The following is a 569277-nucleotide window of genomic DNA, read 5'->3' as shown; positions in this document are numbered from 1 at the left end:
TTCTATTCCCCTTACCTAATTAAGAAAGTTTTATTTATTTATTTATTTATTTTTGAGACGGAGTCTTGCTCTGTCGCCCAGGCTGGAGTTTGGTGGCCCAATCTTGGCTCACTGCAAGCTCCGCCTCCTGGGTTCACACCATTCTCCTGCCTCAGCATCCCCAGCAGCTGGGAATACAGGTGCACGCTGCCACGCCCAACTAATTTTTTGTATTTTTAGTAGAGATGGGGTTTCACCGTGTTAGCCAGGATGGTCTTGATCTCCTGACCTCAGGTGATCCGCCTGCCTCAGCCTCCCAAAGTGCTGGGATTACAGGCATAAGCCACCACGCCCGTGCAAATTAAGAACGTTTTAAACTAATAGCCAATCGGGTAAAGTGTAAAATGTGAGGTCCTATTCCAGCCAATGGAAACCGGACACAGCAGTACGGTAGACACGTCAGGTTATAAGTAACTCTGTCTCCTTTGTTTGGTGTGCTCTCATGGCTGGACAGCTATTGAGTAGCACCCTTTCTGCAGAAACTAAAGCTCGCCTTGCTGAGAGATCATTTGTTCCCACATTAATTCTTTTTTTTGCAACACCAAAAATTTCATTCCCAACATTACAAAGTTATAATAATCAAGACAGTGAAGTCCTGGCATAAGGAAAAACATATAGATCAATGGAATATAACTGAAAGTCCAGGGTGGAAAAAAACCCATCTGTCTATGATCAATTGATTTTCAATACAGGTGCCAAGGCTACTCCATAGAAAATAATAGTTTTGAACTTGGATTTGGCACTGGATTCTTAGACACAACACTAAATGCACGAGGAACAAAAGAAAAAAAATAAATTGCACTCAATCCAATTTAAAAACTTTTGTGATTCAAAGGACACTATTGGCCAGGCATGGCTACTCACGCTTGTAATCTCAGTGCTTGGGGAGGCCAAGGGGGGAGGATTGTTTGAGGCCAGGAGTTTGGATCAGCCTGGGCAACATAGCAAGATTTAGTCTCTAAGAAAATTAAAACAAAAAATTAGGTTGGGTGCAGTGGCTCACACCTACAATCCTAGCATTCTGGGAGGCCAGGGTGGGCAGATCCCTTGAGCCTAGGAGTTTGAGACCAGCCTAGGCAACATGGTGAAACCCTGTCACAACAAAAAATACACAAATTAGCTGGACGTCGGCTGGGCATGGTGGCTCACACCTGTAATCCCAGCACTTTGGGAGGCTGAGGAGGGTGGATCACTTGAGGTCAGGAGTTCGAGACCAGCCTGGCCAACATGGTGAAACCCCATCTCTAATACAAAAATTAGCCAGGCTTGGTGGCATACACCTGTAGTCACAGCTACCTGGGAGGCTGAAGGACGAGAATCACTTGAACCCAGGAGGCAGAGGTTGCAGTCAGCCGAGAACATGCCATTGCACTCCAGCCTGGGTGACTAAGTGAAACAGTCTCAAAACAAAAAAACAAAACAAAACAAAACAAAACAAAAAATCAAATTAGCTGAGGGTGTTGGTGCATGCCTGTAGTCCCAGTTACTCTGGAAGTTGAGGTGGGAGGATCGCTTGAGCCCCGAAGGCTGCAGTGAGCTAAGATCGCACTCCAGCCTAGGTGATAGAGTGAGACCTTGTCTCAAAATAAAAATAAAAATAAATAAATAATAAAAAGTTCAATAACTGAATTAAAGAATGGGGAAAGGACTTGAACGGACATTTCTCTAAAGATACACAAATGGTCAGTAAACACATGAAAAAATGCTCAAATTCATTAGTCGTCAGAGAGATGGAAATCAAAACAATGAAACACCACTTCATACTTACTAGAATAAAAAAGTCAAATAATGACCAGGGGTGGTGGGATATAAAATCAGAACCCTTATATGCTGCTGAAGGGAACGTAATTTATAATAAACAGAAATTTATTTCTCATAGTTCTAGAGGCTAGGAAGTCCAAGTTGAAGGTACTGGCATCTGGTAAGGGACTTCTTGCTGCATCATAACATTGGCAGAAGGCATCACATGGTGGAAGTGCAAAGAGAGGGCAAGAGTGAGACAAAAGGGGGCCAAATTCATCCTTTTTTTTTTTTTTTTGAGATGGAAATTCGCTTTTGTTGCCCAGGCTAGAGTGCAATAGCATGATCTTGGCTCACTGCAACCTCTGCCTCCTGGGTTCAAGTGATTCTCCTGCCTCAGCCTCCCAAATAGCTGGGATTACAGGCATGTTGGCCAGGCTGGTCTTGAACTCCTGAACTCAGGTGATCCACCTGCCTCGGCCTCCCAAAGTGCTAGGATTACAGGTGTGAGCCACTGCGCCCAGTCTGTTGTTTTTAAATCACCTAATCTGTGGTAATTTGTTACATCAGCCTTAAGAAATGAGTACAGGGCTCTGTAACTATTATTTCTACTTTTGTGCATGTTTGAAAATTTTCATAATAAAAAGTTTTTTTTTTGTTGTTGTTGTTGTTTTTTGAGACAGAGTCTCCCACTGTCACCCAGGCTGGAGTGCAGTGGCGGGGTCTTGGCTCACTGCAACCTCCATCTCCCGGATTCATGTGATTCTCCTGCGTCAGCCTCCCGAATAGCTGGTACTACAGGCGTGCACCACCACGCCCAGCTAATTTTTGTATTTTTAGTAGAGACGGGATTTCACCATATTGGTGTCGAACTCCTGACCTCATGATCTGCCTGCCTCGGCCTCCCAAAGTGCTGGGATTACAGGCGTGAGGCACCGTGGCCAGCCAATAAAGTTTTAAAAACACCTTGCAAGCCAGTTCATTGGCCTCCATGATGGGGAACAGTGGGGAGTGGTGGGGACTGTGGCACATGCTCACAGAGGGCACATGCTCTGTCTAACTGGAGTCTCTCAGCTCCAGTGATTGTGGCACCGTGGAATATGCACCCAGTGATTCCAGAGCTTTCAACTTGCCAAAAGGAACTGGGAATCCATATTTTTACACGAGACCTCCTGAATTTGAAATATTTTTAACTAATTCAAAATCTTAAGAAATTTGTGTGGCTTTTCACAGCAAGAGCATGGCAATATCGTGGCATGTATTAATTTTTTAAATCCTTCATAAAAGCTAGGATGAAGCCTAGGTTTTATGCTAGGTTGGTGTCTCAACTCTGTAGTCCCAGCACATTGGGAAGCCAAGGTGGGAGGATTGCTTGAGCCCAGGAGTTCAAGACCAGCCTGGGCAACATAATGAGATCCTGTTTCCACAAAACTGAAAAAAAAAAACAATTACCCAGGTGTGGTGGTATGTGGCTATAGTTCCAGCTACTTGGGAGGCTAAGATGGGAGGATCACTTTAACCCAGAGGATGAGGTTTTGGTGAGCTGTGATCACTCTCCTGCACTCCAACCTCGGCAACAGAGTGAGATGCTGTCTCAAAAAAGAACAAAAACACCTAAAGACCTAGGATGACAAAAAAAAGTCCCCCACTCCCCCGACAGCCTCTGTTTGGGCCAAATGAGATTTTTGTTGGCTGGATATCACTCAATCAACACTGGGAATATGCGTTTCTTAAGTGCCTATTATATGTCAAGCACTTTGAAGGTATTTTATATGCTGTATTTTACTTAATCATCACAAGGCAGATACTATTCATGGGAAATGTTTTACACATGAGGAAACTGAGGCAAGGAGTTTGCATGTGCTGCTCTGTTTTACCATGTCCAATGAGCTGTTTCAAGAGGTCTTCATGGGTCAATGAACCCTGGGATCAAATAGACCCGAATTCTGAAGTTAAATACTATATGGCTGTGGGCAACATACTCAAACTCTCTGCATCTTGATTTTCTAGAGTGTAAAACGAGGATGATATCGGTGCTTAATTCGTAGGGCAATTAAATGAGACAGTGTATTTCATATACTTAGTCTATTTCCTGTAAATGCAGCTAGGAAGTAGTATGTGCAAGCTATCATTATTGTTATCGTAAAATACTACTGCTGGGTTCAAGAGTTTGTTTCTTTAACCTCTCCCTAACACATTCAAAATTACTGATTACAAAAAGCCAACCAACACTAAATTTTCTTGGAAATCCCAATGTGAAGGGATCTTTTGGTTTTCTTTCAAAGCAAAATGGTTATAACTGTTGTTTTCTCCGTGTAAAAACAGTACACATGCTCGGTAAAATGCCAAGTTGCTGAGCCTTGCTGCAGATCACTTGGTTGCCAGGAACAAGATTACTTCCTCTCCACCATGTGGTGGGACAGGAACTCTTTGTCCCTCCAGTGATTCCTGGTCTCTTGACAATTTCTTCCTGCCTGCCCAATACATGGCAGCAGATGGCTACTGAGGTTTTTGGTGTTTTTTTGTTTTTGTTTTTTGGGTTTTGTCGAGACAGAGTCTCGCTCTGTCGCCTAGGCTGGAGTGCAGTGGTGTGATCTCAGCTCAATGCAACCTCTGCCTCCCACGACCAAGCGATTTTCGTGCCTCAGCCTCCCAAGTAGCTGGGATTACAGGTGTGCACCACCATGCCTGGCTAATTTTTGTATTTTTTTTTTAAATTAATTAATTTTTTTCAGATGTAGTCTAACTCTGTTGCCCAGTCTGGAGTGCAGCAGCATGATCTTCATTCACTGCAACCTCTGCCTCCGGGTTCAAGTGATTCTCCTGCCTCAGCCTCCCAAGTAGCTGGGATTACAGGCATCTACCATGACACCCAGCTAATTTTTGTATTTTTAGTAGAGATGGAGTTTCACCATGTTGGCCAGGCTGGTCTCGAACTCCTGATCTCAAGTGATCTGCCTGCCTGGGCCTCCCAAAGTGCTGGGATTACAGGCGTGAGCCACTGAGCCCGGCTGCTACTGAGGTTTTCGTTTTCGCCCCAGCTTACTGTCTGGAGCTGACTTTCAAGGGAATAAAGAAGTCCCAGGACAGAATCTGACTGGTTCAGCTGAAATTTGATGTTCACTCCTGGACAAATCAGCTGTAATCAGAGAGGGTCATCTCAACAGGTGGCTCTTGGGCGCTGACTCTCTGAGAATCAGAGGTTTGGCTACCAGTGACTGACGGTCATCTGTTCATGCAGCCAGGTGAGAGTTGCTTGGATGTAGCTGGCATTTCAGACTGATGCCAGAGACAACCACCATGGCCTACTGGGGCACAGTACTGGGAGATGTTGATAATTTTTCTTCATTTGGATATGCACCAGATTGATTAATGGTTATCTCTCAGGATTAGGAATTCGACATAGAAGAGACATAACTTCCTACACTTCAGTGTTATTTAGATTTTTAAAAATATATATACTTTATTTTTATTTATTTATTTATTTTGCCATCCTCCCACCTCAGCTGGGACTACAGTGGTGTGCCACCAAACCCGGCTAATTTTTTGTATTTTTTAATACAGATAGGGTCTTACCATGTTGCCCAGGCTGGTCTTGAACTCTTAGGCTCAAGCAATCTGCCCACCTTTGCCTTCCAAAGTGGTGGGTACACAGGCATAGGCCATCATGCCCGGCTAAAATATACTTTATTTTTTTAAGAATTGCTTTAGCCGGCTGCGGTAGTTTATGCCTGTAATCCCAGCACTTTGGGAGGCCAAGATGGGTGGATCATGAGGTCAGGAGATCAAGACCATCCTGGCCAACACGGTGAAACCCCGTCTCTACTAAAAATACAAAAATTAGCTGGGCATAGTGGCACGCACCTGCAGTCCCAGCTACTTGGGAGGCTGAGGCAGGAGAATCGCTTGAACCCGGGAGGTGGAGGTTGCAGATCGCACCACTGCACTCCAGCCTGGGTGACAGAGCGAGACTCTGTCTCAAATTAAAAAAAAAAAAGAATTGCTTTAGGTTTACAGAAAAATTGAGAAGACAGTATGAAGAGTTCCTATATATCCTGCATCCAATTTCCCTATTAACATCTTACATTAGTATAATCCATGTGTTTACAATTAATGAACCAATATTGATAGATTATTATTTTTTGTTTTTAATTATACTATAAGTTTTAGGGTACATGTGCACATTGTGCAGGTTAGTTACATATGTATACATGTGCCATGCTGGTGCGCTGCACCCACTAACTCGTCATCTAGCATTAGGTATATCTCCCTATGCTATCCCTCCCCCCTCCCCCCACCCCACAACAGTCCCCAGAGTGTGATGTTCCCCTTCCTGTGTCCATGTGATCTCATTGTTCAATTCCCACCTATGAGTGAGAATATGTGGTGTTTGGTTTTTTGTTCTTGCGATAGTTTACTGAGAATGATGATTTCCAATTTCATCCATGTCCCTACAAAGGACATGAACTCATCATTTTTTATGGCTGCATAGTATTCCATGGTGTATATGTGCCACATTTTCTTAATCCAGTCTATCATTGTTGGACATTTGGGTTGGTTCCAAGTCTTTGCTATTGTGAATAATGCCACAATAAACATACGTGTGCATGTGTCTTTATAGCAGCATGATTTATAGTCCTTTGGGTATATACCCAGTAATGGGATGGCTGGGTCAAATGGTATTTCCAGTTCTAGATCCCTGAGGAATCGCCACACTGACTTCCACAATGGTTGAACTAGTTTACAGTCCCACCAACAGTGTAAAAGTGTTCCTATTTCTCCACATCCTCTCCAGCACCTGTTGTTTCCTGACTTTTTAATGATTGCCATTCTAACTGGTGTGAGATGGTATCTCATTGTGGTTTTGATTTGCATTTCTCTGATGGCCAGTGATGATGAGCATTTTTTCATGTGTTTTTTGGCTGTATAAATGTCTTCTTTTGAGAAGTGTCTGTTCATGTCCTTCGCCCACTTTTTGATGGGGCTGTTTGTTTTTTTCTTGTAAATTTGTTTGAGTTCATTGTAGATTCTGGATATTAGCCCTTTGTCAGATGAGTAGGTTGTGAAAATTTTCCCCCATTTTGTAGGTTGCCTGTTCACTCTGATGGTAGTTTCTTTTGCTGTGCAGAAGCTCTTTAGTTTAATTAGATCCCATTTGTCAATTTTGTCTTTTGTTGCCATTGCTTTTGGTGTTTTAGACATGAAGTCCTTGCCCATGCCTATGTCCTGAATGGTAATGCCTAGGTTTTCTTCTAGGGTTTTTATGGTTTTAGGTCTAACGTTTAAGTCTTTAATCCATCTTGAATTGATTTTTGTATAAGGTGTAAGGAAGGGATCCAGTTTCAGCTTTCTACATATGGCTAGCCAGTTTTCCCAGCACCATTTATTAAATAGGGAATCCTTTCCCCATTGCTTGTTTTTCTCAGGTTTGTCAAAGATCAGATAGTTGTAGATATGCGGCATTATTTCTGAGGGCTCTGTTCTGTTCCATTGATCTATATCTCTGTTTTGGTACCAGTACCATGCTGTTTTGGTTACTGTAGCCTTGTAGTATAGTTTGAAGTCAGGTAGTGTGATGCCTCCAGCTTTGTTCTTTTGGCTTAGGTTTGACTTGGTGATGCGGGCTCTTTTTTGGTTCCATATGAACTTTAAAGTAGTTTTTTCCAATTCTGTGAAGAAAGTCATTGGTAGCTTGATGGGGATGGCATTGAATCTGTAAATTACTGATAGATTGTTATTAACCGAAGTCCATAGTTTATTGAGATTTTCCCAGTTTACCCAATATCCCTTTTCTGAGTATTCCATCCAGGATACCACATTACATTTAGTAATCTTTCCTTAGGCTCCCCTTGGCTGTGACAGTTTCTTGTACTTTCCTTGGTTTTGAAAACTTTGACAGTTTCGAGAAGTACTGGTCAAGTTAGTTTGTAGGATGCTTGTATTATTAGTCTGTTTTCACACTGCTATAAAGAACTGCTCGAGACCGAGTGACTTAGAAAGGAAAGAGGTTTAATTGACTCACAGCTCGGCATGGCTGGGGAAGTCTCAGGAAACTTACAATCATGGCAGAAGGTGGAGGGGAAGCAAGGTACCTTCTTCACAAGGCAGCAGGAGGGAGAATGAAAGCAGGAGGAACTACCAAACACTTACAAAACCATCGGATCTGGCTGGGTGCAGTGGCTCACGCCTGTAATCCCAGCACTTTGGGAGGCCAAGGCCCATGGATCACCTGAGGTCAGGAGTTCGAGACCAGGCTGACCAGCATGGAGAAACCCCGTCTCTACTAAAAATACATACATAATTAGCCAGGCATGGTGGCGGGTGCCTGTAGTCCCAGCTACTTGGGAGGCTGAGGCAGGAGAATCGCTTGAACCTGGAAGGCAGAGGTTGCAGTGAGCCGAGATTGCACCATTGCACTCCAGCTTGGGCAACAAGAGCGAAACTCTGTCTCTAAATAAATAAATAAAATAAAAATAAAACCATCAGCCCTTGTGAGAACTCACCACCATGAGAACAGCATGGAGGAAAGTACCCCCATGATTCAGTTACCTCCACGTGGTCTCTCCCTTGACACATGGGGATTATGGGGATTTCAATTCGAGATGAGATTTTGGGTGGGGACACAGCCAAATCCTATCAGTGCTTTACTGTTTTTTTTTTTTTTTTTTTGAGACGGAGTCTCACTCAGTCATCTAGGCTAGAGTGCAATGGCGTGATCTCAGCTCACTGCAATCTCTGTCTCCTTGGTTCAAGCAATTCTCCTGCTTCGGCCTCCCGAGTAGCTGGGACTATAGGCGTGTACCACCACACCCAGCTAATTTTTGTATTTTTAGTAGAGATGGTGTTTCACCATGTTGGCCAGGCTGGTCTTGAACTCCTGACCTCAAATGATCTGCCCATCTCAGTCTCCCAAATTGCTAGGATTACAGACATGAGCCATTGCACCTGCCAAAGACTGGGTTACTAGGAGGGAGACCATAAGTTTTTCATTTTCATCACATCGTATCAAGCAAACATACTATCATCATGATTTTTGACAGTTGATGTTGGCCTTGATCACCTGGCTGATGTAGTGTTTGTAAGGTTTCTCCATAATGAAGTTACTCCTTCTTCCCTATTTCCATACTGTACACTCTGGAAGAAAGTCACTATGTATAATCTATGCTTAGTGAGTGGAGAGTTATGCTCCCCTTCCTTGAGAGCAGAGTATCTACATACATTATTTGAAATTCTTTTGTGTGTTACTTTCCTAGGGCTGCTGTAACAACTTGGAAGGTGCATTAAAACAACAGAAATTTGGTCGGGCATGGTGGTTGATGCCTGTAATCCCAGCACTTTGGGAGGCCAAGGCTGGGCGGGTCAGCTGACCTGAGGTCAGGAGTTTGAGACCAGCCCGGCCAACATGGTGAAAACCTGTCTCTACTAAAAAATACAAAAAAATAGCCTGGCATGGTGGTGCGTGCCTATAGTCCCAGCTACTCGGGGGGCCGAGACAGGAGAATCACCTGAACCCAGAAGGCGAAGTTGCAATGAGCCGAGACTGCGCCACTGCACTCCAGCCTGGATGACAGAGTGAGACTCCGTCTCAAAAAGAAAACGTAGAAAAACAAACCAACCCCAGAAATTTGTTCTCTCACAGTTCTGGAGGCTAAAAGTCTAAAGTCAAGGTGTCTGCAGGGTTGTGCTCCCTCTGAAGAGTCTAGGAAGGAATGCTTACTTTCCTCTTCCACCTTCTGGTGCCCCCAGGTGTTTCTTGGCTTGTGGCAGCATAACTCAAATCCCTGCCTCCACCTTCTCTTAAGTCCTCTTTTTTTTTTTTTGAGACAGAGTCTCACTCTGTCACCCAGGCTAAAGTGCAGTGACATCATCTCAGCTCACTGCAACATGCAACTCCCAGGTTCAACCAATTCTCAGCCTCCTAAGTAGCTGGGAATACCGGTGTATGCCACCACACCTGGCTAATTTTTTTTTTTTTTTGAGATGGAGTCTTGCTCAGTTGTCCAGGCTGGAGTACAATGGCGCGATCTCTGCTCACTGCAACCTCCGCCTCCCGGGATCAAATGATTCTCCCACCTCCCCCTTCCAAGTAGCTGGGATTACAGGCACCTGCCATCATGCCCGGCTACTTTGTGTATTGTTGTAGAGATGGGGTTTCATCACGTTGGCCCAGCTGGTCTTGAACTCCTGACCTCAGGTGATCCGCCTGCCTTGGCCTCCCAAAGTGCTGGGATTACAGGCGTGAGCCACCGCACCCAGCCAATTTTTGTATTTTTAGTAGAGTAGGGGTTTTGCCATATTGGCTGGGGTGGTCTGAAACTCCTGACCTCAGGTGATTCGCCGGCTTCGGCCTCCCAAAGTGTTGGGATTACAGGTGTGCGCCACTGCATCCGGGCCTTCTAATTCCTGTTCTTTTTTTTGAGTCAGAGTTTCGCCCTTGTTGCCCAGGCTGGAGTGCAATGGTGCGATCTCAGATCACCATAACCTCCGCCTCTTGGGTTTAAGCGATTCTCCTGACTCAGCCTCCCGAGTAGCTGGGATTTTAGGCATGCGCCACCATGCCCGACTAATTTTGTACTTTTAGTAGAGATGGGGTTTCACCATGTTGGTCAGGCTGGTCTTGAACTCCTGACCTCAGTTGATCTGCCTGCCTCAGCCTCCCAAATTGCTGGGATTACAGGTATGAGCCACCACACCCGGCCTCCTCTTCTTATAATGACATGAATCATTGGATTAAGGGCCTACTCCAAGTAGGTATCCAAGTATGATATCTCAAGATCCTTAACTAATTACATCTTCAAAGACCCTATTTGCCAAATAAGTCACATTCTGAGATTCTGGCAGACATGAATTTTTGTGGGATACTATTTAGCCCACTCTATTCTGCATGGGAGATTTGTCTTTTTCCCCTCATTTAGTAATTTATCCAATCATTTATATCATTATGGATGATATGATTTGGCTGTATCCCTACCCAAATCTCATCTTGAATTGTAGCTCCCATAATCCCCATGTGTCATGGGATTGACCTGGTGGGAGGTAACTAAATCATGGGGGCAGGTTTTTCCTGTGCTGTGCTTGTGATAATGAATAAGTCTCACAAGAGCTGATGGTTTTATATTTATTTATTTATTTTGAGATGGAGTCTTGCTCTGTCACCCAGGCTGGAGTGCAGTGGCGCAATCTCGGCTCACTGCAAGCTCTGCCTCCCGGGTTCACGCCATTCTCCTGCCTCAGCCTCCCAAGTAGCTAGGACTACAGGTGTGTGCCATCACACCCAGCTAATTTTTTTTTTTTTTGTATTTTTAGTAGAGACGAGGTTTCACCGTGTTAGCCAGGATGGTCTCGATCTCCTGACCTTGTGATCCACCCGTCTCGGCCTCCCAAAGTGCTGGGATTACAGGTGTGAGCCACTGTGCCCGGCTGAGCTGATGGTTTTATAAAGAGCAGTTCCCCTGCACATGCTCTCTTGCCTGCAGCGATGTAAGATGTACTTTTCTTCCTCCTTTGTCTTCCATGATTGTGAGGCCTCCCCAGCCATATGGAACTGTGAGTCCATTAAACCTCTTTTTCTTTATAAATTACCTAGTGTCACTGGGCGTGGTGGCTCATGCCTGTAGTCCCAGAACTTTGGGAGGCTGAGGCAGGTGTATCGCAAGGTCAGGAGTTCGAGACCTGCCTGGCCAACATAGTGAAACCCCGTCTCTACTAAAAATACAAAAATTGGCCGGGTGTGGCGGCTCATGCCTTCAATCCCAGCACTTTAGGAGGCCGAGACAGGCAGATCACCTGAGGTCGGGAGTTTGAGACCAGCCTGACCAACATGGAGAAACCCCGTCTCTATGAAAAATACAAAATTAGCTGGGTGTCGTGATGCATGCCTGTAATCCTACCTACTCAAGAGACTGAGGCAGGAGAATCTCTTGAACTCAGGAGGTGCAGGCTGCAGTGAGCTGAGACCATGCTTTCTGTCTCAAAAAAAAAAAAAGACTGTCTCAAAAAAAAAAAAAATTACCCAGCCTTGGGTATTTCTTCATAGCAGTATGCGAACAGACTAATACAATGGACTAGTGGGTATTTATTTTTATATTTTGGGTCATAATCCAATATTTATATTATATTTTTACTCAAATTGTTTTTCATCTTTGACCATTGGGAGCTCTTTCAGTTGGCTCCTATGACACACCTTCATTAACTTTTTTTGAGCACTTCCTTATTTTCTTGTACTACAAGATGCTCTAGGCTCATCTTGTATATTTCCTGCCTGAGTCCTAGAATCACTGATTTCTCCAAAGAGCTCTGATTCTTTTTACTGGTGAATGGCATTAGAAACCAAGATCTGGGCACTAGAACTTCTCATGGTTACTGAGATGTCATTTATTTTAGGTCCTCTCAGCTGGCAGTGCAAAAAAATATATGTGTATTACTTATCTGAGTATATACACATATCTAGAAATATTTCTATGTGTAGCCATCTGTATCTAAATTAAGCTAAACATGAGTTCATACTGAGGAATTCAACTTGAATCCATTACCACATGGTTAATTCTAGCCTTCTCACCTGGATTATCTGTAAACTTCTACTCCAACAGTGAGAAACCCGACTCCCACAATCTGACATCCACTTACTTACTTGTTTCATTTCATTATATATGTAAAGTAGTATCAAAATTAATCTGTAGCCAATAGGTAACAACTTTATCAACTAGAGTACAGTGCTTATGTGCAGTTCCTTTTGCCTTTAGTCTACAGACTTAACTGATTCCAAAAATTTCCTTAGGTCAACACCTAATCCTTTCCTTGGAGTCCTCTTCAGTGAAGTTGTTGCATACATTCATAAAAATTCCTTAAAGAGACAAGGACATGTTCTGTTGCCCAGGATGGAGTGCAGTGGTGCAATCATAGCTCCCTTCAGCCTTGAACTCTTGGGCTCAAGCAACTCTCCCATCTCAACCTCCTGAGTAGCTAGGACTACAACTGCATGCTGCCACTCCTGGCTCTTATCACACTCTGCATTTTTTCCTAGGATCTCCCAACCTCCTAAATAATTTTTTAAAATTTGCATATGCTAAAGTTCACTGTTTGTGCTGTACAATTCTGTGGGTTTTGACAAATGTAATAATGAATTTTATCCATCGTTACAGTATTATACAGTTTTACTGCTCTAAAAATCCCCCTTGTTTTACTATTTATTACTGCCATGGAACCCCTGGCATCCTTTATTTTTTATTTTTATTTTTTTTTGAGATGGAGTCTCACTCTGTCACCTAGGCTTGAGTGCAGTGGCACACTCTTGGCTCGCTGCAACCTCCACCTCCCAGGTTCAAGCAATTTTCCTACCTCAGCCACCTTGGTAGCTGGAATTACAGGTGCCTGCCACCACACCTGGCTAATTTTTGTATTTTTAGTAGAGATGGGGTTTTGCCATGTTGGCCAGGCTGTTTTTGAACTCCTGACCTCAGGTGATCCACCCGCCTTGGCCTCCCAAAGTGCTGGAATTACAGGCGTGAGCCAACATGCCTGGCTTCCACTGATTATTATCTCTATAGTTTTGTATTTTCCAGAATATCACATAGTTGGAATCGTAAAATATACAGCCTTTTCGCACTGGTCTCTTTCACTTAGTAATAAGTATTTAAGGTTCTTTCGTGTCTTTTCATGGCTTGATAGCTAATTTCTTTTCTTTTTCTTTTTTTGAGATAGGGTTTCATTCCTGTCACCCAAGCTGGAGTGCAATGGTGTGATCTCGGCTCACTGCAACCTCTGCCTCCTTGGCTCAAGTGATCCTCCTGCTTCAGCCCCCAAGGAGCTGGGACTAAAGGTGCACGCCACCATGCCTGGCTAATTTTTGTATTTTTTGTAAAGGTGGGGTTTCACCATGTTGCCCAGGGTGGTCTCAAACTTCAGAGCTCAAGTGATCCACCTTCCTTGGCCTCCCAAAGTTCTCCTGGCCTCAAGTGATCTGCCCACCTCGGCCTCCCAAAGTGCTGGGATTACAGGCATGAGCCACCATGTCCAACTCATAGTACAGGTGTGAGCCACCACACCTGGCCACTACCTTCTTTTCTTTTCTTTCTCTCTCTTTTTTTTTTTTTGAGACAGAGTCTCACTCTCTTACCCAGGCTGTAGTATAGTGGAGCGATCTTGGCTCACTGCAACCTCTGCGTCCTGGGTTCAAGTGATTCTCCTGCTTCACCCTCCCAGGCATACACTACCACGCCCAGCTAATTTTTTGTAGAGACAGAGTTTCGGCATGTTGGCCAGACTGGTTTCAAATTCCTGACTTCATGAGATCCCCTGCCTCAGCCTCCCAAAGTGCTGGGATGGCAGGTGTTATCCACTGCACCCAGCCTACTAATTTTTTTATATTGCTGAATATTATTTCATTGTATAGATATACCAGTTTGTTTATCCATTTATCTATTCAAGGACATGTTTGTTGCTTCCAGTTTTAGCAATTACAAACAAAGCTACTATGAATATTTATATGCAGGGTTTTTTTTGTTGTTGTTGTTGTTGTTTTTTGAGACAGAGTCTCGCTCTGTTGCCCAGGCTGGATGGAGTGCCATGGCGTGATCTCAGCTCACTACAAGCTCTACCTCCCGGGTTCACGTCATTCTCCTGCCTCAGCCTCCCGAATAGCTGGGACTACAGGCGCCCACCACTATGCCCGGCTAATTGTTTTGTATTTTTAGTAGAGACGGGGTTTCACTGTGTTAGCCAGGATGGTCTCGATCTCCTGACCTCGTGATCCACCCGCCTTGGCCTCTCAAAGTGCTGGGATTACAGGTGTGAGCCACCGCGCCCGGCCTGTTTTGTTTTTTTTGAGTATCACTCTGTTGTTGCACTCAGGCTGGAGTGCAGTGGCTCGATCTCGGCTCAGTGCAACCTTCACCTCCTGTGTCCAAGAGAGTCTCCTGCCTCAGCCTCCTGAGTAGCTGGGATTACAGGCATATGCCACCATGCCCAGCTAATTTTTTGTATTTTTAGTAGAGACAGGGTCTCACTGTGTTGGTCAGGCTGGTCTCAAATTCCTGGCCTCAAGTGATCTGCCCGCCTCAGCCTCCCAAAGTGCTGGGATTACAGGTGTGAGCCACCAGGTCTGACTCATATGCAGGTTTTTGTGTGAGATGTTGATAATTCTGGGGGACCCTGGATCCTGGTTTTCACTCTTGCTGATTCATATTCTCAGGGGTCATATGAGAAACATGATTCACAGGCTTGCAGTTGTATAGTGGTGGTTCTGAGGTTCACAGGCTTGAAGGATCCTTCTTTTCCTCTCCCAGCCCATGGCTTGGACTGCTCAGCACACTGACACCTTGACTGTCTCTTCTGCAGCCTTTCCCTTGAAGTGCCCAACTCACATCTCACCTAAAGTCCCCCTGCCTGTTCATTCTTCCCCCACGTCCAACTTGGTGAATCCCAACCTGAACTCATTACCTCTCCCCTCAGACCTGCACTTGCTACTGCTGCTGCTTTTTATTTTTGAGACAGGGTCTCACTCCGTCACCGAGGCTGGAGTGCCATGGCACAATCATGGCTCACTGCAACTTCAACCTCCTGGGCTTGGTGATCCTCCCACCTCAGACTCCCGAGCAGCTGGGAGTGCAGGCACACACCACCACTCCCACCTAACTTTTGCATTTTTGGTAGAGACAGGGTTTTGCCAAGTTGTCCAGGCTCAAGCAATTCTATCGTCTTGGCCTCCCAAAGTTCTGGATTATAGGCATGAGCCACTGCACCGCTGTGGACTTGGTTCTTTATTCATTGGTTTGGTGAGGGCATGCCTCCTCCATCACCCACGTCCTCCTCCACTTCCCCCTACCTCCAGTTAGTTATCCAGCCTGTGGATTCACCCTGATGTCTCCACATCCTGTGATCCATCACCATCAGTGCTCCTCGGGGGAAATCTTTCTCATCTTCTCCCCGCCCTTTGAGCTTGGGGCTTCAGACAAACCAGGCCATTTCATGCCTCTGCATCTCTGCGTTATGCTATTCCCTCTTCTAGAGTATACCCTTCCCTTCATTAACTGTCTGGGAAATTCTTATTCATCTCTTGAAACTCTGCTTGGGTATCTGTAAAACTTTGCTTACTTCTATCTATACTGTTGCTACTCAAAGTGTGGTCTGCAAATAAGTGGCTTTGGCATCACCTGGGAACTGGTAGAAATGCAGAATCTCAGGTTCCACACCAGACCTTCTGAATCTGCATTTTATTTTATTTTATGTTTTGAGATAGAGTTTTGCTCTTATTGCTCAGTCCGGAGTGCAATGGCACCATCATAGCTAACTGCAACTTCTGCCTCCTGGGTTCAAGCAATTCTCCCGCTTCAGCCTCCCAAGTAGCTGGGATTACAGGCACCCGTCACCACACCCGGCTAATTTTTGTTTTTTTTTTTTTTTTTTTTTTTGAGACGAAGTCTTGCTCTGTCGCCCAAGCTGGAGTGCAGTGGCGTGATCTCAGCTCACTGCAAGCTCCGCCTCCTGGGTTCATGCCATTCTCCTGCCTCAGCCTCCTGAGTAGCTGGGACTACAGGTGCCCGTCACCATGCCCGGCTAATTTTTTGTATTTTTAGTAGAGACGGGGTTTTACTATGTTGGTCAGGCTGGTCTTGAACTCCTGACCTCAGGTGATCTGACTGCCTTGGCCTCCCAAAGTACTGGGATTACAGGTGTGAGCCACTGCACCCGGCCTGAATCTGCATTTTAAAAGATCCCCAGGTATTGGATGTGTACATTAACATTCGAGAGGTCTTCTATTGTGTGTTTCCATTGTAACATGAGTTATACTGTTTTGCAGTAATTCATGTTTGTTTTCTCCTCTGGACTGTGAGTTTCTTTAGGTCAGGGTCAGGGTTCATGCCCCATTCAGGAGCTAGCTGATGCTGGGGCAACTGGAATGGAGCCCAGATACTTGTTTGACCTTCAGTGTTCTTCAGACCTGGGATCTAGGCCAGTGACAAAGAGAAATGCTACAGAAGTGAGGTTCTTTTCAAACACTATTTTGCTTTATCTTCACAAAGTTTTTTTTTTGTTTTAGTTTTTTGAGACAGGATCTCACTCTGTTGCCCAGGTTGAAGTGCAGTGGTACAATCACAACTCACAGCAGCCTTGGCCTCCGGGGCTCAGGTGATCCTCCCACTTCAGCCTCCCAAGTACCTGGAAATACAGGCATGCACCACCATGCCCAGCTAATTTTTGGATTATAGGCTGCTGCACCCAGCTACAAGTATATTGTTAATGCATATCCTTTCTTTTCCAATTTAGGATGAATTTGAATGAGAATAAATGGCAACATGAACAAGAGTTTATGTGTAAGAATGTTCCTAATTATAAAAAATTATAAAAACTTGGCCACGCGTGGTGGCTCACACCTGCAATCCCAGCACTTTGGGAGGCCAAGGTCTGCAGATCACGAGGTCAGAGATCGAGACCATCCTGGCAATGGTGAAACCCCGTCTCTACTAAAAATACAAAAAATTAGCTGGGCGTGGTGGCGGGTGCCTGTAGTCCCAGCTACTCGGGAGGCTGAGGCAGGAGAATGGCGTGAACCCGGGAGGCGGAGCTTTCAGTGAGCCAAATCACACCACTACACTGCAGCCTGGACAACAGAGCGAGACTCCGTCTCAAAAAAAAAAAAAAAAATTTATACAAACTTAAGTGTCTAACTATATGGAACCATTAAAAATAGTGTTTTACGAATATATATGTACTTAGATATATAAATACAGACATTTTTATAATTAAAAAAATTATAAAGTATGTAATAAATTGTACAAATTCAAATATAAAACTGTATGTGAGTAAGTAGTCAAAGTAACAGCCAGGCGTGGTGGCTCACACCTGTAATCCCAGCACTTTGGGAGGCCGAGGCGAACAGATCACTTGAGGTCAGGAGTTCGAACCTGACCAACATGGGGAAACCCCGTCTCTACTAAAAATACAAAATTAGCTGGGTGTGGTGGCACATGCCTGTAATCCCAGCTACTTGGAAGGCTGAAGCAGGAGAATTGCTTGAACCCAGGAGGCAGAGGCTGTGGTGAGCTGAGATCACGCCATTGCACTCCAGCCTGGGCAACAAGAGTGAAACTACATCTCAAAAAAAAACAAATAAACAACAACAAAAAAACCCACAAAGTAACAGTCTGGGCCAGGCATGCTGGCTCATGCCTGTAATCCCAGCACTCTGGGAAGCCAAGGCAGGTGGATCACCTGAGGTCAGGAGTTCGAGACCAGCCTGGCCAACATGCGGAAACCCCATCTCTACTAAAGATACAAACATTAGCTGGGTGTGGTGATGGGCGCCTGTAATCCCAGCTACTTGGGAGGCTGAGGAAGGAGAATCGCTTGAACCTGGGAGGTAGAGGCTACAGTGAGCCAAGATAGCCAGCCACTGCACTTCAGCCTGGGGAACAGAGTGAGACTCTGTCCCAAAAAACAAACAAACAAACAAAAAACAAAGTAGCAGTCTGTCCCGCATCTGTTGAGTGATAGGTTTCCATCTTTCTATAATTTCTGGTCCCCATATAAGGAGTAAAGTAATAATGTCTTATGTGGTCATGAGGTGGTAGCTTCTAAAGTTGTCAGGTCATAATGTAAAATTTATTATTGTTAAAAATTGCCTCAAATCGTTCATGTTTCATAAAATTCAGTACGTGCAGTCTTAACACATATTGTACCTTCCTTAGTAAGTCCAACTAATTTTCCTACATCAGGAAATACATTTTTTTTGTTTAGTATCAGTTTGCATTTAGGGGTCAGGTTGAAATATATATACTCATACGTACATATACCTATACATAAACACATATGTATATCTCTATCTCTTTGTCTATGTCTGTCTGTCTCTCTCTCTCTCTCTCTCTCTTTTAATTCCCAGCCCTTTGAATTGAAGTTGGGTAATTTAAACTGAACTATTTTCCCCCATAAAAATGAGAATGTATTTTTCTGCAACTTGCTTTTTAAAGTATTTTTCCATGTTCCTTCACATAAATCTAATTACTCTTTTCAACAGCAACACAGTATTTTATGGGGGTGCCATAATAGAACTATTCCATTCTCTTATTGATAGACATTTCAGTTGTTTGACTTTTTTTGTTATTATAAATGATGTCAGCAATATCCTTTTACATATATTTGGCTTTCTTTTATGAAAATAACTTTATGGTTTAAAAATACAAGCCAGGCCGGTGGCTCAGGCCTGTAGTCCCAACTACTCAGGAGGCTGAGGCAGAAGGATCGCTTGAGCCCTTGAGCCCAGGAGTTGGAGGCTGCAAAGAACTATGATGGTGTCACTGTACTCTAGTGTGAGCGAAAGACTGAGATGCCGTCTGAAAAAAAGTCATTGATAGGTTCAAGAAACCAAGGGGCTAATCTGATTAGGTCTGCCAAACTTAACCTGCCCTGCTTGCTGCTTTTGGTCACTCGCTTGTTTTTTGCTTTTTTGTGGTGGTGGTCGTTTTAGACAGGGTCTCGCTCTGTCGCCCAGGCTGGAGTGTGGTGGCCCAATCAGGGCTCACTGCAGCCTCAACCTACTGGGCTCAAGTGATCCTCCTGCCTCAGCCCCCCAGTAGTTGGGATTATAGGCACGCACCAACATGCCTGGCTAATTTTTTGTATTTTTAGTAGAGATGGGTTTCGCCATGTTGCCCAGGGTGGTCTCGAACTCCTGGATTCAAGGGATCCACTCAGCACCGCAGCCTCTGGAAGTGCTGGGATTATAGGCGTGAGCCACCGTGCCCGGCTGTCTATTATTATTATTATTTTACCCAGGTAGCTAAAAGTCACACTGCTTAACACAGTAACGACCTTCACTGGCTTCCTTACAGATAACATTTCTGAAGTATATGTTGCCATGGTAATTAATGATTGCTTAGGTTGCTTTTCAGGAGCTTGGGGACAGCTCCTGTCCAGTTCAAACTGGTTGAGACCACTAACCCTTCAACTGGGCATGTGCAAATGCCCCTGAGGTAGCCTTCTGGAATTACAGGGACAAAAACTCTATCCTCTGATGATGCTAATGCAGCCATTTTCTGAACATGCATCCTATAAAAAGCCATGACCCCAACTACACTTGCACAGATCACCAATTCATTTTTCCTCAATGTCAATCATCTCTTCCTATGCCTTAGACCTCTCCGCTTCTCTAATCCATAAACATTCCTAAACCTTATTTTCAGGAAGGCCGACTTGAGAGCTGTTCTCCCACCTTCTTGCTGGGCTGCCCTGTGAATAAACCTTTTCTGTTTTGCAAAATCTGGTCACAGTGACTGGTTTACTGCACATGGGCAGAACGAACCTGGTAGGTATCAACTGCTAATTTAAGGGAAACAACGTATCATGAAATATTTATTTTTTTGTTTTTCCTCATCGAGGTTAGAAGGAAAGGACGTTGAAGTAAATGTTGTTGGAGAACCCACTGTACATTAGTTATTTCACTTAAAGTTGTGGTTTCCAAGAACCTAACTACGATGTTAAGTGACATTCTGTAAGGCATTATTTGTTGTTAAAATTTTAAATTACAGAAAGACATAATGCATATAGATGAAAATTTAAAAATCATCCTTAATTCCATCACATGAGATATTGAGTTTCAGTTTTTCTTTCTTTCTTTTTTTTTTTTTTGAGATGGAGTCTGGCTGTGTTGCCCAGGCTGGAGTGCAGTGATGCCATCTCAGCTCACTGCAACCTCCGCCTCCTGGGTTTAAGCGATTCTCCTGCCTTAGCCTCCCGAGTAGCTGGGACTACAGGTGCATGCCACCACGCCTAGCTAATTTTTGTATTTTTAGTAGAGATACGGTTTCGCCATGTTGGCCAGGTTGGTGTTGAACTCCTGACCTCAGGCGATCTGCCTGCCTTGGCCTCCCAAAGTGCTGGGATTACAGGCGTGAGCCACTGGGCCCAGCCATCAGTTTTTAAAAATATTTATTTTACTAGAATTTAATAGAAGAAAAAGAACTGAAGTGAAACCAAAGCACCCCTTCTCTATATATTCTTCTAAATTTAAAAAGAGATTGTGAAATAGTAAGAGCATGAGAACATTATATTTTTGGTTAAACTTTGTTTTTCTCAATAAGCATGACTTTATTAAGGGCAGGAGTGTTTCAGAGAGACCTGGAGGAAAAGGAAATCGGTTACACTGCTCATTATGAGACAAGAGGAGGAATTTGTACTGGTTCTGAGAGAGCAGAGGATTGAAGAGAGAAAGAAAAGGGGGGTCCACTACTCAATGTGAAGTGGACTGTGTTGTTGTGGTGGTACTTTTGAAAAATCTATGTCCACAAGTTCTTTGATACTCTTCAACAGTTGGAGCTTAATTCTCCTTCCCTCAAGTATGGGTAGACTTAGTGGCCTACTTCTAGTGAACAGAATCAAGCAGAAGTAATGGTGTGTGACTTCGAAGAGCGGGTCATAAAAAGGTACTGTGGCTTCCCTCTGGGTTGCCTTTAAGAGGGGTGACAGATTCCACTTCCTCTTTCGTGGAATGTTTGCTTTGGGAGAAGCCAGCTGCCATGTAGAAGTCTAACTACCTGAGATTGCCATGCTAAGATGAAGTCCAAGCTAGCCATGTGAAAAGGCAGCATCACCTTGCCCACAGCTACCCAACTGTTCCCAGCCCAGATACCACACATGGAAGTGAAGGAGCCATCTTGAACATTTCCTGCCTGTGATGGGTTAATACTGAGTGTCAACTTGATTGGATTGAAGGATGCAACGTATTGTTCCTGGATGTGTCTGAGAGTGTGGCCAAAGGATGTTAACATTTGAATTAGTGGACTGGGAGAGGCAGACCCACCCTCAATCTGGGTGGGCACCCAGCAGCTGCCAGTGCAGCTAGAATAAAGCAGGCAGAAGAAGTGGAAGGACTTGACTTGCTGAGTCTTCCAGCCTTCATCTCTCTGGTGCTGGAGGCTTCCTGCCCTTGAACTCCAAGTTCTTCAGCTTTTGGACTCTTGGACTTACACCAGTGGTTTGCCAGGGACTCTCAGGCCTTCAGATGCAGACTGGTGGCTGCACTGTCGGCTTCTCTACTTTTGAGGTTTTGGGACTCCGACTGGCTTCCTTGCTTCTCAGCTTGCAGATGGCCTATTATGGGACTTCACCTTGTGATTGTGTGAGTCAATACTCCTTAATAAACTCCCCTTTTATATACATCTATCCTATCCTACCCCCTTTTATATACATCTGTCCCTCTAGAGAATCCTAACTTATACACCACCACAGAAGACGCATCACGGAGAAGAACTGAGGCCCCAGGCTCATGGCCCCAGTTGAGCTGTCCCAGCCATCTTCAGCCATCATCACTGCACTGCACTGCACTGCAGCTGATGTCTTAAATATCTAAGAACAGAGATGAACCATCCATACTGTGTCCTGCCCAATTCCTGACCCACAGAATCATGAGTATATAAAATGCTTGTTGTTTTATGATACTAAGCTTTTTGGGGTGGTTTGTGATACAGCAACAAACAACTGGAACAATCATAGTTTACAAATGTTAAACTAAGTATTGAAAGTGACCTCGGCCACAATCCCAGCACTTTGGGAGCCTGAGGTGGGCGGATCACTTGAGGCCAGGAGTTTGAGATCAGCCTGGCCAACAAAGTGAAACTCCGTCTCCACTAAAATTACAAAAATTAGCTGGGCATGGTGGTAGATGCCTGTAATCCCAGCTACTCGGGAGGCTGAGGCAGGAGAATCGCTTGAACCCAGAAGGCAGAGGTTGCAGTAAGCAAAGATCGTGCCATTGCACTCCAGCCTGGGTAACAGAGTGAGACCCTGTCTCAAAAAATAAATAAATAAGCAAATAAAGTGACTTCATGCTACCTCGTCTCAATAGCTCCAGTACTTAGCACAGAGGACTGGTCTTCCAGAGGCTTGATGAAAGTTTATTGAATAAAATGACTCCTGCCTTCCTTCTTCCTTCCTTCTCTTTCCTATCTTCCCACTCACATTTAAAAGGAAAAGGCTGGGCGCAGTGGGTCATGTCTGTAATTCCAGCACTTTGGGAGGCCAAAGCTGGTGGATCCCTTGAGTCCATGAGTTCGAGACCAGCCTGAGCAACATGGCAAAACCCTGTCTCTACAAAGGATAAAAAAAATCAGCCGGGTGTGGTGGCAGTTACTAGGGTTGCTAAAGTTGGAGGATCACTTAAACCTGGGAGGTGGAGGTTGTAATGAGCTGCGATCACGCCACTGCACTCCAGCCTGAGTGACAGAGTGAGATCCTGTCTCAAAAAATAAATAAAATAAATAAAACAAAATAAAATAAAATAAAAGAAGCCCAAATGCTCAAAGTTCTGAAATGATACTCTAGGAGCTGATTTTCAGTTGCTCAGGGGACCAGTCTGGGCCTCATGGGTGGTGGATGGCCAGATCTCAGAGGGTTCTAGCTTCTTCCTATTCCAAGTCCCTCCAAGGAACTCCCTTGATTGGAGATGAGGCTGTGGCTTTAAGGAACTTATCTCTGATAATAATTCCAAGGGTAAAGCTCTGGGACACTGTGTGGGTTTTGGGAATACAGCAGCTAAGCTACGATGTTATAAGGAATTTGGAAGGAGGGAACTCTCTGGGTGCCAACAGGCTATCTGGCCTTCGGCATGTCCTCCCCTCTCTGGCCTCAGTTTCCTTTTAATGAGTCTCCTTTGCCAAAGCCCACTCTGGGAAAAACCTGAGGTCATTAAAAATGGAATCTGGCAATGGCCCAAAATGCTGGAAGCAAATTCATCCCTCTGATGCTTCAAATTCTTCAGAAAATGTGGGCTGACACTGGAAAGAGCAAGTTACAAAACGGTCCATACAGAACATTCTCCGTTTGTAACTTTATCCAGCCTCCCTGTATAGAACCAAGGTGGTGAAGGCTGCTTGCCAATGTGTTATCTGTGGTTATCTGAGTTGGCAGGAGGAAATTATTCTGGGTAATTTTTATTTTCTTTTTGTGTGCTTCCAGATTTTCTACAATGAACATCTATTACTTTTGATAATCAAGAAATTAAAAAAGTTTAAAAGCAGGCCTTTTGGCACATGCCCTTTGTCATGCTCAGTAAGTACACAAGTTGCTTCTGGGTAGAAGTAAAAAAGAGAGGAATCATCTATGCAGCCTTGTGGGTGAAGACTGTGGGGTTTTCCAATTTATTGGTTTTCCCTTGCTATACAACAAATTACCACAAACTTAGTGGCTTAAAACAACACACATTATCTCACAGTTTCTGTGGGCTGGGAGTCCAGGCATGGCTTAGCCGAGTCCTCTGCTCAGGGACCCACAAGGCTACAGTCAAGATGTTGGGTGGGCTGTGTTCTCATCTGGATGTTTGAATGGGGAAGAATCCACTTCCAAGCACACTCAAGTTGTTGGCAGAATTCAGTTCCTTGGAGCTGTGGGACAGAGGGCCCCAGCTTTTTGCTGTCCTTTGCTTGGAAGCCACCCTCAGATCTATACCCACAGTTTCTTGACATTTGGGATTTCCCAACATGTCCACTTTCTTTAACAAACCAGCAAGGAGAGCTTCTAGAGCAAGACACTATTTTTTTTTTTTTTTTTTTAAGCAGGGTCTTGTTCTGCCACCCAGGCCAGGCTGGAGTGCAGTGGCATGATCTTGGGATCACTGTAACCTCCACCTCCTGGGTTCAAGTAATTCTCCTGGCTCAGCCTCCCGAGTAACTGGGACTACTGGCACACGCCACCATGCCCAGCTAATTTTTTTTTTTTTGTATTTTAGTAGACACAGTGTTTCACCATGTTGGCCAGGCTGGTCTCGAACTCCTGACCTCAAGTGATCCATCTGCCTTGGCCTCCCAAAGCGCTGGGATTACAGGCGTGAGCCACCATGCCCAGCCAAGACATTTTCTAAAAGGAAATCATAAAACCCACCTTAAGGGGAAGTCAATTGAAAGGGAAGGGATGACACAAAGGTGTTGTTATGGACTGAATATTTCAGTAAAATTCACGTTGAAGCCCTAACCCTCACCCCCACAGTGTGGCTATATTTGAAGATGAGCCTCTAAGGATGTAATATTAAATGAGGTCACAAGAGTGAGGCCCTGATCTGATAGGATTAGTGACCTTGTAAGAAGAACTCTTTCTCTATGTGCATGCACCAAGTAAAGCCATATGAGGACATATTGAGAAGGCAACCATATATAAGCCAGAAAGAGAGCCCTCATCAGAAACCAAGGCAGCCGATCACCCTAATCTCAGATTTCCAGCCTCCAGAAGTGTAAGAAATTAATTTCTGTTGTTTAAACCACTCAGTCTGTGGTATTTTGTTATGGCAGCCTGAGATGACTAAGATAGATGTGAACACCAGGAAGCATGGATCATTGGAGAGGGGTGGGGGTAAGAACACCTTTAAGCCTGTCTGCCACTTAATATTATGAGGTTGGCTGGAATTCCAGATAGAAATTCCAGAAGCTAAGGTTCTCCTCAGAGGTTTTCATTCTGTAGGCCAGTGTGAGGCTTGCGAAGTTCTGAATGAACTCTCTGAAGGTGATCTCAATGATGGTGGCAGGTGGCCTACATCTGGGGAATAGATCAGGCAGCTTCAAATCCTGGCCCTGCCACTTCCTAGCTATAGAACCTTAGATTAATGGCTTCTTTCAGCCAAAGTTTCTTCATCTGATGTTGCCTGGCAAGTTATTAAAGGAAAATATAAAACACTCTCTGGTGTAAGCAGCTCTTATCTCCAGCCCAGCCCCAGCAAAAGGAGGCTGATGATATTGCTGTCTCATACCCCATCTGGAGATGTCCTTAGTATTCGGTGTTTCAGGGCCATGCAAAGATTTGAAATAAGAAGGGGACAGGATTTGAGGATGTTCAAAACATGGAGGAGACCTAATTCTTGCTTGTCCTTACAGCTGGAGAAGGTGAGTGTCCAGGTGTATATCTGAAGTCAGTTGGGGGACTGGACTGAAGGAAGAACCAGTGTCTCTGGACACCAGAAGGAAGCGTCCTGGGCATGATGTCTAATAGCAGGTGAAGGAGGTGCTTTTTTTCCATGTGGTGACCACCATGGGAGGTGCCTTAGATTTTTGTCATCACAGAGTCATGGCTGGGGGTAGGGCAGTGTGAGCAAGTAGACTCACGGCAGCATGAAATAACCTATAAAGGTATGGGAAACTTCTTGCGCTAGGGCCATGGAAAAAAATTCATACCTGAAACATGTCAAATGAGATGACGTGTGTAAATTGCAGAGTTGTGTCTGGCACATGCTAAGGGTTTGATAAAAGAAAGCTACTATTCTGTTATCAACATCTCCTAGCTGAGTGGCTAAAAAGCCTCTGTTCTTATTCATCCACTGTCATGGGTCCATTGTTTTCCAGGTTGAAAAAGATATATGGCTCAGAGAATGAGGTTTTGGTAGAAGCCTGCATAGAAGATCATTTATATGGAGGGGATCCTCATACAGTGGATAAAAGCAGAGATCTTAGTTCCATTCCCAGCCCTAATCAGTTATTAACATGTATTGTAATAATGTTACAGAATGCTGTCCAGAATTGGGAGACGGGGTGGTATGGGTGTGTTTTAGACACTTAACCAAAGGATATTTGAGCAAAATATACCATCAGGGCTAGAGTCCTGGGCATGCAACCTGTGGAGTCACACAAGCCTCCATACTTAAAAGGGCCCTGCTCCCAGAAGGGCCTCACATTTGTTTTGTGCTCTATTGTCACCTTCTTGAAATTCTTAATGATTTTTGAACAAGGGACTCTGCATTTTCATTTTGCACTAAACCCAACAATTTATGTATATGTCCTGTATACCACATCTTGATCTGAGTTCTTAGCAGCAATCTGAATGTGAAGTTTCCAAATTTCTTACAGCCCTTTATCTTCTATGAGTCTTGATAGATGTTGAGCAACTTCCTCCTTATGAAATTTCACAAGGCAGGGGTAGAAGATGGACACTATAGGTTTAGGGGAAGGGGAAGGAGTCAGAGCCAGGGAGAGTGTGTGAGGATCCCCTCCACATAGGGCACCCAAAGATGTATAAAAGGAAGTGGTTTCCTGTAAGGCCTATGTGGAAGACACATGGAAATCTGACTCAAATTTTCCAAGTGGAAGAAAGACCAGGAAATGAGAGAGGCAAGGAAAGAAGGGAATAAGCAGGTTCTGCCTCTCCTTCTTAGGCTGTTAGGTCCTAAGGACAAGCACAGAGGTGAAGCAAGAGTATGTCGTTATCATCAAAGGGGTCCACAGGGCTGTCAGGACACAATGCTATTGGAGCAGGGTTCTTTGCCTTAAAAGAGGGTACTGGGAGAGGTATCTCGGCAAAGAGCTATAAACAGCAGCCTCAGCCCTCATTCCCTTTTTGGGTGCTCCAGGCAAAAGGAAACAGCAATCCATTTGGCGAAGTGCTAAGAACAACTTGGTATCAATTTGTTTTTCAGCCAAAGCCAAGGATACTTGCTATTATAGACTCGAGGTTTCTTGAAACTTTTCCACATTCATTTTTGATCACTGTGAGTTTTCCCATAGTTAAACATAATGTAGCATCTCAAAGTGGTTGGGGGTGGGGCTTGCTTTGGGCCAGAAAGGGATGGGAGAAGCTGCGTAACTCAACCCCGTTCTTCTGTAGGACCTGCAACGAAGCCTGTTCTACTGCAGGCTGCCTTTCATCAAGACCTCTTCTAGGTCCTGTCTCTGGGGCTGGTTTCCAGGGCCGTCTCATGTGTGCATGTGCATGTTTACGTGTTGCTCTGAACTCTGATTTCATTCTTGATTTGTCATACACTTTCCAAAATTTGTGGTATAACTTAAGTGATTACATTGGAAAATGAATATTGTAAAATACACACAGAATATACTGCAGTATAATTGTGCTGGTCACAAGGCAAACAGAGATTTAAAACATTAGTTCATAGTGCACTCCAGGTGTTTGTTCTTAGGATAGGACGCAAGTTGAATGTCATTTTGAGGACCGTCATTGTTGTGTTATGAGCATACCAGTAAATATTTATGACTGGAGCCTGAGTTCGTTGGTTCTCCTGTCTCGCCACCTCCATGGAAGCCATGTTCTATGTATGTCTCCTGAATCCTAGAAGACCTAAAACAGCCTCTGATCTTCTCTGGCCAAACCATCTTCTCTCCAACTCCAAAGAGTTCCAGGCATCATCTGAACTTGAGAAATCAGACTCTTGTCCAAAGAGGCCAAGTGTTGAATCAGGCAAACGTGATTCTGCTCTTTTTTTTGAGATGGAGTGTCGCTCTATCACCCAGGCTGCAGTGCAATGGCACGATCTTGGCTCAGTACAATCTCCACCTCCCGGGTTTAAGTGATTCTCCTGCCTCAGCCTCCCGATTAGTTGGGATTACCGGCACCCACCAACATGCCCAGCTAATTTTTGTATTTTTGTAGAGATGGGGTTTCACCATGTTGCCTGAGCAAATGGCAATTGTTAGCAATAATGCTGTTAAGGCAACAATATCCTGGAAGACTTAGCTCAGCCAGCCATTCCCTTGCCATTTTTAACCACAGCCACAACTGCTGGTGTCAATGACATGCACATGCTATCACATTCAATTTGTTTTATAAGGAAAAGCAATTTCTTATTTACCCACCACCCTCAGAAATGCTGTTGACAGAAAAACATGTCACATTCCCTTTCTCTCATGGGCTGAGGTCCTTGGATGCCACTCATGCCAGTTGGCCAGTTAGCAAATGTGGTAGGAGGCCTGGATTAAGAAGGTCCAATTCTCATTCATAGAAATATGGCCTTTCTTGGGCAGATCACTTGAGGCCATGAATTTGAGACCATTCTGGCCAATATAGTGAAATCCTGTCTCCACTAAAAATACAAAAATTAGCCGGGTGTGGTGGTGCACGCCTGTAATCCTAGCTACTCGGGAGGCTGAGGTAGGAGAATTGCCTGAACCCAGGGGACGGAGGTTGCAGTGAGCCGAGATTGCACCACTACACTCCAGCCTGGATGACAGAGTGAGACTCCATCTCAAAAAATTAAAAAAGAAAAAATGAAACATGACCTCTCTCATCTCTATCAGAGCAGGTGAACAGTCCTGGGAGCCTGGGCACACTCCAGAGGGATAAATGGCTTACCACTGCACTGACTGCATCAGATCAAGGTCCCATACCCTCAATTGCTACTTGTTATTAAAAAAAAAACCGTAGGTTTGTTTAAGTCAGAGTCCTGGTCCTTTACACCAACAATAATAAAAGGTATTTTTCTGCTTAGGTGTAATTCCGAACAATTAGAATATCCCAGAAGCCCTCACAGTTTTATCCCAGGTTGCCATCCCAAACCAGTAGGTCTCCATGTCTTAAAGTAGCTGAAATAAGACCCAGTCATTAGGTCAGGGAAATGGGCTGAAGCTAGATCAACAATTACATCAAGAGTGGAACACTGAGAATCTTAAGGACTCCTGGGCTCATCTTTGCCATTCTCCTGAGTCAACAGAAGTGGAACAGAAACAGCAGAATTAGGCCGGATGCAGTGGCTCACTCCTGTAATCCCAGCACTTTGGGAAGCCGAGGCAGGCAAATCACCTGAGGTCACGAGTTCAAGACCAGCCTCATTCTCAGATGAGCAATCTCCTTGTGGTGGCAAGAGGGCTGCCAATAATGCCAGTCTTGCAACCTTACAGTTCTAAATTCAATAGATTAAAAAGGAAATTCCCCCACCTCCATTAGCTCTATTTGTGTAAAACTGGCTTGGCTTAGATAATAAACTCACTCCATATCCAACTACCCTGACCAAGGCGCTGCTTTGCTCTGGTCGGTCCGAGTTACATGCTCAGTCCTGGAGCCAGGGGTAGTGAACAGACAGAAAGTGAAGGAGGGTTGGAAACTCAGAGGGCAACTAATATTCTCTTATCAAAAGAAGTGAAGACAGATACTGAGTAGACAAAAGCAATGGATGTCCATAACAGTGAGACTCTGAGAGCATAAAGGAGGGCCACTGAACTAATAAAGAGACCAATTTATTAATTTATGATTTTTTTCTTGAGACGGATCTCACTGTTGTTCCCCAGGTTGGAGTGCAATGGTGCACTCTCAGCTCTCAGCTCACTGCAACCTCCGCCTCCTGAGTGGCTGGGATTACAGGCACCCACCACACCTGGCTTAATTTTTGTATTTTTAGTAGAGATGGATTTCACCATGTTGGCCAGGCTGGTCTAGATGTCCTGACCTAAAGTGATCTGCCTGCCTCGGCCTTCCAAAGTGCTGGGATTACAGGCGTGAGCCACTGTGCACAGCCCTATTAATTTATGATTAAAGATATGTGGCTGGTTCATGACCCAACCAGTCATCTACTCTTAGTGAGTCCAGCTAGGGGCAGGTTGATTCAGTAGTATAAAATCAGAACGGATGGAATCAGATGTTCCTAAGAAATATTTCCAGCAAAATATTTATGGGCAGACTAGGCTCAGTTGTGAGGCAGAGAAAAACCTCATATACTAATGATGTCAAGAAGACAGAAATTAGTTTTGTAAACGAGGTCCAGAGATAAGCAGTTCAGGCCTGGTAAGGTGGCTTCACATTCATCATGAATCTAGGCTCCTTCTAACTTGTTGCTCCATCGTCACTGGCACAGAGTGCCTTCTCCTTTATGGTCCAACAGTGACAAATTCCACTCATGGAATTCTAGTCAGTGGGGTGAAGCCTACATTCTAGTCAGGAGGGTGAAGGAAGGAGATGGGCTCACTCCTTTTTAAGGATAAGTCCTATAAGTTACTCAGGTCCCACTGGCTAAAATTTAGTTAGTGGGTTACACCTGCCAGGGAAACTGAAAAATGTGTTTACTCTGGGAAGAACAAATACAGGGAGACAACACATCTTTGTTAGAAGTGGCACCCTAGTGGACAACCCTTTCTCTGTTGTAGGGAGTGGCCTATTCAAAGGCTGAGGGCCAGTCACCTGGAACCCATGCATCTACAAAAGGCAACCCTGGATATAAAAGAGTTAACCAACTGTTACTCTTTGTTGCCCTCTTTTTTGATCCCTTAGCATATGATAACTTGAAAAAGTCTAGGTACAATTTAATTGCTTTAAAAATTATATTTATGGCTCACACCTGTAATCCTAGCACTTTGGGAGGCCGAGGAGGGTGGATCATTTGAAGTATGCAGTTCGAGACCAGCCTGGCCAACATGGTGAAATCCTGTCTCTACTAAAAAAAAAAAAAAAAAAAAAAAAAAAAATTAGCTGGGCGTGGTGGCGTGTGCCTATAATCCCAGCTACCTAGGACACTGAGGCAGGAGAATTGCTTTAACTCGGGAGGTGGAGGTTGCAGTGAGCCAAGATTGCGCCACTGCACTCCAGCCTGGGCAACAGAGCGAGACTCCATCTCAAAAAAAATAAAAATAAAAATAAATAAAAATTTAATTATTTCCCTTAGAAATAAATTGTCTCTTAAAAAAAAAAAAAAGGATGTGCTCCCACAACCAGTGAAACAATGCCAGTATGTATAAAGTACCAAGTTTCTCCAAACCCCTCAATTTGGTGTATCCTTCCACTTTTCTTTCATGTTCATTTAGATACATTTGTAGGGCTTCCAGCCCTGCACCCCATACAATGGGCTATTATGATATACATTACTCTGTAATTTTTGTTTGTTTTGCTTAATGCATCATGGACATGCCACAGGCTAAGAAATAGAGGTCTTCTTTCTAACAGTTGCATAACACTCCACAGTATAGCTGTCCTATAACTGATTCAACCACTCCACTTTGATCGATTACTTCTTAAATTTTTTTGCTAGCACAGGTTACGTTGCAGTAAATTTCTCATACTGATGTTCTTTTATCTTGGTGCTTTTAGTTCTTTGAGAGTCTTTAAAGTAGGAATGCTGGGTCCAAAAGTGTATATTTAAAAATTTGCATCAGTATTGCCAGATCATCATCTAAAAAAATTGGAACAATCTACATGCCCACCAACAATGTATAAAAGTTTTGTTACCCTAATTCTTGCCAGCACTATATGTTACTGCTCTTTTAAATTCTGCCATCTGATAGGTGGCAAATGGTACTTCATTGCTTTGTTGTACATCACATCTCACTGACCTCATTATCTTTCATATGCTTACGGAAATGTTGAAGAGCATCATGGTTCAAAGTACAGACTAACAGACAATCTGTGTTTGAGTCATAGCTCTATCACCTATTGTGTGACATGGGCAAGTTATTTTATCCTTCTGAGCCTGTTTCCGTAGCTGTAAAACAGGAATAATATTGCCTATCTCATAAACTGTGACGATTAAATAACACTTGTAAAGTGCCTGAAACAATGCCTAGTATGAAACAAACACCAAATAAATGGCTAGTGATTATTACTTTAGTTATAAATTTGTAGGAACTCTCTGTATTAGTAACATTAGTCCTGAATCTGTTATTTATGTTGGAAATCTCTCTCCAATCTATCACATCTTTTACAGAACCAAGATTTGTTTCATGTAGTCTTATATGTCTGTAATTTCCTTTATGGCTTGTAGGTTTTCTGCTTTGTTTATGAAAATCTCCCATGTCATAAGATCACAAAAATAGTCTCCTAAATATTCTTCTAGTGTTTCATTTTAAGATTTAAATCTGTAGTCCTTTTAGTATTTATCTTTGTAAATGTTGTGAGGTAGGGATTTGGTTGCTCTCTAGGCACCTTACTGTAGCTCTCTGTATCAGTTACAAATACTAGATTTTTAAAAATTTCATGGAAAGAAATATGGAAGAAAATAAATTACAGTATTCATAGCAATAGGCTTTTGGGTTGTTCTGAATAATCATTTCAATTTTGTCTTTCTTTTAATGAATTCTTGCATCTCCACTGCTTTAAAAAATGTGGAACCCAGCCAGGCACCATGGCTCACACCTGTAATCCCAGCACTTTGGGAGGCCGAGGGGGATGTATCACGAGGTCAGGAGATCGAGACCATTCTGGTCAACATGGTGAAACCCCGTCTCTACTAAAATACAAAAAATTAGCTGGGCATGGTGGTGCGCACTTGTAGTCCCAGCTACTCGGGAGGCTGAGGCAGGAGAATTGCTTGAACCTGGGAGGCAAAGATTGCAGTGAGCCGAGGTAGTGCCATTGCACCCCTGTCTGGCAACAGAGCAAGACTTCAGTTCAAAAAAAAAAAATGGAAACTTTTTTTTCAAATGAAATAATAATAATACAGGAAATTCCAATATACAAAATTGAGTTGTTCCTGTTTGAAGTGGCAAAAGATGAAGCTTGAGGAATAAGATAATGAGAAGCTGAAGAGCCTTGTAAACCAGGAGAGTTTAGATTTTATTCTGAAATGACGGGGGAACTATTAAAAGGTTAAGTAGGCTGGGCATAGTGGCTCACACCTGTAATCCTAGTGCTTTGGGAGGCCAAAGTGGGAGGACTGCTTGAAGCCAGGAGTTCAAGACCAGCCTGGGCAACATAGCGAGATAGTGTATCTACAAAATAAATAAATAAATAAATGGCCAGCCAGGCATGGTGGTACGTGCCTTCAGTCCCAGCTACTCATGAGGCTGAGGCAGGAGGGATGCTTGAGGCCAAGAGTTTGAGGCTGCAGTAACCTATGATTGACACTGCATTCCAGCCTGGGCAACACGGATACCCTATCTCTTGGGGGGCTACTCTAGCTGTCCTGTAGAGAAGACTGCAGTGGGACAATAATAGAGGGAGTGAGACCACTAGAAAGGCATTATAATACTTACAGCAACAGATATATGTTCCCTTGGACAAAGTGACAGAAGTGGAGATAGTTTTAAGGTATATATTTACATGCTAACACCAAGATAATTTAATGACTAACAGGGACTCTGGGAGAGAGGGAAGCTTCGAGAATAACTCTCATGTTCTGGTTTGAGAAACAGAGTAGAGGGTGATGCCATTTACCAACAAAGGGAACACTGGAGGAAGAGCAGATTTTAAGGAAAAAATGAAGAGGTCAGTGTTTATTATGTTGGGTGAGAGTATCTTTGTATTAATCAAGCAGTGGATATCAAGGTACAGGTGGACATTCAGATCTGGAGCTCAAGACACATATCAAGGCCAAAGGTAGGAATCTGGAAATTATCAGTATATGGTTAGAAACCAAGGCCATGGGAATGGATGAGATTTTTCAGAGTCTATAGGGCAAGAAGACTTAAAGATTAAGTCAGGAATCTGGGCAGGTGAAGACCTCTCATATTCCTCTCAGAAACTCATATACCTCTTACACATTATCCTCTGGGCTCACATGGCATGGGAAATGGGTAGTTTCCCAAAGGAAAAGTGAAGTGCTATTCTCAGAGGGGAAAAAGATAACACCGGGTAGGCAAACGTACACTATGTGGACATGCATTCTTCAACATGAACAATCTTAATACCTTCACTCAACATAATCCCCCCTAAAGGGAGATCTTCCTCTTAAAGGGAGATAACCTAAAATAATTTCTAGTTATAAGCCTAAGATTTCTGGGTGATGCTCATTCTTCTCTAGTTCTTAACCCCATCTTGATAATCTGCAACTTAAGGATTTCCTGATATATTTAACCATCACCAACACACTCATACGCATCAGTGAGGGGACACTACCATTAGAATGGCTCAGCTCCAATGGAGGAGAAATCTGATTGGATTAACTTGCATCATGCTCAAACTTCAGCCAGGAAATGTTAGGGCAGAATACTGTAATGAATAAAGAGGAGAGGGGGAAATAAAATAAGGCAACCTAAAAGATATGGGGCACAGGCTACAGATCTTACTTCTCCAACAGGTTATGGGGCTATAACTGCTATTTATCTCTTTCTCTTTGACTATACTTTTTTGTTTAATTCAGTCAGGGATTTTTGACTAATAGGGTAACCCAAACCTTCATTCCTGAGATATTTCGAGGATTGGGATTCTCTAAATCTTCTGAATCTTCCCAGATATCAGCACTCTATACAGTCTCTTTTCTGATTAATACCTTAACTCTCACAAAAGAGACCTTAGTAATGCTACAAATTCAACCAGCATTGTAATTTTGCAATTTGAATAATTAATCTCCAAGTACTAGTTTGGATTTAAGTACCGAGATTCACTTATCCTGGCCACAAAAAGGCCCTGTATTTTATTCTATGCCCACAGGTCAGTTTCTGGGTTTGAGCTGATGCCCTTCACTTTAAGACAGCTACCGGGGCCAGGCGCGGTAGCTCACGCCTGTAATCCCAGCACTTTGGGAGGCTGAGGCGGGCGGATCACTTGAGGTCAGGAGTTCGAGACCACCCTGGCCAACATCTCTACTAAAAATACAAAAATGAGTTAAGCATGATCGCGTATGCCTGTAATCCCAGCTACTTGGGAGGCTGAGGCAGGAGAACCACTTGAACCCAGGAGGCAGAGGTTGCAGTGAGCTGAGATTGCACCATTGCACTCCAGCCTGGGCGTTGCAGCGAGACTCTGTCTCAGAAAGTATATATATAAATAAAATTTAAAAAAATAAAATAGCTAATGCAATCAAAGTAACCATTCTAACTCAGTGGTCCTGGCCTGCTTTATCCACTTTTATTTTCTTGAGACAGAATCTCGCTCTGTCACCTAGGCTGGAGTGCAGTGGCACAATCTCAGCTCACTGCAAACACCGCTTCCCAGGTTCAAGAGATTCTCCTGCCTCAGCCTCCCAAGTAGCTGGGATTACAGGTACCCAACACCATGCTCAGCTAATTTTTTTTTCTTTTTTTTTGAGATGGAGTCTTGCTCTGTTGCCCAGGCTAGAGTGCAACAGTGCGATCTTGGCTCACCACAACCTCTGCCTCCTGGGTTCAAGTCATTCTCCAGCCTCAGCCTCCCAAGTAGCTGGGATTACATGATTAACCATCATGCCTGGCTAAGTTTTGTATTTTTGTAGAGATGGGGTTTCACCAGGTGGCCAGGCTGGTCTTGAATTCCTTGACCTGAGGTGCTCCGCCCACCTTGGTCTCCCAAAGTGCTGGGATTACAGGTGTGAGCCACTGTGCCCAGTCTATCCACTTTAAATTGTCCTATTGTCAACAATTACCTGGCCCTCCAAATTCTACTCTCAATAGGCACGATTCCAAATGCCAAGAAATGATATCATTACTGTTTTGTCACCCTTAACTCGTAGATTTATCCTCCCAGGGACACAGAACAAGAGCTGGTGCCATTATCTGTCTCAGTATAATAATCAATTCCAGTTCCTCCATATGTTCCTGTGGGTTAAAGGCCTACCATTTAACTCTCCGGCCTCCATTTCTGTAATTAGTCAGTCATTTGGTCACAAGCAATAGAAACCCATTTTGGCTGACAAAAAGGAAACTTATTTTAAGGAGGCTATGTGGTAGTTTATACAATCAAAGGAAAACTTGGACAACCAGGCTTGGAGAATAGGAGCCAGCATACTTTGGAGATCTCCTTTCATAAACTTTTACATGGTTTCTTTAGAACGCTACGATCAGAATGACTCAACTCTGATCACTTTGTGGTCACCTTTCTTAAGAATCAAAGTCCTGGTGGGACAGAACGAGCTTGCATTGCTCAAACCTCAGCCAGGGGGCATGAGGCAGGAGTACTGTCATCTACACTTCCACTACCACCACACGGAATGGGAAGGAGCAGCTTTCTAAAGGATAAGTGGGGATCTATGATTAAAGTAAAGGGGAAGTGATTTTTGGCAAGCCAAAGCAATGGATGTCGACTATACCTATATTTACATGATGGGGAGAAGAACCTACAATAAAGGAGTACTCAGCAAGTTGAAAAGAAAATTAAAAGTATTATAGCACTTAAGGGAAGTGTTTCAAGAAGCTGGTGGGAGTTACCTGTGCTGCTGAAAGTTCAGATTAGATGCATGTGTAACGGATTTAGCAATGAAAAGGTCACTATTGACCTTAATTGCAGTGACATCAGAATATTTCAAGGATGTTTTTTAAAAAGTGACTTTCCCCCTGCTTTCTGCCTAATGTGGATACTGCAATAGTGTTAGTAGATTAACATCAGTCAAGAACTAGAATAATCTTTGATAAACCTTAAAACCGTAAAATTCTGGTAATCCAAATAAACTCACTTGAAGGAGACATGCTTAAAAAACTAAGGAACAATTACTAAGCTCTGAGTTTCTCAAACAAGCAATGGTATAGCAATCTGTCAACTTGAGTAATGAATGATTTATATTTAATATTCACTAACATAAAAGTAGGTATTTTAAATCATTTGATAAAACAGGCTCAGTGTTGAATAACTTGCCAAGGTCAAACAGTAAGCACTAAATTTAATTTAAAAAATTCTTTATTTAAAATAAAGTTTAAAAATAATGTGGGTAGTGTAAAATATTAATACAGAAATGTATAAAGTTGAAAGTTTCATGTGATCTACACTGTTCAGAGAAAGCTGTGAATAGACCTTTCTATGCATTTATAAACATAAGCACACACATTTTAAAATGAGTTCACACTGTACACTTTTCTATTAATAACTTGTTTCACCTAACGTATCATGGCCATTTTTCCATACACAATGAATGTACTTTATTCATTTTAATAGATACAAGATTTTCCTATATGGCTGAACCACACCTTAACCTATCCTTTAATGACAGACATTTAGGTTTTCTATTACTTTCTACCATGTCATTTTTATGCTTCTGCGGGATCTTAAATATTCTCTCAGTTCCTGTTTCATTTTGTCTTCCACTTTGCAAAGTAATTTCAGTGACCATGACCTCTAGCTTAATAAATACTTGGATCTGTCAAGTCTCAATGTTGGTAGATATATTAGTGTGGATTCAATTTCAAGTAATAGAAACCCAACTCAAAGTAACTTAAGCAAAAAAGGGTATTTATTGGTTCACATAACTGAAAAGTCCAGGGGATATTCTAGCTTCAGGCACGGTTGGATCCAGGGGCACAAACGCTGTCATCAGGATTCAAGTCTCTCCATATTTTGGCTCTGCTTTCCCCTGCACTGGCTTCATTCTCTACATGGTAGGCCCTGTTGGTTTGAGGTTTTTATCCTACAAAGCTAAAGCACCCTCAGTAAAGAGAGCTTCTCCTCCACAGTTCAGATGGATTTGCTGATTGATGAGGTCTGAATTACATGTTCACCCACAAAGCTCAAGGTTGGGTCAGACTGTCCAAACCACAGACTGAAAATAGGAAGAGGTGGTTTTAAGAAACATCAGGGAGTTGTTAACAACAAGATGGAATGGATGCTGGGCAATTAAAAACTACTGATGTCCAGGATAAGAACAGATATGAAAAAGCTTAATCTCTGCTTAAGAAGTTGAATGGTAACAGCTGGCATGGTTTCTTCCTTGGTTATAAAAGTATTCTTAAAAAACACCATGAGAGATGTTTGTCCTGTCCTCAAGAAGTCTGTAATCCATTTGAACGGAATAATAATCATGTCCAATAGCATATGTTGGATGAAACCACAGTTTCAATACAAGCAAACTCAGTAGTCATGAGTCTGAGAGCCCAACTGTCCTGCTGATCTGAAGTAAGACAACTAGCCTTCTACATCAAATAATTCTGTGAGGCAATTTGAGTCAGCTGTAAATTTTAAGTACAGTGGAAACTTTTCTTCTTTTGCTAGGTTGAACTGGTACAGTTCTGTGTGTACTGGTGAATCGGACTCATTTCTGCACTACTGAAGGAGAGAAATGGACGTGGCTTTCGAACTGCTGTATTCCTTCCAGACCCGATAGATGAGGTTCCAGGTGCTGAAAATGAACAATTACATACAGGAATAGAGGCCTACTCTGCACTTAAAAATATCTTTAAAAAAGTTGCTGGTCAAGGAGTATGCAGCAATGGTCCTTCCTGTTGTGAACATTGAGTCCTAGTGGGTGAGGTGTGGGTTGTTTCTATTAAAAATCCTTGTTGTATTGGGCACAAGATAGACTGAAATTGACTGTAGTCTTCTCATGGTGAGTCTAATTGCAGCAACATGTGAAAAAGGCAGGCAAGAGCTGAGTCAGGAAAATAGACAAGCAGGGTACCTTCAGAAAGGCCAGCCATACCAATAGCCAGAATATGATCTGGAAGAACCAGCAGATCAATAAGGAAGTTCTGTAAATTAGTTTTTACTCTGGGTACTCAGGGGTTAATCCATAGGGCTTATTCTGGATACAGTTTTCTGATCTTACAGAGCCAGTCAGGTACATCAGCTTTCAGTTTCTTGCTCATCTGCCAAAGAACTTTCAGCTCAGGAGAAGGCCTTACCCTCAATCAGACTTGAGGTTCTGTTTAGGAGTCTATGCTACATCTGGGAGTGACAGGGTCAGCAGAGCCAGATTTGTCAAAGTTGGCCCTACTTTCTTTGGTAATCAAGTCGTCATCTTTTTTAACTCAGCCGATCTCTGAGAATCATCTTACAAGCAAGTCAAGGCCTCAGACTGGTTGAATGGTGCTGTTCAAATATTTAGATGAGATCTGAGGCATGGAGACATGGAGACAGTATACAGACTCCTAGATTTAAGTTTTAGGTTTTTTGCTTTTCTAATCACCAATTCTTATATACAATGTATATTTTAGACTCGAGCAGATGATCATCTTCATCTTAAGTCATTCCTTTTGACTGAGTATGGCAGGATTAGAGGGAATGGCAGTATAGATCAATGTTTTTTCTGTAAAGTATAGGAAAAACCAGAGAGGAAAAAAAGAGCTGACAATTTGAAGGTAGTAGAAAATTGATGATAATTTCTTCTTAACAAATAATAGTTGTATATACAAGGAGGCTAGTCAACCAGATTTTATTTGTTGAGGGCGAGCAGTCTACAGCAACCAGACCTAGGCCTTGTTTGACGAGATGTAGAGTCGAGTCATGTAATCACAATTGGCCTAGAGAGAGACAAGGATATAAACAAACTATTTCCAACGTTTAACCAGTGCATTCATTCGAGTAGCTCAGGATAGCTGGCCTTTAAATTGACTGGGAAGTAAAGAATGAGTTTCCTCATGACAACACATCAAAGTCTCCTTGTTCAACATGATCTGGTCTGAGAGTTCATAAACTGAATCCTTCCTGCTGAAACAGGTAAGTTGTCTTTATGTCTGTTACAATGCCTGCCTTAAATATATATCATGGCAAGGAATGAAGTCAGCTGCTCTGAGTCAGTGTAAAATGACAGTATTGAGACTGATGTGGTTCCACTAAAATATCCACAAGGACAAAAGCTCTTAAGTCTACCCATAAAATCCTTAGCTGCAGTCTTCATAGATTTTGTTTTTCAAATCAGTTTGTTTCCAGCAAAAAGGTAGGCAATAAGCTATCGGAAATGCCCAGCAAGTAAGCTAATGGCCTGCTCAAAGGGCCAGCCTCCAACTCTCCCTACCACCTATATTTGGTGGTATCAGACATCAAAAGATTCATCTTAAAAGAACATCTCTCGGCACAAGGCAGAGCAATTAAAAAAAAAATCTATTACTGGCTAGAAGAAACTTTTCCAAATGGTTTCATTTTAAATCACATGAGAAGGTGTGTTCAAAGATTGTCTCTTGAAGTTCAACTGTTAAAGTGAGCTGAATAGTCATAATAATTCTGGAGAATAGGCAGATATGCCAGTGATGAAGAAAAAAGAATTCAGCATTTTTTTTTTTTTAAAGGTTATTAGCTCATTTATATTGGAAACAGTAGTTAAACTGAATAAAAACCAAGGGGCAATATAACTGCTACTGGTTGAGTCATACAGTGATGTGTAGTTTGGAAAAGAAGATGAATGATAGATATTGAGCCCCTTTAGGAAATGTTGCCAGTATTTGAATTCGGCTTTCATAGTTATCTCTTGCACACGAAGTAGAGTACCATGGCTGATAACAAGAGGTCAAATGTACAAGTTGCTCTAATATGGCCTCAATGAGGCACCAGCTTCAAAACCTGCTTGCTGGTAATTCAGGTATTCATGGAGGGTCAAGACTTCAAAGTCATGTACTTCAAGTACCAGTAGAGCATCTGGTGTTGCTTAAGGGAGTCTGTCAGTGTAGGGTGCATAGAATTGTTCTCTGGCTATATCCCATTCTAGGAATCACTGGATATCCATCTGGAGTGGAGGGCTGTTAATCTAGGTTCACTTGACACCATCTTCAGCCCATGATCATTCCTGGGGTCAAAGACATGCCTGTCTTCTTGCACTTTTCTAAGTTCACACACGGTATTTCTAAGAATGTTCAGCATCTACTGAACATGAACTGTGCTGAGTGGAGGTACAGAAAAGATTGGAATGCCATTCAGGTCAAACATATTGCTGTCTGAGGCAGTGGTTTTCAAACTGTGTTCGGAAGAGTTCAAGGTGTTGTAAGGAAGTCCCCTTAGGTGTCACCACGGTGGTAAAGGAAGATAGTTGTAGCAGGATTCAGGCCCCTACTCTTGCTTCACTACTTCATCCAGAGCAGCTTCACTTTTACTCTGGGCTTCTGCACAGTTTTCACTCAAAGGGCTTCATGGCCACAAAGCCTTTGGAAAACCAATGATCTAATAATAAGTCGGTCACAAAATGCTGAAATACAAAAAATAGGTCACAGAAAGCAGAAACTGTAAGCAAAGCCTGTGGTAAACCAAGGTGTTTTCCTATTCTTTCCCTAATATGGACCACATTACAGGTTGATGGAGTTAGAACTCATCTGCTATAAATTTTGATTGCCTGCAGTTGGGCTTGTATCTATCAGAGAACAAGACTAATGATTTTCAGTTGTAACAGCACTGGGGTTTTTGCCTAAGGATGCAAAATGCATCCAATTCTTTGTAAGTATTACTCCAAGAAGTCCATGGCTGGATGACTTCTCAAGCATTATCTCAAGGAGATAAATCTCAAGAAAATATCTCCTCATCCCTTTTGTCCCCTTCCCAACCTCCTTAACCCACCTGAGATGCAATGTCCTTGAACTAAAGTTATGGTACAATTCTAGGGATACAGAAGTATATTGCTAAATGTCACGGAATTTATCCAATTTGGGGTGAATTAACTTTTTTCCATTCCTTTCCTATGTCTCCCCATACATCTTCTAGGGATTCCCTTGACAGAAAATAAAGGTAATGGTCAAGATGCAAGACGCTCAGATGACAGAGACATACTAATTCAACCATTAATAAGAAGGTATGAGAAAGGGGGATTTTGAAGATGCTGTTTATTCTGGGGTGTCCAGGGCAATCTGCTGGCAATCAGGAAGCACTGGTTATACTGCTCTAAAGCAGTTTCTGCATTCCATTAGGTGGAATGATGCAAAAAAATGTCCTTCTGTGTTTGATTAAACTTAGGACACAATGGGTTAAACAGCAAAATGGAACTCTTTACTACAAGTCTTTTTTTTTTTTTTTTAAGACTTCTGAATTTAAGCACAGAAGCAGTAGTAATTTGCTGCAAGTCTCCTGAGATCCTTTAATACACTATACCTCAATGTAGACTGGGGGAAGGGCCATGTCTTACATACTTTACTATCTTACTAGGTAACAGAAGCTTTCTCCATGTCATATTTACACACACACACACACAAATACTGCCTTTAAAAAAACCAGGTGGCTCATTTTGTGTAAATACTAGTTTGCAAAGATAGGACCATAGACAAGCTCTTAGGGCCCAGGAATATCAGTAAGTCTTAAAAAATCTAAAAGTAGCTTTGTGTTTCATATTGGGTAGCTTTGCTGTTAGAACATGTCCCGTTTTTCACTTGACAATCTACCACCACGGAGATATTATGCCCTTAAACCGTGGGATATTGCCATGGGATTCTGGTCCAGATGTAGCTATCACGTGATCACACTTAAGACATCCTATGTGACTAGGGGCACCAAATCAGGAAGCTGGAAAATTTCCTGAGGTTCCCAATACCCAGCCATTTTAACACTGTGGGTAAAATGGAGGCTAATTCCAAGGAGAGTACTGGACTGGGCGTCAGAAAGCCTGGCCTCTACCACTTTCACAGCTGTGTCACCTTGGATAATTGCTTAACTTTTAAAATTTACATTCCCTCATTTCCAAAAAGGATTATAATTCACTGTTATTTTGATAATTGAGATAAATGTATGTACAAGTGCTTTGAAACTGTAAAGTGCATTATAAACAGAGGGATTTACCATAGAGGTTCTACCTTGATGTATCAAGAGAAGCCTTTTCTGGAATCTGGTGCAGCCTTGTGAGATGCTGTTAGGTAAGGGGACTCCTTGGTAGAATTTCTTACATTTGTGTAAAAAGTTCTGGTTCCTGAGTAATTCCAAAGAAGATGCTATGAGGAGTTCACTGTGCCTTTGATTTGATCCCAATGGGTCAGAATATGTTTTCTCATTCAGTAGGCTACTACAGGATTTGAAGTAGAAAAAACAGGGTCCAGTGACCTTCACGGGATCCTAGATGTTCATGAATTTCAATCATTTGAGATTGTGGGGTGTGGTCCAATGCTGCTCTCAAAAAGATGTTGCCTTTCTTCAGAGAGCATTAATAACTAAAAAATCCCCTGGTCCAAATTTATTGTGTGTCTCTGAAGGCTTTAACTGAAGAAATGAAATGCACACTCATGGAACAAACTAGGCCTTTGTTGTGATAAAACAGCTTTAGCTATTTGGCTTGAGGACTCTGACTTCACTATAAAGGGCTGTGCTGAATCTGGGTAGAACAAGACAGGAGTGGAGGTAAAGGCCACATCATGATGGCTGAATGCCTCCTGGGTCACAGTGGTCCACTGGAATGGGTGTCTTCTTCAGTAGTAAGGTGGTAGGAATCATCTCGGGCAAAAATCCAGGTACCAGGTCTGTAGGCTGATGGAATAGCACAGGGAAGGTAGTCAGAAGGTCCAGGTGAACACTCAGCAATCAGGAGGCACAGGACTAGAAGGGGCAGGGACAAAACAGGTAAGATAACAAATGCATGGAATTACAAACACAGGACTCTAAGTGGGTCTGCTGTCAGCACATCAGCAGCCTGATGGCTGTTAATTCTTGATGAGCCTGGCTTAGGCAAAGACAAATGATAAATGAAAACAAACAACAGCAATCCAAAAAAGAAAACACAAAAGTCTGATTAACACTCTTGATTTGTGGGAACTGTCTCAGCAAAGCAGCAAACAGAAACTAAGCCTTATACTTTAGGAGAGTAATTTGATCGGATTCAGGGTACTGGGCATTTTTTGGTGGGGAGAGGAAGTGGCTCCACAAGTGCCATAAAAAGAACTGAGATTTTAAGTTTATATACCAACAATAAAACAAAGGAGACATTGCCCCTCTTCCTCTTCCAATGCCTTCCTCAAATTGTCTTATGACCTTCTCCTTTTAAAAAGCTGTCCTTTCATCTTAACAAGATTCCATCTTAAGTAGGAGAAAATAAGGTCTTGGTCCTTCTGTATGTAATACCCCATTCAACATATTGGTTTCTCCTTATGTTTGAGGGCTCCCTAGATCAAAATTTAGAATTAAAAAACATTAAAACATAAAGAAACATGACCCATATCTAGCGACTTTTCTCCTCATTAAGAGTAATTTTAGTTATCACATAGCAATTAAGAAAACACTTAATGAGTGGTTATTCTGATAGCCTGCTCTCTAAACTCCTCCTTCCTAATAAATGCATCTTGATATGTTGTGGTGTATGTGGGCAAAGATGCACTAAACAAGCACCCTGCTTTCAAGGAGTCTGCTATCTGCAAAGACAGTAAATGCAGGCAAGTAACTATCTTACAGGATTTTGTATACAGATAGAGAATACACAACGAAATGTCATAAAACTTTAAAGCTGTATTCTGGCTAGTTAGGAGACTCATGGAAAAGAGGGCATAAGAGTTGGATACTGAGAAAATGGCAGTTTTGACAGATGAAAAGCCAGAGAGGAGCAGTTCCAAAGTAGAATGAGAGTATGAACAAAAGTGCAGAGATGGTAAAGGATAAGGCATTTTGGAAAATGGCAAGTACCATAATTCACTTTGGATGGAGCATCCTCAGTTTGCACTGAGGGTCTGGACAGAAACTCAGGTCTTCTAATTCCCAGTAACAGTGCTGGTGGTAGTGCTTGCTCAGTCGTTGTCTCTTTTCTCACAGCAAGGTCAACAGTCCCAAAATTCAAAAATAAAAAAAAATCTACCTCCAGTGTTCCTGCCGCATCCTGACAAGCTCTTTCGGGTTCCAGGTCCAGTTCTTGAAAATCTGGAAATCTGGAGTCCATGGCTGTGGCTACACTGAAAGTTATCCGCTCCAACTATTGCAGAACACTGTAGTGAAATCTTTTCAACCTCCAATCCTGGACATCTCATGTTTTGCCACAGAATTTCAAGCTTTGAGTTCCAGTTGTTTTTTTTCCCTCCTTTCTGCTGAGGAAAGCATCTTATCACCACAGTCTTAAGTCTTTTGAGGTACATCCGGATTTAATTACAAAAGAGCAAAAAGACCAACACTTTTTTTTCTCCAAGTCATTTCTCTGGAAGTGAGATTATCTGTCTCTGCCCTTTAGGAAAAGGGAATAGTCAATTGATTTTTTCAGACATTTGAATGAAATAGCATAACTGGCTAACATCTAATCAGACAAAATACACTTAAATGTGTTTGTGTTCACTTGCTTAGGGCTGTACCACTTGGTGAGCACCACTCCACAAAACGAAAATGTTTGAAATCCAATTGTTCAAACATTTTTATAGTGTTTGTTGGATAATGGCCTGAAATTTGATAAAAGCAGCTGACAACTAACAAAGAAGCAAAAACTGGCATCTTGGACATCCTAGTATTACACTTGCAAGCAATTAGAACACAAGGAGGGCCAAGGAAAAAGTTAAGCTTTGAATCACTTCCAAATCTACTGATTTTGAGGTTCCGCAGTAGTTCTAACAAAACTTTTCAGACAATGTTAACTTTCGATTAAGAAAGAAAAAAACCCCAAACATCTTCAGGAATTCCATGCCAGGTTCAGTCTCTTCCAGTGAGCCCGCTTGCTAAAAGTCCACGTGCACCATTAATTAGCTGGGCTGGCAGCACCATGTAAAAAGAAGCCTATTCACCACCAACCACACAGACTAGACATGTAAAGTAGGATCAAGTAATGGATGACAACCATGGTCGTGGAATATGGTCAATGAGAGTCAGAAAAGTACAGGCACCGGTACAAGCAGCAGAAAACAGAGTTGCCGGGCCAAAGGATAAAATAGGCTTATTTAAATAGGATGCTACAGAACACATCCACTCCTAATTGTAGCTGCTTTACACTGGGTGCCATTGTACCATATGCATCAGCCACCCTTCAGGCACCCCATGGTGAAAGAAAAGGATTCAGAATAGAAGCCAAGCAGGGGACTGTTGTTAACCCCGAATATCCATTATGCATAGAAACAGCTCACATATCCCAGGGACTCAAACAGGGCTTCAAAATGGTTGTGAAGGGTCCCAAATGACATCTAGGCCTCAGTTTCCTCTCTGTAGCATGAAGAAATTGTGATTCTTAACTCTTCTGGGTCACAGCCCCCTTGGAAAACTTGCTAGCGATGGATCATCATTCCCCTAAAACGCACATTCCCACAAATTCCCATCATTCCCCCAAACCGCACATTCCCACAATTTCAGGAAGTTTGGGGATCCCCAACTCCAATCCAAGGTTCCCAGGTTCAAAACCCAAGAACTGGGGAACTGCTAAGTTTTCTTACAACTCAAAAAAAATTACAAACAATAACCATCCTTTACGTACACCCACGCTTTATAGTTTACAAAGCGATTTCAACCCCACACACATTGATAGGCAGAGGAGGAAACTGAGGCGCAGACAAATTACAGAGTGACTCGCCTAAGGTCACTCCGCCAACTGGTGGCTAGGCCCGGAAGAAAACCCAGCTCTTCCGACTCCGGAGCTCGTCTCCCCACCCCGGGGCTGCCGCCAGAGCTCCCGCCCCTCACTAAGGCGGCATAAGGAGGAAAAGGCAAAGTAGAAATCCCACAACCAACCATCCTCCGGCCCCCTCCTGCCCCCCCAACTGGGTCCTTGCAGGCCCCGAAGGGTGGCGCCAGGCCTCCAAGCCGGCCCCGGCCACCCCCGCCTCCCCGGCCGCTCCAAATCCCGCGGCCGCTGCCGCCGCCGCCTCCCCCGGAGCGGGGCGGAGCAGCTGCCCGCCGCCGCCGACCACCCGGACGACTCCTCGTCGAATCGCAAACGCATAGGCCGCCGCCCGAGTTCTGCGTACGAGAAGAAAGACGCGGCGCGAGCGCCAACGGCCACCGGGCGCGCGCCGCGGCGGCCGGGCCTGCGCCCCAAGAGCTGGATGCCAGAGCAGGAGAAAGAGCCGCCAACCGATCGCTCGATCGACCGCACGCCCGTTCCTTCGCCCTACCAGACCCGGGAGGGGGGGAGGGCGCGCCAGGGCTTCTTCGAGTTAGGGGCCTGACTCCCCGGCGACGAGACAAGATGGCTCCTCCGGTCCGCACCGCAGCTACCGTCCCGGCTGCGTCGCTCGGCCCGCCCCCGGTACTGTTTCTTTAAATGGCGGAGAGGGTCAGGAAAGCAGGAAGAGAGGCGCACGCTGTCACGTGACAGGGGCGGGACCGGCCAACCAAGATCCGGTCACATGGGGGACACGCAGGCCGCCAATCAGGAGGCTGTACATCAGGGCGGGGGCGGGAGGAGCTGCAGCTTTGTGATTGGCTGAATGCTCCGCGGAGGCCTCGGGGGCTTGGGGCGTCGGGGAGTGTGCGAGGTGGCCGGGGCTGTGTGCACTATCGGAGACAAAGCGGTGGCTGTGGTGTCTGTGACGGCGGCGGCAGAACAGCTCTAAACGCCGAATTTCGTGTTGCTGAATCCTGTCACCATCTCAACTAGCGCGGCGCGCGGGCGGCGGCGGAGGCAGCGGCGGCGGCGGCGGCGGAGGCGGCAGCAGCACATGGTTCCAAGAGCGCCCTGCGGCTGTTGGGTTCCAATTCCGCGGGGAGGGACAAAGGCAGTTGTGAGATCCGGGTAGTGCCCGGTCAGGTGGTGCGCTCGCCACTGCCCTCGATCCGGTCCTTGGAAGCCGGGAGTAGCTCCTCTTCGTGGGGAGGCCGCCACGGGACCGAGGCCCGGGAAGGGCCTGGGAGGCTGAGGCTGTTGTCTGAGGGACGTGGGGGCGGGGCGCGGCCTGCCCGAGGTGCTGTGGGCGGGTCATTTGTGAGGTGTTTATGTGGGCCAAGTGTGAGGTAATCTGACCACCACCCTGAACTGGGTTTGGTCCGGCTTTGAAAAAAGAAATCGTGAGTGCCTAGGAGCTTTTTCACTTGGGAGGTGGTGAAGCTGCAACTTGCGCCATATAACACTCCGTCGACATCTTGGTCTCCGGTCTTGGGCCTGTTTAAGAATCCTGGCATCACGTGTGGCGAAGACATGGCTGATCAGTTTTCTGACAGAAGTGGGTAAATTTCCGCATTGGTAAATTTCCTGACAGGAAATTTCGGGGAACCAAAAAAGGCTGAAGAACATGAAGATGGAGCAGTCATAAACCACCCACTCAAGGACCATCTCCTTCAAGACCATCCACACAAGACTCAGATTGTCTGAATTGAGCTATCGCAACTTAATGCTAAAAGCTCCTTAAAGCTACAGACTTATGACATAGTTCCTTCCAAAATATTACATCGTAATCATTGAGAAGATTAAAAAAAAACACTTGAAGAAATTGTAGTTTTAAACATCTCTGCATATATTTTGGATAGTTACTAGGTTACTTTAACTGTCATTAAGGAGCACAGACTTACTGAAGGTTTACTGGACAGAATCCTGGGAAATCGATATCATTATAAGTTTATATTTCCCAGTTAGCGGGTGAAGGGCTGGAGACCTTATTGCAGTCATGGCTTTCACAAATTACAGCAGTCTGAATCGAGCTCAGCTAACCTTTGAATATCTGCACACAAATTCGTAAGTATCCTCTAGGTGCCACTGAGGTAACCAGTAACTCGTTCCTTGATATATGGAAATCGTTTCCCCAGAAAATTTTGCTTTTTCACTTTTTGAGATGTATCCCACTGGAGTGAAATGTGTCACTGGATATCTTGAGCTCTGTATTGAAGAACTGAGATCAGTGAAATACTTGTTGCTAATCCAGAAGAATCTGATTTTTGTTTATTGGATCAAAATTTTCTAAATGCAAACTTTAGTTATTTGAAGTCAATATGTTGAGTTGTTTCATTCAAGTGTTTATAGGAATCCAACAAATACTGCTCTATTGGATCGCCAAATGTTGGACTATTTTAGTATCAACCATTTCCCCTCTGTAGTGACAACGTCCTAAACAGTTAGGTTTATAACACGTGTTTACTTTCTAACAAGAAAACAGAAGACATTTAAATGACAACTTTCAAGAAGAAAATTTTTATTTTTTCAGAAGTTGGCATTATCTTCCTGGCAAATTGCTCACATCCAATATTATTTGTATATGCTAAGCAGGAAACGGCAACTTGTTTATATCTCGATTTAGATAGTCTTTCCCCAAAATTTCCACAGAAACATACAGTGTTCATGGTTCTTGAGTTCATGAAGGAGTAATCTAATCACTCCAACATGGTCTGGAATGTTTCAGGTTTAATCCATATGCCCACTCTCTTGGAGGTTGTCCAGTAGAGTCAAAACTTTAGTGTTTTAATACATTCACCTGTTACTTTTGAGATGAAGGTAAGTGTTGTAACTTTCTAGTACCTGGAGAGATGAGCAGCTACATGAATGGTCCAGTCTCTGAAGAACCCACTTCAGAGTCGAGAGTATAGACTTCCATTATGTAGTAATAGTACAATGGTTTTTAGCTTTTGATGGAGAAGACAACATGTTTGTGATATCATAATGTCTGTAATATTTCTGCTATTTTTCCTTTAAAGGGAATAAAATTTTGCCAAGTAGTGAAGCAAATTGTCAAATGGTGAAAGCCTGGTTTTATTTTTTTTAGGAAGTTTGTTATTTTTTTGAGAGACGGAGTCTTGCTCTGTTGCTCAGGCTAGAGTGCGGTGGTGCAATCTTGGCTCACTGCAACCTTCACCTCCCAGGTTCAAACAACTCTCCTGCCTCAGCTTCCCAAGTAGCTGGGACTACAGGCATGCACCATCACGCCCAGCTAATTTTTGTATTTTTTTAGAGAGACGGGGTTTCACTATATGTTGGCCAGGCTGGTCCCGAACTCCTGACTTCAGGTGATCCACCCACTTTGGCCTCCCAAAGTGCCGGGATTACAGGCATGAGCCACCATGGCCGGCCTGTAGCAGTCACCTAGGCTGAATTCTAACACTTAAGTATGATGACCCTGAAACACACTTGGGTGAGGTTGCTGATTAGTGATTATTCAGCTAGTTGATAGCATAGCCTTGGGAAAAAACTTTAGTATCCTTTTTAATATTTGAACTGCCATATTAAGAACAAGCAGTTGAAGGCCACTTAAATGTTCATGGATGACTGTGTTTGATAAATGGTTATCTCAGCTCTGAATTTTGGAATGATGGCAAGTCTGGAATTACAGATTTTATGATAATCTTGGAAGACCATGAACTGGACTTCAGAATGTCAGTTCTTGTTCCAGCTTCACCAAAGACTTTATGGGATAATAATAGTAACAGTTCATTGCTTCATGTCAGTCACTATTTTAAACATTGTCCAAAGCAATCTTTACAGGAAGTCTTTGGGATAAGGATTATTCCTATTTTGCATTTGAGGAAACTGAGGTTCAAAGAGATTAAATTACATGGTAATGGCTATATAGCTGCCAAGTGGCAGACTTAAACGGTGCCAAGATTTAAGACAGTGGGATTTATCTAGCCACAGTAGTTGGTGCTTTTAACCATTAGGCAGTGCCTACTGTAGTCAGTTTTACCTTCAAGAGCCTATTTGCTTGTCTATAAAGCAAAGGGTATACTTCACAGTTTAAAAGTCTTCAATTTTAGTTTATCTCAATGAATCTCTAAGGACTCTGGGATATTTCTCCCTTCTTTTTCCCCCTTTGCTATTTTATAGCTTATTGATAGATACTTGGCACTGCCAAGGAAAGGAAAGAAACCAGTTAAGTCATTTGTTGGGGAATTTTCTGGGACTTTGACTTACCCATGTTGAACTGGAACCACCTGCTTGCATGAACATTTGAGGGTTGGAGTATCATTTTGGAAGCTCTGGAATTTCTTCCCTGGATCACAAATTTGACCTTAGAAGTTGTTCTCCTTTTTGATGTATTAGTCCTACCAGAAGAAAGTATAAACCCTAAACCAACAAGATAAGTTTTTTATTTCTAATTTCAGAAGATTTTTAAAACATTGTGGTGACCTGATTGGAAGTTCATTTATAGAGAAAATAAATTTTAAAATTCTCACATGATGTGACTTGTAGCTCATAAAGATGGAAGATGAACCACCTGTGTGTAAAGTGGTTCAATAAGTCATCTTCAGAGAAGGGAAGATTTGTCTCTGTCTTCTCCTTTGTTCTGTTAAAATCTTAGGAACACGAGACCATTTCATGGTGTCTGACATCTACAGTATTGCGAATTAGGAAATAAATGGTCCTTTGCTTACTTCTCATTAAATGTAGACTTAGAAGCAGTGACCAGATGAGAAGTGTGGAAATCAGTGTGGTGCAGTGAAAAGACCGTGTGCTTGCAAACCAGCCAAACCTGGACTTGAATGTTTCCTGGCTGTGTCCTTGGACAGGTCAACTTCTTGAATCTCAGTTTCTTCAACTATAAAATGGGGCTAATCTGACAGTTTTTAAGAGGATTATGTAAAATGATGTTTGTAAAGTTCTTAGCTCATACGGTGGTACACAGTAAACATTGTGTGAATGGTGAGTGTTACTCTATAATAGTTTATATAAACCAGAAGTTGGTCACTGTGGTGGCAACTTGTTTGGTGCTAGTCATTAGGCACATCAGTTCTTAGGAAATTCTGGAGCATCTTTTGGAGACAGTGAACATCTGTCTTTTTTTGTATCAGGTCTTTGATAACATTTGGTGGTTATTCTCTTGGTTACTTCAGCTTTTTAAGGTTTACAGCAGGCCTGGGAAATAAATTCTCATGATAACCTGAAAGTCTTCAGCTAATTTAACATCAGATGTTGCTAGTATGAGATGATAAATGTTAGGGTTTTTAAGTAAAAGGAGTTTTATGCTGTTACTTCTCTTTGGTAGTGGGTTTTGTGACTGCTACTTCAGATGTAGTGGTGGTAGTGATGTTCCTTTGGCATAAAATGTGTATATTAAGTCACTTTGTTTGCAGTACTGCTAAGTGGTCTGATAGAGCAGGATGCTTAGATATGAGATGTCTGCTATTTATTTTTGTTGGCACATTTAGTCACTTAACATCTTGGGCATATATTTCTGGGTTTTTTGTTTTGTTTTGTTTTTGTTTTTGTTTTGGATGGAGTCTTGCTCTGTCACACAGGCTGGAGTGCAGTGGCACCATCTCGGCTCACTGCAACCTCCACCTCCCAGGTTCAAGTGATTGTCCTGCCTCAGCCTTCCAAGTAGCTGGGACTACAGGCGCGTGCCACCACGCCTGGGTAATTTTTTGTATTTTTAGTAGAGATGGGGTTTCACCGTTTTAGCCAGGATAGACTCGATCTCTTGACCTCATCATCCGCCTGCCTCGGCCTCCCAAAGTGCTGGGATTACAGATGTGAGCCACCGCACCCAGCCCTATTTCTGAATTTTATGGGTATGTGAAGTGAATGTGGAGGAGCCTGTCAACTCAGAGACTTAGATTACTTATTACTTTAAGCCTGTTGAGCAGGCTCATATCTTAAATATATTAAAGCCATTTAAATGTAAAATAGTTGCTCTAGAATTTCTCAGCTTTATTTTCTAGCAATTAAGGCAATTACCTATTGTCAGCACGTCTAGGAACTCAGCAGAAGGTATACTGTGTGATGGGCCTATGGATGATCTATTGGTTTACATTCAGGATGAATGTAAATAGGGAGACCATTTTCCTTACATAACAAGCTAATTTACACGTGAATTTGTCCCTGGAAATGCTAAGCTGCAAACTATTTATACTGTGACACAAGTGATATAAAAGCCGTGATCAGCCAGGCGCGGTTGGCTCATGCCTGTAACCCCAGCACTTTGGAAGGCCGAGGTGGGCGGATCACTTGAGGCCAGGAGTTCCAGACCAGCCTGGCCAACACGGTGAAACCCCATCGCTATTAAAAATACAAAAAATTAGCCGGGCATGGTAGCTTGTGCCTGTAATCCCAGCTACTCGGGAGTCTGAGGCAGGAGAATCTCTTGAACTGGGAGGCAGAGGTTGCGATGAGTTGAGATCATGCTGCTGCACTCCAGCTGGGGCAACAGAGCAAGACTCCATCTCTCAAAAAAAAAAAAAAAAAAAAAAGCCATAATCAGTTGAAAGTGAACGAATTTTCAAAAAATCTTTGTCTTTTTCCAGTTGACCTTTCTTGGATCACATGCAAAGGATGTTTAGGTCTGTGAAGAAAAGAATTTCTAGGCCGGGTGCTGTGGCTCACGCCTGTAATCCCAGCACTTTGGGAGGCCGAGGCGGGTGGATCACGAGGTCAGGAGATTGAGACCATCCTGGTTAACATGGTGAAACCCCGTCTGTACTAAAAATACAAAAAAATTATCTGGGCTTGGCGGCGGGCGCCTGTAGTCCCAGCTACTCGGGAGGCTGAGACAGGAGAATGGCCTGAACCCGGGAGGTGGAGCTTGCAGTGAGCCGATCGCGCCACTGCACTCCAGCCTGGGTGACAGAGCGAGACTCTGTCTCAAAAAAAAAAAAGAATTTCTTTTGATGTTTACTCTATCCCAAATGCTAGCTAGCAATGAGTGTACTCTTGGAATATTATTTGGGAAAAAAGAATTTGTGCAGTTGGTATAATTTTGATTCTTATGATTTTAAGAAATATTTAGAACTCTTGATTTTAGCATCTGGAAGATCTATCTTTAATCAGTTGGAGGTCTGGAAGAGATTCTGAGTATTATCTCTGACTTTACCAACAGTGGTCACAAAAGGCTTCTTTTATGATATGTACTGCCATCACAAAAGTACCCTTTGGCTACATTGTAAAGGCTACTGTTAGCTTATCTGGAATATGTATGTATGCATGGAACAGCATTGAGACTGTGTGGAACAACAAAGACCATTTAGTTTTTTTTTTTTTTTTGAGACAGGGTCTGGCTCTTTCAGCCAGGTTGGTGTGCCGTGGCGCAGTCTTGGCTCACTGCAACCCTCGCTTCTTAGGCTCAGGCCATCCTCCCACCTCAGCCTTTCAAGTAGCTGGAACTACAGGTGTACACCACCACACCTGGCTTATTTATTTATTATAAATAATAATTGATTTTATTTCTCTACTTTTTGTAGAGACGGGGGTTTTGCCATGTTGCCCAGGCTGATTTCAAATTCCTGGGCTCAAGGCATCTGCTGGCCTGGGCTTCCCAAAGTGCCAGGATTACAGGTGTGAGCCACTGCACCCTGCCCATTTAGAATTTTTTGAAAGTTCTAAATATGCAAGGCACATTTCTTTCTTTCTTTCTTTTTTTTTTTTTTTTTTGAGGTGGAGTTTTGCTCTTGTCCAGGCTGGAGTACAGTGGCGCGATCTCACAATGTCGGCTCACTGCATGCAACCTCCACCTCCCGGGTTCAAGCGATTCTCCTGCCTCAGCCTCCCAAGTAGTTAGGATTACAGGTGTCCGCCACCATGCCTGACTAATTTTTTTGTATTTTTAGTAGAGACAGGGTTTCAACATGTTGGCCAGGCTGGTCTCAAACTCCTGAGTTCAAGCGATCCACCCACCTCGGCTTCCCAAAGTGCTGGGATTATAGGCGTGAGCCACCACACAAGGCACATTTCTAAGCACTGTGTGGCAGGTGCTTTGTGCTTGCCCTTTGGAGATCTGCTTATTGCATTCTAAATTTCTCATTCTTGTGGGATGCTATCGGAAAATATGTATTGCTAAGAAGCAGTTGAAATTTCTGTTTTGGTTTTCTTGTCCTAATGGCAGAGGGTGTCAAAATTAGTTTTCCAGAATATTCAGATTGACCATTCTCACTACCAAAGACTGGAAACTTCATTATTTATTCTGAAGTTAGTACATTCTGATGCAAGATGTGGTCTCATACTTACTATGGTCGTGCTCTTGTTGTTTTCTGGTAGGTCTATTTTTGAGATTCCTTGATTTACCTTAAAAGTACAAACTCATGTTGAAATGAGAAGAATTGGGATAAAATTGGTCATTTTATATTTCTATATAACAAACCTCAAAATTAAAACTATTTAGGGTATATAAAATGAATTCACTTTGTAAGTTTCTAAGTCACTTATGTTTGATAGGAAATGACCGGTTGAAAGTTTGAGAACAAATGTTAGATTCACTTTTAACCAACATTATTACCTTTGGCAAGTCACCTTAATTTTTAAGCTTATTTCTCCCTAGTTAGTGGGGTAGTTTACAGAATACTTTTTGTTTATTTAGTTGTTAATTTAAAGAATTTAAAGTGATAATTCTAGAGACAAATATTTTTTGTTCTTTAAATTTTTTTTTAAATTTTTACTGAGGGGGTACAAGACAGATATTTTTAATAATTAAACATATGGGCCGGGCGTGGTGGCTCACGCCTGTAATTCCAGCACTTTGGGAGGCTGAGGCGGCTGGATCACCTGAGGTCAGGAGTTCAAGAGCAGCCTGACCAACTTGGTGAAACCCTGTCTCTACTAAAAATATTTTTAAAAATTAGCTGGGCATAGTGGCAGGCGCTTGTAATCCCAGCTACTCGGGAGGCTGAGGCAGAAGAATTGCTTGAACCCTGGAGGCAGAGGTTGCAGTGAGCCGAGATTGCGCCGCTTGCACTCCAGCCTGGGCGACGCAGTGAGACTCTGTCTCAAAACAAAAAAACACAACAACAACAACAACAAAATATGGCTGTTTTATGGACTTTTTTTTTTTTTTTTTTTTTTTTTTTGAGAAATCTGTCTTTTCCAGCCGGGTGTGACAGCTCATGGCTGTAATCCCAGCACTTTGGGAGGCCGAGGCGGGCAGATCACCTGAGGTTGGGAGTTCAAGACCAGCCTGACCAACATGGAGAAACCCCCGTCTCTACTAAAAATACAAAAAAATTAGCCGGGCATGGTGGCCTATGCTTGTAATACCAGCTACTCAGGAGGCCGAAGCAGGAGAATTGCTTGAACCCGGGAGGCGGAGGTTGCAGTGAGCGGAGATTGCGCCATTGCACTCCAGCCTGGGCAACAAGAGGAAAAACTCCATCTCAAAATAAATAAATAAATAAATAAATCTGTCTTTTCCCTGTAGTATAATTAATTAGATCTTATCCAGAAGAATTTGAACTCTATTTCCTAGGTAAATTGATGATAAAATTTCTTTTGGTTATAACATATTTGTCGTGCTGCCTTTGGATTAGCAGCATATATATTCACTGATCTTGTTGGGGGAAAGGTCTTCCTATAATTCCACCAAGTGATAGTTTAATTCAAAATTTGCATTTGTAGGCCGTGTGTGGTGGCTCAGGTCTGTAATCTCAGCACTTTGGGAGTCCAAGGCAGGCAGATCACCTGAGGTCAGGAGTTCGAGACCAGCCTGGCCAACATGGTGAAACCTCCTCTCTACTAAAAATACAAAATTAGCTGGGTGTGGTGGCGCATGCCTGTAATCCCAGCTATTCTGGAGGCCAAGGCAGGAGAATCACTTGAACCCAAGAGGTGGAGGTTGCAGTGAGCCAAGATCGTGCCATCGCACTCCAGCCTGGGCGACAAGAGCGAAACTCTGTCTCAAAAACAAAACAAAACAAAAAAATTGCATTTGTAAAAATTTGGAGTTACTTGAGGAAGAAAAAACAATACTCCTGGAGAGTTTAGTTATGGATATTTATTTAATAAATGTTTTACATTTTGTTTGCAATATGGTAAGCGATCAGAGATCCTAGATGCTGGTTATTTACTATTGATATATTTCATTTAAAAATTCTTACTTTAACTGAAAATTGGCTGAAACTTTTTACTTTGGCTGAAACTCTATGCAAAAAAGTCAGAGTAACATGGATATTTTTGAAAAATTGATGGTCATGTATTATGTGGGTTAATTTTGTATTTAATCAAAAGTCAAGTGTTTTTTCTTTTAGGTGGTTCTATGTGGACACATCCTAATTTGATATCTCATGAGGACTATTGTGGAAAAGAGCACAAATTAAACAGTGTAAATTGCACATGCTCAATGTATAACTTGTTAGCATTTTGTTTTACCAATACTTGTGCGTCATCTACCAGTGAAGAAAGGAAACTCATACACTTTTGTGTAATTTATAAGCAAAAATATCCCATTTGAAAGAGAAGGTAAAGAGAATAACTCATTTTATGACTTTCTCAGATTTTGGCTAAAACCAGAACTTTCTCTCCATTAAAGAAAGTAATCGAAAACCTTTTCCAACAATTCCTTCTAGGATGACAAGAGCTTGCTTGGTGTGGTTGCCTAGGGCCCCTGTTAAAATTAACCCCTTCAAGGAGGGGAACCAGTGGTCATCTCCTCTGGGAGGCTGCTCAAAGTTTGGGTTGAGTAAATACACAGTTACCATGTTATTCAAAACTTACTATACTCCAGTCCAAGTGACAAGAATGAGAACCTGTCTCAAAGAAAAAACAAAAAACAAAGTTCAATATTTATGCATAAGATATATCCTTAAAATTCTTGCTCTGAGATATGCAGAAACTGACCACTGGTTAAGGCAATGAAAAATAAAATATACAGGCATTTTTCTAGGCAGGATATGAATAGTGAAAAACACTTTTAGCAGTTACTACACATAGGACTCTTTCAATGCTTCAGGGTGGGTTTCCCAACTCAAAATAGGAAGAATAATCATTTCTGAATAGATGGCAGGACTTGTTAAAGATTAACAATTGAGGGGAATTGGGGAGCTCTGGAAAGCCTTGAGTAGTATAAATCAACAATGCAAATGGTGGTTTTAAGATTTTTTTCAAAAAACTTAAATATTTTATAACCATGGCTTTTTATTAGGAATTATAACTTCAATACTTCTTTTGCTGACTTTTAGTATTTATCATTTCAGAACCACTCACGAATTCTTGTTTGGTGCTCTTGCTGAACTGGTTGATAATGCAAGGTATGTAGTCTTCAGGCATACAATCTGTGCTTGAAGTGGAAACACTTTAGGTAGCTGTGACCTTTGCTCTCTGAAGACTTGAGAGGAAGACATTTCTGTAGAATGTAGACATTCTGTAACTCCTAGGAGGCCTCTTACTAAAAATAATATTTTTAATAGCACATTAGTTGATAACTTCCACTTTCTTACTTAAATTCACTAATCGTTCTTTGTGTTCTAGCCTAAAAATAGTGAGTTATCACCTCCAAAACCACTTCCCTTGTGTATTAGAGCAAGATAATTGTAGTAAAATGCAGGGAATTAAGATAGACACTTAGGAATCATATTAATGGGACAGGCAGGCTCTGATTTAATTTGTGCTAGCAGGATAGTACACCATCTAATGTCTTTAAAACTATGCCAAAGTTCTATGTCTTCTCAAATTGTATATTTGTCAGATAACTAAATGATCACAGTGTCTTTCATTGTTAGCAGCTGTGCTTGGAAGGAATCATTGGTCAGCACTGTCTTATACTGAGTTCTTAGTGATAGAAACATGTAAATGTTACTGTGTAAGACTGAATAGAAGTTTGGGTTAGTTCTGATGTAAATCCAAGTCCATATCAAGATTCTGTTTATAATTAGGAAAATAGTGTCTCAGTCTTATTCCTGAATGCAAACATAAAATTCAGACACATTTACTGACTAGGTTTTGATGACTAATGAAGGAAGAGGAGGATGAAAATTGACAGCGGAAGTACTTTCAAACAGATCTCCAGTTAATGTGCTCGCTGATAATTTCCTCTTTACCTCTGTGTATACAATAAACTTATTCTAATTACTTTTGTTATTGTTATTAGCTGGACTGCTCATGGAAGTGTGCTAGTTGTTTAACCAGAAAACTCCTGTTTTGTTTCAATCCTGGTTGACTCATCATTTTTCCATTCAATTAAAAAGTGTTGTAGGTTAATGGAACTATGTTTGAATTTGCCACTTGTTAATTTAGTGAGACCATGATGTGTGGTGGCAGGCTGCTTTTTTTGTGTATCATATGGTAAAATTGAGATTCTTAGGAGTATGTATTCCTACTTGTGTATACATTTTGCCAGTATCTCTCATATTTGAAAATGTTTTAGATATTTGAGATAGGTATATGTAGAGCTGTGTGGATTTTTTGCATGTAAAACCAGTGAAACGGTTTCATTTTCTTTGCAGTTGGCAGAATTGGACTAAATTACTTCTGAGCCTTTATGGAAGTCTTCATTGATAACTGAATCTGTATGATTTCAGCCAATGGTTGGAGTCTAATAGGGCAGGGGTATCCCAACTTCCCTTCAGGGTTAGGGAGGTTAAGATTATGGGCTCAGGAATCAGTCTGCTGACTGCAGTGTGTATACCACGAGAAGTGATTTTTCACAGGTTTTGTGGGAGATTATTGTTTTCCTTTTTTCTTAAAATATTGACGAGAAGAAAAAATGGACAAGTTATTGGAACATCTTTTTATGATTGCAATCAAATGAGTGAGAAAAACATATTTGAATCATTTCTTAGGGTATAAAGGGAAATATTCTTGCTTATCCTATAGATGTTTTTACCACAAAATCAGGATTAAAAAAAGATATCCAGGCCGCATGTCATGTGATTATCTTCAATAATTTGGGGCTTCAGAAATGTTTTACAGATACATAAAGAAAATTGTGTTGTCAAGTATAAAAGTAAAAAAAATTCTAAATGTCTATAGAATTTCTGTATGGCTTCCTGAAAACAGACTCAAAATACTCTGCATTCTACTCAAATCACTATGCATTTTGATGGTTGATATTTCATATTAATTCACATGATTCTTTTCTTTTAACTTTGCAGAGATGCTGATGCCACCAGAATAGATATTTATGCAGGTAAGTCAGGCTTTAGTCCTTCTAATGTCTAGTTCATCTTAATGCATTTATTACTGTGCCTAAGAAGAATTGAGTGGGAAATAACTGGATTCGGGAGCCTGGGAAGATGGCATGATTATTCCAGGTCATAGGTAGAAAAGGGGCAGCCGTAGTCAGGTATGGTCAGCTCTGGTCAGGCATAGAAACCAAGAATACTGGTTTCAAGAAACTAACACAAGGTATCCAAATGTATGTAAATAGCTACCAGTAGAGTTATGGAAGTGATGGAGTGGAACAGTAGAGAGTGAAATGACCAAGTTATTTTACTGGTAGGAGTTAATAGGTGAACGAGGTTTGTGGTACCTGCAGCCAAGGAGAGATCTTGTTGGAGGCCACTTTGTTTTGAACTCTTGGTGAGCACTAGTCTCAACTTGGAGAATTGCTGGTATCAGTTGCGGAAAATAGCAGTAACTGGATTGGCTCTGAGGTTTGCTGAGTTGTTCTCAGAGGTGTCAGGAAGGAAGGCTGCTTGGCTTGGAATTTACACCTGTCAACATCCTATTTCGTTTTGCTTATTTGGCTCTGCTGTTTTGTAGTAAGATCTTCTCCTTTTCCTAGAGTGAGTGCAACAGTCATTGGCCTTTTAATTAATTAATTAACTCATTAATTTTAATAGTTTGCTTTCTGCCTGGTATTTGTACTGGCACCTTTTTTAGTCATTTGAATACTAAAAATTTGAAAGCAGAATGGAGGAAGACAGCTTTTTTTTTTTTTTTTTTTTTTGAGATGGAGTCTTACCTTGTCGCCCAGGCTGGAGTGCAGTGGCACGATCTTGCCTCACTGCAACCTCCATCTCCCAGGTTCAAGCAATTCTGCCTCAGACTCCCAAGTAGCTGGGATTACAGGCGCCCACCACCACACCCGGCTAATTTTTTGTATTTTTAGTAGTGACGGGGTTTCACCATGTCGGCCAGGCTGGTCTCAAACTCCTGACCTCAGGTGATCTGCCTGCCTCGGCCTCCCAAAGTGCTGGGATTACAGGCGTGAGCCACCACACCTGGCCGGAAGACAGCTTTTAAATACAATTCGACTAGTGTGATGTGTTTTTTTCTGACAGACTTTTCTGAAATCCTCTGAAATGTGTGAGGTGATATTTTGAGTAGCATGAACTAGGTTCTGAGAAGTCTGTATGTTTATATGGGAATGAAATAACCCCTCTTCATGGACCCTTTTGATGAATGGGAACAAGCACACAACTAAGTAGTAATTCTCAGAACCACTAATGTCATATAATTATGAAGAATCTGCCCCAGATTTGATGAATTTCTCATGTCTGCTATACTTTGGAGCAAAGAAAATCCTCAGAGCAGCTAAAAGTCAGCTGTACTGCTTCAATTCTGAAAGCCTTTTGTTCAAACGGCTCTGCCAAAGTGGTAAAAATAAGGCTTCTTTTCTCTCTAGAAGAAAGTAACAGGAAATAGGGCCACACAGGAAAAGAATGTTAGAAGATGATTACTAAATGCTCAGGCCAGGGCTGGGCGTGGTGGCTCACGCCTGTAATCCCAACACTTTGGGAAGCCGAGGCAGGCGGACCACCTGAGGTCAGGAGTTTGAGACCAGCCTGACCAACATGGAGAAACCCTGTCTCTACTAAAAATACAAAATTAGCCGGGTGTGGTGGTGCATGCCTCTAATCCCAGCTACTCGGGAGGCTGAAGCAGGAGAATCGCTTAAACCCAGGAGGTGGAAGTTGCCATGAGCCAAGATCGCACCATTGCACTCCAGCCTGGGCAACAAGAGCGAAGCTCCGTCCCCAAAAAAAAAAAAAAAAAAAAAAAAAAAAAAAATGCTCAGGCCAGATGGAGGTGCCTTCCCAAGCCAAAGCATGTATCTTACATCTGAGTGTGCTTTCTCAGGAGTGGTAACAGCTACCGCTGGAAAAACAGGGCTTATTTAATCAATGCACAGATGCTAAAGCAGAGAATGGGCCTCTTCTCCAACTGATGTTGAAGGTACAAATTGTAACGGTCAAGTCTACTTGGAAGACGTTTTTTAAAAAAGATCATCTCTGCTCTCTCCTACTACATTTGGTGGGTAAATTTCAGCAAGGAAATTTAGTTCCTGACACTCAGAATGAAGTTGGATTTCAGTTTAAATGAAAAAGGACCCAGTGTGTCTTTATTTTGTGCTCAGTACAACTCCTGTTATGCTTTGGGAAATGTCCAGAGAGGATGAGATGGGGGTCTTTGCTTTAAGAACTTAGTCTTTAATTGGAGAGACAATTAATGCACTACGGATAATTAGAGAACAATAACTAGATCTTGAGGGAACAGTCAAGACATTTAAGGATTAAATGGTGTGATAGAAGCACTAAGCACCATAGCATTTTGGAAAACGACTTGATTTACTTCAAGTACCAGGAGATTGGGATTCTTGGCTAAGGGATCTTTAACCCTACACTTTTCTACCACAGGGCCTTGTTAACACATTCAATAGGAGAAATCAGTCAGTGGAATCTTTTTTTTTTCACCCAGGCTGGAACGCAGTGTGCTATCTAGGCTCACTGCAACCTCCACCTCTCGGGCTCAAGTGATCCTCCTACCTCAGCCTCCCGAGCAGCTGGGACTACAGGCACACACCACCATACCTGGTTAATTTTTGTATATATATTTTTTCACCATGTTGCCCAGGCTGGTCTCAAACTCCTGAGCTCAAGTAATCTGACTGCCTTGGCCCCCCAAAGTGCTGGGCTTACAGGCTGAGCCGATGCGCGTGGCCAGTAATAATCTTAATACTATAAAGTTCTTGTTGTTAGTTCATGGGGGAAAGTATTTTCTTATCTCCACTTCTGAAACTAGGTTGATAACTGGACTTGGAAATCTTCCCAAACATCAGATGTAGTTTGAAGTCACCACAAAGTCACATTTAAAGACCATTTTTAAACCTAAAAAGGGCAAAAAAGGAGCCAGCCTCTCAAAGTGTAGAGGTGTTCATTTACCCAAAGCATATTATTATTAGTTGGATTATTATTATAGACCATAATATGCCTGTCATAAGCAGACTGTTTTTGTTGACTTTCTTGACCTTCTGGGGTAGGTAGTGCCACCTCCTTGGAAGAAAGATCCTTTTCGTGATGCCAGGGCAATGATTAACACATGGAAAATTGGAGCAAATGAAACTGCAATTAATACTGCTCAAACAGATTGCAGAGTATGATGAAGAACTTGGATGTCATTTTATTGCAGCCTCTCCTAGGGACACCATTATTTTATCACCTTTGACTTTTGGATGTATAGCTCCATTTGACATCTCTTGTCTTTTCCTGCTTTCTTTCTTTATTCTTCCCAGTGGGAGTTAGATGAGGAATGTCTGGCTTGGAGAAGCCAGACTTGGCCATTTTGGGAGATGTGCAGACTTTCAGATTGGCTCTGACAGTCTTACAGAGCTGTTCCCAGGATATGAAGCACAGCTGCAAAGCAGGCAGTTCGGCTTTGCCTTCTCTTACTTTCAAGATGTGTGATGGGAGGCGGGAAACATACAACCCCCAGCTGCTTAGACTCTTCTTTATCCAGAATTCCCCCTCCTTTATCTTTGGAGGCTTCAGATATCACTCAGTTGACTGATTAAATATCAGGTGATAGGAATCTATCTCTATGGTGGAATATATGAGGAGATAGTTTTGAGCAAGGACACCTTTGAGTTCTTACTTGCTCTAGTTTAGTGCTTCTCAAAAGGTGGTCCATCCACGGATGTTGTCAATATCATCTTGGAACTTGTTAGAAATGCGAATGCCCCACCTCAGACGTACCCAGACTATCCAGGGGGAGCCCAGAATCTATTTTCACAAGCTCTTTGGATAATTCTTACCCATACTACATTTTGCTCTAGCCAATACTTTTCTAAGCTTCCTTCAGCTTAAACCCTCCTGTCCTTTACTTCCTAGCTTATCTGCTGCAGGCAGTAGAATCCATTAGATGTAAGCTCCATGAAGACAGTGATCCCATATGTACTGTTCACTGCTCTTGTCCTCATCATAACCAGGCACAGAAGAGCTGATCACTAAGTAGTCATTAAATAAACAAGTGATTGGCATAAGCATTTGAACAAGGTGAAGAGACCACACTGTCTGTTTACAAAGTTGAAGAAGTCAATGCTGTCTTAGTCTTTCTTGGCCCTGAGGCAGTATTGCATGTGACCATGGACCTAGACACTACTAGCCATTTATAGGCTGTCAGTTACTATGTAGCCAGGAGGATCCCCCCAGTGTCATCTCTTACCCTTTAAACTACACGAAAAAGCTTTGAAATGAAGTCCTTGAGCCAGAAAAGGATACCAGCCCCACTGTTAAGTGATGATTGTGTGCTAAAGCAGCCTAAGAGTTCTGTCCTAACACAAGAGCCTAGAAAGTAACTTCTTAGGCAGTGTCCAAAGAATGCCAGTAGTCCTTGGGGACTTTTCAGAGGTGCTTGGCTTGAATCAATTTCTAGATCCCAAAGCAGATTTTGCGGCTGTAGTGTACAGCAAATGGCTCTTGGTTGGGTTTAGAATGCTGCTTTTACCATTCTCTGTACCTGACCCAGTTTGAGTCTCCATATGACACTTGGCTTCCTCCAGATGGAAATTTTGAAGCCTTTTTGGACTTTTATTGTACTTATTCTTGATTGCCACGTCTCATTTGGATTCCCCAGACTCTGATTAGAGGCACTGCCACCAGGAGAGATTTTATCTAACCAATAGTACTTCCAGGAAGATCCTCACCCTTGTACTTTCAAGAAGCACTTGTAATTAATGTTCAGCTTCCTGAACACTGAGTGGTACTTGAAAATCTCTGTGGTTTATAGCCTTACGGAAGCTACTCTGGAGGCTGAGGCAGGAGAATCGCTTGAACCTGGGAGGCAGAGGTTGCAGTGAGCCGAGATCGCACCGTTGCACTCCAGCCTGGGCGACAGAGTGAGACTCCATTTCAAAAAAAAAAAAAAAAAATAGCATTTGAATTTACATTAATATGTCTATTTAACAGAGGGCAGTCCCTACTCACTTGAATTTTTAGCCTGAAGAAAGGACAAAGAGCATTTAAAACAGATTTCTCAGCTTAGATAGTTGTACAAAATTGGTTAACTGAAGCTTGGGGGAGATTCCGAAATCATCAGGGACCAGGCTCCAGAGCAGCCTTGGGCTTGCCCTTGTAATACCTTACACAGACCTCTTTCCTCTTAGAAATGCTACCTTTATCCCTGTGCCAGTCAGTAGACTGAATAGCATCTATATGGGAAGTTGGCTTGCTTGGCTTGTGTGGGTCTCCTCCCTATGCCTCTGCCTTACATCCTTCTCTTCTTTGTGTCTACCAACTTCCTTGATTCCAAGGCTGGTTTCTCTTTTGCTCACCTAGTCCTCATCATTGGGTCAAAAGGCACCTTGGAAGCTAGTATAGCCTGTTTCCATATTTGGGAATCGCTTCTCCATTGACCATGACATGCTTGGACCCAGACCACTTTCAGTTAACCACTTTCTGCTGCAGAAGACAACTGCTGAGAGAAGAGGTTCTTTTCACTAGAATGGCAGCCGTAGTTTGTTGTGTTCCTTTTCTGTTGGCCAGGAAACCCCACCACAGCTGCTGTGCATCTTATTGTCAAAGGACCATTCCTTCTTCCCGTCAGGCAGGTCCAGCTAGGAACAAGGCACCTCCACGTTGTACCATGTGCCTTCTCACTATTGGGTTGGGGAGCCCTTTCAAGGACCATAGCTAGCAGGGGATATGACAGTAAATGCAGATAACCCAGAATGCCAGTCAGCCTGGGGATGGTCATGTATAGACACAGTACTTCATTTTTTAGATAGCAGCTTCCACTGCTGTGCCCATACCATGTCTGGTTTCATCAGTTTGAAGGATACCCCAGACTTAATTCACAAAGGAGGCATCCTGTTGAGTTTGAGCAGTATTGAAAAAGTACGGTGTGTGGTAGTTGGAGTACTTTAATGCTTGGGGTCTATGGCATAGGGCAGAAGTGATAGTAATCCAGGTGGAGCGAGCAGAAGGATAGGATGATTGAGATATGTGTGAGGTATGTGCATATTCAGTGGTAGTGGGTATGATTAGATGCTGGACCAGATATTCCTGCCTTCAAAGGTTCTCCCAAGCTTTGTCATGATCTAGAAAACATTGGAGAACCTTGGATGGGAATTTGCAACCTCAAGGACCCTGAAGTTTAATTCACACCAGCGTAGAAAGTTTAGGCTTGACCTGACCTTTTTGGACCAAGCTTCACATTGATCTGCCTTCTGATCATAGGCATGTTGCTACCCTCTGGTGGGTAACGGCCCAGTAATGGCAGCTGCTTCTTTTACAGAAAGACGAGAGGACCTTCGAGGAGGATTTATGCTTTGCTTTTTGGATGATGGAGCAGGAATGGATCCAAGTAAGTGATGAGATTATTGTTTTGTGGGGTGGGGGGTGGGGGTGTGCGATGTAACCATTTTTACAAAATACTTATTGTGTGAACTTGTTTTTCTGTTGCCTCCAATGTTATGTCTAGAAGATCCACCTGGGGAGTAAGAAGTCTGTTGCAACATCTCAGGCTTAATTCTACTAATGTATTTGCCAGGTCTTGTCCTAACATGGGAGATAGGATCTGAAAGGCAATCTTAAGTCAATCAGATTACCTGTCTCTTGGCGTTCTATTTATCAGCTTGCACAACGTTCTTGAGCTGGACCTACAGATGCCTCTGCTAGCTGTCTTACAACATTCTGGGAATAGAACATAGGTCACAGTGATAGAGGTACCAACAGGCCAGGCAAAGCTGTGCCTCCATGTGCTTCATGGTGGTGAATTTCCTTGGAGAGAGGTTTTCAGCAGATACACACCCCTGCTTGGATTTAACAAGGCTCAGACCTTTGACTTTGAGGACCCTGGGAAAGAAATGCAAACTTTTCACTTTCTCTTGTGTCTGCCCTTTCAGGTGATGCTGCCAGTGTGATCCAGTTTGGGAAGTCGGCCAAGCGAACACCTGAGTCTACTCAGATTGGGCAGTACGGGAATGGGTTAAAATCGTAGGTATATTAGAAGCTTGTCACAGGGCTCAAACAAAATCCAGCAATGCTGTCCTGCTTCTCTTGGATGAAAACTTTCCTTCTCCTTGTACCTCTATTGACTATAATTCTGGAACTGGAAGAAGTCAGAAAGTGGTGGTTTTTGGAGTAGCTTACCAGCTGTTCCCAGCTGAGTTTACTCCACAGATTGAAAAGTATGAACATCCAAAAACAGGGCAGGAGAGGCTGTACGTTTCTCTTGGCACAGTGCTCTAGAACTGCACCTCTCCTGTTGAAAATTCTTATTTTTACTGTGTAGTCAAGGATGTGAGTGATTCTCTTTTGGTGTTGGGATGTATCTGAGATGATGAAGGGGTCGCCTTACTGTGCAGCAGTGTTCCCTGAGCACCTGCTGCATGTCATGCTTTGTGCCAGGCACTGGGGATCCAGGGTAAGGAAGAGAGATGTGAGCCCTCCGTCCCAGAGGATGCTGAATGTACTGCAAGGCCCTTATAGCAGGGACCTACCTAATGTCTTCAAATCCCATGGGACTTTTTCTTAGCCTTAGTTCCCAGTTGGTTAGTGTTTGGAATGTGTTGTTCTGGTTTTGAGTGAAGCCCCAAGAGAAAGGTTTCTATTTCTGAAATGCTCACTTCCAGCTGTACATACCTTTGGATGGAATAAGATTTAGTGGAATTGGAGTTTGTGCAAATGGAATTGTGAGTCACGTTTCCAGTCTTGTCGTGGAAACGTGTTGTTTTGTTTGAGGGAGGGTGGTGGTTTGATCAGTCAGCAGCATCAGTTGGGCCTTGTGCGCAGTGTGCTTTAAGTGTATGGAGAAGAAAGAGAGTACTTCTGAAGAAATCAGGACCTGGTATCCGGATTTTGTGATTTGTCTTTCAGGGCAGGAACCAAATGGTAATAACAGACACTTACCATGTGCCAGGCACACGAATGATCTCATTTAATCCTCAGGATAGCCCTGTGAGGTTGTAGGTACTATTATTTTTAGATGAAGAAATTGAGGTTTATAAGGGTGAAGTTACTTTCCCAAAGGCATTAAAAATGCCTATGTGTAGAGCGCTAGGGTAGGAACCAGGTCTTTCTGACTGCAAAATGGAGCTGCTGTGCATTTCACTTAAATGACAAGCTAAGGTTCAAATCTCACTTAAGCTACTACGTCTCTAAGCCTCAGCTTCCTCCTTTGTAAATTGAGATGATAATGCATACCAAGTAGGTTAAGAATTACATGCTATCATTGCCGTGAGAGCCTGGTTTCTGCCTTCATTTCTCCTCCTTTGATGTTTCCATGGCAGATTGCTGGCCTGATTCAGTGGATCTGGGTAGGGGCTAGGAATCTGTTTTTCACAGATGAAATGAATCACCTGTAATCATATGATTCTGATGCAGGTTATCTAAATCCCCCAAAACTGAGGTCTCCTAGAATCAGGGGAAGCCCTGACTTTTTATCTAGATTGTAGATCAGCCTCCTCCTACCTGGTTCTGTCAGTTCTGTGGCCTCAGGCAAGCCATTTCACCTCTCTGAATGTCTGTTTCTTAATGGCCTCAGGCAAGCCATTTCACCTCCCTGAATGTCTGTTTCTTACTCTAGAAAATGGGGTTCTAATCTCTGACATTGTTCTTTATAGAGTGAGGTTCAGAAGCAAATGAAATGTGACTCTGAAAGTGGTTAGCAGACTGGGAAGGAAAGCGTATAGAAGTTGAGAGTGTTATTAGCATATTTCAGTGGAAGACTTTTGTGAAGGTCCCGTTGAGATGGAGCCATCTAGTGTTCAGAGTAGACAGTAAAATCGTCTTGAAACCAATTCAGAAGTTGAATAAGTTTCAGGAGAAGGTGATTTGTGGGGAGAATAGGGCTGAGAAGCAAGGAAGCCAGTAGAGAAGTGATATTTGGGGCTTTTGCTATTCAAAGGCTAAAGTCAGAATCAAAGACAGAAGGAAGATAGAGGCACAAAGTGAGAGTTTTTGCCAAATTAGGGCAAGGGCATGCTTTGACAGAAGGCAAGATAACGTGCCTTACTTGCTCCCCATACGCTTTAGGGAAGGAGGAGGAGGTGGTGTGTGAAATTGTCAGGGCAAGGAGCATTGCCAGCACTTTGGGTGCTGGAGGAGGAGAACGAGGACTTGGCAGCCCCTAGGGTATCTTTGAATAGTGTCCTGGGAGTTTTCCTGAGTGTTTGGGGAAATGGGGCATGACATTCATTTGTGTGCTTGGCATGCCAGTCTGGTTTGTATTGGTACACAGAAGAGAGTAATGAGGCTTTCCACCTCCATCATCTCCCTGGGGTGTTATAAAGACTAATGAGATAATAGCCATAAATCTCCAGAAGCTGCTGGAAGAAAGGAGCTGAACAGCCCCATTGTTCAGAGGGCCGTCCCCCTGCTGGTGCTTCAGGTCCCCCTGCTGGTGCTTCACGCTTCTGCCCTGCCCTGCGTTGCCTGGAAAGGCCTGTCCCTGCCTGCTTCTTAGCCGGCTTAACGTGGCCAAACAGAGGAAGGAAACAGTTGAATCCATTCAGACTTTTGCCTTTTGTAAATCAGCCTCAAGGCACAGTTCCCAGAAACCAGTTGCATCCAAAAGCAGGGAGCTGCCTGTGTCATAATGAGCTTGAGGTGGCAAAACACTTCTGGGACAGGAGATGGCTCCAGTTATTGGACATGAGCTAATTACAGGCATCCTTGAATCCTGTGGTCAAGAATTATATTTTATTAGCCCCTCTGTATTACTGCGCCTTGGGTTCATACTGATGTTTTTTCGGGCTTGTGAGTATAGACACTGGGCTTTTCACTTAACAGTGCTGCTGTCGTTTCGTCAATGGAGGGGAGTTTGTGTCAGCTGAGGAAGGACACGGTGGGAACTGGGGGTGGTCAGCATGGAAGATGACGTGTTGAGGGTACCAGCTACTAAAGTCTGATGGTGGTACAGTCAGAGGGCACAGCACCTCTCATGCGGCTGGGATGAACCAAGAGCTCAAAGACAGCAGGGTTACTCTTCAGCGTTGTGGGGGGAGTGAGACTAACCTGGGGCTGGTGGTCTGCCATGAGCCCGCCCTAGAAGGGTGGTGAGAGAACCCTGTACGGTGTGGTTGAGAACGTTGTAAGTAAAGACTAAGGAGTTACAGGCCTGTGGAAAAGCAGAGGAAGGAGTGTTGGGGGATGGAGAGGGAACAAGGGCTGTGGAACTCAGCACACAGTCCTGGGACCTGGGGGGGCCTTTAAAGGAGAGCCCTCCAACGGCACTTTCAATCATGTCCAGAGTGGATTGATTTCTTTTGCAGATGAGCTTTTGACTCCTGGGAGAATAACACCCATTTCTGTTTCCTTTTCAGGGGCTCAATGCGCATTGGGAAGGATTTTATCCTGTTCACCAAGAAGGAAGACACCATGACCTGCCTCTTCCTGTCTCGCACGTTTCATGAGGAAGAAGGCATTGATGAAGTAGGTCCCATCCTCGTGGTCTGAATCACCAGTCCTCATTTCCTGAGTCTGCCCAGGTGGTTTTCGTAGGTTATTTGCAATGCTAGACTCTTTGGGGTTGCAGGATTGGAGCACATTCCCCCTAATTGTTATGCAGTTAGCTGGCTGGATGAATTGGTTGAGGGGTTAAGGTAGATAACTTTAATGTGAGAGGAAGCAAAATCTCAGAGCACTTCAGAGAACAACTGTTTCCAAGAATGAGACTGTCAAGTGGCAGGAATTAAGAGTTGGATTTGCAGCTCCTCTAGATCTGCCACTTGAATTCCATTTTGGGGGGAGTGTTACCATGGAACATTGTTTTCTCAGGGGAAGTATTTTGGGCTTCCCTGATCATGGTGTCTTTCCTATTTGGTGGTGATTTTGTGGAATGTGCTACGAGCTCATTTTCCTTTTGAAGAAATGTGTTACTCTATGTCAGAAACTATGACTCAGATACCTAGAGAGAGCCTGGGCAGGTAGTAAAGCAGGTGAGTGTATGGAAAACAGGAAAATAGAGCTGATGCTGTGGGTCTCATCTTGGGAGTGGCTGCTACACAGCCCCAGTGATTACTGCTATGCTGGAAGGAAGGACTAATGAATCCAGAATATTCTGAGTTTAAATCATTTTAGTAATTGACTGTGTAAGCTAAACACACATTTGGCCGATTCTCCTTGTGGCTCAGATGTCTGCAGAGCTGTTTCTGGTGAGGTCTATGCCCCCTCATTGTGGGGGATCAGGGCAGCTCTGTGGACTACCCAGCCTCAGACTGGACTCTTATCTCCTTTCCTATGTAAGACATGGAGGCCAGGGCTTGAAAGAAGGGGGCTAAGAGGTTCTGTAGAAAGAAATCCGCAACTTCCACAGAAGCAGGTAATTGAATTCAGACTTACAATTTAATTCATCTGTGTTGATTAGCTGTGATTAAATTTGTTCTGGTTCTGTTTAGATCTGAGCCTTAATCATAGCAAACTTGTTCAGGTAGGGAATGGTAGGCCTTCCATCATTACATAGCAAGCCAGTGGGTTTGTTTGCCTTTTTGGTGTGGTATGTGAGTTCATTCTGCATACTTGAGTGAGAGAAGCGTGGCAGCTGGAAAGAGCAGGCTTCTAGGAGAAGTAGGATAGGAAAATATAGCCTGGGTTGGGGTTTTCAGGAATGTTTCCTGATACAGGACTGAGGATGGTGACAGGAGGGTATAGAAGTCAGTAGAAGCAGCCTGCTTAAGGCCCTGAGGGCTGTGGGAGGGGACTTGGCTGCAGGGTCACCTGGAGAAAGGTGGTGGCCTTTGGAGATCAGAGAGGGCCAGGTTAGGCTTGACCTCGGGGCCTTGATGAATGTGTGGGGCTTTATTAAGCAAGGATGTGCCAATATCAGATTCTTTTAAGAAGGTCCATGTAGCGATTGTGTGGTGATTGGGTTGGAAAGGTTAGGGTGAGTGTTGGAGTGTTCCAGTTGAGAGGCCCAGGCTCTGTAGCTTGGCGGTACTCGCCCAAGGGAGGTGAGAGAAATACATGGAGTTTCCATCTCTTTAGGATGTGGGACCCACAGATTTGGTGATTGATTGATTAGTAGAAGGCGAAAGCGAAGCGGGGGAGTCATGGATGACTCATAGGTTCTGCTGTGGCAGTTGGGGAGTGGGGTCTCTGGAATTGGGAAGAATAAAGAGGGGAAGTATGGAGGGGAAGAGTGTAAGTTTCTTCTGGACATGCAAAGTGAAGTCTGGGTCTGGCGTTTGGGGGAAGTCTGGGGGCTTCAGCATTCTTGGTAGCAAACGAGGTCACCTAATGGAGAGAATAGAGTGAGAAGAGGATCTGGGACCTAGAGCATGCCAATATCCAAAGGTCGGGGAGAGGAGAAGGGGGCCAGAGGGACAAAGGGGTAGCCAGAAAGGTAGGAAGTGTACCATTGAACTAAAGTGTACCATTGAACTAAAGGAGAAGTATTCCTGAGGGGAGGGATGGGGTGCCCATGGGAGTGAACGCCAATGTTTAAAGTGATGCCATTGTCACCTGGGACGGCTGTGAAGAATGGGAGGCGTAGTGAGGTACAGGTTTATAGAACACAAATGGAACTCAGTTCCCGTGGTGGAGAGGCTAGGTTGAGATATTTTCCTTACTTGGTGCTAGAAGGTCGCTATTTTGGATTGTACTCTAGTGCAAACTCAGCCAAGATTTCAAAATAAGATCATTTTCAGTTGAGGAGGAATGTGTCCAGACCAGCCCTTGGGTTGAATAGTTGCAGCACAACGCTTCTTAGAAACCAGCAAAATGGGCCGGGCCTGGTGGCTCACGCCTATAATCCCAGCACTTTGGGAGGCTGAGGCAGGCAGATCATGTGGTCAAGACCAGCCTGACCAATATGGTGAAACCCCGTCTCTACTAAAAATACAAAAATTAGCTGGGCATGGCAGTATACGCCTAGTCCCAGCTACTTGAGAGGCTGAGGCAGGAGAATCACTTGAACCCAGGAGGCGGAGGTTGCAGTGAGCCGAGATCGTGCCATTGGTGGAGGTTGCATTGAGCTGAGATCATGCCATTGCACTCCAGCCTGGGCGACAAGAGCAAGACTCCGTCTCAAAAAAAATAAAATAAAAAAACCCAGCAAAATGTCTCAGAACTCTTAACAGTTTGTCACCCCAGCACTTGTTAAGATTACAGAGTCCCTTTTTCCTAAGGGTTTGAACCCCTGAGGTGCTTAGCCTGGCCTGCTCTGCAGAGGAAATCCTTCAGGCAGCCATCTGCAGGGCTCTGCAAGGGCTGCGGCCTCATAACCACCGAGGGAGGAGCCTCTGGGGAAGTGGCATATGAGGTTGGGTTTTTGAAGAAAGAGTAGGATTTTTTAAAGCATCACTTAGACATTATTTAAATTAAATTTCACATAAATGGAAGAGTGTATTGAAATATTTATGCAGTTCAGAGGACAATTTTAAAGGCAACACCTGTGTTGCCACCATCACAGACTGATGTTAGAAGTGTCCTGTGTGCCCTCATCAGTCATATTTCTTCTTGTGCCCCCGAAGGAACTGCCTTCAGGTAACTTTTGTGATAATGATTTCCTTCTTTTTTAGTATAGTTTGTCAACCTTGTATGCATTTTTAAATAATAGTTTAGTTTTGCCTATTTGTGAATTTTTTAGAAATGGACTCTTACTGTAGGTATTTTTTGTATCCTATTTCATATAACACTGTGTTTATGTTGTTCATCCATGTTGATGCTAGTAATGGTTAGTTCATTTGTATCACTATATAGTGTTCCATTGTACAGTTTAATTTGGCCACTCTAGAATGGATATTTGGGTTATTTTTATTTATTTATTTATTTTTGAGATGGAGTCTTGCTCTGTTGCCCAGGCTGGAGTGCAGTGGCACGATCTCAGCTCACTGCAACCTCCGCCTCCCGGATTCAAGCAATTCTCCTGTCTCAGCCTCCTGAGTAGCTGGGGCTACAGACGCACGCTGCCACGCCCGGCTAATTTTTTGTATTTTAGTAGAGACCGGGATTCACCATGTTGCCCAGACTGGTCTCGAACTCCTGAGCTCAGGCAGTCCATCCACCTCAGCCTCCCAAAGTACTGGGATTACAGACATGAGCCACTGCACCAGACCTGGTTATTTTTGTACATGTTTACTGGTACATATGTACAAAAGTTTCTCCTAGGGTATGTACCTAGGAGTGGAATTGCTGAGTTTTAGGATATGTTATGTGTATTTACTGATTCACTAGATAATTGCAAATATATTTTCCCTAGTGGTAAGAGTAGAATTTTTACCAAATTAAGAAAATGACCAGGGACATCCCAAGCAGGGAACTTCTCATGTAGAGACCCTAAGCACATAAACCAACATCTCCTGAAGGAAGTAGTCTTGTGTGGCTGAGTCTTGGGAAGAGGCAGAAGCCCTGAAGCTCACAGAGCCTCTGGTGCCAGGCTGTGGAGCTTGGGCCTCACCTACAGGGCAGTGTGGAGCTGCTGTGGGGAGGGACAAGAGAGATGCACATTTGGGAGGAAGGCTGTTCTGGGGCTTCCCTTAAAGTGCCTGCTCATGTTTACTCCACAGGTGATAGTCCCACTGCCCACCTGGAATGCTCAGACCCGGGAACCTGTCACAGACAATGTAGAGAAATTTGCCATTGAGACAGAACTCATCTATAAGTACTCTCCATTCCGCACTGAGGAGGAAGTGATGACCCAATTTATGAAGATTCCTGGGGACAGCGGTAAGTAGGCTTTGAGCCTGTAGCCCCTAGAATCTGGGAGCTCCAGAATCACAAGTAGTGTGGGGGTGGGCCGGGGGATCTGGCAGGACAAAAGATTTCTGTTTCTCAGGAACATTGGTGATCATCTTCAATCTCAAACTCATGGATAATGGAGAGCCAGAACTAGACATAATCTCAAATCCAAGAGATATCCAGATGGCAGAGACATCCCCAGAGGGCACGTGAGTGTGGCTAGGAAGGGAGGGAGGCCCTGGAACTGGCATTTGTGCTCTCAGGAGATGGCTTCAGGGAAAGAGGGGAGAGCACATTCATTGCCCAGTGTTCTGTGGTAGGGTAGTATGTAGGGCCGGCTCAGTTGCCTGTGGGGTACCTGTGCTGAGGACGTGAGAGGGGCGGGATGTGGTGCTCACACTAAGGGAGCACCAGTTCAGGGCAGCAGCAGAAGTCAGTACCTAACATGGAAAGGTGGAGAGCCTGCAGAGAGGATGTTGTGCCCTTGGTCAGGCCTGTTGTGGAGCAGGTGACAGCACTTCTCTGTTTTTGCCCTCTCCAGGAAGCCAGAGCGGCGCTCGTTCCGTGCCTATGCCGCTGTGCTCTATATTGATCCCAGGATGAGGATCTTCATCCATGGGCACAAGGTGCAGACCAAGAGGCTCTCCTGCTGCCTGTACAAGCCCAGGTAGGGGCCAGTGCCCCTTGGCCTGCTGTCTCCCATGGGTGGAGGATGTGGCCACGTTTCTCTGGGGCATTGTTAGAGGGATGCTGTATAAGAGGCTCTGGCAGTGCTGACTACGTTTGGGACTTTCAGTTGCCTGTGATTGGTCACAGGGTCAGTTCTGGGTCCTAGGGGAGGGACAGATCAGCTGTGGAGGTGGCTGGCTAAGCTCATTGAGTGTGTGTGCCTCTGTGACAGGGAGGGTGCCCTGCCTGGCTCAGTGAGCTGTCTGAGTCTCTTGGCTTTAGGGCCAAGGGGCCTTTAGACACTATATAGGAAAGCAGTGGGCTTGGCTTACTCCTGAGGTTTGTTTCTGCTGTGGGATGAATGACAACCCTGGTGAATGGTGAGGTTGCTTATCAAAGACAGCAGGAGGCTAAGGGCAAGTGGAATAAGGAATTGCATCTTTTTGCTGAATTGAGCTTGGATTTGTCTCATCATGAGGGGCCAGGACAGCACAGCTTGGGAGGAGGCAGGAAGGCAGGGTGCTTCCTGTGCTTGGGTGTGCCACCTGCCCCAGTGCTGCGTGGGCCATCAGCTTGCTTTTTCTACTGATCAGGATGTACAAGTACACGTCAAGCCGTTTCAAGACCCGTGCAGAGCAGGAGGTGAAGAAAGCAGAGCACGTAGCAAGGATTGGTAATGCCACTCTGGGTGCAGGAGTTGGGGGTGTGTGCATCTGGGGTATGCTGCTTGTGGGCAAAGTGGGATTCCAGGAAAAGGCTGAGTCCACAACTCAGGGACAAGGCTGGTCTCCTGAAGCATAGTTCAGTTCCTTTGCAGCCCCTTTCACTACATGCCAACTCCCTCAGCATTTCTTCTTTTCTACACTCCACTTTCTCTTCTGCCATTTATAGGGCCTAAAAGTGTCAACTCTTTGGCTTATCCCAATTGAAGAATCCCACTGAGTTCTCTGGTGCAAATGCTTGTGAAATTGCTTTTCCTGACTTCAGGGCATACATCTCAGGGGCTCTCTCGCTGTTCAGGGTTTCTCAGGGTTTCTCGGCTGCTTGTTGGAGAGTGATTGGCTGAAGACTTCTTGAGCTTCCAGCTCAAGCTGAGTGTTCAACTGGTTGCCTTAGGTGTTTTTTTTTTTTTTTTAAACCTGTTCTGGTTCATTTGTAAAGTTTCCTTGGGGCCTCCATGATAGGTTTGAATGCCAGATTTTCCTTCTGTGACTGACTGCCGTCCAGGCACAGAGGCTGCCCTCACATTGCTCACCAGCCATAGCTCCCCCTACTCTTCTTTTCCTTGGTGGTGTACACACTTCGTGTCCAGTACTGTGGATCCAGGAGGGATGACCAAGAGTTTTGAACCTTTGCATTTCTTACCATGTTCTCTTCTGGGTTTCAGCTGAAGAGAAGGCGCGGGAGGCAGAGAGCAAAGCTCGGACATTAGAAGTACGCCTAGGTGGAGACCTCACGCGGGACTCCAGGGTAAGGTCCCGGCCCAGGTGGCTGTTCTCCAGCGTTTGTGGCACTAGGAGCCCATGTCCCATGAGCCTGGTCAAGTAAAACACAGCTTTTGAGTTTGTCCCCAGTAAGGGCTGTTTTCTGTAGAAAGAAGTAAATTTCCAGGTGTGGTTTTACATCTTTGAGATAAATTGAGATGTCTTAGATGTAATGTTTCAGTATTCCCTGCTGTGGCCTAGAGTGCCTCCTTCCCTCACCTGATGTCAATTTGTGCAGGTGATGTTGCGACAGGTCCAGAACAGAGCCATCACTCTGCGCAGAGAAGCTGATGTCAAGAAGAGGATCAAGGAGGCCAAGCAGCGGTGAGTGCCAGGCCTGTCCTTGGATCTTTTAAACTGACGTAGCTTTTGGACTGATTATTGACAGGTTGCTATTCTGTCACCAAGACTGCTTTGTTTTAATGCCAAATGCTTGTCAAATGCCTCCTGCAGGAGGGAAGTCTTAATCCTAGCTCTCAGCCCTTTTTTGAGTCATAAAGACAGGGCAGGGCTGACAACCTCGGCTCGAGCACCAAAACCATCCTTTGGCACTGTCTTACCTTTTCTTCCCTTTTTCTTTCTTTCTTTTCATTTAAAGGATGTATAAAATGCTCATTGTATAAAACTTGAAAAATATAAAATGTTTAAGGAGTAACATTTTTAAACTCCCTTATACTTTCTACCACCTGGTGATACTACCCTATTTTTTATGTTACATATATATTTTTTCATATTCATTTTCTCCTCAGTGGTTATGTATGTAGAATAATGCTGGAGATTGAGTGTTGTATACTTTTGCATTTAGAGCCAGCATTTGTCCTGGATCATTAAGTTTCCTGCTTGTCCCACCTCCATGTCTGGATCCACTTTGGACTCTGTGGCTTGATTTACTGTTTTGCCTCTTGTTGGCCTCCTTGGCACAGGCATGGGTTTCAGGTTTTTTTCTCTCCAAGTCAGTCCACTCCTCATCCATCTGCTTTTCAGCTCTAAGATTTTGTTGATAGTAATCACATGATGGTCTCTTATTGCACATGCTTATTATTCTTGTGAATTTTTGCCTTTTAAAATAATAATAATTGGCCGGGCACAGTGGCTCACACCTGTAATCCCAGCACTTTGGGAGGCCGAGGTGGGTGGATCACGAGGTCAGGAGATCGAGACCATCCTGGCTAACACAGTGAAACCCTGTCTCTACTAAAAATACAAAAAATTAGCCGGGCATGGTGGCGGGCACCTGTAGTCCCAGCTACTCGGGAGGCTGAGGCAGGAGAATGGTGTGAATGCAGGGTGCGGAGATTGCAGTGAGCGGAGATCGCACCACTGCACTCCAGCCTGGGCGACAGAGCAAGACTATGTCTCAAAAAAAAAAAAAATTATAATAATTTACTATTATACTAGTGGAATTTTGGGGAAGGTATGACGATAACCTGGTGTTTATTCCAACATATAATTGTTTTTGCACAGATTTGCAGCAGCTTCATAATAAACAATTCATATTTAATGAATATGAATGGTTTGGCAACCATCCCTGTTGCCAAAAAGCCACACTCATGTTTTTAATTAGGGATGCTTTGAGTTGGTGCCCAGTGCATGTCCATATCAAGTCTAACAGGTTACACATCAAATAGAGATACAAAACTTTTGGCTTAACATGTCTCAAGTTTAAGCTTAAGCTTAACACATCTTAAACACTATGGTGCTTGTGTGCCAATGTGTAGATCTGCTTGAATTTTTTTGTCTTCTTAGAGCACTTAAAGAACCTAAGGAACTGAATTTTGTTTTTGGGGTCAACATTGAACACCGGGATCTGGATGGCATGTTCATCTACAACTGTAGCCGACTGATCAAAATGTATGAGAAAGTGGGCCCACAGCTGGAAGGGGGCATGTGAGTACTACCCACAGAGAGCTGTCTAGCCCAGGATAGTTGGCAGGAGGGCGTTGCCAGTGGGGTGACAGAGCTTGTTCTCTTTCTCCCTGTAGGGCATGTGGCGGGGTTGTTGGGGTTGTTGATGTGCCCTACCTGGTCCTGGAGCCTACACACAACAAACAGGACTTTGCTGATGCCAAGGAGTACCGGCACCTGCTCCGAGCAATGGGGGAGCACCTGGCGCAGTATTGGAAGGATATTGCCATCGGTAATGGGGCTGGGCTGCTGGGCCTCTGCCTTTTCTCTTCACCTGAATGTAGGGAGAGAGAGAGGCTGGCTCCTAACATGATGTATCGGTGTTTGCTTTCCAGCCCAGCGGGGAATCATCAAGTTCTGGGATGAGTTTGGCTACCTCTCTGCCAACTGGAACCAGCCCCCATCCAGTGAGCTGCGTTACAAACGCCGGAGAGCTATGGAAATCCCCACCACCATCCAGTGCGGTGAGTTGGGTGGTTGGACCCCCCCGACTCATTTCCATCAGCCCACAAGCCTCTTTTCTCTGTCTTCCTGCCAGCCTCCTAACTTGACTGACATTCATGGACAGACTTACAGTCCCCTAGGGATCCAAGTCTGTTTGACGATGGCCCTGTGAGCTCAGTCTTGAGGCTTTGCTGAGTTTCACCTGTCCCTCTTGAGTGAGAAAGAAGGTCATCTGTCCTCCCAGGCCTCTCCAGCTGCAGCCAGGCCAGGCTCACTTGGTTTGGTACCACATGGCTTCTGGTGTGCGTGGATGACTGAGCCAGGATCTTGATAAAAAAGGGAGAGGGGCTGGGGGTGTTAAGAGTCCAGCATATTAAGTTTCCATCCTTCCTGGAATCAGTGTCCCTGAGAAGAATTAGTATTCTCTAAGGATAGGCAGAGTTGGAGCCCTAGTGAAGATCTTTGCCTACAAAGTCTGGGGCATCATTGTGGTGGGCCTGTGAGGAGCCCGGATTACAGATAGAGTTGGTGGGGGTGGCTGATATGTGGGGTTTTTTTGCTCTCTGCAGATTTGTGTCTGAAATGGAGAACCCTCCCCTTCCAGCTGAGTTCTGTGGAAAAAGATTACCCTGACACCTGGGTTTGCTCCATGAACCCTGATCCTGAACAGGACCGGTGAGCACATTGTCTAACAAGGGGATTGTGGGTACTTTTCTCCCCTGCCCCTCACTGTTCTCTCTACTCTCGGGATAAATAACTCACTGTGTTTCTTGAGGTCAGTGCACATACCTTACATCTCTGTCTTGCCACACCTAATAACTGCCCAAGAAATAAAAATAGATGTATATCCTGCAGTGTATAAGATTAATTCTGTGCATTGGGAACTCTGAGGTGGTTGCTCTTGTGACAGACAGTGTGGCTCTTGTGACAGACAGACTGGCTGAAGAGAAAGGTCCTTGCCGAGCTTGGCGCTCTGTTTGCCACGACCTCTGTAGTACCTTGTCTCTACAGGTGTGAGGCTTCTGAACAAAAGCAGAAGGTTCCCCTGGGAACATTCAGAAAGGACATGAAGACGCAGGAAGAGAAGCAGAAACAACTGACAGAGAAAATTCGCCAGCAGCAGGAGAAGCTGGAGGCCCTTCAGGTACGTGGGTCATGGTCAGTGGGCAAAGCCAGCCTGTGTCAGGGCTCTGCCTGTGACAGGAACCTTCAGTAGCTTTCCTGTTCCCTCAGGCTCAGTTTTACCCTCCACTAACCCGCGTTGTTTGCCAAAGCTTTCCAACCCCAACCTCCAGGTCCACGTGTACTATTTGCCAACAGTGTTATTTTAAGAATAACACCTTGCTTATTCTTAAGAAAAAATGCTTATATACTTCAAAGTGGTCCAATTCATTTAGAATGTATGAAACTCTAGAAAATAAAAATTCTGCCTTAGAGGTAACCATCATTAACCATACATCCTTCCAACTTGTCATGAACTCATGAATACCTACACATAACACACATATATTTTTTAATAGAAATAGGGAGATAATGCCATGTATATGTTTTATATTAATACATACACATAATTGTTTTGATGACTTTCTAGAAGTGAAATTAAAGGACTTAAAAGGTCCATTGTAAAATTCTATGGCTTTTTGCAACTATTTCTAAAGTACCCTCCAGAGATGTGTTAATTTCTATTATTTACCAGCAGTATATGAGAGCATTATTTTTAAATGTTGTTGCAAATTTCATAGGCAAAGATGCATGTTTTATAATTTAATTTCCTTAATATTTCTAAGATTGCATAATTTTTCATGTGTCCACTTTTATTCCTTTTAAATTGCTTATTCACTTACATTTTTATTTTTTCTATGTTTTTTTCTAGATATGTCTGTGATATCAGCTGTTTATCATATTTAGTACACAACCATTTCCCTTTTTGGCTTCTGTGTCTGTGCAGATGTGCTCTCACTAACCCATGATGTTTTATGCATGCCTTCCTAGCTGCTAAATCCCACCTGTCCTTTCTGGCTTCATCCAAGTTTTCCCTATCCATCGGGCCCTTTCTACCTTTTTGGGTTCCTTTTATAGGAATTTAGTCTATTGACACTTTTTGCCAGTCTCTCAGTTGCTGGATTAATCACACAGTTTCCTGTAATTTGCTGATAGTTGAGTATTTATGTATTTTGTGTCTCCCCAATGAGAACGGGAGGTTTGTAAGAGTAGGACTGTGGCTTAGGTTTTCTATTTTATTTGTCCCTGGTTCCAGACACTATCCAAAAAGTTTGTTCAAGTATACTAAAATATGCAAACAACTTCATCATGATGTTTGCCTTGCAGAAAACCACACCCATCCGCTCCCAAGCAGACCTGAAGAAATTGCCCTTGGAAGTGACCACCAGACCTTCCACTGAGGTGAAGTCCAGGGGCCTGGGAAGGGCTTTTCCTCAGGTGTCTCATGCTAGGATCAGTGTTCTCACTCTCTGTGGGCCTTTTTTTAGGAACCTGTGCGTAGACCTCAGCGTCCTCGGTCGCCCCCTTTACCTGCTGTGATCAGGAACGCCCCCAGCAGACCCCCTTCTTTGCCAACTCCTAGACCAGCCAGCCAGCCCCGAAAGGCTCCTGTCATCAGCAGTACCCCAAAGCTCCCTGCTTTGGCAGCCCGGGAGGAGGCCAGCACATCCAGGCTGCTCCAGCCACCTGAGGCACCCCGAAAGCCTGCCAACACTCTTGTCAAGACTGCATCCCGACCTGCCCCTCTGGTGCAGCAACTGTCACCATCTTTACTGACCAACTCCAAGAGCCCTCGGGAGGTTCCTTCTCCCAAAGTCATCAAGACTCCAGTGGTGAAGAAGACAGAGCCACCCATCAAACTCTCCCCGGTGAGACGCTTGTCCTCTTTAATACCCCAGCCCAGTGTCAGTAGTGTAGGAATGGAATTGTGCAGTGTCACAGCTGTACTGGGGGAGCCTTGGGAAGATACTGAATCTAAAGCTTTGCTGCTGCCCCTGAGGACGGGAAGCCTTGATAGCTGAACGGACTTGTTCGGGGCCAGACAGCACATCGGTTGCCTGTACAGCGAGCTCTTCACTGTTCCCTCCGAGTTTTGGTCTGCCACAAACTTGAGTCACCTCCACTGGCTCTCGAAGTGTGGGCTTAGGTCAGTCATCTGGTGACAGATAGCCTGAGTGGGCTGCGGCAGTAGTCGATGGTTCTTGGGGAGGTGACAGCTAGTTGGCCAGGTAGACTAAGGTGGGAAGGGAATTGAGAAGCTTCTCCTATGACAGCTTTGAGCAAAAATCCTTATGGCGCAGGGGCCAGTGGGTTGCCTGTGTACATTGCAAGTAATGTCAGGCAGGGATTGCAGGGAGTACAGCTCCTCTTGGAACGGCTCCTTTAGGCTAGATGAAATCTTCCTGCTCCTTAGAGGCTGAACAGGGCCCCTCACATCCTCACACTCCTCTTGCTCTAGGCTACCCCTAGTCGGAAGCGGAGTGTCGCAGTTTCTGATGAGGAAGAAGTTGAGGAGGAAGCTGAGAGGAGGAAGGAGAGGTGCAAGCGGGGCAGATTTGTTGTGAAGGAGGAAAAGAAGGACTCCAATGAGGTGAGTGGTTGAGGTGAGGTTCTCAAAGCCTCCCTCTCTAGGGCCTGCAGCCCCCACCAGCAGTCTACACCACCCACCAGCAGTCTACCCCCCCCACCAGCAGTCTGCACCAACTCTGTTTATATTCGTGTCATGAGCCTTCCAGAAGCCTAGTGATCTCTCAAGGACTCTCAGTTACACAAGTGACTAAACATGGTGCCAGGTAGGGTCTTGAGTGAGACTGGCTTCTGGCTTAACCACAGGCCTGAAGTCACACAGACGTACATCAGTGAGGCTTGAAACACATGTCCCTTGCCTGCTGTCTTGTTCATAAAGGTAGCAGAAGGGTAGGTACCTTGGACAGTGATTTTGGAGTGTGGCTCTCAGCGGGGCTTGGTGATTTAAACTGTAGCACAGGAAGTCGTGAAGATGATGGCTGATGACCCCGGGTGGCCAGTAAGGCACAAGTCTGCTCTTGGGGGGCACTGGGGATGCCTCTAATAGACTGCTCTCCACGCAGCTCTCAGACAGTGCTGGGGAAGAGGACTCGGCTGACCTCAAGAGAGCTCAGAAAGGTGAGCTGGGGGAGTGACTTGGCAGCCTGTGGCGGGGGTGGGAGTGGGAGTGGAAGTGGAGCCCCTTACCAGCAGCAATTTACCAAAGGCTCATTGAATCTGTCCTGGGTCTGGGCTCTTGTGCAGCAGTGGATCCAAGTCTAATCCCAAGCAGAATTCTGAAGGGATCACCCCTTTGTGGTTATTTTTAACACTAATTCCTTGGTGTTCACTCCTGGCGGTCACTTGTTCTCCTGCTTTTTGGCACCCTCATAACAGATGGGGAAGGAGACCATGGTGGCTGGTCCCTGGTCTCTGTGTCCCTGGTGTAGTGGGGGCAAGCACCTAAGTGTTCCTGTCCTCCAAACCCTGGGGACTGCCTTTCTCGATGTGGCCCAGGCCAAGTGAGGGACTCTAGGCTAGTTTTCTGACTCGCACCTCTGTCTACATTGTCAGATAAAGGGCTGCACGTGGAGGTGCGTGTGAACAGGGAGTGGTACACGGGCCGTGTCACAGCCGTGGAGGTGGGCAAGCATGTGGTGCGGTGGAAGGTGAAGTTTGACTACGTGCCCACAGACACGACACCAAGAGACCGCTGGTAATGCCCCAATCAGGGAGGAGCAGTGGTTCCTCGAAGGAGGTATCCCCGGCCTCCCTGCCAGCAGCCCATCCTGGGAGCCCGGGTCAGACATGACATAAGCTGCGTGTCTTCCACAGGGTGGAGAAAGGCAGTGAGGATGTGCGGCTGATGAAACCCCCTTCTCCGGAACATCAGAGCCTTGATACGCAACAGGAGGGCGGGGAGGAGGAGATGGGCCGTGTGGCCCAGCAGGCCATAGCTGTGGCAGAGCCCTCCACTTCCGAATGCCTCCGCATTGAGCCTGACACCACTGCCCTGAGCACCAATCACGAGACCATCGACCTGCTTGTCCAGATCCTCCGGTACATGTGTCTTTTGTCTTCCCACCCCAGGGCCAGCAGCAGCTCTCTGCCTGCTCCATGCCATTCTGAATTTCTGTCCCTGCCTTCTTTAGGAATTGTTTACGGTACTTCCTGCCTCCAAGTTTCCCCATCTCCAAGAAGCAGCTGAGTGCTATGAATTCAGATGAGCTAATATCTTTTCCTCTGGTGAGTCTGGCCTGACCTTCGATTCCACACTCTTCACTCCCCCACCCCTGCCCCTGCATTTGTTGTAACTGTTGTGATTATGATTGTTATGCTTGTTGCAGTTGCTAGCTCTCAGCTGTGTGCTCCATCTCAGCCAGCCTCTCTCCTGCTGAAAGGAGACTTTATGATGTGGGAAAAAATTGGCTTAGCTGGATATGACTCTGGTGTGCAGAAAGCCAACCCCTTCCCACCACAGGTGCTAGGAGTTGAGTCATCCCTTAGGGATAGCAGGTGTAGTTTGACATTTTATGACAAGCATACCCACTTTCTTCTGCTCCAGCAGAGAGAGTGAACCTGTCCCAGGCAACAGTGAAGAGCTGAGGCTCAAAGTGCATAGAACTTGACTCTCAGAAGGAGGTATAGAGAAGCTTGTGATGTGTGGACATAAGCGTTGGATCTTACTTAACCCAGCAAATGCTGAAGGGGTGCCTTGCCCAAGCAGGTGTCTGCTGGACCTCATAGTGAGCAGCAAAAGAGAGTCTTGCCTTCAAGAGGCTCAAGATTCAGTAGAGACTGAGTTGTTACCAGGTAGCTGGACATGGGGGCAGGAGCAGTGAGTGCTGAGAAAGTGGATAGAAAGGCTATGGAGGGCTGTGGTGGCCTGGGGGGGGCAGAGAGAGCAACTGAGTTGGAAGAAAATGTGCGTTTTGCCAAGTGCCTGCCTGTGTAAGTGAAAAGGAGTGTTTGAGGTGGGGGCTTCTGTGAGCAAAGGCTCTGGGAGTGGGGTCCGGGCAGCAGGCTGTGTGGTGAGCATTTAGGGTCAAGGGGCCTGAAAGTCAGGATCTGATGTGTCTTGAATCCCCAGTGTAAGTCATACTGGCTTAAACTCTGTATGAAGAGGACAGCCTGCAAAAGTTTTGAGCTGAAGGAACTGTCATCCAAACCATGTCTAGGGCAGAGGTCCACACATTTTTTTCTGTAGAGGGCCAGTTGGCAAGTAATTTCAGGTTCACAGGCTATACAGTCTCTGTGGCAACTCTGCCATTATAGCATGAAAGCAACCACAGACAGTATGTAAAGGAATGGATGTGCTGTGTTCCCACAAAGCTTTATTTACAAAAACACTTGGCAGGCTGATTCGGCCCAGGGGCTGTAATCTGCTGCCCCTTCCCCTAAGAGGGTGATTTGGGTAGCAGCGTGTTTGGGTAGAATGGGTGGATGGGAGATGCAGGGGCGAGGAGGCAGGTCCTATGTAAAAGGTCAGAGGTGAGGGAATGGGAACAGGAGTCAGCGTGGTGGCAGTGGGCTTGGGGGTGAAAGGGCTGTGTCAGAGGTCGTCAGGAGACTGATCATGGATTGTAGGCAAGTGACTCAGGTCTGTGGGAATTGGAGGTTGATGACAAAGCTATTAACTAGGAGAGAAAAATGGGTGAGTGCAATGAAGGTGACGAGTGGAGGTTTATGTGGCACCAGAAGTGCCCTCACTACGTTTCTGGTGATGTGCATTGTGCAGGTGGAGATCAAGGACTGGCACTTGGAGGGAGGGGGAGGCCAGGGCTGGAGATGGGGCTCTGGGAATTGTCCACATGAAGTGGGATGATTTTTCTATTATAGGAATAGCTAAGTTTTCTAGGAAAGAGGTTCTAGAGAAAAGACAATGGGAATGAAAACTGCAGGATTAGTATATTCAAGATGTCGGGTCCTCGTGGGGCAGTTGTGTGCTTGATAAAGTTTGCCAGAGATGAAAACATGGAGTTTGTCTTTATTCTACTTTTTAAAATGTGAAATGAAGCAGGAGTTGAAGAAACTAAGGCTCAGAAAGGTAAAGAGTCTGTTGGCCAGTGACAGAGACCAGATTTGAACCCATGTACTTCTTAGGACTTGCTCTGCTCACGATGCTGCCTTGCTCTGCCAGCAAGATATGAGGGAGTGGTGCTCGGCGAGGGAGCTAGAAGGTGCAGAAATCACAGCTGCTTCACGGAAAGATCCACGCTTCAACTTTTGTCCTTGTTTAGGCTGCAGGTGCTCTCTGCAAATCCCAGGAGGAACAAGCAGCTAATAGGGGGGCTAGGTTGGCCTGGCATCTTGTCAGATTTGTTGATTTTGGCTTAAGGTTATTGCCAAACTCAGAGTAGAGCCTGGGTGCAGCAGGATCTCTGCAGTGGGCTTGAATGCCTGGGCCCAAACAAAGTGCATGAGTGTCTAAAAATAGTATATTAGGCTGGGTGTGGAGGCTCAGGCCTGTAATCCCAGCACTTTGGGAGGCTGAGGAAGGTGGATCACTTGAGGCCAGGAGTTTGAGACCAGCCTGGCCAATATGGTGAAACCCCATCTCTACTACAACGTACAAAAAATATTAGCCAGATGTTGTGGTGCATGCCTGTAATCCCAGCTACTTGGGAGGCTGAGGCATGAAAATCGCTTGAACCCGGGGAAATTTCGGCAGAGGTTGCAGTAAGCCGAAATTGTGCCACTGGACTCCAGCCTGGGTGACAGAGCGAGACTGTGTCAAAAAAAAAGTATATTAGCTTCTTTTTGTACAAGGAGGTATAATACCAGTGTATCACCTTTGTCCTGCTAATTGTAATGTCTAAAACCACTCAAACTATTTTTTGTTTTTGAGACGGAGTCTCGCTCTGTTGCCCAGACTAGAGTGCAGTGGCACAATCTCGGCTCACTGCCAGCTCTGCCTCCTGGGTTCACGCCATTCTCCTGCCTCAGCCTCCTGCCTCAGCCTCCTGAGTAGCTGGGACTACAGGCACCCGCCACCACGCCTGGCTAATTTTTTGTATTTTTAGTAGAGATGGGGTTTCACCGTGTTAGCCAGGATGGTCTCGATCTCCTGACCTCGTGATCCGCCTGCCTCGGCCTCCGAAAGTGCTGGGATTACAGGTGTGAGCCACCACGCCTGGCCATCACTCAAACTATTTTTTTAGCATCAGGGATAAAGCAAAGTCTACTATTCATTATGTCCTTGTCAGTTATGTCCTTTATACCATATGGATCAGGAGTTCCATAGAGCCTCAGGAGCCCTGCAATATTAAAGTATCATTTTTTCAAAAAAACTAATGTAACAATTATATGTGAATCTACAGTTACCTCAAAATAATTAAGAAAAAATTATTACAAACTATGTCTACTTTCAAGATGTTGTATGCTGAATTTTAATACTTTAGAGATTGCTCCAGCATTTATTTTGTGCTGCCAAGGCAATTACTGTTTTGTGTAGAACTAGAAGTTTCTCTTGCTATCTTGGTTTAGTAGGATAAGGTGAATGACACAGTTAAATACTTGCCAGTAACAGTTTTTAAAAATGGCATCTAGAAGCCTCTCCAGGCTAGGCAGCTCATGCATCTTTACAGAAGTAAACACCAGAGTTGATAAGACTGCAGCAGCCAGCTAGCACCTGCTGGTTGTGGCGTGTGTGTTCATCACAGTGGCCTCATGATTCTCAGTGATTTACGAGTAAGTCATGTTATAAATTTGAACTTGGAAAATAAATTGAACCTAAAGAGATACTACTTACATTGTTTTTCACACTGAGATTCCATGTGACATTTCATTTGAAACAAGTATTCTGCTCCCTTTTATAAGTCTGAAAAGCCACTAGAAAAACTGCTTGTTTCCCTTCCTACCTCACCCCCTGGAGGTTTCAGGTACTCAGGGAAAATAGTAAAAAGCTCTGATGCTGTAGAAGTATATACTACTCCACAGATCTGGAGATATCTGCTATTGGTTGGTAGGTGGAAAGAGAACTGACGTGAGCGCTGACATTGTTGGGTATGTCTTGGAAGTGGATGGTTGAAAGGGCTGTACTGAAGTCAGACAGGTTATGATTGAGCATGGAAGAGTGATTCTGTCATCCTTTTTTGTCACTTGGAATGGTAAGAATCACCCTTCACGTGTCCTCACGGCCTGCTGTCTGCCAGAGCACTGTGCTGAGTGCTTCACCTGTGTGCTAATTGTCTTCTTCCTTGTGGCAGCCCCACAAGATAGGCATTGATGTCTCTCTACTCTGGACGTAAAGAGGCTGTTTGCCCTTTGTATCTAAGATGTTCCTTCAGACCAGGCATCCTTGGGCAAAGCGGGCTGGAGACACCCGTGTCAGCCTAGAAGGGCCCTGGGGACCCCTGTGAACTTACGCACTCTCCCTCTTGCTCTGCTCCCAACAGAAAGAGTACTTCAAGCAATATGAAGTAGGGCTCCAAAACCTGTGCAATTCCTACCAGAGCCGTGCTGACTCCCGGGCCAAGGCCTCCGAGGAAAGCCTGCGCACCTCCGAGAGGAAGCTCCGCGAGACGGAGGAGAAGCTGCAGAAGCTGAGGACCAACATCGTGGCACTCCTGCAAAAGGTGCAGGAGGTGAGCCCGGCAGCCTTCCTGTTGCAGCTGGACCACCTGGTCTCTCAGGGAGGGGGGCCTGGGCCCTGTTCCTGTTCTCACAAGAATCTATCCACTCACAGGAATCTATGGTTCTCACCCTGGCTGCACAGCACCCTGGCAGGAGGGCTTGAGATGGTGTGGTTGCCTGGGCCTCAGCCCAGCCAGACCCATAGAACCAGGCTTTTTCCCTTTAGACATTCCGACGTACAACCTGGTTTGAGAACCCTCCAAGCCATAAAAACGAAGTTCTTTTCCACATGACGCCCAGATGGGATTGGGTAGCCCAGAAGTGGGGAGCACCCCTTAGCCTGTTGGCCCTTCATCCAGGCAATAAGCATGAGGGCCTGCTCTGTGCCTGTCCTGTGGATACAGAATGAACAAGACAAGCCAGAGAAGGTTCCTGCTCTCACAGCCTGCCAGTCTGGTGGAAGAGAGAGAATTACTGATGGTGGTTCATAAGGAGATACAGTAAAGTGTGGGAGGCCACTTGACTAGGGTGTTCAGGGGCTTAGGCATTTGGAGACACTGGAAGCCAGTCATGCAAAGAGTGTGACACGAGCATTCCAGGCAGAAGGAAGAAGAGCAGGACTTGAGGCCTGAGCAGGGACTTGGGGGCGGTAGGGGCAGAGGCAGGGCTTGAAAGTTGTGGGATTTGATCCCGAGAACAGTGGAGATCACTGGAGGGGTGTGGCATGATGCAGTTTTCAGTCTCAGACATTTACCTGCTTGGTTGGAGGAGGCCTGGAGGGGTCAAAGTTAGAACCAGAGCCTCCTGTGAGGAGGCTCCCACAGTTGTCTGAGACAGTGGTGGCCTGGACCTTGGGCAGTGACAGAAGAGAGAGAAGTGGGCATATTTGTAGTATCTGAGGGAAACATACATCTAAGACAGTTGGGAACATGGGGTAGAGGCAGGGTGGGCGTAGGAAATCTGGGCATCATCTGTGCACAATAGATGAGGGAGGGGAGAGTGATTAAGACAGGACAGAAGCCTGACATCCAGGGCAGGGTGGGAGGTCAGGGAGAGGACTCTGGGCTCCGTCCCAGGAGCTGAGAGAAGGGTGGAAAGGTGAGCCCCCCAATCACTTTCTGGCCCCCAGTTGACCCCTGCCCTGCTCTATTCCAGGACATAGACATCAACACAGATGATGAGCTGGACGCCTACATTGAGGACCTCATCACCAAGGGGGACTGAAGGCAGGAGAGAGAGCAGCTCCCCTGCCCACCTGCCCCTCAACCCTGTAGCTGCAGGGGGAGGGGACTTCAATCATGGGTTGGTGGTCGCACCTTGGTTTGACTTACATGGGACATTTGTGTTTTTGGAGGGAAAGATACCCTGATTCTTTGAATCTTCCTTAAGTTTATAAATATTTATTTTTTAAAAGAAGATGCTGTGCCTGTGAGACCATAATTTTTTTTTTTGGTGACTGCAAAGGACAGAGAACCTTTCCACTTTGGCCACACTGGGTTGCTAAGCCGGAGCCATTTCAGCTCCTGGCTCCTCAAGATAACGGCGAGTCCAGTGCCATCTTGGAGAAGCTCCAGGGGCAGGGCTGACTTTCCTCCTAGAGGAGGAACAATGTGGGGATCTGAGGGATGGGAGGGAGACTTCCCCCCAGAGTGGTGGTCCTGCTGGGGGCTCATATCCAGGGACCCAAAAGGGGGGCTGTGTAGGAGGTTCCACATTGGAGGGGCTCTCTTTCTCGCAGCTGTCAGAGTTGGTCCCGGCTGTGGCGTCCAAACAGCTTGGGGGAAAAGATCCTATCTAACCACCTCATCTACTACTCAAGTTCTTTCTGAAGGAGAGATTTCTTCAGTTAACCATGGACAGTGAGGTTTCTCACCACAGTAACTTGAGTCCAGGTTGAGGGGGAGACAGATCTGTGGTGAATCTCTGACTTGGGCAGCACACTGAGTGTGGAACCCCACAGGACTCCTTAGGAAAGGAGCTTGTGTGTGAAAGAACCCCTGGGGCTGAGCTGGTGACCTCCATGTGTGGGTGCAGCAGGGCCTTGGATGGTGCCAGTTGATCTGGACAGCCTGTTGATGCTTTTCTACTTCCACCCTTCGGCCTGGCCCCACTGAGCCCCATCAAGGTGCCTGAAGAGGGGGCCAGTGAGATCCCCTGGCCACAGGGACTCCAGAGGCATCTCTGCAGGAAGCACACCATGCCTTCCCTCCATGTTCCATCACAGCGCCACAATCTGTGTCCCTTAACTTCTCAGGGTCAAAGACAAAGGCAAGCGTTGCTGAATTTTCTCTTTAATGGCCATTGGAAGAGTCTGGTTCAGTTTTTCCCAACTCTCTTCCCACTCGTATTTGGGGCCTGTGGGTTTTCTCAAGGCACAAGGACTGTGACTTTGTACCACTAACCTGTGGTTCAAACCTGGGTGTGTTTCTGGCATCTCCCTAACCCAGATCAGCAATGGCCACCCTACTCCTCTGAGGTCAGCAGAAGACTGGGAAGCAGAGGTGAGGGATGCAGGCCACACTGGAATGGGAAGTCTTTTCTCCACTGGATGTGCCTGTCTGGTGGGTTTTAGACCTTCCCAGACTACATCTCTAGGAGAGGCCTGTTTGGAGTAGTACACTGAGAGACCCTGGCCTCTTCTGCTGGAAGACTGTCCAAGTCTTGGGGTTTCTTGAGCTGGTGATTCCTCTGCCATCCTGCTCTCTCTCTTCATCTCAGGCAGCATGGGGTCCACTTTTGTCCCCAAACCTAATGTTTTAATCCAAATGCAAATTGGTTCCACATTTTTACTGGAGGGTAATCAGTTTTTAAAATTCACACACATGTAATCGAAATGTAATACTATAAACTTCTACTGGTGAGACTCCTGAACTCAGTCTGTTTTCTTAGTAAAATCCAGCACCTTCCTTCTCTTCATTCTTTGTACCACTGTGGCTTTAAACTGTCTTCAAGTTATTCCTCCTCATCACCTCCATTGTTTTATCTTCACCCCCTTAACATCCACAGAAACAGAATGGAGTTCTTGAATGTTTTAGCTTCAACTTCTAGATGTGCCCACTTTGCTTTGTTAATGCTACCACAGCTGTGCTGAATGAAGCCTGTTTCCCAGGCAGAGATCCTGCCACTCTGGATGGGAAGATAAAATGCAGGGGTCCTCTTTCCTGGTTTCCTGGGAACATCAAGGGACAGGTGACCAGCTTGGAACTCTTTGATGACTTGGAAGGAGGAAGATGGTCTGGCTGATCTGTGGTGAGAAGGTCCTTTGCACAAGGCTGCAAGAAAGTGAAGGGCAGCAATGCTGGTGTTTAAAGAACGAGAGGGGTGGGGACTCTAGGGTGTTTTGTTTGAGATGGGGGTCTCGCCCTGGTCACCTAGGCTGGAGTGCAGTGGCACGATCTTGGCTCACTGATACATTTGCCTTCCAGGCTCAAGTGATCTCCCACCTTAGCCTCCCAAGTAGCTGGAACCACAGGCACACACCGTCATGCCTGGCGAATTTTTTTTGTATTTTTGGTAGAGTTTCGTCATGTTGCTTAGGATGGTCTCAAACTCCTGAGCTCAAGTGATCCACCTGCCTCGGCCTCCCAAAGTGCTGGGATTACAGTGTGAGCCAGCATGCCTCACCTAGGGTGTTTGGTTTTTAAGTGAAACATGCACATGGTAAACATTAAAACCGTCTAAAAGGCTGGACCATGAAAAGCAAGGCTCCCTTCTCCCACCCAATCCCTGAATTCTCCCTGGAGAGTATCCCTCCTAAGTGCACGCACTTCCACTCTGTTCCATTTCTGCCTGTTAAAACTACTTAGTGTAGCTTAGTGTAGTGGAACCTGCTTCAGAATAACCCATATGGGTCTTCTTTATTCTCATGAACCACAGAGCATTTCATGTGTTGGATATATTGTCTCCTACTTACGGACATTTGGGGTTGTTTCTGTTTTTGTTTGTTTTGTGACGGACTCTTGCTCTGTCACCCAGGCTGGAATGCAGTGGCACAGTCTCGGCTCATTGCAACCTTCACCTCCTGGGTTCAAGCGATTCTCCCCTCTCAGCCTCCCGAGTAGCTGGGACTACAGGTGCGTGCCACCATGCCCAGCTAATTTTTGTATTTTTTGGTAAAGACAGGGTTTCACCATGTTGGCCAGACTGGTCTCAAACTCCTGATCTCAAGTGATTCGCCCGCCTTGGCTGGGATTACAGGCATGAGTCACTGCACCCGGCCAGTCACCATTTTCATCCGGTAACTTGCAATGCACCAGGCCTTACCAGGGCCACTGTTGGGTTCAGCAGACATTTCCTTCTTCAACCTGGCAAGGCCTCAGACAAGTCACTGCCCATTTTGGCTCCTGTTCCTCCTCTAAAATAACGGAGTTGAGTGATGGCAGAGGCTTTCCAGCTTATTCAGCCTCAGGAATACCTAAAATTTATCCAGAAGCCCATATGGAAAGCCAGGAGTCCTGGAGCTGCTCTGGTTGAAGCTAGGATGGGGGCCCAGAGCTCCCTGCTGTTCTTGACCCCCAAATCTTTGCTTCCAAGATTCACTGGCCCCTACCTGCTACCTGTAGGCCTTCACCTGCTTACTTGTGTCCGACGTAGGGGTTATGGGCTTACTCAGCAGCCATCCTCATGGCCTAAACATTTGGCCAATTTCAGTGTCCCCGAAGGGTGAAGGAGGTCTGGGCTTCCATGGGGCCTGAACTGCAGGTACCTTCAGCACTTCCTGGGGTTCTGGACATGTCAACAGCTGCCCACCAAGGCCTGGAAGATAAGGAGGGCTCACACCACTAGTGCAAACTTGGATCAATGAGAAGGGAAGGATGCGACAGACGTATCCCTCCTCTTTTCTTGTCCCCTCTGGATTCTGTTGAGATGCTTCCAGGGATTCTCCGAGGCCCCTTCCTGCTCCAGTAACTGCAGGTTACTGGGGAAGCTGTGGCCAGCTCTAAACCCCTACTTTTTTTTTTTTTTTTTTTGAGACAGCCTCGCTCTGTAGCCCAGGCTGGAGTGCAGTGGCGCCATGTTGCCTCATTGCAACCTCTGCCTCCAGGGTTCAAGCGATTCTCCTGCCTCAGCCTCTCTAGTAGCTGGAATTACAGGCGCGCGCCACCACGCCCGGCTAATTTTCGTATTTTTAGTAGAGATGGGGTTTCGCCATGTTGGCCAGGCTGGTCTAGAACTCCCAGTCTCGAGAGATCCATCTGCCTCAGCCTCCCAAAGGGCTGGGATTACAGACGTGAGCCACAGCACCCGGCCTAATCCCCTACTTTGATTTACTGTCCCTCCCCACATAATTTCTTCCCTTATTGAAAGCTCTGGGTCCTCCCCAATGCCCCACCATGTAAACCAATCTGTCCTGCTGGGTTTGGGGCACCGCGGTGGGCAGGGGAGAACCCGTTTGTCAGAAGGTTCAGAGTTTCTGAGTTCCTCATGCTTAATCATCAGCGGCCACAGCACAACACGTGGCCGAGGGTGGGTTGTAAATTCTCACCTGGCCTAGAGGACGCAGCCAGGACCCCAGCGCTTGGCCATCTCTGTAGAGGATTCGCGGGTGGACCATGCTTAGTCTAACAGGGTATGGTTATTAACGCCCGTTATGAACGGTTCATAACCAGCCAACGGTTATGAACTGTGGAGGGCTTCCCCAATCCCGCCACACGCTCGAGGCGGAAACGACTCGACGCCTGCGCGGTTTTGCTGGCGCGCTGCACGTGCCCGTACCGTGACCTGCGCATGCGCTTTGGAAGCCTCACGAGCTTCCTGCGGCACTCAGGGTTTGGGGCAGGTTCCTGTGGCCTTTGGGGGTTTCCTCGCGTCTTTTAGGTAGATGCTTCCAGGGATTCTCCGAGGCCCCTTCCTACTCCAGTAACTGCAGGTTTCTGGGGAAGCCGTGGCCAGCTCTAATCCCCTACTTTTTTTTTGTTTGTTTTTTTTGAGACAGTTTCGCTCTGTCGCCCAGGCTGGAGTGCAGTGGCGCCATCTCGCCTCACTGCAACCTCCGCCTCCAAGGTTCAAGCGATTCTCCTGCTTCAGCGTCTCTAGTAGCTGGAATTACAGGGAGAGCAATGGCCCACTCACACCCGAAACAGAGAAGCGAGGATTTTTTTTTTTTTTTCCTGCAAGCTGCTGCGCATTAATTAAGTCAAAGTGCAGAAGAAATCTTTTCCACCCCGGTTTTCCAACTTTCCGGGGGTCATTAGGGAAAAACATTCGTTGAACAGATGTCCTTAGGGTCGGCGCTTTTATCTCTGAAAGGAAGAACACTTGGAAAGGAAGCTGTGTGTTTTTCCTTTTACCCGGAAGGGCCAGCCTGTGTGTTTCCCTTTTGACCCGAGGCCGAGCGCCTGAAGCCTCTTGGACTTAGTTAACGTTAGTCCGTTTTTCTACGCCTTTGTCCTTGGCTTGGTTTATGGTGTTTGTTGAAAGGTAAATGTTTTAAAGTTTTGGGGATTCCTATCATGCTTAGGGAAATCAATCCCCTTCTCTCTTCTCCCCTTCCCCCGATATTCTCTTACATTTTGTTGCAATGTTTATTATTTATTTATTTTTTACTAGACAACCTGTAGTCCTTATGGAATATATTTTAGTATAAGCTGTAAGGCAAGAGTCAAGCGTCTCCCGCCCCCAGGTGCAAATTAACTTATTCCAGCCCCACTTATTAAATGAACCTCTTACTAAATGAGCCAACAGGTGTGGACCTGTTGAGTTTGAGATCCCGCTTAGACGCCAGTGGAGACATCTGTGGTCAGTTGCACAAGTGAGTCTGATGTGAGGGGTGAAGTTCTGGCTGAAACTATAATTTTGGGCGTCATCAGCATCTAAATAGATCAGTCTCCCTCACTTGTTAAAAAATGCTTTTCCAGTCTTAGAATGTATTCTCTCACATGAAATATTTAATCGCATTATCCAGTTCGTTCCCATCCCTGCCTAAAAGAAAGTTTTCCATTGGGATTTAAATTATAATTGTATTAAATTTAAATGGAAGTTTTGGGAGCATTGACATTTTTGTGATATTAATCCTCCCCCAGAGGATAAAAAATGGCTTTCCGTTTACTCAAGACTTCTTTTAGGTCCTCCAATAAGATTTTATAAATTCTTTATACGGGTTCTATAACTTTCTGGTTAAAATTATTCCTAAGTGTTTTATGGTTTTTGTCTATTGTGATGGAATACTTTTTTTCCATCTGTATTACTCATTGATTGTTAATATGAAGAAAAGCTAATGATTTAATATAATTCACTTTCTGTCTTAGGAATTCTGGTAGTTTTAATAAGCCTGTTTTTTATAGATACAAATTTGCCAGTATACCAATTTATTTTGTCAGTTTGCTTTAGTTAGAACCTCTGAAACAGTGTTGAATAATGATCCCGGGCTGTTTCTGATATGCGTGGAAATCCGCAAGTGAGAGTTGAGCAGTGAGAGTTTCGGCAAGTGGCTTTTAAAATGTTGGGGTTTCCTTTAGTTTGTTTTGCGGCTGCTGGGACTCACCGGTAGTTGCCAGTCCTGCCTGAGTTGGGCGCCAGGGGGCAGCAGTCACACAGAATGAAACGTGGGCTGTGCCCCCTGGAAACTGGCTGAATTTTGTCAAATGCCTTTACACCTTCTATAAAAAAAAACCATAGAGTTTTCTCCTTTATGCTGCTGTTTTTATTTTCAATTAGACATTGAGTAGCTATGAAAGAATGCTGTATAAAATATTTGTAAAGGAGGCCTGGAGCGGTGGCTCACGCCTGTAATTCCAGCAATTTGGGAGGCCAAGGTGGGCAGATTGCTTGAGCCCAGGAGTTGGAGACCAGCCTGGGCAACATAGCAAGACGCCATCTCCACATTAAATACAAAAATTAGCTGGTTTTGTGCTGAGGCCGAGGTGGGAGAATCGCTTGAGCCCGGGAGGTGGAGGCTGCAATGAGCTATGATCGTGCCACTGTACTCTAGCCTGGGTGACAGAGTGAGAAACTGTCTTTAAAAAAAAAAAAATTATAAAGCAGAAAAAATATACGTCAAACACCCATCACCTGGCTTGTTATTTTATGAATCCCTGTGTGTCCTTCCTGGACCCCTTGTCTCCCTGCTCAGAGGTCACCATCATCCTGAATTGTGTTTATTACTCTTAGTATTTCGTTTTATAATTGTGTTTCTTTACTCTTCATTATATTTTTATGAGCTCTGTGTATTCCTGTTTTATTTTGCCCTAAGTGTTTTATTTTGCTTTGTTTTTGAACTTAGATGGACATAACGTTTTATTGTTTTGCGGTTTTCTTTTTTTTATTTTCAACATTGTGTTCCAGAAAATCATCCATGTTGTTGGATGTAACTGTAATTTATTCATTTTCACTACTGTATAGTATTCTGGATGTAACCTAAATAACAATAAAGAGAGGTTCTCAGAAGAAAAGATACTTATTTAGGAACAAAGCATTGCAAATTTATGTATATATGTCTTTTCTTTTAGAGAGCCTCTTTGTTATTTGGGTTGCTACATCACTGCCGAATACTAGACAGTAATGAAAATGAATGAATTACACCTGCAATTGAACATAATACAATTTTAAATGCATTCCTCTGAGACTGGCAACTGTGCATTGTTTATGTCTCCTGTTGAATGTGTGCAGGACTTTCTCCCTGGGACAGCTGTCCCCAACATTTTTGGTACCAGGGACTGGTTTCATGGAAGACAGTTTCTCCATGGACTGGGGTGCGGGATGGTTTTTGGGATGATTCAAACGCATTACATTTATTGTGCACTTTATTTCTGTTATTATTACATTGTAATATATAATGAAATAATTATACAACTCACCATAATGTAGAATCAGTGGGAGCCCGAGCTTGTTTTCCTGGAGCTAGATGGTCTCATCTGTGGGTGATGGGAGACAGTGACAGATCATCAGGCATTCGATTCTCATCAGGAACATGCAACCTAGATCCCTTGCATGCGCAGTTTACATAGGGTTCTTGCTCCTATGAGAATCTAATGCCGCCGCTGATCTGACTGGAGGCAGAGCTCAGGCAGTAATAGGTAATGGGTAGCGGCTGTAAATACAGATGAAGCTTTGCCTGCTTGCCTGCAGCTCACCTGCTGTGGGTCTGGTTCCTAACAGGCCATGGACTGGTACCGGTCTGTGGCCTGAGGGTTGGGGACCCCTGCCCTAGGATATAATCCTTGGAGTAGAATTGCAGAGTCATAGTTCATGCCCATTTCCACTTTACTAGGTAATGCCAGAATCGGTTGTGTTAATTTTCACACTCATTGGCACTGGATAAGTGCTTTGTTTCTCTACTTTGTTGCCTGTGCTTGATATTGCTAGACTTGAAATGTTTTGCCAGTCTGATGAGGGCATAGTGGTATCTCAGTGTGGTTTAATTTACATTTTTCTGATTTCCAAAATGTGGTTGAGCACCTTTTCTTATATTTATTGACCATTTATTTTATTTTTATTTATTTTTGAGACAGGGTCTTGCTCTGTCGCCCAGGCTGGAGTGCAGTGGCACAATCGCAGCACGCTGCAACCTCCACCTCCTGGGCTCAAGGAGTCCTCCTGCCTCAGCCTCCCAAGTAGTTAGGACTACAGGCACATGCCACAATGCCTGGCTAATTTTTGTATTTTTCGTAGAGACAGGGTTTCGCTATGTCACCCTGGCTGGTCTTGAATTCCTGGACACAAGCGATCCGCTTGCCTCAGCCTCCCAAAGTGCTGGGATTACAGGCATGAGCCATTGTGCCTGGCCTTATTGACCATTTAGCTTTCTGTGATGAAGTGTTTGCTCAAGATTTGGGCCCATTTTTCTATTTTATCTTTTTCTTATTTGAATTTTGTATATTCTGGAGACATGTTCTTTATAAGTTATCTGTGTTGCAGATTTTTTCTCCTATTCTTTGGTATGCCTTCTTTTTTATTCTCTTTTTACAGAGTCTTTTTGAGGACTAGGAATCCTTAATTAAAAATGTAGAATAATAATTTATCAGTCCTTTATTTATAGTTTTATTGTAACTTGTTTAAGAAATACTTCTTGGCCGGGCGCAGTGGCTCACGCCTGTAATCCCAGCAATTTGGGAGGCCGAGGCAGGCAGATCACCTGAGGTCAGGAGTTTGAGACCAGCCTGGCCAACATGGTGAAACCCCATCCCTACTAAAAATACAAAAATTAGCTGGGGCGTGATGGTGGGTGCCTGTAATCCAGCTACTCAGGAGGGTGAGGCAGAAGAATTGATTGAACCCGGGAGGCAGAAGTTGCAGTGAGCCAAGATTGCACCATTGCACTCCAGCCTGGGAGACAGGAGCAAAACTCCATCTCAAAAAAACAAAACAAAAATAAGAAATACTTCTCTACCCTGAGGTCATGAAGATATTTTGTATTCTAAAGCCTTTATAGTTTTGTCTTTCACATACAGATGGTCCCTACCTTAATGATGGTTTGACTTAGGATTGTTTTGACTTTATGATGTTGTGAAAGCAATACCCATTCAGTAGAAGCTGCACTTTGAATTTTGAATTTTCATCTTTCTCCAGGCTAGCAATATTGTATAAGATATTGTGATGCCGGGCAGTGGCAGTGAGCTGCAGCTGTCAGCCACAAGGGTAAACGTTTGATACTCTATAGTGTACGGTGTTCAATAAATGACGTGAGATATTCAACACTCTATTATAAAAACAGGCTATGCGTTAGATGATTTTGCTCAACTGTAGGCTAAGGTAAGTGTTCTGAGCTCATTTAAGGTAGGCTAGGCTAAGCTATGATGTCCTGTAGGAGTATTAAATGCATTTTTAACTTATGATATTTTTGACTTATGATGGGTTTATTGGAACATAACCTTATTGTAAGTTGAGGACCATCTATGTAGATTTTTTTTAAAAAAATTATTATTGTTATTATTTTTTGAGACAGAGTCTCATTCTGTTGCCCAGGCTGGAGTACAGTGGCATGATCTTGGCTCACTGCAACCTCTGCCTCCTGGGTTCAAGTGATTCTCCTGCCTCAGCCTCCCGAGTAGCTGGGATTACAGGCATGTGCCACCACACCCAGCTAATTTTTTGTATTTTTAATAGAGATAGGGTTTTGCCATATTGGCCAGGCTGGTCTCGAACTCCTGGCCTAAAGTGATCTGCCCATCTTAGTCTTCCAAAGTGCTGGGATTATAGGTATGAGCCACCTTGCTTGGCCTAGATCTTTAATCTGCCCGGAATTGAGTTTCATGTATGGTATGAGGTAGAGCTCCAGTTTTCCTCCTTCCCTCCTCCCTTCCTTCTTCATTCCCTCCCTTCCTCTTCTCTCCTTCTTTCCATACATATACCTGGTTGCCTCACCACCCTTCATTGAGTAGTCTTTTCTTTCACTATTGATCTGCAGTGCTACCTCTGTTATATATCGTGTTCATTTATGTATTAATCTGTTTCTGAACTTTTAATTTAGTTATATTTGTCTATTGTCTCTTTCTCTATGCCAATACTAATTTATTTATAGTTTTACATTATTTTGATATCTAGTTGAGGCAGTCCTCCTACTTTTCTTTTTTTTTTTTTGAGACTGAGTCTTGCTCTGTCGCCCAGGCTGGAGTGCAGTGGCATGATCTCAGCTCACTACAACCTCCACTTCCCTGGTTCAAGGGATTCCCCTGCCTCAGCCTCCTGAGTAGCTGGGATTACAGGTGCGCACCGCCACACCTGGCTAATTTTTTTGTATTTTTAATAGAGATGGGGTTTCACCATGTTGGCCAGACTGGTCTGGAACTCCTGACCTCAGGCTATCCACCTGCCTTGGCCTCCCAAAGTGCTGGAATTACAGGCACGAGCCACCGCGCCCAGCTACATTTCTACTTCAGTAGTGTCTTGACTACTGTTAGGTGTTAGCATTTTCGTGCACATTTTAGAATCATCAAGCTCCATGAGAAAACCTGTAGGGGTTCCATTGGAATTGATGGTATCCATCCTCAACTGAGAAGAATTGATACCTTTATAAGTCCTCCCAACCATGAATATGGTATAATTCTCAATCTAGATCTTTCTTTAGTGTCTCTCAAAAAAAGTATTACAGTTTTCCCTTTAGAGGTCTCATATGTCTTTTGTTAGATATATCTTTGGAACCTGATGATTTGTAATGCTGTTATAGATGAACGACAACTTTAAGATACATTCTCTGACAGCTTGTTGCTAGTATATAAAAATGTAATTGATTTTTATGTATCAACTGACTGTTATCTACACAATTCTTTTGGATTTTTTAGGTCATATCATCAGTGAACAGTGATAATTTTACCAATTCTCATACTTTATATAAATATTTTTCTTGCCTTATTGCATTGGCTCTGAGTACAATGTTGAATATAAAGGGGGAAAGTGGGCATCTCTTTTTGTTTCCTGTCTAGCAGGAAAAGTGCGTGTGTGTAGATATCAGATTATGGAAATTTTCTTCTATTCCTATTGCTAAACTTTATTTATTTATTTATATATTTTTTGAGACAGAGTCTCGCTCTGTTGCCCCGGCTGGAGTGCAGTGGTGCCATCTTGGCTCACTGCAGCCTCCACCTCCCAGGTTCAAGTGATTCTCCTGCTGCAGCCTCTTGAGGAGCAGGTGCCCACCACCATGCCCAGCTAATTTTTGTATTTTTACTAGAGATGGGGTTTCACCATGTTGGCCAGGCTGGTCTTGACTCCTGACCTCAGGTGATCCACCCACCTGGGCCTCCCAAAGTGCTAGGATTACAGGCGTGAGCCACTGTGACCAGCCTTTTTTTCCTTTTAAATATCATGGATGCATGCTGAATTTTATCTAAAGTGTTTCTTCATATTAGCATAACTATGTAGCATTCTCCTTTAATTTGTTAATGTGGTGAATTACATGGTTTAGTTTTTCTCAGCATAAACTAACCTTGCATTTTTGGAACAATAATGATTTTCTATATTGTTAGATTTATTAATATTTTATTTTGAATTGTACCATTACAAGTGACATTAGTTTGTAATTGTCCATTCTCATACTGTTTGTCAGGTTTTTGTGAGCAGGTTATGTTAGCTTGAAGAAATCAGTTTGGGAGTATTCTCTCTTTCCCTCTACTCTTGGAAAGTTTCTGTAAGATTGGAATTATTCGTTGGTCATCTGTGTAGAGTTTTGTGTGTATATATTAGGACTGTTTTTGAGATGGAGTCTCGCTCTGTCACCAGGCTGGAGTACAGTGATCTCGGCTCACTGCACCCTCCGCCTCCCGGGTTCAAGTGATTCTCCTGCCTCAGTCTCCTGAGTAGCTGAGACTACAGGCGTGCACCACCACACCCAGCTAATTTTTGCATTTTTAGTAGAGGCAGGGTTTCACCATGTTGGCTAGGATAGTCTCGATCTCTTGACCTCATGATCCACCCGCCTCAGCCTCCCAAAGTGCTGGTATTACGGGCATGAGCCACTGCGCCCGACCTGTTAGGACTACTTTTAACTGATTTTTAAAAAGAAATGATTATAAGTCTTTTTTTTTTTTTTTTTTTTTTTTGAGACAGGGTCTCACTCTGTTGCTCAGGCTGGAGTACAGTGGCATGATCTAGGCTCACTGCAGCCTCCATCTCCCGAGCTCAAGCCATCCTCCCACCTCAGCCTCCTGAGTGGCTGGGACTACAGGCTTGCACCACTATGCCTAGCTAATTTTTTGTGTGTGCGTATTTTTTGTAGAGATGGGGTTTTATTATGTTGCCCAGCCTGGTCTCAAACACCTGGCTTCAAAGCAATCAGCCCGACTCGGCCTCCCAGAGTGTTGGGATCCCAGGCATGAGCCACTGAGTCCAGCGAAGTTATATTTTTTTAGGAACTAATCCATTTTATCTGTTTTCAAATTTATTGTCCAAGTTGTTCATAATATTCCTTATTTATTTTTTAGGTGTCTCCACAGGGCAAGTTCTAATAATATATTCTTACTTTAAAATGTCTCTGGTGTCTGTATTTATGTCCCCTTTCTTTTTTTTTTTGAGGTAGAGTTTCACTCTTGTTGCCCAGGCTGGAGTGCAGTGGCACAATCTTGGTTCACTGCAACCTCTGCCTCCCAGGTTCAAGCGATTTTCTTTTTTTTGTTGTTTTTTCGAGATGGAGTCTCGCTCTGTTGCCCAGGCTAGAGTGCAGTGGTGCAATCTCGGCTCACTGCAAACTCCACCTCCCGGGTGCATGCCATTCTCCCACCTCAGCCTCCTGAGTAGCTGGGACTACAGGTGCCCGCCACGACGCCCGGCTAATTTTGTTTTTGTATTTTTAGTAGAGAGGGGTTTCACTGTGTTAGCCAGGATGGTCTCAATCTCCTGACCTCGTGATCCACCCGCCTCGGCCTCCCAAAGTGCTGGGATTACAGGCGTGAGCCATTGCAACCAGCCCAACCTCAGCTTTCTTCGTTCTTTTTATTATTTCCCTATTTAATGAATATCTGATATCTGATCTTTATTTTCATTCTTGTCCTTTTCTTTTTTCTTTTTTTCTTTTTTTTGAGACAGAGTCTTGCTCGTCGCCCAGGCTGGAGTGCAGAGTCGTGATCTCGGCTCACTGCAAGCTCCGCTTCCCAGGTTCACGCCATTCTCCTGCCTCAGCCACCCGAGTAGCTGGGACTACAGGTGCCCACCAACAAGCCTGGCTAATTTTTTGTATATTTTTTAGTAGAGATGGGGTTTCACCGTGTTTGCCAGGATGGTCTCGATCTCCTGACCTCGTGATCCGCCCACCTCGGCCTCCCAAAGTGCTGGGATTACAGGTGTGAGTCACCTCGCCCGGCCCATTCTTGTCCTTTTCTTGAGTTTTTTCTAATGTTCATTTTCTTACTCAAATTGGATGTTTAAAAATTTTTTAGTCTTTTACATGAATCTTAAATGTTGTAAATTTTCCTCAAGGTACTGCTTTACCTGTATTCTGTATGTTTTAATATATAGTTTTTTAAACTGTATTTTCTGATTTCTGTTGTTTTCTTCATTGACCTATGAGTTATTTCAAAATATATTTCTTAATGTTCTAGCCTGTTTTTTCCTCCAAGTTTTATTTTTGTCATTGATTTTGAACTGTCTTCATTGCAGTCTGAGAATGTGGTCCTTTGAAATTTGCTGAGGCCTTATGACTGGATTAAATATATGGTTAATGTTCATAAAAGTTCCATGTGCATTTCAAAAATATGTATTCTGCAGTCACATTTAATTCCCTATGTGTGTCTATGACATCAAGTTTGTTAATTATGTAGTAATTAACATAATTTGTTGTCTGAGCTCTAATTACTGGGAGAAATAAATTACAATCTTCCATTATGATAGTGGATTTATCTTTCTCTTTATCCATTTTACTTTATACATTTTGAGATGTTATTAGGTGCATAAGAGTTTTAGAAATTTATGAGTTTTACCTTCTATCACTACAAAATGACCTTAAAATTCTAGTAGTTGACATCTAGTAATATTTTTTGCCCTAGGGTCTGTTTAGTTTATATATTTATGTTTTAGGTGTATTCTTGTAAATAGCATATAGCTGGATTTTATTTTTAGTCCATATTTTTTTCCTTGAAGCATTTAGATTACTTAAATTTTATGTAATTACTGATGTATTATTGATGTATTTGTATTCTCTTATTTGTGATTTTTATTCTACATTCTTTTTTCCTCTCCTCTCTTGGCTTCTTTAGATTTACTGAGCTTTTTCCCCCCTGCATTCAATGTGTTTCTTCTACTGCTTTGGAAATAATTTAGTATTGCTATTCCTTCAATGATTACCTGATAAGTTTTACATAATCTTAACTCATCATAGTCTCACTTCACATGACACTATATATTTAAAAAAAAATTTAATATACTGTTTAATATGCTAAATAAAATTTAGTTATACACACATACACACACATACACACACACACACACACACACACACACACACACACATATATATATAGAGAGAGAGAGAGATAGAGACAGAGACAGACAGAGACAGGATGATTGTGTAGCTCACTGCAGTCTCAAACTTCTAGGCTCAAGTTATCCTCCCTCCTCAGCCTCCCAAGTAGCTGGGACTACAGGCATATGCCACCATGCCTGGTTAATTATTTTATTTTTGTAGAGATGGAGTCTTGCTGTATTGCCCAGGCTGTTCTCAAATTCCTGACCTCAAGTGATCATTCCGCCTTGGCCTCCCCAGGTGTTGGGATTATAGGCATAAACCACCACACGTGACCTGTGGAAAAGATATTTTGACTGAGGAGAATACTAACATTTTCTTCTCTATTTTGGAGGTAATACTTCATTGTCTTCTGACTTCCTTTGGAGGCTCTCAGTCTAATCTGTTCTCGGTCTAATTGGCCTTCCTTTGGAGATGAATTTTCAGGATCTCACTCTGTTGCTTGGGCTGGAGTGCAGTGATGTGATCATAGCTCACTGCAGCCTCAAATTCTTGGGCTCAAGCAATCCTCCAGCCTCAGTCTCCTGGGAAGCTAGGACTACAGACACATACCACTTTGCCTAATTTAGTTTTTATTTTTATTTTTGTAGAGATGGGGTCTCTTCTGTTTTCCCATGATGGTCTCCAACTGCTGGTCTCAAGCGATCCTTCTGCCTCAGCCTCCCAAAGTGCTGGTATGACAGGTGTGAGCCACTGCACCCAGCCTAATTTATGCTGTTTGAAGGTAATTTAAAAAAATCTGCTTGTAAGATTTTGTTGTCTTAGTAATCTTGCAGTTTTACTATGTTGTATTTAGCTGTAGATATCTTTTTATTTACCATAATTAGGATTTGTTGAGCTTAACTTTGTATATTGGTGTTTTTCATGATTTCTTGAAAAACTTTTAGCCATAACTCTTCCAAGATTGCTTCTGTTCCATAAAAAATTCTTTTCTCCTTCTGAAATAGATCAGACATATGTGGGATCTTATCTTTCATGTCTTAACTTCCCTTTGATATTTTTCACCTCTTTGTGTCTCTGTGTTGTATTCCAAATTTCTTCAGATCTCACTTCTGCTTCACTAATACTCTCTTCAGCTGTGTAATCTGTTGTAAAACTATTCACCGAATTATTTTTAGTGATTTTAAAATATTTTCTTGAAATTTGTTTAGTATTTTTGAATATTTACTCTTCACTTATTTTCAAGCTGCCTTTCTGTTTCTAGAAATATATTAAACATGCTTATTTTCTCTTCTGTATCTGATAATTTCACTGTGTGGAAGAGTTTTCTGTCTGATTCTGCTATCTGTTACTTCTGGTTGCCCTTGCTCATGGGTGCTTGTTTCCTTGTGTGTTTGGAGATTTTATACTGTGAGCTGCTCATTTTCCCTGCAGTTTCATATCTGAGATTCTCTAAGGCCTAGAATGAAGGGGATATCTTCCAGAGAGGACCTGTTTGCTTCCCCCAGGTGACTGGGAACATTGCCAACTTCGGACCATGTTACGTTCTCTGTCAGAGGTTTCATTGAGCCATTCAGGTAGTGTGTATTTGGGCTGCAAAACTAACTGAGGGTCCACTCCTGATTACAAATTCTTAGGGGGATTTTGTTTTTCTCTGCTCAGGACCAACCTTTAAGACAAGTGATTTTTCTTGTATTTTATTTTGGATTCACCATTACATTGAAGGTATAGCCCTTGGGGGCCCCAAATTTCCTATTATATGCCCTACCTTTGGAGGCTCTTTTGAGGCAGTGAAAACTTACAGTTAAGCTCATTGGGCTTTGTAAATAATTGCAACATAAAATATTTCAGACCTTTTCTTACCTCTCCAGGTTTTCATACCCACTTAGTTTTTGGCTTGAGTATTCCTCATATTGTTTCCAGTTGATAGATGCATTTAACATTTAAAAAATTTTATCCAACCTGTCTAGTTTTCCACAAAGGAGTATTTTCTGGGAACCTAGTTTACCATATTGCCAGAAGAAGAAATCCTTCGACTGGCTGATGTAAGGAATGATTTACCATGGAAAGCTTCACAACGTTGAGCCATTCTTGCATTTCTGCAGTAAACCTAATTTGGGCATGGGCTTACCAACTTGGGGTTCAGTCTTTTCTATGTGGCTAGATTCTATTTGCTGTTCTCTTGTTTGGATTTATGAAAATTCTTTTCTTCCATGAGACCGAACTATATATTCCCTTTATTTTCACACTGTCTTTATCAGGCTTTGTTGCTGAAGTTATGCATGCTGGCTAGCTTCATAAAAACAATAACTTAAATAGCATTGAGTTTGTCTCTTGTCCTGTTCTCTGTTCCACTTTGAAATGTCTCTCCGTTGTCCTCTCCTCCCAACTCCCTTCATGCTGAGCCATGTCCCTGGAGATGAGGGAACCTCAGGCCTTCTCTTCCCCACGTACAGAATCTGACTCCTACCCCACAGTCTGTCAGGAGCAGCAATTTGAACTCTAGAGTTTGGGGGAGGCAGGAGTTTCCTGGGTCCCTGGGCTCAGCTCTTCACCAGTTCCATTTCTGAGTCTCCTCCCAACTTGGTACTGCAGTCACGCCCCCCACTGCTCAGGTGTTGTCCCACTGAGCGTTTGCTTTAGCTGATCTTCCTGGCCTGGTGTTGATTCTTTCGACAGCTATTCATTGAGCACTGACTATGTGCCAGGCAGTGGGATGCTACAACGTATAAGATCATGAAGCTCACAGTCTCATGAAGCTCAGTCCATTGGGGTAGCGAGGGCAGACCATCAACAAATACACTGCATGGCAGCCAGATGGTGATCAGAGCGCAGTGGAGAAAAAGGAAGCTGTGTGTCCCCAGGAGGCTTCCAGCTTGTTTGGTCATCTGCAGGTCAAGTCCACATAGTCCCGTCATCGTCCCCTGAGTTCTTGCTGGAGTGCAGTGGCGCGATCTCCACTCACAGCAGCCTCCGCCTCCCAGGTTCAAGCGATTCTCTGCCTCAGCCTCCCAGCTAGCTGGGATTACAGGTGTGCGCCACCATACCCAGCTAATTTTTGTATTTTTAGTAGAGACGGGGTTTTGCCATGTTGGCCAGGCTGGTCTCGAACTCCTGGCCTCAAGTGATCTGTCCGCCTTGGCCTCCTAAAGTGCTGGGATAACAGGCGTGAGCCACTGCACCTGGCCCTATTTTTTTTTTTTTTAAATTATTCTCTCATATAAATGTCACAACTTGTCAAGCTTTTGAACTATATTGGTAGGATTTTAATAGGGATCATGTTGAATTTGTAGGTTTGGGACTAACATAACTGAATGTGAACCTAGCTATGAAGATGTATTTTCCCTCTTAACTCAGGTCCTCTCTGTTATGTCCATAAAGGTCTTTTACAGGTTTTGTGTCTTTTTGTCAGATGGCCTATGTTGTAGACCTTTTTTTCTATTACATTTTCTACTCAGTGATGGCTGGTGTATGTGAGACCACTGAGTGTAGATTTGTAGATTGATCTTGTGTCCTGCTGGTCAGAGTGGTCTTTCTAAAACATTGCCCTGATGTCAATTTCTGTTCAAGCTCTTCAGAGCCCTCTCTTTGCCTCAGTAGACTGGCCTTTGTCCCCTCCCTTACCCTCTGGGTCAGGTGCATCCTGAGGTTCCGCCTCACCTCTATTCCAGTGAGACCTGCCCCACCAGCTCCTCAGCCGGGACCCCCAGCCAGCGGCCACCTCCCTACAGATGGGGAAGCCTAGCCAGGGAAGGAGCTGTGCAGGGCCAGCCCCAGATCCCACAGGGCTGGGGTGTGGAGGCAGATGGTGAGAGCGCTGGCCCTGATGCCCCTGGGGTGCCCTGCTCTACCCATCCCTCACCTGGAAGTGCAGCCCAGGCTGCTGCTGTCAAGTGATATGGAACTCACCAGGACCGGCCTTCCCCCTGGAGGCCTCCCACTAGACAGCTCCAGGAACTGAAACACGGGAGGGGGCTGCTGGTGGTCTCCACCTGGCTAAAGCACTGCCCTTCCAAAGAGCAGAGCTAGGTCCAGGCCAGCCCTGTGGCCACAGCATCAGGGCAGCCTTTGGCAGAGCTGCGACCCTCTCCCCAGCCCTTTGGGCAGTTTCCTGGGTCTCCTACCTCCTCTGTTCCCCTGACCCCCCTGCTGTTTCACCCCATGCTCTACCCCCATGCCACCTTGTAGGCTGTCACCTGTCCTTCTACATTAGTCCCCTCTACCCAGACACAGAGAGACTGAGGGACAGGGCAGTGGAAAACTCCAAAGCCAAGGTTTTTTTATTACTGGTCAAAAGGTGCTCGCTAACAAAACAGTGTTGGGGAGAGGTACATTCCACAGCTCTGTGGGAGCCTCAGTGGGGCCGTCCTGCCCCACCCCGCCCCACCTCTCCAGTGGGCATCGTAAGGCATTTCACACATTGGTGTTTTCACTTTTTATATATATATATATAAAAACAAAACCAGTCCTGGAGTAGAAAGAAAGACCCTGTGATGAACTTTTAGGACTAAACTGAAATGGAAAGGATTGGAGTGTGGGATTCTGAGGGGCTGGGTCAGTGGCCATGGTGGCCCAGCCCCCCATGGTTGGCAGAAGCCGCTGGAAGGGGGCATGAGGAGAGGGAAGGGCACAGCTGACATGAGGGCCAAACTCAGACAGGTGCGCCCGTCTTCATCATTTTTTCACTTTTACATACTGTAGAAATTTAAGCAAAATAGCTATTTTATATATATTTATATATCATATATATATATATAAATTAGGCAAATAAAGAGTTCAGGGGACATTGAGATGGGGCACCCCTAGGGGCCTCCTAGGATGAGGAGGGATGCAAGGTCTCTGGTGCCCGGGTCACCAGCCCAGGCTGGGCCAAGGGTTTGTTCATTATTGCTGATTTGGGGCCTGGGTCTCAGGGTGGGGAGCACCTGCAGGCCCTGCCTTCCAGCCCTTCCTGGCCTCTTGGGGCTAGGGAGCCACCCAGGCTGGCTAGGGTGAGGCCAGGGACTGCTGCCCTCAAATCCACATGGGGGTTACCATCGGTACCCCCTCCTGCATCTGTGGATGGGAGCTCCAGAAACTGTGCTCTGCTGGGCTGGGCAGCCCCCTTCTGTTTTGGGCTCTGTGGGGCCCTGGCAGGTGGGGGTGTGGGCAGCTCAGATACCATTGAGGACTTGATATGTTGAGCTACAAAATTCTCCCAACTCAAAGGGGTCTGGCTTCCTGATGTCTTAAAAATAAGGGGCTCTTGCCAGGACACTTTTGTGGCAAGAAAGCACACTTGGAAAGCTGTCTGCTAAGTGTGGTACTAAAAATATTTACTAAACATCATGGCTGGAAAGAAATGGAGATCATTTTTCTAAAAAAGTCGAAGAGGCTCCCTAGGAGGGGCCAGTTCTTCCCTGGGTTGGGGGCTGGTGATTTGTGCAGCCCATGGCCCGGGCCAGCCGGCCTGAGTTGTGGTAACTGGGGCAGGGGTTCCAGTAGGGCCCAGGTCCATAATGAAGGGGCACGGGTGACCCGGCGCACCTGGGGGCTGGAGAGAACCCAGGTCAGCCCTTCCTCCTTCCAAGGTGGGAGTCCCAAGAAAGTGTGGGGAGAAAAAAAAATAGGTAAGGAAATAGGAAGGGCTGGGAATGGGCTGGGAGAAAGACCATTCAGTACTAAATTGAGTGCATTAATGAACAGGTGGGCCAGGCTGTGCAGGCGCCTGTATTTGCTGCAAGGGTGGCGCTCAGAAGATGTTGGGGCACATATGCCAGTCTTGCTTCTCCTTGGCCTCCCAGTAGCCGCCCTTGTACACACAGGCCATCTCCCCGGTCAGCGGGTCCAGCCTCTTCTCAAACCACAGTGGCGTGTAGGCATCCGCCTCCTTCTCTGCTGGGCAGGCACAGTGGGCTGGTGGCCTGCTCCCCCGGAATCGTCCCTGCGGCACCCCCACCCGGGCACCCCTTTCCTCCCCCCGGGGCGCCCTTCCCGCCCGGCCTCACCTTCCTCCGAGCTGCAGCTGCTGCCCGGCCCGCAGGCCTCCAGCCGCCGGCGCCGCGACAGGCGCTGCTTCTCCTCCAGCCGCTGCTTCTCGGTATTGGCCTCGTCCCAACGGCCCTTCTCCATCAGCCGCTGGTCGGGCCGCAGGCGGCTGTCGGTTGGCGCTACGCCCTCCTCGTGCTCGTTGAGGGTCAGGGCCAGCTCTGAGAAGTAGTACATGTTCTCCGCGTTCTCCCTGTGGCGGTGGCGGTGGCTGCGGTGTGAGCCGGACCACACCTACCCGGCCGCCCTCCCCTGCCTGGCGGTGTCTCCCCTCCCGGGTCGCCTCACCCTCCAGCTCGCCGCGTCCAGGACTCCCTCTGGCCTTGGGCCCACCCCAGTGAGCCCACCCGGCGGAACCCAGTGGCTGCAAACAGCTGCCTTCTGCTCCCCACACCTCCCATGCTCACATGGCCAACCTGCCACTGTTTCGCCACATTAGACTTATCTGGGAATTGCCTAGCTTAGTATTTCTCGGTTTTTCTTCTTTTCTATTATTTTTTTTTTCTTCTTCTTTTTTGAGACAGTTTCACTCTTGTTGCCCAGGCTGGAGTGCCTGGCTTTTTTAAGACAGGGTCTCCGCTGGGCACGGTGGCTCACGCCTGTAATCCCAGTGCTTTGGGAGGCTGAGGCCGGTGGATCACGAGGTCAGGAGTTCAAGACCAGCCTGGCCAACATAGTGAAAGCCCGTTTCTACTAAAAATTAGCTGGGCATGGTGGCAGGCACCTGTAATCCCAGGTAATCTACTCAGGAGGCTGAGGCGGGAGAATTGCTTGAACCCCAGGAGGCCGAGGTTGTGGTGAGCTGAGATCACGCCATTGCACTCCAGCCTGGGCGACAGTTCGAGGCTCCGTCTAAAAAAAAAAAAAAAAAAAAAGACGGGTCTCGCTCTGTGGCCCAGGCTAGAGTGAAGTGGCCTGATGCTCCGCTCACTGCAACCTCCGCCTCCTGGGTTCAAGCAACTCTCCCGCCTTAGCCTCCTGAGTAGCTGGGATTTCAGGGCATGCCCCCACACCCAGCTAATTTTATTGTATTTTTAGTAGAGATGGGGTTTTGTCATGTTGGCCAGGCTGGTATTGAACCCCTGACCTCAATTGGTCTGCCTATCTTGGCCTTCCAGAGTGTTGGGATTACAGGCATCAGCTACCATGCCCAGCCCATATGGGGATTTTTCTAGTCACTTTTTCTAGTATAATTGCCTTGGAGTCAGACAATATATACTTGGCATAATTTCAGTCCTTTGAAATTTGCTTTATGGCCCAGTATATGGGCAGTTTTTGCACACGTTCCATGTGATTGAAGAGAACAGTTGTTGAGTGCAAGCTTGTATAACTGTCCAGCAGGCCTTGTTCATACTTTCTCTACTTGGGTTGTAGTTAGTCCATCTTTCCTAATGTATATATATATATTTTTTAATTATGTAAGCGTTTCTTTTGTTGAAAAGATCCTTCACAAAATACCATATCCATAGATTTACTTTCTGTCATACAGCTGAATGTGTTGTGTTTGGAATTCCATTCTTACATTTAAAAATCAACTGGATTGCCCAGAAGTTTAGATGCATTTGTTTTGTTTCTTTATCTTATCCATGTTGAAGATGTAAGTAGATGATCTGAAAGCATCAGGTTTGATTACACCACATAATGCACGTCTTTCTTAAGTATTGGTGTTACAGAAATGGTTCTTATCTCAGAAGCAGAGAAGCTGACAGGTGGAAGGAAGGAGAGAGAGTTCTGTGGATTGCTGAGGGCTTGTAACAAAGATACAGTAGGAGAAGCCAAGGATGACAGCTGGTGACCAATTACTAAGCACACTACACTGGGCTCCCCAGGCCGCCCTGCCATCACCCTGCAAGGGTCTCTTTCCTAGGCCCTTGCTGCCAGCCACCCCCCAACTGCTCCCCAAAGGGAAGACTGGGATTTGGGTACTGAAGGATTTTTCATCTGTTCACACGCGGGCGTTCAAGCTCAAAAGCCTAACCACTACCACTCCCAGGTAAGTGCTGAACCCTGCACATGGGAACAATCAAGTGTGTCCCCAAGATGCAGCCTCAGACCTAGACAGCTACAGTCCTATGCGATCATCTGAAGGTTCCTGACAGCTCTGCACAGTACAATTTCATTTATCAAGGGAAATGAGTAAAGTGCCAGATTCTAGACCCATTTTGGCTATGAATTGAAGGGGAGGTGGGAAGCACAGTATCTCATTATGTTGCCTGTACTAGGAACAGATAAACACAAACACACAGGCAACAGGGATTTGGGGAAACACTGTGTCAGCGCTGCAGTCAGCCAAGCGCAGTGCCGGCACTATCTCCCAACCCTCGAAGTGCCTTGGCCCAGGAGAAAAGAAACCCGCTGGCCATTCACTGCAGCTGGCCAGAGAGGGGAACCTCGACCATATCTGGTGAAAGGAGTGAACTCATTGGGACACAGCCTCGAAAAAGCAGTAACAAAAACACGTGAATGCCTACGAACATTCACTGTATCTTCTCCGTGGACTCCCTACTGCTATTCTACGGTCTCCACTTTGAGCTCTCGCTGTTTCTCGTGTGAGCCTATCCCTTTGGACAGTCCACTTTGGGAGGGGGTCATGGAGCCAGGGCTCCCTCTCAATAGGAATGGAAAGGAACCTGCAAGGATCAACAGCTATTTTTATCCTAGTTGTGAAAACAAGGTGCCTCCAATTCTCTACGTCCATCACAGCTGAATACCAACAAGGTGCAGTTTAGTCTGTCAGTGACTTCTGGTTTTTGTTGGAAGCCAACGCAATACAGAACTCAACATGCAGGTCAGAAGAGAAACACTGAGGAAGTGAAAGGAAACACCTGGAGTCGGGCCAATGTCTAAAGTAAAAAGAGAAAGCAAAGGAGAAAAATGATGCAGCACCGCAGCCCAAACGACTCCCCCACATGGCCACCTCTGATCCTCTGGGGAACCCCATGTGCTGCTAGGAAAACAAGGAGCTAGGAGGAAAAGGACAGAAGGAAAATGGGGAAGCAGCGGTAGAAAGAAAAAAACGCACAAACAGGCACTAGATAGATACAGCAAAGCCCAGAATGTACTAAAAACCACTTGTTGACAGCTGGCATGCACTCACAACAAGCTGTGTTTCCACTGTGGGGAGGCCAGTGGCAGGTGTGGGAGTGGAAGCTGCAGGAACATGGCCCAGGGGCTCACCAGGCTGTGGGCCTGCTCCAACCCCCCACGTTCCATTCCCTCCCAACCGCAGGCTCATTCTTGCTCCTTGTGAACGAATTCCACTCTGGGTCTGGCACCCCTGAAGATAGCAGAGTTGGGATCGGCTACTTGATTGAGGGGCGTCACAACATTTGAGGTTTAAGCTGGAGTCGTGGTCTTTGTGTTCTTCCCTCCTCTGTCGGTTCTTTGAAATCCATGTTGGATCGTGGAAGGGAGGACCATCTCTGAAGTGGCTGCCCAGTCGGGGGCCTGTTTCCCAGTCACCTGGGTGACTACCTGCCCTGCCTCCTAAGAAGTCATCCCTGAAGCTTCGTCATCTGGTACACCTTTTCTGAATCCAAAGCCACCTTTATCTTGTTTTCTGCCTTCTGCAATGTCCACATGAAGTGACTGATTGCCCAACAGTGCACCATCGTATGGCAAGCTTCCTTAAGGGAATCCACTTCATCGAATTCTATATAGCAGAATCCTTTAAATTTATCTGTGTCTTTGTCTCTGACTACCCGTACACTCCTTATGCTGAGATCCTTAAAGATAGCATCTATGTCGCCCTGAACCATATTAAAAGGTAGATTCCCTACATATGCTCTGGGGGGTGCTCTGTGAGCGACTCCTTCTGGCTACGGGAACCATGGCCACCAGTACTGCCGTGGGACCCTCTGTTTTTTTTGTTTTTGTTTTTTCTTATTATATTGCTAAGATTTACCTATGTTGCTTCATGTTACTGGGGTTTAGTTTTAGCTACTGTACATATTCCTTCATGCGAATGTACCACAGTTATTCATTCAATAAATTTGTGTTGTTTCCAGGTTTTTGTTACTGGAATAGTCTCATGCATAAGTCCTGTTGTACATTTGCAAGAATTTCTCTTGAGTATATTTTTACAAGTAGAATTACTGGGTTATGACTATGTGATTGTTCATCTTTTTTTGTCGGGGGACAGAATTTCACTCGTCGTCCAGGCTGGAGTGCAGTGGCACCATCTCGGACACTGCAACCTTCACTTCCCAGGTTCAAGCACTTTTCCTGCCTCAGCTTTCCGAGTAGCTGGGATTACAGGTGTGTGCCACCACACCTGGCTAATTTTTATATTTTTAGTAGAGACAGGGTTTCACCAGGTTGGCCAGGCTGGTCTTGAACTCCTGACCTCAGGTGTTCCACCGGCCTTGGCCTCCCAAAGTGCTGGGATTACAGGCGTGAGCCATCACACCTGGTGGAAAGCCAAACTGTTTTCCCGAGTGTTGTACCAATTTACAACTTTTGCCAGCAGCAATGTATCAGAGATATTGTAGCTCTACAGCTTCTTCAACATACATGTTTTTTATATGATGACTGGCCATATATGTTTTTTCTGCAAAATTCTTGTTCATGACTCTTGCACATTTTCCCATTATTTTTACATTAATTGTTGATTAGAAGTTCTTTATGTGGGCTGGGCATGGTGGCTTTTGCCTGTAATCCCAGCACTTTGGGAGGCAGAGGCAGGCAGATCACCTGAGGTCAGGAATTTGAGACCAGCCTGGCCAACATGGCAAAACCCCATCTCTACTAAAACTACAAAAATTAGTCGGGCGTGGTGGCACACACCTGTAATCCCAGCTCCTCAGGAGGCTGAGGCAGGAGAATCGCTTGAACCCGGGAGGCGGAGGTTGCAATGAGTCGAGATCACATCACTGCCCTCCAGGCTGGGAGACAGAGTGAGACTCCATCTCAAAAAAAAAGTTCTTTATGTGATCTTTTAAAAATTTTTATTTTTAACTATGATAAAATACTCTGTATTCTTGATAATAATCCTCTGTCAAGTGTAGGTAGATATTATGATTACCTTCTCCAAGTTTGTTTATGCATCGTCTTTTCACTTTCTTTAAATTGTCTTTTAGTGAGTAAAAGTTCTCAATGAACAAAAGTATTTTAATATGGTTAAATATATGAATGCTTGTGTCTTAATATTTCCTTAGGGTCTAAAAGATATTTATCCTTTTCAACTTATTAAGTCATTGTTTACAATAAGTCAAACTTAATATTATTGTAAGGCCATTATTTGGAGTTGATTTTCTTTATAATGTGAGGGAGGGATTAAGTGCATCTTTTTCCATAGGGATTCATTTGGTGAGCCATTCCATCTTCCCACAAGATCTGATATGCCACCTTTGTCATATATCAGAGGTACATATATCCATGGGTCTGTTTCTGGGCTCACTGATCTGTTCCATTAGAGTTTCAAAATAAAAATCCTGGTATCTAGTAGGGTAAGTCCTCTCTGGTCTTCTTCAGAAATGTCTTGGCCCTTTATTCCTCAGTATAAATTAAAAAATTCTAATATCAAGTTCCATGAAGGTCCCTATTGGGGTTTTGTTTGATTTACTGACTTTTTAAATCATGACATCTTTACAATACTTTCTGTCCGTGAACATTATATCTTTCTCCATTTATTTAGCTCTTCTTTGGTATCTCTTATTGAAGCTGTATAATGTTCTCTATAGAGGTCTGGATTATATTATAAGATTTATTACAAGGTCCTTGATGTTATATGCTGTTAATTTTTTTTTTTTTTTTTGAGATGGAATTTCGCTGTTGTTGCCCAGGCTGGAGTGCAATGGCGTGATCTTGGCTCACCACAACCTTTGCCTCCTGGGTTCAAGTGATTCTCCCGCCTCAGCCTCCAAAGTAGCTGGGATTACAGGCATGCGCTGCCACGCCTGACTAATTTTGTATTTTTAGTAGAGATGGGGTTTCTCCATGTTGGTCAGGCTGGTCTCAAACTCCCGACCTCAGGTGATCTGCCTGCCTTGGCTTCCCAAAGTGCTGGGATTACAGGCATGAGCCACTGCGCCCGGCCTTGGTGTCTTATCTTAAATTGCATTTTTCTAGTTGTTTGCTGAAATGCAACTGGCTTTTGTATATTAATCTTGTATCTAGGCACCTAAAATAATTTTTCTGAATCTATTGAAATCTGTTAATATGATTACTCTATGGATTTTCTAATATAAAATCTTTCTAATATAAAATCATTCTATATACCCAGGATAAATTCAACCTGATTATAGGATGCTATCTTTTTTATACACTGTTGGATTGGATTTTCTGATATCTTGTTTTAGATTTTTGCTTATATATTAATATAAGTGAAATAGGGTAGAACTTTTTTTTCCTACTGCTAGTTTAGCCTAATTTGGTATGAGGGTTATCCTGGCCTCACAGTATAGGAGAGGTGAATATTTCCTTTTTCTATGATCTGGAACACTTTATATGAAATTGGAATAATATGTTTCTGAAAAAATTGGGAGAATTCATCTGTAAAATTATCTGGGCCTCGTGTTTTCCTTAGAGTAATTTTTAAACTATTGCTTCAGTTACTTTATTATAGGACTATTCATGTTTTCAATTTCTTCTAGAGTCAGTTCTTTTTTTCTTTTTCTTTTTTTTTTTTTGAGATAGGGTCTGCTTTGTCACCCAGGCTGGTATGCAGTAGTAGTCATGGCTCACTGCAGCCTTGACTTCCTGGGCTCAAGTAACCTTCCTGCCTCAGCCTCCTGAGTAGCTGGGACTACAGGTGTGTACTACACACGTGTACTACAGGTGGGACTACACATGGCTAATTAAAAAAATTTTTTTTTTGTAGAGACAGGGTCTTGCTGTTGCCCAGGTTGGTCTTGAACTCATGGGCTTAAGCAATCCAACTGCCTTGGCTTTCCAAAGTGCTAGGATTATAAGCATGAGCCACTGTGCCCAGCTAGAGTTAGTTCTTGTTATATTTTTCTAAGAATTTGTCCCTCCAATCTAAGTTTTAATTATGTCTTTATACTTTATATGTCACATTAAACCTTTTTCATTAATATTTATTTCTATCTTGATCAGTCTTGTCAGTAGTTTTCTATTTTGACAGTTTTTTTATGCCTCAAAGAATCAACTTTTGGCTTTTTTTAATTGATTTCTGCTTTTATTATTATTATTATTATTATTAATATAAAGATGGTATCTTGCCATATTGCCCAGGCTGGTCTCAAATTCTTCAACTCAAGCAATCCTCCCACCTCAGCCTTCCAAAGTGCTGGGATAATAGGGTTTGGCTGTGTCCCTACCCAAATCTCATCTCAAATTGTAATCCCCGCATGTCAGGGGAGGGACCTAGTGGGAGGTGATTGGACCATGGGGGTGGTTTCCCCCATGCTATTCTTGTGATAGTGAGTTCTCACTAGATCTGATGGTTTTGTAAGCGGCTGTTTCCCTTACTCTCTGCTCTTTTCCTGCTGCCTTGTGAAGAAGGTACTTGCTTCTCCTTTGCCTTACACCATGATTGAGTTTCCTGAGGCTTCCCCAATCAGGCAGAACTGTGAGTTAATTAAACCTTTTCTCCTTTATAAATTACCCAATCTCTGATGGTATCTTTATAGCAGTGTGAAAATGGAATAATACAGGAGATTATAGGCATGAACCACCATGTCTAGCCAAAATTATTATTTTTTGAGACAGGATCTTGCTCTGTCACACAGGCTGGAGTGCAGTGGTGTGTTCACAACTCACTGCAGCCTCGACCTCCTGGGCTCAAGTGATCCTCCCACCTCAGTCCTCCTGAGTATCTGGGACTACAGGCATGTACCACATGCCTGGCTAATTAAGAAAAAAAAAATTTTTTTTTGGTAGAGATGAGGTCTCACTATGTTGTGCAGGCTTTTGCTCTTGCTCTTGCTCTTATTTTTAAAGTATATTTTCTTCTTTCTTTGGATTTCTATGTTGAACTTTCTCTAATATTAGAATTGAAACTCAAAGGAGAAAGCCTCAACATTAAATGATTTAAGGCAATATATTTCCTTCGAAGCATTGCTTTTGTTGCATCCAGCCAGTTTAAATATCTTTTTTTTTTTTTTTCCTGAGACGGAGTCTCACTCTGTCACCCAGCCTAGAGTACAGTGGCATGATCTCAGCTCACTGCCACCTCTGCCTTCCAGGTTCAAGCGATTCTCTTACCTCAGCCTCCCAAGTAGCTGGGATTACAAGTGCGTGCCACCACGCTCGGCTAATTTTTGTATTTTTAGTAGAAACAGGGTTTCACCATGTTGGCCAGGCTGGTCTCGAACTCCTGACCTCAGGTGATCCCCGCCCTCCCTCCCGACCTTCGGCCTCCCAAAGTGCAGGGATTACAGGTGTTGAGTCACCATCCTGGCCAAATCTCTTTTATATCATTCAGTTCTACATATTTTGCATTTTTTCATTCTAATTTATTTTGCCTATGAGTTATTTAGCAACTTAAATTTTTTTCCCAAATATTTGGGATTTTTTGGTCATTTTGTTTGTAACTTCTATCTTAATTGTCTTACAGATTGTGGTCTGTATGCTACGCTCTGTAAATCTGTGAGGCTTCCATTACGGTTTACTACACAATCAGTTTTTGCATACATTCCATGTATACTTGAGAAAAAATATGTTCTCAGAGTTGCATCCATGAGTTGGTAATAGCATATATTGTTTGGATCTCCATATACTTGCTGGATTGTTTTTTATTGTTTCCATTTGACCTATCAACAAGTGAAAGAGGTGTACAGAAGCTTCCTAATTTCTCACTGTGGTGATGGATTTATCAATTTCTTCCTTAAGTATCAATATGTGCTTTGTATATTTTTGAGGAATTTAATTATATGCATAATGTTTAAAACTATTATATCTTTTTTATTAACTCAACCTTTTATTATTATAGCCACTTTCCCTTCCTTAATAATGCTTTTGTCCTAAAGTCTATTTTACCTGATATTAATATAGCTATTATAGCTTTTTGTTAGTATTTTCATGATATGTCTTTTAATTTCAACTTTTATATACCTTTATATTTTGGGAACCTCTTAGAAGGTCTGGGTATCTGGATTTTAACACATCCAGTTAGGCCGGGCATGGTGGCTTGTGCCTGTAATCCCAGCACTTTGAGAGGCTGAGGCTGGAGGATCACTTGAGGCCAGGAGTTTGAGATCAGACAGAGCAACATAGTGACACCCTGTCTCCATAAAAAAATTTTAAAAATTAGCCAGGCATGGTGGTGCATGCCTGTAGTCCTAGCTATTCAGGAGTGTGAGGTTGGAGGATCACTTGAACCTGGGTGTTTGAGGCTGCAGTGAGCTGTGATCGTGCCACTGGATACCAGCCTGGGTAACAGAGCGAGACTCTGTCTCTTAAAAAAAAAAAAAAATCCAGTTTGCCAGTAGTTTGCTTTTTAACTGGTGAGCTTCATCTATTTATATTTATTGTAATCATTGATAATGCTTGGGCCTATTGCTATCATGTTAATTTATAGTTTTTGTTTGTGCTACTTTTTAATTTTCTCTATTTTAACAGTCTTATAAATGTTTCTTCCTTCCAATAAGAACTTAGCATTTCTTCACATCCCTCAGATCCTTCCCCTTCTCCTCAAATTCCATCATGCTAAGATTATCTAAACTTTTAAATCTGCATTATTATGAGCATGTTTTCTCTTTTTTTCTTTGATCCTAGTAGTTGTTTAAAAAATAACTTTTAGGCTGGGTGTGGTGGCTCACACCTGTAATCCTAGCACTTTGGGAGGCCGAGGTGTGCCGATCACTTGAGGTCGGGAGTTCAAGACCAGCTTGGCCAACATGGTGAAACCCCGTCTTTACTAAAAATACAAAAATTAGGCGGGCATGGTAGCATGCCCCTGTAATCTCAGCTACTCGGAAGACTGAGACAGGAGAATTGCTTGAACCTGGGAGGCAGAGGTTGCAGTGAGCCAAGATCATGCCACTGCACTCTAGCCTGGGCGACAGAGTGAGACTCCATCTCAAAACAAACAACAACAAAAAAACAAACAAAACCCCTTTATTCATCTATTGTGACATCCTTGCTCCCCCCATCCTCCCCTTTAAAGTACTGTGTCCAATACTGTTTTCATTTTTTTTTTTTCTCCCAGGCTAGAGTGCGGTGGCACGATCTCGGCTCACTGCAACCTCTGCCTCCCAGGTTCAAGTGATTCTCATGCCTCAGCCTCCTGAGTAGCTGGGATTACAGGTGTGTGCCACCATGCCTGGCTAATTTTTGTATTTTAGTAGAGACGGGGTTTCACCATGTTGGCCAGGGTAGTCTTGAACTCCTAACCTCAAGTGATCTGCTTGCCTCGGCCTCCCAAAGTGTTGGGATTACAGGCGTGAGCCACCACACCAGGCCCAATACTGTTTTCATTGTGGGTTTTTGTGTGGCAAAACTTCCGAGGCTGCATGCCTAAGGATATGGCCCCATATGTGAATGTCAGTTTGACTAGATAGAAAGTTCTACTTTCTAATTTTGTAACTTAGAAAGTATTAATCCAATGTTGGTTATTGAAAAATCTGATGTCTAATTCTTTATCCTTGACTAAAATCTTTTGCTCCTCCCTGGAAGTTATTAGAATTTTTTCTTTGGTCTTCATTTTGACTATAGCATGATCTAGATGAACATTTTTCTTTATTTCTTGTCTTTAGCACGCTATAGGCCCTTTCAGTACAGGGTCTTTCATCTCTTTGCTTTTACTTTGAGAAATTTATCTTCATTATATCTCCCTCTTTGTTGTTTTTCTTCTTCTTCTTCTTTCCTTCTGGGATTCCAGCTAAATGGGTTATTTTAGCGGTTACCCTAGGAATCGCAATAAACATACTTCATACACTCAGAAGCGAATGTGCATCTTGATCCTCTTCCAGGGCAGCATGGCGGGGGGGCCTTTGAGCAGTTTCCCTCCCTTCATTCCTCTTCTTACTGTGCAGCCACATTCTAAAATGTTGTACCCCACGTTATTCTTGTTTATTCAGCTTTAATTTAGGTGCACAGTATCCATTATTCTCAGATCTTCCCTCTGGGGTCAGTTTCCTCCTGCCTAAGGTATATCCTTTTGTGCAGGTCTGCTGGTGCCAAACTAAGCTTTTTGTTTGCCTGAAAATGCCTTGATTTCACCTTCATTCTTTAAAGATGGTCTCCCTGGGTGTATAATTCTAGGCTGGCAGTGCATCTTTCAACTCACGGAAGATATCATTTGACTGTCTTCAAGCTCCCATTTCTGTTGATAAGGGGACAGCTCCTTGGAAAGTGATGTCTTTTTAAAATCTGGCTGCTTAATAGTTTCTCTCTGATTTAGGTGCAGGAATTTCTTTGTTATTTTTATCTTCAGGTACAGTCCCTCTTTCCTTTTGGGACTCTCGCTAGAAGTATGCCAAACCCTGCTCTCAATCTTGCTGAGCAAGCTTACAGAAATGCAGATTCCATTGCAGGAGGTCTGATGGGAGACTGCACTCAAACTCGCTCCCAGGAGAGGCCAGGGAGCCTGCTCCAGGGACCTCACTCTGTCTTCTCCCTGTAGCTTCCTGTCTTTTCTGGGTTTTGTCTCTTTAAATGCAGTTCTGTCACTTCTTCTGACCTGTGTTCAGGTGATAGATTCTAGCTACTAAACCATTCCACAGGGTTCTCAATGTCAGTCATTTTTTTTTTCCTTTGTCGAATTTCTATTTGTTCTCTTTGGACTTTCCTATGCCACATTTTATAGTTTTCTATTTCCTGTGGTTATTTTCAAGTATGTTTTTTATTTCTTGTAGGGAGGAACAGGGAGGGGCTCTGTCCTATCACCTCGCTTAAAGTCTGTGCATGGTGTTTGATAGTTTCACATTTATTTACTGTTCGGTGTCTGCCTTCACACTGGGATGTCGGCTGGCTGCATAATACTGTTCTCTGCCCATGTGTGGACTGAACCCTCCCGACCTCCTGTGCCTGTCAGTTGCTTTCTGTCCACTGCCCTCCTTCCCTCTCCTTTGCCTGTGGCGGGGCCCCTGCCAGCCCTACTCACGGCAGCGGGTACTTCTTCCACAGCAGCTTGGCTGACAGGGTCTGGTACACTGTCTTCTGCTTCCCGTCAGAGCTGGGGCTGCTGGGACTGCTATGCACGACCTTGGAGCACTCCATTTGTTCATCCCACGAGCCGGACAGCACGTAATGGGCCTTGCCCTGGCTGTCACTCACCACTCCTGTCACCTGTGGACATTGGCAGGACCAGCGTAGGTGCAGACTCTGCCCTGGGCCCCCTGGGGTGCTTAGAGGTGGCTGGTCCTGCTTACCTTCCGGGCTGCCTCTTTGGAGAAGTAGCTGTAGGGCAGGAACTTCAGCTGGCACCGGTCATTGGTCTTATGGTTCACAATCTCGATGTCCCCTGACTGGTGAAGGAGGGCAGTGGTCAGCGGCCAGCCCCCGGGCCATGCACCCCCTCCCCAAGGGCGCCCCTGACCTGGTCAATCCAGAGCTTGCCCACGATGATGTTGTGAACAGTTGAGGTGCTCTTCCTCCACACGTAGTGATTCCCACTGGCCTGGAATTCTAAGTGGATGGCACCTGGAGGCAGGGGACAGGTCAGAGGTCATGCCCCCCCATGCAGGGCTCTGGCCAGTCTGCCCTTAGGCCTGGTGTCTTGAGAACTAGGCTGGGGGGTTGGAGAGGCAGGCCTACAGGGAGGTCTCCCTTGGAAGCCCCCAGCTGGCTTTTGCATCGCCAGAATCCTCCCTCTTATGCAGAATGTCTCTGTGTCCCAGGAAGGCACCGGGCCCCAGCTCACCTAGCGGCATGATGGAGATGTATTTTCCCCGGAACTTGCTGGAGATGGTGATCTCCTGCCAGAGGCTCCAGCCATGCTTGGAGAACACGTAGTGCGCAGCTGAGGGGGGGTGGTGGCTCACCTGAGACCAGACCCATAGGATGTGAGCATCTGCCAGACATGAGCCCAGGTTCCACCTCCCCCAGCCAGGGAGGGACAGCTTGCCCTGCCTCAGCAGGCACAGCTCTGTGGCCATAGGAGTAGTCCTGGCTGTTCCTCAGGTGGCCATGGACCCAAGGCAGGCCCCCAGGAAGGCACTGCCTTGAGCAGAAAAGCATCCGGGTGCTGTCCTGAGCCTCTCAGTGCCTGGCTCCTGGGCTGTGAAATAGGAGTGATGGTGGACCTCATACTCAAAGACATGTCTGTGACAGGTGCACTGAGGGCTGATAAAACAAAGGGTGTCACACTATGCCGAAGGTTCCATGTCCACTTCTCATCTAATCCTCCCCACACACCAGGTGCGGCTGCTGTGCCATGTTATACCAAGTGGGCCCAGACTGGCAGAGTGATTTTAGCCAAGGGGCAGTCGGGCCCTGCCTCTGGCCAGCCTGGCTCCAGAGCAGGCATCCACATCGATGCACTGCCCCGGGCCCGGCCCTCCCCTGCCTTGCTGGCAGTTCCACCAAGCCTCCCTTGTCTGTTCTTCCTTATTTCATGCTGCTCTGGCTGTGGGGCCCAGGCTTCCCTCTCCTAAGTCTACCCACTCCCCAGGACAGCAGCCCTAGCCTAGCCCTGCCCCTGGCCTCCAGCTGCCCTTGGACATCTCCCCTCAGACAGGCAGAGCTGGGATCCCGCTGCCCCCAGTGTGCCTCACCTCACTTCCTGTCTCTGTAAGAGGTGCCCACTTGCTTCCTATGCCCCAGGAGTGCAGGCCCAGCTGCGAACCATCCCAGGAGATGGGTTAGCTGGCCCTGAGCTCAGCTGATCCCTCCCCAAGGAGCCCATAGGAAGCTCTGCCTCCTCCTCGCCTATACCTCAGCATCCTGCCCTTCCAGCCGCTCACACCAAACACTCTGCAGCCTCTCTGGCCCTCCTCATGCTCCTCCTCTAACCCTGAGCAAACCCTTCCTGCCCTTCCTTCAAATTGCATCCAGCATCTGCCCCCTCCACTCCCACCTCCATCGCAGCAGAGGGTTCCTCTGGCAGGTCAGGAGGCAGGCCCCACCCCGGGTGCACCACCCTCCAGCTGCTACTTCTTCACCCTCCTTTCCTTTCCTCCCCTCACTCTCTCTGCATCAGCAAAGCTGCTCCCTGACCACCCCCTTTCTAAAAGAGCTGGAAGCAGCCACAGTATCTGCCTTGCTTTCCCAGCCCCGTGAGGACAAGAGCCGTGTCTGTTCACTTCCCAGCTGAAACCTCCATGTCTGAGCAGCACCTGGCATGTCAAGGGCACCTAATGTCTGCTAAGTGGAGAAATACATTCACTCCAGGGTTCAGGCCAAGGACCCGAGATCACCCTGACTGCCCCCCCATCCCCATATCCAAAGTGTCGGCAAACCAGCTGGCTCATCCTTCAAAAGCTGCCTGTGTTCTGGCCTCCCCCTTCCCCCAGGTCTGGCCACCACACCGCTGTGTGGGTCACTGCAGCCACCTCCTAACGGGGCCTTGCAGCAGCTGCAGCCTCTTCAACTAGCAGCAGGGTCTGTGAATGGCCAGCATCCCACGCTCATGCCAGGAGCCAGGGCAACGCCAGCACCAACAGAATCACCTCGTTTCCAACCAGAACGCCCAGGTTCAGCATGGGGCTGCCACTGCTGAGGCTCCTGGGCCTGGGTCTTGGTGTATCTCTGTGGGGAAGGAGTGGTGGGGACAGGCTGCTGTCACTGGCTGGGGCAGAGTCCATCCCACCGCACCCAGGCTCCTCCTGCCAGCCGCCTTCAGCTCGGTAGTGACCCCATGCTCCTCCCCAGCAGTGCCCACAGATGCCCCTCCACCTCTGCTCCACAACACCCTGGACTGGAGCTTATCCTCCCCCTCCCTGCAACCAGGCCTGACCCTGTCCTTACCAGGCTGAGTTCTCATGCCCCTCGCCATCTCCAGGAGGCCATGTGCCTGCCCCTGCCATGGGAGGCCCTGCTCCCCGGCTGGACCTCAGCTTGATGGCCCCTTGGGTATGGGCAGTCAGGGTCAGACAGAGGCTGCATCCCATTTGTCACCTTGGGCCTGGCAGGAACAGCTTGGCCAGAGTGTGGGTGGGCGCCACCCGGTGCCAGCCTAGCCCACTCACCTGCTCACAGAGGGAGCGCAGGCCCATGTCGTCGAGGCGGTCCAGCTCGAAGGTCTCCCCCAGCATGGGGTTGAAGGGCTTGGCGATGCGGTGCACTGTGGTGGAGTAGGAGGACACAGAGAAGGCGGCCACCAGGCACATCTGCTCCACTGAGCTGGTGCAGTGCACGGCCTTGTCCAGCAGGTGGTGGTATTCCAGGTCCTCTGTCAGCCGCTGGAGCATGGACAGGGGCTCGTTGAAGTTCACCTGTGGGTGGACAGGTGGGTGGTCAGGCTGGGCACCAGCCCCGGCTTGGCACGGTGCCCTTGCTTTTCTCAGATGTTCAGGGACATCCCTGCTCAGACGGCACCTTCACAGTGAGGCTCCTCAGATGGCCCTGTCCAACAGTGTGGCCCCCAAGCCATCACCTCCCTGGCCCCTCCTGGCTGTTTTCTCCACAGCCCTCCCCACTTTCTGGTCTGCTGCATCCTATACACTTTTATCATGTTCACTGTTGCTCTCCTCTGCTCAGATGGACACCCGCCAAGGCCAGGGGTTCTGCCTGGCCCACTGCTGTATCTTCAGTGCAGAATCTTAGGAAGCAGTGAGTGAATGAGTGAATGAGCACATGAGTCTGTGGGTGGAGGAAGTGGGTCTTCCCCATGTTCCGAGCTGTGATGGGGCCCGGCACAGGATGGGTTAGGCCCAAGGCCCCTATCTCGGTGTCACATAGGGCAGGGTCACTCTCCCCACCATGATGCCATTGGGTACGAGTCTCAGCTTCCTCGTGTTATCTTGCTCCATCCTCCCAGACACTGTGAAGAGGACACTGTGTTTCTCCCCACACTACACATGTGGACACAGAGGCTAGAGATGTGAAGGAACTTGTTCTGGGTCACACAGCAGAACCGTCTGGCCTAGTGGAGATGCCACTGTAGCCAGGTGGCATGAGGATCCAAGCTCTGAGCCTGCATTTCCTGGGGATGGCACCAGGGATGGCTGCCAGCTGAAGGAGGGCCCACCCCTCCACACACAGCCCCATCCTGCCACTCCCCATCTACAGATCGGGACAACTGGGACATGGTAAGGTCCTATGAGATCCAGAGGTGCTCTGGGGCTCCCCAGGTTGCTGATCCATGCAGAGCTTCTCCCTGGCTCCTTCTGTCAGAGCCCAAAGATCCCTGTACTTTGGAAGGTTGGGCAATGCCTGTGTGCACGATTAGATAATTAGTTACATGCTCCTCAGGTGCCGTTAAGAAAATGACACTCCAAGGCTGTGTGTACTTCACACAGGCCATTACTGCTCATCCATGCACAGGAAAGCAGCCCCAGAGGACCTGCCGGGGCTGCCCTGCCTGAGCCACCCACCGGCATGGGGATCCTGGAGAGCTCCCGGCCGATGCAGTTCTTCATGATGCTCCAGAGGTTAAGGCTGTAGTTGGGCTTGTTGGGAATGCGGACTCGCCTCTTGACTTTGGATGAACCCTTGGGCACGAGTGAGGCACCATCTAGTACCTGCCACATAAGTGGGGACCCCCTCACCGTCAGCAGAGGCCAGAGCGCCCCCTTGGCTTCCAGGTCTCTGCCCTCCACCCTGAGGACTGTCACCAAACCGGCCACTGGCACACTGCTGGTGGAAGGCCAGGATGGTGCTCCTGGACTGGGGCATGGGCCTGCCTGCTGGCCCCCAGTTCTTGGTGCTGGCCTGTCCCTCCCACCCCCTAGGCAAGAAGCTGCCTTCCGGCCCTTATAGTGCTCCCCCTCACTTACATTGTCTGCTGAGCTCCAGTCCACGGAACTTGTCCCGGTGCTACCTTCAGCTTTTCTGCAGGAAATACAAAGCGGGAGGCAAGTTATTGATGAATCCCGAGGCCTCCTTGGGACCTGGCCCGTCCTCTCTCCAGACAACATCATTTTCATTGCTAGTAAATGTCCTGGTCACTGCCGTGTGTTCTGTGTGTAGACAGGCACCGCATAACAACATTTCAAGGGTGGATAGTGTATATGACAGTGGTCCCATAAGACTATCATATTGTATTTTTAATATACCTTTTCTATGTTTAGATACACAAATCCTTAACCATTGTGTCACAATTGCCTACAATATTCAGTACAGTCACATGTTGTACAGGTTTGTAGCCCAGGAGCTATAGGCTGTGCCATATAGCCCAGGTGTGTGGCAGGCTCTATCAGCTAGGTTTGTGTAAGTATACTCTATGAGGCTCACACAACAATGAAATCCCATCTGGAGCAAGACAGATAGATTATTGATTTTTCGAGACAGGGTCTCTCTGTTGCCCAGGCTAGAGTGCAGTGGCATGACCATGGCTCACTGCAGCCTCCACCTCCCTGGGCTCAAGCGACCCTCCCACCTCAGCCTCCCACGTAGCTGGGACTACAGGCCTGCACCACCATGCCTGGCTAGTTTTTGTATTTTTTGTAGAGACAGGGTTTCGCCATGTTGCCCAGGCTGGTCTCGAACTCTTGTATTCAAGCAATCCTCTTACCCTTGGCCTCCCAAAGTGCTGGGAGCCACTGGGCCTGGCCAAAGCAAGATTTAAAGGAAAGAAAACCCCAAGTAGACAACTAGACAGCTGGCGAAAAGACCAGATGCAGCCTAAGACCAGGGTGGGGGAGGCTCTGCCCAGCTGCAGCCACCTTACCTGTCTTCCTTGGCCTCGGTGATCACGGTGATGAAGGATGTAGAGTCTTCCATGGCATCAAAGTACTCGGTATCTTCATCTTCCTCACTGTCCTCTCCTTTGGGAGTCAAGAGGCTTCCTAGAGACACAGACAGAGCTTTAGTTTGTAACCTCACAAAAGGCTCATCTCGCCTCCCTAAGTCCAGAGCCAAGGGCTCCCCCAACCCCCATCGGGCCTCAACTCCCCTCCTGCTTCAGTCACCTGGGCAGCCCTGATTCCCTGGGCTGCGGCCACCCTTGCTCCCTCTGCTAGAATCATGTGCTTTCAACGCATTCACCGCACAGGGGCCTCTTTCTGGAAGCCTCCCCGATCTCTCAACATGTGGGTCAGTCTTTCTGTGGCCCAGCTTCCCTCTCTGATGGACCCCTGTCCAGGGTCCCCATGACCCCCAACCCAAGGCTAGGTGGGTGGCCACCTGGCACCAGGACACCCCTGTCACACAGGGGACAGCTGGGCTCATTAAATTTAACTCTTGAGAATGTGAACCTAGGTGCAGAGAAACTGTTGCCAGGGGGTGATGGACATGGGAGATACAAAACCACGAAGAGGCAGTCAAGAGTTGGCAAAGCCCAGCCCACATGTGGGCACAGCCAGGGATATGCATGTGGGGGAGCAGAAGTTGTGTATGCAGAGCCAGCTGGCAGAAGGTCATGGGACAGCCCTGCCCTGACTGCCCACTCACCCTCAATGAAGCTCTTGGAGGGGTTGGCCGGCCGGCCAGGGGCACTGCGGAAGGCCCGCTCGAGGCTGTTGTGCTGCTTGGCCAGCTGCTCAATGGTTTCCTCCAAGTGTACGCGCTGCTCCTGCTCATACTGCAGTGCCCGCTGCCATTTCCGACTGTGTATCTCTGCTAGTTCCAAGAAGTCCCTGCAGGCCTGGGGAGGGAGGAGTGGCGGTATGAGACCCTGGCCTCTGGCAGGGGCCCATCTGTCAGAGGCATGTGAACCAGAACAACTCCACCTTAAACAGGAGCTGGGTAAGATGAGGCTGAAACCTACTGGGCTGCATTCCCAGACAGCTAAGGCATTCTAAGTCACAGGATGAGACACAAAATACAGGTCATAAAGACCTTGCTGATAAAACAGGTTGCAGTAAAGGAGCCAGCCAAAACCCATCAAAACCAAAATGGCGACGAGAGTGACCTCTGGTCGTCCTCACTGCTACACTCCCACCAGCGCCATGACAGTTTACAGATGCCATGGCAACATCAGGAAGTCACCCTCTATGGTCTAAAAAGGGGAGGCATGAATAATCCACCCCTTGTTTAGCATATCAGCAAGAAATAACCATAAAAATGGGCAACAAGCAGCCCTGGGGGCTGCTCTGTCTATGGAGTAGCCATTCTTTTATTCCTTTACTTTCTTGATCAACTTGCTCTCACTTTGCACTGCAGACTCGCCTTGAATTCTTTCTTGTGCGAGATCCGAGAACCCTCTCGTGGGGTCTGGATCAGGACCCCTTTCCTATAACACATCTGCTCCCCCACCTCCATTCCCTGTGAGGACTAAGCTCTGATATTTTTTATCTTGCCCAAATTCCTATCTAAGGCGTCTGGGGAGTCATGCCCTAAAAACCATACATTCTCATCAGATGGGTTTTATTTAACCCTATATATCGTGACTTACTTTCCAACCTGACTCTGGCATAACATTACGAGTCAAGGAAGAAAAAGTATTTCATCCCAAAACATGCTTCTTTGCCATATTTTGAAGTGGCCCTGCAACGCTGTCCTCTGTGGGGGAAACGTGCGTCTGTAAAGAATCTCTATTCACAGAGCTAGATCGTTTTCTTCCAGGCCCTCCCAACCCTGAAGAGTTAAGTAAGAGTCTTAGCACCTTTTTAAAGGTCTGATCAGGAAACATTTGTCATCTGTTGTCTCCAAGGGGAGCCACTATAAGACTTAAAAAGAACCTTGGTCTCCACAATCTTTCATCTTAACCTGAACATTTCCTTTCTATTGATCCCAGGTCTTTAGACAACTCAACCAAGTGCCAACCAGAAAATGTTTAAATTTACCTATAGCCTGGAAGGCCCCCTCCCCACCTTGCTTTTGAGCTGTCCCGCCTTTCTGAACCAAACCAATGTATTTCTTAAATGTATTTGATTGCTGCCTCATGCCTCCCTAAAATATATAAAACCAAGCTGCGCCCCAACCACCTTGGGCACATGTTCTCAGGACCTCCCAAGAGCTATGTCATGGCTGTGGTCACTCATATTTGGCTCAGAATAAATCTCTTCAAATATTTTGCAGAGTCTGTTTTTGTTGACACCTGCAGTGAAGAAGGCCCTGGGGGCCATCTAGCTGCCCCCTCTGCTGGGATGGTCACAAACATGCTTACTGCCCCCTTTGGCCTCCTTGGGGATGTGGGAACCCTGGCCTTCTCAGAGCCCGCCCAGCAACCAGCACCCACCCTGGTTGGCCTCCCACGGTCAGGATGCCAGTTGGGGAACAGCAAACCTGGGTGCCACGGGTCTGCACGCTGCCTCCCCAGCAGCAGCTGGTTTGGTTCAGCCTGGAGCTGAGGTGGCTGCTGTTGCTCATTATGGTAGGGCCCGAGCATTCTGCGGCCACGTCCTCCCTGCAGTGTTAGGCCTCAGGCTTGTCACTGGCCCTTGTCTACCCTGGGCCCGTCCCTGGCCGTGGCACAGAAGGAAGGAAAGCCACGTTCTGCTATCCTCCCCAGCTCAGAGAGGTAATTGGTCTTGTCTGGCAGAAGTGGGACTGGCACTTTCTACCAAGCTACCTCAGAGTCTGAATCACATAACTGCTTTTAAGGTTTTCCCTTCAAGCTTGTGGCCTACTAAGACATCCAGAATCTTTTCAGCTTCCCAGGTCCATAGATGGTTCCACCACCAGTTTTGAAGCAGGGGTTGGTCATTCTGCCCTGTCATTACAGTGGAGAGGATGGCTCAGGCTTCAGCTGTCCCTGGAGGGCAGTGAGATCAAATCTAGGAACCTCTGGATTTGCCCTTTCTGGACACATTCTTGAAGCCAGTAGGAAGGGACGTTTCCTTGGCCCGCATCTGCATCAGTGGCCCCAGCTGCCACTCCCCAGCACTTCCTCCCCACCCAATTGCCCCAGCTGACCTGGAGCACCCACTGAGCTCCATGCACATCACAGGCTGTCCCACCCCAAAGGAGGAAGATGGGCACACCATTCCTCACCTGTGACACAGGGACAAGGCAGCTGTTGAGGAAATGTCAGGAGGTGATGTGGCAGGCAGGTCGAGGGAGCACTCAACAGACGTGCCTCATGGATCCCCTCCCGCATCTGCCCTGGCAGCTGGTGCCCAGGCCACAACCGCTAACTCCCACCACTCCTCAGACCTCTGCAGCATCGCTCTCCCAGAAAACGGCCTGCCCCTCAGTCAGAACCGCTCAGATGCCTGCCCATTGGGTCGGTCTCTCCAGCGACTGTGCCAGGAATGCCCCCTGAATCAGCAGCTGCTCCCAGACATTTGCTGCCAAGTGACACCTACCGGGGGGTGGGACTGACAGCAGTGGGAGCGAGACGGGGGTGTCCTGAGGCAGCCTCAGGAGAGCACCTCCAAGGGTGGGAGGCTCCCCAAGGCTGTGCACTGGGGCACCCTGCCTGGGGACTCACCCACCCCACAGGGAGAGCCCGAGCTCTCGTGGCTGGCCTGGCTTGGTGGAAAGGGGCCCCCAGCCTGCCCCTGTTCCAGGGTGCTGGCTGCACAGCCTGCCCCAGGGATGCCACTCCTTGAACAAGCCCTCCTCTGGGCACCTTCCCTCCCCCATCTCCCTCAAGCACCACGCAGGGTGGGCAGGGCAAGGTGTGCCTCCTCATCCCAGAGATGTGAAATGGGGCCTGGAGATGCAACATGGCCTGCCCGAGGAAGCCAGCAGAGTGTGGTGGCCAGGGGTGCACTATCAGGAGTTGGAAAACCTGGGTTCCAGCAGAAGCCCCTTGGACCCTCTGAGCCCACATCCTCTCTGTGAGACAGACGGTGATGCCCGACAGATGCTGTGCCCACAAGCTGCCCTGTCTCCGCTCACCCGGCAAAATTCTCCAGGTGGGAGGAGTGCAGTCACCCCCATTGGACAGATGAAGGTCTCCTCCCTGCAGGCCGAGGCAGGGGGAAAGGCCTCCTCGAGGAAAGAAAAAAACCTCCTTATCTCATGCGCCTCATCCTGATGATGTGTGAGACTGAGTCCAGGGTGTTCAAGGTCTGGGCTATTTTGAGTTTATGGGTCTTATAAGGCTGTCCCTTGGGTGTGGGGCTGCAGTCACTGTCCATCATACAATTTGAAGACCCCATAGTGGGCCTGGGTGAGTCCTGGGAGACCCAGCTCCAGGCCTGACTCCACTGCTCCCTGGCTTGTGACTGGGAGCCGAGCCTTTCACCACCTGGAGTCCTACAGCGGCCGTCCTGCTTCACCCACAGCCCTGTCCCTCTCTCACTGCTGTAGGCCTTAGAGTGAGGACCCTGAAAACAGACTCAGAGACAGTGTGCCCCGGCAGCCAGACCAGATGGCACCTCTTTGCTGGTTTTGTGCCAGTGGGTGTAAGGGCGGTGGCGGAGGCAGGGGGACGGTATCCCTCTGGGTGCCTCAGGAATGTTCCAGACCCTTACAGAAGCCCCATGAGTTGGGTAGACAGAGACTCCCACCCCATCCCAAGACAGCAAAGCTAGCCCTGAAGGCACCCAGCAAGGAGGTGGCAGAGCCAGATCCAGAACCCAGGTCCTCAACTGAGAGCTTGCTCTAACTCCTACCTGGCTGCAGCTCCCACGAGGCCCTCCTCCCCACATTGCCCTAAGCTCGGCCCAGTGCTCTGTCAAGTTAGTCTTGGTTCCAGCCACCTGTTCATGGGCTCTCTGACACTGCTGCTCTGCTGACCCTGGCCCATGCAGGTCTCCAGGCTCTGCTGAGCTGGTCTCAAGGCTCAGAGTGCAAGTGAGGAAGGACACCCTCATCTCCCTGGGTGCTGCTTCAGGGAAGTCCCCTGCATCCCGGGACTGGGAGAAGGGGCTAATCGGGTCAGTACAGGGTGAACAGGATGGGATCCCAGGTCTGTCTAGCCCCAGGGCCACCTCCACACAAGGCACGATCCCCTTGCCTGCCTGATGCAAGTAGGGGTGCAGAGGCCAGGGCTGTGCTGTGCATGGTGAGAGTGAATTGGTGCTTCATGGTTTTCTGGGTTCTTGCCTATCTGGCTGCACAAGGCCTCTGCCCCGCCCTCCCTCATCCCTGCACCATCACTTCCTGCCAATCTCCTACAGCCCCCAGAATCATCCTCTCAGTCCACAAGTTCTCACATAGATGGGTGCTTTGTTTTCATATACCTCATGTCATTTACAAGACTTATGAAAGAGCCATACAACAGCAGTTTAAAATAGTAGCCAAAGGTCATGGTAAGAATTCCCACAAACTCACATCTGAGGGTGCCTGGGCTTCCCAGCAGCAAAAGCAAAGAGGGAAAGATGACCAGAGAACAAAGATGAATTAGGCCCCCTACCTCCTACCTTTGCTGTTCACAGGGACTCTAATACTTTAGAAATGACTATTTTCTCCTTCAAGGGAAAATGGAGTATTTGTTTTCTCCACCAGATCCGGGCAGCTGACAGCCTCTCATAGAAAATGGTTTCCAATCCTCTCCAGCCTCATCTCCTGGGGCTCCATTCCTTCCCAGGGCCCTGAGTGTGGCCCACCAGGTATCCTGTCTTCTTGCCTTTCCCTGGCTCAAATTCAAACCCTCCTGCTGATTCTGATGCCAGCCCCGCCTCCCTCACACCGTGGGCCCACTGTGGGGCAGGGCATTGCAGGCATTCTTACAAGCACTGAGGTAGATTTTTTTTTTTTTTTATAGTGTGCATGACCGAGGAGGAAATGAAGGCTCAGGGTGACTGAGGGACTTGCCCAGGGCCACAAGGAGGTGTGTGTAGGGCCAGGATCCAAGTCCCCGAGCATCTCACCTGCATGTCCCCCAGGGCATGGAACCAGTGCTGTTAGGGTTTACTTTGTAAAGCCAAATCTTGATTGCCGTCTGGGAGCCCCTTGAGGGCAGGGATGCTGTGGGATCCCAGAGCCTTCCTGGTGTGGAGCTAGGTTCCTGGGAGATATTCACTAACCAGGCTGCCTGGGAATAACCCTGTCCAAGCAACAGAGCCCAGCCCTAGCCTCAGGGAGAAGGGGTGGCCTCCCAGCACCCTTAGCCCCAGCTGAGGACTTTGTACACACAGCCAGGGTTGCTGGCTGATAAACTGGCCGTGAGTGACCTCAGTCCCCCTCAAGGCTACCAAAGGGCCAGCTGGCATCGTGCAGCAGGGAGACAGGAAGTCCCTAGGACAGCTGGGCCTCATTTGGGTACATGTGCCTAGGCTGGGCACATGCAGGTCGTAGAGTGTCACAGTCACCTAAAAGCGGGGCAGGGTGAAAACTGCTGTGCCCTAATATCAAAGGCCTCATGTGGCTGCACCCAAGGCCTTTACCACCACAGCACATGAGCTGCCTGGTCACCCCATGGATGCAGAGAGCCCGTCCACCTCCCCCAGCCCGGATACACCCACCTGGTGTCCATCCCTGACTCCCAGGGTCTCCTCTGCTGCCGCCAGCCTTCTCCAGGCCCCATCCTGGCTGTGCTGTGGGGAGAGGCAGGCGCCTGGTGTGGCCCTGCTGTTCTCAGAATGCTGAGCTGGGCTGTGTGCTGTGTACTTGATAAGCTGGATTAGGCTTGGGGCCCGGCAGAGGGACTGGCAGGGGGAGGTTCCCAGGGGCCCAGGGAGCCCTGGCTGACCCAGCCCAGGCCTGAACGTGGTCTCATTTCTCTGAGGCTGTGTGACAACTCTACCTGGGGCCAGGAGGCTTGTGCTCAGCTGTGAGCAGGAGGAGAGACAGGCTGACCTGAAGCCCCCTACCCACACATTTGTGTCCTGAATTGTTTAAGGGGAAGAGAGTGAGGGGTCCTAGTGGGAGCTGGAGGTGGTACCTGGGCCCTGCATGGGTGCTACCCCACTGCCCACCCTGGGACAGGCCTGTAATCTCCTGGCGCCCTCCTGGACTCCTACAGAGTCCCTGATTCTGTGACCTGTCAGGTTGATTGTCCTCAGCGTGGGGACAAAGTTCCAGTCTCCTGGCCCTGCCCCTTCTGCCTACCCCCTAGTGCTGCACAGAGGGTTCTGATGAAAGGGGTGTTGGGGGTGTGGGTGCTCTGAGATGCAGAGGGGCCGGCCTGGGGTGCAGGGCCCCTGGGCAGTGTGGTCCTGTCTCCATGGGGAGGGCAGGGAGCCTGTTGAGTTGCCCCCAAGCAGAGTGAGAACCACAAAGCTCGACAGACAAGGGGGGTCTCCGCCCTGGGGCAGCCCCACCTGGGGAGTCCAGGCCCTGCCTGACCACCAGGGACTCTCCCTACTGAGAAGTCTGGCCTGGGGAAGAAGGCTGTAAGGGCTGCCCACCCAGGGGAAACCAAGTCAGGGGCCATGCCATGTGAGGTCTGAGCGGGGGTTGCTGCTGGTCACCGGTGCCCCATGGGACAGACATTGAGCATCTCTGACCTGGAAACCTTTGCCCAGATGTACCCCAGGAAGAGGAGGACAAACTCTAATCGCTTTTGCTGTTCCTAATCCTAATCCTAATCCTGACAGTGATCTCACTGCTCCCCAGGCCAGGCGGGAGAGCAAGGTGTGAGGTCAGCTAGCCTGGGTCCCCTGTGTGTGACCTAGGGCAGCCTCTCAGGCTCTTGGGAGCATGCAGAGCCAGGACCCTGTCTGGCCTTCAGTGGCTGCCTGGAAACTTCCCTTCTAGACAGGGATGTGAGGGAGGCACCAGAGGCCTGCTGGGCATTGACGTGGGCAGCCACTGGGCTCATGGAGGAGGTGGGGAGATGGGCCAAATGCCCATATGGTCCAGGCTAGGCAACTGGCTCCAGCCATTAGCACACCCAGGAGGTCCCAGCACCCCTGGTGCAGGGATAATGGGAGAAAGGGCCGTGTTCTTATCTGCGGCTGGTCCAGGATCTGCCAGGCATCTGACGTGTCTGCCCTCTGGCTCTGGGCTCCCAGGTGGGCGGCCGGAGGACCCTCTGCTCTCCGGGTTTCTAGGGCCAAGGCTACCCACCCTCCACGCTGATCCTCACATCCCTTGTTGCCACAGACCCTGCCTCTCACCAGCCTGGGGTTCTGAAGGTGATGAGCGGTGAGATCGCAGAGAGTCACGGTCTCCCTGAACCCCTCTGCATGGCCAGGGGACTCACTGGAGTAACAGGATCTTGCCTCCCCTGCCATTGAGGAGTGGCAGGCTGGCCTCACCTATTTTTTTTTTTGAGACAGAGTCTTGTTCTTGCCCAGGCTGGAGGGCAGTGGTGCCATCTCAGCTCACTGCAACCTATGCCTCCCAGGCTCAAGCGATTCTCGTGCCTCAGCCTTCTGAGTAGCTGGGACTACAGGCACCTGCCACCACACCTGGCTAATTTTTGTATTTTTAGTAGAGACAGGGTTTCACTATATTGGCCAGGCTGGTCTCAAACTCCTGACCTCAAGTAATCTGCCCGCGTCGGCCTCCCAAAGTGCTGGGATTACAGGCGTGAGCCACCGCGCCTGGCCTGGCTTCACTTTACACAAGATGAAACCCAAGCTCAGCAGGTGCCTCACAAAGGCAGGAAGGAGCTGCACTGCGATTCTGGTCTTAAGTGTCCAAGACCCAGACTGGGGACCCATGGAGCCACAAGGGGAAGTGCTGGGCTCCCCCGGGGATCCCTTTGGCCCAGCCAAGCTGTCATGCTGTCTCTCCATCACCTGCCTGACCCCCAGGGCTGAGCTTCCAGGGCCTGCTCCTCACAGGAGCGCTTGGCACAGGCTGGTAGCACACAGGGGTTTCAGCCCTTCCCAGTCCCCACCGGGGGTCGATCAGAATGTCTCCTTGACGTGACTCACTCTCGGCACTGGTGAAGCAGCTTTCCAGTCCAATTAAAACTTTAAAATAGCCTCTCCACATTCAAAATAGTTTGCCAGTCGCACACAGGAACCAACACCATCTGGCTTCCAGTTTGCCAACTGATTTTAGACAAATCTGGAGTCTATTTTTACTCATCTCCCCAGGCCCTGGATGAGCAAGCTGTCAGAGCAGGACGGTGGTCAGCTGGGCAGAAACCTGCCCCACAGGCCCCGGAGGGACAAGGGAGGGCAGCTCCGGGCCTCTCACCCCTGCCTGGGTTGGCCTAAGGAGCCCCACGTGATCTCCTGGGCCGTGAGCCAAGAGGGGCCTCAGAGAAGCCTCAGCATGTCCAGCAGTGGGGCCCCTTCTGATAGGGGTCTTTGTTTCTATGATGCCCCACATCAGAAGCCCTGACTGAGGGCCCCAGGTTGCTGTCTCTGTTCCTGTGACCCTCTTCCCAGCAGCCCCTGGCTACCCCCAGTGCCCACTCTGGCTATCTGGTGCCCCCAATGTCTCCTACTTCCCCCTCGTACTTTGCCCTTGCAGCTGGAGTGTCCCCAAGTGGAGTGTCCCCCGAGCCCACTCCATCGAGTGCTGGCTGTGCCGGGTGCCCTTCCTCCCCAGGTTTTCCCATGTCCTTGCCATCAGGATGTTGCAGGCACCCCATACTGCCCAGCCAGCCCTGCAGCAGGCACCAAAGTGTGTCTCCTGAGGGATGCTACCTTCCTTGGTAAACCCAGGGACCAAGAGTGCGGCATCTCTCCCATCAGGCCTGGTAAGCATCTACCCTCTGTTGGCCAGCCCAGCCCTGCTTTCTGCCTGCACTGGGCACCTTGAGCTAGCTCTGCAAGCTAGCTCTGCCCACTCACTGGCCACACAAAACCCACTCCTGGGAAAGACCCTCCTGCATCCTGCGGAACCATGTGTGGGCCAAGCAGGGCGTCAGACAGCAAGGCTCCCATTCTCTAGCGGCTTAGGCCCCCAGCATGGGGTCCTTCCCCATGGCCTCTTTTCTCAACCACACAGCAACTCTGCTGTCCCTGCCTTCAGCTCAGAGCAGCACTGCCCACTCTCACGGGTGCCAGCTCTACTCTCTCTGCCCAAGGGGCCCCCGAAGGGTCTCCGAGCACCTGCCCCTGCCTCGCGGATAGCGCATTCTCCAAACAGCAGAGGGGTCTTGCTAAAATGCACGTGGGATCATTTTATTTGGCCCTGAGTCATTGACATTGGCATTGAGTCACTTGGCATTGAGTCCTTTGTCTCATTTCAAGTGGAAGCAGAACGCTGTCAGCACAAGGTCCCTTGTGACTGGCCTCCTCTTCACTCCAACCTCCCCTTCTGTGGCTCCCAGTGTGCACTCCAGGGTGCCTAGCACCTGTGCCCCTGCTTAGCCCCCAGCCTGTCTGCACCTGTGGCCTCTCACCCCATCCCACCTCACTGGCTCTTTCCCCTAAAGGTCCTTTTGCCGCTGACATCCCGTATCACCTATGTGGTTACAGCTCCCACAGGAGGGTGTGGGGCCCACAAGGCTGGGGCTGTGTTCATCCTCACAGCTCAAGGTTCCCAAGTGCCACAGGGGGTCATGTGGTCAGAAGGACCATGTCCTAGGCCCAGCATGAGTGACCAACTATGAGGAGCCTTCCAAGTTCAGGAATGGGGGTCGAGTCAGGTGCAGTCTGTCTTGCCTGGGCCCCGCCTGCAGGGACTGGAGGGACAGCAGCAGGAACAAGCCCACAGGCTACTAAAAAGCAGGATGGAGCCCAGCTGCCAGTCCACCCAGGGGGCTCAGGACTGCAGGGGAGAGCACGCCCCAGCCTTGCTCTGCTGCCCTGACCTGCAGACAGAACCTGCTCTCGCAGCTTTTTCACTTTATGGATGCTAACACTCCAAGCATGAGCTTGTAATATGTACGAACTCAATCATTCTCCACCTTAAGCCAAGTGACAGAGGCAGTGCCACTGTACAAGGTACACCCTGGTGCTCAGGGAGGATGCTGCTATGAGGGAGAATGTCCCCACCCCATGCCTGGCCGAGCACCTGTGTGCAGGTTCAAGACTCATTCTAAAAACCAAAGTCATTTAATAGTCCTACGAGGTTTCTCTTAAATGGCAGGAGAATTCACAGTTACCCAAAACAGTAATTCAAGCACGGATCTGCTAGGCTGGCTTTTATCAGAGTCAAAAAAAATTACCCACTAGGGAATTTTGCCAGACACTAAGCGATTCATTCATTTGCTCCTGTGATTTTTTACAATATTCTCCCCACCCCTCCTCTCTCTCTCTCATTTGCCGAGGCTCCCATGTGCTGGGCTCTGAGCCAGGCATAGAGGCTACAGGGCTACGGGGATTGTGAGAGATACTGCGACCTGCCCTTGCAGGAAGGACAGGGTGAAGATGCTGCAGTGGAAAGATCTGTGAGACTCTGCAGGCCTGCAGAAGGTGGGTGGTCAGTGGTGCCAGGACAGGGATGCAGGGTGAGGGTAGACAGGGGAGGTGTTCCTGACCTCCTGACTCTGATCAAGGGGAGGGTCAGGTTTATTTCTCTACCATAATGCAGCAGTGTAGCGGGCTCTGGAATCAAGAATGGCATGGGCTTGTATCCTTTTCAGTTGGGATCCTGAGCCCCTCAGCCTTGGTCTCCCCATGCGTAAGCCTGCAGAGTGGGGGCAGGGGAGGTGCATGCAGAATGTCTGGCATGCCACGCAATGCATGGAACACTCATCCCCTTTCCCATCCTGGCTCCCCACTGGCAGGGCCCCTCATAGCCCCTCATAGCCCAGTCCTTAGGAGCTGGGGCATGGGTGTTGGGGGAACTGCCACCAGGGCAGGAAGACGCAACCAGGGACAGGTGGCCTGTGGGGAACGGGTCGGGAGAGGCTGCTGGGCCCACCAGAGATGCTCAGGAATCGTGTGAACCCCATACCCTGTTTCTCTCTCATGGCTGAAAGCCAAGAGCCAAGCTGATCTCTCCAGGTTCCCTGAGGGGGACGGCAAGGAGTCTGCTCTCCTTTCCAGGGCAGTGGGGCGGTGAGGCCACCACCCACACAGTTGACAAGCCTTGCCCAATGACCAAGTCCTGCCCACGGGCCCACCATGACTGGAGAACTGTCCAGAGGCCCAGGAAGGATAACTGGGTGGGCAGGTGGGAATAACAGAGGAGGGGGGCTTCAGAGCCAAACCGGTGCAGGTCCCCATCCCGGCCAGAGCAGAAAGACCTGCGCACGATGACAGCCCAGAAGGGAAAATAGTAATATTTTCCTTCTCTGCCTGGGAGAAAGCCTACTTCCCATTCTGTGTCTGCTGCCTCGGCCCTCTGTAGGCCCAGCCAAGGCTTGCCCTGGCTTTCCCGCTGGGCTGTGGTCAGCTGGACAGGAATCTGCCTCTCCGCCAACTGGGAACCTTCCCGGGCTCTCCCTAAACTTGGCCTTCAAAAGTGGGCATGTGAGCTGGCGGCCCTGGGTCATCTTAGAACAGGTCACACTGATGAGCACGTGCCTGGCAGCCTGTCATTTTAAGAGTTTGCTGGACTGCCTGTTCCCTGCGAGTCCCTGCCTGGCACAGGCCTGGGCAGGGATCAGGAGGCAGCTGCTAAGGTCTGATGTCAAGTGCCCATCAGGCAGGGCTTTCCTAGCTGTGTGATGAGAGAGGGGTTGCCCTGAGTTCACGACGGGGCTGCTGACTTACTCAGATGCTGACCCCAGAGGGTCCTTCCAAGGCCCACAAAGTACACCCTCTGAGTCCGGCTAGAAAGAACCCTGCCAGGGCCAGGCGCGGTGGCTCACTCCTGTAATCTCAGCACTTTGGGAGGCCGAGGCAGGCGGATTACCTGCAGTCGGGAGTTCGAGACCAGCCTGACCAACATGGAGAAACCCTGTCTCTATTGAAAATACAAAATTAGCCGGGTGTGGTGGTGCATACCTATAATCCCAGCTACTCAGGAGGCTGAGGCAAGAGAATAGCTTGAACCTGGGAGGCCGAGGTTGTGGTGAGCCAAGATCATGCCATTGCACTCCAGCCTGGGCAACAAGAGCGAAACTCCATCTCAAAGAAAAAAAAAAAAAAGAACCCTGCCAATCAAAATGCCACAAGGCAGAGGGAGGCTGGAGCCCAGTGTGGCGTGCACATGGAAAGTGTGGTTGCCCATACAATTTAATGCCACGAAATGCTGTTCTGGGCCAGGTGATCCCTCTGGAAGGGGAATGCAGGGGGGTGCGGGGTGCAGGGGTGACCTCAGCAGGCTGAGGCCTCGGGGCTGGGCCTCCACTTTCTCACTGACCTTGTTCAGGTGAGAAAATGGGACTAGAAGAGCTTTGTAAAAGGTAACATCACAGGTAAATGTGAGCCGTGGGCCACTTGGAGTGCTTTATCTAGAGACACAAGACCCACTATGAAACATCACTCACTGGCACTCCCACGGGGCTACTGTCGGGGACACCCGTGAGTAAGACACTCAGCCTGACCTCAGGGAGCACAAAGCCCAGTGGGGAGTGGTTGAAACAATGGATTAAGTGCCATGTGGTCGTATGCCTGGGAGCTGGGGTCCCAGCCAAGAGGATGGCTGCCCAAGAGAGGCCTTGGAAAGCCATGGTGATGTCCCTGTGGGGTTCTGAAGGATGACAAGGGAGCTGCCAGTACCTGAAGGGTGAGGAAGGGGTGTTCTAGAAGGTACAGCACTGGTAAAGGCGTGAGGGGTTGAAACACAGTGTTGCTGTTCCAGATTCCCAATCCAGAAACCACCTCTGAGCACCTTGTTCCCTCAAACCCCTGGGGCTGAAGCCATTCCTGACATGAGGTGAGGATGGCTGCAGCGCCCTGCGAGGACCAGATGGTGCGTGGAATGGGCCTGCACCACTAGCCGTGGGTCCTGGGCTCTCGGGAATCATCCAGAGGACCCCCCCTCCCTCCCTGCACTTCTAGGAGCTGAGGACCTAAAGGCTTATGATATCAATGTCCTTTCCCAAACTTGAAAGAAATTTAGAAATCACCTGACTTTTCTTTTTTTTTTTCTTTTTTCTTTTTTTGAGACAGAGTCTCACTCTGTTGCCAGGCTGGAGTGCAGTGGCGTGATCTTGGCTCACTGCAACCTCCATCTCCTGGGTTCAAACGATTCTCCTGCCTCAGCCTCCTGAGTAGCTGGGACTACAAGAATGCACCACCATGTCTGGCTAAGTTTTGTTTGTTTGTTTTGTTTTTTTGAGACAGAGTCTCACTCTGTCGTTCAGGTTGGAATGCAGTGGTGCGATCTCGGCTCACTGCAACCTCTGCCTCCTGGGTTCAAGTGATTCTCCTGTCTTAGCCTCCTAAGTAGCTGGGATTACAGGTACGTGCCACCATGCCCAGCTAATTTTTGTATTTTTAGTAGAGACAGGGTTTCACCATGTTGGCCATGCTGGTCTTGAACTCCTGGCCTCAAGTGATCCACCCACCTCAGCCTCCCAGAGTGTTGGGATTACAGGTGTGAGCCACCACACCCAACCACCCTGACTTTTCTCCTGAAGCCGGAACAACCCCAGATTCTTTGTGGTCTTGGGGAAAAGTGAAGATGGAGCAGCCAGCCTGTCCCTGTAGGAAGAGAGCTGCCTGCCCCAGCACGCTGTGAAGGACACCCTCCATGTGGGCTTTGTCTGGCTAGCCATCCCTCATTTTAGGCTCCACTTCTACGATCCGGCTCAATCAGAGCCCACAAAGTGGAAAACACACAGCATTTCACCAGGAAGAGGGTCTGCCCTGTCCGAGGAGCCAGTGGCAGTAGAGATTTCCCTAATGCAGGCACGGGCGCTAGGGGATGCTAGGAGCATCCCCGCACACATCACAGTCAGGGCGGGGCTGGGGAGTGGGATGGAGTTGCAGTGGGGCCCCCACAGTGGGAGAAGCAGCTCCTTCTCACTGTGAGATCGGAAGAGATTGGGGGTGATGATTTCTACCTTCTGGGGACTGCGGTGCGTGGCTTCCATATCCAAGTCCCTGGCTTCCCAGGAGGGGCCCTGGTGGGGCTGCAGCCATGGTGACCAGAGGATACCTTGAAGCTGAAAGGTAAGACACTCCAGGGACTCACGGAGATCTTTGAGGTTGGGATCCCGCCCAGGGTGCAGGTGAGGCTGCCCCGCATCCTGGCCTTTGTGTGTAGCCACAGCAGGAGGGGGCCTCTGCAACCCTCCAAGGAGGTCACCCTTACCTCTTTGAGGTAATGAGAGAATGAGGGCCATCACTTCTCTTGCAGGCCACACAGACCTGGGTTTGCATGTATCTTGGCGTGGCCACCTACCAGCTGGGTTATGCTGGTGACTTCCCTGAGCCTCAGTTTCCACGTTGACACTAACAATCCCTCAATGTGCTAACCAGGCTGTTGGAAGGGATAAGTGGTCTGGTGCCTGAATAGGCTCCCTGGAGGTTTGGAGGTGGGAGCAGCATGGATGTTCTAGTTACAGAGCCCTGGTCCAACACCTTCTCCTAACAGGTACCAAAGCCAAGGCCTGGCCAAGGGTGGGAATGCCTGTATCCCACGACCTTCAGGCAAGTGGCCGGCTTTGCCTACATGGCTCCTCTGCACACAGTGGGGGCTGAACCCTTGGTGTCTGAGAGCCACGCAAACAGCCTTTCCAGAACTACCCCGGTTCCTGCCAGGCGAGGAGTGGCTGTCAGGAAGGGTCCCCAGGGGAAACACAAGCCTCTGGGCTAGCCTGGGCTACAAGCACAGTCTGTCGTGGCAGCACTGCACTCCTGCCCTCCCTGCCCCTGATTCAACAGCAGGAGCTTGGGGAGGGGCCCTCATGGCAGGCTAACACCAGCAGGTTTGGCAGAACCCAGCCCAGGGCACAGCTTCCGTCACTCAGGGCTGACTCTGCCGCCATGTTCCCCGGATGCTGGAGCTGCAGAAAGGAATCGTGACCAACCCCAGGGGGTTGTGCTTCTCATAAAACAATTCATTAGGCACTTAAACTTGGAGCTGTTCTGATGGCTTCATAAACACAGATGAGCCTCTGATGTCTGGTAAAAGACTGTGCAAGACGGCAGCCAGCTGAGATGCTCATTATCTCGGAAAAGCCAAAACTGCTTATTCAAGACAAAGCAGTTTTGGTCTCGGGTAGGGAGGCAGTGCCTGGGAAGCCTCCGGCAGTGGCTTCTGGGAGGGACAGGGAAATACAAACGCATTATTATGTCATTCAGTGCTTCACATTTGTGTGTGTCCCTGGTAGAAGTACAGCAATCTGGTCTGTGGGCTGTAAGGAGGACAGTGGGCCTGAGAGGGTGGATGTAGGAAAACAGTGCAGGTGACAATGGGGCCAACATGCAGGGTGGCCCAGCAGCCTCTCAGCATCCTTGGCATATGGGGCCAACTGCCCCCCACCCCCCAGCATTGTGGGATCTGGGATGGACAAGGTGCACACACCTGCTGAGCTGAGGCGGGTGGGCACCTGCAGGCTGAGTTTCCCAGCAGTCGGGAAGGGGGGCACACCTCGCCCAGCCTCACGCCCCAGGGTGGGATTCCCAAGGCTGCATTTGGGTGCTCCAGGCCTGAGCCTGAGCATATCTGGGCAAGTGTGGGTGGTGGGGTGGCCCTCCTGCCCCACAATCATGCTGCCAACAGGCCAGTGAAGCCGGCTTGGGGCAGGTCTTGGATGCCCAGGTTTTAGCCTGGGCTCTTGGCCTGCAGTGAGCTCCAGCCTCTATCTTCCCACCCTGCCCTTGCATTTCTTGTGGGGCCTGGAGCTTGGTCCCAGCTCCCAGTCCGGCCCTGGTCTAACCTCCTAGTTTGGGGGCTGGGTCCCCCAGCTGGAGGTCACCCGGGCACCAGCACTGCCCACTGTCCCCAGCCAGCACGATGGCTCTCCTGAACCCCCTTCTCTGGACCTCACTTCTTCCTCTGTAGCGGCCTCCATTTCTGCACAGCTCCTCGGCTCTGGTCTCCTTACTCCAAGCAGGCCACCCCAAGCTCCTACAACTGCACCCCTGGCCTAGATGTGCCGCCCTGGGGGACTGTCCTGGGAGGAGGCTGTTGCAGTCACACCTGTGTCTGGAGGGTGGAGGCCTGGAGGAGCACGCACACTTCTGGGGAACACTCCCCAGACAGAAAGAGGGAAGCAGGGCCAAGCACTATCCTCCTACCACCATCGAGACACCCTCCTGGCTCCCAGTCCTAGCCGTGTGGCTTCCAGAGCCGGGGTGAGTGGCTGACTCCTGTTGCGGGGCTGCTTAGTTTACAACTGCGGTTACCCGCTTTGTCTACCATCAGGTTGGCACGACCTCGGCAGGCTCAGCTCTGAGGCTCTTCTAGCTCAGGGAGCCCTCGACTGCAGCCCCTCACCACACCCTCCCCTTGTTGTGCACAGCGTCTGCTCCCACTGCATCTGGGGAGTGAACCCAGGGAGGAGGAGTAGCAGCCACTGAGGGCCAGTGTGGCAGCTGTGTCCCTACTGTGTGGGCAGAACTGACCTGCTGGGCTAGCTACTTAACTTGGGGCCCCGACCTTCCTTATCGAGGCATGAAGTAAGTAACTGCAGACTGCACCAGAGTCCACAACCAACTCCAGTTTCCTCCAGACAATTAAGAAAAATGTCCTTGCCCAACGACGGCCGAGTGAAGGAGATGATTTGAGAACTCGGAAGCTAGCTGGGGGGCGCTGGCTTTGGGAAACACCGTGGAACTGCAGGAAATGGAACGCTGACCCTTCAAGCTGACCCTGGTCACCCACTGAGGGACCCCGGGGCTGGAGCCAGGGAGCCCCGTGCCAGGGCGGTGGGGGTGGGTACTCACGTTGATCATAGCATTGGATGTGATGCGGAAGAGGGTGGCCCGCTCGTTCACCACCTTCAGCTTCTCCCCACTCTCGGATGGGATCTTGAGGCCGTCCAGCTCTGTCAGGGAGCGCTGGAGTGCGGCGCCGTGCTTGGCGATGAGGTCATTGCACGTGCTGAGGTCATCTAACTTCAGGGAAAGATTCTTCAGGGTGTGGTGCAGCTCGCTCTTGTCGGCTGGGGTGGTAGCCTCGTCGTCGTCCCCAGAGTCATCTGTGGAAGAAAATAGAGTTGTTATGGTCATTACGAACAGACATGGTACCAAGAGGCCTGCACAGCCAGGCCGAGCAGGGCAGGGTGGATAGCGCCATTCAAAAAACATCAGTCCCCGAGATGGTGCCCGTTCCTATTCCTGGCCGGGGTGAGGTGCCTGCCCCATCCTGGCCCAGACTTCCCAGGGTGGGGTGGGCAAGGGCCCACCTGAGTCAGTGGGAAGGACTGTAAAGAGAGCCCAGCTTGAATGGCAGGGCCGGGACTGGGCTTTGGAGGTGGCAGGCCTACAGGCACCCACCTGCGTGCAGGGCGCCAGCTCCCTACATTGTGGTGTGCAGGGAAGGATGGGCTATGCTGGGTGGAGAGGTGGAGACTGCTCTCTGGGCACAGAGGCCCCCAGAATGGAGCCTGGGCTCCTTTCTCAGCATCGCAGGCCTACCCCAAGCCAATCACCGCCGTCCAGTCAACCTCACTTTGCTCTCTGCTCATGCCCATCCCCCAGCCACACCAATCTGTCCCCTGTTCCCTGCAAAGGCCTGAGCGCTCCTGTTCGGGGCCTTTCCCGCCATGTCCCCACTGCATGGAACCTTCTCATACCTGCCCCCACCAGAGGTCCTACCCCACCCACCCCTTTGAGGGCCAGCCCAATGCCACCTTCTGTCCAAACTCTGCCAAAAGAGCCTGGGCAACATGACAAAAGTCTGTCTTCTACAAAAAATAGAAAAATTAGCCGGGCATAGTGGCATATGCTGATGGTCCCAGCTACCCAGGAGGCTGAGGTGGGAGGATCACCTGAGCCCAGGGAAGTGAAGGCTGTAGTGAGCCGTGATCGTGCCATTGCACTCCAGCCTGTGTAACAGAATGAGACCTTGTTTCAAAAAACAAAACAAAAACACCCAAAATGCAACAACAAACAAACAAAAACAAAGTCTGCCAAAAGACCCAATGTCACAGTTGAGGCTTCCCTGTCCCTGCCTTCACCGATCTCCCTGCAGGAACACAGCCATTCTCACTGATGGAATGCCTTCTGTGTGCAGAAACGCTGTGGCCCCTCAATGGCCTTGCAGGGTAGGGACTGGACCATCCCCAGGCGACAGATGAGGAAATCGAGGCTCTGAGAGGTGAAGTCATACCCACACTGCCTGGCTGGCCACCCTCTTCCTTCCGGGCTGCTGAGGCCTCCATGAGAGAGGCAGGCTGTGCCCTCTGCCAGCTCCCACGCCCCCTCTTACCTCTCTCTCACGCAGCTGCCCAGGGCCCCTTTCCTGCCAGCCCAGCCTGCATCTGGGGTTATGGGGCTGTGGGCGTCTCTGGGGGGTGGCGCACCACAGCAGGTGGGGCAGGAGGCAGCTGGCCTAGGGCCAGGCTGCTGTTTAACAATGGCACAGGACACCAAGAGGCTGACACCACCCAGTGAGTCCCAGAGCCTGTAACTGCCAAGGGGTTTCTGAAATGCCTTGTTTAGAAATAATCAGCTAAAAACTATTTTTAGATGAAGAAAATCTGTAACCCAAGATATAAGATTTTTTTTGAAAAATAACGCATACTGTGAGAGAACGTTTCTTCCCACGGCAGGCAAGGTACACGGGGGTGGACATGGCTGAGTCACTGTTCCGAGTGCACGTGGTGTCCATGGCAGGGTCAGGCCAGCCAGCTGCATGGGGCCCGAGCCAAGGGGAGCTGAGGAGGGTGCCCACGGCATACCCTGTCCCCCTCTGGCCACAGGGGCTTGGGTCAGCATCCAGCCAGGAGGCAGGGAGCCTCCCATCACAACTGCAGCCCCCAAATGACAATAACTTGTTATTCAAATGACCGCCTGCCCCTCTAATGGAGGCCCCAGCAGCCCAGAAGGAAGACAGTGGCCAGCCAGGCGGCCTGAGCATGGCTTCACCCCTCAGAGCCTCAATTTCCTCATCTATCGCCTGGGGATGGGACAGTCCCTACCCTGGCAAGACCATTGAGAGGCCACAGCGTGTCTGCACTCAGAAGCCCAACTGCGGCCCCCAGACGTCTGGAGGCCACACGGGCTGGGCCAGGGTCTGGGCCACTGGCTCCGTAAGCTGTTGCTCTGGGCCTCACGGTGGAGGTCAGTAGACAGTGGCTATTCTTCCCTCCCTGCAGGCAAGAAAATGCAGGTTCCGAGAGGCCAAGCCACCAGCTTAGTGCCCAGCTATTGAGGGGCAGGGTTGGGATCTGAGTCCAGCTCTGTCTGCTCACAAGCCTCCCTTTCTCTGGATCGGCCTTAGAAAGGCTCTGACGGCTGATGTGTACCACACCTTTCCGGGTGCCAGGCTGTGGGTGAGGCACTGCCTCAGTTAATGCCTGCGAAGACCCCGTGAGGTAGATCTGGGGACGGAAAGGTACATTGAAATTGCCCAGGGCCACGAGGTGAGGAAATTCCTGAGTAGCCAGGTCTCTGGCTTTAGAGCCTGTGCTCTTACCACCTGTCCCTGAGGCACATGTCATCTTCCCAGGTTCAGTACATCTAATAACCAGAACGGCCAGCCCCCTATCCATCAGAATGGCCCCCGGCTCAACACGGGGAGGGCGTTGAGGGGGTATGCCCAATGCAGATGCAGGTCAGCCCAAATGTGACCCCTGCTCTGTAAGCAAGAGCTGGTGAGAGGCAGTGAGTCTAACTGTAAGCATGTTAGCATCCTTCCGTGTGGCAGGTGGAAGCAGGTAGCCACATTTCTGTATAACTTGTTATTCAAGAGTACACCTTAGTAAGCAGCCCTTAAGGTCCAAATTCAGGTCCCCAGGGACATGCTTGTTCTGGCCTCAAGTCACTGGCCGTGTTGTTGGGGCAGGATGAGAAGGCACTTGGGCCAATGATTACCCATGAGCACAGTCTGTTCTACAGAGACAGGCAGGGAGAGGTCCCCTCAAAGGGACAGAGAGATCAGGAGAATGAGGGATGGTAGGACGAGAGAGAGAGGGAATGAGTGAATGAGTGAGTGAATGAATGAATGCTTCGGGGCCCACCTAGGCCCATGGGTTCCTCCCGGGGTTGGCGAGTCACACATGAGAAGGCAGGGTTTGAAGAAAGTGGGGGGTAGGTAGGGGTGAGACACAGAGGAGTAGGTTGGAAAGGGGAGAAGGTAAGGGGCCTCTGGCACAGACCAAGGAGACTGGCTGTTTGTCCTCTGGCAAAAGGGAGCATGTGGCAGTTGACAGCAGTCCATGGGAAAGACAAGACTGGTGGCAGGTGGAATCACAGGCGGATAGAGGGACAGAGAGGCCAGGAAGGGGTGGGCTTGGGCGGGAAGGACCCCTGCACCCAGCCCAGGCGCACTGATGGTGGCTCCCACCCAGCTCCAAGGCCGTGAACTACCCGTCGTAGGCAGGCTCCCATGCATACCCACACACACACCACCCCTCAAGGGAAGGTGGCATCACCCACCTCCCATGTTCTCACAGCAAGACAAGGATGCTGGGACACACACTGAGCACAAGGGGGTGGGCCTCACCCCAAGCCCAGGCAGAGGCACAGCTGAACAATGAAGGGGGCTTGGCCTCCACATGAGTAAACTCTGGCCACACTGAGTCCAGAAGTCTCAGTTCAGAACCGAGAGAGAATGATTTCCTGTCGTTTTAAGTCACCTGTTTGTGGTAATTTATTATGGCAGCCCCAGGAAATTAAGACAATGGCTTGAAACAACACACATTTTTTTTTCCTGTTTTTTGAGACGGAGTCTCGCGCTGTCGCCCAGGCTGGAGTGCAGTGGCGCAATCTCGGTTCACTGCAACCTCCACCTCCCAGGTTCACGTGATTCTCCCACTTCAGCCTCCTGAGTAGCTGGCATTACAGGCGTGCGCCACCATGCCTAGCTAATTTTTGTATTTTTAGTAGAGAGGAAGTTTCACTATGTTGGCCAGGCTGGTCTTGAGCTCCTGACCTGTGATCCGCCTGCCTCGGCCTACCGAAGTGCTGGGATCACAGGCCTGAGCCACCGCGCCTGGCCCAGAACACACATTTATTATCTTACAGCTCTGGAAGTCAGGAGTCCTGAAATCCAGGTGTTAGCAGGGCTGCGTTCACTCCGGAGGCTCCAGGGGAGAAGGCGTTGCTTTGCCTTTTCTAGCTTCTGCAGGCTGCCCTTACTCCTTCACTCATAGCCCCTTCCTCCATCTTCAAAGCCAGCAAAGAGGCATCTTCTACTCTCTCTGATCCAGTGATTGTGCTGGGCCCACCTGGGTAATCCAGGAGAATCCTCATCTCAAAATTCTTCATTGTATCTGCAACATCCCTTTCGCCATCTAAGGCAAGCCATCTAAGGCTCTGGGGATTAGGACATGGACATCTTTGGGAGCCATTGCTTGTCTGTCACACTGACTTGCTGTGGCTGGGCTGCACACTGTGCCACATTCTCACTCGCACTGATCATTACGGTCTGATTTACTGCCCGGGACTCGTCCCTGGATGCTCTCGAGTGGGTCACTGAGACTCCCGAGGCCTCACAAGTGCCTCTGTCCTTCCTGCAAAGACTGGCACATTTGCCTTCCTGACCAGGCTGTCTGCATGGAGGTGGCAGCCTGGGGTGGGGAGGTGGCAGTTCTGGGCCAGGCAGTCCTGCTCCTGACTCCATATGGCCTTGGGTAAGTGTGCTGGTCCTTACACCGGGGATATTAGTGGCTGCTCTGGGAAGGATGGTAACCACCCGGTGTGTGGCCAGTGCAGAGCTGGGACTTAACATGCACCAGGGCCCTAGGCCCCTGGCCCTGTCACCTTCCACTGACACAACTCACTTTTGCACATAACTGTCTTTTTTTTTTTTTTTTGAGATGGAGTCTTGCTTTGTCACCCAGGTTGGAGTGCAATGGCATGATCTCAGCTCACTGCAACCTCCACCTCCTGGGTTCATGCAATTCTCCTGCCTCAGCCTCCCGAGTAGCTGGGATTACAGGCATGCGTCACAACACCTGGCTAATTTTTGTATCTTCAGCGTAGAGATGGGGTTTCACTATGTTGGCCAGGCTGGTCTCAAACTCCTGACCTCAAGTGATCCACCCACCTTGGCCTCCCAAAGTGCTGGGATTATAGGCGTGAGCCACCATGCCCAGCCATAACCGTCTTGAGTTTACTTCAAACCATAGAGGCTCGGAACCAGGGGAGGCCCTGTTTGTTTCCTGTGCCCCCACACCCCATTCCCCACTCAGGGATCTCCTTGACCCCTGTAATAGGTGGCTCTGGCTGAGGAGGCCACAGGGCACCCCCTGAGGGCTGGGACCCCTCTATCATCGGGAGGCTCCTAGGAAGGAGTGGATTGCCATGGAAACATCTAGCACAGGGGAGCCAGGTGGGCTATTTTTAGAAGTGGAGCTTTTTTCTCACCTTTGGAGGAAAACAGATCAAGTTTCTCATTGGGGAAGCCCTGTTGGGGGCAGCTTTTTGAAACCAAGAAACTGAAAGGCTGCATAGGCTGGTTATGGACTGGGGGAAGGTGACCCGGTGGTGCTTAGGGGGCAGAGGCCCTGCGGCCACCCCACTTGCTTGCTTGTTTCGGGGAAACTAACTTTGCCCTCACTGCCCGTGAGCTCCTCCAGGGTTAAGGCATAGATGTCCAGCAGGGACCCGTCCCCTGATGTGCGTCACTGGAGAGGAGAGCAGCCCTGAAGCAGGGTGGAAGGATGGCACTCACCCCGCTCACTGCACCCACACCCAGTGCTGGGCTGGATGAGTTTTGGGGGACGTGCTGCTAAGATGGGCCTGGCAGGGGACAGGCCGGTGGGGCCTGGGGGTGGGGAGTGGCAAGAGCAGGGGCCCGGGGGAGGATGCTGGGAGCTGCTCCCTCGCGGGGTCCTGGGCGGGGAAGGACATTCAGACAGCCCATACCCAGCAAGGCTGGAGCAGCACCCACCAACGCCCCGTATCCTTTCTCCTTCCTGGTTCTTCAGCCCATCCCAGTGCTGCATGCAGAGACCCTGCACCCTTCGTGCTGACTTGGGCACTTTCCCACTCCTGACCCACGCTGCACGCACGCATTGCGGGATTTCTTTCTTTCCTCCTCTGCCAGAGCCCCACTGTGGGTCACTTCAATGGTGCAGTGCCTGGGGCCCTCAGGCTCCCTCCTTTGGGCTCCCCAGCACTGGGCCCCTTCACCAGCCTCTGGCTAACTGGAGTCACATTTGAGGTATCCAAATATTTAAAAGAATGTGATGTAATCCCAGCACTTTGGGAGGCTGCGGTGGGCAGATCACCTGAGGTCAGGAGTTTGAGACCAGCCTGGCCAACATGGTGAAACCCCATTTCTACTAAAAATACAAAAAATTAGCCGGGCATGGTGGTGGGCACCTGTAATCCCAGCTACTCGAGAGGCTGAGGCAGGAGAATTGCTTGAACCTGGGAGGTGGAGGTTGTAGCAAGCCGAGATTGTGCCACTGCACTCCAGCCTGGGTGACAGAGTCAGACTCTGTTTCAAAAAAAAAAAAAAAAAAACATGATGGCTTCTTTGAGGACATGGCTCAGAACTTGCTTATTTCCTGCATGTCCACAGACCAGGCAGGGCCCTGAGGGGAGCAAAGAAAGAGAAGCCTTGCGCTGCTCCCCACTCCCCACAGCAGGCATGCCTGCATCAGTGCAGTGTAGGGGCTGCTGTGTCGGAGGCTGATATCCAACTGTCAGTCACCAGCAGGATTCGCTCTGACCAGTGGACCTCCCTCGGGCCCACAGTGTGATTAATGGAGACAGGCACTGCTGTCCCTCCTCTCTCTGCAGAGCGAAGTTCAAGTATGCAGGACTGGGAATGGGCAAGGCCTAGTACCCGAGCCCTGGCAACTTTCCAGCCCATGACCTTGTCCTCAAGCGGTCACTGCTCTCTGGGACTCCCATCACAAGGCTCCAGACCCCCAGAGCAGGGCATTCATTGCATCTTGAGCACTACCGACTTTAAGCAGGGCATGCATCCTATTTTGTCACAGTCTGGCTATGCAAAGAGACACTCCACCCCCACGTGGGGGCTCTGAGGAGAAACAGCGCAGTGGTGTCATTGGTTTCCAGTGAGGACTGCGGGGGCGCTGCACCCTCGCCAGAAAACTGCACCCTTGCCAGAAAACAGCCATTCCCAGCCCGTGTGGTTGGCGCCTCCAACATTCAATTACAGCAGCTTTGGTGACTTTGATTTAGATTTGGGAGGGCTGTTAAGCTGCCTGAGCCTGATCACAGAATCCAATCGGCCAGATGCTGATAAGAGAGAGAAAGGCTTGGGGTGGGAGTCTGGGGGATACCAAGCAACGTCACCGTGTTTGAGAACGAACAGCCCAGTTGCTGGGTAACTGCCTCCTCTGCACTTCCAGCTGTTGGGTGGTTTCCACATGTTACATGGTATTCTGCAAGTGTCACCCCCAGAAGAGGAAAGGGTGTGGCATGAAGAGTTAGGGGCCTGCCCAAGACCCCAAGTCTGTTGATTATTTTTTCTTTTTTTCTTTTTTTTTTTGAGACAGAGTCTCGCACTGTCACCCGGGCTGGAGTGCAGTGGCACAATCTCGGCTCATTGCAACCTCCGCCTACCAGGTTCAAGCAATTCTCCTGCCTCAGCCTCCCGAGTAGCTGGGATTACAGGTGCCCGCCACCACACCTGGCTAACTTTTTGTATTTTTAGTAGAGACGGGGTTTCACTATGTTGGCCAGGCTGGTCACGAACGCCTGACCTTGTGATCCACCCACCTTAGCCTCCCAAAGTGCTGGGATTACAGGCATAAGCCACCGCGCCTAGCCTTTTTTTTCTTTGAGATGGAATCTCACTCTCTCACCCAGGTTGGAGTACAGTGGCACGATCTCGGCTCACTGCAACCTCCACCTCCCAGGTTCAAGTGAGTCTCCTGCCTCAGCCTCCCCAGTAGCTGAGATTACAGGCATGTGCCACCAGGCCCAGCTAATTTTTGAATTTTTAGTAGAGACAGGGTTTAACCATATTGGCCAGGCTGGTCTTGAACTCCTGACCTCAGGCGATCTGCCTGCCTCACCCTCCCAAAGTGCTAGGATTACAGGCTTGAGCCACTGTGCCTGGCCTGCTGATCTTTACCGACAGCCTAGTGGCACCTGCCACCCCCATGGCCCTGGAGGCCAAGAGACCACAGCAGCCTGCTAGGCCAGGGGCGGACCAGGTGGGCCCCCTGCCCAGCCTGCCCTGCTGGTGCCCTCCAACCTGGCCTAGAGGGGGCAGGTGGGGAGCGGAAGCCCTGCCTTGGAGTGGCACTAGAGGAGGACCCACCTCCCTCCAGGATAGGGCTGCCAACGCTCTGCCCACTCAGGCAATGGAGGAGAGTCTGAGAGGTCTTCTGTGAGCTTCCAGAAGAACAGGGAGCCTCTGACCAGACACAGGAGTGGTCACACAGGAGCCACTGGGTGAGAGTTGGGGAGATGACTTCAGGCTGCAGGTAGGGCTCTGAGAAGGCTTTTGGGATGAGGTGGCAGCTTTACAGCTGGTGCAGGATGGTGAGTTAGTGGCAGGTGGCACGGGAGGAGGATGCTGCTCCAGGGAGAGGAAGGGGCAGGAGCCCCAGGACAGAGGTGGAACGGGCCAGCGCTCAGACCCAGAGCCCCCCTGAAGCTGCAAGTGGGAGATAGAAGCGGCGAGGGCCCCTGGGAGCAGGAGCAGCGCCCCTGAGGCACCGCCAGTCCTTCCTGATTGGGGAACCCAGAAAGATAACAGATCTGCCTTACCCAAAGTGGGCCCTGTGGGGGTTCTGCCACAAAAGCGATCATTCATTAAAAATAAAGACCCCTGGGTAACCAGACAAGTGACGCCGCTCCTCTACAGGAGGCAGGCGGCTGAAGACTCCGAGATGTTCAACCTGAGGACGCTGGAAGGCACGTCAGGATCTAATCTGATGGAAAATCAGATAATAATAAATAATAAATCACGAAACTCTGGCAGGCAGATGGAAAACCCAAGCCAGAGCGCCAGTGTCATCTCAGTTCTCGGGGCCTCTCCGTAGGCCCCTCTCCCCTCATCTCCTGCTGCAGCGAGTGCTAAGTGTGCCTGGGGCATTGCAGGAAGCTGAGGAGACCGCATCTGGGCTCTCTGACAACTTCTCCAGGCGAGGGGTGCAGGGCTTCCGCCCTACCAGGGACACCTATTACCAAGGCCAGGGTGGGGCCTGTGGGATGGGGCACCCAGGCCCGCCATATAAATATCAGGCTTTGCTTCCATTTCACTGGAGCTGCTGTGGCAGAAACTCCATCAATAAACATGAATCTGTAGGCTGGTCTCTGTGGGGCTGAGTCTTATGACTTCTCAGGGGAAATCACTTCCCAATAGCCCCGGGCCGGCTAGAGAGATCGACAAGCACAAATCCCGGAGGACAAAGAAACTCCCCTCCTTCCCTTTCACTGGGGGAACCAGGGCACATGGTCAAAGTCGTGAACCAAAACGAGGGGTGAACAATACAGGCACATGAGACAAGCTAGGGCGCCTCCTCACTCAGAAGAGGGCTGTGACCTAGAACTGCATACTTCGCTCGGCTGTCCTGGGGATGATGGACAGCGCTGGGCAGCCAGGCCCACTTCAGGAAAGTCACACAGGCACAGAAATGGAGCACAAAATAGTGGTGCCTGCTCCAATTCTGGCAACCGCCGTGATGCTAAAGATGGCCTGCTGCCCACAGCTTCCTCCAGCCGGCAAAGCACCCAGCCTACCCACAGCCTCCACCCTACCAGGGTTCCCACAGGCTTGCCTCGAAGGAATGAGGGTGCCTGCCCTAGATCCAGCTCTGTGGTGTGCTCACTCACTCACCCTGTGTAGGTTTGAGTCTCACCCCAAGGTAGAGGGGTGGCTGCCCAGGCCAGGACTTCCACAGGGCTGTTCTCGAGCCCAGCCTGGCAGATGCATGAAGGACAGACCCCATGCCAGCTGGGCCCAGGAATCTGCCCATGGGGCTGCAGCCCCCTCCTCCGGCAAGAAGTGAGCCTGGCGAGATGCTCAGCTTCTCCCCTGAGCCCTGTTTGACAGCATGGAAGGGGCTCAGAGCTGAAGCACTCAGGCTCCCTCTTCCTCCTCTGATCCCCTGCGGTTAAGACCAGGGACCCACCTGCTTCTTGTCAAGGCCCTAGCCTCCCAAGTTGGCTGGTTTCTAGACAAGAGCCTCCTCTTGTCTAGGGCTCGCTCTAAACCCCAACCCACCCATCTGCCTGCCCACCACCTGCTCCGAGATACAACCAGAAACTCCCACCTGCAGGCTCAAGCATCCTGGGCGATGGGACTGACTGGTAACTTGGGGGTAGGAAGGATATTGGTATTTTTTTTTTAATTTTTTTAACTAATCAGCTGAATTTAAGATTCAAGCATCAATATCGTAAAACAGATTCTCTAGGAGCCTTTAGTGCTGTAGCCAAGGTAAGAACCACTGGGTTAGATGCTACCTCAGGTCCTGCCAGCTTTAAGGTCCCATAATAGCAAGTTCCAGCTCCATCCCTTGCTCCACATTTGTCCCTCATGGCCCGGGTGCTGCCTCCCAGCTCTGCAGAGAGGGGCTGGGGGCGACGGCCAGGCCTCCTGGCTCCAGGGCTCCCTCTCCAGTGCTCCGTGCTGCCTCCTGGATAACCAAAGGAGAGGAAAAAAGCTCTCCCAGGGTCCTGACATCTCGGGAAATTAAACTTTCCTTTGTTCCACATTGAAGTCTAGCCTTTGTCCACATAACACAAATTCAGTTTGGTGTTTTGCTTTTTCATCTGGCCCATCATGCTTTTTCCCAGTCTCTACGATTTGGTTCCTTGTTAGCGGCTGCCCCATATTCCACCTGGTTATAGGCCATGTCCTCCCATGGCACCAGCTCTTTGGGCTGTGGAGGAAGGCCCTTTTTTCAGCCCTCGTTGGCATGTGGAAGGGTGCTGCCCTTGGCCCAACTCCTAGAACAGCTCCCCTGAAACCACTGGCCCTACCAAGGGGCTCGCCACACGGCCTGGTGCCTAGCTTCTCCCAGCCAGTCACCAGGCACCAGCAGACCTGGTCACTCTGCTGATGGTTGTGGGGTCAGCAATCCCTGACCAGTGAGGGGGATCCTTTAGTGGACAAGGAAGAGACCCACCTATGTGAGCATTTCCTTTGACACAATGCAAACACCTGTCTCGAGGCCAGAGCAAGAGGGACTTTGTTCTAAAGTGAGTATCTGGTCATCCACACTGGAGAAGCCACTGATCTCAGACGGTGCCAGGACTGTTGAGCAGGTCACTGGAAACTACTGGGATGGGATGACAATTTCCTGGCCTGGAGACAGCCAGCGCGGCTTCTCCTTGGAAATCATCTGATGCCCCAGTAATCATACTAAACCATTTTCCACACGCGGCTGCCTCTAGGTATCAATGCTGGAGCGCAAGCTGAGACAGAGGGCCCTGGCGGGGAAAGGGTTCTGCCACTAGGAGCCATGGGGCCCTGAAGGGGTAGGGGCTGCATCTGCCTGGTTGACGCTCACAGCCTGGAGCTGGGTGCGTGGGAGGTACTAAATAGGAACGTATTGAATGAATGGATGGCACGAGAAATATCAGAATGGGAAAGCTTTTATTATTATTATTATTATTATTATTATTATTATTATTATTGAGACAGAATCTCACTCTTGTCACCCAGCCTGGAGTGCAGTGGTGCCACATTGGCTCACTGCAACCTCCATCTCCCGGGTTCAAGCAGTTTTCCTGCCTCAGCCTCCTGAGTGGCTGGGATTACAAGCACCCACCACCACACCTGGCTAATTTTTGTATTTTTAGTACAGATGGGGTTTTACCATGCTGGCCAGGCTGGTCTTGAACTCCTGACCTCAGGTGATTTGCCCGCCTCAGCCTCCCAAAGTACTGGGATTACAGGTGTGAGCCACCGTCCCTGGCCAGGAAAGGGTTTTGTAAACTGTAAGGTAGTGTGCAGGTATTCGCCATGAAGAGGATTAGGGTGCTGTGGGGTTAGGAAGAGTCCAGGTTTTGAGTTTTTCTTTCTGCTGCCCCTGCCTTTTGAGCTAATAAAGGAATAAAAAAAAAGTGAATCACAACCTGATTATCTTGTGATTCTCCCCACGATTGGTCCCCCTTGGCGAGGCCTAGCTGCGCAGTGCCTGCAAAGATCCTCTCTTTCCCCCGGCATACTTTCTCTGGGCACCCTCCCGCCTCTTCTGTCTGCAGCGTAGTGGGCAGGTGTTCCAGGAGGCCCTTCAGCAACATTTACTGACAGGCTGGGTTGGCCGAGTTCTGCAGAGAGCACGGAAGAGACCCACAGTGCCTGCTGAGGGGAAACCTCTTACTCCACACAGGCAGATTCATGTGTCTTAAATGAATAGGGGATGAGGGGGCCTCCTTAGTTTACTCCGAGTAAGAGATGCCTTTCCCTTTCATGACTCAAGCAGACCTGGGAGTCCCACCTTATTTCCCACCCCATGCACAGTCGTTACTTAACATCTTAACCTTCAGTCTTCATCTATAAAATGGGTTAATGCCTGTAAAGTGCTTAACACAGTGGCTGGCCTGCAATGAGGAGGCTACAAGCATTGGCCATTATTACTTGGCTATAAAATGGACCCATGTTCGAGGTAGAAAAATAAAAATGCTCTGTAGAGAAAAGCAAAGCACAAAGTAGCAAAGAAACAATCTCCAGTGATTCTCCCCAAGATAACCTCGGCCAACCCGTCCCATATCAGTCGCGACTATTTCCGGCCCGCCCAAATGCGCTGCAGAGAATGGGGTTCTCAGCTTAAAGCATCCATCTGTCCACCAGTCGGCTGTGTAACTTCGCACAGGTGCCCTCCCCTGGGCCTCGGTGTTTGCTCCTGTAAAAGGAGGAGCTCCCAGGGAACAAGCCCACATTTCTCTGTAAACAAGGCCCCAGCTGCTAACACAAGCACTAGCCCTCCAGGCCCATCATCGCCTCCCTCATCCCACCTCCTGCACCCACATGCCTGCTGGACTGAGTGGGGGCGGTCACCCCCATTGCTTAGAGGGTCCCTGCCAGGAGGGCTGCTGCAATCACTACCGTGGGCTGGTAGCTTCCAAGGCATGGCTTGGTGAAAAGCTATCCAAGCAGTTTTTGCAAAGGAGAAAAATCAATCTCAAAATAATGAGGCTCCAGAAAAGTCCACATTCAGGAAGGAAGTTGCTTAAGAGGAGAGTGGCCAAAGACAAATGAGGTGGGACTTAAGCCAGTCCCTTTCCTCAAGAGGGAGAAAATGCAGAATGTCACCCCCAGTCTGACAGCCCCTTGCTCGGGCCACCTCCGCTCAGCCACCTGGGGAGGACAGCCGCTTCCTAAGGGGCCAGTAGGCTTCATTCTCTGGGTTCTTGGCAGTTACGTTTCTTACTATAAATTCATAATTTTTTTATTTTCTAAAAGAAATGAAAATGAGAAATTCCAAGACGTGATGGTATTTTTCAAAAACCTAAAGGTGAATAATTGTTCCTCAAAAATGAAGGGCTCTTGGCTGGGCACGGTGGCTCATGCCTGTAATCTCAGCACTTTGGGAGGCCACGGCAGGCGGATCACTTGAGATCAGGAGTTCGAGACCAGCCTGACCAACGTGGCAAAATCCCGTCTCTACTAAAAATACAAAAATTAGTCAGGCATGGTGGCGCATGCCTGTAGTCCCAGCTACTCGGGAGGCTGAGGCAGGAGAATTGCTTGAATCTGGGAGGTAGAGGTTTCAGTGAGCTGACATCATGCCACTGCACTCCAACCTGGGCTACAGAGCAAGACCCTGTCTCCAAAAAAAAAAAAAAAAAAAAAAAAAAAAAAGAAGGTCTCTGTTTCCAACTGCCAAGTCTCAGTGACTAAGAGCTGGTGCTCGGGCAGAACATTCTGACTCAGGAACCTTCTGGTGTGGAGGCATGGTAGAGGTGAAGACCACAGTGAAGCCAAGGGAGGGAAAAGGGGCAGAAATGGAGAGATGGAGGGGTGAAGGAGTGTAGGGGTAGGAGGCAAAGAAGGAAAAGTAGATCCTTATTTCAGAGCAGGGCTAGAGTGGAGGCCACCTGCCCACCTCAGGCCATGCCAGCAGGTTTTCTACCCCAGTCCTCAGGACCCCACTACTCAACAGCTGATCCCTGAGCCCACAGGAGGCTCCTCAAAGCCCAACCAATGCCAGGTCCCCAGAGCCTGGCTGGGACCTTCCTCTCAACTCCCCAGGGGCCCTTCACACAGCCTGCAGGGATGAGGAAGAAACCTGGACATACCCAACAACGCACATGCCACGCAGTCTGTGATGATGGCTAAAAATGATCTGGCAAAATCTGAACTCTCCCAGTCAGGCAGGCTTGAATTACAACCAGTCTGCAGAGGTCCAACAACTTTGGGCCAAGTTTCCACCTAAGACCTATTTCAGATTAACTCGATAATGGCCTGGATGGGGCTCCTCTTAAATAGGTCACCCTGTGGCTGCGAACTTTCTGGTGTCCTTGCCCCAGGCCTACTAGCGCTAGAAGAGACAGGCTCTGATTAGCATGTAGTGGGGGCCATGAGGCTTTGAAGGGCTGTGCTGAGGAATATCAAAGGCTGCTTAGGACCAGAGGGCCTTGGGGCCTTGGAATAAAAGGCCCCTTTTCTTAGAGCAGGTCTTGAAGACAGAGACCTGTGCAGCACCAGCAACAGCTACCATTCTTGCTGACAGCACAGAATCACTTTACCGTTCATTAAGCATTTGGCAAGACAGTCCCCCCAGGGCAACCACACGCCTGTGCTGTGGGCTCTCCTTCTGGCCCCCTTTAACATCAAGGGTGCTGAGGTTCTGTGAGGCAAAGGTGCCGGCCCACAGTCATCTGGTGGGCAGCTTTGGCTCTGGGATTCTGAGAAGGAATGGGCCAGGGCAGTAGGGCGTGTAAGCCAAAAGACAAAGGAACAGCATCTTCACTCTGCTGAAAGAAAAAAGCCTAGAACTATATATCCTATTAGAAGCCCCTTCCAAAATGAAGGGGAAAAAGATATTTTCAGACAAGTAAAACCTGTGAGAATTTGTTGTCACTTGACCTACTCATATGGTTTGGCTGTGTCCCCACCCAAATCTCATTCTGAATTGTAGTTCCCATAATCCCCACATGTCGTGGGAGGGGCCAGGTGGAGATAATTGAATCATGCAAGCAGTTTCCCCCATACTGTTCTTGTGATAGTTCCCACGCGATCTGATGGTTTTATAACGGGCTTTCACCCAACTTCGCTCTGTTCTCCTTGCTGCTGCCATGTGAAGAAGGACATGTTTGCTTCCCCTTCCACCATGACTGTAAGTTTCTTGAGGCCTCCCCAGCCATGCTGAACTGTGAGTCAACTAAACCTCTTTCCTTTATAAATTATCCAGTCTTGGGTATGTCTTTATTAGCAGCGTGAGAACAGACTAGTACACTTACTCCATAAGAGATGTTAAAGGAAGTTCTTCAAGCTGAAAGAAAAGGATACCAAATAAAAGCTCAAATCCAGACAAAGGCAAGAAGAAAGATAAATACGTGAGTAAATATAAAAGGTGCTTTTTTTTTTTTTTTTTCACTTTAAATGTTACTTAAAGATAACCATATAGGGCGGGTGTGTTGGCTCACACCTGTAATCCCAGCACTTTGGGAGGCTGAGGCGGGTGGATTACCTGAGGTCAGGAGTTTGAGGCCACCCTGGCCAACATGGTGAAGTCCTATCTCTACTAAAAATTCAAAAATTAGCCGGGCATGGTCGTGCGTGCCTGTAATTCCAGCTATTTGGGAGGCTGAGGCAGGAGAATCACTTGAACCCGGGAGGTGGAGGTTGCAGTGAGCCAAGATCATGCCACTGCACTCCAGCCTGGGCAACAGAGTGAGACCCTGTCTCAAAAAAAAAAAAAAAGATAACTGTATAAAGCAAGAAAACAAAGTGTATTGTAGGGTTACATCCATCACGTGTAAAACAGGACACAGCACACACAATGACACAGCAAAACAGGACACAGCACAGACAACGGAAGTACACTGTTGTAAGTTTCTTAGGTTTCAGCTGAAGTGGTGAATTATTTGGAAGGAGACTGCCGTAAGTTAAAAATGCGTACTGTAAACCCTAGAACAACCACTAAGAAAAGGAGGTGAGGCCTGGCGCAGTGGCTCACACCTGTAATCCCTGCACTTTGGGAGGCCGAGGTGGGCGGATGATGAAGTCAGGAGGTCGAGACCATCCTGGCTAACACGGTGAAACCCCGTCTCTACTAAAGATACAAAAAATTAGCCAGGCATGGTGGCATGCACCTGTAATCCCAGCTACTCAGGAAGCTGAGGCAGGAGAATCGCTTGAACCCCCAGGAGGCAGAGCTGAGATCGCACCATTGCACTCCAGCCTGGGGGACAGAGCGAGACTCTGTCTCAAAAAAAAAAAAAAGAAAGAAAAAAGAGGTGAATAGCTTATAAGCTAGTAGAAGAAAAAAAATTTAACACTAAAAACAACAGGAATGGAGGAAAAAAGTGAAAAGTAGATGAGAAAAAACAGCAAAATAGATTTAATAATTACGTTATATTAAAATCGTCTCAGCACTTCAATTAAAAGTCAGAGACTTTATCAGGCTGGATAAAAAAAGGAAGATTCATTATATGTTAACAAGAATAAAACTCCTTTAAATATTAAAAAATAGATAAAATAACCAATCATATGTTTTCTGTAAGAAATACACTTTAAATATAATGATACAAATAGGGTAAAAGTAAAAGATTGGGAAAAGAAACACCATGCAAACAGCACTCACAAGAGATTTAACTTTAGAAAGCAAACTTTTGGACAGAGATAAAGATGGAAATTTCATTATGATAAAAGAGTCAGTTCATCAAGATAACGCAAACTCCTGGATGTGCACGTGCCTCGTGACAGAGCTTAAAGGTACATGAAGCAAAAACAGAAATAAAAGGAGAAAGACAAATCTAACATAGTTAGTGGTTTCAATACGATAATACAATATAGCTGATAGAAGTAGATAAAACTAGTATGGATTTAGAACACATCAATCTTCAAGTCTCCTTTATCAACTGAATTGACCTAATTGACATTTACAGAACTCTACATCCTACGATGGCAGAACACACATTCTTTTCAACAATACATGAAACATTCACCAAGACAGAATGTATGCTGGGCCATAAACCAACTCTCAAATTTTAAACGATAAAGAGTATCTCCTCTGGATATGAAATAAGTACATTAGACAACAATAACAAAAATATATCTGGAAAAAAACCCCGAATATATGGAAATTAAGCCAGACACTTTTCAATAGCCAATGGGTTGAATAACTGGAAATTAGAAAACATTCTGAAATGAAAGATAAAAAAATACAACATATCGAAATGTGTGGAATGAAGCTAAGGTAGTGCCTGGAGGAAAATTCATAGCTTTATATATTATTTTTGGAAAAGAAGAAAGATTTAAAGTTAATAATCCAAGCCTCTACATTAAGAAGCTAGAAAAAGAGGAGTAAATTATATTCAAAGTGAGTAGAATAAAATAGAGATAAAAGCAGAAATAAAATAAAAACAGAATTTAGAAAGTTAAACTAAATGCTTTGAGAAGCTTTTCTTTGAAAAGATCAATAAAATTGATAAATCTCTAGCTAGGGCAGTCAAGAAATTAAAAAATACAAATTATCAATGATAGAAATGAAAGAAGGAACATTATTATTGATCCTGTTGACATTAAAGGATATTATAAGGATATTACAAAAAAAGTTACACCAATAAATTCAACACCTTTGATTAAAAGGAAACTTCCTTGAAAGAACCAATTACCAAAAATGACACAAGAAATAAAAATCAGATAAGCCCTTTATAAAGAAACTCAATTTAAAAATCTTTTCCTCAGAGAAAACTCAGGTCCAAATGGTGGCCCTGGCAAATTCTACCAAATGTTTAAGGAAGAAATAATACACTTCTTACCCAAAGTTTTTCAGAAAATAGGGGGTAGAAACAATTCACAATCATCTTTTGAGGCCAATATCACACTGAAAGCAAAAGCAGAAAGACATCACAAGAAAACTACAAGCCCCTAAACCCTTATGACTATGGATGCAAATTTCCTTGACAAAATATTAGCAAATGGAATTCAGCAAAAAAGGATAACACATTATGGACAAGTGGGGTTTATCTCAGGCGTGCAAGGTTTAAGGTTTGAAATACAACTCATATTAATGGTATCAAGAAAAATATAAATTCAATAAATACTGAAAAAGTTTCTGGCTGTAGAATTATTTGAGAAACAGAAATACTAAAAAAGCATTTAAGAAAATTCAATAACCCTTCAGGATAAAAACAGAAAACTAGGAAGGAGGAGGAACTTCCTCACCATTATAAAAGGCATCTATAAAAATCTTACAGTTATCATCATACTTAATGATGAAAAGTTGAACTCTTTTCTCTAAAACAATTTTTCCTTATTCCTAAAACTTATTATTAGAAATAATAAGTCATGTCTGCTATTACCACTTGTACTCAACATTACACTAGAAGTTCCAGTCAGTGCAATAAGGCAAGAAAAAGAAACCAAAAGCATATGGGTTAGAAAGGAAGAAATGAAAAAGGTTTTACTTACAGATAACATGATCACATTGTGTTAGAAAGCCCTAAAGAATCTAAAGAAAAGCCACTTGAACTAAAATGTGAATTTAGAAAGACTGTGGAATACAAGGTCAATATATAACAATCATTTTTCTAAAATACTAGCAATGAACAACTGGAAAATGACATTTAAAAATAATACCATTTAGGCCATGCATGGTGGCTTATGCCTGTAATCTCAGCACTTTGGGTGGATTATCTGAGGTCAGGAGCTTGAGACAAGCCTGGCCAACATGGTGAAACCCCATTTTTTTTTTGTAAAAAAAAAAAAATACAAAACTTAGCCATGTATGGGTGGCGCATGCCTGTAATTCTAGCTACTCAGGAGGCTGAGGCAGGAGAATTATATGAACCTGGGAGGAGGAAGTTGCAGTGAGCCAAGATCATGCCACTGCACTCCAGCCTGGCCAACAGAGTGAGACTCTGTCTCAAAAAAACAATAAAATAAAAATAGTATCATTTAAAATGACATCAAAAACAGTAAATACAAATAAGCTTAACAAAATATGTGAAAGACGACACATGGCTAAGATAAATTAAAGACCTAAATAAATGGAGAGACACACACCAAGTTCATGGATTGGAAACTTAAATATTGTTAAAATATCAATTTTCCACAATTAATGTATAGATTCAATGCAATCCCATTCAGTAACCCAGGAGAATTTTTGTTGAAATTGACAAGCCAATTCTTAAATCTATATAGAAAATCAGGCCAGGTGCAGTGCCTCACGCCTGTAATCCCAGCACTTTGGGAGGCCCAGGCGGGTGGATCACTTGAGGTCAGGAGTTCAAGACCAGCATGGCCAACATGGTGAAACCCTGCCTCTTTTAAAAATACAAAATTAGCCAGGCATGATGGCACGCACCTGTAATCCTAGTTACTTGGGAGGCTAATGCAGGAGTATTGCTTGAACCCAGGAGGCGGAGGTTGCAGTGAGCCGACATCACACTACTGTACTCTAGCCTGGGTGACAGAGTGAGATGCTGTCTCAAAAATCAAAGGATGAAGAATAGCCAAAACAGTTTTGGAAAACAAGAACAAAGCTGGAGGACTTAAATTACCTACTAACATGATTTACTATACAACTAAAATAATCAAGGCAGTGTAGTATTGGTGTTATGTATGGACTTATAATGGAACATAGCAGAGTTCAGAAATAGACATGCACATATGTGATCAACTGAATTTTTTTTTTTTTTTTTTTGAGACAGAGTCTAGCTCTGTTACCCAGGTTGGAGTGCAGTGGTACAATCTCAGCTCACTGCAACCTCTGCCTCCTGGGTTTCAAGCAATTCTCCTGCCTCAGCCTCCCAAGTAGCTGGGACTACAGGCGCACAGCACCACGCCCGGCTAATTTTTTTGTATTTTTAGTAGAGAACGGGGTTTCACCATGTTGGCCAGGCTGGACTTGAACACCTGAACTCAAATGATCCACCCGCCTCGGCCTCCCAAAGTGCTGGGTTTACAGGTGTGAGCCACCACGCCAAGCCTAATCAACTGAATTTCAATAAAGCTGTCAAGGTAAGTCAATGAAGGAGAAGCTTCATTTAAAAAAAATAGTACTTGAACAACTAAATATACATATGGCAAAAAGTAACCTTGACAACTATGTCACCCCATACACAAAAACTAATTCAAAATGGAACATAAACCTAGATGTAAAGGTTAAAACTATAAAACATCTAGAAGAAAACATAGCACTATCTTTAGGTAGGCAAAAATTTCTTAGAACACATCTTTTTTAGGGTGGTGGCTACACAGGTGTATACATGTCAAAACTCAAAGAACAGTTAAAATCAGTTCATTTTGTTGCATTTAAATTCAATAATAATAAGGTTGATTTAAAAAGAAAAAAAAGGACAACCATTTACTGATCCAGTTCTAGTCATTTATCCTACAGACATACAGATATACATATGACCAAATATTGATATATATAAATGTACATTTCAGCACTGTTTGCAATAGCTTTTAGGACAGTTTTTGGGATGGAAACATTCAGCACTGTTTGCAATAGCTTTTAGGATGCTTTTTAGAATGAAACATCCTGAAAGCACTATTTGCAATAGCAAAACATCTGGAAACATCCTAAATGCCCTTCAAAAAGAGACTGGTTATTTAAACTATGAAACACGAATATAACAGAATATTATGTAGCTGTTAGGGAATCTAATGGAACTCTGTGTACTAATATGAAAAAAACCTTTAAGACATAGTCAGTGAAAAAGATCAAGGAGCAAAACAGTATGTATACTATAATTCTATTTACTTTTCATAGGGTATCTATAGTATATGTGTTTTAAAAGAATGTATAAGAAAAACAGTAGACAAAAATAATAAAACAAAAATCCAATTCCTTGAAAATATCAATAAAATCTATAAACCTCTAGCCAGATTGAGGAAGAAAAAAGAATGACACAAATGACTAATATCAGCATTGAAAGAGGGGAAATCACTACAGATCTCACAGACAAAGAACAACAAGGAAATATCATGAGCAACTTTTTGCTCACAAACTTGACAACTTAGACAAAATAAACAAATCCTTGAAATACAAACATACCAAAACTCACTCATAAAAAAAACCCGAGGAGTCTATTAATGAAATTGATTCTATAGTTTAAAATCTTACAACAGAAAACTCAGGGCTCAGAAGGCTTTGGTGAAGAAGTCTACCAAATATTTAAGAATTAGGCTGGGCACGGTGGCTCACACCTGTAATCTCAGCACTTTGGGAAGCTGAGGCGGGTGGATCACGAGGTCAGGAGTTGGAGACCAGCCTGGCTGACATGGTGAAATCCCATCTCTACAAAAAATACAAAAATTAGCCAGATGTGGTGGTGGGCACCTGTAGTCCCAGCTGCTCGGGAGGCTGAGTCAAAAGAATTGCTTGAACCTGGGAGGTGGATGTTCCAGTGAGCCGAGGTCATGCCACTGCACTCCAGCCTGGGTGAACAGCAAGACTCCATCTCAGGGAAAAAGAAAAAAGAATGAGGCTGGGTGCAGGTGCCTCAGGCCTGTAATTCCAGCACTTTGGGAGGCCGAGGTAAGCAGATCACCTAAGGTCAGGAGTTTGAGACCAGCCTGGCCAACAAAGTGAAACCTCATCTCTACTAAAAATACAAAAATTATCTGGGTATGGTGGCAGGTGCCTGTAATCTCAGCTACTTAGGAGGCTGAGGCAGGAGGATCATTTGAACCTGGGAGGTGGAAGTTGCAGTGAGCCAAGACTGTGCTACTGTACTCCAGCCAGGGTGATTGAGAAAGACTCCATCTCAAAAAAATAAATAAATAAATAAATAAAATTTAAGAGTGAAATAATATCAATTCTACACAGACCAAGGACCAAAACCAAAGATCACAAAAAAAGAAAACAACAGACCAATATACCACATGAACAAAGACACAAGAATACTCAGAAAAGTACTAGCAAATTGAATCCAGCAATACATAAAAAGTATAACACATATTAAGTGAGGTTTCTTCCAGAAATGAATGTTGGTTCAATAATGAAATATCAATAAAAGATAACCAAACTTAAAAATGGTATTTGAATAGACATTTCTCCAAAGTAGATACACAGATATCTTCTTTGGTCAATAAACACATGAAAAAATGCTCAGCGTCATTAGTTATTACAGAAATGTAAATCAAAACCAGAGTGAGAGGGAGGGAAGGGGATTTAAAAAAACACCCACAGTGAGATACTAGCATTTCTCACCTACTAGGATGGCTATTATCAAAAGAGCAGAAAATAACAAATATTGGTAAGGATGTGGGAAAATTGGAACTCTCATACTGTGGGAATGTAAAATAGTACAATCAGGCTGGGTGCAGTGGCTCACGCCTGTAATCCCAGCACTTTGGGAGGCCAAGGCGGGTGGATCACTTGAGGTCAGGAGTTCAAGACCAGCCTGCCTGGCCAATATGCTGAGACCCCGTCTCTACTAAAAATACAAAAATTGGCCAGGCATGGTGGTGCATGCCTGTAATCTCAGCTACATGAAAGGCTGAGGCAGGAGAATTGCTTGAACCTGGGAGGCAGAGGTGGCAGTGAGCCGAGATCACACCACTGCACTCCAGCTGGGTGACAGAGTTGAGACCCTGTCTCAAAAAAATAATGTAAGATAAAATAAAATAAAATAAAAAATAAAATGATACAATCACTTTAGAAAACAGTTGGGCAGTCACTATATAACCCAGCAATCCCACTCCTAGGTATACACCCAAGAAAAATGAAAACATATATCCACACAAAAACTCACACATGAATGTTCATAGCAGCATTGTTCATTATGGGCCCAAAGTTAATGTCCATCAACTGATGAATGGATAAAGGCAGTATACAGGCATACCTCTTTTATTCTGCTTTGCAAATACTGCCTTTTTTTGAGACAGTCTCACTCTGTCACCCAGGCTGGAGTGCAGTGGCACGATCTCAGCTCACTGCAACCTCCTCCTCCTGAGTCTAGCAATTCTTCTGCCTCAGCCTCCCAGGTAGCTGGGATTACAGGCACGTGCCACCACACCTGGCTAATTTTTGTATTTTTTGTAGAGATGGGATTTCACCATGTTGACCAGGCTGGTCTCGAACTCCTGACCTCATGATCTGCCCACCTCGGCCTCCCAAAGTGTTGGGATTACAGGCGTGAGCCACCGTGCCTGGCCGCCCCCCACCCCCACTTTTTTTTTAAACAAATTGAAGGTCAGTAGCAACCCTGCATTGAGCAGGTCTATTGGTGCCATTTCTTCAACATCATGTGCTCATTTCATGTCTCTGTCACATTTTGGTAATTCTTACAATATAACAATTTATTTATTTATTTATTTATTTATTTATTTATTTAATTTCTGAGATGCAGTCTCACTCTTGTAGCCCAGGCTGGAGTGCAATGGCATGATCTCAGCTCACTGCAACCTCTGCCTCCCAGGATCAAGCAATCCTCCTGCCTCAGCCTCCTGGGATTACAGGCACCTACCACCACGCCTGGCTAAGTTTTTGTATATTTAGTAGAGACGGGTTTCACCATGTTGGCCATACTGGCTGTAAACTCCTGACCTCAGGTGATCTGCCCGCCTTGGCCTCCCAGAGTACTGGGATTGCAGGTGTGAGTCACTGCACCCGGCTAAACTTTTTCATTATTATATCTGTTATGATGATCTGTTATCAGAGATCTTTGATGTTACAGCTGTAATTGCTGGAGTGCAACAAACCACATCCATATAAGATGTCAGACTTAATCAATAAATGTTGTATGTGTTCTGACTGTTCCACTGACCAGCCATTCCCCCATCTCTCTCCTTTTTGAGCCTCCCTCTTTCCTGAGACACAACATTATTGAAATTAGGCCAATTAATAACCATACAAAGGCCTCAAAGTGTTCAGGTGAAAGAAAGAGTTGCATGGCTCTCACTTTAAATCAAAAGCTAAAAATCAGTAAGCTTAGTGAGGAACTCATGTTGAAAGCCAAGACAGGCCCAAACCTAGACCTCTTGCACTAATTAGCCAAGTTATGAATGCAAAGGACATGTTCTTGAAGGAAATTAAAATTGCTACTCCAGTTAACACATAAATGATAAGGGAAACAGTCTTATTGCTGATAGAAAGTTTTAGTGGTCTGGATAGAGGATCAAACCAGCTACGACATTCCCTTAAGCCAATACCTAATCCAGAGCAAGCCCTTAACTCTCTTCAGTTGTATGGAGGCTGACAGAGGTGAGGAAACTGCAGAAGAAAAATCTGAAGCTAGTAGAGGTTGGTTCATGAGGTTTAAGGAAATAAGCCATCTCCATGACACAAAAGGGCAAGGTGAAGCAGTAAGTGCTGATGTAGAAACTGCAGCAAGTTATCCAAAAGATCTAGCTAAGACAATAGATGAAGATGGCTACATTACACAACAGGGTTTCAATGTAGATGAAACAGTCTTCTGTTGGAAGAAGATGTCATCTAGGGCTTTCATAGCTACAGAGGAGAAGTCAATGCCTGACTTCAAAGGACAGGTTGGCTCTTCTTAGGGGACAATGCGGCTGGTGACTTTAAGTTGAAGCTAATATTCATTTACCATTCCAAAGACCCTAGGGCCCTTAAGAATTATGCTAAATTTGGCCAGGCGCGGTGGCTCATGCTTGTAATCCTACCACTTTGGGAGGCCAAAGCGAGCAGATTGCTTGAGCACAGGAGTTCGAGACCAGCCTGGGTGACACGGTAAAACTCTGTGTCTACAAAAAATACAAAAGTAAGCTGGGCATGTTGGTGTACACCTGTGGTCCCAGCTACTCGGGAAGTTGAGGTAGGAAGATCACCTGAGCCCAGGAAGGTGAAGTCTCCAGTGAGCTGTGATCCCTCCACTGCACTCCAGCCTGCGTGACAGAGTAAGACCCTGTCTCAAAAAAAAAAAAATTGTTTGAGACAGAGTCTCACTCTATTACCCAGGCTGGAGTGCAGTGGCACGATCCTGGCTCACTGCAACCTCCAACTCCTGGGCTCAACTGATCCTCCCATCTCAGCCTTCCAAGTAGCTGGGACTACAGGCACGTACCACCATGCTGGGCTAATTTTTATTTTTTATTTTGGTAGAGATGGGGTTTCACTATGTTGCCCAGGCTGGTCTTGAACTCCTGAGCTCAAGTGATCTGCCCTCCTTGGCCTCCCACAGTGCTGGGATTACAGGCATGAGCTACAGTTCCTGGCTGAATTATTCTAAATTTATTCTGCCTATGCTCTATAAATGGAACAATGAAGCCTGAATGACAGCACACCTGTTTATAGTGTGGCTTATGGAATATTTTAAGCCCACTGTCAGGACCTATTGCTCAAGGGGGGGAAAAAAGATTCCTAAAAACGTACTGTGGCTTCCAGCAGGGTCCCTGGGAGCACTGCCAGTTTGGCAAATGAAGCTTGCAAAATACTGGACAATGTGGGAGCCTGGCTTCAGGGCGTCTACGAATTTGCCACCAATGGGGTCTCTGGAAATGATTCACCCTCTTAGACGCCATTAAGAACACTGGTGATTCATGGGAGGAGGTCAAAATATCAACATTAACAGAAGTTTGGAAGAAGTTGATTCCAACCCTCCAGGATGATTTTGAGGGGTTCAAGACTTCAGCGGAGGAAGTAACTGCAAATGTAGTAGAAATAGCAAGAGAATCAGAATTAGAAGTGGAGCCTCAAGATATAACTGAATTGCAGGCCGGGTGCAGTGGCTCACACCTGTAATCCCAGCACTTTGGCAGGCTGAGGTGGGTGGATCACTTGAGGTAAGGAGTTTGAGACCAGCCTGGCCAACATGGTGAAACCTCATCTCTACTAAAAATAAAAAATAAAAATTAGCCAGGTGTGGTGGCACACTCCTGTAATCCCAGCTGCTCAGGAGGCTGAGGCAGGAGAATCGCTTGAACCCAGGAGATGGAGGTTGCAGTGAGCCGAGATTGCGTCACTGCACTCCAGCCTGGCTGGGTGACAGAGCCAGACTCCTTCAAAAAAAGAAAGAAAGAAAGAAAGAAATAACTGAATTGCTGAAATCTCATGACAAAACTTGAACGAATAAAGAGTTGCTTCTTATGGAAGAGCAAAGTGGTTTCTTGAGATGGAATCTAATCCTGGTGAAGATGCTGTGAACACTGTTGAAATGATAACAAAGGATTCAGAATATTACATCAACTTAGTTGAAAAAGCAGTGGCAGGGTTTGAGAGGATTGATTCCAATTTTGAAAGAAGTTCTACTGAGGATAAAATGCTATCAAACATGGCACAGAGAAATCGTTTGTGAAAGGGAGAGTTGACTGATGTGGCAAACTTCAGTGTTGTCTTATTTTCAGAAATTGCTGCAACCACCCCAACCTTCAGCAATCACCATGCTGATCAGTCACCAGCCATCAACATCAAGGTAAGGCCCTCCACCAAGAAAAAAAACTGGCTGAAGGCTCAATGATTGTTAAGTTGTTAGTAATAAAGGGTTTGTTTTGTTTTGTTTTGTTTTTCAGACAGGGTCTTGCTCTGTCGCCCAGACTGAAGTGCGATGGTTCATTGCATTGTTCATAGTTGGCTGCATTCATAGTTCATTGCAGCCTCAAACTCCTGAGCTCAAGGGATACTCCCACTTCAGGAGTTCGAGACCAGCCTGGGTGACACGATAAAACTCTGTGTCTACAAAAAATACAAAAGTAAGCTGGGCATGTTGGTGCACCCCTGTGGTCCCAGCTACTTGGGAGGTTGAGGTAGGAAGATCCCCTGAGCCCAGGGAGGTGAAGGCTCCAGTGAGCTGTGACCTCTCCACTGCACTCCAGCCTGGGTGACAGAGTAAGACCCTGTCTCAAAAAAAAAAATTGTTTGAGACAGGGTCTCACCCTATTACCTAGGCTAGAATGCAGTGGTTCGATCCCAAGTAGTCAGGATTACAGGTGCATGCCACAACTCTCAGCTATTTTTTTTTTGGTACAGACAAGTTCTCACTATGTTGCCTGGACTAGTCTCAAACTCTTGGCCCCTGATCCTTCTGCCTCAGCCTCCCAAACCACTGCAATGAGAGGTGTGAGCCACCATGCCAGGTCTACAATAAAGTATTTTTAAGTGAAGATATATACATTGTTTTTTAGACATAATGCTATTGCTCACTTACTAGACTACAATATAAACATAACTTTAATATGCATCAGGAAACCAAAAAATTCATGTGACACACTTATTGCTTTATCTGGAACTGAATCTGCAATATCTCCGAGGTATGCCTGTATCTACGTCACGGAATCTTACTCAACAGTACAAAGGAGAGAAGTACTGATACATGTAGCAACACGCATAAGCTCTGAAAACATTATGCTAATTGAAAGAAGCCAGTCACAAAGGTTGTACATTATGTGGTTTCATTTGTATAACATGTCCAAAGTAGGCAAACCTATAGAGACAGAAAGTAGACAGCAGTTGCTTAGGGTTGAGGGGTCAGGAGAAATGGGGATTGACTGCTAACAGGTATAAGATTTATTTCAGGAGGGATAAAAATGTTCTAAAATTGTGTAACGATGGTTTGCCTAGCCTTGTAAATATAGTAAAAGACATTGTACACTTTATTTTTTATTATTTATTTTTTGTTTTTTTGTTTTTGTGAGACAGAGTCTCACTCTGTCACCCAGGCTGGAGTACAGTGACGCAATCTCAGCTCACTGCAGCCTCCGCCTCCCGGGTTCAAGTGATTCTCATTCCTCAGACCCCCAAGTAGCTGGGGTTACAGGTGCCTGCCATCACACCTGGTTAATTTTTGTATTTTTAGTAGAGATGGGGTTTCATCATGTTGGCCAGACTGGTCTTAAACTCCTGACCTCAAGTGATCCACCTGCCTGGGCCTCCCAAAGTCCTGAGATTACAGGCATGAGTCACCTCGCCTAGCCCACGTTGTACACTTTAAATGGATTACGTGGTGTGTGAATTATATCTCAAGAAAGCTGTTAAAAAAAAAACACTAAAACTAGCATGTATGCAGCACTTTGTATGTGCCAGGGCTTTACATTAATTATCTCATTAAGTCCTCCCACCCACCATACAGAAAGGAACAAATAGGTAAGATTTATTAAGCATTTACTTTGTGCCAGACACTATTCTGAGTTATTTCCCCATATCAACTCTTTCACTTCTTGCCTTATTATCAATCCTATCTTACAGATAAGACATAGGTTTGGAGAGGCTATGTTACATGTACACATCTGGTAAGGGGCAGAGCTAAGTCTGAACTCAAGTGGCTAACTGAGCTTTTACCACTCCCCACCCCATCTCCCTCCCATCTCTTTAATGAAGTAGTTCTCAAATTGTAATCACTGGACCAGCATCATCTGGGATCTTGTTAGAAATGTCAATCTTCCAGCTCTATTCTAGAGCTAGTGAACAAGAAAAAACTTTGAGGGTGGGACCAAAATATAAAAATGAAAATAATTCACTATATTAACAGACTAAAGAAAAAAAATCCAAGTGATAATAATTTTAATAGGCACAGAAAAATAAAGCACTGGGCAAAATTAAACATCTCTTCATCATAAAATCTCTCAGAAAACTAGGAATAAAAGGGAACTTGCTCAACTTGATAAGGGATCTGTAAAAACATACAGTGCAGATTGTAGTTAATGGTGAAAGACTGAATGTTCTCCCCCAGGACTAGGACCATGGCAAGGATTTCTGCTGTCATCACTTCTATTTAACATTGTACTGGAGGTTCCAACCAATGGAATAACGTAAGAAAAAGAAATACACAAAAGTATATTAAAGTATTTGTTTTGTGGGTTTATATACTTTTATTTCCTCATATTTTCCTATATTTTTCCAATTATTTCATAGATATGAATCAGACCTGGTTCTTATCCTCAGGGAATTAACAGTATTATGCAATCACATCCCCAGGGACTCCAAACACTGGAACACAAGTTGGAAGAGAAGCACATTTAACCTTCCAGTCCCCTTCATGCCACAGCTGCATGCTCGGGATGTGCATGAGGCTGCTGCTGGGACCTAAATTGGACAGCTTGCTGCCACACGAGGAATCCTGACAAGGTCTAGATCCTAAAAGGGTGGGCTCTTGGCTTGCTGAACCTCACAGTTCTGCTATCTTTACCAAATGACTTAATCTCACTGTGTCTAGTTTCTTCCTCTCTAAAATCAGAATAGAAAAAATATGTACCTCAGGGGCTGAAAAGAAATTAAATTTGACAATGTACATAAAAAGCACAGCATAGTTTTTGGCACATACAAAGCATTCACTAAAAATAACGATGATGCTCTTTCACAAAAAGCACATGTGAGCTTGGAAAAATGAAGACCTACATTATTCTAAAGAGGGTTCACATGCCCAACCAATGTGTAAGAAGCAGAGTCTTCAGGGCTGCAAAGGAAGCAACCAAGACAATGCTGGCATCAAGATTTAGCCCGGCCTTAGGTCCTGACTCCTCCTGTGGCTTGCATCACCCTGTCACACCCTGGGCTTTGCTCACCCCGAACCTGCCTAGAACCACATCACAATCGCAGCCTTAGCAGCTGGCAAACGAGGGCAGGGCTCAGAGCCACACATGCTCAGGGAGTTGCAGGGTGACCCAGATTCTAGGAAATGCCATTTGGAATGACAATGGACTCCATTCCTTCTGAGCTAGGCACCAAGAGAAAAGTAGAGGCATTTTTCTTCTGCAATAGTTTCTTCTTCACACAGTGCAGACTCTTGGAAGCCACAAGCTACCTATAAACCAGCACACAGCACTGCTAGGTAGAATGGCCCACCTCCTTCTCATGGGGACGAGCGGGACCCCAGCAAAAGGGGTCTCAGTGGTTTTCCATGCTTCTGCATCACTGCCTGGGCACAAATAACCACTTCTCTACCCCCAGTGGAACAGAAAAGGAAGCCAAGGTCCATTAGGGTTAAGGGCAAACTTTTTTTTTTTTTTTTTTTTTTTTTTTTTTGAGACAGAGTCTCACTCTGTTGCCCAGGCTGGAGTGCAGTGGCATGATCTTGGCTCACTGCAACCTCTGCCTCTCAGTTTCAAGTGATTCTCCTGCCTCAGCCTCCCTAGTAGCTGGGATTACAGGTAGATGCCACTACACCTGGCTAATTTTTGTATTTTAGTTGTTGTTGTTGTAGAGATGGGGTTTCGCCATGTTGGCCAGGCTAGTATTGAACTCCTGGGCTCAAGTGATGTGCCTGCCTTGGCCTCCCAAAGTGCTGGGATTACAGGAGTGAGCCACTGTGCCTGGCCCAATTTATCATCTTTGATCTGTTAAATTGGTTCTTTAATCACATTCACCCACTTAACAAGAGTTGACGGAGAACCTGTCGTGTGCCAGCTACTACATAAGGCACTGGGGACACAGGCAGCAGTCCCTAAAAGCCACTAAGTCCCCAAGCCTCCTTCTTTCTGGCCAATATCAACCAGAACTCCAGTGATTATCACCTCTTGGGGCTTCTGGAGTCTCTCCTCTCCCAATTGCCTGCTGTGTCTGCTGATCCTGGGGCTACCTGCCCTGCTGCATCCCACTTGCTCCACCAGCTCTTCACTGAACCACGCCTGCATCAGCACCTTTGCCTGAAAGGTTGCCCAAAGACATAAACTTAGTGGTAAATACCTTTGAATTACCTTTCCCGAAATATCTCCGGTTTGGCAGCAGCAGAAGGTTAAGCATTATATTCAGGGGGTTACAATGAAAATGTGTCTTCCTTTTGCCAGGCAAAGAAAAGGAAGGAGGAAAGGTCTTCAACTGTTGGCCAGTGGAGCAAATGTGAACCAACAACAAATAGCTTTGTATGTGCTTGCCATTAAGGGAAGCAGAATTCAGAGGCTAAGGTTATAGCCTGCAAGTCGGCCTGCCCAAGTTCAGACAAGCCTGGCTCTGCCAGTCATTAGCATTATGGCCTGGGACATAACCTCTCTAGCCTGTTTTCCCCTTTCTAAAACAGGAATAACAGCAGCCTGATAAGCGAGCAGGGGGACTTGAACTACAAGATATCAAACTATATTATAAAGCACTTAAGTTACTGTGGTACTAGAGCAGGGGAAAAATTGTTCTGTGAAATGAGAGAGAGCACCCCAAACAGACCCAAGCATATGTAGAACTCCGACAGCCATCAGAAGTGGTAGAGTGCATCAGAGGGGAAAAGAGAAACTGCTCAATAAATAGCACTGAGCTACTTGGTTGACCACATCAGAAAAATAAAATTAATGGCTGGGCATGGTGGCTCATGCCTGTAATCCCAGCATTTGGAAGGCCAAGGCAGGAGGAGCACTTGAGGCCAAGAGTTCAAAACCAGCCTGGGCAACATAGCGAAACCCCATCTTTACAGGAAAAAAAAAAATTTAGCCAGGTGTGGTGGCACATGCCTGCAGTCCCAGCTACTTGGGAGGCTGAGGTGGGAGGATCGCTTGAGATGGGGAGGTCGAGGCTGCAATGAGCCATGATCGTGCCACTGCACTCCAGGCAACAAAATGAGACTTTGTATCTTAAAAAAAAAGAAAAGAAAAGAAAAGAAAAAACAGAAAAAGAAAAAGAAAAGTAACTACATATTTCATATCATTTACACATGTATACAGAAATCAATTCTGGATACATTAAGGACTTTAGTGTGAATCTTGAAAACTTTTCAGGAGAAAATTTTTAGAAAATACCAGTATGGTCTCCAGGCAGAAATATAAAAGGTCCTATCTATAAAAACTGATAAATTCAACTACATTCAAATTAAGAGTGTCTATTGAAAGTGTGGTGTTGGCATAAGGATAGACATACAGATCACTGGAATAGAACTAGAAATCCAGAAATTAACCCTTACATTTATGGTTGACTGATTTTCAACAAGGGTGCTAAGATAATTAAATGGGGAGACAAAAATATTCTCAACAAATGGTGCTGGGATAGCATGCAAAAGAATGAGGTTGGATCCCAACCTTACCCTATATAAAAAAATTAAAATGAATCATAGATCTAAATGCAAGAACTAAAACTATAAAATTCCTAGAAGAAAACACAGAAGTAAATCTTCTTGAATTTGGATTAGACAATGGTTTCTTAGATATTACAAAAGCACAGATGACAAAACAAAAAAATAGATAAATTAAACATCAAAATTAAAAATTTTGTGCTGCAAGTGATACTATCAAGAATGAAAGACAGGCCAGGCATGGTGTAATCCCAGCACTTTGGGAGGCCGAGGCGGGCAGATCACCTGAGGTCAGGAGTTCGAGACCACCTGACCAACATGGTGAAACCCTGTTTCTACTAAAAATACAAAAATTAGCCAGGTGTGGTGGTGCATGCCTGTATTCTCAGCTGCTCAGGAGACTGAGGAATGAGAATCACTTGAACCCAGGAGGCAGAGGTTGCAGTGAGCCAAGATCGCGCCACTGCACTCCAGCCTGGGCGACCAAGCGAGACTCCATCTCAAAAAAGAAAAGAAAAGAAAAGAAAAGACAATCCATAGAATAGGAGAAAATATTTCTGAAAATGTATCTGATAAGGGACTTGTATCCAGAATATATAAATAACTCATACAAGAATAAAAAGACAACCCAAATAGATAATAGGCAAAGGATTTAAATAGGCATTTCTTCAAAGAAAATATGCAAATGGCCAGTAAGCACATGAAAAGATGTTCAACATTATTAGTTATTAGAGAAATGCAAAACAAAACCACCATGAAGTAACTACTTCACTTCCAACAGGATGACAGTGATTAAAAAACAAACAAAACCCAGAAAGTAGCATGTGTTAGAGCAAGGATTTAGAGAAACTGGAATCCTAATACATTCCTTGTGATAATGTAAAATGGTGCAGTCTCTATGAAAAACAGTTGAGCAGTATCTCAAAAGTTAAACTGTATTACCTAGCAATCCCACTCCTTGGTATATAACCAAGAGTGAAGAAAACATACATCCACACAAAAGTTTATGCACTTTTGTGTTCATAGAAGATTTATAATAGCCCCAAAGTAGAAATAACCCAAATGTCCATCAACTGATGAGTGGATGTTCTATATTCCTACACTGGAATATTATATGGCAGTAAAAATGAATAAAGCTGGGAGGCTGAAGTGGGAGGATCACCTGAGCCTAGAAGTTAGAGGCTGCAGTGAGCTATGATCACACCACTGCACCCCAGTGTGGGCAGCAGCAAGACCCTATGTCAAAAAAAAAAAAAATGGACTGATGGTTAAAGAGAGGGATGTATGGAAGGATAAATGGTGATCAAGTAAATATAGTAAAATGTTATTGGTAGAATCTATGTGGTGGGTATACAAGTGTTGATTATACAGTTCTTGCAACTTTTCTGTTTGAAATTTTGCAAAACAAAGTGTTGGTAAAAAAAAAAACACTGATAAGAGAAGATCTGCCCTACTATAGAAAACATACTTTCCAACTACAATAATCATATCACCATGGTTTAGGTGCAACTCTAGACAAAACTGGCATATGATGAAGAAGTCCCAGACCTGCAAGAGGCTAATACACTAGAAGAAAAAAATTCAAACCCAATAGAAATTCTAGCAAAGATACACTCATTCAATAATGAGATACTGTTTTCAATTCTCAACACAATTTAAAATGCTATTAAATCCTGGTTCTGGTATATGGTGAGACTAGTGGCTGGCTTTGAGTCCATTTACTATGGCTGTGTGACAAGGCAAATTCTACGTCAATGTCTCAGCTGCCACACCTACAAAATCAAGGGAGGGACCTCAAACCAGCTGAGGTTCAGGGTGACAGGTCAAGGGACAAGCAGAGCTCAATTACACATGTAGGTGTATGGCCCAGGAGCTCCATGCACAGTAAGTAGCTAGTATTATTTGTGGTTATCTCTGCAACAGAATTACACTTATTTTTAAATTTCTTTTAGATGCTTTTTTTTCCTATTGGATTTTCTACAGTGAGCATGAACTATCTTGGTAACCAGGAAAAAAAAGTCATGAATTACTTTAACAGCCAAACGGTGATGATTTGGGATTATGTCCTCTAATCTCTAACAGCGGACGGCTGGCTCCATGCCTTCCTAGCTGTACAGTTGTGTGTTTCTAGGCCTCAGTTTCCTTGTCTGTACCATAGGGGTTTGGTAAGTCATCTCTAAGACCCCATCTGACAGTGACAGTCTAGGATTCTATGGCTATAACATTTTCTTTCATATGGGTGACTGAATCCTTCTCAACTCAATGTGAGAACTCGTGCACTGACACCTTTCTGAATCAAACTTTGAAAAATGTGGAAAAAGAACACGAGTATATATGGCCACATTTCCCACGAGAGTAAGAACTAAATCAAGCCAAGGGCCATTTTAAAAACTTTAAACTCTATGCAATTCACAGGGAGACACTCCTGGAATGCAGCTCCTGCTGCTGTGGCTAGCTGGGCACTCCACCCCAGCTCCCCTGCGGTGCGCCACTGCCCAGCCTGAGACCGGGGTCACCTCCCCTTCCTTCTGTGGAAATCCATCTAGTCCATTGAGAATGCCAGCATGTTTCGGAGGTCCCTGAGAAGTTAATACCCCGCAAGGAAACTCTGCTGTCTTCAAGGAGATCGTGACCGTGATCACAGAAAGAGCCTGGCATTTCCAATTAAGAATGAGTCCAAACAATGATTCCAACTGCGAGCGGCTATCTGCAGCTACTTGAATTACCTGCTTTGCACAATACAAGCAGCAGCTCCTGCCAGCATTTGGAAGGCCAAGGCAGGAGGAGCACTTGAGGCCAAGAGTTCAAAACCAGCCTGGGCAACATAGCAAAACCCCATCTTTACAGGAAAAAAAAAAAAATTAGCCAGGTGTGGTGGCACATGCCTGTAGTCCCAGCTACTTGGGAGGCTGAGGTGGGAGGATCGCTTGAGATGGGGAGGTCGAGGCTGCAGTGAGCCATGATCATGCCACTGCACTCCAGGCAACAAAATGAGACTTTGTATCTTAAAAAAAAAGAAAAAAGAAAAAGAAAATTAACTGCATAGCTCATATCATTTACATATATATACAGAAATCAATTCTGGATACATTAAGGACTTCAGTGTGAATCTTGAAAACTGAGCTGGTAAGAAGGGGGCAAGGGCAGAAGGGCAGAGAGGGATGGTGGGAGTGAAGTAGGCACAACAAAGATGAAGGCTTATACTGGAAAAAGTGCCCAGAATGTCCCAGGACAGTGAGATGCTTCCTGGTCACTTGTTCTGCTTGGCCAAAGCAGGCAAAGAGGAGCAGGAGGAGAAAGGTCAGATCATCACCAGAAAGAGCTACCAGGGGTCAGGGTGAGGTCAAAGTAGGCACAGAAACGGCCATGGGAGAAGGCAATTAACTTTGGGCCGAGGAGATCAGAGAGGGTGGTTAACAGGTTCTCCTGTGGTGCTGACTTTGAGTGCTGATCACAGTAGCAGGATGGGGGCTGTTGGTGGCCATAAGTGGCCTCCCATCAGACTCTCACCCATGCCTGGATTGGGACCTCTGCATCTGGAGTGTCCCTTGGGAAAGCTAAAGAGTGGATTCAGTACAGTCAAGTGAGCCACCTCCCACTAGATAACTCCAGAGAACAGGGGCAGTGCCAGCATCACCCCCAATTCAGAAGGGCCCTACCCTTGATTTAATTCTCAGCTGTCTTGAAATTCTTAATAATTTTTGCAAGGGGCCCTGTATTTTCATTTTGCATTTGCCCCACAAGTCAAGAAGCAGGTTTTGCTAGGGGATGACAGTTCCAGGGACCACTTCTCTGAACCCCAACCACCAAGGACAGTGGATCGGTGCCAGGGTCCCAAGAAGTCCTGTCTGGCTTGGGTTCCAGCCACATACAACATAAACCAACTTCGTTTAGAATGCCTTCCTTTGGTTTTCCACACAATGGCAGGAGACAGTGCAGCTGACAAGCCATCAAAGAGCAACAACAAATAATAACTGAACTAGTAAGGACACTTCATGCTTTTTGGTTAGTCAATTGCAAGTGAAAACAAGGAACATTATAATGGCCAAAGAATAATCTCTCAGAATGATGGAAGTCTAATGTAGGGAAGCTTAGAGCAAGGTGTTGTCCACACCCGCCCCAAGCATCATGAACCAGAACGTTCTTGCCAAGGGTGATGGGGCTGCTACAGGGAAGCATTCACATCCTTTGACTCAGCAATTGCATTCTTGGGAATGTGTCCCGGAAAGAAACACAAAGGAAAAACTTTACACACCAAAGATGCTCAGGCAGCAGTTGGCTACAGTGATCTGGGAAGAACCTAAATGTCTAACAGAAGGAAAAGGCATTCCACAGCCTTCCAACGAATAAACACAAAGCCTGCGATAACGTGGGAAAGTGCTTATGATGTACAGCCATGTGAAAATGACATTTTTTTTAATCTCAATGATATTAAAAGGATGTTTGTATAAAGGAAAAACATTGACCAAAAATAGAGACCTAAAAACAGTGGCAAAGGGATAATGGCGCTATGGAAACGCCATGCTCTTGAACATCTGGAATTGTTGTCTAAACAGTAAATAACCCTTAAAAATAATGAATGCCTAGGGCACAGAAGATTGGTCCTGCTGAATCTCAAAGTCTGGCCACAAACAAAGCATGTGTGCTGGGGGACAGGTGAGGAGTGGGATTTGGGAAAGGATTTTGCCAGGCAGATGAGCAGTTACCAAATGGTTAATGAACTAAGAGTCACATTCCAGGGGCCCTGTCCCGTACAAACTATGCTGCTTCTAACGTAAAAATATCCACGGTGGAGGGATGCACCAGTGGGCCTGACCAGCAAAGACACTTGTCCTCTAACCAGCCCCACCTATGGCCGAAAGGCTGATGGCCATGCCAGGTCAGGATGCGGCAGGCAGCCCCAGGGCACTGTCCAGGTGGGGTTCCATTCCCCAAGTCTGTGGCCTCCTTCCGCCTTGACACACCACCCAGTGTGAGCAACTACTATTTCTGAAGATATGCGTCGGGAATCATTACTCAACACACACGTCACAGGGAAACAGGACATAAAAGGAAATTTATCTTTGGCAGCCCAAAGCCCATAACTTCATTTTTATTCATATTGCTCATCTATTTGATCAGATGCTGCTGCTGGTTTGAGCTGACTGGCACTTTATAGGAAAACCAGATGCCAGGAGAATGAATCTGCAGTGGGCAGGGCTGGGCCCTACAGAACACTCCCTGATGAGGTCAGAAGAAGATGTACATCCAGCAAACCCCTCAGTCCCAGCTCCAGCTCAACCCCATGCATCCAGACTCAGGCCCCTCTCTCCATTTCACTAGCCACCTTGAGACCTTTTCACTTAAGTCTCCCAAGCCCTGCTCCCACTTTGGCCCCCGTCGGGTCACCTGTCTTAGCCTGGCACCTAAGCAGCCCTCTCTTTGCCCAGAGGCAACAGAGGTCATTGTGCTACCTTCAGGACCAGTCAAATATTATTACTAATAATTGTTTTTATTAACAGGGCTGTTGCATATGGTTGAGCAGGTTGTACATTGCACAGCCCTAGGAAGTGCCATTCACAACAGACACTATAGATTTATTTTTATTACAATGCAAATCCAGCAAATGGAAGAGTCTTGTTATGACAAATCAGAACAATTTTAAAGTATTACAACAGTTTACAAATAAGTAGAGGTAAGGGCCCGGCGTGGTGGCTCATGCCTGCAATCCCAGCACTTTGGGAGGATTTGGTTCACGCCTGTAATCCCAGCACTTTGGCAGGCAGATCATTTGAGTTCAGGAGTTCAAGACCAGTCTGGCCAACATGGGGAAACCCCATCTCTACTAAAAATACAAAAATTAGCCAGGCGTGGTGGCAGGCATCTGTAATCCCAGCTACTCGGGAGGCTGATGCAGGAGAACAGCTTGAACCCGGGAGGCGGAGGTTGCAGTGAGCCGAGATTGCACCACGGCACTGCAGCCTGGAAGACTCCAGAGCAAGACTTCGTCTCAAAAAAATAACTAAACAAAAACTAAGTAGGGGTAAAAGGTCTTGAGGAAGAGGCATCCTTTTCTAATCCACGCGAGGTGCCAAGTGAGCCCACAGCAGCCCTGCACGCCAACCTGCGTATGCCAAATGAACCAGCTCCCTGGAGAGCACGCTATGTTCTCCAGGCTCCTTGGGGCTACCAGTGGCAAAGAACCTTGACTGCCTGGCTGGGGGAGCCTGGGCCTGTCCCAGCCCCATCGCCTCCACACTGTCAATGCCTTCCTCACTGTCACTGGGCATGCTGTGGCACAGTGAACAGCCACAAGCGCACAGGGCTGGTGCTTGGCCCACGAGGGTCTCCTCTTCTCTGCTGCACTGCCCCATCATGACCCTCTTTCCCCTCCAGGCCCTTCCAGTCCAGCACAACTGCCCCCTCGCTACCCAGGGACTCAGGGTTGGCATGAAGCCTGTTTGCTGAGGGGGACTTCTGCATAGCCAATAAAAGCACTGGGGGAAGCCTGCTCTACCCACCTCTCCCCCGTCTCCTCTCCTCCTTCCTTGAGCTCTCGCCCTCTCTACCTGTAGGCCTGCCCTTCACACAGTGACACTCACATGCACACAGGTGTGCTGCCCTCCTGGCACCTCCAACATGCTGCTCCCCCTACCTGGGACACTCTTACGTACAGTGCCCCCACTCCACCCCTTAGCTGCTTGCCCACGTCGGGCCCTCTGCTGGGATCCCTGCCCACTTGCAGTGCCTTTCCTCAGAGCTCATGGACTCCTGCATGCCTCAAGCTCTGTGCATATTCTCAATCTTCTCTACTTGGCATGGCCAGCGCCTCCTGGACTCTGAGTGTGGGCAGCCAGGGCCATGCCAGTCCTCTCCTCCTTCATGGGAAGGGATCAGCGTGCAGGGTCAGAGGGATGCTGGCCTGGGGATGAGGTGAGCTGGGCTCTGCTACTCCCAGCCCCTCTGGGCTGGGTGCCTGTCACCTGGCTGTGGACACTATGTGCCCTACGCAGCTGCTGGGACAGAGTGAGTGACTGACAGACACTGTTGGCCAGATTTTCTGCCTAACAGAAAAGACAAATTCTGTCTTCTTTTACCATTTACTGTTCTTCACTCTGCCTCAAAAGCATTGAAAGATTCGAGACCTCCCTCTGGCATTTAGCCTCTTTCTAATGACAAGGAATCCCCCCAGATCACCTCTCTGTATTCCCCAGGCTCGGAGGTTCTGTCCCAGAAAGTGAGTCCCCAGCCCCACCCACTGCAGCCTTCACTCAGGCCAGGCCCCTCAAGAGTTCAGCGGGTCCCCAGGCCATAGCCTTCCCCTTGACCATCCATTCAGCCAACACGTGGTTAAATGCTGGGGGTGCAGGCTCTGGCCCCACTCCTGCCTGTGTGATCTTGAAAAAGTCATCTCTCTTCCTTGAGCCTCAGGTTCCCCATCTGTACAATGATATGGCCAATGATTATCTTCCTTGCTACCATTGATTAAGCACCCTTCCGTGGGCCACGGGCTTCCCACTTTCCCCTTATTTCAAGCTGCAGAGGAGCATCACTCCTCCAATGAGGGAGCTGAGGTGACTTCTTCCATGTCTCCCCTAGGTCTCATTTGGCTCCAAGGACTGGACTTGTCCCATGCCCACGGGCCCATGGTTGCCTTGACAGGTTGACTCCTTGAAACCGTTCTTCTTGGCCTCTGTGCAAATTATGGCAGTAAAACGTCACTTCCCCAACAGGTCTGTTTGTAAAATAATGTGCATTCCTGTAAGGAGCCAGACTTATACTGGAGGAGATCGAAAGGATCCTACTACTAATGAGCAGCTACCATGTGCCAGGATGGGCAGGGGCTTCCATACGTATTGCTGCCATCATTTTAAGACACCAAGTAGAATTCTCACCACCTTAGGCCAAAAGCAAGTGGCCAGAGGCTCTGTCATGTTAGGTCTGCATGGCAGAAGGTACCGCTTCACAGTGAGTCACACCAAGTAACAGTGACAACTCGGTGTGGGAAGACATAAATGGGGTCAGCACTACCATGAGGCCTCCTTTCCACAAGCCACACACCACCTCCAGAGACAGCAGAGCTGTGCCCTCACCACTCCCCACTTCACATCCTTTCTTGCCCATCTGTCCTTTCTGATGCAACCCACTGGCAGGGCCCCTTCCTATATCTCACCCATCATGAGGTCCTGACACCTCGCTGAAACCTAACTGAGCATCCCCATCCTCACCTGCCACTTACTCATCCTCCAATACACAGCTGGGTGTCACCTCCTCCACTTACTCATCCTCCAATACACAGCTGGGTGTCACCTCCTCCAGGAAGCTCTCCAGGATCCCCCCACTCCAGGTTCACCTAAGAGACCCACTGTCCTGCTGGAGCTTCCGTGGTTGTTCCAGAGTTCCACAGTGGGACCAGAATGGAAAGGGTGGGGGCAGGAAAGACTCCAGCCTGAGTCAGGGGAGTCCCAGTGCACCAGGGGAGTGCACCAGGGGAATGCCCCAGAGGAAGAACAGGAAGCTGAGGCCCCCAACCAGAGAGAAAACACCATCCAAGGATGCTCCTTGCCCCTCAGCCTCAGATGGCCCTTCCCTTCGTTCACTTCCAGGCGGTGGGCTGGTTCCAAACACCAGTTAGACAAAAGTGCTGAGTGCTGGAGGGGAGAGGGTGGCATTAAGACACAGGTAAAACCCAGCCTCCATCTCTGGTAGCTTACAGCCTCTAGGAGGGTGAGACTTGCATCAAACAACCCAGTCCTGCTACAGAAGGTGCCCAGGAGAGGTCCGAAGGAGGGGGCACCTCCAGCCTTGGGAGGTCAGGGGAAACTTCAGGAGGAACTAGAATGGGCATTGCACCTGCAAGGATGAATTTATTATGAGGGAGGGGCAGGGAGATTGGGCCAAGTAGGCAGAGGTAGGCTGGAGTGGGCATGCTATGAGACCAGGCCCGAGGAGTGGCAAATGTGAATCCCTGGGAAACACGAGGCCACTCTGCAGGTGCAGGGAAGGAGATTAGAGCACAGAGCCAGTCCCTTGCTTCAGGCCTTAGTCCTTCCTCCCAGGAACCTCAGCAGATGCCAAATATAGACAGTGCACTTTGGCAAGCTGTCCCCTAAAAGTCCCCATTTGTGAATTTTTGAAGGACCCCGTGTCCTCCATCAATTCCCAGCTGAAGTTCCATGAGGCTCCTTCTCTGTCCTGGCCTTTAAAGACGCAAACACATCATCAAAAACAATAACCCCTTAGAACATTCCAGGACCTGGTGCTCACATCACAGCCACTCACAGAGGCCAATGCACCATTGCCACCAAGTTTTCTGGGGGTCTGTGCAAAGAACCTAACCGCCTGACCTGGTATGCCCACCCCTGATGGCCCGTGTTGGCTGCCATCACCCTGATCCCCTCCTGTTTCTGAGACACATCACCCAGTCAGCTGCAAGTTCAGCTCAGCTCTCTCCACTGGGAAAATCAGAGCTGGGCTCAGTATGAAGGCTGGCTTGTGGGCAAGCAGGGGTGCTTTGAGGCCGCAGACGAGAAAGTGATGACCTTGGCAGTACTATGGTCAGGGCCTGCTCAAGGCCACGAGACTCTGACCTCTGGTGAGCCCACCATGCCAGGGCGTGGGGTTCACATGTTCTGCTCTCATGACTTACGTTCCAACCAGAAAAGATCCATGAGTCCAACACAGATCTGTACATGTGCATATACACACAAGTGCACACATACAAAGGCAAAGGGGAGAATGGCCAAGGGCTGAAGTCAGCACTTACAAGAGAACTCAAGTGGGTGCTTCCCCCATTGTTGCCCACCAGTCTCTGTTTGAAGCACACAGAGACACAGATACATAGGTGATTGACAGACTGGTAGGCACAGATGCATAGTATCTCATTTCAACCTCCCAGCAACCTTGCCAGGTGAGTAGGGCTTTTTGTTTGTTTGTTTTTGCCTCCTGAGTAGCTGGGATTACAGGCGTACGCCACCATGCTGGGCTAATTTTTGTATTTTTAGTAGGGATGGGGTTTCACCATGTTGGCCAGGCTGGTCTCGAACTCCTGACCTCAGGTGATCTGCCCACCTCGGCTTCCCAAAATGCTGGGATTACAGGCATGAACCACCGTGCCCAGCCAAGGTAAGTAGGTTTAATGCCATCTTTTAGATGGGGAAACTGAGGATCAAAAAGGTAAGAAGTCGGCTGAAGGCCAGGAAAGCAGTGGGGCTGTGCTTTGAACATGCCATTGCCCAGGGCTCCTCACATGCTTAGGTCTGGGAGCAGGGTGGGGATCTGTTCTTCTGGAACCTCTTTCAATCCACGCTTCCCCTTGTTTGCAAGGGTGGGGGCAACTGAGAATCACAGACGGGCACAGACACACAGCCGAGCAGCAGAGTCAGGACAAGAAGCCAGGGCTCCTGACAGCCCAGCTATACCACGGGACCTCCAGAATAGAGGCCCATGTGATGCACCTCCATAAGCCCAGACCTTGTCCTGCTGCTGAAATGGGCACCACCTGGACCTCATCCCTTGGCATCCTGGAGCAGGCAGCAAGCCCAGCTCCCTCTTCAACTTGCACAAAGATGGGCTTAGGTGCATGATGCAATTTCATTGGAACCCTTTCCTAAGGGGAAATTTGTGTGCGGTGACACCTCACCAGAATACCCTTTGACGTGTATAAAACAGGAGGCCAGTCTCACCCTGTTTGCATGCTGGGGACGAGGACCCAATCAATTCCCATAACGATGTCAGGGGCTAGGCAGCTCCTACCTCCCAAAGCTGACCCCTAACTAGGCTTCCCACAACCCCTAGCTATGTATGTGTTTGTATGTGGAAATCTTATAAAAACTGAGATTTCCAGCTTCTCTTGAAAACACCCTTCTGGCCTTCCCAGGCCCACTTTCACACAGAACACCTGAGGGACAAACTCCCGTATTCACCCCTAGGGTCTCCGACATGGTAGCTGAGTTCTGGCTGCTCTTGACTGCTGCACTCGCTGCTGGGCCTCCTCCCTCTGGTGCAGCAAGCTCTGCTCCAGGCCCTGTTCTAAGCACAGTGCCCACCAACACACAACTTCCTGAGCCGCCTCCTCCCCAGGCTTGCTGTGCAGGGCAGGACACCAACAGAAGGATAAGACGGAAGGCTGGCCTGGAGGGGTCTGTCCGTCAAAAAGGTCACCCCGTCACTGCTCTCAAGATACAGCTGCTCTGGTCACACCTGAGGTTCCCTACAAAGGTGACATTCCTCCACAACCAAGCCAAGTGCTAGCAGACATCAGGTCCAATGCTCCTTGTTAACACTTCCAGACAAGGGCAACCAAGAAAATCATTAGATGAGCCAAGAGAAGAAAAACAATGTCTTTTCTTTTTAAAACTAACTCCAAAATTCTCCCTCGGAATAAATCCATCCAAACCGATAACAGAAACATCATTTAAATTTCGCGTAAAGAACATAACTGCTTTAGAAATGACGCTATATCCAAAATAAAAACTGGAAACTAAGACCAATCCTCTAAAACCAGAACACACACTTTGGACGAAATTTACTTGCAAGTTTCCTTAAAGGACTCTTAAGATGGAGGTGTAGTATCAACTCCTAATGAAATACGTTTCGTTTACAACTGCACACATCCTAAGACCTCATATGGTGTTTCAAGAGAACTCACGTGGTTGGATGGGATTCCTGGGCTGAGGCTTGCAGCCTGCAACTTCGAAGTCCTCTGGAATGGACCAAGGTCTTATGAAGCCATTAGCATAACCAGTAAGCAGGCAAAGTTAATTACAAGGTTTATTACAGATCAGAGAGTGCTGATTTCTAAAGGAGCTGTTTCTAATAAATTTGAGTTAGGTGAAATTGACCGCCTCTGTGTCTTTTAAGTCCACAAGGTTAAAGAATCCTAATTTTTCCGAGTTTCAGATGTTAACAGAAACACTTATCAAGGTAAATACAGCAAATTTCACTCACGCAAAATTTCCAATAAAGAAGGTTTCAAGCATCAGGAATTGCAGGCAAGAGCTTACAGAGTTTGCAAGTCTTCCATTTAAGACAGCTACGGTTTTCCCCCATGCTAGGAAGGGCCCTTGGGCTTGTGAGCCTGCACAGGCCAGGGCGGTCATTCAGGATCACCACGGGAGGGGGAGGGAGGGTTGCTCAAACCCAGGCGGCCACTCGGAGAATCAGGCACTGAGCAAAGCCGACACCACTGGTAGCCCCAGGACGAGGCCCTTGTGGGCAAATCAGCGACTCTACAGGGGCTCCAGGGGCATGCGGACCCCAGGCCGACTCTGGAGAAGAGGTAGATGGGTGGATAAAACACCGACCACCGCTTCCCCCTTCTTTTCGTAAAGATATAGATTATATTTCATTTTCTTTTTGCATAGGTTAATTAGACGGACAAGTCTCTAGCCGCAGCCCCCTCTCCAAAATGCCCCGCGCGTGAAGCAAGCTGGGAGCGCACGCCGGCGGGGTGCGGGGACAGGGGTTCCCTGAGGCTCCCCGCGCTCCCCACGCCGCGAGGGAGTGACATCAGAGGCTCCCGTGGATCGATCACGCAGCAAAGCCAGGCACCGGGCGTGCATGCGCGGGGAGCCTGGACTCCCTCCGGGTGGAAGCCCGGCAAGCACTAACCCTTCTTAAATTTATTCAGGCAGCCGGAGCTGCAGAAGGAGCGCACGGAGGCCGTGTCCCAGCAGCCGCGTCCCTTCATTTCCCGCGGCGGGGCAGCCTCCGATCGGCGGGGCGCTACATGGCGCCGGGTCCCGGGGGCTTGCACGGACGCGTGCACAGCTCGGTGGGCCGCCCGGCGGAGGCGGCGGACACTCGTGGGTCCCAGCGCCGCGTTACCACAATGCACCACTGCCGCCCGCCACCCGGTGCATGAGCGCGTTAACCCCGTCCGCGCCGCGGGAGCCGAGCCCAGCCTGAGCGGCGGTGCTGCCTACCACTTCCTCCCGCCCCAGGAGCGCGGCCTCGTCCCGCGCGTCGCCTGCTGGTCCGTGCGACCCCGCGGACGCTCATGCAGGCTCCCCACTTCAATGTCACATTTTAATGCGAAAATCCGAGCGAAAGTGCTGTCCCCTGCAGCAACAAGCTCGGCGTTGCTTTATCTCAAAGGGCAAAAATGCCCTTGAGAGCTAAGGGGCACGCGGGAAATGGGGATGGCCAGGGGCCTGACGGTGATTGCAGGAAATCGGGGTCACCTCTGAGACCCTCTCATCTTCTGACCCCGCTGCGGTGGCTGGTGCACCTGTGTCTGGCCACCTGCAGACACCTGGCCACCATGCGGGAAGAAGGCAACAGGCAGGGCCCCGGGGAGCTGGGCTCCCTTAGTTCTGCTGCCACAGGCCTGCAGGCATCTGGTCACAAGGTATTTGCCCAGGCCTTTGAACACAACTCCACTGTCCAGCTGCCCACAGGCATAACCAGTAAGTCGGCAAAGTTAATTACAAGGTTTATTACAGATCAGAGAACGCTGATTTCTAAAGGAGCTGTTTCTAATAAATTCGTGTTAAGTGAAATTAACTGCCTCTGTGTCTTTTAGGTCTACAAGGTTAAAGAATCCTAATTTTCCCCAGAGTTTCAGATGTTAACAGAAACACTCAACAAGGTAAATACAGCAAGTTTCACTCACAAAAATTTCCAGTAAAGAAGCGCCCACCGCCTCCGCCAGGCAGCCCACCGAAATCTCCGTGGGATGTGTGGTGGGCATCAGAAACCCAGCTGTCCAAATCTGAGCTTCCCTATCCCCGCACCCCCATCCCCCATCCACCGCCATTTGTACCACACCCTTCCTCAACCCTCCCCACCTCAGCTAGTGACATCATTTGGGTCAGAAACCCTGGAGTCGTCTGTGACTTCTCTGTCTCTTAGATCCACATCCAGTTGGTCAGCACATCATGATGGCTGTACCCGTAGAATACAGCCAGGATCCCTTGACTCTCACCACCTGCATGTTGTTTCTGGAGCCTGCTACGCCCTCATCTTGCCTGTGGACTCTTACACAATCTCCCTGCAAGTCTCTCTGCTCCCACTCTGGTCCCCACAGTCTCTGCACAATATAACAGCTGAGAGATCCTGTTCACTGTATGACAGACACTGACACTCTCCCACTCAGAGATCTTCAACTCCACACTTGGGCCTGCCCCACTCCTCTGCCGAGGCTCCCACTTCGCTCTGCCTTATGTATGTCTCATCTTTCCCACTGGACTACAGACTCTGGGCCCTGGGACTGAGTTTTAGCCACTGCTTCATCTCCAACAGAGCCCTACCTAACTGTGCCACCTTGCAGGAGCTCAAGCAAAGGAATTGATCAAATGTAATTTATTGAAATGGAATCCATTTTCACCAATTTAAAGCTTTTTCAAATACACGTCAAAGCTCCTGTTTTAACATCTAATAGACCCAGGGAAGGTGGTGCTGGGTCAGTAATTCCCTTCCAGGCCTTTGAAGCAACTGAGTACTTCTTTCACCCGGAGAATTAATCCTTAACAACTGAGTCAGATTCACTGGCCGGGCAGGCGGATAGAAAGCATTCAGCCATTCTGGGCCTTGGTTTTCTGGCTGCAAAATGAAGAGCACCACAGTGATGGAAATGGTCCTAGTGATAGAGTGTTGAGAACACCAGGCTGCATGCTTGACCTGCGTATCCTCATTTCATTCTCACAGAAAAGCCTTGTTTGATAAATTTCACCAACACCCTCTTTTACAGATGAGGAGACTAAGGCTCTGAGGTCAAGTGACTTGCCCAGGGTCACCGGCTTGGAACTGGCCTGGTCTGGCTGACCTCGGAGCCCACGCTCAGAGAACCATGCTCTGCAGGGTCCCTTAAAGAGATTACTGCGCCCTGGGCTCCCAGAGGCCTCATGAGAAAAAAGGGGGGGGGGTCTGGAATAGCGTTTTGGTTTGTTTTTAATTTTATTTTTAAAATTTTATTTTTTTTTTTAGAGATGGGGTCTTACTCTGTCACCCAGGCTCGAATACAGTGACATGATCATAGCTCACTGCAGACTGAAATGCCTGGGCTCAAGCAATCCTCCTGCCTCAGCCTCCTGAGTAGCTGGGACTACTGGGGCACACCACTGTGTCCAGCTAATTTTTATTTATTTTTATTTTTTGTAGAGATGAAGTTCTTGCTTTGTTGCCTAGGCTGGGCTGGAACTTCTGGCTTCAAGCAGTCCTCCTACCTCGGCCTCCCAAAATGCTGGGATTATGGATGTGAGCTACTGTGTTTGGTCAGAGCCGTGTTTTGAATGTTTTGGGGAAACGTTCAGAAACATACAGGCAATTTGTTTTTAAGGATTTGCGTGTGCAAGAATAAATCCAACCAAAGGTATTTAACCAGGCATTATGAGTATCGTGGAATCTGAAATCTGGAGGACTCTAATGCAGAACTGTGCCCTCTGTCCTAAAGGCTGAAGAAGAGGAGGGCAGAGGAGCTGAGTGCCACATGCCACCCTCACTGCTGGTGAACCCTGGTGTCACTGAACTTCTTTCTTAGCCCCACTGTCTATTCACTCTCATCCAGAGCCATGCCTAGCTTACAGCTGGGTAATTGAGAAGAAAGGGAACAAAACATACCCTGGAACAAAAGGAAAATGGTACAGAAAAAATAATTTTAAAAAATCATGTGGTCCCACTAAAGCAAACACACACACTATTTCTCTTTTCTATGTAATCATTTTACAGTATAAGTCACAATCAAAAAACTATCAGATTCTGCTCATGTGAAATACTTAAAAATCTACAACCTAGCTGAACAGGCAGCCAGAAGGGTGCCAACTCGTCCTTAAAGAAAATATATTAGCTGCAAAGTCTTAGTTGAATTAGTTTGTCAAGGAAGCCGAAGAGACTGAGCCTAAGATGACCGATGGGTTCTTCTAACAGCTCCACTGGCTGCCCTGAGTCCTGTCACAAAGTTTCCCTCATATAACCGTATGCATGAGTCTGAACCCCAGCCCCACTCCTGTGAGCCATCTATACTCATGCATCATGGGTGTCTTTTCAGAGTCTCCCTCTGTCATCCAGGCTGGAGTCCAGTGGCATGATCTCTGCTCACTGTAACCTCTGCCTCCCGGGTTCAAGCCATTCTCTGGCCTCAGTCTCCTGAGTAGCTGAGATTATAGGCATGCACCACCACGCCCAGCTAATTTTTGTAGTTTTAGTAGAAACAGAGTTTCACCATGTTGACCAGGCTGGTCTTGAACTCCTGACCTCAGGTGATCCACCCACCTTGGCCTCTCAAAGTGCTGGGATTACAGGCATGAGCCACAGCACCTGGCCCATGGGTGTCTTTTGAACAGGTCTAGGTTTGGGCCTCCAGCCCTACTCTTTGTGACCTCCTAAAACCAAGTGCACCAACTCTGAAACCTTCCTGAGGTTCACTTACCCCAAATATCCTGTGCTGGCAATCCCGGGGGCAGCTGCAACCCTCCAAACTCCTGTCTGACCCCGCATCAAACTGGTTGCTCTGTTCACTTTGAACTCTTTGCTTTCCTCCCATGTCTATGGTTACCACTTTCCTTGTCACGCCCCACCTGGGCTGCTGCTCCTGCAACAGCCTCCCTAGAAGCTGGGCTCCCACTTCCACTTGCTACCAGAACATTACTAATCAGACTCAGTTTCCTCTATGTTCCTTCCTTTGCTCAATAATGTGGCACACACACACACATTCAACAAATAATATTCATATTGATGTGGTTGTGTGTATCTGTTATTCATCCCAGTGCTGGATGGAGGCAACAGAGAGATATGTCCCCCAGGCACTCACGGCAGCCCCAGAAACTACTGCAAGGCCTTGGGGACAACATGGTAGTACATTAAGAATCGCAAGCACATCCACACCCTACAGCCCAGTAAGATGAACTGGACTCATCACAAGTGCAAAAAGTTCTGCACCCAATGCCATCTGTTGCAAAAATGAAGCAACCTAACTCTAACAGCAGGTGAATTTCATCAACTCTATTTCATCAACTTCATGGAATATCAGGGAGCTGTTTAGATTTATATAAGTGATAATGTCAGGGAAATAAACCATGCTAAAAAAAACGCTGAAAGGAAAACAGCAAATCACACAACATATTTGTAACTCTATGAAAAGTATGCATATACTGACATGTTAAAACAGTAGGACTGGCTGGGCACGGTAGCTCATGTCTGTAATCCCAGCACTTTGGGAGGCCGAGATGAGCAGATTGCTTGAGCCTAGGAGCTTGAGACCAGCTTGGGCAACATGGCGAAACTCCATCTTTGTAAAAACATTTAAAAAATTAGCTGGGCATAGTGGTGCATGCCTGTAGTCCCAGCTACTTGGGAGGCTGAGGTGGGAGGATTGCTTGACCCTGGGGAGGTCAAGGCTGCAGTGAGCTAAGATCAAATCACTGCGCTCAAGCCTGGGTGACCCTGTCTCAAAACAAACAAAAAACCCAGTAGGATCACAGGTGAATTTCCTCAAGTGTGAGCTTCCTGAGTGCCCTGAGCTTTCTTTCCCAGGGCCTAGCACACCCACTGTAGATTCCTATTTACTTGTCTATCTCCAACAACAGACTGTAAACTCCTTCAGGGCAGAGTTGGAGGCCTTTTCTCACTAGTCTCAGCCTCCAATGTGGTCTAGCACATGGTAGGTGCATGGGAATGAACAAATCAATCAAATTGCTTCATGAAAGCAACGTAATCACTCATCAAGAGCCCTTTTCACCCCAGCCTATCAAACCACATCACCCACCTGTCTTCCCAAGCCTTCCATCACTGTTCCCTTCTGTCTGCATTTCTGGTGCATTCCTCCTCACAACCCCCTTTCCCCTTTGCACCCCTGCCTCTCCCTTGATGATACCACACAGATGCCAGCACCAGCTTGGGAGTCCCATGGGAGCAAGATCCAGTGGTGGCCTCCTGACCCAAGTTGGCCACAGCCCTCAACCGCTGTGGGACTTGGGGTTCTTTGACTTCCCCCTCCTGGCCTTGGGCTCATCATTAATGAGGGGCAGAGGCCCACAGGGGAGAAGCAGTGACCTTCTCTGTGTTTGTCTGGAGAATCAGGTTCTCCAAGTGTTTGTGAGCCATACATGGTCCTTGTGGGGCTATCTTAAGAATGAAGCCGTTTAAAGCAGCAGTGTTCTAAGAATAGCCATTCTTAGATGCTGACTGCCATCCTCATTAATAAATGATCCTGCACTGAAGCCAAAGAATTAATTTGAGAGCAATTTGTGATAATGCGTTGCTAGGCAATTAAAAAACTTCCAAGGGAAAAAACTTTCCATTTATCATTGATTATTTTAGATCAGAAAAATGAAATGGGGGCTGAATACAGTGGCTCATGCCTGTAATCTCAGCACTTTGGAAGGCTGAGGCGGCCGGACCACTTGAGGTCACGAGTTCAAAATCAACCTGACCAACATGGTAAAACCCCATCTCTGCTAAAAATACAAAAATTAGCCAGGTGTGGTGCGTACACCTGTAATCCCAGGTACTTGGGAGGCAGAGGCAGGAGAGTTGCTTGAACTGGGAGGCAGAGGTTGCAGTGAGCCGAGATCACACCACTGCACTCCAGCCAGGGCAACAGAGTAAGACTGTCTCAAAAAAGAAAAGGAAAAGAATGAGGGAGAGGGCACCAAGGGCACCATTCAGTTTGAAAAAAGGGAAAAGCTAGGGGTGGTGCCTAGGCCTGACTGTCCACACGTGCCCTCTGCTGGTAGGGGCAACAGAAGAGACAGAGGCCGCCTCTCTGGGAGCTGAGCCTGGAAGGTTTTGCCCTGGAGCCAGCACGGGGTTGCACTGGCATCCCTGCACATGCATTTGGAAAGGGCGGCCTGCCGGTGGGCCAGGCTACCTGGAGGACCTGGATGGAGAGTTGGGATCAGTCCCGCCACGTGGGTCTGAGGAGATCAGCTTCTTCTCAGGCCCATTCTATTGCTATGTCAGTTATTAACCAAGAGGCCTTTTGCTTGTTGAAGTCTAAATACTACTTTCACCGACAGATTCCTCAAGATAATAACAGCGCTGGAATTCCCAAGGGATGACTACCCATTTATTTCGTCTTCAATGATTCTTTTTTAAAAATAAAAGTGACAACAAAAGGAATTGAAAATACAAATCTATTGAATCTATTGTAGAATGTTCCTCCTTTGTTGGTTATTAAAGCAACACCAATTAAAGCAGCCTTGGCATATCCTTATATAAAAGTTGTCAAAAGTGTATTTAATTATTTACAGCAAATGCCAGTGAGATTACAGTGCAGCTGACATGTTCACTTGTTGGCATGGGACACTGGTATGCTTGTTCCATAACATGATATTTCAGTTCATCAAGGCGCTGTGATGCTGCTGCAGCCCTTAACTCAGTAATCTGACTCCTGGGAATTTTCCCTCAGGAAATAATTCGAGAGAAGCAAAAAGCTTTCTGTACAAAGATATTTACTGCATCATTATCTGTAATAGCACAAATGGGAAACTCAAATGCTCGACAGCTGTAATGATTCAGAATATTAGAATACGGCAACTCAGTGGAATATTACACAGCCATTAAAATGAGCATGAAAAGATAGGGGATGGCCTTTTGGGCTAAGAAATTTTTAAAAAAAAGAAAAAAGAGAAAGATAGAAACTGTTAGCTATAATGTGGGGTGAAAAGGGAAGCGCATGAAGGGCCATTTTTAATATGATGCCAAACACAGGAAGTACAAGTGTATGTCCTGAGGGGAGATGGGAAGGTAACATGCAAACATTAAGAGCAGGTTTGTGAGGGAGTGAGATTACTGGGGAATTTCCTGCATTGCAAATGCTCTATCACACCATGCAGTCTTTCCCACTGCAACAGTAAGAATGTAACAAGCTATAATACATTCAATTAATTGAATTATTATGTGAAACCCTTTCCCAAGAGGACAGAGGAAGTACAGAAGATATCGAAGGAGTAGGTGTCCTGCCCAGGGAGTGAGAGTTATGAGGCCATGGGGTGGGGACACAGATGGGTGACTAGTGAGCAGGAAGTCAGGGTAGTGGAGCCCAAAGAGGTTTTTTGTTTTGTTTTGTTAAAAAAGACAAGGTCTCACTCTGTTACCCAGGCTGGAGTACAGCGGCATGATCACAGCTCACTGCAACATCTGCCTCCCGGGCTCAAGCCATCCTCCCACCTCAGCCTCCCCAGTAGCTGGGACTATAGGTACGTGCCACCATGTCTGGCTAAGTTTTGCATTTTTTTGTAGAGACGGGGTTTCACCATGTTGCCCAGGCTGGTCTCGAACTCCTTGGCTCAAGCCATCCTCCCACCTTGGCCTCCCAAAGTGCTGGGATTACAGGTGTGAGCCACCGTGCCCGGCCCAGCCCAGAGACTTTTAACACCAGTCAGGTCACCCAGAGCCCTGGGATTTGGAGTCAAACACAGGAGTCTGAGCTCAGATCTACAAGCTGCTTATTGTGACTGAAAGCAAGTACAGAAGCCTCTCTGAGCTTTACTTCCCAGATTCTCATCCAGACATGGTGCTATCTCCCTGTAATGGGTTGAAATGTGTCCCCCCAAAATCCATATGTTGAAGTCCAAACCCCCAGGATCTCAGAATGTGACTCTCTATGGAGATAAGCCCTTTAAAGAGGTAATTAAGATCAAACAAGATCATATGGCCCAGCACTTTGGGAGGCCAAGGCGGGCAGATCACCTGAGGTCAGGAGTTTGAGACCAGCCTGGCCAACATGGTGGAACCCCATCTCTACTAAAATACAAAAATAGGTGAGAGTGGTGGCATGTGCCTGTAGTCCCAGCTACTCAAGAGACTAGGCACCAGAATCACTTGAACCCGGGAGGCAGAGGTTGCATGAGCTGAAATTGAGCCACTGCCCTCCAGCTTGGGTGACAGAGTGAGACTCCATTTCAAAAAAAAAAAAAACCCAACGAGATAATATGAGTGGACCCTAATCCATATGACTGGTGTCTTCATAAGAAGAGGAGGAAATGAGGACACAAACATATACACAAAGGAAGGACCATGTGAGGACACAGCAAGAAAGCAGCCATCCACAAGCAGAGGAGGCCTCAGAAGAAACCAAACCTCCTGACACCTGGAACTTGGATTTCTAGCTTCCAGAACTGTGACAGAATCAACTTCTGTTGTTTAAGCCACCGAGGCTGTGGCATTTTGTGATGACAGCCCAGGCTGACTCATATACTTCCTTATGCAGAGCTGTGAGGATAGTATCTCCAGCACAGGCGGGCACTCAAACATCATCTGGGGCCGGGCATGGTGGTTCATGCCTGTAATCCCAAAGCTGAGGCGAGTGGATCACTTGAGGTCAGGAGTTCGAGACCAGCCTGGTCAACATAGTGAAACCCCGTCTCTACCAAAAATAAAAAATTTGCTGGACATGGTGGCATGCACCTGTAATCCCAGCTAATAGGGAGGCTGAGGCAGGAGAATCTCTTGAACCCGGGAGGCGGAGGTTGCGGTGAGCTGAGATCACGCCATTGCACTCTAGCCTGGACGACAAGAGCAAAACTCCATCTCAAAAAAAAAAAAAAGTCATCTGGGAAAAGTTAGGTAAGGGTCCCAGCACCAGCTTTCCCCACACCACTGCCCTACACAAGTCTGGTGCTAGAAGAGTCAATCTCAATGTCCATCAAGGAATTAATTTAACTGTGAAGATGTGAATGACTGTGAAGCCCCATCCATCAAAGACAGCTTCTCCGGTGATTCCTGTAATCACTGTTATCCCTGCAGCAGCTGGGTGAGGATGGGCAGGACAGACAGCATGACTATATAGCTTGCAAAATTAAAATTTACTGAAGTTGAGTTTTGTTCAAAGTCAAAGAGCAAGCAGAGACTACAGAAGGGTCAAGAATGCAACATTGTGGCTGGGCGCGGTGGCTCACGCCTATAATCCCAGCACTTTGCGGGGCAGAGGCAGGTGGATCACTTGAGGCCAGGAGTTCGAGACCAGCCTGGTCAACATGGTGAAAGCTCATCTCCACTAAAAATGCAAAAATTAGTCAGGCATGGTGGTGTGCACCTGTAATTCCAGCTACTCAGGAGGCTGAGGCAGGAGAATCGCTTGAATCTGAGAGGTTGCAGTGAGCTGAGATTGCGCCACTGGACTCCAGCCTGGGCGACAGAGCAAGACTCTGTCTCAAAAAAAAAAAAAAAAAAAAAAAGAATGCAACATCGTAAGCCTCCAAGCTCCATTTTCCCCCTACTACTAAAAAACAAGCCTCTGATGGATAGACATGACAATATAAACATTTAGAAATTCCACAGCACCACAAAAACAGTGAAAAGATAAGCAACAATGAAAAAATGCTCGCAAAATATATAACCAACAAAGGAGAAATAACCATAGCTAGAATAAACTTCTACAAATCAACAATTAAATCCACAAATATCCAGAGTAACAATGGCAACAAATATAAATATACAAGTCACAAAATACACACGATGGGTAAATAAACAGATAAGAGTAGACACAGTCTCAGTGAGAATAAGGGAAATGCAAAATAGAGCAAGGAAATGCCTTTTCATTCACCCATCAGAGTAACAAGGAGTAAAAAGAATGATGGGGTGGCCTCTGTGGATGATACACACTGTTGGATCATATCAATTTATGCATTCTTTTTGGCTGACAATTTTATAGCATCTGTTGATACTTATCAGGTGCATCTCCTTGTAACATAGCAATTCCACTTCTAGAAATCTATGCAATGGAAAAACTCACACATATGTAAAAGATGCATGTAGAGGAAGATTTGCACAGCACTTTCTGGAATAGTAATAACATGTGAAGAATCTATTGTTCATCAAGAGGAAAATGATTAAATACATTATAATACACTATGGAATTCTACGCTGTTCTTTAAAAAATGAGGCCAGGCGTGATGGCTCAAGCCTGTAATCCTAGCACTTTGAGAGGCAGGTGCAGGCAGATCACTTGAGGTCAGGAGTTTGAGACTAGCCCGGCCAACATGGTGAAACCCTGTCTCTACCAAAAATACAAAAATTAGCCAGGCATGGTGGTGCACGCCTGTAGTCCCAGCTGCTCAGGAGGCTGAGGCAGGAGAATCACTTGAACCTGGAAGGAGGAGGTTGCAGTGAGCTGAGATTGCGCTACTGCACCCCAGCCTGGGCGACAGAGCGAGACTGTCTCAAAAATAAAAAAATAAAAAATAAAAATGAGAAGGCTGGGTGTGGTGGCTCAACGCCTGTAATCCCAGCACTTTGGGAGGCCAAAGTGGGAAGACTGCTTGAGGCAGGAGTTCAAGACCAGCCTGGGCAACATAGCAAGACCCTGTCTCTACAAAAAATAAAAAATTAGCCAGGTGTGGTTGCGTGTGCCTGTAGTTCTAGGTATTTCGGAGGCTGAGGCAGGAGGATGCCTTGAGCCAGGAGGTCAAGACTGCAGTGAGCTATGCTTACACCACTGCACTCCAACATGGGTGACAAAGCAAGACCCTGTCTTTAAAAATAGGGCAGGCGCGGTGGCTTATGTCTGTAATCCCAGCACTTTGGGAGGCCGAGGTGGGCAGATCACCTGAGGTCAGGAGTTTGAGACCAGCCTGGCTAACATGGTGAAACCCCGTCTCTACTAAAAACACAAAAATTGGCCGGGTGTGGTGGTGGGCGCCTGTAATCCCAGCTACTTGGGAGGCTGAGGCAGGAGAATCGCTTGAACCTGGGAGGCAGAGGTTGCAGTGAGCTGAGATTGCGCCATTGCACTCCAGCCTGGGCAACAGAGCAAGACTCCATCTCAAAAATAAATAAATAAACAAACAAATAAATAAATATAAATTAAAAATAAATTTAAAAAATATAGCCACGCATGGTGGTGCATGCCTGTAATCCTAGCTACTTGGGAAGCTGAGGCACGAGAATCTCTTGAACCTGGGAGGCAAAGGTTGTGGTGAGCTGAGATCGCACCACTGCACTCCAGTCTGGGTGACAGAGCAAGACCCTGTCTCAAATAAATAAATAAATAAATGAATAAAATAAATAAAAATAAAAAAATAAAATCAGAAACTAAAAAGAAATAAAAGAGATGTATTTGTATCAACATGTAAAGATCTCCAAAATACATTGATAAGGAAAAAAGCAAGCTCCTAATCAGTATGTACAGTACAATCTCATTTTTATATATGTATGTGTGTGGGGGGGTTGTGTATACTTATATGGCTTTGTAAATGCATGGGAAAAGATCTGGAAAATACCAGTACTGACAAATTGGTGAGTATATCTCTGGGGAGATGAATGAGATGGGGAGGGGTCATGAAAGATGACTAAATTTTATGTTATAAATTTTAGAATCTTGAAATATTTCACAATCTTGTGTTTCCTAACTAAAATTAATGTCTCAACAAATTACAATTGGAGAGAGTGTGCCAGGATCAACTCCGGCTCACGCTGAAACCTGTGATGCGCTACGAGTGACTCTCTAATGGTGGAAGGTCAGGCATATAGAAGAATACTCCTTGGGTGAGTTTTTGGGCAGGAGGGCCCAGAGATCACATCAGAGAAGCCACCGCATCAGTGCACACAGACCAACCTGGCAGGCAGCAATCAGAGAGGGGCTGGATCATTTGGCGCACCCGTGGCACAATTCCTATGAGGCGGAGGAGCAGAACCGCCCATGGTGATGGGCCCTGCAAAGAATGGACACAGCTGCAACCAGGTGTGGGGGCAGGGGCTCAGGTATAGTACCTGTCTTCTGGCCAGGCTGCAGGCCTCACCTCACCCTCTGCAGCCAGGCTTCTGGCAGAAGCTCATGGCCATGGACACCAGTGACCTTGAGATTAATGGCTGTGTCTGCCCAGGAGAGGCTACCCGTGCGGTTGTCCAGGCATGCATCTGCACTCACCTCATCAGGTCTGCTCTGGACAGCATAGCCCAGAGAGGTGTCAGGAGAGGTGCCAGAAATGGATAGAGGGTGTCATAAGCAAGTGTACACAGAAGACACAAGGAAAGGCAAGAAATGACAAGCCATCCCTGAATCCAGTGGCCCTGTCTGATGCCCTCCATAGACCACTTCCTGTGGAAGACCTGAGTCACACCAACCACCCCTCATTGAAACCCCCTGGTCCTCTTGCCACACATCCACTGTCTTCTAACCTCCTCTGTCCTCGCTTGAGGATATGAGTCAGTCCTCTCTCCCATCCTCTTCTCACTCCATGATGGGCCCAAGCGATGGTGTCCATGTCCATAGCTCCATATCCTATCCCCCATTCACATTTCCCCATCTGTAGCACCAGCACAGCCTTGCCCCTCCAAGCTATAGAACTCCACGGTCTCTTGGATGTCTCCCACATTCCACCGGTCCCCAGCTGAGCCCGACATCTCTCCTCTGCTCCCTCATCATAACTTTTCCCTCTCCAGACCATTCTTTCTTTCCCTAGGCACCAGCCAGAGACCTGAGGGTCAGCTCCTGCAGTTTCTCCTTCTCCTTGTGTCCCTATATGCAATGAATCCCCAAGTCCTTACCAAATCATTTGCAAATCCATATCGTCTTCTCCACCTGGACCAGCCACACCTCTAGCTCACTTCTGAGGTCTCAGCTTCCATGTGTACCCCTTCAGATCCATCTTCCATGACATTATGGGGACAATTTACTGAAATTACCATCTGCTCCCTGTCATTTCTCTTCCATGGCTCCCTGATATGAACAGAGGCAAGTTCAAGTTCGAAGTCCTTTGCAAACCACAGCCTACTAGGAGCTAAGCCTTGTGGGGCTCAGCACTCCCCAGTCCCAGGCCTTGGCTCCACCGGCTGCTCCCTGCTCTCATGCCTTCACTCACGGGGCCTGAGATAGCCTGGCTTTCGCTCCCTGGTGGACTTCTGCTCATCTCTGAACATGGGGTATGAGCCTTCCCTCCCCCAAGGAGACCTCCTTGACAGCTGCCACCCCAGCAAGGGGCTGGAAGGCTGCTTGGTGGAAGGCCCTTCTCAGAGTCTTCATCACACACTTCTAGATTTCTCGTGGTACTCACCACACTGACTCATAAGGCTCCATTGGAGAGTCTGTCTCCCCGAAAAATATCCAGCACCTGGGCTGGGAAGGAGTCTTACTCACTGTGTTAAGTTTCCTAGGGCTGCCAAAAATGTCGTGGCCTAGAACAACAGAAATTCATCTGCTTGCCGTTCTGGAGGCCGGATGTCTAAAAATCAAGGTGTCAGCAAGGCCACATTCTCTGTGAAGGCTCTAGGGGAGAATCCTTCCTTGCCTCTTCCAGCTCCTGGTAGCCTCAGGTGTTCCTTGGCCGTGGCAGCATAATTCCAATCTCTGCCTCTGACTTCACATGACCTTCCCCTCTCTGTCTGTGTCTTCACCTGGTGGTCTCCTCTGTGTGTGTGTCTAAGTCCACATTTTTTTTTTTGAGACGGAGTCTTGCTCTGTCACCCAGGCTGGAGTGCAGTGGCACAATCTCAGCTCACTGCAACCTCCACCTTCCGGGTTCAAGTGATTCTCCTGCCTCAGCCTCCCAAACAGCTGGGACTACAGGCACCCGCCACCATGCCCGGCTAATTTTTTGTATTTTTAGTAGAGACGGGGTTTCACCATGTTAGCAAGGATGGTCTCGATCTCCTGACCTCGTGATCGGCCCGCCTCAGCCTCCCAAAGTGCTGGGATTACAGGCGTGAGCCACCACGCCCGGCATAAGTCGACACTTCTCTCTTCTCATAAGGACATCAGACATATTAGATTAGGAATCACCCAAAAGACATCTTGACTTGATTACATCTGCAAAGACCCTATTTCCAAACAAAGTCATGTTCACAGGTACAGGGGGTTAGGATTTCAACATATCTTTTGTTTTTCTTTTGAGACAGCGTCTCACTCTATCACCCAGGCCAGAATGCAGTGGGGTGATCATGGCTTACTACAGGCTTCACCTCCTGAGCTCAAGTGTTCCTCCCACCTCATTGTCCTGAGTAGCTGGGACTACAGGGGCACCCCACTATATCCAGCTAATTTTGTTATTTTCATTTTTTGTAGAGACAGGATCTTGCTATGTTGCCTGGGCTGGCCTTGCACTCCTGGGCTCAAGTAATTCTCCCACCTTGGCCTCCCAAAGTGCTGGGAATATAGGTGTGAGCTACCATGCCCGGCCTAACATATCTTTTGGGGGGACTTCCCTGTGTCTTCTGTGTATACCTTGCTTATGACAATTCAACCCACAACACTGGCTTTAGCATTACTGCTGCCCCACACTGCACCTGGCCTGCAGTAAAATTTGGCTGGCTGGGCATAGTGGCTCACACCTGTAATCCCAGCACTTTGGGAGGAAGAGGCAGGAGGATCGCTTGAGCCCAGGAGTTCCAGACCAGCCTAGGCAACACAGCAAGACCTTGTCTCAACAAAAAACATACAAATAAATTAGCTTGGCATGGTGGCCTGTGCCTGTAGTCCCAGCTACTCAGGAGGCTAAGACAGGAGGATCACTTGAGCCCGGGACGTTGAGGCTACAGTGAAGTGTAAAACTGTGACTGCATCACTGCACACCAGCCTGGGCAACAGAGAAAGACCACCACGAAAAAAAAAGACCCAGCTGGTCCCTTGAATAGCTGACTGAGCAAGCGTGCTCTGGATTTAGGCAGGGAAAGAAAACTCAGGAAGCTCAGGGGAGGAAGGAAGGTGGCTTGGAGGAGGCAGCTCTAGAGCTGGAGGTGGGAAAGGGAAGGGACATGTCCAGGGAGAAAGAGTACCATGTGGGAGAGAAGAGCAGGCCCAGCTGCTGTGTGAGAGGCAGGGAGCTGGGCCAGTCTGCAGAAAGCCCTTCCAGGCCAGGCTGTGGCATCTGCCTTCATCCTGGAGGTGGTAGTGGGCCAGGGAAGGGTCAGCAGGAAAGCAGTGCCGAGAGCAGAATCTGTGTTCCTGAAAGATTTATCTGCTTGCGCATATAGGGGCAAGTCTACAAGGGACCCTATGCAGGGAGGCGCCCTGGCTGAAGGGCATTTGCAAAGAGTCAGTAATGAGGAGCCCAATCAGGGCAGTGGCAGCATGGCTTGAGGGAAGCGACAGAATTCAGAGAAAATGTGGTAGAAAACGAATAGGGCATGGCCCCAGACAGCAAGAAGAGGAAGGAATTGAGTCTCGCGGGGGCAGGGGCTGGAGTTGAATCAAGGTAGGAGAGATGGGGCCAGTAACTGAAAATGGCAACCTAGGAAAAGGAGCGCATCTGCAGGAATGGCGCAAGGTTCAGCATCATGAAACGCCATTCAGTGGAAAAAGCAACCTCACGGGTATGCTCATTAAGTAACCATCGAGGCAGGGTATGTGTGCAAAACAGCTATAAAAGTTCACACATGCCTCTTAAACAATTCAAGTTTATGGGCAAGAATTGCATCTTTTTATTTCAATGCCTGGAACTCAGGCTGTTGGCAGTAGGTGCTCTTGGAGAAAGGACTCAAGTCAAGGGAAGCAAAAACTCAACTGAATAACCTTTAAATTATCTCATCACCCGGGAAATGGAAATCAATGCAGTCTGCGAACGGCAATCCTGTGCCAGCAGGGGCCAGATGGAGCTGCTAGGTGGGGAGGGAGAAAAAGGAGCTGTCCAGCTCAGTGGTATCTCTAGGGTCCATGGAGGTCCCTGGACTTGGGCAGCCCTTTCTGACAGAGCCACCAGCAACACCCAGGCTTCCCACAGAGGCACTGAGGAGCAGTCCATTAGGAGGGGTTCCTGTCCAGGGCAGTGGAATAAAGATCTCTCTCCTCCCCCCAACACCTCCATGAATGAGTCATTTCCTCTCTGGGCCTCAAGCTCTTCATTCATATTATGAGAGGTTGGCCTAGTTGATTTCCAAGGGCTCTGCTCCACCTTCTAGCCCTGTTTACTGCTGCGGCTGCTGCCCCAGCTGCTGAGATCACAAGCCCCATCCTGGAGACAGGATGATGTGGCAGACCAGGAAGGGAAGGTACCTGACACCAGCTCCTCCCCATTGTGATTCTGCCTGGCTGGCCCTAACCCCTGTTTATTCTTCCTCCTCTTGCCAGCAAGCGATGGGGCGCTCTCACCCCAATGTGAGGAGAGAGCACTGGATTGTGAGCCTGGAGATTGGGGTGACTCCGGCTCTGCTGCCCCTCCTTTCTGTGTCACCAGCTCATCTGTGAGGACCTCTCCTCATGCTGTAGAGGCAGGGTCAGAGTCAGACCTTGGGCACTGCGACCTGTCTGAGCCTCAGTCTCTTCATTTGTATAATAAGGATGGCAATGGTTCTCCTCTCACAGGGTCATGATGATGACTGAGTTACTGCAGGAAAGCCTGGCCTGAAACAAGCACCTTCCCATTTTAGCTGCTATTACCACAGGGCATACAGGACAGAAGAAGGAAGAGACACATATCATTGGAGGAAACCCAGTATCAGAAAGATAGAATTTCAGGACAGAGAAGCCTCTCCATGTAACAAAACCTCCCTTGCCACAAAGCCTTTCTTGGAAGGGGTTTCTCTGACCAGACTCCTCACGGCCTTTGGCATCTAGGCTCCATTCTCCTGGAGGGAACATTTCCTTTGTCCTTTTACCCAAGCTCCAGGGTTGACCAGCCAATGTTCCTGGATGACAACAGACCCAAGAAAGGTCCCTACCTTGGGAACACCACCTCCAGCAGGCCTAGGCCACCTCAAGCTATTGAGTCCTTTCATGGCCTTCACAGTTCGAACATAAACACAAATTTGAGGTAATTTTAGCTACACACACTCATGTTCCTTTAATAACCAGTGGAGGTGGACAATGGTAATAAATATTTAGAATAACATTGAGCACCCACATGCCAATCCTGTGCAAACCAGCCAGGTATTATTTTCTCCGTTTTACAGATGATAAAACAGAGGCTTATAGAGGTTAAATCATGGCATACAATTAATAATAGGTTAAAATCAGGATTCAAACTCAGGTCTCTCAATCTGCAAAGCTGGATCTCTTTTCACTCATTAACATCACACAGCTATTGCCACCATCCCTAACATTTAACTATTCTACCAGGAACACAAGATCAATTGCTTTCACCAAAATGAAACGTGTTCTATTGACAAATAGTCATCACTACATCTTTGTTTGCTGCCTTGAGAAATCCAGACAGAAATAGTGTTCATATTTTTCATGCATGTTTTATAACTGTGCATAAATGCAGGCTTGCATGTGATACAAGCCAGTCAGGACTTCTGAACAGAGACTGTGAGCTGGATCTAGGACTGTGTATCAATCACCCAGGGTCAACCCTCAAATAGTATCTTCCTCAGTTACAGAAGAGAACTTGATCCTACTTTAATTATTGAGGAGGTTTTAAGTTGCTCAGACTATGGGTTAAAATATAGATAGATAGATAGATCAATCTCAACCAGTGGAAAACTTTTTTGGCTATAAATGTAATTTTCAAAACAAATAACATGCAAGGCTCAAATACACAATTTTCCCAAAACAAAAACGATGTCCTACTGCTTAGTTGCCCTGCCATTATGCTTCTGGACTTCATATTTTTATGAAACAAGTCAGCAAGAATGTCAAAGTACAGTCATGAGTCAGCCATCCTTCCAGACAACCATTCTCTAAAGAGGTTCATTCATCTGGCCAAAATATAAAGTGTTTATACGGTAGTTAAAAAATACTTTTGGGTGGAAAAAAGTGGTCAAGAATAATGTAAATCAAGTATATGTCAGATGCGCAGTTATTATACTTTTCCCTTACAACCTTCCCTCTCTACAGAACATTGGTGCGAAACAAATGGTACCTGGGTACCAAGTGGTCTGCTTTATGCAAGTAATGCTAACACATTCTTGGCATGCATTTCCATCAGCACTGCAGCACCACTGCAGCTCACACTGACCCTAAAACCAGCACATCATCTCACATATCTTCCCCCCTCCTCTTTCATTTCATCGGCACCATCAGGCATCCAATGATCCAAGGAAGCTGCCCACCAGAGTCATTTCTGATGTGCACAGCTTAAGCTAGACAGACGGAACAAAACACAGACCTCAGTCCTCCAGCAATGAACCTGTCGAGATTCAGAAGCTTCATTTACATCCATTGGGTTAGAACAGGCATCTCACATGGCTTGGAATCTAGCACAACTAGACATCTCCAGGGCCCTGGAGGATGGTCCCACTAATTCCACCTCCCCTCTCCACTCCCTCTCCTCCCCAACACACCAAATCCCCTTTGCCTAGGCAGTAAAGCCCCCCAGAAGCCCACCCATCCAGTTCTAGGAGTTAACACATCTATCTGTCTGACCTTGCCAGGTGATGGAGATGGGAACCGAATGCTGGTAGGATCGAAGGCAGAGGTGACCCATCAAGTTTAAACACATCTCCCCCTTCAGTAGATGGCTCAAGGCAGAAGGGGGGCAGCTGTAGGGACCGAGGAAGCCCAGAGCTCCTCTGGCTGGGTAGTTGCTCAGCGTGACCCTGAACTGCTTACTCAGAGGCACAGGCTGGCTGGAGAAGGGCTTTTCCTGTGACAGGCACCACTGGAGTTTAAAATCCCTTTTGCTTGCTGGGAACACCACACACACACATACACACACACACACCCCACTGGCAGGCAGTGCCTGCCCAGTATCCACTCCAGAGCTCCTCTGCCTGAGTCCAGCTCACTTATAACAGCCAGGTGCACTGAAGTGACCCTCGCCCTGAAGCCCTGATCATGGCAGCTCAGGTGCCTACGGAGACTGGAAGGAGGCAGGGAAAGGGCTCTACTTCTCGCTTGTAGCCCCAGTGAAGGCTGAAGCTTGCCTTCCCCTGCTAAAAGATGGCTGGCCTCTGTCTGAGCTGAATTCCAGTGGCTAGATTGTTCGGGGCCAGGCCTCTGAACAGAGACCAGAGACGGGAAGCTGTCCCCCCTGTGGCACCAGCCTGGGCAAACAGCTTTTCCTGGTACCTTGTTGTGGGCTGCACCCAAGGCGGAGAGGAGAACATGCCTTGTGACTGTCTGGCTTCTGGCTAAACCCTTTGTCCCCTGGCTTGTGAGGGCAGAGGGGCCTGCCCTCTATCCCAGGACTGGGAAAGTGCGGAGGCATAGCTCTGAGCCCTCAGCCCTGAAAGCTGCTCAAGATCTGGGCTGGAAGAAATTTACAACGGGGAAGGGAAATTTTAAAGCCCAAGAGATCCCATGCCCCAGGACCGGTCCACCCCATCCCTCTTCCGCCCGCCCTGACTCACCCCAGGGAGGGGCTCTCGGGTGTGGACGTGGGTCCTGCCCCGAGGCTGCGAGGGCTCTTGCAGCTGCTGCTGCTGCTGCCGCCGCCGCCGCCGCCTTCCCGCCGCCGCGCTCTCAGTCCATCTGGGTGCAGTGCCGGCTGCCACCGCCTCTCCGAGCCTGGGAGGAGGGCGGTCCCGGGATTGGGTGTGTGCTGCCCGGCGGCTCCGGGTCCGCCTCCCTGCCGCGGGCGCCGCTTCAGCACCGCGGACAGCGTCCAGCCCGCGAGCTCAGAGAGCAGCCGGACCTAGAGGAGCCGTGCGCCCGCTGCGCCCGCTCCGCCCGCCCGCCCGTCAGCCTGAGCGCTGCAAGGGCGCGCCGCGCTGCGTCCTGATTCCTCCAGCCTCCTCCCCACCGCCCGAGGAGGCTCCCTCCGCCCCCTGGAGCACTGCTCTGAGAGCGATGAGAGCCGCGCGAGGCCACCGATCGGTCCCCGGAGGATCCGACGCGCCTCAGCCAGCCTTGTCCCAGGATGGGATTAGCCTTCTTCTCTCGCCCAGAGGGCTAGATAAAGGCGAGCTCTCCGTGGCGGGACGCAGGCGGGCAGCGGAAGGCGCACCTCAGCCTCTTAAAATGCCCGAGCGTGGCCTGGAACCCGACACGACACTAAGGGCGCTATCGCGCCCCAATCGAGGCTGGAGAGGGCCGGCCCTTTGCCTGGACCCAGCAGGGGAGGGGCCCTCGGATGGTCCACGGCTCCAGCCCTCATTTCTCCAGTCACACGCTACCTGAGGTTGCAAGGAGTGATCCAGTTACAGGCGAGTCTATCTCGGGAACTAGGGGAGATGCGGTCCCATCCCCACTTGGAATCCAATTCCCTCTCCCAGCACCAACCAACAGACGGGACTGCTAGAGCCTGATGACGTCTCGCAGAACCGCTTCCACATTCTATTCAAATCCCTCCCACGCCTCCTCCTCCCCAGCCAGGAAAGTCCCTGGGGGGTCATTGATTCTGACTTGGCTTCTGCCACAGACCAGCAACATGACCCAGGCCACCTGAGCCTCAGTTTCTCCTCTGAAACATGAGGGTGGGGTGGGGCTCCTTCTGGTTCCAGGCTCTGCCTACTTCATGGCCTCCCTCAGGCCTTTCTGGAGTCCAAGATGAGGATACCCTACCTTCACGGAACTAAATAGGAAACTCCTGTCATTTATTCATTCATTCATTCTATTTATGTAGAGACAGGGTCTTGCTCTGTCGCCCAGGCTGGAGCTCAGTGACATGATCATAGCTCACTGCAGCCTGGAACTCCTGGGCTCAAGTGATCCTCCTACCTCAGCCTCCCAAATAGCTAGGTCCACAAGTGTGCACCACCATATCTAGCTAGGATTTTTTTGTTGTTGTTGTTGAAATGGGGTCGTGCTGTGTTGTCCAAGCTGTTCTCAAACTCCTGGCCTCAAATGACTCTGCTGTCTCAGCCTCCCCAAAGCACTGAGATTACAGGTATAAGCCACCGCCCTTAGCCCTGCCTAATTCTTTTTAAAGCAACCACAACTTTTTAATGCCACATTAATTCAAATCCAAAGACACCTTGATTTTTACCATTTGGTGAGCTCCCGCTTTGAAGGAGAAAGATCGAATAGAATGCATTCAAGTTGAGGTTAATAATTGCTGTCCAAGCAGGCATAGAGGACTCTGCTCAAACATTCACTGACCACGGCTGCTACAAAAATATCATGGAGCCAAAACATTCATGAAGGGCATAGGCGGAACAGGAGTGGGCATTTATCATTTAGGAAATGTGCTAGGAAGGAGGCAAGGGTTCCTTCAGATTTCACATCAAAGAAAGGAAGCACATGCCACATATGGTACCTTAAAAAAATAAACAAAACCATTACCTCTACTTGAAAATTACTTCCAAGAGCTTATTTTTCTTTCTTCTCTTTTTTTTTAAGTAACATACTGTCAAAACTCAATGACAAGAAACAAATCAGTAGTCACGAGCACCAGGTTACATGGGCTTCCTGTTGCAATGGTTGCAGGTATTAAATGTGGGGACAGGGTACACAATCACCTCCCAAACACCCAATGTTTGCCAAGTGGACAAGTCTTTATGCATTTCCTCATTTGGAATGGAATTCCTGGAAGGTCTTATGACAGAAGGTTTCTTCAATTTAACTCCATTAATAGTCTAATTTATAAAACATTCAGAATTCACCAGCATGTCTATAACCCCACCTTCCAGAAGACCAGCGAGGAACCCAGAGAAGCCAATTTCTAAACACACTCACACAGAGACAGACAGACACACACACATCATTAAAACAAAGCTTAGAATTTCCACTGACATGCCCACAAATTGAAGACCCCAAAAGATTCAGGGTTTGGAACCAACACAAACAACCCAAGCCACACAGCAAGATTTTAAATCACAGTTCAGTTACTCCATTCTTTTCTGGGTTCTGGAAAAGCCAAAGAACCGGAATACATACCACTGATTCTCACACACAAAGGCCGGAAGACACTACTGCCCCAGGTTGTCTTCTACCTTCTGCCCCATGGCTTCGGCCCTACTCTTTGACCTTGCCACTACACATGCTCATTCTGGCAGGCGGACTGTGACTTCCATTGCTGCTGACAATGAGTAAACCACCCCCAACCTGCCTGGAATGCCACCTGTACCACCAATGTTGCTGTCAAATCTAAAGCAAATCCCCCGTCCGCCCTCCCAGCCCAGCTGTGCTTTGCTCTCTCAGGTGTTCTCTGAAGACAGAAGCATGTCCATGGCTCATGCCTTCCTCCTTCCTCACAACCAGCCTGCCCCAGGTTCCACCAGTGCTTCCTTGGCTCACCATTTCCTTCTGACACTTCGGGAGGCCCGGACCCAGCCCTCCTCCTCTCTCCTTGGTCCCACATGGCAGCCTCTTTCCTGGGTCCCTGCCCCCTCTCGTAAGCTCCTCCAGAAAATCTATGAGTTCTTGCCTTCTGGTTTTGTGAGGGGCCTGTCAGCTCCCAGCAAAGTGTCCACAATACCACTAAGAGGGGCTTAATAGCTCTTGAATGAGCAAACCCAGCCAGGAAATACCAAGAATGGCATAATTTTAAATCTGATTTGGAATTTTGTCTAATTCATATTCCCCGTTGCCCCTATTCTCACCCCCAATCCAGCCTCTGCCAAGACAACCCTTGGGACGGTAGCCTAGCCCAGGTCTGTCTTACTGGTAGGCATGACGGAAAGAGGCTCTAGGTTGCTAAAAAATTCAAAGATCAAGTTCCTTGCTGTAGGCAATAAAGACAAATGTGCACTGGGAAGGCATTCTGTAGTAGGTTATTACATAGCTATATTCAGGACCCTTTCAAACTCTGCAAACTAAAAGTCAGGGCAAATAGAAACCCACAAAACAGGTGGCCTATTCTTGCCACAGTAATGCTTCAAAATATAGGAGCTGCCAGTGATGGACTGCTCCACAGGAGTGGTGAAGAGTATGGGTAAGCCACACACATTTTCTGCAGAATGAAAAAGGCATTTGCCACTTCTATCGAAATAGTTACTGAGATAACACTCTTCTAGGAGCAAAGCAAACTAACAACTAGCTTTTAAAAGCATCAGATGTGGAGTCAGGCCTAGGATGTACTTTCAGCTCTGTCACTACGAAACCCAGGGCAAGTTGCCCTTTGTCTTTGGGCCTCAGTTTCCTCATCTGTAATAAGAAGGCATTGAATTAACTACTGCCTGCAGTATCTTTCAGCCCTAAAACTCCAATGGCTCTTCAGAAACAAACCCTTGCAGGCTGGGCGTGGCGGCTCACGCCTGTAATCCCAGCACTTTGGGAGGCCAAGCCGGGCAGATCACTTGAGGCCAGGGGTTTTTCAAGACCAGCTTGGTCTCGAAGCCCAAGACATGGTGAGACCCTGTCTCTACTAAAAATACAAAAATTAGCTGGGTGTGGTGGTGGGCGCCTGTAGTCCCAGCTACTTGGGAGGCTGAGGCAGGAGGATGGCCTCAACCTGAGAGGCAGAGGCTGCAGTGAGCTGAGATTGCACCACTGCACTCCAGCCTGGGCGACACAGTGAGACCCTATCTCAAAAGAGAAAGGAAGGAAGGAAGGAAGGAAGGAAGGAAGGAAGGAAGGAAGGAAGGAAGGAAACCTTTGCATGTATAGTCAAATAATTTCTTTTTTTTTTTTTTTTTTTTTTGAGACAGAGTCTCACTCTGTCACCCAGGCTGGAGTGCAATGGCACAATCTCAACTCACTGCAACCTCCGCCTCCTGGGTTCAAATGATTGTTCCACCTCAGCCTCTCAAGTAGCTGGGACTACAGACGTGTGCCACCATGCCCAGCTAAAGTTTGTATTTTTTAGTACAGACAAGGTTTCACCATGTTGGCCAGGCTGGTCTTGAACTCCTGACCTCAGGTGATCTGCCTGCCTTGGCCTCCCAAAGTGCTGGGATTACAGGTGTGAGCCACCATGCCCAGCTGATCAAATGACTTCTGACAAGTGTGCCAAGACCATTCAGTAGGTAAAAAATAGTCTTTTCAACAAATGTTGCTGTGAAAAGTGTGTATCCACATGCTGAAGAATGAAATCAAACCTTTACCTAACACCATATACAGAAATTAACTCAAATCGATCAAAGACTGAAATGTGAGAGCTGAAGCTATAAAACAGTTATAAGCAAAACCTTAGTGCAAAAGCTTCACAACATTGGAATTGGCAAACATTTCTTGGGTATGACACCAAAGGTACAGACGACAACAAAAATAGACAAAATGGACTTCGTGAAAATTAAAAAATTTATGCCTCCAAGGACACTATCAACAGAGTAAAAACAAAACCACAGGATGTGAGAAAATATGCAAATCATATATATGGTAAGGGATTAATATTCAGAATACAGAACTCCTAAAACTCAACAACAAAAAACCCAATCCGATTCAAAAATGGGCAAAGGACTTGAGTAGACATTTATCCAAAGAAGATACACAAATGGCCAATATGTACATGAAAAGATGCTTGGCTTCATTAATCATTAGGAAAATGCAAATCAAAAGCACAATGAGATACTACCTTACACCCACTAGGACGGCTACCATCTAAAAAACTGAAAATAACAAGTGTTGGCAAGGATGTGGAGAATTTAAAACTCAGCGTTGGTGGGAATATAAAATGGTTGAGCAGCTGCTGTGGAAAATAGTGTGGAGGTTCCTCAAAATATTAAAAATAGGATTATTATTATGACCCAGCAATTCCACTTCTGGGCATATACCAGGGTCTCAAAGAGATATGTGTACACCAATATCCATAGCAGCATTGGCTGGGTATGGTGGCTCACACCTGTAATCCTAGCACTTTGGGAGACCAAGGTGGGTGGATTGCTTGAGCTCAGGAGTTTGAGACCAGTCTGGGCAACATGGCAAAACCCCATCTCTCTACAAAATGTATAAAGATTAGCCAGGCATGGTGGCTGGCGCCTGTAGTCCTAGTTACTCAGGAGGCTGAGGTGGGAGGGTCACCTGAACCCGGGAGGTTGAGGCTGCAGTGAGCCTTGATTGTGCCACTGCACTCCAGCCTGGGTGAGATCCTGCCTAAAAAAAAAAAATTAGTTAAATAAAAATAAATAAATAGGGCCAGGTGTGGTGGCTCACGATTATAATCCCAGCACTTTGGGAGGCTGAGGTGGGCTGATCGCGAGGTCAGGAGTTTGAGACCAGCCCGGCCAACATGGTGAAACCCCGTCTCTACTAAAGATACAAAAAATTAACTGGGTGTGGTGGCACATGCCTGTAATCCCAGCTACTTGAGAGGCTGAGGCAGGAGAATCGCTTGAAGCCAGGAGGCGGAGTTTGCAGTGAGCCAAGATTGTGCCACTGCACTCCAGCCTGGGTGACAGGGCGGAGACTCTGTCTCAAAAAAAATAAAATAATAAATAAATAAACATAGCAGCATTGCTCACAATAGCTAAAACATGGAAGACACAAAATGTAGTCTATCCATACAATGGAATATTGGTTAGCCTTAAAAAGGAAGGAAATTCTATCACATGCTACAGCATGGAAAAACCTGGAAGACATTATGCTAAGGGAAATAGATCAGTCACAAAAAGATAAATACCATATGATTCCACTTATATGAGGAACCTAGAATAGTCAAATCCAAACAGACAGAAAGTAGAATGGTGGGAGCCAGGGGCTAAAGGAGTGAGGAATGGGGGGTTACTGTTTCATGGGTCAAGAGTTTTGGAAAATGAAAGGAGTTCAGGAGATGGATAGGTGGATCATTGGTGGTCATGGATGCACAGCAACACTAATATATTTAATGCCACTGAACATTACGCTTAAAAGTGGTTAATACGGTAAACGTTATGATATGTGTATTTTGCTACAACAAAAACAAATTTTGGCTGGGTGCCGTGGCTCACGCCTGTAATCCCAGCACTTTGGGAGGCTGAGGTGGGTGGATCACTTGAGGTCAGGAGTTCGAGACCAGCCTGGTCAACATGGTGAAACCCCCTGTCTCTACTAAAAATATAAAAATTAGCTGGGCTTGGTGGCATGAGCCTGTAATCCCAGCTACTCGGGAGGCTGAGACATGAAAATCTCTTGAACCTGGGAGGTGGAGGTTGCAGTAAACTGAGATCGTATCACTGCACTCCAGCCTGGGCGACAGAGTAAGACCCTGTTTCAAATAAATAAATAAATAATTAAAAAAAATTAAACCCAATGGTTCTTATCTAAAGCACATATATTAACAAAGAATAGAAGATAATTTAAAATAACATAGGGTAGTAGAGTTTAATATCAAAGTTATTTCCCTTGTAAATATATTTATGTTTACAATGTTCTAAAACTTGAGATTCATAAGGAGTAAAAGCAAGAAAAACAAATTCAACCCTGAGCATCATCCTTGTGTCCTTGGTTAACCAAGGGGCCCTCAGTGAGGTGGATCCAACCCAGGAGATCAGCATTTCCCTCAGCAGTCACCAAGCAGCTATATCCACATAAAGCCAGGGCCTTGTGTGACTCTCCTCCTAAATCCTAGGAAGTTCTCAAAGGCTCAATGCCCTCCTTGCATGAAGCCCATGGCAGTTAGGGCAATCAGAGAAAATACTACAGAACAGAAATGTAAACTTTCAAAAATACAGATGGCTGAAATGTCAAGAACCAGTGAGAGAAACCACTTGGCATATCTAGGGTGTTCAAAGCAGCTTGACTGGCAAGGAGCCAACTTGAAAATAATTATGGTTAATAAGTTTTTAAAAAAGGAAAGATAAAGGACAAAATGGATGAATACATGGAGCATTTCAACTGAATTGGAAATCTATACAAATAATCAAACAGACATTCCAAGATTTAAAAACGTACCTGAAGCTAAGAATGCACTGGAGGCTGGGCAGGGTGGCTCACGCCTGTAATCCCAGCACTTTGGGAGGCCAAGGCGGGCGGATCACCTGAGGTCAGGAGTTTGAGATCAGCCTGACCAACATGGAGAAACCCCATCTCTACTAAAAATACAAAATTAGCTGGGCGTAGTGGCGCATGCCTGTAATCCCAGCTACTTGGGAGGCTGAGACAGGAGAATTGCTTGAACCTGGGAGGCAGAGGTTGTGGTGAGCCGAGATCGTACCATTGCACTCCAGCCTGGGCAACAAGAGTGAAACTCTGTCTCAAAAAAAAAAAAAAAAAATGCATTGGATAGGTTTAACGGCAGAATGGATAAAAAGAATGGAAAAGATAGAAGAGTGCATAAAGACATGTGGTTCAAAAAGTCTAATATACATGTAATTTGTGTCCCATAAGAGGAAGAGAGAAGAGAGAACAGGTTCAGAAGCAGTTTTGGACGAAATAAAGGTGATGAATTTTTCCCAAATATGGTGAAAGACATTAACCCACAGATTCAAGAAGCTCAATGAGACCCAAGAAGGAGAAACAAAACAAAATCTTACCTACACACATCATAGTCAAAGCCCTGAAGACCAAAGATAGAAAATCTTAGGTCAGGCCCAGTGGCTTACACCTGTAACCCCAGCACTTTGGGAGGCTGAGGCAGGAGGGTCACTTGAGCTCAGGTGCTCAAGACCAGCCTGGGAAGACGATGAGATCCCATCTCTACAAAAAAATTTAAAACATCACCTGGGTGCAGTGGTGTGTACCTGTAGTCCCAGCTACCTGGGAGGCTGAGGCAGGGGAATCACTTGAACTGGGAGGTGGAGGTTGCAGTGAGCAGAGATTGCGCCACTGCACTCCAGCCTGGGTGACAGAGCGAGACTCTGTCTCAAAAAAAAAAAAAAGTAGTTATATAAATATTGATTGCTTAAAACAATAACAATTATAATGCTTTGTGGAATGTATACATGTATGAATAAAACATAAAATAACAATAATACAAAAAGTAAGGGGAATTTTTTTTTTTTTGAGACGGTCTCACTGTGTTGCCCAGGCTGGAGTGCAGTGATGCAATCTTGGCTCACTGCAACTTCCACCTCCCGGGTTTAGGTGATCCTTCCACCTCAGCCTCCTGGAAGATATGTAACTGTTGTTAGCTTCTTAAATTGTTTGGGAAGTAGCAAATTAATTAACTTAAAGTAGATTATAATATATCAAATATTCATATTATAATCTCCTTCATTAAAAAAAGAAGGTACAGCGTGGGCGCGGTGGCTCACGCCTGTAATCCCAGCACTTTGGGAGGCTGAGGCGGGCGGATCACTCGAGGTCAGGAGTTCAAGACCAGCCTGACCAACATGGTGAAACCCTGTCTCTACTAAAAATGTAAAAATTAGCTGGACATGATGTCGGACGCCTGTAATCTCAGCTACTCAGGAGGCTGAGGCAGGAGAATCACTGGAACCCACCGGGAGGCGGAGGTTGCAATGAGTCGAGATCGTGCCACTGCACCCCAGCCTAGGCGACAGAGTGAGAGTCCGTCTCAAAAAAAAAAAAAAAATGAATAGAGGAGGAGAGAATAAGATAATTGTATTTATTTTTTAAATTATTAAAAAACATTTTTTTTAGAGACTGGGTCTCACTATGTTGCCCAGGCTGGTCTTGAACTCCTGGGCTCAAGTGATCTTCCTGCCTTGGCCTCCCAAAGTGCTTGGATTATAGGCGTGAGCCACCATGCCTGGCTTGAAGTAATTTTTAAGTGCTTGCTTAATAATTTTAAAAATGAGATAGAAGGATGTCCATGTTATGGCATGTGTCAGAATTTCCTTCCTTTTAAAAGCTGAATAATATTCCAATGCATGGATATATCACATTTTGTTTATCCATTCATCATAAATGAACACTTGGGTTGCATCCACCTTTGGGCTACTGTGAATAATGCTGTATGAACATGCGTGTACAACTTAGACCACTTTTTCTTAGAGATAGGGTCTTACTCTGTAGTCCAGACTGGAGTGCAGTGGTGCAACCATAGCTCACTGCAGCCTCAAACTCCTGGGCTCAGCCTCCCAAATGACTAGGACTATAGGTGTGCACCACCACGTGAGTCTAATTTTTTAATTTTTTTTTTTTTTGAGACAAGGTCTGGCTCTGGGACTATAGGAGCATACCACCATGCCTAGTTAATTTTTGTATTTTTTTGCAGAGATGGGGTTTTGTCATGTTGCCCAGGCTGGTCTTGAACTGGTAAGCTCAAGTGATCCTCCCACCTTGGCCTCCCAAAGTGTTGGGATTACAGGCATGAGTCACCGTGCACAGCCTAGTTTTTTTGTAGAGATGTTTGTTGCCCAGGTTGGTCTTGAACTCCTGTCCTCAAGCAATCGTCCAGCCTCAGCCTCCCAAAGTGCTGGGATTACTGGTGTGAACCAGTGTACCCAGCCCTAAATCCTCTTTTTTCCCAGGCTGGAGTGTAGTGGTGTGATCTCAGCTCACTGCAACCTCCACCTCCTGAGTTCAAGTGATTCTCCTGCCTCAGCCTCCTGAGTAGCTGGGATTACAGGCACCTGCCACCACACCTGGCTAATTTTTGTATTTTTAGTAGAGATGGGTTTTCACCATGTTGACCAGGCTGGTCTTGAACTCCTGACCTCATGATCTGCCCACCTCGGCCTCCCAAAGTGTTGGGATTACAGGCGTGAGCCACCGCACCCAGCTCCTAAATCCTTTTTCAAGTCAACCTTTTAGCTGAACTACAATCTAATTTACTCTTATCTTCAGTTTTGAGACAATGTGGTGGACTGGATGGAGCAGAAAACCTGGAATCAGATAGTCTTGGATTAAAATCCAGGCTCTGCCATTTACTAACTCAGTGATTGTGGACAAGTCACTTGGAAGATGACCCATAATGCATGTAAACATGCCAGGCACACAGTAGGCACACATAGTGGTGATTATTAACATTACTCACATGAGCTCAGACCACCTCCCCAGTGTTAGGCTGGCTGGGGAATATTAGAGACTGTGGCCCTCACAGTGCTGGTGTGGAAGACCGGAGGCTTGTGCTTTTCATAGGGTTCACTTTCTCCCGAAGAGACAAGACAAACCAAAACTTGTAAGAGCTGCCAATCCACTTTTATCTCTATAAAACATGTTGCCAACCAATGATAATTGGCCGGAGTACAGTTCATTTTGCTTGAGAATATTACTTCTATTCATCTGACTTTAATTGCCATATGCTGGTGGCAAGACCAGATTATGAATGATTCATGCATAGACACAATGACTAATTAAACCCTAAAGAGACTATTCATTAAAAAGTATAAATGCAAACTTTTTACCCGTGGGCCTGTAAGTAGATGTCTGCAGGAAGCATTTACAGGAAGGTTTATAACCTCAGTTTCTTCTGTAAACAATACTGCAGATGGTGGATGAAAAAAATACTTGTATTCATAAACTATTTCTTATCATGCAAACCATAGTGATTGAAAATTCTTTTTTTTGAGACAGAGTAGAGTCTCGCTCTGTCGCCCAGGCTGGAGCGCAGTGGTGCGATCTCAATTCACTGCAAGCTCCACCTCCCGAGTTCAAGCAATTCTCCTGCCTTAGCCTCCTGAGTAGGTGGGATTACAGGCATGTGCCACCACACCTGGCTAATGTTTTGTATTTTTAGTAGAAACGGGGTTTCACCATGTTGGCTAGGCTGGTCTTGAACTCCTGACCTCCAGTGATCCACCCATCTCAGCCTCCCAAAGTGCTGGGATTACAGGCATGAGCCACTGCACCTGGCCTGATTGAAACTTCTGTATGCGGTTCCTAAATACTTTGTTTTTTCCTGTTTTGATTATGATATTTTATCATAATCTCTCTGACTCCATATATTTGGTAATACTTATCTATATACCCATTGAGTGATACTAATCTGTATACCCACTGATGTGGGGGCAGAATAAGAGGGTTCTTAAACCATTTATTATAAAGGCTCCTGAAATCCCCACTGGCCTGGGTCTAGCCCTGAGAGATGATGATGACCTTTCTATCTTGCAGCTCTTCCTAGCTAAGACACTCTTCCATTCAACAATTCATTTTTCTCTATCCGCAAAGCAGAATTAAGATTGACAATGTATTTCACAAAACTGTGGCATGGATACATTAGAGACAGGACTGATTTTATTTAGAATGCCCCAATATGAGCCGGGCACGGTGGCTCTCGCCTGTAATCCCAGCACTTTGGGAGGCCGAGGCGGGCGGATTACTTCAGGTCAGAAGTTTGAGACCAGCCTGGCCAACATGGTGAAACTGTGTCTCTACTAAAAATACAAAAATTAGCCAGGTTTGGGGGCGCACGCCTGTAATCCCAGCTACTCGGGAAGCTGAGGCACAAGAATCGCTTGAACCTGGGAGGTGGAGGTTGCAGTGAGCCGAGATCACACCACTGCACTCCAGCCTGGATGACAGAGCCAGACTCTGTCAAAAAAAAAAAAAAAGAAGAAGAAGAATCCCCCAATATATAAGCTCCTGCAGCCTGAAAAAGAGATGCGTTGGCTGGGCATGGTGGCTCACACCTGTAATCCCAACAGTGTGGGAGGCCTAGGCGGGTGGATCACGTGAGGTCAGGAGGTCAAGATCATGGCCAACATGGTGAAACCCCGTCTCTACTAAAAATACAAAATTAGCTGGTCATGGTGGCGGGCACTCAGCTACTTGGGAGGCTGAGGCAGGAGAATCATTTGAACCCAGGAGGCGGAAGTTGCCGTGAGCTGAGATCACACCACTGCACTCCAGTCTGGGTGACAAAACAAGAGAGAAACTCTGTCTCAAAAAAAGTAAATAAATAAAAAATAAAAGAAAAAGAAAAAGAGAAGTTTGCAACAGGGATCACATTGGCCTTGACTGTCCAAGTCCTTCCAAGCAATGGAATTTAAAAACCAACAAATGAATCCTATTTCCCCTTCAGGGCAACCACGTGATTCAATGAAGCAAACATAGAGATAAGGGAAGGAATATCCCTTAACGGATTTTTAAATTGTTCATCCAAAAGCTAATTGGTCCTGAAATGACCTTTAACCACATTTGTCAGTGGATTCTCAGTAAATTACCACATATCAAAAAAATTTCCTTTAACCTATAAAGTATGCTCCCTCTCTTTTTTTTTTTTTTTAATGCAGTTTGACATATCTCTTCAGGTTTGCTTTTGCATCTGGCTTACAGTCTTGCTGAAAAACTGCCTGGAAGCTATAGACACATGAGCAAGCAGCAGTAGAAACTGCCTTGGAGCAACCACATGCGTGTGCGCACACACACAATCTCTCCAAGTGCAGCTACCAAACTGAAGTCTCCTTGAATTCCCAAGACTAATGAGGAGCCTCTGGCTTTGTCCTCTTTCCCATGCCCCTCCAAATCCATCACGGATCATGTGTATGGAAACTAGAAGAGTGGCCAAAACCTCTACAAATTGGCTGATGTAGTTTCAAGCTGTCAAATCTTTGCTATGCTTTCCCCTCTCTCTCTCTCTCCTTAAAAAGTGGGTCGACAGCAGTGCCATGTATTTTCATGTGGCTGCAGATTCAAAGTCTTTCCTGAACCCGGGAATCCCTGCAGGCCAGGGCCAAAGGCGAAGCTTGAGAGGGCACAAAGAATAAGCCCTGTGTGTCATCCACATCACCTCCAGCCCAAGACACCCACACCCAACGGGCCACTCCAACAAAACCCATCTGCTGACCCAAGGGGCTGCGTCCTCCTTCTGCAGCCCAGTCACCTTGTAGCACGGAGATGGGGTCACCCTCTCCCCTTGCACATTGCTTCTTTCAGATGATAGCCATTGTCACATGTATAGAGGGGTACACAAGAAACAACACATGTTTTCACCAAGATTCACATTCCTCTTACCCTCAAAGAGCATGGCACAAAATAAAATTAAACTGTGATCTAAAATGGGAACAAAGTTTTTACTGGTGGAAGATGCAAAGCTGTTGCAGACAAAGAATCTCAAGGGCAGACCCTCCTTCTTAGAGAGCATTTCTTCCTGCCTGTGCTCTTGGGGCTGGAACTGAAGTCTGTCCACCTTCTGGTCACTGGTACTGCCTTCTGGAAAGTCTGCACCCAAACCATCTCCAGCTAAACCATTTTCTTCCCTCTTAGGGTCCTCCAACAGCCTTGGAAGCCTAAAGAAATGCTTGTTCCAATGGGTGATCCATACACAGCTGTACCGGGCTGTCCGTAGGCTCTTCCCGTCTTTTTCTGATTTTTATATGTTCTGTAAGTTAACTTCTCTTTTACAAGTATCTGAGTTTATGGGGTCAATGACGAGGAAATCACTCATTCACTTGTGTTAGCTGCAGGCTCCTGGAAATGGTGGAAAATTTGAACTTGTGGAGAGAAAGCAGACCGGAGCCCACTTCTAAAAGACAGCAGATTTCATGGCCTATGAAATCCTGGCTTCTGAATGCCCAGAGAATGTGGTCCCCACTTGCTTGCCAGATTCAGGCCCCCTCTCTCTTGTCAAGGTTGGACTTCTTCCCAGATCCTCTCTCCTACAACCTCGAGGCTGCATCTCAGAGACAACACAGTGAAGCCTCTGAGAGCCGTTGAGCACTGAAGTTCGTCTAAGAGGATGCAACAAAACTTTCACCACTCAGCACCAGGAGCAAGCATTTCCTATTCATCTGTTCCTGCAGGGACATGGTCTCCGAGATGGTCAACTGACCCTCCAGACATACTATAAATGGGCTAATGCCGAGTAATTTTTTTGCCCTTTCATGTCATCACATGTAGATTTCTCCAAAGCTATTAAAAATAAATTGTTTGGCCAGGTGTGGTGGCTCACGCTTGTAATCTCAGCACTTTGCGAGGCTGAGATGGGCAGATCACCTGAGGTCAGGAGTTTGAGACTAGTCTGGCCAACATGGCGAAACCCCAACTCTACTAAAAACACAAAAATTAGCCGGGTGTGGTGGCGGGCGCCTGTAATCCCAGCTACTCGGAAGGCTGAGGCAGGAGAATCGCTTGAACCCGGGAGGCAGAGGTTGCAGTGAGCTGAGATGGTGCCACTGCACTCCAGCCTGGGTGACAGAGCAAGACTCCATCTCAAAAATAAATAAATAAATAAAATTGTTCACCCTCCAAGATGCCCTGACTTAAAAGTCAACATGTACAACTTATTAATTAACACAGTCCTTGGCATTAGAGACTCATTATGCTGGAGCTACGGTGACAATCTAATTTTTCATGAAAGGACACATGTAATTGTGGGAGCTCTGCATGTCTGGGCCACAGCAAAATCATTTTATGCTCCTTTTTGTATCTGTCAGATTAAATCATATGAGAGGCCTTGGCTGGTCTGTCAGCTGCCCCAGAGCTCATTCTGGCTGTTTGACTGAGGGCTCTGAGTGAAAGCTCCCCATGTTGCAAACGGCTGGCCTCTCTCTACTGCTGGATTCTCCTTGGAGGAAAATCTTCCATGGGAACTGGGTAGGATTCTGTATTGCTTTGGCAGCAACTGCAGAATGATTAACATGGCACTGGGGAAACTGTATATAAAAGGATATGGTAGCACTCCCATCCTCTTCCTCTTCCTACTCAGCAGGAGAAGACGCTTTGCAGCTGATCAAACTGTCCCCACCATCACCATCACTGCCACTTGTACTGAGGCCATATGGACCAGGTATGGTGCTGACACTTCACACATCCTCACAACAGCCCTAGTTTTCAAATAAAGGAACTGAAGATGGGGGAGGTTATTTGTTCCAGGTTACATGGCTGGTAAATGACATGATTGAGACCCCAGTCCTGTTCAGTTAAGCCCAGACATGGAGCTTGGCTCTGCCTACTGAAGCGCTCTCAGTCTCCATGCTTCTGTCCTTTCCCACTGTCAAGACCCTCCGACACTACCGTCTGTCACTAAGACGCATGGGCCCCTCGGCCACTGTCCTGCCTTGCTCCGAGGGTACCAGGCTCCAGCTAACATCCCTCCAAGGTTCTTTTGATACTCGAGAGCCAGTGGTGATATGGTTTGGCTTTGTGTCCCCACCCAAATCTCATCTTCAATTGTAATCCCATAATCCCCATGGTGGGAGGGACTCTGTGGAAGGTAACTGAATCATGGGGGCAGTTCCCCTATGCTATTCTTTTTTTTCTTTTTTCTTTTTAGACAGAGTCTCCTTCTGTTACCCAGGCTGGAGTGCAGTGGCACGATCTCAGCTCACCCAAACCTCCACCTCCCGGGTTCAAGTGATTCTCATGCTTCAGCCTCCCGATTCGCTGGGATTATAGGCATGCACCACCATGCCTGCCTAATTTTTGTATTTTTAGTTGAGATGGGGTTTCACCATGTTGGTCATGCTGGTCTGGAACTCCTGACCCCAAATGATCCACCTACCTCGGCCTCCCAAAGTGCTGAGATTACAGTCGTGAGCCACCGCATCCGGCCCCGACCATACTATTCTCGTGATAGTAAGTTATCACGAGATCTGACGGTTTTATAAGGGGCTTCCCCCTCCTCTTAGCTCTCATTCGTCTCCTTCCTGCCGCCATGTTAAGAAGAATGTGTTTCCTTCCCCTTCCGCCATGACTGTAAGTTTCCTGTGGCCTCCCCAGCCATACTGAACTGTGAGTCTATTAAACCCCTTTCCTTTATAAATTACTTAGTCTTGGGTATGTCTTTATTAGCAGTGTGAGAACGGACTAACACAGGTGGAGAATCTGACTGGTAAGACCTTTCCTGACCGGGCACAGTCGCTCACGCCTGTAATCCCAGCACTTTGGGAGGCCGAGACGGGCGGATCACGAGGTCAGGAGATCGAGACCATCCTGGCTAACACAGTGAAACCGTGTCTCTACTAAAAATACAAAAAATTAGCCGGGTGTGGTGGCACGTGCCTGTAGTCCCAGATACTCGGGAGGCTGAGGCAGGAGAATAGCTTGAACCTGGGAGGCGGAGGTTGCAGTGAGCCGAGATTGCACCATTGCACTCCAGCCTGGGCAACAAAGCAAGGCTGTACAAAACAAAACAAAACAAAACACCTTTCCTGATGCATGTTTTGCCCTGCTAGTCTCTCCAGCCTCATCTTGAGGCATCCCCACCCCACCCCACCCCCACCCTCTGCTCCTGCCACCAATGAGGTGTCTTTAGCTCTCTGAACAGCCAGGATCTCCCCAACCTCTGGGCCTCATTTTCAAATTGTACTCCTCCTATCTTCAACAAGTGAATTCCTCCTCACCCTTTAGATCTCAGCTTACATATCACCTCCTCTAGGCAGCCTTCCCGACCCTCAAAACTGGGCTAGGTGCCTCTCCTTGTGTGCCTTTCACCATGGTGAAGCATTGGGCCATTGCATCATGATTTTGTATTGGTTTGTCTGTCTCCCCACAGCAGGCAGTGGGGTCTCCGGCAGGTGTCATTGATTTTTGTTTTCCATGACTCCTCACCTCCTAGTGCTGTCTGGCACAGAGAGATGTACAGTCAATATTTATTGTAAATATTAACTGACTTAAAATACACTTAACTGAGGCCGGGTGCAGTGGTTCACACCTGAAATCCCAGCACTTTGGGAGGCTGAGGCAGGTGGATCACTTGAGGTCAGGAGTTCGAGACCAGCCTGGCCAACATAGTGAAACTCCATCTCTACTGAAAATACAAAAAATTAGCTGGGTGTGGTGGCACACACCTGTAATCCCAGCTACTCGAGGTTGAGACAGGAGAATTGCTTGAACCTGGAAGGTGGAGGTTGCAGTGAGCCGAGATTGTGCCATTGCACTCCAGCCTGGGTAACAGAGCGAGACTTCTGTACACACACACACAGACACACACACACACACACACAAACGGTATTAGTCCATTCTCATATTGCTATAAAGATACTACCTGAGACTGGGTAATTTATAAAGAAAAGAGGTTTAATTGACTCACAGTTCTGCGTGGCTGAGGAGGCCTCAGGAAACTTATAATCATGGTGGAAAGCAAAGGAGAAAGAAGCACCTTCTTCACAAGGCAGCAGGAGAGAGAGAGCAGGAGCACAGGGAAGTGCCAGACACTTATCAAACAACCAGATCTCATGAGGACTCATTCACTATCACTGGAACAGCAGGGGGGAAATCTGCCCCCTTAATCCAGTCACCTCCCACTAGGTCCCTCCCTCGATATGTGGGGATTACAATTTGAGATGAGATTTGGTGGGGATATAGAGCCAAATCATATCACTAACCTCTATAAAATTTAGCAAGAAAGCAAACTTTCTAAATCAGAAAGATTAAGCTTTTTTTTTTTTTTTTGAGACGATGTCTCACTCTGTCACCCACACTGGAGTGCAATGGCGCGATCTTGGCTCACTGCAACCTCCACCTCCTGGATTCAAGTGATTCTCTTTCCTCAGCTTCCTGAGTAGCTGGGATTACAAGCACCAGCCACCATGTCCAGCTAATTTTTTTTTTTTTTTTTTTTTTTTTTAGTAGAGACGGAGTTTCACCATGTTGGCCAGGCTGGTCTCAAACTGCTGACCTCAGGTGATCCACTTGCCTTGGCCTCCCAAAGTGCTGGGATTACAGGCATAAGCCACTGTGCCGGGCCAGAAAGATTAAGCATTAATGGGTGCAAGGTACTCTCTGCTCCAAAACAGGGCCCACATTACATTGGTTACAGAGGAAAGTTTAAATCTACAATTAAAATGTAATACCAAACAAAATCCCAATGAGGTATTTTTAATACAACTTAAGCTGAGTCTAACATTTACATGGAAGAGAAAACTCCAGTACATTTTAAAAATTAAAGAACAGTAAAGGAGGCTGGGTGCGGTGGCTCACACCTGTAATCCCAGCACTTTGGGAGGCCAAGGCGGGCGGATAACCTGAGGTCAGGAGTTCAAGACCAGCCTGGCCTACATGGTGAAACCTCATTTCTACTAAAAATAAAAAAAATTAGCCAGGCGTGGTGGTGCATGCCTGTAATCCCAGCTACTCAGGAGGCTGAGACAGGAGAATCGCTTGAACCTGGGAGGTGGAGGTTGCAGTGAGCTGAGATTGTGCCACGGCACTCCAGCCTGGGCGACAGAGCAAGACACATCTCAAAAAAAAAAAAATGAGGAGGATTTATTCTACCAGCTGTCAAATTATATTATAAAGCTACAGTAATTAAACAGGCACAGGAATTGATAAAATCATCAGTGAAGACGAGTATTCAAAATCAGAGTAAATGCTATTGAGAAAATCAGATACACTTTTAGAAAACATAAAAATTAGATGCCTTTCTCACAACTTGCAGAAAAACAAATTCCAGAAGGATACAATTAAAAGCATACTTGTCAACTGGGCACGGTGACTCATGCCTGTAATCTCAGCACTTTGAGAGGCCAAGGTAGTGGGATCACTTGAGCCCAGGACTTTGAGACCAGCCTGGGCAACATAGCGCGACCTCGTCTTAAAAAAAATTTTTTTTTTAATCACCCAGGCATGGTGGCATGTGCCTGTAGTCCCAGCTACTCAGGAGGTTGGGGTGAGAGGATCACTTGGGCCTAGGAGGTCAAGGCTACAGTGAGCTGTGATCATGCCACTGCACTCCAACTTGGGTGACAGAGAGAAACCCTGTCTCAAAATAATAAATAAATAAATAAATAAATAAATAAATAAATAAATCACACTTGTTGAATGGTTCCTTCTTTTCCAAGTGATTTGAATGGTACTTTTATCAGTAAGTGAATTCCTACAAATACATAAATCTGTTTCTGGAGATGCCATTCTAGTGCTAAGAATGAAAATCTAGGATTTGTATCTGCAGTATTTTAAAAAACAGAGGCCTCTATGAAACTACCCACTCAGGACAGGACCATAGAAACCTACGTCAATCGTAAAGATGCCATCCCTGCTTCTGAAGCCTCTTCCTGGAAGGAAACAATCATTCTGCAGATACATGCTGAAGGCCACTTTCAAGTAACACGGTCCCAAGTGATTACAATGGGCATTTCCCAGACCCAAGCTCTCTCCTCTTCAGCACCAGTTGGTTTACCTAACTAGGCATTGCCCTAGGAAGCTTCCAGGGTCAAGGGGCAATGTTGCGAGCAAGAGCGCCAGGTTGAGAAGAGGCACATTTGCATCGAGGTGTCATGGTTTTTCTATTTCTAAGAAATCGCCGTAAGTTGCGTTCTTATGCCAGCATTCCCAATGGCAAAGCTTTTACATGACCAGGCAGATTTGGGAAGCAATAGTATTATCGGTATTGCAGTTATTAATTTACGTTTAGACAAAATATGCTCTCTGGACTGGTGTAGTGGCTCACGTCAGTAATACCAGCACTTTGGGAGGCCAAGGTGGGTGGATCACTTGAGATCAGGAATTCGAGACCAGCCTGGCCAACATGGTGAAACCCCGTCTCTACTAAAAATACAAAAATTAGCCGGCCATGGTGGCACACACCTGTAGTCCCAGCTACTTGGGACTGAGGCCGGAGAATCGCTTGAACCCAGGAGGTGGAGGTTTGGAGGCTGCAGTGAGCTGCAATCACACCACTGCACTCCAGCCTGGGCAACAGAGCAAGACTCTGTCTCCAAAAAAAAAAAAAAAAAAAGCTCTCTGAATAAGATCCCTGCCTCTGAGATGTGGTATTTTATGTCTTCGGGGGATGAAAACAGGCAGAACCTGAGAGGCAAGATCCTGTGTCTGCAGTGAGCTGCCTTCACTAAATTCCCCGAGATACCAATGAATAGGACCGTATATGCACACAGGTTCCTGGGCAATTGCCCTGTGATTCTCCCTGTATACACAATAATTTGCCTTTTCTCCAGAAAAAAAAAAAAAAAAAGCCACAGGTTCCCTACTCTTTGAAGCAGAAAGGACATAACAGACACTGTCATGCCTGAGAAAACATACAATCATTTTTGAAAGGCAAAATAAGTATTGCTCATCAGGAGAACCTGTGTTTGACACTTCCTCGGGTTGTCCTGGGACGGCTGATTCTGTCCCCCAGCCTGGGACACTGTCACACTGCTTATGGGAATGTAAAATGGTGTAATCACTTTCGAAGACGATGTGGCAATTTCTTAAAAAGTTAAACATATATGTACCCTGAGTCAGCCATTCTATTCCTAAATATCTACCCAAGATAAAAAACCGTGTATGTCCACAGAAAGACTTGTACGCAAATGTTCACAGCAGCTCTGTTATGGCTGAACCTGGAAACAACTCAAATGTCCATCCACAGGCAACAGATAAATACACTGTGGTGCGTCCACACAATGGAACACTACTCAGCAATAAAAAGCAACACACTAGTGACGCGGGCAACAACACAGATGGATTTCAAAACAGTTACACTGGGTGACAAAAGCCAACTAGAGTACTTGCAGTACAATCCCATTTGTATGAAATCCTAGAAAATGCAGCGGGGCGCAGTGGCTCAGGCCTGTAATCCTGGCACTTTGGGAGGCCGAGGCAGATCACCTGAGGTCAGGAATTCGAGACCAGCCTGGCCAACATGGTGAAGAAAAAAAAAGAAATCCTAGAAAATGCAAACGATCACACCAGAAAGTAGATTAGTGGTTGTCTGCAGGAGGTGGAAGGGGCTGAGGAGGAATTACAAAAGGGCATGAAGAGAATTTGGAGTGATGAATGTGTACATTATCTTGATTGTGGTGATGGTTTCATGGGTGCATAAATGTCAAAACTTATCTGACTGTACACTATAGGCAGTTTACTGCTTGCCAGTTATGATTTTTTGGTTTTGAGACAGAGTCTCACTCTGCCGCCCTGGCTGGAGTGCAGTGGCGTGATCTCGGCTCACTGCAACCTCCACCTCCTGGGTTCAAGAGATTCTCCTGCCTCAGCCTCTCAAATAGCTGTGAATACAGGTGGCCACCACCACGGCTGGCTAAAAACTGGAGGTTTTTACTTTTGAGTTGTTTGAAACACCAGACCTTAGATCCACAAATGCCAAAGGAGTTCAATTTAAACAGTTTAGTTGTAGGCCAGGTGGGGTGGCTCACTCCTGTAATCCCAACACTTTGGGAGGCCAAGACGGGCGGATCACCTGAGGTCAGGAGTTCGAGACCAGCCTGGCCAACATGGCAAAACACTGTCTCTACTAAAAATACAAAAATTAGCCGGCTGTGGTGGCGGGCGCCTGTAATCCCAGCTACTCGGGAGGCTGTGGCATAAGCATTGCTTGAACCTGGGAGGCGGAGGTTGCAGTGGGCTGAGATCGATCCACTGTACTCCAGCCTCAGCAACAGAGTGAGACTCCATCTCAAGAAAAACAAAAAACAAACAAACAAAAAACAGTTCAGTGAAGTCTTAGTAGCCTGGGTGCATTACAACAATGTGGAAAATGCCAGAGTCACAGAGCTGTGACATTTACTCCGTGTCATGCGTGTCGGGTTCTTTATACGTAGCAGGGGCTGAGGAAAACTCACGGATGAGGTTGACTCCTCAGCAGCTGTGGCATGGATGAAATTTTTCACAGGACATGCTACTGGATCTTCACTGTGCCACATTCTGAGAGGAAATGGATCACTGTGGCATATTTGCAGCAGAAGCATTAGCACTGGGGTGCAGGAAATGGTACGAGGCAACTCGTGGTTTTCAAATAATGCTGAATAACAGTGCCTTTCTGCTCGCCCAGGGCTGTGGGCCCCTCAAGGACTGAACACTCAGCCTGAATGATCCTTCAGTTCTGGCATATTGATTTGGCTTTGAATTGACTACAAATAGATGAAAGGTTTTTGCTTCATACAGAATGAGAATCTGTCTGGCACACATGAAATGCACATCTAAAAGGAAAAACAATGGGGAAAGGAACACCAAGGGGCAACAGACAGCCTGAGGAGGGAAGACAAGCTGTGGGGAGAGAGACGCAAAGGGCAGGGGCTGCCCAGGTGGGCCAGGATGGGCAGCAAGGACCAGCCTTCACCGGGAGAAAGACCACCCAGCCACCAAAAGGGCCGAGGGTTCTCCGTGTCCCCACACCTCAAGCATGAGGCTGGACCCCTCCTTTGTCCCCTCAGCTCTATTTCTACTTCATTCTGGAAAGGAACTGAGGATACTTTGAAAAAAAGGTACTTCTTTTCTCTCTGGTGCTTTCTCAGTGAAGGGCAAATGTGGGTTCTTGTCACTTGGGGTTACTTTGTCCAGCTCCTGCAGCTGCAAGTGTATCCAGGAAGGGAAGGGAGGCCAAGTGGCTGAGGCAGGAATGTGCTAGGTGACCATACCGCCCAGGACCACCCTCTGGAGGCATTTGCAAATGTCCCCATCCAAAAAACATGAGCCCTCAGTATATGAATAATGGTTTATAGATTTTATATATATGTTGTACTAGTTGACTTACACTTTATGTATATTATACAACATATATAAAAACCAAAATTTTAAGGCCAGGCATGGTAGCTGATGCCTGTAATCCCAGCACTTTGGGAGGCCAAGGCAGGCAGATCGCCTGAGGTCAGGAGTGCAAGACTTGCCTGGCCAACGTGGCAAAACCCTGTCTCTACTAAAAATACCAAAAAAAAAAAAAAAAAAAAAATTAGCTGGGTGTGGTTGTGGGCGCCCGTAATCCCAGCTACTCGGGAGGCTGAGGCAGGAGAATCACTTGAACCCGGTGGGCAGAGGTTGCAGTGAGCCGATATCAGGCCACTTCACTCCAGCCTGGGCAAAAAAGCGAAATTCTGTATCTATCTGTATATATATATACCAAAAAACTTTAAAAGATAAAATTAAATCAGTATATATATTTTTTTTTGAGACGGAATCTCATTCTGTTGCCAAGGCTGGAGTGCAGTGGGGCAATCTCGGCTCACTGCAACCTCTGCCTCCCAGGTTCAAGCGATTCTCTTGCCTCGGCCTACCAAGTAGCTGGGATTACAGGTGCCTGCCAACACATCTGGCTAATTGTTGTATTTTTAGTAGAGATGGGGTTTTACCTTGTTGGCCAGGCTGCTCTTGAACTCCTGACCTCAAGTGACCCACCGGCCTCAGCCTCCCAAAGTGTTGGGATTACAGGGGTGAGCCACTGTGCCCGGCCATAAATCAGTTTGAATAGAACTTCTAATGTTTTCATCTCGTACTGCAGTGGATATCTTGTGCTTCCTGGGGAGGCACTCACTTCTATTTTTTAAAACAACTGGGCTAGAGGACAGGGGAAATCAAGAGCCACAATATCATTCACATCCACTACCCAATAGAATTTTCCCTAGGAAAGTGTTACCAACAAAAGGGAGCTCCAAGCATGGACATGGCAGTGGGTGTTATAACAGGCCATAACTGCAGGCTGCTCAAGTGTCCAACCACTGGACGGCAGGATAAGAAAACTGGGGCCAGGCTCTCCACAGAGCAGAAGCAAAAGCAGAAAGTGACAGCAAAAACTGAAGAGCAGCCAGCATGCTGATGCTGGAATGCCCAGGGAAAGGAAAACACGGTGGTGGTCACAGCGCTGTCAGTGGGGTGCGTGTGTGTGTGTGTGCGTGCGCGCACGTGCACATGCACACGGGCAGTATGAGCAGGTCCCAAAGAAACAGCAATGGCTAGGATCATGGCATTGTTTTTATTTCACCATGGCCTGGCCAACATGTTGAAACCCCATCTCTACTAAAAAAAAAAAAAAAAAAAAAAAAAAAAAAAAGCAAAAATTAGCCGGGCATGCTGGTGCATGCCTGTGGTCCCAGCTACTTGGGAGGTTGAGGCACAAGAATCTCTTGAACCCAGGAGGCAGAGTTGCAGTGAACCGAGATTGTACCACTGCACTCTAGCCTGGGTGACAGAGTGAAACTCTGTCTCAAATAAATAAATAAATAAAATAAGCTCCTTTAATGTCACTGTAACATTTTTAATAGCATAGAAAATCAAGTTGAAGTGAATAGTGGAGGATCATTTTTTTTCACCAATTCCTTCTTCCTCCCCCTCCTCTAAAAGACAGAGCATCGATTTCCTCCCACTGGCTTCCTGGGCTTCCAGACTGATGAGCACGTGTGTGAACCAGCCCAGCTTCACTAATAGGGCTTTCTGTCTGCCTGCTCTCCCCAGCTGCTGCCATCACTCTCCCTGACTGCTCCTGGCCCTCCCTTAGCAGGAGGGCTGCATGCGCTGTCACTGTGGGCACTATGGCATTTTTCTCCAGCATCTGGTTATCAAGCAATGGCCTTGAGCTGCTACTGCATCTGGGAGACCCTCAGTCCAGTGTGACCAGGCATTTCTTTACAGATGGAAGAGTAGTTGTATTAGTCCGTTTTCACACTGCTGATAAAGACATATCCAAGACTGGGAGACTTACAAAAGAAAGAGGTTCAATGGACTTACAGCTCCACGTGGCTGGGGAGATCTCACAATCATGGTGGAAGGTAAAAGGCACGTCTCACATGGCAGCAGACAAGAGAAGATAACTTGTGCAGGGAAACACCCCTTTTTAAAAACCATCAGATCTTGTGATACTTATTCACCATCATGAGAACAGAACAGGAAAGACCCGTCCCCATGATTCAACCACTTCCCACCGGGTCCCTCCCACAACATGTGGGAATTCAAGATGAGATCTGAGTGGGGACACAGCCAAACCATATCATCCCACCCCTGGCCCCTCCCAAATCTCATGTCCTCACATTTCAAAACCAATCAAGCCTTCCCAACAGTCCCCCAAAGTCTTAATTCATTTCAGCATTAACTCAAAAGTCCACAGTCCAAAGTCTCATCTGAGACAAGGCAAGTCCCTTCTGCTTATGAGCCTGTAAAATCCAAAGCAAATTAGTTACTTCCTAGATACAATGGGGGTGCAGGCATTGGGTAAATACAGCCATTCCAAATGGGAGAAATTGGCTAAAACAAAGAGGCCACAGGCCCTATGCATGTCAAATCCAGTGGGGCAGTCAGATCTTAAAGCTCCAAAATGATCTCCTTTGACTCCAGGTCTCACATCCAGGTCATGCTGATGCAAGAGGTGGGTTCCCATGGTCTTAGGCAGCAGTGGTACTTTTACTTGAGCTAGGGGAAAGGATTAACGTGAATATTTCCAGGAAGTATCTTCCCTTAACTAAGCCATGCATTTTCTGCCAAGGGGAGTGTAAACTGGAACAACATTGATGGAGGATAACTCAGCAACAGTATCAAAATGTGAAGCATGCACTTGACCCAGCCATCCCTTTTCTAAGAATTTACTCTTAGGAAATAACCACACCAGTTCCAAAAAAAGAAAAGGAAAAAAAAAAAAGTGAGCACAGAAATGCTTGTCCCAGTGCCTTCTGTTGATAATAGAGAAATATTGCCAACAACCAGAATGCAACTGAATGAACTGGCAAACATTTTCAAAAATGTTTCAGCGAAGTACACTATATCTATTTAATGAAATATCATGGACCATTAACAGTGATATTTATTAGGCCAGGTGCAGTACTCACACCTATAATCCCAGCATGTTGGGAGGCAGGGGCGGGCAGATTGATTGACCTCAGGAGTTGGAGACCAGCCTGGGCAACATGGTGAAATCCCATCTCTACTAAAAATAAAAAATTAGCCAGGCATGGTGGCATGCACCTGTGGTCCCAGCTACTTTGGAGGCTGAGGTGGGAGGATTGCTTGAGCCCAGAAGGTAGAGGTTGCAGTGAGCTGAGAACACATCACTGCACTCCAGTCTGGGTGACAGAGTGAGACCCTGTCTCAAGAAAAGAAAAATTAAAAAAAAAAAAAAGAAAAGAAAAAGAAAAATGAGGCTGGGCACAGTGGCTCACCCCTGTAATCCTAACACTTTGGGAGGCTGAAGTGGGAAGATCACTAGAGGCCAGGAGTTCAAGACCAGCCTGGACAACATGGCAAAAACCCATCTCTACTAAAAATACAAAAATTAGCCAGGTGTGGTGGTGCCTGCCTGTGGTCCCACTACTCGGGAGGCTGAGTCAGGAGAATCATTTGAACCTGGGAGGCAGCAAGTTGCAATGAGCAGAGATGGCGCCACTGCACTCCAGCCTGAGCAACAGAGCAAGACACTGTCTCAGAAAAAAAAACAACCTCCCCCCAAAAAAATCTTATGTACCCATAAATATACACACCTATATGTGCCCACAAAAATTAAAAATTGAAAACAACAACATTTATAATTAGGTATTTGAACAATGATATTAAAGAATTGTGATTTCAGGTAGGATCGTGGTCTTGAATTTATGAGTTATTTTGTTTGTTTGTTTTTTGAGACAGAGTCTCACTCTTTCACCCAAGCTGGAGTGAAGTGGTGCGATCTCGGCTCACTGCAACCTCTGCCTCCCAGGTTCAAGCGATTCTCTTGCCTCAGCCTCCCAAGTAGCTGGGATTACAGACACCCACCACCACGCCCAGCTAATTTTTTTTTTTTTTGTATTTTTAGTAGAGAAGGGGTATCATCACCATGTTGGCCAGGCTGGTCTCGAACTCCTGACCTCAAGTGATCCACCTGCCTCAGCCTTCCAAAGTGCTGGGATTGCAGGCATAAGCCACTGCGCCTGGTTGAATTTATGTTTTTAAAAGACTCCTTGTTTTTTAGAGATACACAGTGAAATGTGCACAGATGGGGTTTGCTGTAAAATAATAGTGGGGAAAGTAGATTAGTGGTTGCCACAGGCTGAGAGAGAGGAAATGGGGAGTCACTGCTTAGTGGGTGCAGGGTTTCCTTTGGAGTGATGAAAATGTTCTGGAGCAAGGCAGAGGTGATGGCCGCGCAACGCTGTGAATGTACTAAATGCCTTTAATGGTAAATTCAATGTCGTATGTATTTATCACAATATTAAAGTAGTAATAACAGGGGAAATAGGAAGGGCTGAGATGAAATAAGATTGGCCATAATTGAACATCATTGAAAGCTAAGTGATGAGAACGGGGACCATATACGTGTATATCTACATGCATAGAAATGTTAGATCTTTTCCATAATAAAATACTATAAAAAGTGATGCTATCATCTCACATAGTTACTCATTGTTTGGTAACCATTTTATTATCTATTGAATGCCCTAAGTATACATAATAAAATTCATCTTTTTAGAAAAAGTGGTGCCACAGATGTATACTCATTGACATGGAATATCCACAACATATTGTCAAGTTTAACGAGTCAGTTATAAAACCAAATATTGGGATTCTCCCACTGATATAAAATTCTATATCTAGATTGTCCGGAATACTTGCAGTAAAGATTTAACTGTCATTACTGCTGGGTGAGTAGATTTGAGGAGATTTGCACGGTCTGTGCTTTTCTTTTTCCATCAAATATTTTTACAAAACTTGAAGCGTCTTCTTAAAAGGCAGAAATGTTTAGGGACACACCTTTTGCTCCTAGCATTCTGACTGAAGGGCCCCAAGGTGGTGGTGCATTCATAGCACAAACCACTGGCTAGCTTGAGGCCTGGGCACTTACTCCAATGACAGTGCTCTCCACAATGACCGTCACCTCACAGAGGAGTTGAGAAGGGCCCAACTTTATTGTTGGCTACCCCTATAAATGACAACAACTCCAATGGTGATCCTAGGCAAGCCTTTCGCCAGCACACACTCATTTGTCCCCGCAGTGGATGTCAGGTAGGCTAGGGCTGGAACTATCCTTATTTTAGAGACAAGGCAGCTAGAGCTTGGAGGAGTTGGTGGGCTTGCCCAGGTACCACAGCTACGTAGCCAAGGAAGGGCCCAGCCCCCCTGGGGAGTCCAGGCCTTGCCTTCTCTCTCTTATGAGCCACCTCTCATTGGTGGTCAGGACTGTCCTGACCACCCATGACACTGGTCCTCCACTCGGGAGAGGAAGACCATTAAGCATTGATCTTGCATAGGTACAAACTCAGACACGTGTGTTATTACAACAGCCAAGCATCCCTGGCCCCCACTGCGCTTCACACAAATGGCAGCAGCTGGAGGGCTAATATGGTGACTGCCACTGGACTGCCCCTTGCTAAGGACTCCACTGCTCCTGCTGGAGTGCCTCTCTAGCTTAGCTCTCTGGAGTCACCTTGAAGTCCCTCATGGCCTCCCACACTCGGTGATATCCTTTGGAAGGACTTGCTCTTCCAAGCTGGCTCTGTGAGGACCCTGAGACTGCTTATCCAAGTGGCCCAGAGCCTCTACACCCAGAGCCTGTGGACCAAAGTGACCACTGTGTCTGGCCAGAGCACCAGCGCCCACTTCTCACACTCATTCATTCATGCAGTCTCTCTCTCCCTCCTTCCCTCCCCCATTCCTCCAACAAATAATTCGAGCATGTCTACTCTGAGACAAGCAGGGTGGTAGGCACTGGGCATTCAGTGGCAAGCCGGTTGTCACAATCCCCACCCTCCTGTTGCTATGGATTATCAGGGAAGTCAAACACTAAATAACTGTACAGGTGAATAATCAGTGCAACTGGGGTGGGTGCTATGAAGGAGTCGTATAGCACTCTTTCCACTACGTGGGAAGCTGACCTGGGCTGGGGAGTCAGGAGGGTGTCCTGGATAAAAAGGCGTTTAAGAGGCCAGGCGCAGTGGCTCACACCTGTAATCCCAGCACTTTGGGAGGCCTAGTTAGGCGGATCACCTGAGGTCAGGAGTTCGGGACCAGGCGCACACCTGTAAGCCCAGCTACTCAGGAGGCTGAGGCAGAAGAATTGCTTGAACCCAGGAGGTGGAGGTTGCAGTGAGCCAAGATCGTGCCATTGCACTCCAGCTTGGGCAACAAGAGTGAAACTCCATCTGAAAAAAAAAAAAAATTGTGTTTAACAGGCCGGGCTCAGTGGCTCATGCCTGTAATCCCAGCACTTTGGGAGGCCGAGGCAGGTGGATCACAAGGTCAGGATTTTGATACCAGCCTGGCCAACATGGTGAAACCCCATCTCTGATAAAAATACAAAAATTAGCCGGGCATGGTGGCAGGCGGCCTGTAATCCCAGCTACTCGGAAGGCTGAGGCAGGAGAATTGCTTGAACCCAGGAGACAGAGGTTGCAGTGAGCCAAGACCACGCCACTCTACTCCAGCCTGGGCAACAGAGCGAGACTCCATCTCAAAAAAAAAAAAAATGCGTTTAACAAGAGCAGCCGTTCCCCATGTGGTATGTGACACCTCACAGGGCATGGGGCTCATGCCAGCTAACAGCCGAGGTGCTGAGGCCAAGAGAGGCAGAGGCCACAGAGGACATCACTCAGCTGAGGAGAGGGAAACCCAGACCTCAGAGTGGCCTCAAAGCCAGGCCTAACCAGTCCCAGGCTCGCCCAGAGCCAGCAGCGCTGCTCCTAGGACAGGTAGGACTTGAGGGCTTCTGTGGCCAGGCTCTGAAGGTGACACTTCTGGCTGAGCTCACAAAACATCTCTGCACAGGAGTTCTCTATGATACAGAGCTGCCTCATTCATGACAAGACATCCCACGGGCCAGCCTGGCTTCCCTGCTTCTGGTGCTTAACAGAGACAAGGAAAGATGGGCTCATTTGTGGCTGCAGGTCTTCCACGACAGGCACGGTACCAAGACTCAAGAGCCTAATTAAAATGAAAACCCTCATTCCTCAGGAGAGGTTATCTCATTTCTGAGCTAAGTGTTTCTGACCGTCTTCTGAAGAAAAATGTAAGGTGGCTGCTGTGGGGGAAGGAAAACTCACCACTCAGTCACTAAAACCAGAGCTCACCCACAGGAGTCCCAGCTTGCAGGATCCATCCAGGCTCTCCAGAGGGCAGTGCCTGAGGCCACAGTGAATCGCCAACTCCAGCCTGCAAGGTCAGAGCACAGCCTGCCGCAGGGGCTTGTCTCTGGCCTGATTCTCTGGCTTGCGGCTGCCTGATGGCCCCTGTACCCTTCTCTGCTGTCACCTGGACTAAGGCAGGCTACTGGTGTGGCACTGTGCACACCAAACATCTGGGGGCTAGAGAGAATGTTTCTTCTGTGTCTAGGCATTGAGGCCTGTGGACGAGCACAGCCTCTGTCCTTTCCATGGAAGGAAAGCTGGCTCCAAGCCGTGGAGAGCAGGGAGATCATGAAACAGCCAGGTCCTGCCTCTTGCCACAGCCTGAGCCCAAGCCTGAGCCCTTCCCACCTTCAAGCTCAGCCTCGGTTTCTATAGCTAATCCTGATTCAGGAGGAAGCTCTGGACCAATGGTTTTCAAATCATCTGCGGTGGATGGATCTCATGTTGCAAACAGATATCCTTCACCAAAGACCACTGGCCACAGAACAAGGGAAGCAACCTAGGCTGACAAATGAAGACAGCCTGGAGCCCACCTATTGGCACCCCCACTGGCAGGTGGCCCCTACGGAGAAGTACAGTAGCTCACACCAGCCCAAGGCTCTGGAACCACATGGAAGCCTTGGGCTGCTGGTGCCACTGTGTTCAGGTGTGCCATACATGGACAGGGGCCGCCACTGTGCTGCCAAGAGCCAGCCTCCACTGGACTCAGCCCTTCCTGTGCTCATCAGGCCCTCCCCAGCACCCCAGGTTGCCCCTCTGGAGCCTCTGGAAGCTTCTATGATTCCTGCCTGTGCCCTCAGCAACTTGCCTTGTCTTCCAAAGTTTCTCTTCCACAATCTATGGTTGTCATGCCTGCCTGTCAGCCTGGCCTCCCTCCAGAGGAGGGTCTGAGCCCACCATGGTTCCTTGGCCTGGGCTAGACACAGGTAAGGGGGCAGCCTCAGTGGACACGGAGCCCAAACGACTTTTGCCTGCCCTCCTGCTGATGGCAGGGAGAGGACTAGAGGTGGTCATGGAAGGCTTCTTGGAAGAGACCAAGTCTCAGGAAGATCCAGCAACGGGGACAGGATTTAAGGCTTCCTCACTATATACACTTTGGTGGCCCCTCAGGCATGACCTTGCCCTGCTTTGACTTGGGAAGCTGAGGCAGGAGAATCGCTTGAACCTGGGAGGCGGCAAGTTGCAATGAGCCGAGATGACTCAAGCAGCCGCAATGACCATGCTGGATCAGGCCAGGACAGGGAACCTGCTCTGAGCTGTGCCAGAGCCTCTTACCTAAGAATTTGAAGCTGGAGCCAGAGATGGCAGCCACAAGGCCAGGCAAGAGCCAGGGCAGGCCAGGCCCACCTACAGAACGAAATTATGGAGGAACAAAGAAACCAGGCTACAGAGGGAAAGGACACAGAGGGGACACCGGGAGAGAACCAGAAATGGGGGTGTCAAGAGAGAGCAGCTGTGGACGCACCTCTCCCCTTGGATGCTCCACTTCCTGCACCCTGAGCACAGGCCCCACTTGTGTTTCAGCCAGTCTCAGCGGGGTTTTGTTCCCTGCCACCAGTTGACCCTGGATAGAAAACCATGAAAAAATAATTTTTAAAAAACTAATTAGTAAAACAGATCCCTGTATGTATTAGTCTATTCTCATCTTGCTAATAAGGAGACACCTGAGACTGGGTAATTTATAAAGGCAAGAGGTTTAATGGACTCACAGTTCCACATGGCTGGGGAGGCCTCACAATCATGGTGGAAGGCAGCCAGCCCGGTGTCTCATGCCAGTAATCCCAGCACTTTGGGAGGCCGAGATGGGCAGATCACTTGAGGTCAGGAGTTCGTCAGCCTGGCCAACATGGTGAACCCTGTCTCTACTAAAAATACAAAAATTAGCCAGGCATGGTGGCACACACCTGTAATCCCAGCTACTCAGGAGGCTAAGGCATGAGAATTGCTTGAACCTGGGAGGCGGAGGTTGCAGTGAGCTGAGATTGCACCACTGTACTCCAGCCTGGGCGACAGAGCGAGACTCCATCTCAAAAAAAAAAAAAGAAAAAAAAAATCATGGGGGAAGGTTAATGAGGAATAAATTCACATCGTACATGGCAGCAGGCAAGAGAGCATGTGCAGGGGAACTCCCCTTTATAAACCATCAGATCTTGTGAGACTTATTCACTACCATGAGAACAGTATGGGGGAAACCACTCCATGATTCAATTATCTCCACCTGGCCCCACCCTCGACACACGGCAATTATTACAATTCAAGGTGAGATTTGGGTGAGACACAGCCAAACCATATCACTGTCTATGGAGGTATATCCAGTGTGGGTAGAAGACATCCCACATGCATGAGACCATCACACACAGATCTGTTGTCAACTAAGGACCTGAGCTGAAGAGCCTGGAATGGTAGTGATGACGACTGGTATTTGGAAGCTGTTCCACGTGCTTCCCTCTCACCTAGACTTGTTTTGTATTATTTAATTTAACATTTTTTTTGTTTTTGAGATGGAGTCTCTCTCTGTTTCCCAGGCTGGAATGTAGTGGCGCAATCTCCGCTCACTGCAACCTCTGCCTCCCAGGTTCAAGTGATTCTCCTGCCTCAGCCTCCCAAGTAGCTGGGACTACAGGTGCGTGCCACCACACCCAGCTAATTTTTGTATTTTTAGTAGAGACTGGGTTTTGCCATGTTGGCCAGGCTGGTCTCAAACTCCTGACCTCAGTGATCTGCTCTTCTTAGCCTCCGAAAGTGCTGGGAATACAGATGTGAGCCACTGTGCCCAGCCTAATTTAAAAAATATTATTGTTGTTGTTATTTATCCTCACAACCATCTCTTTATGTAGACATTATTTGTCCCTGTGATGGGCAAAGAAATTGGAGCTTAGAGAGGTAGAGGGCCTTGTCCAAAGTTCACACAGTGACTCAAGAGCAACGCCAGGATCCCAAATTTTGTGTCCCTTTTATTAAGCCATACTTGTTCATACCACCAGGCACGGTACTGTGATTCAGCAAACTGACCAAGGGGCCCCCTCAGAGCCCAGCTTTCTAGTTCCGTAGCCCAGAATACTTAGCCTCAACCTTTCCATGACCATCTCCAGTCAAAGCTCAAACTGGCAAAGTGAAATGCAGGGGGTACCCCAGGGAAATGTCACAGTCCTGCCAGCCTCAGGTTTAGGTCAGGCATCCGGTCTGGACCCCGGGGCCCTCCACCTCTGGATTAGTGACATCCTGAGTTGACAGCCTTGCCTGCATCAGAGTCCGGTGCTCATGCCTACAGATCCACGTGAAGGTTAACACCTAAACAGTAACAAAGAATAAACTCCAATCTGATAATCACAAAGGAAAGTGCTATTATGCCCTCTAGTTACAAAGGAAACAATTAGCAATCAAGGTAATTGCCCTGGCAGGAAAATGATGCTTAAACTACCTTAATGGCAATAATGCTCTTGGTTTTTGTTTTTGTTTTTGTTTTGAGATGGAGTTTCTCACTCTTGTCCCCCAGGCTGGAGTGCAATGGTGCAATCTTGGCTCACTGCAATCTCGGCCTCCCGGGTTCAAGCGATTCTCCTGCCCAAGCGAGTAGCTGGGACTACAGGCATATGCCACCATGCCCAGATAACTTTTATATTTTTAGTAGAGACAGGGTTTCGCCATGTTGATCAGTCTGGTCTCAAACTCCTGACCTCAGGTGATCTGCCCGCCTCGGCCTCCCAAAGTGCTAGGATTATCGGTATGAGCCACCATGCCCGGCCACAAGAATGTTTTAAACTAGACAACCACTTTTGTTATGCTCTGACCTCTTCATAAGAAGAACCCCCACCCCTAGAGGCGTATTCCATAACGCCTACTTCTCTACTGAAATAAGGTGGCCACTTCTGGGCTGGCTCCTGGGCTTGGGTGGCAGGCTAAAGTCCCATGAGGAGGGGCTCAGAACAAATGCTGTCACCCCCAGGGTGAAAATCCAACTCAGTTTCTCTGAGAACTGAACATCAATCTCCTTTGAGCTCTGCACATGCATTCAAACTCACGAGTGACTCATTTACCCTGGGCCTCTTTCAGTTAGCACTGATTTATACAGGTCTCTCAGGGGTAAGCTGCAGCCATCTGTATGGGTCATAGGGTCACATCTAAATCCAAATTGTTCACACCTCCTAAAGAATAAGACCATCATTTTCCTATGCTACTTTCTGCTGGCTCTTTCTTCTCCTAATGTGGATACCTGGGAACTGACTGTGCTCTCACTAGCAACTCCCCAACCCACGCCCCTCACCCTTTACCCTGCAGGGCCCCTGATGAGGCCAAGGGTCAGAAGACACATCTTGCCAACGCCCAGCCCTCCTTCCTTGAGAAGGGACCGGATCCTCTCCCAACTGAGAGCTGTTAACCTCTCTTTGGTTTCTCTGAACTGAACAGAGCCCAGCTTGGCTGCTGGAAGCACATGTGCGGCCCCTTTCTCAGCCCTCTGCATTCCCTTTTCTGCTTCCTGCAAACTCTCTAAGACAGGGAGAGGACTGGCTCCTTTAAATAAACTTCATTCCAACCCACTGTTAATTTGTTAGCTATGATCATAGCACTTTGGTTATGTTAAAAAAAAAAAAAAGAATTCTGATCTTTTAAAGATACATCCAGACATGTTAACAAATGGGATGCTATGACCTCTGCAATGGGCTTCAAAATGATAGAGATAGAGGAAGAGGATGGAGGCATAGAGACAAGACTGGCCATAAGCTGGTAGCTGGTAACTGTGGCATCTGGGTGACAGGTATGTGACGATTCCTGAGAGTCTTCTGTTCACTTCTGTTTATTTTGTATAACAACATTTTTTTTTTTTAAGAGAGAGAAAGTCTTGCTCTGTTGCCCAGGCTGGAGTGCAGTGGCGTGACCTTAGCTCACTGAAACCTTTGCCTCCCAGGCTCAAGCAATTCTCCTCGCTCAGCCTCCAGAGTGCCCGGGATTTCAGGTGCGTGCCACAACGCCTGGCTAATTTTTTTTTTTTTTTTGTATTTTTAGTAGAGACGGGTTTTCACCGTGTTGGCCAGGCTGATAACAACAGTTAAAAAAAAAAAAAATTAAATCCCATCCCAGAGTTTTTTTGTAGCATCCTTAAGCCCAACTGTTCTGAGGTTTTTACCTGCACCTCTGTCAATCAACACGTTTACGGAGCAGCAACTACATCCAAGGTGCTGCTAAAGCTGCAAAGAGTGAGCCACTTGGCCCTGACTGCAGTGCGCCCTCAGGATGCACCTCTGTCCTTGACCTGCAGAGTCCTGTCCTCTATTTTATCACAATCCCCCAAACCCTCATTTCCCAGACTGAGCACTGGTTTTTCTCTCTCCCAAAACCAAGATGGGCAGTCAGGTACTTCCCTTCCTGGCCATATGGAAGAGACTGAGTCCAGCTTCCTGTCCTGGCGTCATGGAGGGGAAACATGGACTCCCTCGCTCCTCCCTCAGTCTCACTGGATGAAATGGCCCAGGTGTGAGTCAGGGCAGAGAAGAGTTTGAAGGGAAGAGAGTCTGACCATCTGCTTTTTGGAGGGTTTAGGTGAGGTCAACCCCTCCATTCTGCAACCTGAAGACCAAGACCCAAGGGCCAGGACACGTCCTGCTTTCCACCGGGCCAAGAGCATGGAGGGAGGCACTGGCACTACACAGGCTCCAGGCCTGAATGCCTGGACACTGCCAAATGCAAAGGGCTCAAAACTTCAAGAGCACAGAGGCAAGACGGCAACTAAAAACCCTATGAACTAGCCTAGATATGTTTATTTGTTCAAAAAGCTGTGTGGTATTATTGGGAAAACCTAAAGTCATAGCCAGTGAGGAAGGAATTTGCTCCTTGAGCTGCTGAGCGATCAAGGAGGCATGGCTGTCCTGCCAGGTACCATTCAATGTTCATTCCAGGCCACCAGAGAAACAGAAACTAGTCCCTTCCATGAGCCATACCCTTCACTACTACCAGTTTTTTGTTTTTGTTTTTAGAGAAAGGGTCTTGCTCTGTCACCCAGGCATGATCATAGCTCACTGAAGCCTTGACCTCCTGGGCTCAAGTGATCCCCCCACCTCAATCTCTTGAGTAGGTAGGACTATAGGTGTGTGCTACCACACCCAGTTACTATTATTACTTTTTTTGAAAGATGGGGTCTTGATATGTTGCCCAGGCTGCTCTCCACTCCTGGCCTCAAGCGATCCTCCCACTACAGCCTCCCAAAATGCTGGGATTACAGGCATGAACTGCCATGCCTGGCTCCACTATCAGTTTTAATGACCAATAATTCACGCTCATATTCCATTTTCTCAGTTCGGGTGAGAACCAAGAAGAGAAAGTCTCTGATGAAGAAAGGGTATAGCACTCCTGATATAGACACAAGTGGTTTTCTTAGGTAGAGAGAGGGGCTGCACCTAGGCCTAGAAGGCAGGGGCCAAAAACTCAGATACAATGCACTTGATGAACAATAAGGCCCTACACCATCACTTTTGTCTTCCTGGATCCAGCACATTAAATAAATATGTGGAGTAAAGCTGAATTAAACCTCCCTCCAAGAAAAACATGGAATTTGGAGATGGGGGAAGAAAGCTAGTAGCAATAAGCAATCCAGGGAGTCTGACAGAGCAGACTGTGCTTCTCAAAATGAGAAGCTTGGAGGGCTGGCAGGAGCCCTGTGTAGAATGTTTATTATAAAAATGAGGGAAGGTAGGGAGTGGTTGCTCACGCCTGTAATTCCAGCAGTTTGGGAGGCGGAGGTGGGCAGATCACTTGAGGTCAGGAGTTCAAGACCAGCCTGGACAACATGGTGAAACCCATCTCTACTAGAAACACAAAAATTAGCCAGGCATGGTGGCACATGCCTGTAATCCCAGCTACTCGGGAGGCTGAGGCAGGAGAATCGTCTGAACCCGGGAGGTGGAGGTTGCAGTGAGCTGAGATTGTACCACTGCACTCCAGCCTGGGCAACAGAGCAAGACTCCATTTCAAAAATAAATAAATAAATAAATAAATAAATAAAAATGGGGGAGGACTGGGTGTCTCACACCTGTAATCCAGCACTTTGGGAGGCCGAGGCAGGAAAATTGCCTGAGCCCAGCAGTTTGAGACCAGCATGGGCAACACGGTGAGGCCCTGTCTCTATAAAAAAAAATTTAAATTAAATTAAAACAAATAAAAATAAAAATGGGGGTTCCTGGGTGCCATATGACCATCGGATCTGAATCTCAGTGGTCCTGCCCTAGGAATTTGCAGTTTTAACATGCTCCCCCAGGAAGACTTCATGTCCCTCAAAGTAAGAGAGAAGTTATTCAGAGTTTTCTTTTGTTGTGTTGTTTAATCCATACCAGTCAAATTTTCACTCAAGTGAGTTCATAAGAGAGCTCTTTATACTGTCTGGCCAGCTGGGAGGATGGGGCTTCTCTCCTCCTCAGGACTGAGGGGTCTGAGGGTCAATAGCTTGAATGCACCTATATTTTCCCTTTGTCCTAAGGAGAGCATAACCCTGTTCCCATCCATCTTCTTAGGGAGTGAGGACAGAGGCAGTGGCCACAGAAGAACCTGGATCAGTATCTGCAGGCATTCTCCAAGCCCTAAGGAATGTCTCCCCCACCAAGTAAGAAACACTGTGCTTTGTGAAGTCATTCCTTCAAACGGGAAGAGAGGACTGTTAAGTGGACCAAGCCCACTTGCATCCCCAGGCACACAGGCAGCAGGGTTCCCGAGAGCTGTTTACAGAGCCAGAACAACGCCACACTCCCTGGGAATTTATTTCCACCTCAGTGGGATCACGGCCAACAGGAACAGGAGGAAATTCTTCCAAGTCCTACCTTTTAGAGGATTTTCATTTTGGAGCAATAGGGTGGCAGGCTGTCCAGGTATTCTTTAGGGCCAGCCTCTAGGGCCACCAGCCACCCAACCCCTCCTCATCCCCGCCCGCCCCACTCAACTGCCTGCTCTAGTTGCTCTAAGGGCAGAACCTGGGCTGCCTGGGATAATTCCAAGTGCTGGGCTGTGATATCAGAATAGAGTTATGACATCAATGGAGGGTAGGCGAGCCTAGGGGAGGCGAGAACAGGGGAGCCCCTGAGGCGCTAGGCTAGCCCCCCAGAAGTGAAGGCCCAAGAGGGAGGTGGCCAGCTCTGTATCGGCTTCTTACAAACCTGAACATCAGAAAATGACTCACAGGTACGGAGAGATTTGTTGCAAGCCAGCCAACCTGCTGGTGCTTCCCTAGACACTGGGTTACAGAAAAGAAAGCGAACAAGCCATCTTCTAGCGCCCCCCTGTGTCAAGTAAAAGGATACTATCTCTTTTCTGACTTGGAGGTTTGCCTTTGGACCAGGGAGTTGGGAGCAGAGACCCCAAGATGGGCTGGGTGTCAAGGTCCCCCAGGATAGGGTTAAATGCTCGTAGATAAAATGCAGGATGCCCAGTTACATTTGAATTTCAGACACACAATAAATAAATTTTAGCATATAGACTGCCCAAATATTGCATGCGACATCCTTACACTAAAATATTATTCGTTTTGTATTTGAAGCTCAAATTAAACTGGGTGACCTGTGGGTTTTTTTTTTTTCTGTCACTCTGTTGCCCAGGCTGGAGAGCAGTGGCTCGATCTCGGCTCACTGCAACCTCCACCTCCTGGGTTCAAGCAATTCTCCTGCCTCAGCCTCCCAAGTAGCTGGGATTAGAGGCATGCACCACCATGCCTGGATAATTTTTGTATTTTTAGTAGAAACAGGTTTCACCATGTTGGCCAGGCTGGTCTTGAACTTCTGACCTCAAGTGATCTGTCCACTTCAGCCTCCCAAAGTGTTGGGATTACAGGCGTAAGCCACTGCACCCAGCCAACCTGTGTTTGTATATTTTGAATCTGCCAATCCCACTCAAGGAGCTTTTGAAAAAAAATACAAATACCCTCTGCACCCAAAAGTCATTCTCATTCTGTTTTAGCAGGGCAGGGGACTTCTTGGGAACCTGTATTATTTTAAAGCTGCGAAAGTGACTATCAATAACTGCAGCTTACGTTAGTCGAGTGTTTGCCAAGCCGTGTGCCAAGATCTCTTCACACATTATCTAAGCTAATCCTCACAGCACCTCTAAGAGTTGGTTCTATCATGAAACCCATTTTACAAAGGAGAGAAATGATGCAAAAGACGGCAAGCAACTTGTCCAAGGTCACACAGTGGGTAAGTGTGGGAGCCACAATTTGAACCCAGGCAGGCTGGCTCCAGCATCTCTGCTTCCACTGACTTAGAAATCTTTGATTGAAGGGACCCTGGGAAGCACAGAATTGAAGCTTCTAGGGGACTGACAAGCGGGGACTCTGAGGCTCTAGGAAGCCCATGCTCAGACTAACTGCTACGCTACCATGCTCGAAGGGCTGAGCCAAGGAGCAAACACCTGGGAGCAAACATCTGGCCCAGGCAGGAGGCTGGCTCAGGGAAGGCTTTCCTGAATGGCCTCTCCCTGGAGGGTAAACAGACTTGAGGAAAACAGGGTGTGGGAAGGGGCTGGATACTAGGGAACAGACCTTGCCAACAAGAGGTACAGCATTCACGCTGGCTGGCAGCAAGATGGTGTGCCAGTGAAGACAGCAGAAGCTGGATGGGTCTAGAGCGCAAGAGGAGCCAGAGAAGAGACATAAATGAAAATTGCATTTTTTTTTTTTGGAGACGGAGTCTTGCTCTGTTGCCCAGGCTGGAGTGCAGTGGTGCGATCTTGGCTCACTGCAAGCTCTGCCTCCTGGGTTCACGCCCTGCCTCAGCCTCCCGAGTAGCTGGGACTACAGGCACCCGCCACTACGCCCGGCTAATTTTTTGTATTTTCAGTGGAGACGGGGTTACACCGTGTTAGCCAGGATGTCTCGATCTCCTGACCTCGTGATCCGCCCGCCTCGGCCTCCCAAAGTGCTGGGATTACAGGCGTGAGCCACCGCCCCCGGCCTTATTTTATTTTTTATTTTTTGAGATGGAGTGTCACTCTGTCACCCAGGCTGGAGTGCAGTAGTGTAATCTCGGTTCACTGAAACCTCTGCTTCCCAGGTTCAAATGATTCTCTCCTGACTCAGCCTCCAAATAGCTGAGACTACAGTTGCACACCACTATGCCTGGCTAATATTTCTATTTTGGGTAGAGATGGAGTTTCGCCATATCGCCCAGGCTGGTCTCGAACTCCTGGGCTCAAGTGATCCACCAGCCTCGGCCTCCCAAACTGCTGGGAGTATTATAGTTGTATGGTTTACATTTTGAGTTAAATTTTATATAAATAAGAAGTATAAATCAAGATTCATTTTATTGCATATGGATGTCTAATTGTTCCAACACTACTTGTTGAAAAGACTAACCTTTCTCAATTAAATTGTTTCTGCACCTCTGTCAAAAGCCATCTCACCATATTTGTCTGGGCGCATTTCTGGACTCTCCATTCTGTTCCATTAATGTATATGTCTATCTTATTAATCTATATAGTGTTTGCCAACATCACACTGTCTTGTTTCTTTATGATAAGTCTTAAAATTGAGTAATTACTCCACCTTTATTCTTCTTTTTCAAAGTTGCTTTAGCTAGTCTAATTTCTTTATCTTTTCATATAAATGTATAATAAGTTTGTCTATGCTGAGAAAATGTCCTGCTGGAATTTTTTTTGGAATTGCATTCAAGCTGCTGATCAGTCAAGGGAAAACTGACGTCTTTACTCTCTTGAATCTTCTGATCCATGAGCATTGTATGTCTCTCCATTTATTTTGGTCTTCTATTTCATCAGTATTTAACACTATTTACATATAGATACTATATTTGTTTTGTTATAATTATATCTAAGTATTTCATGGGGTCATTGTAAGTGATTTTTAAAAATTTTTTGTTACCAATTGTTCATTGCTAATACACAGAAATATGACTGGCCTTTATGTACTGACCTTGTATCCTGTGACCTTGTTAAACTCACTTACTCTAAAAATATTTTTGTAGATTTCCTGGGATTTTTCTACACAGCCATCATGTCGCTTGCAAATAGGGATAGCTCTGTTTCTTTCTTCCCAATCTGAGTGCCTTTGACTTCTTTTTTCTTGCATTATAATACTGGCTAGTATTAGGATGAATATGAGGGGTGAGTATGGACATCCTTGACTTTACTGATCCTAGGCGGAAAATAAAGCATTCAGTCTTCTATCACTACATATGATGTCAGTTTCTTGAAGATGCCCTTAATCAGGTGGAGGAGTCTCCTAGTTTGCTGAGAGTTTTTACCATGAATAATGTTAAATTTTGTCAAATGCCTTTTTCTGTATCAATTGATATTATAATGTAGTTTTTCTTAGATTGTTAATATTATGATTCCATTTATATTGATTTTCTTTTTTTTCTTTTTTTGAGACAGAGTCTTGCTCTGTTGCCCAGGCTGGGGTGCAGTGGTGCGATCTCCACTCACTGCAACCTCCGCCCTGCCAGGGTTCAAGCGATTCTCCTGACTCAGCCTCCTAAGTAGCTGAGACTACAGGTGTGCACCACCATGCCTGGCTAATTTTTGTATTTTCAGTAGAGACAGAGTTGCACCATGTTGGCCAAGCTGCTCTTGAACTCCTGACTTCAAGTGATCTGCCTGCGTTGGCCTTCCAAAGTGCTGGGATTACAGGTGTGAGCCACTGCCCCCAGCCCCATTTATTGATTTTCAAATATGGAACCTATCTTGCACCTATCTTGCACTCCTAGCATGAAATCCACTTGATCATGGTGTAATATTCTATTGTATTGCTGGTTTCAAATTGTTAATATTTTGTTGAAGATGTTTTCATCTATGCTCATGAGAAATATTGGTCTGAAGTTTTCTTTTCTTACACTCTTTGTTCAGTTTGGTATCAGGGTATGCTGTCCTTATAAATGAGTTAGAAATTACTCACTCCTGTAATCCTAGCACTTTGGGAGGCCAAGGCGAGCAGATCACTTGAGGTCAGGAGTTCGAGACCAGCCTGGGCAACAGTGCAAGACTCTGTCTCAAAAAAAAAAAAAAAAGCCGGGTGCAGTGGCTCACGCCTGTAATCCCAGCACTTTGGGAGACCAAGTGAGGCGGATCACCTGATGTCGGTAGTTCAAGATGACCCTGGCCAACATGGTGAAACCCCGTCTCTACTAAAAATACAAAAAAAAGTTAGCTGGGCATGGTGGCACATGCCTGTAATCCCAGCTACTAAGGAGGCTGAGGGAGGAGAACTGCTTGAACCTGGAAGGCAGAGGTTGCAGTGAGCCAAGACTGCACCACTGCACACTCCAGCCTGGGCAACAGAGCAAGACTCTGTCTCAAAAAAAAAAAAAAAGAAAAATTAAAAAAGAAAAGAAATTACTCATTCCTCTTCTGTTTTCTGGAAGAGGTTGTGTGGAAATAGTGTTATTCTTTTTTCGAATATTTGATAAAATTTACCTGTGAAATCATGTAGGCCTGAAGACTTCTTTTTTGAAGTGTTTTAAACTATGAATGCGATTGCAAATCGTCTCCCTCTCCCTCTCCCTCTCCCTCTCCCCACGGTCTCCCTCTCCCTCTCTTTCCACGGTCTCCCTCTGATGCCGAGCCGAAGCTGGATGGTACTGCTGCCATCTCAGCTCACTGCAACCTCCCTGCCCGATTCTCCTGCCTCAGCCTGCCGAGTGCCTGCGATTGCAGGCGCGCGCCGCCACGCCTGACTGGTTTTCGTATTTTTTTGGTGGAGACGGGGTTTCGCTGTGTTGGCTGGGCTGGTCTCCAGCTCCTAACCGCGAGTGATCTGCCAGCCTCAGCCTCCCGAGGTGCCGGGATTGCAGACGGAGTCTCGTTCACTCAGTGCTCAATGGTGCCCAGGCTGGAGTGCAGTGGCGTGATCTCGGCTCGCTACAACCTCCACCTCCCAGCCACCTGCCTTGGCCTCCCAAAGTGCCGAGATTGCAGCCTCTGCCCGGCCGCCACCCCGTCTGGGAAGTGAGGAGCGTCTCCGCCTGGCCGCCCATTGTCTGGGATGTGAGGAGCCCCTCTGCCTGGCTGCCCAGTCTGGAAAGTGAGGAGCGTCTCTGCCCGGCCGCCATCCCATCTAGGAAGTGAGGAGCGCCTCTTCCCGGCCGCCATCACATCTGGGAAGTGAGGAGCGTCTCTGCCCGGCCGCCCATCGTCCGAGATGTGGGGAGCACCTCTGCCCTGCCGCCCCGTCCGGGATGTGAGGAGCGTCTCTGCCCCGCCGCCCAGTCTGAGAAGTGAGGAGACGCTCTACCTGGCAACCGCCCTGTCTGAGAAGTGAGGAGCCCCTCCACCCAGCAGCCACCCCCGTCTGGGAAGTGAGGAGCGTCTCCGCCCGGCAGCCACCTCGTCCGGGAGGGAGGTGGGGGGGTCAGCCCCCCGCCCGGCCAGCCACCCCGTCTGGGAGGGAGGTGGGGGGGTCAGCCCCCTGCCCGGCCAGCCGCCCCGTCCGGGAGGGAGGTGGGGGTGTCAGCCCCCCACCCGGCCAGCCGCCCCGTCCGGGAGGGAGGTGGGGGGGTCAGCCCCCCACCCGGCCAGCAGCCCCGTCCGGAAGGGAGGTGGGGGGGTTAGCCCCCCGCCTGGCCAGCCGCCCCGTCCGGGAGGTGAGGGGCGCCTCTGCCCGGCCGCCCCTACTGGGAAGTGAGGAGCCCCTCTGCGCGGCCAGCCGCTCCGTCCGGGAGGGAGGTGGGGGGGTCAGCCCCCCACCTGGTCAGCCGCCCCATCCGGGAGGGAGGTGGGGGGGTCAGCCCCCCGCCCGGGCAGCCGCCCCGTCCGGGAGGGAGGTGGGGGGGTTAGCCCCCCGCCTGGCCAGCCGCCCCGTCCGGGAGGTGAGGGGCGCCTCTGCCCGGCCACCCCTACTGGGAAGTGAGGAGGCCCTCTGCCCGGCCACCACCCGGTCTGGGAGGTGTACCCAACAGCTCATTGAGAACGGGCCATGATGACAATGGCGGTTTTGTGGAATAGAAAGGGGGGAAAGGTGGGGAAAAGATTGAGAGATCGGATGGTTGCCGTGTCTGTGTAGAAAGAGGTAGACATGGGAGACTTTTCATTTTGTTCTGTACTAAGAAAAATTCTTCTGCCTTGGGATCCTGTTGATCTGTGACCTTACCCCCAACCCTGTGCTCTCTGAAACATGTGCTGTATCCACTCAGGGTTGAATGGATTAAGGGCAGTGCAAGATGTGCTTTGTTAAACAGATGCTTGAAGGCGGCATTCTCGTTAAGAGTCATCACCACTCCCTAATCTCAAGTACCCAGGGACACGAACACTGCGGAAGGCCACAGGGTCCTCTGCCTAGGAAAACCAGAGAACTTTGTTCACTTGTTTATCTGCTGACCTTCCCTCCACTATTGTCCTGTGACCCTGCCAAATCCCCCTCTGCGAGAAACACCCAAGAATGATCAATAAAAAATAAAAATAATAAAATTAAAATTAAAAAATAAATAAATAAAATGAAATAAAAATAAAGAAAATATTGCAAATCGAAAATGCATTTAATACACCTAAACTACCGAACATCACAGCTTTGCCTAGCCTACCTTAATTGTGTTCAGAATGCTTATATTAGCCTATATTTGGGCAAAATCATCTAATGTAAGGCCTGTTTTGTAATAAAGTGGTGAATATCTCGTGAAAAAAAAAAAACTATGAATGCAACTTCTTTAATAGTTATAGGATTATTCAGTTTATGGATTTGATCTTGGGCAAGTGTTAGAATTTGATTTTTGAAGAACTGGTTCATTTCATCCAAGTTGTCAAATTTGTCAGCAGAGTTGTCTGTAGCATTCCTTTTATGTATTATTTATCTATTTTATGTTTTTGTAGTATTGTCCTTTTATGTTTGTTAGTGCTATTAATTGTTTATTTCATTCCTGATGTTGGTAATTTGATATTTTCATTTTAGCGGTCTATCAGATAAGTTGGGTTAAGGCCACACGTAGTGACCAGCCTTCTCTGGGTGGTGGTTTCACTGTTTGTTCCATTTTCAAAGCCTTTGCAGTACTATTTGTTTTTGTTTTCGAGACAGAGTCTTGCTCTGGAGTGCAGTAGTGCAATCTCGGCTCACTGCAAGCTCTGCCTCCCAGGCTCAAGCGATTCTCCTGCCTCAGCCTCCTGAGTAGCTGGGATTACAGGTGTGCACCACCACGCCTGGCTAATTTTTGTATTTTTAGTAGAGACGGGGTTTCACCGTGTTGGCCAGGCTGGTCTCGAACTCCTGGCCTCAAGTGATCCACCTGTCTCAGCCTCCCAAAGTGCCAGGTTACACTGCGCTTGGCCCTTTGCAGTACTAGTTGGATCTGTTCCACATGTGTGCCAGCCAGTGGCCACAGAGACGTGGGTATTCATGTAGCTTTAAGTTCAGTTCTCAAAATCTTTAGTATGCTGTTTAGGATCAGATCCATCCATGTGCGGCTTGAACGTGAAGCCAGGAGTTCATGAAAACAACGTTATGGGGTCACTTTCCCAAGGTGTTCTCTTTCTGTGATTTCCTGTTTTTTTCTGGTTCTCTTGGGCTCTGTTTCAGTCCTCTGGCTGCCCACTTCCCACCACCACACCTATATCGGGGGCTAAGTGGTAGGAAGAGTGAGAGAAAAATGCAACACGGGTTCCCTCACTTCTTGGGCCCAGAGCTCTTCCTACTGGTGTGGATGGATTCCTCTGAGTTTTTGGTACCTGCAGGCCTCTCATCGCCACTGCTATCACTGACAGGGGACCCTTTCCTCCTTGAGCCTGAACTAGAGGGCTTCTCCAGGAGTTTTCTCTGTCTGCTCACTTCTGGGTCTCCCCTGAGTCCACTCTAGAAGATACTGGAGGGAAAAAATTGTAACCTCACCACCTGTTTGGTGTTACCTCAGATTCTGGTCTTCTCTAGTCTGCTTGTGGCTACTTAATTTTCAGGATGCTCAAATAGCTGCTCTGTGCATTCTGTCCACATTTTATTTTATTTTATTTTTGAGACAGAGTCTCGCTCTGTCACCCAGGCTGGAATGCAGTGGTGCCATCTCGGCTCACTGCAACCTCTTCCTTCCGGGATCAAGTGATTATCACACCTCAGCCTCCCCAGTAGCTGGACTACAAGCGTGTGCCACCACACCCGGCTAATTTTTGTATTTTTAGTAGAGACGGGGTTTCACCATGTTGGCCAGGCCGGTCTCGAACTCCTGGCCTCAAGTGATCGGCCTGCCTCAGGCTTCCAAAGTGCAGGGATTACAGGCATGAGCCACTGTGCCTGGCCCTGTCCATGTTTCATAGCTGCAGAGTGAAACCTTCTCACTTAATCCTACCTGGAACTGGAACTGAGCAGAATTGAATTTTAAAAGACTCACTCTTGCTGTCCAGACTCTGGGAGGTCAGGTAGTGAAACTGGGTTGGAGGCCAGGCAGATGGAGGGCAGTGGGCAGATGTGAAAGTGCTCAGGTCTGGCACTGACAGGATCTGCTGACAAGCTGCACGTGAGGGATCAGGGAGGGCAGGACTCAAGGTGACACCCAGGTTCACTTCTTAGTCATCTGCCAGGTCTGGAAAGTGACCTGAGACCTTGGCTACGACAGTTTCAAAGTAGTGAGTGGTGGGTCATATGCAGTGGGAAGAGGCCAGGAGAGAAGTTGAGGCTACAGGAGTGAGAAAACAGCAATAAGGCTAGGTGCAGTGGCTCATGTCTGTAATCCCAGCACTTTGGGAGGCCGAGGCGGGCAGACCACTTGAGGTCAGGAGTTTGAGACCAGCCTGGCCAACATGGTGGAACCCTGTCTCTATCGAAAATACAAAAATTAGCCAGGTATGGTGGCACCCACCTGTAGACCCAGCTACTCGGGAGACTGAGACAGGAGAATCACTTGAACCCCGGAGGCGGAGGTTGCAGTGAGCCGAGATCATGCCATTGTACTCCAGCTTGGGCGACAGAGAAAGACTCTGTCTCAAAAAAAAAAAAGAAAGAAAAAGAAAAGAAAAAGAGAAAGAAAAAGAAAACAGCGATAAAACCAAGTCCCCCAGGAAGAGGGAGAAAATCACCCTTTGAAGCTGGCACTGCTTCAAAGGGGAGAAATGTCTCCACTGGAATCATTTGGGATTCACATGGCAGGGGGGATGCAGGGAGCGTGTAATGGCAGAGAGCTGAGGGGCTCAGCTGTGGATCTGGTTTTGTTCTATGCATGAGGAAGCAAGATCTTTTGCAGTGTGGCAGGAGGCAGCAGTGAAAATACACAGAGTAGTAAGGACGTCACTGGGAGATGGGAGAGAAAGGTGGTGAGGGACTCACACGAAGGGGACAGGTACTGATCAAGGCCAGCAGATATTCTGGGTTTGAGGAGTGTGGTCTGCATGGCTGGGAGGTGTCAACGCACAGCAGATACCCTGTGTTTGAGGAGTGTGGTCTGCATGGCTGGAAGGGGTCACCACACAGCAGATACCCTGGGTTTGAGGAGTGTGGTCTGCATGGCTGGGAGGGTCACTGCAGAACGTGGCTGCATAGCATGTGTACGTGTGCTCAGCAAAGGGCCCTATCACTCCTGCCTGAAGGTAGAAGGTGCAGAACTGACAGGTCATCACCCAAAGACTGACAATGTTACTTCCGTCAGCTGAGTGGCCACCACACTCCAGTGACTGCTGGGCAGTTTGTAGCATGATTTGATTTATCCCTCTTGACAACTCTAAGAGGTTTTTTTTGTTTGTTTGTTTTGTTTTTTTAATGGAGTCTTGCTCTGTCATCCAAGCTGGAGTGCAGCGGCATGATCTTTGCTCACCGCAACCTCCACCTCCCGGGTTCGAACGATTCTTCTGCTTCAGCCTCCTGAGTAGCTGTGACTACAGGCGTGCGCCACCATGCCCAGCTAATTTTTGTATTTTTACTAGAGACGGGGTTTCACCGTATTGGTCAGGCTGGTCTCGAACTCCTGACCTCGTGATCTGCCCACCTCAGCCTCCCAAAGTCAAAGTGCTGGGGTTACAGGCATGAGACACCGTGCCTGGCCCCTAAAAGGTCTTTATCATTACGTACACTTTGTGGGTGAAGAGACAGAGGCAGAGGGACCCACCTTATAACTGACACAGTCTGGATTTGGGCCCAACCTGTCTAGTGCCTGGGCTGCCCCATGGTTAGACAGAGGACAAACAGGTGTGAAGGAAGCCAGACAACCAGGAGAGAGAGGAAGAACTCACCCCAGCAGGGGTGAACCACAGGGCGAGGCCAAGTGAGAAAGGAAAAGAAAAACGCAACTGCCACCTGGAGGAGTCAGATCTGGAAGGGTAACTGCTGTGGTGGCCAGAACAGGGCTTCTGATTTTAAGATTACTGAGCCAGAGCCCACAGGGTCTGGAGGTGACCATGTGGGGCAGAGGTGGACAGGGCCTAGTGGGGTCAGGCTGCGTGGGGACTGGTGCTCCACGTTAAGGCACAGCTGAAGATGCAAGAGCATGCTGACCAGGGAACGAGGCCCAGGGGTTGAGGACAAGCTCTATGGCCAAGGGCCCTGGTGGACCTGAGGACTGAGATGCGTGGGGTGCAATCCTAGTAGAGGCACCAAGACACCAGGATTTGGAAGAATGAGTGGCATAGGGAGGGGAACGCTGAAGAGGGGCACAATCGACCAGTCCCTGGGCCAGGTTTGCCCCTCTTGGAGGGTGGGGGCTGCGTAGGTGAAAGTTCCTTCCCCTGGTTGGACTCTTCTCCCCAGAGGTCTCACATTCTGATGACCCTGCGGGGACCTTATAAAGACAGGTGAGCAAGCCAGCCCTGGTTGACTCAACATGCCCTCAGAAGGGCCTCAATCCAGCCACCAGATGGCAGCTGGAAACAAGACAAAGCTTCCCAAAGTCAAAGGAGGCCTACGCTTCGGAAGCTGCTTAAACAACCAATTACACGGTCCTAGGGTTGCCTGATTCCTCATCAGAACAGCAGAAAACTCCATGCCCTTCCTCATATGAATTTTTCTAATAAAGGATAAGAAAGGAATGAGAATCTGATAATAAGGACTCTCTTGAAAGGCTGCTTGGTCCTGTGGTGAGCTCTGGTCTCTCTGGTGATATGGGGCCCTGTACATCTCCAGCCCAGCAGGGAAGTCTCGTGATCTGTGGCCCAGGACATCATCTGAGGTCCCAGCCATCAGCTGCCCAGAGCTCTGCACCCACTCTGCTCTAAGCGCCCCCATGGGTCTGGCATGCCCAGTGGGTGTAAAGCATGACTGTTTAGTTGTCCATTAGCAGCTGAGGAGTGCCCACAGGAGGACACAAGTGAGCTGATCCTGGCTAGGGCGTTGGAGATGCATGTGCTGAAAGCTAAGAGGGCAGGAAGATAGGGTCCTAGCAAGAAAGAGGAGAGGCTGCCCAGCAGAAAGAGTGGGTATACAGGAAGAAAGCAGAGGGGTCAAGGACGGGGAGTTTTTATGAGCTTGAAGACAGATGTGGGGAAGATCAGTGATGGGGACAGGAAGATGTAATCAGCAGAAAGCTATATGGCAACGGGAGGGTTTGAGATGGGGCAAGGGCAGCCCCAAGAGGCAATGACCAAAGCTGATCCAGAAGCCAGGGGGCTGGACAGGTCAACCCCTGCCCCAGCACAGCAGCAGGAGGTCCATGCAGAGGAGCTCCAGGTGGAGAAGTCAGACACACATGGAGACCCCAACATGAGGCCGGCGGGGCAGGACAGCACAGCACACAGGCTTCCCTGAGGCCAAGGGAGAGCCCTCGGGGGTGACACAAAGGACATGGGGAAGGTAAGGCAGCTTGCTACAGAGCAGGGTGGGGTGTAAGCCAAGGGGCACAGGGCGACGGTGAGGTGCCTACTCCACCCCAGGTACAGCTCTTCTCTCCTCTGCATGGGCCAGCATACCTGTGCTGCCCACATGAGTCTCTCCTCAGCCCCAAACAGTGAGCTCCTTAAAGGCCAGGTCCAAGCCTGTGCCTGTTCATCTCTGAGTTCCCTGCATCTGGCTCAGCCCCCAGGACACACAAGGACACCAATCAAAGCCTGCTGAGGGACATATGCATGCACTTTAGTGCATAAGAACCATTTTGCCTTTCAGTGACCTTGCAGGATTGCGTTGCTTTCTTTCACAGAACAGGAGCCTTCCAATGTCAACAATAAACAGGAACTATAAACAGAGGGAGTGTGCAGGGAAAACACATCTAGGGAGTTTCAGCATCTTCTCACGCACTTGGAAAAGTCTGCCCAATTTTTGGCTGAAGTCCAGCCAAAAGATTCAAAGGAAAATCTATTTTTTCCCCAAGCAGCAGAAAGAAAGACTCCGAGTAATTCTCTCAAGTGCCGTGTGCCTCTGATTTCTTGGAGTTTGATCAATGTGACACAATATTTGGGCATAACAATTAAGAACAAATAAATTCCACACAGGGAACAATGTGTCATCCAGCCCCAAATACACAGGTGGAAGGGAATGTGAGAGCTGCCACCAGGCAAAACAGAAGGAATACCAAACTGGCTGGAGAAAAGGCCACTGAATTCCAGGGCATTCTACAGGACGTGCTTGCTTCACTGCTTTCAAATCCCTCTCATAACTTCAAATATGTGGAAAAAGTTTGTTTCCCCCTGAAGGGTTGCAGGCAAATATGCCCTTCTCCTGGGGATAAGTCCAATAATAACTCTTTTCAGAGGGAGCCAAATAACCCGTGTTCAAACCATCACATGCAAAATCCTTGGGAAAGCACATCATCCCGCTCTGTGGTGGCTGCTGACCAAAGACGGTTTGGCCTCCTGGAGTGGACAGGTGACTTCTACACTCTGGCCACTGAGCCTGTCCAGCCCTCACATCCACCACCTTCCTGGCCAGATGGAGGTCCTAGTCCCAGATCTTGCCCAGGCCAATACCCTCAGCTTCAAGGGAAGGAGCACGGAGCTGTCTCCACCAAGTTATCTTGAACCTCCCCTGGTGACTCCCAGGCTGAGGGATGCTGCAGTCTGACTATGATGCCCAGGCCACAGAGGACACTCACGGTCCCTGAACACATCTACCCTTTTGCTCCAACCATGCCCACCACCTGGAGTCCTCTTCCCTGCCCTCCTCACCTCCATCTCCATATTCCAAAGCTTCTCAGGTCTCACCTCCCACCAGTAACATCCCACCCCCACACCCCACCTCCAGCCACCCCAAGACACTGAAGGCCTCCTACCTTACACTGTGCTAATCCATATGCAAGTCTCCCTTCCAACCACAGAGGGTCTTGGTTCTCACCTCTGTGGGAGCTGCCACACCTTGCTCCTGAAGTTTGAGTTCATATAGGGCTGTAAACTGAAAAAAAATTTGAAGCGCCGCAACCATGTAAATGGGCTCCTCCTTTCAGCCAAGGGCATTCCAAAGTTAACCTAAAAAAAGTAGCTAGGGTCATGATGGGAAGTAGGGGTTGGACATGCCTCTGTACCCTCCTCCCTTTGGAATTCAGGCACAGCTGCCTAGCATTAACATTAAAGCAGAGATCTTAAGACTTTTTGTAGCAATGACACCAAGTTCCAGCCTGACTCTAGTATAGTATCACATGACAAATAGCAGGCCCTAAAAGAGATCAAAGTATTTTACCTGAAAATACATTTCTTTGACATATTTTGAAATGGCCCTGCAAATCTGTCTCTTGGGAAAGTCTATGTTCTCTAGAGAATCTCTTTCCTTTTCCAGGTCTTTTCCTTGATCCAGGAGAGAACTAAGAGTGTGGCACCTTTTTAAGTCTGGTGAGAACCATTTACAATCTATTCTCTCTGAAGCCTGCTACTTGGAGGCTTCATCTGCATAATAAGAACCCTGGGCCTGGCGCCATGGCTCATGCCTGTAATCCTAGCACTTTGGGAGGCCGAGGCAGGCGGATCACAAGGTCAGGAGATCGAGACCATCCTGGCTAACACCTTGTCTCTACTAAAAATACAAAAAATTAGCTGGGCGTGGTGGTGGGCGCCTGTAGTCCCAGCTACTCGGGAGGCTGAGGCAGAAGAATGGCGTGAACCCAGGAGGTGGAGCTTGCAGTGAGCCGAGATGGTGCCACTGCACTCCAGCCTGGGCGACAGAGTGAGACTCTGTCTCAAAAAAAAAAAAAAAAAAAAAAGAACCCTGGTCTCCAGGACCCCTTATCTTAACCCAGATGCTCCCTTGTATGGATTACAGGTCTTTAGATAAGCTCTTTCAACCAACTGCCATTTGGAAAATCTTTGAATCCACCTATGACCTGGAAACCTCACCCACCCCTCTGCACCCCTGTGCCGCCTTTCTGGACTGAACAAATGTACATCTTGCATTGATTGATGTCTTATGTCTGCCTAAAATGTATAAAAACAAGCTGTAGCCTGCTTGGGTACATGTTGTCAGGACCTCCTGAGGCCGTGTCATGTGTAAGTCCTTAATTTTGGCAAAATAAACTTCTAAATTGATTGAAATTGCCTCAGATATTTTTTGGTTTATAGGACTATGCCACTTAAATGGCATTCATTCCCTCTGAAAGGTTAATGTACAAAAGCATATAAGATGCAGAAGTCTACCAGGGATTTTTATTTTTATTTTTTGAGATGGAATCTCGCTCTGTCACCCAGGCTACAGTGCAGTGGCACAATCTCTGCTCACTGCAACCTCCACCTTCCTGTTTCAAGTGATTCTCCTGCCTCAGCCTCCCAAGTAGTTGGGATTACAGCTGTGCACCACCATGCCAAGCTAATTTTTTTTTTTTTGAGATGGAGTCTCGCTCTGTTGCCCAGGCTGGAGTGCAGTGGTGCAATCTCGGCTCACTGTAACCTCTGCCTCCGGGTTCAAGTGATTCTCCTGCTTCAGCCTCCTGAGTAGCTGGGATTACAGGTATGTGCCACCATGACTGGCTAATTTTTTTATTTTTGTAGAGACGGGGTTTCACCATGTTGCCCAGGCTGGTCTTGAACTCCTGACCTCAAGTGATCCACCCACCTCAGCCTCCCAAAGTGTTGGGATTACAGGCGTCAGCCACCGTGCCCAGCCTCCAGCTAATTTTTGTATTTTTAGTAGAGATAGGGCTTCCCCCCATGTTTGCCAGGCTAGTCTCAAACTCCTGACCTCAAGTGATCCACCCACCTTGGCCTCGCAGAGTGCTGGGATTACAGGCATGAGGCACCTCACCTGGCCAGGGATTATTTTTATATGATAAAAATTATATTGTGGCCTAGGTCGGAGGCAGTGGCTCACACCCATAATCCCAGCACTCTGGGAAGCCAAAGTGGGTGGATCACTTGAGGTTAGGAGTTCGAGACCAGCCTGGCAAACATAGGGAAACTCTATCTCTACTAAAAATACAAAAATTAGCCAGGTGTGGTGGCAGTGCCTGTACTACTCGGAGGCTACTCAGGAGGCTGAGGCAGGAGAATCGCTTGAACCCAGGAGGCGGAAGTTGCAGTGAGCCAAGATCACGCCAATGTACTCCAGCCTAGATGACAGAGTGAGACTCTGTCTCAAAAAAAAAAAAAAAAAAAGCAAAGCAAAGAAAAAATATGTGGCCTGGAAATAAGTATTCCTTCCTTCCGCTCATTTTAGGCAACTGGCAAGTTCGAGCCATAAATATAAAACTGGAAAACCCCAAAAGGTCAAATTTTAGGTGCATAGGCAGAGAATCACTACTGCAGTGAGCAGAGGTGGCTGGGTGCCGCTGAACAGCACTCTGCTCCAACACCTGGTCCTGGGCTCCAGGGAAGGCCCACGGCTGAGGAAGGGCTGGCAGGGAAGGGCTACCGTCCCAGCTTGCAGACCCCTCTGTGACTGACACAGGTACTCTTTTGGGAAGTGTGAGCACGCCTCCCCCAGGATGACCATGGCTTTCCCTCCTGCAGCCACAAGCAGCATGTCTTTGCCCTGAGCAGAAGGTGAATGTCTTTCTAGAGGTGAATCCCTCGGGGGCTGCTGAGCCTCATTTTGGGGAAACACATGTTGTTGGACATACGTTGTTTGGAGACAGTAAAAGCAGTTTTTTCCTTTCACCTCTCAAATGCCCTGGGAGCCTAATCTCCTGCAGGTGATTCTACCCCATCTCCTGCCACTGGCTGTGGGCGGATGATTTATGAGTGCTGGGTGTCAACGAAAAGAGTCAAACTCTGTAAAATATTTGAAGAGGGCTGGGCGCGGTGGCTCACGCCTGTAATCCCAGTACTTTGGGAGGCCAAGGCAGGAGGATCACCTCAGGTCAGGAATTGGAGACCAGCCTGGCAAACATGGCAAAACCCTGTCTCTACTAAAAATACAAAAACTAGCCAGGCGTGGTGGTGGGCACCTATAATCCCAGCTACTTGGGAGGCTGAGGCAGGAGAATTGCTTGAACTTGGGAGATGGGGGTTGCAGTGAGCCGCGATCGCGCCACTGCACTCCAGCCTGGATGACAGAGTGAGACTCCGTCTCAAAAAAAAAGAAAAAAAAATATATATATACATATATATATACACACACACGCAACACATACATATTTGAAGAGATTTATTCTGAGCCAAATATGAGTGACCATGGCCCCTGGCACAGCCCTCAGGAGATCCTGAGAACATGTGCCAAGGTGATTGGGGTGCAACTTGATTTTATACATTTTAGGGAGACACGAAACTTCAATCAAATACATTTAAGAAACACATTGGTTTGGTCCAGAAAGGTGGGACAACTTGAAGTGGGTAGGGTTTCCAGGTTACAGGTAGATTTAAATTTTTTCTAATTGGCAATTGATTTTAAGAGTTATCAATAGAGGCCGGGTGCAGTGGCTCACGCCTGTAATCCCAGCACTTTGGGAGACTGAGATGAGTGGATCACCTGAGGTCAGGAGTTCGAGAACAGCCTGGTCAAGATGGTGAAACCCGACTCTATTAAAAATACAAAAATTAGCCAGGCATGGTGGCACATGCCTATAATAACTACTCAGAAAGCTGAGGCAGGAGAATTGCTTGAACCTGGGAGGCAGAGGATGCAGTAAGCTGAGATCGTGCCACTGCACTCTAGCCTGGGCAACAGATAGAGACTCCATCTCAAAAACAAAAACAAAAACAAAAAACAAAGAGTTATCACTAGAAAGGAATACCTGGGTTGGGATAAGAGGTTGTGGAGACCAAAGTTTTATCACGCAGATGAAGCCTCCAGGTAGCAGGCTTTGGAAAGAATAGATTGCCAATGTTTCTTATCAGACTTAAGGTCTGTGTTGATGTTAACATCAGAGAGGTATTATGAGGCATGTTCAATTCCCACTTCCCATCATTGCCTGAACCAGTCTTTCAGGTTAAATTTTAGAGTGCCCTGGCCTAGGAGGAAGTCCCAGTTAGATGGTTGGGGGGACTTCGAATTTTAATTTTTTGTTTACATGGGGCACATGACCCACCAGCAATGCCAGCATGAATGGAATTGGTTGCATTCACAGTGCAACACACTTCGCATTTACCATTGTGTAATCCTCCCAGCAACTAACCAGGAATGCCAAAGACAGGGAACTAGAGCTCAGAAACATTCACTGATTTGACCAAGGCCCCAGAGCTGGGCTTAGGGAGAAGTTTGGTCAACTGTTCATTCCATAGACGAGAGGCTGAGGCACCATGAGACACAGTGACTTATCCAGCGTCAGATCTGCCCCTGGGCCCACTGTTCTGTCCACGCTGCCACAGAATATTCTACCAAATTTGGAAAGGGAACAGTTAGAGAAATGCAAACTTAGCCCAGAATGACAGCACTCATAAACACTGGGAGGACCCTCAGGCCCAGCCCTCTGGCTCTGACCTTTCACTATGTTCCTCACCTCTCCCTCCCTCTCCTAGTGTGCTCTGTTCTTGACCAAGCAGAAATCAGTCTCACTACTTCCACTCCTGGTTCTGCTTGTTCCACTAGAAATGAGTCTGTGGCCAGGTGCGGTGGCTCACGTCTGTAATCCTCCCACTCTGGGAGGCTGAGGTGGGCAGAGCACTTGAGGCCAGGAGTTCAAGACCAGCCTGGCTAACATGGCAAAACCTCGTCTCTACTAAAAATACAAAAATCAGCCAGGCATGGTGGCACATGCCTGTAATCTCAGATACTTGGAGGGTTGAGGCAGGAGAATTGCTTGAACCTGGGAGGCGGAGGTTGCAGTAAGCCAAGATTGCGCCACTGCACTCCAGTCTGGGTGACAGAGCAAGACTCCATCTCAAAAATAAAAAACAAACAAAATTAGAAACGAGTCTGTGGCTTCATTTGCACACCCTGACTCTTCAAACTTTCAATTCAAGCAGGTTCTGCCTGGTCTTCCTTTCTCCGGCCAAATGTCACAAGTTCATTTGTTCCAGTGGTGACAGTGTCAGAAGCATCTTAACCAGAGTGACTCCATCTTGAATAAAGCCAAGATAAAGCCAAACCTGCTGGGTTACATTCCCAGGAGGTTGGGCACTCCTGGTCACATGTTTATGGTTAAGAGAATGAGCTAATGATATTAACCAACTAAAGACTCAGAACTTATGGAAATGTCCCAGTACTTTAAGAACACAAAAGCATTCTTAGTTTAAGAGTAGGTTTTGATTTAAAAATAATAGTACACTCATAAATTCTTGCTAAAATCAAGAATTAGCAACAATAGGAAAGTAACAATACTAATAGCCTGCCACTAGTTAATCACCAGCCTTTGTAATAAATACACGATTCTTTTTTGTTTGTTTGTTTGTTTGTAGAGAGAGTCTCGCTCTGTCTCACCCAGGCTGGAGTGCAGTGACACAATCTCGGCTCACTGCAACTTCCACCTCCCGGGTTCAAGCGATTCTCCTGCCTCGGCCTCCCAACTAGCTGGGATTACAGGCGCGCGCCACTATGCCCAGCTAATTTTTGTATTTTTATTACAGACGGGGTTTCACCATGTTGGCCAGGCTGATCTCGAACTCCTGACCTAAGGTGATCCACCTGCCTTGGCCTCCCAAAGTGCTGGGATTACAGGCATGAGCCACCATGTCTGGCCTAAATACACAATTCTTAACAACCTGGTAGCGCATTGCTCCTTTTGCTTTCTGAGGATGCCCTACTCTGTAATTGAGTAGTCTCTAATAAGTGATCTTAACTTCACTCTGTGACTTGCCTTGATTTCTTTCCTGCGACAGATTCAAGAACCCACTCTTGGGATCTGGGACCAGACCCCTTTTCTGGTGACAATAGGTAGAAAGGAACCGCAACACCACAGTCTTCTTCTGCAAGGACACTGCTGGTGCTGCCAAGGGTGTCATGGCACACTGGCCCCACAACAGATCCTTGCTAGGCACCAACCCCAGTAACAAACTTAGTGTCTGGCCCTGAGGTCACCATGAATACAAGACATACAGGCTCTCTCTGCCCTCAAGGAACTTAGGTTCTATTGAGGAGATGAACAATAAACAATTTAAATGGTTCGGGGGTCTTAGAAGTTTTTTAGTTTAGGCCGGGCGCAGTGGCTCACACCCGTAATCCCAGCACTTTGGGAGGCTGAGGCAGGCGGATCACCTGAGGTCAGGAGTTCAAGACCGGCCTCAGGAGGCGGAGGTTGCATGCAGTGAGCCAAGATCGCGCCACTGCACTCCAGCCTGGGTGACAGAGTGGACTCCATCTGAAAATAAATAAATAAAAAAAAATAGGCTGGGTGTGGTGGCTCATGGCTGTAATCCCAGCACTTTGGGAGGCAGGGGTGGGTGGATCATTTGAGGTCAGGAGTTCGAGACCAGCCTGGCCAACATGGTAAAACCCTGCCTCTACTAAAAATACAAAAATTAGCTGGGTGTGGTGGTGGGTGCCTGTAGTCCCAGCTACAGACTGAGGCAGGAGAATCACTTGAACCCAGGAGATGGAGGTTGCAGTGAGCCAAGATCATACCACTGCACTCCAGCCTGGGTGACAGAGCAAGACTCCACCTCAAAATATAAATAAATACAAATAAAAGTAACTGCAGATGGCAGTGAAGAAAATATCCGGGTGCTATAATGGAGATGTCTCAAGAGAGAGGAACAGCTTAAAGTACTTCGAGGTGACATTAGGCTGAGCTCCGAAGATGGGACACCAGTCAGATGTGTTCTAGGCAGAGAGACCAGGAAGTACAAAGGCCCTGAAGCAGAGCTGAGCCCAGTGGGTGGGGCAGGGAAGAGGATGAAAGGAGGCTGCCAGCAGGGGCCTGATCACACGGGGCCTTACCGCACCGCCAATGTGACGAAGAGCTTGGATTTTACCCAATGACCACTAGCAAGCCACTTAAGATAATTTTATACGTGTGTGTGGATGTAAACATACATAATGTTTACCATTTGAATCATTTTATTTTTATTATTATTATTTTTGGGGACAAGGCATTGCTCTGTTACCCAGGCTGGAGTACAGTGGCATGAACGTGGTTCAGTGCAACCTCAAACTTATGGGCTCAAGCAATCCTCTTGCCTCAGCCTCCCAAAGTGTTGGAATTACAGGCGTGTGCCACCATGTCTGGCCCATTTTAAAGTGATATTTAGTACATTCATAATGTGCAACCACCACCTCTGTCTAGTTACATAATATTCTCATCACCCCAAAAAGAAACCCCGTACCCTTTAAGCTGTCACTTCCCATCTCCCCCTAGTTCCTACAAACCACTAGTCTGCTTTCTATCACTATGGATTTACCTGTTCTATTCCTAGCTTGGTGAGTGTGTTCATCATGAAAGGGTGTTGAATATTTGTCAGATCATTTTTCTGTATCAGTTGAGAGGGCCACATGTGGCTTTTTTCACCTTCAACCAAACTGATGTACTACATTGATTGTTTTTTGGTTGTTGTTGAACTACCCTTCCACTCCTGGGGTAAGTCCCACTTGGTCATGGTGTATAATTCTTTAAACACGCTAACGGATTTTGTTTGCCAGTATTTTGTTGAGGGATTTTGCAGCTATATTCATAAAGGATAATGGTTTATACTTTTCTTTTCTTGTGATGTCTTTGTGTGGTTTAGGTATCAGGGCTGGCCTCATAAAATTAGTTATTAAGTGTTTCATCCTCAGGCCGGGCACAGTGGCTCGTGCCTGTAATCCCAGCACTTTGGGAGGCCAAGGCAGGCAGATCATCTGAGGTCAGGAGTTCAAGACCAGCCTGGCTAACATGGTGAAACTCCGTTTCTACTAAAAATACAAAAAAATTAGCCGGGTGTGGTGGTAGGTGCCTGTAATCCCAGCTACTCGGGAGGCTGAGGCAGGAGAATCGCTTGAACCTGGGAGGCGAAGGTTGCAATGAGCCAAGATTGCACCACTGCACTCCAGTTTAGGCAACAAGAGCGAAACTCCATCTCAAAAAAAAAAAAAAAAAAAAAAGTGTTTCATCCTCTTCAATTTTTTGGAAAAAATTTAAGAAGAATTGGTATAATTTTTTTTTTTTTTGAGACAGGGTCTCACTCCACTGCTCAGGCTGAAGTGCAGTGGTGAAATCATGGCTCACTGCAGCCTCAACCTCTGGGGGTCAAGCAATCCTACCACCTCAGGCTCCCAAGTAGCTGGGACTACAGGCATGTGCTATCATGCCTGGCTAGTTTTCATTTTTCAAATTTTTGTAAAGAAAGGGTCTCACTATGTTGCCCAGGTTAGTGTTAAACTCCTGGGCTCAGTTGATCCTCCCTCCTAGGCCTCCCAAAGTGCTGGAATTACAGACGTGACCCACCAGGCCCAGCCTTGCAAGTTCTTTAAATGTTTGGTAGAATTCACCCAATTAAGCCATCTGGTCTTGACTTTCCTTAGTTTCAAGATCTTTCATTACAGATTCAATGACCTCTTCATTGTAGGTCTGTTAAGATATTTTATTTCTTCTTTACTCAGTTTTTGTAATTTGAGTGTTTCTAAGAGTTTGTCCATTTGCATCCAGGTTACCTAATTTGTTGGCATAAACTGTTCATTATAATCCTTTTCATCCTGTTCTTATAACCCTTTTCATTTCTGTAAGGTCATTAGTAATGTTCCCACTTTCATTTCTGATTTCAGTAATTCGAGTCTTCTCTTTTTTTCTTAGTCTAGCTAAAGGCTTACCAACTACGTCAGTCTTTTCAAAGAACCAACTTTTGCTTTCATTCATTCTCTCTATTGGTTTTTCTATTCTCTATTTCATTTACTCTAACTCTAATTTTTTTTTTTTTTTTTTTTTTGAGACAGAGTCTCGCTCTGTTGCCCAGGCTGGAGCGCAGTGGCATGATCTCAGCTTGCTGCAACCTCTGCCTCCCCGGTTCAAGTGATTCTCCTGCCTCAGCCTCTTGAGTAGCTGGGATTACAGGCGTCTGCTACCACATCTGGCTAATTTAATTTTTAAATTTTTTTAGTAGAAATGGGGCTTAAGCATATTGGCCAGGCTCGTCTCAAACTCCTGACCTCAGGTGATCTGCCCACCTTGGCCTCCCAAAGTGCTGGGATTACAGGCGTGAGCCACCACGCCCAGCCCAACTTTAATCTTTATTGTTTCCTTCCCTCTGCGAGCTTTGAGTTTAGTTTGTTCTTTACCTACTTCCTTTGGGTATAAAGTTTGGTTTTTCATTTCAGATTCATTTTCCTTCTTTTTTAACATATACTTTTAGAGCTGTAATTTTTTTTTTTTGTATTTTTTTCTGGCACACAAATGAGGATTAGATAGAGCTATACATTTCTCTCTGGGCACTGCTTTTGCGCATTCCAAAATTTTGGTAAACTGTGTTCTTGTTTTCATTTATCTCAATGTATTTTCGAATTTCCCTTGTGATTTCATCTTTGATCCACTCATTGGTTAAGAGTATGTTGTTTAACTTCCGTGCATTTTCTAGTGTTACCTCTGTTATTGATTCCTACCTTCATTCCACTGTGGTCAGAAAAGATACTTCATATAATCTCAATCTTTTTTAAATTTATTGAGACTTGTTTTGCGGCCTAACATATGGTCTATCCTGAAAAATGTTCCATGTGTACTTGAAAAGAAATTATAATCTGCTGTTGTTGAGTGGAGTGTTTTGTATATGTCTGCTAAGTCTAGTTGGTTTATAGCACCTAAGAGTTGATTTATTTGTTTGTTTGTTTGTTTTGAGACAGAGTCTCACTCTGTTGCCCAGGCTGGAGTGCAGTGGCGCGATCTCGGCTCACAGCAACCTCTGCCTCCAGGGTTCAAGCGATTCTCCTGCCTCAGCCTCCCAAGTAGCTGGGACTACAGGCATGCGCCACCACACTCAGCTAATTTTTGTATTTTTAGCAGAGATGGGGTTTCACCATGTTGGCCAGGGTGGTCTCGAACTCCTGATAGACATCCAGATAGGAGGGGATTGTACTTGGATTAGGGCATGGCAAAAGAGCTGGGGAGTAGCAGGTGATTTCAAGAGATAAGCAGAAGCAGGAAGTAGGCTTCCAGCAGGATGAGACAGGGTTCTCAGTTCAGGAGAAGAAAACAGGCCCCGGGATAACCCACAGTGGCCTGCCTAAAGTGCTATCTGTGTCCTTGACCCAGCTGGCCACCATCAGCCAGGCCCAAGGAGAGCGACATTAGGCCATCTTCTCTCATTCAAGGCTGCCCCAAGCTGACTCCAAGACAGGCAAAAAGTTACAAACCACAACTCTCTCACATCAGCCTGAGAGCTTAGAGAGGAGGACCTTGCCTTTAACAGAAGGCCATCAAAAGGGCTATTTTCCAAGACATAATCAGGTGGTCCCAATCTTTCCATAAACACAGAGTAGCCGTCTGAAGGCTTTTCCTTCACATACATGGTTCATTCATGCTTCAAAAAGCCAACAGGAGAGGACTCCTACCTTGAGTGGTACCTGGACGTTTGTCTCTGTCCTGTGCCCTTGCCCAGAAGGCTGCCCTCTTGGCACTTGTGCTGCATCTCATACAATGAAGGAAGCTGAGCCTAAGGTTACTCCCTCGGGGGTCCCCTTCTCCCCTAGATGAAGTCTGGGCTAGCAGTCTCTAGCATTGCCCAACTGAGTTAACAAGCACTTCCTTCCTCCCCGCCCTCACCCCCCCACCCTGCCAACTGCAAAAGAAACCCCTCGCACTGGCTGTCGTAGGAAAACTGTTGCCGGATGACTAATCCCATGACTGCCACCTGCTGCATTATTTTCAAGAAGTTCCTAAAAAATAAGGCAATGTATCATTTATTTATTTATTTATACTTAGAAAAGCGAAACCAGGGAGAGGAAGCTAGATCTCTAGTTAGCATCCTCACTTGGCCAGTGTGAGTGCCCTGAGCCCAGCTGTGCCAGCAGCCACAGATTTTGCCACAGTGGCTTCCCACAGGCATACAAACTGAGACCACGGGTCCTTCTGGGGGTCCCAACACAGCCCATGTCTGAGATGGTCCCACCTGCCTCCTTCACTGGGTGATGGAGTGGTACCCGGGGGACCGCCGTCAAGCTCAGCATCATTGCTGACACACGAGAGCTACATGAGTGCTGACCTCGGGGAGAACAGTCACCAAGCAGGTGACCCATGCTCCAAATGAGTGAGACAAAAGAGAAAGCCAGACTGGTTTTCAGTGCCCTTTAATACTCACTGAGACCCTAGAGCTGGGAGACAGACCCCAACATGGGAGACAGGGATGGGGCATAAGGACCAACATCACTAGCTCTCATCCTGCCAAATGCCAGAGCTCCTTCCACAGGACTCACCATCTCCCCACCCAGTCTCCAAGATAGTCTGGGAGAGCAGGGGCTGTGCCCGCTTCTCACCTGGAGCCCCGCCTCCCCAGACAAACACATAGGTCTGTGAAATACACCATTCCGCTAATGACTTCAGAAGGATCACAGTTCCATGTGTAGACACATTTTTCAACCATCAGAAACATTTACTGTAGCTCTGGGCAGGCAGGGCTGTGGGAGGTGTGTGTCCTCACACACTCCTGTTAACATTCCATGGCACAACCCCTGTGGAAGGCAGTTTGACAATACCTTGAAGAATTACAAATGTACACGCCCATTGACCCAGCAAGCCGGCTTCCTGGAACATAAATTTCATTTATACTCACATGTGCATGAAATGAAGTACTTGCAAGGTTACTCATGGCAGCACAGTATGTCACAACAAAATAAGGAAAACAACCCAAATGCTCATCAACAAGCTATAGGTTAAATATACTATGGTCCACCCATACAATGAAATACTACACTGTTGTAAGAACAAGGAGGCTTTTTACATATTGACAGGGAAAATTTCCAAGACATATTGCTAAATGGAAAATAAAGAAGGCAGTGAATGCAGTTATTTTGAAATAAGTACTTATTTGAATATACATGTAAAGATACAAGTATCTCTGGTTGCCTCTGGGTAGGAGAATGGGGTGAGTGACTGGGAACCAGGAGTCAAAGACAAGACCTCATTGTGTAGGATTTAGAAGCTGTTGGTTTATGAGTCATGTTAAAATATTACTTTTTTTTTTTTTTTGAGACAGAGTCTCGCCCTGGTGCAATCTTGGCTCACTGCAACCTCTGCCTCCTGGGTTCAAGTGATTCTCCTGCCTCAGCCTCCTGAGTAGCTGGGATTACAGGCACGCACCACCACGCCCAGCTAATTTTTTGTATCTTTAGTAGAGACAGGGTTTCACCATGTTGGCTAGGCTGGTCTCAAACTCCTGACCTCGTGATCCACCTGCCGCAGCCTCCCAAAGTGCTGGGATTACAGGCATGTGCCACCACACCCAGCCGAACATTACATATTTAAAAAATAAATTTATTGGCCGGGCGCAGTGGCTCATGCCTGTAATCCCAGCACTTTGGGAGGCCGAAGTGGGCGGATCACGTGAGGTCAGGAGTTTGAGACCAGCCTGGCCAACGTGATGAAACCCTGTCTGTATTAAAAATACAAAAATTAGCTGGGTATGGTGGTGTGCGCCTATAATCCCAGCTACTTGGGAGGCTAAGGCAGGATAATTGCTTGAACACGGAAGGCAGAGGTTGCAGTGAGCCGAGATCATGCCACTGTACTCCAGCCTGGGTGACAGAGTGAGACTCTATCTCAACAAATAAAATAAATTTATAAAGTAAGAAACAAAATGTCTTGCTCAGGACATCTGAGCGGGCTTCCCTAATAGGCAAAGACAGCAGCTCTGGCTAAATGGTTTCACTCTCCACGATGGGGGAACCTGGGGAAAAGGCTGGCTTGAGGCACAGACTGACTGCTGCTTCTGGACCTAACCCACTGCAGCATCTGAAGGGTCTGCTGAAGTCCTGACTAGCCCAAAGAAAGGCACACACAGCTCCTGCCCACCAAAAACATTTCCATGCCAAGAACTGCTCGCCAGACAGAATGGCTGAGTCTCTCACTGCTGACGATGCACAGAACATGCACGCACCTTGACCTTCCAGATTGATCCACGCTGGCCTGGGTCTCCTGGCCACCACTGCCCACCAGTCACTTGCAATTCCCACTTCCTCCAGACTCATGACACCACCATATACACACCCGCTGTCCCAAGTGCTCACTACCTGAATGAGTGTTCATCACGCGGACAGCCTTGGCCTTGGCCAGCTCCAGGGCGGTGATCCACTGCTGCCGGTCCACCTCTGAGCTGGCCTTGAGGTGGTAGCTCCTGGCCCCACTGGTCAGCAAGATACCACAAGAGTCCTCCGTGTCAATGTGCGCGGTGGACAGGTTGATGGTTCCACGGCACGTGTGGGCCATTTCACCCTGATTTCTGTAGGATGTAAGAGAAGGAATGGGGTGAGGCTCCTAATCTCAATGGCTCCAGACTAAAGAAACCCTCCAGGCAAATCCTCAGAATCTCAGACCCTCAGAGCTGGGAGACGCCCTGGAGTCAAAGTTGGGAGATGATGCCTATTGGAACTGCCTGGTCGTGGCTTGGTTGACGGGGACTCTAAGGCCACGACTGCTCTCTGTGAGGAATGGCAGAGGGACGGGAGCCTGCATTGGTGCCATGTGTGCAGGGAGTGTCTGGTGTGGTCTAAAGCCTTGCAGACACCAGGAAATGGCAGAATGACTGCCCAGGGTCTCTCAAGACAGATCAGCCTTCAGACTCTATGCTAAACTCTTTCCTTTAAGTCTTAGAACCATGGAGTTGGGGACAGGCGCGGTGGCTCACACCTGTAATCTCAGCACTTTGGGAGACCGAGGAGGGCAGATCACTTGAGGTCATGAGCCAACACGGTGAAACCCTGTCTCTACTAAAAATGAAACTGCCTTTGCAAAATTATGACTGAGAGTGAAAGAGATCTAACTTAACTGACTCCATCTTGCTTCTAACCTCCAAGCTGTCTTTGTTCATTCCTGGGCATAGGCTGAATTAACTTTGAAAGAAACTTAATTTGTAGTTTATAGTTTAAACAAAGATGGGAACAGCCCTTTCCCGAAGCAGACCTCCTTCTTGCCTAGGGACTAGAGTAACATTAGCCACAGGATTAGAAATTATGGTTTAGGAGTCATGCATTTGGAGGCTATAAGATTCTGACCCTCCCTAAACTGCTCCTAAGAGCAGTGCTTGAGATATTTTGCAAACCCTGCACTTGATGGATCAGCTGGCACCACCCACATCGATAAACTGGCTCGTCTGATCTTGTGGCCCCCACCTAGGAACTGACTCAGTACAAGAAGACAGCTTCGATTCCCTGTAATTTCATCCCTGACCAATCAGCACTCCTGGCTTACTGGTTCCCCCACCACCCTCCAAGTTATCCTTAAAAACTCTGCTCCCCTTGGCCAGGCGCGGTGGCTCACACCTTTAATCCCAGCACTTTGGGAGGCCGAGATGGGCAGATCACCCGAGGTCAGGAGTTCAAGACCAGCTGGCCAGCATGGTGAAATCCCGTCTCTACTAAAAATACAAAAATTAGCTGGGCATGATGGCTCTTGCCTGTAATCCCAGCTACTCGGGAGGCTGAGGCAGGAGAATTGCTTAAACCAGGACCGGGGAGGCAGAGGTTGCCGTGAGCCAAGATCGCGCCACTGCACTCCAGCCTGGGCTACAGAGCGAGACTCTGTCTCAAACACAAACAAACAAACAAAACAAAACAAAAACTCTGCTCCCTGAATGCTCAGGGAGACTGATTTGAATAATAATAAAACTCCCATCTCCCGCACAGCAGACTCTGTGTGAATTACTTTCTCTATTGCAATTCCCCTGTTTTCATGAATCGCCTCTGTCTAGGCAGCAGGCAAGGTGAACCCCTTGGGCGTTTACAAAAATACAAAAATTAGCCGGGCATGGTAGCGTGCACCTGTAGTCCCAGCTACTTGGGAGGCTGGGGCAAGAGAATCACTTGAACCCGGGAGGCGGAGGTTGCAGTGAGCCAAAATGGTGCCACTGCATTCCAGCCTGGGTGACAGAGCGAGACTCTGTCTCAAAACAAACAAAAAAAAGAACTACAGAGTTGGAGCAGGTTGGGATCATGCCATTAAAACTGAGATTGGAGACCCAGAGCCTGAGGGGGCAGACGTAGAGGCATCTCCTGCTGGGAGGCACCTGGGGCCAGTGTCTCCCCGATGCTGTCCTTTTGTTCTATCATGAGATCTACAGAGCAAGGATGTCCCATTCTCTGGCTCTACATGGATTAGTTGAAGGCATTGGCTGGGCAAACACAGTGCAACCTCATGACAAGGGACTTATAAGATGATGGAGCTAATGGTATGAAAATAAGGGGAGGGTAGGTGACTAAAGTGTATGCCATTTCCAATTACAATCAGTGACGGAAAACGCAGATCCAACTATCATGACTGGATCTAACTCACTCCTCAGACACTTGAAGGAAATTCAGAACCCCTACGACACAATAAATCTTTTCCCATGAAGGGTGTTAGAAAAGGAAGAGTGATTGGCCAGCATTTAATACTGCCAGTGGCAGGAGCTCATTTGGTAATTTTCTGTTACCTTTTAATGCTCATTTATTTTCCCTGGCTGTTCATCATCTGTCATTTTTTTTATTCTTCTATCAGTTCTAAAGTCAAATGACTCTAGAATGGGATGGAATGGAATGCAATGGAATGGAATGGAATGGAATGGAATGGAATGGAATGGAATGGAATGGAATGGAATGGAATGGAATGGAATCAACCCGAGTATAATGGAATCTATTGGAAACACTCAATCAGACATTTGTCAGCTGGGTGCGGTGGCTCACGCCTGTAATCCCAGCACTTTGGGAGGAGGAGGCAGGTGGATCACTTGAGGTCAGGAGATTGTGACCAGCCTGGCTAACATGGTGAAACCCCGTCTCTAATGAAAAATACAAAAATTAGCCAGGCACGGTGGCGGGTACCTGTAGTCCCAGTTACTTGGATGGCTGAGGCAGGAGAATCACTTGAACCTGGGAGGCGGAGGTTGCAATGAGACAAGATTGCACCATTGCACTCCAGCCTGGGCAACAAGAGCGAAACTCCATCTCAAAGAAAAAACAAAAAAGACATTTGTCTTTTTTTGAACAGCGATTGTCTTTTCCAATTCCCTTGTGCTTTGGGCACATTCCTTAGAGAAGATGACGTGTAGCTGAAGGAAAACCCAACTCTTAGCTGCTGGTATCTTTTGTTCGAAGGACAGTCACTCTAATTTAGAAAACTGGCGAAGCTGGGCATGCCTGTTGGGAGCCTGACACTTTTAGATTTAAGGACATTTTAGGCTAGAAATTGTTCAGGTGTAAGTGTAGTGACTCACCAAAAATGACATTATGGCTTAGCTCAGAAATAAGAGGGGGATGGGCAGTGTTCTGGACAGAGAGAGCAGCAGGGGCAAAGACCACCAGGTGAGGAGCAGTTCTCAGCTTCCAAGAAATAGAAAGAAAGGTCCTTTGGCCAGAGTGCCAACAACAAGAGAGCAAATGAGAGAAAAATGAAGCAAAAAAATCAGGCAGGTGGGTAAGCATATTTCTGGAGTTGAAAAAAAAAAAAAAGGAAAAGAAAATCAGGCAGGGACTAAATTCAGTACCTTGTAGGCTACGTTAAGGATTTAGAGTCTCAGCCACGCACGGTGGCTCCCGCCTGTAATCCCAGCACTTTGGGAGGCCGAGCCGGGTGGATCATGAGGTCAGGAGTTTGAGACCAGCCTGGCCAACATAGTGAAACCCCGTCTCTACTAAAAATACAAAAATTAGCAGGGCATGGTGGTTGCACGCCTGTAGTCCCAGCTACTCAGGAGGCTGAGGCAGGACAATCGCTTGAATCCTGGAGGCGGAGGTTGTGGTGAGCTGAGATCATGCCACTGCACTCCAGCCTGGGCAACAGAGCGAGACTCCATCTCAAAAAAAAAAAAGATTTAGAGTCTCATCCTAAAACTAAGACAGTGAACACTGTGGGCCTAAAATCAGGAAAGAAACAGAGATGGTCAAGAGTTCTTGAAGTTAGGTTGGGCATGGTGGCTCACACCTGTAATCTCAGCAATTTAGGAGGCCAAGGTGGGAGGATCACTTGAGGCCAGGAGTTCAAGACCAGCATGGGCAACATAGGAAGACCCCCATTTCTACAAAAAAAATTTTTTTTCAATTAGCCAAGTGAGGTGGTGTGTGCCTGTAGTCCCAGCTACTCAGGAGCTGAGGTGAGACGATTGCTTGGGCCCAGGAAGTAGAGGCTGCAGTGAGCCATAATCATGCCACTACATTCCAGCCTGAGTGACAGAGTGAGACCCTGTCTTTAAAAAAAAAAAAAAAAAAAAAAAAAAAAGGCCGGGCACAGTGGCTCACGCCTGTAATCCCAGCACTTTGGGAGGCCGAGGCTGCAGGATCACCTGAAGTCAGGAGTTCGAGACCAGCCTGGCCAACATGGTGAAATCCTATCTCTACTAATAATAGAATAATTAGCCAGGTGTGGTGATGCATGCCTGTAATCCCAGCCACTCAGGAGGCTGAGGCAGGAGAATCACTTGAATCCAGGAGGCAGAGGGTGCAGTGAGCCGAGATTGCACCATTGCACTCCAGCCTGGGCAACAGAGCTAGACTCCGTCTCAAAAAAAAAATTTCCAGAAGTTCCTGTGGAAAAATGGAGAATCAAAGTGACTTGCGCAGGGTGGGAGATGGCAGCCAGGCCACTGCATGAAATCAGGGCTGGACTAGAAGTTACCCAGCAGTGATCATACCGGATTATAACCCATTAACTAAATAAATGGGGGAAAGAGGACAGATATTCCTAAACAAAAGTAGATGAAATTATGGACACAGAAAAATCACTAAATGCAATACAGAATCTTGGATTGAATTATAAAATAGAAAAAAAGAGACTAATGGAATTTGAATAATGTTTGGAGTTTAGTTAATAGTATTATAATAATGTTAGTTTTCTAGTTTTGAGAATTGTACTTTGGTGAGGTAAGATGTTAACACTAAGGGGAGCTAAGCAAAGAGTATATAGGAACTGTCTGCAGTATTTTTCTAACTTTTCTGTAAATCTAAGTTATTTCAAAATTTTAACAATTTAATGCTGCTATCACCTTCTCAGGGTCACAGCTGATAGCAAAGTCTTGTAGCCAGAACCTGAACTCATCTGCCTCCAGGGTCAGGGATTGGATGGGAGATATTCCCAATGTCACTCAAGGGCAGAAGCCCCAAGCCCCCATCATAAGATCTGGCTCTAGACCGGACTCTCCAGGGGACTAAGTAAAGGCATTTTAAAAATCACTAGACAAAGAAGAGTGGGTGAGGCTGAGGGAGCGAGGGAGGGAAGCCCTCCCAGTCGAGATGAGCCTGAAAACCAAAATTCAAAACCTGTGAAAAACAATGTTAATAAAGAAGCCAATGAATTCAATGCTTAGAAGATGAATCACTTCAGGCCAGGGATGGTGGCTCACACCTGTAATCCCAGCACTTTGGGAGGCCAAGGTGGGTGGATCTCTTGAGGTCAGGAGTTCAAGACCAGCCTGGACAACATGGTGAAACCCCATCTCCACTAAAAATACAAAAATTAGCTGGGCATGGTGGTGTGTAGCTGTAATTCCAGCTACTCGGGAGGCTGAGGCATGAAAATCACTTGAACCTGGGAGGCAGAGGTTGCAGTGAGCTGAGATCATGCCACCACACTCCAGTCTGGGCAACAGAGCGAGACTCTGACTCAAAATAAATAAATAAATAAATAATTTTTTAAAAATACCAAAAATTAGCTGGGCATGGTGGTGCACACCTGTATTCCCAGCTACTTGGGAGGCTGAGGCACAAGAACTGCTCAAACTTGGGAGACGGAGGTTGCAGTGAGACAAGATCGTGCCACTGCACTCCAGCCTGGTCAACAGAGCAAGATGAGACTCTGTCTCTAAAAGAAAAAAAGAAGAAGAAGAAGAAGAATCGCTTCAGCCATAACAATATGAAAAGTATTTAATATAAATAGGTTTAGGATTCTCAAAGATAAAGAATAACATCAGTAAAAGGAGGGATAGGCTGGGGAGCAGTGGCTCACGCCTGTAATTCCAGCACTTTGGGAGGCTGAAGTGGGAGATCACTTGAGGCCAGGAGCTCAAGACCAGTCTCGGCAACATGGTGAAACCCTGTCTTTACAGAAACCGCAAAAATTAGCCAGGCATTCCGGCCTGGGTGACAGAGTTAAGACCCTGTCTCAAAAAAAAAAAAAAAAAAAAAAGAGAGAGAGAGAAGAGAAGAAAAAAAAAGAAACAATTTAATGAAATAGAAGTTGATAAAAATGAAACAATAGCAGGTAGATATGAATAAGTAACATGAGCACTTCAGAAAATGAAAGAAAATGAAAATATAGCAGATTAGTTTTTCTAGTCACCCAGCATCCAAATCTAAATTGATCCTTTACTCATTCTAGTTAGTGTTACTTTTTATTAAGGGTTTTATTTTATTTTTGAAATAGAGTCTCACTCTGTTGCCCAGGCTGGAGTGCAATGGTGCAATCATAGCTCACTGCAGCCTTGAACTCCTGCGCTCAAACAATCCTCCTGTCTCAGCCTCCCAAGTAACTGGGACCATAGGCATGTGCCACCATGCCAGCTAATTTTTTTTTTGTTTTTGGTAGAGACAAGGTCTCACTATGTTGCCTAGGCTGGTCTTGAACTCCTGAGCTCAAGTTATCCTCCCACCTTGGCCTTCCAAAGTGCTAGGATTATAGGCATGAGCCACAAACGACACCCAGCCTCTTACTTTAACTTTTCAGTTTTATCTTTCTACACTATTTCGAAGGAATTATATAGTGAAATATATAAATGTGGGAGCTAACAACCCTTAAAATTATCAAGATCTGATACATTTGCTAGTCTTAGAATTTAGCTCTGCTCTTCTCTTTCATTTAGATATTTTATGTTCAATCCATTTTTAACCTGTAGCCAAGGTATTATTTCTATCCTTTTTATTCAGTTTTAAAAATTTTTCAATGGCTTCAAACTCAGTCCTGAAAGGGTCTAAAATTTAGGGATGTATCCTAAAATCCAGATTGTTGTTTAGGAGTAGTGCACCTGCTCATGTTGTAAATAAATGATTTTGTTTCTCCCATTGTGAGTCCTGGCTGAGGTAACCCTCTCTATGAAGGTTAACCTTCCAGGGAAGTCCAATAGTCCAGATGGTGGCAAAGTTAAAGCCCTGCTCACAGTACACTATAGACCTGGGCCCTGCAAGCTGCAGTGGTAACTCCTCTCCCACAAGAGGCTATGGAGGTCTGCAATATTCCAGAACCATCTGGTCTCACTGAGCCCTAAGCAGCTTCAGTGGCCTCACTACCAGCCATGATCTAAGGTCTCCCAGTTTTATCAGGGCTCATATCCAAAATACATGATAATGTGGCCGGGCATGATGGCTCATGCCTATAATCCCAGCACTGAGGTGGGCAGATCACTTGAGGCCAGGAGTTCGAGACCAACCTTGCCAACATGGTGAAACCCTGTCTCTACTAAAAATACAAAAATTAAATGGGCCTGGTGGTGCACGTCTGTAATCCCAGCTACTCAGGAGGCTGAGGCAGGAGAGTCGTTTGAACCCAAGAGGTGATGGTTGCAGTGAATGGAGATCACGCCACTGCACTCTAGCCTGGGTGACAGAGCTAAACTCCGTCTCAAAAAAAAAATGATAATGTATTTTCCACCACTTTTAAGGAGACATGTTTTGAGGCATTACTTTGATATCTGATTTAGAACAAATATAAACAAAATACTAAACATCTGCAGTACAATTTAACTGCAAGAGAATTTACCACAACCAACATCCCACTAAGTTAACTACACTGATTCTCAACAAAATAATACTCGCAATGACCCCAGTCACACTCTCACCTCTGTCAAGGATTCCAGCAATCAGAACTTGGAAGCCTGTAGTAGTTAATGCATCGCTTTTTAGGCCATGGAGACCATCTATGGTTAGCGACTTACATAGTTGTATTGGACCCAAACCTTGTACATCAACTCAGAGTGGTGCACCTCCTCCGTCCCCTCTCTCTCTCCTCCATTTAAGCCAAGTCGCCCCTGCATTTTTGGGCTTGGGAGTAGAACTGCATCTCAGAGTATGCAATCTGGTTTCCTGAGTGGTCACCAACAAGCTGGATTTTTGCAACCCACAGTATGGAAGGGTTAGTGACTCACAGGTTAAACAATGAGCAGTGGGAAATGGGAAGTGGATGGAAACCAGGCCAGGAAATGCTCTTCATTTATCCCCGCTGCAGATCTCTCCAAGGTATCTTTGCAAACCTTCCAGAGAAGTCCATGAGCCCAGAGAACATGAGTGGCCTCTGAGCCTTACAGTTTGCTGCAAAGCGGTGGCGAGGCCTTGAAGCCTCATGTTACTTTGCATCCTCCCCTTGCTTTCCTTCCTCTTTTGCCTCCCCAGCACCAAGGCTCATCTCGCGGCTCCACTGAGTGCCCGATCTACCAGCAGTAGAAACCAACACGGAACCCTCCTTGATATGGCCCATCCTTGGGAAGAGCCAGACAGCCACTAACTATATCAGACCCCTTCCACCTTGGAGGGATACACAATTTATCCTTCATGAAACGGAAGCGCTTTTTGGTAATGAGGTTGCCTTCCCTGCCTGTAGTGCCTCCAGCAGCACCATGGTCCAAAGTTACTGAATGCCTCGTGTGCTGGCCTGGACTTCCATTCAATACAGCCTTATACAAAGTGGCCCATTTCAGCCTAGCAGCTGTGCCAATGACTCCTGGCCATAAATTCACTGGAATCACAGGAACCCAGCTGCACTAGGGGGCAGCGAGCCTGACAAAACAATGGAATGGCCTACTGGCTTAGCGGGGACACCGAGGGAGAAATACTCCTCAGGTTTGAGCCTCTGTCCTCCAGGATGCCTTGAGCTGACAACTGATATCTGGTGCCATGTCCCCCACAGCTACAGCAGACAGGTCCAGGAGTGGCCCTGCTCACCATCACGCATGGTTGCCCTTTGCAAGGTGTGTGCTTCCCATCCTCACACACTTCGGATCAGCTGGGTTAGAGGATCTAGTCCTGGGGTAAGGGAGGAATGTGAAACAAGGATTCCACTGATCTGGACACTGCCACAACCACTTGGCCACCTACGGCTCCTCATGCCAGTGACCAACAAAGAGGGGAGTGACTCTACTGCCAGGGGAGTGACTCTACTGCCAGGGGAGTGACTCTACCGCCAGGGGTCACTGATCCTAATTGCCATGAGGAATTAGGTGAGTGGCCCATTTGGAAATGGGAGGAGAATGTCTGGAATAAAACCCAGAGGACTCCTTGGGATATCTCTTATTTTTATTTATTTATTTTTTTTTTTGAGACGGAGTTTCACTCTTGTCGCCCAGGCTGGAGTGCAATGGCGCTATCTCGGCTTTCTGCAACCTCCGCCTCCCAGGTTCAAGTGATTCTCCTGTCTCAGCCTCCCGAGTAGCTGGGACTATAGGCACCCGTCACCACGCCCGGCTAATTTTTGTATTTTTAGTAGAGATGGGGTTTCACCATGTTAGTGAGGCTGGTCTTGAACCCCTGACCTCAGGTGATCTGCCCACCTTGGCCTCCCAAAGTGCTGGGATTACAGGCATGAGCCACTGTGCCTAGCACCGGTATCTCTTAACATTTCCATGATTGGTAACGGCTGATAATGAGCAAGGCCAACAACACATGCAGACCACTCAGCGCAAACATCACAGACCAGCCAGAGTGCTGGCGGAGAGTGGAGAGGGTCTAGGGTGGGTAGTGCAGGAGGGAAATGATGAGTAACAATGAGCACACCAGGACCGGCCACGGCAGCAGCAGATGACCTTGTTTCACAACCTTCTTGCTTTATTCTTCCTGGTAACCCCAGTGGGCCAGCACCAGGAAATGGCTTCTGTCACTGATGGGATTTGTACCTTCCTGCTCAGGGAAGGAATGAGGATGTTTTTGTTCTCCAAGGAAAACGGAGATTCCCACATTGAAGTAGGAGAGCTGATATCATGGGAGGGCACGAGCAGACCTGAGTAGCGCAAGGTGTGGACTGTATTGGACACAAACCTTGTGCGCCTTCTCAGATTCCCTCGACCACCTCCTTCTTTGTCTCTCTCGATGATGCCTCATCCAGGTCACGCCGTACCTCCACTTCTGGGCTTGTATGAAATGCCACCGTGGAAAATAGGATATGAAAAGAACAGGTCAGATGAATCTCCCTCCACTCTTCCCTCCACGGATGGCTCTGAGGTGTATTTTCTTCTTGTGTAAGTTCTGGAAAAGTCCATGTGCCAGGCAAGCATGCTTGCTGAGCGACCCACCGTGTCTCTGTAGCTCGCTGTGAAGTCTCATCCAGCAAGGGAATGAGCTGGGTGGTCACTTTGATCTCTCCTCTGCCACTTGCCATTGCTCCTTCACTGCCCTGGGATTGCACCTCCCAAAGTGTCAGCTCATTATTTTTCATTTATTTATTTATTTATTTGAGATGGAGTCTCACTGCCGCCCAGGCTGGAGTGCAGTGGCGCGATCTGGGCTCACTGCAACCTCCACCTCCCAGGTTCAAGCGATTCTCCTCCCTCAGCCTCCCGAGTAGCTGGGACTATAGGCGCCCGCCACCACGCCCGGCTAATTTTTTGTATCTTTAGTAAAGACAGGGTTTCACAGTGTTAGTCAGGATGGTCTCGATCTCCTGACCTTGTGATCCACCCGCCTCGGCCACCCAAAGTGCTGGGATTACAGGCGTGAGGCACCGCGCCTGGCCAGCATTAGCTCTTTAATCCCTGCCTTGGGCTATGTTTTCCAGAAGCCCTTCCCCAAAAATGTCCATGGGAAAAATATATATATATATAGAGAGAGAGAGAGAGAGAGAGAGAGAGAGAGAGAGACAGGGCAGCGAATCTGAATCCAGATGCACAGAAAGACCAAAAGCTACCACTCTGGAGCAAAGTACTTAGTCTTATATGGAACTTCCATTCAACGCAAGCTCAAGGTGACCCTGATTCACTGTGAAATTCCCATCCAACCTTCTGCATTCTAATTCAGCAAGCACTTCCTGTGGGCTACTATATAAAGGAACTGTGCTAGAAACTGGGGAGGGAGTAGATACAAAAATAAATACGACACATCTTTCTGGCCTCAATGGTCTAGCTTGGGAAGGACACAGGCCTGTAAATGACAAGCCACTGTTTGTTAACAATAAGTGGAGGGAAATAAATTCAAAATAAGGGAGGTGCTCACTCCATGAAAATTCACTAGCTACATCCTCGTAATTGACCAATTTTTCTGCATGTATGTTATACTTTTATACTTTATAAAAATTGGCTTTAAAAGCAAACTCCAGGCTGGGTGCGGTGGCTCACGCCTGTAATCCCAGGACTTTGGGAGGCCAAGGTCGTCAAATCACTTGAAGTCAGGAGTTTGAGACTAGCCTGGGAAACATGGTGAAATCCCGTCTCTACTAAAAATACAAAAATTAGTCAGGCATTGTGGCATGCGCCGGTAGTCCCAGCTACTTGGAAGGCTGAGACACAAGAATCGCTTGAACCTGGGAGGCAGAGGTTGCAGTGAGCCGAGCGAGATTGTGCCACTGCATTCCAGCCTGGGTGACAGAGGGAGACTCCATCTCAAAAAAAAACCCCAAAAAACAAAAAAACCCAGAAATTTATTATCTCACACTTCTGGAGGCTAGAAACCCATAATCAAGGTGTTGAAGTCCACAAGAGCTGAAGTCCACGAGAGCCTGGCTAATTTTTGTATTTTTAGTAGAGACAGGGTTTCACTATGTGTGCCAGGCTGGTCTCAAACTCCTGACCTTGTGATCCACCTGCCTCGGCCTCTCAAAGTACTGGGATTACAGGCATTAGCCACCATGACCAGCTGATTTCCTACCTTTTTAAGGCTATCTCCCTGTTGCGTATACATATATACACACACATATATACACATATATATATATATTTTTTTTTTTGAGATGGAATCTCTCTCTGTCACCCAGGCTGGAGTGCAATGGCACAATCTTGGCTCACAGCAATCTCTGCCTCCTGGGTTCAAACGATTCTCCTGCCTCAGCCTCCCAAGTAACTGGGATTATAGGCGCCCACCAATACGCCCAGCTAATGTTTGTATTTTTAGTAGAGATGGGGTTTCATTACGATGGCCAGGCTGGTTAGAAGCTCCTGACCCCAGGTGATCCTCCCACCTTGGCCTCCCAAAGTGCTGGGTTTACAGGCGTGAGCCACCGTGCCCGGCCAATAATTTTAGATCCATCCATCCATCGATGGACATTTAGGTGGATACTGTGAATAATGCTGCAATGAACATGGCAGTGCTAGTATCTTTGAGATCCTAATTTCAGTTCTTCTGGATAAATGTCCAAAAGTAGGATTCCTGGATCATATGGTAGTTCTATTTTTAATTTTTGGGGGAACCTTTATACTAGGAAATGAACCAATTTAAAATGGGTAAAAAACTTGAGTAGGCACTTCACAAAGGAAGATACCCAAATGGCTGATAAACATATGAAAAAGCACTCAACCTCGTCAGTTATCAGTGAATGCATATGTGTCTCATGATTAAGCAATTTTACTCCTGTGGATTTCGGCATTAGCAATGTGTACATATGCTTACCAGAAGGCAGGTACCAAAATGTTCACAACATTATTCCTAAAAGCCAAAATCTGAAAACAACTTGCAGGTCCATACACACTAGAATGGACAGACAAATGGTGGTTTATCCATTTTGTGGTTCATCCAAATGGGGGAATATAATACAGCAATTAAAACAAATGAGTTAGTTACATATAAGAACCTGGAAGAGGCAGTGGCTCACACCTATAATCCCAACACTTTGGGAGACCATGGCAGGAGGATTGCTTGAAGTTAGATGTTCGAGACCAGCCTGGGTAACAAAGCAAAACCTGTCTCTATAAAAATAAGAAAAAGTTAGCCAGGCATGTTGACATGTGCCTGTAGACCCAGCTACTTGGGAGTCTAAGGCAGAAGGATCCTTTGAGCCCAGGAGTTTGAGGCTACAGTAAGCTATGATCGTACCACTGTACTCTAGCCTAGGTGACACAGCTAGACCCTGTCTCTACAAAAACAAAAAATGAACAAACAAAAAAACCTGGAAAAAATCTCACAAATATAATGTTGAGCAAAAACAGCCGTGCACTACTGCACCCAGCTAATTTTTGTATTTTTTTTTTTTGAGACGGAGTGTTGCTCTGTTGCCCAGGCTGGAGTGCAGTGGCGCGATCTTGGCTCACTGCAAGCTCCGCCTCCCAGGTTCAGGCCATTCTCCTGCCTCAGCCTCCCGAGTAGCTGGGACCACAGGCACCCACCACCACATCTGGCTAATTTTTCTGTATTTTTAGTAAAGATGGGGTTTCACTGTGTTAGCCAGGATGGTCTCTATCTCCTGACTTCGTGATCCGCCGACCTCAGCCTCCCAAAGTGCTGGGATTACAGGCATGAGCCACCGTGCCCAGCCCTTTTTTTTTCTTTGAGACAGAGTCTCTCTCTGTCACCAGGTTGAAGTGCAGTGGTGTGATCTCGGCTCATGGCAACCTCACCTCCTGGGTTCAAGCAATTTTCCTGCCTCAGCCTCCTGAGTAGCTGGGACTACAGGCATGCACCACCACACCCAGCTAATTTTTGTATTTTTAGTAGAGACAGGGTTTCACCATGTTGGCCAGGATGGTTTTGATCTCTTGACCTTGTGATCCACCCGCCTCAGCCTCCCAAAGTGGTGGGATTACAGGTGTGAGCCACTGCGCCCGGCCCAGGGTGGTCATGTTTTATTTTTTCATGGGGTAGTGGTTTTTCAGGGTGTTCATTTTATGAACATTCACTGAGCTATACACTTATTTGTCTACTTTTCTCTACGCATATTAGACTTAGGTTAAAGTTTATATTTAAAAAAACAGGAATGAGAATTATTTCCTGGCAATGATAGCAGCAACAACGACTGGTTCTTAGGGGCAGCAGAGGCAGCAATGCCCAGGTAGCATCAACATGCAGTGCCCAGGTATCAGTGTCCTCTCTGGGGTGGTTCTGTGGCATGACTTTGTCCACAGAGCTCGCTGTCCAGCCTCCCTTGTTCTCACCTCTTCTCTGAGAGCTATATTTTCCTGCCTTTCCAGACATTCTGTGAGCTACCCAAGATCCCTTCTGCATATATATGAGCTTTTCTGCTTAAAATATCCAGGTTTGGTTTTCTGTGGTTTTTGACTAAAAACCTGCTGGTGTACTTGGGCACTGGCCACAGAAGGCATGTCAGAGGGCAGGAAGGGCAGTGTTTAAGAGACACAGACAGGAGGAAAAGCAGTTTTCAGTTCTTCTACCTCTCAGGTCAAGGGGACACTGTTAGGAGCCTCCTAGGTGGAAGGAAGGAAGGAAGCTCAGCTTGTTCATCCTAACTACCACATCCTGAGGACTTACCTTAGCAATGTCTCACATGGACGGCCATTTAAGATGTGATGGAAAAGTAGGGATGGTACCTCCCTGTTCCACATGCACAGGCTGGGGCTCCACAGGACACAGCCACCAAAGCCAGGCCCACCTACCTACTCCCAGCCCCTTCCATGTCTTACCAATTGGGCTACACAGACTTTTGTCACCCAGGTCCACTTATACTCTCAAAAGCCATTAAAGTTAGTCAGATGGTGCCACTCAGACAATGCTCAACATCACAAATGTCAGCTGCTGCCCATCAAACAGAAGCCTCTACTTACGCAGTGCTCACTTTTGGAGATGAGGCTGTCACTCTGAGACCTGACATTGTTTCATTTTTCTACTGGCCTGATTCTTTGCCATTTAAAGTTTCCCTTGAGAAATGTTAAATAAATGCAACTACAAGGACACTTCTAATGTAATTTTAAAAATAACAATTAAAAAGGAGGCCTGGAAGCCATTCTCCCATCACTGAATGTCACATTACTACATTTATTTATTTATTATTTATTGTTTACTTTAAGTTCTGGGATACATGTGCAGAACGTGCAGGTTTGTTACACAGGTATCCATGTGCCATGGTGGTTTGCTGCACCTATCAACCCGTCATCTAGGTCTTAAGCCCCACATGCATTAGGTATTTGTCCTAATGCTCTCCCTCCCCTTGCCCCACCCTCTGACAGACCCCAGTGTGTGATGTTCCCCTCCCCGTGTCCATGTGTTCTCACTGTTCAACTCCCACTTATGAGTGAGAATATGTGGTGTTTAGTTTTCTGTCCCCGTGTTAGAATGCTGAGAATGATAGCTTCCAGCTTCATCCAGGTCCCTGCAAAGGACATGAACTCATTCTTTTCTATGGCTGCATAGTATTCCACGGTGTATATGTGCCACATTTTCTTTATCCAGCCTATCATTGATGGGGATTTGGGTTGGTTCCAAGTTTTGCTATTGTAAATGACATCTCTACATTTTTACACAAACATAGGATGAGAGTAATTCATGAAGCACAGCATTCCTATCAATACAACTTTCATCTATGTAGCACTTCACCTTCTATGGGAGCCTATCGCGAACATGACTGTTTTGGCTGGGGGGCTCATGCCTGTAATCCCAGCACTTTGGGAGGCTGAGGTGGGCATATCACTTGAGGCCAGGAGTTTGAGATCAGCCTAGGCAACATGGCGAAACCCCATCTCTACTAAAAATACAAAAATCAGCCAGGCGTGGTGGTGCACACCTGTAATCCCAGCTACTTGGGAGGCTGAGGCATGAGAATCATTTGAACTTGGGAGGCAGAGGTTGCAGTGAGCTAAAATTGCACCACTGCACTCAGCCTGGGTGACAGAGTGAGACTCTGTCTCAGGAAAAAAAAAAAAAGACTCTTTTGACCCTCACAAGGGCCATAAATTAGAAAAGCAGACATTGATTCATTTAGCAAATATTTATCAAGTATTATCAAGTATATTCCATATGTCAGGTACTTGTTGGAGGAAATTAGCCCCATTTTACAGCCAGGAAAGGAGAGGAGATCAGGAAAGGACAAATCACTTGCCCTGGTCCATAGAACTGGTGAATACCAAAGGCAGAACTATAATTTGTTTTTTTTGTGTGTTTTTTTTTGTTTTTGTTTTTGTTTTTGTTTTTTGGTGGAGGGGGCTGAAGAGTCTCACTCTGTCTCCCAGGCCAAAGTGCAGTGGTGTGATCTCAGCTCACTACAACCTCTGCCTCCCGGGTCCAAGTGATTCTCATGCTTCAGCCTCCCGAGTAGTAGCTGGGCTTACAGGTGCACGCCACCATGCCTGGCTAATTTTTGCATTTTTAGTAGAGACAGGGTTTCACCATGTTGGCCAGGCTGGTGTTCAACTAATGACCTCAAGAGATCTGCCTGCCTCGGCCTCCCAAAGTGCTGGGATTACAGGCCTGAGCCACTGCACCCGGCCTATAATTTCTTTCTTTTTTTTTTTTTTTTTTTTTTTTTTTGAGGCAGAGTCTTGCTCTGTCACCCAGGCTGGAGTGCAGTGGCACGATCTCAGCTCACTGCAAGATCCGCCTCCTGGGTTCACGCCATTCTCCTGCCTCAGCCTCCCGAGTAGCTGGGACTACAGGCGCCTGCCACCATGCCTGGCTAATTTTTTTTGTATTTTTAGTCGAGAGGGGGTTTCACCATGTTAGCCAGGATGGTCTCGATCTCCTGACCTCGTGATCCACCCGCCTCGGCCTCCCAAAGTGCTGGGATTACAGGCGTGAGCCACTGCGCCCGGCTTATAATTTGGTTTCATTGCCACCAGCACAGGGCTCTTTCCATGGAGCACACTGGGATATCTGTCCAGAAATAATATTTTGGTTTACTTTATCATTGTCTGTTATGCACAGTTCACAAGCTAAAGCACAAGTTCCATGAGACACAGACCTGGACTGTCTCGTCCCTGCCCCGCTCATAGCAAGATGTGTTAGGTCCACACAAAACCCTGCAAACGGGTGTTTATAGCAGCTTTATTCATAACTGCCAAAATACGCATGCAACCAAAATGTCCTTCAGTGAGTGAACAGATAAACTATAGTCCATCTAGACAATGAAATATTATTCAGTGCTAAAAAGAAATGAGCTAACAAACCATGAAAAGACATGGTGGAAGCTGGGCATGGTGGCTCACGCCTGTAATCCCAGCACTTTGGGAGGCTAAGGTGGGCGGATCACCTAAGGTCAGGAGTTGGAGACCAGCCTGGTCAACATGGTGAAACCCCATCTCTACTAAAAATACAAAATAAACTAGCCAGGTGTGGTGGCAAGCACCTGTAATCCCAGCTACCTAGGAGGCTAAGGCAGGAGAATCAATTGAGCCTGGGAGATGGAGGTTGCAGTGAGCTGAGATCACGCCACTGCACTCCAGCCTGAGCGACAGAGCGAGGCTCCGTCTCAAAACAAACAAACAAACAAACAAAAACCAGACATGGTGGAAATTTAAATGCATATTACTAAGGGAAAAAAGCCAATCCAAAAAGGCTACATACTGTATATACTGTGTGATTCCAACTACCTGACTTTCTGGAAAAGGCAAAACTAATGGAGACGGTAAAAAGATCAGTGGTTGCTTGGGGTTAGGGGATGGGGAGTGATGAATAGGCAGAGCACAGACTGATTTTTAGGGCAGTGAAAATACTCTGTATGATACTGTAACGGTGGATACATGCCATTAGACATTTGTCCAAGTCCATAGAAGGTACCGCACCAAGAGTGAACCCTAATGTAAACCATGCACTGTGGGTAATAACGATGTGGGTTCATCCACTGTAACAAATAGACCACTCTGATGGGGATGTTGGTAAACGGGGGACGATATGCCTGTGTCGGGAGAAAGTAGATGGGAAATCCTGTACCTTCTGCTCAATTCTCTTGTGAACCTAAAACTGCTGTAAATAGGTAAGGTTTTTTTTAAATAAAAATCTGGCCGGGTGCGGTGGGTCATGCCTGTAATCCCAGCACTTTGGGAGGCTGAGGAGGGTGGATCACTTAAGGTCAGGAGTTCGAGACCAGCCTGGCCAACATGGTGAAACCCCGTCTCTACTAAAAATACAAAAATTAGCTGGGCGTGGTGGCACACGCCAGTAATCCCAGCTGCTTTGGAGGCTGAGGCAGGAGAATCGCTTGAACCTGGGAGGCAGAGGTTGCAGTGAGCCGAGATCACGCCACTGCACTCCAGCCTAGGCAACGGAGCAAGACTCTGTCTCAAGAAAAATAAATACATAAATAAATAAGGCTGAGTGTGGTGGCTCACGCCTGTAATCCCAGTAATTTGGGAGGCTGAGGCGGGTGGATCATGAAGTCAGGAGTTCAAGACCAGCCTGACCAATATGGTGAAACCCCGTCTCTGCTAAAAATACAAAAATTAGCTGGGCTTTGTGGTTCGCGCCTGTAGTCCCAGCTACTCAGGAGGCTGAGGCAGGAGAATCGCTTGAACCCAGGAGACAGAGGTTGCAGTGAGTTGAGATTGTGCCACTGCACTCCAGCAAAAAATAAATAAATATATATTAGAAGAAATATCAACCAATTGTGATGTATGAAAGTTATTTGAGGCAGGTGTGGTGGCTCATGCCTGTAATCCCAGCAACACTTTGGAAGGTCGAGGCAGGAGGATCACTTGAGCCCAGGAGTTCAAGACTAACCTAGGCAATATAGTGAGATCCTGTCTTTACTAAAATTCAAAAAGAATTATCCTGATGTGGTGGCACACGCCTATAGTCCCAGCTCTCCGGAGGGCTAGGTGGGAGGATCACTCGAGCTCAGAAGGTAAAAGCCACAGTGAACTGTGATCACGCCACTGCACTCCAGCCTGGGTGACAGAGTGAGACTCTGTCAAAAAAAAAAAAAAGACAGAGAGAAAGAAAGAAAGAGAGAGAGAAAGAAAGAAAGAAAAAGAAAGAGAGAGAAAGAGAAGGAAGGAGAAAGAGAAAGAAAGAAAAAAGAGAAAGAAAGAAAAAAGAGAAAAGAAAGAAAGAAAAAGAGACAGAAGGAAGGAGAAAGAGAAAGAGAGAAAGAAAGAAAAAAGAGAAAAGAAAGAAAGAAAGATCAGGATCTTGACTTCTAGAAACTATAAACAAAATTATAAATCAGTGGGGAAATTTGAGTATTGACTAGATATTTGATAATATTAAGTAATTATTGTTAAATTTTTAGGCATGTTGGTACTATTTTGATTACTTTAAAAAAACTCTAAAGAGATACACACTGTACTAAAATATTTATAAATGAAAGTTAAGGTTGTGTGGGATTTGACTGAGTGTGGACCCTAGATTGACCCTAAGGTGAGACTTGTTGACACTGGGTGATGGGGACAAGGATTTCATCACACCAACATCTCCATTTTTGTATATTTTGAAAATTTCCAAAATAAAAAATAAAATCTGTAAGTATTGTTTAAATCTTCCCTGTGTATAGCCATGACAAACAGCAGCACTGAATGAGTTTGGTGACAAAGGGGATCTCTTGAGTCCCAGGGAGCCAGGCAGAGGAATGAGGCTGCACACTAAGTGTCTCAAGACAAGAAGTTGGGAGCTGGCAGGGTCTCTAGGGCACAGGGCTGGATCTATTTCAAGCATAGCTGTGGGCCTATACATCCAGATTCTCCTCCACAGAATCCAGGATACTTGAGCAGATTTGTTTTTTAAATCATCCCACAATCTTGGTAGCTGCAGCCACAATCTATAGGATATTCCTGCAACCCAGATTCTTCCTTTCACAAGCTTAAAAGTCCTGCAGCACAAAAACCTACCAAAATACTACACTAAGCAAAGTTTCTAAAAAAGAAAACCAGTTACTAAGCCAAGTGAAAGATTGAAATGCCATGAATTTGAGATAATTAAGGAAACATTTAACTCCAAATTTAACACACCAAGGCCAATTATAAATTTAAATGTTCGGATTACAATATGAGTTTACAGATCTGATGGTTAGACATACAATTTATTCAGGAATTTTGCTTCTTCCCTTCAGGGCCTCCAGTATTATAGACACTGACACAAACAATAGATGAAATGGCCTTATGTAAAAGTGACTCCCATCAAGCTTCACTTGAAGCAGGAATGGCAGGTAAACTCCTGTCGAAACACAACAGCAGCCTGCAGAACCAAAGACCCCACACCATAGGCAGTTGCAGACTCCCCACACAGAGTCTGCGTGGGAGACCACCTTCACCCCTGCTCTGCACACTCGTCCTTCATTCAGTCAGCGCGGCATTCACTGAGGGCCTGCCACAGGCCAGGCACTGGGTTCAGAGTGGTGAATGAGACAGATGAGATCCTGGCCTCCATGGGGCAGTTAGTCTTCTGGGCCCCCATAGCGCCCAGCAACCAATGACATGTGACCTTCTTTCTCCCATGCACCATTTGTCTTTTGGGGTTTTTTTGTTTGTTTGTTTTTTTGTTTGTTTTTGTTTTTTTAGATGGAGTCTCCCTCTGTCACCCAGGCTGGAGTGCAGTGGTGCACCTCAGCTCCCTGCAATCTCTTCCTCCTGGGTTCAAGCAATTCTCCTGCCTCAGCCTCCCAAGTAGCTGGGATTACAGGCACCTGCCACCATGTCTGGCTAATTTTTTTGTATTTTTAGTAGAGACGGGGTTTCACCATGTTGACCAGGCTAGTCTCGAACTCCTGACCTCAAGTGATCTGCCTGCCTCGGCCTCCCACAGTGTTGGGATTACAGGCGTGAGCCACCGTGCCGGGCCTCCCATCCACCATTTGGACTGAGCAAGGGAAGGACTCCATCAGCAGAGAAGGGTCTCCCACAACAAGGTTCCACAACCTGGCTGCTCCCCAAGAAGGCCTCAACTATGTCTTCCTCATCCTCTGGCAAATCCAGTCCTGCCTTCCTGTTAAACAGGAATATGGGAGTTAAACAGGAGGGTCTCATTAGTTAAGCATTCATTACTAGCAAAACCCTTATATTAAAAAATATCCCTTACACTTATGAAACAGTTTGCCAAGTACTTCTTCCCTTTTTGTTTCAAATAGCCAAGCAGGGCTGTTGACAACAGATAAGGAAAGTGAAGGTCATGGATGTGTAGTGTTTTCCTCCCACACTGACCAGGGATCACCTGTGTAACTAAGAGGACACTGAGTGTGCATTTCAGGGTAGGCACACTGGAGTTCCTGCCTAACTCTGTCTTGGCTCACTCTCCCTTAGAAAAGCCAGCTGTCATGTTGTGAGGACACTCGAGCGGCCCTTTGGAGAAATCCACAGGGTGAGGAAATGAGGCCTCCTGCCAATTGCCTGCACCATTTTGCCAGGCGTGTGAGTGAGCCACATTGGAAGTGGAGTCTCCAGCCAGTCAAGCCTTCAAATGACTGCAGCCCTCATGACAGATCCTGAGCCCACTCAGGATCACCCCAATTAATCACCCATAGGTGAATTCATGATCCATGAAAACAATGAGATAATGCTTATTGTTGTCTTACAGTGCTAAATTTCAAGGTGATTTGTTATGCGGCAACTGATAATACACAGTAACACTGAGACAGCCTCTCTGAAGATGAAAAGTACATCCATGTGGAAGGGATAACCCCAGCTGCGTGGGACAGAGAAATATCCCAATGAGGACAGAGGTTGCTCGGAAACCTATCTCAGCTCAACAGAAGGATTTTCTAACATTCAGAGTTGTTTAAGGAACAATCAGCTTGTCTTAGAGGTTTGCTCTCTGTTACCTGAGAGGTGATAAGGGGGTTGAGATGCTATGGGAAGAAGTCAATGAACAGAGAGATGGTTGGCTTGATGGCACTTTTTGTTGTTGTTGTTTGTTTGTTTTTGAGAGATGGGTTCTATGTTGTCCAGGCTGGTCTTGAACTCCTGGCCTCAAGCTATCCTGGCTCTGGCTCAGTGACTTTTTTTTTTTTTTTTTGAGACAGAGTCTCACTTTGTTGCCCAGGATAGAGTGCAGTGGTGCCATCTCAGCTCACTGCAACCTCTGCCTCCTTGGTTCAAGCAATTCTCATGCCTCAGCCTTCCAAGTAGCTGGGATTACCAGGGTGAGCCACCACGCCCGGCTTATTTTGTATTTTTGGTAGAGATGGGATTTTGCCATGTTGGCCAGGCTGGTCTCAAACTCCTGGCCTTAAGTGATCCACTCACCTTGGCCTCCCAAAGTACTGGGATTACAGGTGTGAGCCACTGTGCCTGGCCTTGGTGACTTTCAAGTTCCCTTCCTACCTAGAGATTCTTCTGCCACCACACCAGGCAACTTTTCCAGGGCCCTGGAAAATCTAATCAGCTTCCCATTCATGGTACATCTCTGCAGTGTGTGGCTAGCTATCAGTTACTGAACACTGATTTACTGTGGGCTGGGACTTCTGGGAGGGAACAGACAAAACATGAGCTACTGGTCCTGCCACACAGCTGCACATGCACACATAATGACACACTGCCACCAAGCACAAACTAAGGCTGAAAGAGAAGGGGAGTGAGGAGGGCAGCAGCCTGAAGCCAGGGATAATGTTGAGAGGACTGCAAGGCACTCAGGTAAGTACACGCTGGAGAGAAGGCACAGCGGGAATCAGCTCAAGGTTAAGAACACTCTAATCCTGTCTCTAGAAGGCAAAGGCTCAGTAAGCTGACAGATAAATTCAAACTCAGAAGAACTGCAGGATTCAAAAGAAGAAAATTGCTTCCATGCCTGTATCTAGCAAAATAATTTTATTTTCTGAAAATAAAAAATTCAAAGAAGGTGCCTTTCTTGTCACAGTGCATGAACAACTAAGCAAAAAGTCCCCACTCAGTCTGCCTGCAAGGCTCCCAAGTCTGAGAACCAGAACACACCATCAGCCCTGTTCCCATGCTGCCCCAGGGCTCAGGAGCAAGGGCCCAGGCCATTTCTGCAACAAATCTGTTAGTAATGGCAGGGAGAAAAAAAAGGGGGAGACAAGCACCCGGATGCTGTCACTGCAACTCCGAAGTTGTAAAGTTGCAACTCCAACAGCAGTGCCCAGGGCCTGTGGCCCCAGGGGCAGGAAGGCCAGTGAACACCTGAGGCCCAGCTAAAGCATCCTCCATTCTTTCCCTGCCAGGTCAGTCACCAGATTCCTGGCCTCCTGGACTCAGATCTCCAAGCCATTAAGTCAACAGACATTTCCCGAGTCCTTTGATGTGCCAAGCCCAGTGCCAAGCATACAGGTCATCTTTGATATCTCATCTCTCCTCCTCCTCCTTCCAGATGGTTTCCCATCAAATTTTCAGAAAGGTAAGGATAGAAAGAACCCCAGACATCACCTAGCCTAGTCCTCTCACTCTATAAAGAGGCTAAAGGGTGTGATCGTTAGAAGGGAGGTTAGAGGCTGTGACAGACTGAAGCATTTCTCCTGTTTCTTTCTGCCATCCCTGAACTACAATTTTAAGTCCACAACTTTTGCCACTGGACTTTGTAGGATCCTCCAAAATGGGGAATGGATATCTTCCCACCCTACTGATATTGGACAGGGCCACATGCCTTGATTCAGCCAATGGAATGTGGAATGGAGTGAGGGTGTGCAGGCTCAAGCTGGGATGCTGTGACTCCCGCTTACCCTCCTGTACTTCTGCCATCACAACAGGAAGACACACCTCCTAGCTTACTCCCAAGTGCCACTGCCTGAAGGAGACCTGCCCTGGTCATCTGCGGACCCTCAAGCAAGAGTAAACCACTGCTGCTTTAACCTCAGAGTTTAAATCACCACTGGGCAATGTGTTTTGAAGTTGCTTGATCCGGGAGCACAGGTGAGCTGAGGACTCGATTCTAACTCCCGCCCACCCTCGCCTGTCAGAATGCACACACAACCCATTGTCACTGAGGTGTCAGAGTAGAGCAAGGGATCAGCAGGAGATGATGATGCTGGAGAGGCAGAGATGAGGCCAGTCCTGAGGGGCAGTCATGTTGGCACATATTTGAGATGAATAGAAGATGAATAAGGAGACTCTAAGTGTCAAAATACGAGTCTCAACCAGCAATCTTTGTCATCAACCTAAGGATCTGCCTTTGACTTCCATCTACTTTCTTACAGGCTATGGCAATCATTCTTTTTGTAAGTACAGGGCTTTATAGCTAGTGAGCAAAGCCTAGAGATGTGAGAAGGGACCCTAGAGGTCCACTTTCCTGGATGTAACTTCCCATCTGGTCCTGGATGGCACAGCTGCAGCTGGACAGTAAAACACGTGTCATTTCCCCTTAGTGTAGGCGTTTTTCAAAAGGCCTTGATTTTTTCCCTGTGTCAAATGCTCTTTGGCAAGGATGCCAAGACGACTCAGTGGGGGAAAGGACAGTCTCTTCAACAAATGATGTTGAAAAAACTGGATGTCCTTGTGCAAAAGAATGAAGTTAGACCCTTATCTCACACCATATGCAAAAATTAACTCAAAATGGATTAAAGACCCAGCAAGGTGCAGTGGCTCTTGCCTGTAAACCCAGCTACTTGGGAGGCTGAGGTAGGAGAATCACTTGAGGCCAGGACCAGGAGTTCAAGATCAGCCTGAGCCACATAGCGAGACCCTGTCTCTACACACACACACACACACACACACACACACACACACACACACACACACAAAACAGTAAAATTAAAACAAAATAGATTTAAATGCCTAAATGTAACATCTGTACAACTCCTAGAGAAAACCATAGGCATAAAGTTTCATGACATTGGATTTGGCTATGATTTCTTGGATATGACACCAAAAGCACAGGCAACAAAAGCAAAAACAGACAAATGGGACTACATCGAAGGACACAACTTATGTTCCTTGAAGGACACAATCAACAAAGTAAAAAGGAAACTTATGGAATAGGAGAAAATATTTGCTAATCATATATCTGACAGTGGGTTAATGTCTAGAATGTAAGAAGAACTTCTACAACTCAACAACAAAAATCAAATAAATGAGAAAGGGGCTAGGCACGGTGGCTCACACCTGTAATCCCAGCATTTTGGGAAGCTGAGGCGGGCAGATCACTTGAGGTCAGGAGTTCGAGACCAGCCTGGCCAACATGGTGAAATCCCATCTCTACAAAAATACAAAAAATTAGCCAGGGGTGGTGGTGGGCGCCTGTAATCCCAGCTACTCAGAAGGCTGAGGCAGGAGAATTGCTTGAACCTGGGAGGTGGAGGTTGCAGTGAGCCGAGATTGCGCCATTGCACTCCAGCCCAGGCAACCATGTGAGACTCTGTCTCAAAAAAACAAAAAAACAAAAAAAAAAAACAAACAAACAAAAAAAAAAAAACAAAAAAAGGATTTGAACAGACATTTCTCTAAAGATGTTATACAAACGATCAACAAGCATATGAAAAGATGCTCAGCCAGGTGTGGTGGCTTATGCCTGTAGTCCCAGCACTTTGGAAGGCTGAAACAGGCAGATCACCTGAGGTCAGGAGTTCAAGACCAGCCTGGCCAACATGGCAAAACCCCATCTCTACTAAAAGTACAAAAATTAGCTGGGTGTGGTGGCAGGCACCTGTAATCACAGCTACTCAGGAGGCTGAGGCAGAAGAATCACTTGAACCCAGGAGGCGGAGGTTGCAGTGAGCCGAGACCATGCCATTGCACTCCAGCCTGGGCGACAAGAGCGAGATTCTCTCTCAAAAAAGAAAGAAAGAAAGAAAGAAAAGATGCTTGTGGTTGGGCATGGTGGCACAGGCCTGTAATCCCGATACTTTGGGAGGCTGAGGTGGGAGGATCACTTGAGCCCAGGAATTCGAGACCAGCTTGGATAACACTGCAAGATCCTGTGTTAAAAAAAAAAAAAAAAAAAAAAAGGCTAGGTGTGGTGGCTCATGCTTGTAATCCCAGCACTTTGGGAGGCCAAGGCGGGAAGGTCGCCTGCGGTCAGGAGTTCAAGACCAGCCTGGCCAACATGTTGAAACCCCGTCTCTACTAAAAACACAAAAAATTAACTGGACATGGTGGCGGGCACCTGTAGTCAATCACAGCTACCTGGGAGGCTGAGGCAGGAGAATCGCTTGAACCCAGGAGGCAGAGGTTGCAGTGAGCCGAGATGGCACCATTGCACTCCAGCCTGGGCAACAAGAGTGAAACTCCATCTCAAAAAAAAAAAAAAAATCTAAAAATTAGCCATGTGTGGTGGTGTGCACCCCTGTACTCCCAGCTACTCAGGAGGCTGAGGTGGGAGGATCACTTGAGCCCCAGAGGCTGGGGCTGCAGTGAGCCATGATCATGCCACTACATTCCAGCCTGGACAATGAAGCAAGACTCTGTCCCCTCCTCCCTGGCCAAAAAAAAAAAAGAGAGAGAGAGAGATACTCATCACTTATCATCACAGAAATGCAAATCAAAACCACAATAGATACCATCTCACATCCATTAGGATGGCTACTATCAAAAACAAAACAAAACAAAAACAGAAAATAAATCATTGGCAAGGACGTAGAGAAACTGGAACCTTTAAGAAACATTGTTGGGCCAAGCACAGTAGCCCATGCCTGTAATCTCAGCACTTTGGGAGGATGAGGAGAGAGGATTCCTTGAGCCCAGGAGTTCCAGGCTAACCTGGGCAACATAGCAAGATCCCATCTCTACAAAATAAAATTAAAAAAAAAAAAGAAACATTTTCAGTGGGAATGTAAAATGGTATAATCACTACAGAAAACAGTATGGAGATTCCTAAAAAAATTAAAAATAGAACTACCATATGATACAGCAATACCACTTTTGCGTATATATCCAAAAGAAACAACAGAAGGCTGGGCGTGGTGGCTCATGACTGTAATCCCAGCAGTTTGGGAGGCCAAGGTGAGTGGATCACTTGAGGTCAAGAATTCAAGGCCAGCCTGGCCAACATGGTGAAACCCCATCTCTACTAAAAATACAAAAATTAGGCGGGAGTGGTAGAACATGCCTGTAGTTCCAGCTACTCAGGAGGCTGAGGCAAGAGAATTGCTTGAACCCAGGAGGCAGAGGGTGCAGTGAGCTGAGACTGTGCCACTGCACTCCAGCCTGGGCGACAGAGTGAGACTCCATCTCAAAAATGAAAAAAAAAAAAAAAAAAAAAAAACAGAACCAAAAGAATTGAAAGCAGGGTCTCGAGATATTTGCACATCCACCTTCATAGCAGCACTATTCCCAATAGCCAAGAAGAGGAAGCAACTGAAATCTCCATTGACTTTTAATAATAAATGAATAAGCAATAATAAATGAAAATAATAAATGAATAAGCAAAATATGGTCTATACACAAAATGGAGTATTATTCAGCCTTAAAAAGGAAGGAAATTCTGACACATGCTATGACTCATGTAAACCTTGAGGACGTTATGCAAAGTGAACTAAGCCAGTCACGAAAAGACAAATACTGTATGATTCCATTTTATGAGGTATCTAAAGCAGTCAAGTTCATAGAAATAGAAAGTAGAATGGTGGGCTGGGTGCAGTGGCTCACCCCTGTAATCCAAGCAGTTTGGGAGGCCGAGGCGGGCAGATCACCTGAGGTCAGGAGTTCAAGGCCAGCCTGGCCAACATGGTGAAACCCCATCTCTATTAAAATACAAAAATTAGCCGGGCATGGTGGTGGGCACCTGTAATCCCAGCTACTCGGGAGGCTGAGGCAGGAGAATCGCTTGAACCCGGGAGGCAGAGGTTGCAGTAAGCCAAGATCACACCATTGCACTCCAGCCTGGGCAAGAGTGAAACTCCGTCTCAAATAAAAAGAAATAGAAAGTAGAATGGTGGTTACCAGGGGTAGGGAAAGAGGAAAAGGGGAGGAGTTGTCCAATGAACATAGAGTTTCATATTTGCAGGATGAAAACATTCTGGAGATGTGTTTCACAGCAACGTGAAATACACCATGCTACTGAACTGTACACTTAAAAATAGTTAAGATAGTAAATTTTATGTTATGTGTTTTTTACTACAACAAAAAAAACACAAGAAAAAAAATCAGTGTGTTGAAGTGATATCTGCACTTCCATATTTATTGTAGAACTATTCACAATAGCTAAGATATGGAATCCGCCTAAGTGTCCAGCAGACGAATGGATAAAGAAAATGTGGTATATATACACAATGGAATACTATTCAGCCATTAAAAAAGAATGAAATCTTGTATGTGCACAACATGCATGAGCCCAGAGAACATTATGTTAAGTAAAACAAGCCAAGCATGAAAGATAAATACCACATGTTCTCACTCACATGTGGAGGCTGAAAAAGTCAATCTCATAAAAGTAGAGAGTAGAATAGTAGTTATTAGAGGCTGGGAAGGATAGAGGGAAGTGGGGGAGAAGGAGAGGTTGGGTAATGGATACAGAACTACAGCTAGATAGGAGGAATAAGTTCTAGTGTTCTACAGCACTGTAGGGTGACTACAGTTAATAATAATGTATTGTATATTTTCAAATAACCGGAAGACAGGAGTTTGGATGTTCCCAACACAAAGAAATGATAAATGTTTGAGGTGATGGATATGCTAGTTACTTTGATTTGATCATTACACATGGTATACATGAGCCAAAATATCACCCTGTACCCCAAAAATACATATAATTATGATGTGTCAATGAAAACAATTTTAGGTTGACTGTAATAGCTCACATCTGTAATCTCAGTATTTTGGGAGGCCAAGATGGGAGGATCACTTGAGCCCAGGAGTTAGAGACCAGCCTGGGCAACACAGCAAGACCCTGTATCTAAAATAATTGTTTAAAACTTAGCCAAGCATAGTGGTGTGCATCTGTAGTCCCAGCTACTTGGAAGGCTGAGGTGGGAGGATCACTTGAGCCTGGGAGTTGAGGCTGCAATGAGCTGTGATCATGCCACTGCACTCCAGCCTGGGTAACAGAGCAAGACCCTGTCTAAATAAATAAATAAATAACATTTTAAAAATAAAATAAAATACTTCATTGGTTCCCAACCCATGTTAGGAAGAAAAGAAAAAAATCATAAAAATAAAATAAAATGAGCTGGGTGCAGTGGCTCACGCCTGTAATCCCCAGCACTTTGGGAGGCTGAGGGCAGATCACGAGGTCAGGAGATCAAGACCATCCTGGCTAACACGGTGAAACCCCGTCTCTACTAAAAAATAGAAAAAATTAGCCGGGAGTGGTGGCGGGCGCCTGTAGTCCCAGCTACTAGGGAGGCTGAGGCAGGAGAATGGCGTGAACCCAGGAGGCGGAGCTTGCACTGAGCCGAGATCACGCCACTGCACTCCAGCCTGGGCGACAGAGTGAGACTCTGTCTCAAAAAAAAAAAAAAAAAAATTAGCCAAGTGTGGTGATGCACGCCTGTAGTCCCAGCTACTCTGGAGGCTGAGGTGGAGAAGGATTGCTTGAGTGCAGAACATTGAGGCTGCAGTGAATCGTGATGGTGCCACTGTACCACTCCAGCCTAGGTGACAGAGTAAGACTATATCTCAAAAAAAACAACAAAAAACAAAAACAAACCAAAAAACCAGGGCTCCTTCCTTTACTGGCAGCCCAAGAAGCAGGCCTGGCACATAGAGGGCACTAGACAGATATATTGCTGGATAAATAAATAAAAGAATAAAGAGCTGAGGTTATGTCCATAATGACCCCAAGATACAACCTGTATAGGGACAGAAATGATGAACAGTGATGCAAGTTGCTGGGCCTTAGACAAAGCAACTACACTTTCTGTGCCTTGTTTTCCCCATCTGTAAAATGAGGGTGATCCTGGACGCTCCAGTTCCCTCCCAGGTCACGAAGAGCGGAAGTGTGATGAAGTAGATCCACACATATAAAAGATTATTTCCTGCAATATTCTATTCCTGATCAGTTTTCTGCTTTTCATTTCATACAATGTGCAAAAGGATGAGAGAGGATTCTGAGGTTCCATAGCAGCTGGGAGCCCTGACCTCATGGAAATGGCCATCCACATCCTTACTTAACACTTTCAAAGGACCCAGAACCAACAAATACACATCTGGCACTCTCCTCCCAGGGCAAATGAAGGAGGTGGGAAGGCTTGAGCACATTTCAGTTCAACAAGAATTTCCTGGGCTCCTCCTCTCCCAGCTGATGTACTGCTCTAGAGAAACAAAGATGTCATTCTGCCAGGTGGGAGGAAAAGGTGAGGCGGGAGGGTTAGGTCAAGTCCCAAGGTTTGGAGAAGAAAGAGGAGGAGGGTAAGGAGGAAGCTGGAGGCAAAAACTACCAATGGTAAAGGAGATCTGGAGAACAGGGTCTGAAACAGTCTGACACGCTCTGTCTTTCTCAAAGAGTTGCTTCCCCATGGACCCACTTGCCATTGATCTCCCTTTGGGTCACTTGCATTATCTTGTGTATTACACCAGTGTTGGCCTGCACCTTTCGTGTCACGTGAGCACCTCTGGGAGAGATGTATGAAGCCCAGTCTGGAGTCTAAGCATTAGCTGAATAAAGTGACAAAGATCTTTCTACAGGTCTCCAGAGACCTATGTCATCAAGCCAGCTTTGGGATGATGATGATTACCAACCCGCCCCAGCTAAAGGGGACCAGGCAGACACCATGGTGGGCTTCAGCAAGGAGATGAAACACAGAGAAAATGAGTTCTACCTAAGCAAACATACTGTGGACCAAATTTTTTTTGTGTTTTTTTTTTGAGATAGGGTCTCATTGTGTCACCCAGGCTGGAGTGCAGTGATGTGATCTTGGCTCAGTGCAACTTCTGCCTCCCAGGCTCGAGTGACCCTCCCACTTCAGCCTCCTGAGTAGCTGGGACCACAGGCACACACCGCCATGCCTGGCTGATTTTTGCATTTTTTGTAGACATGGGGTTTTGCCATGTTGCCCAGGCTGGTCTCAAACTCCTGGACTCAAGGGATCCACCCACCTTGGCTCCCAAAGTGCTGGGATTACAGACCTGAGCCACTGAGCCAGGCCTGGTCTTAATTTTGTGTTGAGAATACCAGTATGAACGGATAATATATTCTATCTTTAAAGAGAACAAACATACTGTTTGTTTGTTTTATACCAAGCTAGGATATGAATGTATTTATATATATATGTATGTACATATATATAGTATCAAACATTGTATAAATATATATATTTCCTAGTTCTGTATAAAACAAAATATAGATATTTCCTAGCTTTTATAAAACTAACATACATAAATATATATATATATTTCCTAGCTCTATACACTAAAAAGACCTAGAAACAATGACCACCTGGGTGCCAATGACCCCTTATGGCACCAAGATTATGATCTTCAAACACTATTTCCCACCAAAAAGAAATGTGGCTCCTTGGAGAAATGGCTGACTCCAGGACTGGGACAAGACAAGTACAAGGCTGGGCGCAGTGACTCATGCCTGTATTCCCGGCACTTTGGGAGGCCGAGGCAGGCGGATCGCCTGAGGTCAGGAGTTCGAGACCAGCCTGGCCAACATGGTGAAACTGTCTCTACTAAAAATACAAAAATTAGCCGGGCGTGGTGGCAGGCGCCTGTAATCCCAGCACTTTGGGAGGCCGAGGCAGGCACATCATCTGAGGTCAGGAGTTTGAGACCAGCCTGGCCAACATCGTGAAACCCCATCTCTACTAAAAATACAAAAATAAGCCTGGCGTGGTGGCACATGCCTGTAATCCCAGCTACTAGGGAGGCTGAGACAGGAGAATCGCTTGAACCTGGGAGGTGGAGGTTACAGTGAGCTGAGATCGCACCACTGTACAGCACCCTGGATGACAGAGTGAGACCCTGTCTCAAAAAAATACATATTAAAAAAAAAAAAAAGACAAGTATAAGAAGAGCCTGGAACAAGTTTTCAAGCCAGACAGCAAGCAAGCTATTAAACACTAATTCTATCAGGGGTCCTTCCAAAGGACTCTAGGGCCAACTTGAAGAGACTTCCACTAACTAAAGACATGGCCGGACAACACGAGCATCTTTAAGGGTAATGATAGTAGTGGGGAACACATCAAACATGCTGATATCTATGAGAAGGTAATGATGCTTAAGAAAATACAACTAATTGGCCACCACTAGAAGAGAAGTACCAATTCATTATTTTGAAAATTTGTGAAAACAAAACAAAACAAAACAAAACAAAACAGGAAAGAGTCAAGCACTGATTCTGCTCTTCCTGTGTGAACTGCACCTCTGAGTAACCAACGAGTAGCAGATGAGGGGAAGTTTCTCTTTGTAGAAGTATTCTTGCTAAGGCAGGGCACGGTGACTCACACCTGTAATCGCAGCACTTTGGGAGGCTGAGTGGGGGAATCACCTGAGGTCAGGAGTTCAAGACCAGCCTGGCCAACATGGTGAAACCCTGTCTCTACTAAAAATACCAAAAAAATTAGCCAGGCATGGTGGTACATGCCTATAATCCCAGCTACTCGGGAGGCTGAAGCAGGAGAATTGCTTGAACCTGGGAGGCAGAGATTACAGTACGCTGAGATTGCGCCACTGCACTCTAGCCCGGGTGACAAAGCGAGACTCCATTTCAGAAAAAAAAAAAAAAGTATCCCTGCCAATAAATGAGGATGAAGTGATAGAATTAGACTAATCTGGGCTGGGTGAGGTGGCCTTACATCTGTAATACCAGCACTTTGGGAAGCCAAGTGTGGGCTCACTTGAGCCCAGGAGTTCACAAACCAGCCTGGGTGACACAGCAAGACCCCATGTCTTAAAAAAAAATTTTTTTTTTAAATAATTAGACTAATTTGGCCAGGTGCGGTGGCTCATGCCTGTAATCCCAGCACTTCAGGAGGCTGAGGCAGGAGAACTGGTTGAATCTGGGAGGTGGAGTTTGCAGTAAGCCGAAATCACACCACTGCACTCCAGCCTGGAGACAGAGTGAGACTCTGTCTCAAAAAAAAAACAAAAAACAAACAAACAAAAAAGAATTAGACTAATCTAAGATTGATCATCACTAGCTGCTAACATCACAAAAAAAGAGAAGCCACCAACTCCTGATGGAAGAACACACCACCACCTATTCAACTTTCTAGATCCATCTGTCAAACTAAGACCTTACAGAGGAGAGAGGAACATGTTAACCTACACCAAGAAAATGCCATCAGCAAAATCCAGACTGTGGGAAATTCTATGGGTAGATCTTGTTTGAGTCCCAATACAAACAAATGTATCCAAAAAAAAATTTATGACATTTGAAACCACTGAAATTGTGAACACTGATTGGATAGCTGATGATAAGGAATTATTGTTAATTTGTTTTAGTTGTAATAGTGGTATTGTGGATATGTTTTTGTTTATTTATTTATTTATTTTATTATTTTTTTTTTTAGATGGAGTTTTCGCTCTTGTTGTCCAGGCTAGAGTGCAACAGGACAACCTAGCTCACAGCAACCTCCACCTCTTGGGTTCAAGTGATTCTCCTGCCTCAGCCTCCCAAATAGCTGGGATTACAGGCACCCACCACCATACCCGGCTAATTTTTTATATTTAGTAGAGATAGGTTTTCACCATGTTGGTCAGGCTGGTCTCGAACTCCTGACCTCAGGTGATCCACCCACCTTGGCCTCCCAAAGTGCTGGGATTACAGGCATGAGCCAACTCCCCTGGCCTGTGGATATGTTTTTAAAATCCTTATCCTTGGCCGGGCACGGTGGCTCACGCCTGTTAATCCTAGCACTCTGGCAGGCTGAAGTGGGCGGATCACCTGAGGTCAGGAGTTCCAGACCAGCCTGGCCAACATGGTGAAACCTCGTCTCTACAAAAATTAAAAACAGCCGGGCATGATGGTGGGCGCCTGTAATCCCAGCTACTCGGGAGGCTGAGGCGGAAGAATTGCTTGAACCCAGGAGGCAGAGGTTACAGTGAGCCGAGATCATGCCATTGCACTCCAGACTGGGTGACAGAGCAAGACTCTGTCTCAAAAACAACAACAACAAAAAAATCCTTATCCTTTAGAGATATACACTGAAATAGTCACAGGTAAAATATCATATTTAGAATTCACTTTAAAATGATTTGAGAGGGACTGAGATGAAACAAGATTGGCCTAGAAGTTAATAATTGTTGAAACTAGGTAATGGGTACATGGGGTTTCATTATGCTATTGTCTACTCTTATATATGTTTAAAATTCTTCATAACAAAAGAGTTTTAAATACACATTAATACAATGAGCTCTCAATATCCTCACATAGTCTTAGCTCATGTAAGCCTTAGAAAAGGGGCTGAACAGCCAGGCGAGGTGGTTCTCACCTGTAATCCCAGCATTTTGGGAGGCTGAGGCGGGTGGATCACCTGAGGTCAGGAGTTCGAGACCAGCCTGGCCAACACGGCACAACCCTGTCTCTACTAAAAATGCAAAAATTAGCCGGGCATGGTGGCAGATGCCCGTAATCCCATCGACTCGGGAGGGTGAGGCAGGAGACTCGCTTGAACCCAGGAAGTAGAGGTTGCAGTGAGCCAAGACTGCACCACTGCACTGCAGCCTGGGCAACAAGAGTGAGACTCTGTCTCAAAAAAAAAAAGAAAAAAGAAAAGGGGCTGAAGAAGCTGGGCCATGTGTAGCCTCGTGGTCACTGTGTTCTCCTAGCAATTCATTGACTCCCCCTCGGCTACTGCAATGGTTCAGGCTGCATGTTGGGTCTTTATACTAGGAACAAAACACAAAATTACAAAAAGTACATTTTCTTTTTTTTTTTTTTTTTTGAGACAGAGTCTCGCTCTGTTGCCCAGGCTGGAGTGCAGTGGCGTGATCTCGACTCACTGCAAGCTCCGCCACCCAGGTTCACGCCATTCCCCTGCCTCAGCCTCCCGAGTAGCTGGGACTACAGGCGCCCGCCACCGTGCCCGGCTAATTTTTTGTGTGTATTTTTAGTAGAGACGGGGTTTCACTGTGTTAGCCAGGATGGTCTCGATCTTCTGACCTCGTGATCCGCCCGCCTCAGCCTCCCATAGTGCTGGGATTACCGGTGTGAGCCACTGCACTGGGCCCAAAAAGTACATTTTCTATAAAAATGCTTCACTTAAGGCCAGGCACGGTGGCTCACGCCTGTAATCCTAACACTTTGGGAGGCCGAGGTGGGTGGATCACTTGAGGTCAGGAGATCAAGACCATCCTGGCCAACATGGTGAAACCTCGTCTCTACTAAAAATACAAAAATTAGCTGGGCGTGGCAGCGAGAGCCTGTAATCCCACCTACTCCGGAGGCTGAGGCAGAAGAATTGCTTGAACACGGGAGGCGGAGGTTGCAGTGAGCTGAGATCACGCCACTGCACTCCAGACTGGCGACAAAGCTAGACTCCGTCTCAAAAAAAAAAGCTTCACTGAAGTTTGAGAGTCTTTCAAGTATAAGGCCCTAGGCCCAGCACTCTAGAGGCCACTACATTGAGAAGACATGGCCCTATGTTCCGGTGGGGAGGAGGGAGGTATTGATCTAACGGAGAGAGAAGGACGAATACCCAGCTGATGGGGTGCATGGCCAAATGAAATACACAAAAAGGCACCCAGAGGAAGGACAGTTCCTCCAGATCATTGCAGGAAATCCATACAGGTCCATGCTGAGATGACCCTGGGATTAAGCCTACCCAGATAGGATTTCAGCAGCAATGAGGAGGGGTCCTTCTGGCTGAGGGGATGGCAGGAAGATCTGGAGTGACGAATGAAACACACGTGGCTTGCAAAGGGGGAGTAAGGCAAGTTTGTTAGAAGAAGGGTCAAGGCTGGAAGAAGATGAGTGATAGGGAAAAGAGAGGCAGGACCTGGCTGTGAAGGACAGTGACTATCACGCCAAGGGTCAGGGCTTCATCTGGTGAGCCCAGGGAAACCACACACTGTATTAGGAAGGTGGCACCTCCTGCTGCTTCAAAGGACAATGCAATCTGGCAGTTTCCTATGCAAGCTCAGCCACGCCATCTGCCCTCCTCTTGGTTTCAGGCAATGGCCCAGCAATGCAGATCAAATGGTGTGAGTCAAGATTGTTAAATCGGTATTAAATGTACAGCTGTGGCTGTGCGTGTGACAAGATGCCAAATGGAATGAAGCATCACTAAGCAATCAGAACTCCAAGTACTCTTAAAAAAAAAAAAGTAAGGCAACGTGGCAAAGCATCGCACATAAAAGAAAAAAAGTGTACAGCACCCAGCATGACCCCAAAACTTATTGACAGTTTGCTCCGTGTGTATGATTATGAAAGGGGTCTCTTAAAGCCACATCTCCGTGTGGTGACACCTGCTGTGTGATTCACCACACACCAAGCTGCCAATTTCAATTTTGTTCAGAGGTGTTTCTTACCATCTCCTCTCTCCACGTGTCAGCATCCAGCAGTCATCCAGGGAATAGGCCCATTTCCCCTCTCTTTCCTCTTGGGATAAGCATATATTGATCTTGTTCTAGGGAACCTCACAGCCTTTTCATAGACCTGTCTTTCTTTACTGACATAGTTTGCCAGCCATATCCCAAAAGACTACAGGGGAAGTGAAAGCCACATGTTTGAATATCCAGGGGCTCCCACAAAGCACTTTGCCTGAACCTGTTGGCCTGTTACTAAATAACCAGGGTGTGTGCACACTTCCCTCCCCCTCCTCCACTCCAGTTGTGTGACAGTGGTATGCAGGTCTGTCACTCACACTGCCTTGCACATTGTGGTCACTGCAGGAGATCAATAAACAATATGACCAAAGCTAGTGTAGGCTCACTGTCACAAACGTTTCAGACTTCTTGTCAGGCCCCAATCTTGGATTAACAGACCCTCCCTGAGAAAAGTACAAGGTTCAGTAGCAGCAGCTGAAGAACTCACAGCAGACACTCCACCAAAGGCGCAAAAATACTGGGGAGGCCAGACGCGGTAGCTCACCCCTGTAATCCCAGCACTTTGGGAGGCCAAGGCAGGTGGATCATGTGAAGTCGGGAGTTCGAGACCAGCCTGACCAACATGGAGAAACCCCGACTCTACTAAAAATACAAAATTAGCCGGGCATAGTGGTGCATGCCTGTAATTCCAGCTACTCGAGAGGCTGAGGCAGGAGAATTGCTTAAACCTGGGAGGCGGAGGTTGCGGTGAGCTGAGATCGCGCCACTGCACTCCAACCTGGTCAATAAGAGCAAAACTCCATCTCAACAATAACAACAACAACAAAAATACTGGGGAGGAAGGGGTCCATGTGGCAAGTGTACCCCAGTCACTTGCAAAAACCAAGCCGCCAGATGACCTTGGGCAAGGTCTAGATCAGACAAGTGTCTGTGACGCAATCAACCGCCAATCACAGGGCCAGGAGAGCCACAGAGCAGGCACTCAGCACACAGAGCAGCAGACATGCTATGTGTTTGACACCCTGCAAGACTGGCATGTGGCTTTCTCTGATCAGAGACAAGAGGCCACTCCATCACTCAAAGCCAAGTATGGGCGCTCACTCTCCTTGAACCAGCCCTTACTCTGACTGATGTCACTGATGTCACTGATGTCTGCAAGGAGGAACGAGTTCACACCTGTGCAGAAAAAGAGTTCACATAGCAGGCCTGAGACTGCCTGTCCTTTGACAGGCCTGCTTCCAAGGGGCCTTTGGCTGGTGTCTGGGAGCTTGAATTTGGGGAGGTTTCCTACCATTCCCTAACTGAGAAGGGTGGCTCACTGTGCCTATACTGTTTGTACAAACGATGTGATTTATGGCAAATATCTGCTTTCCAGCTCACACCTGTAATACCAGCACTTTGGGAGGCTGAGATCACCTGAGGTCAGGAGTTCGAGACCAGCTTGGCCAACATGGTGAAACTCCATCTCTATTAAAAATACAAAAATTAGCCAAAAATATCTTGAACCCAGGAGGCAGAGGTTGCAGTGAGCTGAGACTGTACCACTTCACTCCAGCCTGGGCGACACAGCAAGACTCTGTCTCAAAAAAAAAAAAAAATCTGCTTTCCTTCTGGGAATCTGGAATTTGGGTATGTGCCAAACAGAAGGTGCCCACATGACGAACTCCCAGTAAAAACCCTGGGCTCTGAGTCTCTAAGGAGCTTCCCTGGTTGGCAGCATTTCACGTGCGTTGTCACAACTCGGTGGTGGAAGGATTAAGCGCATCTTGTGTGACTCCACTGGGAGAGGACCCCTGGAAGCTTGCAGCTGTTTCTCCCCAGACTTCACTCTGTTTCTTTGCCATTGTGCTTTCTCTGCATCCTTTCATTGTAATAAAGCATAGCTGTGGGTACAACTATTAGGTTGGTACAAAGGTAATCACAGTTTTTGCCATTAATATATGCTGAGTCCTGTGAGTCCTCCTAGTGGGTCATTGAGCCTGGGGTTACTTTTGGAGACCTCCAACCCAGGACCCCACAGAAGAGTCTCCCCAGTGTGAGGTGGGTGGACACCTTTGCGTGGGCTGAGTCAGAAGACTGTGATTGAATCCTGGTGCTGTTCATGTGCTTCCAGTTTTTTCCCCATGTAACAGGATGGCAAGATCAGCACTCCTGCACTGAAAGCATAAACTGGAAATCACTCTGACACTTGCAGAATACCCCACAGACAAAAGGTTGTATTATCCAGTTGGATCTAACATTTTAGGGTAGAGGCCCCTTCTTTGATCAATAGCTGGCTTCCAACAGTGCAAGGCAAACCATCAGATACACAGAAAACTAGTTTTAAAAGCTATAAGGCCAGGCCAGGCATGATGGCTAACACCTGTAATCCCAGCACTTTGGGAGGCTGAGGCGGGCAGATCACTTGAAGTCAGGAATTTGAGACCAGCCTGGCCAACATGGTGAAACTCCATCTCTACTAAAAATACAAAAATTAGCAGGGCATGGTGGCAGGTGACTGTACTCCCAGCTACTTGGGAGACTAAGACAGGAGAATTGCTTGAACCTAGGTGGCAGAGGTTGTGGTGAGCCAGGATCGTGCCACTGCACTCCAGCCTGGGCAACAGAGTGAGATTCCGTCTAAAAAAAAAAAAAAAGCTATAAGGCCGGGCATGGTGGCTTACGCCTGTAATCCCAACACTTTGGGAGGCTGAGGCGGGTGGATCACTTGAGCCCAAGAGGTTGAGACCAGTTTGGCCAACATGGTGAAACCCCATCTCTACTAAAAATACAAAAATTAGCTGGGTGTGGTGGTGCACACCTGTAATCCCAGCTACTCCAGAGGCTGAGGCAGGAAAATCGCTTGAACCCAGGAAGCAGAGGTTGCAGTGAGCCAAGATTGTGCCACCACACTTCAGCCTGGGCAACACAGCGAGACTCCATCTCAAAAAATTTAAAAAAAAATAAATAAGATATTGGTTCACTGAGTAGCCTATTGCAACACATTCAAAGCTAGAAACACATTATATCCACATTCCCACTGTTGCTTTTCTTGCACTCCTGGCTTAAGCCTGCAATCTCCAATTTATCTCCCCAGTTAACTTATTGCAGCAAACAAGTTTTTGAAATGGAAGACAAATTAAGAAAAATTCAAGTTTGGCATGAACATACTTTGCTTTCTGAAATCCCATAAACTCACAGGCAACTCTAATTCATTTACTCACTCATCCATTAACAGACAAACCAAGCTACTGAGGATGTATCAGTGGCAAGTACTACTCCAGGCTCTATGTGGAATACAAAGAAGATGCCAAACTTGGCCATGGTGTCCCCTTGACACAAAGTTATCTGCAGAGAAGCTCAGACATACCCTGTAAATTCCCAAAGGAGGAAGACCTGGTTCTTTGGATCAGTACGGGGCTACTCTAGGTATTTCAAACAGGAGAAATTCAATACAGGGATCTGCTTACACAGGAGAAGGTACTGTTTTGTTTTGTTTTGTTTATTTATTTTATTTATTTTTTGAGACCAAGTCTAACTCTGTCACCCAGGCTGGATTGCAGTGGCATGATCTTGGCTCACTGCAACCTCCACCTCCCGGGTTCAAGTGATTCTCATGCCTCAGACTCCCGAGTAGCTGGGGTTACAGGCACCCACCACCATGCCCAGCTGATTTTTGTATTTTTAGTACAGACGGGATTTCGCTATGTTGGTCAGGCTGGTCTCAAACTCCTGACCTCAGGTGACCCACCTGCCTCAGCCTGCCAAACTGCTGGGATTACAGGCGTGAGCCACCACGCCCAGCAGAGAAGGTACTATTGAAAGAGAATCCTGGAGAAGGTGAGACAACCCCAGGGTCATGGAGGTGGGACACTAGCACCACAGCAGGGATGCACTGTCCAGGACAGAAGCTGGGACACCAGGTAAGCAGAAGGCAGACCTGAACCATGATGCGGCAACTGGGATGGAGAGGAGGAGCTAGAGGAGATAGACAGGCAGGACTTGGAAATTTCATCTAATGTGGGATGAGGGAGGGAAGAGGCAGCAAGTATGACTCAGAGGTATTCAGCTATTCATAGAAAGAGGAGAGTTAGGAGGGGGAGGCAGGTTTGGTGGGGAAAATGACAGTTCATGTCACTAGAACTTGCTAAGAATGTTGGTGTGCACTGTGCTCCTCCAAAATATGCTGCTAGTCCATTTGTCACCTCTTTGCAACAACTCTGTGCTAAATGCTAAGAAAACATACTTCAAATGCTTACACATGATCAACCTGTGCATTCCTTTTCGGCCTCCTAACAGTCTCAGAGTATGTAACAATGAATAATAATTTCAAATTAAAGCTGAATCCAATAAAGCTACCTTCGGGGGTATCCAGCCCATTATGTGAGGACTAACCCTGCACACTTGCACCCTCAACTTCATGTTTTCAGGGACGCTTTGCAACTGGATGGACTTTTCCATCTCCAACCTTTGAGTATTATCGAAATTGACATTGAAGGCCGGGCGTGGTGGCTCACGCCTGTAATCCCAGCACTTTGGGAGGCCGAGGCGGGCGGATCACAAGGTCAGGAGATCGAGACCATCCTGGCTAACATGGTGAAACCCCGTCTGTACTAAAAATACAAAAAATAAGCCGGGTGTGGTGGCAGGTGCCTGTAGTCCCAGCTACTTGGGAGGCTGAGGCAGGAGAATGGCGTGAACCCGGGAGGCGGAGCTTGCAGTGAGTCGAGATCGTGCCACTGCACTCTGGCCTGGGCTACAGAGCGAGACTCTGTCTCAAAAAAAAAAAAAAGAAAAAAGAAATTGACATTGAAAACAGTACAATATTTCTCGGTGCCCAGTTTTCACAGCCGTTGGCGTTTGAGAACTGAGTTCATGGGAAGGGTGAGTACACAATCTATCCCAGAGGCAACAATGTCTTGGTGTGCCATCTTCTGTTAGCCGGCCACTGACCCAAAATGGGTGCAGCTCACCAAGTGTTCAGTGGTCTTCCTCAGCCAAAGGACTTTTTTTTTTTTTTGAGACATAGTTGCACTCTTGTTGCCCAGGCTGGAGTGCAATAGCACAATCTCGGCTCACTGCAACCTCTGCCTCCCTGGTTCAAGCGATTCTCCTGCCTCAGCCTCCCGAGTAGCTGGGATTATAGGCATGCGTCACCACGCCTAGCTAATTTTTTTTTTTTTTTTGTATATAGTAAAGACGGGGTGGGTTTCACCATGTTAGTCAAGCTGGTCTCGAACTCCTGACCTCAGGTGATCTGCCCGCCTAAGCCTCCCAAAGTTCTGGGATTACAGGCATGAGCCACTGTGCCCAGCCAAGGACTTTCAAAATTTGTTTTCACTTGACTGCAGCTATCTATCTTATAGACCCAGGCTAATTTCTGGGAGGCATTCCTTGCTAACTGGCTTAGCCATTACTAAGCAGAGATCAGTATGAACAATAAATAAATTATTTAAAACGCTTCTGTTTGAAATCATTTCCTGAGAAATAAATGTCATTTATAATGTCACCAAGCAGACAACTGGTATACAACAAAACAGAAGTTTGCCTAACCTAATAAATGTTGTCATTAATGTAGATAAAACTTGTGTTTGGAACACTTTCTCCATAAAAACTTGCTGATGACAATACATTTGAAAATTCTGTATCATTTAGGAATTATTCTCTAATTTTATGGAATCACGTGTTCCCTGTGAGATAAGAACTAGGGATAAATTTTTTCAAAGGGAACTTCCCGCAATTAAAAAAAAAAGCCAACATTGAACAAAAAACCATATTCCTATATTCTCCTTGTTAGTATGCAAATAAACATATAATTAAGAATGCCAAGTAATGGAATAAGAATCTTGTCTTCTAGGCCAGGCTCGGTGGCTCAAGGCTGTTATTCCAGCACTTTGGGAGGCCGAGGCAAGCGGACCACAAGGTCAGGAGTTTGAGATCAGCCTGGCCAACATGGTGAAACCCCGTCTCTACTAAAAATACAAAAAAAATTAGCTGGGTGTGGTGGCGTGCCTCTGTAATCCCAGCTACTCGGGAGGCTGTGGCAGGAAAATTGTTTGAACCTGGGAGGCAGAGGTCACAGTGAGCCGAGATCGTGCCACTGCACTCCAGCCTGGGCGACAGAACGAGACTCCATCTCAAAAAAAAAAAAAAAAGAAAAAAAGAATCTTGTCTTCTGTCTTATTTATATTCCAAGCACATTGTCAGAAAGAAGTGAAAATCTGCCAACAATTATCCATATCTCATAGAAATACTTTTTACATGTGATAATATTTATAAAGAGCATTTTTAAAAATTCTTAATAATATGAATGTTATTAAGCCCAACTATTGGTAAAATGTGCTTTCTTCCTTAGAATATACTTAAGCAATCAAATGAGTTTCTCGAGCAAAATCCAGGGCAGAAGTACCTGAGGAAGTGACATTGAAAGCAGAAATTTTAATCCAAACCCCCACTCTTCTGCTATTAAGGTAAAAATAATGGAAATTGAAATGCAGGTCAGGACTACAATGAGCGATCACAGTTCCCATTCGATTAGCAAAATCAACACTGACAATACCAAGTCTTGCAAAGGATAAGGATCCACAGAATCTCTTTTTCATGACCGTTGGGAATATAAATTTGTGCAACTGCTTTGGGAAACAGTTTGGCATTACATAAGATGAACATTCACAATTCTCTACAACCCAGAAATTATACTCAAGAGAAATTCCGGCACACATACAAGAATGTTTGTAGTGACCCATCATCAGGAAAATGCATAAGTAAAAGGTGCTACATTTGCACCCTGGACTTTATACAATAGTCAAAATAAGTCTTGTAAAAATAACATACTCTATATATTAGAAACTCTTTTTGAAATAAGGTTAAAGATGACTGCATAGCCAGGCACAGTGGCTCATGCCTGTAATCTCAGCAGTTTGGGAGGCTGAGGGGGGTGGATCACTTGAGGCCAGGAGTTTGAGACCAGCCTGGCCAACATAACGAAACCTTGTGTCTACTAAAAACACACGAAAAATTAGCTGGGCACGGTAGCACACGCTTGTGATCCCAGCTACTCAGGAGGCTGAGGCATGAGAATCACTGGAACCTGGGAGTGGGAGGGTGTAGTAAGCCAAGATCGTGCCACGGTGCTCCAGCCTGGGCAACAGAGTAAGACTCTGTCTCAAAAAAAAAAAATTGCAATAAAAAATATGGGCTTTTAAATATTACACCTAGATGAGATAAAATTAAATAAAATGGGGAGAAAAGTGCATGGCGACCAGGATTAGGAATAGCGGCTATCCTGGAGGAGGGGAGGCCAGAAAGTGGGAGGGGATGGCAGGGGGCACAAGAAATAGATGCCCACATTTTCTCCAAACACCAGGCTTCACTTAGTTAAAAATTAAAAAGTTGGCCAGGTGCAGTGGCTCATGCCTGTAATCCCAGCACTTTGGGAGGCCAAGGCGGGCAGATCACGAAGTCAGGAGTTTGAGACCATCCTGGCCAATATGGTGAAACCCCGTCTCCACTAAAAATACAAAAAATTAGCCAGGCGTGGTGGTGCACGCCTGTAGTTCCAGCTACTCGGGAGGCTGAGGCAGGGGAATAGCTCGAACCTGGGAGGCAGAGATTGCAGTGAGCTGAGATCACACCACTGCACTCCAGCCTGGCGACAGAGCAAGACTCTGTCTCAAAAAAAAAGAAAAATTAAAAAGTTGAGAGTGGTCTTTCCAAAAGGGAAGCCAGCAAGAGAAATGGCCCTGATTCCTTCTTCGCCAGCCACATTGCCCAGCAGGTAAGCTTGACTCTACCAGCCCCCAAGGAAAAGAGATCATGAATTTAAAAATTCTTTCACTCTATTTCCAACTCACAAGCACCCTAATCTCACCTCTATCCCCAGCCACACCAATTTGGCCACCTGCTGAGAGCTGGGTGTCTGGAGAGGGCTGGAGGAGATAACACACATGCACGGCACTGGGCACATTTGGCACATCCGAAAACCCACCCTGCTGCTGTCAGGGTTACGTGACAGACCTGGAGGATGCTCAGTCCTTGATCCCAGCTGGCAAGATGGCCTGTTCTAGAAGGGGGAATTCAGATCAGAAGTGGGGACAGGAGAGCGGCGTCAAACATCTCAAGTGGCAATTCCAGCTGCACCTCAAAAGGGCCTTTTCTGCACATATACTCATCTCTGGTGGCATTCGGACACACAGCCTGCAAGCTGGCCGCCTCTGGGGAGGCCACTGAGGTTCATTCATTCAGCCTCAGTTCCCCTTTCCTGGCCAGCCTTGCATGGAATGCAATGAGGGCACAGGATCGTATAAATGTCAGGAATCGTTCATTATACCTGGGTGAGGTCAGCAACAATTTGACCCACCTTAGAATCTCGAAAAGTCCGAAAAGGAAATTGCAGAGCTGGACTGTACACGCACACACACAAGAAACTTGTTCTCACTCCCTCCTCCCCACAAAACTAGCATTTATCTTCACAACATTATCAGCAAGCAGTAAGAATTTTTCTTAGTTACCCAGAGAATCTGCACACTTGAGATCACTCTGAAATGTCAACCGTCTACACATTTTGTTTTAAGAAAAGAAGATTTGGGAGGCTGAGACGGGCAGATCATGAGGTCAAGAGATCAAGACCATCCTGGCCAACATGGTGAAACCCCGCCTCTACTAAAAATACAAAAATTAACCGTGTGTGGTGGCGCACACCTGTAACCCCAGCTACTTGGGAGACTGAGGCAGGAGAACTGCTTGAACCCGGGAGGCGGAGGTTGCAGTGAACCGAGATTGCACCACTGCCCTCCAGCCTGGTGACAGAGTGAGACTCCATCTCAAAAAATAAAAAAAAGAAGATGGACATCTTTGCTCTTCCAATTAAAACCCAAAAGCATGATATCAGGTTTTACTTCCACAAAAACCAGGCATTTCTGCCACTGTGGGAGACTATACTTATAAACATTACCTTTAACTCTTCAGTTTAGTAGTACCTGGTAAATACAGGTAACACAGACATGCTGAACTCAAAGGTGAGTGTGTATCAGGACACATTTGAGACAGGTCCAGATGTTGGTGTTCAGAATCCCTCTCTACCATCTACTGGGCCAGTGCCTTTGGATAATGGGCTCTGTGTCTCCCCATCAAACCTCAGAACTCCTCATTTGTAAGACAGGAGAGGCCGGCGTGGTGGCTCATGCCTGTAATCCTAACACTTTGGGAGGCCGAGGCAGGTGAATCACCTGAGGTCAGGAGTTCGAAACCAGCCTGGGCAACATGGTGAAACCCCGTCTCTACTAAAAATACAAAAAAAAAAATTAGCCAGGCATGGTGACGGGCGCCTGTAATCCCAACTACTCAGGAGGCTGAGGCAGAAGAATTGCTTGAACCTGGGGGGCGGAGGTTGCAGTGAGCCAAGATTGCACCACTGCACTCCAGCCTGGGCGACAGAGCAATACTCCGTCTCAAAAACAAAAACAACAAAAAACAAAACCCTGTAGTGGGTGACTTGAAGGGATACTGTTGGCTGAATGAAGTGAGTGAAGTGACCTGAATTTCAGCAACAGCAAGTCAAGGTCCTTTTGTGTGCAGCAATGAAACAGTGCTTCTCAGAGTGTGGTCCTGGACCAGCATCACCAGCCACGCCTGGGAAGTTATTAGAAAATCCGAATCTCAGGCCCTTCCCCTAGGCCCACTGTATCAGAAATTCAGTGGGGAGGCCCAGCACTTTGTGTTCCAACAAGCTCTTCAGGGAATGCTGATGCACGCTCAGGTTTGAGAACCACTGGCATAGACTGATCTGAGTTCTCAAGGCTTAAACCAACCATCCCCAGGAAGCAGACCCAGGGAAGAGCCAGTAAGAAAGCAAAGGGAAGCTTCAGTAACCTCCCTTCAACCAGTTTCAGTGGGAAGACAGTGTTAGCTCTCTCACCACTGGACTTTAATTTTGAATCCTGTGCTGGGTCTGGAATAAGAAAGGAGGGCAGCAAAACACTTCCTAGCTCTCTGCAAAATGCCAAGATGGACTCCTGAAGGCCAAGAACCGTGTCCAATACATCTGTGAGTCTGTGGTGCCCAGCCCAAGGCCTGGCAACCAGAGGCATCAGGAAAGGTGGGAGTAACTGCCCCAGGCGGGAAGAATAAGCAGCCCTTCCTAAGAGTGTGGGTCCTAAGGACTGAACAAGGTGACTGTCTCCCTCAATCCCAAACACACAATGATGTTAGCTCCCGAACCAGAAAGGGCAAGGACTTTGAGGGGCTGACTCTAGCTAGCTGCCCCAAGCCCCACAGCTGCGAAGCAGAAGGGAACTGAGGCCCCAGATCACTCCCTTACTCCACCTCCCCACTTGCCCAAAAACCCAAGCTTGCCAGAGGTCATGTCCGCAGATCACATTCACCCTTGCCAGAGGTCAGGGCCCCCGGCCCTTGGCGGCGGGCCAGAAGCGTGACTTGGCCTGCTGGAATGCATGCCCCTAAACATCTCTAGACTAGTGGCAGTGTCCGCCAACCATGGAGGCCCTCCATCACCATCCCTGCAGCATCACCACCCTCCAACCCCCATGTCCCACCCTGGCGCTTCCATACCTGTAGTAAGAGAGCAAACCATTGCCCAGCACGAACCAGCGGCGCTGGTAGCCCTTCAGATAGTTGGTCCACTTGAGAAGCCAGCCCTCGAAGCTGTCCAGAGGCAGTAAGGCCAGTGGGGCACTGGAGGTCGTGCCAGTCCCCGACATTGGAACCCCAAGAGGAGTCTTCGCCTGTCCTGGTCGCAGAAGAGGCAGGGGCTTTAACGCTGGCAGCGATCCTGACTCGGGTCTGAGAAAGGTCGCGCTCCCCACCGCCCGGGAGAGCGGCTCTGATGCGGCCTTAGTGAAGGGCCCAGCCCCTACACCTGAACTTGACTCTGACCCCGGCCGCGACCCCTGCAGCAGTTCCGATGCCTGCCCAGCCCCTGGCTCCGGCTCAGACGTCGTCTCGGACACAGGCTCCGATCTTGGCACTGCCTCCGAAACTGCCTCTGACACCTGTTCTGACAGCGGTCCCCGCTCCGGTTCGGGCACGGGCTGGGGCTGGGGCTGGGGCTTGGGCTCCGGTCCGGAGCCGGACGTGGAAGCGCTCATGCCCGGCGCCGCCGTGTGGCACGACAGGCAGGGGACAACCGTGAACAGCGACGAGAGCCCGCGGGAGCGGCCGCCACAGCCGCCGCCTCGGCTCGGAGCCGCCGCTTTCCCCATAGAGCCGGCCGACCCGCGCGCGGCCGAGCGGCCAGTCGGGGCGGGGGGCAGGCCGGGGGAGGGGCCGGGGGCGCAGTCACGTGCGCGCGGCGCGAGGCGGGGGCGCGCGCGGGTCCCTCCGCGGCCCCGTGCGCCCCGCGCCCGCCAGCGCCCGCCGGCTGTTGTGCTCTCGGCCAGCCGCGGGCCAGGTTTGGGCCCTGGGTCCTCCCTCGGTCCGGCCGGTGGAAGGAGCCCTGGCAACACCTGTGGGCGGAGAGCTCGGCGGGCGGGCAACGCGGAGGGGATGGCGCGCTTCAGGCCACGTTCTCTGCTGCGGCCCAGCCCGTGCCAGGCGCTGGAGGAACAATGATGAATGCGGAGCCCGCCGGCTCCCAGCGCAGCTCTGCCCACGGGACCCTGCGCCGACGCCCCCTCCCCCAACCCAGGCTGGGGTGGGTTCGCTCTCCGCCACCCAGGAAAGCCGGGTGGGAAGCAGGTACGGCACCCAGAGGCCACGAAATGCGCACGAAGTACGGGGACGCTAAAAGCTAAAGACGACGCCCCGCCCCCCATGGCAGCCATTACCTGTCTGTGGGTCGCTCCTGCGGCCGCCAGAAGCGGTGGCCCCAAGTCGCCGCCTCACCGCCTCCACCTCCTGAGCCAGCTGGCCTACGGTTCATGCCAGGGCGCTTCGCTGCCAGTGAGGACATCGTTCGGGTTCTCTAAACAAATATGGGAAGACTTTTTGTAAACCAAGCGTTTTAGTACAAGAAACATGTCAAAGTGGGATTCTGAACTTGGACCTCCCGGGATCCCTGGGTAGGCTGGCAGTCTGTGAGACTTCCGCAGTAGTTGTGGAGGTTTACCTGTCTGTGCATTTTTCCAGAGTAGGTCCATAGTTTTCATGGGATTCCCAAAGGAGGCTGTGACCCCAGAATGGTTAAAACATCAGCGAATTTTTTTTTCCGCTTTTTTTTTTCCTTTTTGAGACTGAGTCTCACTCGGTAGCCCAGGCTGGAATGCAGTGGCGTGATCTCGGCTCACTGCAACCTCTGCCTCCTTGGTTCAAGCGATTCTTGTGCCTCAGCCTCCCGAGCAGCTGGGATTACAGGCATGCGCCACCAGGCCCAGATAATTTTTGTATTTTTAGTAGAAACGGGGTTTCACCATGTTGGCCAGGCTGGTCTCGAACTCCTGACCTCAGGTGATCCACCCACCTCGGCCTCCCAAAGTATGAGGATTACAGGCATGAGGGACCACGCCGGGCTGAGAACATGCATTTTAATGATTTCCCAGAGGTTTTGCCTGTGGATGGATCATGGAGCACATTTTGGTGGACAGTGATGTGGAGGGAACATCTACGGCTTTGGGAGTCAGGCCCACTAAAGAAATCCCAGTTCGGCCACTCCCTTGCTGTGGGTCCTTCAGTGACCCCACTGAGCTTCCGCTTGCTCATCTGTAAAATGAGGATAATAACAACTACCTCTCAGGTTGTAATGAAATAATGTACGTAAACCATATTTGACATAGTAAGTGCTTAGTAAATATTCTCTAGTTATTTACTAGAGGGTTCTCTGTGAAATGTTTGGTGAAATGAACTAAACAGAGGCCAGAGCAGAAGGAGATGAGACCAAGGTTGACAAGCTTGGGAAATAACCACAATGGGCAAAGCTCAGTGCCAGCTATGTATGCATCAGATGCGTTTGCAACCTTTAAGGAAGGAAGCTGTCTAGTAAACAAATAGTTAAGGATATGTTTTGACTGCTGCAATAAATTGCCAAGCTCTCAAAGATGACAGGGCCTGCCATCTTCATTAGTGCTGCCAGAGTGAGTGAAGAAGGAGTCACAGAAGGGACAACTTTTGCACTGAGTCCAAGGGATAAGGAGTGAAAGGGCATTCAAGGTGAAGGAACCAGCATACTCTAAGTCCTATGTTGGGAAAGAACAGCTTGTCTGGGAAGTGATAAATAGCTCATCATATCTGGAAGAGTAAGACAGGAGATGGAACAGAGCTGGGTGGACACCACACTGTGAGGAATGCTCTTTAGCCTACAGAAAGAAGGATTCCTGGGGACAAAGGAGTTTTTTTAATTTATATATATATATATATATATATATATATATATATATATATATATATATTTATTTATTTACTCTGTCGCCCAGACTGGAGTGCAGTGACACGATCTCAGCTCACTGCAACCTCTGCCTCCCAGGTTCAAGCAATTATCCTGCCTCAGCCTCCCGAGTAGCTGGGATTACAGGTGTGCGCCACTGCACCTGGCTAATTTTTTGTATTTTTAGTAGAGACAGGGTTTCACCATGTTGGCCAGGCTGGTCTTGAACTCCTGACCTCAGGTAATCCACCCCCCTCGACCTCCTAAATTGCTAGGATTATAGGCTTGAGCCACTGCGCCCGGCCCAAAGGAGATTTTTTACCAACTACAAGTCTGGGGCAGGAAATATGCAAGATGAGCCTGCCTGGACATTTTGTCATGCCAGAAAGTGAAAAGGCTATTCAAGACCACTGTTGTGACAAAAGCACTCGGGCCAACTTAAAGGGGCTCGCAGTGGCCAAAGGTGGAAGAATATGAGCAAAAAGAATAATGATTGCAATGGGATGAAACATCAACTAAATAAAAATCCATAAATTAAATGCATACGTTCCTAAAGTTACACACACACACACAAACCCACTAAAACAAAAACCCGCCTTATTGGTCATATGTGGAGTTTACCACAGTACCAATTCATTATTCTGAAAATTGATAAAGGGAAAGAATTAAGTCTGTATCCTATCCTTGTTGTACAAACTATCTCATAGTAACAAAGAGTTCACGAAGGAAAAATGTGTATAGAAGAATTAGCTAGACCAGGTGCAGTGGCTCACACCTGTAATCTCAACACTGGGAGGCCAAGGCAGCTGGATCCCTTGGGCCCAGGAGTTTGAAACCAGCCTGGGCAACATAGTGACAACCCATCTCTACGAAGGAAAAAATAAATGAATAATTAGCGAATAAATGCAGAAGGAGGCCGGGCGCAGTGGCTCATGCCTGTAATCCCACCACTTTGGGAGGCGAAGGCAGGTGAATTGCTTGAGTCCAGGAGTTTTGAGACCAGCCTGAGCAACATAGTGAAACCCCGTCTCTACAAAAAATACAAAAATTAGCTGGGCATGGTGGTGTGTGCCTGTAGTCCCAGCTACTCAGGAGGCTGAAGTGGAAGGATCACATGAGCCTGGAAGGTGGAGGTTGCAGTGAGCCAAGATCATGCCATTGCACTCCAGCCTGGGTGACAGATCAAGGCCCTGTCTCAAAAAATAATAAAAATAATAAATGCAGAAGGAATTATAGAATTAGAAAAAATTATATTTGCCAACTCCTAATGAAATACTGTAATGGATCAAATAATCACCAATAGTTAACTAAGTGATGGGGTTGATGGGGAACGTCTGAAAGGATCAGCTGACATCAGCTGATTCTACCTGTTGATCTTAGCATCACAAAAAGTGCAACAGGATATAATGTGCCTCCCCCCATGTGACCAAGTAGGAAAAACAGCACCACCTATGATTATTTTTATACCACCTCCCTCCATTCAAAAAAACTAAACCTGTTTAGTTTTTAGTTTGAACAGTACTTTTAAAATGCAGGAGACAGAGGAACATGCTAAATGGCACAAGGAGTCAGTCAGTCAAATCCAAAAATAGAAAAATCTACATCCTAACGACAAGTTTTATTCAATAAATGCATGGCCTAAGAAAAGGAGGTGAATTGGAAAATGTTATAAAGTTTCAAAAGATGTATCAACCAGATACAGTGTGTGTGAACTTTATTTTAATCCTGATTCAAACAAACCATTAAAAAAAATACTGCTGGGCACGGTGGCTCACGCCTGTAATCCCAGCACTTTGGGAGGCTGAGGTAGGTGGATCACCTGAGGTCAGGAGTTCGAGACCAGCCTGGTCAACATGGCAAAACCTTGTCTCCACTAAAAATACAAAAATTAGCCAAGCGTGATGGCAGACGCCTGTAATCCCAGCCACTCGGGAGGCTGAGGCAGGAGAATCACTTGAACCCAGGAGGTGGAGGTTGCAGTGAGCTAAGATCGCACCACTGCACTCCAGCCTGGGCAATAAGAGTGAAACTTCATCTCAAAAAAAAAAAAAAAAAAAAAAGTCCAGGCACATTGGCTCACACCTGTAACCCCAGCACTTTGGGAGGCCAAGGCGGTGGAATCACCTGAGGTTGGGAGTTCGAGACCAGCCTGACCAACATGGAGAAATCCCGTCTCTATTAAAAATATAAAAAATTAGCCGGGCATAGTGGCGCATGCCTGTAATCCCAGCTACTGGGGAGGCCAAAGCAGGAGAATCGCTTGAACCCGGGAGGTGGAGGTTGCGGTCAGCCGAGATCGTGCCATTGCACTCCAGCCTAGGCAACAAAAGTGAAACTCCATCTCAAAAATAATAATAATAAATAATACATCTTGGGGACAATTGGGGAATATGGAACACAGATCATGTTTTAAGAAACACTGATCTGTGGACTAAATGTTGTCCCGCGAAAATCCGTATGTTGAAGCCCTAACCCCCAGTGTGACTGTGTTTGGAATAAGGAAGTTAATTAAGGTTAAATGAGGTTATGGAGTAGGGCCCTAATCCAATAGGATTCGTGTCCTTATAAAAAGAAACACCATTGTTTCCTGTTATTTCAGTGTTATAACAAAATAAAAAGAGGTCAGGCGCGGTGGCTCACACCTGTAATCCCAGCACTTTGGGAGGCTGAGGCAAGCAGATCACTTGAGGTCAGGACTTTGAGACCAGCCTGGCCGACATGGTGAAACCCCATCTCTACTAAAATACAAAAATTAACCTGGCGTGGTGGTGCATGCCTGTAATGCCAGCTACTCGGGAGGCTGAGGCAGGAGAATCGCTTGAACTTGGGAGGCGGAAGTTGCAGTGAGCTGAGATCATGCCATTGCACTCCAGCCTGGGCAACAGAGAGAGACTCCTTCTCAAAAAAAAAAAAAAAAAAAAAAAAAAAGGCTGGGCGCGGTGGCTCACGCCTGTAATCCCAAGACTTTGGGAGGCCAAGGCGGGCAGATCATGAGGTCAGGAGATCTAGACCATCCTGGCTAACACGGTGAAACCCTGTCTCTACTAAAAATACAAAAAACTAGCCAGGCATGGTGGCAGGTGCCTGTAGTCCCAGCTGCTCGGGAGGCTGAGGCAGAAGAATGGCATGAACCTGGGAGGCGGAGCTTGCAGTGAGCCAAGATCGCTCCACTGCACTCCAGCCTGAGTCACAGAGTGAGACTCCATGTCAAAAAAAAAAAAAAAAAAAGGCCTGGCATGGTGGCTCACGCCTGTAATCTCAGCACTTTGGGAGGCTGAGGTGGGTGGATCACCTGAGATCAGGAGTTTGAGACCAGCCTGGCCAACGAGACAAAACCCCGTCTCTACCAAAAATACAAAAATTATCCGGGCGTGGTGGCATTCGCCTGTAGTCCCAGATACTCAGGCGGCTGAGGCAGGAGAATTGTTTGAACCTGGGAGGCGGAGGTTGCAGTGAGCTGAGATCACGCCACTGCACTCCAGCCTGGGAGACAGAGCGAAACTCCATCTCAAAAAGAAAAAAAAAGAAAGAAAAGAAGAAACACCAGAGAGCTTGCTTTCTCTCTTCATCCCCAAGTGAGGACACAGCAAGAAGGCAGCCATCTGCAAGCCAGGAATAGAGACCTCGCCAGAAACTAAACAGGCTAGGCCCTTGATCTTGGACTTCTGACCTCCAGAATGGCAAGAAATAAATTTCTCAGTCTCTGTCAGTCAGTCTAGAGTATACCATAATTGTCTCCCAGTCTATGTACCATCACATACACATGACATTTCAGTCAACCACAGACTGAATATTCGACAGTGGTCTCATAAGATTATAATACTGTATTTTTACTGCACCTTTTCCATCTATAGATATGTTTAGATACACAAATGCCTACCTTTGTATTACATTTGCCTACAGTATTCAGTACAGTAACATTCCGTACAGGTTTGTAGCCTAGGAGCAATAGGCTACATCATATACCTTAGGAGTGTAGTAGTCTGTCCCATGTAGGTTTGTGTAAGTGCAACATGTCCTTAAATCACATCATTTTGTTTAACATCCTTTTGTTATAGTGTTGATGAGAAGCCGGGCATGGTGGCTCACGTCTGTAATCCCAAGCACTTTGGGAGGCCAAGGTGGGCAGATCACCTAAGGTCACGAGTTCAAGAACAGCCTGGCCAACATGGTGAAATCCACTCTCTACTAAAAATACAAAACTTAGCCAGGCGTGGTGGCATGTGCTGGTAATCCCAGCTACTTGGGAGGCTGAGACACGAGAATCGCTTTAACCTGGAAGGCAGAGGTTGCAGTGAGCTGAGACCACGCCCCTGCACTCCAGCCTTGGTGATAGAGTGAGACTCTGTCTCAAAAAATAATAGTAATATTAATAATAATGTTGATGAGAAAAAAAAAAATCAATTCCCAGCGGGGAGCCAATGTCTGTGTGGAGTTTGCATGTTCTCCCCAGGTCTGTGTGGGTTTTCTCCAGGTAATCTGGTTTCTTCCCACATCCCAAAGACATGTGTATTAGGTTCATTGGTGTGTCTAAATGGTCCCGGTCTGAGTGAATGTGAATATGTGTGCCCTGCCATGGAACGGCATCTTGTCCAGGGTTGGCTTCTGCCTTGTGCCCTGAGCTGCTGCGATAGGCTCCAGCCACTCACAAACCTCAACTGGAATAAGCGGGTAAATAATTACCTTACTTGTTTTTTATTCATGTTTCTTAAGCATATATATAGTTCACATTTGTTTCAATATTTAATATTAGAAATGTTTTGGATCTTTATTTAGAAGTTTGGTGCTGTTTTGTGGCAAGAAATAAGCAATAAGAACTTAGCTCTTGTTTATATCAATTAGCCTATGGCAAAATTGGTTTTATGATACATTGTTTTGTTTAAAGATGAAGTTTCCGGGCCAGGCCAACATGGTAAACAGTCTGGCCAACATGGTGAAACCCTGTCTCTACTAAAAATACAAAACTTAGCCAGGTATGGTGGCGCACACCTGTAGTCCCAGCTACTTGGGAGACTGAGGTGAGAGGATCACTTGAATGCGGGAGGTAGGGGTTGCAGTGAGCTGAGGTCCCACCACTGCACTCCAGCCTGGGTGACAGAGCAAGACTCGGTCTGAAAAACAAACAAACAACAAGGAAAAACAGAAAATTAGTGGCCGGGCGAGGTGGCTCACACCTGTAATCCCTGCACTTTGAGAGGCTGAGGCAGGTAGATCACCTGAGATAGGAGTTTGAGACCAGCCTGGCCAACATGATTAAACCCCATCTCTAGTAAAAATACAAAAAATTAGCTGCATGTGGTGTTGCGCACCTGTAATCCCAGCTACTCAGGAGGCTAAGGAGAGAGAATCGCTTGAACCCAGGAGGTGGAGGTTGTAGTTAGCCAAGATCGTGCCACTGCATTCCAGCCTGGGCAACAAGAGCGAAACTCCATCTCAAAAAAAAGAAAAGGAAAGAAAAGAAAAAAAGAAAATTACTATAAAATGCTTCTGTTTTACAAATGTTAGGCCTTTTGTATACATCACTTCCCACCCTTAAAACAACCCTGTAAGATTGGTTTCATAACCCCTATGTTTATGCAAGAAGAAATCAAGGCTCACAAAGCTAAAGATGCCTGCCCAGACACACACACACACACACACACACACACACACACACACACACACACACACAGGCAAATGGGGAGCCAAGATTCAAACAGAAGGTTCTCTAGTCCGAAAACCTGCTCACCTGTGCAGTAAAAGAATATAAACCTGAGCCTCCAACCCCAAGGTGCCTGCCCACCCAAAACAAACCCTGCCAGACCGTCCCTGAGAGGCTCAGGAGAAGGAAACGCTAAAAGATGGCAAGGAGCAAAGTCCCCTTGGGCTGGAAGGCTCTGGAGCAGCTGGTCATCCTTGTTTTGCAGAACTGCTTGCAAGCCATCACTTCCACCTGAGGTTAGCCTTGTGAGACAGCAAATATCACTGTCCCCCTCTGCCCGAGTCCAGGGTCACATCACTGACTGGATAAAAACCCAGGTCTCCCAGCTGCCATCTGGTCTTCATTCCAAAATCCAGACAGGGTCTCTTATGAGCTTGTGGCCACAGATACAAAAGTAGATGCTGATGTGTGTCTCATTTTATTCAGGAAAGGTCTGGAGTGGCTTGAGCCATACCCTGCTTCAGAACTGACCCCAAGTGGGAGTGAGGGCAGCATGCAGCTAAAGGCACAAGTCTGGAAGTTTCAAATCCCAGGTCTGCGACTTTCTGGCTATAGGCTGGAGAAAATCCTTTAATTTTTTTTTTTTTTTTTTTGAGACGGAGTCTTGCTCTGTCGCCAGGCTGGAGTGCAGTGGCGTGATCTCAGCTCATTGAAACCTCTGCCTGCCAGGTTCAGGCAATCCTCCTGCCTCAGCCTCCTGAGTAGCTGGGACTACAGGTGCCCGCCACCATACCCAGCTAATGTTTTTGTATTTTTGGTAGAGACGGGGTTTCACCATGTTGGCCAGGATGGTCTTGATCTCTTGACTTCGTGATGTGCCTGCCTCAGCCTCCAAAAGTGCTAGGATTATAGGCATGAGCCACCGCACCCAGCCTAATTTAACTTTATTTATTTATTTATTTATTTATTTAAGACAAAGTCTCACTCTATCACCCAGGCTGGAGTGCAGTGGCGTGATCTGGGCTCACTGCAACCGCCACCTCCCAGGTTCAAGAGATTCTCCTGCCTCAGCCTCCTGAGTAGCTGGGAGTACAGGTACGTGCCACTACGCCCGGCTAATTTTTTGTATTTTTAGTAGAGACGGGGTTTCACCACGTTAGCCAGGATGGTCTCGATCTCCTGACCTCGTGATCTGCCTGCCTCGGCCTCTCAAAGTGCTGGGATTATAGGCGTGAGCCACCACATCTGACCCTGTTCTAACACTTTGGAGTGATCACAAACTCACATGCCTTCAGGGACCAGGGAGATTAAATGCACTTGGATTTAGGAAGATGGCAGTGGTGGGAGCTTCAGCTAACTGCAGCTTGCATACTACCTCCAAAGTACTTAAATTCATCACTATGAGAAGCATAGTGTTTGATCAAATCAACGCCCCACTGTTGGCCCCAGGAGGACTAGTAAGTAGTGACCTCTGCTTAGAGTGATAGTGACAGGTTTTATTTGAAAACCTTTCAGAGGAGTCAGTGATTCCTTAGTAAAGTATACAGAATCTCCAAAGCAATGTGGAGTCAGGGGGACTGCCATAGAAATTACCTGAGAGCTCCAGAGAATATGGTTGGTTCCGCATAATGCAATTTTTACAAAGAAAAGGTTATCCATCCAAGCCTCTCTTTTCCTAACGTGTCCAGCCCCTGCCTGGTGGAAGCTCCCTATCTGATGGGAGACGGACAGAGTCTAGTCTAGGAAGGCAGAGCTCATGTCAGGGCAGGCCCCGAAGGGTCTGAGCTGACTTTCCTCAGGTAGAAATGAGGGTAAGTCTATATTCCTTGCAGGGTGAACAGTAGAATCAAAAGTTCTGAGGTGGGCCGGGCATAGCGGCGCACACCTGTATTCCCAGCATTTTGGGAGGCCCAGGCAGGAGGACTGCTTAAGGCCAGGAGCTCAAGACCAGCCTGGGCAACACAACGAGACCCTCGTCTTTAAAAGAAGTAAAAAAATTAGTGGGGCTTGGTGGCACATGCCTATAGTCCTAGCTACTTGGGAGGCTGAGGTGGGAGGGTCACTTGAGGCCAGGAGTTCGAGTCTGTGGTAAGCTATGATCATGCCAGTGTACTCCAGCCTGGGCGATGGAAGGAAGGGGAGGGGATTGGAGGGGATGAGGGAGGGATGGAGTTAAAGGAAGGAGAGAAGAAAGAATGGAAGAAAGGAAGAACAAAAGCAAGAAAGGAAGGAAGAGAGGGAGGTAGGAAGGGAGGAAGAAAGTTAGTTCCAAGGTGGAAAATCAAGAGGCCTGTTTGGAGAAATGAGAGAAATCATGGGATCTGGCTTATGGGAAGAAGTATGGGGAATCAGGTTGGAAAGGCAGGTTCCAGGGGATCAGGCCCTCCCAGCCCTCTAATATGACAAAGCTAAGGAACAGTTCTTCCTGGTGACCATTTCATTCTTGTGGAGCAAGTGCACTCAGTCCCCGAGAAGTACCTGGGGAGGGCTTGGTTGGAACCCCAGTGACCAACCATTGCTCCCGACCAGGTTCCCAACAGGCACATGCTGGCTTGGGGTGCTCCAAGGCCCCCTGGAGGATATGGATCTGTCTCAGCCCAATTTATTTCTCCTAAAGGATTAACTGAATATGAGGGAAGAGAGCAGATCACCAATCCTCAGAAAAGGCATTTAAGGGCCAAGCGTGGTGGCGCATGCCTATAATCCCAGCACTTTGGGAGGCCGAGGCAGGTGGATCACCTGAGGTCAGGAGTTCAAGACCAGCCTGCCAACATGGTGAAACCCCATCTCTACTAAAAATACAAAAACAAAACAAAACAAAAAAAAAATTAGCCAGGCGTGGTGGTGGGTGCCTGTAATCCCAGCTACCCAGGAGGCTGAGGCAGGAGAATCGCTTGAACCTGGGAGTAGGAGGTTGCAGTAAGCCAAGATCGTGCCATTGTACTCCAGCCTGGGCAACAAGAGCGAAACTTCGTCTCAAAAAAGAAAAAAGGTGGGGGATATATGTTACCCAGGGTCTCAGAGCAAACTGAGGAGTCATAGAAGCCGAACTCCCACCTCTAGATTATTATTCCAAGGCTCACTCCCCAGCACCAGGCTGCCTCTTGAATTGTATGTGTCAACTCCAAGTACAGCACAATTATAGTTGCCAACACAACCCCCTTCCCATTCACCCATGAGACGCCAGGTCTTGGGCTAGGTTCTTGTCAAGCTCACTGGGTTCTCAGAGCAAGCCTATGAAGTAGGTAGTACAATTATTCCCAGTTTCCAGATGAGGAAGGTGAAGCTCCGAGGGGCAAAATGACTTTCTTGTGCAAGGCAGAGCTGAGATTCCAAATAGAGCCATCTGACTTCAGAGGCCGTGCACATCAGATAAAGGAAGCCTCACTGCAGCAGGGAGGGACACACACGGCCTTCCAGTCCTGTGGACAGCATTTCCAGAGGCCAAAGAATTGCACAGAGAAAAGACTGTGTAAACCAGGTTCTCCCCATAAAGCCCAAAGGAGGCATCCTGCATTCAGCCAGAGGCATCAGACTCCAGCAGCCAGCGGTTTCACCTGATTGCTTTTCTTCCTACTCTGCCACCCCTGAGACTATTCAAATACAAGCTCCATGGAAGCAGAGGATTTGAGTCAGTTTTGTTCACCGATGATTTCTAGCACCTACAAGAGTGCCTGGTACATATGAGGAGCTATTAATAAATAAACACATGCTGGATAAAGTGGAAGATGAGTGTTTTTTAACCATAGGGAGATTTATTTTATTTTATTTTATTTTGAGATAGGGTTTTGCTCTCACCAGGTTGAAGTGCAGTGGTTCAATCTTGGCTCACTGCAGCCTTGACCTCCTAGGCTCAAGAGATCCTCCCACCTCAGCTTCCCAAGTATCTGGGAGTAAAGGCACATGCCACCACATCAGACTGATTTTTCATTTTATTTTTTGTAGAGACAGGGTCTTGCTATATTGCCCAGGCTAGTCCCAAACTACTAGCCTCAAGTGATCCTCCCACCTGGACCTCCCAAAGTGCTGGGATTACTGGCATGAAACACTGTGCCTGGCCAAGCTCCTGTACAGGGGAACTTCCATTAGCTGGGAGACCCAACTTGACCCAGTGGGGAGGTGCATTTGAATGACAGTGGCTTGGGGCAGAAGCTTTGAAAATGCTGCTGGATGAGCAGACTGGATAAGGAATACCACTGGGAGTCACTTTGTAAAGTGATAAACACATTAGTGAAGTAAAACTCTCCCTGAGTGATCATTTTTGATAAGCCTGGATTTTCTGGCTTTGCTCAGAGCAGGATTTGTTCCTTTCCACTCAGCAGATGTTTGTGAAGCATTATGTGTGCAAAGCTCTGTTGCCACATCTCAGGATCTGAGAAATGGAAGGAAGTGCAGAAACCACCCACCAGCCCCACTGTCCCTGAAGAGCAAGTGGGAGAGCTGAAGCCCAGAGAGACATTACTGGGGGAGACAGGAGGTCCCAGTCCAAGGCCTGCCCCTGGCTCTGTCCCTCATAGGCCTGCAAACTTTCAAAGTCAGCTGCTGGACCAGGCCCAGAATTCTAATAGCCAGGGTAACACTTCCTAATTTAACAAAGGGCTAGGCTGGAAAGTGTTCCTGTTTCTTGTTCCTGCTAGGGATCCCCAGGAATTAAATGACTTTGCTGGCCAGGCACGTGGCTCACGCCTGTAATCCCAGCAGTTTGGGAGGTCAAGGTGGGAGGATCACCTGAGGTCAGGAATTTGAGACCAGTCTGGCCAACGTGGCGAAACCCCATCTCTACTAAAAATATAAAAATTAGTGAGGTGTGGTGGCACATGCCTGTAATCCTAGCTACTCAGGAAGCTGAGGCACGAAAATCATTTGAACCTGGGAGGCAGGGGTTGCAGTGAGCTGAGATTGTACCACTGCACTCCAGCCTGGGCAACAGAGCAAGACTCCTGACTCAAAGAGAAAAAAAAAAAAAAAAAAAACACTGAGTGACTACCCCATTTACTAGGCATTGTGATTGCAGGGATGAGTAAGTCAGCATCGTTGCCATCAAGACATTTATAACCAGACTAGGTGGCACAGCGGCTCACGCCTGTAATCCCAGCACTTCAAGAGGCCAAGGTGGGTGGATCACTTGAGGTCAGGAGTTTAAGACCAGCCTGGCCAACATAAAACCTCATCTCGGCTGGGTGCGGTGGCTCACACCTGTAATCCCAGCAGTTTGGGAGGCCAAGGTGGGCAGATCACGAGGTCAAGAGATTGAGACCATCCTGGCCAACATGGTGAAACCCTGTCTCTACTAAAAATACAAAAGTTAGCTGGGTGTGGTGGCACGTGCCTATAGTCCCAGCTGTTCGGGAGGCTGAGGCAGGAGAATTGCTTGAACCTGGGAGGTGGAGGTTGCAGTGAGCACCACTGCATTTCAGCCTGGCGACAGAGCAAGACTCTGTCAAAAAAAAAAAAAAAAAAAAAAGATATTTACAACCTGATTGGAGCGACAGTGTGCAAACAAATGATGTTGTGCACTAAGCACTCTGTGTGAAGACAGGGGTGTGGGGACTCAGAAGCACAGGAAAGAATGGCCTTTTCTACTGGGGCCAGCTGTTGGCATCAAAGAAGAAAAGAGGCCTGAATCTTGGAGGATCCTTGGTCCCTGCCTTCAAACAGTGTTGGGAGAAAAGCTGAGTGTTGGGAGAGAAGCTGAGGCAGGGGTTGCATGTCTGCTAGAATTGCTGGCTCCTTGCTTCTAGCACTCCCATTATCTCAAGCAGCTATATATTTCTCATTCACTTGATACACTGTTTCCTTTCAACCCCCACATCCTCACCAACTGTTTCTTTGTTTGAGCATCAATAAACAGCGTGGGCTTCCAGAGCTCCAGGGCCTTCGCAGCTTCCACACTCGCCATGACCCCCGGTCCCACTTTCTCTCTCAAACTGTCTTTTTTTTCATTCCTTTGACTCCGCCAGACTTCGTCATCCCCACAACCTGGTGTTGGGTCTGATCACCCCAACATTCCTGGCTGCCCAACGTGGGGCGACAAAGACCCCGGTGAAGGAACACTAGAGCATGTGAAAGCGGAGGACACATTGTCACAGACACCCAAGAACGTCTAAAAGAAGCTCGGCAGGAAAGCTGAGCACTGGGAAGAACCAGGGTAACAATGGGACAAAGTGAAAGCAGACATTCTGCTTATTTAGATTTCTTAAGGCATTTATTACAAAGAGGGGGGCATGAAAGTTAGTACTCACAATTTGTTAATCACTCTTTAGTACAGTAAAGCAGTTTTGCCTATGGTTTCCTGAACAAGGGACTATGGAGTTGAATAAATGGGAGAGAACTGGGGGAGACTTTAAAAAGGCATATAAAGAGGGAGCAGAAGTTCTAGTTTCCGTTTGGTCAATGTGGGTGCTAATAAAGGCAGCTCTTGAGCCATTTCAAACAGATCATGAGGCAGATTCAGATGAGGAAGAGGAGGACAAGTGTAAAAAACTAACTTCCGATTCTGAGTGTGAGGAACAGCTACCGGAGGAGATGAAAGAAAGGAAAACTGAAAAAAGTATGTTTTACTAGCCTGTCGGCTCCACCTGCTGAATTAAGTGAATGGCCACCTCCTCTCTCTCCCTTTAATGGGCAAGAAAATAAATTAGCCGAAAAACTTACTGCTCCTGTAGTTGCAACATTAAAACTGGAGCAATTGGTGGTGCTATACAAAATTCTACTCAAAAAGCTAGAGCTGAGGGAGACCTTGAAGCATGGCAATTTCCCGTTACTATAATCCAGAGGGAGGCAGGGCTAATATAGCTAATTGGGCCACTTTTAAGTTACTAAAGGAATTGAAGGAAGCCATTAGTCAATACGGACCGAACCCTCCTTTTGTGCAAACTTTAAAAATATGGCTCTGATAATAAATTAATACCATATGATCGGGATACGTTGACAAAATCTGTTCTCACTCCGTCTCAGTATTTACAGTTTAAAACTTGGTGGACTGATGAAGCTCAAACTCAGGCAAGGGAAAACACACAAGTGCAGCCACCTGTGCCTGTTTCCTTTGAACAGTTAATGGGAGTTGGCCCCAACTGGGGTCGATTAGAAAATCAAGCAGTAATGAAGGATGTTGCCATTGTTTAGCTGCACTTTGTGTGCTTACAGGCATGGGAAAGGATACATGTTACAAGGGAAAAATATCCCTCTTTCAGTTCTGTCTGACAGGGACCCAAAGAACCATATATTGATATTATTGCTTGACTCCAAGAGGCTGTGTATAAAGCCATAACTGATAAAACAGCACAGGATGTTGTAACACAGCTTCGTGCATACGATACTGCTAATGCAGAGTGTCAAACTGCTATTAGACCCCTGAGAGGGAAGGCTTATTTAGCTGAATATATTAAGGCTTACGATGGCATTGGAGGTAACTTATATAAGGCTACTCTTTTAGATCAGACTATGGCTGGTTTAAGAGTAGGAAAGAATATGCCCCATTTCTCAGGCTCTTGCTTTAATTGTGGGCAATTTGGACACACAAGAAAGGAATGTAGAAAAGGAAATCAAAAGGCAAAAACTACCATCAATCAACAGAAAAGTCCCGGTGTATGTCCCCGGTGTAAGAAAGGCAATCACTGGGAAAGTCAGTGTCATTATAAATTTAGCAAAGATGGACAACCTCTTTCGGGAAATGGGAAGAGCGGCCCGCCTCGAGCCCCTCAACAAACCAAGGCATACCCGGCACAGCCAGTACCCTTACAAACGTACAACAGTTGTCCCCCGCCTCAGCAGGCAGTGCTGCCGTAGATGTCTACAGCACAATTCCCATCTCCTTACTTCCTGGGGAGCCACCAAAGGTTCCCATGGGAGTTAGGGGACCCTTACCCTCAGGAACAGTAGGTCTATTATTTGAAAGGTCTTGTCTGAATTTAAAAGGTGTTACTGTACATATGGGAATAATCAACTCTGATTATACTGGAGAAATTCAATTAGTTATTAGTTCCTCGACTCCGTGGTCTGCCTCCCCAGGAAAAATGATTTCTCAATTGTTGCTGTTACCTTACATAAAACTAGGAAGAGGACAGTGAAAAGAACAGGAGGCTTTGGTAATACTAATCCAGCAGGAAAGGCTGTGTATTGGGTTAATCAAGTGTCTGACTAAAGACCTATTTGCCCAGTAACTATTCAGGGAAAAGATTTTGAAGGACTAGTAGATAACTGGAGCTGATGTCTCTATTATTGCTATAAATCAATGGCCCCGGCACTGGCCTAAGCAAAAGGCATCCATTGGTATTGTTGGAGTAGGAGCTACCTCAGAAGTTTTTCAAAGTTCTTTGATTTTACCATGTCAAGGGCCAGATGGTCAGGAAGGGACATTTCAGCCTATCATTTACACCTATTCCTGTCAATTTATGGGGTAGAGACTTATTGCAACAATGGGATGCTGAAATATCTATTCCTATGGATCAATATAGTAATAATAGTAGACAAATGATGAGAAATATGGGATGTTGCCCAGGAAAAGGACTAGGAAAAGATAAAAATGGCCAACCAGAACCTTTAGAATTAAAAAGGCAAACAGATTGGACCGGATTGGGGTGTCATTTTTAGGAGCAGCCATTGTTGAGGCTCTGGCTCCCATTCCTCGTTTGGCTAACGGCCAAACTGGTTTGGGTGGAGCAATGGCCACTGAAACAGGAAAAACTGGAGGCTTTAAAAGAACTGGTGCAGGAACAATTGCAAAAGGGACATATAGAGCCTACTTTCTCCCCTTGGAATTATCCTGTATTTGTCATTAAGAAAAAATCAGGGAAATGGAGAATGTTAACAGATTTAAGGGCTGTTAATGCTGTGATTCAACCCATGACTGCAAATGAACAACACCTGACAGGACAAAAGGAAAATAAAAAGGTTGGACAAGATATGTGGTGGAGGGATGCACAAAGAGCTGGGAAAAGGAAAGATAATTTTATGGGGAAGAGGATTTGCTTGTGTCTCTCCAGGTGACAATCAGGTGCCTGTGTGGGTGCCCACCAAACATCTGAAGATCTATCATGAACCACAGCATCTAGTGGACCCACCTGTACAGTGCAAATTGAAGGTTTAAGGATTGCTTTTAAGTCTGGATTTGCTTCGTCAGTGCCTTCTGTTGTAAGGGGCCTGCTTCTCGTTAACAATGGTAAGTTCCACCCTGTGGTAATTAACCAAAGAGGCCGAAGCTGAGTTACAAATGCTTCCGCAATGGCATGCCTCGAGGCTACAGCCACAAAAGTTTTTGCTTCTGTTTCAGTAGATTTACTAACGTGGGGGTGAGGGTATGCTTGTGTTTTTGCAGGAGATGAACAAACCCTGTAGGTGCCCTCAAGATGTGTACAACCATGGACTGGGTTCCCCCACTACGAGCCTTGCTGAGAAACTGCTGGAGCGCCAAGGTTTTACCTGTAGATGCTTAATGGACCAATGCTTTCTGACTGAACTCCTCTCTACCCTGAATACAAGAGACCCTAATAGGTAGGCAGGAGTATCATTGCCCCTATTCAGCATGAAGAAGTTACAGAAGATGGACCTTCATCCTTCTGCAACCCCTAGGATTAAGGGTCCTCTTGTAAAAGAGAAAGGGGAGATACGTAGGAAGCATTCAAACCAGAGCGACTCCATTTTGAATAAGGGCTAAGAAAAATGAAGCTGGATCACCAACCGGCAATTAAGCGCTACACAGCCTGCAATTGCCTTGCTCAATTTTAAAAAGAGGCCACCTTATGCTAGTAATAATGATAGCTGTCGCGGTTTTTACAAAAAAGAGAAGGGGGAGGCATGTTGGGAGAAACACCGAGTGTTGGGAGAGCAGGTGAGGCAGGGCTTGCATGTCTGCTAGACTTGCCGGCCCCTTGCTTCTAGCACTCCCATTATCTCAAGCAGCCATATGTTTCTCATTCACTCGATACACTGTTTCAACCCCCACATCCTCACCACCTGTTTCTTTGTTTGAGCACCAATAAATAGCGCGTGCTCCCAGAGCTCTGGGCCTTCGCACCCTCCACACTAGCCATGACCCTCTGTTCCCACTTTCTCTTTCAAACTGTTTTTTTCTCATTCCTTTGACTCCGCCAGACTTTGTCGCCCCCAGGACCTGGTGTTGGGTCTGATCACCCCAACAAAAGAGTGTACAATCTAATCAGGAGCCAGGACAGATACTCAAACAGCTACTATGCAAGGCAGAATGAAACCACAAGTAATCCAAGTTCAGAGGGGAAAGGAAACGTTCCCATATGACGTGGGTGGGTTATGGGCAGAGGTGGGCAGGAGACAGGAGGAAGTCAGAAAATGCTGTGTAGGAGGCCAGGTGTGGTGGCTCACGCCTCTATTCCCATCACTTTGGGAGGCCCAGACAGGTGGATCACTTGAGGTCAGGTGTTCGAGACCAGCCTTGCCAACATGGTAAAATCCCGTCTCTATTAAAAATATAAAAATTAGCCGGGTGTGGTGGCACATGCCTGTGATCCTAGCTACTAGGGAGGCTGAGTCAGGAGAATCTCTAGAACCTGGGAGGTGGAGGTTACAGTGAACCAAGATTGCACCACTGCACTCCAGCCTGGGCAAGAGTGAGACTCTGTCTCAAAAAAACCAAAGAACAAAAAAAGAAAATGCTGTGTAGGAAATGGCATTGAGACAAACCTTGAAGGATGAAGAGAGAGCTAAAGAGGCATTCCAGATGAATGGTCTTCACAAATAAAAGTACAATGTGGGGACTATCAGGGTGTCGTCTGGAGCAGGCAGAACAGGGAGTGGGGACCACTGGAAGGCCACTGGAAGCCACCACGATGACAGTCACTGGAAATGATGAGTCCTAGGCTGAGCACTTTATATCCTCAGGCCAGACCTTGGAGGTAGGTTCCCTTACTACTGCAGCATTCTTTCAGATAAGGAAACGGAGGCTCAAGGAGGTGACAAGGCCACACGGCTGACTGGTGGTAGATACAGCACCTAAGCCAGGTCCTTCTGATGCCTCCCCCACACCTCCTTACCACTGGAATGCCAGGCAGTGGCATTACTGGGGCCTTCCCATCTCAGGTACCACTGTCCCAGCACACCTCACCTAGCATGTCACCTCAGACAAGTGGGCACCGAGAGGTCAATCTTCACCTTAACCATGGAAGCTAGCTTGATCCTGCCTTTTTGAGGTAAGCATCCATGGGACTATCAGGACCTCCTTCACCAGAATAGAGGGGACGCCTGGGGAAGGAATATGAGGATTGCTGAGGATTTGTTATGCCCTGCTGTCTGCTGGTCTCTGTCTATCGTTTTACAGTCATGTAGCCTGGCTATTTTCTAGTTCTCCTCTGATCACACTAGTGTCATCGTGGCCCTGGGGCAGATCCCTTTGCCAGTACTAGAGTGGCTGGTCTTTCCTGGGAGACTGGAGTTTCAACTATTCCTGGTATACACAAATGTTATCCAAGTACTGGTGGATGTTCATGGATTCCCGTCTCCAGTGCCCCAGCTTTCTGAGCTGGTCTGTCATGAAGTTTTTATCAGATGGTCTGATCTTCATTAGTGGCTGATCTCCTTATTGCTCTTCTCTAAAGCTCTCTCAACACTATATTCATTCCATAAATACTTTGACTCACAGGGAGTCTATTTATTTGTAAAAAGTGGGCATTAAGCTAGGTAACTCCAAGGCCCAGCGCAGTGGCTCACACCTGTAATCTCAACACTTTGGGAAGCCAAGGAGGGCAGATCACTTGAGGTCAGGAGTTTGAGACCAGCCTGGCCAACGTGGTGAAACTCCGTCTCTACTAAAAATACAAAAATTAGCCAGGCGTGGTAGCGCACGCCTGTAGTCCCAGCTACTCGGGAGGCTGAGGCAGGAGAATCACTTGAACCCAGGAGGCAGAGGCTGCAGTGAGTTGAGATCACGCTGCTGCACTCCAACCCGGGTGACAGGGAGACTTTGTCTCAAAAAAAATAAATAAATAATTAAAAAAAGAAAAGTAAAAGGAAGCTTCTGGACAGCTGAAAGTTGGCACAGCCCTCAGGTATACATAAAGCCAACTCAGGAGCTTCCAGTTAAGAGTAGTTCACAGTTCCTTGCCCCACCTAAGGTGTACGACATTCCCCACCCAGTTGGCCCCGAACCTATCGTGGGCCACTCAGAATACCCCAAACCACCTGGCCACAGTGATTAAAACAGGGATGGGGTCATGAACCAACTGGGGCCAACTGGAGTCCTTCTTCAGGATTTGTCTAACTGGAGCAGCAGTGGAAGTACTTCTTGTGGTCTACAGGCCAGTGTTTCCTGTGGCTCTGCTCCCCAGGTTCAGCCAGCCTGATAATGATACCAGTGTTCAGAAAGCCACAGAGGGCTGGGCACAGTGGCATATGCCTGTAATCCCAGCACTTTGGGAAGCAGAGGAGGGCAGATCACTTGAGCCCAGGAGTTTGAGACCAGCCTGGGCAATGTGGTGAAACCTCATCTCTACTAAAAATTCAAAAAATTAGCCGGGCATGGTGGCATATGCCTGTAATCCCAGCTACCTGGGAGGCTGAGGTGGGAGGACTGCTTGAACCCAAGAGGTTGAAGCTACAATGAGCCTCATGCTACTGGCCTCCAGCCTGGGCAACAGAGTGAGACCGTGTCTCAAACAGACGAGACAGGACGGGACGGGATGAGACGAGACACAATATAAAGACAATGAAGAGAGAATGGAAGACATACCTGGTGGTAGTACAGCCCCTGGCTTCTCTCCCCTAAAACATTGGCGACTGTGCCCTATCCATCCTTAATTATGTAAACCCAACTTCTCTATTTTGCTTGAACTAGTTCAAGTTCAGTTTATATTACCTGCCACTGAGAGGATCTTAATAGATCCTATTTTTACAAATGAGAAAGCAGAGTCTGGAGGAAGTGTGATTCACCCAAGGTCACACAAAGCTGGCCTGCCCATCTAGTTCCACTACATCACACCATTGGAAGTTTAGCAGAGGCAGAAATGCCCAGGTCTCTGCTCTTCTTTTGTCTTTGTGACCTTCAAGAGGATCTGGCACCATCTCTTAAAGATCTCCAACTGTTTTCGATGTTAGAATCCTGTGGGCCCATCCAGACTTGACCCTGGAACATGGAGAGAAGTCAACAGAGTCAAGAAGGGGCAGAAGCTCAACCCTGGGCTTCCTGCTCTGTTTGAAAAAATGAGTATGTTCTTGGTGTCCATCTTTTTCATGTGTCTCTTCCTAGCGCCCAACACAGTAGCTGTCCCAAGCAGGCCCTAAGGACAGGTTTAATGAGTTCATCAGTTAGGGTCTATGGGAAAAGCAGGTGACAGCACTCAGGCTTTTGAGTAAGCCTAAGTCAAACTCTTACCTGTCCATAAGCAAAAAGTGGGAGAAGAGCCTCAGTTCTCATCTGGAAAATGGGGATAATCCCCGAAGGAAAAAACTGACAAGATGGTGTTAATGCTGATTCAAACTCTAGGACCCAAGACCTTAGTTTTTTGGGGGTTTTATTTATTTATTTTTGCTTGTTTTTTTTTTTTTTTTTTTTTTTTGAGACGGAGTCTTGCTCTGTTGCCCAGGCTGGAGTACTATCACAGCTCACTGCAACCTTCACCACCCGGTTCAAGCAATGCTCATGTCTCAGCCTCTCATGTAGCTGGTATTACAGGCACCCACCACCACGCCCAGATCAGTTTTGTATTTTTAGTAGAGACGGGGCTTCGCCACATTGACTAGGCTGATCTCGAACTCCTAACCTCAAGTGACCGTCCTGCCTCCCAAAGTGCTGGGATTACAGGCATGAGCCACCGCGCCCAGCCTAGAACCCAAGACTTTGTATGGGAGAAAATAAGAATCCATTCATGGGTTCCCTAGAGAGATAATGTGCTTTCAGGAAAAACAAAAACAAAACCTAGAGACATGGAGTCTTTCTAGCCTCCTTAGCCTAGGAACAGGTGTGACACCTTGGGCAAGTCAGTAACCCTGAGGGTCAATTGCCTCCTCTGTAAAACGGGGCCTGCCTTAGAGCACCTTGGGGACTTCCTATCACCTTTATGATCCCCCAGGATATAGAGAGAATGAAATGAATATAGGTCAAGCCACTAACACCCTCTAATGCAAAAGCTTGTGGCTACTTTACCTGCACCTCATGGAGTCGTGCTATGAGCTTGTCATAAAAACCCACCCAAGATAAACTGCTCTTTTTATATGAGTAAAAAATTTTTCACTGCTGCTTCACTGGAATCATTAAGCTGGAGCGGGGAGGGAAAGGTGACACAGGTTACAGATGGCTGAGGCCAGGGCCAGAGCAGATTTGACAGGGTCCTGGGGGAGTGGCTGAGGCTTCCCCGGGTATCTTAGGACAAGTGCAGCTCTGTTACAATTTTCAGAGAAGCAAGGGAGTAACCACAGTTTCTTCTTGTGGAAAGATATGCTAAAGGGGTGTTTCATGGACACCCAGAAGAAAAGCAATTCTGTGTTTGTAAAAGGGCCCCAGTGCACTCCACAAGAGAAGGGTTATCAGGAACTCAGAACCATCTTCCAAAGCAGTCTTTTGTTTTTTTTGAGATGGAGTTTCATTCTGTCTCCCAGGCTGGAATGCAGTGGCACAATCTCGGCTCACTGCAACCTCCACCTCCCGGGTTCAAGCGATTCTCCTGCCTCAGCCTCCCGAGTAGCTAGGATTACAGGCATGCACCACCACACCTGGCTAATTTTTGTATTTTTAGTAGAGACGGGGTTTCACCATGTTGGCCAGGCTAGTCTCGAACTCCTGACCTCAAGAGATATGCCTGCCTTGGCCTCCCAAAGTGGTGGGATTACATGCGTGACAGCCACCATGCCCACCCAGCCAAAAGCAGTCATCTTGATGATTCTTCTTAAGGACGAAATGGGAGAGAGGGGTCTTAGACGGGAGGAGTAAAAGTTATAGAGTAGGGTTCGAAGGATGAATTTGAGAGGTGTTTAGCTTGGGGAGCACTTGCTCTAGACCCTGTGCCTAAAGGGGATCTGGGAGGCGGGGGCTTGGGGGAGTATAGATCAGAGCAGGGAGAAATAAAAGTGAAGAGTTTGGACAGATGTTAGGCTGGTTAATAGGGGAATTCCAGAAGAAGGTTTGGGGAAAATTTAGAAAAAATAGGGAGGTGTGGGGTGGACAGGGGTTTTAGGAGACTCTGAAAGGTGAGAGGTGAAAGATGGGGTGGGGTGGGGTAGAATGGAGCCAGGTACTCCAGGTGAAAATATAACAATCTGGTCAAAATGAGGAAATGCTGAAGAGTGGATATACTTCTAAGCACTGCGTTTTCACTTTTTGATAATTTGGTTACACCATGAAGTAGTCTTACAAATAAATACCTTTAAATGGTTTTGCCCATTTAAAAATAATTCTTCAGGATCAGGCACAGTGGCTGAGGCCTATAATCCCAGCACTTTGGGAGGCCAAGGTGGGCAGATCACTTGAGGTCAGGAGTTCAAGACCAGCCTGGTCAACATGGTGAAACCCCATCTCTACTAAAAATACAAAAATTAGCTGGGTGTAGTGGTGAGCACCTGTAATCCCAGCTAATCGGGAGGCTAAGGCAGGAGAATCACTGGAACCCAGGAGGCAGAGGTTGCAGTGAGCCAAGACTGTGCCACTGCACTGGAGCCTGGGCGACAGAGCTAGACTCTGTCTCAAAAAAAAAATTGTTCATATTTTCTTTCTAAAATGCAGAAACAAAATCTACAATACGGAAGCAATTGAATAAATTTTGGTATGTCATAAAATAAAATATATGTAATTGTGTATGAAACATAGACAGGTGGTATATTAGATGGGAGAAAAAAGCAGGTTACTAAAAAGTGAACTTTTGTGATGTATCTTTTTTAAGTATAAGCATGTTGTAACATATATATATATGTGAATGGATTCTGATCAAAATACACCAAAATGTTAACAGTGATTGTCCCTAGCCACTTGTGCTGCTGGCCTGTCTTGTCTTCTTTTTATTTCTTTGAGACAGGGTCTCACTCTGTCCCCCAGGTTGGAGAGTAGTGGCACAATCTCAGCTCACTGCAACCTCCACATCCCAGGCTCAAGAGATCCTCCCACCTCAGCCTCCTGAGTAACTGGGACCACAGGTGAGCCACCAAGCCCGGCTAATTTTTTGTATTTTTGGTAGAGATGGGGTTTCACCCTGTTGCCCAGGCTGGTCTTGAACTCCTGAGCTCAGGTGATCCAACTGCCTCAGCCTTTCAAAGTGAAGTGGTGGGAATACAAGCGTGAGCCACCATGCCTGTCCTCATTTTTCTATAAGTGTACACCACTTTTATAATTAGGTCAAAAAAGACAACTGTAGAAGGATAAAAAATATTGAAGGACTCGTTTTTCTAATGCATTTTCAGCCTATTTGGAACTGGAGTGTTGTGAATGTTTTTATATTTACAAACTGTATAACAATCCAACTTCTCAATCTCTCATTTACATTTTTCTGACCTCTATGCATAGCCTAGGTATGAGGTGATGGAAAAAGCTGGTTTAGAGATCAAGATGCTCAAACACAAGAGTCCCCCAAATCCTAAGAGTTTTTTGTTTTTTTAAAACAATCCTTAAAACATTCAAAGACACATAAAACTCTTCACCCACTCAGTGGTGCAAAAAATTTACCAATACTAGAAGGGGAGGAGGCTGGCAACGACTGGAAATATTCCCTTTCAAGTAATAAATAATGGTCATTTTGAACCAAATTGCTTTCCACCTCAAGTCCTCCATGGATGGGAGCCTGGAGGATGCAGTGATGGGGTTATGGAATGGAAAGGAGCGTGGGTAATTGGGTTTGTGAGGATTGGGGCCAGGCAGAGGGAACTGGGGGCTTTTCCAGGACCACTGGGGAACACAGAGGCTGAGAAGGGGAGTGTGGGATGGGTTCGAGCTGGGGAGGACCTCGGCCTCGCCAGGCTCTAAGGAGAGTCACAGCTCACCACCTAGGGCGCTGGGACCACACGATGTCGTGCCTGGGAGACTGAAGGGCTAGGACCGATTCTGAGAAAATGTGGACTGGAGATGGGGATTCCAGGTTCTCCCGGGAGTCCAGGCGAGGGATTTCCCGCTTCAGGGAGTCCCAAGAGCTAGACTGGGAAGGGACTGGTGCCCAGGACTATGAGAAATCCAGACTCCCCTGGGGTGTGAAAAAGGGCCGAGGTCCGGCTGAGGGAGAGCGAGTCTGAAAGAGTTCGGGCTCCCTTGCGGGTCCGAGAGTCTAACGAAGGCTCTGGGCACCCAGGCCGCACCTGAAGAGCACCAACGACTGCTCGGTCCGCGGCACGGGAAGGAGATGTGCGGCTGAACCCCTACGCCGATTACTTAGCGGCGGCCCTATCGAGAGGGTGGTTCGAGCCCGAGGTGGCGCCGGTCCCGTAAATCGTGGAGGATCTCAGGTCCCCTGTGACCAAGGGCGTAGTCAGCTGTGTCATGGCGGCTTCCCTGTTCGAGAAACAGTTGGAAACTGGAGGCCGGTTGGGAGTCATGGTCGTTGGGCGCACGGAGGCCGGTTGGAAGCCATGGTCGTTGGGCGCCAGGAGGCCGGTTGAGAGCCGTGCTCGTTGGACGCGCGCAGACCCGGAGTTAGACCCTGGGCGAAACCTGGAGCCCCGCGCGGCGCGTTGCCTGGGAGACGCATAAGGGGGCGGGGCCAGGGAGGGAGTGTCGCACATGCGCACAGAGCCCGGGCGGCTACGGAAGCGGTGAGGTTGTCTCTCGGCTGCAGCCCTGGTGCGACCCGGCCCGTTGCCGTAGAGATGGGCAGGGCTGGATGGAGTGGGGTGCGGTGAGCTGAGCTGACCCTGCTTCGCCACGGGGACTGCAGTGACCCCGGCTTGCCGGCAGGGCGGGTAACAGGTTGAGCCAGGGTGGGGCTGCTCAGGGGCGTGGAGCCGAGGCCAGGATTTCTCTGAAGACCCGGCACAGGCTATTCCTTTCTGCGACGAGCCCATTGCTATGGAAACCAAAGCGTTAGGCCAGCGGGGATTGAGGCTGCGGGATCATGACGGGTCTCTCTCCCGAAGAACCTTGCCTAAGGCTTCCCCAAGCGGCTACTTCCTGAGCGAACCCGCCCACCCGCCTGAGGGAGAGAGGTAAGACCCTGGGGGTCTTGACACTAAGCAGGCGAAGAAGCCTATTCCAATGCCAGCTCCCCCAGGAAACCTACCCGGCCCACCCCTAGAAGTGGTGCTTCGCTCTCGTTAACTCTTGGACTTTGTTCCATGTTTATAACTTAGTATTTCACGAACGCCCCGCGGTGTTTGTTCATTTTTCCCACACATAATGGACCATAAAGGTCGGCTTCTTTGCTGTATGACTCGTTCTGAACAAGTCCTTTTCCGCGCTGTGTCTCACTTTCCTCTTTTGTAAAATGGAAATATTAACTCTAGACGCCGGTCTGATTAGGTTGCTTTGAAGATCGAACCAGATGAGGGAAGCCAAATACTTCATAGGCTGTAAAGTGGTGAAGCTGAACTGCTACCGAGTTGCTATTTTTTTCTCCTCCTCCCTCTCAAGCTAAACGTTCTTTAGATCTTTTGTGATTTCTTCAGGTGGTCTTTGCGACTCCCTAGGCTCCGACCTGGAAGAAGTCTTTTTTACACTTCCCTTTCACAGAGCCCTGCATTTTAACTTCCCTATCAGAAGCGAGAAAAATAGTTATCATTTTGAGAGGGCTTACTCTATGCCAAGCCCTGAGAAAACTCTTTACGTGGATTATCTCGTTTAATTTCACAACATCCTTTTAAGGTAGGTACTGTTATCCTATTTTCAAGCTCTGTCTGCCTGTAATTGCCTGTTTACTGTCTGTTTCACCCACTAGTCTTTGAGCTCCCTGAGAAAAGGGGCCATGCCTGTCTTGTACATTTCAGTATCTCCAACACCTAATACAGTGCCTGATAGAGATTTCTTTTTTTTTTTTTTTTTTTTTTGAGATGGAGTCTCACACTGTCTCCCAGGCTGGAGTGCAGTGGCACGATCTTGGCTCACTGCAACCTCTGCCTCCCGGGTTCAAGCAATTCTCCCGTCTCAGCCTCCTGAGTAGCTGGGACTACAGGCCCATGCCACCACACCTGGCTAATTTTTGTATTTTCAGTAGAGACGGGGGTTTCACCATGTTGGTCAGGCTGGTCTTGAACTCCTGACCTCAGGTGATCTGCCCGCCTCGGCCTTCCAAAGTGCTGGGATTATAGGCTTAAGCCACCGTGCCCAGCCCTGATAGATATTTCTTAACTAGCATGAAAATGACTCCTCGCATCACTACCCTCACCTGCAAGAGCATTGTCACTTCTGCAGACTTTTAGTGGCTATAATGAACAGCACATTCCTCTATTCCCATTACCCACTGGGCACTGGTTTGGGGGGACATCAGTTCACTTCTCTATGGATTTTCTGATGACGAGGATCCAGAACATTCCTTAGCACTTAGACTTCCATCTGGGTTCAGGAGGGTTTTTCTTTGCCCTTCATATCACCTCTGTAGCAAGCCAGCCCTCTCTGTCCTTCCGGGGATGAGCCTGATGCATTTGAGTCTGGGGCATTGGCAGGTAGGATTTGCCTGTACAACCTTTGGTCTTTCTGTGTAGTAGCCTCAGAACCACCCCCATCCCCACCCAGCCCCTCCCTGGAATTCTGGAGACACACGGCCAGAGAACTCATTCTTTCCAGAAAACCTCTCAGAAGGCAGAGTCATAGCTGTTGGGAGTCATTTCTTCATTCAACAAATATTTATCAAGCACCTACTTGTGGGGACACAGCGCTTGGCACTAGCTGGTGATAGAGTGGGAGTGAAGACAGACACCATCATATCCCTAAAGGGCTCACAGTCTCTTGGGGAGGCAGACATTAATCAAATAATCAGACAGATCGGAGCAAAACTACGTCTTCAATAAGTGTTAGGAAGGAGAGAACATAGGGCTAAGAAAGCCTGGAGCAGAGTTGGTCAAACGTGAGGGAGGGGTGTGATCTAAGGAGATTTCCCTTAAAACAGTTACCTTTAAGTTGATATCTTAAGGCTTCTCAGACTTCTGCAGTCCTCTGCTGAATGGACCAGATCAGGATCTGATGGGTTCATAAGGAAAGAGACTGAGAGATCAGCAGGGGCAAAGGCCACTGGCTGGAGAGGACAGGTTGTCCCTAAGGAACTGTAAGTGGCTCGGTTCACCTGAGGCCCTTCAGAGCATGGGGAAGCCTAATAAGAGGCTGGAGAGACAGGCAGGAGCCAGGTCACAAATGGCCTTGACAGCCAAACTAAGTGGCTCCATCTTATCCTCACAGTGGATAGCCACTGAAATATATTAAGCAGGGAAACAAAACTTTGGCTCCTCATTTCTCGTGCCTGGTGAAGACTGCCACTTGGCCTTGAAAGGTGTGATCTAAATCCAAATCAGCGGGACGTATAAAGATGTCCTGGTTTTTGCAGCTTTGTTTAAGACTGAGAAAGTGAGGGTCCGAGAGTCTAACGAATGCTCTGGGCACCCGGGCCGCACCTGAGGAGCACCGACGACTGCACGGTCTGCGGCGCGGGAAGCAGATCTGCGGCTGAACCCCTACCCCAATTACTTAGCAGCGACTGAGCCTATCGAGCAGGTGAAGGGAGGGGGTCTGCCTCTCCCTGGGGTGTTTCACAGCTCTGCTGCAGACAGCATGATGCAGGTGTGGCAGGTCTTCCTAAGGCCCTGCTGTCTCTGTGCTTGTCCCTGGGGTTGCTGTGGTGCCCATTATGCTGGCTTCCAGGAAGCTTTCAGCCACTCCCTTTCCCAGGCCCTCTTCAGAGGCAAGGTGCAGGAGCATGTCTAACAATTTAGGACTTTGTATTTGACATCAGCTTTGCATGGGCATATCCTGTCTCTTTAAAGAGATGGTTCTTAGAGGGGGAAAATGGGAACCCTCCCTACTCTTATACCAGCCTCCTCAGTGAATGCCAGCACAGTGGGCTCTGGTTCCATGCCACTGGCTCAGGGCCTTATGATTTGGGCATAAAGTCAGAAGACTGAGGAGGAAGACTGTACAAGTGGTTCCCACTCAGGGGCTGGAAGGAAGGAGAGAATTTGGAAGAGCAGCAAGAAAAGGGCTCTGTGAGCTTAAATGGAGAATCAGGCCAAGGCACAGCTGAGGGACACAAGTCATCTGCCCAACTAGAGCTGTGGGACCCCTCAAGGGAGGCCTCAAGTGCCAGACTTGGGGACTTGCCATTTGTCCTATAGGGCAGTGCACATTAGACCACCTGAGAAGCATGCTGAAAATGCAGATTCATGCTCTTCGCCCCAAGAGTCTGACTGGGGGTTTGGAGAGGGACCTGGGTATCTGTACTTTAAATGAGTTTGCTGGGTAATTCTGCTGTGATGGTCAGAGGACTGCCTTGGGGAATGCTATATAGGCCTATCCATCCATTTCCCAGGGATCCCCTGGAATTGGCCCTCTGGGCACCTGCCCTCTAAACATCTTCTCCCTCTCTGCAGTTTTCCATGGACACAGCCTAGCAGAAAGACGCAGCCTTCGTGCTTCACTGACTGCTGACCGCTGACCCACCGCCTTGATGACAGCACCCTCATGTGCCTTCCCAGTTCAGTTCCGGCAGCCCTCAGTCAGCGGCCTCTCGCAGATAACCAAAAGCCTGTATATCAGCAATGGTGTGGCCGCCAACAACAAGCTCATGCTGTCTAGCAACCAGATCACCATGGTCATCAATGTCTCAGTGGAGGTAGTGAACACCTTGTATGAGGATATCCAGTACATGCAGGTACCTGTGGCTGACTCCCCTAACTCACGTCTCTGTGACTTCTTTGACCCTATTGCTGACCATATCCACAGCGTGGAGATGAAGCAGGGCCGTACTTTACTGCACTGTGCTGCTGGTGTGAGCCGCTCAGCTGCCCTGTGCCTCGCCTACCTCATGAAGTACCACGCTATGTCCCTGCTGGACGCCCACACGTGGACCAAGTCATGCCGGCCCATCATCCGACCCAACAGCGGCTTTTGGGAGCAGCTCATCCACTATGAGTTCCAGTTGTTTGGCAAGAACACTGTGCACATGGTCAGTTCCCCAGTGGGAATGATCCCTGACATCTATGAGAAGGAAGTCCGTTTGATGATTCCACTGTGAGCCATCCCACCAGCCCCTGCATTGGAGTCAGAGGTACAGATCTATTGTTGATCTTACACCAAGATCCAAACTTGAACATTCTACTTTTGTTGATACAGAAAAAAACAGATGATGCCTTTTATGAGCACAAGAAAAAAGAGTTGCTGTAGCTTTTAACTTTATAATCCATTTTTTTTAAGATTAAACTAACTAATTGTGAGATGGTGAAGATAAATTTTCTGCCCTGTGAGTGACACTGGCCAGGGGCTAGGTTGAGGCAGATGGTGCCCAGAAGAAAGAGGGCAGCACCCATTGCACATGGCAGGCCTGGAATCCTGCAGCCCTCCCCAAAAACCGATTGACCCAGGAATGAATCTGCTACAATTCCACCTCGTTCTTTTACACCCAGAGCCAGAGCCTTAAGCATCATGGTACCTCTTGCGCTTCTTACAGTGAGTGCCAATCTACTAGATAAATGGCCTTCAGGCAGTGCTCCAGGAATCCTGGGGGGTCCCAGGCCACCTCTGCTTCCACCTTCACTATAAGTGGCCCAGTTCTGGTTTTCTAGATTGTACTTATGCATAAGATAGTTTTTAAAGAAAGCATTCCACTGTGTAAATTTTTTTTGGTCTTTTTTTGAAACTGTCCTGCTCTGTCACCCATGCTAGAGTGCAGTAGTGTGATCATGGCTCACTGTAGCCACAACCTCTCAGGCTCAAGTGATCCTCTTACCTTAGCCTCCTGCGTGGCTGGGACTACAGATGTTTGCCACCATGCCCGCCTCGTTTTTTTTCTTTTTTTATAGAGATGAGGTTTTACTATGTTGCCCAGACTGGTCTCAAACTCCTGGCCTCAAGCAATCCTCACGCCTCAGCCTCCCAAAGTGTTGATGAGCCACTGTACCCCGATACCACTGTATAAAAAATTAAAAAAAAATTGTGAGTGCTATTGTACATGGCAAAGTTTCAAAGAGCTCTTGGCCATCCCTCACCAAACTTTGACAAAAGATGGTGTTAGTCCCCTTCTCCAGGGCGCATGAGAAAAACAGGCCTAACATCAGGTCTCAGGGGTTCCTCTCACAGGCCTTGGCTTGGAAGGCTGGAGCTTCGGACCAAGGCCCAGCCCTGTCACCTCCTCTTCATGTGATGTGGACCCCTGGGAGCATCAGTGTCCTCATCTGTCCAATGACAGCCCTTTTCTCACAGAGTTATTGTGAAGATTCAGCAATTTCTTGGCATAGTGCCTGGCACATGGTGTGTGCTTAGCGCAAATGGCAGCTCCCATCATGAATGATAGACTCTTTCACCCTGCTGGTCCCAGGTTGGCACACACATCCTCATAATGGCATTTCTCCTTTCTGTGCACAGCACTTTATTGTTATGAAGTACTCTTCCAAAAAGTTACCCTGTGTGTAAAAAAAAAAAAAAAAAAAAAAAAAAAAATGGTTTAAGTCCTTTCAGACCCTACCTCACAGGAGGCCTAGACTTAGAGCCTTTTGAGAGCTTCTGTCTTGTTTAATCTAGGTGCAATCTAGAGGTCCTGAAACAAGGAGCACAGTTCCAGCTTCCCCCAAGCACTTCTAAACAGTGATTGCAGCCTTGTTTAGAATCACTATGAAAACCTGCACCCCGGCTGACTACCGGGATCCATAAGGGGGCAGTGTCAAAGGGACTAACGAGTGGACTCCATCAGTAGGCCTTGGAATTCAGGATTGTTCACATCCTCTTGGTGCCAAGGACCTGGCTGAAGACCAGCTCTTCTGATCCAGAGGTTTTCAGCAAACAGCATTTGAAACAAAAGCACAGCTGCTCTGTTTGACACCAAACTGTGGCTCCAGATTCCAGTAGAAGCCAAATGCTTTTTCTTTTACATCTGGGTGCCTGTAATCCCAGTTACTTGGGAGGCTGAGGCGGGAGAATTGCTTGAACCCAGGAGGCGGAGGTTGCAGTGAGCTGAGATTGCACCATTGCACTCCAGCCTGGGCAACAAGAGTGAGACTCCATCTCAAAAAGAAAAAAAAAAAAAGAAAAAGAAAAGAAAAGAAAAAAAGAAATGCTTGGGACCAGACATATTTTGGATTATTTTCAGGTTAATATTTGCTTTACCTGAAGCAAATATTACTTGAGCATCCCAACTCCAAAATCCAGAATGCTTAAATGAGTATTTCCTTTGATAGTCATTTCAGCTCTCAAAAAGTTTTAGATTTTGAGCATTTCAGATTTTTGGATTTGAGATCCATGAATGGGTCTCAAACTATATTTCACTTGGCGGGGGGTGGGGGGGGATGGTGGCTATTGTAGATTTTTTTTCCAATTGCTCATTATTAGTATATAGAAATACAATTGAGGCTGGGCGTGGCGGCTCATGCTTGTAATCCCAGCACTTTGGGAGGCCGAGGTGGCCAGATCACTTGAGGTCAAGTGTTCGAGACCAGCCTGGCCAACATGGCAAAAGCCTTGTCTCTGCTAAAAATAAGAAAGCAGGGCGTAGTGGCAAGTGCCTGTAATCCCAGCTACTGAGATTAGAGAATGAAACAGGAGAATTACTTGAACCCGGGAGGCAGAGGTTGCAGTGAGCCAAGATCGGGACATTGCACTCCAGCCTGGGCAACAGAGCAAGACTCCATCTCAAAAAAAAAAAAAAAAATTGTTCTATGCCTTCTGGCCTCCATGGTTTTTTCTCAGAAATCCAGAGGCATTCTAACTATTGTTTCCCAACAGGTAATGCTTTATTTTTCCCCAGCTGCTTTTTAAGATTTTCTCCTTGTCTTTGGTTCTCATCAGTTTAATTATGATGTATATGGACATGTATTTCTTGCGGTTATCCTTATCAGAGTTCACAGAGCCACTTGATTGTGTTTCAGAAATCTGGGAAGTTCTCAGCTGTGATTTCTTCAAGTATTGTTTTCTGTACCATACTGTCCTGTACTTCTGTGTCATTGATAACATGAATGTTAGACCTTTTGACATTGTCCGTGAATTCCTGAGACTATTCATTTTTTAAAAAATTTTCTCTAGGTGGGTGTGGTGGCATGCACCTGTAGTCCCAGCTATTTGTTGGGGCTGAAGTGAGAGATCACTTGAGCCCAGGAGGTCAAGGCTGCAGTGAGCCAAGATCGTGCCACTGCACTCCAGCCTGAGTGACAAAGTGAGACTGTGTTTCAAAAAAAAATTTTTTTTTTCTCTCTGCTGCTCATTTTGGATAATGTATTAGTTTACTCTTGGTGCTGTAACAAATCACCACAAACTTAGTGGCTTAAAACAACATCCATATATTTTCTCACAATTTCTATAGGTCAGAAGCTTGATTGGACTTGACTAGGTCCTCTGCTTAGAGTCTCACAAGGTCAAAATCACGTTTCATATGGCCAAAACCAAATGTGTTTTTCCCTGGAGGCTCTGAGGAAGAATCTGCTTCCACATTCATTTGGGTTCTTGGCTGAATTTAGTGCATTGCAGTTGCGGGGTAGAGGACCCTGTTTTCTTAGCTGTCAGCTGGGGACTGGCCTTTTCTCCATAGAAGCTGCCCACATTCTGGTGCTTTCTATGTGTCCCCCTCCAGAAATAGGTTGAATTCTTCTCACACTTTAAATACTTCTAACTTTTCCTTCTGTTACATCTAAGTCCAGCCAGAGAGAATCACTCTGCTTTAAAAGACTCATGTGATTAGAATGAGCCCACTAACATAAAAATAAAATCAGTTACATCTGCATAAGTTACATCTGCAGTCTCCTTTGTCATATAAAGTAACATTCACATTTTCCAGGGAATAGGTCAGAAACACCATTTCCAAATCTTGATTCTTATATTTTCTTAGTTCTAAAATTCTTATTTAGCCTGTAATCCCTGCACTTTGGGAGGTTGAGGCTGGTGGATCACCTGAGGTCAGGAGTTCGAGACCAGCCTGGCCAACATGTTAAAACCCCGTCCCTAAAAATACAAAAAATTAGCTGGATGTGGTGGCGGGCGCCTGTAATCACAGCTACCCGGGAGGCTGAGGCGGAAGAATCGCTTGAACCCAGGAGGCGGAGGTTGCAGTGAGCCAAGATCATGCTATTGAACTCGAGCCTGGGCAACAAGAGTGAAACTCCATCTCAAAAAAAAGAGAGAAAAAAAGAGTCTTTTTCTGATAATTCCAACATCTGGGTCGTCTCAGGGTCCAGACTTTCCTTGTTCTTTGTGTAATTTTGATTGTATCCCAGGCATTTTGAATAGGTCTTGTTTAAATCCCACGGAAAATGTCAGGTTTTTGTTTTAGGAGGCAGTTGACCCTCTTCGGTTCGATCCTCATCTGTCTCCTGTGGGCTACTGTAGTTCCAATATCAGTTCAGTTTCTTTTTCTTTTTTTTTTTTTTTTTTTTGAGATGGACTCTCGCTGTGTCGCCCAGGCTGGAGTGCAATGGCGCAATCCCAGCTCACTGCAAACTCCGCCTCCCAGGTTCACGCCATTCTCCTGCCTCAGCCTCCCGAATAGCTGGGACTACAGGCACCCGCCACCACGCCTGGCTAATTTTTTGTATTTTTAGTAGAGATGGGGTTTCACCATGTTAGCCAGGATGGTCTCGATCTCCTGACCTCGTGATCCACCCGCCTCAGCCTCCCAAAGTGCTGGGATTACAGGCGTGAGCTGGGATTACAGGCGTGAGCCACCGCGCCCGGCTGATCAGTTCAGTTTCAAAGCCTTTGCCATGTAAATCAGAACAGTACTAAGCTTATGCCACCCAGTGAGCAGTCTGAAACCTGGGTGTTCTGCCTAATAGTTCAGTTCTCATTCACTGGAATACTGCTTAGGGTCAGGTCCATGCATGTGAGCCTACAAATTCATGTGCAACTTTATGGGATCTATTTCATAAGCTCTCTCCTGTCCACATTCTCCAGCTTTCAAGACCCCTCATTTTCCTGACCCTTTAGCTAGAAATTGGGACCTTTAGTCTCCCTGCTCTGTTACGCACCCTCCATGGCGGGTGTACTCTTGGGCCAGGTGACAGGATGAAGAGAGAAAAAAGGCAACGGAGATTCCCCTCTTCCACTTTTCAGATTGCAGATGCTTTGGACAGATGAAAGGATTCCGCTTTGTCAGAGTTTTAGGTGCTTTTCTGGCCACCACTGTTACTGCTGCTACCCCAAAAAAAAAAAATTTTTTTTTTTCTAGAGACAGAGTCTCATTGTGTTGCCCAGGCTGGTCTCAAACTCCTGGCCTCAAGTGATCCTCTTGCCTCAGCCTCCCAAAGTTCTGGGATTATAGGCATGAGCAACTGCACCCAGCCTTGTTAATATTTCTTTTTCAGAGTCCTCAGATGCATTATTTCCAGGGCTTTTAGTTGCAGCCAGTGGGGGAGACAGACTGCTTACTCTATCTTACTTAGAACTAGAACCCCAAGAGATTCAGTTTTTTTAACTAAAAAAAAAATTTATTTTGAAATGGTCTTATTCTGTTGCCCAGGCTAGATACTGTGGTGTTATCACCGCCCACTGCAGCCTCAAACTCCCAGCCTCCAATGATCCTCTTACCTTAGCCTCCTGAGTAACTGGAACCTAGAGGTACTCAACACCATATCCAGCTAATCATTATTATTATTATTATTATTATTATTATTATTATTATTATTATTTTTGAGACGGAGTCTTGCACTGTTGCCCAGGCTGGAGTGCAGTGGCGTGATCTTGGCTCACTGCAAGCTCCGCCTCCCGGGTTCATGTCATTCTCCTGCCTCAGCCTCCCGAGTAGCTGGGACTACAGGTGCCCGCCACCACACCCGGCTAATTTTTTGTACTTTTAGTAGAGATGGGGTTTCACCGTGTTAGCCAGGATGGTCTCGATCTCCTGACCTCGTGATCCACCTGACTCGGCCTCCCAAAGTACTGGGATTAGAGGCATGAGCCACCGCGCCTGGCCTATTGTTTAAATCTTTTAAAAAAATTTTTAGAGACAGAGTCTCACCATATTTCCCAGGCTGGTCTCAAATTCCTGGGCTCAAGTGATCTACCTGTCTTTGCTTCCCAAAGTGCTGGGATTATAGGCGCGACCCACTACACCCAGCCAGAATTTTTTTTTTTTTTTGAGACAGAGTCTTGCTCTGTCACCGAGGCTAAAGTGCAATGGTGTGATCTCGGCTTACTGCAACTTCCGCCTCCTGGATTCAAGCAATTCTCCTGCCTCAGCCTCCCAAGTAGCTGGGATTACAGGTGCCCGCCCCCACGCCCGGCTAATTTTTTTTTTTTTTTTTTTTTTTTTGTATTTTTAGTAGAGACAGGGTTTCACCGTGTTGGCCAGGCTGGTCTCAAACTCCTGACCTCAGGTGATCCACCCACCTCGGCCTCCCAAAGTGCTGGGATTACAGGTGTGAGCCACTGCACCCAGCCCAGAAATTTATCTTACATGCTAATTCGTAGAAAAAGGAAAACAAATATGGTCCAGCCACAATATCCCCATCGTTGTAACCAAGTCAATATATTAGTACTGTGATCTAGTTCCTTCCTCCTGAGCATTTTTTTCATAGTTGAGTAAACATAATTTTCATTCCTCCTTTTTTAAGTTTTAATTACTTTATATTTTTATACAAAATAGAGATGGGGTTTCACTATGTTGACCAGGCTGGTCTCAAACTCCTGGGCTCAAGTGACCCTTCCTCCTCAGCCTCCGAAAGTGCTGCGATTACAGGCATGAGCCACTGGGCCAAGCCACTCCTCCTTTTTAACTCTCTTTTTAAATATTCAGAATTGGACATGATGAGACCAGGAGTTCATATCCTAAGTGGGAGAGGTTAAGGTTGAGGGCTTTTGAGAGGGTCCACGTCCTTTTCCCAAACAATTCACACTGTTATTTTGGACTCAGAGTAGAGCAGCCTTTTACTCAGACAACCTAGGAAGAAGGTCATGTTGAGGTTTGAATGCAGTCCTGTAGTAGGGGACAAAGAAGTGGTCCCATAGCCTAACAGCCTGGCTTAGAACAGGGATTCTAGGCCTCTTTTTGATTACACGAACATTTAACTTTCTCACTCCAAAAGTGAGGAATCACTTTCTTTCCAAAGTCAATTAAATTTGGTTTGAGAAGTTTCTGTGAAGTTTATAATGCCCTGTCAGATAAACAGGGACATGCTGTTGGCCCTGAGGATTTCTCAGAATGACCTCTGTTGAGATGGTGATCTAATTACAAATCCCAGGGGCAGGTAGCTCTTGACCTTGAAACACACAGCCCTGCTTTCTTATCCTGGGATGTTAAATCCAAATGCCCTTAGAGTCCAAGTGCAGTGGCTCATGCCTGTAATCCCAGCCCTTTGGGTGATTGAGGCAGGAGGATCACTTGAGCCTGGGAATTTGCGATCAGCTTGGGCAACATAGTGAGACTCCTTCTCTACAAAAAGTTAAAAAAAAAAAAAGCCCAGCATGGTGGTGCACACCTGTAGTCCCAGCTACTTGGGAGGCTGAGGTGGGAGGATTGCTTGACCCCAAGGAGGTTGAGGCTGCAGCCAACTATGATGGCACCACTGCACTGCGTCCTCGGCAACAGAGTGAGACCCTTTTGCCCAGGACGCAGTGCAGTGGTGCCTCAATAAATGAATGAAAATAAGAAAAAAAAAAGTCCTAAGAATCCATTACTTTCCACCTCTGGATCGTGACCCAATATCACCTAAGAAGGAGCTTGGGAGGAATGTTAAGAGGTGTGGATTCTCATCCTGACTCTTCCACCTCTTGGCTTTGACTTCAGGCAGACCCTGGAATTTTTCTGAAATTTTGCTTACTCTGTTAAATGGGAATCACAATGCCATCCGTGCATAAGAAGGCACCCCACAGACCTCTATTTGCAGAAAGCAGAATTGACTATGGGCTCCCAGCCGTGACACTGAAATCCATCGTCATGTTTATGCTGAAACTAGATTCCTTCAGGCTCCTTCTAGCTAGTCCCTGGGTATGGAAGGGATACTAAGGCAGGCCCATTTCTGGGAGACATGCTAGACATGCCCTTGGCAAAACATTTGTAATTACTTTTCCTGGAAGAAAAAAAAAAAGAAGGATATTTTGTTGACTGAGCTATGTAATGCCAGGCTAGTGGCTTCTTTTTTTCTTTTTCTTTTTCTTTTTTTAGATAGGATCTCACTCTGTTACCCAGAGTGGAGTGCAGTGGTGTAATCACAGCCCACGGCAGCCTCCCATCTCAGCCTCCCAAGTAGCTGGGACTACAGGCGTGCACCACCATACTTGGCTATTATTATTATTTTTTTTTTTTTTGCGTAGAGACAGGGTTTTGCTATGTTGTCCAGATGGGTCTGGAACTCCTGGGCTCTAGCCATCCACCTTCCTCAGCCTCCCAAAGTGCTAGGATTACAGGTGTGAGCCACCATACCTGGCTGCTGGCTTCTTGTGGCAAACTGTCCCTACAACCCTGGGCCAGACCCTGCACAGCCCCTGTAACTTCACAACGTGGCTCTGTTCTTCATAGCAGAGTAGGGAGCAGAGAATAGCAGAACTCCAGGAATTAGGAGGGTGAAGTCCTAATCCTACTGCTCCCTCTGCACAAGGTCGTCTTGGTTCTTTCTATTCTTTGGGCTTCAGTTTCCTCATATGGACAACGAGGATTGAACTAGATCTGTGGTTTTCAAACAGGGTTCCAGGGAAATCTGGCAGAGGTACCTCAGGGGTGAGGGGGCCCCATGCCCTTCCCTGTTTCATCTAAAAGTAGGGAACTCCTTTCCCAGGTGGCTGCCGAAGATGGCAGAGGGGCAGGTCCTGGTGCTCAATGGTCGAAGCTATCTCCTGGGCTTCCTGAGGGCCATGGTGGCTAAGCAGGCCGGAAGGTGGTGGTCCTACACTGCGGGGCCATCAATATTTCTGGAAATGTCTATAGAAAGAAGTTGAAGTACCTGGCCTTTCTCCACAAGCGGATGAACAGCAACCCTTCCCGAGGCACCTACCACTTCTGGGCCCCCACCACTTCCGGGTCCCCAGCCGCATCTTCTGGCGGACCCCGAGGCATGCTGCCCCGCGAGACCAAGGAAGCCAGGCCGCCCACGACTGCCTCAAAGTGTTTAATGGCATCCCACCACCCTATGACGAAAAAGCAGGTGGTGGTTCCTGCTGCCCTCCAGGTTGTGCGTCTGAAGCCTACAAGAAAGTTTGCCTACCTGGGGCACCTGGATCACAAAGTTGGCTGGAAGTACCAGACAGTGACAGCCACCCTGGAGGAGAAGAGGAAGGAGAAGGCCAAGATCCACTACCAGAATAAGAAACAGCTCATGGGATGGCCGGGCGCGGTGGCTCACGCCTGTAATCTTAGCACTTTGGGAGGCGGAGGCGGGCCGATCAGGAGGTCAGGAGATTGAGACCATCCTGGCTAACATGGTGAAACCCGGTCTCTACTAATAAAATAAAAATAGCCGGGCGTGGTGGCGGGCGCCTGTAGTCCCAGCTACTCGGGAGGCTGAGGCAGGAGAATGGCGTGAACCCATGGGGCGGAGCTTGCAGTGAGCCGAGATCGCGCCACTGCACTCCAGCCTGGGCGACAGAGCGCGACTCCGTCTCAAACAACAACAACAACAACAACAACAACAACAACAAAAACAGCTAATGATGCTACAGAAACAGGCCAAAAAGAACGTGGAGAAGGAAACTGACAAATACTGGGGTGTCCTCAAGACCCATGGACTCCTGCTCTGAGCCCAATAAAGAGTGTTTACTCCTCAATAAATAAATAAATATGTAAATAAATAAAAACAGGGAACTGTGCTTTGGCTTGATTGATTTTGGGCTCCAGCATAACAAGGGTTCTCCTCCAAAGAAAGTCTAAACATACAAACAGAAATTCCCAGCCTAGGCAGCAGGTACAGCTGGGATGCTGGCAGTGCTTAGAGAAGGGAGGCGGCCAGGTGTGGTGGCTCAGGGCTGTATCCCAAGCACTTTGGGAGGCCGGGGGGGTGGGGGGGGGTGGGTCACTTGAGATCAGGAGTTCGAGACCAGCCTGGCCAACATGGTGAAACCCAGTCTCTACTAAAATACAAAAAAATTAGCCGGGCATGGTAGTGTGCACCTGTAGTTCCACCTACTCAGGAGGCTGAGGCAGGAGAATCGCTTGAACCCAGGAGGCGGAGGTTGCAGTAAGCCGAGATCGCACCACTGCACTCCAGTCTGGGCGACAGAGCAAGACTCTGTCTCAAAAAAAAAAAAAAGAAGGAGGAAGGGGGCACATGAGGGTTGTGGCAGTCGGGATAGGGCAGCAGGAGACCTAGACACTGAAAAACTTCAGCAGGCATAGAGAACAGGGTGGCCCCCCAATAGCCGAAGGGTTCAGGGCAGTGGGGTTAGGCTTGGAAACATCAGAACATCCAGGGCTTCAAATACCAGGCCAGGGAGCCCAGGCCTTGACCTGCCAGTGGTGGGGAGCACAGAAGGCAGCCACCAGCCCTCACTGAGCAAGCATTTACTAAGTGCATGCTGTGGGCCAGGACGGTGCAATACTTGGTTAGGGAGGATGCAGAGGTGTGGCTGACAAGACCCCACCCAGAACAGAATGCTCCCAGGCTAATTCCTCATAGGGCTCCAGGTTATGTCCTCACGTCCTCAATCACTCATTCAATAGATATTCACTGATATGGTAGCTAGCCTCAGAGATGTCCTCAGTAACCCCATCTTCCTGGTAATCCTGCCTTTGTGTAGTCAATGTGGGAAGGGCTCACACTAAATAGACTTGTAACCAATAAGATACTGGAGAAATGACAGAGTGTGACCTTTGAGATCAGATTTAAAAGGACTTTGTGGTTTCTTGCTCTCTTGAATCACTCACTTTGGTGGACACCAACTACTATGTGTTGAGGACACTCAAGGGGCCCTATGGAGAAGCCCACATGGCAAGGAACTAAGGCCTCCTGCCAACAGCCACGTGAATGCCCCATTTTGAATGTAAATCTGAAGCCGCCTTTGCAAAATTGTGACTGATACAGTGGAAGAGATCTAACTTAATTGACTCCATCTTGCTTCTAATCTCCAAGTTGTCTTTGTTCATTCCTGGGCATAGGCTGAACTAACATTCGGAGAAACTTAGTTTATAGTTTATAGATTAAAATGAAGATGATAACGGCCCTTTCCCAAAGCAGACCTCTTTCTTGCCTAGGGACTAGATTGCCTATATAGGACTAACATTAGCCACAAGATTAGAAATTATGGTTTAGGAGTCATGCAGCTGGAGGCTGCAAGATTCTGACCTTCCCTAAACTGCTCCTAAGATCAGTGCTTGTGATATTTTGCAGACCCTGCCCTTGATGGATCAGCTGGCACCACCCAGATCGATAAACTGGCTCGTCTGATCTTGTGGCCCCCACCCAGGAACTGACTGGGCACTAGAAAACAGCTTCAACATCCTGTGATTTCATCCCTGACCAATCAGCACTCCTGTCTCACTGGCTTCCCCCAACCCACCAAGTTGTCCTTAAAACTCTGCTCCCTGAATGGTCGGGGAGACTGATTTCAGTAATAGTAAAACTCTGGTCTCCTGCACACCAGGCTCTGTGTGGATTACTCTTTCTCTATTGCAGTTCCCCTGTCTTGATAAATCAGCTTTGTCTAGGCAGTGGGCAAAGTGAACCCACTGGGGGGCCACAAATCCTCCAGCCCCAGCCAAGCTTTCAGATGACTGAAGCTCAGACCAACATCTTGACTACAACTTAATGAGAAACTCAACCAGAACCAACCCACTAAGCCACTCCCGAATTCCTGATCCACTGAAACTGTGAGATACTACATGTTTGTTGCTCTAAGCCATAAGGTTTTGAGATAAATTGTTACTCTAAATCAATACAACCGATACCCACTCTGCCCTAGCACTGTCCCCACTGTCATGGAGTTACCTAGACCACAACAACAGGTCTTCCCTAGTCTTCCTGCCTCCTGTCTTGAGCCCCTCCAATTTTTTCTCTACATAGGGTCCAGACTAAATTGAAGGTCTACTTATCAAGAAATGTTTATTTTGGCCAAGCGCAGTGGCTCACGCCTGTAATCCTAGCACTTTGGGAGGCCAAGGCAGGTGGATTTCTTGAGGTCAGGAGTTCAAGACCAGCCTGGGCAACATGGTGAAACCCCATCTCTACAAAAAAAAAAAAAAACATATATATATATATATATATATATATATATATATATATATATAAATATATAAATATATATATAAATATATATAAATATATATATAAATATATATATAAATATATATATAATATATATATATATATAAATTAGCCAGGTGCGGTGGCATATGCCTGTAATTCCAGCTACTCAGGAGGCTGAGGCAGAAGAATCACTTGAACCTGGGAGGCAGAGGTTGCAGTGAGCCAAGATTGCACCACTGCATTCTAGCCTGGGCGACAGAGCGAAACTCTGTCTCAAAAAAAGAAAAGAAAAGAAATAAAAGATCATGGCTCAAAACCTCTTGTGGTCCTCCATTAAGTGGCCCTCAGTTAAGTATTTTGTGCTACTTCCAGGAAGTTATTTAGTGCAGTGGTGGAGGATTTGACATCCCTGAGCTAATTTGAGGCAGAGTAGCATGAAGGAGCTACTCCTTCCAGGGGGCCAGGCCAAACAAGGACTCATGATCCTTGTTTGCCCTGGCCCCCTGGAATGCCAATCCAAGGGCCACCAGGGGAGGATAGAAGGGGCACCAGGCAGCTGGGCCTGAGACAGGTCTTTGTTTCGAAGTCCACAATGGCAGGATGCCCAGCACAGACCCAGCTTCCCAGGCTTCCTCCAAAGCAGGACAAGGGGGCTGGAGGCTTGGCATCCATGCTGCTATGCTCGGGCGGGAGCATGCCTGGGGGACTCTCAAATGTGCTCTGGCAGGCTGAGGAGGGGTGGGGCAGATAACACAAGAAGCCTTGAGGAGGAAGTGGAAGCATCTGTGATAAGACTGAGGCCTTCCTAGGCCTTTGTCCATTACAGCTCCAGAAGCTGGTGGGGGGTTAGGTTCCACTGCTGCCCCCACTCAATGCACAGAGGCACAGGTGGGGAGGACCTTGTGCAAGGTCACACAGCTCAGATGTACCAAAGCCAGGATTCGAGCACAAGTCAAACTCCAGAGCCCCTGTTCTTTTTTATTTTTATTTATTTTTTGAGATGGAGTCTCATTCTGTCACACAAGCTGGAGTGCAGTGGCGTCATCTTGGCTCACAGCAACCTCTGCCTCCTAGGCTCAAGCGATTCTCCTGCCTCAGCCTTCCAAGTAGCTGGGATTACAGGTCCCCACCACCATGTCCGTCTAATTTTTTTTTTTTTTTTGAGACGAAGTCTTGCTCTTGTCCCCCAGGCTACAGTGCAATGGCACGATCTCGGCTCACTGCAACCTCCGCCTCCCGGGTTCAAGCGATTCTCCTGCCTCAGCCTCCCAAGTAGCTGGGATTACAGGCGGCTGCCACCATGCCCAGCTAATTTTTGTATTTTTAGTAGAGACAGGGTTTCACCATGTTGGCCAGGCTGGTCTTGAATTCCTGACTTCAGGTGATCCACCCCCCTCGGGCTCCCAAAGTACTGGGATTACAGGCGTGAGCCACCACATCCCGCCAAACCCAAGCTTTTTGACTCCCAATCCAGCGCTCTCTGTGCCCACTGCTGGTAGGGGTGATAGGCATGGCTTTGGCTGTGGCCTTGGGGGAATCACCTCAATGTCTAATGGTCCTGAATCTGGTGACAAACCAGCTCCCAGGTCACACACAACCCCAATTACCTGTCCCCACAACCACCAGGGGCAGGCTTTAATCTGATGTGAGGCTCACTCATTAGCCAAGCATCCCACAAGGCCTAGAAATGAGGGTGGTACAGGGAGGTCCCTGCTATGGCAGTGGGGGCCCGTTGGATGGGAAAGGGTCCTGAGTCACCGAGGAGGATCTGACCACAGCCATCCATCCCTCCATCCTGTCTGGCAAAGCCTGAGAGTGGAGGCCAGAGGTACCCAAGCTGCTCAGGGACTGGGCTGGGCCAGCGGCATCTCTGAGTCATAGAGAGGGTGGGTGACAGGTGACTCAGCCCAGGCCGACTTGCCCTTCTGTAAGGCAGCCTGGGTGGAGGCTGGGGCCAGGAAACCCCATACCGGTCCTCCTAGGCCTTCCCTACCCACTCCCACCCTGCCGTGGGCTGGCCCTTTACTCAGCCCTGTCTAGCACTTGCTGGCACTGTGGTCCCTTACGAATTCTGAATGATTCCTCCCTGAATCTCAGTCTCCATAGACCACAGCCCCAGCCTGGTCTAGCTCCTAGTCCTCACACAAATGGGAGACATTTTGCAGATGGTTTCCAGAAAGGTTGGGAGAATACCCCAAGATAAAAGCAGAGCCAGTTGGTGCCATTACCTCCTTCCTCACTCCTGGCCCTGCCCAGCGCTCCTCATTCGAACCCTCTCCATAGGGATCATCAGTTCCATTTTGCAGATCTGGAAGCTGAGGCCTAGGGAAGGGAGGCTCCCAGTCAGGTGGGCAGAGCAGGATTAGGTTCCAGGTGTTCTCACTCCAACCTGGGTCCTTATCATCTTTAACAGGTGGTCTCCAGGAGAGGTAGCTGGGTGGGGAGAGTTAAGTGTTACAAGAGCCAAGGAAAGGCTCAGAGGTAAATAACAAAGCTGACGCTGGCTGGCGAGTCAGGGAGCTCTGGGGGCTGGGACTCCTGTCTTAGGTTCCCTACATGGGAGCCCTGCTCCCCTATACCCCTGCAAGCCTCCAGAGCACAGTCCTTTGTCAAGACCCTCATCAGCCCTTTTTTTTTCGAAACAGATAGGGTCTTGCTCTGTCACCCAGGCTGGAGTGCAGTGGCATGATCATAGTGCACTGCAGCCTCCAACTCCTGGCCTCAAGCTATTGGATTTTTCTTTTCTTTTTTGAGACGGAGTTTCGGTCTTGTTGGCCAAGCTGGAGTGCAGTGGCACAATCTCGGCTCACTGCAACCTCTGCTTCCTGGGTTCCAGCGATTCTCCTGCCTCAGGTGCACGCCAGCAGGCCCGGCTAATTTTTTTGTATTTTTAATAGAGATGGGGTTTCAGCATGTTGGCCAGGCTGGTCTCGAACCCCTGACATCAGGTGATCCGCCCGCCTTGGCCTCCCAAAGTACTGGGATTACAGGTGTGAGCCACTGCACCCGGCCTGGATTTCTCTTTTTAAAAAGAGTTGCATGTTTGGGTTTTCTCCTCCAGGCAGGGGTTTAAGCTGTGGGAAGGGAGGAGGTTGTAGGAAGCGGGGACTGGACAGAGGGAACAGCATGTACAAAGGTTTCAGTGAGCAGGCCTGGTATCACCGGGAACTGAAAGAAGTCGGTGAGGCTGGAAGGCAGAGCCCAGGGGAAGGGAGACGAGCTGGGTGAGGCTGCAGGTGCCACGTCCTGAGGGAGTTGGGGTCTGGGGTAGGAAATTCTGACTTTGTCCCAAGAGCAGTGAGGAACATCAGAATGTGCATTTTAGTGAGATCCCTCTGGGTGAAGGGGGCTGTGTGTAAGATGGAGTAGAGGGGCCAGGCAGAGCAAGGGGGAGGCCACTGCCACTGTCCAGAAGATGGGCAATGGTGGCCCAGCCAGTGGAGGGATTTGAGGGAATGGCACTGGGCTCGGGGTGGGGGGCCAGACAGACTGCGATGGGTAAGGGAGGATGTCCTAGTTTCTGTGTGGGAAGCCTACCACTCTCCCTATATCCCCTCTGTACAACCAACAAATGACACAGGCATACAAGCAAAAATAGTGTATTTGAGGATGGATGACCCAAAACTGGGGGGCCCAGGGGTGAGGCCACAGCAGCTGCCTGGAGTTGGCACAGACTACCCCAACTCCCTAGGGGAGCCCAGCAGCACAGAAGCCCCCCTGCTGGGCCTCCTAGCTGCCTCCCCGCCAGGAGGAAGGATTGTGTAACCGCCAAGAATCATCATCATCGTCATTGTAACAAGTTGAGGTCTTCAAAGTTTGCCCAGCAATTTTTGGCATCGTAATTGATATGAATCATAATAATGACTCTGACAAGCACAGGGACTGTGCCAGGCTTGGACCCACCATCCAGTGGTGAGCAGAGTCTGCGGCAGGGGTGAGGCAGGCAGGGATGGAACGCAGGTCTCCCTGGGAGTCCCCGTTCCAATCTCCAAGGCAGCCCTTCCAGAAGGCTCCCCTCCCTGCCATGGCCCCCAGTAGAGGTCACTGCCAGTTCTCCACTTTTTTTTTTTTTAATTGAGACAGCGTCTCGCTCTGTCTCCCAGGCTGGAGTGCAGTAGCATGCGATCTTGGCTTACTGCAGCCTCAATCTCCAGGGCTCAAGTGATCCTCCCACCTTAGCCTCCCATGTAGCTGGGACTATAGGCACACGCCACCATGCCCAGCTAATTTTTCTATTTTTAGTAGAGATGAGGTTTTGCCATGTTAGCCAGGCTGGTCTCGAACTCCTGGCCTCAGGTGATCCACCCACCTCGGACTCTGGAAGTGCTGGGATTATAGGCGTGAGCCACCATGCCCAGCCCTGTTCTCCATTCCTTCTATGGCCACAGCGGAGGCTGGATTCAGGCCAGGGCCATCCCAGGTGGCTCCTGAGATCCCCCAGGTCTCAAAGACCCTTGCTGGGCTGGTCCCTCCGCCACAGCCCCTGACGGGCAGCCCAGGAGGCCACGAACTCGCAGTTGTGGTAAAGGAACATTCCTGAAAGAGTAAGTGCGATGCCCACGTAGCTGAGGGCACTGAGGCGGCTGCCAAACAACAGCCGGGACAGGATGAGGTTGCCCACCACAGTGAGGTTGCCCAGGACGTGGACGGTGAGGGCAGAGGTGAGGGCCAGCAGGGAGAAGCTGGCCAGGTTATAGAGAACAGACAGGAGGCAGCTGAGCAGGATGCAGGCCCAGAGGCGAGAGTCGCCAGCAGTGGGCGGTGGGGCGACGCCAGCCTCCAGCACCAGGGCTGCACCCGCCAGCAGGCAGAAGCTGGGCAGCGAGGTGGCGTAGAGCAGGGTCACCGCGTCCAGCCTCTCCTCCTGCAGCAGGGCACCTGCAACAGGACAACCGCCATGAGCACCCAGAAGCACACAACCCCCTCCAGCCACCCCAGTATGACCCCTATGGCCGATCCTCCAAGAAGCCTACCTGGACCCCTCGGGCAGGGCTAGTGGCTCCTGATCTGAAACATGACAGTCAAGAGTTGGAGTCAGACCACCTGGGTTTGTGACCTGTGTCCACCCCTGAGTAGCTGTGACCTGGGCTCATGAGAGGCACTTAACCTCTGTAAGCCTGAGTTTCCTCACCTGGAGAGTTGGGTAATAATAAAACCTAATCACGGGTTGTTGTAAACATTTTTAAAGACGGCATACATAAAGCCCTTAAATGGGAAATGCTCAGTAAATATAAAAAACTAAACTAAAATAAATAAGTCTGTTATCAGCCACTTCAAACTGCCTCCCACGAGCTGAAACAATGATCTGCTTGGGATATCTAAATGATCAATAAGCATGAAGACTAAGTGGCTCAAAAAACATTACAAAGGCTGGGTGTGGTGGCTCATGCCTGTAATCCCAGCACTTTGGGAGGGCGGATCGCTTGAGCCCAGGAGTTTGAGACCTGCCCAGGCAACGTGATAAAACCCTGCCTCTACACAATACAAATATTAGCTGGGAGTGGTGGCACGTGCCTTTAGTCCCAGCTACTCAGGAGGCTGAGGCAGGAGGATCTTGAGCTCAGGAGGTGGAGGTTGCAGTGAGCCAAAATTGCACCACTGCACTCCAGCCTGGGCAACAGAGCGAGACCCTGTCTTAAAAAAAAAACAAAAAATCGGTCAGGTGTGGTGGCTTATGCTTGTAATCCCAGCACTTTGAGAGGCTGAGGCAGGAGGATCACTTGAGCCCAGAGGAAGGCTACAGTGAGCTACGATGATGCTACTACACTCCACCTCAATGACCAGAGCAAGACCCTGTCTCTAAAAAACAAAAATAAACCTTCAGGGGCTGCCCTGGCCCTGAAGGTCCTAGGTTCTTTTTTTTTTTTTTTTTTTTTTTTTTGGAGACAGAGTCTTGCTCTGTTGCCCAGGCTGGAGTGCAGTGGAATGATCTCGGCTTGCTGCAACTTCTGCCTCCCAGGTTCAAGTGATTCTTCTGCCTCAGTCTCCCTAGTAGCTGGGATCACAGGCATGCACCACCACAACTGGCTAATTTTTGTATTTTTAGTAGAGACGGGGTTTCGCCATGTTGGCCAGGCTGGTCTCGAACTCCTAACCTCAGGTGATCCTCCCACCTCGGCCTCCCAAAGTGCTGGGATTACAGGCGTTGAGCCAGTGCACCCAGCCCAAGGTTCTTCACCCAGCTTAGAAGACTCTGCATCAACTGGCCCCAACCACCTTTCCCGCCTCAGCCCTTATTACTCCCACACTGCAGTTCCAGCCACCATGAAAGGGCAGGCCAGCAGAGGGTCCCAGCTCTGCCACTTACTAGCCACATGGGGGCCTTTGCATTAAAAAAGAAGAGTTTATAAAAGAAAATAAGAAATTGGGTCAAAAGTGTGACCCATTCATTGCCTCATTCACTTATGACCACTGGAGTGACAAGGGGACAAAAGGTCATTGTGGGATCTTGGCTCTCACTCACTGGTTATAACTGATAATCAGCATCTTTTTTTTTCCTGCTAATACTGTGGCTTGTCAAGATGAATCCAGGACTAAGAGGAAACCTTTTCACTTTGTAAGGGAGGAGGGGATCTTGCTGCTTTGCCTATGTGTGACTGTGTATCTGTGTGTACCTACGTGTACACGTGCCACCACCAGCCAATTCACAAAGGGGTGCCCAGGCGAAATGACATTATTATTATTATTTGAGACAGGGTCTGGTTCTCTTGCCCAGGCTGGAGTGTAGTGGTACGATGTCAGTTTACTGCCTTCCGAGCTCAAGTGATCCTCCCTTCTCAGCCTCCCAAGTAGCTGGGGCTACAGGCATGCACCATCACCCCTGAAAATTTTTGTATTTTTTGTAGAGATGGGGTTTCGTCATCTGGTTCACCCAGGCTGGTCTCAAACTCCTAGACTCAAGCAATCTGCTCAGCTTGGCCTCCCAAAGTGCTGGGATTACAGGTGTGAGCCATTGCACCTGGCTGAAACGACATTCTTTGCATGAGGGCAATGATGGCATGGGGCCTTCGCCAAGTTAGTGGAGAGAGATGAGTAGTCGACACAAGTCCCCTCCCAGGCCTCTGTGAGCCTCTATGCATTTTCTGACACACACTTTCCAAAAAGCCACAGAGATGCTTACTCATAGGCTATGCTTAGAATAGGAAATTTTATTTCTCTCTCAATTTCATTCTGATGTTTTAGCTTTGTTCTCTAGGCAACAAACAGTCCCTCTGGCTCAAGCGTTTCTAGAAATGAACAGATAATCAGAATGCCTCCTACTCGCAGGCTCGAAAGTTAACACTGTTATGAGCTACCTGTGGCTTGCACGTTAAAGGTCCCATCACAAGAAGGCGGTTGGGTTTTCAGGTGAACTTCACCTTTGGTAAATTTCACCCTCTGCAAGGCAGCCAGGCAGGAAGGTCCTAAACTTCCCACCCATCTCCTCACAGCTATTGTACATCCCACCCAATCCTCCACCTCCGCTCCCTGCAGCCCAGGGAAAGGGCAGCGATTCGCTGTCAGAGGCGGTGACTGGCTTCTACCTGGGGACCCCAAAATGTCAGCCTGTTTGTCCTGCCTCATTGCCACCTCTCCTTGTATTGGAACTTGCCCAAGTTTCTGCCACATGCAGACAACAGCTGACCCTTCTCTAAACCCTGTCTGCTTGCTATTGGCTTGTCCCTTTTGCTCTTTCACGGGCTGTGTGATACTGTCTCCCTCTCTCCACACCTCAGTCTCCTTAAGTCGTGTGGCTCGGGTAGCAACAGCCCCCTCACATGTGAGGTGCTGAACACAGGGCCTGATGCCTTGTGTGATGCCCTTGATGCCGGCTCACCCCGGCAGCTGGCATGATCCCCACACCCTGCTCCTGCTGGCTGACACCCTGTGCCCTGGCACGGCCTGTTTCCCATTCCCAGATCACCCTTTCCTCCTCCTTCAGTATGAAGAGCTGGGCATGGTGTGGGCACCTAGGGAGGCCCCAACAAATGTTTGCTCTCATGGTTACATTATTGTCATCATCACTGCATGTCTCTTCCCCTAGATAGCCTTCTCAGGGCTCCCCAGGAAGAAGCAACCGCTCCCCAACACCTGTGACCACTTTGACTCTAGAACTTCTTTTCTGCCATCATGATCTCTATATCTGAGTGCATCTCCCCCATCAGCCTGAGAGCTCAGAGGGGTTGAGTCCGCCTGCTCTGTGATGCGGGGGTCGGGGGGAGTCCAGCTGAGAGCAAGCTCAGCAGGCTGGCGCCCCACTTCCCACCCTTTCTGTGGGTAGGAGGACGGCATAACCCCTCTCCTTGTGCAAGCTCCCTGGGCCTACAACTGGCCCAAGAAGGAGGGAAGTCGCTGGCCCTGCCAACAGCTGCCTGGGCTCTCCTCTTTCTGGATACTTTTTTTTTTTTTTTTTTTTTGAGATGGAGTCTCGCTCTGTCGCCCAGGCTGGAGTGCAGTAGCACTATCTGGGCTCACTGCAAGCTCTGCCTCCTGGGCTCACGCCATTCTCCTGCCTCAGCCTCCCGACTAGCTGGGACTACAGGTGCCCACCACCACACCTGGCTAATTTTTTGTATTTTTTAGTAGAGACGGGGTTTCACTGTGTTAGCCAGGATGGTCTCAATCTCCTGACCTCATGATCCACCCGCCTTGGCCTCCCAAAGTGCTGGGATTACAGGTGTGAGTCACCGTGCCTGGCATTTTTTTTTTTTTTTGTTTTTGAGATGTCGCCCAGGCTAGAGTGCAATGGTGTGATATCTCGGCTCACTGCAACCTCCACCTCCCTGGTTCAAGAGATTCTCCTACCTCAGCCTCCCGAGTAGCTGGGATGACAGGCATGCACCAGCATGCCCAGCTAATTTTTTTTGTATTTTTAGTAGAGACGGAGATTCACCATGCTGGCCAGGCTGGTCTCGAACTCCTGACCTCAAGTGAGCTGCCTGCCTTGGCTTCCCAAAGTGCTGGGATTACAGGCGTGAGCCACCATGCCCAGCCTTCTTTCTGGATACTTGCCCTCTACTCCCACAAACTCTGCTCTCAGGAATGGAGCTGGCATCAGCCACGTACACTCACGTCTGAATCTGGCCCTGGTGCCTCTCCTGGAGCCTCCTGCAGTAGAAACCTCCTTTTGTTCAAAACCTATCTCAAGCTGGGTGTGGTGGCTCATGCCCGTAATCCCAGCACTTTAGGCCAAGGTGGGTAAATCACTTGAGTCTAGGAGTTGGAGACCAGCCTGGGCAACATGATGAAACCCCATTTCTACAAAAAATACAAAAATTAGCTGGGCATGGAGGCACGCCTATAGTCCTAGCTACTCGGGAGGCTGAGGTGGGAGGATTGCCCGAGCCTGGGAAATTGAGGCCGCAGTGAGCCACTGCACTCCAGCCTGGATGACAGAGCAAGACCCTCTCATAAACAAACAAACAAACAAGCAAAAAAAGCCTATCTCAGGCCCTGGCTCAAGTCTGTTCCTCCCCATCTCTGCAGGGCTCCTATCTCTGTTAGTGGGGCCTCTAGCCCCCTAAACTCCCTCCTGAATCAGGCAGCCCAACCAGTCTATGAGATCGGCTTGCCTGTCAGAGCCATCAATAAATCTGTCGGCATGTTGGCTCACACCTGTAATTCCAGCACTTTGGGAGGCCCGGAGGGAAGATCACTTGAGGCCAGGGGTTCGAGACCAGCCTGGGCAACATAGTGAGCCCGTTTCTACAAAAAAAAAAAATTAAAAATTAGTCAGGACGGTGGCATAAGCCTGTAGTCCCAGCTACTCAGGAGGCTGAGGCACAAGAATTGCTTGAAATCAGGAGGCAGAGGTTGCAATGAGCCGAGATTGCACTGCTGCATTCCAGCCTGGGCGACAGAGAGAGACTGTCTCAAAAAAATAATAATAATAAAATAAAATTTAAAAATTATAATTTACAAATTATGTATCCTCTGCCAGGCCCCAGGGCTAGGTTCCAGGAACATAGAATTGCCCCAAATCTGTCTGGCAGGCAGCAGACAGGTAACCAGGTGGTGATCATACATGGCATTTGGAACCATGATAGGGGGAGCAGAGGGTGCCGCAGGAGCCCAGAGCAAGGACTCAACCTCCCTAGGGATCAGGAGTTAAGACTAGGGAGGGAGGGAAGGAGGGAGCTGGCAGGAGTCAAGATGCAGCCCGATGCCAGGCACACGCCACTCCATGCCCAAGTGCCTGAGGCCTGGCCGGCCATTGCCCCTCCTGCAGGCTGGGGCTGCCTGGGTCCCAGTGTGAGAAGCACTGACTGTTTCTCAGCAGGGGCAGCATGGCCCTTGAGGTTAGGACCTTCACAGCCCTGTGGCCTGCACGGGGGTGCCCACAGGTCAGGTTTCCCAGTACAGACTCACGCCCAGAGCTCATGCCTGTGCTCAGCCTCTAGCTCTCATGTAACCTGAGGGCAAAAAATAGAACTGGGTTTTGACCCTGCCTTGGAGCCAGGGAGGACAGAGACAGGGCCTCTGTGTCTCAGCTCTGAATACGCCAGGGCAGGGCTGAACTCTGACTTCAACCTTCCCTGGCTGTGGGCTGTCATCAATCCCAGCCCAGCACTCTTGGTGTGCCCACTTCCTTCTCCCAGGCCTGGGTCACAGGATCTCAGGGCGAAGGGAGAGCAAGAGGCCCCTTGGACTCCATCAACTCCAACTCTCCTCCACTGACAGATGAGGAAACTGAGGCCCAGATAAAATCCAGATATACCCAAGGTTGCCCAGCAAATATGAGCAAAGGTATGGCTGGAACCCAGGCCTCCCCACCCTGAGTGGGCACCCTGGCCTCCCCTATGTCTCCTTGGGTTGAGGCAGAGAGAGGATAGAGGCTGCGACTCAGATGCCCCTCAGTAGGAAAGGTGGGAAGCCAGCCTTCGCCCTCAGGCAGAATGATCTAGTGGGTCTGGGCCTGGAGCCTCGGCCCTAAACTGCCCAGAGCCCTGCTGCCCTCTTTCATCAGAGCCAGCATCTGGAGTCACATAGACTATGCTTCACGTCATTAGGGACCCCGTGACCTCTGTGCAAATCATGAACTTCTTTCTTTGTTCGTTCTTTTTTTTTTGAGATGGAGTCTAGCTCTGTCCCTAGGCTGGAGTGCAGTGGTGTGATCTCGGCTCACTGCAACCTCTGCCTCCTGGGTTCAAGTGATTCTCCTGCCTCAGGTTCCTGAGTAGGGGGGATTACAGGCAGGCGCCACCACGCCCAGCTAATTTTTGTATTTTTAGTAGACAGGGTTTCACCACGTTGGCCAGGATGGTCTTGATCTCCTGACCTCGTGATCCTCCCACCTCTGTTGCGGGAAGTCAGGGACCCCAAACGGAGGGACCGGCTGAAGCCATTGCAGAAGAACATGGATTGTGAAGATTTCATGGACATTTATTAGTTCCCCAAATTAACACTTTTGTAATTTCTTATGCCTGTCTTTACTGCAATCTCTGAACATAAATTGTGAAGATTTCATGGACACTTATCACTTCTCCAATCAATACCCTTGTGATTTCCTATGCCTATCTTTAATCTCTTAATCCCATCATCTTCGTAAACTGAGGAGGCTGTATGTCGCCTCAGGACCCTGTGATGATTGCGTTAACTGCACAAATTGTAGAGCATGTGTGTTTGAACAATACGAAATCTGGGCACCTTGAAAGAACAGGATAACAGCAATGTTCAGGGAACAAGAGAGATAACCTTAAACTCTGACTGCCAGTGAGCCGGATGGAACAGAGCCATATTTCTCTTCTTTCAAAAGCAAATGGGAGAAATGTCGCTGAATTCTTTTTCTCAGCAAGGGACATCCCTGAGAAAGAGAATGCGTCCCTGAGGGTAGGCCTCTAAAATGGCTGCTTCTGGGGGGGCGGCTATCTTTTACGGTCGAAGTTGTAGGGATGAAATAAGCCCCAGTCTCCCGTAGCGCTCCCAGGCTTCCGTAGAGCTCCCAGGCTTATTAGGACGAGGAAATTCCCACCTAATAAATTTTGGTCAGACCGGTTGTCTGCTCTCAAACCCTGTCTCTTGATAAGATGTTATCAATGACAATGCGTGCCGAAACTTCATTAGCAATTATAATTTCGCCCCAGTCCTATGGTCCTGTGATCTGGCCCTGCCTCCATTTGCCTTGTGATATTCTATTACCTTGTGAAGCACATGGTCTCTGTGACCCACATCCTATTGGTACACTCCCTCCCCTTTTGAAAATCACTAATCAAAACTTGCTGGTTTTATGGCTCAGGGGGCATCACGGAACCTGCCGACATATGATGTCTCCCCTGGACACCCAGCTTTAAAATTTCTCTCTTTTGTACTCTGTCCCTTTATTTCTCAGACCAGCTGACACTTAGGTAATACAGAAAAGAACCTACGTGAAATATCAGGGGTGAATTTCACCTGATATCTGGCTGAATTTCCCCAATACACCTCAGCCTCCCAAAGTGCTGGGATTACAGGTGTGAGCCACCACGCTGGGCTGAACTTCTTTCTTTTTTTTGAGACAGAGTCTCATTCTGTCGCCCAGGCTGGAGTGCAGTGGTGTGATCTCAGCTCACTGCAACCTCCTTCTCCCGGGTTCAAGGAATTCTTATGCCTCAGCCTCCCCAGTAGCTGGGATTACAGGTGCATGCCACCAGGCCCGGCTAATTTTTTTTTTTTTTTTTTTTTGAGACAGAGTTTCACTCTTGTTACCCAGGCTGGAGTGCAATAGCATGATCTCAGCTCACTGCAACCTCTGCCTCCCAGGTTCAAGCGATTCTCTCACCTCAGCCTCCTGAGTAGCTGGGATTACAGGCGCCCACCATCACGCTCAGCTAATTTTTGTATTTTCAGTAGAGACAGGGTTTCCCCATGTTGGCCAGGCTGGTCTCGAACTCCTGACCTCAGGTGATCCACTTGCCTCGGCCTCCCAAAGTACTGGGATTACAGCTGTGAGCCACTGTGCCTGGCCCAATTTTTTTTTTTTTTTTTTTTTTTGAGACGGAGTCTCACTCTGTCGCCTTGGCTGGAGTGCAGTGGGGCGATCTCGGCTCACTGCAACCTCTGCCACCCGGGTTCAAGCTATTCTCCTGCCTCAGCCTCCCGAGTAGCTGGGATTACAGACACCTGCCATGGCACCCATTTAATTTTTTTGTATTTTTAGTAGAGATGGGGTTTCACCATCTTGGTTAGTCTGTTCTTGAACTCCTGACCTTGTGATCCACCTGCCTCAGCCTCCCAAAGTGCTGGAATTACAGGCATGAGACACCGCGCCCGGCCCCAATTTTTATATTTTTAATAGATACAGGGTTTCACCATGTTGGCCAGGGTGGTCTCGAACTCCTGGCCTCAAGAGTCCTCCCACCTCAGCCTCCCAAAGTGCTGGGATTACAGGCATGAGACACCATGCCCGGCCTGTCAAATCATGAACTTCTCTGGGTCTTAGTCCCATCATCTGTAAAATGGGGATAAAGTTGGTGGTTGCCATGACAACTCAAGGTCAACACTCAGCACCAAGCCTGTCACACTGTAGCTCCCAGTAAACAACAGCCCTCCCCAGACTTAGACCTGACCCCTTACTTTACAAATCCCAGCTCAAGGCTTTACCCTCCTTTTCTCTCCCTGGCCCATGCTTTCTGGCTTTCCTTTGTGTCCAAAGCCTCAGGCCACATCTCTTGGAAGCATGGAGTCCGACTATCTGGGTTTAGATCTTGCCTCTGCTGCTCACTGGCCACGTGGCCCAGGGCAAGCCTCTTCATCTATCAGATGGGAACAATACAGGGAGATAAAGGGCTAGTCAAACACAGATCACTGGCTATCACTAAATACTGGTTTGTAATTCCAGAACTTCAGGAAGCTGAGGTGCGAAGATCGCTGAGGCCAGGAGTTCAAGACCCACCTGGGCAACATAGCAAGACCCTGTGTCTATACACACACAAAAAAAAATTAGCTGGCCAGGTGGGGTGGCTCACGCTTGAAATCCTAGCACCTTGGGAGGTCAGGAGTTCAAGATCAGCCTGGCCAACATGGTAAAATGCTGTCTCTACTAAAAATACAAAAATTAGCTTAGCGTGGTGGTGTGCACCTGTAGTCCCACTTACTTGGGAGGCTGAGGCAGAAGAATCACTTGAACCCAGGATGCGGAGGCTGTAGTGAGCTGAGATCTCACCAATCCAGCCTGGGTGACAGAGCCAGACCCTGTCTAAATAAGTAAATAAACAAATAAACATGAGTTGGGCCTCAGAGCCTGAGTTTGGGGCCTGGAACTCACTGAACTGTTGACCCTCTCTGAGCCTCAGTTCTGCTTCCTCCACAGCCATGAACCTCAGTTTCCTCATTTGTAAAATGGAACAACAGCCATACCCCTCACAGGGCCATCCAGGCCATGCACCCACCCGGACCCCCACCTTCTCAATTGGCCACCCAGGCACTTACTTTGCTGAACCGACTTGAGTCCGCGGAGGCAGGTGGCTGCGAGCAGGAAGCCACAGCCGGTAGGGGGTGTCCGGAACTCTCCAGCCAGGCTGCAGGCGGCCCCCAGGCAGAGCGGACCCATGGCGGCCAACTGAAGCGGGTGGTGGCGGCGGCCCAGCAGCAGTGCCGACAGGGCCAGGGTGAACAGAGGTGTGGTGGTGGTAACCAGTTGTGCCAGGTCCAGGGGCACAGCCCTTAGGCCCACGTTGCCGCAGGCCATGGAAGTGCCGAAGGTGAGACTGAGCAGTAGGACTCGGCAGCGAGTGCCGCCTGGCATGGGGCGCCGTGCCCCCCGGTGGCATGCCAGGGCTGCCACCAGCATGTGCAGGGCCGACAGCAGCAGGGGCCGCCCAAAGCCGTGCACTGTGAAGATCCACTTGTTGAGGCTTGACATGCTGGCTCCCGCCAGCAGCCACACCAGTGCTGCCATGGCCACTCGGGCCCGGCCAGGCTGCCGGAGAGCCTGAGGGCTGCCAGGGGGCCACTCGGGGGGCCCAGCCGCCTGAGCACCACCAGCTGCTGCTGCTACTTCGGCTGAGGTCATCCTGCCATCATGGTGCTCCGGCGGGCAGCGGCACATCCGCACCAGTGAGGCTAGGGCAGGAGGCGGGCTCCCCAGTGACGACCTCTGGGCCACCAGAGAGTTCCGCTTGGGGCCAGGCTAGATCCTGGTTCCTCCGACCCCGTGTCCCGTTTCAGACAGGTGAGAACACTGCTTACTTGTGCCAGGCCTGTGCCAGCGATGTCTAGAAGCTAAGCTGTGTTTCCAGCTCAGACAGGGCAGAGCCAAGGTCGCGGCTGCTAGGATGCCAGGGTCTCCGATGCTCAAGCGTGGGCTCCAGGCACCTCTGCCCCGTGCCAGGTGGTCTCCACTTTCCTCCTCGCCTAGTGGCCACGTTATGCTTTTAGATGAAATCCTCGTTCCTTTTTTCTCTTCAGTCCCCAGGTCATTAAGGTGCGCGCAGATCCAGACCCTGGGAACTCCTGCGTGCTCTGGCCGTGACCAGGCCTGGCAGGGGGGCGATCTGGGCTCCGCGCCTGGCGGTGCCCGGCCCGGGGGGTCGCGGGCTAGCTGCCTCCCACAGCGCCCGGGCAGTGAGCTGACACCACGGCCCGTGCTCCGGCCGGTGCCTGGCGGCGAGCTAGGCGCGGATCCAGCAGGGCCTGCGCTCCAACTCCTGCTCTCTGAGGCTTTGGCTGCGGCTCTGGCTGCGGCTGTGACTCCGGCTGCGGCTCCTGCTGCGACTCACGCCCGGCTCCAGCTCAGGCCCGGCACGGCGGGCGCGGCGGTGCGCTCTTGGCTCCGCCTCCGCCTCTGCCTCCACCGCCGCCGCCCGCTCCCTACACGGAAAATTGGGCTGAGCACCCCCGCCAGGCCCCGCCCCCGGACCGGGAGGGCGGTCTCGCCCCGCCCCAACGCCTCCCGCTCACAGCCCCTCCCCCATCGGCCTGGCATTTCCCCCATCAGCCCTCCTCCGCCCGGGGCCTGCGCATCTGCCCATTAGACCCCCCACCCCGAGCTGGCGTGGTCAGCCTCTCTTAGCCGCCAGGGGGGACCAAGTCGCTCCCCACCCAGCGCCAAGGCGAGCCCTCCATGGAGATGAACGCGCATTGTTGGAGACGCTGGGGTATCCCGCACAGCCGCCCAGGCTATCTTCAAGAAGCAGGGTAGTGAGGAGGGGCCCACAGCCCCCATCCTAGGACCAGTCTTACGCCCACCTGATCTCTGGCCATAATTATCTCGTGGGACCTCAGCATCCAGCAGAGCTGGATTACGGGGTCCCTTAAGGCACCTCCATCGCCCCTCCGTAGCCCCAGCATCCTCCCCAGCCTCCCAGTCCAGGGCGGCGCCCCCTGGGGACCCTCAGAGGGAAGCTGAATCACCAGGCAGGGATACCCACAGCTGCGGAAGTAGGTACCGCTGGCCGGCATCCTTCCCCGGCCAGCAGCCTCTGTCCCGTCCCCTGAGCACTCGAAGCTGACTCACAGCAGAACTTCCTGGGGTCCACCCTGTGCCCCAGCCCCGGCAAGACAGAGCCCTGGGCTGGGAGGCAGAGCGGTTGCCACTGAGCCCTTGTTCCTGTCTGGGTCTCGGTTTTCCCACCAGAACGACAGACGCTCTCTGAGGTCAGGATTGGGTAAACGGCGCGCCCCAGGACAGAAGAGGTCCATCCAGATTCCAGGCTAGGCCAGGCCCTGGCCCCTGAGCTCTGAAGTCCAGGAGAACGAGGACCAAGGCCCAGCCATGTGCCCAGTATCAGATGTGAGCCTCTTTCCTGTTGTCGGTCTTCCTACTAGGCTCCTGCCCAAGAGGACCCAGCTCACCCCTTGCCTGTTGTCTAACCAGCAAATCCTTGATGACAGCAACCTGTCTTGAGACACAAGATCTCAAAGGGGTACCGCTGAACCCAGCCCGCTGCGCCCTCTGGTGGCCAGGCGCTGAATATAGCCCTCAATCCCCATCCCAATCACGGGACGCGGGTTTAAAATCCCCAGCCTCAAAGGAGGCCTGCTGAATCAGAGGCTCTCTGTCACGGGTGGGCCTGGGAATTTACATGGTCACATTTGCCTCTGTAAGTCCGACGCCTGCTGGAGCCTGCAGATCTCTGCTGAATAGCCTAAGCTACAGCGCAGGGGGTGCAGATAGGGAAATTTCCAGGCCAAGGGCCAAAAAATGGTGGCATTTAGGGTTTCTCCAGGAAACTAAGCCAGCCAAAGCGGATGGCCCCTCTCCTGCACCCCCTTGCCATTTCCTGAGGAAGAGAAATCTGGGACCCCTAAGGGTTATAATTATCTTTGAGATTTTGTCAGGTTTTTTTGTTTTCCAAGACCGAGTTTCGCTCTTGTTGCCCAGGCTGGAGTGCAATGGCACGATCTCAGCTCACTGCAACCTCTGCCTCCCAGGTTCAGGTGATTCTCCTACCTCAGCCTCCCGAGCAGCTGGGATTACAGGCGTGCACCACCAAACCCGGCTAATTTTTGTATTTTTAGTAGAGACAGGGTTTCACCATGTTGGTCAGGTTGGTCTCAAACTCCTGACCTCAGGTGATCCACCCACCCTGGCCTCCCAAAGTGCTGGGATTACAGGCGTAAACCACCACGCCCTGCCTGGATTTTGTCAGTTTTCTAGTAAGTCTCCTTTAGTAAAAAACAATAGGCTGGGTACAGTGGCTCATGCCTGTAGTCCCAGCACGTTGGGAGGCTGAGGCATGAGGATCACTTGAGCTCAGGAGTTGGAGACCAGCGTGGGCAACAGGGCAAAGCCTCGTGTCTACAGAAAATACAAAAATAAGCCGGGAGGCTGGCTGAAGAGGTTCACGCCTGTAATCCCAGCACTTTAGGAGGCCGAGGCTGGCGGATCGCTTAAGGTCAGGAGTTGGAGACAGCCTGGCCAACATGGTGAAACCCCGTCTCTACTAAAAATACAAAAATTAGCTGGGTGTGGCGGTGGGCGCCTGTAGTCCCAGCTACTCAGGTGGCTGAGGCAGGGGAATCGCTTGAACCCGGGAGGCAGAGCTTGCAGTGAGCCAAAATCACACCACTGCACTCCAGCCTGGAAGAAATCGCACCACTGCACTCCAGCCTGGACGAAAGAGCAAGACTGCATCTTAAAAACAAACAAACATGAGCTTGGCATGGTGGTGTCTGCCTGTAGTCCCAGCTACTCAGGGGATTGGGAGGGAGGATCCCTTGAGCCCAGGAGATGGAGGCTGCAGTGAGCTGAGATTGCACCACTGCACTCCAGCCTGGGTGACAAAGACCCTGCCTCAAAAAAAAAATTTTTTTTGAGATAAGTCTCGCTCTGTCGCCCAGGCTGGAGTGCAGTGGCACCATCTCAGCTCACTACAAGCTCCGCCTCCTGGGTTCATGCTATCCTCCTGCCTCAGCCTCCTGAGTAGCTGGGACTACAGGCTCACACCACCACGCCCAGCTAATTTTTTGTATTTTTAGTAGAGACAGGGTTTCACAGTGTTAGCCAGGATGGTCTCGATCTCCTGACCTTGTGATCCACCCTCCTTGGCCTCCCAAAGTGCTGGCATTACAGGGGTGAGCCACCGCACCCGACCAAAACTTTTTTAAAGTTAATTAAAAAATAATGAGAGAAAAAACCAACAACACTAATTTTTTTTTTTTGAGATGGAGTTTCGCTCTTGTCACCCAGGCTGGAGTGCAGTGGCACAATCTCAGCTCATTGCAACCTCCGCCCCCAGCCCCCGCCCCCGGGGTTCAAGTGATTCTCCTGCCTCAGCTTCCCAAGTACCTGCCATCATGCCTGGCTAATTTTTGTGTTTTTACTGGAGATGGGGTTTCACCATGTTGGCCAGGCTGATCTCAAACTCCTGACCTTGTGATCCACCTGCCTCCGCCCCCTAAAGTGCTGGGATTACAGGCGTGAGCCACCACGCCTGGCCTCCCAGTTTCCTGATTTGTAAAGCACAGATAAAAATGAAAATATCAACAACCTCACAGAGTTGTTCAAGATAGTATCTAACAAGTGAGTGCTCAGTCAATAGTAGTGGGTGCTCAGTCAGTAGTCAATGTCATCACTGCTGGCATTCCCATCACTCCCCCAATGCCCAGATGGCGGCTCAGGCACCCTCCACTCCTACCTGACGGGGTTAACTTCCCTTCTCTTGTCCCTGCCCCTGCACCTGAGGAGTTATGAGGCACCAGGCCACTGCAGCAGGTCCACAGGCCATCAATGCTTTAATTTTGTCAGAGGCAGGCACTGAGCAGCCCTGCTGAGCTCTCCCCAGCTACTGTGTCACAACCAGCTCGGAGCTGTCATTCTAACAGTGAAATGGAGAGCTGGGGTCAGGGCCATAGCCCCTGGGCTAAGGAGGCCTTCTTGCAGGACGCCAACCACAGAACGAGTGGTCCTCACAACACCTGTGGCCTGTGGACTCCTTTCCCTTTTGCCAAGGAGTCTGAGATGCTTCATGGCCATCAGACCATGGGGTGGCCTTCATGGGAGACCTGCAGGGCCAGGCTGGCCAGACTTGACCAGAAAGACTTCCCAGGGAAGATGCCTGGCTCTCTGCTCCAGGGTGGGCCATGGTATAGGGCCCTCGAAGGGGTTGTGGCTGGGGTGATCCCAGGGGGCATTGCTCGAAGTGCACAGGAGGTGGCAGCAGGGTCAGGTGAGTTCCTGTTCCAGGGACATCAGGAGGGAAGGTAGAAGCCTAGGGAGTGTGCGACGCTGCTGGGATGAGGGAGCTCAGGGACTACCAGCTAACCAGCCTCAGCTCAATGGTTTCTCCATCCTTGGGTCTGTAGTCAGCAATACCTGCAGAAACAGATTGAGCAAGGTGGGGTGAACTGGGCAGAATATCGCACCCCGCAACCTCATCTTCCAGACCCCCCACCCTGAGGCTAGAGTCTGTAAGAACCCACCTGAGGCTTGGTGGTGGGAAGCTGGAACCTCCCTAAAGCCTGCTCAAAGACTCTGAACTCAGCTTCCTACAGGGTTCCTGAGGCCATGAGCTCATCTGGTAATAAAAACACCTGACAGGCAGGGCCACTGTCTTTGTAATACCCTAGGGACCATCAGGAAGAGAAACTTGCACAGTGCAGTCTGGAGAGAGAACCAGGACCATGCAGGAAGTCTCCCAGGAGTCAGCCTTCACTCACTACACAAAATCCAGGCTCTAGGACGACGCCTGGATTCAAGCCCCAGCTGTCATTCATTACTGCTGTGACTCTGGACAAGTTAACCTCTGAGTGTCGGTGCTCCTGTTGGTGACGTGGGAATGCAGCCTGCAGGGGAACTGAAAGGGCCCTTTGAGATAGCCAGGTGTCAGAAATGTTTCCTTTCAATGGAGGTGCTATGGTCCAAAATGTCTGTGTCCCCCCCAAAATTTGTATGTTAAAACCTAACCCCAAAGGTGATGGTATCAGGAGGCCTTAGGGCTGTTGGGAGATGATTAGGTCATGAGGGTAGAGCCTCATTAATGGGATAGGAAAGTGCCATTATAGGCCGAGCAGGGTGGCTCATACCTACAATCCCAGCACTTTGGGAGGCCAAGGCAGGCAGATCACTTGAGCTCAGAAGTTTGAGACCAGCCTAAGCAACATAGGGAAACCACATTTCTACCAAAAATACAAAAAATTAGCTGGGCTTTGTGCCATGGGCCTATGGTCACACCTACTCAGGAGGCTGAGGTGGGAGGATCGCTTAAGCCAGGGAGGCAGAGGTTGCATGAGCTGAGATCGTGATACTGCACTCAGCCTGGGTGACAGAGACCCCCATCTCAAAAAAAAAAAAATTTTTTTTAAGTACCATTATAAAAGAGGTTCCTTCAGCAGGCAAGGGCCAGGAAAGTATTTTTTTAAAAAATTAAAAAACAGCTCTCCCTCTCCCTCGGTCTCCGTCTCCCCCTTTTTCCACGGTCTCCCTCTGATGCCAAGCCGAAGCTGGACTGTACTGCTGCCATCTCGGCTCACTGCAACCTCCCTGCCTGATTCTCCTGCCTCAGCCTGCCGAGTGCCTGTGATTGCAGGCACGCACCGCCACGCCTGACTGGTTTTCGTATTTTTTTGGTGGAGACGGGGTTTCGCTGTGTTGGCCGGGCTGGTCTCCAGCTCCTAACCGCGAGTGATCCACCAGCCTCGGCCTCCCGAGGTGCCGGGATTGCAGACGGAGTCTGGTTCACTCAGTGCTCAATGGTGCCCAGGCTGGAGTGCAGTGGCGTGATCTCGGCTTGCTACAACCTCCACCTCCCAGCCGCCTGCCTTGGCCTCCCAAAGTGCCGAGAGTGCAGCCTCTGCCCGGCTGCCACCCCATCTGGGAAGTGAGGAGCGTCTCTGCCTGGCCGCCCATCTTCTGGGACGTGAGGAGCCCCTCTGCCTGGCTGCCCAGTCTGGAAAGTGAGGAGCGTCTCTGCCCGGCCACCATCCCATCTAGGAAGTGAGGAGCGCCTCTTCCCGGCCGCCATCCCATCTAGGAAGTGAGGAGCATCTCTGCCCGGCCGCGACCCCGTCTGGGAGGTGTACCCAACAGCTCATTGAGAACGGGCCATGATGACAATGGCGGTTTTGTGGAATAGAAAGGGGGGAAAGGTGGGGAAAAGATTGAGAAATCGGATGGTTGCCGTGTCTGTGTAGAAAGAAGTAGACATGGGAAACTTTTCATTTTGTTCTGTACTAAGAAAAATTCTTCGGCCTTGGGATCCTGTTAATCTGTGACCTTACCCCCAACCCTGTGCTCTCTGAAACATGTGCTGTGTCCACTCAGGGTTAAATGGATTAAGGGCGGTGCAAGATGTGCTTTGTTAAAGATGCTTGAAGGCAGCATGCTCGTTAAGAGTCATCACCACTCCCTAATCTCAAATACCCAGGGACACAAACACTGCGGAAGGCCACAGGGTCCTCTGCCTAGGAAAACCAGAGACCTTTGTTCACTTGTTTATCTGCTGACCTTCCCTCCACTATTGTCCTATGACCCTGCCAAATCCCCCTCTGTGAGAAACACCCAAGAATGATCAATAAAAAAAAATAATAAAAAATAAAAAACAAAGCCCCAGAAAGTTGCCTTGTCCCTTCCACCATGTGAGAACACAGCCAGCAGGTACCACCAGAAAGTGGGCCCTCATCAGACACTGAATCTATCAGTGTCCTGATCTTGGACTGCCCACCCAACCTCCAAAACTGTAAGAAATACATTTCTGTTATTTAATTTCGAGATGGAGTTTCACTCTTATTGCCCAGGCTGAAATGCAATGGCGTGATCTCAGCTCACTGCAACCTCCGCCTCCAGGGTTCAAGCGATTCTCCTGCCTCAGCCTCCCAAGTAGCCGGGATTACAGGTGCCCGCCACCACCCCCAGCTAATTTTTTGTATTTTTAGTAGAGACAGGGTTTCACCATGTTGGTCAGGCTAGTTTTCAACTCCTCATCTCAGGTGATCCACCTGCCTTGGCCTCCCAAAGTGCTGGAATTATAGGCATGAGCCACCGCACCCGGCCTCATTTCTGCTGTTTATAAGCCACCCAGTTTATGGTTTTTTGTAATAGCAGCTTCAATGGACTAAGACAAAAGGGAACTCAAATTATAACTCCCATCCACTTTCCACCCCAAGGAAGACAGAGGAGTGATTTATGCAACTGGTTGATTTGGGAAGAATAAACTAGGCATGTGTAGCCTGGGCGCTATTTTTCTCCTGGGAGCGGGCTTCCTGCTAGACTCAAGGGCAGAGGGGGAAGGAGATAGAGGCTACAACTGCCCAGGTCTGCTTCCTGGCTGGGTCCACCTAGCTCTCACCCTCCTGTCTTTATCAGTAACAGAACTGGCCAGACTTGGGGTCTCCATCTGTAGCTCCTATTTTTTATTCCTCAATTTATTCAGAATGAGGGAAAGAAAAAAAGAATGCTTTCTTGTGGGCTCCCTCAAAGTCCCACCTTCTCTAAAGCACTCGCCACAATGCTTGACACATGGTAAGTGCCCCATAAAAGTTCTTCAGGGGTGGAGTAGTATAAAAGCAACTTAAGTAGCAAGAGTAGGGACAGATGACCTTTAAGGGTCTGTTTGCAGGCCAAGCGTGGCGGCTCACACCTGTGATCCCAGCACTTTGGGAGGCTGAGGCGGGCAGATCACTTGAGGTCAGGAGTTTGAGACCAGCCTGGCCAACATGGTGAAACCCCGTCTCTACTAAAAATACAAAAATACCTGGGCATGGTGGCACACACCTGTAATCCCAGCTACTTGGGAGGCTGAGGCAGGAGAATTGCTTGAGCTCAGGAGGCAGAGGCTGCAGTGAGCTGAGGCCTCACCATTGTATCCCAGCCTGGGCAACAGAGCAAGACTCCATCTCAAAAAAAAATAAATAAAAAAAAATATGTGTGTGTGTGTGTGTGTGTATATATATGTATGTGTATATATATATGTGTATACGTATGTATATATATGTGTATATATGTGTGCATATATATGTGTGTGTGTGTATATATATATATATGAAATTTTTAAGTTATACATGTGGGCAACATTAAATTTCCACTGGATAGCATGGCTCCATTTTTTATGAAAAACTTACTGGCATATTTTTAAAAAGTATCTAGAAGAAAAGTTAAGTAATTTTGGCCAGGCGCGGTGGCTCATGCCTGTAATCCCAGAACTTTGGGAGGCAGAGGCAGGCAGACCACTTGGGCTCCGGAGTTTGAGACCAGCTTGGCCAACATGGTGAACCCCCGTCTCTACCACAAATAGAAAAATTAGCTGGGCATGGTGGTGTGTGTGCCTGTAGCCCCAGCTACTCAGGAAGCTGAGGTGGGAGGATCACTTGATCCAAGAAGATTGAGGCTACAGTGAGCTGAGATTGTGCCACTGCACTCTAGCCTGGGTGACAGAACAAGACCTTATCTCAAAAAACAAAAAACAAAAAAAACCACGTTATTTTGGCTGGGCGTGGTGGGTCACGCCTGTAATCCCAGCACTTTGGGAGGCCGAGGCTGGTGGGGATCACCTGAGGTCAGGAGTTCAAGAACAGCCTGGCCAACATGGTGAAACCCCGTCTCTACTAATAATACAAAAAAGTTAGCTGGGCATGGTGGCAGGCACCTATAATCCCAGCTACTAGGGAGGCTGAGATGGAAGAATCACATGAACCCAGGAGGCGGAGGTTGCAGCGAGCTGAGATCACACCACTGCACTCCAGCCTGGGCAACAAGAGCGAAACTCCATCTCAAAATAAAAGAAAAGACGTTATTCCTAGGTAGTATATCCTGGGTGATGTTAATTTTCTTCTAGTTCTTTTTTTTTTTTTTGTAATCTGTCTGGTTTCCTAGAATTTCCACAATAACTTGCATAAAAATTCTAAGGCTTCAGTTCAATATATTATATCTGACTTTGAGCATCAGTGATTTTGTGAAGGTGTGGCCCAGGAGGGTGCTAGGGAAAGCTGGGGTGAGTTGATGAAGCCTCTTGGCTGGGTAAGCTTGGGGTAGGGGACACATCCAGGGTGTCAGGCCATGACTCACCTTGCAACAGTGGGGTGTTGGGGTCTCGGAGGAGCTGCCAGAACTCCCTTTCTCCGGCCGCTTTCCCCATCACGGAGGTTAAGTAGGGGCCTGACAAGGAGGCCTGTGTTTCATATCTACAGAAGGGAGAGGCAAATGGGGAGAGAAGAGGTGGCTGTTGTCCCTAAGGGGAGAGGCAGCGCTCACCCACAGCAGCAAAATCCCTTCCAAGCTCTTTCAGCCGACACTCGTCAAACCCTTCCCAGGCCACCTGGCCACAGGTCTGTGATCTCAACTTCCACCTCCTTCCCCTCTAGACCCCCGATCCTGCCTGCTCAGGCTTCATCCTCTCCACGCTGACCATGACCATGGCCTCCAGGAAAGGGGCATCTATTATGTTATCAGCTCAGCAGTTGTCCCCTCTCTGGGGGGCTGATGTTATGGGGGATGAGAATCAGAAGTTGCTGGTGTCACCTAGAAGATGTACAATGTACAATGAAAGAGGTTGAAGCCTGCATACAGAGACAGACAGGGTCATGGGAAGTGGAGGCAGAGACACCTGGCAGTGGCACTGGGTCTCTGTGGCTCAGTGGCATTCCCCTCTTCTCAGGGCTGCATGGCTCAGCCTCCTCTCTGATTCTACATGCTCTACACCCACTGTTGTGGAGAGGCTTGGAGTTTGGTTTCTGGCCCTGGCAGCCAAGAGACTCCTCACTCACACTCCCCCTTTCCCTGAGCTTCTGGCCTCCAACTTTGAGTTTCTCCACTCCGTCTGGATGCCACTGCCACAGGAAGCCTCTTAAAACTCCGTGGGCCTGGGCCAGGCACAGTGGCTCAACCCTGTAATCCCAGTACTTTGGGAGGCCGAGGTGGGCAGATCACCTGAGGTTGGGAGTTCGAGACCAGCCTGACCAACATGAAGAAACCCCATCTCTACTAAAAATACAAAATTAGCCAGGTGTGGTGGTTCATGCCAGTAATCCCAGCTACTGGGGAGGCTGAGGCAGGAGAACCGCTTGAACCCGGGAGGTAGAGGTTGCGGTGAGCTGAGATCATACCATTGTACCCCAGCCTGGGCAACACGAGCAAAACTCCATCTCAAAACAGAACAAAACAAACTCCGTGGGCCAGGTCCTTCATCCCTCCCACAGGAGAAAGCAGCATGATCAGGGCTTCCCCTGGAAGAAGGACTTGAAAAGATGAGTGGGATTTGCCAGAGAAGGGAGGAGAGCGGGGCAGAGCTGAGAGGAGGCAGAGAGAAGAAAGGCACACAGGTGCACAGAATTTGGAGGAATGGTCTTTCAAAAGAGCGGGGTCAGGCCAGGCACTGTGGCTCATGCCTGTAATCCCAGCACTTTGGGAGGCCAAAGCGGGTGGATCACTTGAGGTCAGGAGTTCATGACCAGCCTGGACAACATGGTGAAACCCCATCTCTGCTAATAATACAAAAATTAGGCTGGGCAATGGTGATGCACACCTGTAATCCCAGCTATTCAGGAGGCTGAGGCAGGAGAATCACTTGAACCTAGTAGGCGGAGGTTGCAGTGACCTGAGGTCGCACCACTGCACTCCAGCCTGGGTAACAGAGCAAGACTGCTTCTCAAAAACAAAACCAAGCAAACAAAAAAATAACAACAAATGAGCGGGTTCTGGGAGAATGCAAATGACTGAAAAGGAGGTGAGACCGTCAAGGTAACAGGGAAGTGATGTGAACAAATGCATCTTCTAGAAAGTGCTCTCTGGGGTAATACAGCCCTAAGTTATTGACGGTTGCAGTCTTAGAGAGAGGGATTTTTTTGGTTTTAAGAAACACAGGCGGGGCGCAGTGGGTCACATCTGTAATCCCAGCACTTGGGGAGGTGGAGGTGGGTGGATCACCTGAGGTTGGGAGTTTGAGACCAGCCTGGCTCACATGGTGAAACCCTTTTTCTACTAAAAATACAAAAACTAGCCAGGCGTGATGGTGGGCCCCTGTAATCCCAGCTGCTCAGGAGGCTGAGGCAGGAGAATCGCTTGAATCCAGGTGGTGGAGGCTGCAGTGAGCCGAGATCGTGCCACTGCACTCCAGCCTGGGCGACTGAATGCAACTCCGTCTCAAAAAAAAAACAAAAAACAAAACAACAACAACAACAACAACAACAAACCTATTTGGGGTGACTTCAGCGAAGGGAAAGTACTGTTCTAAGGAATGTCACAGAGTAGCCCTTTTCCCATTAACTCTGCAGGGCCATGTGGCTGAACAGGGCTACCTCTCTCCACATTTGTCTATCTGTGTCTGCAGTTGAGCTTTCTCTGCTGTGCATTCAGGGGCCTCAAACAGTCTTCATGCCTGAACCCAGTTGAGGCATCCACGCACACTAACAAGAGAACCATTTCTCAGACTGGAGTCCACAGTGTCTTCCCAGAGATCCCCGAGCTCTGAATAAAAACATTATAATTCTAATTGTCTTTCATGTTGATGACAATATTCAAACATGAATACCAGCTGGTTCTGGGTAATCTCAGTCTGTGGGTCTGAGCCCTCCCAAGGGCACTCAGCCTATGCGTGGCCATCAGTGACTGCGCTGGTGCCCAGCAGCATTGCGCTATGTGCCATAGGCCACAGGAAGGAAACGGAGGTGGCCCTCATAGTGAATGAAGTGGCTAAGCCAGGCCAGGAGTGCCCAGGCTTCACTGCAGCTCGAATACAGGGAGGTGCTAAAGTGCAGGCCAGCACCTCCGCAGAGCATCCTTATTTGAATGGTATTGGTTTTTATACTTTCCTATTTAATTTATAAAGTTGTTGGGGATTTATAGCTGTCTAGAGCTAGAAAGAGAAAGGACTTTTTTTGTGTGTGGTAGAGACGGGCTTTCGCCATGTTGGCCCGGCTGGTTTTGAACTCCTGGCCTCAAGTAATCTGCCCACCTTGGCCTCCCAAAGTGCTGGGATTACAGGTGTTAGCCATCACTCAGCCCTTTGTCTTTAAAAAAAAAAAAAAAAAAAAAAAAAGAGTTTTATTCTGTCATCCAGGCTACAGGACAGTGATGTCATAGCTCGCTGCAGCCTTGAACTCCTGGGCTCAAGCAGTCCTCCCACCTCAGCCTTCTGGGTAGCAATAGGTGCACACCATCATGCCCAACTAATTAAAAAAATTTTTTTGAAGAGATGGCAGTCTCACTATGTTGCCCAGGCTGGTCTCGAACTCCTAGGCTCAAGTGATCCTCCTGCCTCAGCCTCCCAAATCACTGGAATTACAGGAGTGAGCCACCAGCTCTGGCCAAAGACTTTATATTTAGTAAAATTATCCGTACACATCTAAGTGATATTATAGAAGAAATAACTTAACCTGGGGTCTGGGAGAATGTTTGTACTTTGGAGGAGTCTTTGCATATCTCTGGTCTGAGATTCTCTAGCCTAGAGGACCCGAAGGAGCCAACTGTGCGCCCTCCCTGGATGCAGGATGCTGTTTTCCAGGAACTCCCACTGGGGAAAGAGATAGGCCCATAATTCTAGGGGAGAAGTCTGTGGTGTGCGTGACCTGGTGGAAGGCATTCAACTTCTCTGGGCTGGACTCCCCCCACTGATAACATGAGAATTACATTCATCTTATTTCATCATGGACAGGACCTGTCAAACAGCAGTCCAGACATGCTCATTCTCAGACTATTCTAAGCTCAGGGTGAGAAGCAAGTGTACGGACACTGTCCAACCTCTTTGAGGTAATTAATAACAGGATAGGGCCAAACTTATTTCATAATAAAAGTTCTTATTCTGGCCAGCCACGGTGGCTCACGCCTGTTATCTCAGCACTTTGGGAGGCCAAGGTGGGTAGATTGCTTGAGTCCAGGAGTTTGAGACCAGTCTGGGCAATATGGAGCAATCCCATCTCTACAAAAAATTTTAAAAAAATATTGGCCAAGCGTGGTGGCGCGTGCCTGTTGTTCCCAGCTACTTGGGAGGCTAAGGTGGGAGGATCAGAGCCCGGAAGATTGAGGCTGCAGTGAGCTGTGATTGTGCCACTGCACTCTAGCCTAGGTGACAGAGTAAGACCCTGTCTCAAATAAAATAAAATAAAAGTTCTTATTCTGGGCCAGGCGTAGTGGCTCATGCCTGTAATCCCGGCACTTTGGGAGGCTGAGGCAGACATATCACTTGAGGTCAAGAGTTCAAGACCAGCCTGGCCAAAATGGCAAAATTCCATCTCTACTCAAAAAATAAACATTAGCCAGGTATGGTGGTGCATGCCCACAGTCCCAGCTACTCGGGAGGCTGAGGAAGGAGAATCGCTTGAACCTGGGAGGTAGATGCTGCCGTGAGCTGAAATTGTGCCACTGCAACCCAGTCTGGGCAACAGAGGGAGACTCCATCTCAAAAAAAAGTAGATGGGCTTGGTGGTGCATGCCTGTAGTCCCTGCTACTTGGATAATTTGAGGCTGCAGTGAGCTATGAATGTGGCACTGCACTTCAGCCTGGATAACAGAGAGAGACCTTGCCTAAATAAATACATGGCCGGGCACGGAGGCCCATGCCTGTAATCCCAGCACTTTGGGAGGCTGAGGCAGGCAGATCACCTGAGTTCAGGAGTTAGAGACCAGCCTGGCCAACATAGTAAAACCCTGTCTCTACTAAAAATACAAAAATTAGCTGGGCATGGTGGCACGCGCCTGTAAGTCCCAGCTACTCAGGAGGCTGAGGCAGGACAATCACTTGAACCCAGGAGACAGACGTTGCAGTGAGCCAAGATTGCACCACTGCACTCCAGCCTGGGTGAAAGAGAGAGGCTCTGTCTCGAAATAAATAAATAAATAAATAAAAATAAACAAATACACAACACGAGTTGGGCCTCCAGAGCCTGGGTAATAGAGTGAGACTCTGTCTCAAAAAAAAAAAAAACAACGAAAAAAAACAGTTATTATTCTGGCTGAGCATGATGGCTCGCACCTATAATCCCAATATTTTGAGAGCCTGAGGTGTGAGGATGGTTTGAGGCCAGGAATTTGAGACCAGCCTGGGCAACAGACAGAGACCCTATCTCAAAAAAAAAAAAAAAAAAAAAAAAAATTAGCCAGGGATGCGGCACATGCCTATAAGTCTCAGCTATTTGGGAGGCTGAGGCAGGACAGTAGGGTTGCTTCATCCCTAGAGTTCGAGGCTGCAGTGAGACGTGATTGCACAATTACACTCCAGCCTGGGTGATAAGATTGAGACCCTATCTCTTAAAAACAAACAAACAAACAAAAAACAGTTCTTACTCTGATGAAAGCAACGCTGTGTTGAGCGCTTGCTATGTGCTGGACCTTGCACATATAAAAAGCACATGCCACTATCTCTATGTGTACTAACTCCTGGACTCTTCACACTGGCCCTGCAGGGAGGGGGCACAACTGTTCTCCTCGGTGAATTGTGGGTGCCTACCTGGAACCTAGCTGGTTAGAGCTGGGATTCCAACTGGGGGGCTCTGCCTCCAAAGCCTGCTCTCTCGGTGACAATGCTGGCCTATGGCTCCCTGTTTCCATAACACCGTGGGCAAGAAAGGAGCGCAGCAGGTAGAAGCAGAAGCAGGGCCAGTGTCTCTCCCGAGGGAACCCTCTCCTTTGTCCCCCGTCTCTTCTGTGACCCTGTTATCAGGCATGTGAGGTTGGGTGGGGTGAGAACTGGGAGGTGGGAGTCTCACGTGAATCCTCCTAACTCATGGGCCTTCTTCAGGACATCTTCCACGGTGGACCCGGCCAGAACAGAGATGGACTGTCTGTACGGCGGCAAGAGACTAAGCACCTGCAGCGTGACACTGATGTTCTCTTGGGTCTGAGGTATGGTCTCAGCAGCTGGTTCCAACATGACTGTGCCGGGAAGAAAGGAAGGGGCAGCTGGTGTGAGGACAGAGAGCCTGGATTATTTGTCTTCTTGTCTTCCCTCAAAAACACCTGGACTTTGTCCTTCCCCATGTCCTCATCTCCATCAATGCCACCGCCACCTGCTCAGCTGAAACCTGGCTTCCATCCCGGCCTCCCGTCCCTCATTCCCCACCACCCAAGATCAGGCCCCTCACTGGTTTCTCTGCTTCCAGTATCCTTCCTCCCACCTCTCTGGCACCTAGCACTCCAGAGGGCTCTTCCTAGAACATGCATTTGTTCACAACGCGTCTCTGTTACCCTGATGCGCTCACCTTCTCTTCATTCATCTGCTTTCCACTCCCACTCATTCTCCCAGATCCCACTCTTTTGCAAGACCATTCCTCAAAATTCCCCCAAACTCTGTGCACCTCTGTGTCTTTGTTCTTCCTGCCTCTTCTTGGCTCCACTCTATCCATTCTTGTTTTTTTTGGAGACAGAGTCTCACACTGTCGCCCAGGCTGGAGCGCAATGGCGTGATCTCGGCTCACTGCAACCTCTGTCTCCCAGGTTCAAGTGATTCTTGTGGCTCAGCCTCCCTAGTAGCTGGGATTATAGGCGTCTACCACCATGCCTGGCTAATCTTTTGTATTTTAGTAGAGACAGGGTTTCACCATGTTGCCCAGGCTGGTCTCAAACTCCTGGGCTCAGGCAATCCACCTGCCTCAGCTTCCCAGAGTGCTAGGATTACAAGCACGAGCCACCATGTCCAGCTTCCTTCTTCTCCATTTTTTTTTTTTTCTTTTTTTTTTTTTTTTTGAGACATAGTCTTACTCTGTCACCCAGACTGGAGTGCAGTGGCATGATCTTGGCTCACTGCAACCTCCACCTCTGAGGTTCAAGTGATTCTCTTGCCTCAGCCTCCTGAGTAGCTGGGATTACAGGCACTCGCCACCACACCCAGCTACTTTTTTGTATTTTTAATAGATGGAGTTTCGCCATGTTAGCCAGGCTGGTCTCGAACTCCTGACCTCAGGTGAGCCACCCGCCTCGGCCTCCCGAAGTGTTGGGATTACAGGCATGAGTCACTGCACCTGGCCTCCTTCTCCATTCTTAATTGGCAAATCCCAGTCACGTCCTCAGCCCCTCTCTCAGAGGAAGCCTGGATCATGCTGCTACTGGGGCTTATCATGTTGTATTAGAGTTAACCAAAATGTCTCTCTCCTCATTCATTCATTCAATTCATTCTTCCATCCATCCATCCATCCATTCAAACAGTTCTGTACTGGGTATCACACAAGTGGTATGCCCAGGGATCTCCATTTACTGTCTTCCTCCCCACACTGTGAGCTTCTAGAAGCTGTGACATTTTGGCTGCTGTGTCCCATGCACACCCACAAACTTGTGCTGACTCAGCAAATCAGGATGAAGCAACCTCCCCTCACTGGGACGTCAGCGGGTGTGCGGCAGATTGTAAAGGGCTGTGCAGCAGATTGTAAAGGGCTGTGCTTCCACAAAAAGTTGGGCTACCTTGTGGTGCCAGGCAGTCTGGGAAGATCAGATCAATGTAGGTCTTGTGGTTCAGAACGGGCAGCAGCTGGGAAATCACGAGAGCATTCTGGAAGGCTCCATCCTGCAGACTGGCCAGCAAAGCAACCCTCGCCTTGAGACATGCTGTTCCCAGTTGTGCCCCAGGCATGGGGGAAGTCATGAGGAACTGGTGATAGAGTGGGGAAGAGAGAGAGGAGGTCAGCCGGCGGGGAGGGGCTAGGTGTTCCAGCACCTGACCACTCCAACCCTGACTGTTCCCCAGGGTGGCCATGGCTCCAGGGTCTCTTTCCCACCTGTAATGCCAATGGGGTGCTGTAGACATTCCCGAAGTGGCCCTCGGGGGTCTGGGCCTTCAAGATCTTCTCTCGCACTGTCCTGATGGCCATGGTGATCTGTTGTCTCCGACCAGGGTTGAAGTTTGAGCGCTTCAGACAGGTGAATGCCAAGCCTGCCATGGCTGCTGTGTCTTGAAGGGGGGAACAGAACATGCAATGAGCTGGAGAGCCAAGGGGCCAGGACAGGCAGGGACTTGAGGGTCAGGCCCTTGTAGCTATGGGCAACCACAGGAGGGCTTGGAGAAGAAGGGCAACATGGTCAGATCAGCTAAGGGCACCAACTCAACCTGGTCTGCCCAAGACTTTCCTTGTCTGGACTCTGAAAATCCTATGTCCCAGGAAACTGCTCATTTCTGGGCAAACTGGTTTGGCTGATCACTCTGCAACTTGAGGGCTAGAGGTTAGGGAGAAGGACTGGAGGAGGGAGGCCCAAGAGGACTTGACCCCATACCACCTATTTCCAAACTTAGCTGCACATTGAAATCACTAGGGGAGTTTTATTTTATTTTTTATTTTTTGAGACAGAGTCTCACTCACTGTTGCCCAGGCTGGAGGACAGTGGTGCGATCTCCACTCACTGCAGCCTCCGCCTCCCAGGTTCAAGTGATTCTCCTGCCTCAGCCTCCCGAGTAGCTGGGACTACAGGCATGTGCCACCATGCCCAGCTAACTTTTTTATTTTTAGTAGAGATGGGGTTTCACCATGTTGTCTTGAACTCCTGGCCTCAAGAGATCCACCTACCAGCTCCAAAGCTGGCTCACAGCTGGAGCATCACCCATGAGCCCTCGCCAATTCATCCCCAAAGGACTTGATACGGAGGAGCCCCGAGGAAAGGTGAGTGTGGGGCCAGGGTATGGAGGTCATCAGTGCAGGCCTGGGGACTGAGGGAGTGCCAGCCTGGCCTTGGCAGGGTCTGACCTACTCACCCACAGAATGGTGGCCCTGGTGGAAAGGTTCCACAGCATACAGAAGTTTGTCCACCACGCTGTCATGGACCCGCTTCTGGTGGAGACACAGGGCCAGAATGCCCAGGCCATACTGGTAGTAGCTAGTGTGGGGGTGGCCCTTGTGATCATGCCCTGGGAGGGAAAAAAACCGAGGGGTTGCCTCTCTGCCCCCACCCAGCAGCCAGCCCCACCAGCACATGGGACCCTGGCCTGCACTTTCCAACACGTTCCTTTGGGTCACGGGATCCTTCATTCCTTCACTGCCTCAGCCCATACGTGCTGAGGTCTCACTACGTGTCAGGCACTGCGCTTAGAGGAAGCAGGAGACCCATGGCAGACGGGCACTGCGCAGTTCGGGCCTCAAGCAAAGCAATTGCTCATGAGACTGCAATTGTAACGAGAATGCAGACCAAGTAGTGATATTTGGGTGGCTGGGAAGTCAAGGCAGGATTGTCCAAGGAGGTAACGCTGGAGAGGGCTGAGGATGGGCGGAGGCAATGCCAAAGGTAGAGCAGGAGTGAACTGCACGTAGGGAAGCCAGTCCAGATGGAGGGAGCCTGTATGAAAAAACTGGCTTATGAGTTGAGAGATGAGAGACAGCTGGTATGGCTGGAGCCCACAGAGGGCAGGTGTGTGTGGGACGCAGAGAATGGATGAGCAGAGCCTGGGTAGAAGGTAAGGGTAGACAGGCTGGGCCATGGAGCAGTGCGAGGCCCCTGCAGGGTTTAAGCAGTGCCAGCAAGATCAGGTTTATATTGAAAAGGCTGGCTCTGGCTGTTGTATGCTGGGTCAAGTCAGGGCAGGAGAGCTAGTAGAGACAGACTACGGCGTAAGTCATAAGCAGGCTGTCCAGTTGTCCCAAAGGTGGATAATCAAGTCAATCTTGGTGGCTAGCCAATACAAGACTTGTCAATGGGCCTGGCGCAGTGGCTCATGCCTGTAATCCCAGCACTTTGGGAGGCTGAGGCAGGCGGATCACCTGAGGTCAGGAGTTCGAGACCAGCCTGATCAACATGGAGAAACCCCACGTCTACCAAAAATACAAAATTAGCTGGGTGTGGTGGCGCATGCCTGTAATCCCAGCTACTCAGGAGGCTGAGGCAGGAGAATTGCTTGAACCCAGGAGGCAGAGATTGCGGTGAGCTGAGATTGCGCCATTGTACTCCAGCCTGGGCAGCAAGAGCAAACCTCCAACTCAAAACAAACAAACAAACAAAAAAACCCAAAAAACCACAAAACACACCTGTCAATAGAGTGTGTGCAGCCGGGAAAGGCTGGATCAAGGATGGGTATAGGGACAGGTTCGAGCCTCTATGTAGACAGTGAGATGGGCAGAATGGATGGTGGGAAAGACGCCTGGGGAGAAAACCCAAAGTTCTGATTCTCATTGGAGAGTATCATCTGATGAGCCCTCCCAGCTGCTCCCCACCCCCAGCGGATGGTGTCTGCTCACCAATGGCTCTCTTCTCATCCTCCAGGAACCGTTTGAGCTGTGAGACCAGCCTGTCCCCCTTGTGGCCCCTGACAAACTCACAGTTGGCTCTGAGAGCGAGCAGGTAGAGGGCCAGCTGGCCCATGGAAGGCTTGTCCTGGCAGTCACTGTCATCCTCGCTGAATGCAGACCTAGGACAAGGCCAGTTAATGCCTTTGTGAGAAAGTGCCACCCCGTAAGCCTGCGTACAGCACCCACCCCACCAGCATCACAAAGCGGGAAAAAATCTAACAGTGGGAAACTTTGATAAAAGCTCCAAAAGTAGGTGTGTTGGCTATGTTGTTGTGAGGTGTATGCCACAAATATTTAATAAAGATGAACAATTAGATTCAAGAATAAACTCCAAGGGCTCCTGTGTCCAGATCATCTGTGCCTGCCCCACTATTTTGTCCATACTTCACCCACATGCCCCCTCCTTTTTTATTTTTTTATTTTATTTATTTATTTTCTTTGAGACAGAGAGTTTCGCTCTTGTTGCCCAGGCTGGAGTGCAGTGGCATGTTCTCGGCTCACTGCAACCTCCGCCTCCCGAGTAGCTGGGATTACAGTTGCCCACCACCACCCTTGGCTAATTTTTTGTATTTTCAGTAGAGACAGGGTTTCACTATGTTGGCCAGACTGGTTTCGAACTCCTAACCTCATGTGATCTACCTACCTTGGCCTCCCAAAGTGCTGGGATTACAGGCGTGAGCCACCACACCCGGCCATATTTTTTTTTTTTTTTTTTTTTTACTGAGATAGGGTCTCTTTGTCTCCCAGGCTGGAGTGCAGTGGTGCCACCATGGCTCACTGTAGCCTCGATTTCTTAGCCTCAAAAGATCCTCCCACCTTAGCCTCCGGAGAAGCGGGGACCACAGGCATGAGTCACTACACCTGGCTAATTTTTTTTTTTCTTTTTTTTAAGAGATGTGGTCTCACTATGTTGTCTAGGCCGGTCTCAAACTCCTGAGTTCAAGCAATCTTCCTGCCTCAGCCTCCCAAAATGTTGGGATTACAGGTATGAGCCACTATGCCTAGCCTTCTTTTCTCTCCACCCCTGCATCCACTTCTCAAGAGGGAGTCTGAGAAAGAAGCACTCCATGGCTGTCTGATTCTTCGCCTCTCATTCAAACCCCAAAACAGGCCTCTCTGTGATGCCTCTTGAAAAGGGAGCACAGAAAGATGCTGCTTTTGGATTGGTGCAGTGGCTCATGCCTATAATCCCAACACTTTGGGAAGCCAAGACAGGCAGATCACCTGAGGTCAGGAGTTCAAGACCAGCCTGGCCAACATGGTGAAACCCTATCTCTACCAAAAATACAAGAATTAGCTGGGCATGGTGGCACACGCCTGTAATCCCAGCTACTCAGGTGGCTGAGGCATGAGAATCACTTGAACCCGGGAATTGGAGGTTGGGGCAAGCCAAGATTGTGCCACTGCACTCTAGCCTGGGCAACAGAGTGAGAGGAAAGAAAAAAGAAAAAGATGCTGCTTCTGGGCTCAGTATGAAAGAATGTGGTCATGGATTAGTGATGTCTGCCTCATGCATGGGAGGAGAGCATACAGAGTCAGATGCTGCTTCTAAGCTCAATGTAGAAAACTGCAGTCATCGATTAGTGATGTCTGCCTCAGGCACAGTAAAGGAGCAGAGTCAGATGCTGCTTCTGGGCTCATCATAAAAGAGTATAGTCATGGATTAGTTATGTCTGCCTCAGACACATGATGGACAGTAGTAGCAAAAGGAGCCTTGCATTAGCATCTCTGATCTAATCCAACCAACCCCTTCATCCTATAGATGGACAAAGGCCCTCCATTCCATAGATGGAGAAAATTTGCCTAAGGTCTGCCCACAAAGTGGTGACAGGCCCAAACCAGTACCCAAGTTTCCCATCTCTTAGCATGTGGAGCAAGACGTGGAAAAAGAAGAGTGTGTGGCAATACCCTAGGAGGCACTGCTGGTAACCAAGCTTGAGGCTGTGCAGGTAGAGGTCTTCCTTGGTCCCAGCCTGCAGACTGGAGAGGCGTAAGCCCACATAGATGCTGGGGTTCAAGTGCTCCAGGGAAAGCCGGTCCATCCAAGGTAAGAGGTGCTGGCCCAACTTCTCTACCAGATGGCTGTCCATCTCTGGTATTTCTTAGGAAAGAAAATGGTGCAAGTGAGGTCACAGGGCCAGGCCACCAGCAAAGAAGTGCTTTGACGTTACCAGGGCCTTCCCCAGGGAATACATGTCCTCACCCCCACCTCCACCCAGCACACACCAACTTGCAGGGGGAAATGCAGCCATACTGAAAGGCAGTGGGAGGAGAAAAGAGGGGAAGCGCGTATCTCTAAAGAGCAGTTGGAGTGAGCCAGCGAGAGAGGTGGTGGGCTGAAGGTAGAGGATGCTACTGCCAGGCAACCACTCTGCCCATCAGCGGTAACAGTGAGCTGGTGTGCCCGGGCACCTTGCCCAATCTCACTTGGTCCTCATGCCAGTCCTGTGATGTAGATACTGTCATCATTGCTTTGCACAGAAGAGGAAACAGAAGTTCAAAGTCATGTCATGTCTTACACAAGGCTGCAGAGCCAAGGATGGACCTAAGCAAAGCCCCCGCTCTTTGGTGCCCTGCTGTATGTGTGCACTACCCGTTTACAAAAACATCAGCCCACATGCAGAACGTGTTACACATCAAATTTTCAAACAACGCAGACTTCCAGCTGGTGAACTGAGGCTGCCTGGTGAACTTCCTCCATGCAGATCTCAAAATAACGCTTTTCCTGCCATCTCTGTTTAAATGAAGAGGACCTGAGATTGTGAGATGAGCTCTTAGAAAACAGTCACAGCTTGCAGCCGTTTACCTGTTGCTGTGGGATTTATTCGAAGCTGTGCAACGAAAATACTGAAATACTGTGGAAGCGGAAGCCTTAGGGATAGTTCCAAGGGACTTGAGCTCAGCACAGGGTAGCTTAGAGTAGTTTGCCTCGGAGGTACCTTGCACTTTCGGTCCCTGTTTACTGCCTCCCAGTTGCTGCTGGGCTCCAGCTGCCTGATGGTGGCCTTCACTGTGCCATATCCCAGGGGACCAGAACGAGGACCAGAGCTCCTAGAACAGCTCCATCTCTGTGGGTCTGGGTCCCACAACCTCGTGTCTGTTTTCCCGACAGCCCCACATACCTGTTGCTATAAGGTGACCATCCACCAGCATGAAACCCTACATAATCCTTTGCTGTGTGGGCCCAGACCAAAGCACATGGCTGGTTTCTCACCAGATGTTAAGAGAGACTGCGGGGTTGCTTTTTTCCCTTTCTGTCACTCAGAACCATTTTTTGGTGCCTATCTCCATTTCTCCGTCTCTCACTCAATGTGTCTGAGGCTCTCTGGGTCTGTCTCAGTCTCTCTCAGCCTGTCTCTCTCTGGTCATCTGCCCCTCCTCACCTCTTTCCTTTTCCCTTTTCTTGAAATGCGCAAGGGAGTTCCCTGACCTCACCCTGGGCTCTCACTTCCAGCACGATGAGTCAGCACAGGGTTAGAAACTGAAAGATCAGGATCCAGCTGTAAAGGGAAAGACTGACAACCACAGAGCAACCTCCTTAGAAGGAAGGGGCCAGGCAGATTCACCCAGGGTAATAAAAGCAGCCTTGGGTGAGCTCTCGCCCTACCAACCCAGCCCTGCCAGCTAAGGGCTGATTGCTGTTGACATTCACAAGCACAGGAGCCAGACAGAGTGGCTCATGCCTATAATACCAGCAGTTTGGGAGGCCAAGGTGGGAGGATCGCTTGACCCTAGGAGTTTGAAACCAACCCTGGGCAATATAGTGAGACCTCATCTCTAGAAGAAAACTAAAAAAAAAAAAAAAAAAAAAAAAAAAAAGAGAAAAGGAAGCACAGGAGCCCACTTTGCATTAGCGTTTGTGCAGTGATCCCTGTCAATTTCACAACATACATATACAGCTTTAAACTGGGAGAGCAGGTGTCATGGGATCCCTTCCTTGTACTACACCAAGGAGGAAGGCAGGGGAGCATTCTTAGCCCACTTTACAGATAAAGGAATGAGGCTGGGTGCAATTAAGTGACTCAGCGCAGATATTTGCACCCCAAACCCCAGTTCAAGATTCCCCAGACCCCAAGGGATTGGGGCTCCTGTGGGGTCAGGCTAATGAACTGTCCAAGGCTGAGGACCAGATCAGCCAGGAGGAAGAGCTCTGGCTGGCTGAACCCAGAACTCCCCTGGGGACTGTCCGGACATGAACCAAGAGCTGAGGTTCCTGGGCCCAGACCTGAGGTGTCTGATTGCATTTATGGAACACAGATGAGAGGCTTGGAGTTCTGGCCGGGCGTGGTGGCTCACGCCTGTAATCTCAGCAATTTGGGAGGCCGAGGCAAGAGTTTCACTTGAGCCCAGGAGTTCGAGACCATCCTGGGCAACATGGCGAAACCCTGTCTCTACAAAAAAATACAAAAATTAGCCGAGCATGGTAATATGCACATGTAGTCTCCAGCTACTTGGGAGGCTGAGGTGGGGGGGATCACTTGAACCCACGAGGCAGAGGCTGCAGTGAGCCAAGATCGTGCCACTGCACTCCAGCCTGGGCAACAGAGTGAGAACCTCTCTCAACAAAAAACAAAACGAAAAAAGAATACAAGGCTTCAAGTTCTAAAAACTAAGTTCAGCAAAGCTCTGGTAAAGGTGGAGCACCCTGAACGGGTCACTCAGCCCCTCCAACCCTCGACTTCTTCACTTGACACCTGGACATGACTGCACCAACCTCTCAGGGTTTCCCCAGGGTGACAAGAGACCATGGGGGTGAAAGTGTATTGCTGAGCGTAATCCTAGGTGCAGAGGAGGGGAAAAGGCGCGTGGGCGGCCCAAAGTTCCCAAAGCCTGCCTTCTGCCTCCTGTCTGAAGGAGCAGCCCTGAGCCTCTAAGCTCAGACTCATAGACAGGTCCCAGAAGACAGTGTGCTCCAAGAGACCCCTTGGGGCACAGAGCTGGAGCAGGCAGGACCTCCGAAGGCTCACTTCCTGCTGCCTAGAATGTGTCCCCCCCACTCCTTTCCTGCCAGCTCCTTTTCTTCCTTCGAGTCTCAGCTCCCATGTGTCCTCTTGGTCTTCAGAAAGTCTTCCCCATGCCCAGCTATTTTTTAATTTTTTTTATTTTTTTGTAGAGATGGGGTCTCCCTATGTTGCCCAGGCTGACCTCGAACTGCTGAGCTCAAGCGATCCTCCCGCCTCAGCCTTCCAAAATGCTGGGATTTCAAGTGAGAGCACTTAACCATTTCTTTTGTTTGTCCCCCTTCCCTAGAACATAAGCTCTAGGATGGCAGGGATTAGACTTGTCTCATGCTTTGCACGTTCCCCAAAGGCTAACACTGGGCCTGACACAGAAAAGGCTCAGTATGTGCTGAATGAATGTGTGAACGAATGACTGAATTAACGGAGATCTTGTCTGGTGAGGAGTCAAACATATAATCAATCGCAATAGGATGTGTTAAATGCTGAGGTCCAGCTAAGCCCAAACTGCTATGGGAGCTTAGAAGGGCAGGTAAGTTCCCTCATCCTATGCCCTAGCCACCCCCTAAGGACCCAGGAGGAAAGAGGCACAGGATAGAGGCGAGTTACTCACCACAGATCTCAGTGAGGGCCCCCAGGACCCCCAGAAGGAAGAGGAAGGCCCCAAGGTGCCTCATGGCAGCAGCAGGTGGGTGAGCAGTGAGCAAGAATCGGGAAAGACTCCTGGGGCTGGCCCTGCTGAGGCTCTCCTGACCACAGCCGGTCACCACTCCGAGAGACGCAGCTTCCTGTCACTGATTAATCCTCCACGCCTGCAATGCACAGCTAAGTCTGCAGAGGGGTGGGGCGGGGGAAGGTCTCTGGTGGCGGGGAACATAAGGCCAAAGAACAGAGGAAGGAAGGGCAGAGCAGCCCTCCTGGAGGTAGGGAACAAAGGGAGGAGGAGGGCGAGTGGGACCATGTGAGACATCTTGAGGCCATCCACGTTCCTGCTTAAAGAGCCCGGGACCAGCGCAGAGGGCCTGATGCCTATCTGTCAAGTCTGTCCGACCGTGCCTGTCTGCTGTCCCCCTAGCTGTTCCAGTGGTGGATTGGCAGGACCGGGTGCCTACCTGGTACTCCTTACCGAAGGAGCCCCTGGTAGTGCCCACCTAGCCCAGGACAAGGAGTGGAACGGGAGCTGCAGCTGCAGTGGTCACGTGAGCAGCATTGCTGGAGTCAGCTGTTTTTCAGCACCGCCTCCCTCAGTTGTGGGGGGAGGGGATTGTGGGGGTGGGGGAGTTGGGCAGTTAGTTGGGGGGTGGGTGCCGCTGGCCCCAGACCAGCCAGGCCACTTTTCTCAACCAATCCGAAAGAGCTGGGAGCCTCCTGGAGAGGACAAAACAAAACAAGTTGAAGAATGGGATTAAGTCTGGGCACGGTGGCTCACACCTGTAATCCTAGCACTTTGAAAGGCTGAGGCGGGCAGGTCAGTTGAGCCCAGGAGTTGGAGACGAGCCTGGGCAACATGGGGAAACACTGTCTCTACAAAAAAACAAAAAACACATACAAAAAAACATAAATTAGCCTGGCGTGGTGGCAGACGCCTGTAATCCCAGCTACTTGGGGGGCTGAGGCAGGAGGATCGCTTGAACCCAAGAGGTGGAGGCTACAGTGAGCCAAGATTACACCACTGCACTCCAGCTTGGGTGACAAAGTGAGACCCTGTCTCAAAAATAAAATAAAATAAAAAGAATGAGATTGAATCTTCCAGAAGCAGGGGTACTTGCCAGAACTCGGAAAGTAACCTCAAAAAAAATCTCTGCAAACAGGAAAGAGAACAAAAGATTCCTCATCTGCCCAGCCCCACAGGAGAATCAATGTATACGAGTTAACTAGTGGCGGCTGTGTGACTTTGGCCAGGTCACTTAACCTCTCGAGTTTAAAATACTTCTTCCTGTGTGAGATGAGAGGGTTAGGCAAGATCATTCTAACAGTTCCCTTTCAGCTCAATTTGTGAAAACACTATGACCTTAAAATATCTCCAATCATTTCCATGCACAATCTGTATTGCAATTATTTTATGGTAAATTGCCAAGGTTCACCCTTTTAAGACAATCTTTTTGAGCCTGACTTATCACAAACCAAGCCCTTGACATAAATAAATACAGCGTGTGTCTGTTTACGGAACTACTTGAAAATTTTAAATGATAGGTTGTCCAGTCAGAAAGGCTGGATGTGGCCACTAGGAGAAGCACCCCTGGAGGTTCTGAGGAAGGAGGGAGGCCAGTGGGGAGCCCAACTTCCGCAGAACCGCACGTTTGGACCTTCAGAGGAGCCACGGCGAAGGTGTGCAATGGAGCCACCTTGGTCCTGGGTGGGACTGCCTTGGCTCCCCCAACCCTCTGCCTGTTTCCAGTAACAACTATTATGATTCCTATTTCCAGGAGGGCAGCCTGGAGGAGGTGGCCATGGAGGATAGCCTTCGTATTGTCAGCCTCTGGTGAGAAGCAACAGCATCCTTCCAGAGAGTCACTTCTGATCCCCAAGGTAGTTAGGGTGTCGAAGTAAAGGAGGAAGACACCCCCTGCCTACCTACCTGGACTCAGTGCTAGACGGTGGGGGAGTAGGAATAGGAGGACAGCACATTTCCCATGCATATTAGAAATACTGGTGGCTCATGCCTGTAATCCCAGCACTTTGGGAAGCCAAGGCAAGAGGACTGCTTGAGCCCACAAGTTTGAGACCAGTCTGGGCAAGATGGTGAGACCCTGATTCTAAAAAACAAACAAAACAAAAAAATGCCAGGGATGGGGGTGTGTGCCTGTAAGTCTCAGCTACTCGAGAGGCTACAAGTGGGAGGATCACTTGAGCCCAGGAGGCTGAGGTTGCAGTGAGCTGAGATCAGACCACTGCACTCCAGTCTGGGCGACAGGAGACCCTGTCCTAAAAATAAAGTAAAATTAAAAAAAGAAATAGAGTGACTGGTCAGGGATAGTGCTATTTTAGGTCATGTGGTCAGGGAATGTGAAAAACAAAAATGATTACATCATTTAGATCAGGATTTCTATTTTTTTTATTTTTGAACTCCTGGGCTCAAGCGATCCTCCTGTCTCAGCCTCTCAAAGAGCTGGGATTACAGGCATGAACCACTGCACCTGGCCAGATCAAGATTTCTATTTGTGGTGAAAACTAGCTTGGAATGAGAAAGTAAAAGTCTGCCTGTGCTCCCACTAGACTGGGATAACAGAGACCTCTAAAGCCAGCTGCAACATCAACAGGAAACATTTCTTATTTTTTCTTATTTATTTATTTTTTTTTGAGACAGGGTCTCACTCTTGTTGCCCAGGCTGGAGTGCAATGGCATGATCTCGGCTCACTACAACCTCCTCCTCCCGGGTTCAAGCGATTCTCCTGCCTCAACCTCTTGAGTAGCTGACATCACAGGCATGCGCCACCATCCCCAGCTAATTTTTGTATTTTTAGTAGAGACGGGGTTTCACCCTGTTGGCCAGGCTGGTCTCGGACTCCTGACCTCAAGTGATCTGCCTGCCTCAGCCTCCCGAAGTATTGGGATTACAGGCATGAGCCAGCGCGCCTGGCCAACAGGAAACATTTCTATCAAGGCCATGCATGCTACAGCTATTTGGGTGACTACTACTTTTTTTACTGATATTTATATTTTTCCCCCTAAAATCACAAGTGATCAGAAATTTGCTGTTTGATATCCTATTAGTAAGAACAGAACATCCCACTGTTGCCTAGAAGAGCTATGTCATTTTGACACAGACAAGCAGTCTCAGATAAGGTGTTTCTGGACTCAGCATTCCACATTTTTCTTAACTTTGTAGTTTCTAAGGAAACAAGACTCTAGGTCCACTTTACCGTCCAGACCTGAAGCTGACCCTTCATACACAGCCCTGTGATACTTAGAGCCTGCTTGCCTCAAAACACTGCTTGCTTTACACTTCACCTAACTCCACCCTTCCCCTCAATTCTTTAATAACCCTTACCTTTGTTCAGCCAGATCACTGTAGTTCCTCTGCTGGGTGGTTTCCCTCATTGGAATAAGTCAACAACTGGGTTTGTTTCTGGTGGTTTTAGGCTGACTTGGCGAGGACTAGCCTAAAAATTAACCCAAAAGAGAAAAATAAAATTGTATACATGAAGATGGTATGAGAAGAATGGATATAACAAATACACAACTCTAGTTCTATATGAAATATCTATTTTAGTGATTAAAAGTATATATATATTAAAATCATATTTTAAGGCCAGGCACAGTGGCTCACACCTGTAATCCCAGCACTTTGGGAGGCCGAGGCGGGTGGATCACCTGAGGTCAGGAGTTCGAGACCAGCCTGACCAACAGGGTGAAATCCCGTCTCTACTAAAAATACAAAAATTAGCCGGGCATGGTGGCATGTGCCTGTGATCCCAGCTACTTGGGAGGTTGAGGTGGGAGAATTGCTTGAACCTGGGGGCCACAGGTTGCAGTGGGCCAAGATCATGCCACTGCACTCCAGCCCGGGTGACAGAGCAAGACCCCATCTCGGAGAAACAAAAAACAAACAAAAACAGAAAGAAAGAAAAGGAGGAAGAGGAGAAGGAGAAAGAAAGCAAAGATAAAGAAAATCATAAAAAAATCCCATCAACTAGAGCATTGGTTCCCAACTGTGGTCACTGGATGACTGGTAGTCTCCAAGAACCTTTTAGGGGGCCTGTGAGTTTAAAATTACTTTCAAGTGGCTGGGCGCAGTGGCTCATGCCTGAAATCCCAGCCCTTTGGGAGGCCGAGGTGGGTGGATCACCTGAGGTCAGGAGCTCGAGACCAGCCTGGCCAGTGTGGCAAAACCCAGTCTCTACTAAAAATACAAAAATTAGCTGCGCGTGGTGGTGGGCTCCTGTAGTCCCAGCTACTTGGGAGGCTGAGGCTGGAGAATTACTTGAACCCAGGAGGTGGAGGTTGCAGTGAGCCAAGATTACGCCACTGCACTCCAGCCTGGACAACAGAGCGAGACTCCTCACACACACACACACACACGCAAATTGCTTTCAAGTTAAGATAAATAGCAAGACACTATTAGTGTAATAGTAAGACATTTCATCAAATGGTGCAGGAACAATTGGATGTCTATATGCAAAACAAACAAATCAACCTAGACATACACCTTTCACAAAAAATTAACTTGAAATAGACCTAACTATGAAACACAGAACTATAAAACTTCAAGAAGAGGTGATGCCTTTTTAGATACAACACCTAAAGCATAGTCCATGAAAGAAATTGTCTGGGTGCAGTGACTGGGTGCAGTAACCTCAGCACTTTGAGAGGCCAAAGTGGCAGGATCACTTGAGGCCAGGAGTTTGAGACAAGCCTGGGCAACATAGTGAGCCCCTATCTTTATCAAAAGAAAAGAAAAAAAGGAAAGAAAAGAAAAAAGAGGCCGGACATGGTGGTTCACACCTGTAATCCCAGCACTTTGGGAGGCCAAGGCGGGTGGAACTCTTGTCTCAAAAAAAAAAAAAAAAAAAAAGTAAGTATTAGTTTTCACACTGCTATAAAGAAATACCCGCAATTCGGTAATTTATAAAGGAAAGAGGTTTAATTGACTCACAGTTGTGCATGGCTGGGGAGGCCTCAGAAAACTTGCAATCATGGCAGAAGGCAAAGGGGAAGCAAGCACCTTCTTCACAAGGTGGCAGTAGAGAGATTGAGAAAGTGCCACACTTAAAACCATCAGCTCTTGTGAGAACTCCCTCTCTATCATGAGAACAGCATGGGGGAAACCACCTCCATGATCCAGTCACCTCCCAACCAGGTGTCTCCCTCAAGTGGAAATTACAATTCAAGATGAAATTTGGGTGGGGACACAGAGCCAAACCATACTAGAAAAAAAAGAAGAAAAGAAAAGAAGGGGCCAGGTGCGGTGGTTCACACCTGTAATCCCAGCACTTTGGGAGGCCAAGGCGGGTGGATCACAAGGTCAAGAGAACAAGACCAACCTGATCAACACGGTGAAACTTCGTCTCTACTAAAAATACAAAAATTAGCTGGGTGTGGTGGCACGTGCCTGTAATCTCAGCTATTTGGGAGGCTGAGGCACGAGAATCACTTGAACCCGGGAAGCAGAGATTGTAGTGAGCTGAGATTGGGCCACTGCACTCCAGCCTGGGAAACGGAGCGAGACTGTCTGGAGAAAAAAAAAAAAAGTTCATAACTTTATTCGTAACTGCTAAAAACCGGAAGCAGCCAATGTATCCTTCAATGAATGCATAAACAAATTGTGGTACATCTATACAATGAAATATTGCATATATAAAAACAGTGATAAAACTAAGTGAGCCATTAAGCCATAAAAAGACATGAATGAGGCTGGGTGCAGTGGCTTACGCCTGTAATCCCAGCACTTTGGGAGGCTGAGGCAGGCAGATCACTTGAGGGCAAGAGTTTGAGACTAGCCTGGCCAACATAGTGAAACCCTGTCTGTATTCAAAATACAAAAATGAGCCAAGCATGGTGGCTCACACCTGCAATCCCAGCTACTCAGGGGGCTGAGGCAGGAGAATCGCTGGAACCCAGGAGGCGAACGCTGCTGTGAGCTGAGATCGCACCGCTGCACTCCAGCCTGGGCAATGGACTGAGACTCCATCTTAAAAAAAAAAAAAATTAGATCAAATAATCGTTGGCAAAAAGCATTAAGAGAGATAAAGAGGATGTGTCAGATTGTGTTTTCAAAGCTGTCTAACAATACCAGCTGTTCCACATGGTTTTCTATAATTTTGTCATTCATCCATGAAGAGATGAGTCTAATTCCCCTCCCTTTGAATCTAGGCAGGTTTGTGACATCCTTGTCAGTAGCAGAATGCAGAAGTGATGATATATAACTCGAGGTCAGAAAAGAAAATGCAACTTCCACCTTGCTCACTTGAACACTTGAGCTGGAGTACTGAGCTGTCATGTAAGCAGTACGACTGCCTTGAGGCGGCTACAAACTGATCCACAAAGGTAATCCACATGGATAAACCCTGAGATTACCTGAAGAGAGAGAGAGAGAGATCCAGCCAGCTCCCAGCTTTTCCATACCCCTACTATTCCAGCTTTTATCGCATAAAAGATGTCAAGACAGAACCATTTAATGGAGCCCATCCCCAATTTTTTGTTTTGTTTTGTTTTTGAGATGGAGTCTCGCTCTGTCACCCAGGCTGGAGTGCAGTGACGCGATCTCGGCTCACTGCAAGCTCTGCCTCCGGGTTCACGCCATTCTCCTGCCTCAGCCTCCCGAATAGCTGGGACTACAGGCGCCCACCACCACTCCTGGCTAATTTTTTGTAGTTTTAGTAGAGACGGGCTTTCACCGTGTTAGCCAGGATGGTCTTGATCTCCTGACCTCGTGATCCACTGGCCTCAGCCTCCCAAAGTGTTGGGATTACAGGCATGAACCACCGCGCCTGGCCAAGAGTTCTTTATCTATGTTATATATGTAGGGGTGGGTTGCCCCTACACACCTGTGGGTCTTTCTCGTAAGGTGGAACGAGAGACTTAGGAAAGAAAAAGACACAGAGACAAAGTATAGAGAAAGAAATAAGGGGACCCGGGGGACCAGCGTTCAGCATATGGAGGATCCCGCCAGCCTCTGAGTTCCCTTAGTATTTATTGATCATTCGTGGGTGCTTAAAGAAAAGGGGGTTGTGTCAGGGTCACAAGACAATAGTGGGGAGAGGGTCAGCAGACAAACACGTGAACAAAGGTCTTTGCATCATAGACAATGTAAAGGATTAAGTGCTGTGCTTTTAGATATGCATACACATAAACATCTCAATGCTTTACAAAGCAGTATTGCTGCCCGCAGGTCCCACCTCCAGCCCTAAGGCGGTTTTTCCCTATCTCAGTAGATGGAGCATACAATCGGGTTTTATACCGAGACATTCCATTGCCCAGGGACAGGCAGGAGACAGATGCCTTCCTCTTGTCTCAACTGCAAGAGGCATGCCTTCCTCTTGTACTAATCCTCCTCAGCACAGACCCTTTACGGGTGTCGGGCTGGGGGACGGTCAGGTCTTTCCCTTCCCACGAGGCCATATTTCAGACTATCACATGGGGAGAAACCTTGGACAATACCTGGCTTTCCTAGGCAGAGGTCCCTGCGGCCTTCCGCAGTTTTTGTGTCCCTGGGTACTTGAGATTAGGGAGTGGTGATGACTCTTAAGGAGCATGCTGCCTTCAAGCATCTGTTTAACAAAGCACATCTTGCACCGCCCTTAATCCATTTAACTCTGAGTTGACACAGCACATGTTTCAGAGAGCAGGGGGTTGGGGGTAAGGTTATAGATTAACAGAATCTCAAGGCAGAGGAATTTTTCTTAGTACAGAACAAAATGGAGTCTCCTATGTCTACTTCTTTCTATACAGACACAGCAACAATCTGATCTCTCTTGCTTTTCCCCACAATATAAGACTGTTCTGCAGTGAGCAGCTACATGCAAACCCAGCCCCTGAAGTCTGAAGGAGCCGAGAGGCTGAAGAAAAAAAAGCTGACAACCTCAACTTGACACTGCAACCTCCATCTCCCTGGCTCAAGCAATTCTCGCACCTCATCCTCCCAAGTAGCTGGGACTATAGGCTTGCGCCACCACACCCGGCTAATTTTTTTATATTTTAGTAGAGACGGGGTTTTCACCATTTTGCCCAGAGTGGTCTCAAACTCCTGAGATCAGGCTATCTGCCTGCCTCTGCCTCCCAAAGTGCTGAGATTAAAGGCGTGAGCCACCTAGCCTGGCCCTGCAACGTATTTTTTAAATTGAAAGTGACCAGGCATTTAATGAGCATTTATTTAATTTAACATAAATATTTTAAATTACATGACAATTGTATTTATAAGCATTTATCATATATATTCATTTATTTTTGCTTTGATTTATTTTTGTTTTGCGATGGAATTTCTCTTATTGCCCAGGCTGGAGTGCAATGGCGCAATCTCGGCTCACCGCAACCTCCGCCTGCCGGGTTCAAGCGATTCCCCCACCTCAGCCTCCCGAGTAGCTGGGATTACAGGCATGTACCACCATGCCTGGCTAATTTTTGTATTTTTAGTAGAGACGGGGTTTCTCCATGTTGGTCAGGCTGGTCTTGATCTCCCAACCTCAGGTGATCCGCCCACCTCGGCCTCCCAAAGTGCTGGGATTACAGGCATGAGCCACCGCGCCCAGCCTATATTTTTTACCATTGCCTTAGACTAGTTATGAGAACTGAGATATTAGACAAAGGTAATCATTAAATTTTTTGTTATTTTTACAGCCTGTGACTATCAGATGTTCACCTAAGAATCTTAAATACGTACTTATTTTGTTGATAACTCGGAAGATTTCGCTGTTTCCTATTAAACTAGTCATATTAAATTAGTCATTTATCAAAAAATCACACACAAAGGTCATTTTGGTTTTGGCTAGGTTTATAGTCTTACAATCTTTATGCCAAACCCCCAACACCCTTAAAATATCTAGCAGAGGCACATGTAAAAAAACTTTGACCAGTAAACCAAGGCAAAAATGTATGTTAACAATTTTGAAGACATTTTTATTTTACCAATAACTTTTAAAACCAGTTTATTTATTAAAGATTTACTTGAGTCAGGCCAGACGCTGTGACTCATGCCTGTAATCTCAGCACTTTGGGATGCTGAGGCAAGTGGATCACTTGTCAGGAGTTTGAGCCCAGCTTGGCCAACATAGTAAAAATCCCATCTCTAACTAAAAATACAAAAAGTAGCTGGTCATGGTGGCACATGCCTGTAACCCCAGCTACTCAGGACACTGAGATAGGAGAATCACTTCGAACCTAGGAAACGGAGGTTGCAGTGAGCCAAGATCGCACCACTGCACTCTAGCCTGGATGACAGAGCAAGACTCCGTCTCAAAAAAAAAAAAAATTACTTAAGTCACATAAACTTGAAAAATATATTTGGGCTTTCTTAATTTATGAGTATTTATTTTTAAGTCAACTTGGTACCATGCAGACACAATATACAACATATGTAAACACATCTAACCACATGTATACACAAATAAAAATCTTACAGCTTTAGGCCGGTTGTGGTGGTTCATGCCTGTAACCCTAACACTTTGGGAGGCCGAGGTGCGGGGGTCACTTGAGGTCAGGAGTTCAATACCAGCCTGGCCAGCATGGCAAAACCCCACTTCTACTAAAAATACAAAAATGAGCCAGGCGTGGTAGCAAACACCTTTAATCCCAGCTACTCAGGAACCTGAGGCACGTGAATCACCTGAACCCGGGAAGCAGAGGTTGCAGTGAGCGGAGATTGTACCACTGCACTCCAACCTACTAAATAGAGTGAAAAAAAATAATTTTCTTTTTACGGGTTTTACCTTAGAGCTCTAATCCTGGGATAGTACTGTGTCCGGAATTGGGGGGTTCTTGGTCTCACTGACTTCAAGAATGAAGCGGCGAACCTTCAAGGTGAGTGTTACAGTTCTTAAAGACGGCATGTCCGGAGTTTGTTTCTTCTGATGCTCGGATGTTTTCGGAGTTTTTTTTCCTTCTGGTGGGTTCGCGGTCTCACTGGTGTCAGCAGTGAAGCCACAGACCTTCACAGTGAGTGTTAACAGCTTATAAACGCAGTGTACACCCAAAAACCAAGCAGCAGTAAGAGTTACTGCAAACAGTGAAAGAATAAAACCTCCACTGCCTGGAGGAAAAACGGAGAGAGTTACCACACCTGAGTCCGGCAGCCTGCTTTTATTCTCTTATCTGGCCCCACCCACATCCTGCTGATTGGTCCATTTTACAGAGAGCCGATTGGTCCGTTTTGACAGGGTGCTGATTGGTGTGTTTACCATCCCTGCTCTAGACACAAAAGTTCTCCAGGACCCCACTAGATTAGCTAGATACAGAGTGCTAATTGGTGTATTTACAAACCCTGAGCTAGACACAGGGTGCTGATTGGTGCATTTACAAACCTTGAGCTAGATATAGAGTGCCGACTGGTGTATTCACTATCCCTTAGCTAGACATAAATGTTCTCCAAGTCCCCACCAGATCAGCTAGACACAGAGCGCAGATTGGTGCATTTACAAAACTTGAGCTAGACACCGGGTGCTGATTGGTGCATTTACAAACCTTGAGCTAGATACAGAGTGCCCACTGGTGTATTCACAATCCCTTAGCTAGACATAAAGATTCTCCACATTGCTACCAGATTAGCCAGATACAGAGTGCCGATTGGTGCATCCACAAACCCCGAGCTAGACACAGGGTGCTGATTGGTGTGCTTACGAACCTTGAGCTACATATAGAGTGCTGATTGGTGTATTTACAATATCTTAGCTAGACATAAAGGTTCTCCAAATCCCCACTAGACTCAGGAGCCCAGCTGGCTTCACCTACTGGAGCTCATACTGTCGGGGCAGGTGGAGCTGCCTGCCAGTCCCGCTCTCATGCTCCCGCACTCCTCAACCCTTGGGCGGTTGATGGGACCGGGCGCTGCGGAGCAGGGGGTGGCGCTCATTGGGGAGGCTTAGGCTGCACCGGAGCCCACAGCGGCGGGGAGGAGACTCAGGCATGGCAGGCTGCAGGTCCTGAGCCCTGCCCCACGGGGAGGCAGCTAAGGCCCGGGGAGAATTTGAGCGCAGCGCCGGTGGGCGGCACTGCTGAGGAACCTGGCGCACTCTCCGCAGCTGCTGTCCCGGTGCTAAGCCCCTCACTGCCCGTGGCCGGCGGGGCTGGCCGGCCGGCTGCTCCAAGTGCGCGGCCCGCCAAGCCCATGCCCACCCGTAACTCTAGCTGGCCCGCAAGCGCCGCGCACAGCCCTGGTTCCCGCCCGTGCCTCTCCCTCCACACCTCCCCGCAGGCCGAGGGAGCCGGCTCTGGCCTCGGCCAGCCCAGAGAAGGGCTCCCACGGTGCAGCAGCGGGGCTGAAGGGCTCCTCAGGCGTGGCCAGAATGGGCGCCGAGGCCGAGGAGGCACCGAGAGCCAGCGAGGGCTGTGAGGGCTGCCAGCACGCATCACCTCTCAGTACTACAGAGTCACCAGTTTATAAAAGATGGTTGGTCCAAATTATTTTTGACAAAACTGGAACTTGTTTACATGGCTAAACTTTATTTGTCCTAATAGATAATCTAATGGAGGCTGTGAACCAAAATTTTGGGTAGTTTCCATGGCAGTTTGATTTTTAAAACCTTTTTTTTTTTTTTTTTAAGTTTTAAATGGGGCCAGGCATGGTGGCTCATGCCTGTAATCCCAGCACTTTCAGAGGCTGAGGCAGGAGGACTGCTTGAGCCCAGACGTTGGAAACCAGCCTGGGCAACATAGCAAGACCCCATATCCATATACACACGCACACACACACACACACACACACACACACACTTGAAAAAACAATGAGTTTAGGGTTAAATTTTTAATGCTTATATTTTAGCTGGAACCTGGCTGAACTATATAGAAAAAATCTCCAGGTAGCCTTGAATTAGTAACACTATAAAGAGTTTTATCTCAACACCAGTAGAAAAGTCAACAGACTTAAAGCAGGTAGAAAAATAAAATAGAGAACGTAGAAGACTCTACATGTTAACTCTATAACTGCAGGTTGACCATTTGAGCTCTGAATTTTCCTTCTTGTAATTTGCCCACCAGTTTAAAAATGTGCACAAAAACGGGCTATAATATGTAGCCAGCTAGCGTCCCAGAAAAGCTAGCATGCCTTTGAACTTTCCATGTAGTTTTTAAACATGTAAGCCAAAGGGTTCCTGAAGGTGGTTGGCTAGAGACTGTCCCGTTAGTACTAAGCACCCCCCATAATTGCACTTCCCTTACCCAGGTGACCCTTTGAGAGTACTCTTAGCATAAGCACCCTCACAAAATCTACGAATCAGCTGAGTTTGACCTGATTACACCTCCACCCCCGCCGGTAAACCCAGGGTCCACAAAATGTTCCCTCCGTGGTCTGAATGGAGGGAATCAGGAAGGCCACCTTTAAACCCAGGGTTGACAAAGACATTCCTTGCAGGGTCTGGATGCAGGGAACTGGGACCAGGCACTGGGAAGGACTGGGAAGGCCCCTGCCAATGCAGGGCTGACAGGGAAACGTCCCCTCCAGGGTCCACCAATGATGGGAACCCAGCTGGGAAGAAATAAAGTCTCCAAGATTTTTTTTTTTTTTTTTGAGACAGTGTCTCACTCTTGTCGCCCAGGCTGGAGTGCAGTGGCGCAATCTTGGCTCACTGCAACCTCCATCTCCTGGCTTCAAGCCATTCTTCTGCCTCAGCCTCCTGAGTAGCTGGGACTACAGGCGAGCACCACCTTGCCCGGCTAATTTTTGTATTTTTAGTAGAGACGGGGTTTCACAATATTGGCCAGGCTAGCCTCAAACTCCTGACCTCGTGATCCACCCGCCTTGGCCTCCCAAAGTGCTGGGATTATAGGCATGAGCTGTCGCACCCAGCCAGTCTCCGAGTTCTTTAACCTCAAGCAGGAGATCTTGGATTCTGATAGGACTTACCCAGACCCTTTCCCAGAGTGATCAGGAAGGAGCAAGGGGACTTTGTTAAAGAGTCCTTGTTGGTGGCAGGCATTGTCCAGGGCAACAAGAGGAAAGAAATCTGGGGTGACTTTAGAATCTCATTCTCATTACCAGATATGTTAACTGAAAAATCATGAGAATCTATAAATTTGGACAGGAGACTTTTTATTTATTTGTTTGTTTATGTAGAGAGCCAGTCTCTCTATCACCCGGGCCGGAGTGCAGTGGCGTGAACACACCTCACTGCAGCCTCAACCTCCTGAGCCCAAGTGATACTCTTGCCTCAGCCTCCTGAGTAGCTGGGACCACGAGTAGCTGGGACCACAGGTGCACACTACCACACCAGCTAATTAAAAATAAGTTTTCCTTTTGTAGAGATGAGGGTCTCACTATGTTGTCCAGGCTGCTTTCAAACTCCTGGGCTCAAGTGATCCTCCCCACTCAGCTTCTGAGTAGCTGGGACTACAGGAACCTGGCCCTATGCCTGGCTGTGTTTTTTTTTTTTTTAGGCGGGGCACAGTTTAGTAGACACAAGGTATCACTATGTTGCCCAGGCTGGTCTAGAACTCCTGAGCTCAAGCAATCCTCCCACCTTTGCCTCCCAAAAGGCTGGAATTACAGGTGTGAGGCACCGTGCCAAGCTAATTTTTTTTTTTTCTGAAACAGAGTCTCTCTGTTGCACAGGCTGCAGTGCAATGGCACAATTTTGGCTCACTGCAACCTCTGCCTCCCAGGTTCAGGTGATTTTTCTGCCTTGGCCTCCCTAGTAGCTGGGATTACAGGTGTGCATCACCACGCCCAGACAATTTTTGTATTTTTAGTAGAGATGGGGTTTCACCATATTTGCCAGGCTGGTCTTGAACTCCTGACCTCAGGTGATCCACCCACCTTGGCCTCCCAAAGTGCTGGGATTACAGGCATGTGTCACCATGCCCAGCAAATTTTTGTTTTAAATGAAACAATGTAAACATACTTAAAGCAACAACTACTTTATGCAGTTAGTGTTGACCCCATCTTACAAATGAGGAAGAGAGGTACCCTGAGGTAAAGTGGCTTGTCCAAGGCTTAGAGGTAAACCAGGTGTGTCTCCCTGCAGAGACTGGGCTTTTCACCGTAATGCTGATGGAGGCTTGGTATTGCACAAAGCATTCTGTGTGTGGGCAGCCCTAATGGTTAAAAACCTCTTCCCTTTATGGAACAAAAATCTACCTGGCATTATCCTGGAGTCACATAACATTCTTTCTACTATACGTTAGGTAGTGGAATGTGAGTTTAGCAGAGGACTCTGAAACCAGACTGCTTGGTGAGAATCTATTCCGCACAGCTTAGCAGCTGAGTGATCTTCAGCGATCACTTACTTTCCTGAGACTTAGTTTCCTCCCTTGTGAAATGTGGTACCTATATGACGGCGATTTTGAGCTGAAATTACAATTGCTTCCCTGAACATCCCCACCTGTGTCTTCCAGTGACCCCTCAACATTAATGTGAGCAAAACAAGGCTCAACTTTCTGCAAACATGGTTCTATCTGTGCAGGACGAGCTAGGTGATTTGTGAGGGACAGGGTGAGATGACTGCCCAGGCCACATGCTCATGACACCAGCCCTGTTCCTGTGTTGCCCTCATGAGCCAGCCACTGCCACCCTCTCCAGTCCATCCCTTTCCTTCTTTTTTTTTTTTGAGATGGAGCCTCGCTCTGTCGTCTAGGCTTGAGTGCAGAGTGCAGTGGCACAATCTTGGCTCACTGCAACATCTACCTCCTGGGTTCAATAAATTCTCCTGCCTCAGCCTCCCAACTAGCTGGGGTTACAGGTGCCTGCCACCACACCCGGCTAATTTTTGTATTTTTGGTAGAGATGGGTTTTCGCCATGTTGGCCAGGCTGGTCTCAAACTCCTGATCTCAGGTGATCCGCCTACCTCAGCCTCTCAAAGTGCTGGGATTACAGGTGTGAGCGACCGTGCCCGGCTTCATTTCATTTTTAACTGTGGAATTGCTGGGTTTTAAATTTTAGCTTTAAATTAGATAGTGCAAGTCACATAGTTCAAAACAAGTATTCACCAGTGCTTAACGTCTGTCTCTGTGTGAGTTCTAAGACCATGTCCTTGGGCCAGGTCACATTCACAAGAGCCTCAAATTTAAACTTTTGAGATCATCTCCAAACGAAATTTGGAATTTGGAAAAAGGGAGAAACGTCAAAAAAAAAAATCTCTTAAAATTGCATCTACTTCCAGACTGCACCATCTCAAGGTGATGTGACTATTTGTATAAATCTTGGAATTATTATTTGAGGAACACTTATAGAATTTATGTGTACAAATTAAAAGCTCGAATATGTTGAATGTACATTTAATTTTATTTATTTATTTATTTTTGAGATGGAGTCTCACTCTGTCGCTCAGGCTGGAGTGCAGTGGCAAGATCTCAGCTCACTGCAACCTCTGCCTCCCGGTTTCAAGCGATTCTCCTGCGTCAGCCTCCCGAGTAGCTGGGATTACAGGCGTGTGCCACCATGGCCAGCTAATTTTTGTATTTTTAGTAGAGACGGGGTTTCACCATATTGGTCACACTGGTCTCGAACTCCTGACCTCAGATGATCCGTCTGTCTTGGCCTCCCAAAGTGCTGGGATTACAGGCGTGCGCCACCGCTCCCAGCCTTGAATGTACATTTTAAATATACCACGAGTCCACCACTAAGGCTCAGAAAATATAAGTGGCCTCTCGGGTCTCTATACCTCCGCGAGGAAAAATGTCTTCCTTTCTTCTATTTTATCCGCATAACAGCGAATGAACCAAAGAGAACCCGAAGCCGGTGGGAACTCAGCGCAGTCTCACCCTGCCCCTCGGGAACCGCTTCTCAGCAGCGGCAGCCAAATTCTGACGACGATTAGCAACCGTTACCTTGACGACGCAATCCTGTCACGCACCATGGAGTGCGGCGCCCCTCTGCATCCCAGAAGGCACCGCGCTGTCTGTAAGCCTTCCGCCCCTCTCCGTCCCAACATGCAACGAGGCTCACAGTCAATGAATCGTCATCAGGGTGATTACAGAAAAGCCTGTATATCCACGTTTGTTTTAACACTTAAAGTGTTTGTAACCATTGTGAGCGGGAAAGATCTGGAAAGAGTGGTCTCAGTGATTTTTTTTTTCAGACTATAGTTTTAAATCTTGAGGAGGAAATCCCCATCTTTCCCTGGACTTCTACAGGCATCTCATTGGGCAGCCCGCACAAACCGACAGCGTGGGGGTGGGGAGGGTCCTCGGGGTCCTTGGCAGGGCACATGCGGGAGGAAGTGGAGCTGTCTGTACGCGCGGCCCTAGTCGGCTCCTCAACGTGGAGCGATGGGAGGCCTTGAGAAGAAGAAGGTGATTGGGAAAGACGGTGGGGATTCCCGAGGGGTGGGGTGCGGGGGCGGCAGAGCATGGGGTCGACTCTTTTCCCGGGCTCCGCCTCTCGTGGAGACTGGAAAGACGGGATCAACGTGACCGTAGTCAGCTGCGAGAAGGGGTCCGAGAACGGACAAGGATGACAGTATTCGTTTAGTGAAATCCGAGAACGAGCTCCAGAGTTCTTTCTGTGGAGAGGGCTGTGAAAGAGAGTTGAACTTACCAAGCGTAGCTTCATTCCAAAAGCAGGCCGAGCCGTGGGACCACTATTTACCGAAAGGGTGATAAACATTACGTAGAGCTCACCGTTACTGCACCGTTACATTAGTTGGTTAGTGTTGTCTTGGAAGTTCTCTTGGAGGCATAACATTTCGGCTGAAATGGGAAAGATCAGAACGTCTTGGATGGGTTCTGGGGCATGGGAGTGCTTAGCGAGCAGGCCTGACAAAGGAAACCAAGTGCCAAGATCAGTAGGCAGGGAAGGCTTGCTGTGTGTAAGGAGTTGGAAGGACATTAGGATGACTCGCATGTAAACCAAGAAAAGAATGGCATCTGACAAGATTGGGGTTGGACACGTACTGTATCGTGCAAGGCCTGTAAGCTTGGATTTTATTCTAAGTGCAGTAGGAATAGTGTAGAGCTTGGATTTTATTCTACGTGCAGTAGGAATCAAAGAAGGAGTAACACGATTAGAGTTTTTCAGGGAGTTCTTGTGGCTGTATGGAGAATCGGCCCAGTGACATGAAAAGACTGGGAAGGGAATGGGAATGAGGAATATATAGTTGGCCTAAGTGTTTCTTTCAGAGTGAAAGTTTCTATTCCCAGTGTTCTTAACCCAACACACTACATTGAGTATCCAGTGCTAGCCATCGGAACTGCAAAGATACAAGATGGAAAACCTGCCCTTGAGTTGCAGATGTAGATATGTAACAAAATCGTTACAGTTTTTAAAAGCTGAGTTTCAGAGCCAGAATCAACAAAGATGATTCTTTGTTGTGGGAAGGATTGTCTTGTGTGTAGTAGGATATTTGGCAACATCCCTGATCCTTTTACCTACTGGATGCCGGTAGCACCCAGCAACCAAAAATGTCTCCAAACATTGCTGAACTCTCCTCCCCCCCAGCACATACCCAGGGAGTACCCCATTGAGAACTATTTATTCCCTTAACATTTATAAGGATAAGCATGGTGACAGAGATAAGTGTGGCATAAGGTAATGGAAAACGCTATAAATGAAAACTCAACTTCTTAAGGCAGTCTGAAACTCATCTTTATACCTCCAAGACTTAGCATGGGCCTAATACCCAATAGACAATTAATGTCTAAAGGAAAGAATGAATGAAGGGTGTGTTTCATGACTATGATGTTATTAGTAAACGTACCTGTGGGAGACTAACAGGTTTGTCTCTTTAGAGCTGAACCTAGCCAAAGAGGCCCCTGCTGTCTTAGTCCAGAGGAAGATCTTGTTTGGAAACGACATGCTTGTTAGCTTGCAGGGTATTTGTTACAGTGCACTGATTGTCTCTATCGAGGGATACAGAAGTGTGAGGGATACAGAAATGTGGGTGTGAGGCAGCATCTTAGCACCACAGGCATCCAGATGGTTACACAAGACAATAGGCTTCTTAGGGGCAGGTAGAGACCAGGCTTTTTGTCTTTATTGCCTTCATAGCATCTAGCTTAGTGCTTTGACCATAATAGAGGACCTGTTATTGTCTGTTGAATGAATGAATGAGGAAGGGGAGAAGCTGTGTGGCTTAGAGCATGCTTTTTCAGCCAGGGTAATACCACCCTCAAGGGAACAAAATTGGTTGAGGGGCAGTATCTTAGCTATTACAATGGTTGTGGCTCCCCAAGGATTACATTACATAAACAGACCTACAGTATATCTCTGGTATTAACATTTTATGGGGCGTAGGGAAGAAAGGGTGACGGGTGAGGGAGGAAGGGGGTGTCTAATAAGTCTCCTGGTAGTGGTGAAGAGGTTATAATGAGGAAGAAAAGAAGGGGAAAAGATTAGGAACACTGGCTTAGCTATTAGGCATTCAGGTACTGGACTCAGACCTGAGTTTGAATCCCAGCCCCAACTCTTAAAAAGCTGTGTGCTTTTTAAGAGTTGCATGGGTTATTTTACGAGCCTGTTTTCTCCTATGTGAAATGGACGTTCTGACAGCACCTACATCACAGGGTTATGGGAATTAAATGAAATGTGTGAAAATCACTAATTGTAATGGCCAACATTTAGAGCTAGTGCTAAGCACTTGGCACAGCACCCTATCCGTAGCAGCCTCGCAGCCCTCAGCATCATGCAGATGTATGTGTTCCCTATGCTGACAGCTGCAAGGACGGTACAGGAGAGCTCATCCAGGCAGGTCGGCTCCTTCCCTGTAGTGTTTCATCTCCTAGATTCATCTCAGCCAGTTATCCAGAGTGATAGTTGCCTCTGGAACTAGGCATGCCCAGAGTTTGATGTCAGTCACTACAATCATTGCTAATGGAGAATTGTTTTTTTCCTCTCCCAGTATGAACGAGGCTCGGCCACCAACTACATCACCCGGAACAAAGCCCGGAAGAAGCTCCAGCTGAGCTTGGCTGACTTTAGGTGAATATAGAGGGACTGTGGGAAGCCCGGGCAGTGAATTGCACATTGAAAACTCAGCTGCATCCCTGTCTTACCTGAGTTGCCATACCCATTCTGGGGTTCTGGTATTCCTTCTCTTTCTCACTGCCCTTGCTTTAGTGAGTTGTGTTTGCTAGGTGTGGTCCAAGGGAAAATGGAGGAGAACTGAACTGGATTGTCAGGATGGGCTAGCTGGGCTGGGCTGGGCTGGGCTGGGTCCCTGCCATCCATCCCCTCCTATCTGGCAGAAGAGACCCCTGATCCTGCAACTAGGGGTTCTCATTCCTCATAGAGTCAAAATAAGACTTCACTGTGGCCTGTGGGCCCTGCCCTCTGGCGGTCCCTGGCCTTTGTGGCTCACCTGGCCCACTTTTTTTTTTTTTTTTTTTCCCGGAGACAGAGTCTCACTCTGTTGGCCAGGCTGGAGTGCATTGGCGTGATCTCAGCTCACTGCAACCTCCACCTCCCAGGTTCAAGCGATTCTCCTGCCTCAGCCTCCCAAGTAGCTAGGATTACAGTTGCTGGCGACCGTGCCTGGCTAATGTTTGTATTTTTTTTTTAGTAGAGATGGCATTTCACCATGTTGGCCAGGCTGGTCTCCAGTTCATGACCTCAGGTGATCCGCCTGCCTCAGCCTTCCAAAGTGCTGGGATTACAGATGTGAGCCATCACGCCTAGCCATCTGGTCCACTTTTATTCTTTCAAACACACCAGCTGTTTCCAGCCTTCTGGACTTTGTCTCTTTTGTTAGGATGCTTCTCTCCTTTTTATGGCTGAAATGTTGATATCTCAGAAAGGCCTTTCTTAACTCCCCTAGAGACTCTCAAATCTGCGTTTTTGTTTTATGATTGTGACTGTCAGACTCATGTACTAGGATGTGAGGTCTCTAAGGGCAGGCACCCCATGTTCCCCATTTACTGTTGTTTTCCAGGCCCAGCTGTGGCCAGTGCTCCCCACCTTTACCCACATAACTGACATAACAGATGGCCTCTGTCTTCCAGGCGGCTGTGCATTCTGAAGGGCATTTATCCCCATGAACCCAAACACAAGAAGAAGGTTAACAAGGGTTCTACAGCAGCCCGAACGTTTTACCTTATCAAAGACATCAGGTTTCTCCTCCACGAACCCATTGTCAACAAGTTCCGTGAATACAAGGTGAGGTCTGGGCTCTAGGGTCTGTCAGGTTCTCATCGCAGCTCTGTGACCCACTAACTAACTGTGACCTTGGGCAGATTGCCTACCCTCTCTGAGTAACCTATACAGAGGGCAGGGTGAGCCTCAACAGAAGTACTTGGAGGGAAGAGGTCGGTTAGTTTGGAGGACCTGGCCCCAAAACAGGACTCCGTTGCATTTTTCTGGGTGTCTCAGTGTCACACACAGACCCACAGCTTGTTTCATGTCGATATAGTCTGGTGTTGGGAACGGAGGCCAGCCTTTCTCATCCTGTCAGTGGCAGGTCACCTGGCTTCTGTTCTCAGTTGAAAAACGGAGCTGCTTTGCTGTACCATCCTCCCATGTAAACGTGTGGAGTTGGGACATCTGTGCATTGTCAAAAAGGGTGCCTGGTCTAGCTCTGCTGGTTAACACACCAGGCTTGGTGCTCCTTGGAGTTGGCTCTTTTGCTCATCCTGGGCAGAGGGGTCAGTGACACAGGCACATAGCCGTGGCCAGCTTCAGAAGGCATGAGAGTCCTTCTGCCCTGCGTTTCCATCTTCCATGGAAGAAGTTGTCCAGGAGACCTGAGCCTCAGCATTGAGGTGTTTTCTTTCTTTCTTCCAGGTGTTCGTCCGGAAGCTCCGGAAGGCTTATGGGAAGAGCGAGTGGAACACTGTAGAGCGTTTAAAGGACAATAAGCCCAACTACAAACTCGACCACATCATCAAGGAACGGTGAGCCGGGCTTTCCTCAGGACACTGCTGTTTCTTCATTTACTGCTGGTCTCTGCCCTAGCACCAGGGATACAATAGGGAATAAGACCAAGACCCTGCTCAAAGAGCTTGCAACTTTTTCAAGGACACAGACCAAAAACCAAGCTAGCAAATTACTATAATGATTACGAGGTTTGTAGTTACAGGCTTGTCAGAGGGGTCTCTGAAGGGAGACGTTTGAGCCAGCCCGCGGAAGCACAATCCAAGCAGAGGCCGTGGCAAGTGCAAAGGCCCCATGGTGAGAGAGCCCCAGGGCTCCATGAAGGCACGGCGGGTACCTGGTGAGACGTGGGAAGCATGGCTAGACACCTCTCGTCTGAACTGTTCCTTGCCCAGCCTTCTCAAACTCAGTTCACTGCAACCTCCACCTCCCAGGTTCAAACAATTCTCCTGCCTCAGCCTCCTGAGTAGTTGGGATTACAGGCACCACCACCACGCCTGGCTAATTTTTGTACTTTTAGTAGATACTGGGTTTCCCCATGTTGGCCAGGCTGACCTCACGTGATCTACCCACCTCGGCCTCTCAAAGTGCTGGGATTACAGGTGTGAGTCACCGCACTCAGCCTAAATCAGCAATTCTTAATCAGGGGTGATCTTGCTTTTCCAGTGGACATTTGGCAATGTCTGGAGACTCTTTTGGTTCTCACGACTTGGATGGACGTGCTGTTGGTGTTGAGTGGAGAGAGGCCAGTGATGCTGCTAAATATGCTATAGTAGTCCCCCACAACATAGAATAGTCTGACCCGGAATGTCAGTAGTGGTAAAGTTCAGAACCCCTAGACTGGTAAATGTCTGTCATCTTTGGAGGCTGATGGCCCAGGAACACTGAGCTCTAGGATGGCTCGGGTTGGCTTCATCCAGCCTGACTGTGGGCTGTCACAGGAAGTGCCCTGGCCTAGGAGCTAGACAGCTGGTGTTCGCATCCCAGCTGTGTGGCACATGAGCTGGGTGGCCAGAGGGTATTTCCTAGCCTGAGCAGGTCCCCATCTTCAGAAGAGATGATGGTAGTTCCTGTCCTGCCTGTGGCACACAGTGTTAGGTGAAATAAATGAAAAAAAGCCACACACGAAAAGCAAGTGCCTGGATTCATACACACACCAAGTGTGGTGATGTGGTTGTGGTGATCTCATACTACACCATCCCCAGCTCCTTAGCTAGAGCCAGAGCTTAAGAAAGAAAAGCAGAAATGCTGATGCTGTTTCTACAGAAAGCCTGGGTTCTTGGTTTTGTCTGTGAGGTGGAGAGTGAGGAAACTACAAGGCACCAGAGGGGGCCAGTTGAGGCTGCCACCTCTGCACCAAGAAACCAGACAGCTGTTCTGCTGCCTCATCAGAGGTCTCTGCAGGCCTTTCTTGCATCTTGGCATGGGTTTGAAGACCTGGCAGACTTCTGACTCGCAGCAGTGAGTGATGCTATCTGGGGCTGGAAGGACCTTGGCAATGTCTGGTCTCATGGATTTTGGAGTCTTTTTTGAAATAGCAGAACCCATTCTTTTTTTTTTTTTTTAACCCCTGCCCCCACTCCCCCCAACCCCTGACCAGAACCCATTCTTCAAAAGGAAGCTGCTTCTCCTTGAAGACTGGGCATTTGGAAAAAAGAAAATAGAAAAAGTAACAAAAATGATTTTTGAAAAGGTAGCTTCCTGGAAGGCAGTTTGGATGCCAGCGTCTCTGGCAGCTGCTGTGGCTGCGGGAGAGGCTTGAAGCTCTGTCTGTCCGCTTGGGCTCAAGGCGTTTCTAGGGAGCTGCAAGAGCCCAGTTGTAAATGAAGAGTCTGGGTCACAGCTCAGACCGGGACTGGAATCCAGGTGTCGTTACTTGTGGTTCCGTGTCTTCTCTGTGACCCATGCCTCTGTCCCTCAACAGGGCAGCCACACAGTGCCCAGGGTGGCTCATCCTTGTTGGCTTCGTCATTTACCAGAGGATTCCCCGAAACACGTTCTGCTCTGGCTCTTCCTGGACCCAATTCCCTGGGTCTCATTGGTTCTGCCAACTAGACATGTCCAAGGGATGAGAGGCATGGAAGATATAACCTACGCTGGCGACCTGTGGCCAGGCCCAGTCATAAGTGCTGCTGAGGGGAAGCAGCCCCCACCCCGCTCCCTGCTTCACCAGGGCAGCTTCGGTTTCCCATTTTCCATTTTGGACCTCCCTGTAGAGTGTCTGTGCACTAAAGTTTCCACCTTCAAAGAGAGTCATAGAGCCCCTGACTCCGTCTACCGTCGTGCACCACAAAATCCGCACGTGGGTCAAGGCTGGGTCTTTGGTGAGCAGTCGGTGTCTTGAGGACCCCCATCGGGACTTCTCTGGTCCTCAGAGCCTAGTGGGCGCATCCTGGTTAAGTGGTTCCTCCTAGGGGCTGTGGTCAGCTGTGGGGAAGCTGCTCCTGCCAGGTCAGGAGGTGGCAGTGGTGAGGCCTGGCTTGAGGAACGGGGCATCTGGGGTGGGATAAGGAGATCAGGGTCCCCCTTGGCACCCACGCTGAACAGGCCCCATGTGCTGCCTCACTGGCCATGCAGGTATCCCACATTCATCGATGCCCTGCGGGACCTGGACGATGCCCTCTCCATGTGCTTCCTGTTTTCCACCTTCCCACGGACTGGCAAGTGCCACGTGCAGACCATTCAGCTGTGCCGCCGGCTCACTGTGGAGTTCATCCACTATGTTATCGCTGCCCGTGCCCTGCGCAAGGTGAGCCTGGGACTGCCCGGCAGGCACCCCACCCTGCCCCCTCTCCTACCACCCCATGGTCTTCACCCAGATGTCTCCTCCTCTCCCCCAGGTCTTCCTGTCCATCAAAGGCATTTACTACCAGGCCGAGGTACTGGGGCAGCCCATCGTGTGGATCACTCCCTATGCCTTCTCCCATGACGTGAGTGTGCCTGTCGGGAGGGGACGGGCTTGTGCTGCCTCCTAGACAGATATGGATGTGGAGGAAGGGGGATTTTGCTGTCCATGGAGTTTAGCAAGTGCTGGGTTCCCAACTGTTGATGAGGGGTGAGGCGCGGCAGAATGTGCCACACAGCATCCTCATTAAGAGCGGGAGCCTAAGCTAGCCCTATGGCAGCACCTGCCAGCTGCGTACCCTTGGACGTGTTCCTTTCACCTCTCTGTGCCTCAGTTAACAGTGTCTACACCCTTAACAGTGCCTGGTGCTTGGCCTTTTAGGGCCGAATAAACAGTGAGAACAGCTATCAGGGCCATACCCAGCCTGCATGCCCAGCACCATGTGGTGCCACCACGGGGACAGTGGCAGAGCCCTGCCCGCGAACCTACTGGGCTCCTCGTCCCTGCTTTGCTGCCGATAGCTGCCAGACCTTGGCCAAGTGGCCTTGCCTCCCTTCTCTGCTTCCCCCTTCCTGCCTCTCTGCCCCACAGGACTCAAGGACTGGGAGAGAAGGGGAACGGTGAGCACAGGAGAAGCACTTAGCATGTGGCACTGTTTCCTACGTATATTGTTTTCTTTTTCTTTTAAAATAGAGATAGGGTCTCACTATATTACCCAGACTGGTCTGGAACTCCTGAGCTCAAGCAGTCCTCCAATCTCAGCCTCCCAAAGTGCTAGGATTATAGGCGTGAGCCACAGAGCCCAGCCTTTTTCTTTATCTCTTTGAAATCCTGGGAATTGTTGGCAGGGATCCACTGAGAGAAACCCTGGTTTTGCCCTCTCATGGAGCTTCTAGTGCCCCACAGGTGGGCCAGGCTCTCCTGCCTCCCTGTGCTGGTGGCCTGCATTTAGCCCACCTTGCTTGATCATTGAGTGGGAACTGGTGCCTTCAGTGGAGAGCAGCCGCTGCCGGTAGCACAGTGGCTCTGCTGCCCAGATTATCAGGGGCTCCAAGGGGAGCTGGGACTCTAGGTGCCCTGGGCTGTTACTTACGATCCCTTGTGGGTGGGGTTGCAAGGACTGGAACCTACCCTGACTGGCTGTCTGGTGGTGAGGCTGTGGCCTGTTTGCGAGTGAGAGGCGGGCTTGGCCCTCAGCAGTCCCTGTTCCCACTCCCCCTGGGGCACGCGTGGGTGACCCTTCCTTCTTCCCCTCCCCAGCCCTCCTCTCCTCCTCCTTCCTTCCTGCCTTCCTCTTGGTCCTTCCTTTTTTCTGATGTCCTGCCCCCATGCTGCTCAGACTGGTCTTTGTGTGTCCTCCCTGGTGGTGAATAGGGCCCTGTGGTGGGCCGGCCTCCACACAGCTGGCCCTGGGGGAAGGGAGCCAGCCACGCATTCCCCTTTCCTCCTCGGCCAGTTCACTGCCGTTGCTTCCTCTCAGCGGATGGGGAGGACTGGCACTAGGTCGTAGCGGAGCCCAGTTATGCCCCTCCTGTGAGCAGCCAGGGTTGGGTTCATAGCTGTGGAACTCAGGCTGGTTATAGGGGCGGCGTCTCCCTGCTCAGTGCTGGGCTGTGGGAAATGGGGTTGGTTCCCAGATGTGCCTGTCAGGGGCCCTCACAGATTCTCATGGAAGGATGGCGGTGTGAGTGAGGGAACAGGCAGGGCTTCTCTTGGCCCTATGTGCTCTCACAGCACAGGCCACTGTCTGGCAGGAGAATAGCGGAACAGCTAAGAGTCATGGGCACACCCGGCACCCATGGTGATCACTACTGATTTTCACGTTGCTCGGAACATCCTGCCGCGTCCTGGGGGCCAAATGGGCTGGCTCGGCCTCCATGGTTTTAGGGGGCAGAACTGCTCAAGAGTTGTGGTGATTCTGTCTGGGCCTCAGTTCTTTGCCCTGTTTTGCCCTATTAACTGCTCCAGGGCAAAGATGAGCCTTCTGTGTCCCCTGCTGCTGGGATGACAGCTCTGTGCCTTTGCCCTGAGCAATAAGTAGTTTGTCTGCTGGCCATTTCCCAAGAGCTCCCTGGGGGCTGAGCCAGGCCAGCTGCCAGCCTACCCTGGCCCCTCGGGTCATGCCTCTGGACCTGGCTTGGGCCCAAGGAGGGAGTCACTCAATTCTGAGTGTCCATCCCAAGGTTCAGAGGTGGGACTCAGTGGGCGGCCTGAGCCCCATGCGTCCCCCGCCCCTGCTGGGCCTGGCCTTCCCAAGGCACCTTAGTCAGCCAAGGTTTTGCCAGCCCCTCTGGGCTAGAGACAGCGCTGGGAGCACCGCCCTCTGGTGCTCACACGCTAGCCCAGCAGCAGACATGCAGCAAAGATTGTAGGCTAGGTGATGCAGAAGGCAGGAGCTCTGGCCAGGTCGGAAAGTGGTCTGTCCGAGCCTGAGCTAGACCTGAAGGAAGTGGGAGAGCCGGAGCAGGGAGGGGAGGGCCAGCCAGTCTTCGGAGCAGCGGGGACCAGGGTCCCTTTTCTCACTCTTTTATGGGGGTCTGGCACTGACTTCCAGGATGCGTCTAACCCTTGGGACCCCTATCCAGAGCCTCACTTGTGGCTGGGAACACTTGTGGCCGGAACGCCCCCGGTGGGAAGATCCATGCCACCCCTTCCCTAGGGCAGCGCCTTAAGGGCAGGGCCTTCTTGAGGAGCTTGGGGTCCTTGGGTAGGTCAGACACCCTCCACTCTGTGGGTTGTCTGTTCCTCCTTTGCCCCCATCCCTGCACCCACACTGCTCATGCATCTCTTGTGTTCCCCAGCACCCGACAGACGTGGACTACAGGGTCATGGCCACCTTCACTGAGTTCTACACCACGCTGCTGGGCTTTGTCAACTTCCGCCTTTACCAGTTGCTCAACCTCCACTATCCCCCGAAGGTAGGACCCCAGCCCAGTGCCTTCTGCTCGCCGTGCAGGGGCCACAGCCCTTCTCTGTCCACACAGAGGCGAGGGGCTGTGGCTGTCCTCTGCCTCCTGACCTTCCCTTTGCCTACTAGCTCGAGGGTCAGGCCCAAGCAGAGGCAAAGGCCAGTGAGGGCACCTACGCGTTGGACTCCGAGAGCTCTATGGAGGTGAGAGGCTCCAGGAGCATCATCCGGCATCTCCCAAGGGAGTGGTCTCTGTCCCCAACACCTCTGGGGGTCTGGTTCAGGGTGGGGGTGGTTACGGCTAGGTGGGTGGTCTCAGCCTGCCCTTGGAACCCACACCTGCTGATGCCCAGGACTGTCACTGCTGCCCCTCCCCACCCTGGCCACATGCCCGCATGAGGTCCCCCACTGCAAGCAGCCCCCTTCTCTCCTGTAGAAACTGGCAGCCCTCAGTGCCAGCCTGGCCCGCGTGGTGCTGCCTGCCACAGAGGAGGAGGCCGAGGTGGATGAGTTTCCCACCGATGGGGTGAGCACTGCACTGCCTTCTGGCAGGAGGGCTGGGAGGGGTCGTGTGGGGGGTTTCCCAGCTTAGGGACATTTGCATCCTATAGTTAGGTGTTATTTGACGGTCAAAGCAACTGAGCAGAAGAATGGGCTGAATTGTCATCAGAGTTTACATAGGAGGCAACAGAGCTCAGGAGTGGGGCCTTGGAGTTTCCTTTGAAGGCAGGATCCAGGATCTAGAAGGAAGCTGGAGTGGATGTTATCTCCAGCCCTGGCCCTCCAGTGGGGGTGGGCAGCCCTGGTGGTGCGAGGCCTGGCCCCTTTCTCAACAGGAGATGTCAGCGCAGGAGGAAGACCGCAGGAAGGAGCTGGAGGCGCAGGAGAAGCACAAGAAGCTTTTTGAGGGCCTGAAGTTCTTCCTGAACCGAGAGGTGCCCCGTGAGGCCCTGGCCTTCATCATCAGGTAGGGAGGCTCAAGGGCCCGCTGACAGCATTGGTTCAGCCATGCTCTGGTCTGGGTCCTGCCCTGGTGCCCATCGGTAACATTGGGATGGTGTCAGTTTCCACTTCTTATGAAACAGTGTGTGGAAAGTGCTCGGCACCGCACTGAGCACATAGGAAGTGCTCAGCAGAGGGCGGAACTACCGTCATTTTATTACTAGCTTAGCACAGAAGGATGGGCAGTGGGCAGATCTCTGCTGAGCCAGGATTGAAGGATCCTGGGGTGAGGAGGGGGTAATTGTGTCTTAAGAGGGTGAGTTTATGGGCTGGGTGGCCAGCAGGTCCCAGGGAGCTGAGTCCCAGGACAGGCAGCTCATGTCTGTGTCCCCGTGTGGACTCTCCCTGTCCCTGTAGGAGTTTTGGGGGGGAAGTGTCCTGGGACAAATCTTTGTGCATTGGGGCCACCTATGGCGTCACAGACTCCCGCATCACCCACCAGATTGTCGACCGGCCTGGGCAGCAGACCTCAGTCATTGGCAGGTAGGCCCCCAAGGGTCCTCGTCCGGATTTCTGGGTGTCCTGTCTCAAAGGCCCTGCGATGCAGCGGGACCCTGAGTTGCCCTCTGTGACTCGTTTTTGCCTGCCACTCTGCGCCAGGTGCTACGTGCAGCCCCAGTGGGTGTTTGACTCAGTGAACGCCAGGCTCCTTCTCCCCGTGGCAGAGTACTTCCCTGGGGTGCAGCTGCCCCCACACCTTTCACCGTTTGTGACCGAGAAGGAAGGAGATTACGTTCCACCTGAGAAGCTGAAGCTGCTGGCTCTGCAGCGGGGAGAGGACCCAGGTGAGCGGGATGGGACTGGGCTGGCCTTGACCCCTGGGCCCACACTGGCTGTTTCCCTTAGCTGCCAAGGTGGAAAGCTTCAGGGAACAGGCAGTAGGAGCAGAAAGCCCTTTGAAGTCACCTGTGGAGTAAGGCTTAGGAGAAGGGACATCTGCCTCCTGGGGTCAGGTGTTATTTGATGTTCACGATGACTGAGCAGAAGAACATGCTGCATTGTCATCAGAGTTTACATTGGAGGCGACAGAGCTCAGGACTGGGGGTCTTGGAATTTCCTCTGATGGCAGCTGGGCTGTGGGGAGGTGCAAGAGAGGGCCACAATTGGGACAGCCCTGAACTGCCCATGGCTAAAGACGGCAGGGTCAGAGAGGATGGGGCCTGGGCCTGTTGTCACCCTGCCAGAGAGACAGTAGATTCCCAGGGCATTCAGAGGACATTGGCTTTCTCTAGGAAACCTGAATGAGTCAGAAGAGGAGGAGGAAGAGGACGACAACAACGAAGGTGATGGTGATGAAGAGGGAGAAAATGAGGAGGAGGAGGAAGATGCAGAGGCTGGTTCAGAAAAGGAGGAAGAGGCCCGGCTGGCAGCCCTGGAAGAGCAGAGGATGGAGGGGAAGGTAGGGGGAGCTGCAATGCGGGGCTTGGCCTGGGAAGCAGCCCTGCTTTGTGCCTGCCCTGGCCTAGAAGGTCAGGAGCCAGAGGACTGTGGAGGTCGGGAGAACCTGCCCCCACAAGCACCCTCCTTGTGTCCCCAGAAGCCCAGGGTGATGGCAGGCACCTTGAAGCTGGAGGATAAGCAGCGGCTGGCCCAGGAGGAGGAGAGTGAGGCCAAGCGCCTGGCCATTATGATGATGAAGAAGCGGGAGAAGTACCTGTACCAGAAGATCATGTTTGGCAAGAGGCGAAAAATCCGAGAGGTGAGTTCCTGCCGCCCACTTGAGACCCAGGTGTGGCCACCAGACCCAACTGCACAGGTGAACTTATGTGGCTTGGGGCCCTCCTCTAGGCAGACTGAGGCTCTCCTAGCCTTTTCCTGAGGTTGCCTGCCTGGCCCAGCCCAGCCTTTGGGGCCCCCGACCTGGGCCAGTGTAGGCATCTTGGTACTGCCATCTCCGGCTTGGGCTTACCTTAGGGCTTCCGTCCCACCCCGTATCCGGCTTCCTGAGTCTGCTGGGGTCTGCAAACAGAGCCTTCCCGGCGGACTCAAGGACTGGGGGCGGGGGTGGCGGGGGGGAGCTTTGTTAAACTTCTATCTGTTTTGTATTTTCTTGTTCATGAAGCCATATATGCTAATTAAAAATACAAACTCATGCACCCTGGAACCCTGTGATGAGTGATGCAGAAGTGGCTCACAGCCCTGCCCTTGGAATAGAGCAGCCTGTAGTAACAGCCCCCAGGTTTCTCTTGTGCCCATAATGACCCGTGTTTGGGAGGTCATGCTATAGGTTGTTTTGAGATATAATTTGTTTTTTGAGACAGAGTCTTCCTCTGTCACCCAGGCTGGAGTGCAGTGGAGCGATCTCTGCTCACTGCAACCTGTGTCTCACAGGTTCAAGCAATCCTCCTGCCTCAGCCTCCCGAGTAGCTGGGATTAGGGCGTGTGCCACCACACCTGGCTAATTTCTGTATTTTTAGTAGAGGTGGGGTTTTACTGTCTTGGCCAGGCTGGTCTTGGACTCCTGACCTCAAGTGATCTGCCTGCCTTGGCCTCCTAAAGTGTTGGGGTTAGAGGCATGAGCCACTGTACCCAGCCTGAGTTGTAATTTTCATTTAAACATAATATGGACTTCTCATCCAAAACCTGGCCTGTCCCCTGTGATGGGATTAGATTGTTCTCCAGTTTCAGTCATTCTCAGAAAACATCCCTGAGCATGTTCCTGCCCGCCTCTGAATGATTCTGCAGGCTAAATTCTTAGAAGCATAATTGCTGCAGTTTTGAAATAGTTATTGTCAAATGGGTCTGGGCATGGTGGCTCACGCCTGTAATCCCAGCACTTTGGGATACCAAGACAGGAGGATCACTTGAGGCTAGGAGTTCAAGACCAGCGTTGGCAACATATTGAGACCCTGTCTCTACCCAAAAAAAAAAAAAAGGGGCTACGCATGGTGATGCACACCTGTAGTCAATCCCAGCTACTCCGGAGGCTGAAGTGGGAGAATCGTTTGAGGCTGCAGTGAGCTATGATTGTGCCACTGTGCTCCAGGCTGAGCAACAGAGAAAGACCCTGTCCCTTTAAAAAAATTAAAAATATATTGTCAGATGACCCCGGAAAGAAGGTTCTTCCTGTTGTACCCCTTTCCACCAGCTCCTGGTGAAGGTTCCAGTGGCATTCAGCTTTCCCAGGTGGTGTAGAGAAATGGGGCAGTTGCCAAGCCTCCTTCCAGCTCTGGGAGTTTAGGATTCTCTTATCTCGAGATTTGTGGGCCCATGAAATAATGTTGTTAAAGCAGGGCTAGGGCATGTTTTCTCACCGTGAAGTGGGTCAGGTAGATTTTTTTCCTGTGGGAATTTGTGACCTTTTCTGGAAGCTCTGCTTTTAAGGGATATAGCTTTGAGTTCTGTGCCTCCCACCCTCCCTTCTACACATACCTCAGCCTGACCTTCGCCTTCCCCCTCACAGGCCAACAAGCTGGCGGAGAAGCGGAAAGCCCACGATGAGGCGGTGAGGTCTGAGAAGAAGGCCAAGAAGGCAAGGCCGGAGTGAGTGCCTGCGGCCCCTCACAGGGCTGAGGCCAGCCCCTAGCAGCTGGATGTGGCAGAGGCAGGCCAGAGGACCTAAGTGTGATGGACCAGAGTCACTTCTCTTCTCCTCCTCCTTTCTCCAGCCAGCCCTGACCCCTCATGCTCTCTGGCTGGGCCAGTGGGCAGCCCTCGCTTCCCTTGGATGGAGCTGCCCTGCTGGTGCCTGGTCAGAGAAGAGGCCTCTGTGCCCAGCCTGATTCTCTGCTCCCAGGAGCCAGTGACATGAGGTGCAGAGGCCCACCCAGCCCCCTACCTACTGCCCCCATTCATCCTGGCTTTCCACAGCCCCCTCCCACACAGTTGGACCCGTGATTCTCAGGGTGCTGTGATGGGGTGAGGGTGGGGGGAGCATTTGTTATTAAATGACTGGACTTTTGTGCCAATTGCATTCTGTGTCCATGAGCCTTCCTAGGGTTGGAGGAGGCCTACCTAGCACTCTATGCTGCAGGCTGGGCCAGCCCTGGGTATTTACTGAGACAGAGCTGGGCACTGCTCAGAGCTCTCTGGATGTCCAAGGACCCCTCCAGGTCCAGGGATGCCAAAAGGTAGGCGCAGAGGTTCTGGACCAGGCCTTCACAGCCTGTCTGACCGTGGTTCACATTCTAACCCAGGCATTTTCCCTCTGCACCTGCTTCCTCATGTGTCAGTTACTGGTAGAAATTCTGTTCTTTGAAAGGGATGTGTTGAGGGTTCTGTGATAACTTTATAGTCTCAGACCTTACAGACTTGGTAATATCAGGTGTGTGGTAAGTACTTGGTAAACACCAACTGATTTATATCACTTCCTGCTGGACTCGGCCCAGAAGGTAAAAGCCAGATCCGGAAGGATCTGTGGGTCTGAGGTGAGGTCCTGCCCTCAGCTTGCCTTGGTGCGTTGGCAGAACCGCTGAGTACCTCCCAGCGTAGGATTCCGCAGCAGCTGCACTTACGGTCTGTGAGGCCTGCCTGACAGCTTCCCCACTGACCTTGGCAGTGTCCCTGCTGATGCCCATTGGGATATGCCTTTGCCTGGAACCGCCAGTGCATCATGATGGAGCCAGGACCACAACCTGGGTCTCTCAGTGCTCACTCAGCCCCTCCCAGGACTCACTTCCTGGGGTGAGTGCTGTCGAGGGTTGGGGCCACGCTGAGGAAGTGTGGGTTTGGAATGGCTCTACTTTACCTGAATCTAGGCACCTGAGGGCCTTGCCCTCTGCCTCTCACTGTTTGCTGGCTGTGTGGGCAGAGAATGTTTTTGTGGCAGTGGATGTAGGTCCAACCTGTGCAGGGGGAAGGCAAGAGCTTGGGCAGGCTCTGGCCTGGGGAGCAGAAAACCTAGGGCTCCTCCTCTCAGCTGGGACTGGCTGTGGGTGGAAGGAGAGGGCTGTGTGCCATTCCCACTCTGTCATGCACACGGCGATGGGAGGGAGTGAGGTTGCCTCCAGAGGCTGGGACAGAGGGTCAGGACCTCTGGAGCCAGAGCCTGCAGCCCCGGGAGACAACTCAGGCCTGTCTGGGGAACTGTGCATCCAGGGCCACACGGCTAGAGCGCAGGCCCATCAGATACAGAAAAATTCCTGGCAGCCATGCTGATGTGGAATTTTCCCCATTCCAGAATCGCCCAGTAATGGCGGGGGCAGTGGGGCTCTGACGCGTCCGAGGCCCCACTGGGTGGCCAGCTGGTTCCTTACTGCCCACAGCTGGTGCTGAGGATTCCTGGCCCCTGGCAGGCATTGGTCCTCATCCATGGTCTTGCTCCTCTGGGGTGAAGAAGGAAAGGCCAGGCCTGGAAAATGAGACAGGGCCTGGATGGGACACCTGCCTCCTGGTGGCCCTGCTCAGCCCTCATTGGCACCCTAGAGAGTGACAGCTGAGACCTCCAGGTGACAGGACCAGTTGGAGCTCAGTCTCTTGCTTGAGCTCCCTCCACTCCCATGAGTGCCAAAAATGTGTCGTCCCCAGTTAGCACTGACTAGAGCAAGAAGCCGTATGATCCATTGGATCCTAAGGGCCCCAGGACCCCCCAACCAAAGTTAAGCAATAGTCCGGCCGCCGCCTTTTTCCCAGAGCCCTGGCTCCCCTCCCCACCACCACCAAGCCTGGGCATCCTCAAGTCTTCTGGGCTGGGGGCTCCGTTGAGCCAGAGGGCCGGGGCGGGACAATGGCCCCGTTGGCGCGTCCGAGACAAACGGGCCTTGTTGGGCCGGCGGCGGGGGCGCAGCGTTGCGCCCCAGCGCGCTGAATGCGGCTTCTGTGCGTCTCGGGCGGGCGCAGAGGGGCCGGGATGGGGCGGGGAGGGGGCCGGCCCGGGGCGGGGAGGGGTCTGGGGTCCGGGGCGTCCATTGGCCCCGGCGCCGGAGGCTGGGCCAGGCTGGCGGCCGCACCTGGCCGGGAGCGGGCGCGGCGCGGCGGCGGCGGCGGCGGCGGCGGGGGCGGGGGCGGGGGTGGGGGCATGGACCAGGCCTGGTGGAGCGGGGGGCCCGGCCGGGTGCGCCCCGCCGCCCAGTGAGCGCCCGGGCGGCGCGGCCCGGGCCGAGCCAGCCACGCTGAGGCGGAGGAGGACGGGGACAAGGTACGTCCCGGGCTCCAGCACCCACTGCCAGCTTGAGCCCTGCCTCAGTCTACTCCCTGGGGATACCGCCCACATTACGCTAACCCCCAAACTGGGACCGCGCGCCGGAGGAGGGGAGTAGGAGTGCAGTACCGCTGTTCTAAGCGCTGGGTACCCCTGCCCACTGCCAGAGGGTGGCCTGGTAGGGGCCAGGGAGGGCACAGGTTGGTGCCCTCCATGCCCTTGGTTTTTTCCCCTGTCCCCCAACCCCCCTTCCAGGGCTTCCCAGTCCCTGAAGGTGGGATGGGTGGGGCAGAAGGCAGGCTGCTGGGGCTGGGCTGGAGCTGGGAGTGCGTTAATGATTAATCTTGGACACAGTGGCCAGAGCCCTAGGGGAGGAGGGGCAGAGATCTCCCCTGTCTCCGTCAGCCCTTCCTAGAAAGGGGATCAGAGCAGGAACCGGAGACCATAGTAAGGGATGGATCCCCTCTGCTGGGGGAAGGCGCTGGCCTGTACCCCAGAGGAAGTAAAGCCACCAAGGAGAGGTTTGGGAGAGTGGGACAAACCCTGGCATCCAGGAGGGGTCCTATAGGAAATCCTACAGTTCCTGTTTCCTAGCCCAGTGCCCAGGAAGGGGGTCCAGCTTGATCTGCCCCTTCGGTGCCAGGCCAGCATTTTGGTACCAGCACAGAGCACACTACAGACCGAGCCCTGCCCAGTGGGAACTGCCCCGCCCAGCTGCCCAGAGCCAGAGAGGTGATGGGCATGTCTGGCTGCTGTAACCCACACCAGGGGGAAGGAAAGGGAGAGAAGGCAGCATGCCTGACACCTGATCCCCGGGCTGCCGCGGTGACAGGTGCATGAGAATCCTCCAGAGGGGAGAGAGGTGTAGAGGACTGTCCATTCCAGTTGGGAAAACCCAATCTCTTCCTTTACTGACGGGGTGACCTGAGGCCCAGAGAGGGTGAGGCTCATCCAGGCCCACACAGGGGGCACAGGAGGGCAGTCCTGGGCCAGAGCAGTCACTGTGTACGCACTATTCCTTGTCCTGTGAAGGAGGCATTGCTACCTATCCCCATTATCCAGAGGGGGATACTGAGGCTCAGGGAGATTCAATGACTTGTCCAAGGTCACATGGGTCAGAGGTAGCTGAGCTGACTTCAAATCATAGGAGTCTTGCCCTGGCCCCCATTTCAGGACCCCAGCCCAACCCATGACCTCTCTCTGCTCCTTTGGGGTCCTGCCTTCTTGGATCTGCCTGGGCTGTCCCAAACCCTCAGCTCTGGACACCCCCCCTCGCCTCCCTGGCTCCCAGCTCCGCCTGACACTTCAGCGGGTGAGCAGGCTGCTACCCCGGGAGCAGAGACAACGAAGCCCTGTTCCCAGCTGCCACCTCAGCCTGCTTTATTCCCTGCTTGCTCAGGCAGAGCCCTTCCTGGAGGAAGCTCCTTGCGGACAGAGAATGCCTGGTCCCCATGCATCCCCTTCCCTTAATGGGTCCGATGCCCTCTTGTCGCCCAGCAAGGGAGGAGTGTGTCCCCCACAGCCCCTCCCACTGTGTTCTGAGGGACTGGGTGTGCCATCCAGTGAAAGAGGCAATGATTAACCTGAGAGAATGATGCACAAATGGAATTCTGGGCCCGGCTGCAGGCTCCAGAAGGGCTCCTTGCTTCACTTTGACTGGGTGAGGAATATGGATGAGCCCTTTTAGGGGCTCCACACGACTCCAAACAGGGCAGAGCAGGATGGAACACAGGTGCCCATGGGGGTCATCAGGCTGGGGACTGCTGGAATCTCCAGGTGAGGGGTGATGGTGGGAGGAAGTGGGGGCCCAGAAGATGCCTGCCTTCCCTCCTGCTAGTTCTGGCTCCTTGGATGGGGATGGTATCCTTCTAGAAGTTTGGACAGAGCCCGCTTCCCCTACCAGGTGGGATCTAGGAGGATCACAATACAATCAGAGGAGCTAACGCTGAGTGTGTGAAGGGCTCTGTGTACCTCACAGCAGGCCTGTGAAAGCATCATAGTACCTGCCATTTTTTAGGAAACCAAGGCTCAGAGAGGGGAAGTCACTTGCCCAAGGTCACCCAGCTTGGGGGGTGGTGGAGCCAGCATTTGTTACCAGGGGAGTTTCCAGGAATGGAGAGGTGGGTGTATGTATCTCCGGCATTGTGCATTGCAAGTGTCAATACCTTTTCACAAATCTTTATATTGTTACATAGTTTTAGGCAAATAAGCGCATAAGAAACCTTAAAAAATATTTCAGGCATGTTGTAAGGTACAGAGACTGATATTATGAACTCCTACATACTCAGCTCTGGGGTTCTCAGCATTTTTGGAGCTAATGACAAAGTGACTCACTTCTTGGTGAAGCTGTGACTTGCGACGCCCCAGTTAGCGCTTCTCTAAGGCTACTCAAATCCCCCCCTCAGGAAGCGGGGTGATTTACCCAGACAAGGCAGTGTAGCAGGAAGAGCTGTGGCCTTGCTCCTCATTTTGGCTTCGCCGTGTAGGCAAAAAAACTGAGCCTCAGTTTCCCCACACATCACAGGGGGCTAGCAGAGGAGACTGGGAGTGTCTGTCAAGGTCACAGGCATGGATGCCCTTTGTTTTTGTTTTTGTTTTTGAGACGGAGTCTTGCTCTGTCACCCAGGCTGGAGTGCAGTGGTGCAATCTCAGCTCACTGCAAGCTCCGCCTCCCAGGTTCACACCATTCTCCTGCCTCAGCCTCCTGAGTAGCTGGGACTATAGGCGCCCACCACCAAGCCTGGCTAATTTTTTTATAGTTTTAGTAGAGACGGGATTTCACTGTGTTAGCCAGGATGGTCTCAATCTCCTGACCTCGTGATCTGCCCGCCTCGGTCTCCCAAAGTGCTGGGATTACAGGCGTGAGCCACTGCGCCCGGCCGTGGATGCCCTTTGAAACAGCAGAGAGAGATGACCCCGAAAGTTCAAAAAGTGCTTTCTGAATCATCAAAGAACATTACCCTCTCTCAACTGCTGGGCCAGCTACCACCTGCATCCACCCCTGCAGGCTAGGGCGCAGCAGGGGCCAGATGTCTCGGCTGACATTTTGGAAGTGGTCCTCTGAGCCAGCGAGTTGGGATCCAGCCGAAATGCTCCAATGGGTGGTCTTCCCCCTCTCTGCTCCAGCACCCCATTCTAGAGGGGCTCAGATTGAGGAAGCTTCTAGGTGCTTGCAAGTCACTTCCCCAGTACCCCTGGATGGAGGGTTAACCTATCCCATCCGCCCCTTCTGCTGTGCCACCCACACTTCCCAGCTCCTTCTCAGTCCCAGGCCCCTGTTGCCCCTTCCTCACTTGGTGCACTGAGGTTCAGAGAGGGCAGAGTGTCTTGCCTCCGCCACACAGTGAGGAGAGGTGGGGCTCATCTTCTTCCAGCCAGGCTGCAGATTTTCAAAGTGGAAATATCTTTATTTATCTTTCCAAAGTAATATAAGCTGTTTTGTAAGGAGTGTGTGTGTGTGTGTGTGTGTGTGTGTGTGTGTGTGTGTATCATCACAGAATCAAAATATGTTCCGGAAAGTGAATGGGCTTACTCCCCAGGGAGCTACAATTTATAACTGGGTGTCTTTCCAGACCCTTATACACATGTACGAATGTACAACTTTTCTCTACATGAATAAGTTTATTCCATAAACAGTGCATTCCAGGCTTAATATTAGGCAACTCTTTTTTTTTTTTGAGACGGAGTTTCGTTCTTTTTGCCTAGGCTGGAGTGCAATGGCACGATATTGGCTCATTGCAACCTCCGCCTCCCAGGTTCAAGTGATTCTCCTGCCTCAGCCTAGGATTAAAGGCATGCGCCACCATGCCCAGCTAATTTTTGTATTTTTAGTAGAGATGGGGTTTCTCCATGTTGTCAGGCTGGTCTCAAACTCCCGACCTCAGGTGATCCACCCGCCTTGGCCTCCCAAAGTGCTGGGATTACAGGCGTGAGCCACCACATCCGGTCAGGCAACTCTTTTTTAATCTCTCCGAGCCTCAGTTTCCTCATCTTCTAAATGGGGGTAAAGGCTCTGTGAGCACTGGAGGAAATGATACTGCAGTGGCCACTTTTATATGCCCATCTCAGATTGATTGTTAGATTATCTTTGAGCCACATTCCTGCAGGTGGATTGCTGGGTCTGAGAACAGGCACACTCAGAACTGTAATAGCTGCTGTCAAATCTGCACTACGAACATCATAGGGAGAGTTGTTTTGCTCCACTCTTGAAAGCTCCTTCCATATCCCGATGGGATTCCACTCCAGCTACAGAAAGCAGCCCCTGGGATACCTCACCCCACCACCTTCTCTGCCAGAGCCCTGTTCCTGTATGTGCATATGAGCAAACAGCACGGATGTGCCTCAGTTGGTGAATGGCTTTTGTTTCTTGGAGTTTGTTTTTTTAAGATGGGGTCTCACACTGTTGCCCAGGCTTGGAGTGCAGTGGTACGTTCATACCTCACTGTAACCTTGAACTTCTGGGTTCAAGGGGTCCTCTTGCCTCAGCCTCCTGAGTAGCTGGGGCTACAGGCGTGCACCACCACACAGGGCTAATGTTTAAATTTTTTATACAGATGGGGTCGCACTGTGTTGCCCAGGCAAGTCTCGAACTCCTGGGCTCAAGCAATCTACCTGTCTTGGCCTCCCCAAAATGCTGGGTGGCGCACGCCACCGTGCCCGGCTGGGGAATGGTTTATGGGGGAATAGCAGTGCTGCAGACTCTGATACAGCCCTAGCTGCCCTCTTTTGTCTCCTTAGGGAGCTCTTCTTCACCCTGCTCCGTAAGCACAGGCTCCCTGTCCTTCCTCACCCTTCCCTTGGTGACTCTAGTTATTCCTATGGCCTCAATCCCCACTTTGGTGCCCAGCTCCCCGCCTACCTCTTTCCCTTCCCCAAGACCCCCCTCTTTGCTCCTACTGCTCTTCAGGCATTCTATGATCATCCCAAACATCCCTCAGACTCAGCGTGTTCTAAACAGAACCAGACACCACCTGCTTCACCCAGCATTCAACCTGGCCCTTTCTCAGCCTCCCAGACTCAGGGACTAGCTCTACCTCCAGCCAGCCAGTCACCCAACAGCAACTCTTCCCTCCTCTCCTCCATACCCTGCTGCCAATAGGATGCTACCTTTGCATGGTCTACAGACAGCTCTGGTACTTCCCCAGCCTTCTTGTTCCAGGTCACACCTGCACAGCTGTAACAACTACTATGGAGGTCGGCCTGCTCCTCCCTCTCCTTCCCCATCCCTGCAGTTCATTTCTTACCCAGTAGCCCAATGGGAATCCCATCTGCTCCCTCCTCTGCTGAAGACCCTCCTGTGGGTCTGTCCCTACAGCCCACAGGATCTAGGTGAGACTCAGTAGCATGCTTCCTGAAAGCCCTGCATGTCCCTCTTTTTTTTTTGAGATGGAGTCTCGCTCTGTTGCCCAGGCTGGAGTGCAGTGGCGCAATCTCTGCTCACTGCAAACTCTGCCTCCCAGGTTCAAGCGATTATCCTGCCTCAGCCTCCCGAGTAGCTGGTATTACATGCGCCTGCCATCACGCCCGGCTAATTTCTGTATTTTTAGTACAGACGGGGTTTCACCATGTTGGCCAGGCTGGTCTCGGACCCCTAACCTCAGGTGATCTGCCCGCCTTGGCCTCCCAAAGTGCTGGGATTACAGGCGTGAGCCGCTGCGCCAGGCCTCTGCATGTCCCTCTTAACCCTGCCCTAGTTTCTGGCTGTCTCTGTAGTCTCCCCCCTGCCCACCCAGCCTATTACACGCAAACACACCAAACACTCCAGCCAGGTGGAAAGTTTGTTTCTCAATTGCCCTGGGCCTTTGCACGTGCTTTTCTCTCTGTGTGGCTCATTCTAGGGTAACAGGCATATTAGTTAATGCTAGCTGCTGTAACAGACAAACCTGAAGTTCTAAAAGGCTTAATACAGTTCTCATTTTCTTGAAATCCAGTCAGTGTCTGGTGGGTGGAGATGCAAAGACCTAGGCTCCTCCCAGCTCCGCCCATGCCCAGATCCTTGGAGACCACCCCGTTCATCCAGTAAATGGGAAAGGAGACCACAGAAAAGGTCCACCCACTTAACCTCATCAGCTGGCATTCTGTTCACATATCATTGGCCAGGACCCAGTTATGTGAGGACACTGAACTGCAAGGGCGCATGGGAAATATAGTCTAGCTGTGCTGCCGTGGAAAAAAGGGGACTGTCTTTGGAAACTGGAGACCACACAACAGCTTCTGCCACCAGAGGCCCCTACCCCAGGAAGCCTTCCTGATACTGCTGTCTCCGCCCCAAGGCTGGATCAGGTGTTTTCTTCGTGCTTCTGCAAGCCTCAGACAATCCGTTGTCCATCACACGCCTCACAGCTGTGTGTTCCTGTGTCTCCCCAGTTAGGACTGTGAGCCCTGAGTTCTCTGCACCGGGTTATCATGAACTCTAGTCCTGGAGTGCAGGTGCCCAGTAAATACCTGTGGGATGGATCAATTTAAAACTATCACGGGCTGGGTGCGGTGGCTCACATCTGTAATCCCAGCACTTTGGGAGGCTGAGGCAGGTGGATCACTTGAGGTCAGGAGTTTGAGACCAGCCTGCCCAAGGTGGTGAAACCCTGTCTCTACTAAAAATACAAAATTAGCCGGGTGTGGTGGCGGGTGCCTGTAATCCCAGCTACTTGGAAGGCTGAGGCAGGAGAATTGCTTGAACCCAGGGGGCAGAGGTTGCAGTGGGCCGAGATTGCCCCAGTGCACTCCAGCATGGGTGACAAGAGTGCAACTCTGTCTCAAAAAACAACAACAACAAAAAACAACCAAACAAAAAACTATCGTGGCTGCAAGATGTCCACAATTTATCGATAGGTGGGAAAAAAGCAAGTTAACAAAATATGTCCCCAAAGAAGCACGTGCATCTGGGCTCCATGGCTCACACCTGTAATCTGAGCACTTGGGGAGGCTGAGGCAGGAGGGCCACTTGAGCCCAGGAGTTCAAGACCAGCCTGGACAACATAGCAAGACCCCATCTCTACAAAAAATCAAAATACCAAAATTAGCCAGGCGTGGTGGTGCGTACCTGTAGTCCCAGCTACCTGGGAGGCTGAGGTGGAAGGGTCTCTTGAGCCCAGGAGTTTGAGGCTGCAGTGAGTCATGATCACGCCACTGTACTCCAGCCTGGGTGACAGAGCAAGACCTTGTGTCAAAAAAACAAAAACAGTTTCCATTCCATCATCTATATAAATATATGGCCAGAAATCCTGTGATGGTGATGACCTCTGGGGTTGGGGTTCTTTTAATCATCTTCTTTATACTCTTCTGTATTGTTTGAATTTTTTTTTTTCAGTATACTGCTTTTATCATTGAAAAAGTTTTTGCTGGGCACCATGGTGCATGTCTGTAATCCCAGCTAGTTGGGTGGCTGAGGCAGGAGAATTGCTTAAACCCAAGGGGCAGAGGTTGCAGTGAGCCAAGATCTTGCCACTACACTCCAGCCTGGGCAACAGAGTGAGACCCTGTCTCAAATAAAATAAAATAAAATAAAAATTTCCTGGGGGTGGGAGTAGAGAACCAGCCAAAGATGTCATCGGCTGGGCGCGGTGGCTTACGCCTGTAATCCCAGCACTTTGGGAGGCTAAGGTGGGCAGATCATGAGGTCAGGAGATCGAGACCATCCTGGCTAACACGGTGAAACCCCGTCTCTACTAAAAATATAAAAAATTAGCTGAGCATGGTGGCGGGCGCCTGTAGTCCCAGCTACTCAGGAGGCTGAGGCAGGAGAATAACATGAACCTGGGAGGCGGAGTTTGCAGTGAGCCGAGATGGCGCCACTGCACTCCAGCCCGGGCGACAGAGCGAGACTCTGTCTCAAGAAGAAAAAAAAGATGTTATCATCAATACTCTGGGAAGAGACCCCTCTGGCAGGGCTGGAAGCACAGGTCTACCATCAGTGCTCCCTACTCTGGAAATCTTTGCTTCCCTTGGCTAGTTGCTCACCTCCTCAGCCACGATCTCACTTCTTGTTCAAAAGCCTGCACTTCACTCTCACCTAGATGAAGTTCTCACCCCTCTATAAAATGGAGGTGATAACAAGAGCTCCCCAGAGAGGACTATGAGGCTGCATGATGCGTGACAGGTCCCAAGCACAGAAGTGGACCGTGTTGGGTTCAGAGTCCACGCTAATAAACTACAGCCCCTGCGGTTTGATACCAGCTCCGCCCTGACTCACCCTCAGAAAGCTGTCTTCATTCTAGCTCAGCTCAAAAGGCAGAAGGTCAATGGGATGTTAGGCTGGATAAAACAACTCCATACCATGTCCCAAACCTGGTTCCAGCACCTAGAGAGAGGGCGACTCTGGTCTGCCTTGTGGCAGTTTAAGCTCTGGTGTTTCGTGGGTGCTTGGGGGCTGCTCCCAGACTGGTGAGGCTTTGAGGGAAAGGGGGACTCAGAGCAAGTGAGGATGCCTGCTGTTCTCTGGGAGAGGCTGGCAGCTGCTTAGCCTATGAAAGTGCTTAGTGTGGGATGAATGACTGTCACAATAATGATCATTATTAATTGATGGTGGCACCTGGGTCCCTAAATGGTGACACCTGCCTGGTCCATGATGGGGTTCTAGGCAGCAGTGCTGAAGGGAGGATGGAGGAGGCATTTCTGTGCACAAGGAGACCCTCTGCCCATGGGCAAAGCTGAGACAACTGACCTGAACCTAAGATTCAAGTGCCTGAACTGAGTCCTAGGGTTCCTGGGGCTTAGGGCCAGGGCATCTAGAACTGCCTCTTCCTGCCAAGTCCTTGGGGAAGATCTGCATCTCCAATCAGCCCAAATCCTGCAGAGCTGGTCGAGTGTCTGGGTATCACCATTCCTCACCCAGGGATAGAGGCAGGACACCCTCTCTGATGAAAGATTTAGAGCTCAGGAAGTGAAATCTTGCCAGACTCATCTTCTGAGCCCTGGTCAGATGCTCTGCCTCCTGGAAGACTTCCAGGCTGAGTTAGTTGTTCATTCTTCTGGGTTCCCACAGATTTTAGATAAACCTTGGTCCTTGGTTGTGTCTCAGCATCTTTAAGCCCTGGAGTTTGGCAAGTCTGCGTATGTACTCCAGGTTTGTCTGCCGTCTACTAGCTGCGTGACCTTGGGCAGGTGACGTTACCTCTCTGAGCTTTGGTTTCTTTACCAGGAGGGTAGACTAACAGGGGTGCTTGATGCATCAGCTGTGAGACTTAAATGAAATGCAATAGGTGGGGCAATTAGCCCTCTGGCACCCCAGCCCACCTGCACCTCTCTGTCCCTCACTCAGGCTTAGAGCCTGTTCTGGGCTCTCTGCAGGCGTCTGCGGTTGCTGTGTCCTTGGCCCAAGGATACATGGAATCTTTCTGTGCCCTTGGATGAAAGAGCTGCTTGCTTGTTGGGGTCCAAAGAGAGGTGAGGACTGGCCAGGGCTGTCCAGTGGAGGCAGAAGGCCTGGGCAACACCTGCAGGGTACTGGGGTGTGCCACCTGCTATCCCCAGGAAGCAAACTCATGAATATTCACACCACTGGAGTGGGAGGGAGCCAGCCAGCTTGCTGCTGGGTGTCATTGGAGCATTCCTGTCTCCCAGTGACCGCAGAGGCTGCCTGGGAGTTGGACGTGGCTCAGGCAGTGGGTGGAAAGGGGCAGCCAGCCACAGCCCGAGGTGAGTGTGTCTCTTTTGCTCCACCACAGGGGTTACAGGGAAAGTAGGATACCCTGAGACCTGCCTGGTGGTGATGCTCTAAGCCAGAAGGTTTACCATCCTGGGCTGAGTTTCCGTTTGTACATGATGTGGGGGAATAAGTCCTGTTTCTCCTTCATTCCCTGGAGGGCATCAGTTCAGCTAAACAGGAGGATGGCTGGGCCTGGCCTGCTGCCAGCTGTCTGCACTGATGCAGGCCAATGTGATGGGCATAATCTAGAAGGGCAGGAATAGATGGAGTGGGCTGGTGACGGGGGGACCGTCCATCCTGAGTGCCTGCGGTTGTCACTACTGTGGGTGGAGGAGGTGGGAGACCCAGGTTCCAGTCCCGTCTCTGCTGCTGCTGGGCTGTGTAACCCCGAAGGTATCCTTGCCCTCTCTGAGGCTGAGCCTCCCTGCCTCTTTGTCTTCTGGCCCTGAGGCTAGGAGGCTCTGGCTACCTTGAGATCATCCCTGAACTTGGCTGCCTGCAAGCCTCCATTGTGGGCCAGTGGGCACACACTTTGATGGGGTTGTGGCTGGGACCCTGGGAACGTAATGATGATAATGATGATAACAATGATGGCAGGCCCTGCTGAGTGACTGTCTGCTCTGCACCAGCCTCGGGCTGGGTGCTTTCCCTGTGGAATGCAGAGGATCTGCACAGCACCCTGTGATGGAGGGTCAGCTGGTACAGGTTGAGTATCCCTTATCCGAAATGCTTGGGACCAGAAGTGTTTCGGATTTCAGATTTTTCAGATTTTGGAATATATGCATATATGTAATGAGATATCTTGGAGATGGAACCCAAGTCTAAACATTTATGTTTAGAAAGAATTTATGTTTCTTTCTTTCTTGTTGATTTTATTATTTAAGCTTTTTTTTTTTTTTGAGACGGAGTCTCGCTCTGTCGCCCAGGCTGGAGTGCAGTGGAGTGATCTCGGCTCGCTGCAAGCTCCGCCTCCTGCGTTCACGCCGTTCTCCTGCCTCAGCCTCCTGAGTAGCTGGGACTACAGGTGCCTGCCACCAAGCCTGGCTAATTTTTTTTGTATTTTTAGTAGAGATGGGGTTTCACTGTGTTAGCCAGGATGGTCTCGATCTCCTGACCTCATGCTCCACTCACCTCGGCCTCCCAAAGAGCTGGGATTACAGGCATGAGCCACTGTGCCCGGCCTAATTTTAATTTTTTTGAGATAGGGTCTTGCTCTGTAGCCCAGGCTGGAGTTTAGTGGCACGATCATGGCTCACTGCAGCCTCGACCTCCCAGGTTCAGGTGATCCTTCCGCCTCAGCCTCCCCAGTAGCTGGGACTACAGGCATGCACCACCATGCCTGGCTAATTTTTGTATTTTTTGTAGAGATGAGGTATTGCCATGTTGGTCAGGCTGGCCTCAAACTCCTGAGCTCAAGTGATCCTCCTGTGTCTGTCTTTCAAAGTGCTGGAATTACAGGCATGAGCCACCACACCCCATCTTCATGTATGTTTCTTATACACATAGCCTCAAGGTAGTTTTATTTTTCCCTTCAGGACGCTAAATAAACCTGCGCTTTGACTGAGACCTGTCACGTGAGGTCAGGTATGGAATTTTCCATTTGTGGTGTCATGTAGGCATTCAAAAAGTTTTGGATTTAGGGACATTTCAGATTTCAATTTTTTTTTATTATTTTTTTATCCATTTATTTATTTTTGAGAAAGAGTCTCGCTCTGTCACCCAGGCTGGAGTGCAATGGCGCAATCTCAGCTCACTGCAACCTCTGTCTCCCAGGTTCAAGCAATTCTCCTGCCTCAGCCTCCCAAGTAGCTGGGATTACAGGTGCGCACCACCACGCCCGGCTAATTTTTTGTATATTTAGTAGAGACAGTGTTTCAGCATGTTGGCCAGGCTGGTCTTGAACTCCTGACCTCGTGATCTGCCTGTCTCGGCCTCCCAAAGTGCTGGGATTATACCACGCCCGGCCCATGGGAGCTTTTACATGCATGTGCCTCACATGTATTACTTTCGTCTGTAGGTCTCCTACACAGGATCTCTCCTGTGTCTCAGTGAGGTGTTGTCTGCCTGGACCATGGCCTCATCCACATTCTCTGCACAGGCTCTATAGCCCTGGACACCTTCTGCCCTGAGGGTCATGGGAAGTCATTCATCACACATTCACCAGGTGCCAGGCTCGGGGAGCTCAGGGATGAGTCACCAGTAGGCTTGCCTGCAGCAGGGCATGGAAGGGACCTCACCTCTGGCACGCCGGTGAACCAAGGCTGGGTCAGAGTCAATGGTATGATAATAATTAATATGAGTTGATCTCCTGGGTACGTGCATTATCTCAGTCTCACAGCCTTAGGGCAAGGCATGGTGGCTTACGCCCAGCACTTTGGGAGGTGGAGGTGGGAGGATCACTTGAGGCCAGGAACTCAAGATCAGCCTGCAACATAGTGAGAGCCCCCATCTCTACAAAAAATTAAAAACTTAGCTGGGCATGGGTGGTATGCACTTGAGCGGCCGAGGCGGGAAATTCACTTGAGGCTAGGTGTTCGAGACCAGCCTGGGCAGTAGCGTGAGACCCCATCTCTACAAATTTTTTTTTTAAAAGTAGCCAGGCATGGTGGTGCATGCCTGTAGTCCTAGCTACTCAGGAGGCCGAGGCAAGAGGATCCACTGAGCCCAGGATTTCTAGGCTGCAATGAGCTATGATCGTGCCACTTCACTTCAGCCTGGGTGATGGAGCAAGATCCTGTCTTTTTAAAAAAATTATCTCATAGCCTAGTGACTGTTCTCCCTCAAGCCAGGCTCCTGGCTGCCAGCTAGCTCCTCTCCCGACCTCAGTCTGCCCAGGAGCTCTGCCTGTGATTACAGAGGGCTCTGTGTGCCTTGATCTTGCTGTTGTGTGTCCATTGCACACACGAGGAGACTGAGGCTCAGGGAGGGTGAGGTTCATAGCTTCATGCCTAAGTTTACAGTAGCCAGGCAGGAAGGGCACAACCAGCCTTGGTCCCCTCAGGTGGCTGGCATGGGAGGGACGGACACCAGGGCCCCCTCTGCTTTCCCTCCCCTTATCCTGGCCGCAGGCTCAGCCCACAGAGACCGGACCCTGCTGTGCTCCCAGGATAGAGCTTCCTGTCCAACCCCACATCCCCCACTTCCTGCAATGCAACTTTCCCTCCTTCCTTCCCCTGGGCTTGGGACAGGGCTTAGGACACACCAGGCAGGGGCTGCCATGGACAAAGCAGGAAGCAGCACATTGGAGTTCCGTAGACCTGGGCTCTAATTCCAGCCCTGCCCCCGCTTTGCTGAATGACCCTGGATAAGTTATGTCACCTCCTGGAACCTCACCTTTCCCATCTACCAAACGGGGGTGACAGCAGGGTGGGGGGTGGAGTGGCATCCACTAAGTGGTTGCTGAGTAGGGTCAGTTAGATGCTCTGGAGAGGCAGGCCCCTGCTTTGGGCCTGGCTCCTAACAGGGGCTCAAAAGTAAAACTAGGAGGGATGGCCCAAGGTTCAGCGGCTGGCAGCACCCAGCATGTGTAGCAGGGGCCTGGCAAGCTTTGAGAAATAGCAAATGGGGGCCAGGCTCAGTGGCTCACACCTGTAATCCCAACACTTTGGAAGGCCAAGGTGGGTGGATCGCTTGAAGTCAGGAGTTTGAGACCAGCCTGGCCAACATGGTGAAACCCCGGCTCTACTAAAATGCAAAAATTACTTGAGTGTGGTGGTGGGCACCTGTAGTCCCAGCTACTGGAGAGGCTGAGGCAGGAGAATCACTTGAACCCAGGAGGTGGAGGCTGTAGTGAGCCGAGATCGCACCACTGCACTCCAGCCTGGGCAACATAGGGAGACTCTGTCTCAAAAACAAACAAACAAAAGAGGAAATGGGAGAATGAAACCAGTGAGTGAATGAGTGAATGAGTGAACCAGTAATGGGGTGGGGGGGGGGTGCGGGTGGAGGAACTGTCCTGGGCGGGGCCAGGTGGAGCCTGATTGGCGGGGCAGGGAGGCTGGTCTGCCCCCTGCTGCTGGGCCTGAACCTCAGCGCCTCCACTATTGCAGCCTCCCTGATTCCAGAAGGTACCTTGGTGAGTGGGGCTGCTGGGGCCGGGGTGGGTCCTTGGGATTTCCAGAGGGCAAGCCACAGGAATCCTAATCCCTCCTCATCTTTAAGTCAGAGAAACTGAGGCCCAGAGTTTTGGACTATGATCTTGTCCACGACTCTGCCCTGTTTTCTGCTGGGTCGCTGAGAAGTGGGAGGCTGACAGGGGTGCTTGAGGCTGAGGCAGGTTTGAGCTTTGTGGGCGGCCCAGCCCCTACTCCTTTTGGGGTTGAAGGCAGGCCCCCCGGGCCTCAGGAGGGGTACAGATAACACTCTAAGTGATGACTATGTGCTGGTTGCTTTGCTCAGAAAAGTTCTCCAGAGAATGGCTAGGGGCGCCTCCAGCTTTCTCATTTTACAGATGAAAAACTGAGACTCCATGAGGGTTCTTGGCTTGTCTGAAATCACAGTGCTGGATTGAAACACAGGCTTGAGGGTCCCAGAGCCTGAGGTTGGTGCTGGGGCCCCTCCATGGCTGCCGGGTTTATTCCGCTTTGCAAGCTTTCTGATTTGTTACTTAAATGTGCTAAGTAACAAATTAACTAACACATTTGTTAACGTGTTGACAATTATTGCCTTTTTTTGAGATGGGGCCTCACTCTGGTCACCCAGGCTGAAGTGCAGTGGCGACCTTGGCTCACGGTAACCTCTGCCAACCTCTGCCCCCCAGGCTCAAGCAATCCTCCCACCTCAGCATAACTTTTCCAGGGCATAGTGTGTGCGACCCTCCCCCAGGGGGGCTGACTCCAGGGACAGTGGTGATAATGCGATGCATGTAGTTATTAGCACATGTGACTTTTCCTGGCCTCAGGGGCCCAGGGCGCAGTGCAGTGTGAGCCAGGACAGAAGTGGAAAGTTCGGGACAAGAGTAGAAAGTTTGGGGACCTGGTTTTGCAGCTGAGGGGAGGTGGGAAGGCCCTCCAAGCCGCAGCTCTCTCCTGGACTCCAGTTCCTCAGCCTGAACTGCCCCCGTTACAGTCCACGTCTCAGTCCCCTGCTGATAGGGTTGCCACGCTTAGATCATCCCCCCAAACAAACAAATAACAACAGGCTGGGCACAGTGGCTCATGCCTATAATCCCAGCACTTTGGGAGGCTGAGGTGGGAGGATTGCTTGAGTCCAGGAGTTCAATACCAGCCTGGGCATCTCAAAAATAATAATATAAAATAAATATTAAAAATATATAAAAATGGGCCATGCGCGGTGGCTCATGCCTGTAACTCTAGCACTTTGGGAGGCCAAGGTGGGCAGATCACAAGGTCAGGAGATCAAGACGATCCTGGCCAACATGGTGAAACTCCATCTCTACTAAAAATACAAAAATTAGCTGGGTGTGGTGGCGTGTGCCTGTAATCCCAGCTACTTGGGAGGCTGAGGCAGGAGAATCGCTTGAACCAGGGAGTCAAAGGTTGCAGGGAGCCGAGATTGCGCCACAGCACTCCAGCCTGGCGACAGAGCAAGACTCCGTCTCAAAAAAATAAAATAAACATATAAAAATGAAAAATAAAATAAGGAAATAACAACAAAACCTCCAGGACATCTAGTTAAGTTTGAAGTTTGAATAATTTTTTGTTTTTGAGACAGAGTCTCACTCTGTCACCCAGGCAGGAGTACAGTGGCACCATCTCGGCTCACTGCAACCTCTACCTCCTGGGTTCAAGCGATTCTTCTACCTCAGCCTCCTGAGTAACTGGGACTATAGGCGCATGCCACCACACCCAGCTAGTTTTTGTATTTTCAGTAGAGATGGAACTTCACCATATTGGTCAGGCTTGTCTCAAACTCCTGACCTCAGGTGATCCACCCTCCTCGGCCTCCCAAAGTGCTAGGATTACAGGCGTGAGCCACAGTGCCCAGCCTTGGAATAATTTTTAGTATAACTATGTCCCATGCAATATTTGGAATATACTTATACCGTAAAAAATTGTATTCATTGTTTATCTGAAATTCGAATTTAACTGAGCAACCCTACAGGCTGGGTTTGGAAAGGGGGTGGGTGTGTGAGCAGAGGCCTGGCCAGCTGTGTGACTTGAGCCTTCTTCTTCCCAGCTGTGAGTCTCAGTTTCTCCATCAGCCACCCTACAGACTCCAGGGGGCACAGGGGCCAGTGAGGAGAGAAGAGCCCTGGGCTCTTACTGGGCACCTCACCTGTACCACTGTGGGGTGGGTGGCACAGGGGACAGGTAGGGCTGGCTGTGCTTTCTGAAAGGTGAAGGATTCAGGCCCCAGAGAGCCCTTGGCCTTCCCTATAGACAGCCCTGGCCCAGGCCTGGGGGAGAGGGGGCCCAGGGCACGGGGAGAGGGTCTTCTTTTCCTTCTTATTTATTTGTTTATTTATTTGAGACAGGGTCTCACTGTGTCATCCAGAGCTGGAGTGCAGCGGCACAGTCATGGCTCACTGGAACTCAGGCTCAAGCAATCCTCCCGCCTCAGCCTTCCAAGTAACTAGGACTACAGGCATGTGCCACCACGCCTGGTGAATTTTTTTAAATTTTGTTTTGTAGAGATAGGGTCTCACCATATGCCCAGGCTGGTCTTGAACTCCTGGCTCAAGCACTCCGCCTGCCTCATCCTCCCAAAGTGCTGGGATGACAGGTGTGAGCCACTGTGCCCAGGCTTTTCCCTTTTGCCTTAGAAAAGTGTTTCATGGTCGGGTGCGATGGCTCACGTCTGTCATCCCAGCAATTTGGGAGGCCAAGGCAGGCGGATTGCTTGAGCCCAGGAGTTCGAGACCAGCCTAGGCAACGTGGCAAAACTGTGTCTCTATTTTTAAAAAATTAAAATATGAAAAAGGAAATAATTTCATTATGATGCCCTAAAAGGTATAAAAAATAAGATAACTTCAGGATCTGGGAGAATTTGAAGTAAAATTGAAGAATGTTTTAAATATATATTTTTATAAAAAATACAAGAAAAAGAAACAGAAGAAAAAATAACTAAAAAATAAGGTAATAAGTATTAGTTGTCTTATTTTTTCTTCTGTTTCTTTTTCTTTTATTTCTTATCAGCCAGCTTAAAAATTAAAAGGAGTGGAAAGTTTGGGGCCCTGGTTCTCTACCTGGTTCATTTTAATTTTTAAATTTTAACCTTCTCCCTGCCCCATTCCCCAACCTCTCTTTGAGTTGCTTCACCCACCGTCTCTGTCTGCAACCCTGGGGCTGTCTCTTTCCAGGTGGTTGTCAGTCTATCTCTCCAGTGTCTCTCTGTCCCTGTCTGGACCCTGCTGGGGGGCCACAGAGCAGGCAAAGGCAGGGCTCAACTGCCAGGCCTGGGCAGCCTTGGGGGCTCCCTGGGGCCAGCTTCCTGACACTTGCCCTACTCTGTGCTGCCCCTGCAGGTGTCTGAGATGCTGCCACCGCAGAAGAAGCCCTGGGAGTCCATGGCTAAGGGGCTGGTGCTGGGCGCGCTCTTCACCAGTTTCCTGCTGCTGGTGTACTCCTATGCTGTGCCCCCGCTGCATGCTGGCCTGGCCTCCACGTGAGTGGCCCAGCTGGGCAGATGATGGGTGTAGGTGGGGGAGGGATGGCACCCCACCCATGGGGCCCTGTAATTACCACAGGGCCTGCCCCAGTGATCTTGGGTAGCCACCTTGCACCCTGCACCATGCTGTGCCAGACAGAAATTCCACTGACGGCAGAGCTCGCCGTGTAACTCTGAGCCTTGGTGTGCCCATTTGTGAAGTGGGGATAAAAACAGAGCCTTTCGGCTGGGCATGGCAACTCACGCCTGTAATCCTAGCACTTTGGGAGGCCCAGGCGGGCAGATCGTCTGAGGTCAGGAGTTCGAGACCAGCCTGGCCAACATGGTGAAACCCCATCTCTACTAAAAATACAAAAATTAGCTGGGCATGGTGGTGTGTGTCTGTAATCCCAGCTACTTGGGAGTCTGAGGCAGGAGAATTGCTTGAACCCGGAAGGCAGAAGTTGCAGTGAGCCGAGATGGCACCACTGTACCCCAGGCTGGGCCAACGGAGTGAGACTGTCTCAAAACAAAAATAAAAACAAAAAAAAAAACCCAGAGCCTTCCTCATAGAGCATGAGAATCAGGTAACACTGTCTGTACAGGGCTCAGATTTGCATCATCTGAGATGCCAACGGGGCCCTGGTGGGGGCGACCTGTCCATGGGCATGGATTCAAACGGGTCGGTCTGACTCCAGGCCCAGCTCCTGAGAACCAGGCTCTCCCGTTTCCTCATGGGGCTGCTCTGCACAGACCCAGCACAGCCTGTAGCTGGTGCAATACCAGTGGCTGGTGATATTAACTTGACACAGAGGAAACTGCAAATTTCTGCAAAAATTGACCATTTTTGTCCTATAAAATGGCAATTTCATGTGGCCCAAGCTGATACTGATTCATGGTACATGCAACACAGTGGCCATGAATGAGAGGAGAGCCTGTGTGCCTCATCTCACAACACCGTGAATAGGGCCTGTTATCGTCCCCATTTCACAGAAGAGGAACATGAGGCTAGAGAGGCCAAACCACCCGCCCAGGCACCCAGCCTGGACTCAGGCCCCACAGGTCCCACTATCCCAGCTCCTTTGCCACCACTGTTCCCAATAATCTCCCTCTCTAACTACCAGAGTCCTGAGGGCCCCAGCACCCCCCTGAGGCTCTCCCCACCTCTCTGTCCCCAGCAGGACCCCGGAGGCCGCAGCGTCCTGCTCTCCACCTGCGCTCAAGCCAGAGGCAGTGATCCGGGCCAACGGCTCGGCGGGGGAGTGCCAGCCGCGGCGCAACATCGTGTTCTTGAAGACGCACAAGACGGCCAGCAGCACCCTGCTCAACATCCTGTTCCGCTTCGGCCAGAAGCACCGGCTCAAGTTCGCCTTCCCTAACGGCCGCAATGACTTCGACTACCCGACCTTCTTCGCCCGCAGCCTGGTGCAGGACTATCGGCCCGGGGCCTGCTTCAACATCATCTGCAACCACATGCGCTTCCACTACGACGAGGTGCGCGGCCTGGTGCCGACCAACGCCATCTTCATCACGGTGCTCCGCGACCCCGCCCGCTTGTTCGAGTCCTCCTTCCACTACTTCGGGCCGGTGGTGCCCCTCACGTGGAAGCTCTCGGCCGGCGACAAGCTGGCCGAGTTCCTGCAAGACCCGGATCGCTACTACGACCCCAACGGCTTCAATGCCCACTACCTCCGAAACCTGCTTTTCTTCGACCTGGGCTATGACAACAGCCTGGACCCCAGCAGCCCGCAGGTGCAGGAGCACATCCTGGAGGTGGAGCGTCGCTTCCACCTGGTGCTCCTTCAAGAGTACTTCGACGAGTCGCTGGTGCTGCTGAAGGACCTGCTGTGCTGGGAGCTGGAGGACGTGCTCTACTTCAAGCTCAACGCCCGCCGCGACTCGCCCGTGCCGCGTCTCTCCGGGGAGCTGTACGGGCGCGCCACCGCCTGGAACATGCTGGACTCCCACCTCTACCGCCACTTCAACGCCAGCTTCTGGCGCAAGGTGGAGGCCTTCGGGCGGGAGCGCATGGCCCGCGAGGTGGCCGCCCTGCGCCATGCCAACGAGCGCATGCGGACCATCTGCATCGACGGGGGCCACGCCGTGGACGCCGCCGCCATCCAGGACGAGGCCATGCAGCCCTGGCAGCCGCTGGGCACCAAGTCCATCCTGGGCTACAACCTCAAGAAGAGCATCGGGCAGCGGCACGCGCAGCTCTGCCGGCGCATGCTCACGCCCGAGATCCAGTACCTGATGGACCTCGGCGCCAACCTGTGGGTCACTAAGCTCTGGAAGTTCATTCGCGATTTCCTGCGGTGGTGACGTCCCACCGCCCAGCGGCTTGCCTGCCTGCTCGCTCCCTGCAGAGGGGCTGAGCAGGACGCCGCTGGTGCTGGCCGCCCCCAGCCCCCTCCTGGTGCCACCTCAGACCCCGGGGTGAGGGGGGGCTCCCTGGGGGGACGCAGCCAGCCAAGACTGGGCCCATGCACACAGAGAGGGCCTAACCGAGATCAGTATTTAACTAATTATACCAGTTTTTATTAAACCCCTTTCCCTCCCCGATAAAGAATGTTCTATTTCTGCCTCCCCTTAAAGGGGAGACCTCAGAAGTAAAGGAATTTGATGTTGTGTTTTTGTTAATCAGCCTCAGTGGTGGTGACTTGGGGTGGGGGTTGGGGTGGGGGGAACCCAAGAGACCACAGTGGTGCCTGGGTGAGTCTGTGGGCAGAGCCCAATGGGGTGGCAGGGATTTGATGTGTTATTTGCTATATGCTATAGTCCTATGTGGTTCAGGGACTCCCATGAGCTACCAAGGCCTGGAAAAGCGCGTGTGTATGTGTGCACTTGTGTGCTGCACGTGTGTGCGTGTGTGCATGTGTGTGTGATCATCCTAAGGAGTACAACAGAGTACAACAGTTACTCACTGTGACTGTGTGCCCGGCACTAGGCTAAGGGCATTATTTCAACCCATCTTCACCAAAACTCAGCGACCTGGGGACTGTTATTGTCTCATGCTAGAGACAATGAAGGGTGCTCAGAGAGGGACAATCACTTCACCAAGATCACACAGCAAGTGGTAGGACTAGAGTAGGGGGCTGGGCGGGTAGAGGGTGTGGCCGGATCAGAATAGAGAGAGAGAGGGAGGAAGAGACAGGGAGGTGGCAGGGGTGGGGCCACTCAGTAGGGCATTGCCAACAGGCCCTGGGCCCAGGCTAAGGGCTTCTTGCACAGACTTCATTACTCCTCACAATAACTGAGGTCGTTATAATTACCGTCCCATTTTACAGATGTGGGAACGGACATTTGGACAGGGGAAGGGATTTGCCTGAGGTCACGTCGCAGGACGTATCAGACCAGGGACTCAAACCATCTCCCAGGGACCCCAAACCCTTCCCATCTCCAGTGCCTGTCTCTCCCCTCCTCCACCCTCTCCCTCTATCCCTACTGGTCCCTGGCTCCTAGCCTGCCTCACTCTGTCTCTACCTGCCCCTCCTACTTCTGCCCCCCTATCCCAGGCCACCTCCCACACCTGCCTGTACTCTGCCCCAACAAAAGCCCTGGGCTTCCCTGCTCCACCGTGAGATTCCATTCAATTAATCAAAAAAAAAATTTGGCATCCACCAAATCCCTGTTGTGCGCCCCAGCCCTGAGCTGCTCTGAGCATACAGCAGTCAACAAGCTAGCCAACTTGCTATTAGTGCCTGCCTATAATCCCAGCACTTCGGGAGGTTGGGGTGGGTGGATCTAGTGAGCCCAGGAGTTATACTAGCTTCAGCTACATGGCAAAATCCTATTTCTACAAAAACAAACAAACAAACAAAAACCACCACCAACAAAAAACAAGTTGGCCAATCCCTCCTGGGGCTCATATCCAGTGGGGAAGATGGCCACCAAGAAACCAATGCAGGCTGGGTGTGACTGACTAGGATGTGGACACACCCAGCTCTAACCACTGGCCTCATTCAGCATCCCCAGTGGGAGAGAAAGTCCTGGGGCACAGGACTTTCAGTCTTCCAGCTAGGAGCTGGCATCCAGGCCTGAATGGCAGAAACCGAAGTCAGGTGACTCTTTTTAATTTTTTTTTTTTTTTGAGACACGATCTCACTATGTTGTCCAGATTGGTCTTAAACTCCTGGGCTCAAGCGATCCTCCTGCCTCAGCCTCCCCTGAATAGCTGGAAGAGAATGCCACTATGCCTGGCTTCAAGTGACTCTTTATTTGAGACCTATTTATTTGAGACTGTTTATTTTAGACTCTTTATTTGAGACCTGTGTCAGGTTCCAGGCCAAGTGCTTGCATATTATCCAAATATATTCAGCCTCCCAGCTTTTAGACTAAAACTCAGAGAGGTTAAGTGACCTACCCAAAGTCACACAGCAAATTAGTGCCAGAGTCAGAATTCAAACCCATACCAGTCAGCTATTAACCTCTCACTGGGCTTGGGTTATTGCCTCCTAGGAGTGAACTTCTGGCCTGAGTAGAGTGAGGAGGAGTTAAGGTGACCAACTGTCCCAGTTTTCTGGAACTATCCTGGTTTTAGCATTGAGACTCCTATTTTCCAGGAAACCCCTCTGTCCCAGGCAATCAGGACAGTCCATCACCCTGAGAGAGGTTTGACCCCACCAATCCCTTAGAGCCACTGCCTGCACTTTCATAATGTTCTTTGTGGCAAGAAATAATATTGTTTGCAGCACACCCATGGGACCTTTAATTCATATGGAGAGAAATAAGGGAAAAAAAAACCACTGACAGTAGCTGAGACTATTCATAGGAAAAGATGTTACTGATCCCAAATTCATGAGATAATTGCTCCCACCTTTGGTTTTTTTATAGAGAAGAGTGGTCTCCAACTCCTGGCCTCAAGCATTCCTTCTGCCTCACCCTCCCAGAGTGTTGGGATTACATGTGTGAGCCACCATGCCTGGCCTTCCTCACTTTTATTAATCAATGATACATGTAACTTAGTGTGCAATATAATATTCTGAGTTTAAGGAATTCCATACTAATCGTATCTCCTGGGGCCCCTAAAGGCCTAGAAATGCCAGTAATAATATTATTTATTTATTTATTTATTTATTTTGAGATAGAGTCTCATTCTGTTGCTCAGACTGGAGTGCAGTGGCATGATCTCGGCTCACTGCAGCCTCAAACTCTTGGGCTCAAGTGATCCTCCTGCCTCAGCCTCCCAGGTAGCTAGGACTACAGGCACTCGCCACCACAATTGGCTAATTTTTTGCTTTTTGTAGAAATGGGGTCTTGCTATGTTGCCCAGGCTGATCTCAAACTCCTGGCTTCACACAATCCTCCTGTCTCGGCCTCCCAAAGTTCTGGGTTATAAGCACAAGCCACTCCACCCAGCCTATTGCATGATTTATTTTTATTATTGTTACCAGTATTTTGAGGCCCTTAAGGATCCAAGCAGAACAAATCTGTCAGACAGCAGTGTCAGGAATATAAATTACTGCATTGGAATTTACAATCCACCTGGTTTGTTCTAATAGCATTATTATAGTTATTAACTCTTTTATTAACATAATTTATATTTTATTTTTATTTGTTTTATATATTTATTTTTTAGATGGAGTCTCGCTCTGTCATCCAGGCTGGAGTGCAGTGTTGCAATCTCAGCTCACTGCAACCTCAGCCTGCCGGGTTCAAGCGATTCTCCTGCCTCAGCCTCCTGAGTAGCTGGGATTGCAGGTATGAGCCACCACACCAGGCTAATTTTTGTATTTTTAGTAGAGATGGAGTTTCGCCATGTTGGGCAGGCTGGTCTCAAACTCCTGGCCTCAAGTGATCCACCCGCCTTAACCTCCCAAAGTGCTGAGATTACAGGTGTGAGCCACTGCACCCAGCCAACATAATTTATATTTTAATAAGTGATCATGGGGTACTGAGCCCTACATCCAGCCCTGTGCAATGTGGAAACATGGGCGATCCCTTTTGCTCCCCCAAGGAAGTGACTGAGATGCAAAGAAGCTGTGCAACCAGCCTCTGCCAGGGTCACAGAGCAAGGCAGCCACTGAGGCAGGATGCATACCCAGGCAGGTCTGACACCAAGGCTGGGGCTCCAGGGCTCCAGACCTGCAGCACCATTCCAAGTTGGCCACCTCAGCCTCAGGACTGATGGACAGTCCACCCTGAAAAAGTATGGGGTCTACAAAGGGCTTTGTCGTCAGCCCTGACTCATGGCTGGGTTGGTATCCGCTGACCTGATGTGTGAAAGCCAGAACAGCGGTCAGGGCTGTCTGTCCCCTGTGAGAAAGTCAGTGGAACCATCTGTTCCTCTGTTGTGGGTTGAACTGTATCCCTCAAAAAGATATGATGAAGTCCTCACCCCCTGTTCCTGTGAACGTGACTTTATTTGAAAATACATCACATGAGGCCAGGAGTTTGAGACCAGCCTGGGAAATACAGTGAGAACACCCCCCACCAATTCTCTACAAAAAAATACAAAATAAAACTAGCCAGGCATGGTGGCACACACCTGTAGTCCCAGCTACTCTGGAGGCTGAGGTGGGAGGGTTGCTTGAGCCCAGGAGTTTGAGGCTGTGGTGAGCCAGGATCACACCACTGCACTCCAACCTGGGCAACAGAGCCTTTGTCTCTTAACAAAAAAAAAAAAAAAAAAGGATATTTGCAGATGTAATCAAGTTAAAATAATGTCATTCAGTGGGCCCTAGTCCAATTTGGCTGGTGGCTTTATAAGTGGAAATGGGACAGGTGCAGTGGCTCACACCTGTAATCCCAGCACTTTGGGAGCCCAAAGCGGGCAGATCACTTGAGATCAGGAATTTGAGACCACGTTGGCCAACATGGCAAAACCCCATCTCTACTAAAAAATACAAAAATTAGCCAGGCGTGGTGGCACACACCTGTAGTCCCAGCTTCTCGGGAGGCTGAGGCACAAGAATCACTTGAATCTGGGAGGCGGAAGTTGCAGTGAGCCAAGATTGTGCCATTGCACTCCAGCCTGGGTGACAGAGTGAGACTCTGTCTCAAAAAAACAAACAAACAGCAAAGAAGTGGAAACGCCACGTGAGGACAGATGCACAAGGGGAATGCTATGTTACAACAGGCGGGGATTAGAGTGAAGCGACTGCAAGTCAAGGAGCATCAAGGATTCAGGCCACCACCAGAAGCTAGGAAGAGGCAAGGGAAGGTTCTACCCAGTCTCAGAGGAAACCCAGCTCCGCCAATCCCTTGATTTCAGACATCCGGCCTCCAGACCTGTGAAAGGATACATTTCCCGTTGTTTTAAGCCACCCAGCAGTTTGTGGCACTTTGTTATGACAGCCCCAGGAAATTAACAGACTCTCTACGCCCCACCTCTGCGCTAGGTCCAGCCTCTCCACCTTGCCTGGATCCCCACCTGGCCTCTCTCCAGCAGACTCGCCCTTTCTTTTATTTCTTTTTCTCTTTCTTTCCCCATCTGGGCTCTGCCCACTCAGGATGCAACTGCTGATTTGCGAGCCCCCTGGAGTGGGCTCCTCTGGGACAGGGACCAGGACGCATTGGCACAATTGGCCTCCAGGGCTAGGCCAGTGCCTGGCACACAGTAGGCTTTTAATAAATGTTGAAAGACAGAGGAACACAAGATTAAAAATAGAAAGGAAGGAAGACAAGAAGGAGGGGGGTCATGAAGGGGGGAAGGGAGAAGGAGAGAGGGCGGAGGGCCTTCCAGAGCCTATTTGTAACTGACAGGGGCCCCATTTCCCTGGCAAAGACAGCACATTACCCAATGCAGACGTGCACTGGGTGAGTTCACTGGAATGAGTTCACTGGGTGAAAACCCGTGTGACACTGGAATGGAGCACAGACCAGGTAGTTTTGACGGTGACAGGTAGAGTCAGGGATCCTGGGTGATGCTTGCTCTGGGGCATCCCAGCTTCCATTGCCAGCCTACCTTTGGTGAATCTTTTTTTTTTTTTTTTTTTTTAGACAGAGTCTTGTTCTGTCGCTCAAGGCTGGAGTGCAATGGCACGACCTCAGCTCACTGCAACCTCCATCTCTTGAGTTAAAGCACTTCTCCTTCAGCCTCCTGAGTAGCTTAGATTACAGGTGTGCACCACCACACCTGGCTAATTTTTGTATTTTTGGTGGAGACGGGGTTTCACCGTTTGGCCACGCTGGTCTCGAACTCCCGACCTCAGGTGATCTGCCCACGACCTCCCAAAGTGCTGGGGTTACAGGCGTGGTGAGCTTTTATTGAGCACCTACTGTGTACAATGCACCACAGTGGGTGCTGGAGTGGGAGTGTACCATAATGAACCAGACCCTCAAGGAGCCCAAGAGGGAGACCTGTGACATATCACAATTGCTGGAAGGACAGAAGATGACAGTGGGGTGTGGGATTTTAGGGGGCTGGGGATTTGCTTCCCAGCAACAACAACAACAACAACAAAAACACATCAGAAAGGACATTGCCAAAGAGACGGCATTTGAAGTAGGCCTTGTGGGAGGCAGAGGCTGAATACAGGGTGTTGCAAGAAAGGCATTCCAGGAAGAGGGAACAGCAAAAGAAAAAGCTGGAAAGAGAATGGAGAGGAGGCAAGGGACCTGGGATAAGGGAGAAAGGAAGGGGAAATTAGCTCAGGAGGGACCCAAAAGGGCCTTGAGTCTAGGCGAAGGCATCTACAGTTTTTAACTGAGGGTAACAAGGAGCCCAGGGAGGCTTTGGAGCAGAGGAGGGACTTACTCAGAAGCCAGCTTGAAGAAGATGGGCCAAGGCTGGGTGCGATGGCTCACTCCTGTAATCCCAGCACTTTGGGAGGCTAAGGTGGGCAGATCTCTTGAGGTCGAGAGTTCAAGACCAGCTGGCCAACAAGGTGAAACCCTGTCTCTACTAAAAATACAAAAATTAACCATGTGTGGTGGCGTGCGCCTGTAATCCCAGATACTCGGGAGGCTGAGACAGGAGAATTGCTTGAACCTGGGAGAAGGAGGTTGCCGTGAGCCACTGCCCTCCAGCCTGGGCCACAGAGCAAGAAGACTCTGTCTCAAAAAATAAATACATAAAAATAAGGAAGAAGAAGAAGATGGGCCAGAGGTGCTGGGAGCAGGGACCCAGGGGGAGGAGACGAGAGTAGGGGAGAGTTCCTGACTTTACCCCTTATGGCTCAAGCTCCAGCCTGCGGTGTGTGGGGTACTGGGGAGGTCCCACCCTGTAGAAGAGGCAGATCTGCTCATTACCCTCTTCCAGGGCTAAGGGGGACTCTCCTGGGACTTAGTAAGGCCACCTATGTGCATGCCTCTGCCAGGAGCCAGGCATGTGGGATACAATGTCCTGAGTAAGCACCAGGTCCAGATAGTCCTGATTGTCACTTACTCCATGGCTGCATGGCCCCAGGCATGCTGCTTCCCTCTTCCAGGCTCCGTCAGGTAGGGAAGAACAGTCTGGGGCTCAAGGAGCACATGAAGCCTTTGGACTAGAACTTGACATGGAGCCCAGCAAACGGTTTCTGATTAGAGCTAAAGCTGGTGATGTTCTCTGCCTGTATCACCTCAGCCTCACTACTTCCCAGCTGCAGCACCTGTGTTTCTCTGCCTACGGACGCTCTCCAGCCTTCTGAATTGTGTGCACAGCAGGCCAGAAGTGCCAGCAGAATTGACAGCCCCTGGAGCAGCCCTCAACTGAAGACTGTCCCGAGATGCTGCATAAATACCCCAGCTCCCTCCCCACTCAGGCAAGGAAACGCTGATGGGCAGGTTCCCTGCTGTCTCCCAGAAGTCCCCACTGGGATTGAGCTCTTCTGTACTTCCTTGATAACCAGCCCTATACAGCTGCCTTCCGTTCTCTGTCTCATTTCCACACTTCCCTACTTGTGTTTCTCAGGACACCTCCCTAATAAACTTGCCCTGAACTCCTTGTTTCAGGGCAACCCAGACTACTACAAATAACTACTGTGTTCCAGGCCCCGTGCACACCGCGTGATCTCATGTGTCCTCACCTTGGGCTCTGGCTTTCTGCTTGTCCAGTGGGTGGTGGGGGCAGATGTAGCCAGGAGTCCCTCCTCACCTCTCATCCTGGCTCCCAGGCCAAGTGTGGCCCAGCTCAGGACTGCAAATCCACCTGTTTGGGTCTGGGCCTGGGAAGTTTCATCCTCAACCCTGAAGCCATGTGCCTTAACATCTGGGATGAATCATGGGCAGTTGCTCTGGACATGTCAGGTGGTAGACGAAGCCTGGGATGAGAGTGAAGGCATGATGACAGTGACTTCCGGGTCTCTGTTGGGGGTGAGAGATGGCTTGTCCTGGCTCAAAGAGGCATCCGATGGGACCACAGGAGTAGAGGGTAGGGGACTGAGAGGCAGGGTGAACAGCCGCCTCCATGTGTGTGAAATCAGGTGGTGTCAATTTCAACATGTCATCAACGCTCCGAGGAAACATCGCTGTCCTAATTTTGCAAGTGAGGATGTGAACCCAGGGCAGGCTGAATCCAGGGCCCCATGCCTGAGGCACCTAGTAAGGAATGAGCCCCACCTGTTACCCTGAGGCTCACAGGAAGGAGTGGGATTTCTGGGCGGTGACAAACGTGGGCACGGCTACCAGCTGGCAAAAGGCAGGCCACCTGGAGGGAGCCACAGAGTGGAGCCTGGACCCATTCATGGGCAGCATGAGTGGACAAGTGGGTGACCTGAGCCCATCGCAGGAGAAGTCGCTGGCCCAGGTGAGTGAAGGGAGAGACTCCTACACCAGCTGCAGTTTCTCCTTCTGCCACGGGGAGAGGCAGGACTCAAGGTCCCTGAGGTTCTTCTGAACTCTCCAGCTCTGGGTTTCTTCCCAACCCTGAGGGGCTTGGTAGCCAGAGGCTACACCAGCACTAACCAATAGAAATACCACGCCACCACAAACGCAAGCCACATAGGTCATTTGACATTTTCTTTCTTCCTTTTTTTTTTTTTTTTTTGAGACGGAGTTTCGCTCTTGTTGCCCAGGTTGGAGTACAATGGCACAATCTTGGCTCACTGCAACTTCTGCCTTCTGGGTTCAAGCAATTCTCCTGCCCTAGCCTCCCGAGTAGCTAGGATTACAGGCACCTGCTACCACGCTTGGCTAATTTTTGTATGTTAGTAGAGACGGGGTTTTAACCACATTGGTCAGGCTGGTCTGGAATTCCTGATCTCAGGTGATCCACCCACCTCGGCCTCCCAAAGTGCTGGGATTACAGGCATCAGCCACCATGCACGGCCTTTTTGAAATTTTCTAGTAGCTCCATTAAAGAACTAGAAAGAGGCTGGGTGCCGTGGCTCATGCCTGTAATCCCAGCACTTTGGGAGGCTGAGGTGGGTGGATCATTTGAGGTCAGGAGTTTGAGACCAGCCTGGGCAACAGGGTGAAACCCTGTGGCAGGAGAATCGTTTGAACCCAGGAGGTGGAGGTTGCAGTGGGTCAAGATTCTGCCACTGCACTCCAGCCTGGGAGACAGAGCAAGACTATGTCTCAAAAACAAAACAAAAACAAAAACAAAACAAAACAAAACAAAAAAACCTAAAAAGAAACAATTGAACTACATTTTAATGATGTATTAACTTCAATATATAATCTAATCAATATAAAAACGATTGGTCTGGTGCAGTAGCTCAGGCCTATAATCCCCGCACTTTGAGGCGGGAGGATCACTGGAGCCCAGGAGTTCTGGCAACATAGCAAGAACACATCTTTACAAAAAATTAAAAAATTAGCAACATAGGGAGACCCCATCTCTAAAAACAACAACAACAACAACAAATAGCTGGGTGTGGTGGCCCATGCCTGTAGTCCCAGCTACTCGGGAGGCTGAGGTGGGAGGATGGATTGAGCCTAGGAGGTCGAGACTGCGGTGAGCCAACACCGTGCCACTGCACTCCAGCCTGGGCAACAGAGCTAGACCCTGTTTCAAAAAAAAAAAAAAAAAGAGTGTTTTGAGGGGATACTGAGTCTTTGGAATCCTGTGTATTTTACATTCACAGCAGACCTCAGTTCAGACTAGCCACATTTTAAGAATTTGTGGCTACCATATTGGACAGGGCTGGTGAAGGCTGCTGGCCTGCTGGGGAGGCTGCATTGGCAGGTCACGTCCTCAGCTATGAGCTGGCGGAGGCAGGAACAGGGTGCATTTTCATCTCTAGCCTGGGAGGAGTCCCTTGAAGGTCCTTAGGGTCCTTCCTTCGTGGTCGCACACGGCAAGCTTGGTCTCCAGGAAGACTCACACGGTTCCATGAGCATGGAGGCAACGACGGGTCCTTGGAGGTCTCGATTCCTGCCATCATAGGGTTTTGCATGGGGTAGGTGGTGTATGCGGGGTGGGAGGTGCCGGGATGGGGTTCGCGGGGCAAAGAGGGGTGGCGACCGGGTGCTGGAGTGGACTTTCTTTTTTTTTTTCACGTTGTTGTTGTTTTAAGAAAAAAACAAAACAAAACACCACAGATCAAGTTTTCTAACACCTCAGTTTCAAGATTGCACATTTCACATTTCTCAGTAATTTACAGGCACCCACAGCGAGATGTTGCTTAGTGCTAGCTGGAGGGGCAAGCTCAGGTCTAGAAGGGAGAGATGGGTCCGGGTGGAGCAACACGGTTGGGCCCCAGGGAGTCTTGGAGGGACCCGAGGAAGCGGAGGGTTTTGTCTCCAGTCCTTTGGGAGGGATCCTCTCCTCCTCCAGGACTCATGGCTCTTCAGCCTAGGGATGGGGGAGGCCAGGACTGTTGGCAGCAACCTCACCAGGTCTGGATATGGGTTCCAGAGTTTTTTTCCAGCTTTTCCATGGAAGGGGTAGTTTGATCTAAAGGGGAAATCTTCCCCACTCAAGCCCTAGTTGGGAGGGGGGGTGGTGGTGGTGGAGGTCAGGGGAGGTGGGATTTTCTCCTCCCCACCCTGGAAGATCAGGCTTCGGAGCATCAGGGAGGCAGTCAAGGGTCTTCAAAACTCACATGGTGATGGACGGAGGCACAAGAGTTCTTGGACCCCAGGCAGTTCTGGCCGCTTCCCAGGTCGGTTCCCTGGCTGGTTTGGCAACGTCAGCCTCCAGGTGTGTGGCAATGTGGGGAGAGGGGGCCGTGGCTGCTGGAGAGCCAAGGAGGGGTGGGGAGAGAAGAGCCACCCTGGCCCCTGGGTCCCCAGAGCCTGCACCGCCCCAGCCCTCCGGTAACTGGGCTGGCTGTGCTCATCATGGCGGCTCCCTGTGGGACAAGGAAGCGCGTGGAGATGGGTGCTAGAGCAAACCACGGTCCCACTCACTTCCTCAGGACCTGGATGCTGGCATACTCTGAGAAGGACAGCTCGGGCTTGGGGGCCAGCTGCTTGGGGGTCCGGTTGAGGTGGACCATGTCCAGGTCAGCATAGGTGAGGGTGTCCTCCGACGCAGGCTGCAGGCTGGTCTGAATGCTGGCATACTCTGTGTGGCTGTTGGGCTCCGCGGCCCGGGGAGCAGGCTTCTTCCCCTTGGGCAGGTTCAGGTCCGCATATGTGATATCATTTGTGTCCCGGGTTATTTTTCTGGCATTCTTCTCGGGTTCATGCAACCTTGTAGAAGAAGTGGAGCCCTGGGCTTTCTTCTGTCCGATTCGGACGAGGTAGAGAGCCGCCATCAGTAGGGCCACCAGCAAGGTGCACACCACGCCCACCACAATATAGATGTTCTGTTCATTAGGTCCAGTGTTCTCAGCGGCGGTATTTGAGCCCTGCTCCTTCGGGTGGGCTGAGACCTTCAGGTCATGGCTTTTGCTGACCGCTGACTGCCCGTCATGCTCCACCTGGCAGGTGAGCTTCACATCATCCCTGTGGGCAGATACATTCACCAGGAGCCAGCTCATCCAGTTGTAGGTGCCATCCTTGTTCTCTGTAAGAGTTGAGGCCGTTTCTGTCCGGGACACATTGCCGTTCTCCAACCAGGTCAACTGTAGTCTCTGGGGGGTAGAATTTCGTCACCTGGCAGGTGATATTCACCTGGTTCTCTGCTCTCATGGGCTGTTGAGTAACCTCCAAGGTGGGTGGAACTTGGATAGTCTCAGACAAGTTGGCAGTCCCACGAAGAGTGTCCCCCTGCAAGGTGACGTGGGCCACCTCGCAGATGACTTGAGAGTGAACGTCCCCGCGAGTCAGCACCACATTGGCTGTGCTGTGGATGCTGTAGGATACGCTCTCTCCTGCGGGGTCCACGTTGGTCTGGAAGTCTGAGAGCTGATTCCCATTTTTGAACCATTTCAGGGTGATGTCTCTGGGTGAGAAGCCATGAGACTCGCAGGTGAAGCTCACTGTGTGCTCAGGTGTGGCCCTCGCTGCGGGGCCCGATACCACGGGGGCAGAGGGTTTGGCACGCACAGACAGCTCAGTGCCTGCTCCAGACTTCAACTCCACGTCAGGGCTCCCTTTCTGGAACTTCACACAGTAGTAGGTGCCGGCATCTGCTGGGGTGATGTTACTGATGCGGATGGAAAAGTCCATGTTGGTTCTCTTTGTGAGGTCTGAAACAGTTGTTACCTGGGAGAAGTGGCCTTCTTTTTGATGGTAGATTAATTTCCGGCCTGGTCCAGCTCCTCTGAACCACTGGATGGGCCCCACAGGGTTCAGGGAGGTCACAGTGCACTGCAGAGCGGCCGACTCTCCAGCTGCAACTGATACAGACTTAGGCTGAATCACCTGCAGCTCCTCCTCACCCGCCACTCCTGACCAGGCGCAGGACGCGGGGAGCAGCAGGCAGAGCAGCGGCCCGAGGCGGCCGGGGGCCCGGCCCGCGGGCTCCATGGGCGGCGGCTACGCCGCCCGCAAGGGCTGGAAGACACTAGAAGCGCCGCCGGGGCTGCCCAGAGGCCGGGTCCCCGCTCCACTTTGCGCAAACTTGTTTTTCTGAGGTCAGCGCTGCGAGCTGGCTACATCGTCCTCTTAAGGTGGACTGGGGAAGTTGCGGCCAACCTCCCCTCGCCTCCGGATTCCGGCCGCGCGGCTACTCGCCGCTTCCCACTGGCGAGAGGCTGGAGGCGGCGAAGGAGTCGGGGAGTGGAGGCGCGGGGGTGGGGGGGGGTGTCTGCCTTTTAACCCTCCCCAAGAAGTCGTGCCTCTGAGCCCCAAAGCTGAAGGCCCCTCTTGGGGGTGGGTGCGGGCCGGAGGCGACCGATCCTTTCAGAGCCGGGCCGAGGTGAAGGAAAAGCTGGAGTGGACTTTCTGGTAGGGTTGCGAGACGGATGGGGAGGGTCGCGGTGTGGGCAGGGCGGGGCCCAGGTCCAGGCTGGGGACGGGGTCTGAGCCGGGCGTCCCCGCCCACCGGCCTGCCCTTTCGCGCCCTGCCCTTCGGTGCCAAGAACAGGCACAATTTCTCCTGTGCCTGTTCTTGGTTTTCTTCCTCAAGGTAGTGTGTGTAAAGCTGTGTGTTGGTAACTTGACCCATTTCCTTAGAAAATGGCTGAATGTGTTGCTGATGTATAGCAATACCAGAAAATTTGTTTTTTGTCCATGAGAGTGAACAGGAAATTTATTTATTCATTTATTTGGAGACAGGGTCTCACTCTATCACCTAGGCTGGAGAACATGGCTGACTGCAGCCTCAAACTCCTGGGCTCAAGCAACCCTCCCACCTCAGCCTCCTGAGTAGCTGGGACTACAGGCACGCACACCACACCCAGCTAATTTTTAACTTTTTTTTTTTTTCTTTTTTGAGATGGAGTCTGGCTCTGTCACCCAGGCTGGAGTGCAGTGGTGTGATCTTGGCTCACTTCAGCCTCTGCCTACCAGGTTCAAGCGACTCTCTGCCTCAGCGTCCTGAGTAGCTGGGATCACAGGCGTGTGCTACCATACCTGGCTAATCTTTGTATTTTTAGTAGAGACGGGGTTTTGCCATGTTGGCCAGACTAGTCTCGAACTCCTGGCCTCAAGTGATCCACCCACCTCGGCTTCCCAAAGTATTGGGATTACAGGCGTGAGCCACTCCTCTCAGTCAGAACAATTTTTATTTCTCTTTGATGAAAAGCAATTAAACACCATTCATACCTTAATAAAGCTAGGAGGGGAGTATGATTAAAATCTAGCTTAAGGATGATTGTGGCCTTTAGAAGTTGTGTTTCTTAGTATCCAAGAAGATGATTATAAAAATAAAATTAAAAAATAAATAACAAAAAATTTTTAAAAGTTGTGTTTCTTGAATTGTATGAATCTTTTTAAAAGAAAACAAAGTATAAACAAAGCTAGGGGAAAAGTCTTACAAGTTGTTCAAGTGTGAATTCGTATCTGATTATATCCCCATAAAGCTGTTAGTTTTAATAAAAAAAAGTTCAAGTAATTGAATTTTTTTTTTTTTTGAGATGTAGTCTTGCCCTGTTGCCCAGGCTGGAGTGCAGTGGTGCAATCTCAGCTCACTGCAGCCTCCGCTCTCTGGGTTCAAGCAATTCTTGTGCCTCAGCCTCCTGAGTAGCTTTGATTACAGGCACCTGCCACCACGCCCAGCTAATTTTTGTATTTTTAGTAGAGATGGGGTTTCACCGTTGGCAAGGCTGATCTCGAACTCCTGGCCTCAAGTGATCTGCCCGCCTTGGCCTCCCAAAGTTCTGGGATTACAGGTATGAGCCACTGCACCCAGCCAATTGATCTTTTTTTTTTTTTTGAGACAGGGTCTTGATTTATTGCCCAGGCTGGAGTGCAGTGACATGATCTCAGCTCACTGCAATCTGTGCCTCCTGGGCTCAAGCGATTCTCCCACCACAGCCTCCCAAGTAGCTGGGACTACAGGCGTGCGCCACCACACCTGGCTAATTATTGTATTTTTTGTGGTAATGAGGTTTCACCTTGATGCCCAGGGTGGTCTCAAACTCCTGAGCTCAAGCAATCCACCTGCCTTGGCTGGCCAAAGTGCTGGGATTACAGGTGTGAGCCACCTCACCTGGCCAAGTAATTGATCTTAATGCCCATGAGTTCAAAATACAATACTCAAAAAAGAAAAAAAGGAACAAAAAGAAGGGGCAGTGTTCTGCATCAGGAAAAGGACATTCTGCTTAGACCTGAGATAACCCTCTTAAAAGACAATTGAAGTCAGAAATTGAAATAAAAAATTGCTCATGTTGGCTAAGAAGGCGCATCACCATTTCCAGCCTCAGTTTCCTCACTTAGCGAATTGGTGTAATGGCAGTGTCATGTCAGGATTCATTTAAGGCTTAGCCCAAGGCCAAACCCTCTCTCATATTCCTTTAGACAAAGGTTATCAGTCCATTTTTGGTGGGGGGCCAAGGAAAGTCCTTTGAGGATCCATTTGGGGCCCAAAGAGAATAAGACCCAGAGAGAGGGGAGTGACTCAGGCAAGGCCACAGTGGGACCTGCTGACTCTTTGTCCGGTGCTCTTTTCCTTACCATATTCATCAGTGTTGGAGGCTGGCTTTAGCCTACAGTCAATGACATCCACCCAGGAGTGGCCTCTCAGCTCTCAGACCCTGCAGGGTGGGCCCAGGGCCAGCTGAACTGTCCTAACCAACTCCCAGGCTAGGTCGAGGCACCCCTCACTTGGGCGTGGCTGATGGGTTCCAAACCATGTCTTTACATTGAAGGCTTCTAGGTCACAGTCCATCATTTCAACCCTAACCTATCAGGTACACAGCTCAGCCCTGCTTAAGTGTGGGAGGGAACGGTCAAAGACAAAATTAAGACAAATTCAGTTTAAAGATCTCAATTATCTTTATTGCAATTCTAGAATCAGGCAACTGGCTCTGCCACTCACTGGCTGTGTGACACTAGGCAAGTTGCTCAACCTCTCTGAGCCTCAGACTCTGCAGTTTATCCTCCCACCTGACCTGGCCTGAAGGCTTCCTAAGGATGAAGATCAGGGCACTAAAGAGGGCCCCTCCCTGCCCCCACATCCCTGAGTCAGGCTTGTAAACCTTCTCTGTGTTTAATCCACATTTAATTCTCTCTGATGTTTAGTGTAGTAGGTTCTTTTTTTTTTTGAGACAAAGTCTCACTCTTGTCCCCCAGGCTGGAGTGCAATGGCGGGATCTCGGCTCACTGCAACTTCCGCCTCCTGGGTTTAAGCGATTCTCCTGCCTCAGCCTCCTGAGTAGCTGGGATTACAGGCACCTGCCACCACGCCCGGCTAATTTTTGTATTTTTAGTACAGACAGAGTTTCACCATGTTGGCCAGGCTGGTCTCAAACTCCTGACCTCAGGTGATCCTCCCGCCTCTTCCTCCCAAAGTGCTGGGATTACAAGCGTGAGCCGCCGCGCCTGGCCTGTAGTTGGTTCTTTATATCATCCCATTTTCAAGACGGAGGAAACTGTTATGGCTTGACCCAGACCCTGATCCTCCCAGCCCGAGTGGGACCTCTTCCCTCAGACATCCCCTTCCTCAAGGACAGTTGAGACCTGCAGGACCGAGGGTGGTTGGCCTCTGACCCAGGTCTCTCCCTGTCTGTCCTCAGTTCCGGGAGAACATCCAAGATGTGCTATCTGCGCTGCCCAATCCTGATGACTACTTCCTCCTGCGCTGGCTCCGAGGTAAGGATAGAGCGTGCGGCTGGGGTAGGGTCAATGGCATGAAAGAGGAGTATATTTGGTATCTATTGAGTGTATCAAACTACTCCAAAACATAGCCATTTAAAACAACTGCAAACATTTATTATCTCTCGTGATTTCTGTGGCCAGGAATTATGGAAAGGCTTAGTGGGATGTTTCTGACTCAGGGTCTCTCATGAGGTTGCAGTCAAGATACCCATCAGGGATGCAGTCATCTGAAGGTTTGATTGGGACAGGAGGATCTGCTTCCAAGATGTCAAACATAGCTGGCAAGTCTGTACTCGCTGTTGGCAGGAGGCTTCAGTTCTTCCTCACAGGGGCTGCTCGAGCATCCTCACAACATGGCAGTTGGCTTCCCGCCATAAGTGATCCCAGTGAGCAGGGAGGAAGTGGTGATATCTTACAATGAAGCTTTCTGAGTCACATTCCATCATTTCTTTTTTCTTTTCTTTCTTTCTTTTTTTTTTTTTTTTTGTTGAGACGGAGTCCCACTCTGTTGCCCAGGCTGGAGTGCAGTGGCGTGATCTCGGCTCACTGCAACCTCCGCCTCCCAGGTTCAAGCAATTCTTGTGCCTCAGCCTCCCGAGTAGTTAGGATTCATGTGCCACCATGCCCAGCTAATTTTTGTATTTTTAGCAGACAGGGTTTCCTCATGTTAGCCAGGCTGGTCTCAAACTCCCGACCTCAGATGATCCACCTGTCTTGGCCTCCCAAAGTGCTGGGATTACAGGCATGAGCCATCTCGCCTGGCCAAATTCCATCATTTCTACAGCAATCTATCAGGTACACAGCTCAGCCCTGCTCAGTGTGGGAGGGAACTGTCAAAGACAGAATAATGACACATTTGGTTTAAAGATTTCAATTATCTGTATTGGAATTCTAGAATCAGGCAACATTTCATGTTATGAGATAGAATAAGTGCTCCAATGAGTCAAGCAGAGGAGTTTGGCTTTATAGACAGAAAAGGGGCTGAAGAAAGCAGAAACAGAACAAAAGGCAGATCTATCATTTCAAAGCTACAGTACTTTTCTGGTAAGGCAAGGACAGGGATACAGAACAATAGAAAGATAACTGATTGGTTAACATCAGGTGACTTCAGGTTACTCTTTGCTGTAAGGCTAAAAACAGAGAGAACTTCATTAACATACCAGCTGAAGATTGTAATTGGCCTGTTAGGGAAATTAGGCTCGCTCGCTCGCTCTCTCTCAAACAAGGTCTCACTCTGAAGCCCAGGCTGACATCAGCTCACTGTAGCCTTCACCTCCTGGGCTCAAGCGATCCTCCCACCTCAGCCTCCCTAGTAGCTGGGACTATAGGAGCTCGGCACCACGCCTGGCTAATTTTTGTGTATATTTTTTGCAGAGACAGGGTTTCGCCATGTTGCTCAGGCTGGTCTAGAACTCCTGGACTCCAGTAATCCACCTCCCTCAGCTTCCCAAAGTGCTGGGATTACAGGCGTGAGCCACCGTGCCTGGCTAGGCTATCTCTCTTGATTTCTCAGGTCAGATAACAACTCAGTTTCAGTTTAGCGAGCATGGGTGACTCCATCTTGATTTTTGGTCTTGTCTATTGGGACCTAGTGCTGGAGTTTAGTACAAAGCAATGGCCTCCTATGATTTTTGTTTAGCAGAGCAGGGAGTGAATACTAGGTGAGGATCACTGATGGTCATCTTGGAGGTGGCTAGTACAAGGAGTGGAAATACTTTCATATTTTGAGCACTTATTCTGTACCAGGCACTGGGTACAGCAGTTTTTATGTATTATTTCCTTTTTTTTTTTTTTTTGAGTCAGAGTCTCACTGTCACCCAGGCTGGAGTGCAGTGGCAGAATCTTGGCTCACTGTAACCTCCGCCTCCTGGGTTCAAGTGATTCTCCTGCCTCAGCCTCCTGAGTAGCTGGGTTTACAGGTGCCCACCACCACAACTAGCTAATTTTTGTTTTTTAGTAGAGATGGGGTTTCACCGTGTTAGCGAGGCTGGTCTCGAACTCCTGACCTCAAGTGATCCACCTGCCTCAGCCTCCCAAAGTGCTGGGATTACAGGTGTGAGCCACCATGCCCGGCCATTTATCTATTATTTTCTTTCTTCTCTTTCCCTCCTCCTCCTCCTTGTTCAACCCAATTAGGTAGGTATTATTGTTAGCTTTGTTTTTGCATTGGAGGAAGCTGTGGCTTACAAAGGTTAAACCACTTGACCAAGGTCGCTATGCTAGCAGGTGACAAAGTCAGGTCAGTCTGACATTAGAGGCCAATTGCTTAACATTTTCTCATAAAAAGAGTTTGGGGACCAGGTTAGGGAAGAGGTTTGCTCTTGAGATAAATGTCAGAATCCCAGGAATCTGAATGCACAGACAGGATTCTCAGTGGCCCTGAAAATGTGGCTGTAACTCCTACACTTAAGACTCCTTCCCTGGGGGGTTCATAGGGGGTGGGCGGTAGGGCTGGAGTCGGTTTCAGCTGCAGTAAGAAAACCACTATGAAACCATGTTGATCATCACACCTGCTCCTACTATTGCAGAGTACACAGGAATTCACATCCCTGAATGTTGAGCCCAGAATACTTAATCTGTGATGAATAGCCTTTGTAAAACCTGTGATGGCAACTTGCCTCTGAGCCTGGTGTGTACTTTATGTACCTTATGACAAGGCTGGGCTAGGGGTCTCACACCTGTAATCCCAACACTTTTGGAGGCCGAGGAAGGAGGATTGATTGAGTCCAGAAATTTGAGACAAGCCTGGGCAACATAGGGAGACCTCATCTCTACAAAAAAATTTTAAAACTTGGCCAGACCTGGTGGCACACCTGTGGTTCCAGCCACTCAGGAGGCTGTGGGAGAATCACTTGAGCCTAGGAGTTTGACTAGCCTGGACAACATAGCAAAACCCCATCTCTACAAAAAAAAAAAAAAAAACAACGCAAAAAACTTAGCCAGGCGTGGTGTTGCCTGCCTGTGTTCCCAGCTACTGGGGAGGCTGAGGTGGGAGGATCACTTGAGCCTGGGAAGTTGAGGTTGCAGTAAGCTATGGTTGTGCCACTGCACTCCGGCCTGGGTGACAGAGCAAAACCTTGTCTCAAAAACAAATAAACAAACAAAAGCTATGACATAGTAGCCAACAGGGTTTCCTAGCTCATCTTTGCTCAGTACCATTTCTTCTACCTAGAATGTCCTTTAAACTGCCACCAAATCAAAAAAGAGTCCCGACTGGAGTTCCAAAGACAGGCGTCTAGTCCCCGCTCTGCCTCTTACTAGCAGCATGAGACCTGGGGCCTATGGCCCCCTTCTGTTGGGCCCTCAGTTTCCTCATCTGTTTATAGGGAACAAGACTCTCTCCCCGCCACCGGCAGCTTTCATGGTTGTTATGATGCCCGGATGAAATCAATGTGAGAACTACTCCCCAAGGCCCTGGGAACCAAGTGAAACCACTTGGTTCTCACCAGCCAGAGGCTCTCAGCAGAAGTGCTGCTGCGAAGCCAGTGAGCCAATGGACCAGGCTGACTCCTAGAAAGCTGGGTGACAGCCCAGCTGAGGCTGGGCTCAGGGCAGAGGACTGCATTGACAGCCTGCTGGGGCCGCTAGGACCTCACTCCCATTTGTTTATAACATCCACTGGGTGTTTTTCTGATTATAAAATCAGAGCCCATTTATCATGGAAAATCTGGAAGGTATAGAAAAAGAAAAACACAATGATATTTCTATAAATCACCCGTAATCTCACCATGGCCATTAGGCAAACTTATATATAATTTTTTTTTTCTTTTTTTTTTCTTTTTATAGAGACAGAGTCTCACTATGTTGCCTAGGCTGGTCTCGAACCCCTAGACTCAAGCAATGTCACTGCAACCTCCACTTCCTGGGTTCAAGTGATTCTCCTGCCTCAGCCTCCCAAGTAGCTGGGATTACAGGCGCCCACGACCATGCCCAGCTAATTTTTGTACTTTTAGTACAGACGAGATTTCACCATGTTGTCCAGGCTGGTCTCGAACTCCTGACCTCAGGTGATCTGCCCACCTTGGCCTCCAAAAATGCTGGGATTATAGGCATGAGCCATAGTTCCCGGATGAGTTTGGTGATTTTTTTAAAGAGTATTAAGGGGGCTGGGCACAGTGGCTCACACCTTTAATCCCAGCATTCTGGGGGGTGAGGCGGGCGGATCATCTGAGGTAAGGAGTTTGAGACCAGCCTGACCAACATGGTGAAACCCCATCTCTACTAAAATACAAAAATTAGCCAGGCGTGGTGGTGGGTGCCTGTAATCTCAACTACTCAGGAGACTGAGGCAGGAGAATCACTTGAACCCGGGAGGCACAGGTTGCAGTGAGCCAAGATCGTGCCACTGCACTCCAGCCTGGGTGACAGAGGGAGACTCCTTCTCAAAAAAAAAAAAATTTTTTTAAGTAAAAATTAAAGAGTATTAAGGGCTCCTGAGGCCAAAATGTTTGTGATCTGCTGATTTAAACAATTCTCAGCCTTATGATTCTGACAGATTCTGAGGGTCTGCTGTCTCAATGACTTTTCTGGAACAACAGGAAAAGGGCCCCAAGGCCCACCAAGGGGCATGCCCAGGGAATCAAGGAGCCTGTGTCCAGTGTTCCTGGGTCTCCAGATATCTCAGGCATTGTGGCTCCCCGGGTCAAGAACAAGGCCCTCTGGGTAACAGGAGACAAAGCTGGCCTGGAGGGTGGGGCAGGGCCGTTCTCTCTCCAGATGCCTGGAGTGAGCCTCTAGAATTCCACAACCATAACCCTGTCTCTTGTTGCAGCTTGGAGCTTTGACCTGCAGAAATCAGAGGACATGCTGAGGAAGGTGAGGTTGACACCTCCCCCTGCCTAGCCTGGTCCTGTTTCCTATCCCAAGTCTGAGGCACAAATTTATTCATTCATTCATCCATCCATTCATTCATTCATGGAACACCCATTCATTGAGACTGGAAGGTAAACCTGGCCTGGTGCTAGGCGCTGGGGAGACTGCAGTGATGGGAAGAGAGAAAAAGAAACCAGAGGAACAAAGAAGACAATTCCTGAGAATGGAAAGTACAACGAAGACAGCAAAACAGGGAAGGAGGGAAGAGAGGTCAGGGACATTTCAGCAGGGACATGAATACCCAAAAGGAAGCAAGCATGTGAAGATCAGGGTGAAGAGCACAGCTCATGCAAAGGCCCTGAGGTGGGAATGAGCTGGTGTATTCTTTTTTTCTTTTTTTTTTGAGACAGTCTTGCTCTGTCACCCAGGCTGCAGTATAATGACGTGATCTCAGCTCACTGCAACCTCCGCCTCCCAGGTTTAAGCAATTCTCCTGCCTCAGCCTCCCAAGTAGCTGGGATTACAGGCATGCACTACCACACCCGGCTAATTTTTGTATTTTTAGTAGAGACAGGGTTTCACCATGTTGGCCAGGCTGGTCTTGAACTCCTGACTTCGGGTGATCCACCCACCTTGGCCTCCCAAAATGCTGGGATTACAGGCGTGAGACATTGTGCCTGGCCTGAGCTGGTATATTCTAGGAGCAGACGGAGATCGTGTTGGAGAGAGAAGGGGAAGTGATGAGGTTGCAGGGTGGCCCCAACACATCAGCCAGGCTCTGCAGGCCTTGTAGGGGGTATAGGTTTTTGCTTAAGGGCAACTGGAAGTCAGGAAGTAGAGTCTGAGTCCCAGGGCAGCCATGCAGGAGGGGGCGTGGGAAACATCTGGAAGGATGCAGGGGGAGACAGCTGCAGAGTGCAGGCCTCCCCTGTCCCTTTCTAGGTCTCTCCTGGCCTCTCAGATGCATGTCCCCTTCCATCCCCATCCTGTTTCCATCCCCCAGTTCTATGTCAGTGGAGCCTGGGGATGCTCTGGCAGGCCCTTAGTGATTGTAGGCAGAGGGACCTGGCCTGGTGTCCCCAGGTATCCACAGAGGTCTTTGGGACAGGCAGAATCTTCACCACCTCCTGCCATGTCTCTGCAGCATATGGAGTTCCGGAAGCAACAAGACCTGGCCAACATCCTTGCCTGGCAGCCCCCAGAGGTAAGCATCTCTCAAACCCATACCCTGATCCCTGGGCCCTCGGCCCTCGGCACTGAGCCCCCGTCTCCTGTGTATGCATCCAGGTGGTCAGGCTGTACAACGCTAACGGCATATGCGGCCACGACGGTGAGGGCAGCCCTGTCTGGTACCACATCGTGGGAAGCCTGGACCTCAAAGGCCTCTTGCTCTCGGCCTCCAAACAGGAGTTGCTCAGGGACAGCTTCCGGAGCTGCGAGCTGCTCCTGCGGGAGTGTGAGCTGCAGAGTCAGAAGGTGTGTGGGTGCCACCCTGGGCAGCTGCAGCCGGACACAGCACCCTCACCCCCTGAGCCTCACACCCAGAATCTGCCTTCCTGGGCTCCTGGGCTCCTCGGCTCCTCCTGGTACTGTGGAGTGAATGCAGGTTCAGAGAGGCCAAGGACCCACCCAAGGCCACACAGTATGTGGCTGAACTGGGAATCATTTCTCCCCCAACTGGCCCCAAAGCCCACTCAATCCACTGGGCCACACTGCCCTCTGCAGCCTCATTGGATGAGAGGGACAGGGATTTCAGCCCCACTGGACCGAAGAGGGAACTGCAACACAGCGATTTGCCCTCCCATGGACAGACACAAAGAGGTCGGTCCTTGGGTCACTCCGGTCCTGGCATCCTGTGGGATGGCCCCTTCCCTCCCCCTATCTCTGTGCCATGCAGAGCTGAGATAAGCCAGGCCAGTGCCCTGGGCTTAGGCCCAGCTCCATCTTGGATGGGTGGGGGCAGTGACCCTCACAGGGTGTCATTCCCTTGCAGCTGGGGAAGAAGGTGGAGAAAATCATAGCTATTTTTGATCTCGAAGGGCTGGGCCTGAGGGATCTGTGGAAGCCAGGAATAGAGCTTCTCCAGGAGGTGAGGTGACCCCGCCAGGGGCATGGGTGGGTGGTCAAATGCCTGGGTCTTTACCCTCCACTTGCTGGTGTGGGGCAGGGGCGGGAATCCTCTCTCCTCACTGCCAGGTGAGTACCCGCCCACAGGTACTGCCCACAAGAGCTGCACAGGCCATGTTTGCAGCTCTTACTTTTTTTTTGAAATGGAGTTTCACTCTTGTTGCCCAGACTAGAGTGCAATGGCGCGATCTCGGCTCACTACAACCTTCACCTCCCGGGTTCAAGCAATTCTTCTGCCTCGGCCTCCCGAGTAGCTGCGATTGCAGACATGCGCCACCATGCCTGGCTAATTTTGTATTTTTAGTAGAGATGGGGTTTCTCCATGTTGATCAGGCTGGTCTCGAACTCCCAACCTCAGGTGATCCGCCCGCCTTGGCCTCCCAAAGTGCTGGGATTACAGGCATGAACCACTGTGCCTGGCCCGTTTTTTTTTCTTTTCTTTTTTTTTTTGAGACAGAGTCTTGCTCTGTCACCCAGGTTGGAGTCAAGTGGCATGATCTCGGCTCACTGCAAACTCCACCTGCCAGGTTCAAGCAACTCTCCTGCCTCAGCCTTTGAAGTAGCTGGGACTAAGGCGCCTGCCACCACGCCCGGCTAATTTTTGTATTTTTAGTAGAGAGGGGGTTTCACCATGTTGGCCAGGTTGGTCCTGAACTCCTGACCTCAGGTGATCTGCCCGCCTTACCCTCCCAAAGTGCTGGGATTATAGGTGTGAACCGCCGCACCTGGCCTACAGTTCCTTACTTTTGTTGGCAGGGATATTTTCATACCCATTCTCGGGGCTGTGCCAAGTTGGGCGTGGCACCCCCAGGTCACCATCTCATGTTCAGCAGGTCACAACAGGGCCCGATTCCCTGACCTGCCAATGTCCCTGTAGATGTCCCTGTCCTCATATTCTGGCTCTGCTCACTCTCATCCCACCCCTGATCTCTGCCCTCACCCCCAATACCTGCCTACCCTTCTGCTTCCAGCCCCTGACCTTCCTTTTTGCCATTTCCTCTGGGAAGGGCTGAGAGTAGGTCATCTGGGAGTGCTGCAGTAGGAGGGAAGCTGTGGGGAGGCCTGGGCCGCAGGGCAGCCAGCCTACCCGTTCCTTTCTTTCTGTTTCACCCAGGACAGCAAAGAACTTAAACATGAAAAATGTTATTGGCCACCAGGCACAGTGGCTTATATCTGTAAAGCCAACATTTTGGGAGGCTGAAGCAGGAGGATCGCTTGAGCCCGGGAATTTAAGACCAGCCTGGTCTTGAACATAGCAAGACCCTATCTCTACAAAATAAGAGTATTCGCTGGGTGCAGTGCTGTGTGGGGGTGGTCTCAGCTACTTGGGAGGCTGAGGTGGGATGATCGTTTGAGCCCAGAAACTTGAGGTTGCAGTGAGTTGAGATCGCGCCACTGCACTCCAGCCTGGGATGTAAATTATATCTCAGTTTTTTTGTTTTGTTTTGTTTTTCGAGACGGAGTCTCACTCTGTTGCCCAGGCTAGAGTGCAGTGGCTCACTGCAGCCTCCGCCTAACGGGTTCAAGTGATGCTCCTGCCTCAGCCTCCCAAGTAGCTGGGATTACAGGTGCCCACCACCACGCCCAACTAATTTTTGTATTTTTAGTAGGGAGGGGGTTTCACCATGTTGCCCCGCCTGGTCTCGAACTCCTGACCTCATGATCCGCCCACTTTGGCCTCCCAAAGTGCTTTGGGATTACAGGCGTGAGCCACCACGCCCGGACAATATCTCAGTTTTTTTAAAAAAAAACCATTCCCTATTTGCAGTGTCTCTTATAAACAAATGTAATGGGGCCTATTGGGACTCATTTGTAGGAATCAAATATCCTTTCATACAGTGTAGACTTATTCTTGGCAAGAATGTTTTACTGTCTAACCAAGAATTTTAATTGGTTCATCTTATTTGAAATTTTAAAAGTAAGTAAATAAAAATAAAAAGCCATTCCTTGCAACTATGTATATTATGCTAAAAGTAAGTCTCTCTCATTCCTGAAGCTGAACTATTGTCTGACTCACGTGGGAGGGAACCTTCCACAGTCGTGAATGGGATTTTTCTTGCCTGTCATGAATAGAGTTATCCCCCCACTCATCTGTCAAGAATCGGCACTAGGCCAGGTGCGGTGGCTCACACCTGTAATCCCAGCACCTTGGGAGGCTGAGGTGGGAGGATCGCTTGAGCCCAGGAGTTCAAGACCAGCCTGGGCAACATAGCAAGACCCCATCTCTAGAAAATAAAATAAGAAATAAAAATAATAATAAAAAGAATCTGCACTAGCTGCTTCAAGAAAGGTCTATGACTAGGATCCAACAAACCAGAAGTGGCAGCTTCTCTGTGTCTGGGTGGGTTCTTGGTGTCTGGGCATCGGGAGCCATCTGCATCAAAGCCTTGGATGGTTGGCATTCGAGGCCAAGGCTGTGCCCTTGGGTCCTGGAGGGTGGGGCGAGAGGGGATGCAAGGGGACAGTGTTCAGACGCCCATGACTTCTGCCACTTGGTTCCGCAGTTTTTGTCAGCACTCGAGGCAAATTACCCTGAGATCTTGAAGAGTTTAATTGTTGTGAGAGGTGAGTAAAGCAGCCCAGGATATGCATGAGTTGGGGGGACAGGGGATGTGCGGTGACCGGGTGGGCACCTGAGACCCCAGCCAGCCGCCTGAGGGAGCAGTTCTGTGCCTGGTTTCAGCCCCCAAGCTATTCGCCGTAGCCTTCAACCTGGTCAAGTCTTACATGAGTGAAGAGACACGCAGGAAGGTGGTGATTCTCGGAGGTGAGTGAGCCGTCTGGGGCCTCTTTTCCAGCCCGGATCCTGAGCTGAGGGTGGTCCTTCTCACAGATCTGATGGTTCCTGCATCCGAAGGTGTAGGGCACCCAACTGGTGTTGAGGGCTCACTGCCTGGTGGGCTGCCAGGTGGGCTGCTGTGCCTGCCCCCCAGAGGGAAGAGGGGCCAGGAAGGGTCTCAGAGATTCCTGGAGGTAGCATGGGTAGAGATCCCGATTTGAGGTTAGGAGAGCTGGATTTGAGAGTTGGCCTTGCCAGTTATTAGCTGCAAGCGGAGTGAGTCACTCACCTGCTCTGTCTTGGTCTTGGTTTCCTCATCTGTTTAATGGGGGGAATTAGATCCGGGTCTTTGGCGGCACACAGTGGCTCATGCCTGTAATCCCAGCACTTTGGGAGGCCGAGATAGGAAGATTACTTGAGCTCAGGAGTTGGAGACTAGCTTGGGAAACATAATGAGACCTTGTCTCTACAATAAATAAATAAATTAGCCAGTCATGGTGGTGCACACCTATAGTCCCAGCTACTCTGGAAGCTGATGTGGGAGGATTACTGGAGTCCAGGAGGTTGAGGCAACAGTGAGCTGAGAGCACGCCACTGAACTCCAGCTTGAGTGACAGTGAGACCCTATCTCAAAAAAAAAAAAAAAAAAAAAAGAGGCCGAGTGCGGTGGTTCACGCCTGTAATCCCAGCACTTTGGGAGGCCGAGGTGGGTGGATCACGAGGTCTGGAGTTCAAGACCAGCCTGGACAATATGGTGAAACCCCGTCTCTACTAAAAATAAAAAAAATTAGCCGGGCGTGGTGGCAGGAGCCTGTAATCCCAGCTACTCAGGAGGCTGAGGCAGGGAACTGCTTGAACCCGGGAAGCGGAGGTTGCAGTGAGCTGAGATCGCGCCAGTGCACTCCAGCCTGGGTGACAGAGCTAGACTTTGTCTCAAAAAAAAAAAAAAAAAAAAAGAAATCTAGGTTTTCCAAATTATATAAGTAATACAGTTTAGAAATTTGTGAAGTACAGAAATGTATAAGGAAGGGGGGAATATCCTGTCACCCAGCGAACTACAATTAACACTATCTTTTTCAGAGAAATGTATTTTCCAAAAAAAAAAATGGGTTCATACCATACATATACCCTTTTGTAACTACTTATCATATGATAATCATTTTCCCATTTTAGTAAAGTCCTAAATTCAGGTTGTTAGTATTATTTTTATTAATAGGAACAAATGAGTAGTGACGATCCTTATAGATAACCTTTGTACACATCCACAATTTTTTCCATAGGATAAAATCCTAGAAATGGGAGATTTTTATCCCCCGAAGGAAAATGCACGTTAGGACTTTTTTTTTTTTTTTTTTGAGACAAGGTCTCACTCTGCCACCCAGGCTGGAGTACAGTGGCATGATCTTGGCTCACTGCAGCCTCGACCTCCAGGGCTCAAGCAATCCTCCCACTTCAGCCTCCCAAGTAGCTGTGACTACAGGCATGACCACACCTGGCTACATGTTAGGACTTTTGATAACTTTTTCAGTGTAGCGCTCACACAGATTGCAGAGTTTAACTCCACCAACTGTGTGTGAATGTGCCCATTTTCCCACACTCTTGCCAAGGTTGGACATCAATAATTTAAAATATTCTTGCCTTTTTTATAATGGAAAATGATGTTTATTATTATTTTACATTGGGTTATTTGGTTCTTTTATTACTCGTGAGGTTGGACATTTTCTTTATAATTGACTATTTTAATTTGTTGTTTATTGCCTTCTTGTGCCTCATGACCATTTTCTAGGAAAGTATTTTTTATGCCATTAATTTATAAATACTCTTTGCATATTAAACACCTTGTCCTTTCCTGCTATGGAGGCTGACAACATGGGAGGATCACGTAAGTCCATATATATAGATATGTGTGTGTATATATATGTATATATTTGAGATATATACTTATATATATGAAATATATATATTTATTTCAGAGATAAGGTCTCTTTGTGTTGCCCAGGCTGGAGCGCAGTGGCATGATCATAGCTCACTCCAGCCTCAACCTCCTGGGCTCTAGCGATCCTCCTGCCTCAGCCTCCTGAGTAGTTGGCACTATAGATGCACACTACCACACGTGGCAAATTTATTGTTATTTTTTGTAGAGTCATATCTTTACTATATTACCCAGACTAGTCTCAAACTCTTAGCCTCAAGCAGTCCTCCTGCCTGGGCCTCCTGAAGTGCTGGAATTACAAGCGTGAGCCACCATGTCTGGCCCTTTCCTGTCATATTTGTGGCATTTTGGCCAGTTCATAGTTTGCCTATTATCTAATTTTTGACTTAGTGTTATTTATTTATTTATGAGATGGGGTTTTACTCTGTTGCCCAGGCTGGAGTACAGTGGTGTGATCTCGGCTCACTGCAACCTCTGCCTCCCGGGCTCAAGCAATTCTCCCTTCTCAGCCTTCCAAGCAGCTGGGACCACAGGAGTGCACCACCAGGCCCAGCCTAGTGATATGTTTTTATGCCAAATTGGGGGGCTTTTCCTTTGATTTTTCCACCGCTTTCATGCTTATACAGTCCTTCTCTCTCCGAGGGTACTGGGTGTCCACCTCTGCTTTCGTCTACTTTGTTCCTGCAATGCCCGTGTCCCTTTGTGGAACATCCTTGGCCATCTCAGAGCAGCTTGTGGGGAACTGACCCGAGCTTGGCCCTGCAATTCTGAGGGTGCTGGAGCCCTGGGAGCTGAGGGCAGTATCTGACCATAAGGCTGAGTTCAGTCTCTAAGGGAAAGCGAAGACCAGGTCATAGCCTGCCTGACCTCAACCCCAGGCTCCAGGAGTTGCTGGTCCAAGTTCCTATGAACGTGGCCAATGGGCCAATACCTGGACAGATATGGGGGCAGGGCCTGCAGGGGCAGTAAGAGAGGGGCAGGACTGGGACAGGACCTAGTCAACACAGCACATGCTGAGCCCCAGGACAAGACCTAGGGCCACTCGGCTTCCCTCTTCTGGGACACGACTGCTCTAGGCAATGGAGTGGCAAAAGCGCGCCAGGGAGGGAGAGCAGCTGGCCAAAGGACAGATCTGGGCTCAGCCCCCTCTGCCCTCTGTTGAGTCTCCTGAGTCCCCTTGGAGTCCCTCTCTTGCTCCCATGCAGAAAACTGGAAGCAGGAGCTGACAAAATTCATCAGCCCCGACCAGCTGCCTATGGAGTTTGGGGGGACCATGACTGACCCCGATGGCAACCCCAAGTGCCTGACCAAGGTACAGGGTGCCCAGAGGATGGGGAAGGAGGGGAGAAGCTGTGACCTAGTGCCCACACACCCCCTTTACCCACAGATCAACTACGGGGGTGAGGTGCCCAAGAGCTACTACCTGTGCAAGCAGGTGAGGCTGCAGTATGAGCACACGAGGTCCGTGGGCCGCGGCTCCTCCCTGCAGGTGGAGAATGAGATCCTGTTCCCGGGCTGTGTGCTCAGGTAGGGATGGCAGCCACTCTACACCTGGGCACGTCTGGGAGGGGCCTGTAGCCCAGGCAGGGGGTCGCCAATGGGGCTCTATCCACTGCAGGTGGCAGTTTGCTTCAGATGGTGGGGACATCGGCTTTGGGGTTTTCCTGAAGACCAAGATGGGGGAGCGGCAGAGTGCTAGGGAGATGACAGAGGTGCTGCCCAGCCAGCGCTACAATGCCCACATGGTGCCTGAGGATGGGATTCTCACCTGCCTCCAGGCCGGCAGCTGTAAGAGTTGGCAGGGATGGCTCCACCTGGAGCTGGGGGCTAGGGGGAGGGTGCTACAATGTGCATCCATGTCCTACCAGGTGAGGGCCCTTGGTTCTGGTGGGCACAGTGTGAGGCTGGCTCTGGGCTCTCAATTGTGGCAATGGTTCCCTGGTCTGGGTACCCACGCAGAGATTTACCACCATGGAAGTCAGAGTCCCAGGTGGGGCATCTTGTCTGAATGTCTGTCCCTCACTGCAGATGTTCTGAGGTTTGACAACACCTACAGCCTGGTTCATTCTAAACGCATCAGCTACACCGTGGAGGTACTGCTCCCAGACCAAACCTTCATGGAGAAGATGGAGAAATTCTAGGTGAACCTCATGGTCCCCACACCCTCCTCTTTGATCTCTGAATCCACAATGAGTTCACAGCCTTCCCTGACCAGACCCTGTTCAACCTCTCAGGAACAGGGATTCTACAACAGCAGGTCACAGCCTATGCATCACAGCTGGCCCACTCCTCAGGAACGGCTGGGACAGTGTCCTAGTGGTGGCCCGATGGTCACAGCAAAGCAACACAAACACTCCATCCCCACTATGACCTGCTGTGACCTCAAGCTCAGCAAAAACCCCAGGCTTTTTTCTATCAACCAATACCAAGAAATAAGTTACTCTTCTAAAATATAGTATTAGGCCAGGCATGGTGGCTCATACCTGTAATCCCAGCACTTTGGGAAGCCAAAGCGGGCAGATCATTTGAGGTCAAGAGTTCGAGACCAGCCTGGCCAACATGGTGAAACCCTCATCTCAACTAAAAATACAAAAATTAGCCAGGTGTGATGGTGCCTGCTTGTAATTCCAGCTACTTGGGAGGCTGAGGCAGGAGAGTCGCCTGAACTTGGTAGGCAGAGGTTGCAGTGAGCTGAAATCATGCCACTGCACTCCAGTCTGGATGACAGAGTGAGACTCTGTCTCAAAAAAATAAAATAAAATAAAATAGTATTAATAGGAAATTTGAAATATAGTATAGCTGACAGATCAGGAAATAATTACCATTGAAAAGATAGTTTATTACTCACAGTTCCCAACAGGAGGGGCCACTGTGCCATAGGGGGAAGAGGAGGGGTCCGCAGGGAGGCATCAGGGCCGAACATGATGCACATGAGACAGAAAAACTCTGGACAAAGCAACTTTACTTTTATGATGGTTTCTGCAGGAAGGAACTGGTGAGGCAGGGTAAGCAGGCTTGAGATTTGCTAGTTTGAATAATTTCAGCAGGCTCCGTGGAATAGGGGCTGTCACTAGCTGTCTGGTATCTTGCCCTGGGGTGATTACAGCAGGTGGATAGTGGCCTGGAGCATGAGAATCTGATAAAGGAGGTAGTTGGAATATGGTTTATATCAGTTGGTTTGCATTCGAGAAGTGCATTTGTGGGCAAGTTGCTATATCTCTAGGAGAGGCAGGCCCTCCAGGATTAGCAAAACCTCAGATGTTAAAGCATGCAGGAAATAAAAGACATGGTTCAAATAGTTCCCTAACAAGCAGTTGTGCAATGCTGCTCTGAATGGAAATCCAACCTCACAGTTTCCCATCTAGAAAGAATTTTAAACTCTCTATTCTGTCTTCCACATACACGTTCCCTCCCACTGTTACAGCATCTGAGAATCTGCTTGAGCTCTGGATCTTCATCCAATCTCCTGATTAAGATTTCAAACTGGCCAGGTGCAGTGGCTCACACCTGTAATCCCAGCACTTTGGGAGGCTGAGGCATGTGGATTGCTCGAGGCCAGGAGTTTGAGACCAGCCTGGACAACATGGCGAAACCCCGTCTCTCCGAAACATACACAGATTAGCTGGGTGTGGTGGCGGCGAGTGCCTGCAGTCCCAGCTACTTGGGAGGCTGAGGTGGGAGGATCTCTGGAACCCAGGAGGCGGAGGTTGCAGTGAGTTGAGATTGCACCACTGCACTCCAGCCTGGGAAACAGAGCAAGACCCTGTCTTAAAAAAAAAAAAATTCAGACTGGGCCTCACAGTAGGACACTAGGTCGGTGTCAGCCCACAGTCCTACTAGAATGCTGTCCTGCGATCAGGCCTTTTTGGGTCTGGCTATGCTGTCAGCTGAGATTCTGCCCAGGATCCTGTCACTCACATGTTGTCCCAGCTTGTTCTCAATGTGGCAGCCCCAATTGACAGCCAAAGTTCTTCCCTAATTGCCTACTTTACAGGAATCCTGTCCAAAAATGGAAACACGGGCATTCAGCAGCCCTTGCTCTCCCTCAGCCCCTCCCCTGACAGCCACTGATCTGTTCTTCATCCCTACACTTTTGATTTTTTCCAGAGTGTCATATAAATGGAATCATGCAATATTTAGCCTTTTGATTCTGGCTTTCTTTAGTCAGCATAATGCCTCTGAGATTCATTCACTTTGTCGCATGTGTTAATATTTAGTTGCTTTTCGTTGCTGAGTAATATACCACTGTATGGATGGATCACGCTGTGTTTATCCCTTCCCCTGTTAAAGGCTGGTAGAGTCGCTTCCAGTTTGGGGGCGATTATGAATAAAGCTGTTGTAAGCATTCGTGTACAGGTTTTTTGTGATCCTAAATTTTCACTTCTCTAGGGTATCAATACCCAGGAGGAGAATTCCTGCTGGGACCTATGGGAAGGGTACATTTAATGTCATGGGAAACGGACAACGTGTTTTGCACAGAAGTTGCACCATTTTCCCAAAAGCAGCATGTAAGCATCCCAGTTGCTTCCCATCCTTGCCTGGTGCTGTTAGTTATTCTGATATTAACTATTCGAATAGGCCTGTGGTTAATGTGGTTTTTATTTATTTATTTTATTTTATTTTTTTGAGATGGAGTTTCACTCTTGTTGCCCAGGCTAGAGTGCAATGGCATGATCTTGGCTCACTGTAACCTCCACCTCCCGGGTTCAAACAATTCTCCTGCCTCAGCCTCCCAAGTAGCTGGGATTACAGGTGCACACCACCACACCGGCTAATTTTTGTATTTTTAATAGAGACAGGGTTTCACCATGTTGGCCAGGCTGAGCTTGAACTCCTGATCTCAGGGGATCCACCCACCTCAGCCTCCCAAAGTGCTGGGATTACAGGCATGAGCCACCATGCCCAGCCAATGTGGTTTTAATTTACATTGCTTCAATGACTAGTAGTGCTGAGCATCTTTTCATGAACATGAAAAAGGCATGGTCGGCTGGGCATAGTGGCTCACACCTGTAATTCCAGCTCTCTGGGAGGCTGAGGTGGGAGGACCACTTGAGCCCAGGAGTTCTCTGTCTCTGTAAAAAGAAAGAAAAAGGAAAGGAAAGGGGAAGGGGAAGAAGGAGAGAAAGGAAGAAGGAAGGAAAGGAAAGAAGGAAGGAAGGGAAAGAAAAGGAACAAGAAGGAGGAGGAGAAGAGGAAGAAAAAGAAGGAGGAGGAGGAGAGGGAGAGAGAGAGAAAGAGAAAGAAAGGAAAAGAAAAAGAAGGAAAGAAAGAAGGAAGGAAGGAAAGGAAGAAAAAGAAAAAGAAAAAGAGAAAAAGAAAAGGCAGGCATGGTGTGTGAGATGAGACAGGCTTGAGTTCAAGTGCTGTTTCTAGCACTCACTGCCTGGCTTTGGCCAGTGATCAGACCTCTCTGAGCCTCCATTTCCTCATTGGCAAATGGGTGAGATAGCGTCTGCCTCACAGAGTGGTTGCTATAGGATAAAGGAGATTCCGCAGGCACCAGCAAGCCTCCAGGGAAGGCGGCTGCTATTGGGAGCTGATAACTAGTGTTGGAGCCCACCAGGGAGCCACGCTGCACTGTCCCACAAGCTTCCTCCATGCATCTTGGTCCCATCTTCCTGTGCTTGCCCTGGCTGCCCTACAGGCCCCTGTCAGGTGCCCCCAGTTCTGATCTCCAGGTGCACTCTGGGCCTAATGCCCTCCCTGCATCTCCTCCCATCTGGCTGCCAGCTCCACCTGCAGTGTGGGCCCGCCCTGCCCCTGGTCTCTTGCATGTCGACCTCAGAGACTCCCTTATGCCTGCCCCAGAATTCAACCATCCCACCTGCCCTGTTTCTGGACTTCTCTTAATTCACCTGATAGTTCCAAGGGTGCCTGCCTGCTCTTTCCAGGCCATGTGAGGCTGGCTCCTCATCTCACCCTGCAGAGACCTCTTGTCCAGATTCAGGGCATGTGTCTGTTCTCTGTGGCCTTTGTGTAGCCGCTGGTTCCATACCTATTGGCTTCCACTGCTGTTAGCTTGTGAACTTATATGACTTTCCATGGACTCTTCCTTTTTTTATTTTTATTTTTTAGAGACAGGGCCTTGTTCTGTCGCCCAGGCTGGAGTTTAGTAGCATGATCATAGCTCACTGCAGCCTTGAACCCCTGGGCTCGAGTGATCTTCCCACTCAGCCTGCCAAGTAGCTGGGACTACAGGTGCACACCACCATGCCCACTTAATTTTTTAATTTTTTGTAGAGACAGGGTCTCACTCAGTTGCCCAGGCTGGTTTCTAACTCCTGGCCTCAAGTGATCCTCCTGCCTCAGTCTCCCAAAGTAGTCCACACTCAGCCAGACTATCCCCTTTGAATGGTGTGTGCACGTGGGAGAATCATTGGTGTGATACTAAATCAATGGTTTAGTATCCATCAAAGTTCAATAAGCACTGTGGAGAGGTGACACAGATGGCAGCCGCCCATGTGGGCCCTGGGCATTGGGTAAACCATCTTCAGCTCTCAGTATACACATTCCATGGCTGGGCACGACCTTGGCCATGGTGATGATAACTCTAGCAGCCGGGAAGGCAGCCCCTTGTGCATACTCCAGCTTGGTGGCAGCCCCCACCAAAGGGAGGGGGAGGCCTGGGTCTCTGCTCTGGAAGAACAGATGGGCCCTTGATTAGGAGCTAGGTGGGCTGCTGGCCTGAAAAGCCTCTTGGTAGCTGAAGCCTCGGTGGTTCACATAGGGCCTCCTGACATTTACCATCTAGAGTTCTCTACTAACAACCTCCAGTTCTGGGCTGGTGCACAGCATGGAGTAGCTATTGCATAACAAATGATTTAATGAATGAGTGAATGAATGAATGAGTAATGTCAAATTCCTCTGGCTCAGCTGAGCATGAGGCTCTGATGAATTGCGGGACACTCTGCTAAGGGATTCGTCTTCTGTACCACACCGCCCCCAGGGCCTCCTGTCTGACCCACAGCCCCTTAAGCCTTGGCCTCAGGCTGGCTGCCAAGGACAGCCACTGGGAGCCGGACCCTCATGTCCTATGGCTGGTGCTCAGCAGGCAGCAATTTCCTGGGCCAGCCTAACCACCACAGCAGGACTTTGTGGCTGAGCCTCCAACAGTTCAGGCTTCAGGGAACTCCTAGTCCCCTTTCCAAGGGTAGGGGGAGACTAGTGTGGCTCTCCCATGGCTGGGAGAATCACGCTGCAGCTCCTGCCTCATCAGGCGTTTTCCATCCAGCTCTTCATCCCGCCTCCCCCAACGCCGCTCCTGAAATTAACCTTGCCCTCTGAGGGCCCTTTCCTTCCAGTCTTTCTGTACCTTGTCACTGAGTGTGTCCTGTCAAAAGGAGCAGGCAGGCTGGGTGCGGTGGCTTATGCCTGTAATCCCAGCACTTTGGGAGGCTGAGGCGGGTGGATCACCTGAGGTCAGCAGTTCGAGACCAGCCTGGCCAACATGATGAAACCCCTTCTCTACTAAAAAATACAAAAAATTAGCCAGGTGTGGTGGCGCGCGCCTATAATCCCAGCTACTTGGGAGGCTGAGGCAGGAGAATTGCTTGAACGTGGGAGGTGGAGGTTGCAGTGAGCCAAGATCACGCCGCTGCACTCCAGCCTGGGCAGAGCGAGACTCTGTCTCAAAAAAAAAAAAAAAAAAAAAGAAGGAGGCTGAGCCCCTTGGGGTCTGTGTGCTGATATTGTCCCAACAGGGTGACCAGGGGTGGGAAGACACAGGAACTCCAGGGTGCTAGATTCTTTTTCTTTCTTTCTTTCTTTCTTTTTTTTTTTTGAGACAGAATCTCACTCTGTTGCCCAGGCTGGAGTGCAGTAGCGTGATCTTGGCTCACTGCAATCTCCACCTCCCGGGTTCAAGCAATTCTCCTGCCTCAGCCTCCTGAGTAGCTGGGATTATAGGCATGCGCCATCACACCCAGCTAATTTTTATATTTTTAGTAGAGATGAGTTTTCACCATATTGGCCAGGCTGGTCTCGAACTCCTGACCTCAAGTGATCCACCCACCTCTGCCTCCCAAAGTGATGGGATTATAGGCATGAGCCTCTGCACCCGGCTATGCTTCTGCTTTCAAGAAAAGAGTTTAGCGGTTCCTCGGAAGTTAAACAGACCCAGTAAAAATTCCACTCCTGAGGACATGTTCAAAAGATGGTAGGATGGCCCCAATCTCCCCCTTAAAATGCCCACTTGTGAAGGTTTGCAATTATAAATCCTTTCTCTGCCCCTTTCAGATGCAAACTTTCCACCACCCAAAACTGTCTGTAAAAGGATCTGAGAGGCCAAGCATGGTGGCTCACGACTCTAATCACAGCACATTGGGAGGCCTAGGCAGGAGGATCCCTTGAGGCCAGGAGTTCAAGAACAGCCTGGGCAACACAGCAATACCCCGACTCTACAAAAAAATAAAAATTAGCAGGGCATGGTGATGTGCACCTGTAGTCCTAGCAACTTGGGAGGCTGAGGTGGGAGGATCAGCCTGGGTGACAGAGCAAGATTCCGCCTCAAAAAAAAAAGTCTCCTGCTTTTTTTTCAGTGAAGTTGAGTTGAGTTGATGTTGGGCTGTCTTTCCTATTACAATGGTTATTACTGAATAGTTTGTCTCCATTCCTTTAATTAGGGTTTGGCTTTGTTTATCTTTGACACCAGCAAATTGGACAGTGCGGATGTATCTATCACTGTGGAAAATTCTGTATAACCTGATGATATCGGCCAGGCATGGTGGCTCATGCCTGTAATTCTAGCACTTTGGGAGGCTGAGGAGGGGGGATTGTTTGAGGCCAGGAGCTTGAGATCAACCTGAGCAACATAGCAAGACTCCCCCTCCCCCCACCAACTCTACAGAAAATGAGACAATTAGCCAGGCATGGTGGTGCATGCTGGTAGTCCTGGCTACTCAGGAGGCTGAGGTGGGAGGATCACTTGAGCCTGGGAGTTTCAGGCTGCAGTGAGCTGTTATTGCACCATTGTACTCCAGCCTGGGTAAGAAAAACTCAAAAACATTATGACATCATCAAATTTTCTAAAGAGAGAGCCACCTGAGCCAAACTGATCCTTCATCTCTTACGAGATGATTTCTCCAAATAGTCCAACCAACGAGGAGATATATATATATATATATATATATATATATATATATATAGAGAGAGAGAGAGAGAGAGAGAGAGAGAGAGAGAGAGAGAGAGAGACAGAGAGAGAGAGAGAGAGAGAGAAACAGAGTCTTACTCTGTCACCCAGGCTGGAGTGCAGTGGCATGATCTTGGCTCACTGCAACCTCTGCCTCCCAGGTTCAAGTGATTCTCCTGCCTCAGCCTCCTGAGTAGCTGGGATTACAGGTGCCCGCCACTACACCTGGCTAATTTTTTTTGTATTTTTAGTAGAGGCGAGGTTTCACCACGTTGGCCAGGCTGGTTTTGAACTCCTGACCTCAAGTGATCCGCCTGCCTCTGCCTCCCAAAGTGCTAGGATTACAGGCATGAGCCACTGCACCCAGCTGAGGCAAAATACTAAAGAAGCCAATCACACCAATGACTCCTAACTGGATGGCATAAACAGCCATGTCGGAGGAGAGAAGGGGCATATCAGGCTGTAAACAAATCAACCCACCCTGCATAAAAGGTGTGAACTTGACAAGTCTGATTGAGGTAACAAAGTTTAACCATACCTAGTAAATTCAGCCTGATAACCATCAGCTCAGGTTTTAATCCCCTTGGGAGAAGTCCCAGGTTCCATGCCCCCTGCAATGTAGAGTTAATTGGTTAATAACTTGGAGTTGTAACACCAAGAAATGTCTAATGCCAATTTTGTTTCAGTTGGGCCTATTCAGATAACAATTCCAACAAAATAGTAAAATGTTAATTTTGAAACTCAAGGAAGATGTCAAAGTGTGCAGCTGTAACCCTACACTGTAACCATGTGACTACACTGTAGGAAGGTATAAAAGCAGAGCAGAAAGAGTCAATCCACAGATTAATTTCAGGTGGGATGTTTAGGAACAGGTTTAAATATAAGTATAGTACTAATTTGGGGGACCATTGGATCTCTGCATTTGCTGTTTAAAGTGAGGTAGGAGACGGGACTCGACTCCAGGGGCAGGGCTTGGACACTGGACCAAATTGAGGACAAGCTAAAACAGGGCTGGAGTGGAAGCAGCGTTCCATCAGACACGACCATCAGTGTGCCATATCAGTTTACCATTGCCATAACAACACACACGACCATCAGTGTGCCGTATCAGTTTACCATTGCCATAACAACACTTGGGAGTTACCACCCCTTTCCATGGCAATGACCCCATGACCCAAAAGTTACTACCCCTTCCCTAGAAATTTCTGCATAAACCACCCCTTGATCCGCATGTTATTAAAAGTGGGTATAAATGTGACTGCAAAACTGTCCTGGGCTGCTACTCCCTGCCTATGGGGTAGCCCCACTCTGCAGGGGCAGTCACAGACCTACAACACTGCCTCTTCGATAAAGCTGTTTTCTTCTACCTCCAGCTTGCCCTCGAATTCTTTCCTGTGCAAAATCAAGAACCCTCAAAGGCTAAGCCCCACTTTAGGGCTTGCCTGCCCTGCATCCAAGTTATTTGAAGTGCTCAAAACAATCAGCTGTAATGTATTTGTAATTTACAGGTAGAACATAATGTCCACAGACCAGGTACCAAACAATACCCAGCCCTTGATACTCCCTGAGCGAGCTTGCTGATAGAGATCTGGTGTGGAGCAAAGGTGAGGCGCTGACCTCTCCCCGCCCACTGCTTGCTCCTCCTCACACCCACCATGAATCTTTGCAACAGCCTTCAAACCAGTTTCCCTGCTCTGAATGTCCGCTATTCCCAGGTCATTCTTCAGATTGGGCCCATGGTTATCTTCCAGGCACAGGTGGAATCACATTGGTCTCTTCCTTTGAAACCTTCCATGGCTCCCCACCACTGAGAAGGGATGGCCCAAAGCCCCCAGCATGGCCTGAAGTTCCTTGGTGACCTCCCCTCAACGTTTTCAAGCGTGCTGCCTTCGTGGCGTTTCTCCTCTCTCTTACCTCTGTGAGTTTCTTTGGGTGGTCACCTCTACCCAGAATGTCCTCCTCCCCTTTCTACCTTAGAGGCCCAGCCTAAATGCCATCTCCTTTAGGAGACATTCCAGGAGCCCCCAGTGCAGTGCTGTTGCTTAGGCCTCTCCCGGAACACATTATCTTCAGGGAGCCAGGATAGTGTGGTGATTAAGGACAAGAGGCCTTGGATGCAAATGGATATGGGTTCAAATCCTGGCTCAGGCTGTTACCAGCCCCAGAAGCTCAGTCTCTGCATCTGTAAAGTAGGATCACAGGTACCACGACGAGCATGGCAAATGTGGTGAGAGTTAACGGGGTGAGTCAAACAGTCACCACAAACAATGCCTAATGAAGATCATACTCTGAAAAAGAGGAGTAGGGTCTGTTTGACCATTCAACCAGGAGGTCTGAGGATGTGAGGTGCCACTAACTAGGTGGTTTACAGGGAGATGAGGGAAGAGTGTTCAAGTCAGAGGGAACAGCATGTCCAAAGGCCTTGTGGTAGGAGAAAGCAGCAAGGAGAGATTAAATGGCCCCATATACTCCTGACCTGGTGTACTGTGGCTTGGGAAAGGCCAGGGACTTCCTGGCTTTTTCTTTTCTTTTTTGAGATGGAGTTTTGTTCTTGTTGCCCAGGCTGGAGTGCAATGGCTCGGTCTCAGCTCACTGCAACCTCCGCCTCCCAGGTTCAAGTGATTCTCCTGCCTCAGCCTCCCAAGTAGCTGGGATTACAGGCACCCACCACCATGCCTGGCTAATTTTTTGTATTTTTAGTAGAGATGGGGTTTCACCATGTTGGCCAGGCTGGTCTCAAAATCCTGACCTCAGGTGATCCACCTACCTCAGCATTCCAACGTGCTGGGATTACGGGAGTGAGCCACTACACCTGGCTTTTTTTTTTTTTTTTTTTTTTGAGACAGGGTCTTGTTCTGTTGCCCAGGCTGGAGTTCAGCGGCACAATCATAGCTCATTGCAGCCTCGAACTCCTGGGCTCAAGTGAGCCTCTCACCTCAGACCTCCAAGTAGCTGGGACTATAGGTGCTTTCTACTCTATTGGCTAATTTTTTTTTTCTTCTTTTTGAGGAGACGCAGTCTCACTATGTTGCCCAGGCTAGTCTCAAACTTCTGGCCTTAAGCAATCCTCCTGCTTTGGCCTCCTAAAGTGCTGGGATTATAGGCATGAGCCACTGCACCCACCTACTCCTGCTTTTGTAGGGAAAGAAAGAAGTCCAAGTGTGGCCCTAGGGCCCCTGAACCCTAATCCACCTTTTCCCCTGGTCCCAGGACTTTAGGGCACCTGGTTAGGTTCCCCTTCCCCATCCCTCTCTCTTCCAGGCCCTAGCGGCCATCTCCCTTCCTTGGGGAAGTAGGGAGGGCATGGCCACACCAGGCCCCTTCTTTCCCTGAAGTCACCCTGGGTTGGTGAGGGGAGCTAAGAAAACTCCTTCTGATTAGGCCCTAGAGCCTCATTTCCACCTCCCAGTCAGGCCCAGGTGAGAGGAGGCTGCCCTGCCCCGGGCACCTGTGTCAGGCAGCTTCCTCCCAGCCCTCTCCCCAGAGTCACTCAAGCCAAGTCCAACACAGTTGGAGCAGCATCCAGTGGGATCTGTCTGGTCAAGACAGACTCAGGGAGCGGCTGATACAGCTTTGATGTAGGGCAAAGGGCCATTTCACTTCCCACAATGCATGTCATTCACCCCAGGGAGTTCTCTTCAGTTGGCAGGCCACCGGCTTTAATGAGGGCTGTCAGCAGGGGACCTGTGGCCAATGAACAATGCCAGAAATTTTAGGAACACTTGGAAGGTGGGAGTGAGAGGCATCACAGTGCATGGGCATTAAGATGTGGGATGCAGGTTGCATACCATGAGAGCACCATCATCACAGTCCAGCTTCTCAGCTCACAGGTCAGGAGGGACTGTGGGCATGGGCCACATTTCGGAAGGCTGGAAGAGAAGGGCACACCACGGAAGAGAGGCGTTATCTGCCTGCCCCCCAAACCACTGGCACCCAGATGGTTAGAACTAAAGTTCTCCATGCCCGGCAACAGCTGAGGTTTGAAGGAAGCATCTTTGTGCTGCAGGCTCAGGGGAGGATGTCTGCCCTGTATTGAATAGAGGGGGACATGAGGGTGACCTAAAACCAGGGGAGCTCAGCCAGCAGAAGGACATGGCAGTGGCAAGTGCCAGGGCTCCGGTCCTGGCATTGCTGCTTGCTGGATATGAGACCTCAGGAGGCTCTTCGAGCTTCAGTTTCCCAGCCCGACTGCACAGCACAGTGAGGAGGATTAAATGCACTAACGCTGCACTATCCCATATGGCAACCACTCATCCTATTAGTGCTCTAGGACTGCTGTAACACAGTGCCCCACACTGAGCAGCTTGAACAACAGAATTTTATTCTCAGAATTCTGGAGGCTAGAAGTCCAAGATCAAGGTATCAGCAGGGTTGGTTCCTGCTAAGGACTGTGAGGAAGACTCCGTTTACCACCTCTCCTCTAGCTTCTGATGGTTGGCCAGTAATCTTTGGCGCCCCTTGACTTGTATTATAGATCCATCACTCCACAATCTGTTTTCATCTTCACATGATGTTCTCTCTATGTGCGTGTCTCCCCATGTGCATCCAAGTGGCACCATTTATAAGGACATACTGGACTAGAGGCTCACTCTACTCCCATACGACCTCTAATTACATCTGCAATGACCTGTTTCCAAGTAAGGTCACGTTCTAAAGTACCAGGGAATAGGACTTCAACATGAATTTGATAGGGGATATATGTGGCTTATTAAACATGCACTCAAAATATAGCTAGTTACAATGAAAATGTGCTGTATTAAATACGCACAGGATTTTAAAGATTTAGTACAAAAATTAATGCAACATATCTCACTATTAATTATTAATGAGGTAATTAACTTATCTAATTTGTTAATCATATTTATCACATTAAAATGATATTTTGGATGTATTATTTTTTGTTTTGTTTGTTTTGAGACGAAGTATCTCTCTGTTGCCCAGACTGGAGTGTAATGGTGTGATCTCAGCTCACTGCAACCTCTGCTTCCCGGATTGAAGCAATTCTCCTGCCTCAGCCTCCCAAGTAGCTGGGATTATAGGTACCCACCATCATGCCCAACTAATTTTTGTATTTTTGTAGAGACTGGGTTTCACCATGTTGGCCAAGCTGGTCTTGAGCTCCTGACTTCAGATAATCCCCCTGCCTTGGCTTCCCAAAGTGCTGGGATTACAGGCGTGAGCCACTGCACCCAGCCAGGTATATTATTAAAATAATGTTTTTGTTTTGAGATGGGAGCTCTCTGCTGCTGAGGCTGGCATGCAGTGGTCTTCTGTCCAGAGTTTGTTCCTTCCAGTGGGTTCGTGGTCTGGCTAACTTCAAGAATGAAGCTGTGGACCTTCACGGTGAGTGTTACACCTCTTAAAGGTGGCAGAGACCCAAAGAGTGAGCAGCAGCAACATTTACTGTGAAGGGCAAAAGAATAAAGATACTGCACTGTGGAAGGAGACCCAAGCAAGTTCCCGCTTCTGGCTGGTGGGTGGGGTGGGGGAGGGGGGGGGTGGCTATCTTTTATTTCCTTGTTTGTCCCCGCCCACATCCTGCTGATTGGTCCATTTTACAGAATGCCAATTGGTCCATTTTACAGAGTGTTGATTGGTCCATTTTACAAACCTCTAGCCACAGAGCGCTGATTGGTGAGTTTTTACAGAGCACTGATTGGCACATTTTACAAACCTCTAGCAAGCCACAGAGTGCTGATTGGTGCATTTTACAATCCTCTTGTAAGACAGAACAGTTCTCCAAGTCCCTACCTGACCCAGAAATCCAGCTGGCTTCACCTCTCGGTCTGATCATAGCTCACTGTGAACTTAAACTCTTGGGCTCAAGCAATCCTCTTGCCTTAGCCTCCCAGGTAGCTAGGACCACAGGCTCATGTCACCATGCCCGGGATATTTTTTCTGGCTAATTTTTTTAAAATGTTTTTTTAGAGACAAGGTCTTGCTTTGTTGCCTAGGCTGGTCTTAAACTCCTGGCCTCAAGTGATCCTCCCACCTTAGCCTCCCAAGCAACTGAGATTACAAGTGCAAGCCACCGCTGTCTGCTTAGAATAAAAAAAAATTTTTTTTTTTGAGACGGAGTTTTGCTCTTGTCACCCAGGCTGGAGTGCAGTGGCGCGATCTTGGCTCACTGCAACCTCTGCCTCCTGGGTTCAAGTGATTCGCTTGCCTCAGCCTCCAGAGTAGCTGGGACTACAGGCGTGTGCTAATTTTTCACCCGCCCGGCTAATTTTTCACCATATTGGCCAAGATTGATCCCCTGACCTTGTGATCCGCCTGCCTCGGCCCCCCAAAGTGTTGGGATTACAGGCATGAGCCACCGCGTCCGGCGCTTAGAATGAGTTTTTACACAGCTCTGGAGGATTGAAAGTTATCTGTGTGGCTTGTATTATTTTTCCATTGGACAGCCCTGAGCTATCATAATATTTACAAACCCTTAGAGCCAGCCTGGTAAGTAGAAAGTACCTGTAAGTGATAGTTAAATAAAAGCTTCTCTTGGGAGGTGATTTGTTACCTCTGATATTTCAAAATATGGCTTTTCCCACTCCTCAGAAACTGGGAAAAGTTGGGGCAAATTTATTTAAAACAGATTTTTTTTTTTTTTTGAGACAAGATCTCCTCTCTGTTGCCAAAACCGGAGTTCAGTGGCATAAACATGGCTCACTTTAGCCTCGATCTCCCCGGCTCAGGCAATCCTCCTGCCTCAGCCTCTGGTGTAGCTGGGACCACTGGTGCGTGCCACCACACCTGGCTAATTTTTTGATTTTCTGCAGAGATGGGGTCTCATTTTGTTGCCCAGGCTGTTTTCCAACACCTGGGCTCAAGCGATCCACCTACCTGAGCCTCCCAAAGTGTTGGGATTACAAGCATGAGCCACTGGGCCCAGCCCCAAATTTCTTTTCTTATCCAGTTTTTCTTTTACTGAGTAGTTTTTGTTTTATGTTCCAGAAGCATAAAGCATGCATTATGTGGTCCTGTCTTTCCCAAACTGTTGTTATAAACCCTTCCATCAACTACATTAAGCACCACAGCTTACTTTAAAATTGTCTCCAATCTTCCTGTTAACAACACACAAACAACTTTAAGCTTAAAATATTTTTTGTTAGGATTATCACTGGGCAAAGTGGGAAAATATTTCAGGATTCTGAAGTGTATGGTCAAGTGGTTTTCCAGAAAAGCTGAATTAGTTTATATTCCTGCCATCAATGTATTAATGTCTCCATTTCACCAACTTCTAACTGACTTTATTATTTTCTTTCTTTTTGAGACAGGGTCTCCCTCTGTCACTCAGACTGGAGTGCAGTGTCACAATCATAGCTCACTGCAACCTCCACCTTCTGGGCTCAAGTGATCCTCCCTCCTCAGCCTCCCAAGTAGCTGGGACTACAGGAGCATGCCACCACGCCTGGCTAGTTTTTTAATTTTTTGTAGAGACGAGGTCCCACTATGTTGCCTGGACTGGTCTCGAACTCTTGGCTTCAAGAGATCTTCCCAAAGTACTGGGATCACAAGCGTTAGCCACTGTGCCTGGCCTATTATCCGAGTAGCTGGGACTACAGTCTCACCCCACCACACCCAGCTAATTTTGTAGCTTTTTCTTAAAAGGTGTGTGTGTGTGTGTGTGTGTGTGTGTGTGTGTGTCTGTGTGTGTGTGTTGTTTGTTTTTGCTGATTTTTCAGAGAAAAAATGCATCTCATTACTTGAATACACATTTCATTGATGACTCTGGAGATTGGGCATTCATCCACTTGATAAATACACCCTGAGCATTTTCATTTCTAAGAATTGGTGCTTTGAATCCTTTGCCCATTTATTTCTTAGGGCCTTCCTATTTTTCTTATCAACTTGAATTTTTGTACATTTTATTTTTCCCAAATTTCCATCAGCAAATACTGACAAATGTCTTTTTTTTTTTTTTTTTGAGATGGAGTCTAGCTCTGTCGTCCAGGCTGGAGTGCAGTAGCATGATCTCAGCTCACTGCAACCTCTGCCTCCCAGGTTCAAGTGACTCTCCTGTCTCAGCCTCCCGAGTAGCTAGGATTATAGGTGCCTACCACCATGCCCAGCTGATTTTTGTATTTTTTGTAGAGACGGGGTTTCACTGTGTTGGCCACGCTGGTCTTGAACTCCTGATCTTGTGATCCGCCCGCCTCAGCCTCCCAAAGTTTGGGATTACAAGCGTGAGCCACAGCGCACGACTCTGATAAATGTCTTAATTCTGTTTCTTGTTTAATAGATTTTTGTATTTTGTAGTCAAATCATTTCATTTTCCCTTTGTGATTCTGTCATTGCTTTTAAACACAGACCATGCCCTTCCAGAGATGTGGTATCACTTTTACTTTCTTTTAGCATTTTTTATGATTTACTTTCTTTTTCTAAAAACATATTTTAAATCTCTATAGGGCAAACAATGTTCAAATTAAATATAATGCAAATCACAAATGTGATCCATAAATGTAATTTTATTTTATTTATTATTATTATTTTTTTGAGACCGAATCTCACTCTGTCACCCAGGCTGGAGTGCAGTGGCATGATCTCAGCTCACTGCAACCCCCGTCTCTGCCTCCTGGGTTCAAGTGATTCTCCTGTCTCAGCCTCCTGAGTAGCTGGGATTACATGCACACACCATCATGCCTGGCAAATTTTTGTGTTTTTAGTAGAGACGGAGTTTTACTATGTTACCCAGGCTGGTCTCAAACTGCTGGGCTCAAGCGATCCGCCCACCTCAGCCTCTCAAAGTGCTGGGATTACATGTGTGAGCCACCATGCCCAGCCCATACATGTAATTTTAAATCTTTCCAGTGGCTACTTTTTTTTTTTGAGATGGAGTCTTGCTCTGTCTCGCAGGCTGGAATGTGATGGCACAATCTCAGATCACCGGAACCTCCGCCTCCCGGGTTCAGCGATTCTCCTACCTCAGCCTCCCGAGTAGCTGGGATTACAGACGTGCACCACCATGCCCAGGTAATCTTTGTAGTTTTAGTAGAGACAAGGGTTTCGCCATGTTGGCCAGGCTGGTCTCGAACTCCTGACCTCAGGTGATCCACCCGCCTTAGCCTCCCAAAATGCTGGGATTATAGACGTGAGCCACCACGCCCAGCCCCAGTGGCTACGTTTTTTTTTTTTTTTTTAAGTAAAAAGGATAGGTAGGAGCACAGAGGATTTTTAGGGCAGTGAAACTATTCTGCGTGATACCACAATGGTGGACACATGTCATTATACATTTGTCAAAACCCATAGAATATCCAACACCAAGAGTGAGCCCTAATGTAAACTAGGAACTTTGGGTGATATTAGCGTGTCAGTGTAGGCTCATCAATTTCAGCAAATGGATATCTCTGGAACCAGAGGTTGTGTGTGTATGGGGACAGCAGATATGTGGGAACTCTGTACTTTCTGCCCAGTTTTGATGTGAACTTAAAACTGTCCTAAAAAATAACAATTTAGCTGGGCACTGTGGCTCATGCCTATAATCCCAGGACTTTGGGAGGCTGAGGCAGGAGGATCGCTTGAGCTCAGGAGTTTGAGACCAGCCTAGGCAGCATGGCAAAACCATGTTTTGTATTTTTCTTCAAAAAAATACAAAAATTAGCCGGATGTGGTGATGCACATCTGTAGTCCCTGCTACTGGGGAGGCTGAGGTGGGAGCACTGCTTGAGCCTCGGGGGTGGGGGGCGGTGGAGCTTGCAGTGAGCGGAGATTTTGTCACTGCACTCCAGCCTGGGTGACACATTGAGACCCTGTCTTAAAAAAAGAAAAAAAATTATCATTAAAAATAATTCAAAATTATTAAAACATCAAAAGAAACAGGTGAAAGTAATATTAATAACATTTTATTGTCCCATTATATTCAAAAATATCACTTAATATATAATCATTTATATAAAATTAATTAATGAGGCTAGGAGCAGTGGCACACACCTGTAATACCAGCAATTTGGGAGGCTGAAGCAGATGGATGGCTTGAGCTCAGGAGTTTGAGACCAGCCTGGCTAACATAGCAAAACCCTGTGTCTATAAAAAATAAAAATAAAAATAAAAATAAATTAGCTGGGTGTGGTGGGGTGAGAATGTAGTCCCAGCTACTCGGGAGGCTGAGGTGGGAGGATCACTTGAGCCCGTGAGGTCAAGGCTGCAGTGAGCCATGATTGCACCACTGCACTCCAACCTGGGTGACAGAGTGAGATGCTGTCTCAGTACATAAATAAATAAAATTAGTTAATGAAACATTTTACTTTTTCTGGTACTAAGCCATCAAAACTTGGTTTGTATTTTACAATTACAGCATGTCTCCATGCTTGTTATGACAAGCCATGTTGTCTGGGCTCAAAAGCCTCTGTGGCTCACGGCCACTGGGTTAGTCCTCTCAGGACTAGAGCTTGGTTTGATTCCATGGGAGGACAGAGGGAACAGGGTCTTGTGGCCTCTTTTACTCTCTCCTTCATCTTCACGTCCCCTCTACTCCTCTCTTGAAAATTCACACCCAGCCAACTTCTGTTTTCTTTTTTTGAGACAGAATCTGGCTCTGTCGCCCAGGCTGGAATGCAGTGGCGCCATCTTGGCTCATTGCACCCTCAACCTCCCAGGTTCAAGCGATTCTTGTGCCTCAGCCTCCTGAGTAGCTGGAACTACAGGCGTGGACGACCACGCCCAGCTAATTTTTGTATTTTTAGTAGAGACAGGGTTTCACCATGTTGGCCAGGATGGTCTCAAACTCCTGACCTCAAGTGATCCGCCTGCCTTGGCTTCCCAAAGTGCCAGGTGCCAGGATTGCAAGCATGAGCCACCGCGCCTGGCTGAACTTTTTTCTTGCTTTTCCTAGTGATCTCCGCCTGGCTCTCTTGTGTCAGCCAGAGTGGCCTTTTGGCTCTCCGCCCCCTCTGTCACTCTGCCCAGGGCTTCCATTGGTCCACGGCTGGCACCTTGCATGCCTCCGCCTTCAGACTGTGGTTCTCACCCAGGAGCTCCACACTTGGGACACCCCAGGATCTCCACCCCTGCAGATCCCAGCTCTGGTGACAGCTTCAGTAATAACACAATTCTGAAATATATTCCTACCAGCCAGCACTTACTGAGCAGGCAACGCCAGGCATTCTGCTGACCCAGGGTGCGTCCTCTTATCCTTCCAACCATCTTGAGGGCAGGAACCATTTTGCACATAAGGCTATCCTATCAGTCAGTGAGCACTGACAGGTCCCAGGCTGTGTTCAAGGTCAGGGGAAGGAGCCTGGGGGTCATTAGACAAAAGCCCTGGGGGTCCTAGAGGGTTGAGCCAGGTTTATTAAAAATTCCTCCATGTTGGCCAGGTGTGGTGGTTCACATCCCTAATCCCAGCACTTTGGGTGGCGGAGGTTGGAGGATTGCTTGAGGCCAGCAGGTCCAGAGCAGCCTGGTCAGCATAGCAAAACCCGGTCTCTATTTTATTCAAATAAGAAAAAGAAAAAAAATCTTTTTTTTTTTTTTTTTTTTGAGACGGAGTCTCACTCTGTCACCCAGGCTGGAGTGCAGTGGCGCGATCTCGGCTCACTGCAAGCTCCGCCTCCCGGGTTCACGCCATTCTCCTGCCTCAGCCTCCTGAGTAGCTGGAACTACAGGCGCCCGCCACCACCCCCAGCTAATTTTTTGTATTTTTAGTAGAGACAGGTTTTCACCGTGTTAGCCAGGATGGTCTCGATCTCCTCTTGACCTCGTGATCCGCCCGCCTCGGCCTCCCAAAGTGCTGGGATTACAGGCGTGAGCCACCGCGCCTGGCCCAAAAAAAAAAAACATTAAAAAAAAAATTTCCTCCATTTTGCTGGAAAGAGGATCTCAGTGTATTCCCTTTCCTGCCACCTGCGAACAGGCGGGAGCCCCCGCAGTAAGGAGGCCTGGAGGTGGCGGCCTCCAGCTGCCCCAGGCCACTCTCCCGGCAGGTCACCTCCCTGTCCCAAGTAGGGTGCGCTTGGTGACTGCAGCAAAAAATCCTGGAGGGGAGGAGAGAACTGGGCGGGGCGGGGCAGGCCCAGCGCCTCTCCCGTCGGGGCGGGACCAACATCTGGCCCAGCAGGCACAACCAGGCGGCAGCGGATACAAGGCCAGGCGGCGGCGGGCGGGCGGACCTGCGCCCTGCGTCTTTCTGCGCCCTGCGCCTTTCTGCGCCCGCGGGCACCATGAGCGGCCGAGTCGGGGACCTGACCCCCCAGCAGCAGGAGGCGCTGGCCAGGGTGAGGGGCATCGCGGGCTGGGAGACTTGAGGAGGGGCCCTGAGCAGCCTGGCACTGCCCAACCCGGCTGGAGCCCCCATGGTACAGACTGGAACACCGAGCCTGGAGAGAGCGCCTCTGTTCTGCCCTCTGGTCCGGCGTGCGGTTGTTGAGGCGGCTACGTGCAGCACGCGGGACAGGGGCCCATCTCTGCGTGACCAGGGGCCGAATCCAGTCTTCTGACCTTGCGTGCTCTCCACCACCCGGCCCTGGTCCTTGTTCCCCGGTTGTGGGGGAGGGAGTGGCGCTGCCATCCGGCTGCGGGGGCAGCCTTGGGTAGACAGACTGCTTTTCATGTCCAGGTTGCAACATTTGTTTGTTTGGCTTCTCTTTGTGATTTGTTCTTAGGGCCCAAGCTTCTCTGTCTGTAATCTTTTTTTTTTTTTTTTTTTTGAGGTGGAGTCTTGCTCTGTCATCCAGGCTGGAGTGTAATGGCGCAATTTCGGCTCACTGCAACCTCCACCTCCTGAGTTCAAGCGATTCTCCTGCCTCAGCCTCCCAAGTAGCTGGGGCTACAGGTGCCCGCCACCACACCCAACTAATTTTTGTATTTTTAGTAGAGATGGGGTTTCACCATATTGGCCAGGCAGGTCTCTTGGCCAGGCTGGTCTCAAACTCCTGACCTTGTGATCCATCCGCCTTGGCCTCCCAAAGTGCTGGGATTACAGGTGTGAGCCACTGCGCCCGGCCTCATATTTCTAATCCCAAATTTGGATTCAAAGATTCACCTTCAAACCCAGCCTTTGCCTTCAGCTCTGTTGGTCCCCAGGGAAGTGAGATCTCCTCTCTCTCAGACCCAACAGATGCCCTGATAAGGCATTCCTGGCTTCTCTTTCAGCCCCTGTCTGTTGACCTCTGCCTCTGTTTTTTTTCCACAAAGCCTCCACTGTCCGGGGCATCAGGCAGTCCACGCTGGCTGAGTGCTCACATATATCTGATACCTGCTCGGAGCCAAGCCTGCTAAGCGTTTTACGTGGGCAGACTCCTTTGATTGGCACAAGTTTATTTTTATCCCCATTTCAGAGATAAGGAAACTGAGGCTTAGAGAGGTTTGGTAACTTGCCTCTAAATCTAAACCCTCAAGATGCAGTATCAGGGACAACATTCCTAAAACCGTCTAGCTGGCCTGCATCAGACTCTCCCAGGGATCCTTGTAGAAATAAGGCTGTCAGTCGCGCATGGTGGCTCACGCCTGTGATCCCAGCACTTTGGGAGGCCAAGGCGGGCGGATTGTTTGAGCCAAGGAGTTTGAGACCAGCCTGGGCAACATGGCAAGATCCCATCTCTACAAAAAGTACAAAAATTAGCTGGGTGTCTTGTGTGCCTGTGGTCCCAGCTACTTGGGAGTCTGAGCTGGGAGGATCTATTGAACCCGGGAGGCACGGGTTGCAGTGAGCCAAGATCACGCAACTACGCTCCAGCTTGGGTGATAGAGTGAGATCCTGTTTCAATAATAATAATAATAATAATATAAAAATAATAATAAAATAAAAATTAAAAATAAGGATGCCAGGGCCCCACCTTAGACATGTAGAATGGGAGTTCAGTGTGTAGGGCACTCCCAAATTTTGGGAAGTACCCAACTCTTTTTCCTATGTTGGGCTGGAGGGTGCCCTATTTTCAGATGGCAAACTCATTCAGGGCAGCACCCTACATGGTCTTCTGGTGGAGTTGACTGGTGGATGATGTGGGAAGGGTTAGGGGCGGGGTTGGTGGCCCCCGAGGTCATGAGAGCTCCGCTGACCATCAGATCCTCCTCCGCTCAGTTCCGGGAGAACCTCCAGGACCTGCTGCCCATACTGCCCAATGCTGATGACTACTTCCTCCTGCGCTGGCTGCGAGGTGAGGCTTGCAGGGGTCAGGGGAGGCAGAAAGGGAGGGAAGGAAGGAAGGTCTCAGGAGAGGAGTGGGAGACTTTGAGGGAATGGAGCTGTACAGTAGTAAAGAACACAGGCTTGCCAGGCCCGGTGGCTCACACCTGTAATCCCAGCACTTTGGGAGGCCGAGGCGGGCGGATCACCTGAGGTCGGGAGTTCGAGACCAGCCTGACCAACATGGGGAAACCCTGTCTCTACTAAAAATACAAAATTAGCTGGTGTGGTGGCACATGCCTGTAATCTCAGCTACTCAGGAGGCTGAGGCAGGAGAATCGCTTGAACCCGGGAGGCAGAGGTTGCGGTAAGCCGAGATCCCGCCATTGCACTCCAGCCTGGGCATCAAGAGTGAAGCTCCGTCTCAAAAAAAAAACAAAAAAACAAAAAACACAGGGTCTGGAATCAGCCTGCTCTGACTAGAATCTGAGCTCTCCTGTGTATGAGCACAGCACAAAACCCCACTGAGCCTCAGTTTCTTCATCTGTCAAGCAAGGATGAGGCAACAGGTGGGCACAGAGTCCAGATGAGGTTACGGTTAACAGCCAGGACGTCCTCAGGCCTCTGGCCTGGCCAGCCCTTGGGGCAGATGTTGCAGAGCACTGTTTTCAGTATTTGCCTTTGGGTCTACCTCCAGTTCCCCGAGGACAGGTCTCTGTTGTCCCCTAAAGGAACCGAGGTGCCCTAGTGCACTGAGCAGGTGCCCAGCAAACACTTAAGGAAGTGGATTTAGCGAATGCTAGAGAAGCAGTTTCTTCTAGGAATTACAGCAGCAGTCTAAAAAAATAATAACAAGCCAGATGCGATGGCTCACGCTTATAGTCCCAGTGCTTTGGGAGGCTGAGGCAGGCAGATTGCTTGAGCTCAGGAGTTCAAGACCAGCCTGGGCAACATGGTGAAACCTCATCTCTACAAAAAATACAAAAATTAGCCGGGTGAGCTGCCGAGCACCTGTAATCCCAGCTACTCAGGAGGCTGAGGTGAGAGGATCACTTGAGCCTGGGAGGTGGAGGATGCAGTGAGCTGAGATTGTACCACTGCACTCCAGCCTAGGCGACAGAGTGAAACCCCATCTCAAAATAATAATAACAGACACTTCCCCAGAGCTTAGGGAAAAATTCATCTTAACTCATTACACCTCATGGAATGGATTTTGAACTTGAGATGAGTGAGAAGTCAGGAGTCAGCCCGGAAAGCATACATACAGTGCAGGGTTTAAAATGCTGGCTTTGGAATTGGGAAGAGCTGTGACTGAGTTCCAGTGCTAGCATGTGCCCGTGGCAAGCCAGTCATTGTCCCAACCTCACTTTCCTCTTCTGTGTAATGGGCATAATACTGGTCCCTACCTTCAGGGTGCTGTGAGTCAAATGAGGTCGCAGATGCACACAGTACCTGAGAAAAGGAAGTCCCTACCAGGGACTAATTCTTCCTCTGATTTGTTCTGTTTTTTTGTTTTTGTTTTTGTTTTTGTTTTTCAATATTTTGGCCAGGCCCTGTGGTTCACGCTTGTAATCCCAGCACTTTGGGAGGCCGAGGCGGGCAGATCACTTGAGGCCAGGAGTTCGAGACCAGCCTGGCCAACATAGTGAAACCCCATTTCTGCAAAAATACAAAAATTAGCTGGGTGTGGTGGCACGTGCCTGTAGTTCCAGCTAGTCAGGAGGCTGAGGCACGAGAATCACTTGAACCCAGGAGGCGGAGGTTGCAGTGAGCCGAGATCATGCCACTGCACAACAAAGTGAGACTCTGTCTTAAAAAAAAAAAAGTATATATATATATGTGTGTGTGTGTGTGTGTGCGTGTGTGTGTGTATATATATAAAAACTTTAATTTTTAGAATAGTTTTAGATTTTCAGAAAATTGCAAATATAGTGCAAAAAGTTCCCACATACTCTGCACCTAGTTTTCCTTATTATTAACATCTTCTTCTTATGATGATGATGGTACATTTGTTAGAATTAATAAACCAGTATGGATACATTATTATTAACTACAGTCCGTATATTATTTGGATTTCCTTCATTTTTCTCTTCCAGGATCCCATCCAGGATCCCACATTATATTTAGTCGTCTTGCCCTCCTTAAGCCCCCTTGGCTGTGGCACTTTCTATTTGTTTTTGACAAGGGAATATGGCATTGCCCCCAGCCCGGACCAAAGAAGGAGTTGGGACAGTTAATTTCTTGAAGCCCCTTGATACAGCATCAGCTCTCTCTCTTCCTTTAGTATCTTTTTGGGTTTAAAACCCAGCTTTTGGGGTGCTTGGTGTGTCCTTGATAAAGGAGTGAGATTGGAGATACCGAGGCTTCCAGGTCATAGGAAAGAAAAAGGATCCAAGATTGGGAAGGGGGCTGGGTGTCCTGATGCCTCCCACCTCATGCCATGGGTGATGGGACCTGCTGGCATGGCCCCGTCGTCCACTTCAGCGTCAGCTCCGCTAGTCCCGGCCTCACCAACCCAAGACCCAGGCAAAGGGGAGGGCTACTGCTGAGGCTGAGCTTGGTAGAGGACCCTCTCCCGGGCCTCATGCTGAGGGGCTTTTCCCAACCCTCCTTCTGAAGTTCTTTTCCTTTGTTTTTATTTATTTTTATTTTTATTTTTTGTAGACACAGGGTCACAGGGTCTCACTACATTGCCCAGGCTGGTCTCGAACCCCTGGACCCAAAATGATCCTCCCGCCTCGGCCTCTCAAAGTGCGGGGATTACAGGCATGAGCCACTCTGCCTGACCCCCTGTTTTTCCTTAACTTCATCCCACATCTGTCTGTCAGTTCCATTAGTTTCATCTGATGCCTGTTCCATCAGGGCAGGGATGTGCCTGCCCTGGTCCCCTCAGCCTGGCGCATAGTAGGTGTTACTAAAAAAAAAAAAAAAAAAAAAATTCTGTCCTCATATCCCATGAGCATTGCCCAAACCACTGTCTATAGGATAAGAAACCACATTCTGGTTCCTAACTGAAAAATCTCCTATAGCCAGGCACAGTGGCTCACTCCTGTAATCCTGGCACTTTGGGAGGCTGAGGCAGGAGGATTGCTTGACCCAGGAGTTCAAGACCAGCCCGGGCAACATGACGAAACCATATCTCTACAAAAAATTCAAAAATAAGCCGGGGGTGTTGGTGCATGCTTGTACTTCCAGCTATTCGGGAGGCTGAGGTAGGACGATGACTTGTCTCAAAAAGCAAACAAACAACAAAACAGAAAATCACCTATAAACTGAATCTTTTTTAAGCCTATAAGAGAAGATTATGAACAAATATGCACTAATAAATTTGAAAATCCAAGTGAAGAAAGACACATTTCTAGAAAATAATATATAAGACCAAAATCCAGCAAGAAGAAATAGAAAACGTCATCAGACCAATAAATATTAGAGAAATTGAAATGGCAGCAAAAACTTCCCCTCCCCCAAAACTCAGACTCCAGTGGTTCTACAGATGAATTCCGCCAGAGTTTTAATACCAGTTGGCCGGGCGCGGTGACTCATGTCTGTAATCCCAGCACTTTGGGAGGCCGAGGCGGGCGGATCACCTGAGGTCGGGAGTTCGAGAAAAGCCTGACCAACATGGAGAAACCCTGTCTCTACTAAAAATACAAAAATTAGCCAGGCATGGTGGTGGGCACCTGCAATCCCGGCTACTCGGGAGGCTGAGGCAGGAGAATCGCTTGAACCCAGGAGGCAGACGTTGCAGTGAGCCAAGATTGTACCATCACACTCCAGGCTGGGAAACAGAGAGAGACTCCGTCTCAAAAAAAAAAAAACAGTTAATTTGTAGCTCATACGAATTCTTAAAGAACCTATGAGAGAGTGAAAGTTACCTTATAAGGTTTGAGTAAGTTTGATTTCAAAGCTAGATCAGTACAATTTTTTATTTCATTTTATTATTATCATTTTTTTGAGACAGAATCTTGCTTCATTGCCAAGGATGGAGTGCAGTGGTACAAGTTCGGCTCACTGCAACCTCCACCTCCCAGGTTCAAGTGATTCTCGTGCCTCAGCCTCCTGACTAGCTGGGATTACAGGCATGAGCCACCACACTCAGCTAATTTTTTGTATTTTTAGTAGAGACAGGGTTTTACCATGTTGGCCAAGCTGGTCTCGAACTCCTGACCTGAAGTGATCTGCCTGCCTTGGCCTCCCAAAGTGCTGGGATTACAGGCAGGAGCCACTGCGCCCAGCTAATACAATTTTTTAAAAAAGAAAATTCTCAGCCTATTTTACTTATGAATGTAGATATAAAGAAGTCTAAATCAGGCCAGGTGCGGTGGCTCACACCTGTAATCCCAGCACTTTGGGAGGCCGAAGCAGGCGGATCACCTGAGGTCAGGAGTTCCAGACCAGCCTGGCCAACATGGTGAAACCCCATCAGTTAAAAAAAATAGTAGTCTAAATCAATATTATGTAGTAGAATCCAATAAGGCATTAAAATTATGCAGCATGACTGGCCGGGCGCGGTGGCTCACACCTGTGATCCCAGCACTTTGGGAGGCCGAGGCGAGCAGTTCATGGGGTCAGGAGATCAAGACCATCCTGGCTAACATGGTGAAACCCCGTCTCTAGTAAAAATACAAAAAAAAATTAGCTGGGCCTGGTGGCGGGTGCCTGTGGTCTCAGCTACTCAGGAGGCTGAGGCAGGAGAATGGCGTGAACCCGGGAGGCGGAGCTTGCAGTGAGCCGAGATCACGCCACTGCACTCCAGCCTGGGCGACAGAGCGAGACTCCATCAAAAAAAAAAAAAATAATAATAATAATAATAATTATGCAGCGTGACCAAGGGAAGTTTATCTTAGGTGTGCAAGAGTAGTTCAACAACAGAATATCTATCGGTGTCATTGAAAACATTAATGAGTGCTAGAAATGAGAAATTATGTGGCTATCTCAATTAATGCAGATAGAGCATTTGAAAAGGTTCAAATCCTACTTATAAGACAAAATGAAAGTCTTACCAATCTAGGGATAGAAAGGGGTTTCCTTGACTTGGTAATGGTTATGTAGCAAAAATCCTCTGACAAATGTTAACACTTATTAGAGGATTTTAGATGCATTTTCTTTAAGATCAGGAACAAGGAAAGAATAACAACATCAATCAACATTACTGTTTAAATGTAGAACTGGAGACCTTTGCCAATGTTACATGGAAAGAAAAAATATCAATTGGTAGAAAGACTAGAAGGAAAGAGTTAAAATATTTGCAGAGAGATTGCTTGTCTCCCTTGAAAACCAACTGGATCAACAGAAAACCTCTAGAACTCAAAAAAAATTCAGCAATATTGCCAGATATAAAAATCAGTAGCGGGCAGGGCATGGTGGCTCACACCTGTAATCCCAGCACTTTGGGAGGCCAAGGCAGGCAGATCGCTTGAAGTTAGGAGTTCAAGACCAACCTGGCTAATAAAAATACAAAAATTAGCCAGGCATGGTGGTGCATGCCTGTAGTCCCAGCTACTCAGGAGGCTGAGGCACGAGAATTGCTTGGACCTGGGAGGTGGAGGTTGCAGTGAGCTGAGATCTGCACTCCAGCCTGGGTGACAGAGTAAGACTCTGCCTCAAAAAAAAAAAAAAAAAAAAAAAGATAATGAAAAGTCAGATACCATTCAAAACAGCAACAAAGCCCATAAAATACCCAGGAGTTTAACCTAGAACACACAAGACCTATACAGCAAAAATCTTAAAATCTCTGAAGTATATAGAACTGCCCTGTTCAGTTTGATCACCTGTAGCCACATATAACTGTAACGATTAAATTAAATTAAAACTCCAGGTCCTCAATCACACTTGCCACGTTTCAATTGCTCTGTAGCCTCAGGCAGCTAGCGGCTACCATAATGAGCAGCTCAGGTATAGGACATTTCCATCATCACAGAACGTTCTCTTTGACAGAATTGACACAGAAGATGATTTTAATAAATATATAGCCCAGAGCAAAGATCGGGTAGGTGAACTTGGTGGCTTGTCTTCAAATATTTGCAGAATTGCCACATTGACAAGAGATAACATGTATTTGTTTGACCTCTGATGATGGGGCTGGAATCATCACAGGGCAGATTTGGGTTCAGTCAAAGCTGCTGAGGAATGGAATGGTAATGTCTTCTGTGGTAATGAACTCTCCATCATGGGAGATAATCAAGACTGAGCTGTTGCATTGGGGGTTCTTTTTTTTTTTTTCAGACAGGGTCTCACTCAGTCACCCAGGCTGGAGTGCAGTGGTGCGATCTTGGCTTACTGCAGCTTCCTTCTCCTGGGTTCAAGTGATTCTTGTGCCTCAGCCTCCCGAGTAGCTGGGACTACAGGTGTGCACCACCACGCCTAGCTAAGTTTTGTGTTTGTTGTTGTTGTTGTTGTTGTTTGAGATGAAGTCTTGCTGTTGTCCCCCAGGCTGGAGTGCAATGACACGACTGCGGCTCACTGCAACCTCTGCCTCCTGGGTTCAAGCAATTCTCCTGCCTCAGCCTCCTGAGTAGCTGGGATTACAGGCACCTGCCGCCATGCCCAGCTAATTTTTGTATTTTTAGTAGAGACGGGGTTTTACCATGTTGCCCAGGCTGGTCTTGAACTCCTGACCTCAAGTGATCTGCCCGCCTTGGTCTCCCAAAGTGCTGGAATTACAGGCGTGAGCCACCACGCCTGGCCGGGAGTGATTTCTGGAACTGTTTCATGATCAGAGCAGAGGAGGCCTGGATAGCATCTGAGATCCCTTCCATTTGAAAATCTCTGACCCCGCATATTGTTTCAGCTCCGGGAGTGGACAAATTCCTCAGTGAGCCAGGAGTCTCAGAGAGCAACAGTCAAAGCATTTCTAAAATAGAGCATCATGTTTTCAATTAAAGTGTGTCTATTTCTTCAAAATAGGTAATCATGATAGCTACTGTTTATTCAGAACCTACTGTGAGCCAGGTATTGGGCCAAACACTTTCTATACATTATCTCATGTTGTTCTTTGAATAACTGAAACAGATAGCGTTCCCATTTAACTGATTAAAAAACTAAGGCTCAGAGAAGGTAAGCGACTTGCTCAAGGTTTCACAGGAAATAAAAGGGCAACACTAGACTTTAAGCCCCAGTCTGTGTGAATCCAAACCCCATGCTCCCCACCACCCCTAACACTGTGCAGGTGGTGGGGGGGGTGTCTCTGCTTCCTGAGGGACATCAAATACAGGCTAGACTGGCCTCCAGAAGGTTGTAGGAAGACTGGAAACTGAAATCAAGGGCTCTCCAGTCTTCTAGAGGATTAAAGATCCTTAACTTGTTAAAAAACATTTCTAGGTCAGGCACAGAGGCTCGTGCCTGTAATTCCAACACTTTGGGAAGCTGAGGTGGGAGGACTGCTTGAGGCCAGGAGTTCAAGACCAGCCTGGGCAACATAGCAAGATCCCTATCTCTACCAAAAAAAAAAAATCTAAAAAAAATTAGCCAGGCATGGTGGTGTGGCCCTGTAGTCTCAGCTACTCAGGAGGCTGGGGTAGGAGGATCACCTGGGCCAGAGGCCACAGTAAGCTATGATCACATCACTGCACTCTGGCCTGGGCAACAGAACCAAGACTCTGTCTCAAAAAATAAACACACAAACAAACAAACAACCATTTCTAGATGTTCAATGTATTATTGGGGTGTCCGGAAAAGGCTGGGGACACCTTAGCTGTTTCCTCATGAGTTTTTAGGGAAGGGCTCTTTCTGGATCTAGCCTTGAGCTTCTATTTACCCCCTCTTCTTGCAGCTCGAAACTTTGACCTGCAGAAATCCGAAGACATGCTCCGAAGGGTAAGGATCTGTGATCCCTACTGCCCTGTCTTCCATGCACTGTGACCCAGGGATTCGCGGCAAAAGGGTAGAGACTCTGGCCCTGTCCCACTCTCCTGTTCCTTCTTTCTCCCTCCCCCGATCTCTTTCTGCATCAGACCCAAGTCCCCCCAGCCCACCTCCTGTCCCCATGCCCTGAGAGCCTGGGTATGCTGTGGTGGGATCTTGGTGGCTGTGGGCAGAGGGACCTAGCCTGGTGTCCCCAGGTTCCTGCAAAATCCTATAGCTCCTGCTGTGTTCCTGCAGCACATGGAGTTCCGGAAGCAACAAGACCTGGACAACATTGTCACATGGCAGCCCCCTGAGGTGAGCCTCGAGCAGCATCCCCCAGGCCATCTGAGGCCCTTCACCTCTGACCTCATCTCCCACCTACCACATCCAGCCACCTGATGGAGTAGGGACCCAGCCTGGTGAGCTGGATTGACTCAGGACCTTACCCACACCTCCAGGTCATCCAGCTGTATGACTCGGGTGGTCTTTGTGGCTACGACTACGAAGGCTGCCCTGTGTACTTCAACATCATTGGGTCCCTCGACCCCAAGGGTCTCCTGCTGTCAGCCTCCAAGCAGGATATGATCCGGAAGCGCATCAAGGTCTGTGAGCTGCTGTTGCATGAGTGTGAGCTGCAGACTCAGCAGGTGAGCAGCGGGGATGAGGCTGGGTCTCATCTGTCTACAGGGTGGCCCCAGGACCAGAGAAGGGTGGCACCCTGCCCCTCTCCAGCCCTCAGCACCCAGGGCTCTGGTGGAATATGGGCTTCTCCCACCCTTACCCACCCGTAAAGGTGAGGTGTTGTCCATCTGTCTGGAAAACACTGTGGGCTGCCAGAAGGTGGGATGGCAGGAAGGTGGGGAGAAGTGCCCAAGTCTCTGGCCAGGATCTCCTGGCTGGAGCTGTCGTCTGACCTATATGACTCTGTCCCAAGCAGCTGGGCAGGAAGATCGAGATGGCGCTGATGGTGTTTGACATGGAGGGGCTGAGCCTGAAACACCTGTGGAAGCCAGCTGTGGAGGTCTACCAGCAGGTAAGGTGGGTGGCTGGCTTGGGGCTGGTGTGGGCAGTGGCTCCCAGCTGTGAGCCCTAGCTGTGAATTGATGTGAGAATCCAGTGAGATAGAGGGGTGGGGATGCCCTGCAGGGGCTCCACAGACCAGCCAATGATGCTGGCCTAGAGACCACCCTCCACGGAGAAAGGGGAGCAAGATTAACACAAAGAGGCCAGGCGCGGTGGCTCACGCCTGTCATCCCAGCACTTTGGGAAGCCAAGGTGGGAAGATTCCTTGAGCAGGAGTTCAAGATCAGCCTGAGCAACACAGTGAGATGTCATCTCTCCCAACAATAATAATAATAATTTTTACATTAGCCCAGTGCAGTGGCACGTGCCTGTAGTCCTAGATACTTGCGTGGCTGACGCGGGAGGATCTCTTGAACCCAGGAATTCAAGGTCGCAGCGACCTGTGATTGTGCCACTATACTCCACCTTGGGAGACAGAGTGAGACCCTGTCTCGAGAACAAATCAACAAACAAAAAAAGAATAACAGAGGAAGAGGCACATGCTTGTGGGGAAGGTAGGATGGGCCTCTTGTCTCAGCAGCATCAGAGGCCACAGAAACCCATGGGCGGGAGGTGATGGAACACAGCCCCAACCAGACTCATCTTGACTCCACAGTTTTTTAGCATCCTGGAAGCAAATTATCCTGAGACTCTGAAGAATTTAATTGTTATTCGAGGTAAGCCCATGACCGGGATGACCTCCTGGGGAGGGAGAAGCAGGAATTGGGGGTACAGTAGGTAAGCCGTGGAGTTAAAGGCTTCTTCACCCATCCTTTGTGAAGAACCAGGTTTTGTGTGGTTGGTTTCTGGTTAGTTAGTTAGTTATTGAGATGGAGTCTCCCTCTGTCACCTAGGCCGGAGTGCAGTGGCACGATCTTGGCTCACTGCAACCTCCGCCTCCTGGGTTCAAGCAATTCTCCTGCCTCAGCCTTCCTAGTAGCTGGGATTACAGGTGCACGCCACCATGCCTGGCTAATTTTTGTATTTTAAGTAGAGATGGGGTTTCCCCATGTCGGCCAGGCTGGTTTTGAACTCCTGATCTCAAGTCATCCAGCCACTTCGGCCTCCCACAGTGCTGGGATTATAGATGTGAGCCACCGCACCCGGCCTCTGGCTTTATTTTTTAGTTTCAGTCCTTCACAGACTGATATTTTTGTAATATACAAAATCGTGCACTGGTATGTTGCAGCAATGTCAAGTTATAAGTTTCTAAATGTTTACTGTTACTTACTTATGTCAGTGTGGGCTGGGAACAGATAGTCCCTGGGCCACACTAGTGGATGGACACACTTTGAGCGGGAATGGTCGCTGGCTGCCCTGGTGATGTCATGTGTTCCAGAGTCAGAGGATCTGGTTCAAATCTAACTAGCTCTATGATTTTATCCAAGTCTACTTAACCTCACTGAGCCTCAGTTTTCCCATTCTGTAAGATGGGGATACAATAGCCCCCTCCCCAAAGATAACTATGAGGTTAAATGAAACAGTGTGTGGAGAAGATGGAGCACAGAGCTTGGCCCACAGACAGTGCTCAGTTGAGTGTGAGCAATTCAGGGCAGGACAGGAAGTCTCATGTAGATGTCACACCCAAGAAGATTCCAGACAACCTGGAGTGTGGAAAAGAAGAGATACTGTTGGGGAATCAATATTGCTGACCCTAGAGCCAGCTTGTGCCCAACCCCTTACAACTGGGTTGGGGAGACAGCCATTTTTCTTTTTCTTTTTTCTTTTCTTTTTTTTTTTTTGAGATGGAATCTCACTCTCTCACCCAGGCTGGAGTGCAGTGGCGTGATCTTGGCTCACTGCAACCTCTGCCTCCCAGGTTCAAGCAGTTCTTGTGCCGCTGCCAACCGAGTAGCCGGGATTACAAGCATGCACCACTACGTTCAGCTAATTTTTGTATTTTTAGTAGAGACGGGGTTTCACCATGTTGGCCGGGCTGGTCTTGAACTCCTGGCTTCAAGTGATCTGCCTGCCTCAGCCTCCCAAAGTGCTGGGATTTCAGGCATGAGCCACTGCGCCTGGCCTGAGACAACCATTTATTGAAAGCCAGGAACTGTGCCAGGCGTTATACATACATTATTTCACCTTCATTTTCCAGTTAACTGCACTAAGACTTAGAGAGGGTGGGTAACTTGCTGAAGGTCACACAGCAGAGAGTGGCAGAATCCATATCTGTCCACCTCCTGTCCAGCACCTGCTCTTGGCTGTGGCTCTGTATCCCCACGTCCTTTCTGGTCCAGCTTCTCAAGAGATTTACATGTGTTTCAGCCCCAAAACTGTTCCCTGTGGCCTTCAACTTGGTCAAGTCGTTCATGAGTGAGGAGACACGCAGGAAGATTGTGATTCTGGGAGGTGAGCGACTTGGCCCCCTGGTTGTGTCCATCTGCCTGGGAAGCAGAGGTCAATGCTAAAGACCCTGCTTCTCCCTGGCTTGTCCTCTACTCGGGCACTACCCCTGGCCTGACCCTGGTGAACCTCCACACACACGGGCAATGCCTTGGGTCCTAGACCGTGGGCTGGGAGCCACATAAAGGTCTTGGGTACTCTTAGGAGTAGGCGCCCAGGGGAGCACGCCCAGGACATATCAGGTTCCCTCACCAGGCTCAGCCCCCTCTGCCCTCTGTTGAGTCTCTTGAGTCCCTTTGGAGTCCCTCTCTTGCTCCCACGCAGACAACTGGAAGCAGGAGCTGACAAAATTCATCAGCCCTGACCAGCTGCCCGTGGAGTTTGGGGGGACCATGACTGACCCCGATGGCAACCCCAAGTGCCTGACCAAGGTACAGGGTGCCCAGAGGATGGGGAAGGAGGGGAGAAGCTGTGACCTAGTGCCCACACACCCCCTTCACCCACAGATCAACTACGGGGGTGAGGTGCCCAAGAGCTACTACCTGTGCGAGCAGGTGAGGCTGCAGTATGAGCACACGAGGTCCGTGGGCCGCGGCTCCTCCCTGCAGGTGGAGAATGAGATCCTGTTCCCGGGCTGTGTGCTCAGGTAGGGATGGCAGCCACTCTACACCTGGGCACATCTGGGAGGGGCCTGGAGCCCACCCAGGCAGGGGGTCGCCAATGAGGCTCTATCCACTGCAGGTGGCAGTTTGCTTCAGATGGTGGGGACATCGGCTTTGGGGTTTTCCTGAAGACCAAGATGGCGGAGCGGCAGAGTGCTAGGGAGATGACAGAGGTGCTGCCCAGCCAGCGCTACAACGCCCACATGGTGCCTGAGGATGGGAGCCTCACCTGCCTCCAGGCTGGCGTCTGTAAGAGCTGCAGGGTTTACTGGAATTGTTTTCCCTGCCAGTCTCCCCTCTGCTTGCCCTCTCTTTCCAGCTCTCGGGAGGGTGGGGGGATCTCTGTAAGCTCCAGGGGAGCCGGCTTTGGGGCCATGGATCAGATGAGTGGCCCCTACCTGTAGGTATGAGGGCAGAGATTCATTGTGGGGGAAGAGCTGGTATTCAGAACCTAGGGCCTTGGGCTCAGCTCATAAGAAGCCCATATACCGGGATCACTGGACTAAGAGACAGGTAAGTAAGAGGCCATGGACTTAGAGTCAGGGGTCTTGGCAAGGGGACCACCCAGTTGCATGAACCACCCCACTCCAGGAGTCCCAAAGAGGTGACTTCCTCCAGGTGCTTATCATTCACCCCCAGGCCTTCCAGGCCAGATGCAGCTCAGTCAGCTTTACCAGAAGTAGCATTGCTCAGGGACACCACTGCCCTTCCACATCTATTGGGAACAGAGCTAGGAGAAGGGGAACCCAAGGTTGATTTCCTATGGAGGAGAAGGGTGTGGCTTATGCTTAAGTTAACACATTACCTTGTTTCATTTTGTGGAAAGGGAGCATTAGGAGAGTAGAGACAGACAAGTCTGCACGACTCATCACACCTGAGTTCATGTTGGACCTTGGCATTGAAGGACATGCCTTCTGTGAGACGGAAAGCGGCTTATGTAGCCCAGCCCATTCCTCCTGGGGTAGCAGGGCTCCTCCCTGGGTTGGGACATCTGGATAAAGGAATCCCAGTACCTCCCCTCCCTTGCTCTGTGACCGCTGAAAGATCATATCACCTCTCCAAGCCTCAGTTTTCTCCTCCGTAAAATGAGGATGACATTGCCTTCCACATGGGGCTGCTTTGAGGATTCAGGGGCTATAATGTGTGATGGAATCCATGGTGCATGGAGAGGCCCAAGAGCTACCTGTGCAACCGCAACTAGGCGAGGACGCAGTACGAGCATACTGTGTCCGTGGGCCACAGCTCCTCCCTGCAGGTGGAGCTCGAGATCCCGTTCCCAGGCCGCCTGCTCCCTGGCTGTGTGCTGTTCTATATGCTGATGACCATCATGATTCCTTCATGTAGCGCAAGCCACCATGGAGATGGCAGCGAGCAATGGGCTTAGGGCTGGGCACAGGCTGGCCCTCAGGCCCCACCCACTGTCCTGGACAGCTCATTTCCAAGGGTTCCAGGGATGCAGGACGTTCCAGGGATGCAGCTCATTCCCAAGGGTTCCAGGGATGCACCCATGCAGGGCTGGCTCTTCCTGCAGATGTGCGGGGTTTGTGCTCCCTGATCACCTCTCCATCACTGCAGATGTCCTGCGCTTCGACAACACCTACAGCCGGATGCATGCCAAGAAGCTCAGCTACACTGTGGAGGTGCTGCTTCCCGACAAGGCCTCTGCGGAGACGCTGCAGAGTCTCAAGGCGATGAGACCCTCCCCAACACAGTGAAGACCCCAGCCACCTCTACCTGTGCGCTCCAACCCCTTCACACCCACCCCTCTGACCCCTGCCTTCCCAGGCAGGGTGGTGCTGAAGGTGGCTGCAGAGAGCCACTTGTCCCACGTCACCATTTCATCTCATTGTAGGCTCACCTGGCACAGTGGCCAAGCAGGAAGGGGCCACCAGTGCATAGCCCATGCTGAAGATTCAGACAGGAACCTCTTTCCCTGTTCCCAGAGAATGCGGCTGAGAATGAGAACGCTGAAGATGATCCAGTCCACTGAGGATGGGTCCTGCTTGCAGAAGCTGCCCTTTCACCCATCTCGACAAGATCCAGCCACCCAGGACTCACCCATGCCTGGTGTTCCAGCTTCAGGGGGTGTGCGTGGTTCCCAGGTCCTGTGGACATCACAGCTTCAGGCCTGAAGAGCAGAGAAGCCCCGTTCTCTGCATGTAGGAGGTCAGCAGGGGTGGGCAGGCCCAGCTGGAGGCAGCTGGGTGAGGGTCCTGGTTCCAGCAGAGCACTGGGGCCCATCCAAGTTTGTTCTGCCACCACTGGATGGAAAATTGGAAATGGACTGGGCGTGGTGGCTCACGCCTATAATCCCAGCCGTTTGGAAGGCTGAGTTGGGCAGATCACCTGAGGTCAGGAATTCGGGACCAGCCTGGGCAACATGGTGAAACCCTGTCTCTACTAAAAATACAAAAATTAGCTGGGCATGGTGGCGTGCGCCTGTAATCCCAGCTACTCAGGAGGCTGAGGCAGGAGAATCGCTTGTACCCAGGAGGCGGAGGTTGTAGTGAGCTGAGATCGTGCCACTGCACTCCAGCCTGGGCAACAGAGCCAGACTCCGTCTCTAAACAAACAAACAAACAAACAAATAAATAAAGAACATTGGACACGGAGAGGTGGGGCCTGGCATGAGTAACCATCAGAGGAAAAAGCCATGCTCAGCCTTCCAGTTGAGTGGGTAACGACTGAGTCTCCAGGGAATTCCCAGTGACCTCCCCTCCACACCTGCTGTGATCCTGCCAACATTTAGCTTTGGTTCTCTTGGCAGCTGCACCATTCATGGGTGCATATACGTAGAGTCTGAACAGGTGCTCTGCTGCTAGAAACAGCAAACCATCTAGATTAAACTCCTAAAGCCAGTGCCACGAGGCATTCCTGTTCCAACTGGGTGTTTGAGCAGATTGGCAAAAAAAAACAACAACAAAAAAAAAAACGGCTGTGCTGGCTCCAAGGAGATGGCCTGGGCTGTCGGGCAAGAGTCACAGGACATCCCCATGTCCAGGGGCTGCCTCTGCATCGGAGATGTGACAGGCATCCCCACTACCCTGTTGCACTGCGTGGCCACGCTGTCTGCTGCTTCCCCAGATGCAGTGATATTTGGAGTGCCCAGAGGCACTTGGGCTTCCATGGCAGGCTGTGGCCAACTGGAGCTGGGAGGACCCTGTGCTAAATTTCACAAGGCCCACCGGTTGTCATGATGGGGGATTGTAATGCCTCACTTCAGCTTTGACATCCTCTGCCTTGATGTCCTCTGCCTAAAAACCAGGGGTTCCTAGACTTGAACTCTGATTCTTGCCCATGTAACTACCTACAGCCAATTTTCCATCAGCACAGCCTTGTCTGGTTTCCTTGCAGGTAGCAAGGATTGCTCTGCCCCATGCACAAGTGTTTCCTGAGACTCTGATCACAGGGCTGTGATCACAAATACGGGCTGGCTGCGGGGGTGGCAAACAAAAATGGGGTCAGGTGCAGGCACTAGTGACTGTATTGCAGTGAGCAGTGATCACCTGCAGAGGTGAGAGCAGAATCTCCTACCAATTCAGGAGGGGGGGGGCACACTGGGAGCTCAGCAGGGAGCAGGGGCACATGTCCTCAGCAACCCATTTCCAATTCTTTTTTTTCTTTTCTTTTCTGAGATAGAGTCTCTGTTGCCTAGACTGGAGTACAGTGGCGCGATCTCAGCTCACTGCAACATTCACCTCCCAGGTTCAAGCGATTCTCCCACCTCAGCCTCCCGAGTAGCTGGGACTACAGACATGCACTACCACACCTGGCTGATTTTTGTATTTTTAGTAGAGATGGGGTTTCACCATGTTGGCCAGGCTGGTCTCAAACCCCTGACCTCAAGTGATCTGCCTGGCTCAGCCTCCCAAAGTGCTGGGATTACAGGTATGAGCCACCATGCCTGGCCTCCATGTCTAATTTTTAACACTGTCACTTTTTTACAAAACTGAAAAAAAAAAAGTCACCCAGAAAGGGGCAGTGGCTTGCCCAAAGTTTGTTTCTTCATTTAATCACTCATTGATATTAATTTAATTTAATTTAATTTTTTAAAAGTAGAGACACGCCGGGCGCGGTGGCTCACGCCTGTAATCCCAGCACTTTGGGAGGCCGAGGCGGGCAGATCACGAGATCAGGAGATTGAGACCATCCTGGCTAACACGGTGAAACCCTGTCTCTACTAAAAATACAAAAAATTAGCTGGGCGTGATGGCCGGCACCTGTAGTCCCAGCTACTCGAGAGGCTGAGGCAGGAGAATGACGTGAATCTGGAGGCGGAGCTTGCAGTGAGGCGAGATCGCGCCACTGCACTCCAGCCTGGGCGACAGAGCGAGATTCCGTCTCAAAAAAAAAAGAAAAAAAAGTAGAGACAGGGGTCTTGCTATGTTGCCCAGGCTGGTCTTGAACTTCTAGGCTCAAGCCATCCTCCCTGCCTCAGCTTCCCAAAGTGCTGAGGTCACAGGTGTGAGCCACTGAGCACGGCCTGCTTTTGGGTGTTTATTGAGTATCCGCCCAGCACCAGGCATGGCAGACTCTGGGGACACCGAGGACCCTGGGCTGACCCAACTGTATTAACCGGAGGTTTGCGCTCATGGAGGGAGGGAGGTGGAAGTGACACCAGTGATCAGTTATCAAGTGGGTGCATTGTCACCATGCATGCTTGGTTGGGGGCAAGAGCCAAACTCTGGGGGAGCACCCAGCCAAGAAACCTGACAAGCGGTCACATATGCTTTGTCCAAGGAGGAGGTGACCCTGAAGGGAGAGCTGTCGGATGTGCGGGATGGCGGCAGGCGAGACTTCCAGACAGGAATGGGGGGTGGGCGGTCAGTGGGGCAGGGGTGTCAGAGGCCAAAGGAAAGCTGGAAGGGCTCTCTCAGACTGGGGCAACGCTGGTAACAACTCACTGGTATTTCCTATTTCTTCATGGATAACTGTGTACACATTAAATAGTTATTAATAATTAATAAAACCATTTTATAATGCCGGTTACAAAACAGCCGTGTAGTTTGTCAGGAAAGAATGGCAAAATCTTGGCAGGAGGCCACAGATCAAAACTCTTGCTCAAAATGAGGCAATTGGAAATACCCAGGCCTCACCTGTCCAGATAATAAGAGGTGGGACCTGCCCTCCCCAGCCCATCTCCTCCCTGGAAGTTCCCACAGTCTTTGGGGAGAAGCAGGTGAGGAGGGCAGCAGGTCGAGGACCCATGGGCGTGTGTTCCTTTTTTTTTGTTTGTTTTTGTTTTTTGTTTTGAGATAGGGTCTTACTCTGTTTCTCAGGCTGGAGTGCAGTGGCCCAGTCATAGATCACTGCAGCCTTGAACTCTGGCACAAACCATCCTTTTGCCTCAGCATCCTGAGTAGCTGGGACCACAGGTGTGCACCACTGCACCTGGCTAATTTTTTTTTAGAAATGGGGTCTCACTATGTTGCCCAGACTGGTCTCGAACTCCTGGCCTGAAGTGGTCCTCCCACCTTGGCCTCCCAAAGTGTTGGAATTACAGGCGTGAGCCGCCACCCCAGGCCCCAGTGTTGCGGGTGTTTCAATGGCTGTTGGAAAGGCTCACCTGCCCCAGCCCACCTCACCGCCCAAGGAGCCCAAGCCAGAGAGGACACCACTGTGAGAACGTCTAGGCAGCTGCTCAGAGTAGGTCTTCACCAGAGCTTCATGGCACAGCACTCCACAGTTTGCACAGCCGCTTCACATTAAGTCCTGAAGCAGACAGAGATTATAGCCCCATTTTACAGGCCAGGAAACTGAAGCTCAGCAGGGGGCAGTGCCTTGGCCAAAGCCTCTGTGTCCAGTGAACCAGTACCCAGGGCAGCCGCCGCTGGTGCCCCCAGCCTGCAGTGGGGCAGACGAGGGTTGATGGCGTGTGGGCCCCTGCAGGGAAGGCCAGTGTGGGGCAGGGGGCCACACAGTGGGACAAAGTGAGGTGCTGGGTTCCTGGGGTGGAGGGAAGGCCCAGGATTGGGAGAAAGCTGCTCAGACGTTTGTGCATCTCGGTAGGAAGTGATGGTGCCAGCTCCACGCCCAAATACCGACTGTGTGCCAGGCCCAAGCTGAGGCAGGAAGCACCATCCCCAGCTTACAGATGAGGAAAGTGAGGCTCAGGGCAGGAAGTGACTTATCACATCACACAACACAAAGCGGGAGAGGTAAGCCGTGAACCTGTGTCCATTTACCAGACAGCACACTTGGTGTGTGGGTAGGGAGGAGGCCCGGCCCAAACTGAGCGATGCTCAGGGGACTTCTGCTTTTAACCACCAGGGGGCAGTGTTGGGCCAGCCGCACCCCTGTCCACCAGGAGCGTGAACTGGGGTGGCCCTTAGCATGGGCTCGTTGGAAGGTTACTTTCCAGGCCGGTTGAAGCCAAGTTCACCAGGCCCAGGCTGTTCATGGGGCCACCTGGAGTGGCGGAAAAAGGCAGCCTGACCTCGTTTTAGATCCTGGGTCTGTCACTTGCAGGCTCCGTTTCTTTTTCTTTTTCTTTTTCTTTTTTTTTGAGACAGGGTGTCACTCTGTTGCCCAGGCTGGAGTGCAGTGGTACAATCATCACTGTAGCCTCGACCTCCTGGGCTCGGGTGATCCTTCCACCTCACCTCCTGAGTAGCAGGGACTACAGGTGTGCACCACCATGTTTGGCTAATTTTTTATTTTTTGTAGAGATAGGGTTTTGTTATGAAGCCCAGGCTGGTCTTGAACTCCTGGACTCAAGCAATCCTCCCACTTTGGCCTCCTAGAGTGCTGGGGTTACAGGTGTGAGCCACCGTACCCTCTCTGTGCCCATTTCTACCCACTCCTGTCCAGATTCCGCAGGGCAGCCAGAATAAAATCTTTCTGAAATGCAAATCTGATCACATCATTCCCTGCATAAGCCGTTCTCTAGTGCCCCACGTACCCCTGGGTAAAATCAGCCTCAGTGGTAGCTTGCAAGGCCCTCTGCAACCTGGCCACTGCACCCCAGTTCCAGACACATCCCATGACTTAAATTCACCAATTCATCAAGCTCCTTCCTGCCCCTCTGCCTTTGCTCATGCTGTACCTTCAGCCTAGGACTCCCTCTCCAACCTTGTTAAATGCACGCTCAAGGGCACTGGAACCCTGTCTTGAAAGGCCTTCCCTAGGCCACACCGCCACCCAGGCCCTATCAGTTAGGGTCCCTTCCCCACACCCCATCTGCACTTCCCAGAGGTTCCAAAAAAAAAAAAAAAAACCAGATACCATTTACTAAGCACCTGCATAAGCTTGTGGCTCTATCTATGCCACTTTGTTTAATCTTCATGGCAGCCTTATAAAATAAACATGGTTAGACCAGGTGTGGTGGCTCACACCAGTAATCCCAGCACTTTGGGAGGCCGAGGCGGGCGGATCATGACGTCAGGAGATCGAGACCATCCTAGCCAACATGGTGAAACCCCGCCACTACTAAAAATACAAAAATTAGCTGGGCATAGTGGCACACACCTGTAATCCCAGCTACTCGGGAGGTTGAGGCAGGAGAATTGCTTGAACCGGAGAGGTGGAGGTTGCAGTGATCCGAGATCGCGCCACCGCACTCCAGCCTGGCGACAGAGTGAGACTCTGTCTTAAAATAAAATAATAAAATAAACATAATTATTCCTGTTTTACAGGAGAGGAAAGTAAGGCTCAGAAACAGTCATTTGCTCAGTGGTGGCACCAGGGTTGGAACTCAGGATGTCTGACTCCAGAGACTCCATGTGCCTTCCTGGACCATTTACCACCAGAGCCATGTGCTTCCCTGGACCGTCCACACCCAGGTTGGGTCATACCAAGAGCACCGCCAAAGGGCAGAGGCTGGCAGCATGACCCACTACTTCAGAGAGACCCAAGAAGAGGGTAGAGCAGGGTAGCCACAGAACAGAGGAGAAGCAACAGGAAAGAATGGGCTCACCTAGCTGTGTCCTAGTCGTGGAGCTGAAAGCAGGCTGGGTGACTAGCCTCGTAATAGTGGTAAAGGCCTACACTGTTGATCACTTACCATGTGCTAGGCAGTAGGTGAGGTAGTTTATTGGTCTCTTATACACTGGTCATCTCAGTACCCTATAAGAAGGAGATGTTACCAGCTTCAATTTCCTTGTGAGACTCAAGATCACACAACACATTAGAGGTGAAGTTAAGATTCAAACCCAGATAGCCAGGCCCATGTTTCAGCAGCATCCATTTCTGAACTATTTGTGGATTATTTGCCCAGGGTTGGGAGAGGAATGACAACTGCTTGGGCTCTTTTGTTGGTGATCACCCTCAGACCCAGGTCCTCTCCCCAGTAGCCTTAGGCACTACAGGCTTTCCACAAATGCCAGTGAAAACAGAGACCAGTTTGGCATGAAGAATTTGGGACACTTGATGCCCTTTGGGTGACCCCAGGCATTGTGGGAAGAGATGTGCCAGCTCCAACCCTAGACAACATACAAATTAAGGCCTCTTTCACTTTATAGAATCATTCACTGTCCTCCCCCATGTTCCTGTAACCATAGCAACCCATTCCTATAATAAATAGCAAGGGTGTTGTATGAAAGAGGAAAGGGAAATCCTTATGAACTTGACCAGGATTTGTGTTCCCACCTCAGAGGTCTTTGGAGTCTTCTCCAGAGTGTCTTGACTTCTTGGTGGCCATTGGTATTGCGTAGTACAGACAGCAGCAGCAGCAGTATCATCAACATCGTCATCATGATCATACTTAATTTTAATTTCTGAGAGAAGAAGGGAGATGAAACTAAGCAACAAAGAATCTATATCAAGGCCAGGCACAGTGGCTCATGCCTGTAATCCTAGCACTTTGGGAGGCTGAGGCAGGCAGATTGCTTGAGCTCAGGAGTTTGAGACCATCCTGGGCAACCTGGTGATACCATGCACCACCATGCCCAGCTAATTTATTTTTGTATTTTTAGTAGAGACGGGGGTTTCACCATGTTGGTCCGGCTGGTCTCGAACTCCTGACCTCAAGTGATCAACCCACCTCGGCCTCCCAAAGTGCTGGGATTACAGGTGTCAGCCACCGTGCCTGGTCCAATAGACAGACATTTTTAAAGTTTGACTAGACATTTCTCCATAGACAATATACAAATGGCCAATAAGCACATGAAAAGATGCTCAATTGCATAGTTGTTGGAGAAATGCAATTCAAAACCACAGTGAGATACCACTTGACAGTCACTACAATGGCTATGATAAAAAAAAAAAAAAGAAAGCAAATGGAAAATAACAAAAGATGTGAACGATGTTGGCAAGGATGTGAAGAAATTGCGGCCCTCATATACTGCTAGTGGGAATGTAAAATAGTGTAGCCACATTGGAAAATAGAAAGGCAGTTCCTCAAAGATTAAATATAGAATCACTATACAAGCCAGCAATTCCACTCCTAAGGTTATACCCAAAAGAAGTGAAAACCTATGTTCCCACAAAAACTGATACAAAACATATTCCTACCAACATTATTCATAATAGCCAAAAAAGCGGAAATAACCCAAATGTCCATCAACTGATGAACAGATAAACAAAATGTGGTCTATCCATAGAATAGAAGATTATTCAGCCATGTAAAGGAATGAAACACTGATCCATGCTACGGCATGGATGAACCTTGAAGACATTATGCTAAGTGAAAGAAGCCAGACACAAAAGACCACGTACTATACGATTCCATTCATATGAAATATCCAGAATATGGACATCTATAGAGATAGAAAATAGATTCCTGGCTGTCAGGGGCTGGAACAGAGCAGGAAATAGGAAACGAATGCTGCTGAGTACAGAAATATTTGAGGGTGAGGTGATGCGAATGTTCTGCAATTAGATAGTGGTGATAGTTGCAAAACCTTGTGAATATATTAAGTACCACTGAATTGTACACTTTGGGAATGATTGCTCTGACTCACCGCAGGCTGTTCACCCTCTCTGGATGGCGGTACCACTGCCCCCGCCCTCCTGCTCCTGCTGCTGCTGCTGCTTTTTGCAGGCACGCCCACCACCCCTGAGTCAATCCAAGAAACTGAGGTCATCAACCCAGGACCACCTAGGGGCCAAACTTCTCCAGATCCCTACTGGAAGACTCTGGATGTGGGTGTGGGGGGCAGGAACCTGATGACTCTGAGCTCTCTGGGTCTGGAGATATTGATGAGTCAAGGGACCCCAAGATCATCCCTGAAGTGATCCAACCCTTGGTGCTTCTAGATAACCACATCCCTGAGAGGGCAGGGCCTGGGAACCTGGTCCCACTGAAACCAAGGAACTGGAGGAGAACGAGATCATCCCCAGGAGGATCTCACCCTCTGCGGGGGACCAGGATGTGTCCAATAAGGCACCCATGTCCAACACTGCCCAGGGCAGCAACATCTTTGAGAGAATGGAGGTCGTGGCAGTCCTGATTGTGGACAGCATCGCGGGCATCCTCTCTGCTGTTTTCCTGATCCTGCTTCTGGTGAACCATATGAAGAAGGGTGAAGGCAGAAACGACCTGAGCAGGAAGCCCATCTACAAAAAAGCCCCTAGCAATGAGTTATTACGCTTCTTCTATGAGCACTGGTTTGGACTTTAGGGGATAGGGAAGTCGGAGGATTTTGCAGAGTGGCCATTAGGATGCGGGAGGACAACCTAATAGTGTCTTGTTAGTATCTCCAGTTCTGGTTACCTTTATATATATTTATTATTATTATTATTTTTAAGACATGGTCTTGCCGTGTTGCCCAGGCTGGAGTGCAGTGGAGTAATCTTGGCTAACTGCAACCTCCACCTCCCCGATTCAAGAAATTCTCCTGCCTCAGCCTCCCGAGTAGCTAGGACCACAGGCATGCACCACCACACCTGGCTAATTTTTGTATTTTTAGTAGAGACGGGGTTTTGCCATGATAGCCAGGCTGGTCTTGAACTCCTGGCCTCAAGTGATCCTGGGCCTCCCAAAGCAACGTGATTACAGGCGTGAGCCACCACGCCCAGCCTTCTGGTTACCTTTAAGTGTCTGGAGAAACATCGTCTTCTACTGTTCTGCCTGGATCTTCTTGGTTGTTGTTGTTATTGTTGTTTTGTGTGTTTTTTATTTTTATTTTTATTGAGACAGGGTCTCACTCTGATATGCAGTGGCAGAATAAGGGCTCACTGCAGTCTCGACATGGAATCAAGAATCAAGCAATCCTCCTGCCTCAGCCCCTCAAGTAGCTGGGACTACAGGCATGTGCCACCACACCCAGCTATTTTATATATATATATATATATATATATATATATATATAGTAGAGATGGGGTTTCACCATGTTGGCCAGGCTGGTCTCAAACTCCTGGACTCAAGTAATCCATCTGCCTCGGCCTCCCAAAGTGCTAGGATTACAGGCATGAGCCACTGTGCCTAGCTTGCCTGGCTCTTCTTGATTTCTTGGGCCTCAGTTGCCCCCAAAGAAAAATGGAATTAAACTTGGCCTTTCTGAAGGCAAGAGTGGAATTGGATTATTTCTTTAACTTCCAGTTTAGAATCCAGGTCCAGCTTCAAACCCATACTGAACATGCTTCATCCAGAGCCCCTTTGAAGTCAGGGAGGAAGGGGTCTTGGCAGTCTTGGCTGAGGATGTGCTCTCATCAGCCGGGACTCACAACACCACTATCTAACTGCCGAACATTTTTATCACTCTGCCCCCGACATAATCTGCTCTCACAGGCTCACACTCTGGCAGGAATTGGGAGAAGGAGCTAGAACCATCTGCACCTTGAGATGTGTCTGTAAATGAGTACTTAGGATCATGCCACGGGAGTCTCCATAGTATATGGTATACCTTGGCCCATTCTAGGCTCCTTCAAGTGCCTTTTGGAAATCAACCTTTTTATCTGGGGAGGGAGGGTGAGAAAAAGAGCCAGAAGTTCATGTTGAAGTGGATTTGTGGAATATTTGCAAATCTACTTTTATTTTATTTTATTTTATTTTTTTGAGACAGGGTCTCACTCTGTTGCTGAGGCTGGAGTACAGTGGTGCAATCACAGCTCACTACAGCCTCGACCTGCAGGGCTCAAGTGATTCTCTCACCTCAACCTCCAGAGTAGCTGGGACTACAGGCACATGCCACTGCACCTGGCTAATTTTTATTTTATGTGTTTTTTGTAGAGACAGGGAGTCATTATGTTTCCCAGGCTGGTCTCGAACTCCTGAGCTCAAGCGATCCTTCTGCCTCAGCCTCCCAAAATGCTGTTCTGCTTGGATCTTCTTGGTTGTGAATAAGGAGAATTTTATTATAGGCATGAGCCAACACGCCCATCCATAAATCTATATTTAGTGGATTTTTTGAATGGTTCATTCCTTTGTGCAGAGTGTCTCTGCCTGAGCAAGACTTTGAGAACCCAAGATGTTCTTCATTCTCTCGTACATTTCCACAGCACCTGCTAAGTTTTTATTTAATGTTTTTTTTTTTAATTTTGCTTTGTTTCTTTCTTGAAAATAAGATAAAATCAGAGGAGATACTCCTTTTTTTGAGACAGGGTCTCACTCTGTTGCCCAGGCTGGAGTGCAGTGGTGTGATCATAGATCACTGCAACCTTGACCTCCCAGGCTCAAGCTGAAACAAGATAGTCCCCCTGACCCCTTTGAGGGACTCAAGAAGGGGTTGGCTGGTTTACTTAGTCTGCAGCTCTCAACCCCTTCTGGTGGGGGAGCACACAGGTGAGTGGGTGCAAGGGCTGGGATGAATGCTTCTGGGCACCAGAAGTAGAACTCTGTGCAGCTCCATAGCAGCATCTAGCAGGGGTACCTGTGACCTCAGGAGCCTCAGAGGACATATGTTACAGTGTGCCCTTTTAGCTTTGCCACCCAGGGATGGCTTAAATGTTTACCAGCTCAGTGGATGGTGAGGGTGACAGCCTTTTGCACCTGCCCTCTTGGTACCCGAGTTCTTGTCCAGCATCCAGGAAGATTCAGATCACACAAATGAATTGAAGGGTGGTGAATATGGAGGATTTTACTGAGTGGTGGAAGTGGCTCTCAGCAGGATGGGGAGCTGGAACAGGGATGGAGCGGGAAGGCAGTCTTCTTCTGGAGTTCAGCTGTCCCTGGCGGAACTCTTCTCTGAAGTCTTGCTGTCAAGCCATCCCTCTGAAGTCAAATTGCTTCTCTCCGACACCTGGCTGCTGCTTCTCTTTTCTCCTTCTCTGCTGCTCCACTCCGCCACTGTGCCGCCCCTCTGCCAATGGAGCCTGGGGTTTTTATGGGTAAAAGATGGGGGCTGGGGGCAGGCCAAAAAGCAACATTCAAGCTGGAAAACAGAGACAAAGTGAGAACACGTTGTGCCGTGGTCCAAGGCTTGAGGGCGTGGGCCTCTCCAGGGAACTTGCCCTTTTCTTCCTAGCATTTCCCTGCCTCCTGTCCACATCAACGCAATCCTCCCACCTCAGCCTTCCAAGTAGCTGGAACTACAGGCACACATCACTACGACCAGCTAATTTTTTGTATTTTTTGTAGAGACGGGATTTTACCATGTCGCCCAGGCTGGTCTCAAACTCCTGGGCTTAAGCTATCCATATACCTCGATGTCCTAAAGTGCTGGGATTACAGGTGTGATCCCAGCCAGTTATTTATTTATTTATTTATTTATTATTTTTTGGAGATGGGATCTCACCCTGTAACCTAGGCTGGAGTGCAGTGACACAATCATAGCTCACTGCAGCCTCGAACTCATGGACTCAAACGATCTTCCCACTTCAGCCTCCTGAGTCTCTGGGACTACAGCCATCACACTCAGCTCAGAGAGAGGATTTTCATTAATTTAAAATAAAAAGTTATTTATAGCTTCAGACAAGGCCTCTTTTCCCATTCTTCCCCCTTTCCTCTCTTTCGTTAAGCCCCTTCCCTATTTTTTTTTTATTTCAATAGGTTTTTGGAGAACAGATGATGTTTCGTTACATGGATAAGTTCTTTAATGGTGATTTCTGAGATTTTGGTGCACCCGTCACCAGAGCAGTATACACCGTACGCAATGTGTAGTCTTTTATCCTTCACCCCTCCTACCCTTTCCTCCTAGTTCTCAAAGTACATTCTATCACTCTTACTCCTTTGCATTTTCATAGCTTAGCTTCCATTCTTTTTTTTTTTTTTTTCCTGATACTTCACACTCCGCTGCTCATGGCTTCGGTCTGTTCTGAATCTGCCTCCTCTAAGAAGTAGCTTTTGCTGAGCAGATCCCAAAATATAATGAAGAGAACGGTGGGATATTTGTGTCTGTGTTCTTGTAATATATTATTATTACTTGGTTCTAGAAAAATAGATAAATTTTTTTTCAGGAAATAAAGTGCTATTTCCAGTTTGATGTTGACTGGGTGCTTGAGTGAGCAAATTTTCTTTCTTTCTTTTTTGTTTATTTTTTTGAGACAGAGTCTCACTCTGTTGCCCAGGCTGGAGTACAATGGCGTGATCTCGGCTCACTGCAACCTCTGCTTCCTGGGTTCAAGCAATTCTCCTGCCTCAGCCTCCCAAGTAGCTGAGATTACAGGCACTCGCCACCATACCCGGCTAATTTTTTGTATTTTTAGTAGAGACAAGGTTTTGCCATGTTGGCCAGGCTGGTCTCAAACTCCTGGCCTCAAGTGATCCACCTACCTTGGCCTCCCAAAGTGCTGGGGTTACAGGTGTGAGCCACCACGCCCGGACTTTTTTTTTTTTTTTTTTTTTGAGACAGAATCTCCATCTGTCGCCCAGGCTGGAGTGCAGTGGTGTGATCTCGGCTCACTGCAACCTCTGCCTCCCAGGTTCAAGTGACTCTCCCTCCTCAGCTTCCCGAGTAGCTGGGATTACAGGCGCATGCCATCACGCCCAGCTAATTTTTTGTATTTTTAGTAGAGACGGTATTTTTAGTATTTTTAGTTGGTCAGGATGGTCTCGAACTCCCGACTTCAGGTGATCCACCCGCCTCAGCCTCCCAAAGTGCTGGGATTACAGGATTACAGGGGTAAACCACCGCACCTGGCTGAGTGAGCGAATTTTTGTGTGGCTGGGTGCATTTTGACCTCTTTTCTTGCCCCATTCCTGGTGCCTTTTTTTTTTTTTTTTTCTTTTTTTTGAGACAGAGTCTCGCTCTGTCACCCAGGCTGGAGTGCAGTGGTGTAATCTCAGCTCACCTACTGCATTCAAGCAATTCTCGTGCCTCGGCCTCCTGAGTAGCTGGGACTACAGGCACCCACCACCATGCCCGGCTAATTTTTGCACTTTTTGTAGAGATGGTGTGGCGGGAGGGGTCTCACCATGTTGGCCAGGCTGGTCTTGAACTCCTGACCTCAAATGATCCACCTGCCTTAGCCTCTCAAAGTGCTGAGATTACAGGCATGAGCCACCACACCCGGCCCCTGGTGCCTTTTCACTGGGCTGGAATAGCTGAGGTAGCCCATTCTACCCTCCTTCTGCCTTCTGCCTGGGACCCAGCTGGCGTTCTTTGGTTTGCTTTCTCTAAGCTCTAGGCCTGAGCTATCCAACACAGTAACCACGTGTGGCTGTTTAAATTTAAGTCAACTAAAATCACATAAAGTTAATTCATTCCTCATGTGCTGGAACTGAACTGGAGTCTGCTCACCTGGCACAGTAAGGCCAGATATCCATTCTGAGATTTTTGCAGCAATAGAAAGGAAAGTGTTTATTTGCAGGGCACCCAGCAAAGAGGACCAGGCAGCTAAGGCTTAAACTCTGACCTCCCCGATGGTTTGCAGGTAAGGGTTTTTAAAGGCAGGGGTAAATTTCAGGAGAGCAGAAGTTATAGGCAAAATCGTTGCATGGAGGTTACACACTGGTCTTGGCCTGAAACAGTGGGATATCACGCAGCTTGGGGCTTACAGGTCATAGCTGGAGTCAACGTTTTCTGATTTGCAATTGGTTAAAGTAAAGAAGGTTTGTTTAAAAATTTGGGGTCAGCAGAAAAGAAGGTTAGCTTGGACTGGTGGGTGTGACTCCCACTAAGCCCTTTAGGAAGAAATTTACAACAAAGAGTTCAGTCTTCTCCCGATAGTTTTGGGGAGGGGTCCAGGTTTCTAAAAAACAACTCAGAAACGTATGCTAAGACGTTGTATTTAGTTTCTATAGAGGAACCAAACCTCTGACTCTGACTTCCTTGGCTATTGTTTTAGGCTACTATTACCTTCTTGGTTATCAAGTTGCTTATTTACTTCCCGGGGCTAGGTAGGGGCTTGGAATTTCCCTGGAAGGAACTCAAGGTTTTCCTTTATTTCCATGCTTGTGGGGAGCCCAGCAGGCCCCTAAGAGAGATCCCTGCTCCATCTAACTCAGTTGCATTAACCACACTTCAAGGGCTCACTCGGTCACCGTACATGGCTCGTGGCCACCATGCTGACCACACAGACAGCGCATTTCCATCCTTCGCACAGCACCGTTCTAGAGAATGCAACTGGCTTCACAAGTCACAGCCTCAGCTGTGCAGGGATGACCCTTGTCTCCCTGGGCAAGGGGAGGGGGGATGGGGAAGGGCTGATGACGTTCCAGCTGGGACCTGTTATCTGGGACCCTGCTTCTCCAGAGAGGAGAGGCCTGGTTGGGCTGGTGGTCCCGGTTACTTGGGCTGGTGGGTGTGACTCCCTCTAAGCCGTTCAGGAAGAAATTTACAACAAAGAGTTCAGTCTTCAGCGGATCCTTCTGCGGAAGGGCCCAGGTTTCTGAAAAACGACTTGGAAATATATGCTAAGATGTTGTCTTTAGTTTCCATAGAGGAACCAAACATCTGACTAACTTCCTTGGCTATTGTTTTAAGCTACTATTACCTGAGCCTGGCTCAGCCTGGGTGGGCGGTGCCTCCTCCTGACCCCACTGGCTGGGGTAACAGGAATGACCCTCCTTTGCTGCACCCAGTGGCTATTAGCTCCCATCACCACCCCAGCCCAGGGTCCCCACTGGAGGGGTTCTCTTCTACCCCGGGTGACCTTTTCCGCAGGCGGTGTTGGAGTGAGCACCTCTCTGTAGCTGTCTCTCACACTCTTGTCTGTTACTGATTTTTTTTTTAATAAAAAGGTAAGAAAACTTGATACCTTCTATTTTTAAAAACAATGAATTTGTGATGTATGAATTATATCACACTTAAATATTTTTTATTTATTAAAGGAGATGAAACTGCCCAAAGAAAGATAGAAAGTGGACTGTCCCAGGTGCCACTGAGAGCGCCACTGGGGTCTGGAGACGTGTGCCCCAATCCCTTTCCATCTCCCTGCAACCCTTTTATTTTTTTAAAGGATAAGGTTTCACTCTGTTGCCCAGGCTGGAGTGCAGTGGCCCTATCAAAGCTCATTGCAGCCTCAAACTCCTGGGCCCAAGGGATCCTGCCTCTGCCTCCCAAGTAACTGGGGCTACAGGTGTACGCCATCGTGCCCAGCTAATTTTTAAATTTTTTGAAGAGACAGGGTCTCACCATGTTGCCAGGCTGATCTCAAACTCCTGGCCTCCAGCAATCTTCCCACATCAGCCTCCCAAAGCACTGGGATTATAGGTGTGAGCCTCGGCACCTGGCTTCCATCTCCCCTTTTCAGGCCACCCACTTCACATCTGTGTGGTCTAAATGCCCCCTACTCACCTCCTCCCAGTGATGCCTGCCCTATGTCGAGGCTCCTGTACCCCCGGGAGGGGCCCCTTTAGACCTACCCAACTGCTTCTGGCAAGATCCATCCTGGGAGGGAGGGTGATCAGGAATGTGCCAAGGATGGACTGAAAGGGATGGCTGTTTCAGATTTCCTAGTAACCGGCTGACAGGAGAGGTTGGGGCGCAAGCAGCTCTATCTACCCACCTGCGGTTGTTTGTTTAAGTTGTGGTTGTTGCCATGGTCCCCTGAGAGCTTGGTAAATGAGGAGCCAAACACACATGGGACCTTACCTGTAGACAGTGTGCTCTGGGGTTTAGGGGGCAGGCTGGGGGGCTCTCCTTCCCCAAGGCCTTTGTTTCAAGGCAAGCAAAATTAACCCTTCTGGCCCCAAGACACCCTGCAGCCTGAATCCAGCTTGAATCCAGGCAGATCCAGGCTTCCACACAATGACGATTTAAAGCATTTATTGAGCACTTACTATATTCTGGACACAATATTAAGCCCTACAGGGGAAAGCAAGGTGGGCTGTGCAATCCAGAGTCAGATAGGTTTGGGTTCAAGTTCTGGCTCCTCATTTACTGGCTGTGTGACCTCAGAAAAGTTTCTTGATCTCTCTGAACTTCTATTTGTTTAGCTGTAAAATGGGAATACCCATACCTGCTTCTGAATGATTTGATAATGATATAAAGCTCCCAGCACAGAGGGTATGCTCACCAATGGGAGACTGTGAGCTCTATGCAAGCTGGGTCCTAATCTGTCTTGTTTGCTGTAATCTACCCCCTCCACATGCTTCTCACTTTCCCACCTCCATGCCTTTGCCCATGCCATCCTCTCCACTTGGGATGCCCTTTATTCTGCTCTCCATAAATCAAAATCCTTCCTTTCTTCAAGGCCTGGCTCAGATGCCAACTGCATCACATATAGGTGACTTTCATGCTTAGGCTCTCTCCCTAACTAAGGTGGAAGCTCCTAGAGCCAAGACTATGGGATAGCATAACAGCACAATGGCAGAGTGGTTAATTGCATGAGTTTACCCCTGGATAAGTTACTTCTCCATACCTCAGTTTGCTTATCTGCATAATGGGCATAATAGTACCTACCCAACACCACAGGTATGTTCTGAGGTTTAAATGAGGTAATGCACTGCTTTTTTCTTTTTTGAGATGGAGTCTCACTCTGTCCCCCAAGCTGGAGTGCAGTGGCATGATCTCGGCTCACTGCAACCTCCGCCTCCCAGGTTCGGGCCATTCTCCTGCCTCAGCCTCCTGAGTAACTGGGATTACAGGCATCCGCCATCACGCCCGGCTAATTTTTGTATTTTCAGTAGACAGGGTTTTGCCGTGTTGGCTAGGCTGGTCTGGAACTCCTGACCTCAGGTGATCCACCTGCCTCGGCCCACAAAGTGCTGGGTTTACACGTGTGAGCCACCTCACCAGGCCAAAATGAGGTAATGCATGTAATGAGACCCCATCTCTACAAAAAATATAAGAAATTAGCAGGGCGTGGTGGAATGTGCCTGCAGTCCAGGCTACTCCGGGGGCTGAAGTGGGGAGGATTGATTGAGCCTGGGGAGGTCGAGGCTGTAGTGAGCCGAGATCATGCCACTGCACTCCAGCCTGGGCAACAGAGTGAGACCCTGTCTCAAAAATAAAATAAAATAAAATAAAAATGGTCCACCTGCACCATCCAATATGGTAGCCACTAGCCAGATTGAACAATTTAAAGTAAAATGTATCAAAATCCAATTCAATTAAAACTTCAGTTCCTCAGTCACGCTAACCATCTTTCACATGTAACTAGTGGCTACCAGATATGTCTAACAGGACACCCCAGACAGAAAATGTCTACCATCACAGGAAGTTCTATGGAGTGGCACTGTAGCTGATGAGGATTTGTGAACGTAGCAAGGTACTTGACAAATCTGTGGTCTGGGTCAGGAAAAGAGCTCAGTGTGAAGGCTCACAACCCCTGAGGAGACCCCCAACCCTCCCTCCTGGCTCTCCTTCACAGTCTCCGATGCCCCCAGAAGTAATTAGCACACCTCACATTATAGGGATTAGGGTGAGAAAGGAGACTGGTGAGAAATGGGCAGGATTAGTGGCTCGTGAAAGGGCAGTGGAGGAACCCAATCTCTGTACATTACTTGCCTGGCAGGAAGTGGGTGTAGACAGCAGCTGGGGCTTTGCAGAAATTGAGGCTGGAATGTGAAATGGGGCAGGGCTGGGGTGTGGAGAGTTACCTAACTGTTCCTGAGTACATGCCACGGGCTCCCCAGGCAGAGGGAAATGGCCAGCGTTAGCCCTGCCTTCTCCTTCTGCATCCAACTCTATGAGGAGCCCAGAGTAAGGAAGATGTCCCTGAGAAGATGTCTGATACTGACCAACATCTACTAGCCTAAAGAGACCCTGGGTTAGCCCAGAATAGAGGCCCACTGTAGCTCAGGGGTGGGTACCCAGGATGCCCCAGGAGTAGGGGACCTAGAAAAGTCCTAGGCAGAATGGTGTGGGCTAGCCCAGCTGCTGGGGCCGAGGCTAGCCCAGGGTTGGTTTCAGCCCATGCAGACCCCCTCAAGGCTGAGATGTGGCCATGTGGCCATATGGCCATGCTGCAGCTCCAAGCTGATGGTTTCTTCAGAGAGAGTCATGGATAACAGGGTCTCTCCCTTCCTGGAGCTGAAGCTTACAGCTCCAGGGGGGACCAGGAGAGCTGAAGGAGAGTATCCCTCAGATGCACACAACCCTTGACAGTCCCTATGTCTCATTAGATCCTCCCTCTAACCACACAAGGAGGGGAGGGCAAGCATTAACAGCCCCATTTTATAAATGAAGCAAGTGACATTCAAAAGATGCCATCTGTCCTCTTCTTGACTGTGGACACAAAAGAAGGACCTGGGCCTCCCACCCCCAACAAAGTGAATGAACTATTTACTACACTGACCAAGCCTCAGAATCCTACCCTGTCAGAGCTGGGTAGAGGGGGGTGATCTTTGCAGAATCCTAAGTGTGGGAAGACTGGGGCTCAGGGAGAAAGGGTACCCACAAGGAGCGGTCCTCATTCTTCTGAAACTCCCCCTTCTCCAGGGCAGTGGTCACTGGAGGCCTGGGAGGGTCAGCAGGTTCTACAGGCATTCACCCTGGGCTCCAAGGTCACGGGAGGCCAGCCTTCCTTCCTCCCAGCTGCCTCCTCCTGGCAGGGGACCTCTGGCACACGCTCCATGCCCGCCTGCCCCCCAGATCTGTCCCCAAGCCAAGCAGGGGACCTCACTTAATCCCAATTATGTAATGTGCAATTTAAACAGTTGGCCAATGAGGAGGCACTTGGAGCCACGCCCAGGAGTGGGGGCAAAAGGACCCAGCTGGGTCAGGGCTGACAAACTAGGCTTGGCCTCTTGCCTATAGTGGCCACCACTCCTCAAGCCCCAGCCAGCACCATGAGCGGCCGAGTTGGAGACCTGAGCCCCAAACAGGCAGAGACCCTGGCCAAGGTGAGAGCCCCTCCCCCTGGAGTTCCAGAAGACCAGGGGGAAAGGGGCTGGTGGGTGGAAAGGAGTGGCTGGAATCCTGCCCCACTCAGCTGATTCAGCACGTCCTTGACATTGTCTCTTTGGTGTTGCCTCCCAAAGGGTCAAGCCCCACAGTGCCCAGTGACATCAACCCTGTCCAGGGCGGGGGTTGAGGGACTAGCACCACTTCCAGGCAATAGCGTGGGTGGTGCCCACCCAAGTCAAGCCTGACTTCTTCTCATCCAGGAGCCAGAACCAGAGAGGTTTACCTGGCAGCCAGGCACCCCCCTTCCTCCCTCCCAGGCACCATAGGTAGGAGCTGAAAGATGCTGCTGGTCTGCCCTTTAACCCCTTCCTCTTTGGGATCCTGAAAGATGACCTGTCTGTAAAAGCCCAAGAGACAAAGCAGAAAGTGTTGTCGTTCAAAAAGCTAAAGGAGGAAGAGGACATATAATTACTAACCATGTTTTAATAGAAGATGGGATGAAAAAAAGCAGATGTTTTGAGGGCTAACACATGGCAGGAACTAAGAATGCATCCAAACTCCAATCCACTTATTCATCCACACAATTATTTATCCTTTCTTCTTCTTTTTCTTTTCTTTTTTTTTTTTTTGAGATGGAGTCTCACTCTGTCATCCAGGCTGGAATGCTGTGGAGCGATCTCAGCTCACTGCAGCCTCAGTCTCCCAGGTTCAAGCAATTCTCCTGCCTCAGCCTCCTGAGTAGCTGGGATTACAGGCATGTGTCACCACACCCAGCTAATTTTTGTATTTTTAGTAGAGATGAGTTTTCACCATGTTGGCCAGGCTGGTCTCAAATTCCTGACCTCAGGTGATCCACCAACCTCAGCCTCCTAAAGTGCTGGGATTACAGGCATGAGCCACCATATCTGGCCCGTTTATCCTTTCTTTCATCCACCCATCCATCTTCCTACCCACGCATCCACCTATCCATCTTTCTTTCTCTCAATCACCCACCCATCTCTCCTCTGTCCATTCACTGACTTATCCACCCACCCACTCTCCATCCATCCATCCATCCATCCATCCATCCATCCATCCATTCATTGATTTCTTCTTCCTTTTTCCATCTACCTACCCACTCACCCATCTATTCTTCTTTCTAACCATTTATTCATCCATCTATCCTCCTTCCATTCATCCACCTATCCAGTGATCCATCTGCCCTTCTATTCAACCATTAACCCATCCTTTCATCAATGTGGGCCATTTTGCATGTGGGAGGAAAGGAGAGGTTGTGAAAACAGTCTTTGAGTCTGGAGGCCAAGGCCCAATGTGAGAGAGCCACTTTAACCAGCATCTCTCTTGCCAGTTCCGAGAAAATGTCCAGGATGTGCTTCCTGCCCTGCCCAACCCCGATGATTATTTCCTTCTACGCTGGCTCCGAGGTGAGGGCAGAGGTGGGAGAGGTTGGGATCAGGGGGCATCAAGAGGGGCCTGGTCTCAACTGCTCCAGAGTGTCTCATGGCTCTCAGGGTCCATCCACACAATCTTGCTTCACATGTTCAGGTCCAGAGGAGGGAAGTGGGTAGGGGGGCAAGGTCACACCCAGGCCCCCAGTGTCCTCCATAGCTCCCACTGGCCAGAAGCAAGACAAGGCATCTTTCCTGTCTCACACCTTCCTTCTGTTTTCCCACAGCTCGGAATTTTGACTTGCAGAAGTCGGAGGCTATGCTCCGCAAGGTGAGACCTATCCACTCTGGAAATTTATGGAGGGGATTTGTCAGGGGCAATCCATGCCTCAAGCCCCTGCTTCCAACCCCGTTCTCAGGGCACTGGGAACCCAGTGGGATCTTACCACTCATTTCCCTTTCAGTACATGGAGTTCCGGAAGACCATGGATATTGACCATATCCTTGATTGGCAGCCCCCAGAGGTGAGCCAACACCACCAAACACCTCAGTCTTTCATGGACGTACCACTCAAGGTCACTGGGGACCATGAATGAGGGGCAGCAAGCCTGAGAGGCCTGTGGAACCCACGGGCCTGCAGTCTCCTTTCCTACAGTCATAATGAATGTTTCCTGGGGGCTTGCAAGGTCCAGGCCTAGGTTAAGATGTTAGCAGCATGAGCTTCTTTAATCATCACAATGATGGATGCTATTGTCCCCATTTTGTGGATGAGGACACTGAAGCCCAGCAAAAATTAGGTAACTTGCCCAGAGTCCCATAGCCCAAGATAGGGCTAGGATTTATGCTCAGGCCTGTTTGGGCCCCCAAACCCAGGCTCTTAACCACCACGGTTAGCCTGTGCTTCTGCACTCCTGCCCCCTAGGGCATTGCCTAAAGCATCCTGTCTGGGTGGGAAAGAAGTTTAGCCCGTCAAGGCACTGATGAGGACAGTGCCACCACTGGCATCTTAGTAGAGTAATGGTCACGTCTTCACTTGTAGGGCATGTACCCTGAGCTGGGCACTCTGCTTTGCCAACGTTATCTCAGGGACTTTCCCCAACAGTCCCAAGAGTGAGGGGTTATCCAAACCATTTTACAAAAAAAGTGGGTAGAATGGAGCTCAAAGAGGTGGTGTCACTTGCTCAAGGACACACAGTACAGAAGCAGCAGTATCTGCTTTTTTTTTTTTTTTTTTGATGGGGTCTCACTCTGTTGCCAAGGCTGGTGTGCAGTGTCACGATCATGGCTCACTGCAGCCTTGAACTCCTGGGCTCAAGTGATTCTCCCACCTCAGCCTCCCAAGTCTACAGATGTGTATTACCACGGCTGGCTAATTTCTTTTATTTTTGTAGGGACAGGGTCTCTCTCTGTTGCCCAAGCTGGTCTCAAACTCCTGGCCTCAGGAGATCCCATCTGCCTCAACCTCCTGAGTAGCTGGGATTACAGGCATGAGCCTCCAGGCCCAGCCAGTGTCTGTTTTTGAACCAGCTCTGTTAACCTTCAGAATCTGTGTTCTCCATCACTAAACCCGACTCTTCTCCACAGAAAGGGACATGGGAGACATCAGGGGCAGACCTAAGAAGCCCAGGGGCCTGCTGAGACCTGGCTTTGCCATTTACCCTCTGTGAGCAAGGCCCTCCCCTGCAGGACCTCAGCTTTCTCACCTGAGACAATAGCACTGCCTTCCAGGGAGGGACAGTGCTTTATACCATGGTGTGTGTAGGCTTGGGCCACCCAGGTCAGCCTGGTCTGGGGTCTCAAGGGAGGTGTGTAATGCCAAGTTCTGTGCATCTTTTCATGCCCAGGTGATCCAGAAGTACATGCCTGGGGGTCTGTGTGGCTATGACCGTGATGGCTGCCCCGTGTGGTATGACATCATTGGGCCACTTGATCCCAAGGGGTTGCTCTTCTCAGTCACCAAGCAGGACCTGCTCAAGACCAAGATGAGGGACTGTGAGCGCATCCTGCATGAGTGTGACCTGCAGACAGAGAGGGTGAGGTCCAGGCCAGGTGGGGTGGATGGCTGGGGGCAGGTGAGGCTGCCGGGGGGATTGGTCTCAGAAACACACCTGTGTTCTCTACAACCACAGTCAGAGGGCTCTGGGGTCAAACACCAGCTCTGTTGCTTACCAGCTGTGTGGCCTTGAAAAGTCACAGTCACAGAAAGACAGTTTCTTGAAGGATACTTTTGCTGGGAATAGAACTCTTTTTTTTTTCTTGAGACAGAGTCTCGCTCTGTCACCTAGGCTGGAGTGCAGTGGTGTGATCTTGGCTCACTGAAACCTCTGCCTCCCAGGTTCAAGGGATTTTCCTGCCTCGGCCTCCTGAGTAGCTGGGATTACAGGCGCCCGCCACCACGCAGGGCTAATTTTTGTGTTTTTAATACAGACGGGGTTTCACCATGTTGGCCGGGATGGTCTCGATCTCCTGACCTTGTGATCCACCCGCCTCAGCCTCCCAAAGTGCTGGGATTACAGGCGTGAGCCACCGTACCAGGCCGGGAATAGAATTCTTGGTTGATGGGTTTTTTTGCTTTGTTTTGTTTTGCTTCAGTGTTTTGAATATGTCATTTCACCTGTCTGAGCCTCAGCTCCTTCACCTATAAAACAGGGATATGAATAAATAATGGTTGCAAAAGCGAAATGAAATAATGCAAGTATGCAGTTTAGCACACAGGGCCTAATACATATTTCTCAACAATGGTAGCTATTGCTATTCCCTCTGAGCCTTTCTTTGCCCTTGCTATTCCTTCTGTCTGAACAACCCTAGTTCCCACCACACACACCTACCTCCCACAACTTTCCCTGACTTTCTCCTATCTATCCTTTAGGTCTGAAACTTAGATGTTACCTTCTCTGAGTCCCCCGCCTGGGTTAAATAACCTCTTCTGTATCCCTGAAGCTCTTGTGCTGACCTAATTGCAGCACTTATCATAGGATCCAAATGACCTGGTTGCTTGTCATCTCCCCAGCCAGACAGTGAACTTTTTAAGGACAAAAACTGTGGGTTATTAGGCACTATTCATTACACTTTAGTTTCCGGCACACACAAAAAAGTGCTTGATAAATATCAGTTTATATTTATCAGTTTATATTTATATTATGGAAAAATGGAGGATGAATAAATTAATGACAATATGAATGGATGGATGGTTCAATTAATTGGTGGGTAAATTGATATATACAGGGGTGGGTGGGTGGATGGTTGGATAGATGGATGGATGGATGGATGGATGTGGATGGATGGATGGATGGATGGATGAGTGGGGAAATGCATTCACTGGTTAGTCTACTTGTTCCTCTGAGGACAGAGTCGGGGTCTAGAAGAAGCCCCAAGGGGTCATGTACTTGGATTACCATCTCCCAAGCCTACACCCTGAACTCCAGAACTACTTCTTGCTCTCATCCTTGCAGCTAGGGAAGAAGATTGAGACCATCATGATGATATTTGACTGTGAGGGCCTGGGACTGAAACACTTCTGGAAACCTCTGGTAGAAGTGTACCAGGAGGTAAGGAGAAGTCCCAGGGCCACCCCCCGCTTGCTTTGATGACCAGCTTAGCCTGCCATGACCCAGCTGCTTACTGAGAGCCAAGATTTAGTTTAAAAATGTCCTGGGCTCCCTCACTGTGACTCAAACCCCAGAAGGCCTTAATACCTTTCCTAGAAGATCCCACAGAATGGGTTTCAGGGACAACACTGTGCTGAGACCACACATTCCAGCTTCCACCAAACCCTCTCCATGCTTGTTTCCTGACCTACAAAATGGGGATAGCAATGTAGGGATACTTCAGCAAGTTGTTATGTAAAGTGTATATACACTGCTTGGCAAATAGTGAACATTTAATAAACAGTAGTCATTATTATTATACTACCATTATTATAATATTTACTAAAAACGATTATTATGTCATTATTATTAGAGTATGGTTATAATAGTATGAGGTGAGAAGGTTCCCTCCAGAGGCCAGGGGAGGTGATGGCATGAAGGGAAACCCTCCAGAGCCATCTGAAACCTCCCAACAGGAGATTGCACAGGAGACGGAGGTAGGAGAAGATGTGATGTGCTCTCTGAAGGGATCTCTCTTGGTTCCACAGTTCTTTGGCCTCCTTGAAGAGAATTACCCAGAGACCCTGAAGTTCATGCTCATCGTGAAAGGTATGTGACAAATGACTTCACTTACTTGTGCCTCTGTTTCCTCATCTGTACGCTGAGGGTGATAACACTTTGTCCCAGGATTGTTGTGAGGCAGGTTGGTTTCTTGGCTGTATGCAAATCACTTAGAAAGCCTGGCATAGAGTAAGTTCTCAATAAATGGTAACTTCTAGGGTTGGCCTTACTGCAAGAGAAGGCAGCTCCACACCCAGCTCTCCCAGGGATCCTCCCTTATTTCTCCTGTCCATGATGATCTCTCCCTCCCCAGACTGCCTCTGGCACTGGCAACTGGTGCAGCCTTCCCTGTTTGCTGCCTTTTAGGGATCTCCAGCTGTTTTATTTGTGCTCATCCTGCTTTACTGGCTGAGTTTTCTGCTCCTTGAAGCCAGGGGCTGTGATTCTCCACTTTTGTTGTAGCCCTCACAGGCCTGGGTCCATGGTGGATGCTCCATAGGTATTTGGGTGATTGTTGTGGGTAGATGAAAGGATGGATGGATGTTTGGTGATTGGCTAGTTGGTTGATCAGTTGGTTGCTTGATTGGTTGTTCAGTTGACTGGCCAGTTGGTTGCTTGGCTAGTTGACTAACTGGTGGTTGGTCGGAGAATTGGCTGGCTGCTTCGTTGGCTAGTTCTTATCTTGGTTGACTGATTGAGTGGCTGGTTGGCATTTTGGTTGGTAGGTTGTTTTGATGGCTAGTTAGTTGGTTGCCTGGTTAGCAGGTTGGTTAGTTGGTTGCCTGGTTTGTTGTTTGGCTGAATCTTAGATGATTATTTGGATGGTGGCTGGCTGGTTATCTGGATGGTTGGCTGGCTAGTTATTTGGATGGTTGGCTGGCTGGTTATTTGGATGGTTGGCTGGCTGATTATTTGACTGACTAGCTGGCTGGTTATTTGGATGGTTGGATGACTGGTTATTTGGATGGTTGGCTGGCTGGTTATTTGGATGGTTGGCTGGCTGGTTATTTGGATGGTTGGTTGGCTAGAGAACACAGAGTTGAGTGGTTATCTGGCTGTTCCATTGGCTGATTGCTTTGCTGTTTGGCTGATTTGTTAGATGGTTGACTATTTGGTAGGTTGGCTGGTTAGAAGTTAAATTGTTTGACTATTTGTTGTCAGTTGGTTGGTTTGTTGCATAGTTGGTTGGCTGTTTGGTAGGCTGGCTGGTTTATTGGTTGACTGAATAGGTGGCTGATTAGAAGTTTGAATGACTGGCTGGTTTGTTGGCTGAATGGCTGGTTGATGGTTGCATTGCATGACTGATGCATGATTGGTTAGTTGGCTGTTTGTTGGCTGGTTGACTGGTTGGTTGGATGGTTTGTTGGGTGCAGGACAGACACTGGAATTGACCAGGGTTAGTCATGACTCCTCTGTATCATTGGCTATAACCATTATGGAGGGGGTTGCCCAATGTAATTCTTTTCTTCCCATTGTCCTTACTTCTATCTCTCCAGCTACCAAACTGTTCCCTGTGGGCTACAACCTCATGAAGCCATTCCTGAGTGAGGACACTCGCAGGAAAATTATTGTGTTGGGAAGTAAGTAGTGCCAGCTCAATTTCCTGACCTCTATACATGACCTTTGGAGTGAGGTTGTCCCATTACCCCATCTAGAACTCCACACATTAGGTTGGGTGCAGTGGCTCACGAATGTAATCCCAGCACTTTGGGAGGCTGAGGCAGGAGGATTGCTTGATATCAGGAGGTTGAGACCAGCCACAGCAACATAGCAAGACCCCATCTCTACAACAAATTTAAAAATTAGCTGGTTGTGGTGGTGCACACCTGTAATTCCAGCTACTTACGAGGCCGAGGTGGGAGGATCACTTGAGCCCAGGAGTATGAAGCTGCAGTGAGTCGTGTTCACACCACTGCACTCCAGCCTGGGCAACAGAGTGAGACCCTATGTCAAAAACAACAGAACTCTACACATCACCTAGTCAGAGGCTTCTTCTTCCCAACAGTGAAGTGGGTTTTACCCTAAAGAGTCTGTTACCTTTGCTCTTTTCCCTGCCATACCCCTTTGGTGGACAAGGCCTCCACACCTACCACCTCACTGGTTTCAGTTTGGTTGCAGTCAATTTCTGGTATATAGGCCTCGGTTTCTTTTCAACACTCATAAGCTTAGTGCTTCCAAAGGCAACCTTGGCAGAAGACGATGAGGCAGACGAGCAGAAAGAGTAGTCACAATTCAGAGAAAGGAGACCCAACAAGAAAGGACTGGATAAATAAATAATGGTGCATGCATTTGATGAATTCTGGAGCAGCCATGAGAAATAAGGCTATATGTGAATATTTAATGCCATGGAAATGTCTTTAAGTTTTTAAAAGTAGATTATAAACTTATCTTCATAAGCATAAACTAAAATAAGATTAAAAGTATAATCTTATTTTTATGAAAACATATGTACAATAAATATATATTTCTACAAGGAAAAACAACAAAATATTTTTTGTTGATAGTGAGAGATCGTGTGGTTTTTAATTTTATTACCTGTATTGTCTATGATTTCTAAACTGTATAATAATATGTATTAATTTTACAAATAGGAAAATAGTTGTGTTTACAGGTGACAGGCTGAGAGAAAGAGAGAGAAGGGAAATAGTTCTTAAACCCAAACCAATGACCCTGGCTTGGAGGAAAACTTCTCCCAAGCAGGATAGTCAGATCACAGAATTAGGAGAACTGAGGATCCAGGGGTGAGGGGGAGCTTATAAATCCTTACTTTCTCTTTCTTCCTGGTACCTGAGCCTCTGCCTCTACCCAATTCCACTGGGATGGGGAACTTGATAGATTATGAGGGCCTGGTTTGAAGGGTCCAGGCTCATGCCTTCTACGCCTTCCAAAGCCTAGAGCAGTGTGGGTTACCAGCACAGTCCAGGCGTTAAGTCCACAGCCTCTGCCCCATGTGACTCTGCTCATTTGGCTCTGGTATGTGGGACATTGTGGTCTTCCCCTTAATACCACTGTAGAGAAGGAAACTCCCATGGCCAAAGTGAGGGGGTTGGGGGACCAGGTAGCCTGGATTAGCCATAAGGCTGGGGCATGGTAACAGCCAGGACCCAGAACTCTTAGAGCTTTACGTAGGGCATGAAGAACATTATGGTCATGGTGATTAGGCACAGGGAAGTGGGGAGGGTCCCTCCAAAGGCCCAGGGCTGTCCATCCCCCAGTAGGAGGTCTGACTTGGGCATGCCACTTACTTACAGAGTGATCCCAACAAGGCCGTTGACGTCATTGAGCTCTAAACTCTCCTTGAGGCAATTAGATAACTTTTAGTTTCACTGCTCATGACTGGAAGATCTTCAGGAATGTGCTGTTGGCTGGGCTTGGTGGCTCATGCCTGTAATCCCAGCACTTTGGGAGGCCGAGGCGGGTGGATCACAAGGTGAGGAGTTCAAGACCATCCTGGCCAAGGTGGTGAAACCCCGTCTCTACTAAAAATATAAAAATTACCCAGTCGTGGTGGCGGGCACCTGTAATCCCAGATACTCAGGAAGCTGAGGTAGAGAACTGCTTGAAACCATGAGGTGGAGGTTGCAGTGAGCTGAGATCGCACCACTGCTCTCCAGCCTGGGCGACAGAGCAAGACTCTGTTTTAAAAAAAAAAAAAAAAGAGTGTGCCGTAGGCTGGGCATGGTGATGGTGGCTTACACCTGTAATCCCAACACTTTGGGAGGCCCAGGTAAGACAATCATTTGAGCCCAGGAGTTTGAGACTAGCCTGGGCAACATAGTGAAACCCTATCTCTATAAAAAACAAACAAACAAAACAAAATAAAAATTAGCCAGGCATGGTGGTACATGCTTGTAGTCCCAGCTACGCAGGAGGCTGAGGTGGGAGGATCACTTGAGCCCAGGAGGTCGAGGCTGGAGTGAGCCATGATCATTCCACTGCACTCCAGCCTGGACAACAGTGTGAGACACTGTCTCAAAGAAAAAAAATGTGCTGATTCATCTATCAAGGCGGGAAACACATTTCCACAGCAACACAATGCTGAGAAAGACACTTCCTATAGCCCCAGGCCTAGGACACTGGGGAATTGGCCCTGGCAGCCTACCTCCTATAGGGCTTCTCCCCCAGTTCAGGTCATCCTGGTGGGTGTGGGAGGCTAACTGGTGCCCCCCATGCTTGCTAACCACCCTTGAATCCCACTGCTCCCAGATAACTGGAAGGAAGGTTTGCTGAAACTCATCAGTCCTGAGGAACTGCCTGCCCAGTTTGGGGGCACCCTGACTGACCCAGATGGGAACCCCAAATGTTTAACCAAGGTACAAAGAGCCCTTCCCTGGGACAAGAGAGGTTCAAGAATTAAGCTGGATTCCCTTTCCACTCAGTCATTCATCCACAATTACCTATAGAGGGACGCCAAGAACTGGGTGTTAAGCTAGTCAATACAACCCTCGCCCTTACAGAGCTCTCAGCAGCTGTAAAGGCAAACAAGAAATAGGCGAATTTTAACCCAGAGGGATGAGCTGGGAGGGGAAGCTCCCAGCAGATGCACTGGCCCAGTTTGGAGGGTCAAAGAAGGCTTGAGGAGGTGGGAGAGTGGGGCTAGGATGAAGAGGATACTTCCAGGAGGTGGTGAAAGTGTCTCAGGCAGAAGAAACATGAACAATGGCCAGGAGAGGGGAGCAAGCCCATCTCATCCCATGTCCACAGATTAACTATGGCGGGGAGATCCCCAAGTCCATGTACGTGCGGGACCAGGTGAAGACTCAGTACGAGCACTCGGTGCAGATCAACCGCGGCTCGTCACACCAAGTGGAATACGAGATCCTATTTCCAGGCTGCGTTCTCAGGTAGAGGCAGGCCCTAACCCCTCAGAGACCCATCAGGCTGAGCAGCAACCTGTCTCCTCCCCCTCCCCCTGACAGGTGGCAGTTCTCATCTGACGGTGCGGACATCGGCTTTGGAGTTTTCCTGAAGACCAAGATGGGGGAGCGACAGCGGGCAGGGGAGATGACAGAAGTTCTACCCAGCCAGCGCTATAACGCCCACATGGTGCCCGAGGATGGGAGCCTCACCTGCTCAGAGGCCGGCGTCTGTAAGTCTGCCCCAGCTGGGACCTGGCTCTGAAAGGCTACAGCCACCTGTCCCATGCTTTAGAGAAGGAAACAGAGGGGCAGTGACACACCTCCCCCATTCAGGGACACACAGCCTAGGTTAGCACCATTCATTCATACAGTCACTCACTCAGTCCATATTCATGAGCACCTACTGTGCACCAGGAGCCAGAGACATACAGGCCCTGAAGGGATTGGGGGCACCTGGACCACAGAACACAGACAACAAGTGATAGGGCGGGTGTAGTTTTCCACATGAGGAAACCAAGGCTCTGAAAAATAAATCAACTTGTGCAGAGTCACAAAGCTGAGTGTGGTTCCAGGGTCCCACCCCAGCCTCAGGGTAGCTGGGCAAAAGTCCTGGGCAAAAGTCTGACCAATCTGGGAAGGACCCTTGGTTTGCTCACCTGTGAGCCAGGAGTTACAATGCCTGCTTTTTCTCTTTTTTTTTTTTTTTTTTTTTTTTTTTTGAGACAGAGTTTCACTCTTGTTGTCCAGGCTGGAGTGCAATGGTGCAATCTCTGCTCACCGCAACCTCCCCCTCCCGGGTTCAAGCGATTCTGCCGCCTCAGCCTTCTGAGTCGCTGGGATTACAGGCATGTGCCACCACACTTAATTTTGTAATTTTAGTAGAGATGGGGTTTCTCCATGTTGGTCAGGCTGCTCTCGAACTCCTGACCTCAAGTGATCCACCCACCTTGGCCTCCCAAAGTGCTGGGATTATAGGTGTGGGCCACTGTGCCCGGCCAACACCTGCTTTTTGGGGTGGTTGTGAGGAGGCAAACAGTGTCCAGCAGGCCTGTTCCAGAACCGCACTTCATCCAAGGGGGCTGGGAGGTCTCTGATGAACCCAACCATGTGCCTTCACAGCCCCGTCATGTGCGTCTCCAGGTGTGAGACAATGGGATGTAATGACCATTGTTCTCGATGCCAGTAAAGCCATGCCTGGGCACATGCCAAGAGGAGGTTGGTGTCTGTTTACAGGACCTGCTTGGGTTGGCAGTTCCCATGGGGAAGGGAAGAGGTGTGGTGGGAGCTTGGCCCAGCTTGGCAAACAAAGCCAGTGGGAACACAAGCCTGTCCTCCTCCATGGCCAGGGGTGGAACAAAGAGTGTGTAAAGCCAAGCCCAATGCCCCTCTTTCCATCTGTCCCCCAGATGTCCTACGCTTCGACAACACCTATAGCTTTGTCCACGCCAAGAAGGTCAGCTTCACAGTGGAGGTCCTGCTCCCCGACGAGGGCATGCAGAAATATGATAAGGAGCTCACCCCTGTCTAGGTGGCTCCCTCACTTCTCAGAGACCTCCTAACCCTTTGATTTCTCTCTTTATATCCTACACTCCCTCCCTCCCTGAAATTGATTGTTAGTCCTCCTGACTCTGTGACGTTAGTGAGTACAGAAAGAGATGCCCTGGGGAAAACTCATCTGCTGTGGTCAGATCAAGAAAGGTATGAGAGGCACAACCTTGGAGGGTACCAAGGTTGCAGAAGAGGAAAAAGCAAGGGTAAAGGCAAGAAGTGGGTGTCATGAAACTCAATAAATAGCAAAATGAATCCCCTAGCCTTTGTCCTCACCTACCCTAAGGCAGGTATGTATGCTTGAATTCCTTCCGTATGGCTGTGAGCAACTTGGGTTGGAGACATATCTAAATCCTTTTTACTTCCACTCCCTATATATAGCAGATGCTCTGTGTATATTTGTGGCATTGAATGGAGGACCAGAAGGTAGGGTGCAGGTGACTCAACAGCTGTACATGATTAGGAGGAGCCTATGTGGGGTGGATTTCAGCACCTTGGACAGGAGCAGATGTGTGGTGGGGTTGGACTCTCTTCTGGAGACCCAGACAATTCAGTCTCCAGATTTCTGGCAGTGGCTGTCTTTTGAGGGCCCCAGCCACAAAGGCCACATGCCTCTGATAGGAGCTGCCTACATCAGGCTTTGTCTGACTTGCACGCTCAGCTTCCCACCCTAACCCACTTCCCTTGTTGCACATAGCTTATGTTTTAGGGACTTTCCTGGAAGCAAAGGCAGTCACATCTGGCATAACCATAATAAAGAAAACAACTATCATTTGGCGAGTGCTCTCTGTGTACCAGAAACTGTGCCAAGAGCTTTGTGAGTTTAGCATGTTTTATTCTCATGCCATCCCCAAGGCCCTTTATGGATAAGGAAACGGAGGCTCAGAGGGATGAAGCTACTCACTCAACATCTTACAGCTTGGGTGGCAGATCCAGGACCTGGGGCAGGGGGTGTTCATTTGTTTGTTTATTTGTTTGTTTGTTTGTTTTTTGAGACAGGGTCTCGCTCTGTCGCCCACCCAGGCTGGAGTGCAGTGGTACAATCATGGCTCACTGCAGTCTTGACCTCTTGGGCTCAAGCCATTCTCCCACCTCAGCCTCCTGAGTAGCTGGGACTACAGGTGGGCATCACCACACTTGGCTAATTTTTTGTATTTTTTTGTAGAGATGGGGTTTCCCCATGTTGTCTCAAGCTCCTGGCCTCAAGCGACTTACCCCCCATCAGCCTCCCAAAGTGCTGGGATAACAGGCCTCAGCCACCATGCCTGGCCTGTTTTTGCTTTGTTTACTCCAATGACATTGCTCTCAGTTGCCTTGTAATACCGCCTCCTGCCTATAATCCCAGCCCTTGGGGAGGCTGAGATGGGAGGATCGCTTGAGCCCAGGAGTTTTAGACCAGCCTGGGCAACATAGCAAGACCACATCTCTATCAAAAGAATTTAATATAGTAAGAATACGACCTCCTAAGATTCCACTTTTACAAAGGCAGTGAGAAGGCATGATTTATTTGTTCTAGACCTTCCAGTAGAAGTGTCCTGCATGTCACCCTCTCCAGTCCCTGTTTGTGGGTAGAGGAGGTGATAGGCCATAGAGACCCACAATACTGAAGCAGCTTGTCCAAGGAAATTCACAGCAGAGTAGGGCAGGGCTTGTGTTCCTCAGCTCAGCATCCTGTCCGCTGCTCACATGGCATCTGTGAAGCACAACCCCCTGACACTCACCATGACCCTGGGTGACTAGGGCAAAGGCCAGGACTCCAGAGTTTCCTTCCCAACTTTCTGCTGTGATTCGGGGACGTGAAGAGGCTGGCTTGAGCCCCAGTCCCTGACACAACTCTTGCCAGGGGAGCCGGATCACACCAGGGAATGGGGATGAATGGGAACCAAAGGCTGGTGCCATGAGAGGCTCCTTGGAAACAAACAAACGGAGGGCTGAGCTCATCCGTGGGCAGGCTGTGAGGTCTGACTCAGGCTAGTCAAGCAAATATTCAGCAGCAGCAAGCACTTTCCCACATGCACTTATGGGTGCAAAATCTGATATCTGCTTTATAGATGGGAAACTGAGCTCCCAAAGGCACTGGCCTTGTATCTTCAGCCTACAGGTGGCAGAAATAGTCCTGGAGCTAAGGCTGCCCCTTACCCCGTCACCTCTTCACCCCCACCACTCTTCTATAACAATTTGTCAGAATGGGACAAGACTGCCTTCTTCCTGAGCTGGCAGGGAAGGAGGAGGGAGGAGGAAGGAGAAAGGAAAAAGGAAGGAAGAGAAGAGAAAATGAGGGTTGTCAGATTTAGAAAGGAAAAAAAAAAAAGCATGGCTAGATGCAGTGGCTCATGCCTATAATCCCAAAACTTTAGGAGGCCAAGGCAGGTGGATCACTTGACGTCAGGAGTTCGAGACTAGCTTGGCCAATGTGGTGAAACCCTGTCTCTACTAAAAATACAAAATTTAGCCTGGGGAGGTAGCACACACCTGTAATCTCAGCTCCTCAGAAGGCTGAGGCATGAGAATCTCTTGAATCCAAGAGGTGGAGATTGCAGTGGGCTGAGATCACACCACTGCACTCCAGCCTGGCACCCCTCCCCTCTTCTTGCTCCCTTCCTCTCACCATGTGACACGCTGGCTCCCCTTCCTCTTCTGCTATGAGTAAACGCTTCCTGAAGCCCTCACCAGAAGCTGAGCAGATGCCGGCACCATGCTTTCTGTACATCCTGCAGAACAATGAGCCAAGTAAACCTCTTTTCTTTGTAATTTACCCAGCTTCCGATATTCCTTTTTGTGTTTGGTGTTTTTTTTTGTTTGTTTTGTTTTTGAGACAGGGTCTCACTCTGTCGCCCAGGTGGGAATGCAGTGGCGCAATCTCGGCTCACTGCAACCTCCACCTCCCGGGTTAAAGCAATTCTCCCACCTCAACCTCCCAAGTAGCAGGGAACACATGTGCCTGCCACCATGCCTGTCTAATTTTTGTATTTTTAGTAGAGATGGAGTTTCACCACGTTGGTCAAGGTGGTCTTGAACTCCTGGCTTCAGGTGATCCACACACCTTGGCCTCCCGAAGTGCTGGGATTACAAACGTGAGCCACCTTACCTGGCCCAATATTCCTTTATAGTAACACAAAATGGACTAACACAGCCCCCTCATTCCAGAAGTGATAAGCTAGCAGCATAGGGGCAGGAAAACCAAGGCCTGCAGGCCCCCCATTGTGTGAGAAGGAAAGTTAACTTAGAAGTTCCTGTTCCAACAGCCCAGAAATGCCAAGGCAGAGCCAGGGAAGGAAAAGTCTCACTGTTCTTGGGAAGCTAAAGATGGTGGCTGCAGGCCATTTCCCATAGAGGAGTCAAATTTCTGCTGAGGCCAAAAGGCGAGGCTCCCAACCGTGTAGACCTCAGGCCAGGGACACCCGTGGGCAACCCTATGCTGGTGCTAATGAGGCCCCAGCCCTGCCTCTTACTCCTTCCCCAAGAACCCACCACCACACTGGCCCCTTCAGAGACCCCAAATGCGTGTCACACAGTTAAGACATCAGGTTTTTCCCCCAACAACTAGTACCAAAAAGCACAGGTGCCACAGAAGGTTAAGGCAACACAGGCCAGGTGCAGTGGCTCGTGCCTGTAATTTCAGCACTTTGGGAGGCTGAGGCAGGTGGACCACTTGAGGTCAGTTCAAGACCAGCCCGGCAACATGGTGAAACCCTATCTCTACAAAAATATAAAAATTAGCTGGGCGTGGTGGTGCATGCCTGTAATCCCAGCTACCTAGGAGACTGAGGCAGGACAATCACTTGAACCTGGGAAGTGGAGGTTGAAGTGAGCCGAGATCACATCACTGCACTCCAGCCTGGGCGACAGAGACTCCATCTCAAATATATATAATATATTATATATAATATATTGTATATCTATTATATAATATAATATATTATATATAATATATTATACATCTATTATATAATATAATATATTATACATCTATTATATAATATAATATATTATACATCTATTATATAATATAATATATTATACATCTATTATATAATATAATATATTATACATCTATTATAAAATATATAATAATATAATATATAATATATAATAATATAATATATAATATATATAATATATAATATATATATAATATATTATATATAATATATAATATTATATATAATATAATATGTAATATATAATAATATATTATATATATTATATATAATATAATATTATATTATATATAATATATTATATAATAATATATTATATATAATTATATAATATAATAATATATTATATAATTATATATAATATGATATGATATGATATTATATTATATTATATCATATTATATATAATATATAATATATTATATATAATATATTATATATAATATATTATATATTATATATAATATATTATATACAATATATTATATATTATATATAATATATTATATAATAATATATATAATAATATATATAATAATATATTATATATATTATATATAATTATATTATATAATAATATTATATATAATATACAATAATATATTACATATTATATATTATATATAATAATATATTATTATATATTATATATTATAATATATTATTATATATTATATATTATATATAATAATATATTATTATATATTATATATAGAGAGAAACAAGGGTTATTTTTTCGTTGTCTTCTGAAGGGGCCACTGCCTCCAGGTCTTCCTCCAAAATAGACTGAGATTCCATATCAATTTCCTCCTGAGAAGAGAGCCTCTCTGTTGCCCAAGTCACCAGCCCCGTCTTGTGGGCCTCCCGGCTGGCAGGGCACCAAAACAGTGCCTCTAAGCTGCAGAGAGGGCAGGATGGCTGGAAGACCTCGAGTGCCTTCCTCAGGGTCACAGGAGCAGCAACAGAGTGACACCAGTGAAGGCCAGTGCAACCAGCAGCAAGTCCTTCAGCATCTTGCAGGAGGCTGGGAAGGAGAGGTCCAAGAGCACCCCAGGACTGCCCAGAGGTGCGGGGCAGGTTGTACAGGACAGCTAGGGTGAGTCCAGAGGTAGGAAAACAAAGGCCAGGAGTGCCTGGGGAAGCAAGGGTATGGCTGAGACCAGAAAGAACAGTAAGACAAGACCAAGCATGACTATCCATGAACCTAGACAGCAGTTGGGGGGAGGAGAGATTAGTCCTTTTAGTGCCTAGGCCCCCTAGACCCTGCACCTACCTTTAAACCATAACACTATAGCATCTTGACCTTCAGCAGGGCCAGGCCACCATATAGGTGTCCCCTTCCCCAGGAAACTCTGAACAGAGTAAGCTGTCAGCCCTATCTCTCCTCCCTTTCCTGCTTGGAAGGAGGAAAATTCTTCCACGGCCATTAACTTCCCAAGGCAGGCCTGTGTTCAGCTGCTAAAAGCAGGCTGGGCTGGGCACGGCGGCTCACGCCTGTAATCCCAGCACTTCGGGAGGCCAAGGTGGGTTGATCATTTGAGGTCGGGAGTTTGAGACCAGCCTGGCCAACATGATGAAACCCTGCCTCTACTAAAAATACAAGAATTAGCTGGGCGTGGTGGTGCATGCCTGTAATCCTACCTACCCGGGAGGCTAAGGCAGGACAATCACTTGGACTCGGGAGGTGGAGGTTGCAGTGAGCCGAGATTGCGCCATTGCACCCCAGCCTGGGCAACGGAGCGAGACTCCATTTCAAAAAAATAAATAAATGAAAGGAGGCTGTGGCAGTGAGGTGTCACCTAGCAGAGAAACTGAAGAACACAAATGTCTATCAACGTGGGACTGGTTAAATTCTCCTACTTCCATTCCTAGACTACTGTGCCATCACAAATGCAAAAGAGGTATCAACCTACAGAGCTGCCTAGAGAGTACTGTAGAAGCACGTTATAGAATGTTACAAAACTACATTATATTAATGTGTATGTCTAGCAAAAGCCACCTGGATATGACAATACTAAGATGTTAGTTAACGACGATCTAGGTGGTAGGATTGTATCCTGTTGAGGTACCTGAATTTTCTACTGTTACCAAGCAAAACGGGCTCACTGCCCAGTGTGCTAGAAGCCAATACTAACTGGGCTCTTGAGAATAGAAAAACGTTCATTGCAGCTGGGCACAGTGGCTCACACTTGTAATCCCAACATTTTGGGAGGCTGAGGTGGGCTGATTGCTTGAGTATAGGAGTTCGAGACCAACCTGAGCAACGTGGTGAAAACCCCATCTCTACAAAAAACAACAAAAAAATTAGCAAGCCACGGTGGCATGTACCTGTTGTCCCAGCTACTCAGGAGGCTGAAGTGGGAGAATCACTTGAGCACAGAAGGTTGAGGCTGCAGTGAGCCAAGATCACACCACTGCACTTTAGCCTGGGTGACAGAGTGAGAACCTGTCAAAAAAAAAAAAAAAAAAAAAAGAAAGAAAGAAAGAAAGAAAGAAAGAGGAAAAGCTTTTATTGCAAGTCAACTCGTCAACTCCAAGGAGACAGGAGTCCAGCTCAAATCTGTCTCCCCGTGCTGGCTTCAAGGCAGTATTTTTATTAGAAAATGTGCGGGTGGTAGATTCTGAGATTAGTAGGTGACAGGAAGAAGGGAAGGGGAGGTCTGGAAAAGTCCTTGACCTGTAATCCCAGCACTTTGGGAGGCTGAGGCGGGTGGATCACGAGGTCAGGAGTTTGAGACCAGCCTGGCCAACATGGTGATACCCTGTCTCTACTAAAAATACAAAAAATTAGCCGGGTATGGTGGCGGGAGCCTGTAATCCCAGCTACTCAGGAGGCTGAGGCAGGAGAATCGAACCCGGGAGGCGGAGGTTGCAGTGAGCCGAGTTTGCACCACTGCACTCTAGCCTGGGTGACAGAGCAAGAGTCCATCTCAAAAAAAAAAAAAAAAAAAAGAAAGAAAGAAAAGAAAATTCCTTGAGCACGTGCAGTTATCTCTTCATGCCTCCTCATGGATCGCAGGTGCAAAATTTAAGGGGCATTAGTATGAAACACACGGTGGAAATTCAGGCTACAACGTCACCAAGTTCATTCTGCACAGATTCTGGTTGGCCATCTTGGTTCCAACCAATTCCAGCCGGATTTTTCTTTTCCTTTCTTCTTTTTTTTCTTGTCTTTCCTTTTTCTTTTTTTTTGAGATGGAGTCTCACTCTCTTGCCCAGGCTGGAGTGCAGTGGCGCGATCTTGGCTCACCGCAAGCTCTGTCTCCTGGCTTCAAGCCATTCTCGTGCCTCAGCCTCCCGAGTAGCTGGGACTACAGGTGCATGTCCCACCATGCCTGGCTAATTTTTGTATTTTAAGTAGAGACAGAGTTTTGCCATGTTGGCCAGGCTGGTCTCGAACTCCTGGCCTCAAGTGATCTGCCCACCTTGGCCTCCCAAAGTGCTGGGGTTACAGGCTTGAGCCACCGGGCCCGGCCATCAGCCAGTTTTTTTCTTGATCTCGTAAGTGCAGGGAGTGTCCGTGTTTCAGCAAGCTGTTTCTTATCTGCTATCCTGCAAACTCAAGAATTTCTGTTACTGGTTTCTTACTCTTCGGGGCACAGTTTTAGTTTCAGCTTTTCAGCAAGTTCTTTCTTTTCTTATCTGCTATTCTGTAAGTCCAAGAATTTAGTCTTTGGTTTCTTTAACTCTTTGGGGCCTGGTTTACCAGGACAGTTGTCTATTTGCTTTATTATGTTTGCTTGGTAAGGGGGGGGGCCGGGGACAAGGTGCTGGAGTACCTGTCATCGGACCTGCCACTTGTGCATCCTCCCCAAAGCACCTTCAAGACAGAAGAGGCTTAAGGTCAGTGTCCACCCCCTCCCCGACTAACCCCACCCAAGCCATGATCTCTTCACGCTCCCCTGCCCCAACTCCTCATCTTGTCCACGCATCTTCCAGCCCAGAACCTATTCTCATGGTGGGTGCAGTGACGTTCATCTGCCCACACACGCCAAAGGTCCCCAGAGCAGCGCCACCCCCGGCAGCCCCCCTGATCTGGCCTGCCCCCACTGTACCTTGGTGCCACATTTCTCTGTGTGGGAATAGCCAAAGTCACAGCAGTCACACACTGAGCTTTCCCACTAATCACCTGCAAGCTGTCAGCTGCCAACAGCCCAGGCAGAAAGACCTGCCCAGTCAGGAGGGTTGGCGACAACATTCTGCCCGGGCAAGGGGCCTGCCCCAAATCCCAATACCAGCATGGCCACCATCTGTGCTCTGTGCAGCAGCAGGTGGTCACTTGGCCTCTCTGGACCTTCCTTTCCTTGGCTTATGTGTGCTAGGAAGAGCCCACCTACAGTTTCAGGGTAAGGATTCCCCACCGTGTGGATGAAGTATCCTGGCACAAGGTCAGCCAAGGCCTTCCACTTCCCCCTATTACCCAGCTTCCAGAAACCAGGCCTTGAGCCAGCAGGGCTCACGCAGCATGCCTTTCAGGACCATGAAATTCCTTCAGCTGAAGGAATTTGCCCAGGGTCCCATAACTTGAAACGGAGAGGTCTTACCTGTATGACGAGATGTTGTTAAAATAGGATTTCCGGCCAGACACGGGAGCTCATGCCTGTAATCCCAGCACTTTGGAAGGCAGAGGCAGGTAGATCACTTGAGGTCAGAAGTTCGAGACTAGCCTGGCCAATATGGTGAAACACTGTCTCTACTAAAAATATACAAATTAGTTGGGCGAGGTGGCACGCACTTGTAATCCCAGCTACTGGGGAGGCTGAGGCAGGAGAATTGTTTGAACCTGGGAAGTGGAGGTTGTAGTGAGCCAAGATCATGCCACTGTACTCCAGCCTGGGGGACAGAGAGAGATTCCGTCTCAAAAAAAATAAAAATAAGATTTCCAGCCAGGCTCAAAGGATCTTGTCCAGCTCCAGATCCTCGTCCAGCAGATGATGTAAACCCAGAAGTAGGGGCCGTGGAAGAGGTGAGAGGGCTCGTCCTGGACTCCATGCCCCCCTACCTCAACATAGCCATCCCATGTTGAACTACATCATGCCCATTTATTTCCCATCAACTGAGGGCCTAGGAAAGCAAGGGTGTGGCTGAGACCAGAAAGGGCAGTGGGACAAAACCAAGAACAAGTGTCCGTGAACCTGGACAGCAGTAGCAGGGAGGGACCACAGAGAGCAACTGACCTCAGGAAGCCAGGCCAGCCTGTGACTATCACACCCAGTCCAGAACAGGCCCTCCGAGGAGAGACAATTCTCCTGATTCTCCCTGATCCAGGAGTATTTCCTCACCACAGCACTGATTTACAACAGGGACAGATTGGGGCCAGGCGTGGTGGCTCACATCTGTAATCCCAGCACTTTGGGAGGCCAAGGCAGGTGGATCACCTGAGGCCAGGAGTTCGAGACAAGCCTGGCCAACATGGTGAAACCCCATCTCTACTAAAAATACAAAAATTAGTTGGGCATGGTGGTGCACGCCTGTAGTCCCAGCTACTCGGGAGGTTGAGACAGGAGAATCACTTGAACCCGGGAGGCGGAGGTTGCAGTGAGCTGAGATCACGCCACTGCACTCCAGCCTGGGCGACAGAGCGAGACTCCATCTCAAAAAAAAAAAAAAAAAAGAAAAAGGAAAAGGAAAAGAAAGGAAAAGAAAAGAAAAAAGAAAGGACAGACTGGAACCCTTGGGGAGCTTCTGTAATCAGGTACTGGCTAAGTTACAGCTTGACCAGACAAGTAGGGTTCTGTGGAGCTGTGAACTTTCACAAAATACCTTTTATGCATGGAAAAGTACTTGATTAAGTCATTCTATTATAGATTGACACATAGAATCCTATTTTATAAAACACTAACTTAGCATATGCCTTAGTATTGGTGACCCTCTGGAGTTCAGGATTTTCATTTCTTTTTGTTTGTTTTGTTTTGAGACAGGGTCTCACTCTGTCACCCAGGCTGGAGTGCAGTGGTGCGATCACAGCTTACTGCAGCCTCGACCTCCTGGGCTCAGGAGATCCTCCCACCTTAGCCTCCAAAGTAGCTGGGACCACAGGCACATGCTACCATATCTGGCTAATTTTTTGTAGTTTTTTTTTTTTTTTTGTAGAGATAGGGCTTCCTCACGTTGCCCAGGCTGTTTTTAAACTCCAAGGGTCAAGTGATCCTCCCACCTCAGCCTCCCAAAGTGCTAGGAATATAGGCGTGAGCCACTGCACCCAGCTGATTTTCTTTTTCTTTTTTTTTTTTTAGACAGAGTTTCACTCTGTCACCCAGGCTGGAGTGCAATGGTGCAATCTCGGCTCACCGCAACCTCCGACTCCCGGGTTCAAGCAGTTCTTTGCCTCAGCTTCCCAAGTAGCTAGGATTACAGGCATGTGCCACCATGCCCGGCTAATTTCTGTATTTTTAGTAAAGACGGGGGTTTCACCATCTTGGCCAGGCTGGTCTCGAACTCCTGACCTTGTGATCCACCCGTCTCGGCCTCCCAAAATGCTGGGATTATGGGCGTGAGCCACCGCGCCTGGCCCCGATTTTCATTTCTATTCTATATATGAATTATCAAGTTAAGAAAAGCCCTCAAAAGGAAGAAAGGAAAGAATCAAATGCGGAGTGTGGCTCTTAAAAAGACATAGAGACTTAGGAAATTCTAGCATCATCTTGAGACAATCTCCAAGTGATGTTAGTTGTCTTTTATTCACCTGAATTTCCCATGATGACGGTAGCTTATTCATATAAGAAGTCTTCACGTAGACTTCAGGACTTCTGTACCCATGACGCTCAGGTCGCCCCACCCATAATCAAATGTACTGAGATCTCTGCAGCCCTTACAGAGAGTTCTGTAAGGTGATGAGTGGATCTTTTCAGTGCCTCTGCGAGAGCCGCAAGCCAGGCGTGATCCCAGAGTGACTTGATCCCACACATGGAGAATGTGAGACCCTGAAGGCCTCTCCTCTCCGTCAGGTCATACCCAAGGCTGTGGGTTTCAAGTTCCAACTCTGGACCATTTATCCCATTGCCATTCTCACGAGTTAGGGTTGCCAGATAAAATACGGGACACACAGGTACATTTTTAGAAATTTAGTACAAGTATGTCCCATGCAATATTTGGGACATATTTATACTAAAAAATTGTTGTTCATCATTAGCCAGCCATGGTGGCACACACCTGTAGTCCCAGCTACTTGGGAGGCTGAGGCACGAGAATCACTTGAACCTGGGAGGTAGAGGTTGCAGTGAGCCGAGATCGTGCCATTGCATTCCAGCCTGGGCGAAAGAGGGAGACTGCCTCAAAAAAAAAAAATTGTTGTTTATCTGAAATTCACATGTAACTTGGCATCCTATATTTTTATTTGCTAAATCTAGAAATTATTAGGGAATCCAGCACCCCTTTTCTGGGCTGGCCCCCAAAATGAGAAGGGAAGAGAAGCCTCACAGGAAGGGAAGCAGATTGACATGAAGAGAGTCCCCAGACCTTCAACAGGGCCTAGGGCACCCCTAGAGCCTCTGACCTCATCCTCTTCCCCATCATTGTGGTGCACAAAGGCCTTCATGCTGAACTGCAGTGTCTCATTATCCTGCCAAGACTAAGAGCCAGACCTGGGGCCCACTGAGAGGCACCTGGGGGCTTGCCAAGGAGGCCAGAGGGACCGTCGGCTGGGAGACCAGAAGAACAGGTTTCCTGGGAAGCCATGAGAGGCTCATACTATGGGACCTTCTTGCTCCTCAAAGCCCTATTATGGAGCACTCACCCTGTCACTGGAGTTTGGGGACAGAAGTGTTTGGCCCAAGCAAAGAGCAGATGTTACAAATTCAGCCATGAATAAAGAGACTCTAAGGCCACTGCAGTCACTCCACAGCTGAGAAGGATACCTGGTCACAGCCAGGCACGGTGGCTCACGCCTGTAATGCCAGCACTTTCGGAGGCTGAGGCAGGCAGATCACTTGAGGTCAGGAGTTTGAGACCAGCCTGACCAACATGGTGAAACCCCATCTCTATTAAAAATACAAAAATTAGCGGGGCATGGTGGCGGGCACCTGTAATCCCAGCTACTCGGGAGGCTGAGGCAGGAGAATCGCTTGAACCTAGGAGGCAGAGGTTCCAGTGAGCTGAGATCACGCCACTGCACTCCAGCCTGGGCAACACAGCGAGACTCTGTCTCAAAAAAACAAACAAACAAAAAAGAATACCTGGTACCTGGTCACTCACACAGCCCAAGTGGGCAGGTCCAGACACAACCAAGATCAGACCAGACACCAAAAAAGGTCAATCACCAGTGACCAAGTGCAACAAGGCAGAACTCTACCCTGGTAGCCCAGCCAAGAAAGACCCTGGGGTTGGGAAAGTCTGGGCTGAGCTCCTCATTGTAAGCAGATCCTCTCCTGTGCCCTCCAACCCTGGCAGCTGTACAGACCCTCAGCTGAAGACAAGGGTGTACATCCTCTGGAGGCAGTTCAGGGCTGATTCTGGGAGCTCACACATTCATCCATATAGACCTTCATGGCCCAGTTTGACACTAGCCAGATGTGAGTTTCTAGGCAGAGTCAGCCACAAGCCTCCCACATTGGGAGGTGGGAGGGCACCTGAGGGAGGAGGAGGAAGAGGGTTGTCCCTGACAAGTAGCCAGGGCCATCCTCTATCATGTCTACTGCATGCCTGGTAGGTCGTGGCCATAATTCCACTGATACCTCAATGGTCCTAAAAGTGTTTGTTACACCTATTTTATACCAGGGTAGAGGTCGAATGATGGAGGCTCAGAGAGGAAGTTAAACTTTGGCTCTTTTATCTTCGCCTTTTTTTTTTCTTTGAGATGGGGTCTCATTCTGTCACTTAGGCTACAGGGCAGTGGCACAATCATGGTGCACTGCAGCCTTGACTTCCTGGGCTCAAGCTTCCAGAGTAGCCGGGACTACAGGCACGTGCCACCTCGCCTGGCTAATTTTTGGTTTTGGTTTCGGTTTTGTGGGGTTTTTTGTAGAGATGAGATTTCGCCATGTTGCCTAGGCTGGTCTCAAACTCCTGGGCTCAAGCAATCCTCCCACTTCGGCCTCCCAAAGTGCTAGGATTATAGGTGTGAGCCCCTGCATCCAGCTTATCCCAGTCTTATCTGACAAATGGGTGCTGTCCCAGCAAGGGCAGAGGACTCAAGCCAGAAACAGGATGGTTCACCCTCATTGGGAAACAGGAGCCAACGTGTGGCCTTCATTCTGCCCTCCTCTGCTTCAGGCAATCCTTGCAGGGAGCCCACACTCCATCCCCATCCACCCTAGCCTAGGACTCACTATGTGGTATCTAGAGGGCCAGCTTCAGGGCTCTATGGTGTGGGGCAGGGCTCTATGGTGGGGGGCAGGGCTCCTTGGAGAGCTGGCTGCAACAGACTATTCGCCTCTTGCCCGAGGAGCGGTCTGGGTTAGGGGCTGCAGGGGAAGGGAGGCCACAGATCAAAGGGATCCAACATCCATGCAGTCAGACTGGAGGGCAAGCCCTGGGCAAGTTCTCCCAGGGAAGGTAATGGGAATGGAAGGGTGGAAGGGATGCCCCTCAAATAACCTTGACCAGCTGTGAGTATCATTGTAGCTGACATTAGGGGCCATTCCATGTACCCTTTGTGGGCTTCATAACCACCTCAATTTTACAGATGTGGAAAGTGAGTCTGGGAAGTCTTGCTATCATCTGCCAGTGATTGTATGCAGCCATGAGCTACAGAACTCACACTCAAACTCGCAAGTGATGGCACACAAAATGGTACGAAAATGCAAGCTAAGTAGGCCTTTACCCCTCCCTGCCAGTAACTAATTTTTGTCTGTGTGAGTAACTGGCCTGTGTGTAAGAGGACTCACCCCCTACATGGTCCCCAGTTAATTCTTTTTCCCATTTGGGCTCCTGACCACCTTGCCATGCTGCTTCTAAGAGGGGTTATCTATACTCAGAGGGCCTAGGGCAGACCAAGGAAGGGAAAGAAGTTTTGGAGATTTGTTTGTTTTTTAGAGACAGGGCTTTGCTTTGTGGCCCAGGCTGGAGTGCAGTGGTGCGATCATAGCTCACTGCAACCTCGAACTCTTGGGCTCAAGCGATTCTCCCCTCTCAGCTTCCTGAGTAGCTGAGACCACAGGTACACATCACCATGCCTGGGTTTTTTTTTTTTTTCCTTTCTCTCTTTCTTTTTTTTTTTTTTTTTTTGGTAGAGATGAGGTATCGTTACATTGCCCAGGCTGGTGTCAAATTCCTGACCTCAAGCAATCCTCCTACCTTGGCCTCCCAGTGCCAGGATTGCATGTGTGAGCCACCTCTCCTGGTCTGGGCTTTTTTTTTTTTTTTTTTTTTTTAGGAGAATGTAAGGCATTTGTTTAGTGTTTACTGAGCATCTACTGCATGCCAAGCTCTGCCCAGGAGGCCAAGAGAGCAGGATAGGAGTGAGCCCTGCACCTGGAGTTTGGCCTGGCTGGGGAGCCCTAGCCTCAGGAAGCAGGACTGCCCTGGACCCCAGAAGGCCCCTGCTCAACCTGCGACAAGACTGAAAGGCTCCCCAGATGCACTGTGACGGTCAAGGGAGAGAAATGGGTGACCCGGGATCCTGGTGGCCTCAGATCTCACTGGGGGAAGAAGCAAGGGACCCCAGGGGTCAGAGGCATTGGGGGGTTGGGCTGTCAGAGGGCACCCAGCAGAGTGACTCACAGGCTATGAGGAAAGAAGTCTCCTCTTGCTCATATCTTCAGGATGCCAAGACCTGCAGCCCAGGCCAGGGGTGGTGGTTATCCTGGAGCGGCCTTACCAGGTGGACAGCTGGCCAAGGGAGGCTTGGTCATGGGCAGAGAGGGCAGGAGGAAGGCCCTTGCTCCACCACCCCCTCTCCCAAGGGAGTCCCATGCCCAGAACTTACCAAGTAGCAAGACTAGAGCAACCAGCAGAAGACCCTTGGGGGCAGCCATCATGAAAAAAAAAAAAAAACATTGCCCGCCACCCCAAAGCCTCCTTAAATAGGCCCAGAAGAGGCTGGGGAAGGAACCTGGAGCCCACAGATAAGCCTAGGGCATGGTTGAGCTGGGCCCAGGCCAAACACTTCCACAGTCCTCTTCCAGCGACACCCACCCCAGCCCTGCCAAACACACACACCTATCTGCAATGCCCCCTGATTTTAAGGAAGGCTCCAAAGTCCTCCTCACTCACAATGGATTTACTAACACTAGTAAGAGTTGTAAAGCAAAAATAAAATTCTAAGATCCCCCACCAAACATCTGAATGGACCCTTCCTCTCGGCCAGGGGCATTGCAAAATTTACCTGAAAGAGTAGTTCAGGCCATGATGGGAAGGGAGTGGGTTCGGACGTGCATCATGATACCCTCTTCCCTTTTGGAATTCAGGAAAAGCTGACCAACATGAACATCAACACAGACCCTAAGTCTGATAAGGAACATTTACAGTCTGTTCTATCCGAAGCCTGCTACCTGGAGGCTTCATCTCCATGATAAAACCTTGGTCTTGGCCCAGCGCAGTGGCTCACGCCTGTAATCCCAGCATTTTGGGAGGCCGAGCCGGGTGGATTACCTGAAGTCCGGAGTTCAAGACCAGCCTGGCCAACATGGCAAAACCCCATTTCTACTAAAAATACAAAACTTAGCCAGGCCTGATGGCGGGCACCTGTAATCCCAGCTACTCAGGAGGCTGAGGCAGGAGAATCACTTGAACCCAGGAGGCAGAGGTTGAAGTGAGCCAAGATCGCACCACTGCACTCCAGCCTGGGTGACAGAGGGAGACTTTGTCTCAAAAAAACAAAAACAGACAAACAAAAACAAAAAAGCCTTGGTCTCCACGACCCTTATCCTAACCCAGACTTTCTTTTCTTTTTTTTTTTTTTTTGAGACAAAGTCTCGCTGTTGTCACCCAGGCTGGAGTGCAATGGCGCGATCTCGGCTCACTGCAACCTCCACCTCCTGCTAACCCAGACTTTCTATTGATAATTTCTTTCTATTGATAATAATTCTTTCAACCAATTGCCAATCAGAAAATTTTTAAATCTACCTATTACCTGGAAGCCCCTGCTTGGAGTTGTCCCATCCTTCCACATCAAACCAATGTAAATCTTACATGTGTTGATTGATGTCTTATGTCCCCCCAAATGGTACAAAAGCAACCTGTACCCCAACCATCTTGGGCACATGTTGTCAGGACCTCCTGAGGCTGTGTCACGGCCACATCCTTAACCCTGGCAAAATAAACCTTCTAAATTGATTGAGACCTGTCTCAGATACTTTTGGGTTCACAGAGTTAATGCTGATGAAGGGTGACTGCACAGTGGACTTCATTTTCTCATCTGCAGGAAGGTGATAATGATGGCACCTGTCTCATGAGGCTACTTAAATGCGATGGAGGTTACATAATGCGATGCTTAGCTCAGTGCATGGCACACAGAAACAGCTCCATCCACGTGCTCTGTGGGTGTCCAAGGGGAGGGCTGAGCACGTGATGGAGGGGACTGTAGGACAAGATGATTCCGTCTTGGGGAGGGAGCCAAGCAGGGTTCATGGAGCGGGTACCATTAGAGCTGGACCTTGAAGGCTGGGAAAAAGGGGAAATAGGATGGGGGGCGGGCATTGCTGGCAGATGACATGGCCTGAGCAAAGGCAGGGAGGCAGGACGTGCAGGGAACATCCAGAGAATGACGAGGACTCAGGGGAGGCAATAGCATGGGTGCAGGGATGTGTGTGGTGAGAGATGAGGCCAGGGGATTTTGAATGCCAGACTGATGTGTTCAGACTGGATCCTGGGGACCGTCATAAGCCATGAAAAGTATTGGGACAGAGGAGGGACTTGGAGAGATTCAGCCACCAGTGTGATCAGATCAGAATGTTTCTTTATGCATTGGGCAATTAAGGAATTCCCAAGCTTTTAGTTCACACAAATAAGACCCCAACAATCCTCAGATGCACATCTCTGGACAATTGTCCAATTAGTTCCTCTGAATAAGTTCTTAAAAGTGGAATCCTTGAACCATATAATTGGCATTTTTTATATCTGGGTTAGACACTGATGGAAC

General features: G+C 48.4%; 14 protein-coding genes and 1 pseudogene across 45 annotated transcripts; 9 read left to right on the top strand and 6 right to left on the bottom strand.

Annotated features, from left to right (window-relative positions):
- Positions 1-37509: 37509 nt before the first annotated feature.
- TUG1 (taurine up-regulated 1) lies at positions 37510-47021 on the bottom strand (the record flags this gene model as incomplete). The annotated part of the gene is made up of 2 exons (XM_055374227.2): positions 37510-41188; positions 42763-47021. A coding segment is annotated over one exon (474 nt), but the record flags the coding sequence as incomplete, so codon positions are not given.
- MORC2 (MORC family CW-type zinc finger 2) lies at positions 46720-89819 on the top strand. Of its 2 annotated transcripts, none has more exons than XM_019018553.4 (26): positions 46720-48535; positions 57679-57732; positions 59575-59609; positions 65936-66004; positions 66546-66636; positions 69966-70074; positions 74148-74307; positions 74417-74528; positions 74861-74986; positions 75582-75661; positions 76376-76458; positions 76711-76796; positions 78219-78359; positions 78455-78609; positions 78713-78841; positions 79391-79496; positions 79833-79965; positions 81150-81224; positions 81311-81691; positions 82282-82413; positions 82913-82967; positions 83403-83544; positions 83664-83888; positions 83981-84074; positions 88226-88405; positions 89559-89819. In XM_019018553.4, the coding sequence occupies exons 1-26, from the start codon at positions 48468-48470 to the stop codon at positions 89625-89627; spliced, it is 3090 nt and encodes a 1029-aa protein (XP_018874098.1). In that variant the 5' UTR covers positions 46720-48467; the 3' UTR covers positions 89628-89819. The 2 variants fall into 2 exon arrangements, with proteins under 2 accessions (XP_018874098.1, XP_004063356.2); XM_004063308.5 differs by having other exon boundaries at positions 46762-48535; positions 88226-88414.
- A 7374-nt stretch (positions 89820-97193) lies between these two features.
- Positions 97194-321672, bottom strand: OSBP2 (oxysterol binding protein 2). 9 transcript variants are annotated; one of them, XM_055374219.2, is made up of 14 exons: positions 320676-321671; positions 274144-274352; positions 145620-145873; positions 128656-128848; positions 127934-128051; positions 127041-127095; positions 126639-126785; positions 125292-125537; positions 123026-123146; positions 122702-122805; positions 122535-122630; positions 122267-122451; positions 110220-110420; positions 97194-97255 (listed from the first exon to the last, which is right to left on the bottom strand). In XM_055374219.2, the coding sequence occupies exons 1-14, from the start codon at positions 321323-321325 to the stop codon at positions 97252-97254; spliced, it is 2583 nt and encodes an 860-aa protein (XP_055230194.1). In that variant the 5' UTR covers positions 321326-321671; the 3' UTR covers positions 97194-97251. The 9 variants fall into 9 exon arrangements, with proteins under 9 accessions (XP_055230194.1, XP_055230192.1, XP_055230193.1 ...); XM_055374217.2 differs by lacking the exon at positions 97194-97255 and adding an exon at positions 108495-110109 and having other exon boundaries at positions 110220-110452; positions 126639-126755; positions 320676-321672; XM_055374218.2 differs by lacking the exon at positions 97194-97255 and adding an exon at positions 108495-110109.
- Positions 321673-345656: 23984 nt separating this feature from the next.
- Positions 345657-347002, bottom strand: LOC109024614 (uncharacterized). The gene has a single exon (XM_019018705.3). The coding sequence runs from the start codon at positions 347000-347002 to the stop codon at positions 346370-346372; it is 633 nt and encodes a 210-aa protein (XP_018874250.1). The 3' UTR covers positions 345657-346369.
- Positions 346372-362618, top strand: DUSP18 (dual specificity phosphatase 18). 7 transcript variants are annotated; one of them, XR_008674906.2, is made up of 3 exons: positions 346372-347143; positions 350510-351584; positions 362372-362618. XR_008674906.2 is itself a non-coding variant. In XM_055374210.2 (3 exons), exon 2 carries the CDS (start codon positions 350587-350589, stop codon positions 351151-351153), a length of 567 nt encoding a protein of 188 aa, XP_055230185.1. In that variant the 5' UTR covers positions 346372-347143; positions 350510-350586; the 3' UTR covers positions 351154-351186; positions 362372-362618. The 7 variants fall into 7 exon arrangements, 5 of the variants coding, with proteins under 5 accessions (XP_055230185.1, XP_055230186.1, XP_055230187.1 ...); XM_055374210.2 differs by having other exon boundaries at positions 350510-351186; XM_055374211.2 differs by lacking the exon at positions 362372-362618 and adding an exon at positions 353025-354103 and having other exon boundaries at positions 350510-351186.
- Positions 348696-381044, bottom strand: SLC35E4 (solute carrier family 35 member E4). 3 transcript variants are annotated; one of them, XM_031005561.3, is made up of 3 exons: positions 379552-381044; positions 377612-378991; positions 366810-368104 (listed from the first exon to the last, which is right to left on the bottom strand). In XM_031005561.3, exons 2-3 carry the CDS (start codon positions 378228-378230, stop codon positions 367671-367673), a joined length of 1053 nt encoding a protein of 350 aa, XP_030861421.1. In that variant the 5' UTR covers positions 378231-378991; positions 379552-381044; the 3' UTR covers positions 366810-367670. The 3 variants fall into 3 exon arrangements, with proteins under 3 accessions (XP_055230183.1, XP_055230182.1, XP_030861421.1); XM_055374208.2 differs by lacking the exons at positions 366810-368104; positions 379552-381044 and adding an exon at positions 348696-349109 and having other exon boundaries at positions 377612-379007; XM_055374207.2 differs by lacking the exons at positions 366810-368104; positions 379552-381044 and adding an exon at positions 364468-365548 and having other exon boundaries at positions 377612-379007.
- On the top strand, positions 355213-360846 carry LOC101152783 (large ribosomal subunit protein uL13-like; annotated as a pseudogene).
- Positions 381045-382333: 1289 nt separating the features above from the next.
- TCN2 (transcobalamin 2) lies at positions 382334-413419 on the bottom strand. 6 transcript variants are annotated; one of them, XM_063704607.1, is made up of 12 exons: positions 413074-413419; positions 406701-406812; positions 403821-404076; positions 403322-403539; positions 399659-399851; positions 397700-397869; positions 396226-396378; positions 395258-395430; positions 394944-395130; positions 393257-393422; positions 387624-387739; positions 382334-382937 (listed from the first exon to the last, which is right to left on the bottom strand). In XM_063704607.1, exons 4-12 carry the CDS (start codon positions 403383-403385, stop codon positions 382876-382878), a joined length of 1284 nt encoding a protein of 427 aa, XP_063560677.1. In that variant the 5' UTR covers positions 403386-403539; positions 403821-404076; positions 406701-406812; positions 413074-413419; the 3' UTR covers positions 382334-382875. The 6 variants fall into 6 exon arrangements, with proteins under 6 accessions (XP_063560677.1, XP_063560678.1, XP_055230177.1 ...); XM_063704608.1 differs by having other exon boundaries at positions 403322-403520; XM_055374202.1 differs by having other exon boundaries at positions 403322-404232.
- Positions 413420-419429: 6010 nt separating this feature from the next.
- PES1 (pescadillo ribosomal biogenesis factor 1) lies at positions 419430-434763 on the top strand. The gene is made up of 15 exons (XM_004063301.5): positions 419430-419585; positions 422129-422208; positions 423228-423381; positions 424006-424115; positions 426673-426844; positions 426936-427025; positions 429742-429858; positions 429978-430052; positions 430285-430374; positions 430685-430815; positions 431208-431333; positions 431451-431635; positions 432083-432249; positions 432388-432549; positions 434254-434763. Exons 1-15 carry the CDS (start codon positions 419562-419564, stop codon positions 434335-434337), a joined length of 1767 nt encoding a protein of 588 aa, XP_004063349.2. The 5' UTR covers positions 419430-419561; the 3' UTR covers positions 434338-434763.
- A 1959-nt stretch (positions 434764-436722) lies between these two features.
- Positions 436723-456763, top strand: GAL3ST1 (galactose-3-O-sulfotransferase 1). Of its 4 annotated transcripts, XM_055374195.2 has the most exons (4): positions 436780-436926; positions 453012-453140; positions 454002-454141; positions 455305-456763. In XM_055374195.2, the coding sequence occupies exons 3-4, from the start codon at positions 454011-454013 to the stop codon at positions 456443-456445; spliced, it is 1272 nt and encodes a 423-aa protein (XP_055230170.1). In that variant the 5' UTR covers positions 436780-436926; positions 453012-453140; positions 454002-454010; the 3' UTR covers positions 456446-456763. The 4 variants fall into 4 exon arrangements, with proteins under 4 accessions (XP_004063338.1, XP_055230170.1, XP_055230172.1 ...); XM_004063290.4 differs by lacking the exon at positions 453012-453140 and having other exon boundaries at positions 436723-436926; XM_055374197.2 differs by lacking the exons at positions 436780-436926; positions 453012-453140 and adding an exon at positions 436944-438589.
- A 7975-nt stretch (positions 456764-464738) lies between these two features.
- On the top strand, positions 464739-488576 carry SEC14L6 (SEC14 like lipid binding 6). 3 transcript variants are annotated; one of them, XM_019018571.4, is made up of 12 exons: positions 464739-464792; positions 472498-472573; positions 477351-477394; positions 478536-478595; positions 478679-478867; positions 479385-479480; positions 482023-482083; positions 482202-482285; positions 485436-485542; positions 485618-485757; positions 485849-486018; positions 486259-488557. In XM_019018571.4, the coding sequence occupies exons 1-12, from the start codon at positions 464739-464741 to the stop codon at positions 486369-486371; spliced, it is 1194 nt and encodes a 397-aa protein (XP_018874116.3). In that variant the 3' UTR covers positions 486372-488557. The 3 variants fall into 3 exon arrangements, with proteins under 3 accessions (XP_018874116.3, XP_030861150.2, XP_055230165.1); XM_031005290.3 differs by lacking the exon at positions 464739-464792 and adding an exon at positions 469185-469267; XM_055374190.2 differs by lacking the exons at positions 464739-464792; positions 485849-486018 and having other exon boundaries at positions 472500-472573; positions 486259-488576.
- LOC101144977 (tyrosine-protein phosphatase non-receptor type substrate 1-like) lies at positions 466387-469134 on the bottom strand. The gene is given in 2 exon segments (XM_055374189.2): positions 466387-468015; positions 468017-469134. Coding segments are annotated over 2 exon segments (1509 nt in total). The 5' UTR covers positions 468848-469134; the 3' UTR covers positions 466387-467337.
- Positions 488577-505386: 16810 nt separating the features above from the next.
- On the top strand, positions 505387-521931 carry SEC14L4 (SEC14 like lipid binding 4). Of its 4 annotated transcripts, none has more exons than XM_055374187.2 (13): positions 505387-505560; positions 507366-507441; positions 515182-515225; positions 515511-515570; positions 515714-515902; positions 516193-516288; positions 516934-516994; positions 518586-518669; positions 518988-519094; positions 519170-519309; positions 519405-519574; positions 520901-521061; positions 521178-521931. In XM_055374187.2, the coding sequence occupies exons 1-12, from the start codon at positions 505507-505509 to the stop codon at positions 521038-521040; spliced, it is 1221 nt and encodes a 406-aa protein (XP_055230162.1). In that variant the 5' UTR covers positions 505387-505506; the 3' UTR covers positions 521041-521061; positions 521178-521931. The 4 variants fall into 4 exon arrangements, with proteins under 4 accessions (XP_055230162.1, XP_018873476.2, XP_055230160.1 ...); XM_055374185.2 differs by having other exon boundaries at positions 505393-505560; positions 516190-516288; XM_019017931.4 differs by having other exon boundaries at positions 520901-521931.
- Positions 521932-529247: 7316 nt separating this feature from the next.
- On the top strand, positions 529248-529883 carry LOC101151335 (syndecan-4-like). Its single transcript, XM_055374344.1, is given in 3 exon segments — positions 529248-529253; positions 529423-529555; positions 529558-529883. Coding segments are annotated over 3 exon segments (465 nt in total).
- A 10375-nt stretch (positions 529884-540258) lies between these two features.
- Positions 540259-566039, top strand: SEC14L3 (SEC14 like lipid binding 3). 2 transcript variants are annotated; one of them, XM_004063278.5, is made up of 12 exons: positions 540259-540371; positions 541724-541799; positions 542051-542094; positions 542228-542287; positions 543608-543796; positions 545216-545311; positions 545899-545959; positions 547408-547491; positions 550118-550224; positions 550616-550755; positions 550831-551000; positions 552177-553090. In XM_004063278.5, exons 1-12 carry the CDS (start codon positions 540318-540320, stop codon positions 552296-552298), a joined length of 1203 nt encoding a protein of 400 aa, XP_004063326.4. In that variant the 5' UTR covers positions 540259-540317; the 3' UTR covers positions 552299-553090. The 2 variants fall into 2 exon arrangements, with proteins under 2 accessions (XP_004063326.4, XP_018873648.4); XM_019018103.4 differs by lacking the exons at positions 540259-540371; positions 541724-541799; positions 542051-542094; positions 552177-553090 and adding an exon at positions 565882-566039 and having other exon boundaries at positions 542231-542287.
- Positions 566040-569277: the final 3238 nt, after the last annotated feature.

This window comes from Gorilla gorilla, chromosome 23 (genome assembly GCF_029281585.2).
Source record: "Gorilla gorilla gorilla isolate KB3781 chromosome 23, NHGRI_mGorGor1-v2.1_pri, whole genome shotgun sequence".
Classification (NCBI taxonomy): Eukaryota; Metazoa; Chordata; class Mammalia; order Primates; family Hominidae; genus Gorilla; species Gorilla gorilla.
This window is presented reverse-complemented; position numbering and strand designations above follow the sequence as displayed.

Bases quoted from the DNA above. Each gene is read 5' to 3' on its own strand.
- LOC109024614 (XM_019018705.3), bottom strand. From the start codon at position 347,002: ATGGGCTCGTCGCAGAAAGGAATAGCCTGTGCCGGGTCTTCAGAGAAA.
- OSBP2 (XM_055374216.2), bottom strand. From the start codon at position 321,325: ATGGGGAAAGCGGCGGCTCCGAGCCGAGGCGGCGGCTGTGGCGGCCGC. The intron at 128,052-128,655 runs GTGAGTGGGCAG...CTGTGTCTCTAG, and splicing joins CTCCAAGAGCTTCATTGAGG to GAAGCCTCTTGACTCCCAAA. The intron at 122,631-122,701 runs GTCAGGGGCGCC...CTCCTTCACCAG, and splicing joins GCAAGCTCTGGATTGACCAG to TCAGGGGACATCGAGATTGT.
- SLC35E4 (XM_031005561.3), bottom strand. From the start codon at position 378,230: ATGTGCCGCTGCCCGCCGGAGCACCATGATGGCAGGATGACCTCAGCC. The intron at 368,105-377,611 runs GTAAGTGCCTGG...GTCCTGTTGCAG, and splicing joins ACTCAAGTCGGTTCAGCAAA to GTGCCCTGCTGCAGGAGGAG.
- DUSP18 (XM_055374210.2), top strand. From the start codon at position 350,587: ATGACAGCACCCTCATGTGCCTTCCCAGTTCAGTTCCGGCAGCCCTCA.
- GAL3ST1 (XM_055374197.2), top strand. From the start codon at position 438,521: ATGATGCACAAATGGAATTCTGGGCCCGGCTGCAGGCTCCAGAAGGGC. The intron at 438,590-454,001 runs GTGAGGAATATG...CTGCCCCTGCAG, and splicing joins CCTTGCTTCACTTTGACTGG to GTGTCTGAGATGCTGCCACC. The intron at 454,142-455,304 runs GTGAGTGGCCCA...TGTCCCCAGCAG, and splicing joins CATGCTGGCCTGGCCTCCAC to GACCCCGGAGGCCGCAGCGT.
- SEC14L6 (XM_019018571.4), top strand. From the start codon at position 464,739: ATGAGTGGACAAGTGGGTGACCTGAGCCCATCGCAGGAGAAGTCGCTG. The intron at 482,084-482,201 runs GTGAGTAAAGCA...GCCTGGTTTCAG, and splicing joins GAGTTTAATTGTTGTGAGAG to CCCCCAAGCTATTCGCCGTA. The intron at 482,286-485,435 runs GTGAGTGAGCCG...GCTCCCATGCAG, and splicing joins GAAGGTGGTGATTCTCGGAG to AAAACTGGAAGCAGGAGCTG.
- SEC14L3 (XM_004063278.5), top strand. From the start codon at position 540,318: ATGAGCGGCCGAGTTGGAGACCTGAGCCCCAAACAGGCAGAGACCCTG. The intron at 540,372-541,723 runs GTGAGAGCCCCT...CTCTCTTGCCAG, and splicing joins AGGCAGAGACCCTGGCCAAG to TTCCGAGAAAATGTCCAGGA. The intron at 547,492-550,117 runs GTAAGTAGTGCC...CACTGCTCCCAG, and splicing joins GAAAATTATTGTGTTGGGAA to ATAACTGGAAGGAAGGTTTG.
- MORC2 (XM_004063308.5), top strand. From the start codon at position 48,468: ATGGCTTTCACAAATTACAGCAGTCTGAATCGAGCTCAGCTAACCTTT. The intron at 57,733-59,574 runs GTATGTAGTCTT...TTAACTTTGCAG, and splicing joins GAACTGGTTGATAATGCAAG to AGATGCTGATGCCACCAGAA. The intron at 83,545-83,663 runs GTAATGCCCCAA...TGTCTTCCACAG, and splicing joins ACGACACCAAGAGACCGCTG to GGTGGAGAAAGGCAGTGAGG.
- TCN2 (XM_055374202.1), bottom strand. From the start codon at position 403,385: ATGAGGCACCTTGGGGCCTTCCTCTTCCTTCTGGGGGTCCTGGGGGCC. The intron at 397,870-399,658 runs GTATTGCCACAC...GCCTTGTCCTAG, and splicing joins TACCAGCAGTGCCTCCTAGG to GTCTGCATTCAGCGAGGATG. The intron at 396,379-397,699 runs GTGAGCAGACAC...TTTCCCTCCCAG, and splicing joins GGATGAGAAGAGAGCCATTG to GGCATGATCACAAGGGCCAC.
- SEC14L4 (XM_055374185.2), top strand. From the start codon at position 505,507: ATGAGCGGCCGAGTCGGGGACCTGACCCCCCAGCAGCAGGAGGCGCTG. The intron at 505,561-507,365 runs GTGAGGGGCATC...TCCTCCGCTCAG, and splicing joins AGCAGGAGGCGCTGGCCAGG to TTCCGGGAGAACCTCCAGGA. The intron at 518,670-518,987 runs GTGAGCGACTTG...GCTCCCACGCAG, and splicing joins GAAGATTGTGATTCTGGGAG to ACAACTGGAAGCAGGAGCTG.
- PES1 (XM_004063301.5), top strand. From the start codon at position 419,562: ATGGGAGGCCTTGAGAAGAAGAAG. The intron at 431,636-432,082 runs GTGAGCGGGATG...GGCTTTCTCTAG, and splicing joins GCAGCGGGGAGAGGACCCAG to GAAACCTGAATGAGTCAGAA. The intron at 432,250-432,387 runs GTAGGGGGAGCT...TTGTGTCCCCAG, and splicing joins AGCAGAGGATGGAGGGGAAG to AAGCCCAGGGTGATGGCAGG.